General features: G+C 39.2%; 4 protein-coding genes and 2 long non-coding RNA genes across 11 annotated transcripts; 1 reads left to right on the forward strand and 5 right to left on the reverse strand.

Annotated features, from left to right (window-relative positions):
- Nucleotides 1–51909: 51909 nt before the first annotated feature.
- On the forward strand, nucleotides 51910–451023 carry DLGAP1 (DLG associated protein 1). 4 transcript variants are annotated; one of them, XM_066329466.1, is made up of 14 exons: nucleotides 51910–52197; nucleotides 132096–132237; nucleotides 157071–157165; nucleotides 201912–202021; nucleotides 316638–317663; nucleotides 331538–331752; nucleotides 359509–359686; nucleotides 361926–362166; nucleotides 422945–423318; nucleotides 426529–426620; nucleotides 435088–435506; nucleotides 444619–444710; nucleotides 446560–446712; nucleotides 449657–451023. In XM_066329466.1, the coding sequence occupies exons 5-14, from the start codon at nucleotides 316710–316712 to the stop codon at nucleotides 449864–449866; spliced, it is 2928 nt and encodes a 975-aa protein (XP_066185563.1). In that variant the 5' UTR covers nucleotides 51910–52197; nucleotides 132096–132237; nucleotides 157071–157165; nucleotides 201912–202021; nucleotides 316638–316709; the 3' UTR covers nucleotides 449867–451023. The 4 variants fall into 4 exon arrangements, with proteins under 4 accessions (XP_066185563.1, XP_066185581.1, XP_066185574.1 ...); XM_066329484.1 differs by lacking the exon at nucleotides 157071–157165; XM_066329477.1 differs by lacking the exons at nucleotides 51910–52197; nucleotides 132096–132237 and adding an exon at nucleotides 150414–150510.
- A 3462-nt stretch (nucleotides 451024–454485) lies between these two features.
- On the reverse strand, nucleotides 454486–459192 carry LOC136367605 (uncharacterized). The gene is made up of 4 exons (XR_010744704.1): nucleotides 458698–459192; nucleotides 457248–457312; nucleotides 456472–456517; nucleotides 454486–454737 (listed from the first exon to the last, which is right to left on the reverse strand). It is a non-coding gene; the product is annotated as an uncharacterized lncRNA (long non-coding RNA).
- A 9335-nt stretch (nucleotides 459193–468527) lies between these two features.
- TGIF1 (TGFB induced factor homeobox 1) lies at nucleotides 468528–480122 on the reverse strand. Of its 2 annotated transcripts, none has more exons than XM_066329390.1 (3): nucleotides 479970–480122; nucleotides 472069–472295; nucleotides 468528–470732 (listed from the first exon to the last, which is right to left on the reverse strand). In XM_066329390.1, exons 2-3 carry the CDS (start codon nucleotides 472249–472251, stop codon nucleotides 470166–470168), a joined length of 750 nt encoding a protein of 249 aa, XP_066185487.1. In that variant the 5' UTR covers nucleotides 472252–472295; nucleotides 479970–480122; the 3' UTR covers nucleotides 468528–470165. The 2 variants fall into 2 exon arrangements, with proteins under 2 accessions (XP_066185487.1, XP_066185482.1); XM_066329385.1 differs by lacking the exon at nucleotides 479970–480122 and adding an exon at nucleotides 478924–479724.
- A 27503-nt stretch (nucleotides 480123–507625) lies between these two features.
- LOC136367632 (uncharacterized) lies at nucleotides 507626–516342 on the reverse strand. The gene is made up of 3 exons (XR_010744712.1): nucleotides 516320–516342; nucleotides 515146–515223; nucleotides 507626–508192 (listed from the first exon to the last, which is right to left on the reverse strand). It is a non-coding gene; the product is annotated as an uncharacterized lncRNA (long non-coding RNA).
- An 897-nt stretch (nucleotides 516343–517239) lies between these two features.
- On the reverse strand, nucleotides 517240–522710 carry LOC136367624 (myosin regulatory light chain 2, smooth muscle minor isoform-like). Its single transcript, XM_066329402.1, has 3 exons — nucleotides 522492–522710; nucleotides 522155–522316; nucleotides 517240–518399 (listed from the first exon to the last, which is right to left on the reverse strand). The coding sequence occupies exons 1-3, from the start codon at nucleotides 522673–522675 to the stop codon at nucleotides 518227–518229; spliced, it is 519 nt and encodes a 172-aa protein (XP_066185499.1). The 5' UTR covers nucleotides 522676–522710; the 3' UTR covers nucleotides 517240–518226.
- A 9215-nt stretch (nucleotides 522711–531925) lies between these two features.
- LOC136367635 (myosin regulatory light chain 2, smooth muscle minor isoform) lies at nucleotides 531926–540193 on the reverse strand. Of its 2 annotated transcripts, XM_066329431.1 has the most exons (5): nucleotides 540053–540174; nucleotides 539136–539171; nucleotides 534958–535155; nucleotides 534621–534782; nucleotides 531926–533584 (listed from the first exon to the last, which is right to left on the reverse strand). In XM_066329431.1, exons 3-5 carry the CDS (start codon nucleotides 535139–535141, stop codon nucleotides 533412–533414), a joined length of 519 nt encoding a protein of 172 aa, XP_066185528.1. In that variant the 5' UTR covers nucleotides 535142–535155; nucleotides 539136–539171; nucleotides 540053–540174; the 3' UTR covers nucleotides 531926–533411. The 2 variants fall into 2 exon arrangements, with proteins under 2 accessions (XP_066185528.1, XP_066185520.1); XM_066329423.1 differs by lacking the exon at nucleotides 539136–539171 and having other exon boundaries at nucleotides 540053–540193.
- Between the last annotated feature and the right edge of the window lie 17231 nt (nucleotides 540194–557424).

The following is a 557424-nucleotide window of genomic DNA, read 5'->3' on the forward strand; positions in this document are numbered from 1 at the left end:
ATTGGCTGTTGCATGCTTAATTTCTTGTCAGAAGAGCAAGGGATGGGAGTATGCAGCCCTAGGTGAGAGCTGGTTTTGAAATACTCGTTTGAATAAAAATTAAAGCAAACAACAAATGTCAAAAATTTATCTGAACTGGCATTTTTATTTTTATGTTTTTGAGCATCATAAGGGCTTGATTTTGATTCTCATTTTATTCTCTATTCATCAATAAGGGCATGATTTCGATTCTCTAATTTGTAGGGACTTTATAGGTTTATTTACCGATAAGGCTTTGCCAACTCTTTTTTAAATATTTAGTAAATGCTTTAATAAATAATAATTTCTTAAATGTACAAGAATATTCAATCTCTGTTCCTCCTACAAGAGGGATAAATGGCAGTCACATTACAAAACCCACCTATGTTTTATTTATTATATTGAATAGTTTACAATCAAAACTAATTCTATTTTTCATTAAAATTGTTATTTTTATGAACATTGCATATCTCATCTTGTTTAATCATTGAATGAGTTTCTCCCTCTCTTTCCCTTTCAAAGAACTGAATAAACTATCTGGCTTAAGCTGGCCTTTGATGAACTCTAAATTTTTGTGGGGTTTAGGGCAATATCTTCTCCTGTCCCAATAGTGACTTCCCTGCTTTCAACAGCATCCCTGAGAAATATTTCAATAAATTTGAGACTGAAAGCAAAAGGTTGTTGATTAAGCCTAAGCAAACACTTGCCTTTGGGTTCATTTGCTAAGATGAAGATACTGTGTGTGTGGGCAGAAAAACACACATTGAAACTTCAGTTTTCTGGAGGCAGGGGATCAGCATTCAGGCACTCCTGCAGATGGGGAAGTACCAGATTTCGACCCATCCCTTCTCAAGGGGGATTTGATTGCCAGGGCTGAGGGCTGGGGTTTGGGCTGGGGCTCTGAGCACAGGCAGCAGCAGTAGCAGGGCAGCAGCTTCCTCTTGTGGAAGAGCTGTTGTGTGAGCTTGATGTCAGCCCCAGGGGGGCAGGTGGACCTGCTTGGGCAGATGTGATAGTAATGCCAGCCCCCAGTTCTTCACTGCAGAAAGCATGTGTGCAGCTGCTTCTCCTCTCTACCCTAAGACAGACATAAACACTATGCAAGCCACCCATAGAACCATGCAGATAAGCACATCTCTCAGGTTGGGCTTTTTTCATGTTAACTCTGTCTATGTAATACAACAAGTGTGCAATATTAAATACCTTATTTTGCAAGAAAAGAAACAAAATATGTAGCTCTTTGGTCAAAAGACGCATCTAAGCCTTGATCTACTTCTACTTTATTATTCAGTTTTCATTTCATTCATACATTATTATGTATTTTAAAAACCCAATTTCGCAGATAGTTTCAAAACATCTGAAGTGGCATTTTTAGGTCATGAACTAGTTGTGGAATATTTTGACCTACTTCTGTAGATGAACCTAGAAATTTCAAAAGGAAAATAAATATTGACTTCAATGAATCTTATTACTATCTATTTTAGAAGACATCCTTTCTCTCTACCTGAGAATTTTGTCAAATCTGTATAGAATATTAATAGGGAAGAAAAGTGCAGAAATAAACTTCCTTTTTTCTCCAGCTTTGCAGCAGAAAAAGATTTGAGTGCAAAGTGTCACTAGTATGCTGATACCTCCTCTAACCTGTTATGCTACTCTTGTGTCTGTGCCCTCACACACCACATACATTGAGACTGTGACTTCTCTGGGATCTATTTCTTAGGACCAGAAGGCACACCAGTCTGTTGCACTTACAAGACATAATGATATTATTTAATCCTTGATGAAATCTGTAGCATTTCTGGTTGAAAATACTCGCTTTACATCCTGACTGCCGTGGTTCTTCTGTGATCACTTTGCTTGCTTTAGTCACAATTAAGCACTTTATTTTTTTCTCACTGCCTTGTTTTCAATTTTCTTAATTAATGCATCCAAGCTAGTAAGCAAATAGAGAGGAACAGAGAAAACTGTAGGGGTAGTCATTTCTTTTGTTGCTGTGCTGTTCTATTGTTTTCAGTTCCATGTAAACTCTGTCTCAGATAATCTTTTTTCTTACTCCATATGACTCACAGGCTAAACAGAGCAGATGGGGGAGTGATTTCAGACAGTGACCTCATTTCTGCAAATACTACTTCTCAAAAAGAGACAGAAATCATCCTGTGTCTTACTAGAAGAAAAAGGTTGCCTCTTTTTTCCTCTCCCTTTTACTGCATTATAGACATGAACAATTTTGAAAAGATGAAAGGGCAAGGGGGGGAAAAATGTGAGCTTCCAGCACTACCAGTGTGTTCTGCTGTTCTGAGCCTTGTCAAAGACGCAAAGAGCACTGTCAAACCTTTGGGTTCAGTTACCTTGAAATCTTTTCTCACGCTATACTTTTAGTTCCTCTCTGTGCACAAAGTATTCAAAAGAATATTTTATTCCTGAAGCAGTTTTACATTTCAACACATTAAATAAGAGATTGTCTACTCAACTCTGTATCTGAAGTTAATCAGGAATTAGTTGTGGTGTTCAGGTCATAGACGCCAAAACTTTTGCTGCAGAAAAACGCACATAATAATAGCTATGAGATACTATCAGAAAGTACAAGTCCTAAAAAAAAATCAGTATCTGCAATAAATAATGGTGATCTTTTTTTCTTGTGGTCTTTATTGTTATGACTAGTCCAAGAGAAAACACAGCTGGATGAAACTTGTAGGACAGAAATTTCCATAATGCTGGAAACACCTGACAATTTACTTTTTCTGTAAATGCTCAGCAGTATGTATATACTGAGCAACAAGCTCCCTTGAAATCATAGAGCAAAATATAAAACTGTAGAGCAAAATAAGAATGCAATTTCAGTAGCACCCTGGGTCTGATATTGATCTTCTCCCTAATAATATTTGCCTCATTAAGTGGACAGCTCTCGTGTTTTACTTTGGCATTAAGCTGACTGCTAGGAATACATCCTTAAAACTCACTGTTGTATTTTCGTCAAGTCTCAAACCATATGGGTCAAGTTTTATAAAAGAATCTTCCTTTTCAAAAGAGGAATATTAATATGCTCAGAAGATATCTCTAGAGTGAGGACATCCTGAAGTTTAAAAAAAGAAGTAAAAAAATAAGTAAAATAGATGCTAATTTAAATCAATAATATGTAGTATTATTTGATATTATTTAATATTAATAAGTAATATTAAATGTTTGTACATATTAAACAAGTATTTTGGGTTTTGGAAGGTGTACAACATCATAAATCCAAAGTATCAATATGAATAAGCTTTAATAGAAAAGAGCTAATAATTTTAATTTGTTTAATTTCTCTCCATACTGTTACCTAAAGACATACATATTAGTGCATATTATATTTAATTTTCTTGACAAGCAGGTAGCACAATAAAACCAGTGATTTGCATTACAATCACATATATTTATATAAACATTTTTCAACTCATATTGGTTTAGTCTTTAGCTAAAAAGTTCTTGAAGTTATAAAATAATGGTAAGGATGACATCAGTGATATTATCTTGGATTAATCTGTAAGGAACAATTATCAGAAGGAGTAATTATATGAGACATCGACAGAAGAGCAGGGTGTTCTGGATTCCAGGTGAAATAATTGCCTGGTTCAATAACACATGAACCCATGTTATGTCCTGTGAGTTGACATTGCCTCTTTTAAAGATAATTTTTGTCATTATTTGTAGCTTTATTATGAGAGGCGATCTCTGCTAGAATTTAGTCATGAGGGAGACCTTCTGTGGATTTAAATTATCTGCTTCTGCTCAGTTTGGACTCGCTAATTTTGATGAGAAATTAGCATTCATTTAGTTTTCCCTTTTACCACTAAAGGTACTTCTCTCCATTTGATATCTTTGTATTGTTCTCTGTAGGAAGAACCTGTGGGTGGATGGTAATTCTGACCAAGACAATCAGAGATGTTTATGCACCGAGAGCCTGTGCCCCACTTCTAGCCAAGGCTGGGGAAAGGCACAGACAAGCTGAAGCTGAGAATTAAATGAACTTTCTTACTTTATTTTCTTGTAAAAGACCTCACAGCTGACAGGACTGGTGATTTGTGGCTTTTTTCTATGTCCTGTCCCTCACAGCTGACAGGACTGGTGATTTGTGGCTTTTTTCTATGTCCTGTCCTTCAAACACTGCACACAGCCTGTAAGCCAGTGCCCCAGATCAGAGGAGAGCAATGCCAAGCCCTGCTGTGGGAGACCAGAGCTGCCCAGGGCTGCAGAGCCCTCAACCTGCCAGTCATCCTCAACACAAACCGAGGTTTAACTTGTGCTGGAGGTGGACTTTATCACCTTCATGTTATTTCCTTTGAGAGACTTTAACGTACTTGCCCTTCATCACAGAAAATGAGAGAACAATCAAGTAACTTTAGCTCCAACATGAAAGGAAACAGAAAGTGATATGAGATTCCACATACACCTCAGAACATGTGTTGGGGTTGGTAGCCAGTAAGAATTTTATTTTATTTGCAAAAGATGAACTTCTATTCAAGGGGCACTGGGAAAATTGAAGAGTAATTAGCACAGTAGCTACAGCTGTATACGCAGTTCGGCAAGTAACTTTAAGGATGCTCATTAAACAAACAGACTTTTACATTACTTCATAACTGTTTAAATATCTTTAAATGGTTGAAAAGTACTTTTTATAGTGGGGGAGGCCGGAAAGCACTTTCATAGGGTAGTTAGGAAAAAATCCCATTACAACTGTTATGTAAATACTGTGAAATCAAATTAGAGAAAAGAACGTTGAAAAAGTAGGGGTGAGGGGACTCTTAAGAATTTCCTTTTCTCACAAACCAGGTAAAATGCTTCATCAACAATCTTCTCTCCTAGTGAAATTTGCCCTGATTAGTTTAATTATGCAAAGATTAGTCTTAGCTTCATTTCTCTAAATCACTGTAATGATCATACTGTTAGATTACAGAAAATGTACTAAGCATGTTACAAGAAGTCCTTTCCTTTCTATGAGCTCAGAATAGAAATCTATTATTCAGTATAATATTTCTTCTGGAAAATGATTGTTTCAGTAAATTAAATGGAGATACTTCTCACATTCTAAGATGCAGATACTTCTGCCCTGGATCCCCATTCTATTTGATGTAAAAAGTGGATTAAGTTTGTAAACAGATAATATCATTTTATAACTATATCAATGTCAAATCAGCTCTTGTACAAGAACCGGCCACCTGTACCTAAAAAATGCTTTGCCTAATATGAAGGCTGTATACAAGACTCTGTGTCTGCTGGCAAAACCATGGGAGAAAGTGGCCAGTTGGGATTAATGTTTGTATGCTACAAGGAGATTACTCAGCAGCTGGAAGGTTTTATCCAGCTGTGAGGATTCACATATCTGCAGTGTTTCATCATGAAGCCCAAGGGTAAAACGGATGAATGTGGAAAATGCTGAGGCTGGCCACTGGGATGTGGGAAATATGCCTGAGTCTTTTGCTGTGATGGTCTCAGATAAGACAAGCATAGGTATTATGAAAAGGAGGTAAACTGTCACCTGGACCACTTTGCTCACTTGCTTACTTCTCAGCTTCAGAAGAAATGTAATTTCATATCTAATACCTTTCAACTGCTTTTCTCTAATACAATGGGGTTCTTGACATCTCTATTTGCTAAAAGGTTATTTTGGACGGCAGTGGCTTTTAAAAACATTTGCTACCTACCTATGGACAGGAATGACTTTCCAACACATTTGCTGCTTACTGATGAACTAGCTCTGAGGCAGGACATTTTCCTTCACTTGCTGCCTTTCTACAAGTTAAAAAAGAAATTCTCATAAGGAAACTGAGTGTCTGATTGTTAATGGAAAACTTAGTGAAGCTTTTGACTGCTTTTTCCTAGTGAGTTTGATTTATGAGGCATTAGGTATGACTGTTGTTTCTTTACATGCATGCCTCCTTTCAAGTACTTACTTGTATTTGTACTATTTAGTGAGTATACGTACTTGCTAAAATGTGTGTACTTGGTTGTGCCAATAATAGAAGATCAAAGTCTTCCTTTAGAAAGCTCTGGAGGTCAGAGTATGACAAGGGAGCCTTATGGGCTTCATTTGGGAAAACCATCTTTTGATAGATATATGAGTTAGAGTTGTTAAATATATACACATCCACATTGACAACAACCAGACATTTCTTAAGGTTAAGCATTAAAAATAATCATACAAAACAAAAGAGGCTCCTGTGACAAAAATCACATCAGAGAAAAATTCCGCTTTATGGCCCTCATGGCTTAAAATGAAATATTAGCTGTAATGAAAGTTGTTGGGTTTTTTCCTGATTACTGTAATTTTTCACAGCTTCCAGCTACAAGGCACAGATTCACTTTGCACTTTTGACTAGAAAAATAGCCTCTTGCATTGCATTGTCCCTTCCTTGGGACATAGGCGATTAAAATGCTTTTTGTGAGCAGTAAGTCTCTTTCATGCAATAGCACTTGGGTTCATAACAGTCTGCATCATAATTAGAGCGTCATTTAGATTAATCGATGGTATGCAATTATGGTTTTCCCTTGTCTGATTTCTCTGACCTGTGCTTTAAATTGAACTTTGCAATACACCTCCCACATTAGGCATTATAATTCCCATTGATTACTGATGTAGGTAGTCATGGCATTTAGGAGATTTCTCAAGGGAATACTGCAAATGCTGTAAATCAAAAATAGCACAGTGCAATAAATAGCCATTTTCAATGGCATCCATTATTTCCCCAAGATGTAATGTCTCAGGGGGCTCGAGTCCAACAGAGATTAGCCCTAAATCCTTTATAAATCTGCCTCTATTTGTTATGTATCACTCCTTGCCTCACAGGCATTTGAGGTTGTTCCTCACTTAGCACAACAGCTCCACACAAACACTCCTTCCATTTGGTTTTATCTTGAAGTCCTGGGAGAGTTTCCTGATTGATGATAGCATGCTCAGGCTGTGGGCATTAGTGGGTTGAATTATTGCTGCTGGTGCATTAGCTTTCAGAGAAGTTTAGGTCAACACTTATCTTTGGCTGTGATAATATTTCTTTTTATTTTAACTGGTTCTTCTATCCCTGTGTTATTTCTATCAAATCTGAGATTAATGATACAATCTGCTTTTGTGTGCTGCTACTACCTGAGCACACCAAGCAGCAGCTAATTCTTGTTAGCCTGGTTACAGGGACTACACATTACATGGGGAATTTTATGAGTCATTTAAGAAAAGCTAGTTTTAAAACTCCTTGAAAAAGTTGCAGATCATTGACGTAATAAAGATATAAAATCCAACTCCATTTTTTATTATCATCTGAAGAACATATAGCTACATTATAGTTGAAGGTGTATGCCACAAATGTACCAGTGGATACAGAATAGCAGGACAATTCCAGTCATAGCAAGAGAAAAAAATACAGAACTGAGGATATTAACACCTCATTCTGTGCTGTTCTATGACTCATTTACCACCCCATGATACTTAATCACAATGAAATGTCATAAAAGTGAGATTATAACTGGCTTTCAGTAGTTTTTCAGGTAGCTTTTACTAGAAGCAAAACTTCTGCTTTGAAATACTTTTGCACATTCTATAAAATTCTAGAGTATCCACTAAAAATTCTGCCATTTTTTCTTGATTCCATCTCAAAATGTCACTTTGTGCTTACACCAGATCATCTGAATGAGGGTCTACAGTGGCAAAAGGGTGAAAATAAGTGATGTGAATGTTTAATCTCCCTGTAATCATAATTTAATTACATAGCCAAAATTGTTTATACAGTTAAACACCTATCTCTGAACATTGATGTGCAATTCCCTTAGACTGTGGGGCCAAAAGACAGCACAAGAGGAAAACCTCTGGTTTTCCTCCAATGAATTGGAGATGGCATGACCAAGGAGAAAAACACTTTTTCCAACCCTCAGAGAAAAAATATCTGATTTGAAAGGAGAGTTCTCTGTACACAAGGCAAAAAGTTTCTCCAGTTTCAAAAATGGGAAGAGAATTTCTGTATTTATCATGCTTGCAAACCACTAAAAGAAGAGATCATGGAACTTGCTGAGAAACATTATTTAACCTTTAAGGCAACTGATGATGGATTGGAGAACAAGAGTACCAGTAGTGAACTCATAGCTGTTTGGAAGGTTGGAGAAGAGAGAATCTTCTTTCTGTGTCCATGAGTAATGATAGCAAAATAAATGTGTCAGGGGAACAATTTAAGCTTTTTAAGAGCTGAATTAGTATTCCAGTGGTATTTCTACACTTCAAAGCATTTTGATTTTATTGACTGTCACTTCACTTCCAGGATTCTCTTTTTCACATATTTAATCCTTTAGGTAGATGGGTAATTTGACAAATAACAAGAAAGATTTTAAATTAATATCTTGACAAGTTCACTTGTATTAAAGAAAATATTTGTTAGATAACATAGATGCCAGAGGATAAACAGATACTAAAGAATCAAGGTAAAAGTCTTACAGGTATAGAAGGTTATGCTTGCATGCATGGAACCAGGCTCTTCTCGGTGGTGCCAAGCAGTAGGGCAAGAGGCAGTGGGAAGAAATTGATGCACAGGAAGTTCCATCTGGATATAAGGAAGAACTTCTGTACTGTGCAGGTGACTGAGCACTGGAACAGATTGTCCAAGGACATGTGGAGTCACTGGAGATATTCAAGAACTGTCTGGACACAGTCCTGTGCCATGCGCTCTGGGATGGCCCTGCCTGAGCAGGGAGGCTGGAGCAGATGACCCACTGTGGTACATTCCAACCTGACCCATTCTGTGATTCTGAAATTTTCAGTAAGACAGCATGTGTTTGGAAAACTGGGGTCTTATCAAATTGCCATGGTCTCAGAAAGGTAAGGAAAACAAATTTCCAACCAGGAAATTTGAAAAGAGAGTCTGAAAACATATCTACCTAGATTATTTTTGTTTCCTTAATTGGTAGAATTGTTCAGTTTTAAAACCCACCATTTTGTTTGCCAAGTCCATTGATAGCTTTGAAAAATAAAGCAAACTAAATGAATAAGTGAACAAAACTTCAAACTTTGAATTATTTACTATATACAGATAGAAAATCCCCAGGAGGGACTGGAACAGTTGTTGTCTGAAGGTTCAGTTCACTCAGTTAATAAGAGCTTCTGGTGATTTGGTAGATATTTGGAAGAAAATAGATCTGGCAACAAGCCTGAAGATATTTCTTTAGCTTCAGGCTGTGAGGAATGTGGCACATTTATTTACAAAGGACAGAAGGAAAGGGAGACTTTAAAAAAAAAACAACCAAAAATACCCCCCCAAAATAGATAAACTTATGCTCCATTTTCAACATCTCTCAGCTTGAAATACAGTGAAGCACATAATGTCCCTGTAGCTACAGCAGGCTTCCTCATAAATACTGGTGACACACTGAATGCTTTAAGAAAAGGAATGGAAGTCATTAGACTTCTCATTAATGGCCTAGCTCTTGGGTAAGACTCCTAACGACTGCCAGAGCATGAAAAGACACCCTGGCAACTGCTGATCTGCCAAAGGATTTCTTCCTCCCCTGCTATTTCCATCGGATCTTTTATTTAAAAACAGAGAGGAACTTGAAATGTAAGATGGGAGCCACAATGTGAAAGATGCAAGACCTGAGTATATTAAGCAAAGGCCTTGTGAAAGCCAGAGCTCCTTTGCTGATACTGTTCCATTCTCATTCAGTAACATGGTGATTCTTGTCTTAATTATATGTGCAGGCCTACAGAAACTGTAAAGTATGAAAACCAGAATGCTTTAAAAATTGTTTTTATGATCTTTGGTTTCAGTAATTTTTTTTCTGATGTCTGTGACAGATGGCAAAAACTGAGATAACGCCACAACTGTGTGAGGCAGAAGTAAATGTAGATCTAAAATGACTGAAAGTGCTTGCAAAGATTAATTACAGTAGAGGGATATGCATGCCATAGCTGCCACAGTCTCTCTATATCATACGTAAGTATATTTGATTATATAAGTTCAAAAATAGCTTTTGTGCAGTGACTCAGATGCCTTTTTATTTTTGATATACATTAACTTTCATGAATTCCTTTGATGTAAACCAAACTCCACATTCTCTGCATCATCATTATGATTTCTTTGGATATTTTGTGGCAAAATGCAAAAATAAGTACATGCTGCCCCAGCTGCACTTTGACAAACTGGATCATTCTTTGTGTGCCATATCCATGCCACAGCAGGATGATAAAACAGTGCATTGTAACACAAAACAGGGACACCATTCTCCCACCTTCTCCATCAGAAAAACAGGTAGGTTGCCTAGGAAAAGTCTGTGGGTAAAAAATATTCCATGTTAATTAAGAGTATGACTTTGTAATAAATCGGATATTCTAGGATTACTATTTAGTCATGTTCTGCCTCCTATATGTAATGCAACTTATTCATTATGAAGGGAGGACTGACATAAAAATTTGCATTTATCATAGGGTAATAACATTGATATTGGAAGTAATTTTAGGATAGATTTTAGGAAAACAAAAGAAATACTATTTACTGATGAACAACTTCCTCTTAGGAAGGAAAACAGCTGCTTTGAAGATACAAGGTACAGAAACACAAGGAACAGTCTAAAGATGTAAGAGCATAGTGTCTTTGGGTCTAGCAAGGATATTAACTTTGAAACTCAGATCTCTTGCTCAACATTTCTGTATTATATTTTGCCCCTGCATGGTCAGCTTTTTATTTTCTCCATCTCTAGGAAATGGGACAGAGGTTGGCTTTATTTAAATTCCAGTGAAAGCACTTTGTGGAGATGAAAATGAACTGCTTCTACTCCTCCAGGGCTCCTTTGCCTTGTCAACACCATTACCTAGCTTGGAGAATGTGCATCTGACATTTCTGGGCCTCTGCTTTGGGTGAGGAAGGGGAAAAGGATGTTGTTCTACTCTGTGAATTGTAGGTCTAAAATCTCATGAGAGAAATTGGAACTGCTGTCCAAGATCTGGCCCAGTGGTACAGTTTTTTAGCAATGCAAACATCTGCTGTTGCCCCAGTTTCTGCTCAGCTGGACACTGTTCTGCTGGTCAGGGTTTCAAAAAAGGTAGTGTCGGCCCCCTTACAGGGGAAGACAGAATTTTAGTAAGCGGCACATTTTTTTTTTCCTTCTGCCTTTGTAACTAAAATATAAGACTTGGAATATAAGAGAGGGATGAGAAAAAAAAAATAAATTATAGAGGTTGTAGAAAGACCACTTCTCAGTCAGTTTTCAGTATAACATCTGCATGCTTGCATGGGAAAATTCTTCTATTTTTCTTATACATATGATACCCCTTCCACCATTCTTATTTGTAGAAGAGAAAACATTTTTTTTTAGCTTGATGTGTGAGAAATCAGCACAGTCTCTTTTTCTTCTATTTGGAAGATTAATTAGTGGTTTTCTTGAAACTAGTAAAAATTGCACTAAACTGATCTGCTTCATACAAAATTCCATCATGTGTTTTAGTGCTAATAGGCTTTATTTACCTCAAAGTTGGAGGTTGCACACTCAGGCATGCAATTGCCTGAACTCTTCTATTTTCTTTGCTTTTATTTGCTTGCAGGTATAGTAGAGAAAGAAGCAAGTATTTCTTCCTTTTCCAGGCAGAGGAGTAAAGACCCTTACCTTGGCTATTTAGACATGAAGGTAATTTAGCTTAAACACAGTTGCCAAAAAAAGGATACAGGAAGCACGTCAAATATAACTCAATTTTGTTATTAATGCGAAAGCAGTGTTGACTCAGGGAACAGAGATCTATTTAGTATTCCCCTAGCATGCTGTACAGGATACATCCAAGGGACAGTTTATCAGGTGCCAAGTAATGTTAGCTCCTGCCTATCAGCATCTCACAATACTTGAAACTGAAAGATACCTCCAAAGGCCATCTGGTCCAATCCCCCTGCTCAAAGCAAGGTTATCTAGAGCAGATTGCTCAGGGCCATGTCCACTTTTGAGTCTCTCCCTAGAGAGAGACTCCATAGACAACTTGTTCTCATGTTCAACCATCCCTACAATAAAAACCTGATGATTTTTATTTCTTACCTTTAGACAAAACTTCCTGTATTTCAGTTTGTGCCCCTTGACTCTTGTCCTATCAGCGGGCATCACTGACAAGAGTCTGGATCTGTCTTCCATAGTTCCCCACTCTGGTATTGATACACATTGATAAGAATGCCCCAAGCATTCTCTGCTCCAGGCTGAACAGAGTTACCTCTCTCAGCCCCTTCTCATATGTCAGATACTCCATCTCTTACCCACTTGCACAGTCCTTTGCGTCACTCCAATATTTTAATGTTTTTTTCTACTGCAGGGTCCAGAACTAAGCCTAAATTCGATTCTGTGTCTCGTGCACTACATAGATAGCTTCCTAGAATTTGCATTTTTTAAGTCAACCAGACAAGCTTTTTCCTTGTCTGTCAGAGTGAGATTTCCTGAGGACCAATCAGCTCTTTCTTTCCCAGTGGGATCTCATGTTGATATTGCTGACTGGAGTCTGAATCAGAATGCAAAGGATTTGTGAAGCAAAATGTGCCTTTGACAGTGGCTGCAAAAAAGGCAGGTCTTTCCGGTCTGGACGTTGGGAGTCATAATAGTGAAAGATTGGTCTGAAAAACAATGAGGAAAAACTGGAAATTGCCTTAAATCATTGCTCATCAGAAGTCAAGCTTAAGGAAAATAAATAGAACAGGGTGGACTAGACAGAACAGATAATTTTGATATCCCAGAATCATTTTACTGAACAGAGATGATGGAAGTGAGTCATTTTACTCACTATGACTCAAAGATGTTTCAGATAAAATCAAGGTCTGTAATCTCTCTGCCTGGAGTAAATTACATTTGAATGGCAATAAGAAGATAAATGCTATTTTTATAAATGAGTGAAATCAGTTAGTATGCTGATTGGGTAGTAAAAAAAAAAAAAAAAAAAAAAAAGGAAATTAATATCTGAAAATTTAGAAAAAATATCTTTCAGTTCAGCTTTGTGGAATACTGCATGTCAATAGTATGAGCTGTAAATGTCATAGGTCTCTTTACCTCCTGCCTTGTGCCTGCAAGAGACATTTACACGTCTCAAAGATGTGTGTGCTAGCCTGCTACTAAAGCAGAAAATCAGTTTTTACTTATTTTCCAATTAATCAATTAAAGAATTCAGATAAACTCCTGGCACATGGATGTACTTATTGAATCACATTGCAGGAATTTTCAAGCAGAGTAAAATATCAGTGGAATTGTCTTATCACATGATGAAAAAAATTTGCATGGATCTCCAGTATTTCCTCTTACTCCCATGCTGCTGGCAACATGTGCCATTACTCTGAGGTTGTTTCTGAGACTGCAATTAGGTTCTTGCACCTTGATTTTAACATTGCATTAGACCAGTATGATTTTAAAGGAATTATGTCAGGCTCTAGTATTTAATTTACTCATTAAATTAAATATTACTGGGTTGTTTGGTTTTCCCCAAAGTAAAGAAGAAAGGGAGACAGACAAATTTCATTACTAAGGGAATATGGTGAGCAAAGACTCTTTGTATTGTTCTGTTTGGTAAGATTTTCACTGTAACTATTTCCTCCCAGATACTTAAAGTTTTTCCAAATCACTTGTTGGTTTAGCTGAAACTTGCCACCTCAGTAAGCTCTTTAAGAGGAGAATCCTCTCCTCTCCTCTCCTCTCCTCTCCTCTCCTCTCCTCTCCTCCTCTCCTCTCCTCTCCTCTCCTCTCCTCTCCTCTCCTCTCCTCTCCTCTCCTCTCCTCTCCTCTCCTCTCCTCTCCTCTCCTCTCCTCTCCTCTCCTCTCCTCTCCTCTCCTCTCCTCTCCTCTCCTCTCCTCTCCTCTCCTCTCCTCTCCTCTCCTCTCCTCTCCTCTCCTCTCCCTCTCCTCTCCTCTCCTCTCCTCTCCTCTCCTCCTCCTCTCCTCTCCTCTCCTCTCTCCTCTCCTCTCCTCTCCTCTCCTCTCCTCTCCTCTCCTCCTCCTCTCCTCTCCTCTCCTCTCCTCTCCTCTCCTCTCCTCTCCTCTCCTCTCCTCTCCTCTCCTCTCCTCTCCTCTCCTCTCCTCTCCTCTCCTCTCCTCTCCTCTCCTCTCCTCTCCTCTCCTCTCCTCTCCTCTCCTCTCCTCTCCTCTCCTCTCCTCTCCTCTCCTCTCCTCTCCTCTCCTCTCCTCTCCTCTCCTCTCCTCTCCTCTCCCTTTCAGAGAATAGGAACCCAGCAATGAGATACAAACATTGTCACTTGGTCCTAAATTCCTTTTCAGTACTAGAATGAATGGGAAGAAAACTTCCAGTGAGAAAATATGCTGGTATTTTCTTTCATTTTTCCCATACTGAAGCATAACATGGCAGTGTATGTATAATTGTGTCCAAATCACCTCTTTTATATAGGAAACACCATCCATGTTCATCACTTTGGGTTATGGTCCAGAGCAGCTAAGTTGGTACTGATCTTCAAATGATGCATATTAAATTTCCAAATTCTCAACTTCAAGGTAGTCAATGGAATATCAACATTAATTCTTGAACACCTGCATCTGAAATGGTGATAAAACCCCCAAATCAAGTCAAAATAAAAATGTGAACTAAATCAAGTTTTGCTCATCACAAATGAGGATAATGATCCTTCCACATAATGATGAAGATTTTGCATCTAGCAGTAAACATCCATGAATCAGATTAAAACTTATGTTACAGGTGTTACATCCACCAAACATTCCTTGTCTCCAGTAGTATCTTTCAGAATTTTTTTTTCTCCTCCTCTCTCATGTAGCTAATCATATTTGCCTGTATAAATGCTGAAGCAATGCTTTTGATCATTTGCTGTACTTCATTTCAGAGTGAAAGGAACTGTACATGAACAAGTCTCTAAGGATTATTAACCAAAAATAACATATACTATGTTGGAGTCAGAACCTTTCCTCTGTATAAGTAAAACAACTGTTGTTTTGGAAAAAAAATGTGATACAAGAACTAAACCTTAAAAGCCAACTCTTTAAATCCAGTTTTATCTCATTTGTGTCACTGTTGTTCACTTACCCCTACCATCTCATGCTATGGAAGGTAGTGTGATTTTTCTCTCTTGTTTTTCCTTTTTCTTAATTTTTATTTTTTTTTTCAAAATTTCCACATTGATATGATAGAAGTGCTGTGATAGCATAGTCTTAGAACATACTGGGTCATGACACTTCTCATAAAGAGGATTTTGTAGTCTCTGTGTAGTTGTTCCAAAAGAATTGTTTGTAGATTAATTCTATTGCTCTCCATCTTAAGTTGAACTGACTCTGTCAGAAAGTGGTAGATTTTGCCTACAAAAATTTATACAGATTTTTTTTAATTTTGAGTAATTCAATTTACAAGTTTGCACTCTGGCAATAACCATTCCATTTCTCTCTCTCAACTTAAATAATTCAAATAAAGGTCACTAGATGTTACATTTTAAGCAGCTGTGAATTAATAAATCAGACACCTGCTGTACCAACTTTTTATAAAATGCAGTACAGAGTATTCCTTATTTTGATGCAGAGAAATACTGGGTAAAAATCGTGAAAGCAATTCATGTTTGATCATTAAAACACTTCTGATGTTTTTCACAAGTCTGTATTTTCCTGGAGCTTGAACATTGTGCAGTATGTAATAATCATTATCAATGAGAATGTTTGGGGAGTTTTCTGTAATAACCAGAATGACTCGCTGTGATAAACTCAGGAAAATTATACTGCTCTTACGATAAAGAATAATTTACCACTAGAATCACCATGTACTTCATAAAGGTCTGCCCTGCCAAGACAGCATCACTAAATTTCTGTTCAAATTCCTGGAAAATCTCACAAGCGTCTAGGATGCCTAGTCATAAAATAGTGCAGCAGTGAAGTGAGAATGCAATGCTTTAACTGCAGAGGTGCCATATCCTGTTTGACCCTGTAGCTCTGCTCCTGCTCCTGTTGTTCCAAGTATTTTGCATTTATGTGATCTCTTCATTTCCCAGTTCCGAGCAGGAAGGATTAAATTGCTGCCCTCTGAGTACTGTTAGGAGTCTGTGGTGAGAGTTAATAGAAAAGTGAATCAGACTGATGGGCAACTGCTCTCAATTGAGCTCCAGCTAATCTGCTCATTCTCCTTAGCAGAGAGAAGTAGGAGCAGAAGCCAAGCCTGTGGCACCAGCATTAAGCCCTGTCTGGGCTAGGGCAGGTCCAGTCACTCCAATCCCCCTTTTTCAGTGTCCCTGCTTTCACAGGAAGGACAGCACCACAGTGCCCTGGGCTACAGGAGCCAGTCTGACACGGGGTGCAGCTGGAATGGGAGGTTCATGACCCCGACACCTTCCTGATCATGTGCAGAGCTGCTCAGAGGGACCCAGAACAGCCCTGATTGTATGCTTTGCCCAATATTCCCTTTGTCCCTTCTCACACATAATCAGCCCCAGCTCACTTCACTCTTTTCCTTACTAGTCCTGGGTTTTCTGATTTTATGCCCTATTTGTTAACTCTGGCTCAGTGTGAATGCCTGCTAAGCCAGGACTCCCATTACTTCCATGCTATTCACCCAAAGGGAATTTCTCATACTTGCTTTCACTCAGGTATTTTATCCCACTATTCACTATTGTCTTAATAGTTTTAGACCACTCTCTACTTACCTTTGATTTTGTAAAGTGTCCAGCAGACTCTCACGTTTTTTTCTTGGTAGTCTGACCTCTGAGCAGGGTTCTTTTCTGCCTATATACCTGAACTCTGCGCTCACATTTTGGTTACAGATAATTACTTATGTAGAATTCCACAATAAGTCTTTAACCTAATAAAACCTGGTCTGCCTGTGCTTGGGTATTGTACTCTTGGTGACACTGTGATAGTGACTGCAGACTGGCAGTCTGCAGGTGAACAAAATTTTGATCCCAGAATTGAAGAAGGGTTCATGCAGGTGTAACCAAACTAATTAGGAACTGAGTGAAAAAGTTATTGCTGCAGTGGTGAAGGGGTCTATTGAATTTTAGCAATTTTATGAACCCAGGATAATGTGAGCTTATCTTCCTTACAGTTCTTTGTGCCTCCTGTAGGGATGCAACTTAATGCTGGAATTACAGTAGTGAATCAAACCTAAGACCAACTCAGTTCACCACTTTGTGTATCTCAAAAAAAGGTATTTCAGACAAAGGTGCTGAATGAGATGAACATGCTGAAGTGCTTTAGGATTCCTTTAAGACTTGTATATGAAGGTCCATTTCCAGCCTATAGATGACTAATTTTTGATGCTACCAGCTGCAAGACCACTTTCTGCTGCTTCACATCTTTCAGGAATGGGGAACACTAGCACTGAAGGCAGTATCCTGGGAACCAGTCAGTGTATCACCAGACCAATTTTCTTCCTTCCTCTCAATTAGAGTCTATGAACAACACATGGTGGTTTGGTATTTCAATCAATCTTTCCAAGGCACAAAACTAAAATTTTTCCTAAATAATGTCATTGATGTTTGTCATAATGCTCATGTTTGTATTATGCAATTTTTATCCTGGATGTATATGTATTTTAACTGAACTATCTAAAGCAACAACTTTTCCCCTCTGCTAGCTGGAAAAGCTAGAGGATAAAATTAAACCTGTTAAAAGCTGATGCATTATTGTTTGGATGCCTTTAAAAAGCTGTGATAGGAATGCAGTGAAATCAAAAAATTTTCCCCTGCTGTGGCCTGTCCTATTTCTAATCATTATTCTTCAATGCTTTGAGCACTGATTATCACTACTTTGCCTCTGCCAGCAATGGATGCATTTGAGGGAGGTGAGGTGAGCATACCTTAACTATACAGACTGTGTTTTGCTGCTGCCTGTGCTGGCAAAAGTGAGTAAGTATTGTGGTACAGTCTAACCCAGGGTTTTGGTTCTCACTGAGGTCATTCTTTTGACCCATGTCAGGTTACCAGTAATGGACCCTTAGGACAGGGAGGGAGCACTTTTTACATTCCCCTGGACGACAACAAGTTACAGGCTTTTGTTCCTGAGGATTTAATTTGTAACAAATGCCTTTGTACAACTTTCTAAGAGTTCAAAAGAAAATCAGCTCCAACAAAATCCTGACCCTCATTAGCACAATGAAGAGTTGTTTGTACTATCATTTGATCTTAGCACAAGCATTGACAAAGAGGATTAAAAAGTAAACCAAGCCTTCTCAGAGGGTGTCTACAGACATGACAGGCAAAGAAGTTGTTATCCTTATTAGAAGAGCAGTAAGAACTCCAAAGGATACAGTAAGCAAAGAGGAAAACTGGACTTGTTTGGAAAAAACTCTTTCTAGAGGAACAGTTTTTGTTCTCTCATAAATCTCTCATCTTACTAGAAAGCTGGCAGACTAATTTTTCTTAACATGAACTGCTCCATTTGACAGGGTTTACAGATTGTGCTATAACCAAATGTGAAATTTTGTGTTCAGGCTCCAAGCAGCCTGACACTACAGCAAAGAGTGTATGCAAGTACAGATTTTGCATGTAAGGAAAAAAAGAACATGGAGCAAGAGGTAATTAATTTTAAAAGAGAAGCAATTACTTAAAAGCTTAATTAAAAATTAACCTGCTTTAAGACCTACTGAGAAAATTACTACAAAGTGTGACTTAGCTTAATTTTGGCATGGCTAAATCACACACTCACTTGAGACAATGAGGTTTGAGATTGAAGCAGGTGGGAGTCTTCCCCCTGGGCTTGTAGTGAATTCATGTTTTAGCAGACTGGGTTACTTCACATCCTAAACCTGTAGTTTTCTTTTACCTAAGTACAATAAATGTTCAAGGCCAGGCTGGATGGAGCCCTGACCAAGCTGATCCAGTGGATGGCATCCCTATACATGGAGGGGAAGCTGGATCTAGATGATGTTTGGTGCCTTCTAAGCCAAGCCATTGTATGATTCTATGATTTTGTAATACAATCTGTAATTCAGATGCTCATCCTGTGCATCAGCCAAACTGATTTGATTTAGTTCTTCTAAAGTGGGTGTTCACCTTGAGATGTGTGAGAATCCAGGGTCAGAGGTGACTGTTGATGGCTATTTTGGCAAGGTTTAAATAGGTCCAGCAGAGGATATTGACAAAAGACAGGGCTTTCTTCCACATGTGTAACCTTTCCTCTGAAATAATATGGCTATATTGCTGGTGCAATTTAAAAAAAAAAAAAAAAAAAAAAAAAAAAAAAAAAAAAAAAAAAAAAAAAAAAGAAAGATCCCTGCAGTGTTTTGATGGTGTCCTAATAAGAAAGGGATCTAAAAAAAACCGAATAATCTTTGAACACTTGGGGAAGATTTTTCTAACTGAAATATACAGTATTTTCTTCCACGTTTTTAATGGGAAAAAACCTTGGTGTCTTGTTGGGGTTTTTTTTCCTAAAGAGAGAGAATTATGTGAACTGTTTAAATCTTCAGGATCTACAGAGATTTCTACGTATGTCAAGGAACTTTGTTCAAAAATAGTTCCCCAGTAATCTCTAGATGTAAAGCCTAAAGCCACAGAAATGCAATAATTATTACCCAGGTAATCTTGTGCTTTTTAATAACAGATAGCTTTGCATTTTTGCCTTTTTTTCCCCTTAACAAATAGTAAATTCACAATGGCATGCAGTTCTAAAGAGATTGTGTGGGCAAATACTTTCTGCCAAAAAAAAGTGAAAGACTATTCAAAAATGTTAAAATGTTCTAATAGCTGAACACTCAAAATACTTTTGACATTTTTTAAATTAAATAGTTCATCTTCTCATGTTGAAATGTCCTTTACTTTTTGAAGTAACTAAGTGATAGAGTGGGAGTTAAGAAAAAAAGGTTAAGTAACCTCGAGACAAAACCAAATGCTCATCCTCCAACAAACTCTAAACCTTAACTTGACCTGCATTATTATTTCTTCCTTGCGTGGTTTTCATTTTCCCTGAAACGTCCTTTTCCTCTCCTCTTCTCTGACCCCTCTCCCAATTCAACTGAACAAAAAAGGTCTCTTGGCAATCAGGCAGATAGCTTTGCCATGGATACAAAATGAAGAAATCAGATGAATAATTGCATAGGCATTTTCCAAGTTCACTCAATTCTGAGTTCCCTTCAGGGAAGAAATGAATGATTTGGAGGGCGTAGAACTAGAGAAAGAAAAATATTTTGTTCCAGCTTGAAATTACCTTTGTAGAGAGTATCATAGAATGCTAACACTTCTTGAAATAATTCCTTTTCTTTTTCTTTTACTGATCTGACTGGAAGTCCTGGTCACTCCAAACACTGAAGCAAAAGTAGGGAAGGTTTTGCTTCCTGTGGCTTCTCAGGGTGACTGCTGTCTGTTGCTGGCTACACTAATGGCTTCTGAAAACTTCATTCTAGTTGAACACTCCAGCACTAATTTAAAATGATATTAAATTGAATACATTTCCAATTCTGTCATCCCTGTCCCACCCAACCATCTCCTTGGCTTCGGCATTTTGCTGCATTTTATGTTCCCTCTGTATGCTGGGTTGTGCCTGAGACTTAGCCAGTGGACTACAAAGAATGGGCTTCCAAAATGTGTCAGTGCTGAAAGCTTTATCACTGGCCTCCCAACAAATTTTTAATAGTTTTAATAAAAACAAGCTTCTTTACAAAACGAACTTTGAGAGAATAATGAAGGCAAATAGTAAAGAGGACTAATATCTTGTATACTTAATTTTTTATTTAGTTAATTTTTAATTAGGGATTATGGTTATTTGCATATTATACCATGTTTAATTTGTTTGTTTTCACGTATCTTGCTTTTATAGATTCGAGTTATATATTAAAATTATAATATATACATTGGCAGTACATATATGATTATACATCCTGCTGGTCTACATATGTACTAAAGTGGATTGAATTTATGTCCTAAGCATTTATATTTTTATGCAACCAGTAAATTAAAATATAGTGACTAAATAAATAAACTGAGCTATATGAGAAGTCTGATGGATAATTAATGCAAGAGACTGAATTCAATCTTTTTGATTAAAGAATAAAACACTGCCACAAAGTAATTTATGACACAGTAATGCATAAACAAGGAATTACAGGAAATAACTATCTGTTGCCAACAAAATACCATAAACAGAAAACAGTTTAACTCTATTGATTCTTCCCCCATCGCTGCTGATATTTTATTAGGGACACATGACTGAGGTTCAGAACAGATGATATAAATACAGATATATATAAAATCAGCTGAGTTTCTATAGCATTGGCATACTTACCTACTATGTTTCGTTTTGCTAACAAGCATAATAATTAGCAGAGAAAATGTAGCAGCAGAGCCTTTAACTGAATTAGAAGTCAGAGCAGACACCTAGGGTTTCTAGCCGGCATGATTTATTGCACTACAGCCTGACTGACCTGTGCTCACTCTCAGTAGCAGTATCAAGAAAAAGAATAGGCAGGAGGTCTGTGTGCTTATGCTGTGCCTATATTGCATACCAAGGGTATTTTCATTTTGAAGGTAAATCTTGCAACAACTACACTTAAACAACCCACTTGAAATTAGGTGCTTTATCCTACAAATGTGTTCCATAAAGGTGCTATGCCACATTTTAAAACTGTTTTCTGTTGACTAAATCCACTTCCAAGCTATGAGTATCATGAAAACATGGTGAAAAGAGCTCAGTCTAGAACACAGAAAAAATATGGTTTATAGGTTCATATGACAAGACAGCTATTGTCACATGAATTGGGCGTGAATAATTTTATCATAGAAGACCCCAGACTACTTGCAGAACCATTAAGGTATAAATTAGACATGATATAGATTATTAACTACACACATATACTGAAGAAAAGTTTATTTTATTTTATTTTATTTTATTTTTAGTAGACAATCTATTAAATGGTCAGACATCTAAACTTCAAACCCATGAAAAAGCAACTCAAATGAATAATGGTATCAAATATTTGTCAGCATCTACAAGATAACCAAAAGATTAATAGCAATTAACTGGATTCACATTAGCAAGTCAGATCAAACCAAGCTGAAATCCTTCTTTCTTTTCTAACCATGTTTTCTGTTCTGTATCTTAGCTCTAGTAAGGCTCTTAACAGTGTCTCCTATAAGATCCTCAAATGCAGGTCCAGGGAGGGGGCTCTCCCCCTCAACTTCACTCTTATGAGACCTCACCTGGAGTGCTGCATCCCCAAACATAAAAAAGGACATGGCCCTGTTGTAGTAAGTCCAGAGGAGACCACAAAGATGATCAGAGAGGGTCAGAGCAACTGTGAAGACAGGCTGAGAGAGCTGGGGTTGTTCAGCCAGGAGAGGACAAGACTTCAGGGAGACCTTAGAGCAGCCTTCCAGCACCTAAAGGGGGTCTGAAAGGGAGCTGAAGAGGACTTCTTACTAGGGCTTGTAGTGATAGGACAAGGGAAAATGGCTTCAAGCTGAAAAAGGGTAGGATTAGATTAGGTATTAGGAAGAAATCTTCTGTGAGGGTGGTGACACACTGGAGCACATTGTCCAGAGAACCTTGGGGATGCCTCCATGCCTGGAAGTTTTCAAGGCCAGGATGGATGGGGCTTCAGGCAACCTGCTTTAGTGGAAGGTGTCCCTGTCCATGGTAGGGGTCTTGGAACCGGATAGTCATTAAGACCCAACAAAACCATTCTAGCATTCTATGAAGGTGAAGAAATATGATTTAAAGTGAAAAATTGATTGGATAATGTACCTGAAGAATAAATTCTGGAGGGTTCCTTGTCAAACTGGAAGCAAGCATCTAGTTAAATTCAGTAGATACATTTCACAGGTGTGGTCTTTTTTGTTGAGTGGTTTTATTGCTGATGTAGGGAAAGAAATGAAAAGCATTATATTTATCAAAAATTAAATTTGGAAATCTTTATATTTTGTAATAATATTTGGATATATATATATAAACATATGTGTGTGTATATATATATTCTGTATATCATACATATAATGATAAACCTTTGACAGTAAAATAAAAGGTCAGTGAAACAGCTGGAAGTATTCAGGTTCACAAGAAGAGAGGTAGAACAACAGGGTGGGTAGTTGCTCTGAGGAAAGTCTCTGGGAATTGCTGCAGATCACAAGACAGATGAATCCTTTAATGCCATGCAGGTACAGAGGAGATCATTGTACTCAGCCATTAGTCAGAATGGCAGAAAAATTCTATACTAATGTTTCTCACTGGTAAGGCCTAACCCCATTTGCTGTTTCAAGAGCCATCTCAGGAAGACGTAGACCAATTAAAATGGACTAAGAAAAGCTCCTTTGACTAGAGGTATATAAAGTGTTACTTATGTGAAAAGGTGTTTGGGGTTTTTTAGCTATTTTAGTAAACAGAAAAAGAATCTGAGGGGAATCTAACAACAGGCTTTCAACATGAAAAAAATGTTGCAAAGAAAAGGGAATCATATATTATTCATGTCCAGAATGGGTAGAGACCAGATGTAATAGTTTTAAGCTGGAGTAAGAAAGCACCATGTTAAATGTGTGGAAAACTTATCACTTTTAAAAAGTGAAGCAGTGAAAGTGCACTTAGCCTGCAGAGTCTCATCACAGCAGGTTTGTGAGAGAAAGTAATGAGGAAATTGAAGGTGCTTAATGCTTTCTCAGGGACTGAGGATAAACTAAATAACCTCTCAAAGGCTCCCCGTCTTTATGAAGTCCCTATACTTCTTTTTTTGCTTTAAAAAAAGACTGAGTATTCTTCTTTTTGGTTTTCTAAGGTGAGGAGCACTCTTCATCTAAGTTAGCATTTCACAGAAACATAGAATGGGTTGTGTTGGAAGAGACCTTGAAGATTGTCTAGATCCAACCCCTCCTGCCAGGGAGAGGGACACCTTCCATAAAAGCAAGTTTGTCCAGAGCCCCATCCAACCTGGCCTTGAACACTGCCAGGGATGGGGCATCCACCTTTTCACTTCAGGGTTTTTTTTTAGGGAGGGAGTTGTTAGATGAGATTCTGACAGCCTTGTATCTGTAGTTATATAAGTTTAGTACGCTTTAACATCTTCTCTTCCAGTTATGTTAACTCTGGAAGGCAGAGATGGTGCAGTGTTTATTATACCACATTCACTGACAAGTGAGAGGTTGGAATTGTCTGCTGACTTAGATTCCTAAGTTTCATCAGACACCTATGAACAGTGACATCTCTGTGGAATATTTCAGTTATTTATTTTTTTTAGCTTTTGATTGAATAGACTTTTGTGCTGAATTATTAATCAAAAATCCTTGTCTTGCATAAAATTTTATGTGTATCTAGATACCTATTTGAAAGTAAAGGTACAGTAGACGAATGTCTTGGTTCTCTGGCTGCTTTTGGCAAAAGCAATCCCATGTTGCAGCCTGCAACATGAGATGGTTAAAAAGTACATTTGTTTTTTTAGGTATGTTCAGTGTCAACAGAGACAGTGGGATGCATTTGCAGCTGGATTAAAATTAGTCTCCTATAAATCAAATGAAGATCACTGGATGAAAAACTGTAGAAAAATATGAACAAATCATTGCTTACAAGCAGATGTAAAACCAATAAGGTTTTAGAGCAAGGTTCAGATGTTAATGTATTGTTGTACTACAAATTACTCTTTCTTTTTTCAAAAAAAATCTTGCTCTTCATTTATTTATATTTTATTTTTACTTTACTTTTATCTAATAAAAAATACCCAGAGGTATAGGCAGGCTATAAACAGGAAAATTCTAATTCAGTGCTCTTAAGGTGCAGCATTTAGCACTAACTTTTTCATGTAATTAAATAGAAGCCAAAGGGCAATTACTTGACTTTATCATATTTTTTAAATAAAGTCTGCACAGTCAGCTGGCAACAAATCTCTTTTTCAGTGTTCATATATCATTGAAGACAATATCCTAGAGTTCAATCAAGATTCCTGATCTTTTTAGGGTCAAAAAATAGAAAAAGAAAAAAATAAAAGAAAAAAGGAAGTAACTAGGTGGTGGGAGAGGGAGAAAGATCTATTGTAGTTCAGAGGTAGTCATAAAAAATCTCACCCAGCAATTTCAAATAGTAGATAAAATTTTGCTTTTCCATTATAGCATAAAGGGTTTTAGCGATACAAAAGCAGCTTCCAGATGCTCTTGAACAATGACAGATAACTATTTTTATTGGATCACCAGGCCAAGCTGATATCCAAGGCTTCTGACAGGGTTTGAATTTGCAGCTACCAGTGCTGTCTGACTCATGGAAAATAGTTAAAGGGAGATAAGTATATACTCAGAGCAGGCAGGTGCTTCTTGTACAATCCTCTCTGTGCTCCCTCTGTTTTCTTCAGCCAGTTTGATTGCCACTTGGCTTCTTTTCTCCCAAATCCCTGGCTAATCTCTTCTACATAGGCTCTTTTGCCACCCTTATCATCACAGCATCCAAGGGGCTGCCAGTAGCGCATTAAGTTACACAGTAAGATGTCACACGTGTCTCCTGGTCTCTTTCATCCGCTTTCCAGGGGAAAAGAGAACCTGTGTGGACAACAGGATGTTTTAGCAGGGTATTAATTCTTCTTTTCCTTTTACTGCGTATTCTATAATATTTGAGAAACCTGAACTGAGAGGCAGAAAGAGCTTTCAACTGAGGTGAAAGCTGTATGCTGATGAATTGGTGCGGGTAGTTTCCTAAGGATTGATGACCTTTTTCCCCTCCCCCAGAAGTGGCAAACATAATTAAGGCTGAAATATCATCCACCAGGATAAAACAGAATGTCTTTCCAGCCAAGGATGACTGGAGTCTTCTTTTCTGGCTTTCTGTGAACCAGAGTAAATCCATTAGCATTTCTATGCCAAGAAACCCAGCTGAGCAAAAGCGCCTGCACTGTGCCCTTCCAGAAGCCCAGTTCTGTAATGTGTGATGGCCCCATTCAGGTATTCAAAACTGAAAATTTAAGCTCTCAAATATGAAACTTGAAATGGTGTTTTAAATTATTTGCTTCAAAGTGAGTTTTCAAGGTCACACAAATACGCTGTAGTCATGTATTTTACATATTTTTAAAATTTTGATACTAAGAAAAATATGTCTTAGAAAATCATAACCAAAAACATCACATAGCCATTGAACATGAACTATTTGGACTGTTGCAAGAACAGCTGTCATTTCACAAAAACAATACAAGTAATTATGGACCCCAATTAATTTCTCTGTAAGTAAATCCCTGGGTACTTTGGAGCTGTGGAGTGAAGCAAAGCAGTATTCCTACTTCAGACTGCAGCTCCAGATCACACCAAGTAGCTCACAACTGTCTGCCATGTTTGGACTTTTCCTACCTGTGCAAAGAGGCCTCTCAGCTCTTTCTTCCTTCTTCTGGGTCTGTGACTACTTTGATGTTGGAACAGAATGTGGGTCTCTCCACCTGTACATCTAAAGAGAGGTAGCACAGAAGACTTTCAGCAGTCCAAGAGCTGAACTAGCAGCTTACTTGTGATTAATACCCTGCAAAGTTTCCACAGTGATCACTGGCTGACAACCAGCTACTTGAAAGAAAATCAATAAAATAGATGCCTTTGTTATCCCTGTGGATTAGCACCAATCGTAATTAAATTTATAGTCTAACACCTTAGCAGACACTTAAATTGCTTTCATTACACTTATTTCTGCCATCCATGATGAGTCAAGCTCACACTTTAGGTAAGACAACCTTCTCTCATACCTTTCTGGAATTCGGTTGCAAAGTTTTAAACACAGGAAAATTGTTCCCATGATGAATAGCACCAAAGTTTGTTTTTAATAGCTGTCTCATTTTGTTTGAAAGGGAAGAGCTACCACTTGTACCATCATTTATAGATGATAAAGCTACACCATCACCCAGTCATTGATTTATTTTTAATAAATTTTTAAAATAAGAAATTATAGTTCTGAAGTACAGCACGTAAAGATTGTCCTGAAGGTAAAGCTTCAACAATCTTTGGTGGCTTTAGCAGACTTGTGTTAGACTTAGTGTCCAGTATCCCTTTTCCATACATCATTCCCTCTAAGCAAATGGGCAAGGACAGCCTTTTCTAGCGATGATTTTTTTAGGGATCTATTTTACTCATAAGGATTTCTGGAAGAAAGCTTTTCTTCAGTGAGCAATAGTTATAGGCTGTTAGCATACTCCAGTTCACTTCAAACTCATTTTGAATTCATCTTCAGGATTACTGTTAAAGAGTAGAAGCAGGGAATAGCCAAGTGTGAAATTTATTGGGTGGCAACACAAAGCTGCTGTCTCTAGAAAAAGCTTAGCTGAATATGAAGTTTTTCTCTGCCATTTAATAGCTCACACAAATATATGTAGTCTCCAGCAGAAGAGCCTCTCAAGATACAGACGTCAACAAAGAACTGTATTTTTCCTTATCTACAGGAGTTGAATAAATTTGCCACATTTAATTCATAATTTCTAACCAAGATGATTGAACTGTATTTCATGTGCATTAAACTTGTTTCCATCTGTTTCAGTTTCTCACATTAACATGATCAAGTGTGTTGAAAACCTGGATTTCTTTTAATAGTAAGTTTAACACACTCTCATGAAAACAGAGTATTATGAAGGATTTGGGTCATGCAACATAGAGAGGTAAGATATGTCACAGGGCTGACTTCTTCAAAAGATCAAATTCACTGTCTAAGACTAAAGTAACCACAGACACACACACAAAAGGAGTATTAAGGACACCTGGAAATAAAATTCAATCACTCTTCTTCAGAAACAAAGTATGATAGCAGTGAGGTTACTCTGCAGAATTTCTATACCTCAATAAGAGGGCAAGAATGCTGAAATAAAACCAATTTAAAAGAAAAGCACAGGCAGAAAGCCAATTATGATGTTTGGCAAAATCAAGTAAATGGTAACTCTCTACTGAGTAGTATTTCTTTATACCCAGAAATAATAACTTGTAATAACTTTTTCTAAAATAATTGCTGCTTAAAAATTTCTCAAAATAAACTTGAGCATAAGTGAAATTACTTGTATCTGGCAAGCTACAAAATGATACTTTGTACTCTTGTCTAGGTTTTATGGCATATTGTAGTGATTTTTTCATCAAAATCTAATATCAGAATTTTTCTAATTTTTTATGCTGCACATTAGCTTTACTGCATCAATCAAGCTTTTTTCAGCTTGGCATATATTGGAATTTTCCATACTGTAGTTCTCTAATATTTTCAGTGCAGAGTTGCACCATAAAATTAGAGACTTCTTTAAGCCTTACTTTGGAGTATGACTTTTAAACATTGTCGAGCACAGTCATTTTACTGTGATCATTCATGGTGAACTGAAATCAAACTATTTCCTTATGCATGCTTTTAAAAGAAATATTTGTTGCTAAGTAGAATTATAGAATATGCTGAGTTGGAAGGGACCTATCAGGACACTGAGACCACTCCTGGATGTGTGTAGGACACCCTGAGAGTCACACCATGTGCCTGAGAGCATTGCCCAAACACTTCTTGAACACTGTCAGGAATGGTGCTGTGACCACTTCCCTGGGTAGCTGTTCCAGTATCAAACCACCCTGTGGGTGAAAAACCTTTTCCTGATATCCAACCTAAACCTCCCCTGACTCCGTAGCAATGCTGTTTTTTTCAAAAGACTCATCTTTCGCCATCTTAATTAAAATGATTCAGAGTGAAATCTGCTGAAATTAACTAATTAAGCATGTTAACACCTTTCTTTCCATGTTGAATTGAAGGTCATCTTGCCCTTACCTTTCCTAATCAGGAGGTTCTTTATGAAATGTTTTTCTTAGATTTTAATTTTTTTAGCATTTTGTAGATGCTATTCAGTTATTCACATGCATTTAACAAAATAAAAATGGATTTTTTTGGTCTTTTTTTTCCAACTAATATTATCTTTATTGTAATCAGCAGGTCAATATTTTATTTGGGTCAAGATCTCTTCTGCACTCCCCACTCACTTCCTGTTGTTGAGTTTTTAGGCTTTCAAGGATACAAGAGAGACTTGATCAGATGGGCTTGTATTTCTACTCTATCAATCTTCACCTACTGCTTTTATTTGGCTAAATGCCACCAAAACAAATCTTGTCTTTAACTAGTTTTATGTTTTTAGTTTATCCAGTAAGGCATCAGCTTTAAAAGAAGTGCATGTAAAGTACATAAGTGATGTAGTTTGTTGGGTCAAAGTATAAAACACTTCGATAATAGAGGTCTTAACACAGTCTTCACTGACTGTGGCAAAGCATCCTCTTACAAGGCTAGTTTGATTAGAAAAGGTATTACTGACAAAATACTTATTTCCAAGCCTTTAATTTATTTGTTAATGCTTTTAGTACAAGCTCCTTTTGGCTGTGGAACTTTTCCACTTCTACATCTGCTGCTTCTCTTGTTGACTCTTGAACTCTTTGCATCAACGTAGATTGTATAATTAAATCTATGTATCCTTTTCTAAAACTACTCATATTTCCACCTGTTAACACATAGCTCTAAATTCCTAGAGATCACTAACAATTGTTCAGTCAAACACTTCTGAACTCACTTTGGATGCTCTTAGCTTTTGCACTTTTCTTTCACAAGACTTGAATTCATGTCATTCTACATATAAAAGAATGAACAAATCATCATTCTGTCATGATCATCTCTCATTTCTTGCTCATTTAGCTGAGTATTGTTGATACTTTCCTGGGCTTTTCAACATCCACTAACTTGGGATTCACTTCTGAAGTTGTTGGAATAAAGTGACAGGAAGCAGTGCCATCTGTTCACATAATTGTGTCACAAGCTGACCCTATCTACGTGATTCATATGGCTTGAGGATTTTGGCATTTGATGAGTTACACCATGATTTCTTACATACCTTTCAGTTTACAAATATTTACTGCCACCTAGCCCAAGCTTTCCTAAACTGGGATGAAAAAGAAAGAGTGTTGGATTTTTGGGGGGAAATGTTTTACCTAAGGTGCAGAGAACAACAAAAATCCTGCATGAAAATTAATGGAAGCAATAGAGCTTTAAGTGGTAGCATTTCTGTCCCTGTCCTTGCCTCCCAGCTCTTTTCCTGTTTGGAAAATACACTGCATGAGTCACCAGAAATGTTAATGACTACAGGATTTACTGTACAGGGAAGATATTCTTGCTCTTTTTTAATGCTGTGACTTGGATTATGGATTATGCAGTGAAGACATTTTCATTTTATTCAATATAAAGAAAACCCAACCAACGCACAAAACCCTACAAAACCCAAACACGGAATAACAGAATAATTTGGCAAGAAACAAGTCTTAAACATCATTTTGTTCCAACCCCAAAATATATTTTAAAAGGTATTAAAAAGCTGGCCAAAATATTATGTATTTAACATGTCTAATTACATTTAATGTCTGTACTGCATCAATAATTTATAATCTAACAGGCTTATCCCTTTTTTGAATTATCTGTCTAGTATCTGTACTGTGACATTTTAATATATCATTTACCATTTCTAAAATGTACCTACCAAGACAAATGTGTTGACAGGTTTCCATTTTCCATATTTGCTTGGCCTATGTTTCTTAATAATTAAAACTTTACTGTGAAGGTACCTGTAACTCAAAGATTTTCAGTTCTCAGGTACTGTTACTAAGATGAGTTTCTCAAACAATACTACACGATTTCACTTCATACACTAGAGTCTCCACTAATTTGTTTTGTCATTCAGAGCATTTAATCTTAGCCAGAACTCTGAAATACCACATTTAGGAAGAAGAAAGAATATTGTGGCTTGTAAATGACAAATATTACTAGGAATATGGAGAGGAACAGATCACTGCAGAGATGGCCATTCCAAGCCATTCTATGGTGAACTCTAATTCTCTTCCTGACCCTAACATTTAGCAGAAGTGTCTAGGGTAATAAGAAGAAAATTGCAGATGGATGTAAACACATTTCCTTTGCTGGAAAATAGAAAGGATGCACATTTCTAGGTACATCTTTCATCTCTAACAAAAAGATAACAGTCAAATCCTCTGTAGATGTTTTGCTTTGGAAAATTCAATATTGCCTTAAATTTTACTCTTGAGCAAAAGCTCCTACTATAGTAAATTCTTCCATTTAAAAAGTGTTCAAGCCAGAAAAGGAATTATAGCCCAATAAACAAAGTTTTCCATTTACAGTATTCAGACAATGCACTTCAAGATAACAGCCATAGCAATTTGGATAAGGCACTTGTGTGGAATTTGAGTCAGCTGCAGGGTTTAATATTTCAGTAATACTTGACAGTATTGGCATACTAAAGAGAAGAAAATGCTATCTCCACTCATGTAATCTAAAGGAACTTGTAATTGTCTCTGGTCAGCAACAAAAAACATTAAACTGTTTTCCAACAGCAGTTGGAGAACCTCTGCAGCTCCTATCCACTTCCATGGGATTATCAGTAATGATGTTCCAAGGTTTTGTTCCCCACAGAAAAAAATCCCAAATGGGACCCTAATTTCAGGTTCCTTTTGAAAAACAGTCAAAATGTTTTGAAGAAATCCTTTGGAATGATTCTTAGATCATGCAAATTGGTTTGATACGAATGGAAAAAATATTGAAAACTGTAAGAAGTGTGATGTTTTCAGATTCTAGCTTAAAATTGTAATGGCCAGAACAAAGATCCTGGCTGAAAAATTCCTAACTTCAATATGAGGGATCCAAATTATATGGAGACTGAAAGTATATGGAGAGTGCTTATACACAAAACTGAAAATAGCAAAGGAAACTTCATTGTGTTTGAAGGACCATCGGCAGTGGGATTATCTGCAGTTCCCAAAGAACTGCAAATAATGCTCAATGGAAAAGATTGCTCATCACTAGAACTCACCTGTCCTGTTCCAGAGGTCATACTGACTTAGATCAGCTGTCACTTTGGTTGAGCTACTTTAAGAAGTGGACTGGGCAGCATACTCTCCACAGAAAGCTGATGCTTGATGAAATATGGCTTTCAACCAACCCCATTTATGTGGATTCTCATCAGAAAACTTCTCTAAATTAGATCCCTCTACTTTTCACAGTTTTCCCTATTGCAAAACTCAGAAGCAGCTCTCTATGGAATGACACACGCTAACAATTCAGGTATACAAGACAAATGTGTGTCTATCTCACAGTAACAAGAAAAAATTAAGTTAGGGTAGAGATTTCAGGCAGGCAGACAGCCTTGCCCCTGTTGCTGCAGCTGCTCCTGCTGCTGCCTTCACCAGAGCCAGCAGCACCAACAGGCATCTGAGGCAGCAGGAGCTGGAGAAAGAGAATCTGCACTTTGAGAAAGGATAGGTGACTCTTTCTGCAGGGGCTCTCTAACCTGGACATATCTCATGGCTGCTGGCCAGAGCTCTGTCTGAATGTGTGGTTTTAGAGAAGGAGAAAGAATCAGAACAGTGCAATATTTTAAGAGAGAAACTGATGATTAAGTACATGCTTAGTTTTAAATATACAAATAGCTTTGATTAATTTTTAAGTGAGTAATCTAATCACATGTGTTTGCAATCATATGATGTTTTAAAATAGGGATTGTATATTGCTGCTACTTTTGGCAGGCTATTTATGGTTGCCTTTTAAAATAGAAAGTCTATCATTCAAGAGGTGTTAATAGTTAAATATATAATAGAACTTACAGTAATGTATGGAACAGTACCATCAAGTAGGACAAGAAACTTTAAGACAAAGGGTGAATACACAAGACACACTAATTCAATTTAAGTCTAATTTTACCAGTTCACAGTCAAATCAAGGAACTGTGAAAGCAGGGTGAGGAAGGTTTGTATTTCTCAACACACAGTTTTGTGGCAAGTCACATTCAAAAACAAGTTAGAAAGAAATGAACTTTCTGAACCACATAGAATACTACCTCTCTAATCCAAGTTTTGGACTATGCCATTTAAAGTGTCTGTAAATGACATGAAAGAAAACACAAAAAATCTTTAGTGAAGGAGGAGGTAATCATGACAAGGACAGATCTCTAATACAAAGCAATATGGGTAAATTGTTTCATAGGTGGAGTAAACCACGAGGTGCATCAATAGGGGACAGATGGTTTATACATCTGAAGCAAAGATGCAGGCAATCATCTATGACAGGAGAGTCTACCCCAGGGAGCAATGACTCTAAATAAGGTATTATGATCGTGGTGATAGCTAATTGTAATTCCAGTAAGACACTTGATGTTGTCCTTCAGGATGTAACTGTTATGGTACTGATGTGAACATTACTGAAACATGTTTTGCAGTTTGGGTGTCCATCTTTCAAGAAAGATCTTGAGAAACTAACCTAGGCTGGAGAAGAACCCAGCCACCATTAATGAGATGGAAGGTCTCCCTTACAGGTAGAGATTTAAGGATCTCAATTTATTTTATCAAAGAGGGGATTAAGAAATACTTTTATCAATCATGAGGCATTTCAAAACAGATAAAAGTTAATTTTGTCTAGGAAAAAAAGTAGTAATACCAAATCTCTGAAAGTAAACCTAAATATAATGATACCAATTTTTTGCCATAATTCTAAGGTCAAACTAATGTGCTAGTTTGAAGAGATAGGTGTTAATTACTGGGATTTGTAACCAAGGCCTGTGAGGAACTCTGTACAAAGAGTAGTTCAAAAATCAACATGAGGAGCTTTTCTGGAAGGTGTGCTTAACTACAGCTCTGAGCATTAGTTAATGAACACAGACAGTGGAACTTCAGTGAATCAGAAATTTGGGAAAGTTTACCCACATTCTGGCCTTAAGAACATTGAGAACTGTCATCTTCTTTGCTAGAGACTTGACTCACTCAACCAAAGTAATAAAATAGAGGGAGAGCTAGGGGGAAAAAAAAGGTGAAATGTGAATTGAAAAAAGCCTCTTTAAAAAGAAAATTCAATTTCCTTTCTGATAAATATAGCACACTAGTTGAATTCTGATTCTTAAGAGGAATGATTCATCAGTGTTTTCAACTTCTGTGGGGCGTTTTGGTAAAAATTTTTCCAAGTGTTCTATGTCTATCTATTCAGATGGAAAATTAGACATAACTTTTGGATAGAAATTATTCTTGGCCTCAGAGAAAACTGGTTATAGAAAGTTAAACAAAATTACCAAATTAGTCTGTATGTTTGAACTAAAATTTCTATGCCTTAGTCATAAAGGATAAAAGAGGGAAAAACCCAGTTAGGCTATCTTGTACTGTTGTTTTGTGAATGGCTTATTGATTAATTCTAAATCTGCCTCCTTTAAACTAGTATATTTTAGAAAGGAGACATTCTTTATATAAATACAAACCAATGTGCAAAAAGCACCCTGTTTTAGACATATGGACTTTAAGTCTTGATTTCTTCTATTCTAATACCATTATTCTTTCTTAATTTATTAAATTTCTTCTCCTTTCATAAAATGGTAAATGAAGTAAAGAAAATTGTTTGACCTTTAAAATGGAAATTCTGTAGTGATTAGTTTCAACCTTGTGTGCGTTACTGTGTTGTTTGCTTTTGCTTCAGCTAGCTGCAAACAATTAAAAATACTTGTTGAAAAAACCCCTTTTACACATATTATTATAAAAAGTTGTAAGTCAAGCAATTTTCTCCTCTGACTAATTCTGGAAAGTAACAGTGAACACGTTGGCTCAGTGTCCGTACAGTCAAAATTATCTCTATGGAAATTCCAAAATGTTGATCATGTCATGGACATGGACATGATTCAAAGGACAAAGATTCAAAACCTAGAATTTTCCCCCCTGGTACATAAGAGACCATAAGTGCTCAAAGAAGAGGTTCCATTCCAAATGGCTCAAAACCTAAAAATTGCAATAGATATTATTGAACTCAGAAACATCTTGGCCTTGTGATGGGCTTCTTCCTAGCAAAGAACTAACAGAGAAAACAAAAATGTTCAGAGAGAAACTGAGATTAGATTTTGAAATCTGCATGCATAACTTAATTATATGGAAATCTTTTGTCCACAGAGATTAACTGGGAGCACTTCAAACACAAATTTTTCAGCTTTCCACCTTTTTCAGGAAGTTATAACAAGGTATTTTCTAATTTTATCCTTTTCAAAAGGGTGTAGGGACATTCTATCTGGTCTAATTGGCTCAAATTCTAAAGGTCAGCTCCTGAAAAATTCCATGGAACTGAAGTACAGTTAATATTACTTTTCTAATATATGCAAGCATACTGAAGAATTTCAAATACTGTTTGAGTTAATACTTACGAATAAATACTATAAATTAAAAATCTGTTCATAGCTATAAGCTGGCCAAAAAAGTGCAAATTAGGCAGAAATTGTATATTTTCTGATCAGTCAATGATAAAAAAAGTCTTAGCTTCTACTGAAGCAGAAAGAAACTGGCAACATGAACTTGTGTGATAGCATTACAGGCTGATAGAAAAAGTCTTAGTATCTACTGAAGCAAAAAGAAACTGGCAACATGAACTTGTGTGACAGCATTACAGGCTAAGTCACCCATAACAGACTCCATATGAAGTAATTGGGATAACAACAGTAAAGAAACACATTATTGCCATGAAAAAAAAATGAAATAGGAAAAGAAATATTATATACGATACCATCCAACATACCATTCTCCCATTACTTTTACAGTTTCTAGTCAGAGGCAGCTTTAATCCTGTATCTGAGTATCAGGTCTAGAAACTCTGTAGAAAGCTCTATATTTGTTAATAACATAAACAGTGTAAGGTTATCTCTAAAGCTCCCACAGCACTTAAGTGCTTAACTTGGATTTGCCCCAAGTACTTTGATTCACTTAACTCCTATCAGAAGACCTAAAAAGCAGACTTAGCATACAAATGTTCACACCAGAAGGTGAAAGCAATTTGTTTTACCATTGCCACCTAAGGACTTTAAAGTTGACATATCACATCTATCCCACCTATGAGGTTACTGGCATGTTTCCTCTTCCATAAATGTCCTCATTTTTATGCCTGCAGTATCTTCTTTTCCATGGATGCAGAAGCTTTTTTTCATCTGAGGAGAATAATTTTCTCCAAAGCTCTCTGTGTCTGTGGTCCCAGTGGAGACAGCACTCCAGGAATAAGGCTAGCTCAGTGTGGAACTACCCCTATTACATTTACATCAGGAAATGACACCTCAGCAGGATTCTGATTAAACTTTGGTCCAATTACTATTATTACTGTTATTGTTATTGCAAAGACTCCTAACTGATTTTTTCCCCACCCATTACAGAGTTTTGAATGTTAATGTGCATTGAAATCAGTAAATGTTGAAATTCTCACCTTCAAATTTTCTTATCACCTGGAAAAAATAAAAATTCAGGTACTTTCAACCCAGATGAGATACAGGTGATTCTATAGGAATAGGAAGGGAGATGTGTGAAGAATTAGCTGTTGTGGGATATCCAACATTTCTATAATGCTATAATATAAAGCTATTTCAAATGCTAACACTGTGTCAAAATCTGTTTTAAATAACTACAGTGTGCCAGGAAATACCGATTTTTTATTCCTTGCCATGAAGTGTGTCTATTTTCATCTTTTTCTGACTAGAGTTGTTCAGTGTTCTCTAACTTTGTAAAGACCACCTGAAAAACATATTTTTGATGACTAAACAAGGCATCCAGGCTTAATCTAAGACATCCATAGGTTGATGGATTCATTGTACTCACAGTCAGGTGATATTTAAAAACTGATTTCTTCTCAGAATACTTAACCCTGAACATGCTGTTGTTCCTAATTCACATCCTAAATGGTCTCAAATGTTATACTGTGGTTAATGCTATACACGTTGAAACTACCTAAATTCATAGCTAGTACACTGGAGAGTTCTGCACTTTCAAGATTATGTGCTGGTGGTGAAAGAGCCACCATTAGTTCAACTTCTCTTACAGGCAGAAAGGTTGTACACAGAATACCATAATGTTGTGTATGTGGAGAAATCAGGTGAAGGAACTCTACACACTGGAAACCAAAAGCAGCATGAAAACAGATCAATCTCGCTTTTTTTTTTTTTTTTTTTTTTTTTTTTTTTAAGTGGGTGGAGTTAACATTTTAAAATTATGGCCAGGTAAAGTGAGTGAATATGCATGTATGTTGGCATTTAAAAATTCAGTGTGCCAGAAAATTCCGTCTCTCCTTTCTTGCTGCAAAAGGAGTCAGCTTAGGTCACTTTCCAAATGTTGGTGCCACTTCAGTAGCCAGTAGACAACGCTTATAGCAAAATAAGCATCTGAATGACTAATATACCTCTTTCTTTAGAGCCAGGAGCCCTTTTTCTGTCCATATACTATGGCACGATTGCACTTCTTTCACATTAGACATTCATTCTAGGTAGCCCTTCTATTGTTGCTGTATTTATTAGATAACAAATTCTCTTTTACTTACATTCCTTCAAATCTACTCCTGTTGTTCAATTTCAATAACAGTCTATGTAAAGCTAAATGTAAATTCAAATATGTTCTGCTGCCAACTTGAGCTACGTTAATAAAGAAATTCTGATTTAGGACACATACAAGCTAATAAGTGTTCAGTATAATAGTTCTCATTTACTATGTATTTATTTTCCAGTTTAGTTTTTATTACCACGTAAATTTAAATTTTATTTTATTAACTATTAGCAACCCTCCTGGGAAATAAGCACTGTGAAAGACATCCTCATATGATCTGTAATAACTTCTAAATTGTGTGCATCTGTAGATGAAGTAACAGGAAAAACTGAGGAGCACTGGGCAGTTATATCACCAAGGATCAATTCTACAGGTTCCCCATGCCCTCTCACAACTACACATCTTTACTTCTGCTTTCAATATGCTTTTCGTAAGTAGCATGCAGTTAAAGTTTCATTTTCTTTCACTGCAGAGTTCATTTTTCCCATCTAGTCACTGCTGAATATTGTAAGAGCAAAACTGAGAATGGTAACTTTGCATATGATTGTAGTGGAAATGCAGTGAACAAAGGACATTTCAGTTTTCCCCTGCAGAGCAGCGAGGTTCTAATTTACTTTGCTGTTTGGTTATGGGTTGCTTGTTTGATTTTTTTTTTTTCAAGTTTAGCAGGAATGCTTATGGTGCTTTAGAATGGTACCTTTGTATTTGAAGGATAAAGTTAGCAGAATCTTCTCTATGAGAGACAATTAGCTAAAATATTTCTGCCAAGTCATAAAATACTTCCTCTGCCAAACAAACAAACAAACAAACAAAACCCCAAAGCCACAAAATACTAATCAAACAAAGGAAATGACAGGCCTTTTTGTGGCTATTTACAGAATCAGAGAACACTATTAGCCTCTGAATAACTCTTAGTTTTAATATACTGGTTTTCTGTACCTGGTGAATATACATCACCCACCTATTTTAAATAAATAAGATAAATGGTCTCTGATGACTGTTCTAAATTATCCCTGATTGTCCTTGCTTCTATGTGCATGGATCTACTACCTTTGCCTTCAAGCACAGTGTGCCTGCATATATGCTACCAGCTGAAGGGCAAAACCGTTGCAAGGAAAACACTTCTTTGACATTAGAAATGTGAATTTATCAAAATACAAGCCCGTCATAAGGCTACATCTTTGCTTCATAAGCACAAAGACATTTTTGAACATAAGCTCTGCCTCTGTGTTTATCAAATAGCACTTAAATGAATTATTCAATAACTACTGCCTGTTTATTTTCACACATTGCAAAGACCATTAGAATGATTTAGCATGTTTTGTTCAGTAGAACAAGGAATTGCAGAAATATCACACATGATGATTTGTAAGACAATTTTATAATTGGACACTTTTTTTTTTCCTATGCCTCTGGTAGTTTTTTAAAAAAATTTCCAAGTTCACTGGTGTCAGGAAAAATGTCCTTCAGGCGAGGGGAAAAAAATACATGGAGAACCATATTCATTATATTGTTTTTCTTTTTCTCTGTATCTCCCTTTCCTAATTTCAATTGCAATTTCCCCCCCCCCCTTTTTTTTTTTTTTAATATAATAGCTTTGACATACACAAATTCAAGCATTATAATCTGCATCTCAATCACGCATAATTATTTTCTGTCTTTGTTGCTCCAGAACAAGCAGTGGAATGAATGACCCAGGGTTTGACTGAGAATTAGATTGGGGTGAGAATGAGCTGTATGAAATAAAAATGAAAAAGATTAGAACAGAGCCTGAAGTTGAAGAAGGTGACTGGAAGAATTGGTATGAGTTATAATGTTACCTTTTCTGAGGACACAAATTCTTTATAGAGTAGCTAAATAGGTCAGGAGTTTTGAATTTGATATCAAAGTGTTCCTTTTCAGAGGAAGGTATGGGTTCTGGTGAGGGACTTCATGTGTCTATAGAATTTAGAGCTTTATACTGCTTTAGTGCTGTAGAATTTAGTACTTTAACACTGAGGGTTTAGAAAACTATTGTAGTCTAAGGGAATGGAGATATTTTACTAGATTTCAAAGCCAAAGCAAATTTTCTCCTCTTTCAGTACCCACTTACTCCTGGAAAGACGAGATTAGGCTTTCCTTGACCCTGACGTTCACATGGATTTGGAAGAACAAACCTTTCCATCTTGATGTGGCAGTGGATCAGTTATTGCCAGCAAAGAGATCAGCAATTCCTCCTCTCTGGCCAATTCAGCACCTTCTGACAGCTCCCTGGAGCAAAGATCCTTCTGTCAGGCCAAATTGACACCTTGCCTCCATGGAGGTGGCAGCTCCAGTCACTTGCTGAGTACCTCTGGGGTGAGATGTCCTGTACTGCAGCTCTAGTCACAGACATGAGATTCTTAAGGCTCAGAAGTACCTATTAAGCTTTTCGGATAAGTTGGTTAGGTGGGGAGACAAATTAAATTTAATGTCAAGTTAGCTAAGCACCAAGAAATTCCACTTATGAGCTAGGTGCCTGAAGATTAGCCATTGGCTAAATACGCAGAGCAGACTGTCTTTTTATTTTATCAAGTACATATGTGTCCAAAACTACTTAAAAGTATTTATTAACTTTTTACTTTCATTTTATTTCACCTGTTTTTTCACCACATAAGAGTTAATAATGTCTAGAGAACTTGTTTTAACAGTGATAAAATTTTTCAGGTCTAGCACTTAAAAGGGCATTCATTCCCTTCCTCTGACACTGCCTCTGGATACAGGGATATGTACTCTTGTCTAAGAGAAAATAGAGCTAACAATACAGCAGTGAAGGCAGCTAGGGAATGGCAAGTTGATGAACTGCATTTTGAGCAGTGGTACAAAAAGATTCTCAGAGGGCAACACTTAGAACTGCAAGTACTAAATTGAGAGTGTATGCTCCAGGACAGAGGCCAAAACCCCAGTTCTATAGATGTCTATGGGCATGTGCCACCTTACCCTTACGAGTAACCTTGCTAGCTGTCACTGCACTGAGAACCTACATCTGGAATGTGCTGAGCACTGGGCACGCACAGCTTCCAACTCTCAGACAAGTCATGGGGCTTGATGGGTTGTATTCTGCCTGTACCAACCAGGAGTAAGACTTTGTGCTTAGGTGTACAAAGAAAATGCCCCTTTATCAGTGTATAAGGAGAATGTTCCTTTATCACACAAAAAAAGTGTGATTCCCACTTTACAGAGGGTATGCAGAAAGCTCCTCGGCTTGGGGCAAATCCCACACAGCTTTTCTCCCTGTCCTACTACCTCCTGCCAAACAGTCCTGCTCTTGGCTGTGCACAGGTTTTACCCTCACCATGACACTCATTACATATAACTGAAACATTTGAAAATGTAGAGCTCCCTCTCAAATATGTAGGAAAACCCCACCCCTGTAGGAAAACCTTTCAGGAGAAGCATAAATTTGGCCATATACACCACTTTCTCTTCTCTTTACACTTGATTAATGTCATGGCTATAAGAACATATGCAAGCATTAATTCTGATTAATGCTTATTGCACTGTTAGCATGTCCTTAACTTCTAAAGCTAATTGGCCTTGTTTTTGAGCTTAGATGTTTTATAAAGCATAGTTGTCTGTGACTCTTGCTGCAACCTTTAAAGACACGTGGCTTACGAAAAATTTTCAGAGCAATCAGCTGGTTGAACTCTCACCCAGTCCCTTGCTCAGATCAAACACTTCTTCAACACAGAGAAAATTCTGAGATGCAGAAGTTTTTGATACATTTCCCTAAAATTCATTTAATAAATGCATTTTGTACGTGGTATCTGGATGTTTTCCCCTATATTTAGAAGCTGGAATGGATGCCCAGTTAACAAATTCTCAATGATAGTATTAATACGTCTGAAATGAAATGACTCTTCTATTAGCTGAATGAGTAAGTTGGCCCTAAGCCGGCAGTCTTAGGTACACAGCTAGTTGCAGAGCTAAGCCTTTGTTGCCTTTAACCATGTTCTTTCCTTGCATTTCCTACTTTTCCCTAGTGGGATTCTTCTAGAATCATAGAATCATTGACAAACATATTTAACAGTGCTGGCCGCAATACTGACCCCCTGAGGAGCATAAATTGTCACTGATCTTCTCTTGGACATAGAGCACTTGACCGCAACTCTCTGAGTGCAACCATCCAGCCAGTTCCTTATCCAGCAAGTGATCCATCTGTCAAATACATGACTGCCCAGTCGTGTGGGACAGTGTCAAATGCTTTGCAGAAGTCCAGGCAGATGACACCTGTTGCTCTTCACTTACCAATCAAGCCTGTGACCCAGCACAGAAGGTCACTACATTTGTAGGACACAATTTTCCCTCAGTGAAGTCATGTTGGTTGTCATGACTCGCCCCCCCCCCCCCCTATTTTCCTTATCTTCCATCCACAGTCTTGATCTTATTATTTTTATTATTTCTCACTCCTTATTATCTCTCTGAAAGATGCTATCTTGTTCTGTATTTGCAAAGTACTTGGCACTGGAGAACTGATCATCCTGGGCCCCGGCCTTCCAACAATATGAATATTAAACAATCTGTTTTCATTAAAGCCAGCTACTAAACTGGGGTACACCCTTTATGTGCAGAGAATTGCTTTGATTCCATGGGATGCAAAGGGATGAAATTTGCAATATATACTCCATAATATAGTCACAGAAACTTTAAAAAATAAGAAGGCATGGCATCACAAGAAATTGAGAATGTATTTCTCAGGATTCATGCCACCTTTAAGTGGCACTTGTTGTCTTATCTTATGGCGTGTAATTCCAGGAGGAGGAGAATGTATGTCTTTCTACTGTCTGCTGACAGCAGGAGATAATTCATCATCCAGTAAAGCTCTTTCCATCCTAGTTCTTGGCCTAAATCCAGATTGTCCTAGGTCCAGAATACACTGGCTTTAGCTAGATCAGCTTGTAATTGGCCTTTGGCTAACTCCTCTATGAGCCCAGTCTGATACTGGGATGTAACTATACAAAGCTGGGTTTTTTTTATGCTGTTAGATGAGTTTGTTTTCATGGAAAAGGAGAAGACTCATCCTTTTTTTCTGAGCATATTTCAAGCTAGGCTGATCTTTTTAAAAAGTAAATCAAATTATCAGGCCTTGTACAGAAAATTTAAAAATGGTGATTGATATATATAGGATATATATAGGAGGCCATCTTTCCAGCTCTTTTGACCGCAAACTGTATTAATTTCTTCCCTGAATGAAACTCTGTTTGCTTCAAATAGACACCACTTGCTTCACTCAGGGCAAGTGAGAATATGGTTGGTGGTCTTGGGTTCAAAGTCATGCAGGGCATTTAGAACAGCTCACAAGAAGTTTAAAGACCACCACTTCTTGGCTCCCATAGCCTGCCACTTACCATTAGGGAATACTGGATGATAACCAAACTGCAAGGAAAAAGCAAAGCATTAAATTATCAGGACAGAATAGCACCATGCTCATCTGTCACAGAGCTATTTATAATTGTATTTAGCAATCTCTAGAATTTACTCTACTTTATTTTAGAGCTGCATACGTAATCATTTAAATATACATGGAAGCCAATACCAAAAAAATCTTTATGTTTGTATAGGTCTACTTATCTGTTTTGGGAGAAAAAGAGTATAATCTCAAGTTCTTCCTTCAAAAGAGTATTTAAAATTGAAGAAATAGGACTCTCCCTCAGGAATCTCCTCCAGAGACTAATAGAAACCCAGTGTAGATGAAGTAACATGTCAGATTGGATATCTAATTTTTCTTTCCCTCCTTTCTTTCCCGTGTCTGTTTTCCATTGCATTTATGGCAGGAAAGGAAATACGATGACATTAAAACAATGACATTTTTCACATAAGAATTCCTCCTTTAGAAGTATAACTATTATTCTTTTGAAAAACAAAAGCATATATTACCACTTTTTATTCTTGTTAACCATGCAGAAACAATGTATCAGTAACAGAAATGGTTTGTAAGTGGCTTAAAGAGCAGCACTGTTAAGTACTACATCAGTGGCTTATTCCTGAAACTTTATTTCCTTCAGTGATTCAGAAAACCACACCTAGGTTCCAAACCCAGCTTCAGTTTTCAGTATGGCAGTTTTTTTTTTTAAAAAAAACCCAAACCCTCTTTGAATAAATAAATAGAGGCAGCGTTGAGGAGAAATCAATACAGTACCCTATAATGCTACCGGTAGTAATGTCCTTTGGTATTTTACCTGTGCTTAAAATATTCCATTCCCTGTGTTGATGTCTGACCATCCTGCTGGCTTTTGCATTTTCTTGATCACAGCAGCAAATTTAATTATTAGGTACTACATGATGTGATTCCTTTATGATGAAGTTCAAAATGGCCCATTTTCTAGTCTTCACATTCCCTCTGCAATAGTCAATTATACCTTCACACGAGCTTCATGGGCCCTCTGTGTCGCTGAAGCAGCACAGCAAAGTTCCATAGCCAGGGGTCTTCCCCCAGCCATAACTCACCACCAAAGTGCTGACTAGGCTGTGCTGCAGCCCTTTTTACAAGTCAAGGAATCTGCTTGTGATTGGCCAAACTCTTTTTCCGACACACCACGGTTCTGGATGCTGTGCAATTTGCTAATTTATCTTTGCCAGGAGTTCCTGCGTTCAGAGGTGCTGCATTGAGTGTGCAAAGTGATTTATTCCAGGTGGATTGCTGTTCTCTGAAGGCAAGAACGGCATTTTAATGTAAAACTAAAATGTAATGAGCACTAAAAAAAGGAGCGAATTGGGCATTTCATTTTTATTTATAGGCTTCTAGGAACAAAATGTTACCAGGTCAGACCAAAGTTTTTGGTGTTTGAGTTCCGGTATGCAGGAATGATTTATACAAGAATTGTGTCAGATATATCATTTTTTGTGGCTTCTGAACAACTTTATAAAATATGCTGAGCTTTACAGCACTTTACAGGCACTTGCAGATTTCCAAGGCATGCTCGTTCAGCTGAAGCCAGATTAGCTTGCTGATCATTAGAAAACAAAAATTTCTGAATAGCTGGTAGCTAGAACACTGGAATGGAAGAAGTGCATTTCCTCTTACGGGAAGAACTCTTCTTACAGTAATTATAAAACTTGCCTCTTCCTGCACATATGTGTCTGGGGTTTTTTGTGCTTCAGCTGTTTGGATGTAAGCAATAGCAGGAGTACACTGAATGAACTGATGTTGGATGGCTGCTGGGAATGGGAAAGGGTGTTGCCAGAGTACAATTTATAGAGAACAGGGCAGTGCTGTTCAACAGCTGCCAGCTTTCTGATGAGGAGAAAACTCTCTGAGGAGAGTTCATTCAATCATGTTGAATATACTGTCTTCTTTGCTTTTTAGGGAATAAACACCACTATCCAAATACCTGGCAGAATAGAGTCATTTGTTCTCAGTACACATTTTTTTTCCTATCCATTAGTAGTGAATGTTTGCAAGCAGTGTGCATATACATATGCTTTAACAATAAAGGACTTCTCTGGCGAAGTAAAATTCAGTTTATTGATCGAATATTCAGTTATCCAAATGTCTGGGGATTTCAAGACATCTGAGATGACCTCTCATTAAATTGCTTCAAAACTTCTAGCATGGTCATCCATACAAGGGCCCTGTTTTGTGAACAACTGTAGATTTTTATCACTACCTGAAAACCTTGTTCTATTGGAGACTAACATATATTGGAATATTCTCTCATGCATTTTAAAAAGTATCATTAAGTAGCTTCTTCCTGTGTTGTCTTTCATTTGTCTTTTAACTAGAGATATTCCATGAAAGATGACGCTTAATTATAATTAGACTTAACTGTAACACACATTCCAGTTTTGGGTACTTTACTGATCACAGATGGAAAATAGAAATAATATTTCCCATATGCTGATGAGATATTTCATTATCTTACTCCTCTGCTACCTTCACTACAAAACGTCTGTTGACTTCCATGGGAAGAAAAACAAGCCTGAAATATCTCTGTATGCTATTTCACTGTCATTTTTAGCTCTTTATTGTGCCTTAAAATAGTTCCTTTCCCATATCTGACTGACAGATTTATTCATGTAAATCTTAATTATCAGTCTTTCTGGAGTTTAACTCTGTCAGAAGTTCCTGTTAAAAGCTCTCCTCAAAAACACCATGTGAGATATCAGCATATCTTCCAGACACAAATTGGAAAATAATCGAGCATGTTGTAAAAATCTGGATTTAATCTTGAATATTGGGAGTTGACAACTGTGCAGTGCTTACCACTTGATTTGTTGGGATTCACATGAAAAATGGCTAAAAAACCAAATTGTTGACGCCTTTTTGTATAATATAAAATAAATAAAAAACAAGCACACTCTGCAGAAAAGAATGAACAATTCCATCTCAAAAGCTCTGGATGTCTTTCCATCTGCTTTATTGCACATTTTATGCTCAATTTCTCTCATACTGGAATTGGCTTCATAAGAAGGCAGACAACTGCTATCTCCCCACTCCCTTTTCTGTATAAATGACAAGATTATTGCACAGCATTAAATCTGGACACATCTAGCTATCAGTCTTTTCCATCCACTCATTTAAGGAGAGGGAGGGAGTTGAGTTGTCACATCAGAAAGCCCTGCTGAATCTTTTTAGGATTTCTCTACACTTCTGCTTTGGTTTTAAAAATCTTTTATGGATGAAACAGACCAAGGTAAATGCAATCATAACCCTACTGTTAAAATCTAAAACCAGAATATACAGGAGTCCAGGTCCTGTTTCTGTTTGTATTAACACTCAATTTTCCACCTGCAAAATGGAAGCAATGTTTTCTTTTTCCCATATGCATCAAGCTGTATGGGATTAAAATATTTTTAGGAAAAACATTGCTTACAACAGTCTTTCACCTTCAACAATGTTTGAATTGATAGCATTACTAGGAAAATGAAGTCACGGTCTCAGTTTGGCTCTCAACTGACTGTTGTGAGCCCTTTGATGTGCAATTAGTCTGAGCAGAAAAGAAGTATCTTCCACTTTTACCTCTTGTAAGAAAGGAGTAATCCCATCTCACACAGCACAGAATTATGGCTTCCTACAAACCAGCCATGGTACTATTCAGATAGCTCTGATTGCTTTGTGCTATTTGTGCAGCCTGAAACTAATGCAGATGTAAAATACTTTTACCTAAAAATATCTCATTTAAAATCTTAAGTTAGAGACAATTTTCTACATGATCACTAGTCTTCTCATTCACAGAAAGTTCTTACAAATCTTTCTCTGTTTCCCTGCTTTTCTGTCAAAGAAGCAAAAATATTCCCATTGTACTGCACTTCATTTTAGCATAATATGCTCATACTTAAAAACATGATATTATAAGTTATTAAAGCCCTCCTTAATGAAGAAACTGAATGTATGTCCTTGCTGCGGATGTTTAGAAACTAATCTGCAGTTTGCCATTCTCCCAGGGCTTTCAATATCTGAAAAAGTATTTTCATTCTAGTGAGGTAATTTCATGGGTTTATTGGTTTGAACTAACTTTCCCTCCTCTTTCTTTATGCTTATTCCTAACTTTGCTGTCGATATCACTGAAATACATTTTGGTATCTGAAAGTCACAGCAGCTTGCTTGTTTCTATTTCCAAAGAAAGATCTTTTTTTTTTGTGCAGGGGAAGGATAGCATACTCAAATTTCCTATCTTACATCTTTCAAAAGAGAGACCCTACTGAGAGTGACCCCCAAGTAACTTATTTCCTGATAGAAATTGAAAGTCACAGGTTTTGTGGAATTGTGTGTTTGATAGCCTAAAGATCACAAGGATAGTACCTTCAACAAAGTGCTTGTTTTGCTTCTAAATCATAAAATAAAATGTATGATGCCTTATCATCCATCTTTAACTGACCAGTTAACAGTCAGTGTGCATGCACAAGGTGATCTGATGCCTGATTACTTTTCCCTTCCAGGACACCTGTCATTTAGGAGTCACTCTTTGGGAACAACCACTCTACTCCATGCCCTATTAACTTCTTCATGTTAGCCATTAGGAACAGGGAAGAAATTTACTGCAGTGGTTTTCATAGCAAGTAATTAGCTAACATCAAATGAAGCAACCCATAAGATTCATCTACCTAGGACAATACTATCTTCAGTGATGCCAGTAAAATACAACTAGTAGACCTACAATGGCTGCAGAGGATAGTAACTTAAAACATTAGGATAGTAAAAATATTTACAATTAAATTTTCTAGGCAGATGTCTGTTTTGGGGTATTCAGAGAAGGAAGATAAAGCAGATTTATTTTTTTTTAAGCTGAATGGCTCTGCCATTAACCAGGTTAGGTGTGGAAGCCACCAAAACTGTTGTTTTGTCCATATTGTACAAATTTTAAAAACATTGGGGTGCTGGAGGAAGTCCAGAGAAGGGCAATGAAGCTGGTAAAGGGTCTGGAGCACAAGTCCTGAGGGAAGTGGCTAAGTGAGCTGTGGTTGCTTGGCCTGGAGAAAAGGAGGGTCCACGGAATCTTATCACTCTCCATAACTGCCTGGAAAGAGGGTGTGGCCAGCCCGAGGTCAGCCTCTTCACCCAGGCAACAGGTGACAGGATGAGAGGACATGGCTGCAAGATGCGCCAGGGGAAATTCAGGCATGACGTGAGAAGGAATTTCTTCACAGAGGGTACTTCAACATCGAAATGAACTGCTCAGGGAAGTGGTGGAGTCACCATCTCTCGAATTGTTCAAGAAGCAATTGGACATGGGACCTAATGTCATCATCTAGTTGACACAGTGGTGATCAGTCAGAGGTTGAACTAATGATCTCAGAGTTTTTTTCAACCTAAATGATACTGATTGTCAGAATGCCTTCTTGCCTTGAAGAAATAACTGATGCCACAAGGGAATGAGAAGAGCATACATCTCATCTTCATATTTGTAAACTTGACCCACATCTGGCAAAGCTAAAAAATGAACACAGAAACTGGTAGCATCTTTTGCATAAAGACACATTTTGAGTTTGATAGTGAAACTTTCTTTCCTGCATGCTCTGAACAGGCCTCATCCTTCACAGTTCTCAGAGTGCCTTGGCGATGCATGTGCCCAGACAGCTGGAAAACTCAGTGCATTCCAACAGAAACTGCTCTGGATGTGTATGGGTTTTTGTGCGAGTAGGTGGAGGAAATGAAACACTGAGGAACTGAGAGAATATCCCTGCTATTCTCTCCATGTTTCAGTCGTTCTGCTAATGCCCAGCATGTGAAGAAGATGAAAATATAATATAACAAAAACGTGGTACTTTGGCAATATTGATATAGATGGCAAAAGGGAAGTATAGAGGCATGAAAGGTCATTCAGGAGAAGGGATGGAGGGCAATCACCTTGTAATGCAACGGAGAGTGAACCAAAGTATTTAGACATGAAGAATGTCTACATGAGGTTATCTACAAAGCTATAGCCAAATACTTATCAAAGACACACTGATAAAAATTTTCCACATCTCTGTGATGAATTTAGAGGCCACTTTCACAAAAGTCAATGAAGAATACACATCTTAAAAAATTGCTCAATCATAACTTCATCTCAACGAACTGCAGACATAAAACTGCATAATCAGTTCTTTGAACTCTTGTGGAAAAAGAAATCTTTTCATGAATGCTGGCAAGCCAGATCTTCACGCCTTTACACCTCGGTCGTAGAAAGGTGACTCCCCAAGAAACGAGGACCACCAGCAGCTGCCGTGGTCCTACGGCTTCATACCGAGACCTGATGGAGCGGTTCTGACCTTCTCTCCAGTAGAGGGCAGCGATACACAAAAACTCACTGCATTTTCACACCGAAATTTTTGTAGCGTGATAAATAAATACCAGCTTACAGAAGGAGTTCATTTAAGCGTGCGTATAGTTTAATTATGCAGTAATGACAGTCATGATGACTTCTTTCACCATCAGTCAAAGCAAAGAGAACTTCCTCCAAAGAAGAGAGATTAAAGTGTGAGTATAGTATAAGAGCATTTGCATTTGGAGTCATTTGACAAACTGCAGATGGCTGAAGATATTCATACTGAACTATCTCACCTCCCCAAACCATTTAAAACGTTTCTTTTCTGATTCCTACTTTTCTAATCTAAAAACTATTTTGTAACTTTTTTCCCCAGGCTTTACTTTCTTGTTTCTTATTCACCTCCATTCATTTACTGTCCTTCCTGAAACCCTCTGCTTCACAGCCCCTTCTCAGTTTTGTTCGTGTGTGCCATATCTCACAGAGCCAGGAGAAGAATCTTTGTTCTCCTATCCCCCAAACTGCACATCTTTTGATACACCCGGGAGTACTGTGGCTACTAGTACAGATAAGTGTTATGTCTAAAATCAAAATAATTAGTGGCTCACAAGGACCATCTGCATCATTGTATAAAACAGCTTGAATTTCTTATTCCTCCAGGATGGAGACTCCTCTAGAACTATCAGGAGAGAATTTGTAACAAGACTTCCCTCTCCTACTCTCTTGGCCCAGCTGGACTGAAGTCAGGCAAACAAGGGCAATCCAAAAAAGTTCACTAAATGGCTTACATTCACCTTAGGGAGTGCAAGTAAAAAAAGAAACAAAAATATTCGTGCTGGCATTTACTTTGAGATCAGACAATTTTGTGCACAAATATGTCCTCTTTCCTTCTTACTTTTCAGTCTTCAAAGGAAATTGGGTCTACTTAATTTTACGGACGTTTGGATGAAGGCTAAAAATGTGTCATCTGTTTTCATGACTACCTGGTTGTGTTGGTTTTGCATTGATTAGTTAGTAGTTCTACTGACTAATGTAATCAACCAGTTTGATATAAATTTTCAGAAACTATCAGACACAGCATGACTAACTCTGCTTTTTAACTTCACAGGCCTATGCTAAATCTACCAATAATTACACAGCAAATATTACATAAACTCTACTAATTAGGTTCTCACACACCATCATGTTTTAAACAACAGATTATGCCAGATTTGAAACTGACTTGAAAACAGTTTATGACAGCTCAAAAAATTCTTGTTAATAGATAAAAGCATAGGATAGTGCTGTGTGTACAAACACTGAAATAAAATAATGAATCCTCTACTCTTTAGCTTATTTACCTGAGTTAGCTCAGATTCAGCATCTGTGTTTCAGTTTAGGAACTAAGAGTAGGTGTACCTTTATTTTATAAAAACAAAGTAATTATATGGCTTTAGGGTGCAATTTGGTTTAACAGTGTCATGATGACTTGATTTGTACAATTTTGCAATAACAAATTTAGTCTTTTTTATTTTACTGCAGGAATTATGGGAAGTCTCAAAATACTTTATTGTCAGCAGCTAAATCCTAGTAACATGGACAGTCTTTTCAGTGACTTCTCCTTTACACCAACTATTACACCTACAACTAAAAAAAAACCAACCCCAGAATTATTTTTAAATAGACTGACCAACTTTTCCCCACTCAATTTGTTGATCGCTTGCTAATTAACATCATTATTAACACACCAGAATTTCCTACCCTATGCAGCCTGTAGATACGACCTACACTTGTAATTAAAAATGTCAATAGCACTTCATCCTTTTCTCCTTTTTTTTACCCGAGACAGGTCTACCTTGTCGATTACAAACAAAACAAAACTAGTATAAACAGCATACCTGATATCCCCGCCAATTTTTTATCATCCTTGTCATATTACAAACCTTTTTCTATGACTAATATTATCTTTTAGTCCGTATGTATTACTTTTTGGTATAAAAAAAAAAAAAATCAAGTGCATTTCTCACTAACTTTTCCTGGTTTGAGGCTTAAAAAATCACATTTGAAACCTGCTGGTATGACTCACTAGTAAATTTAGGACAATAAGAATAATGTGAGCATTCTGTTAGCTCACATTCTGTTTTAGCCTATTCTGTAAATTGTATGTCAAAATCTCATTTATATGCATATATGCCACTATACAGCCAAAAAGACGGATATGGCATTTACTATTTTAAAAATAAGTGATTTCAACCACTATTCAAACATCTTTTAGTAGGTCATGCTCCGCGGCTGAAATTTAAGTATCCCTGACTGGACACGCGAGGATCAGGGTGCCCGCACCGTGGCCCGGATGAGCGCAGCCTTTCACCGCCTTTTCACTTTCCACTCTCGCTGCCACAAACATTGCTGGTTACACCTGCAGCTCTGACAGACGCCCAGCCCACCCCGGGCACCTGCAGCCCCCCGCCCCACAGCGGTGCCCCCGGGCGCCCCACGCCAGGACAGCGGGCGACCCGCGGGCTTTGGGGCTCCGTCCGTCCGCCCCCGCCTTCGCCGACAGCGGCAGCCCCGGGAAACGCCGCGGCTCCCGCCCCCACCCCCCGGCTCGGCTGCGACCCCTGGGAGGGCGCCGCATCCCAGTCCCACGCGGGGCATCCCCGCTGCCCAGGGGATGTCTCCGGGAGGCATTTCTGGGGGAGAACCGCGGGTTTTTTTTTTCCCCAGCTGCTTCCTGTGGGGCTCGGGTAGCCCGGGGTGCAACGGAGCCCCCTGGGACGGAGGCCCTGAGGGTCTTTCCCGAAGGCATGTCCTTGGGAGCGGGCGGGAAGGGCGGCTGGGCGTGCGGGACTGGCGCGGAGGGGCAGCCCGACCGCCGCCGTAGTAAGAGAGCTGCTCCTCCGGTGGTTGGGCTGGGGAGCGCTGGGCTCCTCCTCCTGGTCCCCCCCAGCAGTGCACAGCCGGGCGTGTGACTGACGAGTCTCCCCCCGTCTATCTTTTTCTTTTTTTTTTTTTTCCATTTTTTTTTTCCATGGGTACACACACCGAGATACGCACATGACAGCACTTGGGTGCCAGCGCCGGTGCATCGCCAGGAGGGCTGTGCTTCACTCCGGGCACGCACACACGCATGCTGCTGCTGCTTCAGCTGCTGCTGCTGGAAGTCTTTCTACACGGGGATTAGCAGCCGCCTCTCGCTCTCTGTATCTCCCTGTCTCTTTCTTCTCCCTTCCTTTCCTTTCTCCTTCTCTCCCTCAAACGCCTGACTGACGGACGGCGGGCAGGAAAAGGTAAATGCGGGCGTGCAGTTTGCTGACGATACGGAGGGGTGATGGTGTTAGCGGCGTGCTGCGCGGTACGCCCTCGGCTCGCCGGCCAGCCTGCCTGCCTTGCCCGCCCTCCCGCCGCGCCGGCGGCCGCCGCTCCCCGGCTCCCCGCCGCTCGGGGGATCGGGTTTTGCCGCGAGAGCTTTGGCTTCTCCAGCGCTCCCTCCTCTCTCTTCTCCCGGGCTGCGAGGTAGAGAGGTTCCCCGCTATTGTGCTACTTGCACTTGGCACCGCGGGTGCGAGCGTGCGGCAGCGCTTAGCCAGGGTTTCGCGGGAGGAGGCTGGCTATTAATTGCTGTCTGCGCGGAAGACGAGAGCGCTTCCCCTGGCAGGGAACCTGGGCATTATTTATTAATCGGGGCTGGAGAGTGGCAGCGAGAGGACTCGTCGTCGTCCCCGCGTCGTGTCCCCCCCTCCTCGTTTGCTGCATCATTCAAATGAGTAATTCCTAGCTGGCCTTGCGTTGCGGGGCTGTGTGCCCCCATCCGCGGGGGCTCTGCCAGCCGCCCTGGACTGCCATCCTCCTTTGCCCCGGGGATGCGCCCCTCCCCGCGGAGCCTGCGGGCGAGGCGCGGGGGCATCCATCGCCCGCGCCGGGTCCTGCCCCGCCGGCCCCCGCAGCCCCGCTCCCGAAATAGTTGCCGGCAGTTGCTCGGGCCGAGTTTGTCCCGCGTCCCTCTCCGGCAGGACAAGGACGTGGGTGGATATCTGCCTCCCCCCTCGGCGAAGCCCGCGTGGTGCGGGGATCCCGTGGAACCGAGAGGTCCGGCGCAGCCCCGCCGAGGGGACCGCGTCCCGCCAGACTCGCACGGACCCCGATCCCGACTTCCATGCCCAGAGGCGCGGGTGCCTGGGAGTGCGCTTGAAGCCGGCAGGGGACAGGCGGGAGGCGGTGCTGCGGAGCCTGCCGTGGCGCGCCGCTCGGGCAGCGGAGCTCCCCGCCGCGGGGAAGGGGCGGTCAGGCCGGGCAGCAGCCCCCGGCGGGCGCACCCCGTCCCGGCCCGGCCCCTCTCCTGCGCGGCGCGGGTCTGGGCGTTTAGCGGCGAAGAGCTCCGGGGATCGCCTGCGCAGCCCCTGGGGCGGAGGTTAAAGCGCTTCCCGGGAAGGGCAGGCCTCGCTCCGCCGTGCCGGTGCCCATCGCTTCCCGGGCGGCGGGACCGGCCCCGCCGCTCCCCGCCCTGCGGGTGCCGGAGCGGAGTGGCCCCGGCTGCCGTCCCCCTGTTCCTCATCCGAGGGGAAAAGAGGCATTTAGGAAGGTCCGTTATGTAATTACGGCTTTTTTTTTTTTTTTTTTTCTTTCCCCTTTCTTGTTGCTGTTACTAAGCCCGGCTCAGGATGCCGGCAGGGAAACGGCTGCACCGAACGTGTTTCTGAAGGAAGCTGATAGTTTTATTTGATCTCGGAGAAAAAAAAATATATATATTTAAGCGCTTTAGTTTCACATATGATTCATTTTTGGTTAATCACATCTCATTCGTGTTGTTTTCTGTACCTCTCAGTGGTACCTAAATCTGCTGTTAGAGACTGTCCGTCCGTCCCCCGTCCCCCGCCCCCACCCCCCTCAAAAAAAAAAAAAAAAGTAAGAGAAGCAAAATCCAAGAGAATTGTAGCGGACGGCATGTGAAGCTGGTTATTTAAAACAATGTAGTTGTTTAACTTACAGCCTACTTACAAGTGGAAGGTACGTGTGCTTGCAGGCATGGTGTACGCTCAGCCTGTTGTGCTGGATTGTATTTCAGTGTTAATGCACCTTTAAAAAGGCAATACTAATTTCTACTCCTGTGTGGGGTCCAGTGTAGATGCTTAAGGTGTTTCCACTCCCTTAAAATACATTGCGAGTCTGAGTATTGCTCACTAATCCAGGAGATCCAGAAGTCTAAAGAGTGCATGTTGAAAGATAAATAGGATATATATTTGAAGATCAAATCGCTGCTGATAGTAATGATTGTATGAAAACTAGGAACAGTTAATTGCAGCAACACAGTTCCTTGTTTTCTTCTGTTACAGCTTACTTGTCTGATACTGCATATTTCAGATAACTATAGAAATTAGGCAACTATTTAAATTAGTATGAAATAATTAAAACGTACGGGAGCAAAATATGCTGTTTATTGGAGAGCTTATCAAGTACTATAAAGGGTGCAGTAGTGTTTCATTATATATATATATATATGTATATATCCTTCTGATTTAAAGTTTCTTTTACTTCACCAGAACTCTATATAGTTTAATTCAAGGCTCATTCTGTCTGTCTCTTGTGGAATTAACTCTTAGAAGCATATCAATGTCATCTGTTTGCATTAAGCCTTGCAATATTCTTCCTGTAAAGGTGGTGCATCTCAGTGCAGCTTTGGCTAGTGATGTTTCCATCTGGAAATATAAAGAGAACTGCATAAATAATTAATGAGATAGTGTAATAAATCAGAGTAATCCCACACCAAGGAAGGGTACTACGGGAGGAAGAGTCCATGGAATTTTTTTCATTGTCATTTTCACCCTGATCTCATACCATACAGTAACTAAAATTTTCACCCAAATTGTGAGATAGATGCAATGCCCTGAGGCTGGCATTGCCGTTTTAAGCAGATGAGATTTCAAGGTACTTTAAAGTGAGATAGTTTATCCAGCCCTTAATCTCTGTAACCAAACTTAATTTTTGCTGCCTCTGTTGTATTATCTCTCAAGATTTAAGAAAGCTATTTATGTCAGAGGCACGTAATTAATACTTGTTTTCCTCTTATGCCAAATTTTGCACTTGTGAATAAAGCTCATCCAAAGGAACCTGAAAAGTGGATCTCCATGGTAACAAGAGAGAGATTGAGAGAGGATTTTCTCCCTCACCATAGGTCAAGACCAGACGCCTACCCATTCCTTAACTTGTAGCAGCATTCATTGGCACCTTCCACTCTGTGGTTATTTTGCCTCCTGGCGTGTGCTTTTACTGTTGCCTCCAGAGTGAGAACGGTGCTACGCTGGATGAGCACAGCTTCTGTGTTTCTCCCTGCCCTAATCCTCCCTTCTGCTTGTGTTATATTTAAGTCCTTCTATACCTATATGATTTTACTGTGGGATTTTGGAAAACAGCTTGTTTTCCCAATCAGATTTTTGTTTTGAAGACCTGTCTTGTCTCTAACTCTGTGTAATAGCTGGCAGAACCTTACTTATTAGTCCTCTTCAGATAGGAGTGTGTACATCTGCTTTTTCTCTATTATTTGTCCGTGCTGTTTTTGAAGTTTTAGATGTTTCATAGCAGTAAAAGCATCTATTTCTTCTCACCTGGGATCAGGGCTGAATTTAATTTTTTTCAGTCGGCATGTAAGATGTGATACTGGGATTACTGTTTAGAGATGTTCAGCACATAAAGCCTTTCTTTTGCCCTAGCTGTCATTACAGAGCAGCAATATGGAACAGCTCTTTCTGGGTGAATCACTGGGGTTTTTTTTCCCTTACTTGTCTTTGAAGAGCTGTCTACCTAGACTGTGTCTCTTTCGAAGTTGAGATGAAGTGAACACATTTTATTCTAGATGATCCTGTAGTCAGATACCTAAAACTTACATTGAGGAATGTAACATGTTTTCGATTTCCATTCTCCTTTTTGTACTCAGTTTTTGTAGCTACACTCTCATGAGAGGATACCAAATGGCTTTTTAAGTGGCTCCCTTAGGCTGCTGGTGCACCAAGTCTCTCTGGACATATTTCCAGCTCTTTTGCCTTACCCTGTGACATATCTTGGGATAATTTGAAAACATCTGCTAAAGCAGCCATCTGAATATAAGATAGCAGTCATCATTTGTCACTGAGCAATATGTCATTTGTGGCTCTCTAATTGGAAGACAGATGCTGACTTTGGCCTTCTTAACTTGTCTAGTTGGCAGATTGTCTGTAGAAACACTTTGCAGTGCTTTGAAATCACACAGAAATCACAATTCCTCCTTTTTTGTATCTCTGCGTTTCTTAAAGAATTGCCTGTGCCATGTGAAAATCTTCTCAAGAAACCATAATAATAGTAGCTAGTATGTTCATAATCTGACTTTCCAAGTTAAGTTGATGTTATGCATCTCTCCAGTGTCTTCTGGCTAGATGAAAGCCATTTAAAAATAATTGCCTATGTAGCTTTTTCTTTAGCCTTTGTCTATGAGAGCAATTTCTCATCTCCTGGTGCCTGATGCCCTGTCCCTGTATTGGTGGCATTTCAATGGATATTACTCATTCCAGTTGTCTCCCTCTTTTTGAAAATTTAGCATCACCTTTAACTAAGTCAGGAGGTTCTTCATCTTCTGATTTCTTATGCTAAGGAAACTAGGGATTTGAGAAATGAGCTTCTGTCTCTGTGAAGGAAATGTACACTTCTAGGTGCCTAGATCCTCGCTTTGAACATCAGTTTGCTGTGGTTTGGTGACAAAAGCTTGTGTCGTCAGCTCATAACCAAAGATCTCAGCAGTTGCAGATGGTGTCTTATACCTAGGAGGTGTTTTTTTTAAGCTTTGTGGCTTAATTTTGAATGTAGGTTGCAGTAGCTTGAGTGGACTTGAAACATCTTACGCGTTTGGCATCTTAACATCCTGATGTGATGACACTGCTGGATCAAGTCAAGGATTTCTTGATTTATTTTTTTCTGTTGTGGAAAAGGGAGATAAGAGGATGAGGATCCCCTGAAATCGTGTACATCAATTGTGCTTGAAAGTCCATTAATAGTTCTGAGTGTACATGCTCTCTGAAGGTATTTCAAGGAATGTGCTCATAGGATGGTAGCTGAGTTACTTTTTTCAAATGAAGGGAGTGTTTTTTTCCAGCCAGCTTCCTGAGTGCGACTTCAGTTGCTAATTCTGTGCCTGTGTGTCTGTTCAGTTTTGCAGGTAGAACAGGGTGACGTATCTGACTGGAGGTCAATAACAATAAGAGACAATGATCAGCAGTCTCACCTACCTTTGTCTTGGTAACTTACTTCAGTTTTAGCAGTGTGCATCCAGCATTAAAAGTCAACACTGGGAATTACTATCTCACTACTGCTCTGTGTGTTTCTTTTGTAGTGTCATCAGGGGAAAAAAAATAGAAAAAGGAAGAGAAAAATTAAAGAAGGGCAGACATGAAATCGAGGTGTCTGCTTTGTGGTAGTGGTCTCTACAGTACCTTTCATGTATAGCTGGTCAACAGATAATGTGCAGCTGCCTTTGTCCAGTTAGAAGTATTGAGACTCAGTGTGCTCCATGGATGCAAAGTATCTCTCAAATGTCCAAAGTATGTGAGAATCTTTGTTTTATTTCCATCCTGCAGCAGGAGCAATTTTGGAGTCCCTGCAGCATACCATTCACTTAGGGTGATGTTCATTTCGTGGTTCATAGAGGAGTGCAGGTTCTGGTTCTGTGGTGGTGGAACTGCATTGGTGCAAGTGTTTCACAAGGGCTTCTGAGATCCTTTCTTCTCTTCAGCCTGTGTCTTCTGGCTATCTATTGGTTGGGCATAATATTCAGGGCACGGTTTGGTTCTTAAAAGTTGTCAACTGTTGTTGCATCTGGTTTGCCTCCATAATGTTGTAAGATTTTGCTTCTCTCTCTATCTGCTGGAAGTGTGCATTTCCAAGATGGGGATTGGAATTAAAGACCTTCAAGGTCCCTTGCAGACCAAACTATTCTGTGGTTCTCTGTTTCACCTCGCTGTTCCTTCTAACAGATCTTTACTTGCAGACAAGTGCTTAATGCCAAATTTATATACAACTTTGCAAGTAATATTGATGAATATCCCAATGGAGCTTTTTAGTGGCAATAGGATGGAAAAGTAGAATTAAAAGAGAGAAAAAAAATCACCAAGGAAGGAATGAAAGAGGTAGAATTAGGAGAATTTATTGTTATTTTGTATAAATTAAATATTACAAACACCGTTGAAGCAATTTAGATTAAAAAATGAATGGTAATTCTGCAATTCCATTCATGGAAGATCTGTACAACCATAAAATGTAATATTTAAGAAGATAATTACAATTATTTTCTGAGGAAAATATCCCAAATATCTAGATGGCACCTGTCCTTTAGTAACAACAGCAAAGTAGGGCTAGTGATTACTAGATTGGTGATACTTTGAAAAGCATCATATGTATATCATTGTATAAAATCCAGTACTCTAGAAGAATAGATACAGTGTCTATTTAGGAAGCCCTGTAAATTTTTGTGGGAAAGGTGGGTTTCTTAGAAATTTTGATCAGGATATCTATATGATAAAATAAACTCAAGTGGAATTATAAACCATAGATGAACCTTTTCCTCACACATTTGGAGCTCACTCTTCCTTAGAAAAAGAACCAATGCAGGTTTCTTTTCTTAGCAACAAGAACATCAGCAACAACGAAAGAAACAAAAGAAACAAGCACTAGGAGAGGCTGCTGAATGGTATTCAAACCAACTGTCTGTCCAGTTAGCTCAAAAAAAAAAAAAAAAAAGTTTTTAATTCCTGGAAACACTAGAAGCTTATTTGTGAAAAAATTATGATTGCATCTACCCCTTTGTTTTGTTTTTGGAGTTTTTTGGGGTTTTTTTGGTTCATGACAGCTACTTCAAATATGACATTCTTTGTAGAGCTGTTTCAATATCTGTGTAATGTCCTTTGCAGAGTTGCAGGGGCATGGTAGTTGATGAGCATCCACTTCACCTTGGGTAGAAATGTTAGTTGGAGTTTCTGTATGTAGCCTGCAAATGTGTGGTGTTTCTTATCATACTGTGGTGGTGCGTGGGCTGACTTCCATAATTATTTGTATGGTGTTCTACACCTCTGTGATATAAATGTCCCTACTGGGAATCTTCTTGCTGTGTTTTGCAAGGGAGAGTTATACAGCAGAATTATATATGAACAAAAGCTAAATACAAGGACATTCTGCAGTATTCAAGTACTTTGGTCATTTACAAAGCGGGTAGTACATGAGGTACTTCTAAAATCAGTGCAGTGTGCTGCAAAATAATTAATGTGCTATGTTGAATTGCTTTCCAGAGGGTGTTTCTGGCAGAATCAAGGCAAAATATGGGACTATACTAAAGTTCTTGACCTGATCCTTGGCTTTTTATGCTGACTGGCATTTTGAGCATGAACTGTGGGAGCATGCTGCCTGCCCTCTATGAAATGTTAAATGTTGAGTGACAATTGGTCAGGCCCATATTGGAGGGGATTTTTAATGCGAAAAAATGCTGAAATGTTGTAGCAACACTTGTGTGTATTACACCTGCAGAGCCCTTCTGAAGGCAGAAGTATTTGTGAAGGGATTACTCAAGGAAATTAATTGCATTGTGCTTCTTTATTCTAAATTTCTGGTCCCTCTGTGACAACACACAGCAAAGCATGGTGAGAGAAAGATGAAGGTTCATCTCAGTGCTCATTTCAGTTTCTTTTGGAACTAAACAGAGATTTTGCATACAATGAGACGAAAAATTTCCAATAATCAATTTTTCTAGCATCCTTTGCACATTTATAGAAACTCTAAACTTGATTTTACTGTTTAACTTTGTCTGTAGTTTGCTTTGAGCTGCTGTAGGACCAAAAATAATTGGTCCATTTTCCCAAGGACTTACAGTCTCTCTGAGAATAGGGAAACTAATACATAGGAAAGCCTACAGATGTAGATTTTATTTGTTTAAAAGCTTTAATATTTTTATTCTGTAATGGTGTCATGCTAAAGTTTATGTTCATATTTAATATGCTGCATAATTCAGAACAATTGCTGCCAGTGGTCTGTGCACAGTTCCCAGGAATCTCTGTTTCCCTGATGAAAGAAAAAATGCTTTAACCGGAAGCTACTGTGGAAAACCCCAGTATTTTATTGCAAATTAACAGATGCTGATGAATAAATTGTATGTGGATTTGTATGTGGATTTTTTTCTTGGTTTGTTTTTATACACAGCTGGGATCATTGATTATTTGTGGTATAATTAATTAATTAATTGATGAGTTTGCCAGATCTAGTTCGCCTTTCTGGCTTCGTTAGCATACAGAGTCCTTGCAGCTGATTTATACATGGGTTTGAACAGATGCTGAATGAGGCAGTGCCCTGGTTTTGAGCAATTTGGTTTGGGTTTTTTTTTTTTTAATCATTTGTATTAAAATACGAACATCATGTTGACTGGTTTTGTGTGTACATAAGAGCCTTGTTTCAGTTTTATCTGATAACTTTACCTTAACATTTGGTCTAACCATAAACTGCTCTGAACTCATCTTCCCTTCCATATCCAGCTCATGGCAGCTACCGCCCACATTAGCAATATGCTTGATAAATGTGGAGCACCTATTCAGGCTCACATATGCTTTGAATTTAGGTTTAAGTCAGGATTGATTTTTTGATGGGAATTTTTTTTTTCCCCTCAATCATAGGGAGAACAAAAGTGAGTGAGTTCACTTTAAACGCCTTTATTCTTGGTGTTGATTTCTCCCTGCTCTTTGGTTTTTCAGGGAAGGCTGAAGAGAAGCTGGGATTAGCTGTTCAGGCACATGGGACACTTTAAAGAGTTGTTGTTGCATTTCTGGTGGAAGCAATGAGCGCTTCAAGGAGGGAGAGGTGAATTCCTTTCTGGAAGGTGTTGAAGGCAGTAAGTGCACTCCTCACTCGCATATCAGGGCTGAAGAGGCCACTCCAGCTCTTGTCATCAGCTGGCCTGGAGAACATGGATTTATAGACCTGATATCTTAAGTCAGTAGCAGACTGCACAAAGCCCAGGCCAGTCAGTCCTATGGTGGTGCTCACTTGGCTGCACAGCGGGCAGACCCCGCTGTCACAAGTCTACTTCTCGGTGGGTGTATTATTAGACAGTTTTTCTGCATAGTCATGGTGACTGGCCAGAATTTTGGGGGGCACCAGTGGCACAGTTACACTGCGCTCATGTTTTTGATAATAGTAAACACTCAGTACTCTCGGTAAAGGAAATAGAATTGATGCAGGCAGACACGTGCCTTCTACAGAGTGTATGTAACCAATATGTTATTTAGTATACCATGTTGTATGGCTGAATAAATAAATACAAGGGGCCTGTAATAGATCTGAATTGCAAAATCTAATACGATAATGCTTTTCCCACCACTTGCAGAGCTCAGTAATTTATTACTACAATTTGGTGTCATGGATATGATTCATTCTATTTTAGTGGATGCAAACAAATTGCTTTACATTCGTGCAGTAATTTATTACTCGAAGCTGAATGCATGCTTTGTGTGATACTGAGATGCTTGAAAAAATTGTATTGTTTTGTTTTTATGTATTTTGGGAGGTGGAAAAAAGTAAATTTTTAAGCACATACTGTTTAATCAGTCATCAGAAAATGTTTAATTCAACAGTCAAGAGGACAATAACAGTTCTTGATCCAGTTGAATTTTAATAACAAATCATGCTGGAGCCAAACTGGGTCCTCCCAACATCTGATACTAAACCAAATACTCAGTCACTTTCCAGTTTTTTCATCTGTAATATGATTTTTTTTTTAATCAAGCTAAGCTACCTGCTGTGTGTTTTGTGTTGGAAAAAGTTAAGACACAGTATTAGAAACAAAATGTTTAAATACATTGATCGATATGTGTGCTGCATATCTTCTCTGTTTAAAATAGACAAATAATGAAAAAAAATTCATTTTGCTTCCCCCTTTGAATTTGCAGCTTAGTCATGGATTGTTGCCCACAATTTTATGGAGCCTAATCATGTAGTCCTTTTTTAATTGATTCCATTATTATCATTATAATATACCACCTAAAGTAAGTAAATTAATTCAGTGGAGTCTCTCTGGAGCTAAGTTTGTGTGTGTGCTGGAAAATTAAGTGTGGCAAATGTAGTATTAATGGTTATTTTGTTAAGCATTTTCTTGGAGTTTGCATGAACATATTTTAAGTAGGATTAATTTTTTGTACTTATTGCTAGGTCAAATACTTTTTGAAAGTAGGATGAAATTAGTCATGCTTTATCTAACAGCTACTTTTAAGTAATTCTGCTTGTGCTGATAAATAAAGGCGAAATGAAACAAAATATATACTGGAAAAAGCCCCTCAAAACTGTGTGTTTTATCTAAATAGACCATATCTTGTTCTTCTTTTTGCACCAACTGGATAGCATCAATAGATAAAAGAAATGTATTTTCAGTCGAGTTTATTTCAGTAGATGCAAAGTGCAGAAAACTGGGTTTGTGACTGGTATGTTTACAGGGAGGTCAGTGGGATGAAAGCAGGAATGAATTTGACTAAATTCTAGATTCAAGTAGGTGGAAATGTGAGTGGCATAAAGCCGAATGAAAACCTGGGTTTTTTATGTAATTTCTTTTTTTCAGCATCTGCTGTTTGGGGATTTTAAAAATTTGCCTCACCCTGGACTCTTTGGGTTTTGGGGAAGAGAGGGGTAAAGCTAATTATCTGGATAGTGGAACATATAGCAACTGGAGGGAAGAAAATACAGACAAACAAACAGCCCCAAAACAAATGAACAAAAACCTCAAGGTCTTAGCTTAAAAATAATTTCCTTGGCCGATTAAGGAGTGAATTTGAATTTTAGGACCCTAAGGTTTAGCACATAGAATATTAAGTCTTAGGGTAGTCCATGAATAAAGCAAGAGCAGAATGTGTGTATGAAATGTCTTAATGCATATCACTACTGTCAGATCATTTGTGGAGGTCAGGACACAGTAATACATGAGATGTGTTCTCTGTCTCCTCCTCAGTGACCAATACAATATTGCCGTCCCTGTTGCAGTAACAACGTTGTCATTATTTATTTGGGAGTAATGATTCTTGAGTTTAGCAAGGAGAAATGAGTTCATAGGAAAATTGGTTTACGTAACAGAATATCACATCACACTGAAGTAGTACAGATAATTTCAGTTTTCCTTGCCAACTTTGTTGCAAGTGAACAGATAATTTGAATTAATTTTATAACATAATGAAGATGTATAACCAAGGACAAAGATTAAGCAATTTAAAGTTATGCTTTTAGATTTGCAAATATTTACTCTTTTATTTATAACATCAGTTCCAAATGCATTTCCTGTTTCAGATATGATAGACTTTTCCTATTTTCAGACCATGTCTGGTAATACAAGTGAAAATAACACAGTAATTTTGAACAGTAACATTGAAAAAAAGGTTACAGTCCTAAACAAATTGTAACATGCTGCATATTCCCTAAATAATTACCTAGTAGAAGAAGTCAAACCAGATTAAAATATGCTTGTAGTTCTAAATTATAATTAATTATCCATTGGATTTTGTTAACAGTCTGAATTTCAATTTATAATAACCTTTTCTGGCTATCTGGTAAGGTCAAACATTATTGCAAGCTTTTTTCTGGCAGAGTGGTATCGTTTGTGCCTGTCAGAGTTCAAGGATCTTCTGGACAAAGCTCTTAGTTTTATAGTTAATTTCAGGTAATCCTGCAGGGTGTTAATTTTGATGATTTTTGTTGGTCCCTTCCAACCTGAGATATTCTGAGATCTTAGTTTGGGTAAAATCAGAACACACTTTGAAATAAAAAGCAGACTTAAACAGATTTCAACATCTTCAGCAAGGTGTAAGTCCCTGTCCATAATCCAGCGTAGCCTGGTGAAGCCTCTAATGTGTACACATATAATTTTTATTGTTAAAAGCCTCTCATGATTTAGCATAGCTAGAATAATTTATAGGAGCCTGATCTGCTCCTCACCGAAGTCTGTGGGCCACTGTGAAAGTAATGTCTGTCATTTCCTTAAGCAGGCGTTGGATTGTATCAATACATGAGCACAAAGATCACTTTTTTTTTTATTTATTTTATTTTATTTGAGACCTGCTGGGATATTGGCACTTCAGAATGTTATCTCCTAAATGCTTTGCTTTCCCACATGAATCATTTGAAAGGCAGACTTTATACTGCTACTTGGTCTCCTTTGTATGTGGTTAATATTTGAGGGGGTATAGGTGTTGTATGTGCTCAAAAATGACTCTTCTGAAGGGACAAAAAAGGCTCTACAGGTTCAAAAGTGTGAATGTGCATGGATAACTGAAATCCTACTTCAGGCTTGACTTTTTACATTGTAGACAGATATTCCAGGTTTCTTTCAAAGGATAACTTAATCTCCACTTGGTAAACCTGTGCATAGCCTAAGTTTTACCTCTGTCTCTTGTTAGATATATGTGTAGTACTTAACAGAGGTTGAAGCAGTGCATGAGATCATCTAAGCTGACTTGAATTTTGCATACAGGGGATGGAAACTGGCAGTTAAGCTAAATGTTGGAAGATAAAGACATTATTTCTCCCACTAAGGAGACATAGTCGTCAAGACTGTCAAATTCATTTGTGTGTCAATTACAGTTTCAGAGGTGAAAAGTCAGGCTGCTTTTCAAGACACGTTTTTTCTAATTAGAGTAATGAACGTATGATTAATATTCCATTAGTAATATATGATAATTACACCCTGATGGGCTATCACTTTAAGCATGTAAAGGGTAAGATCACAGATGCATTTTTATGTTGTTATGCCTTTGTCAGCTTTAGTTCCCATCAACAGTCAGCTTTATGCAGATGCTCGCTGAAATATTTCAGAAATACATTTTGTCCGTAAGCCTGTTAAATGATGCTACACGTCTGCTTTGTGGGTCAGTGCCTATCTCTTGCTTTGTTTAACATTTCATCAGAGTTCTACACTTTGACATTCGCTAGACTGAGCTTGCAGGGAGAAGCTTTAGTATGCAGGAAATGTGATGTGTGAGGAAAATCCTGATTACTAACTGCGAATAAATCCAAATCAGGAAATAACAGCAACTTCATAAAAGTTGCTGGTGGAAAAATCTTTGGAATTCTGGAGGTTCAAAACATTTCCCTGCAGGGAAAAGTTTTGTAGAGATGCATGCAATTAATACTCAGAATCCCTGAGTTAATGTCATGTATCTCCCTAAGGTGACAGTGGCATTCAGCATAGCTCTGAGGGATGAGAGCTTATAATGCTTTCCAGTGAACCTCATGGTCTTCACCTTTTAAAGCAGCTCTGGCACTTACTGCTGACTCTGGGCATCCAGTCATTTTGAGGCATATTAAGAGGGAATGGGGGGAAAAAAGGACTGGATGTGATGCTACAAATCGCATTGCAGAATGCTGGAGCAGAAGACAGGGACTGTCTGGATGCACATCTGACTGAACTTTCCTGTTTTTTTTCTCCTTGCCTTGTTTTCCATTCAGGCTAGATCAGAAGACCATTTTCTTTGTTTTGCAACCTTTACGTTTGGCTGAAAGCATGTGTCACAGAGCAAGAATGAAGCTTTCTTTCACAGTTGAAGAAAAGAAACCTAATTGATGCTGGCATACATATTTGTATGGGCCATGTGTTAATTACCCAGGGTTGCAAATGAATAGACACGTTCTCCAGTTGTGTGTGTGCATGCTGTAGTGTATATAGGGACAGTGGCAATATTTGAATATTTCATTCATTCTGCCCTGAATTAATTTTTTTTTCCAACACTTTTAGTCTTGGAACACTTTTGTGAGATTAAATGATGTATTTTTTTAAGCTTAACAGAAATACTTTTTTTTTTTTTTTTTATAGTATCATGTAAGGATACAAGATCTGAAGAAGTTAAGAACTATAGTGCAATGTGGTCTGACTCTTGGACTAGTACAGGAATGAGTTACTGTAGAGGACTGTTGCCCTTTCTGTGTCCAGCTGCAAATCTGTGAGAAGAGCTTTGCAATTAGCTTTTGTAAATACTAGCTGACAGCAGAGGGGGGTTTGAGACTTTGGTTTCCTGGGCTCCACTCCAAGTTCTGGAATGAAATACACTTCAGTGACTGCATATCTCCCTGCCCCTGTCTCATCTGTCTCCCCTAGCCTGACTGCTTTGTCTCCTCATCTTGACTCATGTTCGTTCTGTGTGCACCGTGCTTCTTACCGCCTCTTTTCTGCTTTATGGCGAATGCTACCTCTGTCATGTGTTCCATGAAGCATGGATTGAGGATAGAAGGCACTAGAAACAGTGCCTTTTAATCTCATTTTCAGGATTCATGCAGCTGTGCCCCACAGCAATAAGCAATGACAAAGTCTCTTGCTCACCTGCAGATTCAGGTGTGTTTGGTGACTGTTGCAGGTGGAGCATGTTCTGTGGGTACAAAGAGGAGAATTATTTCAACCTCTGATGTACTCCTGTTGGGTGAGATGAAACGGCAGATTTCTAAGGCCACTTTTTTGTGAGTTTTATTGCTTTCAAGCCAGAATAACCCCCTTGCCCTATTTTTTTCTTTTTTAATGGGAGGGGTAGCTTTTCAGTGAGATATTTTTAAGAATTTAAAATCAACAAAACTTTTTTTTAAAACTGATATGCTCAGATGTATCTCAGCTGCCCTTCTAAAACACTTTAACAGCTCTGAACAACTCAGGCATTTTAAGTTCATTTGTAACTCAGATTATTTGACAATTTTTAATTTGAATAGAATTAGATAAAGGATTAAATCTGAACTAAGATTAGTCTGTCTGTGGCTAGTAGCTGGGACTGCAGAGATGCAGCCAGTTGCCATTTAAGGTGGATTTCCTGTTGGTAGGGGAGGTTGTTTTACCAGGAACTTATTGGTCAGATATCATGGGTGACTCAGGACTGTGCAGAGTCCCTCTGCCCCTCATATGGAGCTGCTTTCAAGGACAATCTACAGAGTCTATAATTTAGCAGTGGATTGTGCTAACTACTCACAGGAAACTTGAATCCAGAAGTAGAGCTGAAAAGTGCTTTGATGGACATGGAAGCAGGAGAAACTTGGCCAGGGAGGGCAATTTTGAGTTGCTGTTAACGGGAATTGCCAGGACTTTTCATAAAAAAACTTCTTATGGCAGTGAGCCGAGAAATTGAGATCCTAATGCAGAAGCAATTAATTAGGATTGTTTGGGGGAAAGATGACATAGCTGTTTGGAAAAGCACTCTTAGGAAGGTGAATGTGACCTTAGAAATCAACTGATGTGCTCAGTTCTGTATCCCATTATGTATTCCCGACAACAGAGGAGATGTTGCTTTAGAGATGCACACTCCATGATATACCAGCCGAAAACTGCACAGTGTATTTCTACGTTATTAGGAGTAAACTGGCCTTGTGACAGGAAGCACTTGTAATTCAAGAGAATGTTCAATGAATGGATTCCCTCTTTAAAAGAGAGAGGATTAATGTTACTAAATACTGCTGTTTCTTTGTGGAATTGTATTGGAGAAACTGCCACAGTGCCCAAAAGGATAAGAAATCAACTAAAATGCTTGCTGTGATGTATACTGGACTTGAATATAGTGAATACATTCATCATCAGCTGATATAGCCTCTGGTTTTTAGTTTTCTGATGCCAAATGGTGATCTTTTTGTTGTAATTCCTGCTAAAACTCTAGTGATCTTAAAACAATGCGATCTTAAGGTTGTGCTCATACCTCCATCTCCTCATATATTTCCTCATTTTTGTAGTTTAAAGTTTTTTAATGTTGAATTATTTTTTGTGGTTTTGTTGTAGTAAATATGTACTTGAAATCTACTTGAAGTAGTTTTGAAGAATTTAAAGTTCTCCTTTAGTCATTGTTAGCAGTTGAACAGAAGCATTTTAACATTAACATGAACTTGATTTGATCAGATCTATGCTCCTTAGTGCAGTAAAATCAAATGTTCAAGCATCAGCTTCTTTATAGAGGATAAATAATGAAGTTGTTTTCACCCAAAGAGAATGTATTTTTTTAATTATTATTTTAGCTTTTATTTTCCATTGGAATTCTTTGCACAAAAAAATGTTGCTTACATTTTAGAGGCCTCTTGGTAGAGGGTACAGTTTATTCAGTTGATAATAAACCCACTTTTCTTTCCTATCTGCACCATGTAAATGTATGTATCATCTTCAGTATCACCATATTTCTTAAATCATATTCACAACTAAAATACTCCCGTAATGGTGACAACAAACACTTTGTGTGTTTCAGTGTCTTGAGATAATACTAGTGCTATCTGTAAAATAATATTCCCCATGTTCTCTGCTGAAAAGCTCTGGAACCTTGTATGTGGTGTGTGGGAAACTGTGCTTAGGGGTATTTTTAATGCTTACCCTTTATTCTGCATTAGTACTGCATCACAGAAGCAATAGCTTGAGGAAGAATGCTCCTGCTCAGCTGACAGCTCAGGAGGTGTTGCTGTCCCTCAGAGAAAAGATTTAATTATGTCTTTTTCTTTAGGCTTTACTTGGATTTGTGTGTTCTGTGGTGTAGGAGAGGATATGGGTCTTTTTCTCCTGTGGCAGACAACCCATTAAAAGTACCTAATACAATTGAAATTGCCGTTCCAAAGAAGAAACAGTTCTTGTCCAGCTAATTACAGCTTTTTGATATGTCATTTGATTGTCTTACCACAGCATCTTGTTTCTGACAGGAGCTCTGAGGCTGCCTGTTTTTATTAACTGTGGGTGTGGCACATTGCAACAGAGGAAAGTCAGCATTGCTTCTTTTCCTTGATGTTACAATGCTACATTATTAATCTCATATTTTTACAGTATTATTTGGTTATAAACTGATTTTATAGAGGATTAAACTACACTCTTGCTGATAATAAATGGATTTTTAGCTTTAGCAATTACTATAAATTTAATGTAATTTGACAGATCCTAACATGGGTTTCAAACCCAAGACCCAAATCAAGTACCTTTGTGATGATTTTGGTGGTTCCTTTGTGGTGTTGAAACTATTGTTCCTTCATAATCATATCTTGTTAAGGATCATAAATAAGTTAACTCTGTTCATTTTACATTAAAATAAACTTTGAATATTTAATACTCCTGTGTCTTTCACTTAGTTACAGAAGACTTTTGCAAAAATATTGGGTGAAAATTCCTGCATGTTAAGCAACTGCATGGAAATTATGACCTATTTTCAGATCCTTTTTAGGCAAATGATAAGATGGAAAAATGCATTTGGAACTAGTGTAGGAAAATGGTTTATTTCAGTAACTGTGGAATGATAAGGCTTGAGGAAAAACTGATCTATTTGGAAACTTGAGAGATATGTTGAAATTCAGTGGATTCCAATTTGTCTTCTATTAAAACGCTTATGTCTCTCAATTGTTCCTGCAGACCTTTTTACAAGAATGCTTCAAGAAGGAAAATTTCTTGAGGTTTATATCTACTGCATGCAGAATCAAATCAAGGAAAAAGTGGGCGTTTTTTGCTACAAATGCATGTTATCAAATATTTGACAGCGCTGCTCTTATATAAAGCATTTGACTGTTGGAAACCGTTTTTGTGATGTGGTTTCTATCCCGTGACCTTTTAGAGTTGGTAGCATGGAGTTGTGTTGGAAGCTGTAACCTGGGTAAAGCCCACCAGAACAAAATCTCTATTATTGTGAGCCACTGTGGCCTGAGGGTGCTCCACTGGAACTATTGCATTTGGTAGTCAGAAGCTCATTAGTTCTCTCTCTTCTCTCACTTTGAGTATGAAGATTTAGGTTTCTTACACTCCTGAGGCATAGTCCTGAAAGGTCTGCTCCTCAGACCTAGCAAGAGAAGTTTGGTTTATCTTGTGAATTAGTGGATGAAATGTCAGGATGGGAGCTGGTCTCATTTGGGGAAGCAGCCTTGGGCTCAGACTGCATACAGATACACCAATAAGTTATGATTTTAAAATGAGAACAAGAGTACGCCACTCATAATGCAAATGTGATAAATAAACTCTGTGCCTTTTATCTGATTTTAGTGACCCTCTAAATTCACTCCTTATTAGATCACCTGAAATTTTGTCATGAACAAAGTGAAGTATGCAAATTTTGTGACTTCAATTTATGCTGCAAATTTGCATACATATAAATAAAATTTACAAAACCCACATACAGATAGACAAATGCTTTCTCAATATCTGCAGGCCTCTGTTTAGATATTTTGGGATTATGTTGGATCACAAAACTAAATTGAGTTTTCATGCAACTCCATGTGTTTCTGTGGTGGTGCTCAGAGCTAAGTTAAGATTTTCATCTCCCTTGTCATCTCCCTTGTATAATGAGAGGGGGCAAGAATGAGGGCTCAATTCTGCTTTCTTTTATATTTTGCACATTATCTGTAAATTTTCTCTATTTGTAGTTAATGTTCATGTCACTGCAGTGCCACCTCCAAAGTCTGATTGATATTGGTGACTTCTTGTAGAAAACCAGTTTTGCCCTTTAGTATCCCTACCCTTTGAAATTATAAGTAAGTAAAAATCCCCAAATCCAACAAATTAGGTTATAGTTATGCATTTATAGCCAGACAAAAGACCAATCTATTTAATGATCAATAGAGCTGATGAATTAATGTTGGACTGTACTCCCTGAACCTTACCTTCCTGGATTCTAAAAATCTTGCTGACCACAAAAAATGCATTGTACAGCCTTTTTTTCACGTATGTATGACACGTTTCAGGGTGGTCATGGGCTCTCCATGGAGGCCAGTAAGACAATCATCTCATTAATATTTTCTTCTCTCAGGTGTCCTACAAGTAAGAGGTAGAGGGAAAGTTGTGTGCTTCTTTGATTAGTATAAAACTAGGTCATTAGTGATATTCTTGCATGCTAGGATTTTGAGATATAAAACCAAATTTACAGCCCTGTATCACTTCAGTAAGAGCCAGTCTCCTGTTGCACAAAACCTCACAGAATTTGTGTCTCATTGGGATTTCCAAAAATTAACCAAGTCCCCCCAAGGTTTTCCTGTGTTTCATGCTATTAAATCTGTGTTGCTTATTGAATACCAGGTGATGTCTCCTTTGAGGACTCATTTTTCGGGTAAAGTCTCCATAAGGCAATAGCCTGAAATTCTCCATAAAGCAATAATATTCCTGTAAAGACTGTTAGCAGGTTGGCAAAGTTTGGCTTCCTCCCTCATGTAGCAGAATTTGGCTCAGTATGGGTTTATGCTACATAAAACCCAAAGGTTTTTAAGAGCTGCTGTTCCAGAAACTGCCACTCCCTTTTGGGTAATAACCACTTATGACTTCATGCATTAAGGGATGTGTGTGTCAAAATGTATTGACCTGAGAAGTTTGTGTTGTCTGAAGAACAATCTGCTTCAATATTTACTTTAAGCAAAAGCAAACCCTGTTGATCAGTAAATACAGAGGTGAGACAGTGAATGTAAAGTTCCCCCCACCATCGCCACTTGTGCCAAAAGTTTAATTTTCTCTGGATGGGTTTTACAAACAAAAATTTTCATAAACTGTATTGCAGATTGAGCTCCCAGGGTAGTCTGAATTTCTTACATAAAGATTTGGGGGTAGCTGTTCTGATCTGTAACTGCCGTGTTATTGGAAGGACTTGTACGAACAGCTAGCAAACTTTTCTGGAAGTTTGTTAATGGAGTCCCGAGATCTTAGTGAATCATCCAGGAACTTGGATTTAAATGTGTATTTGTGATCAGACTGGATATAGCATGGGCTCAGGGAAACCTATTATTGTCCTCTGAGAAGCTAAACAAGATGAAGTCATGTGCAGGTCTGATCTCATTAGTTAACATTGTTCTGATCTCAATGTTGTTGACCTCTGAGGAGGCCTAAAAAAAAAAAAGTGAATTGTCGTGTCAATTCACAAACTATGCTTAATGCTAACATTTTGCTTTCCTGGTAATATTCTTAGTTATTGTTATAAATGGAAAATGGTACCTATTAAAGCAAATGGTTTCACAATTTGTAACATCAACACCTGGTGGCTACAGCTGTAGAGAGAACTACTTTGCAGCAGTGTAATAGGACTTGTTTTGTTTTTATGACAGCAAATATTTGTTTTGAAGAGGGAAATAGAATAGTATTCCAGGATTAGTGTTTTCTTAAAGTGTGGTATTTCCTATAATATTTTAAACTCTTGATATTTTAAGTAGCTTGCGACAGACCACAGTAACTTCACTGAAGGATTTCATCATGTATAGCTACTAGTTTTTAAAGAAACAAGTGTTGAGTTTATTAAATACATAGGTGAGATAAGGGAAGTAAAGCAAGAAGAATGCAAATTTCCTTGCCTCAGTGAATTTTTTGTTTTGACATCTCTACTTACAAATGTATCTTAAAAGGAAAAAAAATGAAAGGAAATATGAATAAAGCATAACCTACTGTAACAGAATGTCCTTTTATTTCCTGACTCCTCTTTTTTGCTTATGTTTATTGCTTATCGTCTTCTGTTTATTTTCTCTCTTTGGATAACTTCAATATACTAAAGAAGCTTATGTTTAAGTTAAAGGCCCTCTTTGAGGAAGGTACAACTTATGTGTTAGGGCTTTTTTCCCTTTCATTTGCGTGTTTTGCAGATCTGTGATGTAATATTCCCTATATTTTGTGAATATTTTCATAGAAAATTCTTTGACAAGTAGAAAAAGATAAATTCCTCACCTTAAAGCCACGTTGCTTTACCAATAATTTCTTTTGTACAGAAGCAAGGAATGATACAATGATTTATAAGGCGTATGGTCTTCACTTTGTCCCTCTGGCTAATTCTAAATAAGAGATGTATTTACATCCAGTTTCCATATACCAGTTTTACGTGTATCATAACAGTAATAATTAGCATTTTATTCTGATGCTCCTAAAAATATTCGTAAGTTATGGATACACTGCTGCACTATATAAAACCTCTTCTTGGTTGTGTGGTTAGTTTGAAAGTACAAAGACATTTTGAGAAACAATGTAACATGGATAAATGAAGTTAGTCAGTGAAGTGTTCCCTTCTTATTTAATGTGAAGTAATACCTTAAAGGATGCTGGAGTGCACGTGTGGTTTCTTTTTTTTTTAAAGTTCATATAACTCATATAGTCAATAACTCATGTCAGTACTTTTATTTGTCTGAACCATAACACAAATTCTGCTAGATATTACATCTACAGTCTTTTGCAAGGCTAGATTTTCTTTTTGTCCAAGAAAATAATACACAGTATCTTCATCAAATATACTGGCATCTTCTAAAATGATTAATTAGTCATGGCCATGGACTTGCAAGAAAGGGTAGTGTAAGTAAAAGAAGCTGTTAGATTGGAATCTTTGGGGAGAAGTGATAAAAGAAACTGTTGGTTTTGAAGAGAGACCTACCTGGAAACTCCAGAGACAGAATTCAGTGTGGATTTTGATTTCTGCAGAATTATGAAGAAAGATAAAACTCACTCACAGCAATTCAGAGGTGGAGCATGGGGAGCATATACTGTTATCAGTGTGATAGCCTTAAAGGCTTTGCTCTATAGTTGGCAAGTTGTCATTACTAGAAAAATAATTTTATTTTAAAGTAAAGTTGTGAAGCCCCCTTTGAATGGAGTATTCACAAGCTCGTTCATTTCAATTTAAATAGAAACATAAATGAGAATGTATTAACATTTTATTTCGGGTCATCAGTTTCAAAACAGGATATTTAGAAGAACTGGGAAAATCACGTAGGGAAGTTGCTGTACAACAAAACTCAGGATTTTTTAAGAGGGAGGGGAACACCATTACCTTTATCATGGATGAAGCTGTCAGAAACTAGTGGCCAAGAAAAAAACCCAGTAGGAGTTGGAGTGATATGGGAAGTATGGAATTGTTGCTGATAATTTTCCCCTTCACTGGAATATTATGTGCCGTGGCAAAACCTTTATTTTGACTTAATATTGGTAAATACCTGGATAAAAATATTTCTGGAGAGAGAAATTAGAAATGTGGAGGTCAGTAAAAAGTTGCATGGAATTTTATATGGACTTGGCAGAAGCAGGTGTTGTTAAACAAGTTCTACCTTTAAAAAAAATCAGTAGAGCGTTTAATGCATGAAGATATGGTAGGTATCAAGATGAGCTGAAATGAAGCACTTGTGCCACATGAGAACTTACAAAACATGAACAGCAAAGAACTGAGATGGACAAGATACTGGGCAAGGGAGATCCCACTGTGCTGAAAGGAGCAGTACTGGATGGGGGAATTTGCATTCATCAAAGTTAGGCCTTCAGATTTATTGTGGTTTAGTATTGCATTGTTAACTCTGGCATAAAGTGTAGGAGTATGCTAAGGAATGAGTCAATGTTTTGGAGAAATCTAGAGTTCAGAGGAGGACTAGATTTGCAGAAATGTGAAGAAGTTTAGCTTTACAGCATGCAGGAGATCAGTGTGCAAGCATGCTGCTGCTCGAGGTCTTATTCAGATTATTTCTGTTTATTTGGGAATTCATTGTTTGCAAGAGAAATGTGGGTAACTAGCTGAGTACAGAAGGACTACAAAGACTTGTAATAGTGGTTCAAATGTAGGCAAAGGCCAGTTGTAACGCAGAATATGCCAGGACAGAGATTTCCTTGGATGTAGATGGAGCATGATGTGTGCCTGGGAAACCAGCCTGCTGGCAGAGGTGGAGTGTGCTGTTCTGCCTTCACTGAAGGCTGGCCAGTGCCATGGCTCTGTGCCCCACATGCATCCAAGTCCCCTGTCCCAGAGCTGCCTGCTCTCACATCAGCAGCCCAGGAGGCACAGGGGGTTGAGGCTGGGATGAGTTCAGACTGACAAGTAGCTGCTGCTGCTGCTGAAGGGAGGAGGATGCCCTAGGAGGAAGGTGGGGTTTATGCCTGAGTGGACAGGGATGAGGGAGATGTGTAGGCTCCAGTGAGACCTGTAGAGATGAACTATCTGCCACCTCCTGTCCAACCCCAAGGCTATATTTTGTGTGCTTGGTTCTTCCTTCTTGACAGGGAAATCTCTTTGCTTTCCTACCAATAGTCCTTCTCCAAGAGATCACCAGACCCTGCAGCTTCCCTCTAGTCTTGGTTATCATTGTCATTAAAATTGTTCAGAGGACAGGCTGAGATAGTTAGGGTTGTTCAACCTGGAGGACAGAATGCTCTGGTGAGACCTTAGAGCAGTGTTCCAGTACTGGAAGTACTGGGGGGCCTAAAAAATTTTCACAGAGGGACTTTTTACAAGGGCATGCACTGACAGAGAATGGCTTCAAACTCAAAGGGGGTGAGTTTTGATTAGATTCTAGGAAGAAATTCTTTACTGTGAGAATGGTGAAGCACTGGGGCAGGTTCCCTGGAGAAGCTGTGGGTTTAGCATGCCTGGAAGTCTTCAAGGTATGGGGCTTTGAGCAACCTGGTCTTGTGGGAGGTGGCCCTGTCCATAGCAGGAGGGTTGGAACTAGATGATTGCTTTCAAGATCACTTCTAATCCAAACCGTTCTGTGATCTTCACTCTTCTGAAGACCTGTGATCCCTTCCAACTGTCTCTGTTTGTGCTGATGGAATTTCCAAAACCCCTGCCACTTCCTCATGGCTGTGAAGTAGAGATTTACTTACATGGTGAGAATACATTTTCCTACACAATCTTAGTGGTTAAATTTCATCTGAATAACTTGTAAATCTAGTCACTCATTGACAAAATAAGGTTCACATTTGACAAAAGGACACTAGAAAGAAAGAAAGAGAATATATTGTAAAAAAACACGAAATGGCTTTCTGTAGGAGTGCAAGGAACTGAACTGAAAGCTAGGGAGGGAACAACTGTTTTAGTCAAAAGACAATGGTGGTATATACACAAGATGACCCACACATGGATAGTAATGGGCTGGAAAACAGAAAAAAAATATTACTTCTAATTAACAAGGTTTTAGAGCAACAGTCTAAGATTGGTTTTGAGATTGAATTTGCTAAGTTTATCTAAGAACTTATATGATGTGGTTATGTGGATAACAAGGGAGAAATATTTGTGAACCTAGAGGCCTCTTCCAATCTAATTGAAGAAGACTTCTTATAATACAGGAGACATAAATGATTTTGGAAAGTTAATTCTCAGTCTCAAGGGCTTTCTTAAGAGTGAAATATATGTCCTTTTTTGTATAATCAAACTTTTTCTCAAATGTCATGTGGTTTCCTAGGTTTTTCTTTACTTTCTGAATTACCGTTTTGTGGCTTTTGAGAATACACTCACATATCATTGTTTAAAATAAGAAAATTGATCTTTTAGCTCTCTGTGATGAAGTGTTTTATGAAAGATTAACATGCTTGAATTTTGTAATGGGCAGAAATGAAGGAAGATAATGCTTCAGAGGAGGCAAAGTGGACTAAGGGAGGGAAGAATAACAGAATGGTCAGTGTGTGAGAGGTATCTCTGTTTATGTACAGCAAGCTTCTGAATATTATGAGTTACCTGTAGATACCATACTTTGGTGATAAGAGTACACTGGCTTCATATATATCCTATCCTCAGTTTTAGGATTAAATATGTGCTAAGCTTTTGTCTGCTTTGATCTCAGCTGGAGTCTTCCTTCTTCAGTGGAATCTGGTTTTGGGACTGTGATGTGAGAAACCATTTCGTTTTAAAGTATACTCAGGAGATCAATTTAAGCCAATTTAGTTCAGTGTCCATAGGTATGATGTTTCAAATCCCTGCTTGAGATTTGTCTCCATAACATCTGCTTTTAGAGCCTGAATTCTTTTACATTTCTAAACTCAACAAGTTAGAAATGTTTTATGCAGCATTTTATCCCTGACTTACAGGCTGTGAACTGCAATATCTGCAGTGAAATACCAACAGTTTAACTAGATTGTGCCAGTAGCTATTATTATAAGCTTAGTCTGGGTTTCTAAGTAACTAAACTATGATATTCGTACATTAAATGTATATTTTATAAGTAAATGTAGATAAAGTAGACTTTTAGGAGTGTGTTAGCTTTAATTAGCTAACAAAAGGGTATTTTTCTTTTTGGTATTTCTAAATTAATTTATTATTGGATTCAATTTATCCAAACTGCTTATTGTTGATTATTTTGTATTTCTAAGGGACAAATGTTGCAGTCTTTAGGGAAAACACTCGTTCACTTCACTTGGAGTTTTGCTTGGATGAATGCCATGAGATTTGCCCCTAAAAGCCATTGAATCTATACCTACACCAAGCTTTAACAAATATTTCTCTGTTGCATTAATGAGCTGCCTCTCTACACCCTGAGTGTATTCCCTTTGCAATCTACAGTGCTCATCTATCAAAATATTTTTCCATTATGAACATTCTTTGCTATGTTTCATTTGCTTTATTATAAATTCAGTTTTTAATTTAACATTGGAGTGCAACAAAGGAACAAATTTCACTTAGTGCCGGTATTCTGGTTCTTAGAGTTGGTCATGCTAACGTGTAAGAACAACAGGGGAAGTTTATGGTGGTGTTTTCGGCGATATAACTTCAAGCTTCTTGACTCAAGAAAACATGCGTGAGAAAGGCACCATGTAACTAAAAAAGATTACATTAAAAGAATGAGCTTAAAACCTCTCCAGGCTGTATTCCTTCTTTATAGAACCTCTCCTGCTTAGGAGCTGCAATGTGGCATTGTATCATTGCATCTCTAGGTACAGATGGACTTTCTGAGCCATGCTGGGAGATGCCTCTTGAAGAACAATGCTTTTCTTCTTGGGAGACACAGCAAGAAGATATTCCCGAGTTCAGTCGTGCACCTACAGCTGACCATACAATCCCATATCTTCCAAGGGAGTAAGCCAGAGGCAGCTTGTCTCAGGCATTGCTGACTTATTTTTTTTGCTAAAAGGCAATTTTCACTTTTCTTAATAAGAAAGGCATTGTGTGCCGGGGCTTCAGAAGAAGGACACACAATTTGGGATTGCTGGCATTTTGGTAGCTCTCCTTTCAGATAAGATCAGTCACCTGAAAATCTCGGGTGCTGGTTCTGTGAAACTAAATTCCCAATGTAAATCTGTTACTGTGAGCTTTCTTGCTCCTTACTTCTGAACAGTTTCATTTTTGTCATTGTCATCATCGCTGCTTGCCTTACTTGAATCAAAATGCTGCTTGCCACCCCAAGGGTAAAGAATGGAAAAATCAGTGTTCTAGAAGAAGGAGCTGAGATATTTCAGGACGGAGATCTGTTCTGAAAAGCTATCATTGCCTTCATTTGACAGTCCCAATGTGCTTTCTCTTGCCTCTCCATCCTCTGTGCCTCATATGTTTCTCTATGCATTTAAACTGTGTTTTGCTTAAAGCCTGTACACATCTTGTCTCTGTAACATTGACCCTGATGGGAAAAATTGCTTTGCTGTCCTTCAAATCCCTGGTCATTGCACTTGTCACTTGCATTCCTTGGTGAATAGATGTGTATGGCTCAGTTGTGTAATCTGATTCTATATGGAGCGAAGTCCAGTCCACTAACTGAAGCAGGCTTCTAAAAGAGAAGTAGGTGAGATAATTGAATGCAATCAAACAAACAAAAAATAGAGATACAAGATGCAGTCCTATTTTACTTCTATTTCTTTTTCCAAGCATTTAGAGCATAAACTATGTAATTCCTTCACGACAATATCATTTTCAGTAACTTGCTGAAAAAATACAAATAAAATGTCAGTTCCCTTGGGAGCCATTACCCTCAAGCAAATTCACGATGCGGTGGAAATAAGAACATGCTGTGAAAGCTGGTACATGAAACACATCAAAATAAAACATACATGCTTTTGAGATTCAGGACATATTCCAAAAAAGCATATGACTTGGGGGGCAGCAGTGTTTTTAATTCATATTTATACATGCTTTACTGTTATTTATGCTGTCATGCTCCTATTCATAACTTAATAATTGAATTTTTTTAGCATCAAAGAATTCTAAAAACTATAGTTATATCTATCTGGTTTAGAGGTCCGTGTCTAGGTGTAGTGGACAGAGGTTGCAAATTATGTGTTTGGCTGACCCTGGGCATGGTATTAAACATTAAGGCTCTTCTTGTAAATGTTAAGAGTCTCCAAGGACCTGAAAGATTCCCTGTCTTCATATATATTTTAGATATTCTTTCCAAAGCTATACCAACATGGCTTCTTGGAGAGCTTCAGTTTAACATATTTGATGGAACAGGGTTTGGACAACTTGGCAGTATGACAGATATAAACAATCTCTGACATAAAGCTCATATCCACAGTTCCTTTTGATTTGTCAGTGTATTCTTACAAGGATTTTGACTGCATATAAACATATAAAGCATGTGTGCATCCTACTGGCATAGAATATAAAGCTCCAATAGCTCCTGTGCTGTGAAGTTTAGAGGTTAGACAGATCTAATTTAACAGTACTGCTAGGTCTTTTTAAAGCAGTCCTGGAGATGGTAATTATGTCAAGTTATATGACTATATTCATCTTGCTATGGAGTCATAATATTGTCAATTTATCTTGATGGTCCAAGTTCTTAACTTTGTTACTTCAGGGTAGCATACAGGGGTTTATATTTTAATGTCTGTTTGTTCCAGAAGAATCTGCACAGCATGTGCTCAGCAAGCTTGAAGTGTGAGTTATACTTTTCTTGATCCACAGGAATCAAAGCTGTAGATCTCACTTAAATGTAAGTGTAAAAAATATGTTGGAGACCCCTTCTTGCTTAAGATTTTTATGCCCTACTGAACATTTCTCCCACCCCTTGGGATTTCAAAGTAGACTTCTTGTGTGGTTAAAGCAGTGCCTGTCTTTTCTCATCTCATTTTCACATCTGTTTTAGTTACTGCTCTAATTTTAAGCACTGCTACTGAGGTGCAGATTTGCTTGACTTCCTTATAACAACCTGTAAATGCAGTAGTCAGGACTGTAGCCTCCCATTTTAAAAGCCTCCACTTGATGAAGTGAAGACACTGACACTAATAGTGCTGCTGTGTTTAGTGGCTGTGAGCTCCCTTGCTGCCTTAGTGCTCTTATTTGTGCATTTTTCAGACCCTGGTGAACAGCAGAAGTCAGTCAGAAGAAGCCTTTTGGAGAGTACCTGATAATAGAAGCCAACTCATTTGAATTTGGGGGATATTTTGCATTGTATGTCTTAATTTTCTGCTTAAAATAGCTTTCTGCTTAGAAGTGGCTGGAGGGAATCAGATTAGAAAAGAATCAAGGGAATTTCTGGGCTGAGAACAAAGGCAGAAAATTTTCTGTTGGAAAGGAACTTTTTTCTGCAGCTGTGGGTAAGTACAGCAGAGCAACTGTCCTGACAGAATATGAAGTCTAAAAGGTTTTGGTGTGTGATGCATCCTTCTGAGTCACATTAGTCCAGTGCACACTTACTGCTGACATGATGCACTAGTGTTTCTCATCTCTTTGTCCTGCCTGCTCAGTGTTACTGGAGAGTACCTAAGGGCTTTTGACTCGCGGTGTTCCAGAACCAAATTCCAGTCTGAGTGAGAATGTTTGGTAAATAATACTTTCTGCATATCCTGAAAAACTGTGCTGGAATGCTTACTGAAACTGCACAAGAGGTGCAATCATTCTGTATGCAAAATATGCTGAAATCAGTAGTAAGGGAGCGGGTCCTGAAAAGTTTAGTAATTTTTATCTTAGGTATTAAATGCCAACACTGAGATTTTTCTGGTTTACCTATTAAATTAAGAGAAGATATATAACCAAATCCCTTTCATGACTTTGAAAAACTGTTTTCACTGTGTCCTAGAAAACAAAAAAGTTAGTCGCCAAGGAAAGCCACTGGGTTCAATATTACTTTGATATTTCTGTTTTGTAATGAGTGTGAAATGTAAGCTGATAAGAGTAATAAAGGGTTGCTGGCATATAGAGCTTTGCTTTTGTATGTTTGGTATTTTGTTAAAATTTTATATAAACTTTTAAGAGGCAGTTGCAGGGAAATGAATACTCCCATAGACTTTTTGTTTTGTTGTTTTGACTGAATTTGAAATGTCCAAATGACCACAATTTAAGGCCACTGAAAATTTGCTTCAGTATACTATGATTTCTATTTCCCTACTTTATAAATATTTTCAAGATTTTAAATAAATGTTAATCCTAGAGAAGATGATGACTTCTAAACCAGATTGGTATCTGATTATCCTCCAGGTAACGTTTTCTCCCACTTAGCCAGGAGTTTAGCTATATGAAAGATATTTCAGTAAATCCTGGAGCATCTAGCATTTAAAGCGAGAAGCCATGTGGCCGAAAGATTTAATTTCCTTTGTCAAATTGTACAATTGTGTTAGTTATGTAGATTTTCTAAACCAAAATACATGAGAAATGCTAAGTACTGGTTTAGATCATCTTTGGAAATAAACTTTTCTGTTAGCAGTCTAAGGTACTATGCTTTGGGTGGGCTGTCCTGTGGGTTTAGGGACTTTATTTCCGGCTGATGTTTGTGAGATCTGGGAATTTTTGGAATGTGCCATGAGGTGCTCAGCACAGTGTCACATCCTAAGTGAGTATGGACCTACACAGCCCACAGATCTAAGCCCTTTGTAACCAAAACAGAGTGTATATTAATCTGCAGATGGAGTCAAATTAATTCTTTTCACGTTTGGTTTAAGTTAAAGGTCAAGTATAACGGCTTTATAGACTTCTTTTATTTTTCAAACATGATGTATTAAATATACAGTTAAAAAAAAAAAGTCCATTGTTTTAAAATACTTCTGATATTCTGAGGAAGTTGTAAAGAAATAAATTGCTCAGATGCATCTGAAAAAGTTGTTTAGCAAATTTCTCCCTAATGGATGCTATAGTAATAACATGAATTGTAAAACTATGGGGAAGGGAAAAAATAAACAGCAAGACAAACATTAAAATTATTACTTTTCTCTCTTCCTATTAGCCTCAGAGGCACATGGGTTTGCAAAATACAAAAAGTTTGCTCTTTTTCATGTCTCCTGCATTTCATTGGTATGTAAGTTTTATTTGCTCATTATTAAGGTTTAAGGATGAAAAAAAGTATGTGAGGTCTTGGTTTCAAGCATGTTTTGATTTTTTGATCAGTTAATTGGTTTCTAATTGAGTTGAGAGTGTGCCAAGGAAAAATTGGGAATAGCTTTAAACTGAAAAGTTTAGAGTTCATAGCAGAAGGCTGATAGACAAGTATCTTCTATATGTGGATAGAGGTAAACAGGCACTGTAACACAAACTGACAAATTGATTACATGGATACTTTACAAAAAAAAAAAAAAAAAATCGATGTGAAGGTCAGGATCTAGATCATACCTATTTCTAGATATATGCCTAGACCCTGCAGCAAAACACAGTCAAGCTCTGGGTTAATGAGAGCTGAGTTGAGCTTTTGTATGGTTTCTGCCCCCCTTTGCCCTGATTATCAGATATCCCATTTATTGTGTCAAACAGAACTTCTTGCCTATCTTTTGACTGGCAAAAATGTACCTTAAGCTATATTCAAAAAGTAACAGAAAAGCCCTGACAAATAGCAAACAATCCTTGAGCACTGACAGAGGTATTGACACGTAGCAAAACTGTCTTGCCAAATGCATCTTCCACCTTTTAACAGATGTGCTAGGACTGCAGAGCCTTGTATGTTTTCATATTCTAGTGCAGATTATGAGGAGTATATCTGCCTTTACCACGAAGTTACAGAGACTATGTTAATGTGCTATGAAAATGTAAAATAATTTGGATGAATAACGAAACATGAATTTAATTCAGTAACCCTTAGGGGTATATTCTCATTTCAATGAGAGGTGGTTTATCCTTAATGAGAAGCTTATGCATAGCTCTCTGTGCACTGAGATGAGAATACACTCAAAACTACTTAGACTTGAGTGCTACGAATAATCTATTTAGAGTTTTTGTAGTCAAAGGAGATGGAATTTAAAAAGTAACTAGTTAGCCCTTATTTGCATAAGAAAATTAGCTGAAATTCAAGTTGTGGAGGAAAATTCAAAGGGTTTTGTCACCTCCATTACATGCTATCTGATCAAATTGTACATGAAGGCAAATAGCCGGATCTTTTTTCCTATTTAAATCTTGCTAAGTACATTTTATAAAATTGATTTTTTCCCCCTCAGAATCTTGTTAGTAAAGAAAGTAGTTTCAAGTGGCATTTTTTTTACTGAATGAAATTGATCATAATTACATTGCAAAAAGATGTTTACCAAATCTTGATCATTGTTCTTTTATATGCAAATTACCGTTGTTCTTTTAAATGCAAATTGTTGGTTGTATCTTATTTAGACTGTCCCTCAATTGTTCTATCAGGGTAGTCCCTTTGGTTCAGACTTAAGCAATTTCTTACCTCCCATACAGGGCAAATCCATAGGAGCTCCACACCCTGGATTTACATGGCTGTAGCCACAGTTACAGCATGCCTCTTTGATTCTCAGAAAGACTCTGGATTTTGGTTCTGTCTGTGTTCAAAGCGTAGTTTCATAGCAGAAGGAAAATGTTAGGTCAAGATAATAGTGGAGGTAGTAGAGGAGAAAAGGTTTAAAAAATAAGTGTGTGTTCCAAAAATAACCCCTGCCAGTACTGGAGAAAATGTATTTTGAAATGTCGTGTAGGAGCATCAGTACTTTAACAGGTGGTTATTGCTTGTGCCCACATGCAGTGTTCAAAATAACTGCAGTTTGTGCACTGAAGTTTTGTACACATTAGGTTGGTTGGGCGAGTGATTCAATGGCTTCAGCTGTTTGCAGTTTAAACCAGACTGTGCAGGTCTTATCTATTATATATTCAGCTTGGAAGGTGTTGTTGCATGAGTTTTCAGGTAAAAATTAAATACAGTCCACTTTTGTTGTTGCATGAGATGTATGGTGTTAAAGACACAGATTTGAAACATTTCTAAATTATTTTCTGCTTTGTATTGGTTATCAATAGATAAATAAATGTAACTACTTTTACAGTTTTACTTAACAATGGAATTTTTTTTCTCTATTAGGATCATAGGCAAATCATGTATTTCAGTTCGGGTGGAATGCATGTTGATTTCAGAGGAACTAGGAAGAATGCTCAGCATTTTAAGACATGCTCTGGGCTTATACATGGAAAAATATTGCTGACTTCAGATAATTCTTACTTCAGTTACTCTAAAAGGTTATTGCTAAGAATAATAATTTAAAAAGCAATATTCATTTTTGAATAATATTTAGGATAACTGCTGAAGTTAAATTTTTTTCCTGCTTCTTTAGGCAGTGGACACTCAATTTATGAATTTAAATGCTGTCATGCAGTTTAAAATATCACTTACCTTTTACAGGAATTTACTTAATTTGATTTTTATTTTCTTCTTTGAGAGGAAGGTGCAGGTATAAAAATAGCAGCAGAAAACAATGGAGAAATAAAGTGAATCAGTTCTGACTGTAAAGTAGGCTCGAGGATTTTGAGTACTTGTTTGAAAGGTGCAAAGGACTGTCCATGGAGAGCAAAATCCTCTATGCTGAGATTGCCCCTGAGCTGTTGGGGATGTTTCTGACAGCTTAATTATGTGCATGTTGTCATTAGTTCTTGAAATACAAAGGAGTAAGGCATGTGGCTGGAGAGAGTGGAGCTTTGAAGAGCTTCAGCCCCAGGTCTATGCCCTCTGCAGTAACACTGTAGAAAGACTCAATTTAAATGCTGAAATTCATTGTAGTCCAGATGGAAACCAGACCACGAGGATCATCCCACTGATTTCAGCTTTGCTTCTAGGGAAGGCGCTTGCAAGTTCTTAGAAGTGGCCAAAGTTGCTCTATCTGAAATTATTCTTGAGCCACAGTGTCACTCAATGCAGAGACTTCCTTGCAGTTCAAGACAATCCCCTCTCCTGATATGTTTTATAACAAAGTAAGTAAGATATGAAGGAGACAATACTTTATTTTTCTAATTTTTTTTGAGAATTCTTGAACTCAAAAAAGCCACTGAAGGCTAATCACTTCTTTTAAATCATCTTTTAAACTCTGTTTTTCCTTCCTTACAATTTTGGTAACTGAAATTTGTGGACTAAGCTTCCAGCTTTGCTTTCACTGTAAGCATACCTCTCTGCAGGTTTTTTTGGCTAGGACATGATGAACTGAACTTAGTTTGCTATCCTCAAATGTTAACGTGGATGCTTTCTTTGTTAAGGGTAGCTGCCAAAATACATTATTATTTTCCTTTGATGTACTCTGTTCTGTAAGGCAAGAACAAACAGAACCATGCTCATAAGGGAAGAGGACAGTTCTCAAGAAGAGATGGAATTCTTTAAAAACAAGTTAGAAATAGACACTCCGTCACTCCTGATCTGTGTCGTAAATATCAGCTAGTTTCATGAATGTCTATCTGAGAGTTGAACCACAAATTATTTTAGGCATGCTTTTCTTTTTTCTTTTTAATCAGTGTTGATATAACGAAGGAATACGTGATAGGAAAAGTAGCAGAACTACTGCAAAATGTGTGTATTCAAACCATAATTATTTTTAAGATGTCAGTAATATTGCAAATAAAATCATGGAAGGTAACCAGATTTGTCTGCAGTGGAATGTGAGGAAATTGCTACTACGTTAATGTGCAGCAAAAGAGCTGGATGACTAGATGGTTTCTGTGTATATATCACCATGCCTTGCTCCTTCAGTCTCCCAAGGTCATCCTGCTTTTATGTGGGATCATGCCAGAGACATTTGCTGTGCATAGTTGGTGCCATCTTCAATTTGGCTTAAAGCAAGGACTGTAGTCAAAGCTAAAGGCAGGATGACTTGCTAATTTTTATCTGAAGATCCAGACCTGCCATGTTGTGGGTACTTGAAGTACTCCAGGAATGCTCAATGTAAAATAAATACAACTTTTTTACTCGGGTAGGAAAGCTGTTTAAAATCCAGGAGAGGAACGGCAACTAGAAGGATAAAGGACTTAACTAGCTGTAGAGCAAATATCTATATCAAAGAAATTATTTGAAGGAGCTCAAAGGTAGCGAATGATAGATTTCTTTAGCTAGGAAAGGTGACTACCTGAAGGCACGTTGACTGGATTGATTTTGTTCAGATTCAGGAACAGGTTGCACCTGCTCCGATGACCTGCTCTTGGGTAGACCAGTGATCTTGTACAGTTGTACAAGATAATGGATTACCTGAATTAAGGGACAAGAGAGAATTTTTCTGAAAAAGGCCAGACTCAGCTCCTGACAAACAGCTTCTCCATTTCATCATTACCTGGGAACAGAAAATGTAAATGCTTATTTTTTTATTGTCTTGAGACTTCACTATGTGGCTGAAGTATGCTGTATCTTCTCAGGCTTCATGGTTCAAGGAGGAAGGCTGATGGTTTTCTGGTGTCTGGAAACAGTGGAGTGTCCTGTGGTCAACAGGCTGCTTTTTGACACCACAAAGTAGTGGTATGCAGCTGAGGTCTGAGCATTTGGGGAATTCAAAGGTCTTTTTTCTCTGCATTTGCCAAAGCATGTCTGTGTCAAGTAAAGAGCAGGAGCAATTTGTTTGATACCAGGCTGGAAGCTGAGCCACAGAACCCATTTGTCTGAGAAAGCTGGCCCAGTGTGCTGTTGCTGTATGCCAGAGGACTCTGAGGTTGCTGGTTTTTTGCTTCAGTAATACAGGGAACTGGAGAAGAGCTGCTGTGGGCTACTGGCCTGCAAAAAGAAACTCATGTCTGAACACCCAGTGTTCTGGCTTGGTTTTTGGTGGTTTTTTCATAGCTTTTTTTTTCTAGTGCATCTCTTATGCATTCCTTGTAGAGGTATAGTTACAGGATCTGTTACGCTTGCTCAGTGTTTAAGATTAGTTTTTCAGTCAGTGGTTTTGAAGTTAGTCTCTTATAATTTAGGTCAGTGAGCAGAGTGTATATACATTGACCTAACAGCCTTCAGAGCTTCCACTGATGCAATGAATAGGATTTTCTAAAGTTCGTTGTAGTGTTTCAGAGGAAGAGAATGGAAGAAACAATATAAATGGTATAATTTAGGAGTAATTTTATCATCTTTTGAAACAAAATGGATATTTACCATTTGAAGGTTATGACATATTGCTACTTAAGCCATCTCTAGTAGGAAGCTTCTAGTAGGAATAAGAAAAGAAAGGCTTCCAGCAACATGAAATTACCATGAAAAATGTGTGTGCTTTTAGTAAGAATTTTAGAAACTCGTTTACTTTTGTGAACCAAACATATATGTTAAGTAACAGTTTAGTTTCTTTAATTGTAAATGCAAGGAACTTTACCTTTTTTTATGTGTAATGGGAAGATGTGCTTATAGAGACAATAGATGATGATGAGAAACTTACACTGAGGTACTGGAAAAGTAAATGTATATATATTTGTAACCACATACAGTCTGTTGACCTGCTGAATATTTAAACATCTTACAAATGGTGAGTTCTTGATTGTCTTTAACTGAAAATAATGATCTACTCGACAGAAATGCCTTTTTAGCTTAAAAAAATATAGGAAAGCATGTGGTACATGTATGAGGAAGAGAAATGGTCTGCTGCTTAATAAATACATCATTGCTATCACCATACCTGACTTTATTTTAAAAAAGTAGCAACCAACTGATGCTAAATGTTGTCTCCTTCAGAAACCTGCAAGAAGGATTGTACTTTGTCCAACAGATAGAAAATCCAAGCTCCAGCAGAATAAGGGAAGAATAAGTTTTTTATTGAAGTAGATTTTTGGTGAACGTGCCCTTGCTGGCAGTTGCCTCCTACCTAAACAAACATACTGACTTCTTGGCTGCTTGTATAGTCTTGGTAGTGGAAATAAAGAGTGAAAAATAAGTAAATAGAAGGGAGATAATAGAGTGGAGGGATTAGAAGAGATGAGGTAGCTGAAAAAATTGGGCTTGAAGTAGCTCAGGGATGCCAGGGTCTCTGGTCAATACAAATGAATTGGTATTGTGTAGGCTATCACACAAAATTTGGCTGTAAAGTTGTCCTTTTTTCACAACTGATACTGAAAAGAAGTCCACTGCAGAAAGGGTAGAAAAAAGAGTGGAACTAGTGAAAAAAAGAAAAGTAGCATTTTTTCTAAATTTTCCAACCATTATCAAGCACAGATGGCTGTTTCCAAATGGTTTGCCTCTAAAATATTGCCTACTTCTATGCTAGCTGAATTTTTCAAATATTTTCTAACTTCAGAGCAGATTGCAGTGATCCAAGTGGAAGGTAAGAAAAGAGAGCTAGCCTCAGTAATGTCTATTTCTAGAAAAAACTGGCAACACGTCAGCTGTACATAGATGGAAATAGATTTTACTGATTCTTTACTGACACCTGGTCAGTAAGGCAATTGAGCAGCTCCAGTTCCTGAACTAAACTGAAATAAACTCCACAAAATCTTTCTTTTTTTTTTTTTTTTTTCTTCACAATGTTATCAGTGTTACCTCAGTCTTATGAAACCCCATATTGCATAAATTGTACCCAAGAGATCCTCATATTCCCTCATCTCTGTTAAAAAGTGGAATGTGAAAATACTGCATCTGGGTCTATGTGTGTTATATTGATTCTCTTGTCATCCGTGACCTAATTTGGAAAACCTCTTCAGGTCTGCATTGCAAATAGCTTGGTGTGCATATGGTTCTCCTCCCTCATGTCTTAGTCATATGCACACACGTGCTGTGTGGTGATAATACCAAATGATTAATATCTTTTGTTTTGTGTTTGAATGACAGCTTGTTTTTTATTTTCATCGGTGTGCACACATAGCCCAGTTCTGTGACATTAAAAGAGCACGTTAAAGTCTAGGACAAAGCCCAGCAGGGTACTGGGACTTTTCAGCTGAAGCAGTAGAGACTGCTGCAGAGAGTTTGGGGTTGAAGAGAAAAGGGGTTGAGACAGCAATGGGCAGGACCAGTGCTACCCAAGTCAGGGCTTCTTGCAGGAAAGCTGTGACCTGTAGATGCTACCTGCCCAGGGGGGCACATACTGAATTGAATAAGAAAAACACCTGAGGAAGTAGAAGGGTGAAGCATGACTGGGGTGGATGGATGGATTTTCAGAGGTGTATATTATCTGACTGACAAGGTGATGGTGTGTCATAACAGTTCAGTGAATTCCTAGGTAGTTGGTTGTTGGACTTGAAAGCATGAAGTTTGCAGAGGCACTAAGAACTCTCAACTGCCTTGGAACATATGGGTGCACAGGGAAGTCATTTTGGCATTTCCAAACATCTTCACATTTTAACAAAGGGATATTTGTAAGTATAATACCTATAAAAAAAAATTCAACAGTCTATTGCAGTTGGTGGATTCAGCGTGAGTAAGCTGGAACATCTTGTACATGCCATTTGTATGAAAATCTGTGAGCACTTAATATAGCTTGCACAACCTAAATTGCCAAGTGATGCAAAGCAGATGAGGCCCAGCATGATTATAGGATCCCAGATTGAGGTATTGGAGTGATTAAAAAAAATAATCTCTTTAGACCTACTGCCTATAAAAGACTTCAAGGCAAGAAATACCAACCCACAATGATAAGTTTTGAACCTGTAAGATGGACAGATGGACACACATCTTTCGGCCTGAAATGTGTCAAACATCCTATTGGAGGTTTGAGTAAATATGTTTAGATTACATTGGCAGACTTAGATATGAAGAACAGTTTTCAGACCAAAACTGGGTGAATATATTTTTGGGGGAGGTATTTATCGGTTAATAATGAACAGAGTGAGAAGGCTGATAAAAAGACAAGAAAGTACAGACTGCCTCTGCCACAAGGAGAACAAACCTGGCTAACAATTCCAGACAGAAACTCCTCAAGAAGGGGCTGTGGCTAGTTTTTTGTGGTTTTTTTGTTTGGTTTGTTTTGGGTTTGTTTTGTTTTGGGTTTTTTGTTGTTGTTGTGGGTTTTTTGTTGTTGTTTGGTTTGGTTTGGTTTGGGGTTTTTTTTGTATCTGTAGGAATAGTGGAGGTGATATTAAGAGATTGTAATGATATAAAATAAAGAACTTAATGTTTCTAGGTCATGGCTGTCCAGTTTTTTATTTAGTTGTTAGTAGTTGTAATGTTGCTCTTATCTTGCATTTTATTAACCCAAACAACTCTTCATAGTATTATATGACATATAATATATATATATATATATATATGCATTTTGTAAGATTAAAAAAACAAAAGAAAAACACGTGAAGACTTGCATCAAGTCAGGCACGCTGGAGGATGGGAGAACAAAATCTGACTCCTGAAATGTTCCTGAATGTGATGTGAGTAAATGTAACAGGCAGATGAGAAAAATTATGCTGAAAAGAGATGTATTGAATTCATGATCATAAACCTGGCTGCATATGTGGTTCTTTGGTAGCTCAGCAGAGACCCACTTCTTCCTCCAGCCTAATCTAAGCACTATGTAGGCTGAAAACTTTGACTCAGTCAAATTTGTGAGGTACATAAGTAGCTTTAAATATAAATACTGTGTATTCATCTTTATACATAAATGCAACCTCTGTCTTATCGTTTGTAAAAAGATGGGAGAAAAAAGATTCTTAACCAGTTTTTATATCAGGGCTTAATAAGGGACAGTGAAAACAAATTGCGAATGGGTCTGTTAATTGTATGAAGCCGTTGCTGAGACTAACAATGTGCTTATCTTCTTGCCTACATGGGGATTGGGAGAGTGGATTTGCAGAGACTTGAGATGCTCTGATCTTTTGTCTGCCGTTCTCCACTGTGTGGTGAGACACACTGTGGTACACATGGTGGTGTCTGAACTATGTGTGTGAAGCAGGATATACGTGTGTGAGACATGGTCTGCTTTTGCTTTCCTCCTTTGTTGCTTAATCCTACCATTACAACCCAGAACCCCAGGCAGCTCTTGGTTGTTAGTATTTTTAATGTGGTTTGCAGTGGAAGAGGGATTTTGACAAGCATCTTAAGCAGCTAAAAATGGTGTGTCAGGTTCTATTTAAATGAAGACATTTAGATTGCTATTGCAGGGGACACTTGTGTCTTTTGTTCCCATCTTCTCTTGCAAGGCAAGAAGAGTATATGTCTTCCTTTGTTTGTCTATTTATGCAGGCACGAGACTTTTTTGTTTTTCTGAAATTTCAGATTTTAAAGAACAGTGCTTAAATACAAATACTGTAATGAAAATAGCAGTCTTTCACTCTATTTCCATCATTGTGTGAGATTTCTTTTTAGGTTCCTCTGAAGTGATCACACGTGGAGGGGGAAGGAAGGGGAGGATGCTTGTTGGCTCTCATTTGACTTCATTTGGGTTGACCACTAAATCAGTAGCTTCTGAGTTTTATCTTTTATTGTGAGAAAACTGCTTGGGAGTGTCAAAGCACTGGGTGATGCTCCTGTGTTATTCTTGGTTTTAGATTTTCAGTTAGGTTTTCTTCCCAGTTAAAAATGTCTAAGGACATAGTTCCTGAGTTTAGATGCACCTCTGACGCAGATCTCTGATTTGCTTCTGAAACAATTACAGTGCCCTGAGAAGTACACAGCAGGACTAATGAAACTGTGTGTAAAGTCTGCATTCAGGTGTACAAAAACAAATGAGGAAATGAAGATGAGGTACCTATTTCAGTAAATCTTTCTTCTAAATTTCTTATAATTTTAATTTTTTAAAATAAAATATCAGTCAGCCCATCTGTAGGAGCTGAGTGAGATTTGACTGTGTCCCATGCATTTTAGTTTTATTGGGGAAGCAGAATACACTGTGGGGCATCAGGAGCACATGGGCAAAACTGGATTCTTGCAGCAGACAGCACTCAAGACTGAGACTGAAATCAACACTCATGGTTGAGACTGAAATTTCACAACTGAGGAAGAATATTCACATATTTTCCTGACGTAAATTTCCACTGGAAAAAGAAAATTCTCCCCAATACCTTTAGAGTACGCCTTCTCCCATTCCCCATGAAGATTATAACAGAATTCTTACACAAGCTAGCTATCAATGGTAGTAGTCTGCAACCATAGCTCAATTGCAATTTCTGCCATCTGCTGTTTGCATTCCAGTAAAGTTCTTTGGGAAACTGTGTACCTATTGAACAGCAATTAGTAGTTCTCACTTAAAATAATTTAAATCTATATTTAGTTCCTATTTTCCGATTCGTTATGGATTCCTGCTATGGTTGCCAGTGTAGAATTGTTTCATAATGTAATTTCTTTGGGTTGATAAACAGACATTGGTCAGTTTACAGGATCATAGAATCATTTAGATTAGAAAAGACCTTTAAGACCACCAACTCCAACTATTAACCTAATACTGCCAAATCCATTCGTTAACCATGTCCCTAAGCCTCACATCTACCCAAGTTTTAAATACATTCAGGGATGGTGACTCTCTGGGCAGCCTGTTTAAAGGCCAGACCACCTTTTGGTGAATTAATGCTTCATAATACCCAGTCTAAGCCTCCTCTAGTGCAACCTGAGGCCATTTTCTCTGGTCCTATCAGTTGTTACTTGGGAGAAGAGACAGCCCCCATTTGGCTCCAGCCTCTTTTACAGAAGTTGTGGAGTGCAATAAGGTCTCACCTTGTGGTGTAGTAGGTCTCTGACCATTTTCACTTGGAGTATGGATTTTGGGAGCTTCCTTCTGCTCTCTATTCCAGTGTTCCAACTCAGGGAATGGGGTATCCAGAGAAGTAGTCTTCCTACTAAAGATTGAGGCAAAGAAGACTTTAAGTATCTCACTGTTTTCCTCAGCTGTTGACAGTGTTTTATTCCCCACATCTCATAAAGGATGAAGATTCTCCTTAGCCCTTCTCTTTTTTTTTTTTTTTCTTCCCTAATGTATGTATAGGAACATTTTTATTGTGTTTCACAGCAATAGTCAAATAGCATTCTAGTTTGGCTTTGGCACTTCTGATTTTCTTCACACATAATCTCACAATATCCTCGTAGTCCATCAGCATTGCATGCCCCTTTTTCATTGCTGTTCACCTGAAGAATCAGTAGTGGAGAGAAATCTGAGGGCAGTATCAGGGTAGGAAAGGGTTTTCCTGACATCTTGAAGCTAGCCCCCATGGAGGCAGCAGACCTCCCCAAAGATGTGGTCCAGTGTGCCTTGGTGACTAAATAGGATAAACAAAGATAAAACAACAGTAGGCATTAACAATAGGCATTAAGCTTTCATATTCAGAAGCTACTAAGTCAAGATAGCTGTAGAAAATCTACAAAATGTCCCATCAGTAATGTGCAAATGTTAACAGTTGAATGAAGAGGTTTATCTTATGAGGGAAATTATTTAATAAATCAGCATTTTATCTCTTCTTTTGGCTATCATTGTGATAAAAATAAGACAGGTGGATGCTATGAAAAGAGCCAACACACAAATCATTGGTGTAAATATTAAAGGCTTCGAGGAGACTGCAGCACACGTGGTCAAAACCTCTCATAACTCTGGTGGCCTTAACACTGGTGGTACAAAGGGGGCCTGAAAGGAAGGTAGTTTCTCAGTGGCACTTCCAGTATCATGTTTAAGGACATTATTATAGGTCCTGCATCCAGCCCTGGCTTCTTTGTTTGCAAATGAATTGAGGTGTAGAATTGGGGTGTCTGGCCAATGGAAGATTTTGGAGTTGCAAAGAAAGTATAGCTGGAGACTGAGATGTGCCATTCTTGGGAGGCTTTTTAGTGTGAGGCTAAGGAGTGACTTGTGGTGGGTGATGTGACCTGGCCTGTGCACTGCACAGATCTTGGAGCATATCATCTTCTCTTCTGTGAACAGATTCTCTCACAAAAGGAACTGCTTGCATTGCTCCAAGCAAGAGTCCATGTGCAAACTAGTATGTGTGCAGTGGGGACACTGAGAGGCTGAGGACTATGCAGTGAAACAGAAAAGGAAGTAATTTGGCTAGACAGATAGGAATTGTTTGTTGGGGCCAGAAGCTTGAAAAAGGCTTTCCCAGGTAAGGTGCTCCACAGTATGCTCAGGAACAGTGGAAGTACAGTGTTTTCTGTGACATAAAGTCATAGATTCTTCGGATTTAGGATAATTTCATTCCTGAGGTGTTGGAGACGCTTGGCTTCTGAGTTACCTGTCCCCAGTGGAGTGAATGTGGTGTCCTAGAGGCAGCAGGTACAAGGCATAATACAGAAGAGTACTGCTTAAATTTTACAGAAAATTTATGAAAGCTGACACACTCTATACTAAAAAGTCACCTATTTCCATTAAAAAGGTAGTTTCAGCAGAAAGTTCTTAGCCACTCAAAATATGAAAGAAAATACTACTATTCATGTTAGTTAAGGTTAGATGATACAGAAATTAAGCTCCTCTGAAAATGAAAGAATGTTTAGAGATAAAAATTATGTCAGTTCTTCTGTCCATGGGAAGGAAAATGAGCATTTGATCATAACTAATAATTTGGGTTTGGGTTTTTTATATAATGGTATAAAATAATCACACTGACTCAGTCATCATTCTTTGGAAGTTACAGATGAGATTTTAAAGCCATATATATAATGATTTATATGAATTGCAGTAAATGACAAGAACCTCCTTTAAATCTGTCGAACTTAATTTTCTGCTCTGTGGAGCACAGTGATTGAGACAGTGAAGCTGAATGATGTTTTACACTGTGCATACTGCCAGCTGCCAAAAGCCTATGGCATTAGCTGAATCCACAGGAAACTCATGGACAAGTAGTCAAGAAGATGCAATGCATAATTCTCTCTTCTTGGCTGTGCTTCCAAGGGAACTTCAGGCGTCATTTTGCAGTGCCTACAATGGCAAAGCAGTGGCATTATTGATAAAGAGCTTGGCAGAGCTGTACTCAGCCATTTCAGATATTGGGGGATGCTGCTAAGTGGTTTCAAGGGTCATGCTTCCTTTGGACCTCTGTAACATCAGAATCATAATTAGGATCCGTGTCATATTTTACTATGGTCCAACTATATCCAACAGGGAGTATATAGCACAATACCTTTTGGATAAATGGCTAGTCAGTATTCAGATTCTCATAGGTTATTCTGTTGGGAAGAAAAAGTGATAAGGTAATTGCTTATAATAGTCAGTGCATCTTCATTTGTTTGCAGAACAAATCTTCATAAAATTATATCTTCCTAAATAAAAGAAGAAGAGGAATATAAAGGGAGTCTCTCTATTCTAAAATTCTCCTTAGTGCCAAGAATACACTTGAAATGCATTCTCTGAGCTTTCTTCTGTTCTTGTATTGCTAGTGTTCCTCTGATTCTCTTTTGTTTCCCATTGCCTTTTTTGGCCACATCTCTGATGCTTTTGTCTTTGGTTTTGCTTTTTTTTTGCACATGCAGTAGTACCAACAACTTCAAAACTGCTTTTAACCACTGGGAGATGGTTAAAACAACCATCTTGTTGTGTTAAAGAAGAGCACCAGAGCAGCATCTCTATGGATTAAAATGGTAATTTCTTCTGTTTCTGTAGAATCTTAACTTCATGTTACACTTACAGTGTATTCTTACTGTGCCTCCAAAGTCACAGATTTTGGACTCAAGCTTTGATATCGACCTACTCTTGCTATTTGTTTTTAATGTATGGCAGGTTTCTTTAAAATTGAGGACAAAATTCCAAAGACATTGATTGCGTCAGATTACTAACACCAAATTCATGTGTCCAGGACAAGTCATAACATTCATCTACTAGTCTTTGGGATTTTTTCCTCTCAGAACTTCCTATTTGAACATGAGATTGAAGACTTTATCCTTGGGAATCTGTAATTTGCAGATTCTATGACTTTTCTTTCAGGTTTGGAGTATTGATGGAAGGAATATACCTTTTTTCTGCAGGGGCTGTAGGAAGAAGCTGGGCTGTGTAACAGGTCTTCTTATGGCTTATTTGGGTTTGCAGGACATGAAGCCTGGGAGGTTGTCTTCTAATTAAGAAGACATTTTCCTTGTTGCTCATTTAATTCCTTTCTTCCAGAGCAAAGGTAGCCTGAGGTTTTCTTTGAAGGTACTTTAGTACCTTGCATAAACTATTGTGAAGTAGTCAATACTATTTGATTGGCTCTACTTTGTCATGTGACACTGGGTTGTCGTCATCCACAGCCACTGGCAATGTGCTTTGCTAACAAAGTTTTTTAGCTGCAATCTTCATTTAATCTGAGGAGAAATTTCCATGGATTTTAAAAAAAGTTTCCTTCATATCCTTGGCTAAAATAAATTTCGGATGAGATCTGGAAGTAGTAGTGGACATAAGTGTAGCTTGTTGATGATATTTTTACTATTAACAAAGCAATTTAAGTTCTTCGCTATTTAGGAATAGAAATATTTAGGTGCATAATATGCTCTTTCCCTTTAACTACCGGTATAACAAAATATCTGTTGTAACCAAATACACAAGAAAATAGGGCAGAGTACTGCAGGGGCTTGGATCCACAGCTGTAGATGCCGTTTTGGAAAATACAGGAATATATATATATAACAAAAAAAAAGGTACTCCATTTGTGTGGCACTTCCTTTGAAAAGTAGCCATGCATGTCATCTCTCATACTCACTGCACTTGTTACTCAGAGGAGAACAGACAGGTAATGTATTTCATTTTGTTTTACTGCAATCAGAAAGCAATATCATCTTTCTCATCACACAAGTAGCAGGGGAAGAATTAAGTTGTATGTAGCTGATTCGATTCTTAGTGACAGAGCTACAAAAGAAATACATGAATAAAACATTGTTATAAATGCAGTAGCATCAAAGCGACCTATGTATCATGTAGAGGGGTTTGTACTGTTAAATTGTATAAAAATAACCTTTTAAAATCGTCTTTGAAAGCTGAATTTTGATAAAAAGTCTGTGCATTCTATTGTATTTTTAAACTCTGTTTACCTCTCCAAGACCAAAATTTCGGATTATGCTTTGAGAAAAAAAGTATTTCTTTAAAAACATAACAGAAAAAGAAAATACGCAATCATTTATTTGTGAGTTCTCTTTTTTGAGAACAGTGTATTCTTTGGCTGCCTGGAGTGAAAAGACTTGCTCCACAAATTTGTTGAGCAGATATATTTTTTTTATATCGTGAGCAGTGGGTGGAGGTGAGCCCTCTCAGTGTGATTTGAAAGAAAACTTAATACAGTCTATGCAGGAGTTCCGAGCTCATAATCGCTTTTTAATTCTGCCCCAGTCTCTGCTGTGCAACTCTGGACTTGTTGTCTGATTTCTCTGTGCTTCCATTTTTTTCATTTGTGTGCCGTTGCCTAAATTTTAGATTGTAATATAGGTTAGATCAGCATGTAATGTAATGCAGATCAGCACTCCTGTGGCTTAGGTGCTTCATAGGGTAGGTAGTACATTTTTCAGGAGCGATTTTGCTAGGTGATTGTGCAGAGACTATTTTAAAAGGTGCTAGAAATGGGACTAAATATAATATAGCATCCATTGAAATGTGATAAAACCCTTCAAAGTATAAGACCAAGATAATCTCTGAGTTGCTTTCCTATTACTATTGATCTTTTCCAAAATGAAATTTGTACCCATGTAAATTTATACATACTGTATATTATATATACACATTATATGTAGATGTGTGTAAATATTGTTTCCTTACAGATAACTTATTTCAGTCTTTCATGTTACTTCTGCTTTTTAAATTACTCTCTGGAATATTCTCTGCCACAGTTGGGCAATTGGGGTTTTGGCATAAGAGATGGGAAATACTCTGATGGAGGTCCACAACCTAGTTTAGTCAAAGCAGTATGTTGTGCAGAATGTTTTCACTTTCCAAATGCCAGAGTGGGAAAGTACACAACTGGTTGTTGTGCTATTACAACTCTGAGTCAGATGAAAAAGGTAAAAATATCCATTGTTCTCAGGATAGAATCATTGAATGCTTTAGGTTGGAAAAGACCTCTAAGATCATTGAGCCCTTAATCCAGCACTATGGATGGAATAATGTCCAATATAAATCTCCCATGGTTCAGCTTGAGGCCATTTTCTCTTGTACTATCAGTTGCTACTTGAGAGAAGATAATGACCCTCACCTGACTACAGCCTCCTTTCAGGTAGTTGTAGAGAGCAATAATGTTTTCCCTGAGCCTACTCTCCTCCAAGCTAAGCAACCTCAGTTCCCCCAGCTGCTCCTCACAGGGCTTGTGCTCCAGCCTCTTCCCCAGCTCCACTGCCCTTCTCTGGACACTCTCGAGTGCCTCAATGTGTTTCTTGGAGTGAAGCACCCAAAACTGAACAGTTTTCAAGGTGCAGCCTAACCAGTGCTGAGTACAAAGAGATGATCCCTGTCCTAGTCCTGCTGGCAGCCCTGTTTCTGATCCAGGCCAGGATGCCATTTGCCTTCCTGGCCACCTGAGCACAGCTGTGTCATGTTCAGCTGCTGCTGACCGGCAGCCTCACGTCCCTTTCCGCCAGGCATCTTTCCAGCCACTCTGCCCGAAGGCTGTAGCACTGCGTGGGGTTGTTGTGACCAAAGCACAGAACCTGGCATTTGGCCAAGCTGAGCCTCATCCAACTGACCTCAGCCCATTGATCCGACCAGTCCGGATCCCTCTGCAGAGGCTTTCTGCCCCCTCTTAGATCAAAGCTCCTGCCCTGGTGGTGTTTGTGAACTCAAATCTCCTTGTCCAGATAATCAGTAAAAATATCAAACAAGCCAGGAGTGGTCCCAGTACAGAGCTTTGGGAATCACCACTTGTGACTGGATGCCAGCTGGATGTAACTCTGTTCGCCACCACTCTCTGGGCCCAGCCATCAGCCATTTTTTTTTAACCTCGTGAATAGTGCAGCCATCCAGGTTCTCCAGGATAATGTTGTGGGAAACAGTGGCAAAGATGTTATTAAAGTCCAGGTGAACATCCACAGCCTTTCCTTCACCCACCGATCAGATCACCCTATAAAGGAAGGAGATGAGGTTGGCCAAGCAGGCCCTGCCTTTCGCAAACCTATGATGGCAGTGCCTGGTCCCCTGGCTGTGGGATGGCACTCGGGATGATCTGCTCCATGACTGCCTCTGGCAAAGAGACCAGGCTGACAGGCCTGGATCCTCATTCCAGCCTTTCTTATAGATGGGTGTCACACTGGCCAACCTTCAGTCAACTGGGACCTCCGCAGTCAGCCGGGACTGCTGGTAAATCACGCAATGTGGCTTGGTGAGCACTTCCACAAGCTCCCTCAACATTCCTGGGTGGATCCTATCCAGCCCATGGACTTGTGTGTCTAAGTGGTGTAGCAGGTCAGTGACCATTTTCTCTTGGATATTGGGGGCTTCATTCTGCTCCCCTCTCTGTCCTATGGTTCAGGGGGCTGGGTATCCAGACAAAAGGCTTTATAATCAAAGACTGAAGCAAAGAAGGTATTATTAAAAGCAAAATATAACTCAGACACTCCCACCCCTCGTGGTAAATGGTTTTATAACAGTTAAACATGCTAATTTGTTACTAACTCTGATTTATTCAGGGTAGGCCCAGCACTGAAGCAGGTTGTTTTTTAAGGGAATTAGAATCTCATTTCCATTAATATACATTCTCATTTCTCTCTGGAACTAAAGAAATTCAGTACATAGGTGTGCTGACCCTAAACATGTGTGAGGAAAGCCCTGTGTAAATGCAAACAGGATCTATAGGTTTGATCTGGTGAAACGTTTGTATCTCAGTTATAAGCTATGCTTCCTTTAGGGTAATGTGAGCTTGCTGTTCTTTAGTTTAGTAGATCATCTGTACTAAAGTCAAACCAAACATCCATATTTTCATAGTACTGTGTAGGTGCTTTTTCTTCCTGGTCTGTGACCTGTTTTTGTTTTGTGTGTGATTTTTCTGGGGGGTTGTAACTTGGCACCACAGAGCCTTCTTTATTTATAAAATATCTCTGTCCCTTGCAAAACAACCCCCATTCTATGCTTTGAATGAAATGGGCTAGGAAGGAGAGTTATCTGAAATACTTAAAAGTTTATTCCTTTAACTAAAATGATGCTAACCAAATTTTAATGAAAAGGAGTAATTTCCAAACTGAACATTTATGTACATGTAAGTGGTAATGGACAAGTTATGAACAGCGTATCAAAGACTGTAGTGGTGATAGTCAGGATAAATGAAGCCTCATCCAAAGTCATATCATATTAGACAGTCTTAAAATGTCCTTAAAGAGCAGTGTAATTTTCTCTCCATTTTGTCACTGCTGTGGGAGAAATGGGTCTGAATAAAAGCTTTTTTAACAATTTATTAATCTAGCTTCAATTACTGGTTCCATAATTCAGTGCTTAAAACATCTTAATCACCTGTGTGTGTTTAATGGTGATGTCCAGATGCTGATGAAGATAATGTTGTTCCAAGGCAGAGTGAAGACTCACAATGCACATAAGCCAGAAACCTGGTTGTGGCCATCTGCACAGGCCAAGAGCACTCATCCTACCTGTCCCTGAAGGCAGAAGGGTGGTCCTTGTCTGGGAACAAAAGCTGCAGCTTCAGCTGGGGGGTCTGCAGCACCTATCTCAGCTGTACCTAAAGGGAGCTTACAAGAAAGCTGAAGAGGGACTTTTTACAAGGGCATGTAGTGGTAGGACAAAGGAGAATGTGTTCAGACAGAAAGAGAGTGGATTTAGATATTAGGAAGAGATTCTTTACTGTGAGAAAAATGAGGTACTAGAACAGATTGTCCAGAGAACCTGGGGATGTCCCATCATTGGGAGTGTTCAAAGTCATTTTGAATGGGGCTTTGAACAGCCTGGTCCTAAGTGTAAGGTGTCCATGGTAGGGGGATTGGAACTAGATCACTAACTTTAAAGGTCCCTTCCAATGCAGATCATTCTGTGATTCTGTTAATGTGGATGTCATTGGCTTTCTGCAGTTAAATGGATGATTTCTGCATTTATAAGGATAAATTCTGCATTTATAAGGATAAATTCTGCATTTATTACCTAGAAAAAATATTTAGCTGAAATGTAATTGTCATTGAAACAATGCTTATTTTCATTAGGAACATGGATAATACAATCACAGAAAATCTGACAGATATTTTTCAATCCACTGTCATAAATGGAGAATTTCTGAATTACTCATTAAGAGTAAGTTTAAAATTTTCAAAGTGGGCCTTTTTTATAGGTGGGTTTGCATCGGTATGATGATTGCAGCTGAATTGTCAGTAGGAATGTCTGTGAAAAAGAGGATGACATTTAATTTGCCTAGGCATAAAGCAGTACCTCTTTGCTGGCAACTGCCTCATTATGAGTGAAGTTATAACTGTCATAGCTGCCTCAGGTTTAGTTCTTGTTTTATTATTTATGCGTTCTTAACTGACTTTTTTTTCTCGTGGACTGGTGGCTGCAAGGTGATGATAAATATGCAAGTGAATGTGGTCTTCTGAGGACAAGGACTTGAATGCTCCAGTGTTTTAACTCTTGCAGGAAGTTACCAGTAGTGGGTTGACAGTTTGTCCTTTCTGTCTGTGGGGGGAAGTTTTGAGGGACAACTTTCAAATGCAGTGTTGACTTCAATACTTCTGAGCTTCTTTAAAGCTGTTTTCAGAGGCTTGGAGAAGGAGGCTAATTTGAAAGAGCATCAATGGACCTTGAAGTCTGTGTATTTCCGCTGTACTCTGGCAGGTAGAAACAGCAGGAAGTGGAAGAGTAGTTTAAAATAAGTCTAGCTGGCATTATCTTGAAAGTTTTATTGCAAAATAATTTTCCATCATGTATCTGGCTATTAATACATGCTGCTAAATGTAGAACTCTATGGTGGATTTGAAAAAATATATTCTAGGTTTCTTTTGCTGACCCCAGTAGGGTTTTGCTCTACATATGACTGGAAGCTCAGAAAGAATGTATAGATTGTATTGGTTAAAAATGAATTGTGAAAAAATGTGTCAGCCTAAGAATTTGAAATGCTGCGTCTCCACTTAGGCTTTTAGTCCCTGCTGCCTTTTTCTTGTTCCTCATTTCCTGCCTTTTGAGAGAGAGGGTGGAATATAATTAACAAGACTGAACAAGTTCTTGTAATTAAAAGCCTCAAATATGAAACAGTCTTTATCAGTTCACTTCTTTGTTAGAGTTCAATTCTAAAGCTGAAGTATCTGAGATTACTCCTGAAAATTATGGCCAGCATTCGAAAAAGCATTTAAAGTGGACAGTTCATGTATTTTCCCAAGTGTTCCATAACTGGTCTTCAGCATGGGAAAATCAACCAAGTATTCTAGTCCATCCTTCTTTGCCACCCTATTTCTTTTCATAGGAGTGCATTCACTTAAAAATTATCTTCTAAAACTTACTTGCTGTGGATAGTAGTGGGGAATCAAAGGCAAACTTGCTGTAACATTGTCTGAATTTGTTCCTGACAACAGAAAAATTAAATGCTGTATAAAGTTTGATGGCTTTAATATCACTTCCACCTGAACATATCATCATGGAAGAAAAAGACACAAAGATAAGCATTTTTGCATTTGGTTCAGTTGCCAGCTCCTTTTTCTGTCATCCTGTGACCTTACCAAATGCAGGGTTTTGGTGAGGGCTAGTCTACTCCATCTTAATGACAAAAATGTTTGTAAAACTGAGACAAACGTGATACTTTGTCATGTATTTGTTGTAGAAATCACAGTTAATCAATTGCTGATATGTATTTTGGATTTGAGGATTAGTGGATCTAATTAGATTAATTAGATCTTCCCTATATTTCTGCTGCTCTGGCGTTAATGATTCTGGCTGTTGGTACATCCAGTGAAGCTCAATGAAGAGACAGCATTTAGCACAAATGTTCTTGCCTCACCTTGCAGTAATACTAAGTCAAAACAGCAAAGCCTTTGATGTTGCTTTGATGCTTTTGAAAGGAAATGCTTTGACCTTATTTAGAAATACTTCATTTTGCATCTACACAAAATCCATTAGCTGCCATAGAACATTTAAAGTCCATTAAATCTGCATTTTCCTCAAAAAAAAAAAAAAAAAAAAAAAAAAAAAAAAAAAAAAAAAAAAAAAAAAAAAAACACCAGAAAAACTTGGTGAAATTTGAGGCTTCACTGTGTAGTTTTCATGCAGTTAGCAAACTTCTGGAGAATCTGGTTTCATTACTTTCCTTTTTAATAACAGTGTGTTTCTGCACTTGTATGGTAAGAAGAATAATAAGAAAACAAGAAGCCAGGGGAAATGTAAATAGCCATAATATTCAAATATGCAAGCTTATTTCACTGAGAAAACATATTAGCAGTTGTTGACTTGAGAAAGTGAATCAATTTATTAATTTTGCACTTCATCTGTTTTCAAAAAGCTTTTGCCTCTTTCTGACTCCTCCAGATATTAATATTTGAGCAAATATTTAGATAGGCCTGGTACTTAAGAAAAAATTAGGAAGATGTTTGCAACAGTCCCCATCTTCCCCTACTTTGTAGGGGAAAGTACTGGCTTTTATTTACAGACATGTTTATAAACATGTATAAAACATTTATAATAATTATAATAATTTTAAATATACTTACATGCCGTGTAACCACTTGGAGACAGGGTTATTTCCTATCCTTCAGTCAGAAGTGGTATCTGTGCATAGCTACAGAGACGGAAGCCTAGGCCTCCTTTTGCCTCAGGTATCTTTCTAGCTAACAATTATTTCATTCTCTCCATCACTTATTTCAGGAAATTTCTACAGGCTCAGTTCTGAGAAATCTGCTGGCACCAGTGGTGAGGGCTGCCCACTCATACATGGAAGCTCAGTTTGTGGAAGGAAGGACAACTTTAGGGCTTTAAGGTTGTTTTCCTTTTCCTGTGGGCAAGTTACAGCCTATAAAAAGTAAACCTGAATAATGTACTACTTTGAAAAAATGGGAAGTTGGGAACCTTGGGTTTGTAGTCTTTTTTTCTTGGTGAAAAAACATTGGGATTTTTGGCAGGAGTAGCTTTACCAGGTATTTTGACACTAGTCATTAAAAATTATATATTTAATTTAAAAAATTTAAAGAGGCTTTTAGTGAAAATTTGCAAAAAGTAACTTTTGTCTTTGTGATTCTATAAATAAGTTTATCATGGGCTATATTTTTCTTTCCTTTATATAGATCATATTCATTTCTGTACATCATCTTCATTGTTAACCTGAAGATACTTAAACAGACTGTATAAAGCAGATGTCATTGTAAGTGGAAATAATAATCAGAACTGAGTGTTGCAAGGGGGTTCATCAGTTAAAATGTGGACATACTCCATTAGAGTGTTTTCTGTGGGAAAATGGAGGACAGAGCTTTCTCCTAATATAGGCTTGTATGTCATATGTAACCCATAATACAATTTAAATCTCTTCCTTCAAATCTAAATGAGATGAAAATTATATTATTCTATTTGACAACAAAGTATTTTAGAGGTCTTACACCTATTACCCCATTTTTTCCTTATTGCATAAAAATGGGTTTAAAGTTCTGGACAGTCCAATGCTGTTTCATGCTCATAAAACAACAAAAAACCTGCTATTGGTGTACAGATGGCATCAAAAACTGCTAGCAGCTTTCAAGAATCCTTCAAGGACAATTACTTCTAAGCCTTTGTGAAAATAAGAAAAAAAGCAGCTTTCTCAACCCCATTTTTTCTCGTTAATAATTAGAAGATTTAGAGCTGCCAGCCAGGTGGTTTTAGCTGTGACAGCTGGAAGTATAGCTTCTTTCTTAATTTTACTCTCTGCTAATCAAGTGTTTCTGAACCTCTTTGTAAATTGTGGGGATTTTTTTTCTTGTACAGAGTAAATGCTGCCTTATTTCCTCTTCTTTTTGTCCTTGTTCCCTTCCAAACAAACAAACAAACAAAGCCTTAGCCATGCAGGAGGGGGAAACAAAAGCTTTGTAGAGCCTGATTTTCTTTTTTATGAAGTTTTACTTTTGCTTTCAAGTGAGCAGTGTAAGCCTCACTACACTTTCCTCCAGGCAAGTGGATATGCCTTAAAAGAACAGTAATAACCCATTAACTTTGTTTGCTCCTTAAATTAAAACCAGAAATTCCCAATACTGTTACTTGCTAAAGAAAATGATAGCCCTAATGCAGAATTCTCTCTTTGGAGAAGAATCAGAGAAACCAGATACTTTGAGTCATGATACTTGACAAGCCAGCAGGAAGTACCAATAAGCTATGATGTGATGGTAGTATGAAAGTGTCTGTTCAAGCTGTACGGGTAAAGGCAGTTTCTGTGAGCTGAATCTGGTCATTCACAAAGACAGTAAAATGTTACAGAATCACAGAATATCCTGAGTTGGAAGAGACCCATCAAGATCATCAAGTCCAGCTCCTGGCTCTGCAGAGGACACCCCAAGAGTCACACCATGTGCTGAGAGCATTGTCCAAATGCTTCTCAAACTCCTGTCAGGCATGGTGCTATGACCCCTTCCCTAGGGAGCCTGTTTCAGTGCCCAGCCAACCTGTGGGTGAAAAACCTTTTCGTGATATCCACCATAAACCTCCCCCGACTCAGCTAATGGGGATGAGACAACATGACTAAACTCTTAAGTGACCAAGTTTCCCAAATGAGTTCCAGTCCAAGCCTGCACCAGAACCTGACAAACCTTCCTGTCAGTTTTACAAGCACTTTGGTCATTAAGTTGGAGTAGACTAACCCTTGCCAAAATGCTACATTTGGTAATGCCACAGGATGACAAAAAAAGGAGCCAGCAGTTAAACCAAATGCATGCAAAAATGTCCATGATGATATGCCTGGGGGGAAGTGATGTTAAAGCCACCAAACTTTATACAGCATTTAATTTTGAATTCAGTCTTGAATCACGTTTAAATTACATCACAGATCAGTGCTGCTCTTCTTTGTTAGTGCTGTGGAGAAAATTGCTCAGTGTTCCTTTCTTACAGGAGAGATAAATCTGCCAGTTTTTAAAACTGTTTATGAAGACTCCTTCCAAACCATACGTGATTTTTCCTGGCACACCTGTAAACTTCCTCTCCATTGCATATGCCCGGCGTGAGAATGGCCACCTGCTTTTGCTCTGCACGGTTATTGCCTTCCCAGATTAATCATTCTGGGCAGCTGAGTGCAGCACTCGTGCACAAACCAGCCCTGTTGTGTACCATGGGCACCAAGAGCTGGACTGCAATGCAATATGACCTAGGAGGTGTGGTAGCTGTTTTCCCTGATGCTGAATGACAGCCACCGAAGTCAAGGGGATAAATGAAGAGCCCCTGGTAAGAAGAATCCATCTAGGGGCAGGTTTTATCTTGGTGCTGAAACAAGTATTGAGGCTCTTTTGTCTATCCCAGGGCGTTGCCATCTATTGGCTGCATTGATACACCTCACTGGAGCAATGCTTTTGACCTTGATGCACACAGCACTCACCTCCAGCAATTCCCTGCCAGCCAGGCCCATTGCCTACTGCTCCCACTAGCTGCCTTCCCTGCCAGTTGTTCTTTCTTTCTCTGTCTGCTGCTTTGCTCCATCAGCCAGTCTGCCGTTATCTCCCCATCTGTTCATTTCCACTCTTGCTGTTCTCCCCAGCCACACTTCTCTGCAAGCCCTATAGGGTTTCAGTTCTTTTAGAAAGGATACACTTATATTGATCAATCCACCTGGAGCCTTCCTTTTTCTTTTTTTCTTTTTTCTTTTTTCTTTTTTTCTTTTTTTTTTTTTTTTAAGAAGAAAGGCTAAACTCCTTCTCATTATTCTTTTAGTATAAACTCATTTTTCCATCAAAGATCTAAGCTGCTGCATTTTTTTAGGATAACTTTTCCAATCTAAAAACAGGTTAGTTGTTTTTGGTTTCTAGATATGTTTTCCCCAATTTATCATATAGTAATGTTTGACAGGAATCTTGCCAAGAGTAGCAAGAATTACCAAATCCGTGTGTGAATTGAGTTTGATCAGCTGAAGGTTTTGATCGATTACAGGCAGTTTCCTTTACTGACCAAGGTCAGCACAGCCCCAATGAACTCTCCACTGAAGTTTCAAGAGTAGAATCTCCAGAGGAGAATAGAAATTTACTTCATGTCTCCTGTGGAGAAGAGTGATCATACATTTCAGTGGGATGACTGAATTTAGTTATATGAGAGTAGGACAGCCGATCACGTACTTTCATTTTGTGATAAATTGTAGTTAGGTCCTGTTTTGTGGAATCTCTAATAGTCAAACCTTTGTGTAATTGCTGTCCTGAATTTGTGCAAATTGGCATTCCTGTATTTCTGCTGTGTGTTATACAGATTTGTTAGAGAGCTGCAGATTTCAGACAATTTTTCTGTTCATATGAGTGCCTTTTGAATTACGTTCATGGCCTCCAAAATGCTTGTAATCCCTCCCAGCTTAGTGCGATCTCTGAATTTAATAAAACATACTCCTTGTTCCATCATCTAGCTCACTGATAAACATAATAAATAATACCATACTGAACATTGTCTCTTGTGAACTTCACCCAAGTAATCCTTGCATTTGTCAGTGATTAGATGTTGTTATCAGCAGCTGTAAGCCTGTTTTCGTGTTGTTTGCTTTAGACCAGATCTCCTTTTTTATTGCCTATGCTATCATTTAGTAACTGGCTTATTTGTGCGCATCATTTTTTAAACTTCAAGATCCTTTCATTTTCAATCATGTTGTTTCAGTATTTTGGAATAAAACTTGCACTCTTGGCTTTGGGGATATTTTTTTGGACTCTAGGATTCATCATCATACTTCTTTTCTTTTACTCCCAAGCTGGTATTTTAGCGGATGTGCACTCGTGCTGGTTTGCAGCTGTAGGAACAAGGGTCTCATATGGCACAATGGAGTGCTTCCACCTGTTTGTGCCTTTGATTTGCTTTTAAAATGTAAATTGTTGCTATGTTTAGAAGAGCTGTTCAGTGCATCTTAGCAATTAAATTTGACACTATTTTATGCAAGTGCCAGAAGAATTCTCTTTAATACACAGTAAATTATCTAAGTGTCGGATGTAATAGGTGGGTATGGTGTGCTTGTGTGTGGCATCCTCATTTTGAGTCTAAGTGAAAATGAGAAGTAGTGAACATATGACTGATGAATCTATTTTTCCTTCCTGTTTAGTAGCAGTTTTGTTTAAAATTACTTAGCTGATTATTTCTGTTCACATTTTCACCTGAAACTGAAAACTTTTCTTGTAAATTTTTCTGTTAGTGCCACCTGGAGTTCAAACATGCAGTGCCTGTAGCCATTTGTAAGTATTTCGGGTACTGGGGAAACCCTGGAAAGAAATTTTTCTTGGAGCACTTGATACTCTCAGTCACTGTGCAATTCTTAATATCTCCGTTGAAGTGCTGTAGTGTTTCCCTTCAAGTTTAGTCAGCTTCAATTGCTAAATATAGATATAGAACCAGTTCTGCTCTCGCTCAGTTAGGGTGGCTTATTTGGCATGGTAGCTTAAAGGGAATATTTCTTCACTCTGTCAGACACAGAGACTTCAGTGTTCCATGGCCATCTGTGGAAAACAAGGAATGAAGCCCCTTTCCCAGGTGCAGCAGTGGGAGATACAGCATGGTTCTTGGTCAGGAATTGATATGTCTGTCACAATGGTGACAGGATTAAATTTGATCCAAATTTAATGCAAGCATGAAATTCTGCTCTCAGTAACATGAGATTTACAAATGAATTATGGGGGATTAGTAGTTATGCAGCTGGAATAGCAGTGTCTATTTTCTTGAACCTCCAAATCAATATCCACTATGATTCCACCTGGCAATGTGATGCAGTTACAAAAGAGGCAAGTGTTACTTTGTGAAATGTGGGAAAGTAATTGTTCTACACAACTAAATAAGTGTCACTTGGGTTTCAGATGTACTGCTGTGTCTAACTGTGGACACTAGTTTTCAGCAGTAGTTGAGGAACTTGTTTTTGGAGGGCAGGAACTTCTGTTAGAGATCTGGAACTATGTTTATGTGGAAATGTTTTATTTGAAATTTAGTTTTTTAAAATAAGCTAATTGGGAAGTGGAGTCAATATCCACTTATTGTATAAAGTATTGCAAAAAGAGGGCAGGCTATGCTTGCAATCTTCCTCACTGAAATATTTAAATATCACATTAGAAAAAGACACTTTCAGCTATGGCCTATGTATGTGTCCTTCATCAGAGCAAAATAGTCAGCTAGAGTTTTTAATATGCCTTCTATTATTTTGTTTGTCATCCCTTTCTAGAAAATTTCCCCTTCTTTACTTTTGCAGGAACTCTATTTTTAAGAGTTTCCCAAGAGAAAAAAAAAAAAAAAAAAAACAAAAACAAAAAAAAAAACACCAAAAAAAACCCAAAAAAAAAACCCAAACCCCCCCCCCCCCCCCCCAAAAAAAAAAATTACCCAGTACTGAACATCTCCTTATTACTTTACAGCATATACTGAAACAATTTTTCTGTTTTGAAACAGTCTCCTCTATGGAGACTGGTGAGCTGCAGGTTTAGAGGAAAGCCATGAAAACATCCTTAAAACAAATTCCACCATTTTTCCTCAGCAGAATGAGCAAAATATTAGGTCAGCTAATAAAGTTGCACTTCAGAGAGCTTCCATGGACACTGGGATCGTGGATATGAAGGACTTTCAATTACATAATACTGGGGTTTTCTTTAACTACCTCTGAATGAGGGACAAAGCTTTGTTTTGTATTATCTGTTCCAAATATGTATCACAATAGGGAGTAATGGTTACTAATCTAAAATGGATTCAATTCACCTTCCTGCTACTCAGTAGTCACCATTTCTTTTCCTAGTTGCTTCAAAATAGGAGAAGGAATGAGACTTGCATGGAGTCTGAAGAAGACACAAAACCAGCCAAAGTAAATGCCAGATAATATTCCTGCAAAAATATGGTACCGCTCATAGATAACTCAGTTCAGCATTCTGCATCATTCACAATGCAAATGGCTGCATTGAACTGTTCTGTATTGCACTGTGGTTTTGAGCATTATCTGAGTTGGGAAGGAAACTGGCTCACAAAGCAGCACACACTATCTCAGTGTGTGAGGGATATGAGGCTCTTTTTTCTTCAGTACTGCTTCATAAAGCAAAATAGAGTGGGCAGCAATAAATTGAGTCGAAGAGGTAAAAGGGAAAATAATCACATTCTGTACTGCAGCCAAACATCTTTGATTGCTTAGTGTCTGTCTTATTCAGGGCAATATGTTCCTTTCTGCTGCAAGGCATGGAAGAAATCAAACAGAAATACCAGCTCTATCCAGCTGATTAAGTTTGGGGAGGGAACAGAAGGCATTCAGTGTTCTGTTATTCTTCTCAGGAATAGCGGAATTCACTCTGTGCAGCACAATAGTATGGGATCCTCCATTTGTTTTGAATTGTTTTGTTCTGAGATGGGGTAGAAAGTGGAAAGGAGGAGCTAAAGTAACCAAGTGGATGTGGAGAGATCAGTACTTAATTTGCTAGTATTTTTGACAAGGAACATGCACAGATACTTTTCTCCCTATCTCTAATATACTCCCAAGTGTCCTGGGCTTGTGGACTTACAGGTAGACCAAAGATATCCAACTGACAAAATAGAAAGACGTTTTCTTCCAGAAATCACCATTTTCATGAGGCAATTGATACTAATATGCACTTTTCTGGAAGTATGCTCCTTAAGTCCTCCGCTGTTTTAATAGTTTATAGTTTTTACCATTATAGCTTTACAGTTATAATGGGTTGGGTGCAAACTGGTGTCAACTGTCACAAAAACTTATTCTGTTTTTCAGTTTAGAGATTCCCCAAATATAAATTGGAGTGCTTTTTTTAGGAGATGCATGTCATTTCTTGCATATTAGCATAGTATTTCTCAAAATACCTCCGATGGAGTAGCCTCAGTAAAGTCAAAATAAGAAGGTTCAAAGCATAGGTTCTGCTTGCCAATTTAACAGCAGCTTGGTTGCAAAGTAATCTGGATGAATAGGGATAAGGAACCATTTGGTGATACTACAGAGATATTGTAGAGATGTCTGGCTCTCTTGCAGGTTGTCACCTGCATAGTGTAAGATTATTATCTGTAAAGAATCCTGTTCTTGCTCTCTTGCTCTTCTTCAGATCACTTGCTTGCAGTAGTCATCTGGACATTTTAGAGCTCTTGAAGAACAATTTCCATCCAGGATTTTCTGAAGAAATTGAGAGATCCTGGTGAAAAAAAATGGATGGAACTGGGCAGATAAGAGTTAGGGGCATGAGTGCATAAGGTGGAAAGAGTGTCAGAAAAAAATCCCTACTAAACTAGATACTGCAGGTGGCCTGTTCAATGTCCTTCTCTAGACTTGGACTCATTATTCAAGTCAATAACCCTTCCTTTCTGGCAAGGAACTGTGAAACCCATAAAGTCAAGTGCTTGCAAATTAGGAATGCTGGGCAAGTAGTTGAATCATACGGGATTAATTTAGAACCTTTGTGCGTATGCATTATGTTGCATCTGGTTAATTATATGCTTAGAGAGGCTCTCCTTCCTACTTTCCACAGAACCTTTGCTGGCTCAGAGCTGGATTTACTTTAGGACTGTATATAGAGGTGGCAACTCATAGTAAATTTGAGGACTCCAAAAGGACTGTGTTTGTAACATGGCTTATTGAGTTTCTGCTTTGCCTATGACCCAGAATTCCTCTATGGTGCTGGAAAAAGTATGTAGACACAAAGATTCTCAAGCATAACTTCTCACTCAGTGTTGCTTATTTTCTGAGGGCTTTTTAATCAAGAACTGCAGCCTGATTTACTTAAGTTGGGAACATTTATATCTGTAGCTGGGGCTAGTTTAATAGGAACTATGATCTGAAGGTGAAAAGTGCAATAAAACATGAAGTAATCTGAAAGATCAGGCTAAGGCTTCTCAAGTTAGTTGCCCAAATGGAGCTGACACGTTTTGATCATTCTTGTCTTAATCTTTGTGCTTCTGTTCTCAATGTGTCATGGACATGAAAGAAAATGTGCTCAGTCAGTTATAAACAATGAGGTAGACTTTTGAAGAAAACTTTCATTTGGGTATATATATGTCATTAGTTTCCATGTATATTTATTTGAAATACGGTTTTATCACTTATATTACATTGATCTTTGCTGGTGACGACGGAATAAAGAATTTTTAAGGATTGTTTATGGAAAACAGGAGTCTTGGTTTTGGGTTGTTGGGGAATTAAGGGCAAGGAGTGCTGCTTTTTTCTTTTCCTCTTCTTCTCCAGGAATGTCAGACACAAGGAAAACAATATAATAGAATTGCATAAGATAGAGATCGCTGGAAAGACTGAATCAGGATGCTGTGGGCAGCAGAGGCCAAAGCAATGTTGTTCTTAGACTGCAAAGCCAGGGATGAGATGCATAATTGTGCAAAAGACAATGGCAAGGCACAGAACAGGAATCTGTCTGATGTAAATTACTGGTGCTTTTTGGGAGACTGTGCGGTTGTCATGAGCACTAACCTCTTTGTGTTGATTGTTCTCTAGTTTCGTTTGTTAGTGCTTCGCTCCACTCTTCCACAGCTTGCAGAATGCTCTCAGAGGAAAGAAGCTACCTGGAAACATGTAGGTTCAGTGAAAGACACTTTATCTTTTGTTTAACTGCCTTGAAAAGTTATTTTGTATGAAGAGCAACAGTTGAAACAAAGCAAAGAAAGTGTGAGCAAACCTTGGATTTTTCCTTTCATGGGAAATAGGTACTCATCTGTCTACCTGATTTTTGAAAGTTCAGTATTACACCTCCTAGACATTGTGTTCATGTGCCTTTGCAAGGATGAGCTGATGCCAGGATTCCCAGGGTGGGATGCTTTTTGTTGTTGACCAATAACGAGCATCAGTAAAGAAGTCATAGGCTAGTGCACTTAGAATAATATATTTGATTTAACTATGTCATGCTTATTTTAAATATTTATTAATTACATTCAAATACTTCTTCTGACTTGCTAACTTGTTTTTAATTAAATCCTTGTTAAGTTGATTGACTTAATTGAAATAAATGCAACATCCTGATGAGAACTGGGTTATTTTGAATCTAGTTAACCTTCAAATGAAAGTGGGGTTTTTTTCTGCAGTAATTAGAATTGAGATTAGCTTATAATGCACATAATGAGTGACCTTTCATCTTGTCCAAGGTAAATAAATGTGCAGAGGCATTTGCTGTAAGACTAGAAAGTATGCAGGTTTTAATATAAGATGCAGACTTACTGTTTGTTTTGTCTTTTGGGGCTTTCCTTTGTTCAGAGAGACTTGCTATTTTTATCACTAAAGTGCTGAAAGACATGAGTCAGGAGAGAGGCCCCCATGTCAGGTGCTATGCAGAACCTTGGAAAGAATAAATGGATTCAGCTACTAAATCAGGCTTCATTTTTGACTGTAACTTGTGTTTTCTAGGCTGCCTCTTGATGTCCTTGTGCTGCTACATCTTGAATAAAAATGAAGCTTCAAAATTGTAGTTTCTCTCTCTTTCTCCTCCTGTAAGACTTGTCAGTTCTCTTTAAAAAAACATGATGAAAAGCCCTAGTGGTTGTTGGGTAGGCCTCAAGTGGAGAATCATTCCCATCGAGGCTTCACTTTGTTCACTTTGTTTTTCAAGGCCTCATTCATTGGGAATACTTCTGTTAATTTTATTGTTATGCATCCTCATACTTCATTTAAGTGCTGATATGGGATACAGAACTGCTGCGTTTTAATGAGGGTGATAATGACTTGAGACATAGCATACACAGAGAAGAAATAGAGATGAAAATATAATTATACTTTAATTGACAATATCTTTGCAATATAAAGCACATAGGTAATATCACAATCTAGCAAACAGCATCAAAATGTAAAGAATCCTGACTTTGCATCGTGAATAAGTCATATGTTGCGTTCCTGGATATGTCACACAATGGCTCTATATATACATTGTTTTCATCAGCTACAAAATGAGGAATAGCCATTCTTAGTTACTTCTGCAAAGTAAGTACATTTAAAACTTACATCTAAAAATCTTGGTGCTATTTTTTCCACCAGTATGGCTGCATGATGTAAAGTACTGAAGGTAAGAGCCAAAGTGGTCTTATTCACTGAGTTTTGTTAGTACCAGTATCATAAAGACCCATTTGTCACAAACATCTCAGGAAAGGACAGTGGGATTTTATGATCAGCAAAATAGTACCAGTGTAAATTCCGTAACAACTTTCTCCAGTATACCTGAAGACCTTCTTAAAAATGCAGAATAATATCCTGCAATACATGCATTATTTCCTCAAAACTAATAAGACAGGTTTAAAATTAACAGTCAAACTGAGGCCCCTTTTGGAGGCAAAATTTATGTTTTACATTAGGTAGCTGTGCCAAGCCTTTTCTTTGTTTGAGGTTGTACGAACTACTGTGCATATTGCATCTTTCTGATCAGAAAAATACTGCTTGCACATATTTAAGGTTCAGAATACATCAATTTGTGACGGTAATGGAATGCTGATTTAGGCCATGTGCTGGGGAAGTCAAAAATATTTCATTCATTTCACCCAGGTGCAGACTGTAGATTAGGGAAGGGATGAAACTGGATTCCATATAAAACATCTTTGCATGGGCTTTTCCTCAAATTCAAAAGCAAGAATTGTAGGAGGTAATATTTTCCTTTTCTATTTTAACAGCATAGTAATGGTCCCACACACACTAGAAATCATTGCTATTGTCACCTGTCACTGCTAATCAGGCTTTCAGTATGAGCTGGTATTAAGTTGTTAAGATATCATTCAAAGTCAGATAAAGAAGATACTAGGTGCTGATTAGCTTATGGAATGACTAAGTCCATAAGTGTTAGTTTGTCTACAAGAAGGATTTAATAATATGAAAGTCAAAACTGATGATTTCACAATGCAAGAAATCTCATGCTCTTTTTTTTTTGCTTCAGTTGTCTATGGGCAATATTTTCAATAATCTGACCCTGCTCGCCTCTCCTGGAATGATTGGTGTTTCCCTCTTTTACTTATCCCATTATCTTACTGAGTTTTTTTTTTTTTCAAATAAATTGTAAACAGGCACTTAAAAAGGCAAAATAAAGACCTTACTATTGTCTGATATGCATCATGATGTTGTAAAACTAACAGCAATCCAAGTCACCAGTTACTGATGTCCATAAGATACCAGTGTAGAATTCCAAACAGGAAATAAAAATATGACAAGTCCTTGGTAGCAGCAGAGAGGGCAGAAGCATCTGAAGAGTCGTGACAATGTGCTGCCCTACATTGAGCAAACAGCTATCATGTAAAAGCTTCAAAATCTGACTCTGAACTTGCTTACCATGGAGATTCCTTTGGATTTATTAACTTTCTATTTACTTCAGGTTGTACCACACTAAAGGAATTTTATTTGAATATGGCACAGTTAAGACAGCAGGAATCCAGCACGAGTACCAAAATCTGGCTCTGGTGGCTCACACATGAGCATACATATGTTAGGGAAGTTCCTCATCCTAAGTGTAATTGTTTAAAATATGGTACCTTTGGATTATTTTTTAATGAAATCCATCTTTCCGTTAGCATTTGCTACAGCCCTTGCTGTTTGAATGGCTTGAAGGAGACCACTGGGAACTTAAGGCTGGAAACTGCTGCTCGTTTCCCAACATGAGCTGAATAGTCAGGCAGATGGCAAAAGTAAGCTTTCCACATGGATAGGCTACTTATATGGACCTTAAAAAGCTTAAAGCATCCTGCTATTTTTTCATCATACCTGCAACAGCCTACTTTCTTTTCTCCCCCATGAGATGGGTTTGTTTGTTTTGTTTTTTTTTTCTTGCTTTTTATTTATAGGTTTTCAGCTCCTTTGAAAGACTGAGAACCAGTTTGCAGTTGTTCAGGGTTTCTGACTACCACTGCATAGTGCTGTCACCAGTAGTGGCTGAAAATTATTGTCACTTAGCTGCTCTTGGGAAGGCTGCCTTGTGACATGTCTGGCAACCATTGCAGCTTCCCCAACTCTTTCAGGAAGCCCCTGTGCAACCCACTGCCAGCATTTTAGGGGAGGTCAAGTACCAAGTGGCATGCTCAGGAGTAAGATTGCTTCTGGGTAAGGGGTGAGATGTGTTTCACAGTTGGTTTGAAAAAGCTCTGCATCCAGCTGGGAAGTAATTTGTTTTGAGGATCTCTACAGCCTCTAGGTTTCTGTGGCTGTCAGTCTAATGCTGTAAATTTATACTCAGTGTTCTCTCAAAAGTCAATGATATAATTTAGTGAATTACTTTTTATAATACCTTTTTTAATACTCTGTTAAGTGGTGGTAAATTATGTTGTTAAGAAAAAAAATAGGCTCTTCAAATCTAAAAGGTAAATTAGAAATGAGAAGGATGAAGCTCCTAAGATTCTGCATATTTCAATTCCTCTGAATTCTCAAGTGAATATATATGACTACTGTTGTACCAACAGAGAAATATTATTATTTTAATTCCTCTGATGTAGGCAATCAGCTAAAATATTATACCTGTCAGTTTGTCCTTGGTCTCTCTAAAGGGCTCTTATTGAAGTTTTCTTGCTTCTTATTAACTTGGTTCTACTTGGTTAAAGCTTTGAAGAGATGAAATTTCTTTTCTCTGGCAAAGAATAAGATCAAAGATACGGTAGCTTGAGGCGTTGATATTTTCTTAATTGGAGAAAGTTTTTTGTTCTCCTTCATGTAGAAATTAAAGTACAGCTTTTTTTCCAGTCCTCTTCTTCTTTCTCACCAAGATGATCAATTGCAAGTCTTATTTGCGAGGCTTTGGACCCTGTGGTTTTGGAATTTGGTCTCATCTTTTTCTTCTGTAAAATCTTCTGTCAAGAGCCTCTGGGGAGGAAACAAGAGACTCTTTTCTTTCCGTCACAATATTGGAGGTTATGCTATTGTGATTTTCCTTCAGAAAAGGAAGTTTCTTCTATTTTAGTATATTCAGCTGGGAGATGTTGCTGGACAATATTAGATAGTATTTTTCTCTTCCACTTACTCTTTAATTAACAAGAGTTAACATACTCATAATTTATGTAGGTTGTATGTCTGTAGGCTAAAAATTAAGCTATTCCTGTTCCACCAGAATCTTCTCTGTAGGTTTCAATATCTGCCAATTTTTAATTTTTTTTTTTATATCTGAGGTCCCGTATATTCCAGTTTGTAGTCATAAGGCAGTATGTTTATATTTGCTCTGAACTCCCATCAAATTCAAAATGTTATGATTTTGATGCACTTCATGTATTTCGATTAAAAGAGTCAATGCATGGTCAGACTTGTCCACAGTTGTGTCTTTGATGAATGCAGTGAAACAGAGCTGTGATTTCCCAAACACTGTCCTGGTCAGGCAGCAACCTTTCAAATAAAGGATTCATTCTGCCCTAGAGTTTCTGTGTGGTGTTGGGCCGGTGAGTTAACATTTTTGTGGTCTGGTTATCTAACAGGGGAGCCAGAGTCTTCATTATTCTCTTGTTCACTGAGAATGTAGACTTTTAGCAACTTTCGTGCAGTCTGTAGTACAGTTGTTCTCCATATTACCTGCAGTAGTTAAGCAACTGAAAGTTAATTTGCAATGTGCAAGTAATACCTGTTATGGTCTTGTCAAACATGGACCTCTAGAAATGCTACCAAATTCTGTGTCTCAGTGTTTTTTAATACCCACAGCCTAAGAAAGAGATTATTTATCTTGGCTCTAGGACAATGTCTTGGGTGTGCATTTCCAATTGTATGGATGCCCAAGTTGCATTGGGAGGGAGACATTTTCACCTTACTCATCTGTAGTTTATTTTATTCATTATAGAGGTCACTTAGTGACCTCTCTTAAAGACTGTTAGCACTGTGGCAATAATTCATCTGTTTAAAAGTTGCTGATACATTTTGCAGATATTGACTTGGCTCCCTTTTCTCAAGAACCCAAATGATCACTTTATCTTTGTTTTTGGAGAAGAAAATGTCACTATTTGAACTGCATTGTTTTGCACTGAGCATGCTGTGCCCATTCAGTTTTATGCTCCTTGAGGGAGAGGTCCTTCATTGCTCAGTACCTTATCTATTGCTGTAGCACTCCATACAGAAATGAGAGGAGCTAAATCAGGTCTGTGTGTCCTTTATTAAAAATCCCTTGTATTTCTGAGGAGCCTGGACTACAGATATTTATTAAACATGTAAATATTAGGATGTCTTAAGATCTAGGGTGGTTCACAAAGCCACAGATAAAAATGTGTTGTTGGAATGATGTAAGTTTATGCAGGAAAGAAATAAGCTTTCCCCCTGTCTTTCATTCCACTTTGTTTACTTGTTTTCCTTGTGACAAATTTTAGATCCTTGTTTCTGTGGACATAAAGGACACAGCTATAAGTCCCTCTGATGTGAAATTAGCTATGTTTTCCTTCTCTGTGAAAAAGGTACAGTCACTCTTAGGTGACACTGCCTTTGATAGCTTCTGTGAGCCAAGACCTGTTTGCAGAGGTAAAAGAAAAGCACAAGGGCAAGATGCTCTGTGGAAATGATAATCCACTTCTCAGTGAGCACTCTTAGGCAGAAGTATTCTTTGACAGACAGACCTGAAACACTGATGCTTGGTCACATAAACCTGGCTTGGGTATAAGTACAATAAGGATCAATTCAGTATTGGCAGGAAAGTGGATTAGATTGGTTCTGGCTTTTGCTTGGTGATGAAGTAAAAGCACTGTTAGCAATGCAGTCAGCAAATACATGGATTTAAGTAATTTTCCTCCAGAATGATAGGTGATAACTGCAAAAAGGACTATTACCACTAATTTCCAGTAAAATGGGAAGGAATGAGGACTGAAAGATCTTATACTGATTTTCTTTTTAAAAAAAGTATCAGCTCAAACACAGCTTTGTGAAATTCTGGACCCACCAAGGCAATAGCAAAATTTTAAAGATGAAATTCAGCCTTTTTCTCTTCCTCTGCTTTGCTCTCTGGTTTTCCAAAGTGAACATTTTAATCACTCACTTCTATATACAGGTCACTGTTCTTTCAAAGGAGAAACCAATTATTCAAAGAAAAAAAATCCCACAGAATAAAACTTTACTGACTTTGTATTTACTGACTTTGCTAAGTGTATATATAAGCATGCTGCTTACAAGAGAAAAGTGACAATCAAATGGGTAAAGGCCTTTTGGTTGGAGAGTTCCTGAGTAGCTTAGGTATTCTTTGAAACCAAATGTAATAGTTTATTATCTCTGCATGATCTCTGTTCTTCAGTCTAGAATTTGATCTCACAGTTGCACCTCTTTCACTGTTCTGAATTATAATGAAACAAAATGAGGCCAAAGTGGTTTGTTTACGGATTTTTTTCTGGGCCTTTTTCTGTACCGCTGGACATGATACTGTCCAGTGCAGTTTTAGTGTGAAGAGCATTGAGTGTGAAGAGGACTCTGGGTGGGAAGTTACCATTTACCCAGGCATAGGTTCACTCTGGCTTTGTTTTGGGTTTTGGTTTGGTTTTGGTTTTTTTTCATTTGTTTCAGCATCTTGGTTTTTTTAGAGACAATTCAGATAGTCTAAGCTTCCGGCATTTTTCAGTGGGATGTAAGTTTTGCAGATACCAAGTAATTCTTTTCTTCCTTCCTATAGCTCTCGTAGGTTTTTAGCTTTCTTCTGTTTGGAGCAGCAGGTAGGGCACTCTTAGGTAGTAAGGGCCCAGGTGTTCTGCACAGGGAAGGTGCCATCTTACTACATCCAAATTCAAAACTGAGGTATATTAGTTTCAAAATTACTCTGTTGAATAGTTTAATGCAATAGCTAAAAGCATAGCCAAAACTAAGTTAAAATTCCTTTGTTTTCTTTATTCAAGTCAAAGATGTCAGGAAAAAAGGTTAACTCTGGAATTAATGTTTCAAAATGAGCCTTAAATTCTAGTTCTTGTTTGTAGAAGGACTTCAAATCTCAGTGGGTATAGAAGTAGTTTAGTGATTTTTTTTTTTAATATTATGGTCATTACAGTTGCTTCACCTTTTACTCAGACTCTTTAGTCAGGATGTGACTCTTAACCTGAAGGATATTATCTTACAGAATAAGGACTTCCCTTCATGTAGCCTTTCAGAAGCACCCATTGCTCATAATCATTTAAGGACACTTAAAGTTGTTCAAGCTGTCTATCTGAAAGAAGACTTCTCAACACTTCACAGTCATGTATACACAATACTTCAAGAAAATTCTCAGGGTTTTGTTTAACTCAATTATATAGTAGCGTTTTGGTTTTTTCTAATTTTTTTTATAGTGAGACTTTATAGTTAAGCTACATTTAATTCGTACAATACTACAGTAGTTGGAGATTTCAGGAAAATAGGCCCTCCTGTCTTGTGGACCTGTTGTAACACCACACACTTCTCGAGCAGTGATTTCCTTATGTAATGGAAAGGAGTAAGTGAGGATGAAAGAATAAAATGGTGGACTTCTTAGGAAAACTTTCTTATAACAGAATTTTAAAATGTAATGCTCTAGGCAGAGAGCCTGATTTCTGGCTTTTTGCTGTGATGATTGATGAGACTGATGAAAAGTTTTCCAGTTTCTCTTCTTAATCACAATGTATTATTCACTCTTGCCAGATTATGCAAACAGAATGTGGAAAAACAGCAGAGTCTTTCTCCGCTGATGTTGCTCCAGCACATCTGGTTTAATTGTTTTTAAAACCTTTGGTGAGACATTTTACACTTAACATTGGGGATTTGTTTTGCTTTAAAATCTGGGAGTATTTGAGGCTACATAACACCTAAATTCATTCTCCAGTTATGTACAATAATGGTGTGGTTTTGGCTTAAAACTGCTTAACTGTTTGCAAAAGGATGCGTGAATGCAGGCCTCACCTGACATTCTAAGACTAATTTTTTAGCTAAAAATATGGTTATTTTGTGTGTATAATATATCGTACACATTTCTCTGTGAATTATTGGTGGCAATAGGGTTCTGCAGTGGTCATAGTTTCTCTTCCCATCTTATATATTCTCTGATTACTTAGGGATTTCTTTTGTAGCTCAGCATAATTTTGGTGAATTGCTGTTGCACCTTACATTACATTAAATATAGATTACAACTCTGAATATATTCTCAGAACTACTTTATGTCATTTATTTTCCTTTCTTCTGTTTACTACAAGGCACTGAAAATAGGATTACTTGGGAATGAGGTTTGATAAGGGCTGTACTTTCTGAGCTACAAAGCGGTTACCATGCAGTGACAGGACAAGGGGGAATGGCTTTAAAATGAAAGAGGGGAGATTTTAAATTAGATAATTAGTATGAAAATCTTTACTATGAGGATTGTGAGGTACTGGACAAAGTTGCCCAGAGAAGCTGTGGATGTGCCATCCCTGCAAGTGTTCAAGGTTAGGTTGGATGGAGCTTTGAGCAACCTGGTCTAGTGGATACTGTCCCTGCCCATGGCAGGGAGCTTGGAACTAGAGGAGCTGTGGAACAGATTGTCTTTAGAGGTTGTAGAGTCTTCTTCACTGGAGATATTCAGGAGTTCTCTGGACACAATCCTGTGTAATGTAGCAGGGAGGATGGAGCAGGTGACTCAGTGTGGTCCCTTCCAGCCTGACTTGTTTTGTGATTCTCTGGTCTTTATGGTCCCTGCCAACCCAACAATTCTTCGATTCTAGGGAACAGATGCAAAATGGTCCAGCTGCCAGTAAAATATGATTGATACTTAATTTAGTACCTTAACTCTTTACTTACTGCTTACTTTCATGGTGCAAGATGAGTTGTTGTAGGAAGGTTCAGTGTTTCTTCTGCTTTTGTAATAGAAATGCATTTTAATCCACTAATTTTATGAGATTGTGTGTCTTTGTAGAGAAATACTAGTAGTTTTCCCAGAATAGAATGAGCCTGAGATTCTCTTTTCCTTAATGCTAGGACAGGCTATTGCACAGCTGGAACAGTGTCAGAAGGTCAAGACTAAGTACTGACAGCTATCAAGACAGATTTATCTAGGTCATTTGCTATCATTCAGCTGTCTGTTTACAGCACCAGGGAAGTCATAATAATAGAAATAATGTTCGTTGGAATACTACTTCAATTAGGTTATGTTTATTCAAGCAGCTGATTGCATTATCAAAATCATATTTAGAAGAATTTAAAAGTACACAGGAAAACAGAGAGCTGTGTAGAGGAGGCATTTATGTGCAACATACATCAAAATCTGCCCTAATTAGAGCATTTGTCCATGTCAAACCTGATAAATTATTAAATGATTAACAAATAAACACTTTCTTGTCATGAAAATGTATTTCTCTTATTTTTCTCTGGGAAAGAAAGAGGTGGAAATTTTATTCTGCTTCCTTGTGCAGGTTGTACTGCTTCTTTAAGGCCACACAGTGTCTTTACCTGTATGTTTTCAGATAACTGTTAGAGGACAAAGAAATGGCTCAGGAGTTCAGGCTCAGTAAGTACCAATGATATAGCAGTAAATGTCAAAGGCAACTAATGCTTTTTTCTGCAGTCTTACTGCTGTGAAGTAACAGTTTGCCAGGTTTTATTTATGTTTCCCAGAAAGATAGTGAGCTCTATAGAATGCCTCAGATTTTGGGACTTTTTCCAGTAGTCCCTTACTCTCTCCCACAAGATTGATGAGATTTTTAGCTAGGTGCAAACTAACCATTTAACAAAGTTTTGAAATTCAAAGCTTGTGTCCCATTTTAAGCTCGTGTTTCAACACTTTCATTTCTTCCCATCAAGGAAACAAATTCTCTAAGAAATGCTAAAGGGATCCAAAGCAAAGTAGTTCTGGGTATTGTATGGGGATATCACTGTTACCTGGTGTTATACTTAGTGATAATTACACTGCATTTTAAATTGGCTTTTGGCTGATTAGGCCTTTTAAGTGGCTTTGCCTACAGCCTCTGGTAAGTTTATGGTCCATGAATTTTTCCATCTCATTTTTAATTTTTTATAGTCTTGGCTTCTTTAATATCTGATGAGTTCCTTGATTGACATGTACAATCTCTGCAAATTTTGTTCCTTTGCTAAATTTTAAACCTTCTGGTTGGTCATAAGACAGCACCAAATTTTTGAGTTATAGAAGAGACTGATGGCTCTGGCCATCTTTTATGAATTCCTAGTAGTATGCAGATCAATAAGCAGTATACAAAAATAGTTTGTTGTCTTCTGAAGGCTACAGTTTTACAGATTGCCTCATCCATGCATATATCAATATATACTAGTACTTTATATCCTAAGGGTGCAAAAAAATTCTGATATTACAGAGAAAGCATATTCCAGAAGATCATTCCAAAGAAGATTCTTAGAATCTCAAACATGCTCCCAGCTTTGCTGGTGATTTGATGTTTTACCTTAGGCAAGCTATTTTGTTTTTCTGTGCCAGAGCTTCTTAACTGGTTCATTGCCTGCCTCGCCTTTATCAACTTTCTAAAAGCAGTGTTTTATTATACCTAATGGCACAGAGAATATGAAATCTAAGGTGTCTGTATACACTGCAGTAAAGATGAATCCCAAGAAAATATGTGAAGCAATTGAACCACTCTTTCTACCAAGCAAAGTTGTTAGAAAGGTTCTGCAAGGGTTTGTGACACCATGTGTGTCCCCCTTCTTTCACCATCAGGAAAGAAATCTATAGCTTAGAAACCTTAAAATTCTGTCAGATGGCCATAATTTGCTGCTATCACTTATAATTCTTGTCTATCTGCATCTTTCACCTTGAGCCTGCAAGTTGACAATATGCAAACCCTGCATGTTCTGTATAATCACAGTCTCCTGTTGCCTTCTCAGCTCCTTCTTCTGATTTCTTCCTTATTTCAGGTGTTGAAACAGCTTTAATTGGTCAGTTTTCAGTTGTATGGTCCACAGGCCTCAAAGATTTGTCTACTAAGGAGCTTTTGAAGGTGACAAGGAAACACAGAATCATATATTTATACAGCTCTGTCTGTATGTGACATTTTTAAAGATATTTGGACATCAGCTAAAAATTTTTGAAGTCTGCCCTGTGAGTAGCTGTTGGGAACAACATTTTCAGGTTTTAAAACTCACTGCAGAAGAGCATCTCATCTACCTTTTTGGCTGACTGGAGAGAGTCATTGCTCTTCCTCAACTCAGCAGTGATCAGCCCCTGATTCTTGCTGTGGGGAAGAGAATGATGACTTTACCAGCCATTATCTGCTATGAGCAACTGGAGAGAGTGGGAGTGGAAGCACCCCACTGTGTGTTGAGAGGAGGAGTGACTGGGAGCACAGGGTGACTCCTGTGAAAAGGGGAAATGCAGCCAGCTCATCCCAGTTCACCTCACGTTGCAGATGTAGATGCAGATGTAACAAATCGTTTCATCTCTGCCTCTCTTAGACAGGCTGTAGGTTTCTGCTCACCTGAAGCAGGTTGTAAATGCTTGATCATACTGGCTTTTCCAGTGGCTTGTCTGATCTTAGTGACTACTGATAGTTTAAAATGCATTCAAGTATGCATTTGAATTTGATATGTGAAAAATATGGGGGAAAAATTTGGAATATGCAGCACCAGAAGAGGATTGGAGTCAGTCAATACTGGTTTTAGAACAGAGCACATGTAGTCCATACTAAGTTGGTTTTGCTGCACTTGGAAACCTGTTACTATCCTGACAGACTCCAAAATAGATCCTTCACATTTCCAGGATGAAAGAGGTGTAAAATCTCAATATGAGAGAAAGAAAAAGACAATGTGTGAAAGAAAGAAGGAAAAAAAGAGAATGTTCTCCAGAATGCATATTTCATGTAAAAATATGTATTTAATCAAATGAGAGAGTCCTGTTACCAATAAAGACTTAATCCACTTCCTCACTAGATGCTAAGTTTAGCAACATATTATCAGAACATACATTATTTAAATATTGGAACATTTCATTAAATTGTACTGTAAAGCACCATATAAATAGAGCTTTTCTGGGCATCCATTTACTACTATCCTTGGACCAAAGTGACTCATTTGGTGTTAGGAGACAGTTACCAGTGCTGTATCCTAGGCAGTATTATGCACTCATGAGATTTTAAACATCAAACCAGAAAATTTAAAATGTGTATTTATGATAGAATGAGCCTTTACATATTAACAAATACATATCTAACTTGTTAGCTCTTTTTTGTGTGTTTGAAGATCCCTGCAACTTTTTTTTTTGTTTTGAAATTGAGATTTAAATATTTCCAGTTACAAGAAAACCCAACATAATCAAAGATAAAGGATTTAATGGTAGAGATTGTAGATCCATCAGTTTTAAACAAGTATTGCTCCTTTTCTACCCATATTCATAGTGACCCACAATTCAGACTAGATGTCAGGCTTGTATCTGTGTTTTTCCTGTGATACTGTTCAGTGTATTGTTGTGATATAAATATATTGGGGGACTTAATAAAATAGTAACATCCATTTTTCTCAGTGTGGAAGTGCAAATTAATGGTTAACGACAGAGATAATGATCCACAATTCTTGGTTCTATTCTGGGCTCTGAGCTGACTCACTACATAATCTTACTCAAGTCATTTAAATTCAGGTGAAATAGGCCCCACTGAGCTGATAGGATAATGCAGACTTCAGCCTTTCTTTCTTGGTGGATTTTTCTGTACAATTCTGCCCCTCTGTAATCGGCATAAATTCCATAATGTTTTGCTCCATAGGATCCTTGTAATATATGTTTTTAAATTTGTTTATTTACCTTTAAATCCTTTACTGAAAGATACATTATTTTTCTGACAGAAGTAGACAGGTAAATATGAGCCTGTTCTATGGAGATGTGTTTTCTAAAATGATCCTCTTCTACATCCAGACAAAATGGCATTTCAAAAAGCAATGACACCCATAATTGCCCATCAGTAGGATTGCCACCTGGAGATCTGTCTCATTCTCAGATTCCTGCAGTGAGCTAAATAATGATTTGTGGTGCACAAGCCAAGCCACAGAGTATTTGGTCTCCACTGGAAAGTGTACCTGAGTATTGATGTGTGACAATGCAAGAGACCTTTGCTTTTAAAAAAATTACAGTATGTGGACTGGAAATCAAAATATTGACCAGTTTTCCCAAGTAGATTTGTTTTTCAGCAATGCCCAGCTGACTGAGGAGAGTAAGAAATTATGTTTCAGAATGGCTTCACATGACCACACATCCCAGCAGTGGGAATGGCACCACCAAGCAGTGGTGATTCATTCCCTCGGCACTGAAATTGCCAGCATTCAGAGGAAAAGGATCATTTTGGAACAAAGAAATGTCTTATCCCACAGAGAGTACACACATTACAGAGTTATTAATCAGGGCAGTCGTCCTGAAAGTAGATTTAACTGCAGGATTTCACGTAGAGGAAAACCAGAACTACAGTAGGGAGTGATTGAGGGCTCAAAGTAGAGGATAGAATTGCATATTTTAAGGACTCCTTAAATTACACCTGGGGAAAGGTTCACTCTGTGCATGTCAATGAAATTATCCCCATTTGCGTGGTTCACAGTTTTCTTTGGATGGCAACTACCCAGTAAGGTAATTGCAGCTGGTTGTAAAACAGGAAGACAACCAGTTTAATTTGCTCTGTTTTGCACTTCAGTATCACCTCAGGCTGTTTCTTTGCTATCTCGTATGCAAAGCCAAGTCAGCCTCATCATTAGTGAGATGGGAGACCTCAAAGGAAAGCTGTGATTTGGCAGGTAACTACAGGGGTGATTTTTTGGGGGTTTTGCCTGTTAGCACTCCTTCTTTGTACTCAATACAGCAGCATGAGCTGGGAGTTAAGGATTTCATAGCACTGAGGGAGCTATTGTCTTTACGAATCATAAAGATGAGGTGCTATTCTCCTATGGCCATTGCAAAACAATTCAGATAATTTGGAACACCCTGGTTCAGCTTCCCTTGCTCTGCCTGAAATAGAGCAAGTCAAATTCCTGCCTTGTCATCTGGATGTTGTTGTAGTTCAGCTGAGGAAAAAGTAGTTTTGCACAGATCAAAATGGTTGTTTAGTTTTAAAGGGACATCTGGATCACAAGGATGACTTAAAAGTTGGATCAGGTCGCTGAAAGCCTTGTTCCTTTAGTTTTGAGTATCTCCAGAAGTGAAGGTTCCACAGTCTCTCAGAATATCTCACTTCAGGTCTGCCCACTTCGATGGTCAAAGAGGTGGTTACTATCACTTGGTCTGCAAATGCTCCAAGTAGAGGAGAGTTGCTTTGTCTTTCCTCAAGTGGATCTTGTTTCTGTACTGCCTCCCGCCTGCAGATGAAGTGTAACTGCTCAGGCTTTAGGGACCTCCAGGTTAAGAGTACTGAAGTTATTTGGAGTCCAGCTAGTCGCGCGAAAGTTTTTGGGTGTCCAGAATATTGACTGAGTCAGTAAGGCCTGTGTTCAGTGGAGCCTGCCATCAGTGGGTCTGTAAATTTAATGAAGACTTTGCTTCCCAGCACGAAAGGATTGAAAACAGACCTTTATTCTGATGAAAGTTACAAAAGAATAGGGGCAAGCAGAAATCACAGGCATTCTGAAACGAATTCTTGGAAGCTTAGTGGTCTTGGCAGTGCAATTAAAAACTTTCAGAGGTGTACATTTGGAAAAGACATTCTGAAACTCACTCTTATTTACCACAGTTTATAAAATTGCAGGTTACACTGACCTGCATTTCTGGTACTTCTTGAAAGGCATGTGATTTCACCATTTACTGATATCTTAGGAATTTCTTTTTACTTTCTTTATTGCTTTAACCTGTAAAAAGTGTTGTGAAGCATAGTCCTTTTGATTTGGTAGCTCTTTTAGCACCCATTCTGCACAAAGTAAATGTGTCTGCACAATGTAGGAAATAGTAGATAATCAAGCATTTTATACTTTCTTAGACACAATCACAAAATTTTATTCACTTTAGAGTCTTTATGTACTTGACTAGAATTTGTTTGGGCTTGGGTATTAGTTTGCTGTATTTCCTAAGGTGATGCAGCTTGGGTAATGAAATCCTAACCTTGCCTAAATGGGCATGATTTCTGCCAAGTGTCTAAAAGACATGCATGTTAAAAAGTGAAAAATTGTTCCAAATATGTCATGGTATTATTTTTTATTTAAACTGAAATATTTCTATCCTTAGTAATGTATATTATACTTGAAAGCTCCCATTTCATTTACCACTATAAAATCCTGTGTCAAACAGTCTGAATTCTTGGTGTACTAGTTTCAGCAAGTCTGAAGCCAGTATTTTATTAACAACCATGGCATTGGTTGCTCAGGGAGAGGTTTTTATTTGATCTTAAAGGAATGTTCTGTGATCAGTCCATGTTATTGTGGAGCTCATTCCATCTCCCACTGACATGGATATCTATTTTTCCTCTGAGTTATAGCGGAGATTGACATCTTCTAGCTCTACATTTAATGGAAGAAAGACTTCAGAATTAAGAAATAACTACAGCTCTGTAATCATGTGGTTTCAAGTAGCCTTCTCAGTTCATACATTTGTAAAACCGAGGTTGAATCTGTGGATACATTTTAGCTGAAAACTTCATAAACCATTTTCTGAAAGATTTAACAGGCAAGTATTACTAATTTCAGCACCAAATCGTCATTTGCCTGACATTTACCTGCTTCTCTGATTGGCATTTTTCTCCTAAACTATTTTACCTCTAACATGCCTCATTTAGACTAGTTGTCTGTTAGAAATGTATTTCAGGCTGGTCACTTATGGTACTGAGACTAAACACAGCTTTTCCATTTTGTGTTAACGTCCTCCTGTGATTATGGAATAATGCATGCTGTATCCTCAGCTCCTTGGAAGATATGGGAGATTTCAGTAATCTCACTGAATTCCTCTGCAACGTTTGTATTGACCCAGAAATGAAATGCACTATGAAAGGAGTTAACAGAGAAATTCCTGTTGGAATCAGCAGCTGTACAGCAGTTACAACTAAAGTTGTTTTTTTATCTCCATGTTTTTATTGAGTCTTATTTCTGAACATATGCAGCATATTCCCTCCCCATAAATAGTGATCAGTTTAACTTACTGCATAATGGAGAGATGGGAACACCTTCCTGACTTTCCCACTGGGGCCTCTTGCACTTCTAAACCTGCAGAAAGGAAACTATCTTTGGTAATCAGAACATGTAGATGCCCAATTGTATAAAGGGAAAGACAGCCTAAATCTGTGTCTCAGATTTTGCAGCAGCTAAAGAATTGTTACTGTACGTTAATTATGGCCTAGCTCACAAGAGGATCTAGGAGATAATTTGTGTGGAGGAAATTGTTTCTGCTTTATTCAAAAAGGGAAAGAAAATGCTAGTGGTTTTAACTATAAAACTTTCTGCACCTGGGTTTTCATCCTGGCTTTCTTAAAAATCCATCTATACATGTGTGCACTTTCTTTTCTCTGAGTTTATTGCTTTTATCCATCTACCCTTCATGGCACTTGTTAGCCCGCAGTAAGGGCAACAAAACAAAGTGAAATTTCATTTGTTTTGCTGAATTCTTATTCACAGCAATTTCAAATTCATTTTGTTGATACATTTTTCAGAAATTTCATGTCTGGAGAGAGTTAAGCAGAAATATTCATATTCCTCGTAACAGAAGTTATGTAAAATGCATTTCAAATAGCACATTTGTAAATAATGTTGATTTACTGTATTTCCTATAAAATGTCACATTCTTTTTAACTGATATCATTCAAACAGGATATCTGATCACAATGCAAAATGCAGCTGCCTTTGTATTATTCAGTGGGGGTTTTTTTGGGTTTTTTGGTTGGTTGGTTGGTTTGTTGTTTTTTTTTTTTTTTTTAACTTAACAGCAAGAAATATACTTCTGTGGGTTTTTTTCAGTGAAAATGTGCTATTTTTGAGGTTAGGGATATCTTTATTACGTTTCTCACAGACTAACTTTTAACTTCTTTTCATATAAAGATATTGGACTATTTTTAAAACTTATCAGTTATTTCATGAGGAAAAAATAATGTTCAGTTTGTAATAATGGAGATAACTTCTTGATGAAGTCCTCTGATTTTGGAAGATGTACTGATGGTTTACTGAGAGATGGATGGTTGAATTTCCTGCTTATTCTCTGAGATACAAAGTTCACATTAAATGAAGGTGACACTTGGAGACATGGTTTAGTGGTGGATAGTGCTAGATTTATAGTTGGACTCAAGGATCTTAAGGTCTTCTCCAGCTTAAGTGATCCTATGATTCTATGTTCATGAGCGTAGTCATTACTTCCATTATACTTTATTTGCAAATCAGAAAATATATCTGGGGATGTTAAGGGGAGGCAAACAGCTGAGGGACAGTGGCCTTCCCTTTAATTTTGTGGGAAAAAAAAAAAAAAAAAGGTGGAATTAAGGCATAGAGAATGCTCTCTCAGGGGAAGAAAGGCCTTGACTTTATTTTTGATGGAAATGACATTGGCATGAGACCCTAATATTTAGGACAAACACACTTTGGGGTTTCCTTCCTTTTCAAAGGCAAAGAGGAAAATGCTTCCCGTTTTATTTCTCTTTTATTCCTATACAAAATCAAACTTTTCTCATTTCCTAACTTTTTAACCTAATTTTTTATTAAGTCCTTCTTTGTGTTTCCATTATTTCCCAATGATTTCTTCTTCTTTGAGCTATAATTAATCCTCAATATCAGAACATATTGCTTTGTGTTGCTGGATGCTATTATTTGACATTTATCTCAACCTGTCTTTTCCTTTTTTTCCTTACTCCAATGAGTGTTAACAATTTCTAAGAATCTGACAAGTGTCCTAAATGTCTAAATGGTGCATTTATTGTTGGCACACTGAATATGCCAGCATCACAGCAAAAAGATATTAAAACAAGTGATTTTATGATTGAAATGAGAAAGGGAGAAATATATCTGCTGTTTACTTGCTTTTGCTGTAGAGTGTGTGGTATTAGATAGAGGATATGAATTTTATTTGTTGTGTCATTATTTAAATAAGCAGTTATTTCGGAAACAACTATACATCTTTATATGAAACTTTAGTTAATTAAAGGCTTTGCAATACCTGCTGTCTTCAGGATGTTGAGTGGCTGGTGAGTCATAGTTTTCTAATTTCACTGTTATTTTCTGAACCCCATTCTGTCTTATTTTGCTGTGTGTATTGAAGTTCATGTCTAGGCACCTTCACTGATTCCATGCGATTCTTTCCATATTCAGCAACCTTGCTTTTTCTTTTCTTTTTGGGAGCTTTTAAGATTGACAGGCTGTGCAATTATTAGTTGCAAGTCCAAAGACCAATATCTGCTCACTTCACTCCTGAATCCTAAAGACTGTTTCTAAGATTTTAGAATTTTCTCCATAGTTGTACATGCTGTCTCCAACCCTTTAAACTCATCTCTCTTACTAGTAAATAATTCTAATAATGAAAGTGCCTTTTTTGGCAAAATGCTTGTTGGCAAAATGCTCACATTGGGTATCTTTAACCAGGGCTTCTCTCGAGGAAATTTAGGAAGTTCTTTAAACAACCAAAATTACCTTCTCAACCAATACTCAGGTGAATCACTGTGTCCTGGCCATTGTTTGTTCTGGCATGATTCTGAATTTCTCTGGTTACCTCACTGGTGCAGTAGGCAGAACGAGTTGTTACTTGGCAGTGTGCTTCAGAAAGTGTTGTATCCAGAAGAAGCAGTTGTGCGGACCTGGTAGATTCTTATTTCAGTCAGAGTTACTGTGTATAATTTGTTTTTCCCTGCATCCCCTACTTTGCTAAGTATTCAGGAACAAATTGCGTGCATTTAGTGAAATTGTCACAGATTACTGATATTTTGGGCTAAGGCCAATAGTATGAGGCTCTACAAGGCCAAGTGCCGGGTCCTGCACTTGGGTCACAACAACCCCATGCAGTGCTACAGCCTTGGGAAGAGTGGTTGGAAAACTGCCCAGTGGAAAAAAACCTGAGAATGTTGGATGACAGCAGCCAAACAAGAGCCAGCAGTGCCCAGGTGGCCAAGAAGGCCAGTGGCATCCTGGCCTGTGTCAGCAATAGTGTGGCCAGCAGGGCCCGGGCAGGGATTGTCCCCTTGTGCTGGGCACTGGTGAGGCTGCACCTCAAGTGCTGTGTTCAGTTTTGGGTCCCTCCTACAAGAAAGACATTGAGGTGCTGGAAAGTGTCCAGGGAGGGGCAACAGAGCTGGTGAAGGGTCTGGAGCACAATTCCTGTGAGAAGCAGCTGAGGGAACTGGGAGTGTTTAGTCTGTAGAAAGGGAGGCTCAGAGAGGAACCCCTCTCTCTCTACCTGACAAGAGTTTGTAGAAAGGTGAGGGTCAGTCTCTTCTCCCGTGTAACAAGCAATGGGACCAGAGGAAATGGCCTCATGTAGTGCAAAGGAAGGCTTTGATTGGCTTTAAGGAAGAGTATCTTAATGGAAAGGATTGTCAAATGTTGGAACAGCCTGTCCAGGGAAGTTGTGAATTAACCATACCTGGAGGTATTAACGACATGTGGCACCTGGGGACATGATTTTGTGGTGGACTCAGCATTGTTAGGTTAATATTTGGACTTGATGATTTTAGATATCTTTTATAATCTAAAAAATTCTATTATTCTATATGTACTTGTTTTTTAAAATGAAATTTTATCAATCGAAACACTATTGTTCTCCTCAGCTAAATTTATATTTGTTTGTTTGTTTGTTTTCTCCCTGGCAGCCTAAAGCATCACAAGGGCCATATTGTTCAGGATTTCAAAGAGCAATCGTTTATCTTTGTGGATACAAGTAAACGGACGATGGTGTCCCGACCATCTGCTCAAGCTGCTTGAGAACAGTCTTCTGTGCAAATGGCATGAAAGGTAATTTAACCTCAGAAGGTGCCCACAGAGCTCCGGTTCTGTTTACCATTGTGTCTTTGCCAGTCTAAAAATAAATCATGCTGAACAAAAACATCCTTTTTTCTTTCCCAATTTAAAGAACAGATCATCATCAGAGCTAATTTCAGCTAATTTCACCACAAGGGGTTGTTTTTCCTTTTTAGTATTTTTTTAAGTAGCAGATAGGTTTCCTGGGATAAATGGTATCTGTCTTATAATTGTGTTTGTTACTGTAGGAGGCTGTTGTTTTTCAGAGTACAAAATAAGGTATAATCATCAAGTGGTACTCAGTGATGAGTGATACACACTTTAAACATATTAACTCTAATTCTGCCATGACCCCTTGTTATTTTGTTTTGCCACTGTGTTTAATTGACGAAGGGAGCTCTGCCAGTAAACAAGTTTTTATTTGCAGATGTGTATTCTGCCCTGAAAATGATGAGTGCCTTTTCTGGAAGCCCTCTTTCAAAGCCTCACTTGAAGTAGTTTCAGTTTCTGGTCCCAGTGAAACTCTGAAAAGATTTAAAGTTTAACTACCAGTAAAAAACTCATATGTGTGTGTGTGTATATATATATATATATATAGCCAAATGAGGGGAAAACAATTCCTTTCTCGGATTCAATACATATTTTAGGCCAGAAGAGAAGGGTTTTCATCTCGATGTCAATGGTTTTGCAGTTTCTACTGGCTATAGTGATTACTCTGAGGACTAGCAAAAGCAGCTTCTGGATGCTGCCCCACAGCTCGAAGCTCTGTATTATCTTCTGCTGTCTGCTGTGCTGGTTTCTTCTGTACAGTGCCAAAGCAGTTTCTGACTCCTTCATGCTCTCTTTGTACTGCATTCCTCCTGCTTTGTGGTAGGTCAGACTGGTCCTTGATGTGAGACTCTTTTCTGGCAAAGTCTGGAGGTCAGATCAGACATTGTAGAGCATGTTCTCTGGGATGCTGTTGCTGCACAGTCATCTTGCATGCTGCTGTTGGAGGAGAAGTAGAAAATGCATTTTCTTGGCTGCTTTGTCAGATAACTTGTTCTGAGAGCACGTGGGAATATCAGCAACAGAAAGAAGATAGATAAAATCTGTATTCAAGAATCAAACTTGGATTAAATGAAAAATGATGACAGTGTGTCTGTGAGAAGTATGTCTTATCTGGTTTTTGTTGCTTATTTAGCTACACTGGTTTAGCTAACCTAATAAAATACAGTGTCCTACTGTAAAAAATACATCCTGGACATAAAAATGGACCAGATTCTTGATTTAATGGCTAAAGAGTATCCAGTCTTGATGGTGACAAGCTTTTGCTCCAACTTAACAACATAAGCCTGATTCATACTTTTCTTGGCCATTTTCACTTGGATTTAGTTTTTTAAGCAGAAGAGGTGGAACATGACAGATTTGAAAATGTTTTATATAGCTTTCAACAAGAAGCAATTTATAGCAACTTGAAGTTACATAACTTCTAACTCCACTTTTTTTCATGGCATGATTTAGATAGATCTGGTACTTTCACAATAATTCAAAGGAATATGCAATCAGTCAATCCATCTTATCTATTTTAAGCATTTCCAAGGAACCATCACTGTAGTTTCTACATTCTGAATCTGAATACAAATGACAGTTTGCCATAAACAAATATTTTGCAAAATATAAAAATGAAAAATAGCTTTATTCATTTATGAAATGAAACCTTCCTCTAATAAAGTAATCCCACAGTGTTGTTCATGGTGTTCACTACACAATTTCTATAAATTTATGCTTTAGGTAAAATTTTACTTTCAGAAAAACTGTGTTTTTCATAGGAAGACGATGGGATTCTTCTCCAGCAATAGCTAACTTGTAGATTTGGACTACCCCACAATTATCAGAAAGACAATGGAGTATTACCTTTAATTACCTTTATTACCTATTAATTGTATTGGCCTAGATATAGACAAAAGAACACAACAAATTTTTTTCACAGAGCAATATTTAGGATAACCTAGGAATTCATTCAGATTGCTTCAGAATACTTATAGCCAGAGGTAGTTTGGATTCTCTAATAAAGAATTTATTTTGCAATATTGTTCAAATGAATTGTTGCAGTTTTAATCGATTGAATAATTCATGAACATTCTTTTAAAGGAATTTAATCAAAGCATTATGTGAATACTTTCACAACATTGTACCTCTAGTAGTATCAAAGCAATCCTTCAACCTCAGCTTGCCCCTCTGTGTAGTTTGGCTGTTTGTGTTTTGCATCATTTGATCTGAAAAGAAGCCATAAGGTTGTGTAGGGCAGAATTAGGCATCTATCTGGGGTATAAAGATTATCCTGCTGAGAAAAACAGACTAAGTTGAGAAAAACATTAGGAGAAGTACAAATCAAAAGCTAGAAAAAACAACAACAACAACAACACTACCACCACACTAGAAAATAAACCCAACAATAACACTATGGGACCAGCAGAAAGAGCAGGCTGTGTCTCAGGAATATTTTCTGCTTTTGACAACATTATAATATTTACTTAAAATTCTAGAATGTTCATTCTTTTTCTTCCTTTGTCCACATCTGCAGGGTAGAATTCAGTATTATTAGTGTACTTTTTCAATTCACATGGAAATTTTACAGAAAAAATAAGAGAAGCATCAGTATAAGTTACTGAATTTAGCTGGAGCTTTTTAAGGTCAAGCTTTTTAAGGCTGCCGTGGTAATTCAAAGCTACAAAAGACAAAAACCTCTGTATTCTTAAGAGAAAGAATTCTAGAAGGCCCTTTTAGTTTTCCATGATGTATGGAAACCCTGAATATTTGAGAACTCAGTTTATCTCGTTTCTCAAAAGGTACATGGTAGCTCTGTATGTTATTTTTGACATTTTACTGGGCAACATGGTGTCATTACAGTCACAGAAAGAAGGAATTAGAGATTATATAGGATTTGGGTTCTACCTCTCATCTCTTCTACCACACACACCATGTTTGGCCTTCATTTGTTGTTGCTTTTTAATTAGTAGTCTTCCTCAGATGAAGGAGTAAGAAAGGAGTAGAAGAATATTGTTACTCTCTCACATGGAACTTCTGTCATAAATGTGTATATGATTGAAAGCCTGAGACAAATTGTGAAGAAACTGCTTCCCAATGTATGGTGACACCATTTCATGGTTCTCACCCATACCACATAGCGCTGGCATTTCATTTAATGAGCTGTAATAATCTGCTGTGACCTTAAGCTCTGGCTGCGTTTTAGTTTGTAATGAGGACACTTCAATGCAAGTGTATGTTGGTGTCTAAATGTTTGCTAGGTGTCTATATTTTCATATAATCCATGTACTATATGTTTTCATGGTAGTCTGGCGAAAAGAATGATTCAAATATCCATCTCCTACAGCTTCAAATGACTGACACCTTTGTATGCCTCTAGGACCATTCAAAATGTGGTAGTGTACTTGAGACAGCCATGTGGAATAGATAAATATGATACAGGACCTGTAGGAGACCTGCAACCTCCTAATGGGCTTGCTGGAGCCAGGAAAGAATGTTCCAAGGGACCTCTGAAGCCAACTGAGCTGGCCTTACCTGGCTAGGTAACAGCAAACTTAAATATCTTTCTTGCATGTAGACAACAGGTGCTGGGTGTGTTAATCTGAAACTGAACTCCATGATATGTAACAGTGCCTTTATTGGATTTCCTGCAAACAGCCTCACTGACGTGAGAATCATGCAGAGAACTAATGAGATTGAGGAAGTGAACTTTTCAAGAGTGGGTTAGGAAAATTTGGCTTGAAACTGCTGCCGGGGCAGATGTGCTGGCAAATTGAGGTGCAGAGGCAGGAACTCAGGTGAACAGCCATGAATTGAAACAAGAGGTTTAGAATGGATAGAAGGAGGATCATTTTCTCCTCTCTGAGGACAACCAGGCACTGCTCTGGGTTGTTCAGAGATCCTGTGCTGGCTATGTTCTCTGAAGTGTTCAAGGCCCCACTAGGCAAAGCCCTGGGCACCCAAGCCTGGTCTCACAGCCGAGCCAGCTTGGAGCAGGAGCTTGGACTAGGAACTGCCTGATGTCCAGTCCTGCCTGCATTTTCCTATGATATCAAGATACATTATGCCAATAAGTAAAGCCAATAGCTTTTTTGTTGTAGCCAATTAGCCAAAGATAGAAAAACTATTTCTCTTAACTGAAGGTGCAGGGATAGTAATTTTTCTTTTCTGGTATGAACAACTGGTCCCAGAATTAATTGAACTAATGCTGTTGTGGTACAACGAAGGGTTGGGAATTGAAACAGTTTGTGAATTTTTGTTTTGGTTTGGTTTTTTTTGTTTTGTTTTTTTGTGGTCTTTTTGTTTTTGTTACAGCCAGCATTAAAAATTTGTGAAGGCACTGAAAGGCAAAATAAAAAAAACAACAAACCAGAAGGACTCTAGGGTGGTTTATGGGATCCTTTGTTTATTGGTTTTGGGTTTTAATATTATGCCTTTTATGGTGTGAAAGGTGAGAATATTTTTGGAAAAATTGAATCCAACCTCCTTATAAACATTAAAAATACACAGGAGAAAAGGTCACAGTTTGACTTGCAATTAGAAATCTATCATTTTTTCAAAATAAGGAAACCATAGGAAAAAAATTTCAAGTCAGTCTAGAATATTATTTCTTTCTTTTCCTCATCTCAGTGGAGCAAAAATTTCCCTGTGTATTTAAGGAAATATTTAAATGGGTTTTATTAACTCCCTAAATAAGACCATACTTTCTTTATCAAAAGATACATATTGTAGATAACCTGGCACATATTCCTATCTTTCTCTATGTAAAAAAATTACTTATTTTTGAATTATGACGTATTTTGAATTATATCACATAGAATAAGACCAGAATTATGCAAAAAAGATACTGAATTATGTTTTGCCTTTGCCGCTATTATAAGCTGGTAAATTTGAAAAGGAATGTAGGAAATCTCAGTTTGTTCACTAGTGACCAAAAATAAAGGATGTTGCAAAAGTATGCAAAATTATACATTAATAGAGAACCTGTATTATAATAATGTTTTGGATAAAAATTTTGGGTTCAAATCAAAAACATTTTGAAAAGAAATAAAATAGTAAAGCATATTTATCACAACACAGTAGTGAAATCAACAGTAGATTCAATATATTTTGTATGAATTCAAAGAGCAAGGTTTGAGCAGGCTCTAGAATGAACAGTAGTCTTTGTTTTTTGGTGTAAGCCAGTTGCGTACTCGAGTAGAAAGGTAACTCCAAGTGTTTGAATTTTGGTTGCTCCTATCTATAACCAGAGCTCCTGTAGTGCTGAGCTGGTGACCTCCTTCCTGAAAAAGCCTGACATATGCCACAAGATTGGGTAGGATACTGGAGTTTATGTTGCCTCAATGGCTTCAACAGCCACAGACAATTTAGAGTGTGCTCATAATGCTATGACTATTTCCTGCAACTGACAAAAAGCAAAATTCTAGTGGCGTGTAACCAGGACAGGCAATAGACAGCTACCAAAGGAACTTCGTTGCATCCAAATGCTAAAGGGTGTCTGCAAGAACTTAACTGGTTTTTTTCAGCGTTCAGGAAGCTGCAGATCAGTCAGAGTGAGCTTTTTAGAGTCACTGGCCACGTCCCAAAATTCTTTTCACACTTTTTCACACTGTCAACAATCCTTTAACTGTTCTAACACTGTCTTATGCTAGTTTCTGAGAAGTGTACCACTGAAGTTCATGAAAAATGGATTGCAGTATTGCCATTATTATTGTTTCAGAATTTTTCCCTTTTGTAGTAAAGGATGTTGTGCAAAATTGGTGATCACTAAAACTTCATAAGAAGATGTATTTTATCTCACTGTTTTAATATCCAAGTCCCATGCCCTCAAGCATGTTTTTTGATTTTCTATCTGTTCTGTTATTTTCAAGCTACCAGCTGTGAAGTTTGTTGTGATTGAACCTTGAGCTGATCAAATATGTTGTCAGTAGCATAAAGTCGCGTAAATATACACATGATTATATTGGTTCTGGAGAATGCATGTATGCATAAGATGCTTCACACATAAATAGTTCAATAAAAATTGAATTCTTTGCTGATATTTTCATCTTATCTAGTGAAAAGAGATGATCCATTTTACTATTTCTGATTTTTAAAAGTGCTTAGGTATACACAATCATTAATTCTAGCTGGGGGTTTTGTTTAAGTGAACCTATACATACATATATATATATACAGAAAAAAACACTTGATTTCTGTTTGATTTGTTCCTCTAATGCATCTTTTACCTACTGTTCAATTTTTTTTACACTAATGTATTTTGATATTTGCTTGAAATATTCTGCAATAGAAATGCTGCTACATTTCTCAGATATTTCCAAACACATTATTTTTAGTCCTATATGGCCCCTCTTCCCAGATGTAGAAGTTGGTAGGTTTAAAGAAAAATGGGTAGTAGGGTTTTGGAGTTTATGTTTTGTGTATTTTTTCTTTCAGGTATAGGCTAACACTTGTCAGCTGCAACTATGCTGCCTAGAAAAGATATCCCAACAAGAATGGTATTATGAGTGTATATTTTGAATTCCTGTTTAAGAGTGTTGATGCAGGTAAATAGGTAATAATTTTATTTGTAGTTGGATCAAGTTTTATCAGGCAAGGAGTCCTAGATACAACATTTGGATATGATTTGCTCTGCCATGTTGAGACTAAAGATGTGTTACGTATCTTGCTTTGTGTGACACATCTTGGAAAGTGGGGCATTTCTCCATTACAAATGCTATGGCAAAGCATATAAGCCTTATTTTAGTGCTGTAATAGTTAAATCAATGTCAGAATTATCTTTCACATCACTCTAAATTACAGCCAGTAGTTCCTGAAAGAGAGGGGTTACCTCTCATACATTATTAGCTTTTGAAGTGAAAAGAATGTGGAGGTTTCATAATTATTAAGCCTTGGAAAATCTTGCAGTCCAAAAGGAGCATGGTGCTTTCATGCTTCTTCAGAAATAAGACACATTTGTTTTACAGTGTTTACTTGCAAATTCACAATTGAAATGGACACAATGTTTTCAACTTAAGAACCTACTGATTTGACAGTTGTTAATTCTTGGGGGAATACCAGCATTTTAATATTCTTTCAGTGTGCTTCTATTTCAGAACTTCAAATCGAGTCATTAAATATTTCTGATGGCTCTAAATTTTTAGAAGAAAAATAGTTCAGCCAAGTCAGTAAATCATTTTGTCATTAGGAGGGGTGATGCCTTGAAAGATAGTAAGGTGATGAGATTTATTCTTGATGCATGGGAAAAAATTTCATTTACAACATGATAGATTACCCCTGGAATTAAATCTTCCTTTGTATTGGCCATCAGTGCATAGAACAATGAAATTATAAAAAGTAATATAACTATTGGAATGTTAAAATTATAGTAATTCATGGTTTTAATCTTTCAGTACCATTTAGACTACACCACTAAAAGAAGAAAGGGTAGAGTGTACATGGAAATGCATGAGCAAAAGGGATTTCAAGGCATTACGCAATAAATGGGTTGATACCAAATAATGTTGGTGTTGTTGAAAGTTAAAATATGCTAATGGTCTTTAGAAAGCTTGAATTGAATTATTTAGTGTTTTGACCGTGCTGATTGAATATTATCTATTTCATTAACTATATCTACTGCAAATGGGATATGTCTTTTCTGGGCAGCTTTAGTGCAATAGTTAACCACTAAAAAGTCAAAAAAGCTAATCCAGCCATATATAAAATGGGAGGGGAGTTGACAGTAGGTTTTTACATGAGTAGGAATTTAGAGAGATGTTTTTCCTGTGATGTGGGTTTTTTTGAGCTTAGAGAACTTCAATCCAGAGGACTACAGTGTGTGTCCCGTTAAACACTGCAACAATCAATAGACAGCTCTTTACTCCCTCGTCTTCTATTCCTTGTTTCATTACAGGGCAGATATGCTATAGAATTGACTTCCCCAAGGCACCTCAGAAAAACAACTGTTGGACTTTAAGTCTGAATTAGGCTTCCAGTCTACAGGGTCAGCTGGTTTGGGTGGTTCTTCCAGAGAAGCAGTTTGCAATTGCAGGAACACCATGTTTCTAGACCTTAGCACTTATTTGGGCATTTGCAACTAACAGGCTGACACAAGTCCCTATGTGGAACTTTCATTTTTATAAATCAATAGACTTCTGGCTCTGTGTTTTAAGTATGAATTCATAAAATAGTCACAATAAAGTTAAGACGAACTCTTCCAGTTACTAACATCACAGGAAAAAGTGTTAGGTCATATCTAAGGCGGAACTAGACTGTGCATGCATACATTACAGTTAATAAATTAAAATAATAAAAGTCTAATGTTACTATGGGATTGTCTCTATTAAAGGTACTTCATAAATATTCAAAGTTTATTTTACACAATTACTGTTCTTGCATTCAGCACCATTTTTATAGTTTCTAAGTGAAGTCACCCCAACTACCTCATCACCTGTATTAATGAAATGTTATATATCCACATGTTTCAGCATTGAAAGTGAAGGGAATCTAATGAGCTAATAGGAATTGAAAGGAGATTAACAGGTCTGTATTATGTTCTCCCCTTTTATTCATTTATTCCCAACAACTGCTCTTCTGAGACTGACCCCTGCTGGAAGCTTTATCTTTTTTAACAAATGTGTCATCAGAGCTGCTTTAATTGTATAAACTCTCTTCCTAGGCAGCAAAATTAGTTTGAACGTTGACTGTACTTTGACAGTAAAGCTCAAACTCTTGAGAACACTGAAGGTTTCTGGGAGAAAGGTGTGCCTAACCATACTAAAAACACTGGGGTACAAAAAACTTGAAGGCTGTAAGGCAAACTTTAATTTCCAATAATCACATAGGAACTCCTGTGGATGGGTGGCTGCTGTTCTTTCAAATATGCTGAGATTCACACTTCCATCCAATATGTGTCTCTCAAAGAATAATTATTTTCAAATTAAACAGCTTTTGACTAGAAAAGGCGAGGTCATTGAAACAGTCTGAGCAGTTCTATTCTTGGTTCAATAGGGCCCTAAATTTTGTTGATAAACATTTGTTTAGACTTTAGATCTATCTGTAGTATTTACTTAATTAGATGCAGTATTTTTATGTGTTTTATGAAACACTAAATTTATTTCAGAAAAGATGAGGTTGTGAAAAATTTGCAGTCCACTTACAGTTGCAGTCTATTATTAAAAATTCTGATACCTTAATATAACCTATAAAAATTCTAAAAATTTGAAATACATTTTAAAAGTATTTGAACAGTTTACAATTTAAAAAATAATTAATATTGGAGGATTGATCTGTGTATATGTAGCAAATAGCTGAAGTCTTGAGTTTAAATGAGCACATTTAAGTGAGCATTAAAATTTCATGTCTTAAATTTTTTAACATAATTATGAACAGAGAAACTGTGGATAGTGCTTGCAATTTTCCCCTACTATTCAAAACATAGGCCTTTTATCTAAAGGCTGAATTTGTCTGATCTTGGCTGCTAATGACTAAATTTCTACTATTATGTGGCATCATAAACTGTGGCCAGTTTCTCTCTTAACATTTCTTCTGAGCGAGCACTTGGCACCGAGCACAGCCATTGACCATTTCGTCATTCTTAGGATTCTTTGCTTCTCCTGGTTCACAGCATCTCAGCGTGGCTTTGCAGCAGTAAGGTGGGAAGGGAGTTTGAGGGAGGAAAGAGAACAGTTACTGAGAGTGCAGCAGAATTATGAAAATCACGTGGAGAAATAAAGGTGTTCTTCGTGCCATATATGAATATGTATTATAATGCTAATAAATAACTCCATCCTCTCTGTAATGCATGATGATAGAAAATAATTTTTCATTTTTTCTGGTGACTAGATGTTTTACTCTTCAGAAGAAATATGAACAGCAGAAGTGGCTGTTACTGTCTTCTCACATCAGTAGATGGTATTTTGACCATGAACTAATACACTGTAGATCCCTTGAACTATGCAAAGCGTAGTTTGCCTTGCTGTTGGTGCCTGTGAGGTAGTTGAAAATTTTATCTTACGAATTTGTGGATAACTCATGAAAACATTCGTTAAATACAAAATATATAGTATACAGTGCACATGTATAATTTCCAAAGAAATTTATGATACATAAAAGTCTTAATTTTACTAATTTAAACTAGATTACTTTCTATTCCACTGGATTCTGCAGTGGGTACTGCTTATTAATCTGATTACAGCAAAAGTGCTTTTACTGACTTACTAGCATGTGTTTAAATAAATTTTAAGTATAACGTATTAAATGTATACACTGTAAGTCACTTCAGTTAGCTGTGGTTGACCCATAAAAAATAATACTTAAGTAACCACTGGGGTTCTTTCCATTATTTCAGGATGTATTTGGAATTTTTTTTTTTTTTTGTCATATTGACATTGTGGAAAAGGAAAGAAGTCTTAACTGGACTAAAATAATATATAATGATAGAAATTCTTTAATTGTTAATTGATTTTTCTTCAGCCACCTTTATGTTCAAAGAATAAATGTCAGAAACAAGAATTTTCTTTTCTACTGCAAGTTGCATCTTTTCATCCAGCCATGTAATTTGTGATGTAGGGATTTGAACTAGAAATATTTGTAGTCTTAACTGTAGCAGTGCAATTCCAAGTGTGGGTAGAGGTAATTAAAATGGAGGCAGTTTTACTTTAAACAGGTGAGGATGATAAAACTCTGGACTTGTGGATTGAATTGTGGACATGAAATGTATTTCTTTTAGTTGCTGTTGGCTGATAAAACTGAGCTTAAGTTCTCTCTGATCATGTGATACTTGTCTACTTGTCCTCAATTGGCAGCTCTAAGTCCTTTTAAGAATATGAAATGAAAAAAATAAAGAAAAGAAATGTAGTTTTATTAAGTATTTGCAATAAGATTTTGCTGGTAGCCACTGAGAAGTTTGTTTAATCTGAAATTAATTGTGTAGTAAATATCTACTCTTACCTTTTCAATCTTAGATTGTTTTCTATATTCCACTAAAAGAAGTCGGATTTTTTTTTCTGTCATATTTGTTAGCTTTGTTGTGTATATTTAACATAACATCACCTGAGATCTGTTACATATTCCTCCAGGACAAAACCTTTTAAACTATTTCTGACTCTTTTTCATCTTATTTCATACCTGGGTAAGTCACAAGTGAGGCCTCTTTATTTTTTGCATGAAAATTTACAGATTTGTTTCAATGTTGACTCCCGTTTCAGTGGTCTTACCCAGTCGGTGCTGATCATTTTAGAAGCAACCTGGCATCCCCTATATAGTCAGGACTGTGTAATGAATGTTTCCACTGCAGCCTCCTTCACTACTTGTAGCTTATTTATGAGCAAGTAATAACAGCAGAAAAGCAGAGAGCATAAATAACATGATACAGAGAACATACTTAAAATCAGAATCTAAACTGCCTGTACTGCCTTTGTATTTTTGGGAATCATCTTCGGATTTATTTGCGCACGCCACTAGAATTCCATCTCAAGAGCCTGAAGTTGAATTTTGGAATTAATATTGATTTACTGGGGTGCCTCACATCTTTCTTGATAATGTGTGTGCTGGTAACTCCTCCTCAGTACATTAGAGTGCTCCATTGCTGCTCTGTCAAACTGCACAGCTCTAGAAAACTGAATTGCATTTGAGCATCTGCTGTGGTCAACCTCAGATTATTTCTACATATTTTCCTAGCTTTCAGCATATTTTAATGTGATATTCACTAGAAATTAGCAATGCTAAACAATTAATGTCACAGAAGAAAAAGCGCCCTAAGAAGGAGAAAGTCTAAAATGCCCAGATTGATCGTGACAGCATAAATCGATCCTGCTGAATTATTATGGGAAGTCCTTGTTTGTCATGTCTTTAAAAGATAGGGTCTTTTTCCAGGCTTCTGTACATGCATATCATACATTCAAACTGTTCTTTACAGTAAAAGTGATAGGCTTGAGTGACAGCTGATTTCCTTTTGTACTTTCAGGAACAACAGGGTGGAAAATAGCCATATGAAATGGGAAGTTTGGGCACTGTGTCATTAAAGAGAAGACAACTGCTGTGTTAAAGTAATTGTCAGCATTAGCCAGAAACAGTTTCATATTTCTGGTATAGCTAGGTCTGTCAAAGAGCATTTTAAAGCCCCAAATCATGAGTATTTTTTGAGTTACATGGTCCTGCCAAACTTCCTGTGAAGCTGGAAGTTTCTAAAAAAATTTTGTCACAATTTAACATAATGTAACATTTTCCGGTGTAGACTCTGGGGGAACTTGGAGAAATAGGAAAGTCTGCCGGACCAAAACCTCCTTTCTTTCTCAGCAAATATGTGTGTGTTTCTCAAAGGTGCACAACACTTGTCTTAATGTTTATGCAAAACTGGATCCTTCTCTGCTGTTGAAACCTTCATGTTGATCATAGGCATCTTTCTGACAGGAGCAGAGTGTGATGCTTTATGAAGATCAAAATCTCCCAGAGCAGCCCTTCTTTAACCATTAAAAATGTGCATGGACAGCACCATGACAAATATGAACCAGTTTAGTCATCCTGTGACTGATTTACCAAAAGTCAGCCAAATCCCATGCGACACGTTAGAGGATCGTAAGATCTGCTCTGCATTTTGCCTGTGGGTACATTATCTTTTGGCACAATATACAAGTACCCAAGAGTGGTTTTCCATCCACAGGAACACGGTGGGGAGGAGAACCGGGGCTGTTTCATAGCCCCTGCTTTATATGGCAGTTTTTTTCCCTGTCCAGAGTAATTCCTAATTATTGGATAATTTAATTCAAGGCAGTTTTACTGCTAGAGCGTCACAGAGTGGCCTTGGTGGTACCCCAGGAGACACTGTCTGTTGTTCAAGAGAAGGAATTGAACAATGCTTTCTCCATTAATGGACCAGAACAACCTAGGCCACTCAAATTTCCTGAGCAAACATCTCCTGAGTATTAACAGTTCCTATTTATCTGCTAATGGATAAATTAAGTTATGCAGAAACATGAATATCACAGAATCCCACAGCACCCTGTGATACAGGCATCTTCTCTTGCAATGTGTCATTTGCATGCTTCATCCTATTGCTTTTAACCAGGTCTTATGGGAAGAGGAAATAAAAATACAGGATGCCCTTTTTTTAGCATAATTTATATACATAAAAGAAGAAAAATTTTAGCAGGTGTTGACAAAAGAAAATGAAATAACTTGGACAGATTTTCCACTTCTGAATTCTCTGGCCCTACATGGTGGATGTTTTCTAAGTTCTGAGTGTTATATTAACATGAGTTTCATGAGTAGCTGATGTTCTTGCTATGTGTCATTCATACTTGATTGTAAGTATCACAGAAATCTGGTAGTTTATCATTCTGAGTCTAATATACTGATTTTTTTTCCATTGGTAAACGTTATTCTAAAACAAAATTCTACTATAAAGCTATCAGCTTTATTAGGGTACGTTTTCATTTAACATGATGATAAAGCTGCACGGCAGCTTTGGAGAATGTTTCTTTACTTTTTCTACATTGAATACCTTGATAAGTGTTACCAAGCATAGCTGAGAGCTCAAACAAAACAAAAGGTATCTATATTTATTCTTGCAGATGCCTTTTCCATTTCCTGCCAGCCTATTACTTAGATGTCCTTAGATGGTTTTGTTTGGTGCAACAGAGTCAATTTTGTTTTTTGTAGCTGGTAAAGTGCTGTGGTTTTGGATTTAGTATGAGAATAATAGCACACTGTTTTAAGTAGTGCTGACACCTACTCAAGAGCTTTTGAGTATCTCACACTCTGCTAGTGAGGAGTTGCACAATAACCTGGGAGGGAGCGCAGCCAGGGCAGCTTACCCAACCTGCAAGTGGGGTATTCTGTGTCATAGAATGTTGTGCCCAGTATACAAACTCGGGGGAGTTGGCCAGAAGCCACTCTCTGTGATTCAGGGATGTGATTAACGTTAGTCAGTGGGTGGTGAGCAATTGTATTGTGCATCACATATTTCCCTTGGGCTCAGTTACTCTCTCTCCCTCTTCCTATCATTACAATTCTCATTATTGCTGTTTTTGGTATTAATATAATATTATATTAGTGTAATAGAATTATCATTAGTAAATTGTTATTCCTATTGTTGTTATTATTGATATCATATTTTGTTTATTAATTTTTTCTTATCTAACCTCTGAGGTTCAGATTTTGTTTTCAATTCTCCTCCCCACCCAGGGGTGTGATATAGGGGAGTGAGCAAGTGGCTATGTGGTACTTGGTGGCCACCCAGGGTGAAACCACAACACTCATCTTCCTTTCAAAATCCCACCAGGAGTGGGAATCACTGCAGGTTCCACAGAGCAACTCCCATGAGCTGGAAGGACTCACTCTTCTGCTTCAGCTGAGTCTGCCCCTGAACACTAATGCTTCCAACTTTAAGAAAGCTTTCTTTTATGATTGACTATACAGCATTATATAATCTGCATTAGATAGGTTTTAGTCTTCTCGCTGCTGCTGTATTCAGTGTGCATTATTCTCACCCCAGAAGAGCACTCCTGTCTTCATTTTCTTTGCCAGTCTTTCCGGCTTGGTGGTTGCAATTTTGATTACAGTTTATGCCTCGTTTAACCTGACTGTCCTGAATATCATCCAGTAAGCAATAGCTTATTTTTTAGGGTATTTTCTTCCTTGATGACTGTGTCATTCTTTGCTGGATAAAATTGTCTCTTAGTTGTAGATTCAGTCTTTGACTTACATCTGTAAGATTTGGAAACCTGTGAGGAGGAAATATAACTCCTTTCTTCCTCTCATAAGTCTGTGATGCTCTACACCACTACAGTGATGGATCTTTCATTTTAAGTATAAAACTTCATTTTGCCTGTTTTTTGTCTACAAACCTTTAACTAAAGGAGTTAGAAGAGGAGGCGTGGGGAGGAGGCGTGACTCTGGGTGTTGGGGGAAGGAAGGAAAAGGAATTGAAGGAAGTCAGTCATGAATAATACGTGCTGAGTGTGTTTTAGCAGCATGCAGGTATTTCTAGAAAGACATTATCCCTGCCAGAATTTGTTGGTAATCTGAAGATAAGAATAGCTACATGGTAGCCTCAGCTGGGAAGGATCAGTGCATGAACTTTGTCTTCAGAGCTAGGTGATGTTCTTCAAACAGTGTCCAGCATCTGAGCCAAGGAGGGATTTTTGCAGCTCATGTTAAAGAAATCTGTTTTATGTCTCTGTTTTATGAGAAGCACTAGTTTGTAATAATATTAATCATAACTTTGGCAACTGCTTGGGGGTAATTCTGTCAGCTTGCTTGTTTTAGAAAGACCAGCTCAGCAAAGTAATAAATAAAATGGACAGTGTTGTGGTATAGGCTAGCTGAAGGTGTCTCCATGAATTCCTTTCATACTGACAGTGCCTCATTTCCAATCCTGTGCAAATAATGAGAAAAAAATTAGTAATGGCAGACATCTTTCATAATGGAAAGGAGCTTGTAAATATATAAGAGAACCATAGGCACTTGTATTCCTGCCCTGACAAGGCCCCTACTTTGTTACCCAGTCATACCCTGCTATTAATTTTCTTTTTCAAAGACACCTTTGCTTTTATAGGGTTTTGAAAACACAGGGGGAATTTCTTTGCAATGACAAATTTGCTACAATGAAGACAGCATAGTGGCTCTTAAATGCCAAACAAAAAAATTCAGTTTGGATGAAGAGCATGAACTTAGAGTAATTTACTTGAATATTCTTTCATTCTTTAACATAGCAAAATAAGTAATTTTTAACACGTTCTTAAGGGAAATATTTTACTGTTTTAAAACACCACAAACTCTCTTCTTATTTGCATTGGGGTTTAAACTTTTCTGATGTAAAAGCAGTGGCACTGCTATAGGTTAGCAATGTGCTACATCCCTTTAAACTGCACAAGTTTTCTTAACACTGTCAGAAACTGTGTATTTGTGTTGTATGTGCAAGCAGGTATTGTTCTGCTTGATGGGGAGTGCAAGTGAGTTAATTTATCTTCAGGTTTTTTTTCTTTGAAGAATTCCATAAACAACAGCAAACTAAGGAAACTCTCTATTGACTGATACACAGGTTGGTAGCTGGACTGCCTATCAGTAGAGCTTAAGACCACGTCCTAAACAGAGAATAATGTGAGGAAATAAGCAGTAGGCCACCTAACCTGATCATTTGTTTGTCTGTAAATATAGTTTATTCCTTACAGACCTATCTTAGCAAGAACTTATGTTTCCAGGTTTGCACAGATAAAAAAGAAGCTACGTAAAATGCAAAGAATACCAACTCACCCAAATGCATTACTTGATCTATGTTAGTGTTTCACATGTGAATAATGTAAGTGAATAGTACTGGGATAAGATTCTCCTAGTGCAATGATGCTAACCTAGTGCAATGATGCTAATAGTCCCTCTGAAATGAAATATACTCCATAGGGTCTTTCACTGGAATAAGATTTACTATCCTTATTTTGGTTTTAGAATCCATTTCTTAAATGTCTTTGTAATTTAATCTATGTTGTCATTTAAAAAGAGAGAAGCCTGCACAATTAATTGAAGCAATGCATACATAAAAACTAATGAAAGCAAAAACCAAACAAATAATATGGACGTCAAAACTCAAATAGCCAGCTGTACACCTCTCTCCTCTCTATCCAGACATTAGGTCCTTGTATGCAAGCATTCATCCACAGCAGAGAGATGATCTGGAAAGGATGTGCGTGGCTTCACGCTTGCCCGTGTACTCACCAGTGCAGCAGAGCTAGCCAGGCTGGGGACTGTTCTGCTGCAGCTGTCAGCAGCAAATTTCTGGTGCACAAAGGAATTGAGGCTTGTTTTCTGAGAGGTGAAGAAATGCTGTTGTCTCTTGGTAATACAGGCTGTGTCCCTGGAATACAGTCTGTTGTGGAGCAGTCAGCAGGGGAATATGAGAAATAAGAGTTGGCCATCTGTACATCAGAACTGACAAGAACAGTTCTAGTGGGACCAGAGCGATGGACACTTGAGAAATGTGTGAGTTATATTGATAATATGACTTACCCATGTTTCATCCATTAACACAGACTAATTTAGATGACCCGTTTTTAAATCAAGAGTCTCACATGTTATGTAAATGTGCTATTAGATTTCAAGAACCTGTTGGAAAGGTTCCAAAATCTGCTTTTCTCTGTCTGAATTGCCAATGCCTTGACAAATCCAAGTAGTGTTGTATGTTTTTAGCATGGCCTGCCAGAAAAGCAAACAAGCCCAGGACAGAAGTAAGTTGATTTCATCCTGCACATAGGATATGACCGCACACTGAGGCAAGGACTTAACATTCACTGACCTTGAAACAGAGGATAGGCTTGCTCATGGTTCCCCTTTTGTTAGCTGGCTTCCATAGGGTGAGAGACTGGAGTGGGTAATTAGTATGGTCACCTGTCTCTGTTGTTAAATTCCATGTAGATGCCCTTCTCTTCAGCTAAACTACCGTATTCAATAATTTCTTTCCCTTGGAGACTATACTTGAAGTTCAGAGAAGAGGAAGGATCAAAGGATCTTCAGTGTGCAGAGCCACTGTGACAGAAGGGAACTAACAAGATAAAACAGGATGGTCCTAGCAGGCAGTTGAGGTCCTGTGCTGCAGAAGATGACTGAGGAAGTACTTAGAAAAACAGGAAAATAGGAATGAATCTTGCATGGTTTATACATACTGAGACACTGACGAGAGATTAAAAGATGAGATAAAACCTTAAAGGTTTGCATGACACAGTTGCATAAATGTGAGCTGAGGCTGGGCTGTCAGATTGGCTGGTTCCTAGAGAGAATGGTCCTCTCCTTTGGTAATTGTATTTTCATTTCATGATACCTTGAAGGAAGGGCCTGGCTGACTACACCTGTGTGTTTTATGACTAGGCCTCTGTACTTTAAATGCTATATACATTTTATAACGTTCTGAAGGGAATTCAGGCATGAAGTGGTTTGGATTTGATTGATTTTAGGGTGTTTTTAAGTCTTACAAAATCAAGTATTTCAAAATATATGTGTAGGTATAAGAAACAAGTGAATAAAGATAAGAAATTAGTAGAGAATAAATGAATTCAAAGTTCTTCTGTGCAGATTCAGATTTTTAAGTTACTGGAAAGTAAACGTTATAGGGTCCCTTTCTTTCTTCCTTTGTCAGGAAACTAAAGCAAGTAGCACACCTATTTCCCATCACACTCTTGGATTAGTTTCACCCCAAAAGGAAACTTGTGCTCCACAGCATAAGGACTTTATGTGAAAGCACTGAGAAAGCCCTTAAGTTTCAGGTACCAGGTAAGTCAGTAACGTTCCTGGTGACCATAGAGATGAAGTCTTTTGAAATGGGTTACATAACTTGCTGCAAGTGCAGAGATGGCTTGGCATACATGTTTAATGGTTTCACCTGTGGTGATGCTTGAGGGCAACCTCCAAGCATTAATGCTGAACTCTAATTAGTGTAGACAAGATCACAGCACTGGATTTCAAGGGAATGCAAGATAACCTGCAGACAAATTACCACTGAAGTAACATGACGGGTTTTGACAGTATGCTCAAATCATTTACCAAAAAAAAAAAAAAATCCATCAAGTCCAACATTTTCTAATATATTGACTATCAAAACATTTTGTGCCCAGTAGGTATCTAGACTTCTGGATAAGTATAGAAGTGGCACTGTAGCTGGAGGGTTTATGGTAATTCTATAAGCAGCAAAGTGTCTCTGCAAAGGAGAGATAAACAGCTAGTAATCCTCATAATTCCCCACTGATAGCCTATCCATCTCTGCTATAAATTAGAAAGCCCAGAGATTAGGAAGGCTAGGCAGGGTGTAGCTCACAGCATTAATCACAGTATTAGGACAGCAGTGTGCTTGATTTCTGTGTCCAAAACACTGGTATTTCTCTCTAGATTTAAATGACATAATGTAGTTTGCAATACATATTGTTCAAGCTGCCTACTCAGTGCAGAGATGGTTTTCCAGAAGACACTGTTACACACTTCCTGAAACTAAGGTATTGACTGCAGACTGGGGAGCAGTACAGTTGTTTTCGCTGTAAGGGTTGTAGCTGAGATTTTGTAATCTCTTCAAGTTTACAATTTTTTTTTTAAATATGTGTTCAGCATTATTCAGATGGATTAAGGTCAGTTTGTTCTCATACCTCTTGCTTCTAGGAGGATATTGTGCAAATGCTTCTGATCTTTTGGAATCTGCATGTGGCCACACAGGCAGAACTGGTGATGTCATTGTGTGAGTAAAAATTCCTATTAAAACATAAAATATGAATAGGCACCTCTAAAAATTAGAGGTTAGATATTAGTTCTCACAAGCACATGGCTGAACTAAATATAATTAATTTGAAATTTTCTTGATGACATTTATTGAGCTGGTAGTCAGATGGATAATGAAGAACTGTGGCTTGGCCTCCATAATAGTGTGGCATATATTCCAAATCCTATACAACTTTTGGTTTAAAATACCAAAAATTGGTATTTCAGTTGTCTGCTTTTTATTAGATGATACATCAGGTGATACATTTTACGTGTTCAGCTCTCCAGTCTCTCATTTCGAAGTCCTTTTGACTATATTGACAAAAACTGTACTCTAGATATGTAATTGATGCATATATTATTGTCACTTCAGCCATCTGGGATGCCTAGTTCAATAAACTGTTGCTTGAGGGACTATTTTGAGAAGCAGGAAGTCTTTTCCAAAATTGAAAATGCATCAACAAACTTTTTATCCTAACATGCACAGTAGCAGTGTACAGGGCTTTGGGGACAGTGAAAGTGTTTCCATCATGTTTGATCTTGCTTTGGAGTGATGATAAGGTTTTTGGTTTTGCAATCATGAAAAAGGCTAAATGGAAATCTCTAGGGAAAGGAACTTCCTAACTACAATATGAAAAATGTCTGGTCAGCAAAGGAAAAAAAACACTAATAAATGTTCATAGGGAAAAAAGAACCAATCTCTCTGAAAGGGATAGGATTTTTTGGAAAAAGCAAGATTTTGCTTCAGGTGTTAGAGATATTGTGAAAGGATATGAATTGACCTAAGACTGCTAAAATCTAATAGGCTACAGGAACAGATGTTGGCAAAAGAAGTATCATTTTATCATCAGCATACAGTAATTTAGACAGCAGATTCCATACCAAAGTTGAAGATTCATGTAATTACAAATAAATATCTGCAAGATGACAGCATAGCAGAAGACTCAGAGATATGTTCTTTAAAAAAACCTCAAACAAAACAATTACAGGAAATACACCCTATAGGGTAAATATGAAGTTCACAATGAAGTACTGTTGAAGATAAAGCAAAAAACATTGACCCATACAAAGCAAAATCTTCCAGCAAAAGGTAAGACATGCATGTAAGACGTCAATTGCAAGCAGTTTTTTTAAGACAGATCCAAAAGGAAATGTTAGCACTGGATGATAGCAAAAGAGTACATCTTCAATAGAATGTCTTTATTCCTTTATGAAGCTAATTTCTGAAATATATTCACAGAACTCTAATTGTCAGCATTTTAATGATAGTGGTCTAATCTACGCTTCCCCCTACGGAGATGTTTCAGAAGAGGAATGGAGATTTTCAGGCAGCTTTTTTATTAATTTTAATGGAGTCTTCTAGAGCATATCAGCCACCATAGATTGTGTGTGTGGACTACAAACAGCAGAGTTTCTGCTGGGGAGGTGAATAGGGGCTCTTGCGTTCGTAGTCGTTGTTCAGCCTGAACAAAGAGGGACATTCTAACTGAACATATAAGAAACTCAACCAAAGGTTGGTGTTGAGACTTTGAGCTGTTTGAAAACAATGGAAGAAGGAATTATGTAACAATCATAATTCTGTAAATACTTTCAGAAAGGAATGTGCTTCAATTTTAATTATTTTCTAGCAGCCTACAAGAAAATTGTGTGCCTGATGGTGGAGTAACTAGAAATGAAATTGTCATTTTCTTTACTCCTTCAGGGAAATGTAACAGGTGTGGGAACACACTGGAGAGCTGTAAAGATCCCTTTTTCCCTACTAAAGTACTTATAGAAAAAATAAAATAAACCCTAGGATGTAGCATCACTATAGGCTGTTTAAATGCGGATAAATGAACATGATATTTAGACCATGGATCTGAGGCATAGGAATTATATTCCAATTGTATTTTCATGTCTGTAACAATACTGGAGTGTGTATAAACGATTTTTAGTTCCATTATATTCCAAACTGTTCAGTACTGCACAGTCAGATCAATGATGCCACTGGTCCCCCGGTGTCATCACTTCTGAGCATTTTGTCAAATTGAATCAAAAGTCTTGTTCAAGCTACTGACTACCTGTAAAATGTTTGAATGGTTCTGTTTGTTATAATTTGTTGTCACATAGGAATTATGAAATTAGAAAGAATATAGGAATTTTGGGGGGGAGTATTCAGTAGGTTTAACCACTGAACAGTCCTTTAGTTTTCCCTGTTCATTCTGAGCATTTTCCCAAGCTCATCATAAAATAAAGAAAGGGTGCTATTTCCTGCTCTATATCTGTGCTGTTATATTTCATTGAATAGACAGAACAGTGTCCTGAACAAGACAAGATCATTGGGAAAATGTGTTGTCATGTAGCTCTGAGGAGTATTATAATGATCAACAGAGGGCACAGTAAGCTTACAGAAGCAAGAGTATGGTGTCACATACCTTTTCAGACCTTGTTTTACTAACTTTTTTGAAGTTACTTTGAGGAGTTCAAATCATCTGTTAGTCTTGGTAACCTCCATGCTTGCTTTTGATTTATTTCTGATCCCTAAATTTGGGGCACTTTATTGCAGCCTAGCAGTGATGGGTATATGCATACTTTTTTGTTCATGACAGCTCACTTTCAAGTTATAGGTGCCTGCTTGAAGCACTAGTTGGCAAAGATTCACGAATCTGTCTTGCTATTCTCTAGCAAAAAAACCCGAAAAAACCCTGAGTATCTGAAGCTAAATCTATTCTCTCTTTTGATTGAGAAACAAAGAGGAAAAGGAGGGACTTACTGATGAAGTTTTCTAGAAGAGAGTTACAAACTCTGGCTGGGCAGATGCTTACACTATCATGACTGGAAACAGAACTGAAATATGACTTCTCTGGGCAGTTTGATGCCTGACCTAACAAGTCCTGTGAAGATAGCCATGCTGCTTCTAGAGACTGCAGCCACTGCATGTATCTTGCTGGGCTGTGTGGATCTGTAGCTGAGTTCACTTCTTGTTATAAATATAGCCTAATTTTCTGTTAACAGTAGCAAGTTTTAAGGGGAGCAGGTCTTTGGTGAGCTTTGAATACGGTGAAGATACTCAAATGTGGATGCCTACTGGTCTTGTAAACCTGGGAATGGAAATTCTTCTTTTGCTATGTCATGGTTTAGGAATGGTGTTCCCCCATTTAGTATTCCCACTGAAACCCTCCAAAACATGTGCTTATTAATTCTTTTCCCTCTTCCCCCCTCCCACCTCCCACCACACCAGGCTGGAGAGTAGAATTGGAGGCACAAAAGATGAAGACCATGGGTTGAAATAAGAACAATATACAGGAAGCAGCAATGAGATAAAAAACAGTAACAACAACAATAATAAGAACAGTATTAGTTTAAGAAAAAAAGATCAGCAATTCACATGTGATTGCTCATACCCTTCCGTGGGAACCCCCCAAAATACCTGACCACTCCCTTCTCGATGCCATGCCATCCCTTCCTCTATTCCCTGGAACATGACTGAGGTGTTGCAGAATAACCTCCAAATCCTATCCATGTTCCCTCCTACTGCAAAAATTAGTGCTGTCCTGGCTGGACCCAGAGTAGAAATGAAAATACAAATTTTTCATAAACTTTAAATATGATAAAGGCTGTGTGACTTTTAATTTAACTAACCCTTTGAAAACAGAAACTTGACATTTACAACAGTCTGGAATACTATACCAGGTACTTATCTAAATTATTGGAATGAATTCTTCAGTGTAGTCTGGCAGGGAAACTTCACTGTGACATAGCTACCAACAAAGAGGGAAGAAGTGTGACTAGGTAGTAGTTGTATAAATAAATTGAGCATGTCAAAATCTGCAAACATTCTTTTATGCATATTGACAAAGGTTATGTTACTTCTACAGGGGTATGATAGTGCCTGGCAGGGCCTGCAAAACACTTGTGAAGAGGAATTAGGTGTATTCCAGAGGGAAACAGCACTAAATCTGGTGCTTAAAGTCATTAAAAGAGTGAAAATTCCTCTCTACTCAATCCACTTACTGAGTGCTTGCTAACAACTCTGTACATGTAGTTTTTCAGGAGAGTTCAGCCCAACAGTATAGGTCACATCTGGCTCTTCATTCACATTAGATAATAATGCTAGTTTTTCCAGTGTTTCCAGTAACACTGCAGATATTGTTCAGGTTAACAACTGGCAGTCTAAAACTTTGCTATTGAGCCACTCACTTTGTTGCTTTGCTCAATCTGAAAGTTCTCATGTTGGGCATGTAAAGAGATCCTACTGTGACTGGATGTCCATAGTTCTGGGACTCTTTGTTCTCCGAAGAGGTGTATTTTCTAGGTACTGTCAGGTGCTTTATTAGCAGAATCCTTTTCACAATGGTGAAGTTTCATTGCTGTGCTTCATGAAGTTTGTTAGTTTTTCTCATCCTCTCCCAGTGTGTTTTCAGCATGTTTGGTGGTTTTTTCCACCACATTCCACCTCCTGTGATTACTCCCTTGAGTAATTACCCTGCTGAAGATCTACTTTATGTTGACTTCGTTTTGCCTACTATCCTGAAAACAAAGTATTTTTGTCAGGTATCCCATAACCCTTCTTGAAGGACAGAGTGACTCAGCCTTGCAGAACGGAAGCCAGCACACCCAGTTTGCATTTCGGACAATTTAGAAGTCCACCTAATTCAACCCTTCATACCCAGTATAAGGAAAACCAGGAAAATAGAGGTATATACACACTGGTCTCTTGTCCAGAGTGGGAAACCAGTGATTTTCATTGAAATGATAAGTCTCTTCAATTCAATTCCTGACAGCAGCTGTTTGCCATACTGAATTTTACACAATAAAATTATTTTTTCCAGGTTTTGGAAAGCTCTTCATACAGTTGAACGTATTCTAATGCAGAAAAAAAAAAAAAAAAAAAAAAAAAAAAAGGGGAAATAAGAATTTGAGTAATACTTGGTAGTATATTTATTTAATTTGAGAAATGTTTGCTATTGCACACCTTAAGACTGGTTTTACCCAGGACTTCATTGTGTCATTATGAGATTGGGATGTGGGGCATCTTTGTCTTTGCTTCCCAGAAAAGCATTATGTTCTTTTTACTTAAGACCTTTATTCAGAGGTGGGAAATTGATGCTATTACATTGTCTGTTATTTTGTAGATGCTAAATTCCTTCCAAATAGACTATCTTTAAGTAGTAAGGCTCAAGGTGCTAGGAGAAAAGCAAGATATACTACAGTGTGGTCTGAAATTTGAATGATGTGTCAAAGAGAAGGGATGCTTTAGGTTATAAATATTCTATTTTAGCTGTATGTATTTTGAATTATTATTGCAGTTCAGCTCAGAAAGACTAATTTTTTCAATCTCTATGACTATGCAAGTGTCAGCTAGTGCTGAATTCTTGGTATGCAGTGCTGCTTAGGGTTTCAGAATGGGTAGTTATTGGGGAAGTCGAAAAAGTGTGCATGTGAATGCAGAAACAGAATCTGCTTTTGGTTGCAAGACTTACTTTAGTCAGTGTCATAGGAGAAAGCATTGCACCTCAGGCAAGAAAATGTGACTGTTTAATGTTTGAGACAGATCTCATGCTTAAGCCCAGAAACTGAAGTATAACTGTTGTTTGTTTTTATTTTAGCAGGGGAAAAGCAATAATCCCAACTGGCAGTCCAAAAATAACCAGATTGGAGGGTGGAAGGAAAAAGAAGGAAAAGGGAAGACTAAAATGGAGAGGTAAATTGTTATTGTGTGGCCACAGTTCCCTTGCAAGGAGGAGCAGGGAGGCAGCATTTTATCAGGAGTATGTGGGAATGCAGTGGTTATGTGGTGACTGCAAAGGAGGAGAAGAGACACCACTGCTACACCACACCATTTAAAATAATTTATGAGATTTGTGGGAGTGAAAGGGGAGTATCTCCAGTTCTCTGGAGGTGTAAACACCTTGTGGTCTGTTTTTTTATAAAGTTCCTTCAGTACCTCCTGAATATTGGACTGTTTCTAGTAATTCACTGTAATGTTATCTCTCCCCATTTCTATGGTGACTCCTGGTGATTCTCACATAAATAGCTTTAGTCTGGGTGGTTCAAGCCTTGGGAAAGTCTGATTCTTTACCATGAAAGTGTGCAGGAGCAGATTCCTATTTGTCATTCCTTTTCCTTGATCATCAGATTAATGGGGGTTGTTGTGGATGTTGTGGGATTGTGGCATGTTTAGGCTGTGATGTATGGATATTTTGCATCTTCTCTGTATTTGTGGAAATGCAAAACCTCAGCCACAGTGGAAGGAAAGCTATGAGTTCTGAGATGGATTCTCCCTTTTTTCTGATGCAGAAGTGAGCAGTGATATGATAACATTTGAGGACTGGAAATGTGATGGTAGGAAAATAGAAAATATGGGAGTCTAAAAGTGCTTGGAACCCAGTTTCAACATCTATTGCTTTTTTTCCCCTCATGAAAATAAACTTAAATGTTTCCTCTTGAACATTTTAAAAGTGCAGTATATTCTTCCTGGAAAGTACTGCTGCTAGATATTATGCCATTTTTGAGGTTTGAACCATAAATGCAATAAAGAAGAACATTTTGCTAGTAATTAATGTTATTTATTTATGTTACTTTATTTTTTATTGTACTGCTGTGTTTTATATTACATGTTTGTACTTGAAGCCTTTCTTCTAAATTTTGCATTAGTAATTACAGAAAAAGTTGGTAGTTTTCTCTAATCGTTTATCTCACCTATAGTTTAAAAGAATAGATAGCAACATGTAATTGTATCCCTTCAAAGATAAGTGGTCTGGAGAAGGCTGAAATGACCCAGACCTCACTGAAAGATTGCAGATGTTTCACTCCAGAAGAAAATGCAGAGTCTTGTGTTTTGGGCTGGGATGACCCTGCACAACAGCACAGGCTGTGAGGCAGCTGGCTAGCGGGCAGCTTGGTCACTTCTGGAGGTATCCCTTGTGGATGACGAGTTGTGGTGTGTCTGCAGTGTGTCCTTCCAGTACATGGCAGTTGTGTCCCAGGCAGTGTTACCAAGCAGCAAGTCCTTCCTTCCTCTCCTTGTGAGAGCACATTTAGGAGAGCTGCAACCAATTTCTGCTAAAAGAAATTCCCTTATGTGCTGAGTTGATTCCAGCAGAGAGCTACCGAAGTGGTCATGGGGCTGTAGAACATCTGAGGTTGTGCAGGGTGAGGCTGAGGGAACTGGATTAAGAAGAGATGGCTGATGGGAGGTCTCATTGCTGTCTTCACTACCTGAGACATGCAGAGGAGATGGAGCCAGATCCTTCTCAGAGGTGTGTAGTGAAAAGACCTGAAGCCACAGACTAAACACAGAAAATTGTAAGTAGGCATTTGGGGAAATGACCAGGGTAAAATCATGAGAGCAAATGTACCGTGAGGCTGAGGGATCTCCATCCTTAGAGGTATGCAAAACTTCGCTGGACTGGCTTTGAGATGGCTGCTTGGACCAGATGACCTCTAGAGATTGCTGCCAACTTAGGTGGTTTTGTGCATACTAGTGAATGGCCAAGAGGGACATAAATGGGATTTCCAATGGGATTATGCAGCATAGAAGGCATCTCCTTAGAATCACATAACTGTGGGTTGGAGTTTGTTGAGCTTTTTGCTAAAACCCTTCTGGCTCTTACTTTAACCTTAAATTACTTAAGAACATTGCAGTAGTTTCTCATTTTAAGATGTTTTGATTGTTTTTATGTTTTTCAGATTTGCAATCATAAACAATTTATCTTCTTTCACATAATAACTCTAGCAACTGATAAGGGCCTTGGTGATACAAGGCCTCATTTCTTTGTAAGCTTTGATCAGTGAAGTAGATAAAAAAATCAATTTCTAAATTATTCTGGTTTGGGTTTTGCCTGGATACTGTCTGTAAATAGTAGAGATGATTTACACTTATCTTTCTCTCGGTTTCTGCTTCAGGCTCTCAGCAAACTCCAGCAGATATGAAATGGGTATGAAGAGCTATAGCAATATTTAGAAGGCTCTGTTCAGAGCTATGATTCTAGCAACTTCTTTCACATGTAGTAATTTCCAGTTCTGGAGGACAAGGTAGAAAGCTAGCAATATCCCAAACACGTGAGACACAGTACAATTGAGTCTCTGAAGGCACTACTTTGTAAGGAGAATGCAAAAAGTACATTTTGTATGCTTTGCTTTAAATCACTTGGTAGCTTTAAACCCATTTACTAGATGTTATTTACTCTCTGGAGGCTGCTTTCATGGACCTTGAGAGCTGAAGTTACTCAGCAGTTCACCTGCTTTGAACCTAAGTAAATGGGCAGCTAACAAAAAAATCTCCCAAGCAAGGATTTCCACATACCAATGTGACTTTACTGACTCAGATGGTTTCTTTATTGCCACATGTCAGTCCCTTGCATATCTGCGTTGTGCAGCATGTTTGGGCCTCCCCGTTCAGGAAGGTCACTTGGCATCTCTCCTAAGCTCAACTGAGGGCCGTTCACTCCTCCTGTAGAAGTCTCACAGTATCCCTCATTTCCTGGGAGCCCTTGGAGCATGGTGTGAGCTGCATGAGCTACGCTGGAAGGGGCAGCTCATCCATTACTGCATTGATGCAGAAGCTGTAGGGCCCTGCTGTGCCCCATCAGATTAGACTTTTTCTGTATGTGCGCAGATAAGATGCCAAGAAATATGTCACTGCTGAACCAGCTTATCCCACTTACAGCCTATTCCCATGGAGAGCAGTCTCTGGCAGGCAGGGCACAAGGCACAAGTGACACAGATTAGCCAGGCAGGGGACAACCGGGGGAACACAAGTGCCTGTGTTGTGCAGTGCCCACGGACTGGGATCACCACAATATTTGTGTCCGTGTATGTTCATGCTAAAAATGGAGCATCTTGGGACCATGATTGCAGCTGTGTGCATGGGTGGGCTGGTGTGTACAGAAGACTCAGTCACTTCACTCATGATGGCCTAGGCAGGCTTTTGGTGGAGCTGATATAACTTTGTGATGCAGCCTGCTCAGATGCTCAGGGCAGCAGTCAGACACTGCACTCTGTGTCATTTCACTGTTTAGTATTCTTTTCCATTGAGTAGCAATTGAAAGTGCTTGTCCTGCTCCTACTCCCCCTGAAGTCTGGTCACCCCTAGTGGTGCTGGAGAAAGACAGCTTATTCCCACCATGTTAGAACAGTTTGGATTATGCCAAGGAGAAAGAAAGAAAACTGAAGAAGTGAAGTGACAGGAGGAAATATCACACAGAAATTACTTATTTTCATATGATTTTGTTGTCATTACCATGTTCTCCCTTGGATAGGTTAGAATTACAAATTTTACATAGCAATTTAAGCTAGTATTAAACTCACCTATAATCAGCCCTTAAAGTCTGTTAACTAGTTTTATACTCAGAGAAAAGCGATGGAATTGCCAGCTTCCTGAAATGCATATACTTCCTACCCAGCCTGCTCTAAAAGAATCATGTCATCAGTTTGGCCAGCTGACAAGGCATATGGCAAACTCTTTTATGATTCCTGTTATCTGTAATGATAGCTGTTTGTGTAGTTGTGCTATTCACTGACTGAGAGTAGAACAGTAGTGCAGCAATTGCTACTAAGTGGAACAAACTGCAAAAGGACAAAAAAAAATTTGAAGACCAACATTTTAGAAATGCAAGAAAAAGAAAAGCAGCAGTCACCCAAGGGAGTTTCTATAGCAGCAGTAATCTGAAACACCCAGGCACATTGCCAAGAGCTCCAGTAGGTTGTTAATCAAAACTTCCAAATCTCCTGCCAATCCCAGGCTCTCTTAGCATCAGAAGGGAAAGCTGTCACATAATGATGTGATACTTCAGTTACATAAAGAATTTTTTTTTTTTTTTTGAGGAATATTCTTGTCCTAAGTAGATTTTTTTTTCTTTTTTCAGCCTTTAAGAGAATCCTTCCCATCAGAGTTTCAATTGAAGTAATGTATTTTTAAACATTATTACATTTAATTTTTAATAAGCATACAGGATACTTTCGGGTACCCTAGAGAATATATTCTCTTTTATTGGCTTCAATTAGGTGTTCCAGTAGTAAAACGCAAATCACATAATTCTTCCTTGGAATGGCAAAAGGTAGTAGTAAGAAGATTAAGTAAGTGTCTGTATAAAGAAGACACTTTAATTGCAATGTAAAATTTAAGTAAACTCTGTAAAAGTGCTCCAGTTATCTCTTTAGTTGCCAGTAATATATGGCTTTGCTTCAGGCATTGAATGAACTAAAAAATAGCATCAGGCACTTCCTGTTTGTATGGAGAGTTGACTTTTTTAATATTATCATGCAGTAGGCATTTTTTTCAGCTGATGCTGACAAATCCCATTATCTAGGAGGTGTTTCTGTTGCATAATCTTAGCAACGGTGAAGGCAGCAGTGATTTCAGTCTTTTCCATCTTAATTTTCTGGGTGATGGTTTTTTTTCATTTCGCTTGTGGGGAGAGGAGAACGTGGCAGGACATAAAAAGGAAAGGGTGCATTTTGGCGTGGTTTTTCCTTCCTGCTGCTTGCCTGGCAAGCCCTCGGTGATCCCAGTGAGGATGCTGGAGAGAGGCAGGAGGGAGGGCAGGAAGCAGAGGCAATAATTGCTGGCCATTCACACCAGGAGTGTTCTGTGGAACCGCGCTGTTCGCTGTTCGCTCTGCCAGTGGTGGGGTCAGTGCTAATTTACACAGTCTGGCATGTTTCAAGGAGAAATTCACTGCTAAGGGAATGTCTGTGAGTAAAAGGAGATGCCAGTGAGCTTGGAGAGCTGTGGTTTTAAGCTGTGTTTTTATAGGAGCTGTGCTGCCATAGAAACTGAGAGACTATACGTAAGCTTTGTCTTTCTATGTAAATAGCCATAAGTGCCTTTGGCCTGCCTAAATCTTGGGAGAGAGAGAGATTTATGGGGCTTAGGAGAGGAGCAGTTCCCTCCCCCATGACCCTATTTCCCAAAAATACCATATGTCAACAGGATTCTTTTAAGGGAGCTGTTAAGAATATTAATGAAACAGAGCATCCTGTGGTTTTTGTAGTATAACACGTGTCATTTGATTTGGAGAAAAGCTTTCACCAGTATAGTTTTCAGTCTGTCAGAATGGAGTGGAGAAATTTGACATGGAAGTATAATTCTGAGTGCTGCTTTATAAGTCTCAAATTTTGTCTTATAGCTGCTGTTTAGCACCTATAGTTCTGCTTTAGCACAATTCCAGCTATTGAGAGTAGAATCATTAATACCATAAAGATCCCTGTATGACATGATAAATCAGTCTGTTATGGGCCAGAAGGCATGCTCAATAGCCCTAGGCAAAATAATTGTAAGGTAATAAACCCAAGATGGTATGTATAAACTGAAAATACTTTCAAGGTAGCAGGGACACTCTTTAACCCAGTAGTAGTTTGGCTTTTGTTTAATTTACTACACTTTACTGTAGCTATGTAAGAAATATACAGTCTTTTCTTGGATCACTGACTAGTTTAGAGTGCTGAAAGAGCCTAGATATCTTAATGGAGACACAGGAGGCATAAAGCCCAGGCTAACAACTTCAGAATTCTTTGGAAATGAAGCTTTACCCAAGGATCAATAGAATAATTCCACTGTTTTGCCTATCCATCAACTCTCCTGAAAGACTGTCTGCAGTTCTGTCAAACATGAGGTGGCTGTCAATGCAGGTAGGTGCAGGATGGTATTGATCTAGTTAGGTGATGTGACAGCTTTGAACATCATGAGTTTCAGTGTAGGCTGGGGACCCCAAGTAAATACTCAGAAGAGTGACTGGTCTTGAAAAGCCTGTGGCAGAGCATGTTTGGCTATGGATGGGTGCAGTGCTCTTAGTAATTGCAAGCAAGATTAATTTTCTCATTTGATTTGGACATTTTAAGCTGTCTGAAAACTGTGCATCTAGTCTGAGTTATGTCTGGGTGCCTTTTCCTGCCAATGGAAAAGTGATGATACATCTTGTCTTAATGTGGCTAGATGAAAGTACATATGTTGAATATCCCACTTCGACTGCTACTGAGCTGGGTATGATTTTATGTACTTCAGGCCATCACAGGCCCCCCACAAGTGGAATGCACTTTCATGTATTGTACTCTTGCTTCAGTGAAGATGATCAAAAGATTGCTTTTTTAAAAAGAAAATAGTATACTTGGATTGCAATTCTGTGTTCAGGACAGACCGCAAATTGGAATTTTATACCCAAATCCATCAGTCATTTATGTAACAGGCAGTCTAAATCATGCTTGTGATACTGGCAAATACAAGTCTACTTGTAGAGCCATAAATTATTGATCTGCTTCCTGCAGATAGTTTGCCCTTTCTGACTTAGACTAAAATTATTTACTGCCTTGTTTTTTTACAAATGCTTGTGTCACACAGGCCTTGTTAAAAATAATAGAGGCAAAGACTTCTTGAAGAGGCTTGAAAGATAAAAACTCTTTAAGAGTGTACAGTCTCCTACATGATACTGGGTTGATCAGTTTATGCAGACCACTTTTTCATGGCAGTCATCATTTCCACTTCCCTTTAGAAACAAACAAAACACACTTGTACAGAAATCTGAAGTTTTTTGGATCCTTTTCACTGATTTTTCCTAGAAATCCAGTTACAAAATGATCAAGAAGCTGTTCTAAAATCTTATCTCTGTAAAAGAACTCTCTGCTTTGCAGCAATGGGTTTAATGACCAAGGTGCTTCATAACGAACCTGTTTTAATAAAATGCAGTAACCTCTGTGAACTTCAAGTGTGCCTTAAATTGCTGCACTATTTTTTTATTTACTTTTAATCTGGCAGAAACTGATGGTTTGATTTTCAATTTTGAAGAGCTGTTCATTTTATGAGATGTGTAATGAGTTACAAATGTAAATTTGATCTAGGAAAAGTACAAGAATTTTCCACTGCAATTGGTCCCCTGGCATTGTGCCCCAGAATGGAGATAAACAAGGACATATAGGCTGAACAAAAAAATGTCCCTTTGATATCTAATGTGGTTTGGGTTTAATGTCACGATTATTGCAACTCTTGAAAGGGCACTCTTACACACCTTGGGCCACTGTGAGAAGGGAGTGTGAGAAGGACTGGAATGTCGCTAGGAATCAGTCATTTCTCTCACAGGTGTTTACAGCTCTTCCCTGAGGATAGCAGAAACAGGAATATCACCATAATCCTTGGCTATGGAGAAGCCAACTTTTGTTCTGAGACCCATATTTACAGCCATGGCTGAAACATACCATTGTGTTACACGTTTCAGCTGGGCTCCTATTCCCATAATTTTTACCAACAAGAAAATTAATCTCTTCTCAGAATTGCATTTAATACACGATTTCTATTTTTCACATTCAGCCCACATGGTGTTATGCCTGAATAAAAGCAGATTGGCTTCCTTTTTTATTCAGACACTCTGGCTAACCCTCATATACATAAAAAAACTGCATCAAAGTTACCACCCACTGAACATACACATTTTTTTTCATGAATTGGGTCCAATCCCTTTTTAAAGAATCTGTTAAAGGGATTGGGTAGCTTCTTTGCATGTTACGCAGATTCTTCCCACTTCACAGATTCAGCAACAGCTATTGTTGGGAACTAAAGAAGCCATTTTCCTACCAATTCAAGTGAAATATTAGTCCTGCTCCATAATAAGCTTAGTGAGTATTTACTGGATACTGAGGTAGTAAAGAACCCCTAGAGATCTTGAGTGGAATATAAATAGATTACCTTTTACAGGGTCTCAATGAGAGGAAGCTGAGAAATATGTCAGCTGTTTAATTATTAACATTCAGTATAAATCAATAGCAAAATAGGCTTTGATGGTGATCTTCAAAAGGGATTTAATCATTACTTCCCTCATATAGACAAAGTAAGTCTGAGCACTGGGGGTTTAGCCTATGTTTCTCTTAACTGTACTAGAAGGATACCACGGTGGTGTTGCAGTGACTTCAATAGCAATAATTAAGTTAGCACCATTATTTAAACATATTGGCATTTGGGACAATTGCTACCACATGGCATACCTGGGTAATTCCTGAAGCACTGAGGATAGACTAATGAACAAAATTCACTTAAATCCCATTGAAATTAATTAAGTTGTGTGGTAGGACTGTCGATTTTGGGCCCGTGTGATGCACATGCATTGCACAGAGTGGAATTAAAAGGTTTATGATTCGCCTTTAGTGTGGTGTCCCTGCCAACTGACAGGATTCTGATCAGCACACTGAGTCCTGGGGACAAGAAAAACTGTGGAGCCCAACTTCTCCATGAGGCCACTTTCACAGTTTGAATTTGTGCATTTCATCTTGCATTTTGTTTGATGTTAGAGAAAGATACGGTATGTATGTCCCTGGGGTGTATATTCCCTAGTTTGTATAGAAGTTATTCTAAGTGAGGCTGGGAGGAGGTGTGGGATGCAAAGCAGGGTGGGACAGGGCGACAACAGTTTGCAAGTGCAGGAGCAGGTGCAAGTGACATTGAGAGAAAAGAAAGATTTTATAGTAGAAAGTACGGAGCTGCTAAATTTTCTAAGTCTTGAAATCTTGGTGCAAAGTGTTTGAGAGCCATAGCTTCCTGATGGATTCCCTACAGCTATCCTAAATAGGATCTTCCGCTATTCCTGCAGAAAGTCCCCCCTCCCTCATTCCATATTTCTGCTTCTTCAACTAAATTCATGTCCTCCCACCTTCCGGCTGCTCTAACTCTGTCTTGCTTGCCCTGCTTCTCATCCCTAATGTACAAACTGTACTCATACCAGGTTGCGAATGCTCCAGAACTGCCTCCGCCTCTAAACACTTCCCTTACAATCTGTATATGTCCTTGCACACTCCTTCACCTCAGCATCCCTCATCTGCAAGAGCTTGGAACCCTGGAAGATGAACCTAGGGCTGCAGCTAAGCTTCCAATATATTTAGCTTCCCTGCAGTCACAGCTGGTCTCTGTCTCTGATCTCTGGTGTGCTAGCCCAGGTGCTCGGCATTGCAGGATCCCCAGGTGCTCTGACTGGGTCCATGCTGGGCCATGGAGGCTCCCAGGATGGAGGGAAGCTGCGCTGTTTGTGCTGTGACCTGGCTGCCAGAAAAGCTCTGGTACAAAGGCACTCTGTGCAGGCTGAGCTCTGGCACTGTGCTCCTCCCTTGGTCACATTATTTTCACAGTGTCTGTGTCACCCGGCTCACCAGCCCTGGCACCACGACGGCACTGGGGGTTCTTGGCTGACCAAAAGCAGGGACATGGCAAAGGCAGGAGATAAAAGGCGGGACTCTTCGGAGACAGGGCTACAGAGTTTATTGGATCAGGGGGATCCTCACACCAGGGCTCTGTGTCAGAAGAGACCCCGATAATGTGAGGGGAGCAACTTATAAAGGGGGGTGGGTCTCAGGGATGGGTACAGTGACAAATCAATAAAAGAAAAGTAAGGAGTGACTCTTAACATGACATACAAGTGCAACATCAAATCATAACCAAATGGGAGGGGACCCCCTTGATTCTGCCCAATCACTCGACACCTCTCTTGGAATTTTCTGGATGCAGAGAGAGGCCCCAGAGGGACTGACAGGACCAGAGGGTTATGTAACTAATGATTGACACTTAACCAATATCTGACAAACAACCTGGGGATGAACAAAGGGGAAGGAGCAGGAGGGGGTACAAAGAACAAACCATTTTACATTAAACTTTCTGGAAATAACTCATATAACAGAACAAGCAAAGTAAAATCCAAAACGTGCACCACCACACATTACCCTGCATCAATGTGCCTACAGTCAGGTGGTAGTCTGTCCTGAGAATTCTACTTTGTATGTGAAATCTGGTGTGGAAAAAAGTGAGGCAGAGAACAGCTGGGGAGGGTAGGAGCTGGTGTCTCTGAACTGGCTAATCCAAATCCAGCTGGATTGGATGACTGGATGACTGGATTTCCTTTCAGTGTCACCCAGTGACTTGGGAGTGGGTTCACTGCTGAAGTCATTATGCCATCTGGGTTGTCTCATGGGTCGTGTCAAAACATTCATCACCCACTATGTTTTCTGATTTCCTTTTGTTTTTTGTTGGTTTTTTTTTAAACAATGAAACCTAAACTGAACCAGTATTTGTGACTCTTCATATGGTCAATTACACTACCCTTGCAATTTTGACAGATACTATTTAAGCTATAGTTTATGTTGTTATTTTTCAAACCTTCTGTTTCAGGACCTAGATATAAAATATTTTCATGGGGCAGTTAGAAAATTTGATCTGCAAAAACTGTATTGTGAAATTCATGTGCTTAATACCACAGGTGAAATTTGCTCAGCAAGTGTGCTTTAGTTATTTTATGGTATACTGATACTAGTCATAGGAAAAGGGCTTTTTCTTCTTGTTAGCAAACATCTTACAGCCACACTAAAAATGTCAGAGTGCATTATTCTATTCCATCCTTTACCTCCCTGATCACATCCTTTTCTTGTTATTGCTATTGCAGTGCCTCCTTCAATTAAATAGATAAGTAGACCTCTTCCACTTCTCACACCAACATATATTTTTTGGTGTGGGATTAGTAGTTCACACTTGCTGCTGCTCTTCTGCCTATTGCCCAGTCAATATGAACTTGTTCAGACTCTGTTCAATCCCTGTAGCTTCAGAATTTGACCCCCATTGCCTGTTTTCAAATGTGCATCTGCCTCTTGGAAGAGCAAAGTACTTCTGCCAACATGACAAGATTTTATACGCTGAGCCATCCAGATCATCTTACCATAATCTCACAATAAATCTTGGAGAGAAACATTCTCTTCTAGAAGTCCTGCTAATGTACACTGTGTTTGCTGTGTTTGGAAAAATGGTTTAGAGCGATGAATCATTTCATTAGAGTTGTATCATTTTTCCACACGGGAGATTCAGAGAATTATTGATCTGGAAAAGCATAAAATGAAATCAAGTCCCTTTATTTTTCTTACCATTATCGTAAATTTCGCGGTTCAAAAAGATATCTTTCAGTATTTCTGCTCCTAAAGTTATGCTTGAAATAAATTTATCCTTTCCACTTCCTGCCCTTTGGTTTTCCTTTCAGGTATTTTTATTACATATAATATCATATTTTAGTTCAGTTTATTCATTGCATGTTGTTACACTGATAGTTGCACAGTGTTTTTTAAATCCCACAGTGGGTCAGTAGAATGACAAAGCTCAGGAGCAAGTAATCTGGGAAGACATGTTACTTGTAACCTTTCAAATCAATGAAATAAATCCACCAGTAGTTTTGCTTTTGAACTTGTTTTTTCCTAAACCAGTACTTGGGAAAAAAGTAGTGTTGTGACTTGCTACACAGGTAGTTTTTCATTTTGAGTCATTTGATCGGAAGCTCACTTTGCTGGAAGACTAAATAAATAATACCCAAAGCAGTAATTAGCTGAATCAGTGAAAGCTGGTAGAGTTCCATCTGCAAAGGATTGGCATAATAATTTTATTACCCCAAGTATATCCAAGCAGATCCTGAACTGTGTAATACAAATGACCAAGATCAGTTCATGCTATAGTAAAAGTTGTTGGTTTGCAATAAATGGTTGATAATGGAGCAGTAATTCAGAACTTAAGATGAGAGCATTTTAATTAACCATCATACTTTATGGGAAACAACTATTTTAGTATCTTCAAATACTTAATCTGTGAGTCAGTCAATTGCAATCTGAATCATTTTGCATCCTGAAACTGCAAAATTTTAGAAAAATTGTACAACTTTAGAAGAAAAAAATGCAAGAAAAAATCTTAAAGGAAGTGCTTCTTGGGGGAATGTGCCCTGTTACATGAACTTTTTTTTAGGCAAGGGAAGTTTTTGCTTTGAGGATGCCCTGTTTCCTTTTTCAGCAGATCTGTAAAATTACTTTCATGAGTTACATCTTCAGAGGTGTTTGCTGATATGCAGGATACCATATTGTTTAGTGAACATGTTTTTATTCTGGTCAAATTAGTAATTTTTTTGTTATTGTTGTTTTTGGTTTTTTGGGGTTTCATTTTGTTTTGTTGTTTTGTTTTTTGTTTTTTGCTCCTCTCTTTGTCCATTCCACATTTATCTCTGAAGTCTGTAGGAGTATGAAAAAGGTGTCCTTCTCCTTGGTAATCACTAGCATTGCACTGACATTATTAAATTCCTGACAGTCTTTGTAACTGGAGTTCTGGCATGCTACTATGGCTGTTAAAATGGGATTGATAAATATGCTTTTTATTTTCATATGCTTGTGAGCAGATTTACCTCCCAGCATAGATGTTTATTTGTCCTTTTTATAGCTGATGCTAAACTAGTTATAGCTTGATTAATCCAATAGTTGTAGCTAAGTCAGAAAAATGAAAATAAAATTTTATTTAACTTGAGCTAAGAGCTAAGAATATAGTTAAAGCTAGTTGCTTAGGATGTCTCTATAGGCATTGGTGAGAAAAGGAAAATCACAAAGTTTCTTCCCATTTAGGACATTTTCACAATTTAGAGGATAGAGATACTGTTTCTCTCCATTTTCTGCTAAGTGATGCTTAGACAATTCTAGCCTCCAAGGTTTCTGATACCAATACAAACTGTATTTCCACATTTCTTTTGGGTGTGCAAGACTGATCTGTAGAATACGCACATGGTCTTCTTCACTGTCTGACCAAGAGTTGTATATGTTGTTGCTTCTGGAGATGAAGTAACCCCAGATACATTTAATACAATTTAAATACATTTAAAACATTTTTAATGTTTTAAATAATAAAAACATAAATATTTAAAATAAAAATTTAATATATTTAAAACAGATGCAGTTTCAGAAGCAGCTCTATAAAGACATTGCCCCATAAGTGTTCTTTTATAAATAGTATCCACCTGAAGCCTTTTCCCTCCTTTTAGTTAAATGCCATTTTCTGTAGTAAGAGTCGTAACACTGGCTGCAGTTTTTACAGTTTTCTCTGAAATGCCTAGTACATTTTTTTAGTACTGGGAACTATTAATGGCAGGTGTTGGAGGTAGAAGAATAGGGCTGTCAGCACTGGCAGGTGGTCAAAGATGTTCTTTCATTCCATGCTGTGGAAACAAGTGATTTTTGTCCCCTTGGTTGTAACAGAGTTGTCTCTCCCTGCTACCAAATAAAATGTTCATGGCCTCACTCGCATGTGGTTTACACATTTGCTTTAGGCAGGTGCTTTGTCATGTTAAAAATGTTAGATCTTGGGATGCTTAAAACATTGCCTGCAGAATTGGCAGTGTAGAATTGATATTTGACCTACTGGCACCTAAATTTAAACTTCCCAGTTGTGAATATGCAAGGCTGTGCTTAGAAAACTGATACCACTTGCCTGTCCAAAAGAGCTGCACAAAGGCCTGTCTAGATTCATGAGCAGGGAACTGATATTTGCTATGCTACAAGGAAACTTTTGTCTTATTCTTGCTGGTCAGATGCACAGGAAGCTAAGCAGTCTTTCACCATAGCTGGAACTATAATAACTATAATAAAAATTATCACTTCTTGCATGCTTTCTTCAGTAATTTAATTTTCTGTGGACTTGAATGACTTATTTTCATTTGCTATTATCAATATATCAATATATTTGTATATCCTTCTCTGGCTTTCTCATGTATGTGGAAATTCTTATCTTTTTTGTCCAGTAGTTAAAATTGTCTTTTTTTTTTTTTTTTTTTTTTTTTTTTTTTTTTTTTTTTTTTGCGAAGTATGCTTTAAACATCTCGTTTTATCTTCTTTACTTGTAAGAATCATATTCAGATAATTCACATCAATGTGTTTCTGTGTGCCCTCAATATCTGAAATATGTAAACGATGAACAGTAGCTCTGTAAATAAATACTTTTATAGTATGCCCACTTAAAAGCAGTTTAGTGTTAATTTCATTATTATCTTAATATGCAGTGGATAGTTCCACATTTCGTAAAATTCTTGACCAAAACGTTTAAACCTCTTTTTCTTTTAATACTTTATATTAATATATCTTTTGATCCTTAGGCATGGAGGCATGATGTTTTTCTGTGATCCGTATACATGGACTTCTTTTACATAATTGATAATGCACAAATACCAGTTGACTTTCTGAATAAACAGATCTTGGAAATGCTTTATCAACTTAATCCACTAAGGAAATAAGTACATAAATATATTTACGATCTCAAAAATTATGCACATTCACAGAGACATAATCCTCTATATCTACATATTTGCGTATATGTGTAAATACAGAACTTGCAAAAATTGTTTGAAAATGGAAGAAAAAGTTAGTTCAAAATCAGGAGAAAACATATATAAGGTGACACTGGGAACAGAGAGAGATCTTAAGTGTAGGAATATATGTGTCTTCTGCTAACTTAAAAAAAGGTTGAGAACACACATCACTAATTCATGGTGTCAGAATGTATTGATAACCAGGTGTACAATAAGTATCCTTCTCTATTTAAGTACTTGTTACTAGAGTTTGCAAAGTAGTTTTAGCAGTGACTGGTCCTGTGTGTAGTAGCCACTAGAGGGGGGATGAGACACGTTTTTTGTCACGAACCCTTGCAGATAGTTGGTGGCATGAGATTCTGCAAAATCTTCTTCATTTTTATTTTCCTCTGTAGAGTATGGTCTTATAACTAGCCAGTCATCTGAAATCTTCTCACTTTGTGTCTTCAGGGTGTAATCCTTATTTCAGATTCACAGAATCACAGAACAAGTTAGGTAGGAAAGGACCTTTGGCCATCTACAAAGATAGAGGCGATTTCCAATCTTAAGTAGGTAGGTCAGGCCTTTATACAGGCAGATTTTAAAAGTCTCCAAGAATGGAGATTCAACAGCCTTTCTAGGAAAACCTGATCCAGAATTTGGCCTCTCATGCTCATGGTTTACATTTTTTCCCTAAAATTTAATTGGAATATCCTTTGTCACAGCGTGTATCTGTTGCCTTGCAACCTTACATTGAGCACCACCAAGGAGACTCTTTTTCTGATTCCTCTACACCTTCCACCTCATTAGTTGCATACTCTTGTAATATCTGTCCACCCACAGCCTTCTCTGCCTGATACTGGGGAAACCAGTTCCTTCAGAGTCAGCTGGTATGTCATCTACTCTAGACCCCTAGTCATTGTGGTAGCTCTCTCCTGGACTTGACCCAGTGTATTAATGTCTTTCTGGGAAACCCAGAGCCACACTTAGTTCTCACAGAGTGGTTTTACAAGTGCCAAATGGAAAAAAAAAGCCCTTTCCCTGAACCTGCAAGCTCTGCTTGTTCCTGAAGCCCAGTAAGCAAATTTTCTTATCTCTCTCCAATTCAACATCTGTATTACTTGCTTCTACTTTCTGCTTGATCCGTATTATTCTCCAAACCTTTGATCCCACCCTGGCTTCCACTCCTGTCTTTTTTCATGTTTCACTTCACCGTCTTACCTCCTGTGTTCATACTCCCCTCCCCACTATCTTGCTGCACTCTTCTCCGTATCAAGTGAAGAACATTCCTCATTGTAAATTTTTCACATACATTGGTGATCTTAGATGTTGACAAGGAGCAAGAGACGTTTCAAATGTATGAAAAATTAAGTCATTCAAAGTTCTTGCATCCTACCACATTTTTTCTTAAAAATAAAGGCTTCCATTGCAACTGTCCTTAGGGGTAGTTGCAAGCACACTGCTATGTGAAATGGAGATTGAGTACAACTGCAGAGATTGGAATTTACCATATTTTGCATGAAATTGCTTACCAGTTCTCCAGCCCTTGATTCTTTGCTCTCAATGCAATGCATAGGGTTCTGTCAGAGGAATGGGATTTATCTTTTCAAGTCAGAATAGATTTAAATGGATTTATAGATTTATGTATGGTTTATATGGGATAGAGAAAAAGGATTGCTGAAGTGAATGAAATGTTTCTAAGGCACTGAGATGCCCTGTAGTGTTATAACAGCATTTACTTTCATTTTTTTTCTCTACAGAACTCCACCCATTTTCATGGCCACAGGTGAAGTGACATTTTCCCTACTTTCCATACTGTGTAAGCAATCAGAAAATGTATTTCCAGGAAGAATGAGATGTGCTTAGGGCATAGCTTTAAGCTAATGGAAGACTTCTCTGAGTACAATGCATAAAGGCATGTGAAAATGCTGTTATTTGAACAAGGTCTCTAAATATGCTTGCAAAAATTGGTAATACTACAAATTATCATTGTCACATTCCATTAGAGGATTTCAGTAATTCTGTCACAGTTTTAAGGATCTCAGATGAATCTTTTAATGTACCGCTCACCTCACAGACTGCAGCATCAAGTCCTGAGCCTGGCTCTTTCCGTAGAAACACTAGGTAAATTTAGCCCTATAGTCTCAAGAAGAGAGAAGGCAAGAAATACAGGCAGCTGAAATTATCTATGTAAGTGGTTTAAAAATCCTTTCTAGAAGTGAAAAAAAAAAATATGATTGCAGTGATGCAACACAGAAGTAATTTTTATCAAATAGCACCTAGTCACTGTAATAAGGAGTCTAAGTGAACTGTATGAACATGTGGTATGATCACTGTGGAAATTCCTGGAAGTTTACTCTGGATGTTAATATGGGAGAGAAGTGAGGAAAAGAATACTAAATTTTACAAAAAAAAAAAAAAAAAGTTACTATCAAGCTTGCTTGATAGGTTAAACCAGGAATTTCCTTCTTCTAATACCTGATAGGATTCAGAGTTAAGTCATTTGTCTTTCCTTCTTATTTTTGAAATAAGAAGGAAATAAGGAATAAGACAACAAGATTGTTCATGTATTTGTGAGGGTTCAAGAGTAGGTGTTGACCCTCATATACTGAAACTGAGACTTTCTTTCTGTGGGTACAACATTATACAACAAGTATATTACTGCTACAGTCTGCCACCCAGAGCTTTGGACACAGTTAGAAAATAAAAAGTAGGTATAGGAATGGAATTAAGTGGCATCTTTGTTCAGATACATGAAATTTGACATTGTGGAGTATAAGGAAGAAGTAAAATTCTGAAGGTTACTCTGAGTAAATGTATTTTCAGCAAAAAATAGCTGTGAGAGCTAAGTTATGTGATAACACAAGTATGCTGCAAAATTATGGGGAAAACTGCCATGTTGCTAGCATGTATCATTTGTAATTACTTTTCTTTCTACAAACATTCCTATGTCAGAAGACACCAAGCTGAGTGGGTGGTTGACACACCCAGAGGATGGGATACCATCCCAAGGGACATGGTCAGGATCTTAAAGTGAGCCTAGGTGAACCTCATGAGGTTCAGCAAGGCCAAGTTCGAAGCGCTGCACCTGGATTGGTGCAATCCCCAGTTTGGGTACAGGCTGGGGATGTGGAGATGGAGAGCAGCCCTGTTGAGAAGGACTTGGGGGTGCTGGGGACTGTAAAGGGCAGGAGCTGGCAATGAGTACTTGGAGTCCAGAAAGCCAATGGTGTCCTGGGCGGCATCAGAAGTGTGACCAGCAGGTCAAAGGAGGTGATTCTGCCTCTGCTCCTGTGAGACCCCACCTGGAGTACTATGTCCAGCTCTAGGGTCTGCATCAAGAGAAAGATCTAGACCTGTTGGAGCAAGTCCAGAAGAGGGATTCTGAGAAGGGCAGAGGCAACTCTCCTGTGAGGATAGGCTGAGAGAGTTGGAACTGTTCAGTCTGGAGAAGAAAAGGCTTCAGGAAGACCCTATTGCAGCCTTCCACTACCTAAAGAGGCACTACAAGAAAGATGAAGGCTACTCCTTTTTAGTAGCACCTGCATAAACAGGACAAGGGCTAGAAATTTTAACCTAGAAGAGGGTAGATTTAGACTAAATATCAGGAAGTAGATTTTTACAGTGGCAGTGATGAAACACTGTAAAAAGTTGCCCAGAAAAGAGGTAGATAAACCATCTCCCTGGAAATATTTAAGATCAGGTTGGATGGGGATCTGGGCAACCAGATCCAGTTCAAGATGTCCCTGCTCACTGCAGGAGGGTTGGGCTAGTTCACCTTTAGAGAGCCCTTCCAACCCAAACTGTTCTTTCATTCTATGCTGTTGTTATCCTAAAGTAGGCATGAAGTTAACTCGCATCACCCATATGAGCACTTTGAGCTCTTCGCCTGTGGCTATATTTTCTTCTCAATGTTCCACGTCAATTTGTACTGTGAAACCCACAAACTCACCAGAAGTACAAGTCTGAGCTGTTAAGATTTTTTCATTTTTACATAGATTTCTGTTGAAAACCTGATAGTTTCTTTGGCCTTATAAGTTCTAAGGATATTAATACAGTCTTTCATTTTTTAAAAAAATAAGTGTGCACACAGTGATGTCTCTTCTCATAAAAGTCTCAAGGTTATAGATCAGGAAAGAACTCCCACATCCCTGTTCAAAAAGAAATAAAGTGATCAAGGACATCCTGTAAAGAATCTCTTATCTTAAGGCTGTGTTGCTTTTGCATCTTATATGAATGATGGCTCAATACTTCTGCCTTTCAAAAAGTAGTTGTTATCCCGTTTTATGGAGGGCATCCCTTTTTATATGTGAAGCAGATAGATGAGAAGCAATTTGCATAGTCATATAAAATAAGACCTTTACAAAAATAGTCTATTAACCCAAATTGTGTCAATTCCATTATTCTAGTTTGAGAACTAAATACACTTCCTATTTTAAAAGGCATTAAACTTACATAGTTTTGGTTTTTTAATATATCTTTAAAAATTTTATTTGTGATATAATCCTAAACTTCTGTTTTGATTTTGCTGGGATAGAGTTAATGTCTTCCTAGAAAATAAGTTTATCTTTTTTTCTCATTGGCAGGTGTTCTAATTATGTTATTTTTTTTTTGAATATACTAGTAAGTATGCTCAGTAATATTTCAGAGATAGGCAAGGAGTAATACTGGGCATTGTTAGGCTGCATTTATCTAATGCTTCATGAGAGACATACAGTGACTGAAAGAGAAAGTAGGGTTCAGGTTTACGATGTTATACCTAAACACTTACTCTGGAGAGAAATCCAGAAACATCTTGAACTAACAGGATGTTTCAGCTGGTATTTCTGTATTCTAGAGATCTTTGATTTTATCTTATATCTGCTGTTTACATAGAACATCTGAATTAAAATTTCTGCACCCTTGATCATGTGCTGATTACAGTGTAACAATTTTTACACAGAAAAACCCCACTCTTTGTCACATACAGCTCTTAAATATTCTAGGTCAAAATTGTTATGAATCAAGATCAAGTTGTAGAAATGTCTCATGGATGCCTTGAATTTTGTCTGGTGAGTGTTTTTCATGTGTTAATCAAAGTACAGTATGCAGCTATTTTGATCATGTATTTTACTAGTTGCTCTAGCACTACAACAGTGATATGAGAACAGAAACTGCTTTTGAGAGTAGTATTTCTATTAAAAAGCTGTCCACATTTATGCTATTTACTGCTGTGAGTAATAAAGATATCAGAGACTTAGAGTGAACATAGCGTTAAGGTTCAATAAGGAAGTCCTAACCATTTTGGAGAACCTAGTTTCTGGCAAGCTGAGGTTGTATTTGCTGTATTTCTTGGTCTCTTGCCCAAGTCAAAAATGAGCAAAAGCCATTCATACTGAGGATCAGGTACTGAAACACTGCACATTTAAAGTAGCCAAATGTCTTGAAGGTGAGGACCTATAATTCTTAGTAGAAATGATCTGTCCTTTCCCAGTATGGGAGGGCATTCCAACTGGGTCCCAGCATCCTGCTGGGTAAGACCAAGAATGCATTTTTCCTCCTGCCCTGTTTTGCCAAATCCTGCTTTAGAAAAGAATCTCCTAGAGTGTGACTGGGCCAGATGGGAGCCACCACTCCTGGTGATACTAAATGTAGCCAGAACCCAAAAATGAGGCCAATTTTGGGTTTGGTTGTGCTGGAACTTTGCTTCTTAACTTCCCCTCTGAGTCACACCCCAAAAAAACATGTGGCCAAGACTGATGTCTTGGTTGGCACCAATTCTCTTTTGTTACCATACTCAACCCTCATATGCAATTTAGGGCTGTTTATTCAGCTTATTATTCTGTCTTGAGAGTTTCCTGAAATAGCCTTGGAAAAGAAATTAAAATCTGGAATGGCTTTTTGCAGTGTGGAAAGTAATGGATATTAAAAGCTGACTGACAGGGTGCTTTCCTGCCTGTTGTCAAAAGGAAATAGAAATTAAATTTAGCAGAGTTCATGAGTATTGCTACACTAAGGAGCTCTCAATCAGTAGTAAAGTAGATAGAAACTGTCATCCCCATTTGCAGCAGAAGCTGCAATTTGATGATACAAATTTGCCTTTAGCCTGCCCTCCTTGAACCAGTCTAGTCCTGGTCAGATTCATGTGCCATTGCACACATAATAACACAGTTGCATTTAAAGATTTTTCAGAGCTTCACTCAGACTTCCATGTTTTAGTATATAATATTATCTTCCCTGATTCAAATTAAACCAGTTTCATTACATATTGAAGGTTTAGCTCAGCAGCACTAAAATGCTGGTCTTTCTAATGGTGAAAGAGGTTTACTGAATCATTTAAAATTCTGATATGGTGAAGCATGCAGTTCTCCCAGTTACTGCACTTGCTGTAAAAAGTCACAGATATATCCATAAGGATGGCATTCAGATTTTCTTTCCGCATCATGAGCATTTAGCTCATCATAATTTGTCCTGATAGCTGATGTTCCTAAATGAGAAAAGCTTTCTTTCTCTTATTTAATGTTCAGAAGTAGTTCTGTAAGTGAGAAATGTATTTACTGAGGGAGCATATCAACTTGAAATAATGCATTGAAGAACTTGTGAACACATTTATGATAATTTGGAGAAGGTAAAATAGGCAATTTGTCTCCCAGATACTGCTAAGTGAAATGGAATTAGATCCTTTAGGCTACATCTCCATGGTGATTGTAAATATAAAGTTGGCTATGATTTTAAAAAGAAATTAAAGCTTTTGGGTTGCTTCACTCACACATTTTATGAAGAGATTCTAGGCTAGATTATCAGTGTTTTAGCAGACATGCTTGCTTTATTTTGGAATTTTTGATTGTTCATTGTATGACGTCCTGATGCAGAACTTTAGCATTTGGAAGTAAATGGTGCTTATTTCAGCATCCCAATTTGTTTCTCTAGAAGCACTTTCAAGTGCTTACACTCTGCTAACATTCAGCAGCAGCTTGCTCTGTTTGTTCTGTGGCAATGTGAAATTATAAAGAGGCTTTGCAAGCAGCTACCCCAGTAGATTAAAGGCAAATGATCCCATTTTGAGATGAAGTTTGGGTCATGTTGAAAATGTGAACTCTTAATACCTGTTATAAAAGCATTTAATTTGATTTAAAAGGCAGCAAACAGAAGTAGTGCCTTTTCTTCTTTCTCCAGGTGGGCTCAGTTCCTGCTTCTGAACAGTGCTATAAAGAGTGACCTGAAGCCCAGAGTAACTGATTCAGTAAAGCAGAAAAGTTTCATTACTGGCCTGAGCTTCTATAGCAGCTCCGTGCTGGCATTTGATCATTGGACTATAGTGATTCAATCATTCCACACAGCTAATTTAGTGTGTTTCTTTATTCACATCACAGGAGATTAAGTGGAAGTCTTGACCAGTGCCTGCCTGCATAGTCAGACTAAACTAATCTGTATTCCTGCATGCAGAGAATGAGGTCCAGGCATGTGATCAATCTCGTTAGCATGCACAGGAAAATTGTCAGTGTAACCTGAAATTCATGAATTTTGGGGATGGAAAGAGGGGAGATCATAAGAAACATTGCTTCTTGTTAAATGAGAGGAAGATAGTCCAATAAAGACTTCCTGTTTCAAGAAGCTTTGTATTAAATAGAAACACTTATCATAATAGTTTAATTTTACGGGACAAGATGTATGGCAGGCACAAAATTATTTTCAGTGAGGCAGCTGAGTCACTCAGTTTTAAAGATACAATTGTTTAGGAGAAGAAAGAAATTAAGAAGGGAGATAGGTAAACATTATATTTAATAATACAATATTTTTAATATAACATTATATTTAAAGTACTTAATTTTACAGGTTTCAGTATGGTAGTACAGCTGCTAAATGACTTTCTTAAACAGTCTCATGTTTATACTATTAATAGTAAAGGGGTAAAAATACGCCTGTATTGCTTTCTCACACTTATGTAAATTCTCTAGAGCTGTTGGAAACGTCTGTTCTGCAGCTGATGGGTTGTAGGCAGCGATCTTGCAGAGAGTTCTAGGGCAGGGTTTGTGGTGACAGGTCAGGTGAGCTCCTTTGCCACGCACTAGTGTGTCACTACTGTGATACTCAGGGCTTGTTAACTGAGGATGGAGTGGCTCTCTCTGCAAATGTGATCATAAATATTTCAAGGCTCAGTAAAAAGCCCAGCAGAAAACAGAGCTATTCTAAATGTGAGAACTTTGATCTTTAGCCGGTCTTTATATCTTCCCTCTTCTGCACTTGTATTTCCAGCCTCAATGCTGTGTTTGGCGCTTTTTGTCCTTAACATAATTTTTGCCTTTTCTTCTTTTATTTCCAGTTTCATTCGTATGTTTAATGTGAGGGTTTTTGTCCTTTACGTATTTTTTCCCATGCTTATAGCTGAAACTTAGTCACAGTGTGTAGACTCCTTCCCATGATCAGTCCCAAATATTTTATGAAACAATCACAATGAAATTTCTCTTAAATGACTGCAAGAAATAAAAGAAGAACTAGGAAAGCAAAAGTAACATCAATACTGACCTATGGTTCTCTGATGAACCTTTATGACCTGATTTTTGGTGGTGGCCTTTGTCTCAATTCTTAAGTGTTTTGGGTTTAAAATCCAACTGCATCACCATGAATTTATAGTGGTATGTTCTTCAAACTAAGAACTATTCTTATGATTCTTGGCACATTTGAAGGTAATTTGTTTGAATGATAGTTGCAGTCATATTTTATGTCTGGAAAATGCTTACATTTGAATGACTACTGTTGTAGGTTTTATTGTCTAGAGCAACAAAAATAGAACAAACCTCACTTGATAGGGTGTTCTGTATTAAAACTGTGTCATTGATCTCAGGAAGAAAAGGTTATTGTTCCTAATAAAGGAGCTTGCAAGTAGTCTGGGAAGTATTTCATTAAGCACAGACCCAAAAGCTATTAATATTCTTTTGTCTTCCTTGACAGGCAAATTTTATCTCACAGCAAGTGCAGTGCTCTTCTTGAGCCTCTTTTATGATGTGACTTCACTGTAGTATTTGTCACTTTTGAGAATTATGGGAATTTTTGCCATTTGTTCAGATGTTTCGCCTAGCTTCTAGCCAGTAATAGACTGAAAGGTAATGAGAGAAACAAACTCTGTCCTGGGAATACTGAATTACATCATCTTCTATAGAGAGGGGGAAATAATTATGAAACAGTATATTTTCTGTGGTCATTTAGCTGTTTTCACCTGTGATTCAAGCCTAAAAAGAACAGCTTTGGTAATTTATTGATGAAGTAGTATAACATAACATTTTAATGTATGTGTACTGTAACAGCTTTGGATGGTAAATGGATTTTTCAAGACTACATTTATCAAAATCTATATGGACAGATGTGGTGTACACCAAAACCTTTAAAGATGGAAACCTTATAAGAAGAGAATTATTAGGAAATACGCTTTTTATCTTAGACTGCTTGTAACCATTCATAGGTGAATAAAATTCTCTGTGATGAAGCCACAAGATTAATATTGGATTACTTGTTTTTTTCAAATGGTGAAGATGATTTCATATTATTTATGGAGCAGCTGGCTCCTGAATTACTGGATGTAAACATTAACAAAATACTCTATTCATACTGAAAAATCCCCATGTACTGTCATAATAACAATCTGGATAATAAGGCTGCCATCTAAAATTTCAAATGGATGGATAGAAAACAATTATTTTGAACTTGCTGAGCTGCACTGTAAGAGAGAATCCTGCTGAGGCAAACAAATGGTGAAGATCCTTTACAGAAAATTCACGTGGAATTCTCTTTTTCAACCATAAATTCAAGCAGCCAACAAAGTGCTATGAAAAGAACTTAGAATAAGCAGGTTGAACCTGTGTTCTTTCTTACTTCCTTCACTGTTCCAAATGAAAGGTGGGTTTTTTTAAATTAATTTCTTCTTGAGGAGTCTATGTCAAATAAATAGTACAAGGAAAAGATGCACATGCATCAGTGTCTGGTAGGCTTTCCCAGTCCAGCTTGGACAGCAGGACTCAGCTACAGTGTCGTGGGTAGTTCCTTACAAACCCGATGGTTACAGTGACATGTCCGTGTGCTGTGGAGGAGTCACTGAACAGCATTCCTATCAGGACAGTAGCACTGAAGGTGAGGAAATGCCCTAAACTGGAAGGAGGAACTTCTTCAAACCATCCTGCATTTGAGGACCTGGATACTGGAACAATTGACAGATAGCAAGGTTGTGCTCTTGACCTGAACCACACACCTGCCTTTCTCTGTGGACTGACTCAAAGAGAGCTTGCAAAGATTAACTTCTTAACTTATGCACCAAAATTCAGTGGCCCTGTTTTTTTTCTTTTCTGAGGAATGTTTTCATAGTAATTTTGGAAAGCAAAGCAGAAATTCATCAGAGTAGATGAATGGATAATTTTTATCCACATGGTCATAAACCCCCTCCAAAGAACACATGCTGCATAATGAAGCATGACTTCTTTTGCAAACTGTCTTGGCGGTTTCCCAATGCTTTGTATTTTACCTTTATATTCAACACTTCTGTTTTTACAGCCTTGTAATTCTCATGGGACCTACAACAGCTGATGTCATGTGCACCAAACACCAAGCATAGTACCAAGGCCATGTCCCTTGTACTTCCTTGTTTCTTCCATGTCTCAGAGTATTTCAAAGTGAAAGCAGTCATTTTTCACATTTGTAATGCTTCCAGAGAAGTCGTCTGTCTTCCTGAAAATGTTCAAAAATTTGCATTTCACAAACTTTAGCATAACAGTCAATGTCCCTTCACAAGCTATGTGTTGTCACCAGCTTTCCAGAATGACACATTGCTCCCATTTTGCTGTTAAAACTTGTCAACAATGACTTCTATTCTGTAATTATGCAAAAAATGAAGCAATTCACAAAACAGGCGGCTGCTAGGAGAGAGGAGACTATGTTATATTCCTCTGTGTGCACCATCTCCTGTGTTGGCTGAGTTGTTAGGGATCATGTCTCAGCAGACTCAGTTGTCATGGGGTTGTTTGGCACATGCAAGGCTGATGGGGACAGGCAAAACAGAAGCAGCCCAACAGCTCATTAAAGTGGGCACCCAGTTTGCATAACCAGTGGTTTTGATGGGAGAGGGAATCAGTAGCAACTGTCTACATTGGACTTTGCTGCAGAAAAATAAACATTGAGGACTATTGTGCCTGTGTTGCTGCATAGAGGAAATATCTACCAAGAGATCACCAGTGACATTTTTAACAGTTAGGTGGAGAACTGGGGCGCTGTCATCCTTTGATGTTGTTATTGATTGACAAATTATGAGTACACTTTGGTTAGGTCATTTTTGTAGTTAGTAAAATCTTACCTACTACAGTAGATCAAAGGGAAATATGTCTGCACCATTACTGAAAATTTATGTTTTCTTAGTTAATGATTATATATTATTATATATTGTATTATTTTCTCTCAGCTAAACATATGCTGGCACAATCATAGCTGTTAAGCTTGCTGTGGTTTTACTGAAGGGCTGATCTTTAGTCAGAACTTTTATACTTCCCTCAGAAATATTTACTACCTCATGCTTGGAAATATTTATCTCTAATGAAAAGGAGATACAGTGAGGTAATTAGCTGACAGTGAATTTATTTGCCGTCCATTTAAAAAATTATGCCTTATCAGTCAAGAGGCTTGAGACACACTTTGGAGAGATAAGTGCCTGTGTTTAAATTATAGGAGGCCTCCTAAGGGTGACTTAGGGTATGTGAATACTGACAAGCCTACCCCTCATTACTGCAATATTAATGTTTGCCATTTTCTTCCTTTATCAAACCCCAACATACTCTCAGAGGTGTAAATGGGCTGAGCACAATGATGGGTTTGCAGTAATGTTTTTTTCCCTCTCCATCTGTACTATCTTATATTTGTTGCTATAAGCAACAGTCCTTTGAATTGCTGTATTTATAAAGCTTTAAAATAGGACAGATCAGAGCACACAATCTTTGTGACAGGCTATTTTTCTCTGTTTTCTCCATTAAAAAAAAAAAATAAAGGGCCTGTGGGAAGATATCCTCCCTCACCTGGATTTACAGTAATCTTTGTTCCTCCAGAAGCCCAGAGTTTGTTTGCCTCTTCAAGGACAATCTTTTTAAAACTGGCAAAGGGAGGAAGCCGTGTGTCAAAACTGATTAAATGTGTCAGATGTGATCATCTATTGCAGAGGTCTTTAGCCCTGTACTCTCAGCATCCATGTTGAAATGTGGGAAACTTGGCTTTCTTTCTCAGGCTAAGCAAGTTGTCAGAATACTTGTCAAAATACTTATGACTTCAAATTCAGATTGTGTCAAGGTAAGACCTCCTTCCATTTACATTTTAGGAAATAATTGATATATTCCTGAAATATTGAAATTGATGAATGTGAATAAGCATTCAGTTTCATTGGTTCATTTAAAAAAGAGTCAAAGAGCAGCTGTATTTTCACTGGTGGTTGTATGGTTGTTTTTGGGTTGTTTTTTTTTGTTTGTTTGGGTTTTTTTTTTATTCAGCTATTATACAAGAAAAACTGAATTTCTGACAGCTTTTGAGGGGATTCTTAGGAAATTCCTTTGCTTTTCTTACTCTTTTAAATGTGGACCACAAGCTGCAAAAACAACAGTAGTTTTTATAAGATGTTAAACCAACTGTGTTTATCTAGAGGACAATTTACTAGAAATTAACATCCATCTCCTGACTGGAGATATAATTCAGGAGGAAATAAACATCTCAATATAGTCAGAAAAAAAACAACTTTACTGATTGTGTAATGTGCAGGGAATATGATTATTGTGAAATATCTCCAGAAACTCTATTTATGAAATCATGATATATTTATATCTTTACCCTTTCATTACTTTTTTCAGATATATTATTTCAACATAGGCAGTACATGCAAATATGAATCTGAAATGTTAAGATTCATAATTACATCTTTAATGTAATTATATTAAAGTAACTTTTGAAACATTAATATATATGTAATTTTCTTTAACAGCTTGATTGCATGAAAGAGCTTTTATTTACTTTGTCACAGAAAGATGATTTGTATTGAATTGGGCACATAGGTGTCAATCCAAAGTGCAAGAGAATCAAACTGTTAAAAATTGTTAAGAGACTGTTAATTATCCCTTTCATAAAAGATAAATTGCTCATTTTTATTGTGGTAAATTTAGGTTTGTTCAGCCTTTGTAAAATGTTGTGCCTATTCAATACAATGAAAAGAAATAGTGTAGTACTTCAAAAGAGCTTTTAAAATTACCGAAAGGGACAGTGAATTCAGCTATTTTTATTTCAGAGATTCTGTGTCTAAAAGAAGACCTTAGATGAGAGATCATGCTATCTGTAATTGCTTCTTGTTTTATTTTGCAAGCAGCTAATCCTTTTTCTGATGTAGCAGCTTTTCTTTGTGATTCAGAGGAGTGCACAGTTTGGATGATGCTTAGTGAAATCAAATCAACTAACAGTAATGACGCTTGGCTGCTCCCCAGTCTCGTTCTCTCAAAAAAGGGCATCTTTAAAAGTAAAAGAAGGAGAATAAAGTCAACAACGAAGAAATAATAAAAGAGTTCAAGCTAAACTGCATTTGGTGGGGTAGGATTAGGGAGTGGCTACAGGTGCAGTTGAGTTGTCAAGTCTAACCGGAATGGGCTTGTGAGCAGCTGAGGGGAAGCTGCAGGTGGAAAAGCTCATTACCACGTTGCTACTGCTGGAACAGTATGTCTGAGTCATCTGTTAAAAATAGTGAGGTTAGAAAGACCTCAAAGTAAACTTTATCATAACGTTCCTCTAGTGAATGTCTTTGCTGTGGAGGGAAGGGGAAGAGGGAGAAGTTCTGCTTTCAGCTTGCGTCTAAGGACTGGAGATGTGTGCGACCAAGTGAGCAGTTCCTGCCCCAGGCAGCTCCCTCCTTTGCAAGGTCTTCTTGGAAATACAGGGTTTGGCACGAGTACAATGCTTAGGAAGTTTTCTTCCTTCCCCAGAGCATATGGGTCAGTGGTTTGTTTTCTTAGGGTGTTAAGATTTGGTCATCTCCTTATGTTGTTGATGAGTAGAGTGTGTAGGTATTCAGGGAAGGATTTTTACAGGAGTATATGGGACATATGTGGTACTTCCCAAAAAATGCATGACTTGGGAAAAAATGATCTCATTCCTTCTGCTGTTGCTCACATCTGAATTATGCTTTTGGCTATGAGCTTAAACAAAACATTTTCTGTTATCCTGCTGGGTTATTCTAAGGATCGTATCAATGTGATTTTTTTAATAGCTTAGCATTTTCCACTACAACTGATGCAGCCAGTCCAACATCAATATAATCATTTCTCCAACTACAGACTTAGAGTCACCTGCTCAAATACCAACATGAATAAATTTTATCAACATGGTCCTCAGATCTTAGATCTTCTTGCTGCACCTTGTGATACCATGACAAACTATTTCAAACTAGCTCAAAAATATCTACGTTGTGGTGCAGTCCAGAGCAATCTAGACAAAAACAGTAGCATGTTTCTCACAAGTTTTAGAACTTTTGCACTTAAACAGTTCTGAAAACAGTAGCTTAACCTAAACTGAGGTTATTTTCCATTGATAAATGATAGTATCAACAAGGCTCTTACCTCCTGAGCTTAACTGTGTTTTCTTTGATTTCTTGATTGAATTTCTCTATAATCTTCCATATTTCTTTTTCTTCCATCCCTCTCTCCTAAAACTCTTTTTTGAGGGACTTTTTTAAAGACAGTTATCCTATGATGGACAGTTCATCCTCCATTATTGCTACTCTTGCAGTCTCTAAAAAGAGGCAGTAACAGCACAAAGCTTTCTGTCTCAGGGACATTTTGCATCATTCTCTGTACCAATATGGCTGTATTAGACTGTGTATAAACTGGTAAAATAAACAGTGGGGGAGAATATTCTATGAAATGGATTCAGATTGAGGTGGTTTTGTGTGTTTGACAAGAAAATATTAGTATATGAAAGCAAATGTCATGCATGGGTAGCTGCAGAACTCAAAACAACCTTGCTCTGGGCAATACTGTTCCACATATGTATGCACTTTGACTCTTTCTAGCTAAGTATACTTCTAGAAATTGTAAAACCTTTTCATCCAGCCTCTGTTGGATAACAATTTGAGAGAGTTGCTCTGTCAATAAGTAAGTGTTTCTAAAAGGCAGAATAGAGTTACTTTTCAATTGAAAAGATAGAGTGAGATGGAACTTGGGAATCTGGCATTTGAACTATTGATTGTAGTATTCCTCAACAAGAGAGGCAGTCAGCATGAAGCACTTAAAATATCTGATATTGCACTGTAGACTAGGACAAAGTAAAAAGGCTTTCCTGATTTTTCCCTGGTAATGTTTCCCGTTTCTCACAGAATTAAGTACAGCAAGGAATGAGCTGGTAGATAGGTGTTAATGTTGATTCAGTTTAGGTCACCTGAATGACATTTTTGTAAACCTATGCAGACCATCAGGGTACTGTAACAATAGTTAGAAGGTTAAGAAAGGTTCCATCTCTTTTCCTACTGAAAGAATAAGAATTTATAGATGTTCCCTGAGCGGAAATGTGTAATGAGGCATATCCTCCAGGTGATTTTCTTTTAAAATAACAAGAAACTGGGGAGGAGGGGTTGTGAAATACTGTCTTTTTCAGACATTCAAATAGAGCACCTTTCTACAGTCATCTCACTTGAAATCCAGTGGAACATAAACATTTGATCACATTTTGGTACCTCTGAACATTTTATCCTTCTATTCTTGCATGTGCCTTTCTAGATTTTTGAAAGTTTGGCGCCTAGGCTTTGTGCCCAGATGACTAAGAGCTGGTAAATTGTTTTAACATCTATCCTTAAAACCATGATCTATTCTGCAAGTAAAGTTAACATTATGAATTTCCATACCATCTTCTCTGTTCAAATTGGCCATTTATTACACTACATGGAGCTTTAAAAATCAAGGGGGGATATTCTTTCTGAAAGCTGCCTAACTACTGTTTTGTGTATACTGAAAAAATATCCTGCAGAATAAACTTTCAAATATTAATTTGTTGTAATTATACAAATTTTCTTGGCTTTTTGGGGTAAATTTTATTTTAATCAGAAATGCACCATTATGCCATTATCTATATGAAAACCTATTTAACTCTCCAAGAACTGTCCCTTGGATGAGTGAAACAAAATTAACTCAAAATATCTGACAAGTTTTCCTACCAATCTAATTCAGTCCTGACTGAATTCCATTTTTTATCCATCCCTTCATCTTGCAGTCAAAGTGAGCTCTGTTGAGGGAGCTCAGCTGCATCTGGTATTAAAGCATTTCCTGCTTCAGTAGCATTCCCCCTGCTTTAGCTGGGGTTTTTTTTCCTCATGCACTTATGCTGTGAATCAGGGCTTTGTTCCATTAATGCATTGCCATCAAAAAAAAAAGACTCCTGATACTATTATGATGTTGCTGTTTAATGCAGAGGTCACTGCAGTATGTGGGAATTCCAACCAATAACCTAAGACTTATCGTTCCAGGCACTCTACATATATATATATATATGTATAAATATTAAAAAGACTCAAACAAGAAAGCATTTCCACTGTGGGGAATTGTTAAAAGAAATGCAGTCATTAAGTGAATCTTTAAAAAACTGTGATCCAGTTCCCCACCACCAAACTCATCATATACCTCCCTCACATGACAAAAATAAATGTGTATCTTAGGAATGCATTGACACACCAAGTGGTTCTGCACAGCCCTCTGGATAGTTAAAGGGAAGTGAAAGAAATCAGTAATTGTGTTGTAATCAGCACAATTAGCATTTCTGACCTCCTCTTGCATGTCTGGTACTCGTAGAAAGTGAGTCATTGGCAAACTAAACTGTGCAGTTTATTTGCAGATTGTGAAAACACAAACTATTTGGGAAAGGAAAAAGAAGGATAACTATTAGTCCTCCTTCACTGCAGAACCCTCTGCTGGTGATAGAATGCAAACTTCACTTCATCTGAAGAGCTTGTTAACCTGAGGCTACTGAGACTCTGAGAAAACCAGGACTGTCCTATTGCAGTGGACTGTCACATCACTGCCCCTTTCTATACATTGTGAATTTGTGTATATGCATGCAGCTAACTTAAAATATGAAAAGGACAGTTAAAATGGAGTTAAAAGGACTCCTTTGTAGCATTCAAATAGCTGTGATGTGGAGAAGTACAGGTTGTGTAGATGCTCTGTAGAGTATAATGCCATGAGGGCCCTGCATATGAAATCGAATTTCAGAGAAACAGTTTTAAACTGAGTGGTTGAAAAAAGACAGACTCTTAATTTTTTGGTTCTTCAGGATTTTCTTATTTAAAAAGTTTGTATTTATTGGTATTTGAGTTGGGATATTTGTAATTTCTTTCATATCTTATGATTACTTTTAAAATGGTTTTAACTTTCTCAGTATGCTTGTATGCAATAATTAAATGTACACAAATTCTTCTGATACTTTTTTTTTTTACATCATAGAGAAGAACAACCCAGAAGTGCATAGGACATCTCTGTCTAGATTGTTGCAAAGAGGTTACACTTGCTTATTGTGCTGCTGAGCCACTTAGGGCATTGAGGACAGCTCTACAAACACCATCCTCCCTGGTATTGTATATCAGTCCCTCAGGTTTTGAGTAATAATAGCTTCCACTTCAGTATTGCCAGTGAAATTGTCAATTATGGCACTTCAGTTCATCTCCCTGTATGGAATGACACATCAGTGAATTGGTTTCAAAACAGATACAATACCAGTTCAATTTTTTACATACAAAATCCTTCATTCACCGGGATTTCTGTATTCTAATGTTTAGGATCTCAAGATACTGTGTTGGTTTTCAACAGTTTTCTGCCCATCACAAGTTGAAACTTTTCAACTGTATATTTTTTTGCCTTCAAAATGGAAGTATGGGGGGAAATGTAACTATAGAAAAGGATATTTTAATTTTGATAGTGAGCAAATAAGAGGCAGGAAAGGTAACTGCTTGCATAGATGAGGTAGATTGGCTATAGGCCAGTAATTACAACCTCATGCCTTACCTAAAGCTGAACCCTTGGGAACTGAAGTAGATCAGTCTCCTTACCATGGAAGCAGTTCTATGACTTGGATCTTCTTTGACCTTTCTGGTTTCTCAGTCTGTTGCAATGCAGTACTAGGATACACTGGAAATTGCTACAAAACATTTTTTTGATAATTATTCCTGAGGAAAAAATCTTCCCAGATAAAAATGGTGTTATTGGAGCACGACTCTGGATAATAGGGATGTAAGGAAGCTTTGGTTATTGCTGCAATTAGCTCCGGTAAATCACACAGGTTACTTTTTTTTTCTTTTTTTTTTTTTTTCTTTTTGCTTGGCCAACCTTGACTCACCATGCTTTTTCATTCTAGGACTCAGTAAAGATATTACACAATAGTAATTTTGAGCAATGTGTAGGAAAGCTCTTGTTTCAGTTCAGTGAGCAGGATATGATATTGGTATCTATGTTTCTTGTCCTGATGTGGTTGTTTTGAAAGTTTTGGCAGAGGCTGTAACCAGCAGAGCAGTAGATACATGTTGATTCAGGCCTGGTTTAGAGGTTTGACTGAATCTGGTACTGTAAACTTCAACTGAAAATCTACATTTACAGAAAGCCACAAAACATTCAGCCAAGTAACAGGGCTAATTTTTACCAGCCTAGAAATGAAAACAAAATCAAGTGAAGGCAAATAATGGTGAAGATACTTGATGAAACTCTATTTTACCAAGTTCTTTTGTAATTGTAATAGCAATTTCTTTATAAAAGCAATTTGCAATGAATGCGAATTATGCGCAGTGATGTCATGATCTGATGTTTTGTACAAAGAGTGCATTAAAAATCTTTAGTTGTGACTCATTCTGGTTGCAAATGCAAAATCAAGCTCACAATTTTATTTCTTCAGGCCACTCATAAAAAAATGCTCAGAAGCTGTCTAAAAACCCTTCAAGTCACACTATCTTGGACAGAAAGCCAGTAGTCAGTGTAGTTGTATGCTAAATAAAGGCTTTTTTTCTTGAAGTATTTTTTATTTTCCTGTTAAAATTATTTTTAAATAACATCTATTTTGTCTGCTTCTTAGGAAAACTTATCCATTTTTAGTACTGGCACATTTTTAAGTACTGACTGAAGTAGTTTGCTTGAGGCCAGAAGTCTAATTGAGAAATGATTAATAAAATTAATCCAGCATTCAGAGTAGTGATGTGAATTTTCATGAAAATCTTTCATTTCTTCACGTCTTTACACTTGACTCATCACTTTGTTTTTAACTTTTTGATAAGTGGAACTTCAGTGGAGAAGTCTATGTCAGTTTAAATGAATTTTCCTCCCATGTGAAGATTTCTTTGCAAATTACAGGCTGGAATTTATGTGTGGGCACTCTGAGCACTCAAGCCATGCTTAAAATGCGCCATAATGAGAAGTTTTGACTGCCAGCATATTTAAGTGGAAGCTACCTTTTAGTGATGGAGTCTGCATGGCAGTCAGATGCTAAACACCTAGACAGACATGGTTTTTCAAGGAAGTCCAGAACACAAAATGTATTTACCAAAAGCATATAAATCTACATATTTGATGTTTGTATTACAAGTGGCTTCTGCAACAGAAAGTAATTCAAGGGCTGGAGAACTTAGATACTGTGTTGTTCTGGTATTTTGGGTTCAGTAACCTAGAATGAAGGCATCTCTGAACTGATGTCTTCCATAATGTAGCAGACAGAAGCCAATATTACCAAGCAACCAGGAACAAAGTGAACACATTCAGACACTCATCCAACATTACATAGAGACAGTGCCAAAGACATTAATTGCTTATTTTCCCAGTGCATTTATTAATCACTTCCTCAAGAGCTTACATTAAAAAAAAAAATCTCTGAATCATCCATTGATGAATATGTTATTTTATAAATATTACTGCATTTTAAGTAGAAGGACTTTAGAGACACAGAGTTAACAAAAAGAGAACTTGAAAGGTGAATAGTAACAAAGTTCCAAATAGGAGAAGAATTTTTCTAGAGGGTTAGGGAGTATGTTTGTATGGGTTGGGAAAATTAAAATAGAAAAGACTCTGTTCAGAAAATTAAAAGAAATGTTTTCATATTGAGAATTGATTTTTCAGTCACAGTGGTTATTTAAATAAAAACTGGAAAAAGACAAGGGCCATCTGAAGAAACAACCATGATGATATTCGGAGGATGGTTTTCCATCTTGAGTTTATTATTTATTATCCATTATGCAAAGTTTACCAAGGGGTCTGTCAGAAATACTATGGATATTCTTAGAATACAGCCAGTTTTGTTACAAAGCCTTCATTAGGAATGTGAGTCATGCACCATGTAGCCCCCAGCATGTCATTGCAAGCTTAAGCAATAAAAGTTTTTGTAGCATGTCATGAAGATTTAGCTATTGGGAGTACTTTCTGAATTCTGTGGGACTTCAATGAGATTGCTTGCTCAGAAACAGTAAAAATCACCTGTTCTTGTGAAAAATTATAAATTAATTTTTCCTACATTCCATGACCATTAAGTTACAATTCTGATATATATCTCATTTTAAGATTCACCATTGAAAGATTGTGCTCTTAATGCCTTCTGGAATCATAAAAGTCTGATTCCTGGATACTTGGCCATAGTTATGGTAAACAAGATAAAATACAGAATAGCTAAGAAGGTTTCACCTTGCTTGCCTTAGAACTAGACCTTAAAGAGAACTTCATAAATCATAAACAATTAAAACAATGGTAATGCCCCAAAGTAAGAAAAGGAAAACTCAGAAAAATGAAATATAAAAAGGGCTAATAATGTGCCAGAACAAATTAATTTAAAATTGCAGGTGAACTCTTATGGACTTTTTGGGCATTATTAGTTGAATATAACAATGGTATAGCAAGATAGTTTTGGCTTCTATATTCTCTGTATTTAAAGAATGTGAAAAAACCCATATATGTTGTGCTATTAAATCATGTCTGCAGACAGTTTCGCATATACTGGCAGGCTGAAGAAGATAAATCCATCAAAAAATAAAAAAGAAATGCATCTCTTCATAAAGTTGCATTAAAACTTCCTTTGCTTCTCATATGGAAAACCTTTAATATCATAGAAATAATAGTATTTAAAAGTGTTAATATTCTTGCTTATGATTATGAATGTTAACTTAATTTTTCATCTTTTGTCCCATAAGTTAGTTTTACCTTTTAATACCTAGTTGTACATTTAAACTCTCATTATTACTCTTTGTGTAACTTTGAAAGTCATGGCAGAAGTATTTTGGAAGGGTTTCCTTTTCACCTGCGTAACAGTCTAACGTGCTTGCTTTCTTTCTTGTTTACTATCAGATGCTTGACTTTTGGCATAAATGATGTGTAAGTTCTTCCACTCATCTGTTGTGGATGTTTCATAGAACTCAAAACGGTTTTATTCTTAGAGCAGCAAATCTCTCTGTCCTTCCTGCATGTTTCATACTACTAGATGCTTTCTCCTGCTCTTTTTCTGTCACTATGTACTCTGTACCGTTTGCTTCATCCATTTATGCATGATTTTGGACTTGGAAGAAGTGATAAATGTTGTGTCCTTTTTATCACTCAGCTTTTAAGTTGTTCTGACAACAGAAACCAGTTGGAGCAGGTTCATTAAGGTCATTAGAAATCATTATCAGGAGTACCTTTTCACTTCCAGCCTTACTGCACTAAATGCTGTTACATCGAATGATTCCATTCATTAATTGGTCTAAGGCAGCATCCACCAGAGCTTGTAATAACACACAGAAGTATTCTGTCACAGTGGATGTTGAAATTATTACTTTTCATTTGCAATTCAATGAAACTGTCATTTTTCCTTGTAGTTCTGCCTCTTTTTGCCATATGTTCTCTTTAATACAAGCAGTTGGGCAGCACTTTTGGTATCACTCATTTACCTCATCTCTTGCTTCTGTTGCTCGCTGTGGAACAGGCTTTCTGCAGCTACATGCCCCTGATTGCTGCCTGTGACTGCTTTCCCCTTTTGTTTTCCCTAATGAAGGAAGTTCACCAGCAACATAGGCTCACTGTTAGGTAGTTCATATTTTTTGTAATATTTGTACAATTTGCAGCTGTAGTTGAATGTTCTATAAATGATTAATTAGCACTTATTACTGTTTTACATTTCCTAAGTACTGCACAAACTAACTAATCAAGGAGTCAATAAATGAATTAAGCAAAAAAACACACACAGTTATAGGAGTTGTGTTCTCTCTTTGACATTCTCTTGGATACTGGTATGCTGTGAAATCTGTAATCGAAAAAAAAAAAAACGTGTATGTAAAAATTCTCCTGATTAGGTGATATTATTTTCAATTATTTCACAGTAAAATATAATTGAAAACCTGTACTTGTGTAGTTAGATGTAATAAACCTGATTACATTGTGTGGGTTTTTTAAAAGCTCTTTGCTTCATCCTATGTTCATGTTCAAATCAAGAGCAATACTGGCTGCCAGTGAGAGCAGCAATAGGCCAGCAGCAAACTACTGGGGCTAATGTACCATACTCATGATTCCATAAAATTGTTTTGATATGCCCTGCTTATTAGCACAAAATAGAGAGAAAATATTTTTAGAGTCAGCCCGGTAGTGTTCTCTGTTAATTTTTTTAAACAATAAAAGATGCATAGATAATGAAGATAAACTGTGTACTATGTAACTCTTAATTTGCTTAGATATGCATCAACACTTGCCATATTTTAAGCCTGGGATATATAAGATTATTTAGTACACTTCTGAATCAGCTTTGTTGACAAGATAGTTTGAACTTGCTTAGGTCTTTTGTACTCTGCTTGACAAGACAGAAAACTACATGGTTTACACTGATAAAAAACCCCAAACAACAAAAAAGGCAATTTCTCTACCAACATAAGGAATGCTTATCTGTGTAGGAGATAATTCCTACTGTGCCTTGACAGTTTGGTGGGAATTCATGCAGGAGCAAACTTTCCTCATTTTACCACCCAGTATAGCATGATGGAAAGATAATGAATTTTCTGTTGATAGCTTCTTTTTCCATATGAAGTGTAAATAGAGTCTTGTTCAGGAGGTTTGAAGGTTTGAGTTCCATTACCTAGCCAGATGTTTTAACCAAGGAAGCTTGCAGGGAAAGCTTGTGCCATATATACGCAGTGATGTTTAGCTTTGGCTCCAAAGCAAGAGTAGAATGACCTGAATCACATGAAGAAAAAGAGAGAGGGAAAGATTTTTTCATCAGGAAACAGCAAAGATAAATAAATGTCCTTTTAAATATTTTGACAGTTTATCTGTTTCACAGATTGATTTGTGGTAATACAAATTTAACCTTTATGGAATGGTATGATTACATTATCAAATATCCCCCTGTTTGCAGATTCCTAATAGTGCTGCACAGGTAGAGGTCATTACTACACAGTGCATTTTCAAGCAACTGTGTAATTGAAAGTTTCTCCCTGCAACAGCTGGATGTCCTTTTTTTTGACATGTTCAGTATCAAAAACTGCTCAAATGCCTCATGATTGCTATTTAGACTGGAAGCAGTTTTTCAGCATTTCAAAGCAAAGGGAATTTTGATGATTGCAGGAGTAGTATATCTTGCAATAAAATCATGAGCTGAGCATGTTTAAAATTCGCATGTAGGTTCTGGAAGATGTACTCTGAAATTGTCTACTTTTCACTGTGTACCAGGAGTAACAATAAACCTTGGGGGTTTTTTGATTGTCTTCTACTGCCCATCATGCTATTCTGGGAACAGAGATGAAAATTTAGACTGGTTCAAATCACAGTAGTTTCTTGGAGTGCTACTGACATAATTGCTGCTATATGTGTTCCCAAAAGGGAATTGATGGAATGTAAAGGCTGTGTGAGAAATATGGAGACCAAGGTAATTTGGGAAGGACCATTATATATTTCTGTAAATTTTACTTGAGGTACACACGTTTTTAAGCCTATGTTGTGTTGCAGTCACTTCTATGATGTACAGATTTTTTAGTTGTAAATTTGAAAGGATATATAAGAGTATTTGAGAGAAAAAGATTGTAGTTAATTTGTTTGTAACATTTCACTTGACTGTGCAGGTGCAATGCAGAGACTTTCATCATATATGTGGTATGAATAAATAATTCTCTCTATACATATGTATCAAATGGTATGGGGAATTGGATTCATGGGCCTCCATACAGTGCTTCACACTGAAATTATTTCATAATTAATAATTATGGCCTAAAATCTCCTTCCTTCCTTCCTTCCTTCCTTCCTTCCTTCCTTCCTTCCTTCCTTCCTTCCTTCCTTCCTTCCTTCCTTCCTTCCTTCCTTCCTTCCTTCCTTCCTTCCTTCCTTCCTTCCTTCCTTCCTTCCTCCCTTCCTCCCTTCCTCCCTTCCTCCCTTCCTCCCTTCCTCCCTCCCTCTGAACTGTCAATGCACTAACAAATTGGTATGCAGCACTATCAGCCCAGTTTCAACTGTTTAAATGGCATGAGCAATTAATGAATTTAAGGTTTTTAACTATTTCTGTTTAAAATGCATTCTTGGGGTGATGGTAGATACAGAAAAATTGTGGATTTACGTTTTGTGGGGGGTTTTGTTTGTTTGTTTTTGTTTGGTTGGTTTTTTGGTTTGTTTGTGGTTTTTTTAAATTTGTCTCTGTTTGTAGTTTTCTGCCTGCTTTAGAGCCAAATTCTTCATCCACATTGCATGAAAAATCTCACAGTGTGGCAGGTGAGGAGCTGTGGAAGCTTCTCTTTATTCAGAAACAGACTTGGAAATATTAGGGCTTTATATAACTGATTCTTTCAGTTACAATGAAGAGCAAATTAAAACCATTTACTTCCAACTAGAATAGACTGCGGAGCTTCCCACTGGTGCTGATGCAGGAACATTTCAGAGAGAATGTTTTATTCCTCCTGTGGATTGATGTTGAGGGAAAGCCTATGCTTGGGATTTTTCCTTTTTCTCATGTGCAGACTTATAACTCAGTTTCAAAAGCAATTAATATTTATGAGGCTGGGCTGAGAATAATACAACTGCGGTGAGACAGTGAAATGTCTGCCATTCACACACTGCTGTATAGTGGTAAAAATACATATTTAAGTTTGAATTAATTAAACTGCATTTAATCTTTTCTCTGTGAGCTTATAAACAGCAGTTCATATCAATGCTAGTGTGCATTGTTGGCAAGTGACATGTTCTGTCAGCATAATTTTAGACACATTTCATTCCTTGCTTAGTGCTTATCAGTAATACAGAACTTTAAACTTTTTTCTCATTGGTGTGCCGGCTGCTAAAATCAGAAGGTTTTCTCAGGATGCAATTTTTTGTGCTTTATCTGCAGAAACAATGGAATACAAATAGTGGTTGTGTAGTGACTTCCTACAGCAGCGTAATTAAAAATCACACTTCGCAGAGCCCTTTAATTGGCATTGATTTTAATCCTTCAGGTTTGCTTATTTTCAGTTCAGAATGAAGAATCATCAAAGGACTGTGTCTCTGTAATTGGTGGCAAATACAATCAGGCTAAAAATGCTCATTGTCTCAGCCTGCCTTCCTGAGCAGGATGATGGAAGATATGAACAGCTTATTATTGGCAACCTGGTGCTCCAGTTGTCTTGGGGTAAATAAGTGGTTTGCTCTGAGTATGAACAAAACCTTAATGTGTTATTATTACTGTAGATCAGGAGCTGAGCTGTAGACATTGAAGTATTGCATTAATATTTGCTGTGCTTGGATTAGCTGAATTGGCAGTGCATTTAAGTAGGGACTTGGGCTTTCTTATTATTTACTTAATTATATTTGTAATTTACTGTGGCTGAGTACTCAGCATGATTTTTAATTGTCTGAGGGAGGCTCTTAATTTTACAAATGAGGTTCAATAAATGTGTGTGATATTGCAGTCTTGGCTTTATAGGAAGAAGACTGAGATTTTTGCTCATTGCTGAGCTTTATGCTATTCCCATTACTACTACACTAGTGTGGTTTTAATTAAATTTTTAGAAGTTCATTTGTGTGTAGTTACTAGGCAGTCCTAATTTCTGTAATTATTATTATTTTGCTATAATTTGGGTAGCAAATATATGAGGTTCCTGCCCAGTACTTTAAAAGAATTGTTGATGCTAATGGCTTAATAAGCACTGAATCATCATCTGAAAGAGGCTTCTTCTGAACATCAGAGGTTATCTGCCATTTGTAACCTCAGGTACTCCCCCTGTTTGAAAAGTTGCAGTATATATAAAGCCCCTCTAAGTACACCTTTATAATGGAACAGATTTGAATTGTTAATTTAGGTCAGTTTCTTGATCTTGTGTACAGAAAAATGTTACTCATCCACTTCCACTGTGAAATACTTAAATAAAATACGTGTTGAAAAAAAAAAAGTGAAAATAAAAACAACCCAGGTAAAAATTTCATCCGTTTCCTTTACCGAATGTATTGTTAATTAAAAATTATGCATACAAGCAGAACCCTGGGAGTGTAAAGAAGCATCATGTAGAAGAGAAATCAAATGGTTTAGTAAGTAATAAAACACTTGAAAACCTGCCCTTCATTTTCTCATTGAAATTTGGTTTAATGATAATGGTCACACTGTGAATTGGTGTTCTGCACAGGAGTGGTACAGATGTGATTAGAGTCTGTTTCTCAGAGATTCACAGAATAATTTACCTAATAAGGAATTATAGGCAGTTACCAAGTTTGTGGAGGGTCTTGTTCAACTGAGTGTTCAGTATCTCCCAGGATGGAGATGCCACAGCCTCCCTAGACACCTGTTCTTGGTAATTCTTTTCTCCTTTTCTTTGCCACACTTTCTTCCAGGTTTTTTGTTGTTGTTGTTGTTGTTTTTATTTTAACAAAATCTATCTAAAACTACAAAAAAAGTTATAAAAATGGCCATCATGCTCAGAAGTTTTTTTTGTACCCTGCCCTGTTTCATGCATTAGAAACCAAAAGAAAGAATATATGAACATGTCAAACATATTCTCCTAGCCTCCTGATGTCTTGAACTTTGGGTCTTTCTGACCTGAATGTCTCTAAATATTTCTAGTTACCTAAATTGAGGGAATTTAATTTTCTTACACTTTTCCTGACTTCTCTTGAAGGCATGATTTGATCTCCATGACCAACTGCGGCAAGAGTCCCACAAATACAACTGCACTTAGCAGAAAGGGCCACCCCTCTTTCTTTATTTGTTCAGCTTTCTTTTTATGATGTGACTCAAAATCAACTTGGTTTAATGTCCTATGGTTGTTTTCATAATCTTCCATGATTCATGATTTATGGTGTTACGCTATTCAGTTGTCCCTCACGCAGAAGTCATTCTGTACGCTCCATCATCTTGCTTTTTTTTGTGAACCTTTTCTTTTTGTACCTCTCTGATTAAATAAATAATAAAGTGGTCAGAGAAGGCTAGCATGTGTCAACATGCACAAATAAGAAAAAACAGCACAAAAACAAGACAGATTAAGGATTCAAGAAGTTTTAAAACTATTAAGCCTCACTAGCCCATGGCCATCTCTGAAAACTCTGTCATATATACTTAGATGTTTCCAGAAAGTTACTTTCAGATTTTATCTTTTTTACACTTCAGGCAGTGGCTTACAGTGTGCTTAACACTTGTGTGATGCAGGTGATACCTTTACATTGCCTGCCTTCAGTGTCTCTGTCATCACTAAATACATCTGACAAGTTAAAATTTCCCTTTATCCAAGTGAATTCTGTCAGGTAAGAGAAAGCCATCTTAGCCCAGCTTCTGCAAGGCTCTCAGCCAAATCTTCAAGTATGGCAGTTTCAATGGGTTCAGAGAAGTCCTTACAACCCAGGGCACCTCCTAAAGACATGGAGGATTTGTTCCTTTAGAGATTTATGTTTGTAAGCTCCCTAAGGAGATGTTATGAGAAAAAAATCAATCCAGTTCACTTGTTACGATTAAATGTACTCTGTCAATTTTGTACTCTCATGAAAAATCTGAAATGCTTAGGATGTAGTCAATATTATAGGCAAATTAAAGCCTTCCTGAAAAGAGATGCTAACAGGAAATCTGTGCATTTCTGAAATAATTTAAAAGCAGTTTCTAGTTCTTTAGTACCTCTCTCTTGATCCCATTGCCAATCTGATGCTTTTATCATCTCATTTTCTTACTTTGAGCATATTGGTTTTTTCCCACTTCTGAAAAAAAAAAAAAAACAAAACAAACCAAAAAAAAAAAACACCTTCTCGACCAACCAAGAAAGACTAACTGTAGTGAAAGAACTGGAAATTTAGTTTTAGAATTAAGAAAAAATATACTAAAGTATGTCAGCTGGTGGATGGGGTCCGCCGCTTGGGACCCAGAGAGCCACAGCCACCCCAAAGGATGTCTCGCTAGAAACAGCTCCTTGGGGGGTCAGGGTTCTCCTCAGCTGGACAGAGGGGCTTCTCAGCATCGGGCAGAGCAGTGATTTTTCAGCTCAGTGATTTCAGCCTTCAGTGATTTCAGCTCAGTGCTCTTAGCTCATGCCCTTGTGAGTTAGCCCCTCTTTTAGCCAGCCGTGGTGAGAGAGAGGTCTTGTATGGAATTTCTGCAGGTGGTACTTTATTGAGAGGGTACCAGCGAAAGGGGTCCAGGGACGAGGAACCTCTGCCGACCAGAGGAAACCCAGGGGTTTTTATGGGACACCAGGGTGGGAGGAAAAGGGTACAGAACCAATCAATTGTAACAGATCTACATAAAATCCCGAGGGGGCTTGTGGGTCTCCAGGTCGCCGTGGCTAGGAGGTTTGTCTTTTTGTCCTAAGGGCTCACGGTGAAGTTGCGAAATTCTTCCTTGACTCCTCAGCTTGGCTCCCTCCAGGGCAAAGCAGCCGGGGCTCCACCCACCTCCACACTAAAGTTATACTTACATATCTTGAGGGAGAGTCAGGCTCTCAAAGCCAGCTCTACACAAAGTGTTGTCATTGAAGTACCAGTGGAATGTGTTTCTATGCTGACAGTAATGTCAGAGACTCTGAAGCAGTGTCAGAATTTAGTTTGCCTTGGAAACGGGACTCACAGTAAATATAAAGAAAGTAACGAAGAGGAGGCTGCGGCTGTCATCTGTTTGACTGCTTTAGAGGTCAGGGAATTCCCAGGAATCGTCACCTCTTGTGTACAGATGCTATTCCTGTCCTCTTAGTGGTTGCTGGAAAGAATTTCAGTCCAAAGCTTGATGTCTTACTAAGATGTGCATCCTACTTCCAAAGGAATTAATTTATGGAAGATTTTTAGCCTGTGGGAAGTGGGACATCAGACTCTGATCAGATTGATCTCTTCTAGTTTGATAAGCATGAGTTTATAATATTTGCAGGTTATTTTTGCTCTGAAAAATTTTACTTGCTTTTTCTGACAACTTACCCCCAATAGTTAACTGTGGTGCAGAAAGGTATTTCTTTGAATTAGCATCAAGAGATTAAAATAAAGAAAGAACTCTTGAAGCAAGTTATTGCAGTGATAAATCTTCAGAATATTCCAAGGCTAGTATCAAAACTTAGCTGTGATTTTATTTTTTTAAATATGCTTTACAGTGAAAGTTTGATTTGAGATGTTCACTGCATTTACAAGACAAAATATTCACACTTATTCTGGCTTGTACTTTCAAATTGTCCACATGAGACCTTTAGGTGATGAGAAACAAAACTTAAATAGTGAGATGACTCATAGAGAACAAATATAGAACATGGAGGAAAGCCTTTTATTTCTGTTAGTCTCAGTAAGTAGTCCTGGAGAAATATGAGGGAAAAACATGTATATAATTTTTTCCTTACAAGAGAGAGAAAATGGCTTATAAATAAGTATTTTCATTTTATATAATTTTTAAAAAATCATATATTTTAATGTGTAGCAACTTCCCATTGCAATTTTGTCCACTACCCGTCAAATGCTGGTGGGGGAAATACCATGTATACAGCTGGGTGGTTCAGGTTTTCTCACCATTCTCCTTTGCTTTTCTAGACACAGACAGCAGGATGCCATGGTGTTTATGTAGAGCAAGAAAAGGTTGTGAAAGGGACTGAGTGGGGGAGAGGTGAGCTTGCAGTGATTTACTGAGGCAATCACGTGTAACTAGTCTTTGTGTCTTTTGGTAAAAGAGCCAACAAACTCTTCGTGCATTGTGCAGGGAGAGTAGGAAGGTTGAGATGGCACCACGAATGCAGCATTATGCAATCAAAATATTCTTTTTTTTTGTGGCAAGAGGAGAGTGTGAAACCATGTGAAAACCTTGCCGTGGAGCATTGTTATAAAACATCTCAACATTGCTGTGATTTTTAATGAATACATAGATCCTTGCCATATTAATAATTTTATCTTGTTTCAGGCTAGTAGTTTTAACTCCTACACTTTGATTGTATTTCAGAACAGTCAAGCATCAAGTATTGGAACTGACATCTGAATTAAAGAGAGTGCAAAAAATCCTTTCCCTCTTTAACTATTGAAACAACTAAAATGGAAAACTGACTAAAAGAGGTGAGTCCTTTCCTCTGATCATTGTCACTGATCTCTCTCAGCATTGCTTTTATTCATTTTCTGCAGATCTGCCTCCTGCAAAGGCAGGAACTAAATTATTGCAAACTCTCAACGGCTTTAATGGAAATGAAGGTAGCTAGAAAATTATACATATGATAACCCATCTTTGTACTTAACTAGGTATGCTGGCTGAGGATTCTCTTAATATTGGGTGTCCCCGAATGCTGTGGCGGATTTTTTTCACAAGTCTAACAATAATGTATATATATAAAATAAACTTAAATGATGAGTAGAGCCCCACAGAGGTAAATACACCAGAGCTGTGGAAAGAGTGTAGGGAATGTGAGAGGAAGGATTGACTTGGCCTAGAGGAGTATAAAAAAGGGAGAGGTCAGAGGGAAAAATAATGCACAGAAGACAAGCATGGCAGGGCGTTGCAGCATCTTGGAAGCAACATTGAAATGGCCTAGAAAAACTGTAGTAAGGAAAGAGCTTCCTTTTTCACAGTTTCCACAGATATTTTTGCTTGCTTTTTTTTCTGTTTGTTTTGGTGGGTTTTTTTTACGCTAAGAGAGACCTGATAGGACATACTGAAGATAAGCTGACATCTAGCCTTTGGAACAGAAATGGAATAGTGAAATGTCTACATATAATAAACTATGGGTATTTCCCAATGCTAATCGTACTGAAAAAGAATTAAAATCAGTTCCACATCGTGTTGCTTTATTACCACGTGGCAGACTTACACTTACATGCCCTAGAAACTGAGAGTTTTTACGTCTTTTTTAAATGGTGGTCATTCTGCCTATGATTTGAAATGATTTTAAAAATAGCTCCTAGAAGTATATTTGAATCAATACAGTTCAGTATATATACAGTTCAGTATATATACAGTTCAGTATTCTCAATACATGCAATTTAATTGTAATGTTAAACTATGTTTAAACATAGTTAAACATGTAATATTTAAACTAAACATATTAACATGTTAATCATATAATTGGTTATGGGTATTTAAGTTTAGTTAGGTATGATAATGTACTTCAATTTGTAAATTTGCCTGAGTGGAGCATGAGTTTAAGATACTGCATTAAATATTTAACATCTTAGGAATACTCTTTGTGTCACTCCAGAGTGATCTTTTTTCATTGTTTTTCATTGGTGCAAAAAATTTCAATGGATACCTCACCTTACAAATATAATTTCTTAAAACTAGAATGTTATCTAATCCTCTAGCAGCTTTGTATTTTAGTAAATGTCTTTTAAGAGGAGGAAGAATCAGACTGTTGAAACATTTCCATAGCCGTAAAACTGCATCCATGATGATTTATTATATGTGAGATATAGATATGTAGAGAGAGAGTCAGAGAAATATGTATGATTCTGCATGTTATATATGTAGTATGTGTATGTATTTATACATTGCAAGTATGTATTTCTAAGGTAAGTACACACTTCAAAAAATGGTATATTTTCTTTGCAGAATAGGACTTGGAACTAGTGTTTATCTTCAGACAATGTTAAAGAGATCAGTTCAGCTAAGTTTGCCTCACTTGGGCCTTCTGTAGAACTCTGAAACTTTCTTGAAAAGGCAACATAAGGTTTGCAGTGGTATGATTTTTCCCAAGCAAAAGTTGTATTTTTACCTCAGGAATTAGTTTTTCGCAGTAATACATTTACTTATAATTTATATATATATATATATATATATATGCATTTTCATACACACAAAAAACCCCCAGCCTATGCCCTCAGCTCTCGGGTAGCTTGGGTAAAAGAAAATATTATGTCATTGGAGAAGGTATTTTGATTAGTGATGCATTTCTTAGAAGAACAAGGTGTGGTTCACTTCATTTCCTCAGGAATATATTGACAGTATCACTTAAGAGTGACTCGATGGCCCTTGTGGCTCCCTTACAACCCAGGCTATTCTGTGAATATAAGGTTACTCTTTTGTTGTGAATTTTGTTCAAGGGAAATGCAGACATGACTTAAAGTTGCCATTAAATCAAAATATGCTTATCATCAGGGAGAAGATGACTAGGCTTTGAAAAAAGTCACATAGAGAGAATCTATATGAAAATGTGTTAGGGATGTGGGTGAAATTGAACTTTAATAAGATTAAACAAAAGGAATATAATTGATCTTCTACAGCGAGAATGTATGGAAGTAATTTAAACCTTAAGGTCCTCTTGTCTTAGTGGGAGACAGGATAGCGGATGTTTGGTATGATCTAATTATGCAGAAGTCTCAGGCTCTGCAAAATATTATTCCTTAGGGGAAAAGGACACAAGACAAAGAGAACAAATTACCAGTTAAAAGATACGATGATCTTTGATGCAGTACAAAGGGGAAGTGTAAGGTATTTTGCTAATAATCCTAGTGTGAAAGTAACAGCTGTAATGAGAAAAATTAGAAAATTCCCTCAAGTAAAGTACACTGAGAAGGCAGAAAAGCTTGGATGAGGCAAAGGTACTGCAATCAAATATAAAAAAACCCCAGGTTTCTAGTGCAAATTGAAAAAAAATTGATTATGACTTGCTTGAGGTATTTTAAAGAAAAATTTAGGCAAGACTTCTTATTGCAGCTTAATAGCAATTCCCTGAGCAGTTATAGAAAGGCTATGAATCAAAGGAAAGAAACTAAACTGACTTTGAGATAGACAAGAGATTTGTCTTCTATTAGATAAAACAAAACAAATCAAAATTCAAATGTTATATATTCCTACTTCCTTCTCTACTTATGGGAAAACCAAACATCAAAATTAAAATAAAGACAACTCTTTTAAGCATTTTTGCATCCAGAACAAGCTGGAAGTCCAGGGAATATCCATAATGTTTTGGGATGAGCTATATACTGACATCTCCTGGACAATTAATAGCTTTGAGCATCTTAGGGACAACAGTAATTTCATAAGTCTGACAAACCGTCTGTGTAGGCATAATAGAAAATGGAGATACAGAACCATAGCATCACAGAGTGGCTTTGGTTGAACAGGACCTTAAAGGTCCTTAAGTCACAGCACCTATTATAAATGGAAAGAAAAGATAAAAAACTGCAGATAGAGAAGTGCTGGGATACAGAGTGAAATATTGAATCAAAGGTTTAATTACTGTTATAAGTAAGAAAACAATCATTAATAACTAAAAGCTATAGAGGCTTTTCTTTGAGTAATAAAAAATAGTAATGAATTTGCTTATGTGAGTTAAATATGTAAGTTGGAGGAAAAAGGAAAAAATAAAGAGAGAGGTCGATATTTGATGTAGATAAGGACACAGACTTTTTTTCTTTGTCAGTCTGAAAAAATTGCCCATTCGTCACAGCTGGCAGAAATAGGAGATAATTCCTCACAGCTGTAATCAGTTTTGTATCAAAATTTATTTCAGACATGGATCTTTCGTCTCCTGCATTTTACAGTTGTATCATCTAGGTGTTTATTGACTGACTTATGGACAAAGGTGTGGTCCTTCTTCCTATGACATCTAGACTAATCTTTCTTTTTGGTAGAAGATAGGCTATTGGTGAAGGAAATTGACCCAACTTGCCAGAAGACTCTTTTTTCCTACAGTTGGCCTTAACTTCTGTAAAAATACCAGAATTATTCAACCTTCTTGCGCTTTTCTATACCTTTCTTTAGGCATCTACTGCCACTGTGGTTTATGCCAGTGGCTCAATGAGCCTTTGAATTCACTCAGAATGGCTATTTCTGGACATGCACACTACAGGAAGTGGGCTCCTGTAAGAAGGTTTTATGATTGGACAAAAAGTAATGACACCATTAACTCTGAGAAATGGAATAGTTCTTGTATTGCTGTAATCCTCTTCCAGCAAAAAATTTCAAGTTGAGCACAGTGGAAAATCCAATTTACTCCTGAGGTATAAAATCGTATTCCTTAAATAATTCACAACTGTTAGAAACAAACCAACATGTGGAACTAGCACTAGATTTTAGACTGATGCAGGGAGAGATGCGTTTCTTTGGTTTGCATTGCACATCATAAGACACAGGAACAATGATAAATATCTCACCATCTCCTGATGGCTTCATAGAATCAGAGACTGCGCTTTTATGTTCACACCAGAAAGGTTATTGAAAGCACATCTGTCCTTATATGGTCTTCCTTTGTATTTTTATATGATTATAACAACTACAGCAAAAACGTAATAAAAAAATACGGTTCAGATAATCCTCTTAGTTCAGGGTTGCAGGCATGGAACCAGCACTGTGCAAAATAAAAAGATAAATTTCTTCTTACTGGATAGAGAAAGTGTGGCCAAGGTACTTTAGTAGCCTCTTCTGACTCATTGGGTAATACAAAATTATGGTCTCCTGAAAGCTTTTTTTATGTGAAACTCTGCCATATAGCTATTATTTTAAACTGTTGCTACAGTCTGTTTTATTTCTATTGTATAGTTTCTACTTGCCTTTTGTTTTCCTGCCTTTCCCTGCCAGCCCTTTTAGCTACAGTCTGCATGATGCAGACACAGTTTAAAAAATCTGTCTAATGATTTGGGGGAGGGACAGTATAGTGTTGGGTCACAGCTGGGCCATGGCAAAGAATTCTGGTATTCAGGGCTTGTATGCTTGAGGGAGACCACAGTCATGTTTGGATGCAGGGACTGTGTTATCAACACCAAAGGAAAAGTAACCAATATTTTAACAACCTTTCAGTCATCAAGAATAACATGTGTAAACATGCGTATTATTGAAGCTCTCTGTATTGTCTTTGCTCTTAAAACATGAATTTATCTAAGCACACTGATAAAGTTAAGTAGGCTAGAAATTCCATCATACTGTTGTTGTTTTAGAAATGAGGAGAAAGATTTCAGTATTGCAAAATCAGCCCAATGAAGTAATTTGCACCTCATTTTTATAAGCTCCCTAAGAAGTTATTTGAACAACTAAAATTACGACCTTGCAAATCCTGGAAATCAGGACAATTTCAATAAGTGAAAGAAAATATAAAATAATCCAAAGTAAAATATAGAAATAGCTCAGAAATTGGTGAGATGATAAATACTGAGGAGGGTAAGTTGCTTAAAAATGTTGAGTGAATTTGTACGCCAAGTATCGTTCTGTATGTATGTCCTGTATCAATATAAACTAATGTTTTGCTAAAGAATTAGGCAGTGCAAGAACAAAGGAGCATAAAATGGGGGTGTGATCCCATAAATCAAAATTCTGAAAAAGTGTTTGAGGACATGGTAAATTACCAGCTGTAATAGTATTCTGCAGGTGGCAAGTTAAGGCACTACTCAGGTCTTATTTACTAATGTATTTACTAATACATGAAGGGCATCTTTCTGTTCCAAACATGACCAGTCCAGGACATACTTGGTTAAGGTGCTCATGCTTGAGGAAGTTGTTGAAAATTGGAGAGACTTTGGGAGAAACCACAAGATTGGTTCACGTAAGATTAATAATAATGGGTGATTTGAGTCAGTATTGGCAATGGGGGTGGAGTAGGAAAACTTTCTGTGGAAGGCAACAAAATATTGACATTCTGAGACTCACAAGTACGACAAAAAAAATCCCATACATGGAAGTTAAACCTCAAAATGGAAGCAAAGTGCATTTTTTTAAAGATAAATAAATACACATTGGAACAATTTACCAAGCACTGTTGTGGATTCTTGTAACTTAAAAGATTTCATTTGGAATTAAGGCTAGGATTGCTGAAGCAATTTAGGGAATTAGATGCTCAAACATCCTTGAAATGTACTCATTAAATTCTCCAAGATCTCTTGGGTTCTTCTAGAAATGCAGCAGAGCTAAAAGCAGTGTGCTGCATCTGATTCAGAAGTGGTACTTGATGGAAGGCACTGTGAAGTAGTAGCAGTTTCTGTAATACTACACAGCAGGTTAGACTGCACTGTCCCAGTGGCCTCTTTTATTCACAGAGTCAGTGTGTTTGTTTATTTGTATGTGAGAGCTGCAAAAAAGTGTTCTGATCTAAAAGGAGCTACTTGAGATTGCTGTTGAAGTACTTATACCCTATCTGTTTAATAAGATGACTGTGATTCACTAGTGTTGCAGCTGAATGTTATTTCACCCCCATTCTGCTGCTTGTAGGGAAAAGATTGAAAGAGCAGGCCTGTGTGGAGAGATGGCATGGACATGGCAGCTGAGAAACTGCTCTGTGTCTGTTGGCCTTTCAGCAATGGAGTTTATTGCCAGAGCAGAAATGGTCAGACATGTTTTGGGAATTGCTCTGTGATCTGAGTGAGCTGAACAGAGGAGGTCCTGAAATATGACTAGATAGACATATTAGCATTTCTTGGTTTTCTGTAGTATTGTCTGTATAAAGAATTCACTTCAGACCCTTTTCTCTGGCCAGGAAAACTTGGATTTAAGATAAGTGTGTCTGGCAGGCTCAATTTTGCCTTTGTGTGAGTTACATTGAATTAGAGGCTATATCAACATGTTAAGCACACAGTCACACACCAGTAAAAGCAGTAATTTTGCTGTCACTGGACACTGCAGTCCTGACTGTTGAAATGATCTTCTTTCTTTATGATGCTTCACTTCCCAGGGTCTGCGTGGCTGGAATACATCTGTCCTCTAAACCGGATCTGTTATCAGTACAAGTATTACTTGCAGGCCAGTTTTCTGGTATTACTTTTAAGATATAATATCTGAAATAGGATGGTTGCAGAGAGCAAAGTAAAGCTCACCCACGAGTGAGGAAGATCACTGTATTCCTTGAATCAGAGTCAAATTCTGTCCTGAGTTTTGTTTACTCACAAAGCTGAGTTTTATGACACTCCAGAAATCCAAATTCCATCTGATAAACACTATGAAAGTACAGAGTAGTGACCTAGAATATTGAAGGTTTGGAGCTTTTTCTTTATTCAATTTTTTTTAACAACATGGAAACCATTAATGTAGAAAAATAAGTAGTCTGGTTATGCTTATTAACACTTAATGAAATTAAAACTTGTCTTTCTTAACTTTTTTTTTTAACTTACCTTTTGTTGTGTAAGAAAACAGGCCTATATCAGCCCAGTGTTAAAACTCAGAATATAAATGGATATGATTTGTGTAACAGTGAATTGATTTGAATAGAAAATACAAAGATAAATGTTTATGTAGTGGTTGATATTTCACAGATATTTTGGAAATCTGTTTATCCAAGACTTCAGTAAGACAACAGGGTTATAATCCTGTTCAGGCTGTATCGGTATATAAAATCTATTCTTCATCTTTATGAAATGCATATCATTATTGGAATACAAATGATACAGAGGAGATTGCTGCATTTCTCATCCTTATCATGTAGATCTTCCATGTGATCTATCAAGTCCAACATTGGGATATAGCAGTGTGTACTTTAGACAAATTACTGATGGCAACTGCTGTGTTTCTTCTCTGCACAGTTTATTGAAGTTCAAAATAAAAAGCATTTATTGTGATATCCAGTGAGGGAAGAAAAATTAAACCGATTTTAAAATAGTGTTTTGAAGCTCAAGATTCTATCAGGTACTTGAAGTGAAGGTGCCCAGTGTTCAAGAATTGGATTCTTTTTTGTTAGTGAGTGAGAAAATGAAAATGCAATGTTAAAATATTGGGATTTTTGCCTTCTGTAAGTGAGCAAGTATTAATATAGCATAAGTGATCCAAAAAGTAATATATGTCCTTGTTAACATCAATAGCTTCACAATGCAGCTGCTAAAATTATATACTCTAATTTGCTCCTCTGCCTCAGAGAAGTGTCATCCTTTCCTATAAGGCTGCTATGTTTCAGGCTGTTTATATTTTAGCTTCAGAGCACTGCATGAAAATGCCCTATGGTCTGGAGGGTGCTCTGCTTTCTGATGGGTAAAGTTGTTAAAGTTAGATTTTTGCCACAGTAAAAATTGAGTTGTACTACATTCTGACAGACTAAGTTCACTTATTGATTTGGCCAAATGAGTTTGAGAAATGCTTGCACAGAATGTAATTGTTATATCCCACCTCATTACATCACATGATATATGCATGTTTATGCATGTATGTATAACTAGTTTCCCTGAGCATTTTGTAAAAATAACAAATAAATGTAATTTTTCTTTCTATCTATTACATTTGAAAATGTAACTCGGAAAGTGTGTTCAAGAAGATGAGGCAACATTGCTGTTCCAAGAGGTACAGAATGGACTGATTAGGTCAAAACATATTTTCTTTCATATTCTACATGGAATCTTTCCAAAAGGCAGGACTGAAGGCAGTCAGCATGACATCAAGAAAGATGTATCACCACTTGGTTGAAATGAGACTTGGAACTACAGAGCTTCTTAGATGTAAGATCAGAAGCAATCCTATGTAAGAGGAATATATTTGAGCAACTTTGTAGGGAATGCATGTATTCTAATTCACAGAAAATAAGCAGGATGTGGTACTTAACCCAGCATTTCTATGCATATGCCATTGGACCAGTGTAGCATCATTCTTAGTGGAAATTTGTAACAGGGAGGAACTTTGTCCTGCAGCAAGATTTCTGATCTGGCTTTGACTGTTTGATATTTGCTGACACCAGTCAGATTTCTTTCAGTGTCATGACAAGAGTTAGTGTCTTAGAGCAACCATAAGCAAAGAAGCCTGTGCTGTGGGGAAAGCATGATGCACCAGATGTAACAGGGCATGCATAGTTTCAGGAATAATCTTAATTGAGAGAGCATCTGTTTTAGGTTTAGACAAATTAATACCTTGAGACTGTTTGGATAGTGAATTGACCTCTTGCCGAGATGTCAATAGCCCGAGTATCTGAGAAAACAGAAAATAATTGCTGCATCCCAATATTCTTGTATTACAAGAATTTATTCATCCTGAACTGCCTGACCACTGTAGCATTCTACAACATGGTGAGTTTTATTTTCATTTATTAATCTTTACTGCACATGATGCTATGTAAGATTGTGTGTGTATAGTGTGTCTTCTCTGAGTAATTGGTTAGCTGTCAGAGAACGAGAAAAAAAATCAATAATACCAATAATTTTTAGCTCTTAAATTCTGAATTAAATGATTCTTATGTTAAGCTTGAGTCATTATATATACAACTCTGTATGGGTATTTTATTTTGATTCCATTTACTTTCTCAGTGGTTTCTTTATATTTAAAGAAATTGATCATAGGACCATAGCTTTGTTTAGGTTTCAAAAGATCATTGAGTCCAACTATTAACCCAGCACTATGAAGTCCACTTCTAAAACACATCCCTGCGTGCTGCATCCACTCATCTTTTAAAAAACCTCCAGGACTGGGGATTCGGTCCTGTACCAGTGCTTTATTGGGAGCTTGTACCAATGCTTTACAAGCCTTTCTGTGAAGAAATTTTTTCCTGTTACCCAGTCTAAACTTCCCCTAGCACTTGAGGCAGTTTCCTCTGGTCATCCACATGTAACTTAGGAGAAGAGACTCACTCTCACCTCATTACAACTTCATTTCAGGTACTTAGAAAGAACAAGGAGGTTTGCCTCAACCTCCTTTTCTCCAGGCTAAAGTCCTCCAGCTCTCTCAGCTGTTCCTCACAGGACTTGTGCTCCAGACCCTTCACTAGTTCTGTTGCCCTTCTCCAGACATGCTCCAGCTCCTCAGTGACTTTCTTGTAGTGAGGGGCTCAAAACTGAACACAGAATTTGAAATGCGGCCTCACAGGTGCTGACTACAGGAGTATGATCCCCTCCTTAGTCCTGCTGGCCTCACTGTTTCTGATACAATCCAGGATTCTTGGCCACCTGGGCACACACTGATTCATGCTCAGCTGCTGTTGACCAGCACCTCCATGTCCTTTTCCACCAGGCAGCTTCCCAGTTGCCCTGCCCCAAGCCTGTAGCACTGCAAGGGGTTGTTGTGACCCAGCAGATCAACACTCTCACCAAACTTCTTGTCACCTCCAAACTGACTGAGAGTGCACTCCATCACCTTGTTCAGATCATTGATAAAGATACTAAACAGGACTGGCCTCAATACAGAGCCCTGGGGAACAGCCTATTCTCTTCCTGCCAAAGCTCTGCCACTTAGTGCAGAAGTTCCTCCACCTCCATGGATCTCCCACAGGGGTGCTGGGAGCAGGGCACAGCCCTGCAGCCGGCACCAGGATGGCTCTGGTCTCCCCAGAGCTCCATCTGGGCAGCTGCACTAGCCCTTCCTGTGTGCCCTTCCAGGCTGATTACCTTCTGGAAACACATACCTGACATAAATTGAATTATCTGGTTTCAGCTTAGATTAAGTACTTGATTTGTAATTAAAATCCAAATGGTAAAACAAATTGAGAATGACAAATGCAGTTTATTGAATCAGTAGATAACTGCTTTCCTGTTCTGTCTCCAATGCAGGTCCATTTGTTTTACTAATTATATGCAAACCATCATTATGCTGTGGTTCTTCATAACAGTTTTGGTATTTCAGCAGAGATCCTTCCTGGTTAGAATGAGTGAAATGGATTGGAGAAGTCATTTGTATCATTACAGTTACTGATAGTTTGTATTGCTGCACAGTCTGCCAGACTGTTCATTTCATATATGTTTGAGAAATAAAAACCTATTTATTTTCTGTGAGGAAATCTTGAGTAAATGTCCAGCATTGCTTTTTACCAAGGTATAATATACTGTTCTTTCTTAACTTTGCAAGATGCCTTTTGCTGAACATCTAGACCTCTGTGCAAAAGGAGGAAAAATTTCTGACTTTGAAATATTACTAGTGTTGGTTACCCTTCTAAATGCTTAATATTATCTTATTGTCTTACTCATAGTACTTCTAGCAGTACTAAAACAAGGGAAGATATATGAGGCATGAATGATGTGTTGTCTTCTTACAGGGAAACAATGCAAATTTCTGGCATATTATTCAAACTTGAATTATTTATATATCAGATATTATTCTGGCAAATCCTGATTAAACTTAGATGAATTCTCTTAATCTCTTCTACAGTTTGCCCTGGAGTTTTTTATAATCCTCCTGACTCCCCCAAAATCTATGAAAGATAGGACTTCCATATACAGAACTGAATAAACTTTGTTTAGATTCATAAATCTCTGTAGCTATATTGATATATATTTCCTTTTTAATCAAGAAAAATTCTTACTATAGCTGGGAAAACAAGGTATTATTTTGGTGCAGAACTTATTTAATTGGTTAATTATAAAAATTCAGCAGTAACACAATAAAAATCAGATTCAGATAATCTTTGTAGTTCTGCATTGCAAATATGAAACTGTGCAAAATAAAAAGATAAATTTACCCTTACAGAATAGTGAAAGTCTGACCAAGGTATATTAGTAATGTCTTCCAACTCATTGGTTAGTAATTATACAAAGTAGTTACACTTCCAAGTGTGAGGAGTGATGTGAGGGTCCTGCAAGTGGACACATCTCCAAGGGGACATGTACTGTTCATAGCAATTTTAGGGGGACAAGAGGTGTCTCAGTAAGGCAGTTTTGTTGCAGGTGACAAAGCTTGAGTGATCAGTGTCTCTGTTCTAAGACTGGTGTCTGCAGTGTTTGAAACACCTCTGGGAAATGGGAAAACTTATGGGCTACTAACAGCCTTTAATTGCTTGCACCAATGCTGTTAAATCCAGATATTTGACAGGACTCAATTAATACAGTGGTTCTGCTATTGCTGATTTCCGATGGCAAGCTTGTCTCTGATACTGTGCTGTGGGCTTGTGGTTCAGGAAGTCATTTATTTGATAAAACCAAAGGAAGCTCGCTCTGTCGGGAGTGGGATTCTCTGGACACCTATTACTCAGCACCATTAATTCTCACCTGCCCTCATCACTTAGCCCTCTCAATGCCAATGTTGCAATTTTTGATTTCAGGTGTGGTAGCTGACCTTCTGCTTGAGAGATAATGTATAGGCTGGCAGAGATGTGTACTCACTAGGAAAGGTGCTAACTCAGAAATTATTATTCTTTGATAGCAAAGGGTCATCTATTTATCTAAGCATGATTGAGTATTAAATTGGGCTAGAAATGCAGTTGATAAATGTTATTGCTTGCTATAGCATATTACTATTTGTGTCACAATTTAAACTATGTAGTGATGGCTGTATAATAACCACACCTATAAATACTTTTCTTCAATGTTATATATCATGTTATCTTTTCCTAAAATTAGTTACTTTTTTTTTGTTAAAATGTGATGGCACTACCCATTGCAACAATTCTGAAATGACAATTTAATATCAGTCACAAGTTTATTTTCCTGTATAAAATAAATAAATTAAAGAACACCTATATAAATAGGTACTCTCACAACTTCCATGATTTAGTTTTCATTCTCAATTCTCATTCTCAAAAGCTTTCCGCAAGTGTCATTAGTCAGGATGCTAAGGATGAGTACATCTCACCCAAGGTAACCCATCCAAAATTAATGGTTTAGTCTGGACAGACTGTGGAAATACCAGCAAAAAAAGAATGTGTTTCACGAAATCCGTAAATGATGAGGGCAAATTATGTTACTCTCACCTCTAGATGTGCCCCTCTCTCCAGCTATAGAGGAATCACTGGCATAGGGCTGAGATCAGCCTATGAGATCAACCTATGAGCCTTTTAATTTATTTTTTTTAATGAATGGGAGTTTTTAAAATTACTGTTATTCAGTTGCAGGCTGCTTTTTTGAAGAGCAGAAATAAGAATACTTGATTAAGCACAGAACTCGCTTTTCATTGTGTGTGGCTTTCCAATATGAGTTACTATACGTAACATTTTCAACCACATATTCTTGAATGGATAAAGAAATACAACAGCAGAGAATCCACCTGAAAGCAGTTCGTCTTAGTAAGAGAAATTTGTCGTTGATTCCCCTCGCTTGTTCTCAAAACATACATTAAAAAAGCCCATCAGATCTGCAGTATCAATGTTCTTAAGAACAGAAATATTAGGAATATTCCATTCTTTCATAGTCAGTCATATTTATCAAAACCTTTTTTAGTCCATGGTAAGTACTAGAAGGTTCCTACTGTAATGTGTGGGGCATAATTGCAAACCCTGGTTTGTGATATTAAATGACAACATCTAGAAAGTATTCTTCATATGTCTTCTTTCTCCTCCTTGTCGTTTAAACAAGGGGTTTTTCTTCATTGAGGTGCCTTGCCAGTGTTTGCTTTTCTGCTTTTGAGAACAGGACAGTGTTTGACAGGTATTTTACCTATGCACTTTCCCCTTGGCCTGAACGACTCCATTTGCTTATTGTGCTTCTGCTTTCCATCCGCCTTCATTTTCAGGAGCTCAGGAGTGTGGACTAAGGGCTACCACTCTCAAGAGAGCCTCCTTGAACTGTTTGTGTCTGGCAGCAAATAATTTTTTTCTACTCTTGTTTCACTTCATCACAGTAGGGATGATTTTTTTCCTAGAAAAGGATTATCTAGCTTATGAAATTTATCCTGTAGCCAGACCTAACAGCAAGAGAATTGCCTGTCCTGGATTACAGGGACAGGAGAAACGTGTTTGCTGAAGACGAGAGCTTTTGCCATTGCAGAGCTTCAGCCTGTTACATAACAGAATTCAGGGTTGCCTTTTTAAGGCAGAAAACGGATTTTAAGGGGAAATCCACATTTCCTGTTTAGCGAGAGAAAATTTAGTTATAATACAGGAATAGCTGGACTTCAGTGAGATAAAAAGGCTACCAGATCTTTCTTTAAAATCCTTCTCCATAAAAGGCAATTTACTACGCAGAAGTGCAAGTCTGGCAGTTTTCTGAGGTGTATTGAACTATTTCTTAACACATGATATTAATAGTCCTAAGAACCTGCAATGCAGAGTACACTCTTCCGGTGGTCTGTAATCATTCCTCTTTTAATTATTAAGATAAAATTATTCACAATTTCACCTGTAACATTACTGCCATGTAATCTCAGTCTGAAAAATGGTTATATGCATTTTTCTTAATATTTGTGTTTGCAGAACACTTTAACATGCAGTCAGAAATATTGCTACCAAATATGTGATGTATCACTTGTTCTGAAAATTGCATAGCGTGACAGAATATATTATTCAAACCACTGCTGAAGTGGGATCAAAGTGCTTCATAGGCCTTGGAATGGATCTGGAAGGTCCTGGGCAGGAGGTTGTGCTGGGGCATGAAGTTCACTCCGCTTGCATTTAGCAGATTGCCTTTTTTTTCTGAATTTTCATACTAGAAAAACCAAGGTATGTGAACATGTCATGCTTCTATCTTGCAAAATATATTCTGTAGAGCTCGAATTTAATTATTAATATTTTATACTAGGATTTCTCTAATTGGTGCTTTTTTTCTCTTTCCATTCTAGAGCAGAACTTTCATGAAAATCTACCAAAGCTGTTGTGTACTGTTAATCAGTATAGAACAAGTTATAGTTTGGGGTGAAAAATTCAGATGCCTCTACAGTCTGTGCACAATTAATAGATATTATAATTTTTGACTAACAGTCTAGAAAAACCCATTTGTGCACGAGTAAAGGCATCCTAGTTTTTAATTTTTAACTTGGTATTTGTTTTGTTAGCATGTATTTTGTAACAAATCAAGCACAGATTGTTTTGTAACCTCCTAACTGGCAGAAAGGCAAGGAAAAAGGATTTATGCATACTATCTAATGTATACCTGTAATATATACAGGTGTGTTATGCGTCATGTCCTATTTAGCTTGTAGTGCCTAATCTTTTTTAATCATTCTCTTCCCCCTATTTTCCATGTTATCACAGTTTGGATACCAAATGTCACACTTCTGCAACACGCAAACAGGGAACATGCCTGCAACTATATTTAGCCATTTCACAAGTCCCAAGTTAAATACATACTTGGAGAATGTGTTAAAAGAAAAAAAAAAAAAAAAAAGTTAAAATAATTACTGGATAACAACAGAAAATAAACTGAGTGAGAAATAAAAGTCACACAGAGCCTTTTCATACCAATGTTCTGTCATGTTAGGGATTATAAATGTATGACCTTTGTTTTTTGGCTTCACCATTCCCAGAATCTGCTTTTAACTGTTTCATGCAGGTAATGATAGTCTTTGATGGTCTTTAAAGAATTAATTTGATGGTCTTTAAAGAATTAATTTGGTGGTGTGATATTTGCTTGCCAAGTAAAGCCTTCTACTAACTGTACATGTAAATTCTAAGTAAATTGTTATTGTTGTTTTGTCAGTGTTTTTTGGAAAATCACAAATACTTAAAGGTACTGCTTTAACTTTGGGTAGATGTTTTGTAGACTTTGTATCAATAATACATTCTTGACTGAATGCACACAGTCTTGATACATTGGATGTTTCTGAAAAATCCTTGAGTCAAAATACCAGCTGTAATTCCTCGAGTTCTATCACTGTTCACTGACTTTTATTTTGCTTCTTAAATCACTTTCTCTACAGTGGTTCTACCTAAAGAGACTATTAAAATTCAGAGTCATTGAATCATGCAGAGCAAGAATGTTTATGCATGTGCTGTGCAAGTTAATAAGCAAGAAAGTTTATACAAGCAAAGACAGTCTTGTTTTATATGGATGCAGAGAGCTTTTTCAAATCACAGTTCCTTTGTTTCCACTTCACAGTAGAATCCATGTTGTGATTAATCAATTATGAAAGTATTAGATAAAAACTTTGAAAAAGAGTAATTATTAATTAATAAAGTTGTTCTGCAACATCAAATTACTATGCAGGGGAAGATACAACCTGGATACACAGTCAGGGAAAGTAGAGCTGGGGGAGTGATACCATGCTGCCATAGATTGAGAACTAGGAAAGCTCTGGAGAGGTAGAAAAGCTAAAAAAAAAAAAAAAAAAAAAAAAAAAAAGAAAACATCTTGCCTCGTTAACATGTTGTTTTGTAACTTTTTGTCCTCAGCAGGCACTCGGCATTCATTCATCTAAGAAGTGCATTGCTTATTGAATTTGATAGGTGGATTATACTAACATAAAATGTTACGGGTTGGGAGGGACCTTAAAGATCATCAAGTCCCAACCCTCCCTTGCCATGGGCAGACACCTCTCACTAGAATTGTAGAATCAGAGAATCATAGAATGACTTGGGTTGGAAGGGACCCTAAAGATCATCTAGCTCCAAATCCCACCTTGCCATGGGCAGGGATGTCACCTGCTAGATCAAGTTGCCTAGGACCCATCCATTCTGACCTTGAACATTTGGATGGGGAGTCCATAACTTTGGGCAACCTCTTCTCGTGCCTCATTACCCTCACAATAAAGATTTTCTTCCTAATATCTGATATCTAATAATTAATATCTAATAAAAATCTCCTTTCTTTTAGTTTAAAACCATAATCCTTGTTGTATTGCCATGCTCCCTTTTTTCTGCCTCCTTTAAGTATGGAATATTGGAATGTCACAATAATGTGTCCACAAAGCCTTCTCCAGGCTGAACAACCCCAAGTCTCTCAGCCTGTCTTCATAGGAGAGGTGTTCCAGCCCTCTGATCATTTATGTGACCCACCTCTAGACCCTCTAAAACAAGCACACATCTCTCTTGTGCTGAGGACTCCAGGGCTGGATGCAATGTTTCAGTTGGGGTCTCACAAGATCAGAGTAGAGGGGCAGAATCACCTCCCTTGACTCCCTTGCCATGCTGCTTTTGCAGCAGCCCAGAATGCAGTTGGTTTTCTGGGCTGTGAGTGCCCATTGTTGACTCATGTCAGGCTTTTCAAGAACCCCCAAGACGTTTTCTGCAGGGCTACTATTGATAGGCTCTTCTCCCTGTCTGTGCTCATGTCTGGGATTGCCCTGACCCATATGCAGGAAAGACCTTTCTCTTGGACTTTTTGAACTTCATGAGGTTCTTGTGGGCCCACTTCTCACACTTGTCCAAGTGCCCCTGGATGGCATCCCATCCCTCCATCGTGCCAACCACACCACTCAGCTTGGTGCTTGCTGCAAACTTGTTGGGGGTACACTTAATCCTGTGACTTCAGTGACTTTGTGTCACTGAAAATATTGAAGAGCACCTGTCTCAGGACAGAGCCCTGAGGGACAGGCCTCATCACTGGACTTCATCTGGACATAGAGACATTGGCCACATCTCCCTGGCTGCATCCATCCAGCCCATTCCCTATCCACTGAATACCCCACCCTTCCCATATATGTCTCTCCAGTTTGGAAATAAGGGTGCCATGTGGCACCATGTCAAAGGCCTTTACAGAAGCCTAGGTAGATTGTTAGGATAGGGTTAATAATTTCGGTTACCAGAGAAGCTGGGAATAGAGTCTCCACTTCACTGCAACCAGGTGTTGCTTTCATTGTTTTAACCAAATTAAGTATAACTCTGCCTGGGTAATCGGGATGGGGGGAGAAGGAGAAGATTGGGACATCTTGTATTTGGAAACTAGGTCGGGTGAAACTGTACCTAATCATCATAAGATAGATGATCGAATTGTAATTATTTTTGGTAACTGAACATGATTATTATTTCAAACTAGAATCGTAAAGAAGGTATTTACAAAATTCATGCTTGGATGTATACAATAGAACAATGTAAGTTTAATGATTAACATAGAGTTATGTAACGAAATGGTATTAATATGGGGCCCTTCTTGGACCCTTGTTGGAGTTGGATTTGGGTTTGTACCCCGGCTCCCAGAGCTCTTCAATAAAGCACCTCGTAATCATTCCGATGGTTATGCATTTTCCTCGCTAACAAGATGGCATTGATCATTCTGCCTTTGTCAACCATTGCAGTCACTCCATCATAGAGAAGGCCACCAGATGGGTCAAGCACAATTTGCCCTTATTGAAGCCATGCTGGCTGACTTCAATTACCTCCTTGTCTTGCGCATGCTTTAGCATTGTGAGGATCTACTCCATGATCTTCTCATGTACAGAGGTGAGGTTCACTGGCCTCTGTTTTCCTGGGTCTTCTTTTCTCCCTTTTTAAAGAACAGGAGTAATGTTTCCCTTTTCCCACTGACTGGGGACTTCACCTAACCCACCCCCAAAGCACTACAACTTTTCAAACGTGGTGGAGAGTGGCTTGGCAACAACATCAGCCAATTCTTCATGACCCTGGGATGCATCTCATCAGGCCCCTTAGGCTTGTAAATACTCAGCTTTATCAAGTACTCCTGAACCTTCTCTTCAGATACAGTGGGAAGGACTTTGCTCCCCCAAGCCTTACCTAAGCAGTTCAAGGACTTAAGAGACGTGGAAAACATTATGCCTGTGAAGAATAAGGTAAAGAGTCCTTAGACTTCTCCATATGCATTGTCACCAGTTCTTTCTGCTCATTTATTGGGAGACACGCTCTCCTTGGCTTTTCTTTGTTGAGCTATGTATTATAGATTCCCTTCTTGTTATTCTTCACATCCCTTGCCAAGCTTTCCTGATCCCTTTTCTACACTTCTGGACCATATTCCTGTACTCTTCCTGGGTCACCTGCCCCTCCCTGCTTCCTCTGGGCATTTCCTTCTTACTCAGTGTGAGCACCAGATCCTTGCTCAACATTTTGTTTTCCAGCCTGTCTTGCTTGAATTTTTACACATCAGGATGGAGAGCTCTTGTGCTCTCAGAACATGTGGATAGAGCAAATTGTTTGGAGTCAGGAAATGTGTAAGAATGAAATAATTAAGGTGAGTTTAAATATATTAATACCATTTAGATGGCAATTACTCAATATAGTGCTTGGAAACTTGGAGATCCATCTTTGCAAACTGAAAACAGATTGGGATAGCCCATTTCCTAAAGAAAGTCAGAGATTCCAGGATCTGGAAAAATGAGAAAACCACGCCATATCCTCCTGTAAAATGAGAATTGCAGGATCACAGCTAACATAATGTAGTCTGAACATTGATTGACATAAACCATTGTCAGGAGCATTTATTAAAATAAATAGTTGGTCTCCAAGGTTTAGTGCTTTCATTGTCACTGAATGAAGAAAATTTGTTCTTACATAGCAATCCCTCTTTCTTAGTCCTTGAAAATATCCTCTGTTGACATTCTGCTCAGGCATGAGTGTCATTCCATGTCAGCACTTTTTTTTTTGTATACTTGGATAGCTTAAAAACAAAGAGTAAGTGAAGGCCACAATTAATTTAGTGTGTATTTGATATTTCTTGGAATGAAAATAAGTGTATGTCAGAAAGAAGGAAAGAGTCTCTATGTGTATGAATTAAGTGTATCTTAGTTATCTTTAAATTTTCACATTGTTTCTTAAAAAGGACTCTTGTGACTGTAGGTTACATTAATCCCACAGTGTAAATATTCAGTTTGTTTCTAACTGGGAAGTAGAAGGGTAAGGATGAAAATGAAAGAAATAGTTTTTAGAATTTACTGTAATTGAACACATTATTCTCATGTGAGAGTCACATAAAATTAGTGTATTTGTGGATGTCATCTGCATTAACTTCCAGGTTTGGTCTGGATGCCTATGAATTTCAAGCAGTCTTCCCCAGAAGTAAAAAAAAAAAAAAAGTTCACTAAAATACACAAAAATAACTTTGGTTTAAATATTAAATATGCAATAAAGGGGTTGAAGACTAACTCACAGTGGGGTACTGGCACATTTTCTACCTAAAAAACACTGGTACAATTGGCAGCATTATGAATCCAGAGATTATTTTTATTAAATAATTGTATTCGTAGTCAGGACCTTAAATTTGAACTTTGAGAATTGTCATCTGGTTACTCAGCTGCTGGGATGTTTTGCATCCTGCCTAAGAAAAAACACTGATGTGCTGGAGTGTGTCCAAAGAACAGCAAAGCTGTGAAGGGTCTGGAGCACAAGTCTTACAAGGAGTGACTGTGGGAAGTGAGGTTGTTTAACCTGGAAGGAAGGGTCAGGGGAGACCTTATTGCTCTCTACAGCTGCCTGAGAGGAGGCTGTGCTGAGCTGGAGGTTTGCCTCTTCTGCAATGTAGTGAGGGATAGGACAAGAGGAAATGGATTCAAGTTGTGCCAAGGGTGGTTTAGATTAGATTTTAGGAAAAAAATTCTTAACAGAAGGGTTGTCAAGCACTGTAACAGGCTCCTCAGGAAATGGTTGAGTCTGCATCCCTGAAAGTATTTAGAAGATGTGTAAATGTGACACTTGGGTATGTGGCTAATGGTTGGACTTGACAGTCTTTTCCAACCTAAATGATTCTAAGAGTCTATGATTTCTGAAACTGTGCTCCAAGAAGTACCTTCTCCCATATAAAAGTGGGAACCTACCTTAATAGTGTAAGGGGAGCAATGTCTCAGGGCAGAACCCTTCTTCTATCTTTATTAACATAAACATTCCTTCACTATAAATTGTAAAGATCTGTTAGATATTTCAAATCCTTTTAAACCACATGGGACCAAAATACAGCAGTTATTAATACAATAAATTTAAAAAGCAAAAAATCTCTCGTGTTTCACCGGCCAGGATCATTTGCTTCCTTCAATCTCATTTCTCATTCTGACTCTTTAAGTTTTTTCTGGTCATCTTATTTGCCACTGTCATAGCTGAAGTCAAGCATGACCTAACTTTTCTGTGCCTTTCTGCAGTAAATGCTAATTTTTACTGATTTAAGTGTTTTCTTTTATTATCTTACACTGGGTTTTCTACTGCAGTTTACAAGAGGAGTTGCTACTAGATGATATATCTACAAAATGTTTTGAGCATTATATTTCATTCATGAATCTTACTCTTCTTTGCATTCCTCCTCAAAATTTACCTCTGTCATAAAATATATGTATAACTTCTATCACATAAAACTTAGAGGGTTGCTCTTAAATCTGCAGTTTTTAAGGGGATTCATAAACTCTTTTTCTTCTGTGTCTTACCATTCTTAAATCCAGCAGTGACTGAATTCACTTGTTAGTAATGCCAGTAGTTTTCTAGGTTGTGTTTTGTCTTTAATCTAGCATCTTGTTGAGTTGCTGCAGACTAAGAGCTTTGATGATATGGAGAAGGACTGGGGTGGTGCTCTAAGAATCCTACATACTTCATATTTAATAGCTGCACAAAGTAATTTCTTCACTTTCCATCCCTTTTAGTGCTATTACACTGTCACCACTTCCTTCAGTTTCCGGTGCACTCTCACCATTGTTCAAATGGCAGCAATCATTTGACTACTCTTTGAAGTTTCAGGAGTGGAGCTTTGAGTAGGGAGTTGAGGCACTGGAAGAAGTCCAGTGAAGATGTGGAAAGGCAGAGTCAGATCAGTTTAGTTCCCCTGAACTCTTCTATAGGCAGCTGCTGCTACAAATGTGGAAAAAACGCCTCCCACATGCAAGCAGTCACTGACTCCCCTCTTCTGGTGCATGGCTTTGGATGCAGACTTACAGAAAACTGCTAGACAGAGCAAATTCAGTTGTTATTCTCACTTATATAATGATTCTATGTGACACCTTTAGTTGTTGTAGATCAAGGTTGAAGTCTACAAACTTCGGAGGAAACTTTTTTGGCCAAATCCCTCAACCACAGCCTGTTTTTTGTAAGGCTAGCTGGCATTGGGAAAAGCAGTGAAAGCTGTCCAGTACCTATCCACTAGAGCCTGAGTTAGATGTTACTTTTGATCTTATAACTTATGAAAAAGGCCATCTGGTGTTTGCAGGTTCAATCTTATCTTCCTTCACACTGCCTTTTCTCTAATATAATAGGATTTAAATTATTCATTGTGGAATGGAAAAAAGCCTGCCCATCAGACAACACAGTAACCACTGCTTTCCTTGTCCATGCAATCGTATTGTTGACCTGGCACTAACAGAATAAATTTAAACTGCAATGAGAAACACTTTGAGAAATACTCATGAAAACCTTTTAAATACCATGAGTGATTTTTTGGCTTGCTTTTGAGGTGCTTAACCAGTACAAGGTATCAGAAATGGTAGAGAAGAAAAATTAAAGAAGCAAAAAAAAAATTACTGGGTTAAGTATTCTAATTTCAAAACACAGAACTAAAAAACACTTTAATTTTTTTATCTTTCATTTTGGAATTTTAAAATGTTGGTATAAATTACAAATTCTGTGAGAATTTAGAAATACTCTAATGTCTATTTTTTTTTTTTTTACTCTTACTGCCTCTGCTCTTTACATACGTATTTCTTTTCTTCTCCTAACTAATTTTTTAAAAAGTTCCTGTGGGGTAAAAGAGATAGTACTGAATATTAATGTAATTGAGCCTCACACCTGGTACACATAAGCTGCAGTATGAGAATCCGTGCTGGGGCTCAGAGGAAGTATCCCATCTGCCCATTACCGTTGCCGTCTGAAAATCAGGGCTATGTTAGCAGATCTACCCAGACCTTGTTTGTGGTGGCTGACTTCTGCCTGCCTCCACCTACACCTGTGGCAGGTCCTTTGTCCTGGTATGTCCAACCCAGATTAGTCTTGCACGGGGCTGAAGTTCAGCTTTTTGGAGAAGGAGCACTTTAGAGTGTCTGCACTGCTCTTGTTGGTCTGAATGAGCTCTGGGAGAGTTAGTTTGCCTTTGCTCAGCAAGTAACATAAAAGTGAAACCCTTGGAGTGTGACTGAAGAAAATGCCCCAGAAGAGCCCTGGTAAGTGCTCTTACAGAGCACTGGTATCATGTCCTGATGAAAATGTGTATTCTGCTACCCCACCTGCAACAAGGAGTGCACAAGGCAAAGGGAAAGCCTCCTCAGACCCAGAGTGGCCTTAGACCCAAAGATTTCTGGAAGGTTTGTATGCTCCCCTGGCAATTAAAAGTCGCTGATTGTGTCTATGACGCAGCACTGTTACTTGTCCTTGAAATGTATAAAAGTTGACTGCTCTTAAATTACAATCACAGAATCATAGAATGTACGGAATTGGAAGGGATCTTGAAGATCATCTAGTTCTATCCTACCTGCCATGGGCAGAGAAATCTTCTGCTTGGACCAGGCTGCTCAAAGCTGCTGCTGAATTAGTGGCAGCATTTTTTCTCTGAAGGATCTTTGCAAGATTTTTCTGTCACATATGCAATGTAAACATTTCTTGAGGCATTGTTTTCTTTGGGCCAGGGCACATTTCTACTAATCAGCAGTGCAGGTGGTAGCTGTAGCTGTCTGTAGCTGTAAATTTTAACAAAGAACTCAGCTCTTTATTTCCTCTGGTTCTCATTATGAAAATGAACTGAATTTCTTTCCATCAAATCATATAAACACAAAACTGTAGAAAAAATTAATTTGGTTTAGAAAAATATATAGCATAAGAAAATGATCTGGTGAAGCCCTGAATTTCACCCCTCCTCTGCTCCTAAACTCTGTCATATCTTCTTGTCCTATCTTATGATATTTAAGTTATCAGTTTTGGAGGAATCAGCCTAGCATTTTCAATTGTAACTGTTTTTTGAATATATGCCCCTTGCGACCACTTTGATATATATTTTTAATTTCCTTTTATGTTAGGTTGTTACTTTCCCTTTTTATCTCTGTATGTCACCACATTTAAGAAATAAATTAAAAAATGTTTTATCAGCTTTGTATTGATATGTTTAAGGGTCTTTAAGACAATGGTCTGTATTCAGAGCTACAAGAATGCACAGATTAATATCTGTGCTACATATTCTATCCTATGGGAGTAGCAGAGTTAAATGCTTTTGTTCTAACAGATAAAATAGGCTGTTTTAAAGGGACAGATTGGCCCTTAAGTTCTGGTGAATTGCACCTATTCCCCAAGTTGCTGTTGATGTGAATAGGAGCAAATTTTGTGTTACCTGTGTAAGTGTCATTTCCATACTGAACCAATGTATCTGTGGAGTTATGCATTTGTAGAAAGGTCATAAACATACTGCAAGGAACATACTACAGAACATACTACAAAGTTTGTCAAGGACAAACTGCTTTCTTGAATTCTTCTTTTTTCTTTTCTTAGTAGCTGATATAGCTTTAATTCTCTTCAAGCAGAGCATCATAATCCTCCCACAGGGTTTATATTTTATCATTTTGAAATCCTGGATTTAGTAACCCAGTTGGGGTCAGGTGCTTGGAGGTGACAAACATTCATAATTTTTCATCTGTGTAGCAGTTCTGGATCTGCAAGTCTTTTCCAGAAAGTTTGTAGCAGTATAAATTTTCATGAGTGTTGTATACGTCTGTTAGGGATGGTAGTGCATGAGTTTATTGTTTCTAAGGGTATTCTAATGTGCCCAAGTTGTATTTATATGCAGGATATATTTTGCATATCAGGCAAAAAATATCCATATTTTGAAGTTCGAAATCTTTGCTAGGAATTATTTTCTAAAAATAAGCATTTTATAGACTACATAATCAATCTTATGTAAAGAATGAGCAATTTGATCTTGTCTTCACTCTACTGCAGTTTTCCGTATGACACACCCAGATTTCAAACCAACAATCCTGGTAGGTTGTTGGAGTTTTCTAATGGGAAGTAGGATGAGGAAGCTTCTGGGTGTGCTATTTTATTAGTGTCTTCATTACAAGATGAAAAATATTGATGAATGAGTGAACAAAGATTTGATTAGATAATTGTGATGGAACAAAACTGGCAGAATTGTGTGTTCTGCTTTGCCTGTGAGCTGTTCTGTGAGCACTTGAACAACAAATCTGAGAAGTGTCAGAATTAAATCTTAGAAAAAGAAATTGAGACAAATTGTGTAGTCTTAGTTGGTTTTCAGTCCCTGATAATTTGCTGCCTGATGGAAGTCAATCAACCAGTTTTCTGTTTTCCAAGGCTTTTTAAGCATAAGATCCTTGGATGCTCACTCCATAGACAAATCCAAGGAAGTCTAGGAAATAACACTAATTAAAAAAGAGCTTCTTGTCAGGAGGCTATTTGCTATAGGAAGGACTGTACTCTCCTGATAAAGGTTTGAAGGAAGGAGCCCAACTGAAGACCATGAGTCTAAGATGAGAAGGAAAACCAGGAAATTAAAAAATGCTGATTATTTATTTCTTTTTATTAATTTACTTTGCTTTGTGATTGTTTACTTTTTTTATGCTTTCCTTCTAATGGAACACTCTATCTGAATCATACTTCATGTTCTGGAAAGTTCTGCTGCCTAATGACAAAATTACTCAGGGAAGTACTTGGACCCTTGCCAAGCTACTTCTGCTTGGAAGTAAAATGGGTTATTAGAGTCAGCTATCACTTCAATGATCTTCTGTTTATTAGCAAAGAGGATGCAGAAAGCGTATTTTTCTGAATGCAGGGAGAAGAAACAGAAGGCAGTGTCCTTGCCTGAAATGGCATTGGTGCCTTTTCAGCCTGTCCTGTGTAGCCTGGGTGTATTTTTTTAGCCTCTGTATGAGGACGCTTTGTGCAGTCACACCTCCCCTGTTTTCCTGTTGTCTGACCTCACCTGTGGCTCATGGTTGCTGGTGAATTTTGAATGTATGGTTCAATGGTATGAGGTGTTCTGTAATAGAGTAGTCAAAGGAATTTCAGGCCACTCATCATGCAGATCAAGTTGGTTTTTTGCAGCAGAAATTTGCCTTTACTGTGGCAATCTGAGAGGAATAGAGTGGGTATGGTTGTGCTTAATGACACTGAATGGCTCAGTCTGATAGAAATGGGGCTTGACATTGCTAAGAATATAACCACAGCGGTATCTTATCAGGTTAAAAGTCCATTTAACTGCCTGTGTCATATCCTGTCTTCAGTCATGAGAAATAGCAGCTACCACGGCAAACATACAAGTCTAGGGCAAAGCATGCAGTGAGAGAGATTGCTCCAAGATCATGGGGCATCACAAATCATGACACATCTGCAACAGGACATCCACAACTTCTATGTGCAACTTGTTCCACAGTCTCACCACCCTTTTCCACCCCTCAATCTACCATCTTTCAGTTTAAATGGTTACCCTTGTTCATGTCTCTACAGGTACTGCTGAACAACCTTAATTCCCTCAGTCATTCTTCACAGAGGAGGTCAAAATTGCCTGCTTCAGGACAGTCTATATGTCAACATTTTTCAATGTATGCAAATGAGCCCTCAGATATCCCCACAGGTCCTACTTGCTTTTTTCTGGGGAGAAATGTTGATTCCTGTATTGCCTTTAAGTGTGGGACATCCAGTTGTGTGAAAAGTGTCTCAGGATTTCTTTCAGCTGTTCCACTCTGTCTTTAGTTTTTGCTTTTTCCATATTTAGCTCACAGTACTATAACAAACACCTGTGCTTTCTATTCCCTGCAGTTTTTCTGTCAACTGAATTGTGACCATATCTTAATTTCTTTGTGCAATACAAAAGACATACGTATATCTTTTTTCAGAAAAAAAATATTTCTTGCCTGAGTCTTGTTGACATTATCATCTGCTCCTTTTTAAAGTAAGGTGCCTAAAATGAGACCAGCAGAGTACAATCCAAGGGGTGCTTACCTATTTCTTTAATTTTTTTCATTTGATCAGTAAGCTCAATAAATTGATATTTCTGATTCATCCCAAGGTCTAATTTGTTACTTTATTCTCAGAGATAAGAGTTTCAGTTTTTTACTTGTTTTGATGAAGGGCATGTCAACCAAAAAGAGCAATAAATTAAAAAGTGAACAAAATTCTTAGTAGCAAATGTACAAAATGTAAACTAAGAGAGAACAGAAAAAAGTAGTTGAAACTGAGAAACACTCAAATGTTTTAAAGCATCCTTTGTGCAATGCTGAAAGGGCTCAAAGAAGGTTCTTTAATTCAGGGATAAGAATTTGAGTCTCTGCTCTGTGCTATTTCTAGTGAATATGAGGTAGGTATTTGACTGCAGCAAAACCTTCTATTAGTATTGAGCTATTGCAATTCATCTTTAATTCCCACAGAAATTGTAAACTGGTATGAGCCTGATTTAAATGAAGTTTTGACTCTACTTTTACTGTGCTTTACACGAGTCCCTAAAGTTATGGTGGAGGCTCAAAATATATTATCTGTTTAGTGGTTAGAGGTGAAGCACAGGTACTGGTTCCATCTGTGAGGCTACAGAAAAAAGCAGGTGTTCATGAAGGCACTTAGAGCTGTGGGGGAAGTAAATGAGTTCCATGTCCCACCCTTTTCCCCTCATGCTCTCTGCATTTTTAAGAAATTCAAGTTGGTTCACTAAATAATTACTCTCTTCATTTGCAGAAAAAGCTGATACTTGAAAAGGCTTTGAAAGTATTAAGCAGCTTATTTTTTCCCTTTGGAGGAAGCTCCAAGTCTTCCATTTACTCATTTAATCTGTCATTCCATTGCACCCAAGGGCAAAGTGTCATTTCTGTGTGCTTCAGTAATTTTGTACAGCACACAGCAAACAAATATCAAGTGACTGAAGCCAAAGTAGATTTCACGCAGGAAGCTGTTTCCTTTTCTTGCCATACATTTTTAAAAGAGATTTTCTCAATTGTAAGATGGTAAGTAGACTTCTGCCCTGAAATTTGTAAATGTGTTTATAATAGCAGTTGGTACAAATCATAGGTCAAAACGTGTTCTCAGAATACACTGGTTTTTCATCATATTACAGACAGTGGTTTTATAAATATCTGGATGCCATGAATGAACTTTGTAGCAAATGAAAACAATCTTCCATTTCACTTCCAGAAAACAGGATTTTAGATAATAGTATCAGTAGTCAGTTGTTGTTTTAGAGCCTTGTACTACCCAGCATAATAATACAGGATATCAAAAAGATAGCTTATAATTCACTCTTATTACTTAGTGGTTTAAATTTAACTCAATAAGATAGTCCAGTATCTTGGTTATTTTAGAAGATTAAGCCAGAGCTCTGAATCTGAGCTGAATAAGCCGTATTAACTGATGTCATGTTTCTGATAAGGAAAATGCTATGCTTTTTGACTAGAAGCTAAAAAACATTTCCAAGGAAATAGCAAAACGCCATAACACCCAAACTAGGTCTTGGGAGATTTGTGATACTAAAATTCTAGAGGTTTTTCTTGTACTGGTATGACCACTGATAATACTAAAATGCAAGTGAGAGATGTAAATCCTCACTTCATTTAAGAGAAGGAAATTAAATAATTGAAAAGTATAATTACATATATCTTACTGCACAAAAGATATAAACCAGTTTTCTGAGAAAGTCTAGTATCATTTAGAATACGTAGTCCGTAATAAGTAGTGCCAGATTGTCTTCTCCTGCCTCAAAAACATGACAATCTTTTATTGATCCAGCATCATATTCCAGTGAACCAAATGAATCTCTGCTATGTCCTATACACCTAAATTTGAAATCAGAAGAGAAATTGTACACTGTTATTACAACTCCTACCCAGCATACATAACTGACTTTATCCTTCTAAATAACTGCTGTATTTAGGCAGAGTTAGAAAGTGAGCAAAACAAATTCTGGAGATGCATTTTTGGCAGCTGTTAACATTTAGGGTGAGTTGATTTAAGATTGGGTTTGGCTTACTGTGAAGAACTAGAGCAGTTTTACAATTTAGAAACAAATATAGTTTCTGTTGTTTGAATTCTGGACTACTAGCTTTTTAGAATTATCTACTCTTTATAAAAACAAAATTGCATAATTATGGCCAAATTCCATTCAAGGAAACTTAAATTTGCTTATTGTACAGTCAAGATTTCATCATCTTGGTGCCTAGAGGCTTTCCTCTAGTTACTTTTCCTGGGGGAGACATCTAATGTCCATGATCTTTAATTAGTAGTATTCCTAAACCATTTTTTGCATCTCTCAGCTCTGTTGTACCACTGCGGGTTTCTTCATACCTGGTTTTAGAATACCCCATGATGCCCCTGTAAATAAATTTCCCCACCTGCTTTTCCAGGTCTAACCTTTTCATGTTTTTGTGAGCTACTTGCTTAATTTTCTGCAGCATCCTTCTCACATTTGTCTTTTCAAATAAACTTTCCCACTTTTAAGGCTGATTGACTTTCACTCTACTCCACTGTATTTTTAAATGTCCTGGTTAGAGATGTCAGCCTAGAAGCAGTTTTCACTTCACCTTTGATTTCGTGTTTACAGTACTTGCCACCTTAATTCTGCCTAGAAGAAATTAATTCAAGTAGGGCTTTATAAATACTGAAATGGTGAAATGGCCTGTGCTGTCCATTTTCATTGTAGGAAGTTCTGCCAATAAGGCAGTAATTCTGCTGCAGATCAAGCATGAGCTATTGAGAGCTTACTGTTCATTTGCTTCTGTGAGAAAAGAAAAAAACCTGATGTTTTCAAGATATTTTTTGAGGTGGACAGACCAGAAAGCATAGACATTCAAAGCAGTAGTTTTAAAATAAATGGTCACTGAGAATGTTGTGGCATGGTGTGGCAGAATGGAGAACAGGATAAAAGGTGTTACAGGAAGGGATTAAAAAAATCTTCTTGTGTATGTAGACCGAACCAGGAGGAGCAGTGGGAGAGGGGAAGGATCAGCATCAGTCATCCAATTTGGATTACAAGATACATCTAGCTTGGAGATGCTCAACCTCTGATTCCACTGTATTCTGAACTACAGTTTTTACACAGAAATGAATCCTTTGGGGAATTTAGGCCTGCACAGTTCCTATTTTCTCAGAATTCTTCATTCAATATGTTGTTTACAGATATTTCAGTAAGTGGTAGTTTAGTTTCTTCTTGCAATTATTTCTTTATATAAGAATATATTTATAAGAAAAAACAAGTAACTAGGTTTTTCACACAGGTTATTGCACACATCTTAATTTTATGTTAATAGTATTATTAATAGTATTTTAGACAATACTAACAAACTCAAGAAGTGCTACATGATTTCTTCACAGCAAACATTTGATGACCGAACAAAAGGCAGATACACTCTTATTGCTCACTGGGAATGAAAATGAAAGCATAAAACTGGCATAATGAGAACATATGCATAAAAATGGCACAATGAAACATTTGCAGAATTTCTGCTACTATGTTACAAATGTCTAAAAATTATTTTAATGCTTTGTAGATGTACATTCATGGCATATATCTGGACAGGCAGCATTTAACATCAAAGTTTAATCCAAACCAATAAAATTCTATTAGTCTAGCAATGTGTAGTGATAAATACAGTGCTTGTTAGATGAGTTGGCCATGTTGCTCTCAGCATAAAGAGCCAAATGCATAAAAGATGCTTCTGAATTCTCCATTTTACAGTGGGTAGTGCCTAACAAAAGAGGAAAGAAGAGACATAAATTGATGCTGATGTAAGCAGAGGATGCAGTGGGTCATCTTGAAATATGGATGATGGGCTAAAAACAGTGATTGGGAGCCAGAAATGGATGCAAAATAATACAGGCTGCAGGATGCTATTTTACAGAAATGAAGCAGAAGCATCAGTGTCAAAAGGCACACCCACGCATAAAATGTCTCCAGCTTCTGCACTTAAAATGTCTAAACTGCAAGTTTATGGAATTACATAATTTTGATTATATGAAACTACTGTAATAAGTGTTCACTGGCTCACTAATGGGAGGACTTGACATAGGTTTATAAGTCATTTTACAGTCAAAAATGCGTTTTGTGGCTGTCTGTGCATTAATCTATAGGGTTTGTATCTCTTTCGTGTGAAATTTTGCAGATTTGCACATTCCCTGCTTTTCAGCCAGGGTTTGATGTGTGAAAATTTAGTGGGAAAGAGGAAACATAACCACTTGATAAGCTTAGCTCTCTTGTCAGCTCCTCACAGCACCCTAAGCAAGCTTAGTAGCCTGTCACATGGTGCAGGAATGCCTTCACCTCCAAAGGGAAAACCAGTGTCAGCTTAGAAGGCTTGTGATGATGAGAAGAGAGCACAGAGCTTGCTCTCAGAGGCTTGGGAGCAGGCTCTTCTTTCCACACCAGCACGAGGATTTAATAGAGCAATTTCATGACTGGCAGAGAAAACCTGATGGCACACTGGCTCCTCACTGATAGAGCAGCTTGGGCAGGATATGTGTAGGAGTTTATTTTAAGTAACTAAATAAAAGCTTCAGAAAAATTACAAATATTAACCAATAGCCTAACCAAGTGCTTCCTTCTCAAGAATACTTTCCAGTTTAAATGCAGCTTGGCTCTGTGAAGTGAAATGATATGGCATCAGTGCTTTTGTGGTACAGCCTCACTAACAGTCACCTGCTTTGGCCAGGCCAGTGAAAGCCAGTGAGCCTCTTGCTGGCCTCTCTTCCTTTCTTTCTAATGAGGAAAAGCTGAGGCAGCCAGGGCTGTTTAACCTTGAGAAGATTGAGGGGTACCTCTTTAACGTATGCAAGTGTCTGAAGACGGAGTGCCAAGGGCACAGAGCCAGGCTCTCCACGGTGGTCCCAAGCAATAGGACAAGAGGCAACAGGCACAAAGTGATGCACAGGAAGTTCCACCTGAACATGACAAAAAGCTTCTTTACTGTGTGGGTGACCACACACTGGAACAGGTTGCCCAGAGAGGTTGTGGAGTCTTCCTCACTGGAGATACTCAAGAGCTGTCTGGATGCAATTCTGTGTGATGCATTCAGGGATGGCCCTGCTTGAGCAGGGAGGTTGGAACAGGTGACCCCACTGTGATACTGTACAGCCTGATCCATTCTGTGATTCTTCCCTTCCTAGATTATGAAAGTATTGTGTGCGGGTGAGGCTGATTTCTGTTTTGTCTACCTGATTTGCTGAGGTCAGAAATTTGTTCCCTTATTCCCATTACTCTTTGTGAGAAATGGTCATCATTACAGTTCGGGACTACCTCCTCATACCTGCCATGTTTGTTGGAAATGTACTTCATGGTCTATACGGGGCTGAATGGAGTAGCTTTGCTCTTTGTATGAGAGTGGAAAGATGCCCAGAGAACTCTTCTGTCCACAATCCTACAAGACTGCCCACTGCAGCTTGGTATGGCTAAAGGCAGATGTGAACCTTGTTCCAGAAGGATATAAAGTTGTCAGATGTCACATATTTCAGCCAGCATATTGTGGAGGTAAGGGGATACTGGATCCATCTCTCCATTGGGACTTAAGAGAGCACTAGGGCTTTTAACAAGGCCTGATTTTAAAATCGGGCCTTCCGTTCTTGGAGTAAATGGCAGTCCTTTTTTTTGGTGATGTGGTTAAGGATAAACAAAGAGTGTCTAGTAGTTTTAAAAGGAAAACATCATCTTCTTCCCCCCTCCTCTTCATCATTATTTGGATTAAATCACATTTACTGGCTTTAGTACAAGTATGTTTAAGAGTTTCAGTTAATTAGGTTACAGGAGACATTCCAGAGGAATCTAAGAAATTTTAAAAACAGAAGTCACATTGAATGCATACATCTTTTTGTCTGATATTAAAATGTATATTCTTTCTTGATATACTAGGCAGTGAATTGTCCTCTTATATGAAAAAGAGAATATATTAAAAATCTTATCAGAAGAGAAGGGAAAAGGGTGATTTCAAGTGTGTCTACAGTTTTCCTGCCATTTTCCCCAATGCTACAAAACCTTCTATTAAGAATTACTATGTCTCTTTTCAAGTGTATTTCTGGGATATGGCTACACCTGCAAAACATATGTTGCACTTATTTAGCTCAGTTATGATCAAATTTTAAAATCTTAATATACTGAGACCAGGTGGTTGTTCCAAACTGCTCCCAGTCAATATTTTTTCGGTTTAATTTGGAAATGCCACAGGGATTCATCCTACTCCTGTATTATTTCTGATCTATCACAGTGTTTGCTAGTGGGTGGCTGTCATTTGTTGACATGACATGTTTGTTTTATATGGGTCTTCTGATGTTATGCAACTTCATTAAGGCAGTTGCATTGTCAAAAAAGAAGTGATAAAAGACCTGTGAGAAATATTTATTATTACCTTTTCATTATCATGAAAAATGTTTCTCTTGCTTTTCTTTGTTATCCTCTAATGATTCTGCAGAATCATCACATTTTACATCATAAATTCAGGTAAATTTTTGCTTGTATCACTCTGTTTAAATACCAGAGTAACTGAGGTTTGAAGTTAACATTTATCAATAGCTAGTCTTTACAGTGCAGTATATGCTTGTACTTGTAGTGAGAGTGGGTGTAAAATCATTAATATGCAATGGTAAAAAATGTTCAGTCTGCAGTGTTGACCTTGCATACACAAAACCCAAAAACTTGTGGCAGAAATCTTAATAATGGAATTCTCTTCATGAATAGTATTTGGTTGAAAATACCTGGTCACTCAGTTACTCAAAAGCTGCTCCTGGAATAGTGCAATGAACAGTAGTGCTGTTTCCAAAAAATGGGTTTTCCCACACCACGGGGTTGCTGAATTCTAGAACCATATACACAGAGATAACTTCCATCTCTGATCTGTTAATAAGCTGTACACATACGTAAAACATGGAATGTGAACGAAGTAGTACAAATGTCAATCCTTGAAATACTTCAAACACATATATACCTCTGTTCTGGATGGAATAGATAGATGGATCTTCTCTGGTTTTGGACATTCACATATTTACACATGGATCAGATGCTGGAACCTATATGGCCAATATATTTATTATCTAGACATATAACTGCAGTTTAAATATATAGTTTGCATAACTTTCCAAAGGATGACTTAGACTTTGACGTATGTCAGCACCTAGTTTGTTGACTTGCAGTAGACTTGATATTGCTATTCCAGAGCCATCAATATACATATTGCGTTGATTTTTTGTGCTTCAGTAATTTCAGGTGCGTAATGTTTGTTCAGCTGTGCCTGCCATCTCTAAAGTACATTAATATACTCTGAGAAGGCAAAGTGGCACAGAAATGAATAATTACAGTAATGACTAGTAGTTGTTCTTGTTTATTTTGAGAAGTATTCTAATTAGCTGTTCAGTAAATAGCTACTTCCTATACATAGCTCCCATCTATATTAATTCCTGAGATAAGACACATTTGATTTAACAGTGAACCTTTCACCTCACATAGAAATAGTGTTGACTCCTATACATTCCTGTTCTGTAACCATATGCCAATGTACTGCTACTCCCTCTGCTACCTGGCTCTGGCAGCTCCTGGAGCAACCATAAAGGTGCTGTGGAAGACAGGGCAGACAGAAATTTCCCCATCCTGTGAATTAGGAAGGCTTCCATTTTCCTTTTCTGCTCCTGTAACTTGCATTCAGCTTTAGTTCAGGAAACCAACACCAATGTCCTCCAAGTCTATAGCAAAATAGTTCTTTTCTGGATGAGAATCAGTAATGGGGTTAACTTGCCTGTGTGAAATAAGAATGCTGTTGAAAAAGTGAATCAGCAAAGAATTGCAGTGTTTACGTATGAGCAGAAATCTTATTTTGAAAAGTATAGAGATAAGATAAAATGGCAGAGGAAATTAGAGCCTGGCCACTGGGCTGGAAATATGCTGAAACCTAAGGTTCTGATCAAGTATTCACTTGTCAAATGAAAAGGACCATGGATGAGTCTCTCGCTCTTAAGAGCTAAAAGGTATTTCAGTTCAGTTGCATAAACTATGTTTAGCCATGACTGATGAGTCAATACACAAGATGTGGTAATGAAAATCAACATGAAAAAAGAGTTCATCTTATTTTCTTGCCAGTCTTTAATGTTTTTGATCATCCTCTCTTTTGCTATTGATTTGATGGCAGGATTTTCCAAAATGCTTTCCTTCTTCCTGTTCTTCTTGGGGTCCATAGAGAATATGGTTTTATCATTTGCATAAAAAAGAATAGGAGGTTTTAATCTTTACTTTTATCTGACATGAAGCATTAAACTACAAATCTTCAAGATTCTCAGATCTTTTTTAGTCCATTTGAACTAGAAACCTCTTTTTTGGTGATCTGAAGATAAGTAAAGTTTGTTAGATGAATACATACAGGTTTAACAACGTGTTTCTTCTGCTTGTATCATCTATTTTTGAACTAGTTGTTTTGATTTATTTACTGTTTTGGAAGGATTTTACATAGAATTTTTAAGAAAAGAGAAGGAGACGGCACTGGAGTGTTTCAGCTGAAGTAGTGTTTTTGCTTCTAGAGCATATGCTTCAGGGAAGATTAGGACCTGCAGGATAAAGTTCAGGAGAAATTATTGAGAGGAATGGCTTCATTAACAATAATTGCTTAGTGAAAAAAGAAAATGAAGACGAGATACTATAACCTTTACTTAACTAGAAGGTTAAGAGGAAGGGAACTTATTTTTCCCTTCTATAAAGGGCATGATAAAAACTAGCAGGATTGCTTTTCAGATATTAAGTTTTGGAAGAGTGGTTGATAAAATAACCATCTGCAGTTTATCCCAGGTCGTTTGTGGTTCTTTCTATGATCATGAGGAAAGAAGAGGCAAAGCAGAATCCAAATGACAGTGTGAAAGAAGCAGGTGTGGGAAAAGCAGATAATTCCTTGAAGAAGAGGGCTGTTTGAGGGTTTTGCTACACACAACGACTTTGTAAGGCTCTGGAAACCTGATTTCTAGGAATAAATATTGTAAAAAGTGCTTTTAAAAATTAATTAAGAAGTGAAAAATAGAATATGTAGAATTGTTTGGGACTCCTTGTTCTTTGGAGTGATGTTTTGTTAGTAAGTTTTGCAGTTCAGCAATATGCCAGTCCTGAGTCTCTAGTTAGCTGGGAGGGAGGTTCACATTTGACATCTGCAGTGGAGCTGTCAGTTTGCAGAAAGAAACAGGGCAGGTCATGTTTCCAGTGTTAATTTAGACTTGACATCTTATTTATACCTGGGAAATGCTGTTAGAAAATATTAGAACACAAATAATGCTGGCACAGCAGGGTTTTCAAAAAGAGACTTGTGTTGAATTTCTTCCCACAAAGCTGAAATAAAATAAATAAATGCATCTAATATTAGAAAACTCTGTGCTAATTGTAGGAAGATGTCACACTAGTTGCAGCATTCTCCAGCCATTGGGTTTTTTCCCCAGAGAGAAAGAGATGAGACCTACTGAGCCCTAACAGTAATGAGACTTCTTGTGACAGTAATTATGTTCCAATTCAGATAAAATTTCATTGCACACTTGAAATATTTCTGTTTCATTGTCTGTGTGTGTTTAAGGCATTAGATCTATGTGTTATAAGCATCTCTAAACACCATGTTAGGAAACTGTAGCATTCACTCTAACTTGCTTCCAATGTCCATAGGATTCTCTTGAAACTTTTATCTGAACTTGAAATATTAAGATGTCTTTACTGATAGAAAAGTATCTTGCCCCTATCTGTAAAAATCGTTAACTTTCAGTCTTATCAGTCCTTCTAGATGTTTCCGTGGTGCTGTGGTAGGGGATGGGGGTTATGTGCTGATTACACTGAAGACCAGAAATACCTGTTGTTTTGCCCATCCTTTTGGGGATCCATAACACTCCCCTAGAGTCCTCACACGGTTTCCTTCAGTGAATTTGAATGCTGCATTACTGTTTCATGGTAAGCATCATTCTGGATCTCCCTTAAGAAGGCAAAAAGAGCAATAACAGGTGTTTGCATAACTCTGTGCCCATTCAGAAGACGGTAGGATCTGAGGAGAAGTGCAAAGGTAATTTCCCCTGCACAATTTTGAGTTCTATAGATTCGTTTCAAGCCTCCTTGGAATGCTTGAAAGCAAGCCACAGAGGTGTATCCAGTTACGGTGTTTCCCAAGTAGAAAGTTTCCCATCCTCTTAGCTCACCTGCTAGATTTGCTCCTTAATTTCTGTTGCATCATGATATTTGTGAATGTATAATACAGCAAAGTAGCTCTATTTAAGGGGGAAAAAAAAAGTAAAGGTAGGGGTCTTTTCAATGTATTTGAATAGGAAAAAAGATCAGTCCTTTTACCACCAAAATAACCTCAGGAAGTAAATTACATCTTCCAAATTGGTTTTGCCCCCTCAAAGTAGAAGTATCTGTTATAAGTGATAACTCCCAGGCATAACACAAGATTTTTCCAGGCAGCTAAGTAAGCTTTAGATACAGCACATGGTAAACACAGTTGACCTATCATAGGTTAAACGTGGAATAAAGTGAGCAATGCTAGCTCAAGATATTCAAAAATATCCATCAAGCTACAGAAATCCTTGGCTTACATTTCTTTTTATTCAGCTTAGGTTTTGGGACTCCCTTGTTTTCACACAACTGATGTTTAGAAGTTTACGTTATTTTCAATGCAGAGGGAGTTCTTCACATTCTTTGTCACATACTATAAAATATAACTGTACTTTTAAACCAAACTGGAGTTTTTTGCTAAGTGTGCTGAGGTGGCACTCCTCGAGGAAGCTGTGTATGTCTACTAAATGAAATGTGATTCTCTAGTGCAGTTAGTTTATAGTTCATCTGAAGATGTCTTGGAGATAATGGGTTGATTCATGAAAGCAGATGACAAATGCAATAACATCAAATGTAGGGTGATGTTTCTCTTCAAAAGGTAAATTAATTACTTCCTTTTTATAGATATCTTTTTGTAAAACTCTTCAGGAAAAGAAGTACTTGATAAAATTTATAGACTACATATATTTAATTAAAATAAAATTCTTAATAAATTCACTTCAAGAATTTTTACAAGTCCACCTTGTCTAATTAAAAAAACAGCTCATAATAGAAATCCAAACAAAGCAATATATCCCTCACCTGTCTACCAGAAAACACTGAACCACAATACTGGGGCATGGGCAGAGGTGTAATTCACTACTGAAAAGGAAGAAGAAAGCTTGAAGTCTGCAAAATTGCTTAGGGAGAACTTCACTACAGGCCATATCTATGTAGACAGCAGATGCAATATTTTATAGACAGAGAGGTGCATATATAGTACATTTCTGCAGGCAGAAATGGGAGACTTGATATGTCATCAAACAACAGCATGAAACTTTTTATATTACAGGATGAAAATAGTTATTGATGAAAAGGAAAATCGAAAATATTGGCTCCTGACTTAAAATCAGGAAAAGGATCTGAGAAACAGAGCTATTGTCTCTTATAATTACAAGGAGTAGTTCATTTTTTGCCATTTCCCCAGTCTCTCTGACGACCTTTGACCAGTGTTACAATCTCTCTGTTTCTCTGCCAGGATAAGCAAACAAATAATTACGCTCTTGGGGAATTTTCTAAACATTGGATGCAGTTTTGTTCTTCTGTTTACTTCGTATCAGAGTTACTCCTGTCAGTCCCTCAAGCTGCTTCTGGCTTAACTGCCTGCAAGTGGGAGAATAGACCGTCATGTCTGATGATACTCCTAATACACACAAAGTTGACATAAAAAGGAGCCAAGGAGAATTCCACTCCAGAGCTGACATGATTGATCACTTTGATGTGCATTAGCTTTCTTTAAACTACCCTCAGAAGATGACAATTCAAAGTCCAATTTAATACTCTCACTGCTTGTAGTTTCTTTTAACTATATATCCCTGTTAAATCTTGTAGGACATGCTCTTAAACACATTTTTTACTGATTAGAGAATCAGCATGATACTGACATAGAATTCACTGTTAACAAATTTAGTTCCACTTAAAAATTTTGAAACCCTTTCAGTGTCAGAAGACTTCAAGTCACATCATGTAACACAAATTATACTGTTATTAAGTATATAATTTTGATGTCTGAAGGGACTGCAGATGAATTGACACTTGTCCTGTTTCCATATTCTACTGGAAACAGTCTAATCACTTTTTTGCTGTTTAGAACTATGACAAGTCTACACTGCTATTTTCAGATTTACTTTCAAGACAGCAGTAAAAGTAGCTTTGTAGTGGCTCATGTCACAGGTCTTCATTTTGTAAGTTAAAAAAAAAAAAAAGTGTCGAGAATGTTGAACATTTCCTGAGAGTCAAGTGGGATTTATTTTATTTGTAGCTATTATCATTAATACTTGAAGTTTACAACACAATTAATGGTTCTCTTAGGCAATGCAAGCCTGCTATTTATCCTTTTTCTGGTGGGATCCCTTCAAGGAGAAGCGAGAATCTTGTGTTGCAATGGGAAATGTTATATATTTTTCCTTAAGCATTTTTGATTATTTAAAAAGATTAGAAAAATATCTTCAGTGAAGTCATTATCTGAGGTGCTTTTAAACTGAAAAAATGCATTTTGAGTCTCCCTTCTTAAAATTATTTCATGGTTGCAAAAGGGAAAAATCAAAGGATGTGGCTTTCAGGAGAAGAAGAAATAATCTATGTACCACTGATTCTGGTTTGGACCTTCACATTCCTTCAGATTTCCATCATCTCATATTCTCAGTTGCTCCCATTTATTTCATATGCAGCATTAAGATAAACAGCACAGCCAGAGCATGTGATTTTATCTGAACCAGAACTGCGGAAGAGACACAGACAGTCCTTGTTATTATCCCTGTTATTATGTACAAAGATACATTTGATAGGAAGCCCAGAAACCATAAATTTCAGTTCCAGCTCTCCTCCTAATTGCTGTTAATATTTCTATTTCCTTCACATTACACATGGTTCATATTTCTAACTTTGACAGTATCTTTCAGTGGTTCATTTTCACAAAATATTGGACAGCTTCTTCAAGGTCACTTTAAGCAGAGCTGGGAACAGACTTCAGATTTCTATTGCATTGGCATTGAGACTCATTTGCTTTGCCAACCCTGCAACAGGATTATGGAAAATCATTTTTATACTGCAAAACATTTGCACTAAGAAGTGAATTTGGATGGTCTTATAATGTTCATTTTTATGTTTTCAGCTAAGAAAACCTATTTTTCTGAAAACAGTTTTGTATTCATTTGAATGTGTATATTCAGAGCCTGTTACAGAATCTTTTGCCCATTTCTTATAAGCAGGACATCTGCTGATGAAAGCTACTAAAAATGTTAACATTTTAATTACTAAGCTTGTCTTTCATCTCATTTTGAAAGACGCAGCCGAAGTTCTTTAAGGACGTGAGATGTCTCAAGCTATTTCCAGTCATGCATAAAGCTCTTCCCTTATAGGTCCAGTCTGAATCCTACACTGCTCAGTGTTTGAAGTGCCATTACCATCTAAGAGGTATTTGGAATCTCTGTGAGGCGCAGTTTGGGTGAATTTGTGAATTTCCAGTTCGCTGTTCAAGGGACTTTGTTAGTTCTTCAGCGCAGAAGCATCTCTTTAGTGTTTGCTGGGTTCCTGGCCCAGCCCAAGGAAACCTTGATTCCCTGCTAAGAGCTCCTGCCTCTAGAGGCATATTCAACTGACTGCCTATTTGCAGGGAGTGGCAAAGTGATTATTACTATACTAACATCGAAAATGTAATGGAGAATTAGAAGATAAAGAAAAGAATTCTGGCTTGTCTGTTTTTAAAGCCTTCATAATTGGGGTTTTTTTGCCTCAACTCTTGATTTTTGGGTCTGACTTATGCTTAAATCACTCTGACTTGGCCGTTCTCCCTTGAAAAAACATACAGATAGGGATGGAGTTCAAAGATGATGCTCTTACATCAAATGAGGCATTTGTTATACCATCATTGGGCAGATTTAGCTCAATCTCCCTTTTGTATTAAATTAGGTCCTAATCTGTCTCTCACATTACCTTTGGCTATTAACTGAAGCGGCTATCTCAAGGGCCCAACTACACTGTGTTCTCATGTAATCAATATAAGCAAGTAATACTTTGCATATTAGATAACTAAAATAAGGTCAGTTTAAATTCAAGTTACAGATTTCAACAGTCCCTTCTAGAGCCAAACCCAATGAGGCGACTTTTCCATACTCACATGAGAAAAATACAAGGTAGAACTCCCAATAGCTTGGGGCTATTGCTCATTACAAAATAATTCTTTCCCTTTCACAAGAGCCCTTCACCGCTGTGGATAGGAAGCTGAGAGGAGTGAAATTGGCACCATGCAGTGAGTAGGGTCATAAAGATGATTAGGGTTTGCAAGGTGGGGAGGCTGAGAGCTGGGTTTGCTCAGTACTGCTTAGAAAGGAGTGTGAATGTCTTGCTATTTTCAACTTTACCAGTTGACAAATTCCATTTCGATATTAGGGAAAATAATTTACAGATAAGGTGGTGATCAAGCATTGGAGGAGATCTCTGAGAGAGGCTGAGGCATCTCCATCCTTGGAGATACTCAGAACTTGACTGGACACGGCCCTGAGCAACATGATCTTACTTTAAAGTTAGCTTTAACTTTTTAGCTGCCCTTGCTCTGACCAAAGGGTTGAACCAGATGACTTTCAGAGGTCCCTGCCAGCCTAGATTATTTTATGACGCTGTCCCCCAAAGCTACCTGACTTGGCAGAGCAGAGCTGTGCTGCAGCCAGAAAGGAACTGCTCTTGTACAGCATGTCCCTGCCTTGCCTGCCCTGAGCCACTGCCCCATGCTGGGCTCTCATGTTTTTCTTTCTAAGTGTGGATGGGAAGAGCAGATGTCAGCTGAGCCACAGCACCCTTCTGCTGCTCCTGGGGCATCATCAGCTCTGTGGTACAGCCATTATTATTTGTCTCCCTGTGCAACAGAGCACTAAATGTGGAGAGTCGATGCCTTTGAATTCATCATAGGAACTTTGATCTTTCTGTTTGAAAGTACTTTGACAGTTTCTTTTCAAACATCTGACAAAAATAGCTCAGTCTGGAAGCTAGCAGGTGTTTAGGTACTTTTGTTATTGCATGTATTAATAAAAAATGAGTCATTTGTGTTAATCTGTGTTAGGCTGTTACAGATCTGCTTTGTACTGCATTAAAGAGATATTAGCCAGGAATATTCAACACCTCTATGAGGAATGCTTCACTGTGTTCAAATATGACATGGCAACATACTTATGTCAATACAGATAAGGGCTTAAAAATGGGGAAAAGTGGATTTATTTTCAGTGTTCAGGCATGGACATATGGTGTCAAACAATTAATTGCATTGAGGAACAGGACTCTGTGTTCTAGGCTGCCGTAGAGTGAGCATAAAAAGCTACAGAATTTGGCCCACAGTCTTGAGAAAAAAACCAAAATGCAGACGTAGGTAAAACTTCTTATATAAACAGCTGTGTCAAGTTCTATATTCTCTTTCTATTATGCCACCAAATTTTCCAACAGATGTGTGGTTCTCTCTGATGCATTACTGTCCTCTTGCTAGTCCAGCTTTCATTGTGCTTCCTTTGTGTTTGCAAGAGAAAAGGGAGATAAGGACGGGACAGCTAACATGAAAGCCTCAATTTTTACTTATTTTAGTATTTAGCACAGAGAATAAAAAAGGTTGCACTTCAAAGGCTAGATAAATGTTTTTTAATGTTAATCAGCCACAGCACAGAATTACGTCAGTAGCATGTTTTCCAAGATGCTTTGTTGCATTTATTGTGAATAGGCTGTAGAAAATATACAAAGACATGAAGATAAACAGTGTCTTCTTTTTCCCTGAGTACACCTGTCAGCAGAAGAATGATTTAAGGCCTTTGCCCAGAGAAGCAGAGCCTGTGTGCTTGACACATCACAGGGAACCTCTGCTTTCTAAAATAGTGCAGTCTTTGATTTCCACTCCAAATGTCTTGCAGTGTCAAACAGACAGATTTGGATTTGAGCTCCATTGCAAATATTTTGTCTGATCCGAAGTGCTGAAACTGACAGGGACAGATACACTTCCATGCAAGTATAGACATAGAAAATTGCACTGGCTATACTTCATAGAGTTTTGTAAGTACAAAGGGATGGAATTTTGTTCTTTTTAGTCCTATGATTTTAACCAACAATATTTATTTTTTATGTTGTTTTTATATAAATTCCTTATGATCAAGAGTAAAGGTGCCTCCTAGACTTCGTAGCAGAAAACTAACTTTTCTAGATGCCCTGAAAAGTACTGAAGAAACTGAAAAAATTATTGTAAGACTCATGTGTCCCATGAGGTATAAAGTACAATATGTTTAAGGGAATTTAGAAGAGGTACATGTGCAGAAGGAATTAGGGATATTGTCAGTTTATGCCTTGTTTACTTGATGCTTTTCCTTTCATAAACCATCTTTTCTCTGAAAGCATGCAACTATAAAGAGTTTACTTTTTTGTATAAATTTTCCAGATTTTATATTATTAGTTGCAAATTTTGGTATACTAATAAGGACTTGAGATGGTGACTGTACAGGTCACCAGCTTGTAGAAGAGAATCAGGAAAGATGAAGCTGAATCATTAACATTGCCATATGTTTACAGCTTTGTGTATGAAAGGAGAATGTTCTAATGATGACCTGATTCTGGCAGCAAGTCAGTTTTCCACCATTTTTTGCAAGTAGAACTCAAAATCAAAAAAAAAAACCCAAAACATACAGATTACTTAAATTTTTCTGTTTAAAATACTGGGGACTGTTTTCTCTCAGGCTTGAATCCAGCCAGGAGGTTGGACTTGAGTTTAGGGAACTGAGCATCTGTTACTATTTGAAATACTGTAAGTTAGCCTGCTTGGCTTGTAGCTGTTCCTCAAAAAGGGCACAGCTGAGATCTCACTCCTTGTTTGTATCTGCCAGCCCCACAAAAATGTCTGAGACATTGTCAATGCTTAGAGTATTCAAACTGGCACAAGCTGCCTTTGTTTAGGTACCTGAATCCTGCTTCTTACTTGAAGAGCTGTTAAGGCACCAAACTGAATTTTCACTGCAGATTTGGATGGTTTGAATATTAAGCATCTGCTTAACCACCAGCAAATTTCTTCCCATATGATGATGTTTTTCTCCAATTCCATGAAAGGCCCTAATATTTTCTTGTTCCTGCTATTCATTTGTCAACAGGAAGGATCCTGTGGAAGGATCTTGGGATCTTGGGTGCATGATCTTAGCTGAGGATCTCTCTTGTGCTAAAGTAGTACAAGTAATAGTAAATGAGGGAAAAGACAATAAACCATTTGAGAAAGAAGCTCTTTGTTCTGATATTTGTGGATGAAGCTCTTGGGGCTTAAACTGCCCTAAACTGTAAGTGCCATTACACCCTACAAAGGATTTCTGTAGGCTAATTAATATTAATAGCATTAGGAAAAATATATCAATTACTTTTGTATGAAAAGTGTGTTTATGTTCTTGAGTAGTATAGGAGCAATTTTCTACTTAATACATTAATGTCTAGTAAAAAGAAGTTTTAATTAAATAAGTGAACTGTTCAGTGATCTTAGTGATTCTGATTCTTTGGACCCTTATTAGCTTCACTGAAAGCACTTTTAGGTATTTGTGTGACATTGTTTGTGTCAAGCTCAGCAGTGATACTTCCATTTTGGAAGAGGATAAAAAGGGACATGCATTTTTATCAGCCTTGCAAAGTTGTCAAGACAGTTTATCAGCCTGTGTGCAAAATCTTTTTCTGCATTCTACTATGATGATTGAAGAAAATGTTGTTTTCTGTCAGTTTTTCAGCTTACTTCTTCATAACACAGGTCTTAAAAGTTGTCACTTAACCTGTAGCTGTTTTGAGGAAATACATGCTGAAGTAGAACATTAATATCTTCAGATGAAAATGCTATATTTGTCCTCCTAATTACTGTCATTGCTTTCATTAGGAAGATTTTGGCTTTGAGCTGTGATCTTGAGGTTAAAAAAATATTAATTATCAGTCTTTGAAAAATGCTAATTAGCCCAGTGAACCATTAAATTGTTTAGATTACACTTGATAGTATTTCATTAATATAAAATATAAACTCAGACTTCTTTAATGTCTGAGATGTCATTTAAATTAGCCTTTACTCCTAAATAATGCTTCCTGCTTTAAAACAAGTTTTTCTCACTAACACAGACATTCTCATATGCCTTGAAAAATGTTTGTTATGTAAAACATTTTACTAAAATCCAAATTCAGCAGAATACTTGAGCATTTCAACTTCTTATTTGCAAATTAGTATTTGCTAGTTTACTGAATAGAGATCAGTGTTGAATTCCCATCGAGGACTGATGGCCAGTTAGTTAAATCAGTGCTGGAGCTTCTTCTCCCCGTGGTATGAAAAGACAGCTACAGTGCTGTCCTCTGTAGATTTCTTTATGACATCTGGTGTTGGGAATATCTGGGGCATTATTTGGGCAAAAGGGAAGAGATCTATTGTCAGATAAGAGCATCATTAGGGGACCGTGTGGTGTGGGACAGCCTGGAGGCGCTGCAGATCAGCTATGTGCTCCTCAGAGGATAAAAAAGGCAGTCAAGCAGGGACTGATGGCGACCAGAGTTCAGCCCACAGAAAGGTGGGTTAAAACTAATCTTATTCCCGTCTCTAAAAGGAGTGCACAGTCCATTTCTGTACCACACAATGGGGCAGTACAGAATCCTCTGGTTGCTCTCAGTGTATGGAACAGGAGGCAGAAACTGCTGCAAATGTCAGTCCTTAGAAATAACAATGTGCTGTGGTTCCCTGAAGGAGCCTGTGTCCCTATCAGGCTTTCTGGTACAAGTGCAATGTGTTTGGGTTTGCAGCTGCCTTGTGTTTGATCCCATCTTCTCTGTCAGGGGTTCTGCACTCCCAGCACAGCAATGCCTCCTGTACCGACAGCTCACAGAGCTGGTGGGAGAGAATCACTGGGGTTTTCTCCAACTACCATGGCAACTTAGCAGTTTAATTATAGAAATTACTTTCTTTTACCCCATTTTTAATGGGGCGGGGGGGGGGGGAGCAGAGCAGAGGGAAACAGGGGAGCAGAGGTAAAAAAACCTTAAAAATGAAAAATACTAATTGTAGTCCCTTTACTGGTAAGGCTACAATTTACTAAGTAAACTATATTTAGAAATACGTAAGTTGTACATTTCCCTGCCACAGAAGACTTTCATGCTAATTTTAAATTGCTGGAGGTTTTCAGTCAGGGGCTGTGAGAAGGAAGCCTTCCCATAAATTTCCAGCAGTTAGGCACATAATTTAGTCAGCGTTTCCCACTGCATCCAGGAGTCACTGAGCAGCCAGCTTCAGCTGTAGCAGAAATAGGTCTGTTTGTGCAAGCAAATCTTCCTTCTGAACACTCTCCTTCTGGTAGACTTTTTCTTTTAAAAATGAGGGATCCTTCAAGAGGTTAGACTTCCTAGTTGCATCATTTAAGAGAGAAATCCAGCTGCTTTGCTTTTAGTGGTCACTGTGGTCTCTGCATATAAATCAAAGGAGTGAGGGCATGGGACCTTGCACCTTGTGACTCTCAGCTCAGTGCAGAGCTTGCAGTGTCTGGGGCTGCATGTGGGTTGAGATGTGCAGAGGAAGGTGTGGATGAAGACATTTTGGCTGAGCAGACCCTGCTGCAGCACGTCTCAGGCAGGCATGCAGGTCTGCAGTCTGAACACTGTCATTGTGCCTGCCACCCTATGAACAAGGGGAAAGTGTTTTGCCTCCCCCAACCTTCCACAGAGCTGACAGACAAACAACTAGCTCTTTGATAATTAAGGGGTGAAATCATCGACTCCCTAGGCATAGCCATTAGCATCTTTTATAGTGTCAAGTAAGTCAGTGGTGTGATGGCACTGTGAGAAGCTGTGAAAATGTCTTTGGTCCACAGTGCAGTGGGATGGTACATGGGAGTGCTGGAATGGAGGTTAATGCAGGAATGGTGCAATGTGGTGTTCACCAGAGTATTTCATCCTAGGAGGTATGGTGTAGGTTTGCTTGGATGATAAGCATATCCTGAGCTGTCCAGATTACCATAAACTATCAATATCCCCCTAATACAACAGAGATACAGTTTTTATCTTTCTGGGGCAGGCAAATTCGCATTTTTAACTCAGAGGGATCTCATTACTCTTATCCCAAAGACTGAGAAATGATAAAACAAAATAAACAAGAAAAGCTTTCAGCCCCTTTGCAGTAAATGTTACTTTTACATTTCAAAATGGATTTAATTGAATGGAGGAAATTAAGTTCCAGAAGCCTAGCTATGCAACTGAAAGCAAGTGGGGTGATCCTACATTTGATTTTTTTCAGCTAAAGCTTGTCAAAAGAATAATTTTGCTATGACAGTAGCTTTTTCATACTAAATATCTGCAGCCTTCTCTATCTTCCTAGGCAAGAACAGCACATTGGAAAGTAACAAATGAAATGAGATAAAACATCATTTGGCAGAATGAGACAAGCTTGGCAGTAGTGAATGAATGAGATACTGATATGGTTCTTGGCATGGTGAGTGGGGCTAGGAAAGGTGGGATATTTGGGAGTCCACTAAGCAGTGCTGTGAGGGGAGCTGCAAACCTGTGATTCATGTACCAGTGACAGTGAAGATGTTTGAGATCTCTTGATTTGTAGAAACATTCACACTTCAGATGTCACTGTCTATAGGGAATAATGATCTAGGCCTTTCCACCAGACTGAGGGCTTTTCTCATGTACTCTGATAAATGTTGTGGTGTTTCAAGGATTGTTCTTCCATTTTTAAGGTGGGGAATAACTTGCCTGCTCAGAACTTCTTAGGAATTTGATAAAGATATTACTTCCTATAGTCACTGACCATGGAAAAGGATTGTGTGGGTTTTTTTCTAGTGGCTGTTGGTCTTCTTTTTCTTTTTATCTTTTTCTGAGATACACAATGGGTTTCCACATTCTTATTATACCTAACAATATTACCCAATATACATAAAATAAAATTGAAAACATAATGTTGTGCACAGCTGTTCAATAGTTTATAAATAACAGTGTGTCATTCCTACTTTTTGCACTTCATTCTTTCTTCACAAAATAAAATTTGGAAATGGCTTATTGCCTTCATCAAATGTAGTTTTTCAGGAATGTAAGATAGTGTGTAATGTCATTTTTCTCTGAAGAAAATACTTCTCTAAAGAAACCAATGTAACATTTCACCAGTCATGTTCCTTGCTGTCCTTTATCTTTTTAATAAAGTAGTGCATTTCAGATTCCAGGTCTGTCAGCTCCAATAGGTATTTAAAATTGCAGCTGGACTACTGCCTTTGAACTGTTCAATATTTTCTTTAAATGTGTATTGTCTGTGATATCTGAACAAATCAATTTTTTAGACCTCGCACTCATTCTCTTCTAAATTATATTTAGGCCAAAATCCACATAAATAGCTTTCAGTGAGTTTTCTTTTTCAACCTCTGTAGATACTGGCTGAGGCCAGAGTCCTGCTATATGTTATTTTCATTGTTATCATTAGTGACAAAGAGTCTGTGGAGTATAAAGTTCAGTGATGCCATGATAAGCTGTGCAGACTTCTTTACCCATCCTACCTTAAATTAAATTTTCTAGAGCACACATCCATTTAGATACAAATCTGATGAGCATTTTTTTGAGGTTTCTTTCTTTGGAGCTGCTGAACCCATTATCATATTTATATGTGATGTGTTGATGAAGGTGTTTGAAAACTTCACAGCTGGAAATTTTAACTAATTGGACCTCACATACTTACACATTTTGGTCCTTCTAGTGACCACAGGTGCTTTTTGAGTAGTACTATACAAGAATAATTTGAGGCGTTTGCTTTCTTTTCTTCTTTTGAGAAAAGCGCAAGTGTGTTTTGACTTGGATGGTGCTCAAAGGCATTTAACAATTTTGACTTGAAAAAGACTTTCTGTGCATGAGCAAGCTTCCCCAATTTCCTTCCACTCCGTCACCTGGTCTCATAAAAATGTGCTTTTAAAATCGACCATGAATCCACTGGTTGGGGTGGTTATCCTCCTTTTTGATTTTTTTTTTTCAAATTAGATCCAAGTTATATCTCTGGATGCCCCAGCACAGGAAGGACGTGGAAGTGAGTCCAGAGGAGGGCCGCAAGGATGATCAGAGGGCTGGAACACCTCTGCTGTGAGAAAAGACTGAGAGAGTTGAGGTTGTTCAACCTGGAGAAGCCTCCAGGCAGACCTTACAGCACCCTTTTCAGCATCCAAAGGCCTGCAAGAGAGCTGGAGAGGGACTCTTTACATTCATCCAGCAATAGGACAAGGTACAATGGCTTTAAACTGAAAGAGAGCAGGATTAGATTAGCTATTAGAAAAAAATTCTTCACTGTGAAGGTGGTGAGGCACTGAAACAGGTTGCCTGGAGAAGCTGTGGATGCCCCATCCCTGCAAGTGTTCAAGGCCAGGTTGAAAGGGGCTTGGAGCAATCCCATCTCATAGAAGGTGCCACTTCCCATGGCAGGGTAAGGGTGGTTCTTCTGAACTGAACCATGCTGTGATTATATGATTAAGGTAGTGTTCAGCATAGACAGGTCATAGAGAGTACTTTAAATGTCATAGTTCTACCCTGAGGTTTCAATTAAAAGCCAAGCTAGAGGGGCCTGACAAGGAACTCAGACTATTCCCTGAAAACTGCTATTTTCCTCTGTATTGATTTTTCTTCCAATAGTAGCATAACCTATAGTTATAGACTAGGCTACCACAGCCTTAGATGTGCAAGTGCAAGAAATTAGGGAAGAAAATAATATTGTAGTAGGATGTAAGCAAAATAAACAAATGCAAACCCATTCCACAGAGTGTGACAGATGTGTGTTACTTTGATAAAGAACAGAAAAACAAAACCACGTTCCATGTTGTGAAAACAATACTCTGTGGAAGATGTTTAACATTAGGAGCCTTAGAGCCTCTCTTGCCTAAGACACACCAGTCTTTATCCAAATGTTTGTATTTTTACTAGAAGTAAGTTTTAGTTTCTGTGATTATGTTCCGGTTACACCATATAGAGCTTCTGCCAGCAGCTATCTCACTGTTTTAAAGTTCTCTTCCTTAATATTCTTCTCTTCCTACAAATATTTCAATGCCTGTTGCTTTTAGTCATTCAGCACAGACTTCACTAGAGAGAATAAAGGAAATGACCTTTGGATAGAAAAGACAGTATTAGTTGCAGCTTTCAGCTTGCTTTGAAAGACAAGGTGTAATGAAGCTGATTTCATACGCAGGTGTATGATGAAGAGGTTTTTTAATATTTTTTGATGCTGTCTATCTACATGTCCTAAATCTTATTCCATTTTTTTCTCTGACATTCCAGTGAAACTCTGAGCCTATGGTACTATGTAATGGCATGACATCATAACCATTTGTCACAGCATTTATCATAGAGTGGTGTGCATAGATATTGTGAACTGTGCACCTTCAGCCTGTCTGGTTTCCCTCCATTTCTTTATTTTATTGCATTTTTCAGAATTGCTTATTGACTGTATCAGCTTGTTTATGTCCAGGTGAAATGACTTTTTTAATGAGGTAACTAAAGCAGCCAGTTGAGTCATCATGAATGTTCTTGAACTGAACTCTCGAACTGTTGTTTTAACAAGAGAAAAGATACCCTTTTTGTTTCTGTTTTGAGTGTCCGTGTGTCCGTGCCCAGGAATGTTGCTGGGGCTGCCTCCCTGAGATAGCACTGGGGCTGTTCTGGCCGCAGAGGTGGCTCCAGCTGGCTCCAGCCAATCCATCCCAGGGCACAGCTGAGCCCCTCAGGGACACTGTTTGCACCTCTAAAACAGTATGGTTAACAAAATGCAAAAAATGCTGCAGAGCAGGTGTGAGAAAGGAGTGAGAAAAACGTGAGAGAGAGACACCAGGGTCAATGAGGAAGAGAGGAGGTGCTCCAGGCACCAGAGCTGAGGTTCCCCTGCAGCCCTTGGTGAAGACCATGGTGAGAGAGTTGTGCCCCTGCAGCCCACGAGGGACCACACTGGAGCAGTTTTCCACCTGCAGCCTGTGGAAGCCCCCACACTGGAAATGGCTTGAAGCTGCATTTCCATGCAGGGCCCATGCTGTAACAGGCTCCTGTCAGGAACTGCAGCCCATGGAGGGGAGCCCACACAGGAGCAGGTTTTCTCACAAGAGTTGCAGCCCATGGGAAACACACACTGGAGCACTCAGTTCCTAAAGGAGTGGACACCATGGAAAAAAGATCCACATTGGAGCTGTTGTTGTAGAATTGAAGCCTGGGGAAAGGGCCCACAGTGGAGCAGTTCACGAAGTATTGCACCTTAGTGGAGGGACAGTACTCTGAGGCAGGGTGACAGTGGGGAGGAAGGAGCAGCAGAGGTGGAGCGTTATGATCTAACCACAAACCCCATTGCCCTGTGCTACTGACAGGCAGGTAGAAGCATCAGGAATGAAGAAATTGATCCTGAAAAAAGGAGTAGGGGAGAAGTATTTGTAATTTTGTTTTTTTACTTGAATGCTACTCTATTTGTAACTGTCTGTAACTTTAAATTATTTCCCAATCTTAGTATGTTTTGCCTGGGACGTTAATTGGTCCTTGCCTTTATCTCAAGCTTTTTCATCTTATTTTATTCCCTTTTCCTGTTGAAGGGGGCAGATAGAACAGCTTGGTGGATGTTTGAGTCAGCCAAAGTCAAACCCACCACAGTTTCTTAATTCTTTGGCAAAAATTTGGACTGTATCCTTCTAGCTGAAAATATGCACTGCCTAACATAGCAGAGTGGAGATTGTATTAAAATTGGGAAACTTCTATGTGACTTCAAGCCATGAAAATTATGTGTATGACTCACAAGAAGGAAAGCATGCTGTGGAAAGATTCTAAAGATGTTTGTACTGGGGTACAAAACACTGTCAGCCATCTAAAATTAGTCCAATGTTGCCTTTTCTGACTTTTCTGAAATTTCATTGAATCTACATGTTCTCTGATTAGGAACATTAAAAAGACATTTCTAAACATACTGCCACTTTTAATTAAAACATCCACCAGGGCATGTTATTAAAGTATGATCTGAATGTAGTTCCCTTTTTAAGCTTAACATGCACTTGTAAGTCCTTCAAGATTGAAGATACAAATGGTGAATTTCGTAAGGAGGGCAGGGTCTGGACCACCATGAAAGTCTCCTGTATACAGCCAGTTTCTTTTTCAGCTGAAATGTTCTTTGAATGAAGTTCAGGTCATCTGCATACAACTTTTGATACAATCAGTGCCTGATCTGTATTCCCACTCTGGAGCTGTTATCTAGAGCTTAAGCAAGGCTAAGCTTGGCTAAAGCAGCATGGTTTTGTCATGGTTTTTTGTGTTGTTCACCCAAAGCTACTCTGTTTTTCACTGATGATTTTTTTTTTTTTTTTACCATTCTGTGTTTGCCTTCACCGAGTGTTTTTCTAGTGGTAGGAACTTCCCTAGTATATTCTCTGCTGACAAAGTTCTATTGCTAAAATAAATCATGGTCTTGCTGTTGCTAGGCTAGGGCATACATTGAACTCTGTTTTGAAGAACCTTTAACAAAGGAAGCTTAACATTGACAAAACTGTGTGTGACATACCTTTGTCACAAAAATTAATTGCTGTGATTGCTTCCTCATTGTAACTCTGGCCCATGATTTCTGCATGGGCTAATTTCAGCCCACCATCATGTAATAATGTTGGGCAACTTGGATGTCTGCAGCACAGAGGGTAATGGTGATGTAAGCACACCTTTATTTCTGCTTGCTTTGACTGTACCACTGATTTTGTCTACTGACCTGCACCAAACTGTTCAATGGTCGTTTGTGCTACTGAACAGCAGAAGTTTCACAGCATTCCTATTACAGGCTTGTATGCTGTGACACTTGCAGGATTGAAGTATAAATCCTACAAAGTAGGGGAAGGGAATCCCTGAGAATGTTCTATACTAGGATAGTGTATGCCAAATTATGTTCAGAGCTGACAACACATCCACATTTGGGATCAATTTTCAGTGATATCAAATGTTCTGCTTTCAATACAAGTAGCCAAGACAGACCTGACAGTGATCTGCACCTGCAGTAACTCATAGAGGCTGTTAGAGAAGGGAATCTAAACTGAGCCTTCAGTGCAATATTCCTGTTTGCGAATAAGATGTATTTTATCTACTGTTATTACGTACATACATACTGAATAAAATACTGCTCTATCTAGAAACTGAAACCAAGCTGGTAAGTTGCAAAAATCAATATGTAGGAGATATCTTAAAACGTGGATACAGGGTTATATTCCAATTTCGTTGACATCTGATAGTTGAGGAAGGAAAATAAAATATATGTAAATTTTATTACACCGAAAAATTAGACATCACCTTGAGGAGAAACAGACATAAGTGCATTTCTCAGTCTAGATAGAATATCAGATGTTCAGCTTGAAAAACTGAAAACAACTTGAAGAATGGTAGTCAAAAATATGCACCCTTAGGGAGCTCAGAACACTTGGAAAGCAGTTTTGTGCCATGAGAGTTACATTAGAGGACATGAGATGCATTCCAAACTTGCTGCTCAGATTTTCAGGAAAAAAAAGTTGAATGCAACTCGGTCTTGCATGTCAGATCCCTGAATAGAGTGCTAGCACTTCTTTTTGAAAATGTGTCCAATGAAAACCTGTTTAGACCTTTTTATCTGAGCCTCAGCACAACTGCAGGTCAGGTAGCTATTGATAAATTCAGTGTTCAAAAACCTCCATCGAAAAAATGTATGACAGGATAATTTGACATCTTGCCATTTATTTTCAGCTTAAATTATGAATAAAGAAATAATCAGTCGTTGATTTTTTGCAGCCTTCCAAATGAAAGGACTTACCAAAAGGACTCATCTTCATTTCAACAGACTTTAGAATCAAGCAGATCTTAGTAAATTCTATCCCTAAATCATCAAAATTGATGATCAGTCAATAATCAAGACTTTTAAACAAGGAAGGTAACTTCAAAAGCGCTGTTATTGTTAATTCACTAAGAATAATCATATTCCTAAAATGTACTCTGAATTTACAAATTACTATTCCAGATTTACATGTACAAGTTACTTTTGTCAATAAATCCTAAACTGCCTCTACTTATGTTTTTCACTTTCTGAATAGAAGTCACATCCCCATTATGTTTTTGTCACTCAAAAGAGGATGAAATGTTAATATGGGAATTTTAATACATTGCTAGTGCATCCTTTCATTAAAACCTACAGCATATTTTTCTTGTCTTTTCAGTGATAACTAAAATCACTTCCAGCTTTAGTTGTGAGCTTGGCCTCTGATTATAATAAACTTACTAATATGTTAAAATAGTAATACTTCTTGATACACCTGTAAATATTCTGCACGTGAAAAAGGCAAAATAAGGTTTTCACTGGATAACTCCAGTCATGCTTTTGTGGCATTGAAATTAATGAATAAAATATGATGTAAATCTTAGGATCACGGTACGTAAGTCACATTAAAAGCAATTGCCATCAAATATTCACTGAGAAACCCTTAGTATGTCTTTCAATTACTTTAAAATTACCTTTTAATAACTTTTTAAAACCCCCTAAACTCTGAAATAATGAGAGTGCATGTAGATTAGCTCCCTGAAGTACTTTTATTTAAGTATTTTTTGAAATCTACAGTAGTTTGTTCTAATTACTTCATTATTAGAACCACTGAAATGTATTGGAAGGCCACCCAATTGTTATAAATCTCTATTCAGGAATGAAGAGATAAGGAAACTAATTTTTACTTGTTTGCAGAGAAAGTTTTTGTGGTGAATTGCCGGTGACACTCAACTTATCAGGCTGTCAACCTCTGAAGTAAGGGAAAAGAGTATTAAAGCAGAATATATTGTCATTTTTAGATGAGATAGCATCAGGAGCTTAGACCAGTGTGGCTTTTCCATTTGAAAGTACAAAGCATAAATTACTTCTATCCCTTAAGTTATACTTTAAAAATTATTTTAAAATGGTCTTCTACCCTGGGCCCAGTGGTCTAATTTCTCCAATCTTGCTTTCAACTGTGCAGCTTGAGATACGAATACTGTTTACTGTGATTAAAAAACATCAAAGCATTGATTTTCTGTCTCAAATTCCTTTGCCAAGCTAATTTAAATCATTAACGACCCTACTGGAGTCACAACTTAAATTGTTTCTTTAGCGAGCTTTTCTAATTTTCTAATTTTCCTGCTTCTTGAAGTAATATTCAATTCCCTTCATTAATTTTTTAACATTTTTCTAATCCAATCAATACCTGATGTAAAATTTAACTCTCAGATTTGCTTTTTAAAAACTAAATTTAAAAAAAAGAAAAAAAAAAAAAAAAAAAAAAAAAAAAAAAAAAAAAAAAAAAAACAACCTGAAAGGGAATCAGAAGTCTCAGCAAGATTGTAGTAAAATAAAAGCAGTAACTAATTTTCTTTAGAGACCCTTAAATGAGTGGATGAATGTCATAATTCCATTTTTGAAAGGTCAATACTTTGAGAAGCAGGTTTTGCAGAGGATAAATGTAGGAATATAGCAAGGGTCATGTAGGAGCCTGGCACTTCAGCCCAGGGTGAAAGGCAGTCTGTTTTATTCTGGAATGGACTAGCAGATAATACTAGAATATCTTTCTCTCTGTCCTTCAGGGCATTTTCATTCCAGGAAGGTCAGAGGGGGTACAGAGATTTCAATTCTGTACTGCTGTCAAAAGTATGCATAATTTTATATTTTGTTTCGTTTTTTCCTGTAACTCTTGGCTTGGGAGCAGAATGTGGAAAATGAAGGTGAAACCATCTGTGGTAGCCTGCCAGTTTGATGTTTCTATCTTTGTTCTATACTGTAATGCTGAAGCTGATTTAGATCTTGCCTCCAAAGGAAAGATTTTTGTCCTAACTTGCATTAGTTTTAAGCCAATTTAATTACCTTAATGAAGAACCAGTATACAGATACCTACTTTTGCCCTCTTCTTTTTAGTTTAGTACTAGCACATTGTCTTTCTCTAGTGATACTCTTTCTAGTGATACTCTAGTGGCTAAGAGTCGGCTAAAACATACAGCAATTGTAATTCCATCAGCTCAATCAGATTTAAAATAATAAAACTTTTCAAGCTATGTAGGACAGAGCCTGACATTTGAAATACTGTGGAGCTGGATCTGAGGAATGGCACCGGAAATCTCAGGTGTCCATAAATAGCAGTTGAAATTCTACTGTGGAAATGTTTCGTAGATAGATGGTTTTTCTGTTTCTTTGACCAGATCTGCAGGGAGAACAGAAAGATTAGCTTTGCCCCACACCTGCCTTTTAGTTTAAAACCAAGCCAACAAGAAAGAGTCTCTGATCTATGAGATATTGCACATATATGTTTAATTCTTGAGCAGAAGGGATAAGATTATTAAAAATGCATAAGTAGTGTGTATACCTTTGGGGAGCTGACTAAAATCAGAGAGGTAAGTGGAACAAAATGCTTCTTTTTTGCTAAGAGTGAAAGGAGAGAATACAAATGCAGTCAACTTTTAATAAGGAGAGACAGACATCTGATGGTCAAAAAAGAAATTAACAGAATACAGCAATCATCAGAATACAAATCCCAAAACAAATGACAGGATTTATTTGCTGTCAGAATCTTAAGCCATGTTTTTATTGTTTGCCACGTTCTATAGGTATTGCTTCTACTGCTGGCCACATACTCTGTAGGTACAATACAGTACAAAGAAAAAAGAGCATGTGTGTGTGTTAATATATATTTTCTGTCCCTGAGTGCATTTTGGACTATAAATGAACTCTCAAAAAAATGACAATTATAGCAGAAAACACAGTTCAGCTATTCCAAAATGGATTAGAGAGACTTTGGTTTCTCATTCTTTAATATATCCACTTTCAGATTATTCAAACTGTAATAATTGTATATATATAAAATATATATAATATATTATATGTATAATATATATGTAATATAACTAAAGATTACTTTCTCTTTCCTTGCCCCAAAAGATACAAATAATGGATTTTTTTGAAAATATGAGCATCAATATGGTATGATTTGAAATAATGTTTTCAATGGAGTCAGTAACCTGTTACAGTCTACGTCTGGCCATATGTAATTCCCGTTCACTATCTGAAATTGTTTTATCAGAAGAACATTGTAAACTAAACAGGCCTTTCCATCTGTTTTGAGCTCAAAGACCTTCACAGTTTTAAGAACAGCAAATAAATGTAAGAGGTGTCTATGGAAAAAGAAGCAAAGCAGGGGTGGAGTTTCGGTATTCACAAACTTGCTGTAAATAATTTGGTAGTGCCATGTAATAAAATTACAGCCTTCAGCTAAAAAAACTCAGATAAATTCAGTACCTAATGCCTGTGGAAATGATACCTTCAAACACCTTTTCCCAGAAGACAGGGTCTAACAGCCAGCTGCAGCAAGGAGCTGCATGTGTAGATCATCCTGTATGGCCCTGTGTTCTTCTAAAGGGAGTTCATACCTTTCAGTCCATACCTTAAAGCATTCCCAAGACTCATAATTGAATACCTAATGGAATTTAATCTTTTGGCTAATTTGTGTACTCATAATAAGGCCAAAAAATGATATGTATAGTTATGTACTATCTTCCATATACACCATAGCTGACTTGAAAATAGCCTTGGCTCTGTCCCAGAACTGTTCTTGTATTTTACTCTTTTGGGTTTTGGTTGGTTTTTTTTCAGAAGGAATGTAGATGCTACATAGATTACATGAGAGGGAGCATTAAGTCAATGGGGAATGTTTAATCTTATAAATGGAATGGAATAGGGATAGGATAGGATAGAATAGAATAGAATAGAATAGAATAGAATAGAATAGAATAGAATAGAATAGAATAGAATAGAATAGAATAGAATAGAATAGAATAGAATACTTGTACAACCTAAGCAATGGCATGATGCTCTTATTTATTTATTCATGAACGTCCAACAGTTATTTAAGAGTACATGCCATTTAGCATCTATGAGTTAAGTTCTCTGAAGTTCCTAAGACTTGATTTCATGCCAATTCATACCATTCCAATACTCTGATTTCATACCAAAATAAGACCTTTAAAAATATGAAACTGCAGAACATCAGGCACGTTTCTTTAATGTTACAGCAAGTAGCTAAATATGGTTTTGTTTTCTTCTTTCTGTCACTTCTATGTATACATTTATATGTATAGACAGACACAGAATTTAATGTCTCTAAAGGCCATTTAGATGCCTTACTAATCCATCCTTCAAATAAAGGCTTTTAAAGTCTTCCTCAAGCCAATTTGGTCTACTGTGATGATTTTATGATTTAGCTCTTCATTGAATAGCCATTAATATCCTTTGTAGGAGACGTCCCCCAGTATTGTTCACGATTTACCAACTCTTTCTCTTTGTCTTTACAAATCACCTTTCAGTGACACAGAGGTGCCCCACCAGCAATTTGGGGTGCTTGTTTCCATTTTCTGTCTGGTCATTTTGTAATTTTCTGGTATCTGCAAGTAGAGCAATACATGGTAGAAAAAATAAGGTAGAAAAAATACAGGAATATTTTGTAGTACAAGATGCAGAGAAACTTGGAATGTGTTGTCAAAGCTCAAGAAACACAGTATAGATTAATGTGATATTTCTAACAAGACATAGCAAGAAGATTTTAAATTACTTCAGTTAGAGGAGCAGCAGTGTATGTCTTAGTCCTCTTGAAAATACTCTCAAGAAAAATAGGAATAATTTGGTTGTTTATTAGGAATATCAGTGGCTCTTCTTCTGTGATAAGAGCTTTCTGTGCTTTATTTTCAGGTACTGGGCTGTGCTGTATTGTAGTTGTCATTTACTGTATTGCTTATGAGCAAAACTGATTTTAGCTATAATGATGTTAAATGTTTGCTAGCCAAATACTGGAGTATGAAGAACTTAATTGTATCATTTGTGAGGGGCAAACTGAATTGTATCATTTGTGTGAAGATCATATTACATAAGCATATTTTTAACCTGTATTAGCAAAAGAGATGGACAACTGTACTGAAAATATTCTTCACTGTCCTTCTTTGAAAGTTGTTATGCATCCCTTTAGCTCTCCTAGTAAAGGTAAAACACATTTCATCCCATTCTAAAAGCCCTCTAATGTCATGATATATAAAACTCTCCATTAGAACTACTTATCTAGAAATTAATGTATTTCCAAATGAAAGTGTTCACTGTACCCTTTTTTTTTTTTCTACTTTTTCTTTTCCCTTTTTTTCCTTCTTCCCTTACCAGTTTCAAGTAATTACTGGTGATATTTATGCTGGTGAAATCCATCACTTGGTGTTACTTTCCCACACATGGGAATTATTCATCCATCCATCAAAAGGTTTGCGTGGGTGATAATGATGTGCACAATAACATTAAGCTGCAGTAGCTCTTTCCCTAGACTCTGACAAGCTCCTGGCTTACAAGTATTCATCACAGGCACTGAGTATTGTTTTCCAAAACTGCACAGAACATTTTCCAAGCAGGGGTTCTTTACAAGGAAACTCCACTCGGGTAGATGGAGCTACTGCACAAATTAGGAGCCGTGCTGTTTCTCAGCTTTCTCCTGCTGCTCTTCCTGCCTGCTCTGATAGTCTGTGCTCAGTACCACTTACACACAGCATTGCAAATACATCACAGCCAGATCCAAAGGAACAGAAGGCGTGCAGAATCCATACTACACAGAGCTCCATCAGGGCATGGGCTCTTCCAGTTGTGGTAATGATGAAACCAGTATTCCTTGTGTTTTTTGGGCAGTTTATTGTCAAAATGACAAAACATCAAAACATTAGATGAGGGTTTTTTTCCTTGCTCTTCAAGAGATTTCCTGGGTGAAAAATACTGGGAGGGAAATCTCCCAGTCTGTAAAAAGTTTTTTTGAGGCACTGCTGTTTCGAAGATAATCTCATTTGCATTGGTGAGGACTGATGCTGTCCATGAAAGTGCCAGCATAGGCAAGAATGTATTGCAGAACTTAAATGAGGCAAAAAGCAAGTGGTAAGATGTGTTGCTTGGGCTGTGAAAGGGATGTCAACGAAGAAACTGCAAGATGAATATCAAGGAATGACTTCTTGTTTGGGGAGGTTTTTTTCTTCATTTTTACCTCTTGTTTTTAAGACTGGGGCAGTCTGGAACATGTAAATCATGTTACATAACTGTGACATATAGCTAATTAATTTTAAGGAAATTAATCTATACTATGTGGGTTACAATGCTAGGACTGTGCTTTTTTCTTTCCTCTTGAATGTCTAAACATCCAAGTAGCTCAAACAAAAGCTTACAGCAAATAATTCCTTTTATTTTTACTTAAAGCCACATCTCTCTATCATACAAAGATTGCTACTACCATAGAGCCTTCTCATTAGGAAACACTGTTTGAAATGACTGCTCTAATATACAAGGGAGAGGCTTTAGACATCCTTTGGAAAAAGTGAAGGGAGCATAAAGGATTTAAATATTACATGCTGCCTAAATTGTCTATTTCGACTGGTAGAGAAATTGCCAAGGCATTATTATGACTAAATGCAATTCATCTAAGTTTGTATTCCAGGGAAGAGCAAAACCTGAAAAACATCCGCAGTGATCAAAGCTGACAGCATGATAATTTTAATTCTGAAAACAGAGGCAGCCAGAGCAAGCACTGCAGGTGAAAAAATCGCTGCAACTTCTTCAAAAAACGTTAAGTTTTAACTGGAGCACTTCTTTAGTATGCCATTAATGCATAAAGGAGAATACTTTCCTTTGTGTAAGACCTCAGTTGAGAAAGACAAAGTTTCAGATTACCTTTTGCAGGAATTAATTAGTAAGATAAAAAGACAGTTAAGGCAAAACTTCTTGAATCACTGTTTTGAGGACAGTGAGCAAAATCCATAGGAGTGATTACACAGTAGATTTTAGAACTGACACACAGTTACAAAATCTTAATGCAAACAGATATGTTTGATTTGATTTTGGGGCTGGTTGTTCTGTTTCAGTAGGTAAATCACGGAAGAACCTGTCACTGACAGGCTTCAAGAGGAAATTATAAGGTCAAGAAATGCAATGTCCAGCATCAGTGTGGAGACTTCGTGGTTCAGTGGAAAGAAGGATGCCATAGTGAGGTTGTTTTCCATCTCTGAATGCCCTGTGTGAACGCAGGTGCTGTTAAACCAGTGTCAGCCAGTGTTGTAAAGCCAGTTCAGTGAGGCTGTGTGGCACAGCCCAGCCCATGTTTCAGCTTTTAAATTGCACTTCACATTTTTTAGGTGTTTCACCAGCTCTTGACTCTGATTCCCACTCACACAATTGCTTGGCTGTTAGTGCCTCATGGATACAGAAGACTGAAATAGAGGAAAAATGTAGATCCTAGTTTTTCATAATATCCATCTCCAGTTTCCTTAGATACCAAGCTCTATCACAGATTAAGTATCAAATTCAAGTTGTGAAAACAGATACTTCTGGACCTGATCATGTGCATTCCCTGAAGAAAAGATACATAAGAAATGTGGATCCATGGTTTTCCCTCTCAAGTCATTGTGGACTGACAATTAGTACCCGCTTTGTGCTCATTTGTCCCCCTTTGCCCTTCTCCTGGTATTTTTCTTGTTTCACTGGAGTGTTAATCTTCACCACTGACATGGAGAGGAATTCAGAGAATTTCCATGTTGCAACAGCGAAGGATTTCTTGTTAAGATGCCTCTTCTTCTAACAATTTCTTCAAAGCTACTTGTTGTCATCTTGTTTAAGTGTGTGCTAATGAAAACTGACAGTCTGGTCCTATTAATCATTTAATGTCACATCAAATATCTGTAATTAAGAAAGAAGAAACCCTTACAAATGACGCATGTTTGAGGCTTTTTTTCTCCTTCGTGTAACTTGAAACCTAATTTGTTATAGTATATGCTGTGTTTTCTGGTAGGATGTTCTCTTCCTTATTTTAGGGCTGAGAACAATAATAAATACATTTGTGGTGCAATTAAATCTCTAATTTCATTTTTTTAATCTGCCTCTTATTTCTGCCCCCCCGCCCCCGCTTTTTCCCTGTTTAATCTTATGATGTGTATCTGTACACTTAGTATGGATTTTTCACTTTCATTTCTCAAAATGTATTAAAAAATCCATGCAACTTTAAAGAAAGCTCATGAATTTTAATTAAATAACTGCCAATATTATGAATGTCTGAGGTGACATTTGAGTTAATATTGCAAAATAGGATGTTAAGCATCTGAAAATATTTTTTGGTTTCTCTTTCCCTTCACAAAAAAAGTGAGATGCACTATCTGAAAAAAAAAAAAAAAAAAAAAAAAAAAAAAAAAAAAAAAAAAAAAAAAAAAGAGAAGGAGAAACAGTCTGTATGTTTTTTTAAAACATCTCAACCTTGTATTGACAACTCTTTATCAGCTTATTTAAAATACCCAGATGCCTTAATCAGTCAGGCCTCTATTGTACAAGCTACTGTAAAATGTAGAGGCTACAAATGCTTCTATTGCAAAGACCATACAATTTCAAAAATCAGAGTATTAATCAGCCTAGATAAGCTGATTCTTCACATTATCAAACATTACAGGATTTGCATAAATTAACAGAGTGCTTAATTCAAATGCAAGTGGTAATAGGGAATGTATGAGTGTAACTTGCTCCCATCAGTAATTTACTTGACAAAATTTTCTTTTTCCTTTAGAAATCAGTATAATTTTTCTTTCAGAGAATTCATGTGGTTTTTCTTCATGCATCTATCATTTCCGCAAAACACTTGAGACTTTGGGGTTTTTTTCATAAAATATTAAATCTTACTTGGTCTTCTTTATTGACCTTTAGTTCTAATTTATATTCCTCACCATAGTAAAGTTCATGAGAAAATTGTTTTTAGACTTTGTGATAGATAAACTTTGCTTCATATCTTTTCGAAATGGTAATGACTCCACGGAGTTTTAGTGTTAAAAGAAAATAACATTATGGAAGAGAAGCAGCAAAAAAAGTTGTTTGTCTTTTGGATGTTTATTCTAAATTGAACTTTCTTGGAAGGATTTTTAGTTTCTCATCTGTTGACCTTAGGATACTGGCACCTAGTAAAGTATTTGGAGGTGAGAAGAAAATAACTTTGTCTGCCTAGAATTTAAAAATTATCAAATTTGGGCTGCATGGCAGCTTCCTCTCATTCCTCTCTTCAAAAAAAGGGCTATGTGGTGAGAAAAATCATTTTAACAAAAAAATCTATCCAGAAGTAGTGTGTGGGTCCTCAGCAAAAATAAATAATCTTACTACATCAATATTTTAGTTTAGAGATAATAATTTACCAGTGATTTGTTAAAAGTACTAAAGCTAGAATTTGAGTATGATTTTTCCTGAGAAAATGCGTTTTGACATAATTTTCAGCTCACATTTTGTGCTGTTACTAATAACAATCCACAAATTGGATTTTTCCATAGACTATCTGTGAAGTTTTAGTTTTACCTTAGCCTCAATTGTGTATGGTATCCTGCCAATCCTGCAGAGAATACTTGAGATTTAAATGAGTCATGTGGTTGATCTACAAGGCAAAGCCAAGTATGTCTCCAGAAACATGTTATTTCCTTTTGTTCTGGCATGGTATCTACACATTTATCAATTGCAAGTTCTTTTTGCTGTTCATAGACTTGGAAATATCTCTTCTAAGCTCCATAAATAGTCACAGTGGATCTATTTAGCACAGAAGAAAGTGGGAGTGTAATTAAAGAGTATATGATAGCATTAAAGGAGGAAAAATATAGGCTAAGCGTTAGGAAAATCTTTCTCATGTCGTATTCAGTAGACAGGTAGCAATCTAGGATAAAGAGGCAGAAATGCCTTTATCTTTCCTTTTTTTTTTTTTTTTTTTTTTTTTTTTTTCTGTCTGAGAAAAGATGAGATACATGGTAAGGAGGAATCTGAATCAGATCAGTGTAGGACACAGCCAGCTGAATGCTTTAAAAAGTTAGGTGCCTTGTCTGAAAACATCACTCGTCTTGCTTTGTGATCAAGAAATGGTCGTAGTTTGGAAAGAAATTCCATGTCTCAGCTAACTGCCTTAGAAAGAAGTAAACACTCCCTGGAGAAGCTGTACCCTCTAAGTAGACTCTTACAGACCCATCATCTCGTATTTTTCCCCCTGCATTTGCAAACCAGAAAATTAACAGAAATACTTACATTACCTGCAAAAGTAAATATGCAACCATGTTGCTGAAAACAGATTGGTTGGCACTTGCATGATTTCCCAGTGTCAGCTTCTTACATCCATTTTGTGGTTGGGCTGGAATGGTTTTTTGAGATGTTTGATTAAGCAACTCTCCTGAGCAGTGACACTGTATAAACTACTGAGCTTTTTGTTAAGCGTCTCCTGCTGCTTGTTTTACAGCCCAGAATCAATTTTTGTTTTCCTGAAAGCAGCCTGAGGCTGTTAAGTGTGATGGTTTCAGGATATGCTTCATGTGTGGTTTGCCCATCCATGCAGTGTTAATGGCAACTCGTTGAAGAGAAGTAGAGCAAACAGCTGAGGATGGTAACTGTTCTCTGCCATCCGAGTTTAATTCACCTGCACTGGTGAGACAATACTAAAGGCTTTTAAATTAATTACATCCTTTTCCAACATCTAGCACAGTAAAACACCCACACTGAAGACATGCAAAGCCAAAGACCAGGGTGATTCTGTAAACTTTGCTTTTGTACAAGCAGATGGAAAATCTTTGGCACTGCTCTGTCTCAGAGCACACAGTTCATGTGCTGGTCTTGCTACAATCACTTGAATCCTCTTGTAGGCTTTTTAATTTCAGTTTGAGACTGCCAGCAGAAAGCATGGCTGTCTTATTCCAGGCAAGTAACACAATACATTTAATGTTGGAGAGTAAGAAAAGGGGAGAATGAGAAAGGCAAGTTACGCTTGATTTTCCTGCTCCCTAATCTGGGAATACAAATTAATTTCATTTCACTGCTGCAGAAAGTGTGTTTTCAAACATCTTGAGTGATTTTCCATTTGCTTTGGGCTATATGTCTTCCTGACACAAAAGTAATGCACAGAAGTTCAAAGTGACTTTGAGTCACTTTGAGTGTTCTAAACAAGGAGGGAAAACCTAACTGTCCCTAAACCCTGTGGAGAGAAGCATTTCAGACCAAGTTCTGCATTTTTGGGATATGTAAGATGAAAGAGACATACCATTACTTTGTAGAAATAATGAAGCTATCCATCTTAAGTCAATTTTCCACTTCTTGTCTTGTTATTTATTCTTCTGTAAAACAGTTGATTTAAATTGACTGTGTATGCTGAGAATTTTGACTACAGTTAGCAATTTTCTATTGTAACTGTTGAAGTTTTGTATGCTTGCATTCTTTTTTTAAATTTATTGCCATTTTTTAGCTTTAGCTGTCTCTTTGGACATTGATATGTTTCTTCTGTGCACAGACAATAAAGTTTAAGCTAAAAATGCATTTGGCTGTGCCCAGATTTCTGACACACAGTTGAGGTAGGTTTCATAAACAATCCCCTCAGCAAATATCCAAAATGTATGGTCCTCTTCCCTTGCCTGAAAATTTTCTTGTATCCTTATGCTGTTTTCTGCTACTGTTCTCTTCACAGTCGGGTCTAACCCCATCACAAGAAGACAGACCTCAAATAGTTAACCTTTATATACTCAAGTCCTGCCCCGGATATATCTGTGGCTCTTACAACCCTAAAAGAATTTGCCTATTTGGCAGGTGGTTTTGTCATTAGAGCAAGAAGGGGATTGCTGGTCAGGTGAAAGCTTGATTCAGAAAGATATGGTTTATGAGAATTAGATCACTTTTTGTTGCAGAGGGCCTTCTTGGGGGCTCTGGTAAGAAGAGGAAATGCCTGTGCTTAAAAAGTAAGTGTTCATTCTCTGTGTGAATAGTTTTTTTCAAAAATATGTGACTTCTCTTTGAATCATGAGTATTGGCAAGAATAAGGGACATACTAGGTGAATGATGCAGTTTATTTTCCCAATGAACAGATGGCATCGGCATCTTTTAATAACAAATTTTACCCTCTGCCTCCTTTGTAAAACAGTTCAGGTTTCATGCAAAGCTTTTTAATTTCTGACTACTCATTGTTTTGAGATAAAATCTTTTTAGCTACTGAGTTCTATTCATTCTTTTGCAAATACAAAGGAAAGCAGAATGTAAGGAGCAAAGAACCTTGCTTAAACCAGCAGCACAGATTACAGCAGAAGTTGTTTGTCCACTGTCATTCCTTTTCACAGGCTTCAAGCCTCAAGAAGTCATTTACATCTCACAAAAGTATGGAATAGCGACTATAAACCTAAAATTCAAAAGGCAGTAGCCTACATTTGAAATAGAAATCAGCAGGATCTGTGGACATGGGGAGCCTGTGTGTTTGGGGAGTGGATTTTTTGTTTTAGTTTTGCCAGGTTTGCTGGAGAGATTTCACAGGACTGTAGGACCAGATGAGTGGATTAATCACTGTAGATATAGGTAGGTATACTTATTTTTTTGTCACTTTAAGCCCCTAATTGTGATGCACTAATGAGAAAATGAACAAAACAGTAATATAAGGTCATGTGGAATAAGACATCAGATTCTGATACACAGACTACCTCTAGTTCCTGGGGCTTTTTTCATTATCATTATGCATATAGGATTTGGAGGGTTATTGAGTGAATTCTGTTTTTTCTGCAAATAATCATATCTTACAAACTTCTATTTTAAATGCACACCATTTCAGAAATTTTCTTGATATTTTAAGCAAAGTGGACTGGACTTCTGGAATTGTTCATTAAGTACTCATAGCTTCTATCTTTATTGACTATTTCTGAAATAAAATAGAAATATGGCAAATATTGTAAAGTAATTAAATTTTTAAAGCCCCTCATAGTGGCTATCCTTTCAGTGAGTGATTCCTTTTATGGTTATCTTTCACTGGAGGTCACTGTTGTAATGATATTTCAGATCTGGCTAACTGTTTAAGCATTCCTATCAGTTTTAATGAACAGAGAACAGGAACATATGTGTGAATTTTCTTCCTAGTGAAAATTGTAATGTGTCCTACAACACAGTAGGCCTCTCTCTAAGGTATGTCAGATTTTTGTGACAAACAGAGTTTCTCAGGAGGAAATGATTACTTGAGTAATTTGCCTCGGTTGGTTGGTTGGTTTGTTTGTTGAAGTTGGGTTTTTTTTTGGTTTTGCATCAGGTTTAATCTGAATTGAGAATTTATTGAAAACTTCAGCAAGGATTTCAAATATTGTCTTTGACTTTCTTAGCTCCTGTCAACTGACTTTTCTTGATTGCTGAAAGATTCAAATAGATGATGAAAACGCTTTAAATTCTGTCCCAATGTATCTTTATAAAAACATGTCCGAAGTTTAGTGGCCTTCAAAGGTGGGTCTTTGTTCTGTTAGTTATAGTCACATGCCTTGTTCTCAGTATGCACATGGGGTTGTTTCAGGCACTTGAGTTTAATTTGAGAACTGTGGATTTGTGCTGGGGTTTTGTTGTATTTAAGATGAAAAGAATTGCTGTTTCAGAAGGCAGGGTGTGAGGCTCAAAGGGAAGTCCTGGCTCACACAATTATTTACTTTTGCCAACAATTATGCTAATAGGAAAAAAAATCAAGATTTGATCATGGGTTTGATCAAGACAGAAAGGTGCTTTGCTTTGGGTTGCTTTGATTTGGCTTCTTCCAGGATGGAATGCCTGCTCCATCTTTTTTCAAGATTTGATTGTCTTTCTGTATCACTGTAGAACAGAAGAATTTCCCATGAACATGAACAACCATCATTACTGTTACCTATCAATCTAGCTCTTCAGATATTAGCACTGTTCAGCAGTTCCATGAGAAAAAGAAAAGCTATCGTTACTAAATTGGTGGAAAACAGTGGTAGTCTAAGAGCTGTATAATTTTTTTATATTTGACTATGGCTCTGTAATGTTTGCCTGGTTTTCTGTATTCAGAGCCACAGTCTCCTGCAAACGATCATTACGTCTCTCCATCCATAGATACAGAATAAGGAAATGACCTCTGTTTGCTGACACGGAAATAACAAATTTCTGCCATTTCATCCTTTCAGTAAAGTTCCTGCACTTCATTCTTGTGTCTGTTGCAGTGTGTTCATTTAAGTGTATGATTTAAAATGGAGAGCATTTGGCTAATTAGCAGGCAGCTGTTCACTTAAGTAAATGACTCATAGAGTGATATTTATGGTGCATAACTATTTTTCAAGCCTGGAGAAACTTGGGGGAAAAAAGACACAAAAGCAGATGTTTATGCTTCTACATCCATGAAAAATGCAGTGAAAACCAACTGCTGCTTTCATTTAATGGCATTCTTCTCAAAACTTAGTGATAAACTGGTAATCCCAGCTTTTAACTAATATCTTTCAAAATTAGTCACAGTGTAAAGCAAAAATCAAAAATACTTCATTTCCAGTACCCATGGGACCTAAATATGTAAAATAAATGATCAGACATCACATGAAGATGCCTCAAAGGTTGTGATATGTATAGGCTCAATTAACGCTTCAATTACAGGAACTTGCAATTTGACTGAAGCCTTTTTTGCTTTCCAAAACTATTGCATATAACGCAGTTCAGCTCTAAATTGGAAAATGACAATCCCCATAAACGTTATACAGATTCCATTTTAAAACAGCTTTACTCCAGCAAAATTCCTACAGTGTTTCCTTTGCTCTGCTTTGGGAGTTTATGACATCACAGACTTTAACATTTGGAATTAGGACAGACATTCCAACATTCCCCATTAAGGCTACCTTGTGTCCGTGCTTCTTCCCAGGAGCTGGTTGTCTCAGAACCAAAGACATCACCTTGGTATTTTGGGAATTTTGGGGGTTTCTTCCTCTTTCTCTTGCTGTAATTTGCCTGGCGTCTGTCCAGTGTGCCTCTCCTGCTGTTGAGTTCTCTTCCACAGCTCCTCTCATCTTTCCTCTGCCTGCTTTAATGCATGCTCTTCTGGGTACTCTGGTCCCTCAACTGTAGCTCAGGTACAGTATAAAATCTATTTTGAACAAAGAAAATTAAAAATATAAAAGAGAACATTTTCTGTGTTCTCTCCCACTCCTCTTTTGACACTGGACAGTGACAGCTGCTAATTTAAAATTTCTGAGACTGTACTAATTTCTGAGTATGAAGTTCTAGATCATTGCTGGGTGGGTTAGGCAGGTGGATAGGGTTTTTTCTCTCTTCCTTTGTTTTATTGCTTAACATTCTTCTGAGACTGTTTTATAAAAGCTGCTGGTTAAAATACACAAATTTTAATTATTTTTAAAGGACTTGATCTTTCTCATGTAGATGAGAAGAAACTTTAAAAATGGCATATGTACCTTTTATCACAAAGTGTGCTTTAGGATTGGGTGGTTTTTGCTTGTTTTCACTAGGACAAAGAGAAAGGACACTTCCTTTATGTAACTGGTAAGCAGCTTAAAATTTTAGAAATACTCTTTTAGAAGAATAATAGAATCATCATGGGATATGCACCTATTAAATAGTGATTACATCTTTAAAGAGGAACCTGAGGTGCATCAGTGTTTTGTGACAATGGATTAATCGACTCAGCAGGATCCATCTGTAGTTTATTTTGTTCAACAGAAATTTTTTTAAGCTGGACTTGCTACTGATAGTCAATAGCAACCACTGAAGAATTGGAACCAGACTGTCCTCTGCAAATTGGAACTGCTTTACCATGCTTTGTTGTTGTATTCTCTGTGTCTAGCCTTTCAGTTCAGTTTGGGAATGAGGTGTACCAGGATGGAATGAAAAAGCTTGTGAAGCGTAGATTTATGCAACAGAATTGGAGGTGTGTTACTCTTTTATCACCCAATTTATTACTTAGTTTTTAAATTCACAGTCATAGCCCACAGTTACATTTAATTACCTTGGCATATAAAATTGCTGTCCTAATTTTCTAAATAAAAAGGAAAAAGACAAGGAAAATAAATAAAAAGGAAAAAGCAAAAGTCTGGAGAAGCATGTGTTACTGTCAAGATAAAACCTTGAGCTGAACTACCAGCCTTCAGAAGCAGAATGACCTCCCTCCCCAGCTTGAGAGTATTTTAAGATTTTACTTTTCACCTCTCAACAGCTTTGGAACAATTCCTGAAGTGAGACTTTACAGATGTTGTAATGGTTATTTTATAATATATTTGAAATAAAAAATGTGTTCTCTATAAAGCAAGATTTCAGCAATATTAAAAAGATAATAGAAATTAACAGTTTAAAACCATAGAAACCTCTTGTAAAATGCAAGATTGAACTTGTGTACTGCATAGTGGTTTTCTCATTCCCTGAATATTATTTGACTTGGAAGATTGTCACAAATCAGGCAACAGTTTAACTGAAAAATACTAAATAAATTTTATTAGAAATATTAGGCGAGTTATCCTTAGAAGATAGCAGAATTACCTGCCGGGCGGCTTGTCTATAATGCTGTCCAGAATGAGAAAGTATCCAAAACTTGTATGAAAAATTGTATTCAGGCAGTATGGATTTAAATGGAGGATATAAAATGCTTCATGATAGTACTGGAAACGCATTGTAAATAACAAGGCACCTCCACAGTGCAATGGCAACATATGATCATATAAACCTCTCTATATATACCCATTAGATGAGTATTTAATAGCTCATGATGATTTATATTATTTTTTGCCATATTTAATGTTGTCAAGGTTATGACTCAGTCCCTCTCGGTGTTGTAGTAGTGAAGAGTTTGTAACAGGTAACAGAAAATTCCTCTTGTATTTCTACCTGGTGGGCCTGAGGGAGCTGCCCGATGAGCCCTCCTTCACCTGGCATAAGTTCAGGTTCACAGGGAGGTCCCCAGCCACTGGAGGTTGGCCAGTGCCATGTTCATCCCCAAGAAGGGTTTGAAGGAGGACTCAGGGAACTGACAACCAGGAGATCAAGCCCAGTCATCGTGGGTTTAGGAAAGGCAGGTCCTTCTTGGTCAATCTGCTCCCCTTTTATGACCAGGTGACCCACTTCAAGGGTAAGGCAAAGGCTCCAGTTTCGATGTATTCTACCTGGACTTCAGCAAAGCCTAGGACATTGTTTCTCACAGCATGCTGTGATTGGACAGCTGCACTCCTCACTGGGATAGGAACTTGCTGGACAGCAGACCCAGAGAGTGAGTGTGAATGGAGTCATATCCAGCTTCATCCAGTCGCTAGTGGTGTTCCCCAGGGCTCAGTATTGGGGCCAGTCCTGTTTAGTATCTCCACTGTTGATCTGGATGAGGGAATTGAGAGCACCCTCAGTAAGTCTGCAGATGACACTAAGTTGGGTGGGAATGTCAATCTGTGGAGGGGCAGGAAGGCGCTGCATAAGGATCTGGACAGGCTGGATCGATGGGCCAAGGCCAGTTGTATGAGATTCAATAAGGCTAAGTGCTAAATCCTTCTTATGGACCCCATACAGGATTATAGGCTTGGGGCAGAGTAGCTGGAAATCTGCTTTGGCAGAAAAGGACCTGGAGGCTCTGCTTGGCAGCTGTCCATGTGACCAGAAAGATCAATGGCATTCTGGCCTGTATCAGAAACAGCGTGAGCAGCCGGACTGGGGAAGTGATTGTGTTTCAGTATTCAGCACTGGTGAGGCCACACCTCGAGCACTGTGCTCAGTGTTGCTCCCTCACTACAGCTAAGACACTGAGGTGCTGGAGAATGTCCAGAGAAGGGCGGCAGAGCTGGTGAAGGGTAGAGAGAGTGAGTCATATGAGGCAGCAGCTCTGGGAACAGAGGTTGTTTAGCCTGGAGAAGAGGAGGCTCTCTACATACCACTCTCTATAACCAGCTGAAAGGGGGGTGTAGCCAGGTGGGAATCAGCATCTTTTCCCATGCGACAAGTGACAGGATTAGAGGGCATATGGTGGAAAGGGAGGTTCAGATTGGACATCAGGAAGAATTTCTAACCTGAAGACTGTTACGCACTGGAACAGGCTGCCCAGGGAGGTGGTGGAGTCTCATCCTTTGAGATATTCAGAAAACTAGTGCTGGGGTTTAGTTGCCATGGTGGTGGATTCAATGATCTTGGATGTCTTTTTCAATCTTAATGATTCTCTGATTCTGACATTTGCCAGTTACTTCTTTTGACATCACTTCTATATTTTTTATAAATACATTAAATTGATAAGAAATACCACATCTCCATTGGAATACAAAAAGTGTAATCTTTGCTTAACAATTGCTAGTAAATCCTATGTGTTCGTTTTTTTGTTAGAGGGATGAATTTTAAGGCTCCTAAAAGAGAAGCAATTTTTTTTTCCATCTTATTTGAAATTTACTGCTTTATGCAGTCCAGGCATGCATTCAGGGAGCTGGCAGCATGTAGAGTACTTGGGAACAGCTTCCTCAGATAAACTTGCATTATTAATGAAACTAGATTGAGTTTGAGAAGGAGTGCACTTTCAGCTGTTGTCACCTGCTGCTCTATTAGTATCTATCTAAACAAGTCAAGATAGCAGTTTGTTTAGTACAAAAAAAAAAAAAATATTTGTAAAGGAGAAAACTAATCTGGTATTTGGCATTTTGTGGCAAATATAATTATCAGTTCGTCAGCAGACTTCATTGCAGCAGATTTTTTTTAGTAGAAAACATATTACTTCTTATTGAAGAAAAATTAAAAGCTCAGTAAGGTACATTTGAGATGGTGAATTTAAGCTCACAAATCCTTTAAAATAAAACACTGCCATTTGTCAAAGTGGATTTGAATTCAAGTAGACCATGTGCAAAATATGACATACAAGAGTAGAAAACTGCAGTAAGTTGAAGAGGAAAAAAAGAATGAGAATTAAACTGTTCACATACTGAAGAGACAAAATTAAAGTATCTACTCAACATTGACTCTGCTGTTTTATGCATACAGAGATGATGAGAATGCGATGGAGAAGAAGACATCTTTATAAAAGCTGCTGGTTGAAATACACAGGTTTTAATTATTTTTAAAGGACTTGATCTTCTTTCTCATATAAATGAGAGGAAATATTCAGTATTGGAATATTGTCTGAGGTAATTAAATAGCAACTTAAATCTGAATAGGATCCAAGGTAAAAAAGGGACAGTCTCCAGACTGATTGTACAGAGACCACGTAAGAAGCCTACAAGCTTGCTCACATCTTTCTCAGGCTTCAGTATTTCTTATAAAATCTAAAAAATAAGCTGAATACTACATCTGGTTTTTAAATCTGCAGTTTTATAATTCTCACTCTTTGTAGAAATGTTCTGTGAATTTACCAATTTCCAGTGAAGTTGCTTCATTAAGAAGCAGTACAGGGACAACTGAGTGCTTCCTTGTCAGATTAAGCATAATAGCCTTGCTTTCAAAAAGCAGTCTTCCACCACTAGATTAACAAGTAGCTGAGCTCTTCTAGGTGCAGTGACACTGAAGGCTTTATTTATTTATTTGGATTTTTTGGCTAAATTTAATTAAATATTAATCACTTGAGCAGCAATTTAGGAAATACTAGGTTTGCTAAATACACCATTGCTGTATAAGACAGGCAGAAAGCCACCACTTTCATGGGTCTGCCATGGAAAGTAAGAAAGGATAAACAATAATACACTAACCACAGGGGTTTTCAGTGCACAGATATCCTTGGCCCTGATTGCCAATATAATGAATTGAAAGTCGTTTTTCAGATGTGTATTCAGTTTACACCAGGCCACTTCAAAATAGCGAGATGGCTGCTGGCAGGCAGAGCAAGAACACCTCAAGGCAGTCTCTGGAGGGACATTTCAAGTTTCTGCTCATGGGTGGCAGGGTTTCTCCTAGGAGAAGAGAGCTTTCTGAAAAACAACTTGAACAGAAGTAATTACCAACAGGAATTGCTCCTCTTCCATAGACCATTTGGTGTTACACTGAGCTAGAGAACAAAAACACAGGTTTAAGTGCTTGGCAACAGGGAAGCTTTGCTCTTGTGGTTATTTGCAATGGAAAGCAGGTGCAGTTCCACTTGGCTGAGAAAGGGTCTGGAGAGCCACCAGCTAAATGTTGCAGTGAGAATTCTGTATTGCCAGATACCAATGGGGCTGGGACTGCTTCTCTGGGTTTCCTTTCAGCCTTAAATGTCTCTTCCCCAAGGCAATCTTCCCCCAAGGAAAGCTTTAGGACAAATGGCAATATTCCTCTTACTGCTTGGAGAAATTGAGGGAAATGCATGTTAAGAAAAGTTTCATTTGCTTTTTTCTGGTGGACCCATGAAGTAGTTCTGGGGAATAAATAATTTAACACAGTTTCAAGCTATTGCCTGGAGTTCCAGCAAAATTGCATCATTACTTTAGCCTAAATACATGATTGATAGCTTTATTTGGTGAACATATTTTTGGGGAGTTGTTAAAGTGGTGCAGGGATACACGTGTCTTGTCCCTTTAGCTCAAACGATGAGTTATTTTTATCTCTTTGACTCTGCTCCATTCCTTCCAATGGAAAATTGGCTCCCATCCTTCTTTACATTTGTGATAGGAAAAGCATGTAAGTTCTGTGAAACTTAGCTGTAGGTGGTCTTTGTGTGCCTCTGCACGTCTTTTTCAGCCCAAAAGGTTCTGTGATGCTATGAATAAACCTATTTTCCTTCTTTAAAAATAGCCACAATTTTGTAATCCCTTGCCAAACAAACCTCAGTTTTATGTAGTTTTAAGTATTTATCTTACTCTTATCTTCCCTTTGTCCATCATCAGCCTCAGAAAATGAATTATTTTGCAGGCTGTCAGTGGTAGGCAATACCTCTCCCAGTCATGTATACAGGACTGTAGAGAAGAATTGTTTCAAAACCTACTAGACCTTATGAGGTAAGTAACTATTTTTTGTTCAGTGGGTAATGAGAACTAAAAGAGTCTTGAACCCAGGGTTTGGTGAGCATGAGAAATGAGTTCCTGACTTTTCTGCTGAAAATGTTGGACTCAATAGTTTGATCCAGCATCTACCAGCCCAAAGCAGCACTAGTATTTCACCTAAACATGGACTTTAGGGCACAGCTACACTTGGATTTTTGTGTTTGTCACATTCTGGGAATGTGTGTTACTATATGTTTAAACATTACCAGAACTGCTATGCATAAACAAAAATATACTTTATGTGGGAGAGTGTATAAGCTGATGTGTGTCATGAAAGGACTGTGTACAGGAAGGTGTTTGTTTTAGTGGCCAAACTGTCAGTTCACTCTAATAACAACAAATGGATGCATTGAGGACATCACGCTACAGGCCAAGAAGCTTTTTTCTATTGTGAATTCAAGATCTCCAGGATTTTGTGCCTGCAGTCTGTTTTAATCATTCCAAATCAATCTAGGCTTAAGATGACATCCTCAGAAGTTTTTTTTATATCTGTAAAGTCTTTATTTTAGAAATTAAATTCCCTTAGGAAAAAAAAAATCTAAACCCCATTTTTTCAGTGCAAGGTAAGTTCCTCATTACGTTTGTTATTTCGAAGGTCCATTTCAAGACAGAGGAGAAATGACAAGAGGTGCACTAGTCCCTGAAACTTCACCAAAAATAAATTGTCATTCCCAGATTTCTCTTTCAGAGATGGAAGGTTCGTCTTTAGGTGTGTAGCACACACTTACTGTGAGTCTGCTTGGGTGACATCTGCTTGATTAGAATGGTTTGTGTATGTGCCGTGTGCATGTATATGTGTATGTGTATGTATGTATAAGCCTTTTGTCCATTTGGCAATAGTCAGACAGGTTTCTGAAGGTACCAGGTCCCATGCATGTGTAACAAAACACATTGCTTTTATACTTTCTTAAGCATTATCTGCTTGTATAGCACATCACATGACTTTGTTCTTGTGTAACATATTGACTGACGGAAATGAGAACAAAACCCATTCAAGTTTGCTTTTGGGCAAAATGAGCCGGTTGGTGATTTTCATCCTGAATTTTGAAATGCCGTCTTTTAGCCTCAGTAAGCGGAATATTCAAGCAGCAAATAAAACATATTTCAAAATAAATCAGAAAACTTACCACTTAATTCAATGTTTTTTAAGCTAGGCCCTTCAAAATAGAGTTGTTGTCATAAATACTATTTTTTCATATAGTAAATAGTTAGAACAAACTTACAAATTAACTTAGGACACATCTAATTCCACATACCATGCAGAGAACCCTTGATTTATTGTGAATTTAGACATCTATAGGAAAACAATTTATGCACTTATTCAACCATCATATTTCATTTTAACTTTGCTGTTAGTTTTTAGTTTTTGCGCTGTACTGACCATGTGTGAAATGCCAGAGATACATACTGCAGACATTCAGATTACCCCACATTTTTCTCAGAAAATCTGAATTAATAGACAAACTAACAATCAAAAGTTGTGTCCTCCATCAGAAATTTAATCTCATCCAATTAGCAGCCATTGCCTCTGGGAGATATTTTGCCCAATCAGTCTCACCAGAAGTATTGGATAAAATCACAAACTTACTTAAGAAATCAGCAAAGTAACCTTATTTATCACTGAAATAAATGCAGTAGTGTACCCAGTCTATTTTTATTCATGCTGGCAGACAGCAAGTGGCATAGTGTCAGTTGACATCACTGTGGGAAAAACTCCAGGAATGCATCCTTAACATCTATTTTAAATATGACTTCTTTCAGCTTCTTTGGCCATGACTCCGTTGTTGAATTATTCAGGTACTGCTCTTGCTGGCAATACTTTTGTCACCATATGTCAACATTTAATATATGTCAGAAAAGTTAGGACTTATTTCCAAAGGAAGAATGTCGATTTTGCATATAGCTGGGATACTGAGTGGTCTAGAGTATGGTGGCTGAAAATCTTTTTTAACATCCTTGGGTTTTCCACAGTAACATTAGTATTACCTGAGCATTTCTGTTTTCCTTTTAGGAAAAGGTTTGGGTGGGGTTTTTTTCTGTGTGAAAGTAGCAGAAATTACTTTTTGACAGAGCTCCCATAGGAGTGAACACTAGAAATAGCCCAAGTGCTACTGAGGATAAAATTCAGCTTACACAACTGGAGCGAAACACAGTTTGTATGAATCCATAATGCAAGCAAAGTTTAAGAGGTCCTGCAAGGTGACTCCCCATACTCTAAACTCAGAAGAGCAGGTTGACTGCAAATCCTGGTCAAGCACAGTATAATCACTTCAAAGCTGCCTTTAGTGGCAGAACAAGGGAAAATGGCTTCAAACTGAAAAAGGATAAATTAGGGGTATAAGGAAGATATTTTTTGCAGTGAGGGTGATGAGGCACTGGAACAGGTTGCCCTGAAAAGGTGTGGATGCCTCATCCAACCTGGAAGTGTTCAAGCACAGGTTGGATGGAGCTTTGGGCAACCTTGTCAAGTGGAAGATGTCTCTATCCATGGCAGGGGTCTTGGGACTAGATGTGCTTTCAAAAGTCCTTCTCAACTTAACCACTCTGTGACTCTGCTATTAAGTGGTCTTACAGAATTCTGAAAGTGTGTTAATAATAGCTCCAGTAAACCTGGTAAATTCAGATTGTGTGAGCATATTTTGTCCTCCTAGATTCTTCCAATGGGCATTTTCTTTATCTTGCTCAAATAACAGATACCTAGTTTTAGAATTGTTATCTATTACTGTGTGTAAAAATGGGGAGGAAAACAAAGTATTTTTATTTTTCAAGTTTATCTCATTTAGTTCTTGTGATTTTTTTTATATTTCTCATTCCTCCCTACCAGCTCATCTTTCTCTTTTAAAGTTTATTCATAACCATCTTTAAGTTAGTCTTACTGTTATTGAACCTTATCTTTTTTGCATGTACCTACCATGTAGGTTGCAGAGGGCAAATGTGTACTTTCAAGCTACAGCTAGTTGTAAAATTAGCTTGTAAGTACGTATATTTATGATTTTCATGGCCTAGAATGCCAGTGGAAATATTATAAGAGTGTAATGAGACTTAGTCTACAGTCAATTTTAGACAATCTGTATTTTGTACAAAAGCATAGGAAAAACACTGATGTCCTGTTTCGCTATTCATAATGGGCTGGACACAACCTGATATTGAAAAATATTTAACTTTATTCCCCATGTCTGTCCTGAAAAATAATTTGTGGAAAAAAATTGTGATTCTTCTCTGAAGTAAAATGTTACTGTCTTTCTAAATGTGAGTCAAATCAACCAACCCCCCATCTTAGGGAAAACAGCTAGGCTTTATATGACATTTTGGCTTTGCACAAAATTCCAGATGATATGCTCAGATGTTCATGCCAAGGGAGAAAAGAAACTTTTTCCAAATAAAATGCATCTTTGATAAAAATATATCACTTACAATGCAGAGAAAGATTGAATGCTTTAGCCCATGCATCTTTATTTTTCCCAAATCCCTAACAAAAATTACAAATATGTAAAGTATACGTGTTCTTTTTTTCTTTTTTTTCAATGCACTGACAGCTTCAAAAGCATCACTCAGATTCATCTGTGGCATTTTTCTAAGTGGTCACTTGTTATGCAAAGAAATATGAATTTAGATTATGAAATGCTTATCTTGCACATATTTTTGCTTACATTATTTATGAAATCTCTTATGTCAAGACAGGAAAGAAAATTGCACTTTTGGAATCAATCAGTTATTTTGCTGTTCCTTAAGGTGCTTTGAATATTATAACTATTGATATGTCTTTCCAATTCCGCACAAAAGTTTTTCGAAGCCTGTTTCAATCATTAAATATATTATCACACTAAATACTTGATGTCTGGCCCCATTGAAGTTGATGGCAAAATATCCTTTGACTTCAAGAGGTGAAAGAGTAAAATGAATTTGATGGGTTTTCATGGATACCTTGAGTTACAGCAGCTAAACATTGCAGATCCAGGCCATCACATTTCTCCTGTAATGATGACTGGTTCAGCTGGCAACTCCTCAGCTTTACGTGGAGCTGACAAAAGGCCAGGTTTTTATTCCATACACCATGGGGAAAGGCTAGTTTCAAATGAAAAGTTAATGAAATTTCCACCTAGATTTCAATATAAGCAGGTTTGCCCTTTTCTTAGTGTAGTAGATATAGAGGTAAAAAAGAGCATGGGATTTTTCAAAGCCTCGGTATAAGATACTTGTCAATTTAAGTTTTATATTCTATAAGTAAAGTATTCCTTAGCCTCAGGGAGCGCAGAAAACTAACATCTGTTGGGTTCGTAACAGCAACTGACTTCTCAGGATGCATCTCCAACAGCATTTTCACCCTTCTTGTCAAAACTGCACATCTTGCAGTACCATGAATAGTTGCAAAAAGTAGCAGTGCAGAGGAATAATGAGGGTTCATGCCAGCCATGAAACAATTTCTTTCCTTGGGTGTATTTTATTCCACATTCAATGGAAAAGCCTCTTTCTTGAAAAACTTTAATATTCATCGTTTGAAAATAAGACTCTTCCCTTGAGCAAATCTGTAGTAGAAACAGGAGAGGAGGTAGTAGAGAAATCTATAGAGTAGTTAGGTGGCCTTGCTGAGATTACAAAAGAATCGGGCCACTTTAGCAATTATGTTCTTAAAAGAATTAGTGGAGCAACTCAGTCTACCTTGCAGCACAAAGACAGTTTAGTTGAAGGCTCATCCCACTAGTACCAGGCAGCCTCAGTGGAGACCCAAGGCCTTAAGTCATTCCTGACATCACTGTGACAAAAATAATGTCATTCAAGGGTCTTTATTATACCAGTGCATTTAATTCGAATCCTTAACTGATAATTTTCTTCTGTGTGTTTTATTGGAGTACAATGAAAGCTCATTTGTGAGCTAATTCAGCTGCAAGCATTGAGCCAAAAGTATAAATTGTATGTTCTGCACAGTAAATATATAATTTTTTTCCCATTTCCTTTCAAACAAATGGCTTGGTCAGTTATGTCTCTAATTTAAAGATAAGAAGACACTTTAACATCGGATAGGAAACTAGAAATTGACAGCAAGATTTCCCTCTGCACTAAGTATTTCAGCATTGAAATAGGCTGAAGCAGTAACTTACCTGGCCCAGGAGGTGGATGCATACCAAAACTTCTGGGATTACAGTGTTTTGGTTGCTCTGGTACTTCAAAGGTCTGTTTTCTCTGTCCTGTGCATTTTTCCACATTCAAAACAGTGCTATTCCAAGTAAATCCTAGCAGTATAAGGGTGAGGGTTAGATCAGCCTTTGGAAGAAAGTAAAACCTTCTGAATTCTCAAAAACCCCATAAAATCCATACCATCTGAACTCTAAAGTCATACTTCTTGTCAGTTTAGTGGCCAACATAATCTGGTCTCTTGAGTAGGCAATTTGGCAACATAGGGTTTTTCAGGTGCCACTGAACAGGTAGCAAGATAGAGATCTCCCAATGAAATCTCAATTTTTAATCTTTCCAAGTCAATTTGTTTTCCTGATTGCACTTTTAAATCTATCTGATTCACTTGCACATAGATTTAATGATTTAATTCTTCAGTGAGGATAGGAAGTTGTCGCACTTTGTTAGGAACAGTTTTTGTAATGCAGAGTCCTGTGGCAGCAGTATATCAGCATGAAATTATTTGAGGGATTGACGAAAGTACTTTTTCCCTAAAAAGTTTGTGGTTTTATTAGAAACTGTTAGTAATTTGAAGTTGCCATGGAAATTGTTGCAGCAGGGTAGGGGAAGAGACTAATTTCTTAGTAGTATGTTTGTACTTCTCAGTTCAGTATTCAGCCACAAGATGTTATTTTGCAGTTTGCAGAAGTAATAGTGTAGCATGCATAAAATCTAAGGTTTATATGTTACCTGTGTACTATGCCTTGTTTCTGCATATTTCTTATTAATTACATGTTGAAAAATCTCTGTATCTGGGACCTGGAAACCTTGTTTTTAAATGAATATATTGAAATACGTAGGTAAATTGACAATTTTCCAGTTTCTGACAAATTCATGTACTGGATTAATGTTACCTGTTTCCAGTGGTGCATGTACTCAGCTGTATGTGAAAATAAGATCAAATATCTCACTTAAAGTGAGATGAATGTGAGATACAAAGTTATTATGTGACAACAGCTGTGGTACTGAGAACAAAATAAGTAATGTTCATAAATTTCAGGACTTGTTTCATAATAGGACAGTTTCTTGGTATTTTATAATCCCTTATATTTGTTGAGAACGGGAATGCATGTTTGTGCACATATATTTTGTGTCCCAGTTTTTTTCACTGACTACAATGAAAGAATTCTCTTTAAATAGTTGTAAATACAATTTAGGTTTATTAGGTTTGACAGTTACCTTAATATCTCTAGTCAAAACAGTCTCTGAGAAGTATCATAATGGTTAAAAGTGACATGAGCAAGCATATGCTAAGAACAAAAATACTGGCCCAGGTGAGAACTGTCAACAGATAAATTATTATGTTGGGCTGCACAAATTCAGTGGTGTTGCTATATGGAGAATTGTGTCTGTAGTTTATTGTGGCAACAGTACAAGTGGACTGACATGCTGGAACTCTTAAGCTTATTCAAATACACCACATTATGTACCTTTAGTGAAAACAACGAAGGCTTAGTAATAGAAACAGGAACAAGATTTATAAATGCATAGAATAAGACTCAGGACATTGCTTCTTATTCCTATTGTTTTCTTTGGCACACACATCCTTATGGAGCATATGGGGCAGGGGGGGTGGGGGAAGAGAGAGAAAGAGGCTGTGTGTATTCTCTTAAGTCTCCTTACATATGTCTCAAATCTAATTTTATGGGACAAATTTTTTCCTTGAAAACTTCTCAACAGCTGTGAGATATAGATACAGCCTTTGGAAGCAGACAGCAGACTGCCTGTTCGGGAAATGTCTGAAGAGGAGCTGGAAAAGATCTGCTCTCAGGGAGAGCTCCTTTGCTGTGAGAGAAGAGAATTTCTTGCGATATGTTCCTCTTTTTCAGCAAGTTGCTGACTTGGGCTTTTCACAACAGTGCTATGATGGAAGCCAAAGAAATTTTCTGGCTTTTACACCAGGAGGTGCTAAGTAACTGGAATCCTTTGTTTGTCATTCCTTGCCTGGCTAATGCCTCTGTTTCTTAGCTTTTCACTCTTGAATGCAAAAAAGTTTAATTTTGTTGATTATGTTTAATTCCTCTTACTCATTAAGTCCCTAAGTTTCACCACCTCATTTATAGTTAGGCTGAATACAATAGAGATTTCTATCTCTCATGCTTGGAAAAGAAATCTTTGCCTGGTCTCAGGAGAGTGGACTGCATTTTGTGACTTTATTTAAAAATTAACCATGAAATAAAATGTTTCCACCTATAATGGAGTAAAGGCTAATGTTCATATTGTAGTGGAGTAAAGTCTCATTAAGTTACCACATTTTTTACAGCTTCAAATGTGCAGGGATATTTGCTTAATGCAACATTAGAGGAAGGGACTAGTTTGTGCTCTTCTTTTTCATTGAAAGCTCTCTTTTGTTTTCCTGTATTCTCTTTGAAGTAGTGTGAATAACACTTTAAAATGCATCAAAAGTTATTCTCACTCAGGAATGGACACTGACCCAGATATGTAGTGATAATTTACAAATTTAAACACAATAGCACTTTCTTTTCATGTGAAATCCTAGCTCCTTGCAACTTCTTAGCACAGATTTTCTTCATTTTGCTGGATTTCCACAGCACTTACTTACTGTTTTCCATAGGGAAGAGCATAATCTATTATTTATCTGTAGCTTCAAGCAGCCTCTTTGCATGTTTCTTTCAAATATGAAGCAGCCGGCACTATTTCAGCAGGAGAGTAAATTTTATGGAACATAAGACTTCATTAAAAAGTTTCCAAGTTAAATTTATGTATTTTTACTGACTTATTTGTAATGCTTGATTTTCATTGTGCTTTGCATAAGTAAAGCCTCTGTGCAGTATCTTAGGAAACTACACATGCAAATCCTTTTTGGGTTTGGATGAAATTACCTGTTCCCTTCCCTGCAGTAGTGGAAAAATCTGTGTGCTATCTTGTGACTTGGAACATAAGGAATTCTTTCTTTCTCATGAGTCATTAAAAATTGAAAACAAAGAGTAATGCTGTAGTGTGTAGTTAACAGTGTGGCAGAATTGCATTTCTCATTTCAGTCTGTTAGCAGTTGTTGATCATCAGAGGATAAGCTAGATTGGTGCCATTGAAATTATAGTACAGGGATTTATTATGCTAACCAGACAAAAAAGGAGGTGTAGTTGGCCACCAGAAAAGAATGCAATGACTGAAGTGATACATTTTTAGGTCTGGAGGGAAAAAACGGTTTTGGAAAAGGACAAACTGGAGTGCTGAGTACCTCACTCAGCTTGACTCATCTACATTACTCAAGTGAAAGGCCTATCCTTCATAAAACACATTATATCCATTGCAGCAATACACAGAGAAATGAAAGTGTTTCCCTGTGCTGCAACTTTACTCCAGCTGTTTATGTATTTTCAAGATTCTGAGCATGGTCAGGTAGGAGCTGTTTCATATTTTCAATGCCAAGAGACCTGATTTTGCTTGATTCTGGTCCCTATATTTGCCATAACTCAAAATCTAAAATGGTCAATATCGAGTCTCATCCTGATGTCGTTTATCAGTCTTCTTTATTACTATAAGGCTGATAAATACAGTCTCAGAAGCATTGCGTTACTACATAGAAGTACCTGAGATATCACTTCAAATTATGATGAGTTTAGGCTGTTTTCTATATCATGTATTCATACTTCTTTCTCTGTCTCAATTCTCCAGTATTAAGTTTACAACAAGCTACAGAGCCTAGAAATGTGCATAGAGGAATAGCACAGTAAGGATTTTTTTACAGTTAGAAAATGCCATTAACATTTTAAAGTTTTTCCGCTTTCACAATAAATATGATGTCAAGCTTGTGCATTTAAGATATGATTTAGAGACCTTGTCTACACTTATTTGGAATATATAGCATATCTCAGACATGGCTTGGTTGCTTATGAATAAATTCAAGTAAATGTCTCATACAGAGTGAAAAATCCATCTTAACCATTGTGCATTTGAAATCCTTGTAGCACTCTATTAATTCATTCATTTACATATGTAACCACAGAAAAGTCAAGGTTAGAAGGAACCTCTGATGACCATCTGGTTCAGTCTGCTGGCTTGTGCTCAGAGCAAGGCTTAAGTTAGGCTACCCAAGGACCTGTCAAACTGTCTTGAGTGTTCCCAGTGAAGGAGATTTCCGCTACTTCTCTGGGCAACCTGTTCAGTGTTTTCCCAGCGTAAAATTGCTTTTCTTATGGAATTTACACTGAAGCAACTGCGCCATTTGTGAAGCCCTTCACCTCTTCTCTTCTCAGTGGACACCCTTGTGAAGACAGTGACTCAGTCTGCTCTAAACTATCTTTTCGATATTGCAAGACTGTGGTTATATCACCCTGAACCTTCTCTTCTCTAGGCTGAATGCAGCAAATTCCATTGACCTTTCTTCCTATGTCAACTTCTCCAACTCTCTGATCATCTTGGTGACTCTCCACTGAATTCCCTAAAATTTTACATGCTGCTCTGGAGATCAAGACTTGGTACAGTGGAGCAGGATAAACAGTGTTTCAGCTTTGACCTAGAAGGTGCAGGGCAGATAGGACATTCCCACATCCCTCCATGTGCTGGCTGTCCTCCTCCTGCTGATGCAGCATGGGACATATTTGCCTGAGGGTTCATGTTCAGCTTGAATGTAAACAAGTCCGTGTGCACCAGGACCTGCAGGGCTTGTCCCACAGAGCTGTTCACCACATAGTTGGACCTCAGCCCATAGTGCTGTGTGAGTTATTCTGGATGCAGGAGTTCACATTTATCTTTGTTAAACCTTCTACAAATCTTCTTAACCCCATTTGCCAGCTAGTTGATGTGTTTGTGTGGCTATTCTTTCTGGCTGACCTCCTTCCATTTTTGGTGCCACCCACAAGCTTGGTGAGGGTACAGTCACTCTTGTCAACCAGATCATTCCTAAGACATTGAATTGTTCTGGGCCCAGCATCCCCCCTGACAAACCAGCTAGTGGTAACCAGCTGGCACTTGAGCTTCAAGTCCTTGCTCACTACCCTTTGAATCTAGTGGGTTAGCTGGCTTTCCATCCATCTTGTAATCTTTTCAAGTCCATTTCTTACCTGCTTGCCCATAACAACTTGTGCATGAAGCATCATGTTGGAGACACTCCATATACACTGGTGTGTACATGCAGACATGCATATATATATAAAAAGGGAGAATATATATCCCTATATAGAGTTTTATCAATACTATGTTACCAGCACGGTTCTTTGGCTGAGGTGATATAATCTTTGTCAGCTAAAATTGTCAGGCTAGTAAGAAAATCCTGAAGATGCTTCAGTTCTAAGGGTTTGTTATCTTAAAACTCCCTTAAAGACACTTCATAAAAGTATTACAATAGTAATCTTTCTCCCATGGTATTTTGAGAATTGTGCTTCCTTAATTTTAGGAGTCTAGTGTTATAATTTTCTTTTTAAAGCAGTCAAATTACTGTAAGCTTATTCGATCATCTTTCTGAAATGCCTCTATTTGTTTTGTTGATGCCTTAATTAACTGCCATGCTACTAAAATCCTAAATCTAAAAATGTCTCTGTGGCAGAGTCTATTGGATTCATTGGACAAAAGGATCAATTGCCAAAACAAGTGTTTTTTCTCTGCAATGCCATTCTACATGAACTTTCCTTTTATGAAATGGCATTCAGCCCATTACATTACTTTTTTTGAAGCACAAGCAGACTGCTTCTTAAAGACATACAGTAAATTGAATCAGTCATTTTTTTGATTGTGAACTTCAGGCTATGCTCAGTCAAATGCATAGTATTTTCCTTTGCCGAGACAACCAATGAAGTACAACACAAGGGACCAGCATGCTGTGGTATCAGAGATGCTCAGCAATAAAAATGTCTCAGCAAAGATGTTGTCAAACAGAAAGAGACCTGCTGCTATTACCTCAAAGAAGGTAATATTTCCTCACACAGATGCTGCTGATGATGGCAGTGCTGTGTTCTGGTTTTCCTGAACACTTCCTCTACCACTTCAGTCTTTGGAATGCTAGCAGGACGGGAAGCTGTAACTTCAGAACCCTGAAGCTGGAGAGAACTGGTCCTGTGGGTCCTTGCATGTAGGACAGGAGACAGTCTGGTATGAACATACCACCTGCCATTCCTGACTTAAGAGACTCAGTCACACTTAGTCTAACAACACAAGGGAATGTAGCAACTCAAAAGGATTTTTATCGGGGTATATGATGGAGAAATTGCCTCAGACAGAGAAGTTGCTCTCAATTCTGTTTTTTCATTGACTCAGAAATTTAAAGTGCCTAATATTAATGTAGATGTTGTAGACATTGGCAATTCACATGCTCTAGAAGCTGAAAATGAATTTTTCAAAAGAAGCTTTGAAATTGTCTCCTAGCTATAACAAAACCTCACAGCTCAAGTAATTGGTCAAAGCCCACTGCTGATTTCAGTAAATGATTTTGAAGGAGTATAAATCCATCATTTAATACCTTGATGAGCTTTCATCCATATTTCATTGGAAGTTACTTGCAAAATTTGGGCTTGATTTGTTGAGATTCGGCATTAATGAAAGTAAGGCAAAATGCATGTGTCTGCTAGAATTTCCTTGTAGATAAGTTATCCCAGTGAATAACTAACTCCTAGAATCTGTTTTTCTGCTCTCAGAACAAGCTGGTGGGGCCCTCAATGCATGTAATAGATCTGGTCAGAGCATACATTGGCAATGATATCTGGCAAGCCCATACTCCCAGAGGCTACATTCTCATTTTTCCACAGCAGATCTGCTGCCAGAGTAGTAAAAACTTTCAATCAGATGAGAATTGAGCTTTGTATGATGTATGTCCATTTATTTTAAATTAAAAGTTGCTTACTAACTGCCCTGATTTACTCCTGTTAAGTAGTGCCTTATAATCCAATTATCATGAGTTGTGAGAAAAATTATGTTGATTTGTATGGTTTCAGTGGCAAAATTCCATCGTGTTCCCTGTGTATTTCCCACCTTTTTTCAATTCAAAGTGATGTTTTATTGTTGTGACCAGCCTTTAGAATAATGATTGCCAATTATCTTAGAATAATAATCTTAGTTAACTAAGAAGTGAGCATATCTGCAACTTTTATGACATTTCCATTTTGCTAATTTGGTAAGAAATGCTGGGTTTTCCTGGGAAAGATCTTTTAAGAGGGTTGTTTGGTTTGGGCTTTTTGAACTTAAAGAAATAAGTTCAAAAAGAGCAAATAGAAAACTTTCTGATTTCCAACAGCAGGTTGAATAGGGCTTTGAGCAGCCAGGTCCAGTGGAAGGGGTCTCTGCCCATGGCAGGGGGTCAAACTAAATTATCATTACAATCTCTTCTAACCAATCCACTCTATCATTCTGTGATCACTAACTGAATTCTCTGATAATCAACTGAATTCTACGATATTCCAAACTTACATTATTCATCTGATTCTGTGATGATCTTTCTGGATCTTTCAGACCAACGATTTTCATAATCTGTATTGGCACTGCCTTTTCTGATGCTCAGCCAGAATCCATCTGCCTGGTCTTCTCCAAAGACTGGCTCCAGAAAAGTGAATATTTTCAGAGACTGTTTTACTGTTATTCTATTACTGGAGAACTTCAGCATGTGATACCAGATGTCTGCACTGGTCTTTATGCTGTTTGATGCCTCTGGATGGAGTTCTGTTTTCCAGGGGAATAGCAGTGCTGGAATCATCTGCCCTCCTTACAAAGGATGGGTAAGATTCCCATGGAAGAGGTTCCCTTTCTAAGGGAAAATGATCAAGTAGGCCCCAATGTCACTGAAGTCTTCAAATGTAATCATCTTTAGGAAAAGATTATTTTTGTATCTAAAACATAAAATTCTTCGGCTGTTGACACTTCTTGTTTTATCCCCCCAGTTAAGTTGCATATTTAGATAACTGTGTTTGAAGGACTTAGGCCAGATTGAAATCATCCTGAGATGCCTTGTGTTTCTGACCTGCCATCTAGAAATATCCTCAGCTGAGCCCCTGTCTTCCTAAACTCCCAAGCCAGACTGAATAAATAACAACTCTGATTTCCTGTGGACTTTGCAAAGAAAGACTTTAAATATGTAAAATTATGGGGGTTTAGACATTCTGTGAGTAATTCCTGCTCTTACTATTATTTGTAGATAGCTCATAGTATGTTTTCAGTCCAACAGGATATCAACATTTGTTGTGAGTCTGTGAATTTAATCTGAGATACAGACTTAGTCTAATAAAGGACAATACTGTCTGAGAAAAAAAACCTGTCCCTTAAATTTAGGTGATTTTGCATTGAAATATGCATTTGATCCTATAAGAGGAATGGAGATCTAAGAACTTTCTCCTGATCCATTTTAAACAAAACTGAACAAATACTATGTAGAGTCAAGCATTATTTTTCAAATATTTTTTCAATAAGCTAATGAAAATGCATGAGAAGAAATATGTAAGAAATAGCTTAGAGTGATGTGAAAGAAAGACTTACTCCTAACATTCTGGATTATAATTTCTGCCCTAACTAAATCCCAGACTGCATGAAAGAGAGCACACGGAAAAGAGCACCGTTGACAGGCAGGGACAGAATTTTTCATTCTTCCATTGAGAGCTCAGATCACTTCTATACCCTTTGCAACAAAATCTTGTATGGGTTTTTCCTAGCAGCTGCCATCTGTGTTTTGGATTTTATTAAGTGAATTTGTTTCCCTGAACAAAACAAAACATCATTCAGGCTACAAAAATAAGTAGACAGGTGGTCTACATAAAAGATATTTTTTCCATTGTGTTGTATGCCACGATTTAGTCTAATTATCCCTATCATCTCACCCCTTATATTGTGATTTTTTTTTCCTCAGAGGAAAGAAATAATGGCATTACTTTGTGGGAACAAAGAATTAACTTGGAAATCATGCAAAAAAGCAACATTGCCCATTGGTAGCCTTACAGAAGTGCTTTGGAAACAAAATAAAGGGGCATCTACTATCTTGTAAATCTAGGGAAAAAAATAAGTAAATTATTTTCAGGTTCTGTGCCTGTCCTTGAGTTTCTCTGCTAGTTTAAATAAGGTTCTTATTACCATTTGTGTTAGAGGTCTGAATACAAGATAAAAGTTCATTTAGTTGTGGGGAATACTGCACTATTTGAGGCTGTGTTGCATGGTATACATTAGGAAAAAAGAAAAAAAATTGTATTTCCACCTTCTTTGAAATGAGGGAGGTTACTCTGTTGTTATATCTTTGCTTAGCTTTTGAAACTTCTTTAATTTTCACTACTTTCCTTCCCACCCCATGCCAAGACTACCACAATAATGCATTTAGTACTATCAGTGCCTGGCCAAACTAGAAGTAATCAGCTCCAGAAGTGTAATTCTATTAAACATATCCATTACCATGCATCCCCAAAGAAAGTTTTATAGCCCATTACGACCCACTCCCTTGTATGAAATGGTGAGAACACCAAGTCACTGAGATGACTTACTGTCAAGTGTTTAATTTGGCCTTTAAAGAAAAAATTAAAGAAAGCTCGGGCCAAGTTCTTTGACATGTGATATCTTTCATGCATTTAGGCAAAAATAAGGTGAGGATTCAGGTGCTTCTGTCCTTCAGATACTAAATAAAATACAACACTCAATGTGTGTTCCCATATACTCACATTCTAAAAATCAGCATTTTTTAAGTGTTCATGCTTACATTGCTTTTGTGACTGTTAACAAAAGAAAGAAAATTCTGCCAATTAAATGCATGCAAAAGGTCAGATGTTAGAGCGCCTAAGCATTGTTAGGATGAACCAGAATAAGTAAATGTGTATATGTATTGCCTATACCCAAGTCCACTTGGACATTTTCACCACTAGTAATTAGAACAATCTCTCAACTCAGTCTCAGCGGAGTGGCTAAGAAATGAGAACGACATTTCTAACAGAGCATGGGGTGTTATTATGTGGGAAATGCTGAGAAACAAGCTGGGATTAAAACCAGAACAATTGCAACGGGACCTCAATTCCCTCTTTGGTGAATTGATCAGCTTTGCAATCTATTTAGGTATACCAGGGAAGGAAGAGAGCACTGCACAGCCCTCTTGGTCACTGGACAGCATCTTTGCTCTATTAGAGGACAGGAAATTATCAATGCCTTTGTAAAAAATGTGATCCTATTGCAAGGAAAGGTATGGACAGACTGAAATCCTTCTGCTATGAGATAATTTCAGGGGGTTGGGATATGTAATTAGAAAACATACTGGTTTTGGCACCTTTAAGGTGTAGAAATGACACACTTTCGAGACAATATTAGTATAGGAGGTCATATACAGGGTGGTTTTTATTGGAGGCCTCCAAGGGTCAGACATGGAAAGATGTGCACCCTGCATGGAGTGAATGCAGTTTTTTAAATTTAGAAACTTAGCATAATTGACAAGAATCCTCAGGTAGAAGCACAGGTGATGAAGTAATTCCCCTCTTTAGTCCCACCTCTTCTGTAGCCCTATTTTAGGTAGGAACTAAACTTTATTTATGAAAATGTGTCTCAAAGAGCTGCTTTAAACCTAGGCTCCCAGTAACAATCAAAATAGGATAGGAGCCTTGGACCCTCCAGGGCTTGATTCCTTTGGAATGTGTTTTGTCTTTCTGCCTATCTGAGTAGGGAAAAGTACTGGAGCTAGCTAGTAACTATACACAACAGTAGTCTACAGAGCTACAAGTATATATGAAGGAAATATAAAAGCAAAAATCATTCTGATATTCTATAAACCCTCCCTCTTCAAAGGGCATTTGAAGGTCATATCCCACAGAGGTGGGGTACGATAAAGTTCTGCTTCCAGCATAGCCTGAATTCCACAGTTCAGGTACAGTTTCCAAATTAATTTGAACTCAAATCCAATTGAATCTGCACAATGAATCAGAGAAACTGGCTGCAAATGTTGATGTGTTAGACCTCGATAAAATGAAGTGGGGAGCTCTCAATACACATCATGAAAAATTTATTAGATCACAGCAGGGCTTTGCCTAATTATTTCATTTAGTCCCCGTTCCTCAAAATATGGCAAATATGGGAGTATCTGGATATTCATGGTGTTGAAAGCTGTGTTCTGGGAAACATAATTAATTTCTGGGAAATTAATTAACTGCATAAAGAAAGGTAAACCTTGAGAGAAGCCAGGGCCAGATCTTGCTTGTGGGCTATCAGTGATTGAGAGAATGTACTGTACTGCCCTCTAGAAAGACCTCTCAAGTACACCATAGCTGAGACAATATTGACTAAGATGAAGACCAACCATAAGCACAACTTATTTTCTGTCCCTATTTCCATCAAGGTTTAGCATTTTGATGGTAACAAGTGAGAAAAATGTGAGAGAAAACAGCCCTGCAGACACCAACGTCAGCAAGGGAGGAGGAGAGGAGGTGCACCAGGCACAGGAGCAGAGATGCCCCTGCAGCCTGTAGTGCAGACTGGTGCAGCAGCTGTGTCCCAGAAGCCCAGGGGGAGCAGAGATCCACCTGCAACCAGTGGAGAACCCCACACTGCAGGAGACAGACATGCCCTGGGAGAAGCCCACAGAGAAAAGCCTGTGCAGGATCATGTTTGCTGGAGCAGTCTGTACCTGAAGGACTATGCCCTATGGAGAGGAGACAGTTGAAGCAGTTCCTGTATAACTGCAGCCTGTGGTCAGGACCCACAGTGGAGCAGGGGAAGAGTGTGAGGAGGCAGAGAAACCAATACAAACTGACCACAGGCCCCATTTTCTATCTCCCTGAGCAAGTGAAGAGCAAGTAGAAGAGCTGGGACTGAAGGACTGAAGCTAAGACCACTTTTTTTTTTCTTTTTTTAAGCAAGCAAAGAGAAATATTTTCACTAGTTTTGTTTATAGTGGGGTTCTTTTGGCTGAAATTTTTAAAGAATATTTCTCAGAAAAACTCCCAGTAAGAGAAAATGTCAGCCCACATGCACAGAGGTGTGTTAAGGTTACAAGGAAGGCTTGTAAAGTATTTGGCAGTCTTCATAGTAAGTGGTGCTATGTGCTCATGTATAAAACATACCACTGTGGTGCACAGAGCTTTAGTACCACCTGTTAGACATGATGGCAAACTTAATGAAGTCAGCTGTAGTTCATACTGCATTCTTGCCACTATTTCTGAGTAAGTTCTTGAGCTGTGTGAAAGCCAGGGCAAGTTGTGCCTATGTCTAATTCCCTCAAGTTCAACAGGAGTGCTTCATGGATGTCACTGTGGAAATGTGGCACAGCTCAGAGCACACTGCCGCAACCTCTTCCCACAAGCAGTCTGCAAGTAACTGAAAAATTCAGCAACCTGCTGTTATCATCTGTCACAGTTCACTTCTCCTTCCTTTCCATTTATTCCTCAGCTGCAGCTGATAATGTATCAAGATCTTTTTTTTTTTTTCTTTTTTTTTTTTTTTTTTCTTTTCTTACAAAACACCAGCCTGGTTTTAGGCACTATAAATATGCTTATGGAAGTCTGGCATTTTTTCTGTAGGGTGGAAATGCAAGTCATTGTGGGTGTTGCAGTAATTTACATGCAAACATTGTTTTCCACAGCATTAAAATATGATTAATAGATTCATTTTTAGCCTAATCTCATAACATTGATACAAATATTTCAGTGATGTGAATGTACTACAGTAAAACCAATTTGTTGTCTCACTTGATAAGGAGGTTCTTTTTTCTTTTTCTTTTACAAAAAGAATTGTTTTGAGAATTTTAAATTTTACCCAAAACCACCTTAAATGTAGTCTCCAGAAGCTGTAAAAGAAAACATTTCTCGTTTTTCCTTCTTTTTGACTTGTTTGTTATAATATTACAGATTCATTCATATTGCACATTCCAACTGTTGAAATGCAATATTAGGTTACAGGCAATGACAGATTTCACTGCAAAAATAGTCGTAATCCAATAGTATACAACTTTTAAAAAGTGAGATTTTCTTCTTTTTTAAGGAATGGGAATTTTAAAGCAGCCTTCCATAATACTAGCTGCCAATTTTTATTGGACTCCTGCTAATGGGGATGTTCCCATGTCATGATTTGTCAGGAGGCCATAGGCAGTTCCTTAGGATTGCATTGCACCACTGCTGTTTGAGACCTGCCGTGTCAAGGTTAGGAGGTGAACAGAGGGGCAGCACAGAGTGCAATGAACACTGTGTAAGAAACTATGAATCCTATTTTTGATCTCTGTCCTACCTTGTCAATAGCTAGGAGCCCTTTTGATGCATGTTATGTTAAGGGATCTGGTAATTTTGGATTCAGGAATAAGTCCTTACTTAAGAAAATCTTTCATAAACATAGAGTAACATACTTCATTGAATAATGAACAGCTGTAAGAGAATGCTGAGCTCATGTTTCACTTCATTTTTATTTATGTATAGATTATGGTGGTCTTAAATGAAGGATGAAGTTGGAAGATTTACCTTTATTCTGATCACTGACTACTGTCTAGGGAAAAAGACTATTTCCATTTCAAAATGCAAACTTGACTGAAGGATTATCTAATGCTTAGAAAAACAGTACTTCCACATCAGTTGGGTAAATTAATATTTATTAAAAGGATGAGTAAGAACACATGTGAATGTGTTTGCATGGTCACGAATATGGCAAGCAGATTTTTTTCAAAATATTGTAATGCATAAACCACAATTATCTCTGCCGTATGCGAATACAGTATGCGTGTACATTCTTAGATTAATAATTGTTAATGAGTTTAATGCCCAGGGGGTTAGAACAAGATGATTTTTAGGCCCCTTCCAACCCAAACCATTGTATGAATTTTGTAGTTCTTAGAAATTGCAATATCTGTAATTCTTCCAGTGTCTTGCAATTTATCATGCATGGTCATAACACCTTAAACCCTTGAGAAATTCCCAGTGGCATCAATGACATGTTCTTTTATAGGCTTACAACTTCATCCAGTACATCAAAAGATTAGTATAAATGAACCATAAAGAAGCTGGCAGTATAATTCATTTCATTCCACTGTCTGGTTTCAGCCGTGGAGCTGTGTGGCAGTACCTTTATTATAAATGATAAAATTATGCTTGAGAGAACAATACCCAGCATAGCAAGGAGCTGTTAGGAAAATTTGTGTGTACAAAGTCAGAGTTTATAGAAGTGGTTACTCAGTCTCTTCCAACAGCATCTTGCTATGACCTATTTAAACATACCTATTTTTGTGCACCCAATCTGGAGTGATCTTCATTCCAATATTTCCTTGGGCAAGCAATGACTAAGTTTCATGTGTAGGAACAAACAAGAGGGATGTGAAGGATTGCCAGAACAGTTAGATTCCTATAATTAATATGTTAAATCGCAAATGTGTATTTTCATATTTGTAGATTATAAAGTGAACGTTTCCAGAGGATATTTTAAAGGTATTTTACTCGGAATAATTTTTATTATGTAAAATTATTAGTAGTTGACAGCACTGAATAATAACTTTAGAGAAGATTGTGATCAGTTTTGCAGGATGCTGTACATGGCATTTTTTTGCTGAAGAGCAGGCCTGCATAGAGATGTGTAGTTTCTTTTTTTAACTCTGGCCTGACAGTTTGTAAGGGAGGTAAGATAATCAGAAATCCTCTTTTACTGAAATTCTACAGAGGTAGTTATTACTTTCAGTTTTGCAGTATATTCAAGTATTAAGTAAAATATACATTGCAACCTGACCTGAAGATTAACTAGCTTTAAAAAGACATTTCTCTGTATTAATTGAAAAGACATCTAATTATACTATGTTGGGTAATAATGGTTTTGGCCTACAGGAGAGGCCACAATAGAATTATGCCAGAAATAAACATTGCACGTGTTTGCATTTACATTACAACTAACAAGATCCCTTCCTCTGAGGCTGCTTTGGCTCATTGCTAATTTTTAAAGAGTTCTTGATCAAATCATTCCTCTACGGTGCCAGTACAAAAGAAAATTCAATTAATATGCCAAAAAATGGAAGGCAAACACGAAAAGAATGTTTTAAACCCTGTATTCAACTGTGTGTTTGGCATGAACGTTTTGTCCTCTATTTCACAGACAAATATTTAGTATTACGGATTTTTATTTGCAAATAGATGAATTTGCATAGGATTATTCAAGCTAGTATAATTATTCATGTGTGTTTGCAGAATGATATATATTAACCAATATTTAACTTGCTATTTAACTGTTGTCCAATTTTTTATTTTGCTTTTTGTCTGAAGTGAAACAAATGCACAGGTATATTATGTCATCTCCATAGCATATTAGTTGTAATCCTTCCTAGATCTCAGATTTGGAATATGAGTTATGAACAGGGATATAAATAACCACATCAGCTTCAAAAGGAAGAATATTTTACATAACCATATTTCTAGCTCATTCAGGGCTGGTGAAAGTTAGCTACTTAGTCAACTGCAACACAGGACAGTATATTCTGATTTTCTTTATTTTGTCAGTATACTGCAAATTTCAACACTAAATTTTTGCTGGAATAATCTTCCATAAGGAAAGTACATGAAAATGTAGTAAATTACTTGATCATTTTGCCACAGAGACTACAGCCCTGCCAACTGTACCAGAATCTGCTACTAAAGTGACCTAAAGTTTGGTAATCCACTCTGTTACTCATGCAGTGATTTTTTTTTATGACTTGGGTTTAATGTTTTTTTAAAGGAAATGCCTGAAATATCCAATTCCATCAGACTTGAAGTTTTCTCTTTCAAAATATACAGAACATTTTTCATTGGAGGCTCTGGGGGTATCTTTCACTGGGTATGTCTTTCACTAAAGCCCTGTTGCCTGGAGAGGCTGTCGAGAGCAGGCTTTGCACAAATTGCTGCCGTGCAGCCTGTGTGAGTTTTAACAGAATGAAAATCCCTGGTAGCGTCATTTGCTGGAGGGATTTTGCAGAGCTGTCAGTCATGTTTGCTCTACGGAAGGGAGGGTATTTTTGTTTCACACCTCAGTTCATGGTCTCAGGGGTGTAATCACAAATCACACGATGGGTTTCTCCAGGGAGGTACCACAGAACCTGACGAAAGCAGCAGGCTTTTTCCATGGAAGATGGCCCGAGAACTAGCCCTTGCTCTTAAGTCCGGCAGGCTATGCATAGTGGAATGTATTTTTTTTTTACCACTGACACAAAGCTAGACTAGATATGCATGAAGCATGTGCTTCAGTAATCCAGTCTAATGGCAGGAAGCCTGAACTATCCATATGCTCGCTGTGGTCTGGCATTGCAGAGGCATGCTGACAATTTGGCGATGGTGACTGTTCCTGTGGGCGTCACTGAGACATTCCTGTTTCGCTTCTTCTCTTCAGTATCATATGATGTTCTGGGAAGCTGTGTACATTCTGTTTCTTCATGCTTCAAGGAGAATGACATTACATAGCCCAAAGTCCAAGAAGTTCGGAAATATGTACAGCAAACTGTAACAGACCAGGAGGTGAAACAGGAAAGATTTTCTTCAGGCAGCAGTTTAATACCACCAGCCAGTTTCTCTGCTTATGATTGTCTTCTTTTTCTCCAAAGCAGCCAAGCTCTGCGAGCCATGGAGCGTTTCATATTCCTCTCACTCCTCTTCATGTTTCTTATCGTACTTGGTTGCATCTTCTCTTTCAACCAGAACATTACTCTTTAGAAACATAGTGCTGCTTACATGTCCCTGAGTGTGTACTTCTGAGGCCAAACCATTTTAAAGCCTAGGAAAATTGTCTGTATGCTGAAGTTATCCTCAGGAGAAAAGGGAAGAATAATATCCCTTGTGTCATAAAAACAAACAACAACAAAAAACCTGCCTGTGGAGTTCATTTAGGAATGCAATTAGCTTGAAAAAAAAGTCCTACCATTACATGTTCAACAAAAAATATCCAGTTACTGACAATTAGAAAATTATTTGCCAATTATTCTAGCTTCACAAAGGGCATCTAGTTGGTTATTAGAAGAGATTTTAAACATGAGCCGTGTGTTAAGTTCATTGTTGAATATTCCTGCAGAGTGATTCCATTCCAGGTAAATTTCATCCATGACGTCTTGCTTTTAGCCATATTATTGATGACCAATAAAATTTCCAGCTAAGGAAAATAAATGTAAGTTTGTTACTCAGTGCACCCTTTTTAAAGAAAACTTCTTTCTCTGCATTCTTGCTCTCAACCTGTTTTCTAATCACAGCTAGTGCTGAGGAAAGCCAACATGAACAATTGCTGAGGACTTGAGGCCGTGGGAGAGTGGCAACCGCAAAGTCTGGTAACAACAGTTTTATTTGCCATGTGAGAAAGGAGTAGGCAGAAGCCTGTGACTATCTTGTCTAAGATTTCCACAGTTTGCCTATTAAAAGTGAGGACAACCCCACCAAACTAGCCAGAGCAGGATGCTATAAGCAAACCTGTTGCTTTGAGAAGGGGGTGTCATAACCTCCAGGAGGAGGTCAGAGGTTGTCCTGAGGAACACAGGCATCACCCAGAGCAGAATCACTCCAGTCTGAGCAGAGCAAGACAATATTACAACCTTCGGAATTTCTCCCTTTGGTTGAGATTTAGAATGTGTGAAACAAGGACTGATATATTTTGACAGCTTGCATTTCCAGATGTCAGGGATTGGTTTAGCTGCTTATAAGAATATGGGTGAACTGGAATTGAAAGTACAAAAGATTTTTTTTGTTTTATTACCTGCATGACTCTGGGCTATTCAGGCTTGCTGTAATAATATGCTCTTTTAGTAGGTTAATAGGTATGTTAATTGAAGTGTTTCTATTAATATAATTTTGGATTTAGAACATCCATTAAAATTTTTACTGTAGGAATCTAATTCCCAAAAGCTTTCTACTACAACACATTCTAGTTTCTTGAGCTTCTGTCTATAAAAAAACCAGGAACATTAATGAAAAGGAGATAGACGTAATGCTTTTTACAATTGTCTTAATTCATAGAATCATAGAATGATTTCAGTAGGGAGGGACCTTAAAAATAATTTACTTCCAGCCCTCTGCCACAGTCAGGGACACCTTCCATTCTGGTTGCTCAGAGGCCCATCCAGCCTGGCCTCAAACACCTCCAAGGATGGGACATCCACAACCTCTCTGGACAACCTGTTCCACTGCCTCCCCATCCTCACAGTAAAGAATGTCTTCCTAATTGTCTTCATAATACCCAATCTAAACCTACCCTCCTTGAATTTTCACCCTTGCTCTATCACTCCCTGCCCTTGTAAAAAGTCCGACTTCAGCTTCCTTGTCAACCTCTTTTACTGCAATACTGCAGTCTTCTCCAGGCTGAACAAGCCCAACTCTCAGCATGTCTTCATAGGAGAGGTGTTTCAGCCCTCTGTCTGTCTACTTTGCCTCCCTTTGGACTCACTCCAATAGGTCCATGTCTTTCTCACATGGGGTCCCCAGAGCCGGCTGCAGTACTGCAGGTGGGGTCTCAGCAGAACAAAGCAGAGCAGAGGGGGAGAATCATCTCCCTCACCCTGCTGCCCGCGCTGCTTTGGATGCAGCCCAGGGTGTGGGTTGGCCTCCTGGTCTGCAAATGCACATTGCTGAGTCACACTGAGCTTCTCACAACCAACACTTCCAAGATCTTTTCAGGGCTGCTCACAATCAATTCCTCACCCAGCTTGTATTTGCTCTTGGAATTGCCCCGACACACGTGCAGGATCTTGGATTGGGCCTCATTGGACTTCATGGAGGCCTCCTGAGGCCTTATGGAGCCACATCTCAAGCCTGTGAGGGTCATCTTCAGCAATGTGACTTTCCATAGCTCTGTGTATGACAACTGTTTGAATAGTTAATTGACTCATGATAGCGGTTTTGGTAGTCCATAAGTAGTTTTAGTCTTTTGCCATATCCTTTTTTTGGGAACAACAGACAGGGGAGTAACTGGAGTAACCAGACACAGAATAAAAAGTTATGAAAAGTAACTTCTAAATGTTCAGCCCTAGTGTGACTCCCTATTTTTTTGAGACCTGTTAGAATGTTTACATCTTTACAGGTACTGTGGTTGCTTCAATCAGATTTGAGTCAAAATTTTATGAGAATATTGCAGAAAATATAGCTGCATACTCAGTCCAAATAATCACACACTCTTCAAAACTAAAGGGAAAAAAACGTTCTTTTTCACACTTCCCAGTAAGGTGAGAATTAACTGAGGTCAAATCAGCCTGAGAACATGGAGGAACTTTCCCAGGTCTGCCCGTAAGAGTAAAGTAGGAGGTGCTCAGTCAGATGGGAGGATTCAAACTGCAGGACCAATGGAAACAAATTAGGTGTTGACATCTGAACCTGACAGCAGTTCCTGCATCAGGCAGACCTTGAGGGCTGACGGTAAAAAATCTGAGATGAGATCAATTCATTGAGCTCCATGGCTTTCTCAGATTCCCAAGCAGCATACTAGGGAGGCCAGTGGATACTGAAAGAAAAAGGGAGAGCTTGGAGCATGCATCACGCTCTCTGTGTCTTTTGCTCTTATTCTTTATCTTCAGATGCTGCTATTTCCAACACTGTGCATCTTGACAAGGTCCTGTCAATGGATTGTGTCCGTGGTACCTTGTGCCATTGGAGTCAAAAAAGGTCCAAGTATAATCAATTTCTAGAGAAAATTCAGCTTTTTATGGTTTTTCCCACCATCAGGAAACAGGTGGGATTTGCTTCTCTTTCCAAAACTTCCAGGGGTTGTACAAATCTTGCATTTCAACCCCTACCAGTTTAAATTTGAGGCAGGGAGGCAGGGCAGGAGGTAGGGTGGTGAGTGGAAGAATGGGCATGAGTGCACAAATGAGGGATTGTATAAACCTTATTACTGGAGGAAGCCTGGCAAATAATGCTTAACAGATCGTTATTATTGCTGTACACCAATAGACTGTAGACTTTTCTGTAGACTTCCAAGATGCACTTTGTAACTGTCTGAGACCATACTCTTAACTGCTCTATAAAAACCATAAAACTTCCTTTTAAATCACAGTCTTATGGAACTAAAGCAATGTTTACAGAGTTAGCAGGCCTGGCGGGTTTTTTCTTATTCACTTAGGGTAGAAGAGATCATAGACCTCTTCATGCTGCTTCCAGAGTTTTATTCTGAATTTTGGCTATGTATGCACTTGACCTGTAAGTCTCGTTCCATTTAGGAAAAGAGAGGAATGACTTTTTAACAGTATGCAAGGCTCTTCTAAACCCAGCTTAATCATCAGCCTATGAGGTACTTATCCTGATAATGAGAAAAAAATTAAAAATAGTAGGATCATTCCTTTTCAACTTTCAGCATATTCACTTGTATTGGGTCTGGCTGAAATGGAGTTCATTTTCCCATAGCAGCTCCCAAAGTGCTGTGCTTTGCACTGGTAGCTAGAAAAGTGTTGTTAACACTATTATATTTTGTCTCCCCTTTCCAGTAGCAAAGGGGAGTAACAGAGAGGCTTTCATGGGTGTCTGGCATCCAGCCAGGGTCAACCCACTACAGTGGTTTTGGTGCTAAAACATGGGATCATGAGGATTTTGAGATAAAGATAGTAATTAGGAGAAGTAATGGGCAAAGCAAGTAGTGAACAACGTCAAAGAGTGGGTTGATCATGGGGAATTTTTGTCATCATTGTGGTGAATGGAAAAGGGTTGAATTTGGTGTAAATTGTCCATTTTTTTTCCTGTGTTCTGATGATGTTATTTTGGGTTTTGCGCAGGAAGTTTTATTTTGTTTAGTTTCATTGCATTTGTTGGTGCAAAGGCAGGTTGTGTGGTGAATATGGATTTTAGTGATAGTTCTTAAATATATGATTTTCAGAAGTGAGGGCTGGAATGTATTGGGTTTGGATGGCCAGGTAGCAGGGGTAGCTTCTGTGAGAAGCTTCTAGAAGCTCCCTCCATGTCCAGCAGAGCCAAACCTTGGTGTCTCCAAACACAGATGTGCCATTGGCCAAGGCTAAGCCGATCAGAAATTGTGGCAATGCCTCTGTGATAACACATTTAAGAAGTAGTAAAATAAGTTATTGCACAGATGTAATTGCAGCCATGGGAAGATCAGGGTGGCAATATGTGATAGGAACAACTCTGCAGACACCAAGGTCAGGGGAGAAGGAGGGGAAGGGAGGAGCCAGAGCAGAGATTCCCCTGCAGCCTCTGGTGCAGACCATGGTGAGGCAGCTGTGCCCCCTGCAGCCCATGGAGGAGATCAGTGCTGGAACAGGTGGATGCCTGAGAGGAGGCTGTGAATCCATGGGAGGCCTGTGCTGGAGCAGGGTCCTGGCCAGGGCCTGCAGAGCCATGGAGAAAGGAGCTCATGCTAAAACGAGTTTCTTGACAGGACTTCTGACCCAGTACCCACACTGGAACAGTCTGTGGCTGAAGAACGGCAGAACTGCACTCTGTGGAAGAGTGACCCACGTAGCAGCCATTTGCAAAGAGCTGTTTCCCGTGGGATGGGCTCGTGTTGGAGAGGATGATGGAGAACTTTGTCCCATGGAAGGGATCCCACGCTGGAGCAGGGGAAGGACTCCTCTCCCTGAGCAGCATCAGGAACAATGTGTGAAGAGCTGACCATAACCCCCATTCCCCATCTCCCTGCTCCACTGAGGGGAGGAGGTAGAGCTGGGAAGGAAAGAGGAAAGATGGGAAGGTGCTTTTAAGATCTTATTTTATTCCCATTTTTCTGCTCTGATTTTGTTAGTGATAAATTCAATTAATATCCCCAGTTTGAGTTTGTTTTGCCCATGACAGTATTTGATGAGTGATCTCTCTTGATTCCTTATCTCAAGTAATGAACTCTTCATTCTATTTTCTCTCCCCGTCCAGTTCTAGAGAGGAGTATTAGAGAGGCTTTGGTGAGTGGATGGCATCCAGCCAGGGTCAAGCCATTACATTCACTCATGTAAAGATCAACTGTGTTTGTTGGATCTAAATGTGTGTTCTTATTTGGTGTGATTTCAGTGAGTTTGTGGAGCATACAGGTTTTGTTCTGTCTTCTGTTTCACACTGTTCTATAAAAACTTTTAATGGAAGATGGTGATAAAATTAAGGGCCTTCCCCTCCTCTTAACTTAACCACATTTCCTCTAAAACCTGAAATAAAATGTAAGGAAGAGACAGGATAAAAGAAATATATATCCTGACATTGCTGAAGTACACCTTATTCCATACAGGCATTCTAGTATGGAAGTAAAGGAATTCAAAATGCAAGTGGCTGAACTCTCTGTGACTGTACAGTATTGAAGATGCCTGGACTCTGCCCACCACAACACAAGATTCAACCTTTGTCATTGTAGACTTCTGTCCTGCTGCTGTTTTACCTTCAGTAATTCAGATAATAATGAGGGATTTTATAGCATCAAGCAGAACTAAACTCTGCCCTAAATACTCATTAACTACTAGTATTTTCAATAGTTTCAGAACATCAATGCATAAATATAATTGGAATAAAAATAATACAATTAGTTTACTAATATCCTTTAGGCAGCTGTAATCTGCAAGCTAAAGGAAGCTTTTTAGAAGAAGCAAAAAATATTTTCATTTTAAATAAGATTCATGCTCAAATAGTTTCAAAATAGATATTTCCGAAACCAGTGTTTCTCATTCACCTGCTCATAAGCAGTACTACCAAAATCAAACATTTCTGAAAGCAACCATCAATGTTATCTTACAGTATTCCTCCTTTGGATCTTCTCTACAGTGCCTTAAAACGTACACTCTGAAAGTACAGTGGATATTCCAGCTACAGTAGTGCAGTTTTCCTGAGTGATGTGTCTTGTTTCTTTGCCAGTGCTCATATGCACTGCTGTTTCAGGGGTCAGCCTGACTGTCAGAACAGATAACCATCACCAGGTCTGGCTTTACTGTGAACTTCCCAAGAGAGAGGGTAGTAATCAAATTTTAGCTACTGTTCTATGGGGCTAGTGTAATTTTGTTTCTGCAGTACAGATTTAACATTGCTAAAAAGTAGTGGAAATATGAAAAAAAAATTAGTTTACTTGAAGATGGGGCGTGATTCTGAGTTACATTTTGAAAACACAGGTTAGCATGCCTAGTCTCAGTTAAATTCTTTGTAGACTGAAAAATTCACAAGAACAAATCTGTATCAGTTACTGATACACCCTAGCAACTTCATTGCATATCTGATAAGGACTGTATCTGATAAGAAATGTATAAAGTAGCCAAAGGCTGGATGGGAGGGAGGAAGCTTCTGAAGTTAGTAAAGGCCTGAAAATCTACCTTCGGATATGTTTGAGAAACAGATTCATTTTAGTTTAAGACATGTAAGGGCATGAAATAGTTTGGCCTCACAGCAGCAGGAGGGAATGGGGCTCATGGTAAGGGCTTCTGAGGAAGTTTATTTAAAAATCTCCAGAGCTACTAGCTGGAAGTGGATACTGGATACATTTAGCTGCAGCTATGTATCAGTGGCTAATTACCAGTATTTTTGGAAATGAAGCAGATTATGTCACTCCATACCTTTAAAATCAGGCTTGCTATCTTTCCACAAGGTGTACTCTACATCAGCCATAAATTGTAGCTCCACAGTAGCAGTTATGGATGGTTTTTATAAGCCTTATATTATGTCTGAGGACAAACAGCATAGCCCACCGTGGCTCCTCCTGAACTTACACAATAATACTGACATTTAACATATGATGAACCTCATGTTTTGAGGGGAAAGATGAGATTTCAGTTGAATAGCTATAAGATGTAATAAAGTGAAAAGGCTGTGTGCTTTTTATTCATGTTTAAGGGAGTATGTCTTTTTAGTACACGAATTAAAATAGAATGTATAAAGCACTTACCCTTCACCTTGAAATGAATTTGTTTTAAATTGGAAAGAGTAAGCAACAAGGAATTAACAAGACATTCTGCAAATATTCTTGTATCAGGAATAGAGTGGGTTGCAGAAGCAGGGAGCTCATTCTTCCTCTTCCCCATTGTGAGGCCACACCTTGGATGCTCTATCCAGTTCTGGGCCCTCAGTTTAGGAAGGATGTTGAGACGCTTGAGCACATCCAGAGGAGGCAGCGAGGCTGGTGAGGGGCTGGGAACACAAACCCTGTGAGGAACAACTGAGGGAGCTGGGGTTGTTTAGCCTGGAGAAAAGGAGACTCAGAGGTGACTTTATCACTCTCTGTAACTGCATGAAAGATGACTGTAGTCAGGTGAGGGTTGGTCTCTTTCTCCAGGCAGCAACAGACATAACGAGAGGACACAGTCTTAAGCTGCACCAAGGGAAATATAGGTTGGATATTAGGAAAAAGCTTTTTACAAAAAGGGTGATAAAGTATTGGGATAGTCTGCCCAGGGAGGTGGTGGAGTCACCATCCCTGGATGTGTTTAAAAAAAGACTGGATATGGCACTTGGTGCCATGGTTTGGTTGAGGCGTTAGGGCATGAGTTGGACTCTAATCTTGGAGGTCTCTTCCAACCCAGTGATTCTGTGATTCTGTGGTATCATGAGTTTGCTTATGGTCTGCTTATGGTGTCGCTCGTTTAAAGAATCATTTTTCTGAAGTATTTTCAATGCTATAGAAATATTTATTGCACATTTGCATATTACTCTGCAGATATTTTTTATAGAATATTAGAACTTACTTTAATTAAAAATAACTTAAAATGCATTACTTCCACGATTTTTTTAAATACTCATGACAAGATGCCTTGCAGTAGAACCTAGAGATAAAGCTTTTCCGTTTAAAGTACATGATATTCCAGTATGCAAACACTCTATCATTTCCAATTACACATAAAAATTCAGGAGTTCCTTAAAGTGTATTTAATTTATGGTAGTTTTGTGTGATGAAGCAATGAGTTAATGAGAGCCTTCTCTTTTAAAGTGCCTTTTTAATAATTTTAAAATTCTACCAACTTAATACTATGGAGAATACTTACTCTATACTATTACTTTAAACCATCAAATAGTAAAAGCCAAAATTAAGTTCATTTCATGAGACTCATGTTGGTCTCAGGAGCAATTCCATTGAGATCTGTGAAGTTACAGCAACTGGGGCATTGCTGGAAATAGTAACATGCAAAAAAAGGGAATTAAGCTCATATTTCCTCTTTCTCCTTTTCCTTTAGTGCTTTCTCTTCCACTCCCTCCCTCACTTCAGTTTTTTTTTGTATCAATGAATGCTCCTTAATACAGGAAAGTTCAAGTAAAATGAAAATATTCTTGAGTATATTTTCCATGATTTTTACTTCTTTAGTCTCTGTACAAAAAGAAAAGTTCTAATTCCATTGTTTGTTATTGTGTTTCGTGTCAGCAATGTGTGCAGTTCAGACAAGGCTAGTATAAAATAACAAAGTCTGGTGATTTACTATTCTCTTAGCCCCCAAGAGTGAAACTTGCAGTGTATAAATGCCTAATGTGCTGATGAAGTCGAACATCCTTCAGGAGTAAGATGTTTATTTACCATTTTGTGTATCTCAGCACTGTGATTTGTGATGAGCTTCTGCACAGAATGCACATAGTGAAGAGAAATCCGTGTTTCTTACAAACATGGATGTGAAGTTCATGCACAAGCATTTTAGGTGACACCTAAGACAAGGGTATTTCCACCATATTCCTCATGGTGTCAGAGCCTCAGAGTGAATCCTGTGTGGTTTCATCAAACTGATAAAAGATCAATCACAAACTGTGGAAGTAAACAAGTCACAGATAAATTCTGTGGAATTGCAAGGCTGACCTGTGCAATTCAAGCTTATAAGCATGTTTTTTCATTTTTCCTGTGTGACCATCCAACCTCAGATTATTGTTCATACTAGTTCATTTCATCAAATAATTTTTTTCAGTTATTTTTCCCTCTTCCTGATTTAAAAACTATTCTGAAAGCCTTTTCTGAAACATTTAAGCCATGTTCATTATTTAGAAAATACTATTTCTCTGATTATTTTTAGTCTGCTTGCAGGGGTTCATTAGTTTGTATGCAGTAATTAAGTTTTGGGTTGATTCTACCTGTATGTTAATAACATCCTTTTCTGAGTCTTTATTGGATAAACATAGTTCCTACAATCAAATTCTTATCATGCCATTTGTATGCATAATTAAACATGTACAAAAGAAATTCAGGATAAACCTCTCAAGTATTCTTTAATCTTTAAATCTACTTGTTTCTAGGTATGTTCAGACCATTGGTTCTATTTATTGGAAAATGCGCCTCAAAAAAAACCCCAAAAAACAAAACAAACAAACCAAACCAAAAAACCCCCATAAAAACATGAGCACAGTAGTAGCAAATTCTGTGTGCATAAATAATAGCAGAAAAGTCTGAGATATTCTTTTTTTACTATTTTGTTTACCACCAAAATCATATTCAAAATTTACATTTACAATTGCAGGGGTTCTGTAAAACTTTAAAATTGTTGCTGTTGTAAACTAACAGATTAAATGTAGCTGGTGGTTTAGGTGGAACTGAATGAAGGCTCAAAGCAGAAGACAAGAAGTTGTAGCCTCTGCTGAAGGGCAGAATTGTCTCCCAAAGGGGATGCAGCCACTATCTTGTGCCATGCCTGGGGAAGAACATTTTGCCCACAGGTTTTCTCTTCCTTTTACTGTCACATTTTACTTTGACATCCTTGATAAGCAGCTTTTTGAAAGTACCAGTAATTTTTTTCAGACATTCTTCATAAATTAAGATTTGTTTGCCATAGGTCAAAATCATTTCATGGAATTCTGTGAAAAATAGTGCGCTTTAAAATGGTTGCTTTTTCAATTTCTTCGTAACTAAAATCACTTGAGAAAATATTTGTGATAAATGTTTCCCTCTGAAAAGAAGATTTTTATGTTTCTTATTATGTTTTATGCCAGTAGAGGTGAAAAGAGACAAGTTGATTTGAGCAAGGAGCTTAAGAGTTCTGTCAAATTAGCTATTTCATAGCATTCCTGTAAAACTAGAAAGTATTTCCATTTCATCTACTGTGTAACAACAAATATTGATCAGTTACTGCAGCCATCAAAGATACGGTGGTTAAAGTTATTTAACTGCATTTATATACTGCAGCAAATATGAGGATTTGGTTCAGTTTTTAGTTGTTTGTGGACTTTTTAAAACCTTAAATTCATGAAGTTCAGTACTACAATCATGTTTTAGGGAATAAATAATGCTGTTACTCTCTGCCTTTTGACCAGGTGTTTCCTATTCAGTGCCCAAACTCACAATTACTCATTTTTACTTTTAGATTGAGTTGAGAGTTGAAATGAAAAAGATTAAGTTTTGATCTAAGCATTATTGTTTTCTACTAACCCAATGAGTTTTCTGCCCTGCTGGCTCTTTTATCTCACACCTTCAGAGAGAGGGCTTTTTCTTGTTTCTCCCAGGAGTCAGTTTTCTCCCATGTAGGAGTTAGCTGGTCTTGCATATGAGCAGAACGTTCCTGGCACTGTGTGCCTCTCCCCTTTTCATACTGCCTCACTGGAGAAACCTGGCTTGGGCACACAGAACTTGGAACATATCCATGACCAAGCAGGGTGATCATAGCGGTGACATTTGTTGCTACAGTTAAAGCTCCATAATACCAAAATGACTATGAAGTGAATTTTCCAGGATATTCTTACTCATAGTTATGATGTGGGACAATTTTTCTGAGGCAAAGCAGGTTCTTTCCGGTGGGCTAGCGGGGGTAACCAGTGGGCTAGTGTGGTGATTAAAATGGCCTGTATTGTCATTCCGTGAAAAGCAATGTCTTCATAGCTCCTACCCTTGATCTTTACAGAGCTTCTGTAGCATTTCCATGGGGTTTCTCCACAAAGACACTTCTTCATTAGTTTCAGGGCTGACAACAGATGTTCAGGGAAGGAACCATTCAAATAGAGCTACCAACTGCAAGCCAGTGTTTCATTAAATTGAATTGAGTGATTTTTCATGGAGCAAGAAATATTTATCATAATGTTTCACTTGATTTCTAAATAGCAAGGAATAAAAAGCTTAAGAGACAGTTTGAATCATGAAATTTGCTGGTCAAGACCAGCAAAGTCATGTAATTATGCAATCCCACTGTCACTGCCATCATAGAAACCAAAATATGGATTCTTAGGTGTCTTGAGCGGAGTGTATTGCATAGGACTAATGTCAGTTTCCTGGCTTTACAGTGAATATTGTTCTTTCAATGTATGTGTATAAAAGCTCTAGAGAGCATGAAAACCTGTAGCTCAGGCAATAATTTAACTGTGATACCTTCACGTTGCCATGCTGCAGAATTGCAAAATTCTTAAAAAACTGGTAGAAAATGAATTAATGACCTATGCAGATGGGATATGTGTAATGTTGGTGCAAGGCCTGATGGCCTGATTAGCAGATTCCATTAGATCCCTGTCAGTCACTAGTTGCTATAGAGGCTCCTAGTCTTAGTCAGGCTGGTGTCCTTGCAATGAGGATTAAGATCTTGATTTAGTACAGAAATGTCCATTTTCCCTAAGTGACCACATTGAAGACCATGAATTTATTTGCCTTTACAGGAAAAGTACACATTGAATGTAGGTTTTATCTGCTGATCACCTCATTCCTGCTAGAAAAATAAACTTTCAATATTCACAGCTGACTGGCTTGCAGGAATCTAGACACACACCTCAGGTCTCTGTCTCTGTATTAGTTATTTAATGGTATATGTTTTATGCCACTGTGATAGCCTCTCTATTTTTATCAGATGCCAGTGTTGTAGGAATGTTTGACCTGTCCCTCATACCTGCTTCTTTTTGTTATGCAGAGATAGCAGAAGACACCCATAGCATATTGATTATTTGCAATTGATAGAAAGTAGTGACTGTAATCCTTCCATTTTAAGAGATCTTCTGTGAAGAAAGCAAGCAAAATAGAGTTGCAAACTTAGGTGCAAAAATAGGGTACCTAAAAGGGAGCAGCCCAGGTAAGTACATGTCAACTTCATTCCCAGTTTTGGTGTATCTTCCTTTTCATTCCCTTTAGCTGTTTCCCCAGACAAAGCATTCTAGAAATGCATTGCAAGTTCTGCTTAAAAAAAAATATTAAGGTCATGAAATTCAGCATCCCCCAGACTGAGAAGGTTAAAATGCAACATCTAAATTTGGGTATGAGGTATATGCTTCAACACTGCCTAGATCACATTTATTAAATGATTCAATCAAATATATTACTTTACTTACACATTATACAGATGTAATATCCTGTTTATTTTCTTTCTGGGAGAAAAAAATGTCTATTGGCAGTTCTGAATTCACAACAGGCTCTCCAACTGATGTGCTGTACCTTGTCGAGTCAGACTCTGTCCTACACCACAGGAAAGTAATGAGCAGACTAATTGTGCTGTATATTATTACTCACCGAAGCAGATCAGAATTTTTTAAAAGGTGACTGTTAATTTGTGTGCAAGTCAGGAGAGCGGAAGAGCAGACAATCACAGTTCAGTACTTCTTTTTGTAGAGTCAAGTTCTTTGTATGCAGTCCTGCATATTGCCAGTCACACTCCTAAGAGGATTGAAAAAATTGGTCTGTGTCAAAATTTTGCTGACATATTACTGCTAGAATCTTGCAGACTTTGCAATGTGTTTAGATATGACTCAGAGGTTAATTATGTGTTAGGTTACCTTAGTGACTACAGATTTCGTGACACTCCTAGTGGCGAATCATCTTGCTTTTAGCCACAGAGATGAAGAAAGTAAAGGCAACCCCAAAACCTTTAGGCACATACTGTCCTGTACTGACCCACCACAGTTGCTCACCAAAAGCACATAGATCATGGATGGAATGAGTAGTCAAATGTAAATGTGAAACCTGTCACCACAAATATATGCAAACTAAAAATTGTTGGATGCAGACAGGGAAAAAAAAAAACACCAATTTTTATGATGCTATTGGTGGATCCTTCTCTTCTTGTTTTTTTTGTCTGTATGTATACCATTCACAAGGGCCTCCTCATAGATCAGCTAAAGCTTAATTATGTTTTTTTCCCCAATTACTCCCACTTATTGATCTCCCCATGCATTTGGAATGAGTTGACTGGCCAATACATTTCTTTTATGACTCCCTGTCCACTGTTCAAGATTAAATTACATTGTAAATATCACTTGCCTGGTGTGATTGCTGACACAGAAGCAAAAATTAGATGTTCTCTTGAGAGTTTTACCCAAGGCAGTGAATTGTTCATATTAGCTGACAAAATGTATTAGGAAGATAATTTGAGACCTCATTTTCTTTTGAACCCCTTTAATAAAATATGTGGATAGATGAATTTTAGAATATGTATCCTTTAATTGATGTCTAGATTTTCATTATTGTGATGCAATGTAACAAAAAGGCCACAAATATCATAATGGCCACAAAATATCAAGACCTTTGCGATAAAGCAATATCCTTCATGAAGAGAATGTGGAAGTTTGATTGTCAGCATTATCATATTTTCCATTTGTTTGTAAAGTTTGAGAATTGGGGAAAGGGATTTCACTGAGAACATTCTATAGTGTGGGATTAAATAAATAAGCAAATTCTGAGAACCTTGGGACTTAAGTATGGAAATCAGAACCTATCTTTGTTTACCACGGAGCATAAAATGAGAGCCAACTATAAAAAGTACTGCTAAGAAGCATCATTGGTTCAATTTGTGCACGTGATTAAATGCCCTCCTCACTCAGAGCTGTGCATACACATAAACACATTATGCATTTACATCACCTTCCACCTCTGTCCCAGTGCTTCAATTTCTGGACCTGGCAGACACCTGAAGATTCAGAAGTGTCATCTGGATTACGGAATGGTAATCTTAGAAGAACCACATTCACCAAATAATAAAAAAAATTCAACGTCCTTACTCCTTGGTTTCTGAGCAGACAAAGATATTAGACCCAAGGTGCTGTTGGCCCTGATTATGCCAAATTGGGGTGTTACTGTTGGTAACTTCTCTGTTGGAGAAAAGAAGACATCCCCATGGTTGAGGAGGATTGGAATAGAGACCATGGAGTCAAACTTGACGTCCAGAGGTCCATGGGCCCTGATGGGATGTGATGCACCCACAAGTGTTGGAGGAACTGGTGGACATCATTGTTAGACTGCCCTCAGTCATCTTAGAAAGGTCATGGCAGTCAGGAGAGGTACCTGAGGACTAGAGGAAAGTAAATGTTATCCCCACCTTCAAAAAGAGGGAAGAAGGAGGACCCAGGTAACCATGGTCCATCAGCCTGTGGGGTGTTGACCCTGGCAGGATGTCAGGTGCCCACCAAAGTTGTTCTATCGCTCTCCTCCGTGACTGGACTGGGGAGAGAAAAACAAAAGTCTCATGAGTTGAGATAAGGACAGGGCGAGATCACAAATCAGTTACCATAATGGGTAAGAGTCAAAACAGATTCAACTTGGGGAAACTAATTTAATTTTTTACCAGTCAAAAGCAGAACAGAATAATGAGAAGTAAAACACCATCCTCCCACTCCTTCCTGAGGTCTACCTCTTCCCCCACAAGTGGCACAGGGAGACAGGGAGCGCTGCTGCTCAAGAAGAGACATCCTTCCTCTGCTCCAGCATATTCTGCATTCTGCACTCTTGCTGGATGATGCTGGAGGAGCTCTGGGACATATCAGTAAATCTTTTATAAGATAGAAGCTTGAACATATATATCAAGGAAAGAATTTGTTTCTCAAAGATGGGTAAATTTTGGACATGTGAGTAGATAATATAGTTAAATAAAATTTGTAAAACACAAGGTGATTTCTGCATTCAGGTTTTGTTATTTTGCCATCATTTTGATTTCAATTACATAGGGTTTAAATAGGCATTTTTCTAGCCACTAGGTTTTTCCAGGAAATTGTTATGTATCAGAGACACCACATTAAGGACAAGGATGAATATATTTGTATCCTTCTTACCCAGAGCATCCTCAAGAAAACAAAAGCAAATGTAACATAAATGTTGAAAGTAGTAAGCATTCTTCAGCCTTGCAATGCTGCATCTCTTTAACATCTCTTTTATTCCTGTGCCATCAAGTAGTTTTGGTCTGCTGTCTATAGAACTGCTATTTGCACTGTTTAATATTGTGTTCATCAATTATCTTGCCCTGTTTCATGAGTAATTAAATGTTCCTGTTTTGGCAAAAAAATACCAATAAAATAAAAGCCTTAATTGGCTTCCTCTCAGCTACTCATGGCATGATCAGATAGCCCTGTCTCCAGCTGTTAATTCTACTAAGCAGTGATGTATAGGTTCAGCTAACACAATTATGGAAAATTATGCATATTCTTTGAAAAATACTGATAAAATCAGAGACTGTAGGATGGAAATTTTTCTAGACACATATTAACATATTAAAACAGGATTAAGGTGTGAGAGTGATATAGGTTTTGTGTTTGGAGTGATTTTATGCAGAAGAATTGTCCACTAAATATTTAAGAAAAGCAAAACTTCTTTATTCAGTGTTGAGCATAGTGCACTTATTCTTTCCTTCCTGGGAGGTGCACTATGGTACATGATAGAGTTTTTTCCTAAATCATTACACTTTCACTGCTGCAGCAGCAGTAATACAGTTAAGGTAAAATGAAGCTATATTCTAGTAAATGCTTATGTGGGACTTTTTTATCACAATTGTCGTGATAAAAAAAATGTTTTTAATGCTGTTGCAGTAGAAAAAAAAAACCCTCTCTTAATGCATCCAGTAGTCTAGGAGTTAGGAATAAATTACCACCACTCCTTTTTGTTACACAGGTTGGTTACTCCATTTTGGTTTTGGCTTGATTTTTCTGTCAGTCTCTGGGTTTTGCTTCTTTGTTTCTTCTTTTTTTCCTCCTCTTTTAAATATGATTTTTCATAACCCTGTGATCTTTTGCTTTCACAAGCATTTTCTCTGTTATTCTCCTTATCTGTTCATCTGATTCCTTTTGGGCAGATCATCCGATACATCTTCTGCTTCTTTCTCCAGTATTTCCTCATAAAAGATCCATTGACAGCTCAGTCTCAAAATACATGTATTTTTTTCTCCTAAACATTTCCATCCTACTTACCATCCAAGCTCATAGCAGTGCTTAGCCAATCTTCCTCCACAATTTTTTTGGAAGCCTGTTGCTTTTTCACTATACAGACAAATGTCATGTTTCATAATCTTTTTCACTTTTTACCACTTCTTGAACATCCTCCTTAGCATCCATATTGCCAGTCCATCCAAAACACAGCTGGTAACATGGCTGTTCTCATTGTTCTCATAGCTACATCTTTTAAGCTTGTTTTTAGTTTCAAGGTTTTCCCCAATATTCTGTCTCAGTCAATAAATAAGATCTAGTGTTTCCTGATCCCAAACATTTTGCTGTATCAATATATTAAGGCTACATTTTCTTAATAATTCCATTACATCCCCTGTGCCTGTCATGACTTCACTATGCTGTAAATTATTGGTTCTTTGCCTACATATACTCTTTTTCCATAGTACATGAAAATTTCATAGCCATTCAGATAGGGGTAAATGAAAATAAATCACTGTTTTAGGGCATGTCCCAGTTAATTGTACTCTTTCATATCTTTCTCCTATCTTTGAGGCAAGGTTTAATTTTTTTTATCTTATATAGCACACTAGTCTATTTTTAGCCTTAAGAGAATTTATCAATCATCCTAAGGACTGTTGCATGATTGCAAATGGATTTAAGTAAAAAAAAAAAAAAAACTGGCTGAATTTTTGTTTCCTTAAGCCTTGATGTGTAAAAGATATTTATAGATAGCAAAGATTGGACTATTTTTTATTTGGTCTCTATATCCTTTAGAAGTACTCTGCTTGATGGGATGTCTTTGTCAAGTCACATTTTCAATTACCTAAGTAATTAATCTACTACTACATCCCTTTGGATGTTTCTCGATTACACAGAGTAATAGATCATATTTTTAAAACTATGGTAGTGATGTAAAATTATGTTTAGAAATGCTAAGGATTGTCACTTCAGTATAATTGACAAATACAACTCCCTGAATATATTATTTTCATGCTTTTAGAGGTGCCATTCTCCTCTTTAGGTAAATCAGTCAGCTTATCCATTTGGAATATATCAAGAGCTTTTTGTGGTATTTTGAAAGCCTTTTTTTTTTTTTTAATGCAGGGTCTCCTGAGAAGGAACATTTTCTGCATTATAGGGATCCAGTGAGGGGGAATAAAATGCAGGACATCCAGATTAGCTTTGAAGCATACTGAAAAAAAACTCCTCTTTGGCTTGTTGCAGGTTCAGAAGTAAATATAAAATAAGTTCTGATGAAGTGCAGAGCATGCTTTTCCAGACTGACATTAACTTAATGCTATTTTAGAAAACTTCATTGTTGCCAATTTGCCAGTGGGTACAATGTCTACAACCTGTTAAAACATGAACTTTAGCTGAGAGGATGCTGGAGGAGCATAGTGAAAACCTGTTTGCTATGAATGTTTATCCTTACTCCAAGAAAGACCTCAAGAGCTACATTTCCAAAAGTCTTACATGATTAGCCATGCCAGAAAGGGATAAAGTAGCTGAGTGACTCCCATTTCAGTGCAGTATGAGAAAGCATCCTCTAAGGAGTCCTCTGCCCTTCAGCTTTGCAGATGGCACCATGAGACTGCTTTGCCACACCTGACACCTCATAATTTACACATTAGCAGCTCATAGGTTCCATCCAGACTTTTGCTAGTGTTGAGGGCTGAAATGAGGGCATCTGGCTTCCAACAGAGTGGTTATAATATCACTTGGGATGAAGATTTCCATTTTCAACTTGTTGTAATCCATATTCTACAGCATTGTGAGTCACTTCAGGGGCAAATAACTGCAATCAAGAATTGTTATTGTTATTAACTGTTATTGTTGTGTGCAAGGTTTGGCTGTCCCAGTTCTTTTAATGGTAGGAGTATGTAGGGATATTTGAACACTACTTAGTATAATGAAAAATTATTGAGAAATAGATCAAGCCATACAAGAGCAGAATAAGACGGGGGTTTTTTAGTGAGTAGGAGCCAACAAATACTAAAATACAAACACCACAGATATAAAGGTTTTTAAATAGTTGGTTTGGCTTTATTTTCACAGTTAGTGTAATTTATTGTTATTTTGTTCATAATTTGAAAAGAACTTACAGAAGTAGTGTTTTGCTGTTGTCTTGAGATGCTTACAGCCCAGGCAGACGACATGGAGATTGAGTAAAAAATATTCACTGAAATTAGAGAAAAGTTTCCCATTAATTGCACCATGCTTTGTGCTTGGCCCAAAGAAGCCCAAAGTAGCCCAGAAAGTGCTCCATTAAAGAAAAGATCTTTTCTAATGTGTGCATTTGGCCTTGAAAATATGCAGATGAGCAGTTAAGGCATCCTGGGAAGTCCCTGTCTGTGAATGTTTTCAGGACTGAGGTTTTAGAGTAGAGGTGGCAACACCTATCTTGTGTTTCATACTGGAAAAACTTTCTTGCATCTGTTTGCAGATAATGGAACAAGATAATTTTTCTTGTGTACTGCTTAGGTAGCCTTATCACCTAAGTGTTGGATGTGGGAAAGATTAAAGGATGAAAAGAGTCTGAGAATGTTTATTCCAATTACTTTCACAATAAGACACAAAGAATGCTAAGTGTGCACATGCTGTTTGTTCTCTCAGCTTGAATATCTTATGGCTTCTGTTGTGTTTCCTTCCTGTAGGCCTTTCTCTGAGTTCTGCCTGTCGCACAGCCATACGTGTTAGATGACTTTGGGACTCATTTTGCATCAGCGATGAAGGGATTATCCGGCAGCCGCAGTCACCATCACGGGGTTGCCTGTGACCCTGCCTGTGACAGCCTGCCGCACCACCAGGACAGGAAGCCATATTTGTTAAACCCGGTGGACCCCCACCCCACAGACCACCCTTACTACACTCAAAGGAACTCTTTCCAGGCCGAGTGCATGGTGCCCTACAATGATCAGATTGCCAGCAGCACGTTTCCCCGGAGGCATTACAGCTCCCACCATGAACTCAAGGACGAGTGTGCTCTGGTTCCCCATGGAACTGCCAACAAGACCAACCGCATTCCTGCCAACCTTTTGGACCAGTTTGAGCGGCAGCTGCCCCTGAATCGGGATGGCTACCACACTCTGCAGTACAAGAGAACTGCCATGGAGCACCGCAGTGACAGCCCGGGCAGGATCCGGCACCTGGTTCATTCTGTCCAAAAGCTCTTCACCAAGTCCCATTCACTGGAAGGACCATCCAAAGGGAGCGTCAATGGGGGGAAAGCAAGCCCGGAGGAGTCACAGACGATGAGGTATGGGAAGCGCAGCAAGAGTAAAGAAAGGCGATCAGAAGGTAAGCCCAGATCCAATGCTTCAGGATGGTGGAGTTCAGATGACAACTTGGACAATGATGTTTGCATTTATCATGGTCCCAGTGGGGTCATGACCATGGGAAGATGCCCTGATCGCTCTTCTTCCCAATACTTTATGGAAGCCTATAACACTATTAGCGAACATACTGTGAAGTCCTCCAGAAGCAATAATGATGTCAAATGCTCTACCTGTGCAAACCTGCCTGTGAATTTGGACTCCCAGTTAATGAAGAAAAGCTCTTGGTCCTCTACATTAACCGTGAGCAGAGCCCGTGAAGTTTACCAGAAAGCATCAGTTAACATGGACCAGACAGTGGTGAAGGCAGAGACGTGTCAGCAGGAACGGTCATGTCAGTACCTCCAGGTACAGTGTGGAGAAGTGGTTGCTGTTAACTGTGCTCTGCCTTGTCTCAGGTGTTTGTGGGGGATGGAGATTTGCTCTGATGAGATAACGATGAGATGCTCTCAGATAAGAACTTTCCCCAGAGGTCACTGATCACCAAACAAGGGGTGCTGCTGCTAAAGTTAAAAATATATTAGCTTTTTTGTTTGGTGGTTTTTGGTGGTTTTGTTGTTTTTTTTTTGGTCCAGAATTCAGTATTTCAAAGTAACAATTCATGTTGGAACAGATTTTTTTTTTCTTCATGTGGGAAAAATAAGACCTTTCTGTGTACCTTTTGAATTTATTAAGGCTGTCACAGTAGGGGTATGGGGAATTTGATGTTTTAGTGCTTTCATTTAGCATTACAATGCCAATTAACTGAATGTTACCAGGATACAAATTCTTTGATTTCTGTAATTTCAATTTTGCTTTCATTTAGTGCTCATTTTTTATGAAAGCTTTTGAGACCCTTTTGAGAAACTATGGGGTACCTTAATACTCTTTCCAGCAGGAAAACAACCTACTTTTCTTTTTGCCATAGAATATAAATTCTCTTAAAACGGTTATTGTAATGTGTCCAGATTTGTTTATCAGGCTATTCCTCTTTTTTATGGCTCTGAGTCAAAAATAAAAAATTGAAAGGTTGAAATTATTGCTTGTTCTGATTATACATTTTAGGAGTACATCACCTACTCCCTCACAAGCTGTTTGCAGTTAATACAGCGTCACTATTTTTCACCAGTATTGTATCTTTAAATGTCAAGAATCAGATGTCTCCTCTTGGAGCTATCATACTGCCGGTGAATGTTTGTGGCAGGAACATGGATCAGAAAATATTAAAACTGTTTCGTTCTTAGGAGAGCTGTGGATAGCTTTTATGCACTTTAAAAGAAGCACTTATGGCACATCTAAGTGTGTGTGTAAGATGGAACAACGTTGCACAGAGAAGAGAGAAGACCATGAGGAAAAAAGAGGTTTGCTAAGATGATTCGGTTTCATTTTAATGTAGTGGGACTCTTTTCTATTTGTATAGAACTGTAGCAAGTTCTCTCATACGGATGCTTTAATGAGACAGTCAGCTTCCACGTTCTGTTGTTTAAGTCAGTATGCAGAGAAAGCGTAGGACTGAGGCATCAGCATTTAAAAATTGATCATAAAAAGGTTTTATGGACTGTCATGCAAAATAATTTTGAATGCCAGCCTCTGAGATTCTAAGTCTTAAGCGTAAAGGAATGGATATGTATATTTTCAGTCAATTGTTTAGAAGAGTGGGGTGTGGGAAAAGGGGGCAATACAAATGCTCAGTGTGTTTACAGCTCTGCTTTTGGGCTGGGGAGGCAGAGGGGTTTCAAAATAGCCTCAGGTTGCAACCTTTTGATGTTTTATGGGTATTATATTAAGTCTACTTCTGTGTGAATTTTGTGAGTGAGAAGAAATCATAACTTTAGGCTTGACTGTTGTGGTTACTTCGAACCCTGAGATTTCTTTTGTTAGTATTTTTGTTTACTCCTCCAGCCTTCTCTTGGGTTTAGATAAAATAGCTGACAATTCAGTATGTGACCAGATGGCTAGAAAAGAGTGAAAAACTGTGCCAGCATCAGCTTTAAATGAACACCTCCATAGGGACCTTTAGATAAGGTTTAACTGACAGGAATAGACTCCTCAAGTGGAATTAGAGGACATTATCTGTGTCTGTATGAAAATATGTCCAACAATTGTCAAGGGCAAGAATAACTAAATTCTCACTGTGTTTCCCATTCTCCCTGGTAGTTCTGTTTCAGTTTTCACTTAATTTTGTTGCATTCTTTCTAATTGCATGGCATTGTAAAATCAAGGGAAATATTTGAAACTGGTTTTTTTTCCTTGTTTTTTTAAAGGAGAATCTTAACCAGGCATCAGTTAACATTGGAAGTAATATTCAAACAGAGTACAGTAGATTTGAAGAAGCAGGTCAGGATTATTCTTCTCTCTTGGCAGCTTGAAAGGATGACAAATGCATATAGGTATTTAAAAAGTCAGTCTATTTTGAATGCATCCCATTTCTTTTCTCTTCACTATATCACTTATCTTTTTACACTGCAAGCCCTTTGGGGCTTGGACTTTGTTCCCTTTTGTGTTTTCCACAATGCCCAGCATAATGGGGCACAGAACCTAATTGAGGCCTTTTGTCTGTTCTGCAGTATAAATATATATGAACAGCAGTAGAGTTTTACTCTGTTAGTGGGTTGTAGAGTTACTCTGTGTATCCGTTATTTGCCAAGTGCCCTTCTCATTATTGTACCAAAAGGCTGGTGTCCTGTGTTAGAACAATTGGAAAGGCACAAAATGAGATGAAAGCTGCAGATTCGCAACAAAACTGGACAACCCTGATAATTTAATTTCATTTTTATGATGCTTCTTAGTTGCTTTCCTTAACTCACTAATTGTTAAATAGATGCTTTTATTAACTAGCTTATTATTTAAGTTGTTGTCTATGGTCTGGGACGTAAACTCTCAGGACATAAACTCTAGTCATTCAAAGAGCAGCTGCTTGTTCATGCAAACTCTTCTTGTCACAGTATCTGAATTCAATGAAGGAGTGACTTTTTTTCAACTCAGGGTACTCAGGATAATTTTCTTTATCCTGATAGATCTGAATATATCAGAGATCACAAGTGACATTGACTTCACTTTTGTTCATGAGGGCTTTTATTACAAAAGTATCTGCATGAATTCTCAGTGTAAAGACATGGAAATAACAAACAATTAATTCACTTGCTGTGATATTTTCTACTTAACTGTTCTGTTGAAGGAGTTGGCAGTAGTTCATATTACAGATGGGCTTATTTCTCTTAATTTGGAATTTGGATCAAGTGCAGAGTCTTCCTGCATTGCACTGTTTTTCTTTACCCCACCAGGCTCCACTTCCCAGCCCTGCTGCTGAGGCACAGTGTCCATCCTTGGAGTTCTAGGGGAGGTTTGGGTCAACACTGTACATCTTTTGAAACAGATATTATACTAGAATAGTCTGAAGACTGTCCAGCAAATCTTTTCCTCTTACCTGCATTTTGGAAGTGGAATTGCATTTTTATCTTCTATTTCTCCTTTCAAGAGTGAGCAGCTGGATAGTAGAAAGATAAGGCTCTTTTTTGGAGCTAATTTTTATTTCAGGGAAGTACAACTGTTTGATCCAGCTTTACAACTGGACAGTGAAGGAAGGTGAGAAGGAATTGTTCATGTTTTATCAAAATGCTTCTTCAAAATGGTTTGCCTCCCTTGAAAGAAAAAATTTTAAAGCAGTGGACAGCCTCTACTTCTCTGCTAGCTTCTCCTCTGGAAAAAAAATGAAATTAAGCAAAACTACCAAAGACAAAATGTAAGCAGCAGTCCTTTGCTGCGAACAATAGGGTCTAAATACACAAGGAGATATTTTTAACACTCTTATTTTCTATGAATTCATAATTTTTGGAGCTCACAGTGTATCAAATACACTGCAGAGTTTGTCTCTGATTATAGTTTTGCCATTTAATGTTTCCTGTAATTACCATTCCTGTTGTCCTTGGTCAATTTGTTCAGAGACTGAAAAAAAAAATACAAAGAATGATGTTTTTCAAACTAATTTTCTTTTCTTATGTGGGTCAGTCGTAAGTTTTCTTTTCATTGCAACTGATGAGACTCATATCAGTTGTGTCAGACAGTTGAGGCTAAGGATGGAAATTTTACTTCTGAAGACTGAAGTGCAGAAGATTAGGGCAACAGTGCAGTCATTCAGCCTCCACATTTGCTTTGTTTGCCCTTTGGTGGGATACTGTGAGAAATACTATTAAAAAATAGAAACTTTTCTGGGTGTAGTAAGAATTTTCCAGTGACAAAGGGTTCTGGTTAGTATTACACTCAGTTTCCTGGGTGAAGGTTGCCTGGAACGTGCATTGATATACAATGTGTAATACTCAGAAACTCATTATCTGAATGACTTGGTTTCCATTCTCGGTACAAGGCACGGTTTCTTAGGAAAGACAACTGAATTCCAGTCCCAGCCAGGCTCTTTTTGTTGTCTGTGTCCATGGATGACCAAATAGGGTCAGGGTGCTAATAAAGAGCAGTAAGTGTAATGTGATTTGTTAACATGGTACCTTATATTACAAAGTGTTTATCCTTATGACACAGCAGTTTATGTTAGATCTGTTATACTAAGTTTATCCATGCAAGTTTTTCTGCAAAATTTTCAGTTTTTTTTCCTCATTTATGGTGTTTGCATTTCAGATGCAACTACCATATTCAAATTAATCTTCCAGGATATTCTTCTTTATATATATATTTATTTCTTTATATTTATATATATATATTTTATATATATATGAAAGTTGTATTAACATCCATTAATATAGCTCTTCCATTTTCCATGTCTCTGATGACGTTTTTAGATCATATTCCATTATAAATTAAAATTTAATGAAGCACATGTTATTTCTCTTTCAGTTTTCTAGTCAGAACTACAAAGTATATGAGGTATAAGTTTCAGGGGTTTTTTGATGAGCTCATGTGAAAGATAACTCTTAGTAAAGCTAATGAAACAATTTGGGCAAATGTCAAATAAAGTGTCAAATGTTTTCAGGTATTCTAGGTCAACTTTCAGGTAATGCAATAATCCTGAAAACATTTGGAAATTCTTAAATTATCTTGAATTTTAAAATTAACTAATATCTAAGCACATTAATACCAAAAAATATTCTCAGAAAGCTAAATTATTTTGCTTTTAAAATTGAGAGGTGGGTAATATGGAATAATGGCTATAGCTAGGAAATTTGTGGAAAATATAGATTAGGCACAAAACAGCTTATTTACAAAATGTAAATAACATATCATTAAACTGGCGTCTTTGTTATTTAGCCTACCTCCAAACCCACCCAAGATGTGATTACTATATTGAGAGAAATATCTAGAAGAGTATTTCAATATATTCATCTTCCCCATCTTTGAAGTCCTTTAATTTAGCTAAAAAACAAAGCAAACAAAAAAAAACCCTCCAAAATTGTCAGCTGTGTTGGTGATAATGATCTTGCCACTCATTTCACCTTAACTGGTGCATTCTTATTTGGTTGACTGAAATTTGTGCTGACCTTTGGTGTCTTGAGTAATGGGGCCCTCCTAAGTACAAAGAGAGCTCTTCAACAGCAATTTCAGCTGCAATTTAATCTGCCGATGTTCCATAATTTTCTGTCCTTTAGTTTTATTGCCATCCCGTAACTTCTAAGTATTGAATATCCTGGCACTGACCTTATTTTTTCCAGACTAACTTGAATTACTGTCAGTTCATTCTGTTAGCATCCCTACTTTCTAATAGTACATCCATTAATGAATACAATTGTGGCAGCTGAAACCTGTTGCTGGTACACTGTTTATAGAATTTAGCAACCTGCTTGGGTGACACTACATCATATTTGCTGTTAGGTCAAAATGTTTACTAAAATTATGGCTGCACATAACAGCTGCCATTTGGTATTTATTTCAGTTCCTTCATGGATAAGATTTGTTTCCGTCATGGATCTGATTCCTTTCTGTAGCCTTAAATATTTGGAGTATTCTGACCTTATTCTTTTCAGTAATTCTACTGAAAAAAAAAAAAAAAAAAAAGAATAAAACAAAAAATCTTCAAGATAAGTCCAGCAAAGAGGATCATTTCAGTCTGTCTCTGAGTTTGAAACCTTAACTTTTATTGTGGAAACACATGAAGAAGATGGGGAAGAAGACACTGGGCAATGATACATTTTCCTTAGTCCATGCAAAGTAATGAGTACTTCCCTTCATCCACTTGTTGGGTTGAGGGTTTTGTCTTGTTTCAAGAATGAAATTCACAGTACAGATCCTGAGTGAGGAAATACTACAGTGCAAGAAGAGTGGTTTAAGCTGGATTATCTGGCCAAAGTTTTCATTCTGCTTTACAAATGCACTTGTGCTATTCTTGCACAGCTGAGTTTCTGTCACTAGTGAATTAAGCAATAAGAACATCAATCTGTTGTATATTGTTTGTTCTTTCTCCTCTTACCTGGAAACTGTGCAATGGACTCTCTTCTTTGGGCTTCTGATAGATACGTATTTCTCTCACCAAAGACTAAGCAATGTGTCATGCAGTTGCATAAGGCATTGTGACAGTTCAGAAGGGCCAGGGCTTCCAAATACAGTCTCTGAATTGTGTCCATGAGTCTTTTATGCAAATAAATTTGTGTCTAATTTTGCTTTGCTGACATAACTCCAGCCTGCTACCCAGTTTATTAGGAAATCTTAAAAGTTTCCTGATCTGTGGCAATTCAGTTTCCAGAAGATGAGATTCAAGACTATGACCTTGATTTCATATCCTAAGGGTCACTGCTGTAGAACACAGGTGACCATTTGGTGACCATTTGGAGTTGCTGAGAAGACACACTATGATGTTTTGAAATCAGGACAGTTTCCTTGCAGCCAAATGAAAGCTTATTTCACAGCTGTATAGCGCTGCTGTAATCAAAAAGAAATCATTGTAAAAGTGTCAGTAAAGTCTGTCCACTGGCCACTAAAATGTGACAGAAAACAACAGCCAGCAGGAGGTGGCAGTTTAAGGGCATCACTTAGAGCTGCTGCCTGTAAGAGCACATTAGCAAAGCATCAGAGATTACTGAGTTACAGTCAGCCAAAAGAAACAGCATAAGGACTGCTTCTCAAAATGCTCTCCCCACCACATCTGTTTTCTTGCAAGGAGACAGATTCAGTTACATATTCTCCACCCACTAGCTAGTTTCCTGCTGTCTGCTTGATGGTGGGCTTGTGCCTATGTGTGGTGAAAGAAAGGTAAAATGGCATCTCATCTAACAGTATTGCTTTGGATGCCAACCCCTCACTGTATGCAGGTGTTGAAGTGACTCACCACAAAAGAAGATATAAAGAAGAAATGAGAGAACATTTCTCTATTGCTAGTCACTGAAAACGTCCTTTCAAGGATTGGTATTTGTGTTAGCAGTCATCGTGTCATCCTTAACTGGGCAAGAAACCATATGTCGTTGTCACCAATGGCATTGAATGCTTCAAGGGTACCGCGAAAGATGAGAACGAATGTCTGCCCTCGGCCACTGGAGAATATCATCCAGGAGTATCACTGAAGCAGTTCTAGTTTGAGGTCCTGGCCAAGAGCCCTGCTCTGTGACCTTCAGTCATGTTCACCTCAGCTCATGAATGTGGCAGTTGCTGCTTGGCTTCCTTTCTGCAGAAGGTGTTTTGGGAGGCAAACTTGCAAGGCAATGAATGGATTGTTGTATCGGTGTGCCCTTCTTCACGGTTGGTTGGATTTTTACACATGAAGCATAAGGAGAAAAATTTATCTGGAATCAAGACGTGGTAATTTCACTTAGAAGACACACATTCCTCTTCATAAAATGGAATGTAAATCAGATTAAAGAGCCAGTGGTCAAAACACCTTTTGGTGAATGAACATCATAAACTGGAGTGGTGCTTGAAGAGTTTTGGCTATTGGTTGACTCTCTCAGGATTCATACTGGTTTAGAAGACTTTCCAAACTACTGTTATGTGAAGGAAGATTTCAGTTCTTCACCCTGATTGTTCAGGTTTGATGCAAGGGGTAGGCACAGCATGAAAGAAGTAATGCTTCATCTTGGACAGGTCTTTGTTCTGGTGTTAATTCCCCTCTTGTCAAAAAATACTGAGATAAGTCAGCTAAATTAAATTAATTTATAGTAGAACATGATTGCCTAAATATCCTAACTGCCTTTTTGAAAACACTTGAGACTTATTAAACTTATATTTTTCTTTCTGCTTTCTAAGGCTTCCCTTTTTTTTTTTTGCATACTTCAATGATTCTTAACATATGCACACTGGTAGAAAGAAATGCTGCTCATCCTTATTGGTCTGATTAATTCAATATTCATGAGTGCTAGGAATATGCTCAGTAAGTGGAAGATGGCAATTGGAACTTCCTTTACAGCACAAAGAAGAGGCATAATAATGGCTGAGAAGACCAAATTGCATGGGTTTGAAAAATCTGCACTGAGCAGTCATTAGGCATTGTTCTTCAGTTGTGTGATTTCATTTCATTAAGCATTTGCATACTAATAGAAAGCTAAAGTTACAAGTCTACTGCTGTGAGTGATGGTTAGCCACTCCTTCCAGTCCTTTTATTTACTTCTGTAGTCATCCACATTGCTTTTTGCAAAGCACAGGAAGAAGCTTTAATGATTTCAGCTGCAATAAACCAAAGCAAACTAGAGATCAATAATGAACTTAATTTGCTATAGAGACAGTCTGTTTGCTATTTCATCCAGCAAGGTAAGTTAATAACTATTTGGGGGGGAAATGAAAAATAAAAAAAGGAAATTAGATATTCTAATTTAACTGAATTAAAAAAAATTTTTTTTTCCCTTTGTCATTACAATCCGGGCTTATTTCACATACTACTACATATGAGCTTGTGAAGTGAATGTTTGAAAACTGTGAGGCCAGTATACCTCTTCTTTCATTTCTTTCTTAGGGGTCCTAGACTATCTATTAAAACATCCAGTTCCTTTTTATCAAAAAAAGCATTAAAGGAAATGACAAGTCAGTGCAACCTGGCTAATGATAAAGTGTGAACACTTGCAGAGCAACATAAATTTTGTTAAATATTGGGACAGATTATCTATACACTAAATGATGCTAAATCCAGGTAAGATGTTGGCTAGTAGGAGTACTTCATCTTTATAGTCTGCTCTGTTTACAAAAGAATGTTATATCAGCCATTTAATCAAAAGAAAGAAACTTGTCAGGCTTAGTGTTTATACATGCAGCAATCTGTTGCCAGGGGTTTAGCTGAATTTTTAAGTTTCAGTAAGCTGCATGGCTCAGAGGCCTTTGCTGAATATTTTCTATCTCTGTTCAAATAATAATGGTGTTCTGTTTCATTCTGCTTTTTTGTATAAGTGAATTACAGTCTTGATTTCTAGGCTTGTAAAGATTTGTAAATGAGCTTAAAGATAATTTAGAGAATGAAATGCTTCCAGAATCATTATTACTTTGATAGTGTGAATAATAATAGTTCTATTTTAATAAAAACAATGTTCATTGTTAGATCTGAGTTTAGCTCTTCCCCCTTTTTAAAGAGTTTAAAGAGTTAAAACAATCATGCAAGTGATGTTCTCTCTTGATATTCCGATACTGGAAAAATGTTATTGCCAAGGTAATTGGATAATATGATTTTCTTAAAAGCATGAAACAGTTTTATCTCAAGTGTGTCAATCTTAATCCCATTAATCCTCTAAGGCAGAAGATACCGTGCATTTGCACTTGTGTGCAGTGTAGTATGTGACCTTGCAAGGCATAATATTGGCCATTCAAATAAAGTAAGGCCCTGTGGGGGGAATACTTGTGCAGACCCCCTGACTCAAAAAAATAAGAGAGCTGGAGGTTCACATAGACATTTCTCCCAGCATTTTTTCCAGACCAGCAGAAGAAATCACATGCCAGGATGTGTAGTACCATATGTGTAGAAACAGAATGTATGAAATAATCTGATTAATTTTATTTTTGCAGTTTGCATTTTGGAGAGGGCTTTATGGAGAGGGCTCATAATGTGAAACACTTTGTTGCAACAGTGAACTGCACTGTCTCCATGAGCTCTTATGGTCTGTTACAGCCAGTACTTTTTAGGCACCAAGAAAGCACTCTGAAAATCAGGTCACTTCTTTTAGTAGGTATTGCTTGAGGTATTTGACTATAGGCCCAGCAGTATTAAAATGTTGACATCATTTTATCTGCCTGAAATGAAAGGAAATGCTGAGCTTTAAGGGTTGTTTGTCCTAGTCAAGACACAGACAGAGACCCTTTCATAGAAAGTATTAAAATTGTTAATAGCCAAGGCAGAACTTCTGAAGTATTTCTTTATTTTGCAAATGCACTTTATCAGTTATATGGTGCCTCAGTTTTCTCCTACACCAAATTCTGAAATTCTGAAATCCTCCTCTTGTGAATGTGATAGAAGAAATAAGAAAAAATAAGATAAAGGGGAGCTGGACCCAAATTTTCATCTAAAAAATCAATTATGTACTGAAATTTTACTGTAAACAAGCAATGCAAAAAGTAAAAACAATATTTAGAAAAATACAAACCAGAAAAAAACCCTCCATGGTCAGAACTTTATCTATAATAGCTTTTTTTAACCAAATATCCATTACATTCTTGTATTGCAGCTTTGTCTAGGCAGGTGAGATTGTTTGTACAAATACTCTGGGTTCCTCGGTGTGTTCCATGAAATTAGAAGCATATCTGGATTGGTATTTTAGTCTGTTCTCTAAATCTGGATGGCATTTTAACCACAGCCATCCTTTTCTCTTTGCCACATCCAGAGTTTACCCTTAAACCCATAATATGGAAATGGAAGTTGGTTCACTTTGGTGTTATTTCCTTTGGTTTTGCACATGCAGGTGACTTCCAACACCCAAACCAGCCAGTGGGTTTGTGGCACTCACTGGGGCTGCTTTGCCCTGCTCTCTATGTGAACAGCTCAGCTTTCTTTCTCTGCAACTAGTGGTTTTTTTAAAAAATGGAAAAGCTATTGAAAACATTGAAAACATAGCAGTTGTTTTTCAGTGATTGTTCACTTCACTGATAGGAGCAGAGCTCAAACTGGAAACTTCCAATCACATCATGCAAATTGAAGGACTAGAGCAATGCATTCAAAACTCAGCATGGTACCGTGTTAGCACATGTAAATAGAAAGTATTGGGGTAATCCACTGCAACCAGCATTCAAAACCTGGCCTATGGCATCTAAACAATTTTGAGAAGCTTTGGGATAAAATGTCTTGTACATATACGTGGGGTTATTGCCAACAGAACTCAATAATTCCAATGTAAGGGTTTCTGAGTAACTATATCTCCTCATTGGTATTGCACCTATAAACTATGGCATTAAATTTAACAGTTTATCTATTGTTTAATAAAACTATAAAGGTTCAGCTTGCCTGAATTATGGGAGCTGTATGAACATTGTAACTTTATCTCCCCTGACTTTGTCTCCATTAAAGACACCAACCTTAACAATACAAACAACCAAACAATCTCTGAGAACTCACAGATTCTCTACATGCTCTGACAAGTAACTGCCTAAAAACTGATTTGAAATACACCATTACAGGTTTTAAACTGCTGACTAAAGTCTGAGCATGGCATCAAAATATCAGCAGAGCTTGATTTTACTTACCTATCTTAAATTCTTTTTTGTATGAGTGATTTGAAAACTCAAGGTTTTACACTGACAAGCAGAAGCTGTAGCTTCCAAAATGTGTGTGAGTGGTGATGTGAATATAGATTGTATACTCACTGTGTTCTAGGCCCAGGACTAATGTAAGAGTAAGACCTGAAAAAAAAAATAAATAATATACTCTGTCTGTCATAAGTGACTAAGGGAGGAATTTAAATGCTCTGTACTCTTCTAATCAAAACTGTTGCTCAGTGTTACCTTCCTTTTGAAAGCATCAGATTTCCAGATCTGGTGTCTAAGCATAAACTTAGAAGCCACAGAATTAAAATATTGCTTTCTTTTTTTAATGTGGAAAAATATTAGAGCTGTTAATTCAGTGCTGTTCTTCCAGTAGATTCTGCTAGTACTTGGTACTCTTAGTCTTAGTTAAAGCTTTCCCCTTTCCTAGGAGAATTTTTCAAGTGTTTTTATGAGTACTTATTCAGTAATATCCTGTAGATGCACAATTCTGCATGTCATCATTCATTAAGAAAAATGGATTTAAAACTATATTCCTGCCTTAAGGAACTTAGATTCTTGGAGCCCAGGAAAATAAATTTTAAAATAAACGAAACAAACAAACAAAAAACGCACACACACACACAAAAAACCCCAACCCACAACAACAAACCTTGCATGCTGATGGAAGATAAGAATTGTAGAGCCATTAGCTTAAGGATATTTAAAGACAACGTGGAAAATTACTTTAAAAGGGCAAAAGGAAAGAACTAGTTAAATAAAACATGGAGCAATTGAGAAAAACTAAGTCCTGAGAAGGAAGACTGGGTCTTTAGAAAGTGTATGGATAAAGGTGCAATCTAGAATAGATCTCCAGTATTAAATCTTCAGTCCTTTGAGGCAAATACTGAAGATACAAATGAGTTTCAAGGCTAGATTTGACCAAGAGAGAATGGGGAGAACAGAACACAGGAAGAAAGAAGGACTGTTAGAGCCTGGCAGTTTAAGGAAGGCCCTAAATCATTATGTCAGAAACAGGAAAAGAAAAAGCTATGAAGGAAGAAGGTCTTGGGTTTTGAAATCATCAGGAAACAAAGCAAAGAAATAGGCTGCGAATAGTTTAATTAATAAAAAGAATATAATTATTAATTATAACTAGTAATAAGCCTACATGGGCTTAGGACCATTAGATGGCTTTGTTCCTTTGTACAGCACAGTGGATTTAGGGTTGCAGTTTATAGCAGTATAGGTTGATAAAAGGACACAAAAAGACCATAAAAATTTATTTGTATTAACAGTAACATTCGAAAAGCCTTGCAGCCTCTGGACTTAGGCTTATGTTTGTAGTGGGAATCAACAGCTAAGCCATTAGCAAGCATTCCAGTGTTTTAGTTTTGGTTGTGTAAACATATACAACCTAGCTGAAATCTGCCATGGGATTCACAAGATCCTCAGCTGAAGGTAAATGCTGATGAAAAACAAACTTTTCACAGAAAAGAATATTCTGCTGGGTGAGAGTATTTGTAAGTTGCAAGACAAATTTAGTAACCTAGATTCATACCTCCTTATTTAATGTGGCTTGTAAGGTTTTCTGAGCATTATAGCTTACGGCTGGTTTATGGAGTTGATTCACTCACAAGAATCAGAGAAGCAGCAAACTAAAAATTCCCAACTACTGGTATTTAAGTCTAACACATAATTTGTTTAACTAAAAAAACCTTTTGGATGTTAACCTTTAGATAAAAATGGTGTTTCTGCAAAATAGCTTCAAAGACCTGCCCCACTGCATGTTGTTTTTGCAGTTACAGGAAAGAGAAGGATGCTGGTTTATGTGGTCAGAAGCCCCAGGAGCAGAGGGAGGGTGACAGTGGGTGGCCAAGAGCACTCTGCTCTTGGACTGTACTTTGTTATGTCTCAAAATCTCATAAATGCACATTCCCACTGTTCCAGATTTCCGATACAAAGAAGGGAAGGCACTGACTTCAGATCAAGAGAAATAATACACATCATGAAGAAGAAGAAAAAGAAAGGAGTAAAGGGTTTAGGACTCCGACACTCAAACTAACAGAATTCAAAAGGGGGCTCACCGCAAGCGGCGGGTGTGCACTTGCACCAATTAAGCTATAGAAACAATACTAGTAAAATTTCACACTTGCAAACCTACTTTTGTGATGATTAGTGCATAGCTCCACTAATTTGAAATGCATCTTGAGCCAAAATCATCCTGGTGAATGTTCCTGTGAACACTCTGTCAAAAAAGACTGTCATTTAGGGATTCATATTTCAGCTTTTGTGCTTCCCCAAAGATGTTCAATCTGTCGAGCTGAGCCAAAAATACTCGGATCTGGTTCGTAAAGGCTTTGAATGAAAATAGCTGAAAGCACCTGAGATTTTTCCAGCCCAGTATTAAACCTAACCAAGCCTTCTATGTCATCATGTTTGCTAGAAACTTCCCAGATAAGTAATGGAAAACAGCAAAGAGTTCCAGAGGTGCTTGTGACTATGCAGGGTGAGAAGTGGGCCTCCATTGCAACAGCAGTGGTCAGATGAGATTAAGAAAGGGCCTTTGGCCATAAGAGTTTTTGGTGTGCCTCTGTTGTGGCTTACCAGTAACATCAGGGAGAAGTGTCCTCACAAGAGGATTTTGTTTATCACTTCAGGTTCCTCAAGATGAATGGAGTGGGTACACTCCACGAGGAAAGGATGACGAGATTCCCTGCCGCCGGATGCGCAGTGGCAGTTACATCAAAGCCATGGGGGACGATGACAGTGGAGACTCAGACACAAGTCCGAAGCCTTCTCCAAAGATCGCTGCACGGAGAGAGAGTTATCTCAAGGCCACCCAGCCATCCCTTACCGAGCTCACTACCCTCAAGTAAGCCCATGTTCTGCTGTATCACATACAGCTCTCCATTAAGACATACATTTTCTATGTTTATTTCTTCTCTTTACATTTTCCATGTTTTCTATGTTTGCTTCTTCTCTTCTAGCTGCCATTTCAGGAATGTATTTGAACAAGTGTGTTCAGTCATGCTTACTTTTGCATGGGGTTTTTTCTGAACAAGAATAAATCTGGGAGTGTATTTCAATGTTATTCTGAAAAGGAATCTGCATTATGAATTTTCAAATTATTTTAACTTGTTAAGTGAGCATCCAGGTATGTACAGTAGGTGTGCTCTTTGAATGCTTATTCAAATACAGCTTTGGCCTGCAAAAGCTTTGTGTAACTGTGTATTTATATACACTCAACTTGTGAAATTAGCCCTAAGATAGTCTTTGCAGCTCCAGAGAGAATCTGACATTTAATTAAAAAGAAAAAAGACCATCTGAAAGTAGACAAACCCATGTTTTCCACTCTGAATTGCACTGTATTTTGTGGAGAACCAAAAATGCATTTTTTTTAATTGTTTATGAAAGCTTTAGCCAAAAGAAATCATAAGTTTGTGGGTTTTTAAATGTCACTATTTGTTCTTCCTTTATTTGGGCCTTTTAAAAAAGACACCCAAATTGTCAGCAAAATTCCACAAAAGGACAATTTTGTATTAACATTTTATTTTAATTGATTCTAAATTGGAAATGTCCCTTAAAGCAAGAGAATAAATTATATCCGTAAAAGAAAATAGCGCAGATTTAAAATCAACAATTGTTTCTGTCTTTTTCTAAATTCTTAGCTATAGCAGTGAATCATAGTTCACTGGACCAAAAATAACCCAGTTTTAGTGTAACTTGCCTAAGGCTGTAGCTTTAAAATGGGGGAAAAAATAAAAAGGATCTCTATCTCTTCTGGTATCCATGATCACTGCCAAAAGACTCCTTCTGCATTTCCTTCATTAAATTCTTCTCCTTCCTTGTCCTTCTCTATCCCATTTTTTCACAGAGGCCTTATCTGAGAAACAGATTTTAAAGAAAACTGTTTGATCCTTGTTAAGAATGTCATGCTCTTGACATCAGTGATGAATAGACAAACAGAAAAAAAGCAAGCTTGCTTGCTTGCCTGCCTGCCTATGTCTCAAGGGAAGCCTGGGATTGCTTCTTCTCTGTCTTTCCATTAGTGTCCAAAGGAGAAAGCAATCTCATTTTCTGCAGGGATTTTCATAATCTAGCTGGCTTTTGCTCAAGGGATCCAGTGATTCCTTTCATCATCCAGAAGACTTTACCACATCCTTTCCTGAGCCAAAACTCCTCCTGTGAGATCAGTCATTGCAACCTCTGCAAGGTGAATGTGAATGTTATTTACCACCACAAACTCCATCCAGCCATGTTTCATGCATGGACACGCTTTCAGGCACAGAGTTTATTCTTTTTGAGTTTTTAGAAGCATGCTTCCCAGAGTTCCATAGTATATGTGAAGCACAATGCATCACAATGAGTGTATTTGCTCTTGGTCATTTCTGTTCTCTGTAGATACAAGATTTGAAAAAAAAAACCAGATTTATGAAAAATCAAAAGCCCTGCATGTCACTGTTCACCCATGGAGGATGTCAGACCAGAGGTGCCAGGCAGCAGAAGCTTTTAACTTTCAAGTCATTGTAATTCAGCAAAGTGCTTGTATAAATACTTAATTTGCTGTGTTTTTTTCATCCTTTCCTATTTGGGAAAGCTGTTAGGGGTGTGCTTAATTTTAAGTTGCACTCTGTAAAATTCGTGTAAGTTTAGGAGCTATGCAGAAGTAGGATGTAAACCACAGGGTAGAAGAAGGAAGGGAAAGTGGTAAATGGTAGTAAAACAAAAAAGAGGAGAAAGCATGAAATAGCTTTTCTTTTTCAATGGCTTTTCAGCATAGACTGGGTGGAAATAGAAATATTTCTTTTAATCTATGCTGATATGTTAAAGAAATATCTCTTCCTGAGAAACTTTCACTTTCAGAGACAATTTGTATAATACATAATTATGCAGTGCTTTCATTACTTTCTGCTGAACATGATAATTTCTGGGGGTTTTATGAGAAACAGCTGAGTGCTTGCTCTGGGAATTGAAGTCTGCTGTTAAGCTAGGTCTTTGTTTGCAGACTTCTTCATACTTTCTTAGTAGTGTGACTTGACCTTCACAATGACATTAGTTTTTCATCCCATGACTACGCTGATTATCGAGAGTTGTGTTAGAGTTTTGCAGGTGTGTTGGACAGAGACTTAACTAGGCCCCCTAACTCACTGAATATAGATCATCAAGCAATTGTGTGATAAGTTATTTCCTTGGCTTGCTGTTGACTTGGGTTCAATTTGCACCTGAATAAGAGCTTTGTGGAAATGAGCCAAAGGCTGCTCTAGGCAGCAGGCAGCCTTTTACTGTCGCTAGTGGACCTTCTAGTTGACCTCGAAGGGTATTATTAACACCCTAAAGCTGAGTGGTATTTCACTCCTTTAATTATGGGGTTTTTCTGTCCCTGAAGAACAAAGCATGCCATGAAAGCAGTGTTTCTACAGCAGTAATTGTCACTGATCTTCCTGATGCACAATTCTTTCTGCTACTCTTTTTCTCAGTTTGCTGTATGCAGTCTCTAGTTGGCTGCACTTTCATCTCTGGCAGAGCAAGCAACTTAAAAACATGTTCCCATTTGCTTTCACTGCTGTTTTTTGAAGGGATTTTTCATCTTTTGGGACTTTTCCTCTCTGACTCCTTTAAGTCTAATATTGGTCTCACAGCCCACGCTGTTCCTCCCACCTACCTACCTACCATTGCTCATGCGCCTACTCCTCTAAGAAAGTATTTTCATTATTACCAATGTTTCTTTTTATATAAGGAATAACCTTTGAACAGCACAACTGTCTCATATCTCCTTTATATAATACAAATTTATTTTCCCAGTTCTGCTGAGAATTTTTTCCCTGCTATACCATACAATCTCCTTCCTACAATTTTCCTCCATTGCCATGGTTTCCATGTGGTTACAGCACATGTGTCAAATGCTGTGGTACCATTCCGGGTAAAGCACAGCTTGCTGTGATTTTGAAATACACACCTCCGCTGCTGCATTCTCATTATCCTATCAGGAAATAAGCAGATTTTTTTTCTCTCTGTCTTTGCTGGCAGTATTCTCTTAGTGTTTAAGCTTTCCCAGTCTAGATTAACTGATTCAGCTAGAAAAAAAAGGTGGTGTTTTCCTGCCATTCCTAAAAAGTGGCAAAAGTTTATCTTTCACTTGTAAGCAGATTGAAAATGGACTGGTTAGCAAACTTCTAAAGAAGGTGCAGGTGACAGATAAGTGACAATTCCGTTGCAAATCCAAGCTTGATTCAGGACATATTCCTTCACTATTTCTATGTACCTTGTTTATGGTTAGCATGGGTTTTGTTGGGATAAAAAGTATGCAATTATCTTGCTGTCCACATGCCAACCTTTCACCTCCAGCTCCCAGTAACGCTTAAATCCATTGGCCAGCTATAAGCAAGTTTGCTAGAGAGACTGAAATCTGAAAGATATGACGTTTCAGAAAGCTTTATCAAGATCTGTAGCTGGATGAGGCAAAGAAAGATGTGCAGCCATCCCTTTTGTTCTTTTGAAGGACTGTGGGCAAAGTAGCTGGTGGGTCAGCACAAGGAATAACATGATGGCAGCATTTTCCCAGCCTAAAAAGATAAAGAATGTTGAAAGGACTGGAAAACTCTGCTGAGGACAAGAGGGCTGAGAGATGGATCCTGTCACCACTGGTTTTTTACTTTATTTCCCCCTTTCCTCTTCTCCACTGCGGGCACACTCACTGCTTAAAATACAGGTTCAAATTATGCTTCTTCACTCATTTTTGCTGCTGTTGTGGGGATTTCATCCATTTGAATCTTTTGTTTGTTTGTTTGGAGGGGGTTTTGTAACATATTACAGAACTTAATGGTAATTTATTTCTAGACATGGATTTTGGGTTAAATACAGTTGCAGAATTTTTCTTTTGAACTCATGTTTGATCACATAAACTTTATTCTGAGACAAGTTGTGTTCTCTGTGATCACTAGTGATTTGAAAATTTTAATGATCTTTGTAGATGCATTTGTAGAACTTATTTAAAAAGGATAGAAGAACAGAAATGAGGTGTTTTTCTTAGTAAATCTTTATTTTTTAAGTATTTTACTAGGCATGTGATATTTTTCCAGTCAGCTGTGGTTAGGAGAAATTCAGTTATAAACACCAAAACCCCTTTTTAATGCTCACCAAGTTTCACCACTGATGTTGAAGAGAGCGTGTGAGCATATAAGCATTAGACTTTTCTCCTTTTTATCCCACGGTAAAGAATTTTTCTATATAAACTCCATCATAGCTGCGTCTGTTCCTATGATTTCCTGTACAGATTACTTAAAATGAACCAAAAAATTCCTACCTTTAAAATTTATCAGAGACATTCCAAAAATAATATCTCAAAATAGGGGCATGTTACTGGTTTACACCCACTTTTATCATTTTATGTGCTAATACAAATAGCGTAAGTACTTTCTACTTGGATGTTTATGGGAATCTAGAGACAAAATTGTTGTGCAAACCAAATCACAATAAATTATCAAGCTCAATTAAGTGGTATAATATGTTAGCAAGCTCAGTAGCAGTGACAAGAGCAGTGAGAAAGAGGTAGGATTTATACATCCTGAACTCAAACTTTCACATCACCTCACTGAGAACTGATCAAGTTCCTGGAGGACAAACCATCAAGCTGGAGTCAACCTATATTACTAACCAAATCTTGACAGAGTTGCAGCACCAACTCTACTAGGATGGCTTGGAAGGAAAATCAAACCCCTCCATTGTTACTTAGTATAAGACATATTTCAAGATCTGGTTCTCATAGAAGTGATCCTTGGGAAGTGTCTGCACTGAGGGAAATGATAAGGGTTGTAGGGATAATTGTAGCCTGAAATAGTGCCCAGGCTGTTCTGTCATTTGAGCAAACTGAAGCTGATGTCCTTACACTACACTTAACCGTATGGCACATCATAAATCCTTCATTTGAAAACCATCCCAGTCTCAGGAATGAGTGCCTATTTACTTTGAGGTGTTTCTGTATTACTGTAATATGCTCCAAAATATCCAGGGGGGAAAAAAAAAGGTGTGATATAAACAAAAGCACGCTTCTTATTTCTTTTTTTTTCTTTTTTCTTTTTTTTTTTCTTTTTTCTTTTTTTTTTTTTTTTATTTTTTAATGAGGTGGTGTCCTCATTCTGCTAAAGTGATCTGATCCAGATCACAGACAGGGGGAAGGGAGAGGTGGTGCAATACCACATTTTCATTATGGTGAATATTTTTAGACACATGTAGGGAAGCTTGTTAATTTTCTTTCTTGCTGAGTGACTTCCAATTAGGGAACAATGACTTCACTAATTAGTATGAAAGGAATAAGTCTGATTAATCTTTTACTAGTGTTTTACAGTATGTTTTCAGTACAGTTAGTGTAATTGTTTCATGTTGCAGTCTCTTTCATTTTTATCAAACCTGTAGATAGCAAAGGAATTGTTTCCATGTTCCTTGAGGTGTGTTTTGTTTCTTTTCTTGAACAGGGAGGATTTTTTTAAATTTTGCATTAAAGAAACAGAAGCATCTCCATGCACTCTGAACATGCAGCCTGACAAATGGTTCTGGAACCATTACTGGCCTAGGTAGTAACTTTCCCAGCTCACATTCACTGATGCATGATATGTTACTTATCATTTTATTCATACTATTGCAATCCATTCTCTCTTCTCTCTGAAACTAGCGAGAAGCTGTTGGACACATTTCTCACTTTTCAGGCTTGTGTGTCAAGTATGATTAAGTTCACTGAATAATTTATAAGTCAGAAGAAATTTTCAAGGCAAGACAATGAAAAATATATTTATTTTGAGGTAGTAAGTGGGCATACTTCAGGAGCCAATGGTTTGCTTATGGCAGCTGACATGTGTTTTGTGTATATGATATTTAAGGAGGAGAGTATATTGATTTATTGGAGGATTTTAGAGCTTTTAATGAGCAATTGTTAGTGATGGATTTATAAAGCACATTGAGTCAGTTAAGGCTTAGTATCACTGATGGGCATGAGAGAAATCTTGTGCTCCATGGCAGCTTCCCTTCAGGGTTTTGTGTTCCCCATAGACAGAGGTATGGCTGCCTTTACAGCACAGAAGTGAACCCACAATGGTCTGTGGAGACAGGGCTGTGGGGGCATCCCAACACAGGCCATCCCTACATTTCACTGCACAGGACATAGGCAGGATGAACATTCCACCTCTCTACTTCTGTGATGATCCCCACCAGTTTATCTTGCAATGGAACTGAGATTCTGTAGACATTACAGTCTCACTGGTAGCAGTCATTGCTTATCACATTGTAAAACCTAACTTTATATTAGTCCACACCTAGCTACGTATGACCTGTGATGTCAGTATTATCATCCTTGTCTAAATATTACGTCTTGTTTCTCTGAGATAAGAAGTGAAAATTTTGTTGTAGTCTGTGATGTGTTCTATTGTTATTTTCCCACTTGTACTTTTACCCTTACTCGCTGAAATTTGAGGTAATCATACTGTTAGAATAGACTTGCATAAGAATATCCGTAGTACCATAGAATGGTTTGGGTTAGATTGATACCTGAAGTTTTAGCTTTCATGTTTTTCAGATTTTTGTGCTGCCTAGGGGTGTAGTTCTGAGCCTCATATTAAGTGTCAGTCAGCTCTCTTCACAGAGTAGGTAGACAAAACAAATCCTTTTCCTGCTGAAGACTAAGGATGAGTACAATTTTCAGGCCCAAATGCATAAACAACAGGGGACTGAAGAGAGAAACAAGAAGGATCAACCCAAAGCTGTAACTGGATAATTAAACCCCAATATGCAAAGGAACCAAAATTTATAAAACTGTAAGACCTTGTGACCGGTCATCCATTTTGTGACCATTTTAAGTTCATCTCTGGTGTACCCCTGGCCAGGCTCTTGCCCGAGGTGTATCCTTAAAGACCTTTCAATAAATATCTACTTTATTCTCTAGCTCTGTCCAGTCTCTGTCTCAGGTCAGCCTTCCCAAGGCATCATTTGGGACTTTAAAGATCATCTAGTTCCAACCCCCACAATGCACAGGGTCACCTTTCACTACACTGGGCTGCTTCAAAGCCTTAAACACTTCCAGGAATGTGGCATCCACAACTTCTCTGGACAACTCCTTCCCATACCTCACCACAGGCATAGTGAAGAATATCTTCCTGATATATAATCTAGTATCTAAACTTGTCTTTTTTTTCAGTTTAAAGCCGTTGCCCCTTGCCTTCTCACTACATGCTCTGGTAAAAAGCCCCTCTCCAGCTCCATTGTAGGCTCCCTTTAGGTACTGAAAGGCTGCAATAAGGTCACCCCAGAACATTCTCTTCTCCAGGCATAAACACTGGCAAAGAAAGGAAAAATCTATAACTTTTTATCCAAAATGTGATGATTTTTTTTTTTTTTTGCGATAGTGTAGGAAAATTTTGGAAGTCAGTAATCTGTAAAAAAAAAAAAAAAAAGGCAGCAACCTCATTTAGATGATTGTCTTATTTGCAGACATGAAAATCTTTGTCCTCTGTCTAGTCATCTGCTTCACTTTTACACAAGATTTAGCTTTATATGGAACATAGCTACAGATGAAAATTAGGACTTCCAGCATTCTAGCTTCTCTCAATTAAATCCTAGAAACATTTATGTATTTTACAGCAAATTGTATGTTGATGATTGCAATGTAACACTGTTGTCTCTTAAGAAGCAAAGCCTATCATTGTACTTTATGTATCAAATGGGCAGTTCTAGGGCTTGTGTTAAGAAAAACAATTATAATTAGTGAACAAAAATGTGGTTTTCAGCCATCTCTTTCAGTGTATAGTCTTTATAGAGCCAACACGCACATTTGTGTGCAAAACTGATCTTCTTTATTTTTAGCCCTACTTCTTCCCACATACTTAAAATGTTGCCTCAGAAAGGGAGCTAACAATGTCCAGTGGAGACAGGAAAAAAAAATACTGCAAAGGCATACACAGGCTATATGTTATGAAAATTTTCCTAGCAGTAATGATAGTTAAGCGTGGGAGTTGATTGCCAAAAGAAATCACTTCACTGGACATTTTCAAGAAAAGGGTAGAAAATGTCTGTCAGAACAAATTTAGATATTGCTGATCCTGCTTTAGGGTAGAAGGAGGGACCAAATGACCTCCTGAAGACCCCTCCAGACCTATCTTTTTTGAGTCTCTGTCTTTCTTTCTCAGCCTATTGAATATACCCACTATCACTGTTCTTACTTCCTTTTCTTAACTTATTTTTAAAGTGTAAAAATAAAACTCTCATCAGCACCAAATTATTCCTGAAGGCCTGCTGTTGAACAGTAAATATAGATATCCCACCCACAGCAGTGCTGCACAATTCTTTCATGTTCTATAGATGTTATTTCACTGCTAGCGTTTTGAAATCGTGTTCCCACTGCTGCCAGCCAGACCATGGCTTGACCCTTGGTATGTGATCTCTTGCTCTCTGGTTTAGTTTGCTGAGGGGAGCTCAGCTGATGTATTGAACCTGCCATGCAGAAAATTCACAGGCATAAAAAGAGATGTGCGTTTGCAAAAAAATCAGTCTGGAGTCCCCAGTGTTCTGCATAACAAGACAAGCAAACAGGCAATAAGAATTAAGTTAATTATTCATAATAATTTTCTATTTTGATCAGCTAGAAGTGCAATCATTTTTCACTGTGAAATGGTGGAGTTCTTTCAGATTAAAAATGGAAAAAGTTAAAATAGTGTACATAGCTTTAGTTTTAATGTGGAAGTATAAGACAGTGTTTCTGCTGGTGTGCTTTGGGATCTTCCCTTAATCTGCATCATATTAGGGTGAGAGAAAGAGAGATTAAGATGAAAATTTGATCTACCCTTACATATATAAAAGATACTATTACTATCTAAGTCGTGTTGATACCCAGTCATTTGTTTCTTCTATTTTCTTGTGCTTGTATTACTGTTAAGATAGAGCAACTTTCAGCTAAATTTAGTATTTCTCTGCTGGCTTGGGTGCAGGGTGAAGAGTTGGGAGCATGGAGCAGCAAAGAAAGTGTATGGCCCCTGTAATAGGTGCAGCATCAAATACCACTCTGCTCCCTGTGACACAAGTGAATGAAAGTTCATCTGATGAGACCTGACATTTTAAAATCTCCTCTCCTCCCAAAGAAGTTATAAATCATTTTAGGAGTGTGAAAATGAGGGAAAGTCCTCAAAGGCTTTTTTACATTGTGCCTGCTTTCTTACCCATTGCACAGCACCGGGGCAGAGAACCATCATACAATCACTGTTTAAGTTGCTGGTGTGGGAAAAAAAAAAAATCTGAAAACACCTTTGAAGCAGCTACTGTGCTCTTGTGAGGGATTTCTGTGGTTGCATCTGCAGTTGAGCTACACAGCAATTTTCATTCCCCTCCAAAAGGGCTGTGCTACCAAGTAGCCTGCACCCCAGCTGCCCAGCAGCTTTGCCTCCAGCAAGCCCAATGACTGCAGAAAGCACTAACTGGTTTTGTCATCCCCAAATGCCAGCAGCCACATCCACAGCACCCAAATCCTTCTCTTTCTTCAAGTGATGTTGGGCTGGCAGACATGCTTGAGCTGTGTCTGTGCAGCTCTGCACTGTGACAGTGATGCATCATGCTGAAGGCAATCTCAGGAGATTTCAGGACTAGTATATAAATCTCTCCTGTTTTATATATGACAATTGCTATAGCAAATCTGTGCTAAGCCTTCATTACTTTATGCTTGAAAGGAAACCTTGAGAACTACTTTTGGGAGGTCATTCTCCTTGGGTTAGTCCTTAAAATGTTCACAGTTATTATTTATTACTCTATCACACCAAAATTGTTGGCATGTAGGCATTTACTAAAACCTAAAACTCTCTCACAATGATCAGTATTTAGTACTGTCTGCATAACAAAACTTGGAAGAAGATGTATTGTAATGCCAAATAATATAAGGTTCTTGTTTCATTTATTACTTTTCCTCTTTGTTTTACAAAATTTAAAACTGCTACTTTGCTTTTACTGCATTTAAAGAAATAATTTGGTTCTGAACTTTGCATCAAAAATAAGGATAAATACATAATGCAGGAAACTTAGAAACACTCCAGGTGAGATGCTGTCAATGACATCAACTAAGTTGTATGTTATGTTTGTAGAAGTGATAAATTTATATTTATAAAAGATGAAATTTTATGGGAAGGCATTTTCTACTTTGGATAGGTCTGTTCTTCTCTGTTCTAGTGGGATGTAACCAACACATCATTAAATCATCCTCATGAAGTTGAAATCAAAAAATGTTAGCGATCTCATGAAATGCTGGCACTGCCTTGTGAATAAGGTCCTATCTAAATCTCGTCAAGGATTCCAGCTTTGCACAGGATCTGTTGGACTCATGTCAGCCATGTGGCTGTAGGAGCTGTGAAACAACAGGGCTTTGGCAGAGATAACATTGCTCTGACTGGTTTAAAATGCTGGTGAGTCAGGCTGTTCCCCTGCAGTAGTTCAGTCATTTGCTGTTGGGTTGGATGTCATTTCTGGCAGAGAGGTAACTGTCTATTACTTCCCATCCTCCATCACTTCCCGGCCCCCTACAAAAAGATCATTTGACCTAGGGCACAAATTAGTAGTTGTTTACCTGTGATGAACAAGTTTGAATTGAGAGGGTGTGGATGATGCCTTATTCATAAATGAGATGTTAGACTGAGAGTGGCTGGAATGAATGTCAGCACTACATCACTATTTCTGCTGTCCCTTCTCTTTTCTCTTTTTTCTTAAGTATGTTATTCCTTAATATTCTTATAAACCTTAGGACTTAGAACTGTCCCTTCTCCATTAAATGAGACAAGACTCATGAAGAACAGCACAATTGCAGTCACTGTCCCTTCACTCTGTGAACGAATGTCCTATCAACTATTTCTATATTTCCACCTCCCCACTGCTTATTTTATTTCCTTTTATTTTGAGTTTCACACTTTGAAAATAATCAGTATGTAGCAGCTGCTTCTGCTTTCATTTATTATAACCCTGGTCCTTACACATCCTCCTGCTAGAATTTCATCAGTGGTCATTTAATTTCTTTTTTCATTAGCAATTGCTATCATTCTTATGAGTCTTTCACAGTTCTTTTATCCCACAGTTTCTCGTCCTGACTAGAGCCAGTCAGGATCCAGTCAGGATCCAGTTAGCACTCCTGGATCCCTCTCTGTTCATCCTTTCTCACTGGGGCAGCGTGCAGCTTGTCTGCCTTCCTTTGGTTTTGGTGCTCCATTGCTGCCACCCTAGACGTGGTGGGAGGCTGCACTCAGTCACACTCCAAGCTATCTTTGGAGTGATTTCCTCAGCAACTGGGTTTGCTCCCTGCTCCATTTCTCCAGACAGAGGTTGCTGCAGTGGCTCACGACCACAGCTCAGCAGCTGAGGTGCCCTTGTCTGGCCAGCAGTCAGGTGGTTCTTGCACACTGATCCCTGTGCAAACACACGTGAGCACTGAGGAGGCTTTATCCTATCAGCTCTAATTGTTCCTTCTCTGGAGAAGCTAATGAGATTCGTTATATCTCCAATGGCTGCAGTATCCATCTGAGTGCTTTGCCTCTGGCAGAATATGGACAAGCCCGTATTTTCTACTGAAATTGCTTGTTATGACTATATTTCTTCTCCTGTTCTCAGAATCAGTATGTCCATATAATGGTAGTTTGTTATTTAATGTAACTAGTTCCCCTAAGGGCAACAGCCCAAAGAATAATAAAATAATCCATTTGAAGTTCATACGAACAGTGAATCACCTGAACAGCTGTCTCTTGAAAAACAGGGCTGTAGTTTGATGGTGATGTTGTAGAGATTTTTCTTCTTTTGAATATGTTACCAGATTATGTATTTCATTTTATGTAAGTCCCTTAAACCAGGTACAAAACAGAGAATAGTAAATAATACATGGAGGCAAGTTCTTTATTTTTAAGGAGTATGTTTAAAGAAGAGGATGAAATAAAACTGACATATAAAGTAAAAGTCAAAACTCTGATTTTAAGGTTTTTTGAGATTTATTTGCAAGCCTCTTTTACAACATTTCCAGCTATCAATATTTTTATAAAATCTAAACTCTTCTCATAAATATTTCTAGAGATGAAAAGTAAAATTCATCTTCTTTAGTAGCCAGACACAGGTAAAAGTGTTCTGGGTTGAAACCTACAGTTTGTATTGTGCTTTCCTATATTTCACAGTTAGTCCCTCAATGCCTCTATGATGGGCAGCACTGAATGGGAAGGTTAGGTGTGATCCAGGTTAGATCTGAGATGAATGTAAATCTCTTGCCCTTCTCCCAGGGCTACCCATTGGCCCCAGTAAAGGCCTGAGATATCCATTGGGATGGCATCGTGCTCCATGGGGAGGTATGCGCTATTCATGAAATCAACACTAGTTTTAATCCCCAAGGCATGAGACTTAATAGGAATAAGACACATAAAAATGTATCTAATTGACTGTTTCTCTGAGAGTCCTTGGGAATACTATGCAACTGGGATCTGGGTCCTCAGTGCTGGATTCTGCAGTGGGTTGTTTACAAGTCTCAAGTGTAGCATTTAAAATCTGATCTGTCGAGGTTGTTTTCTCCCCTAGACAAAGTTGATAAGAGGTTTTAAGTGTCTTCCTCCTACCCAACACAATGGGATGATAACTTCTGCCATGAATTAATCAAGCTGCTTGTTAAAAAAAAAAAAAAAAAAAAAAAAAAAAAATTATCTTGCCACTCTTCCTCCAAGTCCTTTTGAATTCAGATAAATTTAACTGCTTTCTCTTTTATAAAAATGATACACTAAGGTTAATTATAGTTCAGGAGCACTCTAAGGTATGATTTTGCTGCGTGGTGTTTCTCAGGTTGAAAAAGAGCCTGAGGGGTGCACCTGGAACGAGAGCCTGGCTTGAATTGTTCCCCTAGGGAAGGGGCGGATCAGTTGAGCAATTAAAATGAAGGACTGAAATTGCAAAGCTCTCAGATGTGGTGCCCCTTTCTCTGCCAGAGGGAAGCAGGGTGGTGGGAGAGGGTGGCCCCCACACCGGCGTGCTGTGCCTCCATGGCAGGAGGACATCCCGCTGCTGCTGCTCCCTGCCTGGCCTCTTTCCAGCCACAGCTGCCCATGTGCCTCCAGCTCTGGGCAAAAAAGGATGATGGCACTCACCTCCTGTACATCGGCTTGTCACGAGGATTGATTCATTACAGTTAGTGCAACAATTACAGAGCCTTCTAAAGAGGCTCTAGGGATGGTGTACAGTCAATGTTAGTCATTGTCCTCTTGCTCTTGGCTCCTGTTTTGTGCTCCTGTGGAGAGGTGGTGCCAGCATTTCCTGGGCTCACTGAGATGTCTGGGAAGAGCCCCACCATACTGCCTGAGCAGCGAGGCACAGCAGGGGGAGAAGTTGTTAGAGCATCCTCGGGGAGGAAGAACTGCAGAGGTTGGCAAAGCCCCACCAAGGAATAAAAGGGTCAGTTCCTGTAGTTCCTCCTCATCTGTGCTTCCCTTCTCTCCTTCCACGTGCTGCACATCTTTGCGCTCCCTGTGCCATGTGAAAGCCCAGAGGGGGGAGTAAGCTACTCCCAGCAGTAACACTAAGTAATGTTGCATTTTGCTATGTCTGTTGAAATTCATAGGTCTGATCTTTCCCTAACTTGACTGACCTTCCATCTCTTACCACCATGCAGCCCACATCCACGGCTGACATATGTCCTAGAGGGGGTTCAGATACTCTCACAGGGGGCATGCTGCACTTCAGCTGGCTGTGCATCTCCTCTTCCCTCCACGACCTGCCCACATACACTAACACACAGCTTCCCACTCACTTCTCTATAAATTTTCCTTGTATTTGTTACTCTTCACACTATAGCAGAAGGGAATCTTAAAATGCCTTTTTTTTTTTTTTTTTTTTTTTTTTTTTTTTTTTTTTTTTTTTGCATAGGAAAGGCCTTTAGAGCTAGGAAAAGATATTTTAGTACTTTTCAGAGCCTGAGCTGCCATGGTGTGTGCTACAAGAGAAGCAAGTGCACCTCACACTAAAAATCACAGTCTGGTTGAGTGGAGGGGGTTCCCACTGTATGCTCTGTGTGTGACTATTCCTGGAAAACACGTGAATTTTCTGATGAAAAGCCATTTGGAAGGCTGTGGGAAAGATTTTTCTCTGACATATTGTCTCCTGATTTCTCTTTTTGAAGAGGGTAGACAGCAGCACCAGTGGTTCCCCACTGATGACAGCCTAATTATCTAACAGGAGCCAGGTACAGTAAAACCCACAAGGGCTAGGGGAGGAGAAGTTTTCTATTTACATCCCAAACTCCTAGTGCACTCCAAACTAGATTATCTGTGAGCTTTCTGCAGTCTTTTTATGAAAATGCTTTTCTGCTTAGTTTAACCTTGATTTTTTTTCCTGTTTGGAAAGACAGAACTGGGCCTCCTAACATAGCAGAATTTGTCTAAGTTGAAGAAAAAAATGTGACCTAGACTTTTTCATTGACAGACCTCTAGCACAGCTCTAAGATTTGACCTGGTAAACATCTAGCAATTACCTATCTCATTAACTACTTGCTTCTCTTGAGATGAAAACTTTTTTAATTTTACTTAGCATTTTCCTTTTACTGAATATCTTCTTATCAGTGAATAGCTCTACACACAAAACCCTGCTTCACATATCCAAATTGCTTCCTTCCTGCTATAAATGGATGTTTAGCATAGTAATCTGGAGTGAAAGGCACAAGATTAGCAATGCAGCCACTGAGAGAGTGTTATTGTGTTGGGCTTTTCTTTGGTTTCTACTTTCAAATAGCTTTATTCCTAAAGAATATGGAAGTTACATTTTTAGCAAGTTGCTGGTTTCTGTACAGAAGGAAAATACCTTTTTCAACCTCAGTACTGACCTGCCCTTTCTAGTCACCAAGAAAAATACTTTGAATCACAAAAGGCACATAAAAAAGCTTTCAATCCTACAATTTTTGTAAATGATGTGCTGAATGCTATGAAATTAAATTTCCCTATGAATCCTAATTAATTGAAAATCAGGTCTGCAATTCATTTGGACTATAAAATTCAGAATATATTCCTAAGGAGACACGCAGATTCTCTTTTTATATGTTTTCTGTTTCTTCAGCCCTTGAACTTCGTGTTTGTGTGCTTTCTTCACCAACTGTGAAAGCTCGATATTTCTTTCCTTTAACTGGAAAGGTTTTGCCAGCCTCATGAGATGAGCTTTAAGAAAAACATAATGAATTGTGGAAGCGTAATAAATAGCAGTCATTGGCAGCACTAGATCATTCCTCCCTCTAGTGGCTGGCTGGCTCCAGTGACAGTAAGTGGAGCTCTTTATTAACACCTCGAGGAGTTATTCCCTTAGTTTAGCTACTGTGAACTTGTTTTTTTCAGGCTAGCATCTCCAGCTCCCTGCTGCTGGGTAATCTATGGTGCCTCTGTGTACACATCCGTGACTGTGTTATGTGACCAGACTTTCCATTTTTCAAGGTCACCTTTACAGTGTTCTCAAGTTTTTCCAATCCCTTCTGTACATGTTATTATATGTTCTCAGCAGCAGTCAGGTGAAGAGCGTTGTCCTAGCTCTATTGCATTTCTGTGGTCCAACATGATGATTTATCACAGCTGATCTCTGCTGTATACTAAACTGAAAAAGTGATTAATTTGAAGCAGTTTAGCCTGTGTAGTCATGGTGCAACACTGTGCTTAGACAGTGAGCAGGAGACCAGTGCTTCTTCCATCTCATTGGATGTGTCAGTGAATTCCCATACAACAGCAGGCAGCTCAGGTGTGTTCATGTCATTAACAACTGACCCATCCCTCCCTGGGTAGTTCCAGAAAATGTAAAGCTGCTGCAGAGTTGTAATGCTCAACCTAATTCTGCTTAGCTTCAACGTCCAGATATATATTTAGTTGGAGGGACAGAATTCAGTGGATTGACAAATTGGCCCTTACTGACACAGCACTAGAGACACCAGAGTCCCAGGACACTGAGCAGACCTTTCAAGGTGGCATCCCACCTGCACACAAAGACATACTGGTGTTCAAACACCGTCACACAGGTCTCTGCCCTGGTGATCCTGACAATAAAAGATGGATTAATGTTATCATAATGTTGTTGTTTTCCTAATCAATGTGACAGAGCAGTAAAAATACCTGCTGTATGTATAACACCCATTTAAGGAAGAGGTCATCTGAGGAAGAGGGTTACTCATATAACTTACTCATATAACTTGCTTATATAACAAAATTAAATTATGTAAGTTCAGGGCAAAATTCTGTCTCCTCAAAATAGTTGTGAGGCTTTAGAAAGTAATACAGGTTTCATTGAAATTTACTTAAAATTGACATTTTAGGCATTAGACTTTTCAATAGGTTACTGAAGCTTTGTTAGGCTGGAGAGTTTTTCAAGCATTCTGTCATATCTCAGCAAAACCATTGATTTGAGATGGTATCATATCCATAGCAATCACCATCCACGGTCAATAATGGCCTTTATCAAAAAAATATACTTCTTCTCATGTACCTTTTGACCATCACTCCAAGCATTCTTTAGTCTTGATTAACCAGGTATTCTGCTTTATATAAAATGTCAGTCTCTGGGACTGAAGATTACTATTTCAGTTGTTCTGTGACCTTAGCTTACAGTAATAAAACAAAACTTTTGTGCTATTTATTTCCATCAAAGAAGCTCAGTTATGTTTGCTGAATTTAGTTCAGTGTCACAAAGCCACCTACAGCCACAGAGGGGGCTGTAGGGAAGTATTAACAGGCCTGTTTTCTGAGACTGAGGGTTTATATGACTTCTCCTCATGGTCACAGAACACATTTCACTCCACACTGAAATCTGAACCCATGAACCACTGTCAATTGACTGTAGTTTTGAATGTCAGTAGATGATATTTATCCAGAAAATTTTAGAGGGGTTTTGGGGGGCTTTTTTTTACATTATGGTATTTTAATCAAAAATATAGATATCCAAGCATTTTCTTCTGAGCGGGACCAAGGGCCATCTTCCACTTTGCCATGAATCCTTCACTATAATATACCATGTATATTATGATCTGAAAAGAAGAGAGGTTGTTTTCTTAACCCATTCACCAAGTGCTTGTTTGTTTTGTGGTTTAGATGGTATAGAGAGCAGACTATAAGTGGGTTAGGAACTAGTTTTATCCCCTTCAATGCAAACACAGACATTTGGGCTTTTTTTAAGATTTTTTTTTCTCCCCTTTTTTTCATTGGAAAAGAGAAGTGTGGCAATTCAGTAAACCATGTATTTTACTTCCAAATATGGAAATGAAATTCAAACAAATACATAAGAATGTCTACTGTTACAGGTCAAGAAGCCACCTGACTTCCTCAGGAGTTAAGGCTTTCTTCCTTTAAAATAAGCTGCACAACTCTTTTGAAGTTCCACAACCCTGAAGGGCATTCACTCTTTGGAAATATTTTTTACCTTCTCATTGCCTCCATCAAGCCTCCATTGTACTTGACACCGACAGAGTGATGAATGACATGACAACTGCTTGTCTGTTCCTTTACTAACAGACCCAAATAAATGTTTCAGGGTATTTCTCGTTCAGGGGATTAGGAAATGCCTACTTTAAAGAATTGCAAAAAAAGATCCCTTTCAGTCCCAAGCAGGATTTTGCATTATTATGCAGATTTCCTAAGACATTTATTTCTTTGGTTCTCTCATGCTCAAAAATAAAATCAGTTCTACTTTATCAGGATTTAATCTGTACAAGTTTGGTCCAACAACAGCCTATAACACAGAAAGCATGGGAGTTTTTTATAAGGAGACAAAAAAATCTAAAACTGTGTGTTAAGCATAATGTCACATTTTTTCAACAAACTTCTGTTTATCAGAAGGTTTTCATAATGGATATCACTTCAGACTTCCACCTTGAGATATTTAGTGCTTTGGCCCTGTTTGTAAGAGCACTGGCAACACAACTTGCACAGACCACTATATATATACACCTGAAATTATGGGTTATCACCTCATGTTGTATCTCAGTATGGCAAATAAGTTCTTTTGTAATTACTGCAGAACAAAACTGGAAATACTTTGTAATGGAAAATGAGAATATTAAAATATATGTGGATAGCTGGGGGGTTGGAATTGGCTGGGGTTTTTTTGAGCAATTTCTGTTGATGTAAAAGCATCTGAAAAGAAAATGAGAACTTTTCTTTTACCTCCAAGGAATAACTGTGGTAAAGTTACATGGAGAGAAATTCTCCCTGCTTCTGGGGTATTGCTTTTGCTTTGTAACATCAGTAAGAAAAGAGAAAATCCCCCAGAGCAGCAGACTGCTGCCCAGATTATCAGTAAAGAATTTTCTAGAAACCCTACTATATACCATCATTTTTTATATTACTTGCAATCTAGACATTACTTTAAAATAAAACATAGATTGAAAGTTACTATTTCTAGCTTCTTTGGTATGACAGGAGAAATTGCAGGGGTTTATCTTAGCCAGTTTCCCCAAAACTCTTTGCTTTTTTTATCAGGAAGAGACAGCTGCAAATCATATCAGAGCTCCAACCTGTACTTAGCCAGACACTTCGAGAAAATGGCTGTAGAGTTATCCAGGAGCTCATTGCTCTGGCTTATCACACCCCCAACCCCTGTGCCTCAGGAGTAGCTGGATCCTACTTCAAGTCACCATCTTCCAGGTTTCTGCAGAGAAACAAAATGTACTAAGTGAGAAGTGCTTGCTTATAAAAGAAGAAAAAGCAGGCTTCTCTTCAGGCATTTTGGACTGCTTGGTGTTCTTCAAACACAAACCAGGTGAAATCAAGAATAGTGAAGTAGCCACTTAGTAAGAAGGCATACATGAACTTTCAAAATGACCCCATCAAGAGAGAAGATTAGAGAAAATCCTTGGTCACCACCAGCACATATGACACTCCAGGTCAACAATTTGTGAGTGTTACCAAGAAATAATGTGTGCCTACAATGGGTGAGATGCTCACAGCATTTGTTAGGTAGTGTGCTTTACCTTGTGTTCCATTTTGCTGCCTCAAATTTTCATTTGGACACAGGGCTGTTACTCAGAGAAGTAAGAAGGTGAGCTCAGCCCCTTAGCTTAGCTGGATTTGGGGTTTTTCCCTTCACCCTGGCAGAATTACTAGCCTGCCCTCCTCATTGCTTTAAAATGTGCTTGCTTTTCAGCTTCTCCAGTAGCTTGTCTTGTGTTGCACATCTGTACAGATGGTGTTGAATCTGCTGCTTTTGCTTTTTTTTTTTTTTCCCCTTTACTAGGTAACCAAAAGTTTTGAAATGGCAGAATACTGAATAGGAAGTGAAAAATTGCTGCATATGTCAAATGCATTTTTTGGAAAATGCAGGTGGCTGTTTATGTATGTGAAGGTTTTGGAATAATGTTGTTGACTTGCAAAACTAAGATATTTCCCTAATCTCACTGGGAGCTGTTTATGCAGATCTAATCTGGATGTTGAGCAGTGTCTTTCTGAAGGAGGTGACTCAAATGCAGATAGTGACAGGGCTTGCAGGCACATGGCCATGCAGTGTGTGCGTGATCATTGCCTGGTTACATAGTCCAGGAGAACCTGTGGAGTTGAAGAGACTGAAAGCTCAAAACGCATTGCAAGTTTTCAGAAAAAAAATTGCTCTTTAAATAAATACAGTGACATTCACCAGAGCAAATACTTTCTTTGTATTTAGCTAGAAAACATTATTTGTAGATAAATACTGCCCAATATTGTAACTTGGAGTAGCATGGGAAGGCCTTTCAGTTACGGGAAGTCTGCCCAGAAGATGCCTTTTAGTGAGCTGGAGTTCCATCCTCCCACTCCCAGGAGCAAGCCAGAGCTCCTGCATAAATCATGGTGCTAAGCAGGCAGAGCTGGTTGTGCTGCCAGCTCAGCACACAGCCAGGTGACATTCCTGAAAAGTAACTGCTTTCCTCTTGTGGTTTGGCAGAGAGCTGTAACTCTTTGGTGTTCCAACCAGCAGAATTAATCAAACTTCTAACATATGAATGGAGGAGACCTGAAAATTCAGCTAAGCAGGTGAGGTATGAGCTTGTGGAAGCTGTGATTTTACAAGGACTGCAACAGGGAATATCTTCTTTATATTCTTTAGGCCTTCCAATACCTAAAGGCAGTCTACAAGAGAGCTGGAGAGGGACTTTTTACGAGGGCATGTAGTGATAGGACAAGGGGGAATGCTTGAATTCCTAGAATAAGAATTCCATCTGAGCAGACTGCAGATGACTTTTGAGTCTCACTAGTGAGGAGAGGTAGCACTGGAATAACCAAGAATGGAAAGTGATGTGCAATCAGATGGATAAGCCTGGCCTTGATGAAGAGAGCTGAAGGAGTGGCTTCTGCAGGAAGGGGGATATAACTTTTATGCTGGCACAAAGAGTTCATCAAAGCAGTGGTGGAGGGCTTCACTCTCACCCCAGCAAGGTCCAAAAGGCTCCAGGCAAGGCTGTGAGGATGGGTAACCTGCTCAGGCCCTCAGGCAGTCTGCATTCTCAGTCCATTATATCTGATGCAAGGAAAGATCTTTTCCAACTTTGATAAATATATTTCTCTGTGCTGAGCAGCACTGGTTCCTGGGATCATTAGTGCCCCCTCAAAAGAGAGTTGTGCTGAAAAAGCAAGAACCTTTGTCATGCATTTGGTTTAGGTTCAGACAAATTGCGTCCAGCAAGGACCTCCAAAAACCCCTTTGAACATGTACCCAGTATGACTGGCAGTAGGGGGACATTAAGGTCTACAGCTTCCCTCATAGAGTCTTCTGAGAGAAGAAATATTATTCTCAAGCTGACTGCTCTCAAAAATGTTACGTCTTACTCTGCTTCTTGTGACCAGATAGGGTGGGTTTGGCTTCTAGTAAACAAAAAACACTTTTAGACAGAAGCAGCTTACCCTGGCATCACTGGGTTGAGCTGGTTCATCTAGGTAGAACTGTTTCTACCTTCCAGAATCTCTTTTCCCTCTCCAGAGTGGAAGAGAAGGGTGCTCACAACTATTCCCACGCACACACACGCACATGGCAATCAGAACCAGCATGTAGACCAGATTTCTGATTACAGAGAACAGTATAATGTCTGTCTGCATCATCTTCCATCTGCCTTTCTTGCCAACTCAATTGCATATGTGCCACTTTCGTGCTGTGCTCTATTCTTTCACCATGTCTAGAAAGCAAGGAGAAAATACAGTATGTTAAAGACAAGGGAAATGTTCTTAAAATATATTAGCCTGTGGTATTTTTTGGTTATACAAAGCACCTTAAGAGATCTTTCAGATAAAAGGAAAGTTTGTTTTAATGTATACATATTTTTTTTTTTCACTGGACATCTTTGTTTGCTAATATTTTAATAACTAAAGGTTGCTCATGAAATAAATTCATACAACCTCAATACCTCCACATCCCAAAAAGAGGAAAAAAATCCCCAAAGCTTCTGTGTCCTTTGAGAGGAAAGCAGGATTGTTACAAAATCACAAAGTGGTCCCATGGTTGATTCTGAAGCTGGCAGTAGTCAGACACAGAGGATTTTAAAAGGGACTGAGCTTTTTAGAAACATTTTCTACCATAAAACATTGATCCAGTTCCTGCTGCCCTCAAACAAACAAACAGAAGCTCTCTGGCAGGACACCATGTGCTCACTCAAAAACTGCACAACAGCTGGAGATAGAGATGCATAACACCAAATTGTGGGGACTTTTGGATTGGGTTTTTTTTCTTTTTTAAGTGCTTTCTTCTATTTCCCAAGAGAATCTGGAAAATCAGACAGAGACAAATACATCATACTGCAATATCCGCCTCTTCTCAGCATGGGAAAAGTTCTGTGTCTCAGGCATGTCCATGCAGTTTTGTGGTATGCACTGGCTGGTCCATGCAGCAAGGACAATTTTTGGTCAGGCAGTAGAAGCAAAAGGAAGAAATGGCATTTTTCTGTTGATGACATTGGTTTGCTCTTCAGCAGATCAGCTTTTTCTGGACATCTCCAAGTTTCAGAATTTTCTTTCTCATATATGACCCTTTAGCAGGGTCTGGACTTAAAGAGAGGTTTTATTGGGATTTTATTTTTATTTTAATCCCCATGTGGAGGTTTACTTGTTTATAAACACGAACAAAAAAAGGAGATCATCAAACCCAGAAAAATCTGGGGTGGGGAGGGAAAATGCTAAAAAGTGTTTATGTGCTGCCCTTGTCTCCATCAATGACATCATGGCTCCCTGTCAGTGCACCAAAAAGCAGCAGAACATAGGTGCCAACATAGAAAATTACCCCAGCCTGGTTGACCCGTGTCATGACTAGGATCAGAAAGATGCACATCAGTAAATTGTTCTCTGCATCTTCTTCTCTGGTGTCCTTCAGTGTTCACCTTGTGCAATCCAGGCTGCACTGGATTACTCTACCTTCAAGCAACACTAAAATGCAAATAAAATTAAGCAGAGAAATGTATGTTGGATGTGCCCACCAGCCACACCAGAGGTGGGACACACATTCAGCAGAGGATAATTTATCCCCATGGAACCAAGCTTTCAGTTGAATGCAGCAAAATTGAGAACTGGGATGCTTAACAGTAGTGGTGGCTTTGAGGTTGTTTTTCTTAGTTCCATGTTGCGTGTGGTGATTTTCTGAGGTGTTCTTCTTTGTTTGAAGGCAAATTTTAGCACACTCCTCTGTTGGCTTACAGAACCATTCGGGACATGTTTCTGGACTTTCACTTTACTCTGCTTTGTCATTTTCTGTTGGCAGAACACAGTACCCATCTGGCACAACACTGTACTTTGTGCTATGATTCTGACTGCTGAACTTGCAGAAGACAATACAGTCTCAGGACTACATTTTATTATATTGTGTCTGGCCTAAAGGGAAAAAAATGCAGCCATCATAAGGCTTGGCTTTCCCTTTCTTCATTCAAAAATGAAATGTCATAAATCAAAGTGCTTTTTTAAAGAGCACGCATATGACAGAGTGCATTGTGCATTCCTAAATTAAAAGGAAATATTTGAAACTAAAATTGCCTGCTTATGTAAATCCCTGTTGTCTGTCTTCTCTTTGTCATTTGAAAGACATTTTCAAGGCATAGGAACTCTTCCAAGAATATACTCAAAGTTATTTCACTGTTAATTGCTAACACTGCATTTTGAACCCTTTGATATAGAATCACAGACTCACAGAGTGTTAAGGGGTTGGAATGGATCCTTAAGACCATCTACTCCCCTCCCCCACTGCCATGGGCAGGGACACCTCCCACTAGACTAGGTTGTTCAAGCCTTATCCAGATTAGTTTCAAACACTGACAGGGTTGGAGCATCAACAGCCCCCCTGGGCAACCTGTCCAATGGCTAACCATCCTCACAGTAAAAAATTTCTTATTAATATCTAACCTAGTTTTTTCTTTTTTCAGTTTATAGCTTTTACTCCTTGCCCTTTCACTAGAGTTCCTGATGAAGGGTCCCTCTCCAGCTTCCCTGTAACCTCCAGAGAAAAGCAACTGAGTCTAGTTCCTCTCAAAAATGCCTACACCAACCAATTCCTTAATCTGCAAATAAATAAATGAGGGACTGGAATGTGTTTTCATCTGAATTAATTCATGTAAATCATGTTAATATTGTGTAAATACAAGCACATCTCTAACAGGGAATTTAAAGTATTTCTTAACATGCATGTTGCAACAGTGGTAGAGGGATTAGATGTGTGTGGTTTTAATATTTTCATCTCTCTACTTGAATGAAAACAGGAGAATAGGCCTCAGTGTGTTTGAAATGTACAGAGGAGAAATCTCAGTATGCAAAGATTTCCTTTATACACCTACATGATGTTCTCGTTCAGATGCTTCACTAGAACATGTTTTCCAATTAAATTAACATTCTCCTGCTTCCCAGAGCTTCTCATGGAATCTGTGTAGTATTTTGGCCTCTTTAGGGGAGTACCTTGATCTTCTTTGAGGCACAGTGTGGATCAGAGGCACTTGCCTTCCTTTACCCAGGGGAGTATTTATTTATCTGCTGGGACTCAGCGGACTCCATTTCCACCCACTTCAGCTCAGGGCTGGCCCCTTCTCCTGTCAATCCCCTTGGGAAGCCCACAGCAGCAATCAGCAGAGCAGCAGCAGCACAGAGCCCTCATCTCCTCCTGGTGCCTCTTGCTGTGGATTTTGGGAAGTACATCCGTAGTGCTGTGCCTCCACCCTGTGTGGTATCAGTGGGATGCTGTTGTGGCTGTGCTCCTGTCCTCTGGGGTGAGGCCTGGGGCAAGGACAGCAGTGTGGGGAAAAAGCTTGATGCAGCCAGCATGAGAACGTGCCACTTGTGAGTGCAGTGCAGGAATGATGGGGCGTGCTTGAGGAGCTGGTTTAAGAACCTAAATAATTCACATCTCACCTCTGCCAATTGATACATCCAGTGCAGTGAGTGGAGCCAAAAGACCATTTTGTATTGGCCAAAGAGATGTCCCAAAGTCTCAGTCCCTGGCATGTTGTACTTATTGTGGAAATTACAATGGCATAAACAGAAATTTAGGTGATGCAGGATAAATACAAGATGGACTTGAACCCTCAGGGAAGAAAAAGTCTTTCCATTTACACATTACTGGTAATACTAACTCAAAGAAAATTAATTCTGCATTCAGATCTTGCTCATCATACATAGTCAGATTTATTCCTAAGTGGCATATTATCAAAATTTCCAGTGGCATTTCAGCTGTTCATTAAACTTTACTATAGGATATAGTGATGATTTATTACACGGCTATAAAAGCAGCAGTAATCATTATAAATGCAAGCCTTCCATGTTTCTTTCTCTATGTTTAAATCGTTTTTATTTTTCTTTTTTCCCCCACCACTACATCTAAATGAAACAGAGATCATAGCAATCAGTAAGCAAGGATTCAACAGCAGCCAATTACCTTCTTTGGTTTGTACAGGAGATGGGAGATGTGCACAGATTAAAGATAAGTAGCCCCCTGGATTCTGGATTTGTGTCAAACTGGCCAGTTACATAGTGAGGAACAAAAAACCAAACCAAACCAAACTAAAAAAAAAAAAAAAAAAAAAAAAAAAAAAAAAAAAAAAAAAAGCAGCTGTGCTGAGAACCCACATCTGAAATAAAAAGGGGACATCTACTTTTTTTGGGGAATTCCTTGGTTTCAGGCAGAGTTGGGAAAATAATATACAGCCTTAATGCATGCAGAAAAAGAAAATTCATTTCTGTACTGTTTGTGGTGGCTTTCCATGACTCTTCCATGAGTATTTTTTTACATGTTCTCTACCCTGGCTGCAACAGCAAAGTCTTTGTGCTGTGGATACTTGCATCTTGTTCTATTGGTTTCCACTCTTCAAAGGGCATGTGCCTCAGCACTTGCAGATTTCTGTCCGACAATATCTGTGCATTGAATCTTGTGATGCGCTGCAATCTTCTTGGAAGCTCAGCTAATCAGTGGGCACCAACAAGCCCCAGGTGACATATTTGGTTAACTGGCAGCTAATCAAGCTTATTTGAATTTTGCATGTCACATGTTGGCTGCAAACTGTTCACATCATAATCATAAAATACATTTTGAACCAATCTAGGAAATGCATTTCAGGCGATGCTGATCAGTTTGCAGATCTGCAGTGTGGTGAAGTAGCTGACATGCATCAGAAAAATTATGTCTGCTGAATTATTCATTCTAATTTTTTAATCCAATAACAGGCAATACATTTTTTCGAAGAGTTACGTGGTTAGTGTTAATTACCAAAATACTGTAAACAAATGTAACCATTACTAACAGTTCACATTTCACCACTTTTTCTGCCTTTATTTGAGTTGTTTGGAGCACCACTTATTCTGACGTCTAAAAATCTTCAGGTTTTGTCATGTGGAATCAAGTGGTGCAAGGAGTCAAAGAGTATGGAATTGGCCATTGTATTGCACTGTATAAACAGGGAAAATCGCAAAGGCTCTCTCTTCACCTTGTGACGGGAGTATCAAGTAATTAACATAAGTTGACATATTTTTGTTAGGCAGGTAATTAGCAGCCAGACAATATGGTACTGTAGAGATGGCCAAGATTTTATGACAGTGTTAGACCATTCAGAAACAGACCCAGTTTCTGAACTCCTTAGGTGAGCGATTACACAATGGAATCGTCCTCCCAAAATGCATTGACAATTACCAGAACTGTGCATGCCACTGGGAAATTGCTGATACTAATTACCATCATTAGATACTTGAATGCAAAATATCTGCAAATGCTTCAGGAATTAGACATAAAATGGATTCTCTTCTTTCAGGTCAGCTGTGCATGTATTTCTAAAGACTAGGAGACAAAGATTAAGCCTGTTAATTAGGTTATGGATTTTTCTTTCATATACCTGTAAAATCTCTGTGAGATTTGCATTTTAAAATGGAAAATTTGGTTAATATTTTAATTAGTGTGCTGTATGATACATGAATATTTTAAAATCCTAAAATATATCGTAGAGTCACCCTTTTGATACTTTATTAATTTATGAGTTCTTTCAAAAGACATATTTATTTGTATTTCATGGAGGTGTATTTCACACACTTTTTGTGACTCACATCTTTATAAGATGCCTCAGATTGTGAAGCCACCACATTCAGAGGATAAAACATCTCACAGCTGGAAAATTGTTTCTAGCTGACTCTTGGCACATATGGCAGGAATACTGTAGAAGTACAAATTCCTTGGGGAATGGTGGGGGGTGGGAGGGTGTTGTTTGGTTTTGATTGCTTGTACATCTCACCTGTCACTTGCGTTGAAAAACTAGGCAAAGTTATAATTTCAGAAATACGAGACTTCTAAACTCCTAATTTGACATCATTAGGTAAAGCTACTTCCCTAGCATACATTTTGTTAAGTCGCAGCTTAAGCCAGGTCTAAAAAAAAATTCAAAGCATATCAAACCTTATCAGGTGACCTATGCTGTTGGAATCATTTCCCAGGTTGAGGCATACTATGAGTGCATTTTGCATGGTTTATACGATCTGCCTGCCCTATTGGCCTGTACACACTCAAAAGCCCCATGAGAAATGGTCCCATTTCATGAGTACAAACACGAGAACATATCAGAATCACATCAGCAGCAGCATTTCAAGATGTGGATGTTCAGTTGATAAATTTAGGGTCATCCAGCTGATCAAACTATCAGACCTTTTCTTTCTCTACCTGCCTCCCCAGCTGATTTTAATGGTTGCTGCATTCATAGCTGTAAGGCCACAGGGCTTTCTCTGCTGCTCATCTCAATGGCTCCTCTTACTCTTTTAAAATCAACTCGTGAAGTCATTTCAGTGTTGTCACTTCAAAAGTCCCATGTAGTGGAGGGGTTGCTGGAGCCAGATGCTGTCATTGTCAGTACAGTGTAAAATTTTTCCGTTCTGCTGTCAGTAAAGAAAATGAAAGTGATTTTGCCGTTATGCTTAGACATGGTTTACAAAAAATGAAAAGAAAATCCTTTCCATCCTTTTCTTTTCCTTCCTCGAAATAAAAGGGTGGAGTAATCCAAATAAAAGTACTGACATTGCCTTTATTTTATAAATATACAATGCTGTGTCATGACTTGTTCAAATCACGCTGTTTCAGTGAAACACATCTGGTTATTCTCACTCGTGGTGAGGCCATTTGGATTTGATGGAATATCTTTTTCCTTTCTTTTTCCCCCACCCAAAACTCCCAGGATATCCAGTGAACACTCGCCAAAGCTTCAGATCCGGAGCCACAGTTACCTGAGGGCAGTGAGCGAGGTCTCCATCAACAGGAGCCTGGACAGCCTGGACCCTGCAGGGCTGCTGACGTCCCCCAAGTTCCGCTCCCGCAACGAGAGCTACATGAGAGCCATGAGCACCATCAGCCAGGTGGGTGACATGCACCTGGGGCAGCCTGGGGAGCAAGTGTCACACTGGACACTGATTGCAGTAGGAGAAACTGGGCTTTGCTTTAGGTGGTGCTCACTGTCATTAAACAGGGTTCTTAAGGGTCTTGTGCTTAGTACCACCAATCAAAAATTTTTGAATGCCTCAAAAAAAAGCTCAGATGCTGAGTGAGATGCAAAAGTAAAATTAGGCTGTTAATAGTTTGTATTCCACAATTTTATTAGAGATTTTAGTTTCTTTATGCTACTATTTTATGCATTCTTTATCTTGTGTACCTCCAAAGTTTTCACATGAATAGTACAAATATTACAGCATATGTATTAAGTGCAAAAATCTGTCTGTATTTTTGCCCTGAAATCCTTTAAGAGATCTTCATGCTCCTAAACAAGGAGAAAAATGAAGTCCACTGTGACAGATTCAGTTTATGTGTTTTAATGGTATAAAATAGCCTGTCCTTGCATTCAGCATGCTTGTACAGTTGAGTTCATAGGGAATAGATCTGAAAGAAGTGCAAAAGTGCCAGCACACCACAGGGCAGAGGGTCGGTAGTTCATCTGCTACATCCTCTAGCTCTTTGGTATGATTTTTGGCTCATTAGGATAAGTGGATCATTTGGGTAATTCACTTGGATGAAAGAACTTCCTTACACTAGTCCAGAAGTGCAGCAGGCAGGATTTGTGGTGCCAGATACTGATCCCTTATGACTGGCATATCAAGTCATTGCAATGTCAAAAAAAGTGTGTGACATGAGTGACATCAGGACTTCAGCTGTGGCCATAACAAACACATGTGCCATTCACTATGGAGCTGTAGTTTCCCTTTATGCAGTGTACTATATTTAGACACTTCAGAGTATTCATCTGTGTATTTTTTAGTGAGGCACTTTGCATAGGGCATGGGCTGATGCTCTAAAAAAGAGGGTCAGTATGTATCTAGGAGAAAACAGCACAGAAATTCAGGTCTCAGAGGCAACTACATGAGTATGAGGTCAGGTTACTTGTTTAGCTGCACGCCTAACACACAAAGCTGTTAGCCAAGGAGTGGTTATCATCTGCCAAGGTGAACAAGTCTTTTTGTTTTAAAAATTCAGAGATATTAGAAGATTGGATTGCTTGGGGATTGGGTATTCTCTGTCACAGTAAGGTTATTCTTTCTGTTGTACTACCTACTACTCTTCCATGCTTTTTAAAAGAGCTTTTCTTTGGAAAAAATGTGGTTTAGTCTCTGAGATTTTTCAGTAACGTGTACAAACACTTTGCAAAATATTTTTCTTTGCAGCATTAATCCTGGAAGAGAATTTCTAATGAGGTCTTTTTCTACCATCCTAACATAGGCTTATCTTCTCCTGCTAACTTGGCTTTGACCACGCTTGAAAACTAACAAAATCCTCAAGTGATGGTTTCCATCTGTATGTTTCCTACAGTGATAATTATTGCGCTTTAATGCCAAGCTCAGGACTCAATTCTCAGTTTAGAAACATGAGCATCCATTATTAATTAAGCCAAGGTAAATGGTTTCCAGGTTTTTAAGACCTGCAGGAAGTTTTTGAATGTTCTTCGACCATTGTGAGCGCAAGTCTTTGTCACCACCTAGTGTCTGCTGCACAAAGGGTCTAAGGATTCCTTTGCATCTGCTCTCAGCCAGAAATTTCATTCTACAAACATTTTTCCCCAGCAGTTAAGCTGGTTCCCTTATCAACCTCCTTTTTCCAACTGTTTGTTACCCTCCAGCTTTCCATCCACTCTGCCTTTTATCAGTGTGATTGCACTGATAACGTACTGGGGTTCAGCTGACCCCTTTTGGTTTTTTCCTCTCCCCGTAATGAAAGAGTAATTTTTGTTTTACATGTAGTGATCACAATGACCAAACATTCAATCTCTGCTGTGGGCCCAGAGTGACATAAAACAGGAGCTGCTATGAGGGCTGCAGGCTTCCCACTGGTTTGAGCAGGAGCCAAGAGCCCAAACTCTGGTTGAACCTTTCCCCAGTGCCTCTGTCTCCCCTTTTTGTACATTTTTTTTTTCCCCTCAGAATTGCTGCTATGGGATGTCCCATTAACCTTTGGTCATGGGCAAAGGGATCCTCTAACAGGTGTTGGCCATTGTGCCACATGTAACACCAAGGCCATGTTTCTAACTGTAGCTGGAGAGTGTTTGTGCAGGCGGCAGTGTGGAATGTCCCCGTCGGGGATGCGCTGACCCTGCCTGGTGTGTGTCTGCAGGTGAGTGAGATGGAGGTGAACGGGCAGTTCGAATCTGTGTGCGAGTCGGTGTTCAGCGAGCTGGAGTCGCAGGCGGTGGAAGCGCTGGACCTGCCCATGCCGGGCTGCTTCCGCATGAGGAGCCACAGCTACGTCAGGGCCATCGAGAAGGGCTGCTCCCAGGATGACGAGTGCATATCGCTGCGGTCCTCATCTCCCCCGCGTACAACCACCACGGTGAGGACCATCCAGAGCAGTACTGGTGAGTAACACAAAGGGAAGGCCAGAGGGGGGCAGGTACATCGAGTGCATTTCCATCAGATCAAGCTTTTCTCTGCCAGACGCCAAGCCCTTGAGAGAGTCTGTGTTTTGCCAGGGAGCTGGACAGATTAATCAGCCTCAAACCACACACAGACAAAGACTGATGCAGTTGTGGTTCCTTCTGCATCCAAGCTAATTTATTCTGAGCTAAAAGCACATAGAAGAGTGACACCAAGGTCATGTCTCCTCTCGCTATCTTCCCCAAAAGAGCAATCACAATTTGGCAAGGCTGAACAAGAAGGCTCTGGGTTAGCAGTTCTGCTGGCTGTGGCCAGCAGAGGAGGGTCCCTCTGGTCAGATTTTCTACAAAGTTGAAGTGATTGTGTAAGTTACGGGATGTGGTTTTTACTGGCTTGAAGACACTGTTCCAGCTCTCTAGGCCCCATCTAAGATGTGAGAATGAAGAAAGGAAGAAGCAGTCTGCAGGTCAAAGCATGCATGTTCACATTTTGCTGTTACATTCTTTCTGCAGTTCAGACTATTCAAGCCTTGCTAGAGGGAGAGGTTTCGGTGTGAACATGAGACTTCAAACCTTCCTTTTAATGTTTGAGGTTGCTTTTCTTTTGGAAATAATGATGAATTTCAGATTTTGTTACCAAAATAGTGCTTAAGGGGAAGAAAAACCAAGTAAAACCAAATTCCAAATCTGCCTCTCTCATTCAGGAAAGCAAGAGGCACGAGCCATTACATGTGTGTGCTCTTCCCTGTGGCAGGATGAGAGGGAGCCTCTTTCTTTTGACTTCCGTGCAACCATTCCACTGTTTTACACAAGCTTCATTTGCTATTCATATACTGTTCATATACTAATCATATTCTTGACTAATACTGACTATTGTATGTATTTCGCTGTACCTGCTATCTCTTGCTGTATTTTTTCATTTCTGTTTTCTGTAAACTTTTGTCCTTCTGTGTGTTATCTCACAGGTGCAGTTGTTTATTCCTTGTAAGTCTTTCTTAAAGCCGCTTGTCAGTTGTTTTATGTCATCAAAGAACACTTTAAATCCTTTTACCAAAAATGTTCAGCTAAATTAAAGAGTTTTTTTCTAAAAGTAGCAAGTTGGAAATATATTGGCAGTGCAACACAAACATCAAAGTGTTGTTAAAAAATGCTGCAGAGCAGTTCTCATTTAAATCATTAAATTAATAGTATTTACATGACAGCATTTCTGCTATAGAAATAGCCCTTGTGAGCACACAGGGTTTGCACCAAACCACAAAGGCAGGATTTGCATAAGGTGTGTCATTGTATGGTATTAGTTTGTGTCAAACGTATTCTGAGGCAAAAGCTGAAAGGTGGGAGTTTTCAGGGATTTTTCAGTGAGCACTCGTCTTTGTTAGATCAGCTTGGATTGATCCCAAAGAGGGTTTTCTGTTCTGTGAGAATGGCTTTGATAACACTTTTCCTTTATAAAAATAACTGTGATCAGTAATGCAGAAGATAATAACTATTTTTTTTTATTATCTGTATGTAAAAGGTTGTTCCTGTCACTTAGGAAAATGATGCCTGTGTCTGGGGATGATGGTATCTAAAAGAAAAAGGTTGGCTGTGTTTGCCAGCCAAAAACACTTAAAAGAGGAAAATCTGTACTGTAAACTATCTCTTTTTTATGGTCCCTTTTTTGTAGTGCAACTGATCTCTTCCCTGAGTAGCTGGCTTTATTTAAAAAATCATATGAACAAAACTGTGATATAGAAAAACACTATCCAGTGAGTATGTCTTGGGTTATTGCTTCCATAGTCAGGCTGTTAAAAGCAGAGAGGAATGATTTGCAGTGCTCTCTTTGGACATACATAGAAGCATTTAAAGATTGTAGATGCCTATTTTCTGCTGTGGGAATTTTCCTGAGTTACCTTTTTCATTTTCTCATTCTTGGGCTCCAAGGGCCCTTCCCTTCTACTGGTAGCATTTCAGACAACTTGTTTCTTTTGCTCCCTGACTTACATACCACTATCTGTTTAATGGGGACTAGAACTGAATTAACTCTATTCAAAAGCGTCTATGTTGACTACCTTGGTGTTGCCTGTGCCTGGCGCACAGAAGAGAAATATGAAAGGCAATGTTGATGGTTTCTATTAATATCTGCTTCAATAAAATGGGAAATGGCACAACAGCTAGGCAGACATGAAGAAAGGAGAACAGTATCTCAGGTTTATCTCTGCTGAGGTTGCCAATGCTTTTTGGGGGGACATGGGAGCAGTTATGATGTAAAAATGGTTTTAACATCCCCAAATGAGAGAACAGTTCTCCTGCCCCTAAAGCATCTCTGCCTGTTCAACTAAGAAAGATTCCTTTCATCAGTACTAGCAATTCCCTCAAGAACATGGCTTTTAATTCACTAATACCAAAGCTGTGATCATACGCTGATATTGAGAATCTCTTTGACAGCTGAAAGTCCAGGAAAATGCCAGTTTGATGGTGGAAAAGACAGGAGAGATGTCGGTTTACTGGATTCAAAATTTTTCCTCTAGAGCAATGATCCACAGCTTTCCAGGGCACCTGGATAAAGCAAGAACTATGGACAAAAATCTCACTTTGCCTTTAGACTTTGCTGTTGTAGTGTCAGCCTCAGGTTTTCATTTCCTATTGCCACACAGTGTGGGTGGTTTAGTTCTGCCATCAGGAGTTGCACCTCCAGCTCAGTTCCTGAGGATGTGCCCAGTCTAACCAGAAATCTCTGCACTGGCTGTGGCACAGAGCTCAGCTAAGGGTGGCTGCCCACCTGGTGGCCTCTGCAGCCTGCACTGACCCTAGTGCTGCTGTGGGGGCTCTGAGCAATGCCTGCAGCTGGCTGAAACTGAGCCCAGGTGTAAAAATTGAGGCGATGTCACCAAAGGGGTGAAATGTTACACTGTGAGTGGGGAGTACTAATCCTAACCTCACCAAAATCTACCACCAAAGTTCCTCCTCATGTCCAGCCTAAACCTTCCCTGGCACAACCTGGGACTAAGTCCTCTCATCCTGTCACTGTTAGCCTGGGAGAAAAGGTCAATCCCCATGTGTGAGTCAACACATACAGGTAGCAATGGCAACCACAAAACCACAGCTGAAATCCAAAGAGTAGAGTTACTTCATTACCTCACCAACACCGCGGGGCAGCAGTGGCACACTGGGACACAGGCTCTGTTGGGCTTAGTTCATCCTAGTGAAAAGAGACACACAGGGGCAATGCTCCATTAGGCTCAGTTCATCCTAGGACACAGTGACAGGAGACCCACTGCCTGCCCCAGATATCAAAAGGCTTTGCACACATGCAATTTATCACAAGGCTGTACTTTTATGGTATCTCACTTACAGCAGAAGGCTCAAGCATGTCTGTGAGTGTGTTGTCTCTACACAGGAACTCTACTTCTCAAAACCAGCAGAGGATGAACAACACTAGGCATAATAAATGGACACTCTTTCCCACTCTGACATTCTTAGCATTCCCAGCTGCAAGGTCACTTTGAGCAAAAACTGTTCTCTCCTTGCCAAATCTTCTGGGTTTAACCCTTTCCTCCCAACACTCCACCTGGCTACAGACTCTCTTCATCCTTGTTTTTAAGTGAAGAGTTTTGGAATGAGGAAGAGAAACTGCAATCTTGACACTTTATATGGAATTATAAATAAGTTCTATGTCACAGCTGCAACATGCCTTGAAAGCTAATCAGCTGAAAAGCTCCATTCACTCTCATATTTGCTCTCTCAGTATCAGTGGTACCCATGAAGGCATCCTGACTGGGGCCATTCCTGGGAGCAGGGCTGTGCAGGCTGGGAGGCACAGCAGCTCTGAAGTGCTGACATATGTTGTACACCGTAGGCTGCACTAAAAATTAACACCCAGGTCATTTGATCTCTTCAGAGGAGTTTAATGAGCTGTGAGTTATTACATAATTTGGTCCCAGGTTATTTGCAGATGCAACTATTGTAGCTGAAGCACTTCAGCCAACAAATCCAGTCACTAAATAAGTAGCCTTTTAACAGTTTTAAGTCTGTGAATCATTTCAATGAGCTTGAAGAATGCAGTAATTAAGAAACAATGAAATGTTAAAGTAGTCTAAAGAACATCTTTCTCCCTTATTTATTGTGTCTATGTTTCTAAACTTTCCCTATGTAGCTGTGCATGATTCTCTGCTGCAAACAAATCTTGCGGTATTGTAAGGGCTCAGGCATGAGCATGGGTGTATATAAATATACAATATAGTATAATATACAAATATGTAATGACATCTCTCTGAGCTCAAGTAGTAATATCAGGAAAAGCTCTGCACTAGATTGCAATTCAGTAACTCTTCTCTGTGGAGTTAGTGAAGAGAAATATCAGAGTTATTTGCAGCAATGCCATCTGGTGATTCTCAGTAATATTACACTTCTACTTAAAAGAAAAAAAAAATAAAATCCCAAGGAAATTGTACTGTGTAGCCAGCAGGTTAGAGGACAGAGTGTTACCACACTGTATGCTAATTAAAGTCTTTCAGCTGAGCAAACCATTTTCCTTCCATTCATTGCAACATCTGATCAAGACAAGTCAGGTATTTTGTGGAAAATCTCTAAGGGGCTACCTAGCCAATTAAACATAAATAAATAAATAGGCATAGAAAATGCAAACAAATCTAAAAACTGACTTGTGCCAGGCAGCATTCAAAATTAAAATCCAATCTTGTGGATAAGGAAGCTATAACTGAGTGTATGCCAGATACAGGTAATTCGGATTCCTCAGAGCTGCCTTTCAGAGACTGCTCTGTTAAAACAAAAGCAATGAATTAAGATATCACATGTGATTTCCAGTTGAAGCTCAGGTTGGTTGCTGGATGTGTACCAAAATTAAGATATTTCCACAGAAGGTCTCAAGAAATATAACTACATTAAGCCCTTCATGCAGATGTTGAAACTTAAAATAAATCTGAAGACTGTAGAAAACTGTTTGACAAAGAATTTACATGGTTAATTTCTTCTCTTTCCTTGAATAATCCTAAAATGTGTTCTAACTTTGGATCTGCTATCAAATTGCTTAAATCAGCACTTAAAAATGTTTTGCTTTACTAATGAGGATCTGACCTTGGAGGAGAACATTGTTTCCAATTTCTGAGGTGTCTGACTGTAGTTAGTACGAGTTTCATCTCGTTTATCCCAGTAGTCAGCTTGATGAATGTTAAGCTCCATATCATACCAAAAATGCGAGGGTGAAGGTTTTTAATGAGAAATTCAGAAAGGGTGAGAAAAGGACTTTGTTTTGTAGGCCATGGCCTAATTTTTTTTCTACATCTGAAAACGTAGTTTGGAAGAGTTTATAGCACTTTCCAAAGTCATTAATGTGCTTCAAATACAGGGAATGAAAAAGCAGTATTACCCTTCGATATTACATTTTTACTTACTATTCTTATTCTTTATGTGCTTGATACACTTCTAAACATTTGGGCTAAGGCTCGTACTGAGGTAAGAATGTGAGAAAGATCTTAATTATTCAAAACCGCGAGCTTAAAATGTCTTGAAGGAATATGTTGTCTTACTTTGTGAACACTTCCAGAAACACAGAAGAACTCTGCTGTTTCATTGAGACAGCACTTGTTTGGTTGATTTCTCCAGCTGTCCAAACAACTTGGACATCTCCACAGTTGAAAATGCATAAATTATACTCCTGCCCCACCAACTCTGCCAAGGTCTGTGTGTCTCTCATGCTGGGGAGTGCCATGCTGGGCACACACTTCAGATGTGGCCTCACCAGGACTGCAACTCCCTCAAACACCCAGCTGTGCTTTGGCAAAGCCTGGCATGCAGTCAGCAGTCCTCAGTGCAAGGATACACTGCCGTGTGCTGCTCAGCTTGCCTGCTCTGTGAGACCCTGTTGGCCTTTTGTGATGCTGGGAGTAAGATGCCATCAGACCTATGAGCTGATAGTCTCAAATGAAATGGGAAAAAGAATGATTTTAGAGGAGAAGGAGAACTTCAACAGAAATCCCTATTGTTCTTATGCAAAGAACTATTAAGTGCATTTCTTGTCAAGTGGAGCGCAAATAAAGAGGACGCAGGGATTAGTTACTTAAAATGTAATGTTTCATAATTTGTTAATCTTGCATTAATTTAATTACTGATAGGAAAAATTTTGTGGAAGCCCTTTGTATATATTTGTATGGAATGTGCTCAAATTCATTTTTCTATTAATTAATTTCTTTTGATTATATTTCACACACAAATGTGATAATCATTTCCAGTGTTCAGATTTACACAGTTCTCCCTGTACAGAAGGTGTACAGAGCATGTTTGGATTGAACTCTGCTTTAGTTTCAGACTAGGTAGGTGTGTTATCAAATGCACCACTACTGGAGTTTTTTGCAGGGATGTTCAGGACCCCAGTTTCATGAAGACCTCCCAGTGTGCTAATGCAGTGAGAGTCCTGATCCCACGATTGTGCACCCCACTCGTGCTGGTGTGCCTGTTCTTGTGGAAGTGCCCTGATAGAGTCTGCAGCATGCCTGTGTATTACAGCACCTGAATGTCCAGCACCTAACTGAGAAAAAATGCCACTTGATGTACCATAACAAATGTACAGGAAGTCATTACAAGCAAAACAGTAATTTAAAAGTTGTTCTGCTGACTGAGCACTGCATGCCTCAAGTCTCATTAGCTGAGAATTAACATTTTTCTAAGCCCATAAACAAGCGTGAAACCTCAGTGATTTTTCCACAATCCAAGAAGCAGTGGATTACGGCAAACAGTCTCTGCTGCTCACTGCTGCAAGGCAAGTCTGCCCTTTGGCAGCAGCTTGGGCTGGCTGACAGGTCTGCCTCACACAGGAGCAGCAGTTCAGCTCAGCTCTGTTGTCCTAAGAGCAAACTCAGGTGCAGGGCAAAGCTGATGTGATTTCAGCAGCTCTGAGTCAGCAACCTTGTGTGTCTGTGGTTTTAGGGACAGAGTTACCTGACTTGAACACAGAGGTAGTTACCAGCCTTCTTTGAAATATGCCTGGAATCACATCACAAGGAAGCAGGTTTCCCACCGCAGCAGCAGCTTATAATTGTGAACTAATGGGTGGAATATGCAGTAGGATTTAAAACAAAATAAAACCACAGTCCTTTTCCATTTGTAAATTGTGAGTGTGCAATATAACTTTTATCCCAAAATTTTGTTTTCAGGATCTGGTCATTGCTCTAATTCTCTGAACTCTGAAAATTAGAGATACATCATTCCTTAGCTCAAGAGCATATAATTAAATTTTCACTTTATGGAAAAGTACAACAAAGACGAGAATCTTTCTTTGTTCCAGCTTATTTCCATTGCAGTGTTTTTGTGATGGCAGTGACAGAAATGAGCTGAATCAGTAGCTGAAGACATGCCCCAATTTATATAATGAGATCACATTTTGAGTAATAATTCCTGCCATTTTCCTAAAATAGACTAATGTGCTTTTAACTACAGTTGTCTTTTGGGAAGCAAGGCCTCTTTCCTGAAGAGGCTATGCTTAATTAATACATTCAATGTGTAAAAAGACCTCAGGCTTTTCTTTTTAGTTTGTGTACTGTCCAATCTCCAGCCATGTCCAGCCACTCACCTACACGAAGTTCCACATCATTCCTTTAAGAAAAACCTCAATTTTTTGGTTTTTCCCAGATATAATACTTGCAAAGCTCTCTTGAGCTGTAGGATTTTGCAGGAAGTTACAGATGAGATACTTGGTGATAATGAGCTTTTTTAAGTGACTGAGTGATTTTTGATTTCAAAAACCTAAGAATTTTTAATAAGTGTGTTTAATGAGTACAGCTCTACAGGGCCCCCTCCTGTAGTGCAGCAATTTGTTTGGCTGCATTATATTTCATCATGTCAGTAATTCCCATTTTGGAGCTCCAATATGATGTATTAGGTACTGAATACTGTAAATAATTGCACATTTTCATGCTTCCTAAATACGTGTTTATGCAACAGTCTAACAGTAATTGGCTCTTTGAAGCTATGGTAGACTATGGGGTGCGTACATTATTAACCACTCTCTGGAACAAACACTGCTTTGTTTCTTTAATAATATGACAGACAAACCCAAAGGAAATGTGGCAGCGAAGAAAACTGCGCATTAAAAAAAATTGCAGAACCTCTGAAATATACGCAGAGATGTGATTTACTCTTTTTATTTCTTGCTGTTTCACCAGTCTCATTGCACTGCTTCTTACAGTGCTCAATAACAAGCACAATGCAACTCAAATACTGGGATCTGGAAAACACCTAATGCTATTTTGCAAAGAGAGACAGTCTCATTTCCATCAGGGTCTAACAGTTCCTTTTATCAAAAGCATACTGTAGGCAGATGTTGGTAATCTGTTCTAATGCCACAACCTTTGTCTGGCCTCTCAAGGCAGAAATGGATGTGTTGGTCTTTGGAAATTGTTTTCTCTTACTGAATTTAGCTTTGGTCAGATGGGAGAGTGCTAAATTGCGTCTCACTTAAAATGCAGTAAGCCCTCTGAACAGAGCAATTCCTAGTTGCTTTGATCAAGGATTTGAGCTAAGCTATCAGAGGAGAGAAAAAAACCCTAAAAAACAATAAATAATACCACAGAACCCTCTACTATGACAGATCTCTTGCCTATTCTGTTGAGGAAGATGCCTACTTTTTTCTCTGCACCTACTTTCTCTGCACCTCAGTCAAGATGATGGTGTCTTCATAACCCTTCTCTTTCCTGTAAAAATTTTCAAATTAATTCTGTCTTTAGCTAAAGTAAAATATGTATCCCCCTGGGAAGGTTTTGATGGAAGTCAGAATATTGTAATAGGGTAGCAAAACAAATGCTGGCAGGCTGTTTCTGTTTTGCATTTTTTTCTCTCAATTTCTTTTAACTTTCTTCTGAACTTCATGAAGACTCAAATAAAATTATGGAGATCTGTGGCAGAAAAAAACAAGATCTACTAGACCAAAATAACCAAGCTATGAATAAAACCTAACTCCTCCATGAGCCTCAATCTGACTGCCTCAGGAAGTCCTGAGAAAATCTGCTGCTTTCCATTTTGCATGACGGGTAATTTACACCCAAGTGACAGAACAAGTTGTCACCTGGTGCCATGGCCTTACATTGTCTTTATCTCACACAGCCCCCTAAATGCTCATGTGACATTTTACCATTTGCCTCTTTTGTTTAAAAAGGGGGGAAGCAAAAGAGGAAGGGTTTCAGAGAGATGGAGGAGGGTAGAAGTGAAGTATTGCATCTGTGTTGGAAGCTCAGACAGTGGGGTTGGCAGGGCTGCGTGCTCTGATCTAGGTGAAGTCAGTTACATACTTCCAAGGAAGCTTGTCTTGCCCTATTTGGGATGTGGCTATGGGGGAGTTAGATCATGTTAGAAGTTAGATTAGTGCACAGCTAAGACCAAAATGCCAAAATGTTTATTTTCCTTTTAGAAAAAAAAAATAAAAAAGGAAGGAGATAAGTAAGGACAGGGAGTGATTAGTTAAGATTTCCAATGCCAACATTCAGTCTTCCTAAATCTTCCTCTAGGACTTTTGCCCACAGCCAAAAAGCTGCATCGTGTTCACCCAGATGGGTACAGTGTCATTTTGTGTAAATAGGCAGTTGCGTTTAACCTCACATGAGCTACCTGCAGGTTTAATGCTTAAACAGGCATGCCTTGTCTACACAGACTCTGCAGCCTGCGGCACATCAACAGCTGTTCCGGTGTCACGTACTTCCACAGACTGCACATGGCATTATGAGTAAGAGCTCCCTCCCATAATCTGATTTTTATTGCCAGTTGTCCCCTTTTCTGGACTTCAAATACGCAGTCCTGAGAGCCTTTTTCTATTTCTATCAGTGCTTACTGAAAACATGAATGAGTATCTCCCTTTTGCTCACTGCTACTTCAGCTGAGAAGACTCTCACTGTGTGCGAAGGTTGGTCTTATGTCCTGTGAGTTTGGGTGACATGGTCGAGGAATACCTGTAGGGTGAAGGGGTACTGAACCTGAAAACATGTGGGTGGCCTTTTTTTTATTTAATAGAATACAGTAGCCCACCCTACAGGTGACATGCACCACTGGACAAAATGTGTATCTGTAAATAAATAGCAGTTAAAGCACTTTCTACTCTTAACACTTTCTTTTTTTTTCCCTAATTCAACATGCCTGCTTTCATTGAAGGGCAAAGAGTTTGACGGTTAAGTAAGAAAAGGTGAGAAGAATTGCCAAAAGGGGAAGGAGAAAGACAAAGGAAAAAACCAGATTTTGACTAGCCAAGTAGGTCCAGAAGAGTTTCATAAAACAGAATTGTGGCCTGCACTTCAAAAATCATTCATTATGTCGAATCAGTAACACCTTTCCATGTGTGAATAGTTGATGGTGAGAAATAGATGCATGGAGCTTTTGACCTGAATTTTTCCAAAAATACTTTGTCTTCTCCTTATTCCTTCATCATGTATGAATTGGTGTGTAGACTAGGTGGAGATGATGTGCTGTCTAGCACGTTTTATTGATGCTGTTTGAGCTCCCAGTGTAGTCAGGTTTTGACATTTATTTTAGAACATATTTTCTGGTTGTGATGAGAATCCAGTTTTCCTGCAGGCAGGAGATATAGAGGGATATGAAATGGTCCTCAAGTTAATGGTGTCCAGAATCCCTTTACTGCCTTCAAAGTGCTGACAAAACTAGTGAATGGAAAATAATGAACATGACAGATAAGTAGGCACTGGATAGAAAGCTTGAATAGCTGTGGGAATTTTTGGGACCATAGCAGCAGTGTTGGAATTTCATCAAATGAAGATGAATGCTTTCCCCCATCTGTTCTGCAGATACATTTCTTAATATTTTAAGTACAATATGGCAGATCAGAGCAGTCTGTTAAGTTACAAAGCTGAGACATGTCTTTCTTTTCCTGCAAAATTTGCTCACTGAGGGTCTAGTTGTGTAAGGTGCTGAGTGTCCTCAGCTGCCACCATCACAGAATCAGTTCATGATTTCTTATGTCACAGAAACATCCAGCTCCTCTTTTTCACTGCCCATACCTTTACAACCAGGGGAGTCTGGGGCAGGAGCATGAATCTGTTGGAATCCAGTTTAGAATATATGTTTTTAGAAGATAAAAATGTACACTTTTGCGGTTGAAATCTTAAACTGGGCAATGAGATTCTAGGGCATAATACAGACATGGCTTGCAAAAGAATTTCCAGGGAATCTTTGTAGATTTTGGGGTTGGATTTTTTTCCATTTTGCTGCTTAAAAAAACCAAAATTAGATCCTAAGAAGCGTCAGTGAGGTAAATATTTACACTTCCCCTATCCTGCAGTATCAGGCAAATTTGCAGCACAATAAAAACTGGGGTTTTTTTTCCCAATGTCAGGATTGTTTCTGTCACATCCATAAAAGAAAGAGATTAAATGGACAACTGTATCTTTCCTTCTCCATGATTAATAAGGAGATCATGCTCAGCAGAATAAGATGGAGGAATTCTGGGTGCCTTGCACCTCTTGTCCATAACACCAACACATGTTGAGAACTGGCCATTGCTACAAAATGTACCCATATATGTGTGCTAAACTATGATAAAAAAAAGACCACCCATTTCAAAGTAGCGTGACTCCATTAAAGGGGTTGTTTCTATCTGCACTGCAATCGTGTGCACTTCTCCCAGACCATTTGTTGTCTCCTCCTCTGCACATTAAGTTTGGTACATGCATGTCTTTTGAAGAACTAGCAGAAAACTAACTTTGTCAGCTATTGCTGATGCGGAGAGGAAACCTCACTCCATCTTCAGACAACTACCTCTCCAGCAGGCATGGAAAAGTGTCAGGAACTCTTTTTGGGTGTCATTCTGGCCAATGCCTAGATGCACAATAACAAAGTATTTTTTATCTAAGCCCAAACCTATGTAGTTTAAATTGTCAATAACCATCACTAATTTACAAAAATACCCTAATGTGGTTATCAAACAACATAAGTATGGTAATTAGGAACATGTGATACTAATCATGGGTGCAGTATTCGGCATACCCACCTGGTCTAGGCTTCCTTTTTCTCACTTTCAACATGACATTAACTAATTTGGGGCCTGAGGCATTGTCAGCTTCTGACACTGAAGTGTACTGGATGTATCAGCATCATCTGGCATCATCTTTTACATCTAATTTTACTCTCCTGAAAAGTCTATTCTTATTATTATTATTATTGGAGCATGACAATATGTTTCTTAGGAGAGAGAAAAAAGCCCAGGGAAATTATTAATTCAAGCTGTCAGCAATATCTAGCTCATTCATATTGTTATGAAAAACATTTCACTTGTAAAATAAAACTGGTGCATGTTTGCTTTTTGATAAAGTATCAGGAACAAGTGGGTATCTTTCTACTGCAGTAGTTTGTAGAAACTTTGCAAAATCCAAATTAGCATACATCTTCCTAAAATTGCAGTAAGTTACAAAATTATAACTTTTCGTCAAAAAAAAGGAAAGTGTTGCATTTCTCAAATTAGATTAAGTGAAAATAAGTTCACATTGCAAAAGTGGTGATGTCATTAAATAATTTTATAGAACAAGGCCTGCTAATGCCTTGTGTGCTGCTGATGCATGTTGTCTGCCAGTCAGCTTTCCACTTACACTTAAGCTGTTTTGCTAATTCTTATCAATTTGTCTGCTTAAAATAAAAAAAGACTTTTTATTTCCTACACTTTAATTCATCTTCACTCTCACTGCAGATTTCCTATTTAACTCCACTGAATTAATATTCTAATACTTGCTTAAGTTGAAGGCAACTGGCATGTCTTCTCCTGGAGTTGTATTTACACTGATTTCTCTGGTACAGCCCCTGACCAGCTTCCCACAATAATCAAGACTGAGCTGTTTGCCATGCTTCACAGAAGTGCTTAGTTCTTGAGGATTTGTCTGGGGACAGGCTGGAGCTAATGGCATGGCTCATTTCCTCAACAAAAACTGCTGTTTAGTAAAGTGTATCTGATTACTTCATGACACTCATGTCAGTCACTGTTTTTCCTAGGACATTTATTCTGATTTTTACAGATAATGGCTCTCCAACCATTCTTTAATACAGTTTTAGAGAAAACTAATGATGTGTCCATAATTAAGCTAATCTCATACATTTTTGTCTTTCATCTTTTGCTGCCTATGAAATATGTCGATATCTTTTAGTTTATCAGCCAACAACACCCCTCCAGAGGTCAGACTACAGACTCTTCAGACAGTATTCAGCTACCCATCATTTATATATCATTTTATATCAGCTAAAAGCATTATTGCATAATGTTACCAGTGTGCAACACTCCCTACTGTGCATATGCATATTAATCACCCATGGCTGTAACAGTAATTTCCTCTAAATTTTGCCTATATTTTTAATTTTTTGGTGTCCCCCAGTTGCACCCTTCTGGTTAGCTCAAAGAAGAACTCTCTTTCAATTCCCGTCCAATGTGTTGTTGAACAAACAAACAGGGCAGCTCCAGCAGATGAATGTCATTCCTATCTGAAGAAAGGGAATGGGTTACAAGCAGGAAGTGAAGAGGAGATGACAGTGCTTCATCCCTGGCAACTTGAGAGATTTTTCTGGATCACTACTAGGAAATCAAATTTCCTTTTCCCTTTTTTTTTTCCTTTCTATGTTTTAATTAGTAGAATTATAATGGGGCTATCTCAGCAGACTGAATATGACGGCTTGTAGAAGTAGAGCAGCAAAGGTCACCCATCCACTCATGAACTATGAAACCACCACATTTGCAATTTCTGAAATGGAAGAAATGGGGATAACTAGCACAGACAGCATTTAAAGAAAGATCATTGCTAATCTGTAAGCATACAATCCAGTGTTTTTTCCCTAGTTCTTTTTCACTGTATATAATTATCTTTCAGACAAGCTGTCTTTTTTCACAGCTTCTTCCTTTTGTTGCCTTTTCTTCTGATTCTTTTTCGTGTTGCTTGTTTGAATAATTATGTAACTGTTTCTGATTTTTGGAAAGGAGAAGCACTGAGGTGGATTCCACTTGTGTAGTGGGCTCACAGTCCCTCTGTCACCAAACTCAGCTGTTGGCCCATGGGCCAGCAGCTCCCCTCTCCCCATTTCGTTGTTGCTTTTTCACTGCACTCAGTAGCATCGAGGGCAACCCCCCTCCTTCTTGTTAAGCTATATATCCCTGTTGTGTTAATGAATCTTCTGTATCTTTTCTGAATTCTTATTTCATCTTGTTAGCACCATTTCCACTTGCGTAGGGCAGCAATGAGAAAGCTCCAAGCCATGTGTTCCTTGCATAAACAGAAGTTTGCAATCACAGGAGTCCTGTTGTGTTAGTAATAACAGGAGAATTTGAGTCACAGCAATGTGAGGAGGCAGAGTTCAGGTCAGGCTGGCAATGAACCATTTAAAAACTGTTGCCTTATCAGAATAGCATTTGAGATGAGGCTATTCTGCATTGCATGTGTTAAATTCAGTGATTTTACTTCTTAAAATGAAAATTTATGTTAAACAAAAGTTAGCTGGCTATTGGAGAAGTGCTTTGGTAATTTAGTGATTGGTAAGGCAATCCCAATACCCCTTTCCACTGTCTTACCTCCAGAGGAAAAAATTACAGGCTTCATAGAACCTGGTCAGCCACATCTCCATTTTTCTTAACATGGTCTTTGTTTTACATGGACTAGATTGAAAAAGCAGATTATGCAAGAATGCTTCTTCTGGCCACTTGAGGAATTTAACAGCAGAATAATAACTAATTCCCCATCCTGCATATAATTATGGCAAATTCTGCTGAGAGGATCAATTTTCTCCAGTCTCTATTCTCCCTTTATCTAATCATATTCAGCAGGAAGCTTTGCCAGTAATCTGGCTGGCTCAGTTCCACTTCATGATAGTTCTTCTACAAAAATCTCTTCTTGAACAAGTTGTTACAAATACAGTACAATTACAGTATATTGTGTTCTTCCAACTTGCAGATTTTAAGATGTAACATTTATGGCTAAATCAAGGCCTATGGTTCATTCTGATGCATGAACTGTGTGGCACAGGGTCCAGTTATTTTATAACTGCATTTGCACATGTTGATTTATCACATTTGATGCTTTCAGGGAGCCCTCCACTTACTAATGGGTCAGAATTGGTCATAAGGCTCTGTTCCAGCACAAGATACAAAACTGTTAACTAGGTTTGAAATAAATACAGTTCCTTTTACAAGAATTAGGTCGATAATAACAGCAGTAGTTTGAATTAAGTGTAGTTCTGATATCTGAAAAGTTATGAGTTAATCCCTTTCTTCTTTCAATGTACCCTAACTGAAACGTTAAAATCTCTTACTGCACACTGAAGGCAAAACTGTTTCCAGAGCCAACATTAATTTTGCCCTGAAATAAATTCATCCTAGATAATCTTCGTATATCAGAAGTAAGCCCATTAATCTGGCGTCTTTTGAAGCTGAGCAGCTGAGGATATCTGTGCAATCACAACAAAACCGTGCAGGTGTGCTTAGTGCTAGTTCCTCCATGCCTGGGTGCCTGGCAGGAGGCAGTGTCACGAGTGACCGTGGAGCTGGAGCTCGCAGCAGCCAAGGCACAGCTCTGGATTTCACAGCTGCAGGCAGTGCTGAGGACAGACAGCTCCGAGCAGTGAAGTTCAGCTGAGTGTGAACTGCAGCACAGTGTGAGCTGCGCCAGGGTGCACTTTGTATTTCTGTTTTCTGGGAGCTGTGCAACTGCCTCGATACCATCATCTCCTTCATGTGTGAAAACGAAAGCTGTTCTCACAATGTTTAGAAAAACAGGAATAGTGGAATACTTGGAAAGTCACAATGAGCCAGCACTGCTGAAAGTGAAACAGGGGACATTATCGGCTGCACCTCCTGCTTCCAAGGAGACTGATATCTGATCCTGGAAACAAGCAATATGAAATCACATTTTTGATTTGGAAGGCTATTAAAATACTTCAACAGGTGCTGTACTTGAAATGTGCCTGTTCTAGTGCAGAGGTTTGCAAATTTGTTATTAACAGTGCTTATTTTCTTGAAAGCTGTTGTGCCTCAGTTTTGTGAATTTTGAATTTGTCAGCTTTATTTAGTCTTGGAAGATTTCTAAATGGATTTTCCTGCCTGCTTTTCCTGATTCCTTGCATCAACAACTTGCATTATTTCCACCCCTAAGTTAGTGCACAAATTGGTCCAGGGAAGAAAGTTGCAGTATGAATCCACATTTCCCTGAAGGATACCTGCCTGTGCTTTTGACAAAGGATCATCTCAAACTGGAAATGGATAAATGAGAACTTTCTTGGAAGTAACTGCAAATGTCGGTCACAGCTTTCCAGCAGACCAGTGATGAAAATGAAACGTGGCTGCTTCCTCCTCTGACCCAATTGTTCTTCATTACCATCAGCAATAAGCCTTACTAAGCAGTGCTGCAGCTCTCTGGCCTTTTAAATTCACACTGAGAGATATCACTTTTGGGAGGCCTGAGAACAGCTGGTTTTGCTTATGCATATATGATCATGTTGGAACAAAGGGTATCACTTAAAGCAAATAGCTAATAATTTCTTCCAGAGATCCTCACTTAATGTATGAATACCTGATTCCCTTAAAGTCCTGTTTGTAGCAAGCATTGCTTCCTAGTGAAGAGACTACAGCAGAATGTAAGCACTTACTGTCTTTCATGGTCATCTTTTTAAAAAAGAAAGATAATTTGTAACATGTTCAGCAAGATATTTTTCTTTCCAAAACGGAAGTTTTCTCACTTGCTGAGTGGAAAAAAACAATCTCTCAAGTACCAGACCACGATGGTGTACTTTGGTGTAAAAAAAAAAAAAATTGGAAAACAGATGTTTAGTTCCAGGACCAAGCTCTCTTGGGGAGCTGCAATAACATATGTCAGGAAGACAAAGTTGTCACCCCCACATAGGACACCTATAAACTGCTTGTTGACCCTTGAGATTGACAAGAAGATAGAATGGCATTTTTGTAAGCCTGGGACTAAAACTTAGGACAGTAGTGACAGACAAGGCAAGAAGAGAGGTGGCAAGCTAAAGCAGGAAGAGTGTTAAACTGTGATCTCCAAGAGGACCCACCATGATCACAGGGAGATTCAGCTGGCACTAGCTGGGAGAGAACCTCCAGTCTGTTATGTTTGGAGGTAGATCATTTTCATCCTATTCCTTATAGTGAGTTTCCCAAAAAACCCAGAAGAGCTTTTAAACTTGAAAAGGTAGATTTTCTTAGATTTTACCTGAGGTAATCGATTTTTAAAATACAGGAAATACAAAGTGACTCAGCAAGATGGGACAGAAATTAATTAGACTGGGGAACATTTTGATGAAGAAGCTGTGTGTGAAAATTGCTCAGGAAGGCAGGCGAAAGCTGCCCTGTGGAGCTGGATTGTTCCGTGTATTTGACACAAAGCTCCTGTGTGGTATTAAACAAGCAATTTCCTGCAGGTATCAGAGAAACCCAGAAGCACAGATGGGGTTGGAAGGGACCTTTAAAGATCAGCAAGTTCCAATCCCCTTCCATGGGCAGGAGCATGCCTGCCTGCTTTGAACTTGTTTCATTGGTCTCTGGCGGAGATGCTTATTGAGTTGGTTAATTGCTGAGGTAGAACTGAGGTCACAGGGAGCTCTCCTTTGCTTGTAGGAGATGATCACCTCCTACACCAAATCTCTACTGAATTAGTAGCCATTTTGTGAAGAAATAGCCAGTTGGGCTGAGTTAAGGCTTATAAGGGCTGTGGGTTTTTTTACAATTTGTGTACAGGGCATATGTGGCGAGCATCCTCAAGGAAAACCTATGCATTATGTGCAGATAGATGGCTATATTGATTAGACAGAAAAATATATAATAGAGACTTCATAACTAATCGTCTGTCCTTGGATTTCTCCCCAATTTCAATTTAGTTTAAATTGTAGTTTATGCCTCTCTCTGTGTGGTTTTCCCTGGGATCTCCAACATTTGGATTTTGTAAAAAAATTGTGTTAATAATGAGACTCTAAGTCATTTCCACCATCATATAGAGTTTGTTTATAGGCAGAAGATGCAAATGCAGCTGTGCACTGTTGGGAACCCTATAGTACCTATAGGACCAGAGAGGTCCTCCAGTTTTTCCAGTATCCAGTGTTGGTACATGTAGAGCACTTTTGTATGCTCTCTGTGCAGTATAAAATGGTCTACAGATTTAACCAATCGTCCTAATAAAATCTCAAATATAAAAAAGCTATTATTTTTTAAAAAAGGCAGAGACTGAAATAGGCTGGAATAAAGTTGATCCCATAAGCTGTTACCATTTTTGCATTGAGTTGCAAGCCTTATCATACACAAATTCACTAGAACACAGTGTAAACAAGGTTAAAATCAAGCATTTCAGGAAAGGTAGAAGTGATGATAAGTAATATTTAAAAGAAAGGCTTAAACTTTGCTGTTTCAGACATGTTTGTCATTTCGATGAGCTTCCAGCTTTAGCCTTAATACCCTCCCAGAATGTTTCCTCTTTAAATTTGGCTCTACCCTCAGAAATAATTTCCTTCTTGAAACTGAAAACAGCAGTGACAGCTCTTCTGCATGTTAAGACGTCACTGCTTAAAATCTGATATCGCATATCCCTGCAGGCTCAGAAACTGGAGCTTTATATTGCTGCAGAAGGTTGATCTCCAGCTGCCTAATTGTTCTGTGCAGCTGCTTCTTTCAAATCCTGTAAGGGCCTGATGTATCAAAGTTGAAATTATCAATTTATGCCATGAAAAGCTTTCATAAGTCCTTTATATCTATATATATAGAGATATATTTGGGGTTATAATTTCAAAGCTTGATCCATAGAGAGTTGAGCATGTAGCAACTGTACAAGAAATTCTTTGAAAAGTGAAATACAAATTTTTTGGTTTTGTTTTTCTTGCAATATGTCTTCATTCAGGAAAGATGCAGTTTCAGAAGACTTGAGTCAATGAAAACTTACACACCCTGACATTCACTGAGAGCCTTTTGATAATATAGTGTAATGCAATACAGTGTTGGCTACAAAATATGTTTCTTGCACAGCTGTCCTTTGCATTCAGTTACTTGATTTCAGTAATAATGAAAAATAGCCTATCCAAAGTAGTGTTTCATAACACACTGTAAACAATATAATTTGATCTCAACAGCATTAGGATGGTCAATTAAACAGAAAGTCAAGCCACCAGCCACCTGTTAAATCCCTTCAATGTCCCTCCATCATCAAGAAAGCTTGCCCTGTCCTCAAGCATTCCCAGGGTGTTTTAGAGAAGAAGAAAAGCCCAGAAGGTCACCCCAGAAGGGACTTCTGGGAGCAGAAGGAGACAGGGAGGCTTGGAACCTTAGAGCCAACCAACTGCTGACAACAGAGTCAGTGCTACTGCATTTAATATCTGCTGAAGTAATTGAATTTTGACAGATCTGACAACACTAATCGTGTCTGGTGTTAAAAGCTTATGATTTGATGTAGTGATAGACCTGCAGGTTTTAATGGTACTTTGAAATGGAAAGGAAAACAACCTCATGGATGAGGAAAAGGCCAAGGCACCTAATACCTTCTTTGTCTCAATCTTTGTAAGATCAGTTGTTCTCCAAGTTCCCAGCCCCTGAGCTGGAAGACTGGAACAGGGAGCAGAGTGAAGCCCCCATAATCCAAGGGGAAATGGTCAGTGACCTCTTGCACACTTAACCACACACACATCCATGGGGCCAGATGGGATCCACATGAGGGTACTGAGGGAGCTGCTGGAAGTGCTCACCGAGCCACTTTCCATCATTTATCAGCAGTCCTGGCTGGTACATAAGCACTTATGGTATCATGGTGTTCTACTTTTCATGTCCTTTTGGTTCACTTTAACATTCTTCCACATTTTAATCAGGACAGAAAGGTGTAGTACCATGCAGGTAAGAGTGTCAGCATGCAAAATCTAATCACTTCTAAAATTCTGTCATTTTGGCCTTATCCTCTTACATAATGTACAGAGGGATCCTCAGGTCACAAAAAGCATTGACACATCCAGAGCAAATAGCAAGGCTTATACACCTTGCTGCAGGTTACCCATGCTGTATTCCAGATTCACTTAATCACTTCTAAAAGTTTGGAGGGTTTTTTAGAACAAAATTTAGGATGACTTTGAGGGGTTTTTCAAAAGAATAAGGAAAACAGGACATCAGTGCCTGTTTCTGCAACCTAAACAAATGAAATCAGATGAAAAATCACATGGGAGTTTAGGCCTTCGTATTGATTTAGAAATACCTAGAACATAAGTTGAGTTGGAATTTCTGCATTTCAGCCATAAATGTAAATGTAGATTAATTTTGACTGAAAGGAAACTTGCCAAAGGCTACGAAGTAACATTGTTTTGAATGATAAGCATGTACTTGCTGCTGTGTAGTTTTGTTGAGATAAGGAGTGAAAAAGATAAAGGGACAAAGTTTCCAAAGCACCACTCCCATGTTTGTCAGTGGAGGGAATCCTAAAAATCCACTGCAGAGAAGAGGTAAACAGCTGATGCCTATGATTCAAAAAAGGGAGTCAGACCTTTGCCTGATATACAGACATACACTTTTTTAGGGCAGTATGGGAAAACTATTTTATAAGCATCTGATAAATTGCTGTAACTTGTAAGGTTTGTCATTCATCTTGTTCTACTGACTGCCTGGAAAAATAATTAGCCAATTATGCTTGTCATGTGTTATCTTAAACTATGACTGATGACTTCTGCTGACATTAATTTTAATATTTTAAGAAGATTTTTTCTTCTTCTGTGAATAATTCTACTATTATGTTGTTTGTGTCCTCTGTGAATTCTCCAGGTGGGAAGAGTTAATTTTTTTTTAATACAGAGAGATAATTAAAAAGGACTTTGTTGTTTCCTTTTCCATGTATCACTAGCTGTTTTATAATTCACTTAAACTACAAAATTTTATTAGTTACACAATCCTGTTCTTTGTCTCTGCAACCACTCTTCTGCAAGGTGAAAATCTCAGACTCTACCCATACATGCTTAAAAAATACTTGCATTTGTGATAGTATCAACTTTCAAAAATTGTTCCATAAACATTTTCAGAATGGACCTCCATAGAAATCTGTGGAAAAAAATTCTTATGGTGATTTCTGAAATTTTGCTTCATTGCCACTGAAGAAAAAAAAAAAAACAACAAAACATTTTTTCTTTTCCTCACCAGACTATTTCCTGATGTGTTCAGTGTTGTGTATTTATGGCTTCAAATACCCAATTTCTTTATTTTTATGATATATCTTCATGATTCCATTCCTGACTTGCTAATTATGATAGTACTCAACGTTGCCATTGTATTTTTCATCATTGCAACAATCCACAAATGAGAAAAGTAAGGATTATTTGCCCTGTATCACTGATTAAAAAAACTGAAATAAAAAGGGAATTGGAGCTTGAATTTTACTCTAGACATTCTGATTCTAGTCTTGTGAGTGCTGATAATATTAAGCTTCCCATCTGAATACTAAAGTTTTCTTCTTCTCATAGTATTAGCATATATGCCATGGTTTTAAATTTGCCTCTATTTTAATTTCTGTTCATTTAATCTCATTTCAATAAAATTTTTAAATTTTTTTTAATATATAGTTACCTCAATAAGTTGTTTTTCAATCAACATTAAAGTGAATTCATGGATTTTAAAGGTTCAGGAACTGAACAAAGCAACATAATTCAAAATTTAATAGTTATGCTTGTCTAATCAATACACTGCTAACAAAGATTGTTAAAGTGATTACTTAAATAAGCTTTGGCAGACTAGAGTTGTTTGTCATTACCTCGATAAAGACTAAAGAAATTAAGGATGCTGCCTGTGATAGCTGGACTTTTGATCCTCCTTAGAGAGAGAAATGGAAGAGATCAGGTTACTTTTTTTATATATGCATTAGTACATCTGCATTGAAAATTTCATTCAGCATCTTCCTAGGGATCTTGCTTGTAACCTTGTTGTTACACCTCACTTTTTTTTCTGCTCACCAAATTAAACCTGGCTCCTTTTGAAAAGTGTTTGCCATCAGTGTTCAGAGTCTAAATCTTTGTGCAAAGAGTCAAGTTACCGAAGTGCTTTATATCTATCTGAAGTTTCTGGATTTCATGTGAGATGGGAAGATTAGCACTTGCAGTTGATAAGTTAACTTTATTTCCTAAAAATGGATTAAATTCTTGAGTTTCTTATTTTTTGCAACACAAATGTTTGCACTCATGAGAAAATTCAGCTGACATCGTTTTGGGAAATCAAGGAAATAAATGGTAAAAACAGCTGTAAGGAAATTAATATTTGGCTAGTTTGCTTGGAGTACAGTGAATTTCTCAGTCAGAGCGGAGTTTCTATCTGCTACAACCATTAATTTTGCTGATTTACTGTAAACATTTTGAAATGGCATAAGAGAGCCTAATTTCCTGCCTTTCTTTTAGAAATAGTACTGCCTGATTCCCACATGCAGCCCACTTCAGCTTGGAGTGTTTATTGGTGCTATTTATTGTTCTTGTTAAGCCTGGGGTGGTGTTCTTGGAGCTACCACAGTCAGTTCACTGCAAAGAGGGACCTGCAGGTCTGTGAGGCATCCCAGAACATCGAAAGTTCAAAGCTGCCTAGGCTGAGAAACCATCAAGATCCCTTTCCTCAGACTCTCAAAACTGTTGCGTTCTGGTTTGTGACTCGTGAGGTGTAAGTTATAGTCTGTAGGAAGGAAGTGCAAAATTGCCTTGATTTTGTACAAGAATGAGAGTACAAGAATGATTCTTTTGTACAAGAATGAGAGTTTCACTGAACTTCAGGAACAACTTTAAGCCTGGTGTAGTGACCAGATCAGGTAACAAGCACAGTGAAACACTAACTGGTGACACCAGAGAGCTGTGCTGTTCAGCTGGGGTCTCTGTATCCATCATCCCCGGGGCAGCTGCTGTGAGTCAGCAGCTGACCCAGAGCCTAGGAATGGTCTGCCTGCTCTGATGGCTCAGGAGAGGGAGGATAACATGTCTGTACAGGACAGATCAGCGCAGAGGGGTTATGGATGGGTAATTCCCATGCCCAAGGATGGGGGGGAAGCACCTTCCAACGTGGGCAAAAAAGTAAAATGCCCGTAGACATCAGGAGTAGAGCCAGGATCTGTACTGCTGACAGAACAGCAGACCCTACTCTCTGTAAGAAGCAAACCTGGAGAAATTTCTGCGCTTGGTCTTTTGGGGAGTGAGCGAGGCAAAGTGGCTGGGCTTGCACAAACAATATGAGGCTCTGATCAGCAGGTTGTGCTGCTGTATCCTTGGAAGCTGTGCCTCAGCACTCCTCCTAGCTTGCTACAAATTCCTTATGGCAATGTGGACAATTACCAAAAAATAAAAAGATCTTTCTAAGGCCTTTTAAAAGATCTCTCTTTTTGAACTCTAAAGCTCATATTCATCATGTCCTGCAATTAATGCAGTTTATGTCATTTAGGATCCTACATCTGACCTGATGAGTCTTCCATTCTAATCATCACCTTTTGTCGTGATTAGATCATTTAAATCAACGTGCCGATCTGATCAAGTAATTCTAGTCTCAACCTTTACCTCTGATTTAAGGTGGCAATATCTAAAAATATTTAACCTTACAGAAATAAAACCTTGAGTATCCAGTAGCATGTTTGTAAGTGTCCAGGAGTCTGTGCTAGAGGACTTGATTATTACTGCTGAGGAAGTGAGAATTTTTCTTTTACTTGCTTGTTTTAATAGTCAGGATAGAACAGGAGAACATGTTCTTAAATCATTCTAGACAACTAAACTTCATTTTCTGTTTTATAACCCAAATAAAAATGTCATTTTACTTGTTTCCTGTTAACTCCCTCAAACATCTTGTGCCTCTGCCTTGGCCAAACAAACAGTCTGCACACTGTGGTTCTGTTGGACAACTAGAAACTGTTTACTCATTTTGTTGACCCAGTTCCAGCCAAGCAGTAAATGTGGAATACAAAAATTCAGACTGTCTTGGTCAAAGTCAGAAGAATCAGGTTTTCTGTAATATTTAGTTGCCAGTGCCCAGAAAAATGGGTGTGAATACTTTCCAAAAGAAAAGCTTTAAAGAGCATATGTGATTTTGAGGATTACCATGAGCAAGAGGATTATTATTTGAGAGACAAAGGGAATAAGAGATTACAGCACATTAAAAGAGAGTTGTTTTACATCAAAGGTGTAGGATGGTTACACACTTTGTATAATACAAGCCATTGGCCAGGGAGCCAGACAGTTGGGATTTGGATTGAGCTCTCAAGCTCTTTTAGCTTTTCTGATTTCAGCTCTATACAGCAGTGTCTGAAATATGCAAAGATGTTTGCATTCAGAAGTGAATTAAGCAACAATAATCAGCTTACAGATTTCTGTTCTGTGATATACTGAAGAAAAGAGAAAAAATCCAGACATTTAGGTCAAATATAAAAAGCCTCTGGGCTGTTTGGAGTGAGCGTCCAGTTGAATGATCACAGGAAGAAATTTCTACTAAACAGCCCATCAGCCTCTTCTCTTTGGGCAAAATGCATAACTCAAACATTTAATGTCTTTCATCTTGTCTTGAGATTTGTTTTCATCATCTGATCGCAGCTGAAATCTGAAAAAAAAAAATTTTTTTAGTGTGTACTTAAAAATTGTTGTGCAATATATATTTAAGACTAAAAGTTTTTAGATTTTCTCATAAATTTTAGATTAAGAACATTTACAATCAGCATTAATATGGCAATAGATCAATATGGTCTAGCCCAAAGGGCAGGAGCTTAATTCTCTTGCATCTCGTTTTGCTTCCTCTGCTTGCAGATGTAGCATGTAACTTACTTGCAGGTCAGATTTGAGCCTCAAAGCTGTGACAGCATTCCTGTAAATATGTTTGCAGCTGAATGACAGTTCTACATTGTCTGTCCCAAGAGCTGAGCAGAGCAATTCATTAACTCTGAACTATCATCCAGCCATTTGACATATCCCTATGTGTATCCCAACCCTCTCGGGACTGGATTGGTAAGTTCCAGCATTCATCAAATAAAGCATCCAGACACACTGCAATAAGCCTACTGTTCATGTAATTAAATAAATGCAGGGAGCATGTAAATGAGTCTTTGGCAGCATGAGCCCTCGGCAGCAGCGGAGTTCGGCATTCCACTTTTCCCGATGCACTGATGTCCCCTGCGGCACCTCTGGGGCCGGCCCGGTGGAGCCAGTGGCCTTTCTGCCCAAAGTGTAAAATGCCATCGATTAAGGAAAGAATGTTGATCGTTCATACATCAGCTGACAGAGTTTCCTTCCTCTGGCAGCTTTCCCTGGGCTGTGGCTGAGGCAGTAACAATAGCAGGCAAACACCAGAGGGAGTTATTGTTCTGCTGGAGAAAGGAGCGCCTCAGGACACAGTTGTTTGTAAATAGTGCGAGGTTTCTTACCCAACGAAAAATGTTCAGGTGGCTTGACTCCACAAAATGTAAATGGTGAAACCATTAATTCTAGTGATTTTTGAAAGAGTTGGTGTTCTTCACCAGTTTTAAGTGTTGATTCCAATGTACTGCTTCTTTGAGCCAAGCAGTTGCTGCATAACACCCACTCACCCTCCAGTAAATTTTTTACATCTCTTCACAATACTAGAGCCTTGCAGTTCAGTGTCAAGAGCCAGATGAGCAGGCAATAAGCAGTAACCTTTTTCGCTTGTTTATTAAAGGGGTCTTTTCTCCTGGTCCATCCACACAGGCCCATACTGTGTCAGAGTGCCTGTGTCTTGACTGGTAAAGTCCCTGGACCCTCAGAGTCCTGGTGCCTCAGAGTCCTGCAAGTGAAAAATGACCAGGCTGCAACCACCTCCCCAGATGATCTAGACTTCTCTGGAAGCAAATCTGGATGCACAGATAGGAAAGAAGCACGTGGGTTATCTACATACTGGAAATAGGCTGCCCTTTCAGCAGCTATACCTGCATTTTATGCCTGCTAAAAGCCTGGCTGCCTTCTGCTCATGAAAGTTTCAGCTGGCCACGACCAGGAAAAGTGCATCCCCTGGGCTCTGCATAGAGAGGCTCTTGCAACTGCTCAATTTGCAGTAACTGATTGAAAGAAAGTCAGCCCCAAGGTGAATCTATGCCAGTGTCTTTTAGAACATTTCAGTGAACAAACTGACCCAATTCTATTACACTTCACACATGCTGGGGCAGGTGGAAAGCTTCTCCAATTTACTGCTGAACTTCCAAGACAAAGGACTAAAGTGGAGAGTCACTGTCTGCTTTTTCCGTGCATGTAATGAATGCTTCTGCTCTGACTGCTTCTAGTTTCTGTTATTGAAAAGGTGCTTAACTTTCCACAGCCATTACACAGTGTCACCTGTGGAATATGAAGCAAAGATCAGCTCACCTGTCTTTTCAGCAGAAGACTTCAAAGCTCTTTCCTATTCTCAAAAGGGTATTCTGTAAAAATCACCCTTTCATTGATGAATATCAAAGTAAATCCCGGCTGAGCCCGATGTTAAATTGTATACCTCTGGCTTTCACAATGCTGCCAAGGTGAAGGATTCTGCAACAAAACTATTTTTCCTAACAGCTTTATTGCAGGTGTGTAAGATCTAATGGAGATGAGCCTATTCTCTTCTTAGGTGTGTCAGCTTTACAGAGCTCGCCAGCACATAAAGAGGATCTTGGCATTGTTACACTGGCGAACATAGAAGACGCTTCATACATCCGGGTGGATGACTTGCAATGTCAAGATCTTTTAAAAGATCTGGGCGTTATTAGAGGTGGGTGTTCAATTGTTGATTAATTAAAACACAACCATACATGAATTATCCAGGTAAACCCTTTTCTTCTGATAGGTAAAAAAGAACTCTGAGAGAACTGGAATCACACTCTTGCCTCAACTACACCAATCTGAATGTAGAGGAGGAGAACCCTGTTTAGATATTTGATAACATAGGTGAAATTCTCAGAAACCTCTATGCAGACCAGATGTTCAAGTAGTTTTGGTTTTACAAATCTGTTTAAATATAGTATCTCTGTGAAATCAGGTATGGTTCCTTGGTTGCAAAATAATTCATTGCTCCTCATTTTGTGTGTAAAAATCAATATAAATCAGTATAAATTTGATGCTTCCTACAATATGAAGTAAAAGTTCTTATAAAACGAACATGAGATTAGGAAAATAAAGCTCCCTGGGCTGCTGTCATAGTCAGCGTAAAGTCAGAGGCTCTCTGTACACCTGAAGTTAGACTTCAGTGGTAGCATGCTGTCTTCAGAAGTTATATAGTCGTGCAGTTATCTCTGGTCCTGTTTCAGTTTCTTTCTCCCTCCAACTCTGCTAATACAGCTGTTTTCTGGATCCATGCTACAATTATGGACTTAAATTAAAAAATAAAAAATAAAAAATAAAAAATAAAAAATAAAAAATAAAAAATAAAAAATAGGGAGAAGGGGCAAAAAAATTGCTACCACTGAAGACAACTGCCATCAAATCTTGTCCCTAATACATGCTCTGGTAGGAGCCAAAGCGATCCTTTGTGAATAGCCTGTTTACTGGGGACATTTCCATTACAGATTTTTAAACACGTCCGTGTGTCATTTCTCTCTTGACTTGCTCACAGCTCCCGAGTAGTGCAAGTGTTTCTTCTGCAACAGCATTGTAGCACTGAAGTGATGGGAAATAACATTATTTTCTACAGCAGCTTTTAGGATCAATCCTGTTGTTTGGCCTGGAGAACATTGGCTTTCTGGGGAATGGGTAGAAGCTGCACAAGAGCTTGCGGCTGTAGCAACTGTCCTCCATTAAGTACAGATACCCAAAACAAACTGTTTTACAGACCTGAAACAATACGTTGTCATCATCCAAAACATAAAACCATGGTGAATACCTCTTAAGACAAAAGTGCAACAGCAAACATTGGAGCTGTCAATTAAATCGAAGAGCACCATAAACACGTAAAATCGGAAAAGTCAAGCATGACTTACATTCAAAACTAATCACTGTGATATTACCTTAAAGCTCAAAAGGCTCTGCCAGGCAGGTTGCAGGGACAGCAGAGGAGGCATTTGGAACATGAAGAGCCATTTCTCACTAGGATCTTTCAGGATCTGGGTCTATGAAAAGAAATCTTCAATGGTGAGAACAAGGGGGGAAAAGTTCAGCTTGTCCTTAGGAAAATAAGGCTTGTAAAGCTCATATAGTTCTCCTTTAATAACACATTTTTAGATACCTGTGCTTTTGAATGCCTACTTTAAAGAACACTCACCCTTTGGAGCCCTTTCATGAGGACATATAATCTATGATGAAAACTTCTTTAGTCACATCAGTGTGTGTGTCCATATGTCAGACCTCAAACAGGGAAGAGAAGCACTGGATAGTAGTCCCAGTGACAACACAGAGACTGATAACCAAGAGTAATACTCCGAATCACACTTACAGACATCTTTTATGTTTCTGTCATTTCTGTCTGAAGTTGTTACATCAAGGTACTAAGACACTTCATTTGATGTTTGGGGTGGTCTGAAACTGAAGCGCTTCTACCACCTTCTACCTACCTACCTTCTATCTGAAATATAATGTCTGCATTTCTGTTATAGCGTATTTTCCCTAGCTCAGCTATGTTCAAACCCATTTACCAAGGTAAATCCAAAGGATTTACCTATTAAAAACTCATCACTCCTTTAAATCCTCTGAACAGTTTATTCCTCTAATTTCAGTAAAGGACATTTCTTTAGAAAGTTTACTGGATGCCTTCAGAACTTGATGGAACTTTATCACTGTTAGCCTGTCATCAAAGTCTTTAATCAATGCCTGTGGATGCTGAGCTGTTAGCATCCACTCATCCCCTTTACTACAACACCTTAATTTCATTTATGCAGCTGAATTTGCATCAGGAAAGTTTCATAGCCCTCAGCCTGGGATTTGCATGAGGCTACAAACTCGAACAATGTTCAGGTTAGTCAGGAGCAGCCCCAGAGCCAGCTCTGTTTTGCCTCTGCTGTGTCCAGTCCAGTTAATCACTGTTACTCACTGGAGCTTGGATCCATGATGGGTCCTTTGGGAACCCAAGCTATGTCTAGCTTCTTTTGCTGAATTGGAGAAGCAAAGGTATAAGTAGTCCATCCTGAATCCTGTCTTATTTCCACTTTCTAGGATCTTTTGGGTGTATATTTCTCACCGTAGTTCTGGTGTTAGCTACAGAAAAGACAAAATGTAAGCAGAGCACACTTTTGTATATAAGTTTAAGGGACCTCTTTCTAATAATGCGATGGTAGTGTAATGGCAATAACAATTTCAATTTCCATTAGTCTGTTTTCCTTCATCCCTAAAATGGCACATAAAACACACCCACTCCAGAATGTAGTGTGATTTGTATGAAAGTCTACCCTTGGCCAAGCCTGTACTTGACAGCTCTTGTGCTTTGCAGAGGATTATTTCAGGGGGCAGTCAAGGAGAGAACAACTGAAGACTGAAGCTGTTTGTATACACACAGATGTGTATTCCTGGACTAACATTTCCCTGCCTGACTTCAGGAAGACTAGATGAAACACAGCACTAGCTGCTGAGTCAGTAAGGCTCTTTGAACTGATAACCATGGCATGTTCTGTGATGTGGTTTGCCTGGAAACATATTTGTTTCTTTTGAAAATACAAAATGCAAAAATGACATCAGTTGTAGTGCGCATTGAAAAACCTAGGCTGACATGGCAAGCTGTTTTAGTCCATAAATGATTGCAGATGTTTGGGTGAGGCTGCAAAACACAAGGCTTTTCAAACATGTACATTTGGGGAAGGAAGCTAGGAACATATATAATCATGAACATGTTTGTTATATACTGCAGCCTGTCAGCTGGTCCCATTTCAGATTGGCAATTATTAAAGATGTGCAAAAGTAAGTGGAAACTATGATAGTTGCAATGCATCTGGTTTAGTGAGTGTTTTCTATTTCTGACTCTATAGGCTTTCCTCCCTTTGTCTGATGCCAGTTACATACTAAACACATAGAACTGTCAACAGGCTGAAGAAGAGGCCTAGGAGGTATACTGCTGGTTTTTATTACCACCAGATTGCAAAAGCATATAGCCTGAGCTGGTTTTGAAGCAGGCTAAGTCCCAGCTCTATGTCCCAGGAGCCTGCTTTGCTAAGTAGGATCTGGATGGTACCAATTTAGAAAGCTCTCTAAGTATGTGATACCCTTTAAGTGAATGAGTCATTTGCCAGAGTCACAGGCATAGAACAGGATAGAAAGAAGAGCTGCTAGATGAAGAACTGCCGGCATTAGATCTTCCTCCAGACCTTCAAATTTGGGCTGTTTGCCCCTGAATTCCAGAAGGAAGGTCCAATTGGTTCTTCCTGAAGCAGCATCAAGGTGAGTGACAAGGGCTATTGGAGGACATGGACACCTGCTTCCCAGCCATAAGAAAAAACAAGTCATCGTCTGCCTTCACCTTCAGAAAGCCAATGGCAGGCAAAATCTGTCATGACAAAATGATTTTTTGTGTCACCTCTTTGGGCCAAATTGCAGCTTTTTAATACTTTGCCATGCGATAATTCTAACAAATCCTTCCACTGACCTGTTCATCCTAACCCTCTCTGCAGCTGTGGGCAGAGAGTGAGGAGGGCCTTGCTGCGGTGTGTTTGCAGTTGTTCTGCAGCATTATCTCTATGTTATGTGTTAAGTTCCTGTAAACCCAGCTAGTGACACCTCTGCACTCCTGTGTTTATTACTGATGACAAATTAAAAATAAAGCTACAGGTATTAACATGGCAGAAAATCTCATTGTTCAGTTCTCTTAAAAATTAAACTGGCAACTACTTTTTCAAAGTTGTCCTTTTTAGGAAACTGCAACTTTTGCGAAGTGCAGTTGGAAGATGGATAACGTAATTTCTTTCCTGATCAGTGTTGTTCTTTTCTATTTGACAGACATTTTATTTTAAAGTGTGGGGTTGACATAAGTGTGCCAAAAATGCTGAAATTGAATTGCAGAAGGCTAGGGAAGAAAATCTGTTGTTTTTATGAAATGTGCAAAACTATTTAGATGGGGTTTTTTTACTCTATGGGTTCAAGAAACAACAATGCAAATAAATCAATTTTTTTTAAATAAATAAAAATCTTCAGAGGAATTGCAAAAGATATCCCATTAGATTAGTAAGTAATTGCACATAACTGAGACACAAGAGTGAAAAAAATGGGTTTCAGGTACCTAGATTTAAAAAACCCTCAATAAATATTGATTGTGTGTGCTAAAAGGCAAAATTTAGCCAGTGATTTCAAAATTCATTGCTGATATTCTGTGATTTGTTCCTTTCACAATACACCCAACTTCATAAATATGTTTCTGTTTAAAATGTCTTCTCAATGTCTGAAAGGTTCAGTAAAACTTAGCAGCTGGGGGGAGAAAAAAGCAGAAAGTCCATGCTGGTTCTGTCCACACGAACAGCAGCAGACAGCATCCTAGATTGAAACTGGTGCCCCAAGTGGCACCGGTTTAAGGACTGGGTTTCATCAAGAGCAGAGTTATTCATAGGAATAACTGAAAAATGGTGGGACAGCTCACATGACTGCTGGATTGTGATGGATGGAAACATTGTGATGGCTGTTTCAGAAAGACAGGCAGGGCAAAACTGGAGGAGTCTCACTCTTTGTCAAAGTGAACTTCTGATGCATAGAAGTCAACCACAGCAACTGTGGAAGCCCTACAGAATGCCTTGGGTCAAGATCAGAGAAGTCATCTTCCAGAGGGATATTTCAGTAGGCAACTTCTACTGACCTCCAAACCAAGACAGTGAGGCCAGTAAAGCCATATTTGAGTCACTTCAGCAAGCTTTGGAAGGTTAAATGAACCTGGTTCATGTGAGTGACTTCAGCTGTCCAGACATTTGTTGGAAGAACAGTACAGCAGCCACGTTATCCATCAAGTTCCTGGAGTGCCTAGGAGAACTACTTCCTCATACAAATAGAGATGTGCCAAGCAGGAATGAGGCACTGCTGGACTCACAAACCAAGAAAACCTGCTTTGAAATGTCTTGGTCAGTGATAGCTTTGGCTATAGTGATCACAGTTAGGGGGAGTTTGGGATTTGGATGGGCATGGTTTTAGACTTCAGAAGAGCAAAGGTTTTAGACTTCAGAAGAGCAAACCAGCTCACTCAAAGCTCAGGTGGCAGGCAGGGCAGGTAGAAAGGGAGGGCAGTAGTGTCCTCTGGAACCTTCCATGGAGTAAAAACATGCAAACAGGCTGGAAAGCATCCAGAGAAGGGAAACAAGGATGATCAAAGGACTTGAAAGCTTCCCATATGAGGAAAGAACTGGGTTTGTTTGGCCTTGAGGAAAGAAGGCATAGGGGAGACCTAGTTTTGCAGGGAACCCTGTCTGAGAGAAGCTGCCACTGCCATGCAAGTAACATTAACACAAAGCAACAAGGACCTGATAGCAAGATGGAAGCATAATCGAGACAACAGAAGTGCTTGGTTGCATTAACTTTATGCCGCCATCCAAGCTCCTGAATCAGTACTTCCAGTGCCTTGCAAGGCTGTAACTTGGTAACTCTTGGTAATGATTTTGATTACATCATGCAAAAGCACGATTCTGTGCTTCAAGTGATGAGACTTTCACATTCTGGCTGGTTCTGGGGTAAGATGTAAGCCTGGGTCATGTCCAAGCAGAATTTACCTGCCGTGATGGCAATAGCATGTTACACCAGCAAGGACTAAAGAAAGATGTGCTGGTGCTAGAGGAAATTCTCTATACTCTGGTTGTTTTGGTCTGAGGGCTGAGGAGCACGTCACTCTAAACTAGACATTGTTGGCAATTACTTTGAAACAGCTCATTCTTTAGTAAATGCCATCTTGATGACATTATTTCTGGTAGTGGTCTAGAAGCTATACTAGGTCTGGAATCAGTATTCCTATTTAAATCTCCCAGTCACAAGAGGTAATAGCCCATAAACATTTGGAGGAGGGCTGGCTTGGCCAAGGTGCTATGCAGACATGGTAGTTCCCCTACAGAACCAATGGGTTTGCTTAATCCCCCAGTATGCCAGAAGGGGTTTTATGAGGCTTTGCAAGATGTAATCCAGGGGACCCCATGGGTTTTTTCTCCTTTTTATTCTGCCTTGGACAAGAAGATAATTTCAAATTGAGGCATCTGTAGCATATGTTTTCTGCAGAGCTGGTGATAATAGAAACGTCCCAGTGAGGTCCCTGTATGAGTTACGTCACTTGTTTTTTTTGACTCTGCAATCAGAGAGGAGCTAGCAAGGAAGCCTGCTGTCAGTGCTGGAGAAAGGATGTAGGTCCTGGCGGCAAGCCCAGGCCTGCTCAGCAGATCAAAGGCTCTTCCCTTGGCTCCTATAGCAGCCGGAAAAGCAGCTGCCCAGTACCCTTTCAGCATCCTTCATTCCTTTCTCCTCTGCCAGCAAATAACTTCTTTTTGCTCCCCACCTCAGCAATAGTCCCTTTTTTTTCCCCCTTGGTATCCTGCCAAGCAAGGTCCTTTTATGGAAAGCGCTTGTGTTTACTACCTGCAGATCCCAGGGCCAGCCAGTGGAAACGCGCTGGGAATACTCTGCTTCTTACACGCTCCTCCCTTCTCTCAGTCAGCTCCCAGCTGCGACTTCAACCTGGAAGATGAGGCAAAGCTGAAAGAAACAAGCCGTGCTTATAAACCCCGTGCCATTTTCCAAGGCGGCCCGATGGAAGATTTGAATTTGGAAAAGTACTTTTTTTGTGCCAAAATAGTCTAACAGCCACGCTTTGAAACTTCTCCTGCTCACCTCCCAGAAAAATAAATAGTGTGGCTTTTTTTGTGGGCTTCTTCATGGTGGTTTTTCCTTTTTTTAAATACATGACTGCCTTCCTCCAAAGCTGTTGCTTGTCAGTGCTGCTCCTCGCTGTCCCTGCTGACTGGTTCCTGACGGGAAGTTTGTCCGCCAGGGAAGGAGAGGCAAGCAGACGTGTCAGAGAACTGCAGACTCTGCAAAAAGAACACTGTGTCTGCTATTACACTGCTGTTTCTGCTTCAGTTACACTATGGGCTGCTTGATGGGAGCCTTTAAAAACAGCAGCGCTGAGCTTCAAAGGCTCATGCAGCCCTTACATTCCAAATTACTGCTAAATAAGGGATGAAAGCCTGACCCCTGAGTGCCCCTCTGACAGTGTCTGCATCACCAGCACCCTTCCTCCTGCCTGGTTTTGTGAGTTGATCAGCCCAGTAGTGGTAGGTGGATAAGCCGTCCTGCACGAGTCTGCTAAAGGTCTGGAAAATATTTTTGTAGTTGCCTTTGTAAGCACTGCGAGGCACTCCAGCCTGCAGTCACAGCCGCACTGTGGATCAGTAAGCAGTCCCTGAGCTTGGGTTTGCTGACTAATTATCTGCCGTCGTCAAGATTAGTATGGGAGCGATGTTTTAAAAGATCTTTGTTCCCAGTGTGAGTTTCTAATGGCTATTAAAACGGTGAGTGTTTGGGAGCTCCTCTGGGGAGCTCTTCTGCCTGTGCTCACACACTGCTCGGAACACCTTCCTATGGGCTTGCCTACTACAAATTGCCAGTAATTCATAATATTCTGTGTAGAAGCATCAGAAACAGTTAATGCATGCGAATGTAGGCCGGCCCAGTGCCTAGCCCAGCTGCTTGGAATACAAGCTTTTCTTTGCCTCAGTTTCTCCTTCAGTAAAATCAAGAGAATATGAGACTTAGTAATGCTTGTCAAATGTTTATAGGTGGGTGGTGGAAACCATTGGAAATGACAGGTGCAGAAGCATAACAGGTTATTTTCCATAGCTTTCCTTATTACACCTGATGGTTTTATAATGGAATCTAATTTTCTAACTCATCTTTTGCATAAATATTCCATATTAGACAGTAGTAGCACTGTGGGGAGAGTTGGAATAAGTGGAGAGAGTGAACTGCAGGATCATTATCACTAGAAATACAGATCATTGTTTATTATCATACCTCTAACGAGGCACAATTATTCCTGTAATTTTTTTCTCTCATTGTTGTCCTTAATTGTTCTTCTCCATGTGTCTCCTACCACCATTTCTTTATTATGTGTATTGCAAAACTCCTCATGGGTCCAGTGAGGCACCAGTATCACAGAAAAGCAGTGAAGCCTCTTGAGGATGTGTAGACTTTTCCTTCTATCTCCATTTTCTGCCTTCTCTGCCTTTATTGGCATCTTCCCACTTGCCTCTTCTTTCCTCCCTGTGAGCCTGGTTTTGTCTTTACTACGACCGAAGCAAATAATGCTGATGAAACAAATACAAAGAAGGAGGGCAAAAAACTCTCTTGTGTTTTGTTTAGTAGTGAAACACACAGAATTAAAAAATATCAAAACCCCAGTGACTCCGTAGGAAAATTCAGGTAACAAGTAAAACAAATGGATACCCAGAGTAAACATGTGGATGCACCAGGCAGGATTCAGTTCAAGACCATGATGAGTCTTCATGCCAGGAGAGATATGAGAAAGTCATTGGCCCTGGACTTAACAGTTTTTATAATTCTGGAAAATTAATCATTACAGTAAGTCTTTAAAGGATTTCAAGGCGTGGGTGAAGAAAGTAATTTGTCTTGAGAGGAGAGCTCAGTGCTTTCTTGATCTTTTTACTGTCCCGGTAAATCATTTATCAGGGGAAACTTTCAGAAAACTCCCACACAAACTATGCTAGACAGTCTCCCAAAAGTAATATTACTCCTCTTTTATGCTTTCCAGACCTAAAAAAAGAGAGGCTGTAATACCAGACTCCTGCTTGATAGTGTGAGGGCTTGAAAGCTTCCCTTTTCTGAAATATTAAGTAAATTGTTCATGACTATGAGGATGTTCATTTCTCATTTAACCTTGCTTTTACGTGTTTTGTTTCTGTGATACCTTACACAAAATTCAAAATAGTGTGAGATCTTTTCTCTTCTGAATTATTAGAATGGAATATAAGGTCTATTTTTTCCCCCATTAATTGTTCTGGTTGATTTCACTAGCTTAGAGCAGAGGTGTGGTTTGGGAGGCTCAGATTTTAAAATATTAAGAAGAAGGGGAAAAAAGAAGCAGTAAGGAGGACTTTTTCCCTGCCCATCAGAGGCCCACAGAAAATCTGGGATCATATACATGACTTCTGGAAGGATACATTTTAACTTGTGCTAGTCAGTTATGAGGTTTTCTCTGGTCTAAAATATCCCAAACTATTCACTGTCATTTGTATGCAGCATTAACTCCAAATCTGGGGTAACAATAATGAGGTATTAAAAAAGAATTTCTCTCTATTTATATTTTGAGTTTCAAACAGTTCAGTTGCAATTGATTTATTACAGGAATATTAATTTAATTCAAGGACCAGAGCTTTGAGTACTTTCTAATAAAATGTTGTTTGGCAATACAAATGGGACTATGAGGAATAATGGATAATTTCTATTATTGCTTTCTCCACAGCTGTGACCATTTTCCCATCACAGATGTTAGCACATTGTGAAAGGGAATAGTGTAAGAGGCACAAGGAATAACTTTGTTATTAAAAATTAATTTTCAGCAAGAATAACAAAAGCAGGTGTTGAAAAGGTTTTGTGTAAATGAAAAGTGTATGCACATAGAAAGTAGCTATACATGCAAGAGAAAGGTACCTTTTGTTGTTGTCTGCACATAGCATGAACTGATAGATTTTAATAAAGCTCCTTCATCCTAATTATCTAATTAGCCACACTTTCTGTGGGCTGTGAGAAACCTGGAGAAACTGAAAAGAGGTGAAAAACCAGGGAAGGTGGAGATTATGAAGAGAGAAGGGACTGAAGTGAGAGAGAAGTAATCCAGAGGAAAACAGGCTTCATCTGCTATGTTTCTCATGGAAAAATTGTCCTCACCCTTGCCAGCCTTGAAAATTAGAGGTTTTAATTGTGGCCTCAAAATAAGAAACCTGTGGTTTTCTTATTCAGATTTTCAATAAAATTTTATTCTCCTCACCCCAGACAGTATTTACCTGGCACACAGACCTGCTCCTTGTGCCTTTACTCATCTCTGCTCTAGGACTGTGTCTCTCCTGCCTCCGTGTCTCAGGAAGACTGTGTTAGCTGTTAGCTGTGTGCCAGCATTAAAGCAAACATGGCTGCAAAATCCCTTCCCCACAGCAGCTATTTCGAACAAGCTGCTGTGAAGGAATTTCTGCTAAAAACAGAAGAGGAAAAAAGGAGCTGGTATCTCAAAATACTTTCCTCATTGCAGCAGTCAGCTGAGGAAGAAGGTCAGTAGAGAAGAACGTAATGCTGTACTCAGGGAATGTGGGGTAACAGGAAGAGAGTAGGAGACACTGAAATGTGTTCATAAAGCAGAGAAGGAAACCTCCAGATTCACAAAGAAGAGAAGCTAATGTGCCTTCAAAGTACATTTAACGTGGGATTGCTGACATGTCATCACAAGCACCAGCACAGAGCTATTACATGGGTCACTGCAGGGACAGGGTTACCGTGCCCTTCTGTAATCCTGTTGGATTTATTTTATATTTAACTTTGCCGTTGAATTCCACCTTGTATAATGTTTGGTTTAGGAATAAGTTAGGAATGTAAGTTAGGAATATTCCTAAAATAAGTTTTAGGAATAAATAATGCTATAGCATTCCCTTTTTTTAATTCTCCCCTGGCCATAGGGCTTGTAACCCCAACTCCCCCCATATAATTTTTGTCTGAAAAGTAATGTAAGGTCTCTTTGAATAGTATCCTTCACTCTTTACGGGTATTTTTCATGGGAAGTTCAGAGAGAACTTTCTGTTTCTCAGATAATCATGTTGTTTTTGCAGGTGCTTTACAAAAGTCTCCATTAACAAATAAACAGTAAGAGTCAGATGTGATGAAAATTGCTCAGCCACAAACCATCAACACTGAATATGCTAAGATGCAGTTGAAGTGAGTTGCTTTAAAAGTGCTAAAATCTGACCTAATTCCATAAGAAGTGTTTTAGAATGATGCTGCACACAACAAAAAATACCAAAATTTTTTTCCAAGCTTTATGAACAGTGAAAGAGTTCATTATTGGTTACAAATGCTTTTAACTCAAGCTTCTTCTTAGTGAAGTTTCACTGACACACTCACAGCATTCTGTGATCCTAAATACAGAACCATCGTCCTTCTCCTTTTCCACAAAAAGAAAAAAAAATGGTTTTAGAAGCAAGCAAATAAATAAAAAAAAATAAAAAAAGCAGCACCTCAAACATGCAACTGATATCAGAAAACTTATGACAAAAACCCCAAATATAACACTTTCAAACTTCCAGTTCTCCTATCTGGGTTTTGGTATGGGTATGGCGGCAGAGTGTTGAGGCAAGGTCAGGGTCTAAACTGCATGTGCTCCAAGCACTTGCACAGAAACTGGTGAGCCCTGGCTTGCCTGCAATCCTAGGAAACAAGACTTTCTAAGGATATTTCCACTGAAGGAAGATGCAGCATTAGCAGGTCAACAGCTGCCTTTGTTGAGGACGCTGGACCAGCAGCAGTCACTAAGTCCATCCATAGTTTCCCCTTTGGTGACAGTATGAGGAATACCCCAAAAACACCTGTACCTGAGCTCTGCCTCCCTTGTCTGGGTCACTTGTGCATGAGGTCACAACCCTGAGCTTTGCAGGTGGTTCTTGGGACACTCACCCTGAGTAAGGCTCACCAGCTGCAACTCAGTAAACACAGAGGCGGTCCCAGTAGCTTCATATCTTTGACAGTCGTGGCCTTGCATCAATTCAGAGTTTATGTACTTCCTCAGAAATCCTCTTACTAATTTTGAAAGTAGTAGAAGTAATGGATATTTCTTTCTGCTTGTTGATAAATACATTGAAGACTGTGAACAAAATCCAGACAAAATATTGCTTGGGGCAGAAGCCATTATATTTGAAGGAGTCCTTGACATCTTCTGGAACAGAAGATACCTTGCTATTTTTCCTTTTTTATTTTTAATGTATCAGACTCACAAAAGCAAGAGTCTATTTACAAACCTATCTGAACAAATAGCTCCAAAGACAAAAGGTAATTGCCTGATGATTGCCACTGTGGTAGCAAGAAAAATTTAATTATTAATGGGTAGACTTCATCTCCACCATTTTTGCAGACTATAATGCCTTGTGGGATAGGGAATGTGCTTCATTAGGGGCTTCTCTTAAAAAACAAATGCAAACCATATGCGCATTCAGCTCAAGGTCTTTACCTCAGAAATAATTATGTCCACAGCCACACACTGCCTGTTAGTTAAATGTCATTCAAGGTCTTCCTTGTAATATTAGAAGCATGAGTAATACCAGATTAACCAAGTTCCTGAAAAGTATTTTGAGGGCTATTCTTTAAAGCAAATTAGATCGTGGGACATTGCTCAAGGCAGAGAGAGGACCTTGGAAACCTTAAGGAATGAAGTAGTTCTCTTGACATTTACTGCAGAGTTTTCTGTGTGTTGTTAGGCACAGGGCTTTTGCATGTGAATAAGAACTGCATGTACATGGACAGAGTGTTAAAAAATGAAATTTGGGGGAAATTAGTTCAAATGGTGCCTACACATTGGGGATCTCCTAGGTCGAGGGTAGCAAATGCACAGGCTAAGTTCAAATGAGACATAGAGAGGGATCACAATATTCAGAAATACAGCACCTTATTTGGCAGGAAATAAAATACAGAAGCACAGAGTATACAGAAATAAAGAGCATGTAAGCATATGTATTGTGTTAAGCTTGTGTATTGTGTATTATCCTTAAATATAGTTGCTGGTAAAAGGAGATTCTGCTATAAAGAAAGAACCATATCTCTACTCAGTTCTTTGCTAATTTAGCTACCCTTTGTTTCATCAAATAGGGGAGATATTCACCCTGACAAGGGGTTCCCTCAGACTTAGAGTGGGCGTGAATGAGCAAAGACAGAAGGAAAAGAGTTTGCTGGACCTGCATGTGTGAGATAGAGAGAGAGGGAGAACTGCTCTTTCTTGTAGGAGTTAAGCTGAGAAATTATACCTGTCCCTAGGTATTATGGTGAGTGAAGCCCAGTGTTGGATCTGGACCTACTAGTTTAACCCTTGCAGTGAAGGGATCTGACCTTCTGATGGCAGCCACACGGCCCTGAGTCTCTGAAGTGGCACACAGCTGGAAGCTCTGCCTTGCAGCATCACACGGCCCCATATGAGATCACCCTATGTACAGGGCAGCACTGATTTGTCCTCAGAGGGACAACAGTGTGTTAGGCATCACAAGCTGCTTAGTGTCCTGCCACAGTGAGCCCCACACCCAGTCCCAGAAAAGCTCCTGCTCATGGCTGCTCAGTGGGGTTGTGGATGTGCTGGAAAAATCATGGTGCATTCTTACTACACAATATACATGTACACAGTTTGGATCTATTTCTTTTCAATTTATACCTGTGTAGTTCTCTTGACCTTGGTGGATTTATCCAGGTGTATACCAGGCCAGAATCAAAGCCTCTTCTCTGTCAGTGAAAAAAGGGAGTCAGAAGCTGGGCTGGTGGGCTAAACACAACACATGATTACTAGGAGAAATGACTTGGCAGGAGTTGAAGCACCAGACATACAGAAAATGTTTGCTTTGAAATTCCAGAGACTTGACTGTCCCTTTGGTTTTTTGGAATGCTTTGATTTAGTCATGTGGGGTGGGAGCTGGCTGTAACCTTGCAAGGGCACTGGGAACAGTACCTCTTGTGCAGCTACAGGAGATGTGAAGGGAATTAACTGTCAGCAAGCTTCAGGGAGACAGCAGATGTATACGTGGTTAAGAGAAGTTTGGCTGGCTTGTAAAATTTATTTCCACCACAAGATCAAAAGTGTATAAAATATGTAATCCTTGGATGTGTAATGTATAACAGGACATAGCAGTGTAAGTGAGGGAAGAGTGAATTCATTGCATGCGAATGGCAGAACAGTTTCACTCGTAATTACTTGAGAGCAGGAAAAAAGAAGGCTCCTGCAGTTTCCACAATTACAAATTACACATGCCCACAAGGAACTCAGGATTTGGTGCATTTTAATAATCCATTTTATGATTAATTTTCAGAAGTAAACATTCCAAGCCAACTCTGCTTGCTTTTGGGTGCAATTTACAGGACAGCCCTTGCATCAGCAGAATGAAGCATTGACGCAAACCTTGCTGTACTTGAGCGCTCTCCTGATTTACTCACGCGCTCATCAGTTAAAGGTGGCTTGCGTACATTTTCTGCTCCTACTTATGTCACTAGCTCAAGTGTGAGTGTAGATGGTGCTCCTCCAAAAAATTTTCAGTGTCAGAAAAGCAGCAGTGGGACTGGATGCTGTTCCCATGTTGCCAGGGGCTCCTGCTAGACTCCTCCCCATTATGCATCCAGGACCAAAGCCTACATTCCTGGTGCATGCACTGGACATTGTTAATGAGGTTTGTGTGAGAGGAGAGAGGAAAAAAACACCTGGCTGAAATTTCCTCACAATAGCTTCAGTAATTCAGCCCTCTTCTGTAGCTTTTGTATATTTTTAATAAGTGGTTCCATTTATTTCACATTGTTACACTGGCATTTTTTTCCTAAGATGATAAAAGAAGGATGAGGGGGAAGAAACACTGATTACACACTTTAAAGGTGGATGTAACAAATGGAAGGAAAAATTATTACTGCTGTAAAAATGTGTTTCTGTTCCACCTTCTTAATAACCCAACTATGGAGAAATATTCTGATTAGATTTTTTAAAAATATGTGTTCCCACTGAGAAGTCAACTGATTCTTTCTGATTTGCCTTAATCACTGAGAATAATCTGATCCATAAACCTCACAGACGATCTTTGCTGATCAAATGGGAGGATACAAGAAACATGCTGACCAGGGAACCAGCACAAGCCGTACTACCCATGAAAATTAGAAGTTGTCTGTATGGGACCTCTTATCTGAGATCACTCATTTGATGTAATCTAGGAGACTTTTACTGGAGCAAGCTTTGCTGGAAAAAAATCATAGGTAGGCTGTAATCATTACTGACTTCTTGACTCTGGACTTGCTGGTGAAACATCTGCCCATGCTTTTGAATATCCTTTGACTGAGGTTTGTTTTTTTACCAGGCATCCTAGGAAGGTGGTTGATGCTCCATCCCTGTCAGCATTTAAGAGGCATTTGGGCAATACCCTTAATAATTTGCTTTAACTTCTTCTCAACCCTGAAGTGCTAAGGCAGTTGTACTAAATGATTGTTGTAGGACCTTTCCAACCAAAATATTCTATTCTATTCTATTCTATTCTATTCTATTCTATTCTATTCTATTCTATTCTATTCTATTCTATTCTATTCTATTCACTTAATATTGCACTTCACTTATAAGGTCATGTTGAACCCTTGGGTGAATAAAATCTACTTTTAGAGAACAATTCTTGTGAAGAGCAGCTGAGGGAGCTGGGGTTGTTAGCCTGGGGAAAAAGAGGCTCAGGGGATACCTTACTGCTCTCTACAAGTGCCTGAAAGGAGGTTATAATGAGGCTCATCTCCCAAGTAATAAGGGGAAGGACAAGAGGAGATGGCCACAAGTTGTGCCAAGGGTGTTTATATTAGACATTAGGAAAAATTTCTCCACTTGAAGAGTAGTCAGGCATTGGAATATGCTGCTCACAGAAGTGATGGAATCACCATACCTGGAAGTGTTCAGAAGACATGTAGATGTGGCTTTTGGGTGTATGATTTAGTAATGGACTTGGCAGTGCTGGGTTAATGGTTGGAAGTGATGATCTCAGAGGTCTTTTCTAACCTTAACAATTCCATGATTCTATGGAAAGGTTTTAAACTGTGATAGAAGGTGGGATAGGAGTTGGTTGCTTTTAAGATTGTGGATTTTAAGGAGTGAAAAAGAAGTTTATTTTAATTCAATATTGGCAGTTTCTTTATGGTGAGTTCAGTTGCCCTAGCTGTGTCACTGAGAACACTGCAACCCCTCTGACGATGAGTGCTGCAAACAGCACAGTCAAACATGTCCGCAGCAGACAGGGAAATTGCATTTCATACATAATTCACAATGTGCTACAGCGATTCCGTAAGGTCAGTATCTGTTGTGAACTCAGAGAAAATCAGAGAGAAAAGAAACAAGCATTTGTTCTCCTGATCTTAGAAAGAGCTGTCTACAAGCTGCTGATTTCCACTGCACAGCACTACACAAATGGCAAAGAAGAGCTCTTCTATGTATAGACAAGCAGTGCATCTGAGACAGATAAATTGAGGGTAGAATAGTATCTTTTTGTTTCCAGATTTTCATCTCAGAGCTCCACAAAAATGGAGAAAAGAAACTAAATATAAACAGGGGCAATTTTGTGCAGCAACATGCTGAAGTTGTTTAGCATTGAGATTCCTCTTGCCTAATTGGCCATCCAAAATTAGTCATCTGGGCCTGATGTTCAGTAAAGGGAGGGAGGCAGACATTGCCAAAGGGTAGTTCATCTCCTTCAAATATAGCTCTTATAAGGAGGGTGGGATAAGATGACAGAGTGCCTGTGGTTTCCAGGTATTTATAGCCGTTTATACAGGTTCTCCCAGATTTTTCCTCTTTTTGTTTTCTGGATATATTTGCTAAGTGGAGTGTGAGTGTGCTTTGTGTTTGTTTCGGATTTCCTTTTGCAGCAAGGAACTGCAGTTTTTCAGACTGAAACTGCTCAGGCACACAGAAGCCAAGTCATAACTGGCATTTTCAGACAGTACTGCAACAGGACACAAACAGCACGTTGGAAAACTCCAGACATTTTGTGCATACTCTGCAGTGAGTAGAGTCTTAGACAGGGACTTTATCCTTCTGTACAAAGAAGGGGATATTTACTGCGTTGTTATAGAAAGCAAAACAGCAGGTGCACAAGAGGCCAATGATCAAACAATGCATTGAGCTCCAAAGCAAAAATACGGTGTCCCAAGAGTCTATAGGAAAGGAGGAATTCAGCTGTAATGACACCTGTTTGGGGAGGGCAGTGAGGCTCAGGAAGAGCATCTGCAAGGCTGCAATGCAAGGCCAGGCTGGGGAAGGGGCAGAAAGCTTGGACAGAGGCCACAGTAGAAAACACAGTGAGTGTTTGTCCTACAGACAGAGAGAGATGTGGACACCCCGAGGTAAAGGGCTTCTCTTTCCTACAGGAAGCATGTTTTTGTTTGCCTACATGCTTGTTAGAATGGAAAACTGTCCAGCAACACTCAGGACAAAGTCAGGAGAACAATGTGTGTGTCTATGTGTGAGCAAGGGAGAAGGGAGTAGTATTTCTGTGAGCAGTGCTCACATGGTCACATATGGGCTAACAAAAACTGAAAAGGCAGCTATTCTTTCTCTGGATGTAATTTGAAAACCATCATTAATTAAATAATGCTGTCCTTTTATTTCCAGACTAGCTTAAGCTGTAACAGAGTGTAGTCTGTTGAATAATAAATATCCTTGTGTTTCATGGAATGTTGTTTAACTACATAATGGTGCATGTCAAGAAGAAATCTGTGATTCTCCTTGAGCATCTCCGAAGTTGTTTAGATTTGCCTTTTTAACAAGGTTTTTAATGTAATCACTGCAGAGAAATATCATAAGGCAATGGTAGTTTGCAGGTGGTCTGGAGACCATATTAAAATAATAAAACTATAAGCCAGAGAGTTAAAACACAGGCAGGAAGAGTGCCAAGCAGGCCACAAATGTGTGGCAGGAATTTTATTTGCAAACACAAGGGATGGCCCACAAAGAAAGGTTGCTCACTGGTGGAAGTTCCTATGAGTTTTCACTGATTTCTCTGGTGCATTCACCAATAATTTTGTAAGATGTGAATATCTGGGAAGGCAACGTGTGTGCCTGTGTGCTTTATCCCATGGTGTAGGGCAAGGATGTAAACGCATTTTAGCAAAACCAGGGTCCCATCAACAGTGGGCAAGTGGAGCTGGTGCGTCACCGAAGGTGCCACTTGTGGTGTGTCAGCTTCCACAAAGAAAAACAAGCGTGCTGTATGTGAGCCTGTTTATTTGAATGGAGAGTAGAGTGGACTCACCTGCCTGTTTCATCTGCAGTTCTGGCAGCACAAGAGAGCTGTGATAGGGGCTGCCCCTTGGGCTGGGTAACAGCTGCTTGGTGGCATTGGGACAGGAGTTCCTGGCACACTGGTGATCTGAGCATTTCTGAACATACAGTTAAATGTTTACTTAGCAAATAGTCTACAAATTACAAATATCCTCAAATGTTGGTCCTTATTTCAAGTTAAAAGCTGTTATGTTTTCATGAATTCCAAAGGGAAATATCTACTCTGTAAAAAATACCTTTTTAACCCACAACCAACTAATAAAATATTTATATTCTTTATATTCTATTCAATAGCACAACAAAAGTTACATGGATTTGTGTGTTTCTCCTCTCCAAGGCTGTGCACTAAAATGAACACAAAATGTCTACTTTCCATTATGCTGTAGCCTCCTTAGTGACTAATGGATTCCATGTACAACAGAAAACAGGTCTGTATCTGCATTCAGTAAACAGCTTTCCTCCAAGCAGCCAGGCAAAACCCTCACATCTGCATGCCTTCAAAATTTAAAAACTAGGGAGGTCATTTTATTTTCTGAGAGAAGCTAGCCTGAAAATAATTTGTGTTCTTTTTACTCTGTGTTAGACACAGATGATTAGTCTGAAAGGTAAAGAAAATTCTTTTCAAGTAAATGAATCTATTCATACTTAGATGAGCTATTCTGAGTTGGCAACCTGTGGAAATGGTAATCTAATCATGCCACAGTATTAGTATCCAATATGCTTAAACCTTGTAATTCATAGCTCAAGGGGAATGTGGAAGATAGTTGAGAATCCGGTAATTATAGGGCTGGTGTTAGACAGAGCAGTGAAATAATGTGCATTATTTTTCTCATAAGCAGAATTTTTTTTTTTTTTTAGCCCATAGTGAGCAACTGAGCTGCAGGGTTTTTGTCTTTGACAAAAAGCTGTAGGACATCTGGTGCTATTAACTATAATTCCCTCCTTGTCCCAGTAACACCTTTACAAAAATAGATGCACATGCATGTACACTTACCTTAAAGCTGAAGAAAACTTTTTTCAAGAAAAAACATTTCTGAATGTATCTTCATATGCTGTTCTGTGAAGTGAAGAACTGGCAGGGAACTAAGTTCCATTTGGATCCAAACCAGTTCATGCAGGGGACACTCACCTCTTTATCCTGTGGTGTTTACCTAGTTTATCTGTGGGAAAGGATCACCTGGGCAGATTCATCCTCATCTAGAAAGGCCCAGGACACTGGCCAAGCCTTTGAAGCTCTTCTGCTCACTTCCTGTAGCATTTTAGTTTGGAGGTTTTAGCCTTTTAATTACTGCAAGTTCTATGTGTTTTTATTTAGTGTTGGGATTTGAGTCTGCATAGTCAGTATTACAAGATACTTTGGGACTTAACATGAAAGCTGTGGACAGACCAAATAATCCCTCCCAGTGCCATATGCTGAGGAAGCTGAGAATACTACCCAAAAGGAGCATCCCATTAAAAAAACCCCAAAGATACAAATCGAAGCTCGGGAGAAAAATATGCCTTGAAATTGGTTGCATCATGGAAGATGAGAAGAAAAGCAAAACTCAGAGGCAGAGCTGAAGCTGAACGTAGCTTTGTAGTGTATGCATGGGTGGCTGTATCTATGTGTTCAGGCAGGTACAAGCACACAGGTATTTATTGCCCTTGTGGGCTCACCTTCCTTGCCCCACACGCGGTGCCTCGCCCACCTGTCACCCTGATGTGTGTAATACAGCGTGGGGTAAGATTTTCCAAATGTGCTTCCAAGAGCAATAATGCCATATTGTTTTTATCAGAAAACTGCATGTGCACAGTAACAATTCATCTAGCCTCTGCCTCATCTGGCAAAGTGCAAAAAAACTCTGTGCAGTCAGGAACATGTGTTAATGATGCAACTGATGTTAAAATTGTCACGTAGGATGCATTTCACATTTCACACATAGCAAGCTGTGGAAGGTCATGGGAAGCTCAGTTCTTGACCAAGTGGCAAACAGCAGTCTAAAAAACCTGAAATACTGCCTTTTAAACCCGATTTTTCTTTTGACAATGTCATCTATAAGGGAGGGAGAAGTAATGTGTGCTCAGCTCTCCTTAGTGAGGCTAATACCATCATTGAGGAGGTCTTACTTTTAACTTGTAAAAGTGGAAGTGAGGAAAAGAAAGTTCTGGAACATTTCAGATCAGCTTAGGACACAAACTGTAACACTAACTTATATTAAAATGAATAGTGCTTTCCATCGTGAAGGACTCTAAGCATGCTAAGCAATGGAACAGGCTCCCTAGCGAAGTGGTGGAGTCACCATCCCTGGAATGTTTAGAAACCAAGCAGATGTGGCACTTCCTGATATGGTTTAATGGGTGGTATTCTGTTGAAGGTTGGACTTGATGATCTTGAAGATCTCCAACCTTCATGATTCTGTGATTCTGTGCCCAACACGCCACTTCCATTCCGTTATGTAAACATGACAAGGTTTGAAATTAAAATTATTGAAATTATTTCTCTTGAAGGTTTTGCACTTTTTCCATTATCATTCTAGAATTATTCATAAATAGGTATTTGTTTTGCCTTATAGGAGTCCAAATTCCACTTGATGTGCTTAAAAACAGACACAAAGGGATTCCACATAGGCATGTATACAGACCATTAAGGGTATGTTTTCCAACTTCACATTCTAAACTTCTATGTAAATAAAAGCATTTCTATAGTTTTTTGAATTATGTAAAAGAAAATAAGGAAAAAGGAAAAATAATCCAAGACTGGTGACTTTTTACTTGGCTCTAGGGGGTTAAAAAAATGCTGACAAGAAGAAAATAGGGAGAAATACAAGACAATCTTGTCCTGTTGAGATGACATTTTTCTCTTGATAAGCAGGTCAAATCAGCAGGTTCCCAATCTCAAAGAAAACTGCTGTGGTGGCCTACTTGGCTGTTAATACATAGCACATTCAACACATGTATAGAAAAGTCAACTGAATGGGATAACAAGAAAAATATGACTCACCCACAGGAATAAGCACTAAATTCAGGAAAACTGCTAAGAAACTTTCTCTTCATTTTTTGAGTATATTTCACTCCTGGTGGACATGAATTAAACAGCAGTCTTAGACACAAAAGAATGACATTGTATGTGTAATAAGGTGCTTTGAAACTATTAAAATGTATTTGTTCGTGCTTTTTCTAACCATTGTGCAGGTAGGGGAGTCCGTGCCCTGAGAAACCTTAGACAGAAACAAGTTATGCACACACTTTGTTGCTGTTTTCTTCACCCAAGTCACTCAGCCAAAGTATCTTGAGTATTGCCTTATTTAGTCTTTAAAGCTGAAGGGAGTCAGACCTGCCTGACCTTTGACAGACTCTGAAGAAAACAAAGATTGTAGGAGAACACTGCTGGCTCAGTGCGCTGTACTTCTCAGCAGTAAAGTCTCTAACTCTGGAAATTCTCCAAAAGTACTGTGGTTATTCCACAATAGCTGTTCATCTGGATACCCTTAATCTCAAATAAAAAACAGGAGTGTCGTGATTCAGTTTATACTTCCAAAATGCATAATTACTCCACAGTAATAGCTCTTCTGGAAAGCATCCAACTAGCCTCAGCTCGTCCTCTCAGCTGGGTGCAGCACAGCCCTGGATGATGCTGCTGTGACCTAGAGATAGACACACTCTCGGTATCCTCTTACATCTCCTGTGATAAAAAGTAAATTATATTAATATTGTTAGTAACAAGAGCTGACTGATTTACTCACTGGAACTGATTTTAATCTTGAATTTTAATTTCTTTTTCCAGTTCACAAGTTGTTTGTGAGCAGTCGTCATTATTACACATGTATTTGTTTTTCCTGTGTTAACAGGCAGTTTAGGAAAAGCAGACCCTGGTCTGTGGATTATTCATCATCTGTCCATTTGAATTATTTGCTTTTTGTGCTCAGTGATTGGCATTTGACAGTGATGCTGCTCAGACTCTGTAATTTGATGAGAGCAAATAATGAATGACCACATGTTAACCAGGCAGATAAAGGTGCTGGTGTTAAGACAGACATTCTTCAAACATCCGTGCAAACAGAAATTGAGGTCATAGAAAGGTTTTCAAGCAAAGCAGAGATGAACAAAACAGCCTGAGTTGAACCAGGCTGGGAGTTGCTCTGCTTGGCATCCTTGGTTTTGACTATTTGCTGCTAGTTGTATTAGTGTGTTTATTTATGTATATATTTATTTATTTTTAACTGACCAATTTGTCCAAGAGGATCCAGACTTGATTTCTTCCTCTTTCTTTCACATCCTCTAAGCCTGTGGTAGCATCCTCAGTCAGAGATTTGGGTTTATCCAGTAAAGTTTCAGAAATGGATTTCCAATCCAAAATAAATACCAAGCCTATCTGGGTAATATGGGGGTGTGATAAAGGGGTCTTATTAGAGGGATGACTAAGGAGATGAAGTTTCAGGCTGGGGCAGGAAACTGTAGGGAGAAAACTCAAAAATTGGAGCCTTGGTGATTAATTTGATTTTTCTTGCATTTCATGCACTGAGAGGCCTGGCGTGTTAGCTATGTGCATGTGAAATTGTATGGATTTGTAGGATTCATTTTGTTGGCTTGGCAAAGTTTTTCCTAATGGCTTTGTGATCTACAGAAAGCATTTTTGTAGTCTAAAGATCAAAAGGTCTAAATAATTTGAAGTGTCAAAATTTGTTTGGGCTTGTTTGCTTTCTCTTCTTGTGTCTCAGATAGGTGTCCTGGGTCTACATTTTGACTTAGCCAACCCAGAATGTCTGGGTTTATCTTTTAGCTAAGTTACTACAAAATGCATTAGTCTTTTTTTTTTTTTTTTATGTTTAAGTAAAGGTGAGAAATGCTAAAATTATTTTGCTATCTAGGAGTTAGAGAAAAGAGGGGGTGCTAATGATTAGCACTAATTCCAAAATCTCTTACTAAAGTAAACTGTAAGTGGAAAGTAAAATGACTGGTTTGGAGAAAGAAAAGTTTATTCTCATGGTTCTATATTGTCACAATGCTTCTTGTCCTTGTGGAAATTATGTAAAATGAACACATTATTTTTGCCACTGGAATGATATGGCACAAATTAAGGGTTTCAGGATCATGATGGCAAGTTTTAAATTTTCCTCCTCTACTGGACTGATTTTTTTTTTTAATAAAAAAAAATGAACAAAAATTAAAAAAAAAGAAGGAAAAAGCTCTTAGACTATTACCAGCCATGCAGTTAGTGTTTCCAAGGAAGATATGGGGGTTTGTGTGTGACATCTCCTTCAAACTCTGAATCTGCATTACAGCCATTTATTAATAAATTGAGAACTATGTGAAAAGAAATTGCAATGTCTTTCACTCAAACCTTGCTTAAAAGCTACACAAGACTGATCTGTCCTCTTTTATGCATGCCAAGGCTACAATCTTTCTGTATCTAAATGTCTTCTGGGTGCTAACTCAGGACTCCCAACAATAAGTGATTTTTGTGGTCAGATTTATTGAAATGCTCTTATCTGTACGCTATAATGACTGTAAATGAGATGTCTATTTTTTGTGCTCAGGGCACTTGGACTGATCGTTAGGAATTTTCACACTAAGAGTATTTTCAGCTGACTTGTTGCATTATTAAGTAGTACCCTTGTCATAAAAAACAAGCAAATAGCTGAAAGGATGAGGTCACTCATGGTGACCTCAGCCCTGTCACTGAGCAAGGATGCTACTTGCTCATTTGAATGTAAAATGAGAGGATAGAAATCAGGGTTTGATGTAGATTTGAATTCCTCTCAACACCAAATGTGTATTTCAAACATATTTTTCATATGCATTGTTCACCAAACAATTCAGTATTTTTCAAGTTAATTCAAGAAAAGTGATGACATTCTCAAGTCTCTGTTTTGCTATTTTACCTGCAATTAGGCCAAAGATAAGTATAATTTCTTGTGTAAACACTTTGTCTACATTTCCTCCTCATTTGAGACAGGTTTGGATTTTTCCCCACAGTGCCAGAGGATCTGCCCTGACAGGTGACTTTTCCCAGGTCATCTGATAACCTTATCAGCAGAGGCAGAACTTTTGAGTTGGGGCATAATTCTCTCTCTCAGGTGACAAGTCACTGTTCAGCCTGGAGCACAGATTTAGCTGTAATTTTCCTTCTTCCCCCCCCCCAACCCCCTTTTTCTTGCAGCAAGCAGTTCTTGCTTTTGGTTTTGGTTTGGATTTTTTAGGAAATACATGAGCATAACTTGCTTGTTTTAGACATTCCTGCTTGGATTGGAACACCCCAAAAGTGATAAGTGTGCTGAAAAATGCAGTACTGGCAGCTTAAAAACAAGTCTTCCTGAAACCTGGTTTTCTACAGTTATGTTTATAAGGGTATTATCTATGAGAATAACATAGTATGCTGTTATACCTGCAAACATTTTTTCACCCTATAGTGTTACACTTACATTCACAGCAAAATAGTTTAAATGAATTCTTGTGGTTCTTCATGGCACTTCATAGTAGCTAAAAAGTTGTTCCTATTGTTTTTATCAATCACATTCTTCTTTTAGTAGACATCGGCTTTTATTTTCTTGTCTTTGGCGCTCGTAGAGTTTCTTCCCAACATTTATCTGATCAAAATTTAGCAGCCCTTCATCATCACTGTAATTTGAATAACTTTTAACTCATAGACAAACGGTTTAATAAAATCTTATATATCAAGTAGCATACAACTCAAATGTTTGAGACAATGTTAAAGAAGTAACACCTTCAAGCTACCAAGTACTACAAAAAAAAAATCCTAAACCTTTATTTTATTTTTAAGAGCTTAAAGAGATTTGAGTTAATTGCTGGATCAGGTGACAAAGTGCTTTCTGCTTTGAGGATCATAACCTACACTGAGCAGCACCATAAAGTAGTTTGATTAATAAAGTAGGTGGCTATTGTACAAAATAAGTAAAACTCACCTCATATAGGCTGTATTAAATGCATTTGAGTAGTCTGTGTGAGAGCAATGACTTTCTTAAAATCTTCTGAACATCCTTAGGGTTGAATAGCATTTAAAACTGGTGTACCTACATCTCTGTATTTGCTGTATATAGCAATCCCCCAATCGGTGGATGAATATAACTGTCCTATATGTGTATGTATGTATACATATTAAAAAAACAATGTCTGTTCATTATGTTCTCTGGTTTAGTGTAGTTTAAAAAAAATCCCAGATATAGAAGTAAGCAAACTATGCAGGCACAATTGAACTCAAATACAGCAACCCTGAAAACTGATTATGACCCAGAAAATTAAATTTCACAAATTCTTACTGCGTTAAATGATACTTATACAGTTTTTACTGGATTCAAATGGATATAACTGATAAAAATGTACAGCTTGTTTGCACACCATGGCATAAAAGGAAATCACTTTAAAATCGTTGAACTGATGCAGTTAATTGCAATAAATTATTTGAAAGAATCACTCTTATTTCCTTCATTTTCATTTAAGTTTTAAAAAAGACATTAACAGTTATATTCACTTCTAAATATGTCCACATCAGGTGGTTTGCAGCAATTTAAACTAATTAAGTTCTAAGCCAATTTAGATGCATCACTAATCAAATTCTGTGAGACCAGCTTGATACCAATGTGTGCAATAATACAGAATTCTGCTTACCCTACCCTAAGTTTATTAAGTATTCAGAAAACCACTGGGGGTAAAAACCAGTAGAAACTTGTTTTCCTGCTAACATCAGCAGCAAACAAAGAAGGTACGTTTCCAGACTCGGGACAAGGGAACAACTTTTACAGACATTTTTTCTTATACAAAAATCACACTTTGAAATGTCAATACCCCAGCCAAGTGTTGCCTTTTGAAAGCTAGCTGCAACAAAAAGCTTAAAAGAAAATCCTTGCCATAGTGTTGAAAATAGTGATGCAACATTAATACCTAGGTAATTTTAATGCTATATGATCAGATTACTCAGAGGGAATTGACTTGCTTAAGTCTTCTTTAGGTTCACAGGTTGTTCACAGGTTGGGGGTTTCTGGGATTCAGGGATTCAGAAGGGGAAGATCCTAATTATTCTTTAGTCCAACCTCCTGTGACAAGAACTATACAATTTCAACTTGAAATTTCTCAATCAAATTTGTGACAAGCTCCTCCTAAAATGACTGACCGGTAAACTTGCTTTGTGAGTCTGCCACTCTAAAAGGATGAGACATTGGCAGCAGAAGCTCAGGAAGGACAAAATGCCATTCTTCTGAACAAGCTGTGAAGGAAGGCACATCACACAGTACTTCTTTCAGTAAAGGTCAGGAGATTGTTACTTATATGTGAGCTTGGTTCTGACCACACATCTACCTTGATGTTTCTCCAGGTTTGATGGGGTTTAAACTTCCTGGATGTTCAGATACTAACTACTCCTTCTGTAACTGAAGGGACAGCATATATACAAGAGTGTATTAATATGGCCAGCACCAGTAGTTACTACTATTAGTAGTACTACTACATGGTAATTTCAAGAAATAGCACCTACAGTGACATGCCCAAACACAGTGGGACGTGTGGGGTCCACCACTATGGACAACTGACTTCTGGCATGTTGAATGAGCTGCTGATACAGTGTGAAAATTAGGTTTTATATTCACAGTTTGGGTGAGGTTTTCAAGAATCCAAATCTCATTTAGAAATATAGAGACAGGTTTTTGAGTTATTAGCATCAGGAACTTGCAGGGTGCACTTGTAAACAAAGTCTTTACATTCAACCATTACTCGGTAGGCAAAGAAGTAAATGATGGGTTTTTCAGAGCATGCTCAGATTTGAAAGCTTCTAAATATATCTTCTAACTACGGTGACTAGATACTTGTAGACAGTTCAACCCCCTGTGTTACTGAAAATCTTGGGTTTGGTTCTTGTACTGTGTTTTTACTTAAAGATCTGTTTACATAGATGTGTCTGTATTTGGTTAGCACAAGCCTACATTTTTTTTAAAATTACCCATTTTCTTTTATTAACATTATTGCCAAGGGGAAAAGATGCAAATTCTGTTACTCGAGACCGCTGTAGTAACACATAACAAAGTGTTATATTAAAGTGCCAGTGAAGTTGCTTTCTGGGAAATAGACAGGAAAATAATCTGATTTCATTAAGCTGAATATTATTACATTTATTTACTGTTAAATATTCTTGATCTAAGTGGAATAAACTCACATATTTCACAAGGTGTTCTTTGTTTTCCATAAATTTTACAAAATTAAAATACTTATATTAAGAAATCTTATTAATTTCTTACCATGATGATTTTATGACATAAAAGTTCTGAAACAAAATATTTTTACGTACCCTATTTTTATCTAAAGTTATAAGGTTTCATGTTTTCCATTACTGCTCCAATATTGGGGGACATAAAGTTTTGGTAAAGTGCAGAAAGCATTTGAATGGTTTGCTAGACTGAATTTAAGCAACAGAGCAAGCAGTGTTTCCCCAATTTTCTCAGAAAAAAGTGCTGTACATGTGAAAAAATGGTAAATGATTCACATGCTGACTAAAAATGACCACTCCGCTGTACTGTTGGTTTTTTTTTCTTTTACTTCATCATGTTTCACTGCATGTAGAGGTTGATATTCCATATCCAAGACCTTCTACCATGACTCTATTAAAGCATTTGAATCTTCAAATCTATAGGAGAGTCTCTGTCCTGAACAGACTCACATCCTTATCCTTGAAGTTCTTGGTGGTGTTTTTCCAGATACTTTGTTTTTAGCCAAAGATTAGGGGCAAGGCCAAAACTGTTTCTCTTCTGATTTCTCTCAGCCTGACTGGATTTGAGCAGATATATATGATACCTGTGTGCATACAGCTATAAATAGTGCCAAGTGCTAATTGCTTGACACCGGTAAAGTTCACAAGTTTTGGGAGTTAAATATTAAAAGCCATCAGTGATCCACTCTGGATAATAACATTCAGTTAATGTGAAACCTTTTTTCCAGACATTCAGTTGTTTATAGACTCCTGACTTTTGGACCACAGGAGCTGAATTGCTTAAGTTGTGTGCTGTTAATGTACTGGTCATTTTTACAGAGAGAGAAGTTCAGCAGTGGCTGTGTAGTAGCAGGAGTAAAGTGGGTCTCTTAGGAAGCCTACATGCCCTGGATTTTGTCAGTGCATCCATAATTTGTGATAATATCCTAGTGATAAACTGCATTTAGCAGACACCTTTGGCTGTCTCACCTGTTCTCGGCACAGTAATTCAGCTTCCCTGGGATAGCAATTAAGCTTCTGACTGGCATCAGCAGCTTCCAGCAGAAGAAATTAAAGGGAGAAGAAAAAAATCTGCTGGAAAAAATATTCATCTGTCATCCACTAGGTATGCACATGCAGATTTTCCAACTCAATTCATTTGAGATGCAGAATGAGCCATATTTAGTCTCACCTTCAGGAGATCCTTCACTGTATCCAGCTGGGAAGCTGGAGTCACCCTACTTGCAAACAAAAATGTCCAGACTTATAAAAAGGTCACCAGCAACGGCTTTAAACTTCCAAGTACATGGGATATTAAGTCTGTGGTGCTCTTGTGTGCCATAAAAATAGTTTAAATACTTTGTATAAATTTCTGTTAGTTTTATGTTTTGCCTGTTTCCTAAGCCAATGAAGCTTAGGCTTTCATCAAATAAGGTATCAGCTTGGCGGTGAGGGAGGTCTGGAAAAAGCATGGCCTTGGCAGAATTCCTGATGGTGTAGTATCTAGATTTCAGTAGTTCTCATTTGGGATAATGACATCCATAACTCACTGTGGTATTATTCCCTCAGGCAGTTTAAAACTTCTTATAAAAATCTTTGCTTCAGTTTTCTAATAGTAATTCTCTACATCCTCAGAAACCATCTGCTTAGTTTTTTATTAAGATAATGCATGGTCTGTTTTCATAGCAAGTTTTTTTGCATGTAAAAATAACAATCTGAAACTCTACTTTCAAGCATTCCCCCCAAATCTCAAAAAAGTAAGGAAATAAGTGTATGGTGTGAGTCTAACAAGCCAAATCAAGCACTGCACCTCTAAACCCAGAGGTTGCAGCATGGAAGGTTAGGTCTGCTGAGATCTGCCCGTACCCGTGTTTTGTGTGGCAGTTGTGTGAGGTGCAAGGGCACCACTGTTAACTGTTACTGTTAATTTAACATTAACAGTAAATTATTTAACAGACAGTAAATCAGAAGACTGAGGTCCACCTGTGCAGCATGGAAGAACTCCTGCTTTTTATCCTCATACTTAGTTGTGAACAAGTTAGAATCATTGACTCACAGAATGGTTTGTGTTGAAAGCGATCTTAAAGATCATCTCGTTGCAATCCCCATTCCATGGGCAGGAACAGCATCCACTGGACCAGGTTACTCAGGGTCTCATCCAACCTGGCCTTGAGTACTTCCAGGGGTGGCACATCCATAAGTTGTCTGGGCAACCTCCCGTGCCTCACCACCCTTTGAGTAAATTTCTGCTTAGCATCTAATTTAACCCTGCTCTCTTTTGGTTTAAAACCACTGCCCTTGTCCTGTCACTATCTGCTCATATGAAAAATCCCTCTCCCTCCTTCTTAAGATCCTGGAAGGCTGCAGTGAGGCCTTCATGGAGCCTTCTCCAGACTAAACGGGCTCTCTGAGCCCGTGTTCACTGGAGAGGTGCTTCAACCAACTGATTTTCTTCATGGCCCTCCTCTGGACCCTCTCCAACAGGTCCACATCTTTCTTGTGCTGAGAAAGTTGTGGCCTTTATCACTCCTTTCAAACTGTGGAGTTCATGCTTTTTCTGAGAAGAAACACTATTATGTTACTTTATTTTAAGTTTTATTCTTGCCAATCAAGTTTATATAAAACTGCCACGTTAGAAAGATATTGCTGATGTGTCTCATCACTTGAACTGTTCAAAGCACTGCATGAATTTGATCCCTTCACAAATATTAATCTGCTTTGGGGTTCTCCTGAGCACCCATTCACTTAGTTAAAAATTTGTGTTTGCATGCTGATGTTTGTTCCTGAGGGCTCATCTCCCCTAGTGAGCATGTTTAAACAAATGAAGTACTCTTACAATGAAACATTCAAATTCAAGCCTTTATTATTATGCAATCTGGGATTATTTTTTTTTATCATTAGACTTCCTTCTGAACTGGGTGGTTGACACTCCCTGTTCCAAATTCCTGTCCCATGAGCTAGTTGTTTGGAAATACTGGCTAGGAAGACAAAAAAACGTGGCTGCCTGCTTTTTTTTTTTTTTTTTTTTTTTTTTTAATATAGAGAAAGTGATTTTTTTCATAGGTATTTGGGATTAAACTATAACCTGAAGGCAGTCCACAGAAATAGGTTAAAGATCAAAAGGAGAAGGAGAGCATAACTTGGAGGACTGATGCACTGGAAACTGAGCCTGATTCGAAGTGCTTTGGCTGGCTGAGGATTCTTGTGCATGACTTAACTAGTTTCTGGATTAAACCTTGCATATGCCCTAGGAGAGGAATGTGTACCTGCTTCAGCAGCATATGCTCTCTGGAAAAAACTGTGGAAACTAGTCTTTGTTGTGTCAAACTGAGGGTACTTTTACTATTCAGAACAAGAGATTTCTGATTAACTCCATATCTAAACAATTTTAATGATTCACGAGACTGCTTTGACTTGACTCTCCAGTCAGATCAGTTTCCGTACAGAACTTCACTCCTTGATCTATGTCCAACAACACATTTATCAGGGAATTTATACAGCCCTTTAAATTCACTTCCTCATGTGAATTAAACTAGCTTGCATAGTTTGAAAGTTGCCTGTGTGTGAATTGAGGATTTCTCCAAATTTTTCTCGTGTCCTGTGACCCTGTGGTGTTCTCCCTCCGAGTCCTCCTGCCAGGCAGTGTCTGCCGCAGGAGAGCTGGAGAGATGCGCTTCCTCCCTTCCCCGCAGAGGCAAATCTCCGCACGGATGTGCTCTCCCTGCACCGACTGAATGAATGCTCGGGCTCTCCTGGCCGGACAAGGAGAGTGCCAGCGTTTTGACAGTTTTCTTGGGGAGGACTCGTTTCGTTTCTCGAGCAGCTTCGCATTCAAAACACCGTGGCCACTCGAAGAGCCGCAGGTCCTTCAGGTTGCCCTGGCACAGGTTGCCGGGCGCTTGAGCGCGCACGAAGAGCCGCTGCAGCGAAAGCCTCTCCTTGTGCCTCAGCGGCTCGGAGGCTCGGCCAGCTCCGGCATGGAGAGCAGCTGCCTCCGACAGCCGCCCCGGCATTGTTTTGGTCTCATTTCTGCAGAGGAGCGGCAGGAGCTTACATCATTTCCAGTAATGAAGTGCCTGGGGTTCTTTTATGACTTGCACACTCTGCCTCTCTGGAGCTGTACAGTATGTGCTGCGTGACTCCAGGGAAACGGAGGATTTGTTTTGACTTGCTAAAAGAACGTTTTGCTGTTTCTCTTTACAATTTCACCGTATGACTTGTCAATTCTCCCCCCACCCCCCACCCCTTAAGAATAACTTCAGATTTAATTAGCTGAGTGCAAACATCTTTCATTGCGGTGTGGATTATACTCCTCATTGAGTACATTTACCAACAGAATGACAGACAACTTAATCAGGCAATTCTGTATTTGTGCTGCCGTGTCCAGAGAGCATGGTTGGTAGCTGTCAATAGACAGTTGCTTTTGACTTTCTTTCCAGTCTAGCAGGATGCCCAGTGATTTGGGGACCCATCTTGTTAAGGCTTGCTCTTTGGTTCTGATGCTCTCTCTCCTACCTAAGACACCATTTCAAGTGTGTTTCATTACCATTTCCCTCTCTGCCATGTAAGAAAAATGATACTTATATGCCGTACTGGGATGTACTGAAGGTGCTGGCATGTCCCCAGAAGTTCCCCAGTGACCTTTCCTAGCATATTTTAAATTTATACTTTGCTGAATTGCAAAGTAGCATTGCTCATGAACCTCTATTAGACAAGTCTGGCACCAGCTTCCCAAAGTGCTACCTGGATGTGTGTGTGTGTGTGTGTGTGCTTTGAATTCTTCCATGCTGAATTTCAGTTTGCATTTCCACAACTCAGAGAACATTCTCCTGACCGTGAACCATGCAGAGTGTTTCGGGGATATCCTGAAGCAGCAGCCTCCACAATTCTCCGTGAGCCCTGGAGTACATGACTCTATTTATCTGCAGCTGATAAATAAAGCAGCTGATTTACCTGCATGTGCTGTCACAACCAGTGCTTTTTGACAGCATCAAAACCAATGAAAAACAGCACAACATTTATAATCCCCTTTGTAAAACTGTCATCCTTTCTGTTAGTTCTGGGTATCGACCTTGTCGTGAGCACTTTATAAAACACCTTTAACCCTATTAACTATTCACTTCCCCAGTGTTAAAATTTGACGAGTCCATTTTTAGCCATCTCTTCTCTCAGAGACAAAGTGGTTTCACTTTGATTTTTCAGAAGTGAATCATAGTTTCAAAACCCTCACTACCTGAAACATTCTTCTTTTCCATTAGCATTCAACATGTTTAACATGGGTTCAGACATGTTATCAGAAACTTACACTAGCGTCCTTTAAAAAAATCCCGTGTGATTTCATGCCCTGGAAACACCTTTTACAATGTAACTATTCCTACAGCTATGGGGAGATATGAGGCATATGGATGTGAGCTAGTCAAATTAATACCATAATGGCTTCTGGCTCGACAAGCAGATACAGAGCAAACAAAGAGCAGAACAGCTGTAGTAGAGTTACCTTTTATGTGGGTGGCATAGACGTCTGCCAATTAAAATGATCTGATGAATCATTTCTTGCCATATGATTACTGTTAATAAGAATTTATGTTAACAAGTTTGTGTCTGAACTTTGCACAGGTTCATGCCTGCATTTATTTTGTTAAAAAATAGAGCATATCATGGTTGTTTTTTGTTCTTAATGGACTTTCTTTCCTCCCTTGAAAGCATTCCAGGACTTCAGTAGTGCAGAGCTGCCAACTAACCCTTAAAGGAAGATTTTTTAATCTCCATGTAGTGCTTTCTGTATGTACTCCTGTGTATACAGAACAATAGTTTTGACCTGGGAACCTCAAACTAAGCTTATAATTCCATATAGCAGCACTTGCAAAGGGAGCATGGCCTTCAAAATATGAACTTTAATAAAAGTCATTTTTATTGCAAACATTTATACTTACACTTTACCACTGACTGACAGGTTTTGGCCATTAACTTCGTAACACTAACTCCCTGTGTGTAAAATCAAGTGATTTTTTTTCCAGAGCTGATGTGTATGGTGAGAAATTACGCATGGCAAAATGTTCTTTTAAATATGTCCTCAACAACTTACAAAACATTTCAAAGTATCTGTGAAGTCCTGTGCAGTGAGACATTTTGTAGAAAGAAATACCCAAGTCCAAGCATAGTGAGCGTTAACAAACTTTGATAAAGGATGAATTGAGAATCTCTCTCATCAGAAAAATGTGGTTTGCAATTCTGCATGTAGTAGGACAGGGGAGAGGGACAGAAACCAATTGCAATAAAACCATGTAAAGTACAGTTTAGCTGGGATGAGTGCTTGGAGACTTACCATCCTTGTGAATCTGGTTTGGGAGCCATAAGCAGAACAAACGTTTTGGTGGAAGGACTTGTTCCCATGGGACTTAGAACAGTTAGCAGAAAATATCTTGAGGAAAACAATCCTAAAAAGACTAAGGAGGAACTTGGTAAATAGATACTTTCTCTCCCTATTTGCCCTGCTAGGAATTCTGCCACTCACTTAGGAGGAACAGAAGACACTGATAAGCAAGGCATTACTATGGCACTTAGATTGACCTTTGGGGTCTCTTTGGCTCACAGCCTCCTCCTCACCCCTGCTCTGTCCATGTTAATTGATGTTTTGATATCACGTTTGCATCCATTTCCCCCGCAGCATCAATAAAACAAGAACTCTGCTACGTTTTTTCCAGTGTCATCCTGCATTACCACCTACAAGAAGACGCCGCCTCCAGTCCCACCGAGAACTACCACCAAACCCTTTATTTCCATCACAGCCCAGAGCAGCACAGAGTCTGCCCAAGATGCATACATGGATGGGCATGGACAGAGGGGCGATATCATCAGTCAGTCTGGACTTAGCAACTCCACGGAGAGCCTGGACAGTATGAAGGCACTGACAGCTGCTATTGAAGCTGCCAATGCGCAGATCCATGGCCCTGCAAGCCAACACGTAGGGAACAATACTGCCACTGTCACCACCACCACAACCATTGCCACTGTTGCAGTAGAAGATAGGAAGAAGGACCACTTCAAGAAAAACAGATGCTTATCTATTGGAATACAGGTACATGACGTGGATTATATATGCTTGCCATTGTTTTGGATTTCTACATCTGTTTTACTGCTCATTATACAATGTTTTGTGTATTTTTCTTCTTGTCCTGACAGGTACCTATGCAGAACTTGCATCAGCATAATCATTCTGCATGGCACTAATGATGTTTTCCTAATTTATCATAAATACATCAGATGCAAGGATTTGTTTGAGTCTCTGTGCTGCTTGTTATTCAGCTCTGTTAAATTACACACATGAGCACTAATCTATGAATCATAACACAGTGGGGGTCAGAAAGGCATGAATTAAATCATTGAAAGGGAATGTGTAAAACAATGATTTACATTACACTATCACCAAAAAAATATTTTCATCCAGCCTCAGTGAATTAATTGTCGCTGCTTATTCATGCATTTCATAATGACTGGTAGCCACTTGAATGAGGCAGCATTGTTCCAATCTTAGCCTCAAGAGCAGAAGATAAGTTCCTTCTGATTTGCCCTTGTTAAAGAAAATTGCATTTTTTTACCTCTAGTGGAATGAAACAAGAAAACTAACCCTGCCAAAGTTCATTCCTGTTTACAGAAAGGAAAAAAGTAAATAAACTAGACTCGGGTAATCTGCTTTCTTAATTAATCTTTCCCACCCCCCTACTTTCCCTCCAAAAAACAGTGTGCATAGGACTCCCAACTATCTGCTTGCAGGATTAGCTTTTGTAACAAAGTACTTGCACTTAAAATCAACTCAGAATCAAGCCAGGTTTTGACAGGAGATGAATCTCGAGTGAATAGAATAGCAATCCACAGCTTATCAGCCTTCACAAGAGGACACTTTTTTTTCCTTGTAGAAGGTGGTTGTAAGCACAGCACTATGTGCCTGGACAGGCTTATCTGATTTGTAAAGTCTAAGAATTTACCATGAAATATCTACATCAGCCTGATGAGATAGATGAGAGGTGTTGTGCTGAAGCCCAGGGGTAGCTGCTGGAGAAGCTGTGACTTTTCTCTCACTTCTTCTTGGTAGAGCACTAATAACTATTGCCTGTGGATTCAGTTCACTGCATTTGTTGTAGACTTCTGCTGCTTCACAGCTGTTTGTTTTGGGTATATTCTGAAAGAAGGGCAGATGTTCAGTGTTAAACGCTGGAGAAAGATCCAGGTGGGACAGGGATAGAGGAGAACTCTGTTTTGTATTCCCATTCCCAGCCAAGCCTAAGATGCCATTATATTGTTGTAATGCCTTATTTCACTGATCCAAGAAACCAAGACTCCTTAGCAAAGACCCTGCTAAATAATGGGTACAAGTAAATAATTTTCATGTTTGCAGAAGCCAAAATGAGCAATGGTAATGTGAATCATGGTTCTTGAGAGACCACCTCCCTGCTATCTCTTCTTAAGGGAGTGTGCAAGTAACAAACACTGCTTTTGAAAGGTATAGAGGCCTCAGTTCCCTGAGATCTGAGGAAGACAGATCCAAATGCTCTTCAAGTCTTTGACAATCTCCTTCTTAAACTCTGGAGTTTACAGATGACCAGTATAATCACATGAAATAATCATGATGGTACATGAGGGTCTGCCAAGGGCAGATTTGTGTACAAACCAATGAAGATGTGGCACAAACCACTTGAAGCTGGAATGACATGAAGCAAAACCTTCAGCAGAGATACAGCCTTACAGGATTCCTGCCTGTGCATGGTGCCACCCTCACACCTGCCCATCAATGATATTTTTAGAGTCAGACAGGCTTCACAGATAAAAGCAACTTACTTCACTAGTCTGCTGTCTGATCCATTTTGCAGCATCACTGCACAAGCAGTCATGCTGGTACAGCTGAAGGGGTAGTGTGGGAGTAGAAATACCTTAAGATAGGTGTTGATGCCAGAAATGACTTCTTACAAACAACTGCCCTAAAGGAGGTAGGTACACTGTCAGTCCTCTGACTGGCAGTATAGAGTCAGTCTCCCTCCACTGAGGAAAGGGAACCTAGTTCAAGCTTAGTCTGAACTCAGGCCAAGTATGCACCTTAATGATAGTTCAACCCATCTCTGTAGAGCAGGGCAAGCTGCATTAGCCAGGGGTATATTTTTGGTTTTCTTCCTCCTCTGCCAAATAAACCTACTGTGCTCTTCTGATGAACCTCCATGTGTGTCCTCTACACCCCTCAGTCACTCCTAGAACACTGCAAGCCTTTGCTGTAAATCTGCTGAGCAAACAAGCAAAGAAAAGCAAAAAAAAGCCCTTCCATCAAAAAGTTGCTACACTCTGACAGTTATGGGATTTAAGGTGTATTTATCTCCCCAGAACCCCCAGTATCAAGGAAGTATCTCACCTCACAGAACAGCTTCTGTAACTCCCATCCCTCACTGAGCACTTTTCCTGCACAGGTTGGTCAAGTGGCTCTCAACAAGAAGTTGCTGGTGGAACAGCCACTACAGTTGGCTATTTTGCACCCATGGTCAGTCTGAAGCTACAGATCACTTCATGATACTGCTATGGCCCAAAAATCCTGTCTGCTGGAAAATGTTTTTCTTGTAGGACTATCCATATTACATATAGCATAGGGAATTGACAACTACACTGATTGCACCCAGAATATTGTGATTTTGTTCAAAGAACATCTGTGGTTAAATTTTAACATTATACCATTGGCACAAATCTCTTCATGGATCTGAAGATGGAGATGTGATATTAAGTTCCAGCCCATGCTCCTGGGGATCACCTGTTTGCAAGATGAAGCAGTAAAGAAAATGCATCCAAGACTCATATCTGCTTTCTTTAAACTTTTTCTCTGCAGTGCTCTGATTTGAGCCACTAACATTTAAGCAAAATAAACACATGATTTTGATATGAATTCACATATGCATGCACGTAAAGATAGAAGGTATCAAACAAATGATGAGGCACAATACCTGGAGTTACAGCTGCTCAGAGATGTGCTCTGACAAATGACATCCAGCCTCCATAAAATACCGGGTAAAATCCATCTGCATGTTTCAGGCTGAATACTGTCTTACCAGAAATGCTTTATAGATTAAAAATAATGAATATTCACTAATAACATCAGAAATCAACACACCACAGAGAGACTGACTAGATGAAGGAACTCACAATACAAGCTCTGTGTACAGACACTTTAGTAGTTAAGGTGCATAGAAACTGCAGACAGGTGATATCTCTGCTAAAATACACTAATTACCTGTCATGTTTTGGGTTTTCTAAGGTTGATGGTGCTGAAGAATCCACCATACCAGGTGACAATAAAGTAACCAGTAAGTTCCAGTCCATAGGAGTTCAAGTAGAGGAGGAGAAGTGGTAAGTAAAAGTTAACGCTGTTTTTCTAAAGTAAATCATTATGCCACAACTGATTTTTAAAGAGCCCTAGTTCCTGCACACATAAACCTGCTTCCTGGATAAATTGTTAGATTACCCAGCTGAAAAGCTGAGTCTTACAAATGTTGTAGCTCTTATTTTTCAGAGAGGATTTTTCAGGACCAGTGAGAGAAATAGAAGAGAAGTGCCACGTTTTGAGGGCTCATATACTTCTAGTATTCTCTTTTTCCCCAGAAAATCTACGTAAACAGTGGATGGTGTTGCAGCTGGAGTATTAGTCTTGGGATGGCTGCAGCAGCATAGAACTCATGAGGAAAAGTTTACCTTGTTTTTCTGCAGAATAATTTCAGCCACACGTAGCAGTGCAGTGGCAGAGCCAAACTGAAAGCTTTTACTCAGGTATCTCACCCAGACATCTCTGCATTACAATTGCTCCCTTGCAAAAAAAATTTGTTGAGATTACAAAGCAAGCCTGTAAAACTCTGTTCTCCCTACAATCTGCAGCATATCCTGAGTTAGTGAGCAAATATCCTCCAAGAAAAAAAAATTAAAGAAAAAATAAACTAGAGCAGCTGTCTTTAAGGGTTATGTTTCTTTCTGATGACAAATTTGCAGCTACATTGCAAGGCACTATAACTGTGCCTAGCACTTAGGAGGCATGTAAAATTTTTGAGTGCTTGACCACAACTGCAAATCTTATTTCCTTCCCAAAAGTGTGACTGACTCAGTGGCTGAAGAAAAACCAGACTCTCCCCTTGCCTCTCAGTGTGCAGGCCTCCCCAGTGTTGCTGTGGCTCCAAGCACCCACACAAGTCTGGCTTCTCTTTTCTCAGGCTGTTCGGGCACAGTGTGACTTTTGGTTGCTGGAGCCACTTTCTTGGTAGCTCTCAATATCCTCCTGTGCAGTATGGCTTGTCAGTGGGGGAAATTATCCTTGTAATTTCTCCAGAGGAAACCTGGGTGCAGTAAATCTGAGCTGACAAAATTCAGGCCCTCTCCCCTTCTCTGGCTTGCTGACTGCAGGAGCCAGTGGACATGTCCATTTTCACACCGTTTTTTTCCCTACATCTGCTAAAAATACTCAAAAGTAGCAGGTTGTCTACACCATTTTCAATTCAACCAAATCTCCCTGTAAAGTAGCAGAGCATTTTCCTGTGGTTTTAAAAGGCTAAAGTGATTTCAGCAAAAAGAAATGTGATTTTGCAATGACCCTGCTAGGCTGTTACCAAGTTCCTCATTAACCTGCGAAAACATCTCTTGCTGGCAGACATTTCTTTATGTGTTAGACCTTAGCCCCATTTACCCGCAACTCCTCCAGCACTAGATAAATGAGCACATTAGAATGGATGCTGAAGGACCATTTCACTTCAGCCTGGGCACAAAGGAAATAACTACCCCAAAAGCCCAACCCTCCCCCTCCCCCCGAAGAAAGAAAGAAATGGCTGTTTACAAATACCTTACTTCCAAAGTCCTCTTTCTACTGCAGTTTTTATTGTTCCAGAGAAAAAGGTAAGGTTTGCCTGTGAGAGTCTGCCCTGAGAAAGCAGTATTTCTGCATTGCTTACTGACAGCTGTGTTTGGGGGTTTCCTTGCTGATGTAGTTGAGGTTGCTGCTGTTTGCAGCAGAGGAGTAAGCAGCAATCTATCATGGACTTTCAGAAGTGAACTGGCTGATAAAGGACAGCCCCTAATCCTTAGAAAATGAGTGCACTCAAGACACAAAGGGCTTATCATCGCAGTTGGGCACTCATACTCTTTTTTTTTCCTAACACAGCAGAGCACAATGTATTGATTATCTGTTACAGGAATAGAATTGTAAATACAGTACATTCTTCACAGTCCCTGCACCGTAACATCTGCAAAGCCTAAGAAAAGCCCTTTTTAGCTGAATCTTTGAGAATTTAGTGTTTTTAAAAATATTCCAGGCTTCAGAAATACTAAATAAATGTAAAATTAGAAGAATGACAAAGCAGGAAGGATAAATACAGTAAATTGATCATGTTTCCTTGACAGCTATTAATTTCACTGTTAGAAAACAAGAAAGCTCTTTTCCTAATGCACCAAAAGTCTACCACAACTTTCAGTCTTCTTCTTGGATTCCTGCTCTTTCCTTCCCCTTTCCTTCAACTCATACAATTGTCATTCTCACACTAAGGAGTCTTAACCTCCTCACATCCTTTTAAACATTCCTTCTTCTGTGCTTGGATCAGGTAAGCAAAACATTTTGCCTCCATTTCTTGATCTAAGTATTTAAAAAACAGAGCATTTTCACGGGACAGCTCTCTCTCTTCAATCTTCCATCTTGCCTCAGACTTTTCATTGGCCCTTCACTTTCTGTATCGTGGGCCTCCTGCCAAGACAATGCCTCAGTCTGCCTCCTCCTCTTGTACTGCTCAAAGGATAAATGTGCTTCCTGCTACCTGACCACATTACACACAACTGGATCCACTGCTGCTGTTTATCTTGTCCTCAGTTCTTTATGCTGCTGGTTCTCAATAACATTTTTCACACCCATTCCCAACCTGCAGCTCAGTGATTTCTTGCATTTATTGAGTGACTCTGCCCAGTCTTTCTCTTGGAGGGAAATTGGTATGCATTTCTTTCAACCTCATGATCTTACTGCTGTTAATCTTTTATCTCTCAACTGACCTTCCCTAACTGACAAAACACAAACCAAAATGTTCTTCCTGTTTTCCTTCCAGGGCAGTTTTGAAAAGTGTACCTAATGAAACTCATCCATGCAATCTCAGGGCACTTCAATTTCTGTCCATTTCTGTTTGTCCTTTCTTTCTACCTGTAACTTCTTCTTGACCTCAAGGGACCACCCCCCTCACTTACAGAAGATAATTGAGTTGTTAGAAGTCAACCAGTTCTACTGAAGCAGAAAAAAAAAAGAAATAATTTATTCTGCCAAAAACAATTAGCATGCATTCTCCTTGAACAAGGGGTTTTCCGGTCCCGTAGCTCTGTAATCAGTTTTAGTCTCTCTTGCAATTTATCTTGCCTGCCCCAAGATCTCCTCCTATTACATTCTCACCTCCAAAATTGCCTCACTTATTGTTCTAGATGTACCATCAGCTGGTGATTGTACTTGATTTGCCATCACAAGAATTTTTGAATACTGAAACCATGGTAATTTCTGGAGTAAGAACATTGCCATAGGAGACTGCAGTAGATAGAGGGTCCTTCTCCCTGTTCTCTAGTTTCAGGGGCACTGAGGAAGGTCCCCCCATATCCTGATACACAAAGTATATCCTATCACAGCACACCTCTTCATATGGAATAAAGTGGAATAATTTGAAATAATGATATGGTAACATAAAGCAAACAATCCAACAAAAACTCGTGCTGTCTCTTCACATAAAAAAAAAACCCTTCACATCTTTGGATTTTGTTACTGTATCATATTTTTCTGGTTTTTTCCTGTAGGTTTTTGGGTTTGGTTATTTACTCTCCAACAAAAAATACTCAGGTTTTAGTGTCTTCCCGATACAAATAGGCCGGTCCTACACAAACTTCTCAACCTTGCACTCGTTAGAAGTTTCAAGTCTGTATTTTGGGTAAGCTAAGCAGGAAGTACATAATGTGACATTCGGGGGATGTCCTGTACAGGGCTAAGAGCTGGACTTGATGATCCTTTTGGGTCCCTTCCAATTAAGGGAAGGATCCTTTTGGATCCCCTCTGTGATTCTGTGAGCTACTTGCATGGCTTTTCTCAGCTGCATTTCGTGGCTATCTGTGTTCTCCATGGTGGAAACTATTCCAGTGAGAAATTCTAAAGGTTGTAGGTGTCCCATCCCTGGAAACATTTGAGGTCAGGCTGAACAGGGCTTGGAGCAACCTGATCTAGTCGAAGATGTCCCTGCTCATTGCAGAGAGATTGGACTAGATGACCTTTAAATGTCCCTTGCAACCCACACCAGTTCCTCTGGCCAGTCCCACCCTGGTGAAACTCATTCCCCACATCCTCTCCCACCCCGTGCATGCTTGGAGGAGGAACTGCTGCTCCGGTCCACAAAAGGCAAAGCAGGCCCTGGCTCTGACAGAGCCAATCTCCTTCTCTGGCCACAGCTGCCTGTCAGCCGAGGGACCACTTACAGCCATGGTGGCTCCCAGCCAGCTGGTGGGCTGCTGCAAGCCTGGCCTTGGCAGAATTGGCCATAAATTTCTGATCACACCCTGCTGGTTGGCAATAGCCTCCCTGCTCCAGACCAAGCCCTGGAGGGAGGCTGAGCACTCCAGCCAGCATCTCTGCTCTACAATACAAAGGCCAAGAGTTGGTTAAAAAAAAAACACAACAAATAAACCAACAAGCTTAAAACAATGTGGTTAACAAAGATGAGCTGCTGCAAGGAATGGGGTTGGAGCAGAAATATTGTTTCTGCCATGAGAAACATGGTGCCATATCTGCTAACTCCTTCTGCAGTTTGTTTTGTTTTGCTGACAGCAACTGCAGCCTTAGCAGAAGCCCACCACCAAAAAAGAGGACAGCCAGTGGGTAAAGTAAGGCTGAGTATAACCTAAATACCTGTGAGATTGACCATGCATCAGTTGGTGGTTTGAAATCCAGATCTTTTCTGGGGTTTTGGGTTTGAGGGTTTTTTTAGGAACAAATTAAGTTATCTAAGTCGAATTGCAAACATGTTTTGCAAAAGAAAGCCAAAGCCTTAGAAGCTGAGAGTTGAATGCCAACAAGCGACCCTGTTGTTGTTCAAAACACATCATTCTGTTGTTCTCCATACTGGTTTATCCAGTCTGAGGTTTCATGGCTTTCTGCACCCTGGGCCAGATATCTGCTGCACTTCTCTGAAGCTGTAATTATTACACCTTGTGCCTGCAGGGCACAACTGACTACAAAAGGGCCAAGTCTGAAAGAGAAGAAGCAAGCTTCTGTTTTGAACTTTTTCCTGGTTTTAGGTAAACTTGTGAATGTTTTATATGGTAGAAGTAGCAAAAGCTTTATCATTAGCTTCAAAAGCCCTAGTATGGAGCTTTAACTGAGAGCAAAGCAAAAAAGGCTCATATGGGACACAAATGGTATTTTGTAAGAGTAAAACATCCTGGAAGTGATGAGAAAGCTGTGTCAGAGACTAAAATTACCATCTATTAGGTATTTTATATAGATGAGTTCGAGGCAGGTGGATAGTAAGTGCCTACCTGCATTTCCATTTTATTCAAAATACATTTCCTTGGAAGCATTTTTTTAATATTGAACAGATGAACTATTGCCAAGTTGTTTTTCTTTTCAAGGCAGGTAAATCACATAATCCAGTGCCAAGAAACTGTCATGCAAACCTGTAGCATACCATTATATAGATAAAACAAAGGCAAAAAAAGTAGGTCATTCTGTTTCATAAGCAGAGTCTGGGTTTGGTGGTACTAGCTCATTCTGACCCAGTAAGAGAACACTCCTGAAAGACTTAAAATTACAACGACACGTCCTCCTGTCAAGCAGACTTTGATGCTTTCACATTTGGGTTTTGGCATACACAGAAAAGCCAGGGTGTTAACTGAAAACACAAGTGGTCATCTAAAACAGAAGAGTGTCAGAGTCTAGGGCACTGAAGAAAACAGAAGGTGGCTGTGACATGGAGGTAGACACATGGAGAAGAGCAAGCCTGGACTAAGGCATTTGCTTTTCTCACCAGTGCTATGGAAGGTGTGGAAAAGTACACTGTGTACTAATGCCTTGGCTCTCAGTGAACCTTGACTAAATGAATAAAAAGAAATCCTCAGTCAGCATGTGCTTGTGTGGGCACACATGTTTTTGTGTGTGTTCGTGTGTGTGTGTGTTTCTGTATTTCAGTGCAGATAAGGGATTTGTCAGGTTGGTGGTCAAATTAAAGCGATTTTTAAAAAAACTAACATGGATTGGACTAATAGATTTTCATTGTAATGTCAGCCTCAAATGCTAGTGTCTTTCTAATCACTAATACTAGTATAACAGCTTCTGTCTGCCAGAGGCCCATAGCAGATACTTAGGAAAGTATAAAGCAGTGCGTGTAAAGTATAAAGTGTGTGAACTAAGCACTACTTCTCCCAGTAGACATTCCCAATTTAGTATTCTGTTGTTCAGGGACTTCCTAAACCAAACATGAATATGTGTAATGGCTCTTCCTGTGGATTTGATCGAGTTCTCTTTGAACATATTTTTACCTTTGCTTTTTCCAGGATTCTGTGGCAATTTAATTCACACATTGTGTGAAGAAGTACTTCCTTTCAATAGATGTAGATCTTCAGACCTCTAAGCCTTGCAACTGGCTGCCTTCCTCCCCACAGTTATTGCACTCAGAGAAATGGTGAAACATCCCTTAGTCAGGATTTTATCGATCTCTCCTAGTCCTCCTCAGCCATCTGTTTTCTAAACTTTTTCTCCTGTGGAAGGGATTCCATCTCCCCAGTGACCTTTGTCCTCCCTTTCTAACTTTTTCTGTTGTATCAGTCCATAACAAAATGCTTTTTCTCTGCTTTCCAAAGGATAAATACTACCAAGCTGTAGAATTCTGTGCACTCTTTATTTTTCAATTTGCTGGTGCATATCATGCACAACTACAGTGGCACAACCATGACTTTTCTATCATTTAACAATGTCTGTGTCAAAAGAACTGCAAGCAGCAGGCACAATGTTAAATAGTGCAGGCACTTGTGATTACTAAAAAAATATGTACACAATCTGTTATTAAAGTTTTCCTGGGCCTGGTATGGTTGAGGTGTTAATTTGAGCCTTCTGCCGAGGAATTGGACCTTTTTTTTTTTTTTTTTTTTTAAACAACCTTTCTCAACTCTTGTTTTGCTTCTTTGCTCTACTCCACTCAAGCCCCAGATCAACAGACATTAGTTTCCTCTATCAGCAGGACCTATTACAATCGTCCTTGAAGTCTGCTGCAGTCCTCCTGAGCTATCTGGATGCACCAGGTATATAGGACATTAAATTCTCCCTCAGCATCCTTCCATCTGCTCCCTCACCAGCTGCAGAATAAATATACCTGATGAAATTTTGCTGTCAGTTGTACTTGTCTAATTGGCTGTTGCTCTTCAGTGGAAGGTGGAATATAAGTGAAAGGAAGTGAAATGGCACCCATCATCCAGTTCCACCATCTCTTCAGCATTTTCATTGCTGCCTGAGGACAAACTAAAAACAGAACTGGCAAGGGCAAAGCAGCCAAAATATCACAGGGAAATGGTTCCTAACATTAGTTTCAAGTGTAGATGTGAGACTGAGAACAAATTGGAGACTAACTACTTGGCTGCATGGGTGCACAGGCATCCTGGATTTGTAAGAAGAGGAGATGGGAATCTGTCCCTATTCAGCGCAAAACTGTTAATTCTGAACCCTAAATATTACTGATTTAAGAAACATTTATGTTAATCACTTTATGGTTCTACCTTCTTTTTCGTCATGGGACAAGACAGCAATCTGCCTCACTTGTTTTCCACTCATGCCCTCTGCAATTCACTGCTGATCAAACTGGCTCTCATCCCCCTGCAACAACAGTAGTTGCCTTTCACTCCTTATACTTCTTTGTGCTCCTCCTCTGTCAGCCTTTTCACATCAGATGGCTTGGACTGCAGAATTTGAAATGCTGTTTACATAAAGAAAAACCCACCCCAACCAAAACCCCCAAACCTCCTCTCTCCCCTGCTCTTGCCTTTGCCCTCAGGGTTGTTCTCAGCCCCAGCACAGGGGAACTCTGCAAGGTGAGAGGAAGCTGCCTAGAGGAGAGCAGCCATCACAGTGAGGGTAACACAGACAGGTGGAACACTAGCTTTGGTAAAAGAGAGACCATTCTGAAACTCAAGTTTGAGTGTGAGAAATAGAATCTCTGGACATTGGCAATGGGCACTAAAATTGTGAGAGATGGTAGATTTATAAGTATGAAGAGTAATTATGAAGCAGCAATAAAAATATTTATCTGAGTTAAAAGTATGTTTTCTGTATAAATGGAATGTATAATATTACGTAGTGGACTCATTGGTATTAGTATCTTACTGATCTCACATGTATGTTTTTTAAATGTGGCTTGTAAGTTTGGATGTGTTTTCACATCTCACACTTCAAAGGGGTGTGGGTTTTAAAAATAGAAAGAGAAACCACTTCTGAAAATTGGACCCCTTTAACTTTTCATTAATCAGTAACCTAAAATCCTGAGCTACTGGCACTGTTACCTCTCTCTTGGGCTGGCCTCTGGCTTTGTTAAACCACATAACAATTAGAGGTCCTTGTCTCAATAAACAGTGAGCTTGCATGGGAAAAGAGCTTGTTTGTTTGCTTGCAATGAGAAAAAAAACTTATGCTGATCATTTCAAGAAAAAAAACTCACAAGTGAGTGTAGCACTGAGAGGTGTGACTGCCAGTCTTAGGAAGAGTGGCAGAATCTTAGTAAGTCCTTCCATACCAAGTTACCTTGCAAAATCTTTCTAAACATTTTTCTGTTTGTGCTCCTCAAAGCTTTCGCAGGTTTACACGATCTAATAGTGTAACAACAGCTGTGCAAGCAGACCTGGATTTCCATGAGAACTTTGAAATAATCGACCCTCAAGAGGACAATACATGTTCTGGACAAATATCAAGACAGTTTTCCCGAGATGCAAGCACCTCTACTGTTAGCATACAAGGGTCAGGAAACCATTACCATGCATGTGCAGTGGATGATGACTTTGAGACAGATTTTGATCCATCAATTTTACCTCCACCTGACCCATGGATTGATTCTATTACTGAAGATCCTCTGGAAGCTGTCCAAAGGTCAGTGTGCCCACGAGATGGCCACTGGTTTCTGAAGCTACTTCAGGCAGAGAGAGATCGTATGGAGGGTTGGTGCCAACAGATGGAGAGAGAAGAGCGTGAAAACAACTTACCTGAGGACAGTAAGTAACCACACACAATAATGTTGCAACTGCAAAGAAGTATTTCATATAGGTCAAATTCACTCCAGTGAATTCTGCATTGTGTCCTTTCTTACTTAGCTAATGAAGCTATGGTCGTGATTCTCAAAAGGACTGTATGTGTGTATATAATAATCCTTATTAAAGCTGACAGGGAATGCAAATGCTCGGCACTTCTGAAACTCCAGTGGTATTAGCTTTTGGGATTGCATAGTTCAACGGATAATTAGGAGAGTGTGGTTAGGGATCTTGTAGTATTAATGTTTCTTAACTCTTCTATTTGAAATCACTTCTCATAACCTTAGAGTATACTTTTAACAGATTGTAGTTCCTTTAAATTAAATTAATATTTCAGTTGCCTTTTCAGATGGTGATTGGCATAAGATGAAACTTAGATGTTTCTCCCTCCTGAAAGAGATTTCAGTTATGCTTCCAAGTTGTCTTCTCTCCCTCTCTTCCCCTACATCTTCCTTGCAATTCTCATTTGCTTCAACTGTCCCAATAAAACAAGCTCTTCATATTGTGTGATAAAAAACTACACACATGCAAGCTACATCTCAGTTGTCACCACTGTCAGCAGTATTAACCTACCTGTAGGTAATAGGACTGTCTAGTAAATCTTCATTACTCAGAAGGGTTGTGGGTTGAGTAGTTCAAATCTTACTCGTTCATTCTAATTAGGACAGAAGGGCTGAGCATGTGTTTCCCAGTCCAGAATTTTTTCTCCCAGTAAAAATGGAAGGGTTTTTTCCAATTATTTCTCTTACAAGGAACAGTACTATTGCTAGCTGTCAACATTAGACAGAGGTAAATCTGTGAGTTTACGAACATCCTCCTTGCAAATAAAGCTGTTTCAAATTTTAGAAGTGAGCTTCTGGGAAACACTAAGGAGCAGCTGCTTATAGAGAATTCAGCTTTTTATAATTTAGGCATGCCTAAGCATATTTTCCTGGATATACAAGTAATATTTTTCCAACCCCCCAAATTAGCTTCTACCAAAGCAAGGACTACTACTTCAGCTCCAGAATTGCTTCTTAAATTTTTTTTAACCTTTCCTCTCAAGAAGTGAGAAGTTTGAATTATTTTGAAATGTAAAGATTTTGATTTATGAAAGAAATTCACACTGGAAAAAAATCTTAGAAATGCATAAGCTGTTTCTGCTGGGACTTTCCATTCAACCTAGTGAATGAAGTCAAAGTTAGACAAAATTGTAAGCATCTGGAAATTGATCATAATGGCAAGTATAAGATAACCTGCATTTTAAGATATGTAAAGGTGTTATATTTCTACAAAATTTATGTTATATAATAGGCTAACAATTTCTTCTGAAGAAAATAGGTGGAAGGTTTGACCTTAAAAACAGATTCAGACTACCCAAGTTCTAGAATTTTTGAATCTCATTTTTAACTCACACCATCAGTGCATTCAAAAATCTCTTTGAATATGTATCAGAATAAAAGGCTTTCTGTTGTTTCTGTAGTATGAAGAAATAAACGTTGTGAACTATGAGATTTTAGATTGAAAAGGAAGTGTGAACACATAAACAGGAAACACACAACTTTTAGAAGTTTCATAACAACTTAGACTGGACATAAGGAAAGCATTCTGTGATGAGGGTGGCAAGGCACTGGAATAGTGTTGCCCAGGAAGTTGTGGATGCCCCATCCCTGAAATGGTTCAAGGCCAGGTGGATGAGCTTTGGGCAGCCTGGTCTAGTGGAACATGTCCTTGCCCATGGCAGTGGGGCTGAAACTAGATTATTTTTAAAGGTCTTCTCTAATCCAAACTATTCTATCATTCTGTGAACTGATAATACTAGAACAACCTATAAATATTTTATCTGTGCACTAAGGTAGTTGGTGCACCAATAAAGTACTAGGAAAAGAGCATGAAGTGAATTTTAAGATGCTGATAGATGCAGAAAATGCATGTCTGTACAAAATTGTCTCTCAATGTGTTGGTGTCTTTGATATAAGACAGCTTTAAAGGGCTCTTTGAGCAGTCAGTGGGAGGAGTCAGTTATGGGGAAGAAAGAGGGATGGTTTGGCTGGATATTCCCAATACCTCCTCACAGCACACCTGACATGCGTCCCGGCACTTGTTGCGATCGCTGGAAATGGCGGGAGGAAAAGGGTCACCTGGGTTTGGTAGCCACTGTTGCAGTCCCTGTTCCTGCGTGACGCTGTCAGCTGCTGTGGCACGTGGCAGCTGCCTCCCGCAGAGGCGGCACAGGGCTTTCTGCTGCGGCTCAGCACGTCCCGCTCTACCTGGTGCCAAGGAAAAGCATATGGCCGGGGCCACTCTGGCCGCTCAGCAGTGCCAGAAACAAAAGCCTGGTTGTTACAAACCCTGCCCCCAAAAAACCGTCTTTTTCATACATCTATAAACTTTAAAGAGCGAGAGGAAAGGAGGAGCAGAGGTGCGTTTGCTTTGCTTTCTCTAATGAAACATAACCAGAGCAGGGAACGCGTCCTTTGTTTCCAACCTGACATCCCCAGCATGTGTTTGGCCAGATAACAAAATAACGAGAACGTGTGATGAGCGAGGTTTTCTCGATGCCATGGCAGCTGACAGAGGGCTCATCCCCCCGGCGCTCCACGTAAAACGATCCGCGCTTCCCGCAGACAAAGCGGCCCTTGTGCGGAACAGCTGTCTCGGGGAGACGGCTCGCTGCTGTTTGACAGTAGCTTGTATGTTACATAGATACGTGGGGTATTATCTAGCTGGGAATGAATCTACCAGATGGGATTGAATGTTTCTAGCTGGGAAATGGAGTCTGCTGCTCTGTATAAAAACAAGCTGTGGTTCGGCGGCTGCACGATGAAATGCCAATATAGAGAGAAATGTGGCTTCCCTTCTGCCATGAATTATTTATTGTGTAGTATATTCTGGTTTTATCTGAAATCATTTTCTGATAAAGCCGCAGCATGTGTGACAGGCAGATGAACACCACTCACACTTCAAGCTAACATACTTGATACGATTTCAGTGTATTTTGCAGTTATGGGGAAGTTGGCTACAAACCTTACCGCCCTCACAAAAAAAAAAAAAAAAAAAAAAAAAGAAAGAAAAGATGTTACACATCTGAGGCTAAACACCTTGTGAGGGTTGATTGACGCTTTGGATCAGGCCTCAAGTGAAATCAACTGTTGCCTTTTTTTTGTTGTTTTCCCCTTAACCATCTGCTTGCTCCTCCTACCTCTCCCCTGCAAAATTTCAAATAGTCCGATCCTCACTATAGTTGTTGGTGGCTGTTGGCTCAAGCCTCTATTGTCACCATTTACATACAAAATCATCAGCATCTGACCTGGCTCCCTGCATGGCTCTGACCACCTTTTTTTCCCAGAAGCAGTGGGCACAGGAACATACTCCTACGGCCTTGGCCTGTCTTTGGAGAGGTATTTCGCTGTTGTTTGTATTTCACATAGAGCACTGACCTTCTTGAAAAACCAGAAAGCTTCATTTTGCCTCCCCCTACCCCCCCTCCAGAAGTTTCTCTTTCACATGGGGTTATACTGTGGCTTTGGTGTAAAGATAACCATCAGAAGCCAACAGCAGGCTTGATTCACCACAAGTCAGGTGTAATGTGGGTTTAGTGGCGAGACAAGCCAGGCCAATCAAGTAAAAACTAAAACAGAAAACCAAGACTCTCACAAGACGTGTCATTATAACTCTCTTGCATGTATATGGTAGCCCTCTGGGCTAAAGGTTGACCTCAAATCTGCAGGAACCTCACTGCTCAGGACCGAAGCCTCTACAAATTCATCCAGTTCTGGCAAAATCATGCAATGCTTGCACACTGTCTGCTGCTTTGGTTTGTTTTGATTGTTTCAAAAGAGAACATAAAAAGTAAAGGTTAGACATGAGAGAATAAAGCTTAGGAAAAGGTACATACTTTTCGTAATAGTTGTGCATGACCAAAGAAAAAGAGACCCATGAGTTCACTCTCAGCCACAAGCACAGAAAACCATTTGCCATTCCTCTGCAGGGCTCCTCCAAGCAATCCTGGTCTCTGCCGCTCCGAGGAGTGAGACAGCCTCATCCTGCAGTGGGCTGGGGCAGCCGTGCAGAGGGATGGTCACCAGCCTGACATGTGGCCGAGTCCTGCTGGAATCCCCCTGGCTACGTGCCTCTGGCCACATGCCAATTCATCCTTTTCTTGTTCTGGTTTGCTTTTGTCTCCAGAAGGGACTTCTCCATACACGAGGGTTTCTCAAAGGAAAGCCGGCAAGGAAAGCCCTACCAGTGCCCAGAGGCTAGCAGGGCAAAAAGTGAAATCCACAAGCAAGAAAATGATCTAGTTAGGGAAAAAAAATCATTAAATGTGCTAATAAAAGCCAGCTAAGTCAGAGAACGCATGGAAACCGCTTTAATCCAAATGAACAGCATTTGCTCATGCAGACAGCCCTATTAATTTCAATGAGATCACTCCTGTAAGTATATGTGACTCAAAGAAAGGACCTCTGCTTCCCTAGTTTGTTCCATGTGGCTGTTTTCTCCTTAACAGCTGAGCTTAAGACCTGAGCAGTAGCTTTAACTTTGAATTTCCTGGCTTTTGTCATGCTTGGCGTTATTTAAATGTATGTCTGTCAACATGAATAGGCTAAAATGCTGGTCCATCCTGGCTTGGAAATGGATTGTGACAGCTCTGTGGCAGGATTGCTTCATATGCATCGCGCCCAGCCAACATCTGCAACGCAAATGTCAGGCTGTGTCCCTGTAATTTCAGCTATTGTTCCTGCCACTTGCTCCTGGGGCAATGAGCAAGTCCCTGGTATTCTGCTCCCTAGCTTGGGCCCTTATCAACCAGGTGATTTCACATTAAGGGCATTTGATAGCTGCAGTCCTAAAGTGCCTCCTTTGTCACTTGTTAGACCCTGGGGCCTGTCAAAGTTCAAATGCAAATACATCAGTTGAGGTTTTAAGGCCAAATAATGCTGCCCCTTCTCAAAACTTCCCTGGCTTCTATGTGATGACTTTTCACATCACTTCAGGTGTGTTTTGTTATTTTCTTATATTTTGTTATCCTTGTTACACAGGCAGGCACCTTCCTAGTTAGAGCACATGACAATAACTATTTTTGGCTTGTGTTCACAATTCTTCTATTTTGTTGTTTTCCTATTTCTTTTCCAATTAAGACATGGAGGTGGGAAAATACACAGAGCCCTGCAATTTCAAAACAGGTCCTATGCAATTCTTAGAACCAGGAGATGAAATAACTTACTTTTCGAACAGCACATAGTCCAAGTCTATTTTCAAGAATATTTTAAAAGAAGAACGTGTTGGGGAGTTAAAAGGATATTCACTGTCATGTGTCTATCCTAGAATAATACTTCGTGATTCCTAGATAAGAGAGCAGTAATAGTGAGGAAGCATTCACACTAGCTGAATTCCATCAAAACAGCTGTAACTTCATCAAGAATAGACATAATTGTCCATGTTTTTAAAAATGTCACAGGAGAGAACTGGATTTACAAGGAAGATAGGTCAAAGCAAAAAGGGAGGGGAAAAAAAAGGAAAAATTTAAACTATAAAAACAAAATACTGCAGTACACACACTTCTCCCTCTGGGGAAGGGGTGACATCAAAGCATATGATGGATGTTAATAATGTTGCTTAATGCATTACTGGAAGGCATTCAGATACAACAGTGCTGAGTGTGCTCTATAGCCCTGTATGGAACAGAAAGCAGATATGAATAACATTATATAGGTGTTTAAATCTATTATGATTGCATCTTGATGGGTTGGGATTTTTTGTTGCTGGGTTTTATATGTTTTCTTTGTATCCTATTAGCTGAACACACCAATTTGAATGTTTATGTGTTTTTCCTCCTGTACCCCATCTCCCTTGCTGTTAAAGATTTCTCTGATTCTTTTCTGATTTGTTTTGAGTATTATTTTTACAGTTCCATTTATTTTCTTGGTATTTGGCTTCAAACATTGCAGGCTTTTCTTCTAAGAAAATCTATATTGGTCTATATTTTTGCTTTTGATTTTTCACTACACCTTGGCCTTTCTGTTGGGCACCAGAGATTTTGACTGAGTAAGCAAAATGAGCACTGTGCCTTGAAACACTAGATGCAACGTGGGTTTGGAAACAAAACTTAGCCTATTGATAAGGCTTTGTGTCTTCTAGAGACATTCCTTTCAGTTTTTTGCACGCTTTGTGTTTTGTCTTTTTTTCCCCCCTAACTTCCGTGACAGGGCTGGTTGTTGACGAGTTGCACATTAACAGACCCCTTGCTTTTGAGGGGCGAGGAATCAGTGACACTTGACTAGATACAGCCAGAGCTACAGCAGAAGTGGCAACAATAGAGAACAGCATCAGCATGCATCCCGCAGTCAGCTGGGATGATGGTTTTCAGGCAAATAGCCAGTCACTAGGCAGCCAAGGACAAGGACTTCCTTTTCCCTCTGCTGAGATCTCTGAATATTAAGCTCGTCTTCCCTAAAAGAAAGGGGCACATTCCCATCCATCATCAACAAGTTGTATATACATTTCTTCATGCTTGGGATGTGATTTCCAGCTCATTTGGTGCAGATTTCCAGGAAAAGCCCACCTCATCTCTCTCTCTCTCTCTCTTTTTAATCCCAAGAAGTTGAGAGACTTTTTTCTCCCCTTCTCAAGTCTTGGGAAGCGTCAGAGTGGCCGAGCTCCAGATGAGGCAGCTGTTCCCAAATATACTCAGTGGGAAGAGTTTTCATAACAATGGGAACCACATGAAAGCTCTCTGAGTAGCTCCTCCTACTATTGAAAAGTCCTTTCAGTTGAGTGGTTTGCATATTGGGTTGCATAAATGACTAGACACACCAAGGGGTCCATTTTCAGCACTGTGCGCATAGAATTAGACACGCAAGCCTTGCTAACAATAATGAGAGTTGTGTGCAAAACTCCCTGCGCAATATGCTGAAAATATTCTACTTAGTGAATCTTCCAGCTCACGGCTATTTCCTGGCAAGTGCTGAGCTGAGTTCTGGGAACAAAATGAAAGTCTGGGCTCTGTGTGTGTTCACAGAGCTCTCTCCTATAGGTTCTGAAAAAAATGTGAAAAGACTCTCTCTTCCCTCCCCCTTTTTTTCCCCCCCTTTGTATGCCCGAAGTATAAATGAACTCCACATCCCACTTTTCCTGCAACAGCCTTAAGAAGTGAGCTTTGAGGCTGGTGGAGGGAAAACCATGTGCCTTGAAGGAGGAGAACACAGATTTCATACTACTGTGTATTGAGTTTCAGTTTATCATGAGTATTTGTGCCAGTCTGCTTAGCATGTGGCTACTCAAACCCTTGCAGGGGCCCTTCTCTTACCAAGCACTGCACGGTGGCACTCTGATAGCCAGCACTGCAGCCAGTCACAGGACCAATGAAACACTAAAAATCTTGTTAGAACAGGTTATGGCAAGGTTGCATGTATTTATGTGTGTGTATGTGTTTGTTTATTATTTGTCATTGTAGTAAATCAAAATACTATTCTCTCAGGGGAGCTCTGGTAATGCTGTCTTAGATTTTATACAGAAAGTGACTTTTCCCAAGGGATAGTTTCAGAAGATGGCAGCTTAGGACTAGTATCTCTTCCAGACTGCCAGCAGTTCACTCACCTTGAGCTGGCCACTACATCTGTTTGTTTTTCCTGTTCCTCCTTCACCTGTCTCATATATCCCGGGCTGTAAATTTGTCACAGAAAAGTTGCGGTGTCTATTTGAGTGCTGGGACAATACAAAGACCTCTGATTAGAAATGATAGCGAGAACTGTGACACGGTGGCTGCCATTCATGTTTTTCATTAAGGAAATCGTGATACTTAAAAAATTCATTTAAATTATTTTTAATCACTTGTTAACCAGAGAATTGGGGATAATAAGTTGTTTCAGCTGAGATGGAAAATTAATGAAGCAGACAGACAAATGCGTGATGCCAACCTATTTTTTTAAAGACTGGGGATTTTTGTTTTTTTTCCCTGAGCATTGGAAATCTTAAACAAAAAAGAGACAAGAAAGCAAGCTGCTTTCTTGCTCACAGCATCAATTATTTCACTTAACAGTCCCTAAAATCACACTGTTTTCTGGATTCAGTGTCTTACTGCCAGCTGAGGCCATGTCTGCCTTTCCGCTGTGTTTCCGCATTCTTGCCGCTTTTTTCACACACACAAAAGTACACACACACACGTGTACAGGTGCACACACAGAGTCTCCCCCTGGATCAGAACTCCCCAGGGAATCTCTGAATGCACCAGCCTGTGCCTCGGTTTTGGGCAGTGCATTCCCAGCTACCCCTGGCAGCAGTAAAATCCCAGTGTCTGGGTGAGGTTGAATGCAACCAAAACAGTGTGAGCTCCTCCTTTATTCAGAGGCATTTACTGTGGGCTGTCTTCTGGTTCACTGCAGCTCTTCACAGCACTCGGTCAGTCCAAAGGGGCAATAAGTGCCCAGCTGTCTGTACAAAGGAGTCCTCAGCCAGCTGCGCTAGGACTCTGACACCTCCCTCCAAGCCACCAGCAAGGAGGAGAGGCTCCCTGGAAGTACTCCTGGGCACTGGAATTGAAAGGCAGAAGCAGCCTCTGCATTGTGCTCATGGAAAGTACTCAGAGGGTGCAGATGAGGTTCATAGGCGTGCACTAAAATAATCATCCCCTTTCTAGGGTTCTGATCGAGCAACACTCAGCTACACCTGACAATAAGGCCTGAGTTGTTGAGTGAGGTGGAGAAGCAAACAGGGTTTGAGAGCCGCATGTCCTTGGGCAGGGAACTGGGTTTGTATTCCAAGCCTGAGCCTGGGTCATAGTGATAAGAGTGGTGACATTTCTGGTGAGATTTCTGTACAGCCTGCAGAAGCTTTTGATTAGCCACGTTTACGCTGTCATTACAACTGGTTACAACTGGTCTCACTGGAGGAACGAGAGTAAGATGCAGCAACCTTTTACATATTTTTTGCCTCGTGGAGATCTGACCTTAGATTTATCAACTTTTCCTCTTTTCGTGACTGCAAGATAACATACCTTTTGAAAGCTGACTGCTGCACAGCTTTCTCCTCTCTTTTTATTGGCTTTTAGTTGCCTGCAGCAAAGAAAGCATTGTGACTTACTGTGTTTTTCTCTCAGTTCTAGGGAAAATTCGAACTGCAGTGGGCAGTGCCCAGCTTCTCATGGCTCAGAAATTTTACCAGTTCAGAGAACTTTGTGAAGAAAACCTGGTATGTAATTTTTCTGCTAGATACTAATGTGTCCCTTTTTGTAACCCTGTGAATAATTCTACATAAACTTCACTGACTTTCTGACTAACGTGGCAGTTTTTCCAAAGGCCTTGGTATGAATTTGGGAGTAACTCAAACTTGTCAGAGTCAGTGTGAGTTTTGCAGTAGCTTGAGAGCCTTAAAAGCAAAAAGCTTTGGGTGAACTATCACTGAGGCTCTGGTGCTGACTTCAGAAGAGCAAGGATCTGTCTCTTGACCCTCGAGTTCATGGGCACACCTTAAGGTCTTTGAGGGTGGATCAGAAATCTCCTGAGTTGGGCTTTCCCAGGTGTTCCTGGGAAACAAGCTCCAGACTAAAATCTGCCTCAGTGGACAAATTGGCAACAGAAATTGGCTCTGTCTTAATAAGACTTCGAATTCCTAATATAAAAACTGGAAAAGCCTTCTGATTGTGCATCTTTGCAAATAACAGCCTAGGACTGGGCAACCTGCTAGTGTCAAGCACTGAAAAACCAGCAATCGACGTGTAATCTCTGGTCTCCTTATGATTCTAAAAATACACACTTTATTGTTTTCAATAATTGCACCTTTCATGGTATAATCATCCTGCCAAAATCCTTTGTCAGTGTGACTGTGAAAATCACAAATAGAAATTTTATAAGGCAACCAACTGACTCTTTTGGGTTTATTGCTTCTGAAGAGGAAGAGAACTAAAGGCAAAATAAAACTTGAGCCATGTAAAACATCATGCAAGGTGCTACTAGTAATTTATTTATTAACAACAAAATTAATACCAATATATCAGTGTTGTCTGACAAAGCCACAGCACTCATGAAACCTTGCTGACTGGTGTAGGGACTTGTCAGCATTTATGAAAAAACACGCTTGAAAGTGAGTGTGTGCAACGTCTCATTTTAATTAGAGTTTCAGCTGGGAACCAGCTTATTGAGACACATCCTGTAGAGAGCCTTGCCAGTGGAGCAGGGATGGTTTTGTGTATGCCCACTGCATGCAAAAAGTGTTCAGAGCTGGGGTGCACTGAAGGGACAGAAGGAAGGACAGGATTTCTTGGGTCTGGCCCAAGCTGTGCTGAAGATGCTGACTCTCCAGATGTGCTCGTTTGAGCAATGCTCTTGGGCTAATAAGTTTGCACACACAAAGCAATGCTCTCCACCTGTGTCCCAGTTTCATTCTTCCCAAAAAATCTGTCAGTATAAATGGGTTTACTGTGCTTCTGCATGTAGTCTTCTGAGCTTTTCACCCTTCAAAGGTTATTCTTGAGACCAAAAAAAAAAAAAAAATTCCCCTGAAGTGTATAAGAGATAATTTTACTTAGTGTATTTTTGTAAACCTTACATTCTCAGAGTACAGAAAAAGTGTTCACACGTTGGTATATCACTATTTGCACATGCAGGAAATGTACAGTCACACTGGTATCACTCTTTCTTGCAAGTGTGAGCGTGGTGAGGAATCCTTCCTCATGAAGGTGAAGAGGAGGCTGGCAATTGATTTCAGTTCAGATAGGATTGCCATCAGTTGGGCCCAGGAGCATCCAAACCTAGGCAGATCCTGCCACAGGGGACGTTCCACAGGGGCCCTTTACCCTTAGTCTGTGGGGGTACATGCTGCCTTTGGTGAGTGGGTGTTGGCACAGCAGCTCAACACCGAGCCAGATTCCTCGAAATAAAACCCGCCAGTAAGTGATGCTTTGCTTTGCTCCTCTCTCTGGGTCTTACCCAGCACTTGGACCTGCTCAAACTGCTTTGCTAGTGAGATTTGTTACCATTTGCATGAATGCTTTACATTCAGAAGTACTAAAGCCAACATGTTTTTTTCTTCTGTTGCACAGAATCCTAATGCACATCCACGGCCGACCTCCCAGGATTTAGCAGGGTTTTGGGATATGCTGCAGTTGTCCATAGAAAATATTAGTATGAAATTTGATGAACTTCATCAGTTAAAGGCCAATAATTGGAAACAGATGGATCCTCATGACAAGAAGGTAGAACACTGTAGATTTTGTATGCTTCATTTAAAACCCTGCACAAATACTGGACAGATTAAATAGGCCTCTGTGTTACAGCATTGACGTTAAAAATGTGAAATGAAGCTCATATCAAATTAATTTCATTGTAATAACAATGTTTACATAATAATCATCTGGGATATAATCTGTAATATGTTTCAGGCATATTTTTAAACCAAATCTGTCTTTGTGAATTGGATAATGGGAATGTGGTACTTTGTTAAGCTTTACATTTAATCATATTAGACGATCAATCGTTGGAAGGAACTGCCTTATATATTGACTCTTAAAATTAAATAAATCACATTTACGGTTCATATTACTGCATACAGCAAGAGTTCTAGGTTGTGTTACTGAAAAAACTAGGGAAACACTGTAACCTTCGCTGACTTTGGTAGCCAGATTACAAAGAGCAATATCAAAAATATGCCTTCCAAAATGTTACATGAAAAAACTACTCTTTTTTTTTTCCATTTGTTTGGTTTTTATTTATTTTGGGCTTTTTTTAAATGGGTGATTTTACAAACACATTCATTTTCCTGGTCTTGTTGTTTACCTGAGGTAGCATAAAAACATAAAAATCATCGGGAGCTTTGGTGGGGTGTTTTTGGTTTTTTTTTTTTGTAAACGTAGTCATCTTCTGTCACCATGAAAAACTGCCTCATCTCCAACTGTGAGTCACATTTCAGTTTGCATTCTCATTTGGCACCATCGCCTTTTATTTTTCCTCCTCACTATCCACCTCAAGACAAACAGCACTTGGGTGAGCCAAAATACACAAATGTTTCAGAAAATCCTTAGAGCACAGACCCATTCCTAGAGGAACCAACGGTCCAATGTCGCGCTCCTGTAGGTACGTAATTTATGGCTGAATTTCTGCTGTGACTGCTCTGGTATAGCACTGAGCACAGCCAACAGGTAGGGTCACCAGAAGGAGGGGGAGCACAACTTGCAGGTACAGTGGCTCAGACAGGAGTCCTGGCTACCCCAACTTACGGTCAGCTGGCTGCCAATGACCAAAGTGGTGTTTTCTTTTGGACAAATAACCATAATAATATCAAACCCCGTTAATCTTGCAGCAGGAAGCTTGTACAGGCAGTGCTGGTAGCACTATTCCTCCTCCTCCAATCAAGACTAAGTACTCATTCCTGACTTAGGAGTGCCATGTTCACACCATTTGTGCACACCTAGTGTGTTTTGTAGGGGAATGAATGGGAATGTGTTTTCCTAGCCCAAGGTACTGAAGGCAAGTCATTTTCTTATCTTCTTTTTTTTTTTCCAGTATCTATCAGAAAAGGAAGTTAAACCTGCCAAACATGCATGCACAGAAATGCTGATATATGGTCTTTCATTAGCTTTTACAGTAAAGTGGGTAGGCTGAGTGTTTGCAATTGCAGCAGTAAGAAATCAGAGTTTTCCTTGAAAAAAATGTGCCTTTTCTTTGCTTCTGAATAACATTTCAAAGAGTTTCCAACAAAAAGAAGACTATAACGGTTTAAAGGAAGTTAAGTAGTGCTGAAGAAAGGGACCTACAGTAGGAAGGTAAAGATTTTAAAGAATTACACTGTGTTCCTGTTTCAACAGCATTTGTCTATGATTTTAGATGAAACAGATCATCTCCTTTCTTAAAAAGGATTAAAAAAAAAAAAAGAAGAAAAAACTTTCTGTGGAATTGATATTTGTCTTCGGCCTTTGCCACTGGGCCCTTTTTAAGCAGCATAGATTAATCCTTGGACGGAGAGAAAAAGCAAAGTATGAATAAGTGTAACTAAGCACCTTTATATTTTGAGCCATGGAAGCTGTTGTGAGCAGCATGAGAGAAAACGAAAGGGCAGAATGGGACCTTTGTAGTGTGATAAAATCCCTTCGCTCAGAGACCATGTTCACAGTTGGAAGGGGATGTAACTTAAAAGACAATCTAATTAACTTGACAAAGTCTTTGTGGACGCCTGAAATTCAGTTCTGAATACACTTTTCTTTTGTGGGAGAGATCTCTCTCTCTGAGGGTGGTTTTTTTTTTGGTTGGTTTTTTGGGGGTTTTTTTGGGTTTTTTTGTTTTTTTTTTTTTTTTTTATAATTTTTTTTGTGGGATGTTTTTTATTTTTTATTGGTTTTTTTCTTTTTCTTTTTGTGTGTGTGTGTGTGTATGTGTGTGTACATGCACCAGGATATACATAAAAGCCCTCCTTGTTGGTCACGTATCTGGAGCTAGCTGCCACCGTGATGATTAATGCATGTTCTCTTAACGGTTTTTAAGTTTTTCCTACCAGATTTTCTATTTCTAGCTGACTGTAGCTTCATGCCTGTTTAGCACAAGGCCAGAGTGTATGAGCTTGAACAGCAAGACCCAGAGTGTGGGATTTTTTTTGAGCCGTCACTAAACTGCTCCGAAATAGATACATAAATATGTGGTTATTTTTTTAAAATCTGCTTATTCTGATGCACCAGCTGCATTCAGCTAGCTCCCATCTGCATTTAGGAACGCCAAAGCCATGGCACCTCCGTGTTGCAGGAGCATCTAGCGCTGTGCACGGATAGAAGAGGGTGGTCCAGGAGCTGGCTGGGGCTCTGTGCAGAGTTGCTCTGCTGAGAGCAGCGTTCCCTCCCGGCTGCGCTGCTGGTGGCGGGACGTCGGTCTCTTTCCTAGTCCCTGGCACTAAGCAGGTAGCGGTGGGGGCCTCGGCCCCGGCAGCACTGTCCCCGAGGAGAAGTAGCGCGGCGGCCGGCCCTCCCCTCCCCTTTGCCCTTGCCCTATGTTTATGAACCCTTGAGCACAAAAGCCAGTTGACCGAAGACAGAAAGGCAGATAAGAGCTAACAAACCTTAGGTAAAATGTGTGTTCTAACTACTGATATATCCTAGTTTTTCCCGCCTTTCCCTGAGAAGCTGTATAATGCCATTAACCTTCTGCTTTGATCAGGAGAGAAGGGTCCCTCCTCCAGTGCCAAAGAAGCCATCGAAAGGTCAGGTGCCACTCATACGAGAACGCTCTCTGGAAAGCTCTCAGCGTCAGGAGGCCCGGAAACGGCTGATGGCTGCCAAGCGCGCTGCATCGGTCCGCCAGAACTCAGCTACCGAGAGCGCCGAAAGCATTGAGATATACATCCCCGAAGCCCAGACCAGGCTATGAAGGGATCCAACCGGGAGGACTCTCTCTGGCAAGACAAGCCTCATGTATTATCTGCCCCTCTAGGCTCCTGCTCAAGGTCACCACGAAGTATTTGTACCTCCTCCTCTCTCTCGCTCTCTGTCCCTCCTTTTCCCCTCCCCTCTCTCTGTACGCAGCTGCCCCGATGCTCCCAGTGAACTCCACTGCTGTGGCGTAGTTGTCGGTCCTCCGAGAGATGTCCTCTAATCACCCTTTGCTTTCTGAAGGTCCGCCCATGTCATCACGATGCTTTGTCACATGTACTGATGCTGCCACTTTGCCTCATGTAAACGAGCACGATCCTTTTTTTTTTCTTTTCTGTTTGGAACAAATAAACGCAGCACTCAGACTTCCACACACCCGCACACCTGTACAGTAGATGCTCCATTTAACTTACTCATGATCTTTAGTTGACCTAAAGCTAGTCTGTTACCCAGTGTACAGCAATATCAAACTGTAGGAGACTTTGGTATTTTCAGTCATGCAGGGTGATCCTTTCGGACTCTACCGTCTTCCTCACAAAAGATGAAAGGAGCTATGGCTCGGATTCCCTTCTTTTTATTACTGTTTTTTTTAAAGCAGATGGCGCACTTTATTCTAAACCTCCAAATCACATCTTCACCTGAATTAAGGAGTCACACAAGGGGAGGGAGCTGGGGTGGGAGCGGGGAGGGAGGGACGAAAAGAAACCCCACAGCTCTGGCAGGTGAAAACGTGGAAGTATATCCCACAGGTGAGATGGCGAGGGATATAAAAGATCCTGTGGAATGATACCTGCACACTCACAGCTGCACAAACTGCCTCATTTTTATTTCATCAATCACTACTTAAACATTTCAATCAGCAGAAGATTGTAAATTCGATCTTCCAGGGAAATAATCTATTTTGAAAGGCAATAAAAGAGTAAAAAGGAAGGAGATAAGAAGCAATGACAGTTGAAGAGATAATATAAAAGAAGGATTTTCTTGTCCAAGTATTAAGAATTTTAAAAATTGTACTGTATTGTCAATTCCTCTTGTATTGTATTGTATGGATTATATTGGTTTAAAAAAAAAAAAAAGAAAAAAGAAAAAAAAAAAGAAAAAAAAAAGAAAAAAGCTTGGTTTTGTTGATGTCTTAATCTCGGTGGGACCATCCAATCTCATACGTCCACGCAGCCACACACGGACACCTGTAGGTGAATTACTGTACATGGAGCCTCTGATGCTTTTCCAGGCCAGGCTTGCTTTGCTCTATCCACAGCTGGTTGTATGCTACAGTTCAGACTGCTTATCACCAAACCGTCCATATTTAGGAGTAAATTTCTAATTCAGCCTCCTCTCAATAGTATAAAGTACTCACTTGAGCAAGAACAATAGACTATTTTTCACAAGTTATGGGATCAATATGAACTTAATCTTTTTCACGACAAGCCTTCCTACCCTGGCTTCTGCCATTGTTTTGCAATCACGAAAAATATGCATCCTAAGTAGCTGAGTAATAGTGGGCGGAAATGGCAGATAATAGGGCTGGAGAGGAGCCTGAGAGGTCAGCTCCTGTGTCTCTGTCCCCTCCAGCCACCTCTGGCTGGGGCACGGGCTTGTCCTCCAGCTCCTCTGATGAGGAATGATACCGACCACGCTGCTACTGGAATCTCTTGTGCCAACATTAGGAAAGCTACGTCAGGCATGTTGCTGAAAGTGAGTTGTGTGCGTGCGTGTGAGCGTGTGTGAGTGCGCACACGCGTGCCTAAACTGGCATGTGCTGCTGCCAGCAGAATTAGCCTGAGCTGCTTTGGGTGACAGGACTGGTGTGAGCAGAGGAGCGCTGTGCAGTCCTCAGCACGTGTGCAGTCCTGCAGTGATGTTTTCCAGACTCCACTGCGTCCTCTTCACCCTGTCTGCCAGGGCAGGGGTACGTGGGAAAGGAAAGCAGGCTGCTTTCTGCTCCCAGTGAGCACAGGGACAGCCTCACCATGGAGGGACACAGGTGGCAGGCAGCCCTTGCTGCATGCCACTGCTGGCTGGCTGTGCCCATGGCTGCTCAACCTGTATGGACAGTCCAACCAGTGAAAAACCCCACTGCACATGTGGCAATTCTGCAGCTTGCACTTGAAAAAGCATTGAAAATCGTCATCGAAAAGTTAAGCTCTTGCTAAAACTATTCATCTAGACCATGCCAGACAGCTTCTTTTCCTATGACATCATAGCCAGGTGCTAATTTAATTTTATTCGAGAAAATAGGAGAGGTAATAGGTTCTGGCACCAAGTATTTTCATGAGAGCATACTAAAACCACTAGAGAATTTGCTACCTCTCAAAGCCATCGATATCTGAGCTATGTCTTTATAAACAGGGCACAAATATTTACTGCTGTGGTTTACAAGATAAGGGCTAATAATTTAATATATAAAAGACTTTTAACTAGAGTAATCAGAAATCCAGTGTAACTCTAGAGTGCTTGGTGTTACAGGAGCTTCAAAAGGTTTGACCCTCTATGCGTTTGAATACCAGTGTATTTGCTAGTTTTGAAACACTGCGTTTAACTTTTAGCAGCAACAAAACATCACCGTGTTTGCAGTATGTAATAGTGCCAACTGCCACTTTTGAGCATATATAGTCATAGGAAGTATTAATTATTTGGAACTCATTTGTACTGAAGCAGTACCTAGGTGAGAGTCCACATTCACAACTGTGTCGCAGACTTACTTAGTTTTGTGAACGTTTTACGAAAGATGAGTTAAGACTTTGGTTGACAAGTGGCTACAGAAATTTATATCCAGCAAGTTTTCCCCTATAAATGCAGAAAAGTGAAGACTAGATAGTCTTGTACATTTCAAATTATTGTATTTGTATATCATAGAATATTTTTTGTACCTATTTTAAATGAATTTATTCTTAGCTGAATGCTTGTTAGTTCATTTGGCACTGGAGAGGTTATTATAATGTTTGCCTAGTTTTTTAGCAAAATATTTAAAATACAGCCAATACCAGAAAATACAAAATAAAATAATTCTGCCCATAGAACGCCACTAGTTAACCACTTGACTCATTTACCGACACCAATGCTAGTATATTTGCTCCATCATCTGTTTTAGTATAATTTGTAACTATTTGTTTTTAGTCTAAACTGCCCAGTGTATATTAAAAATGCCTATATTCTGTTTCACTTTGGGACTAAACTATTGCTTTTTTTTTTTTTTTTCCTTGGGGGAAATTTTAGAAAAGGTTGGGTTTGTCTCCTGCTTCAAAAGTTTAAAAAAAAAAAAAAGAGGTATTTATTATATTTTTTGGAGATGTTTCCATAAAATTCTCATAATCTTTTTGTAAAGAAAGATGAAGAAATGGATTAAAGATTTTTAATATTTGAAAAGGTAAATAGAAATAATTTATTTGTAATATATTTCAGTTTATTTATTGGTGTTCCCTTAATGCTTTGATGTGCACTATCACTTTAATTTAAACTGCATCTTTGTGAATTTATTGGGGGTTTTTGTTTGTTTTGCTTTGTTTTGGGGGTTTTTGTTGATCTTTATTTTAAGGAAAATGGTCAAATGCATATTTTAATTAGAATGTAAATCACTGGCCTACCTGCATTCCCAAATGTGATTTTAAAAGTGTTTTTGATTTGAAACAAAAGACACAAAATTGAAAGCCTTTAGACAGAGGAGAGTGTTTTTATGGCTTAATGATTTGGGTTTCCACAGGATTATCTATCTGGTTTGTGTGTGGACAGGAAAATGTAAATAGATAAATGTTTCCCATAATGTAAAAAGAGTAAATTAATAAAATAATTAATGCACTGCTTGTAAGAGCTGTGAGTTTTCAATGCAAATTCATTCTTCCAGAACTGCCAAGGCATTTCATTTGATGTGGTCAAGGATAAAAGCATGACAAGCAGAATGTTTCTCTTAAGCTGTCATTGCTTAAGACCAGCCCTGCAAAGTCTCATCCAAAGCATCCTGCTGAGCACCCTGGAAGTGTTCATCTGCACAGAGTTGCTCACAGGCATAAAAGTTGCCATGATCAAGGCCTTGAGCCTTAGCAAAATCTTCAAAGGCGCTTCTGCACAGAACCCAGCCAAACCCCACTGAAGATGCCAGGAGTTACACTGGGGACTTCAAAAAAGAAGTGGCAAGAAGACCCCAGCCTGTTTGGTTTTCCCCTCACTGGTTCCCTTTCATTTTCTGCTTATGTCCTGCGATGTCTGAATTTTTGGGGGCAAAAGAGATCCCTGGCAGCCATAGTTGACTTTCCCTTCACTGGAATCCCGCTTCCAGATGGAGTTTTTCCCCACTGCTTGAAATAAAGACAGTCACCAAATCCCACAGAAACATGTCCTGGATGATGTTGTTCATGGTTGTACTAGTATTTCAACAGGCCCTGATTCACTTTGTAGTACCTAGTAGTTACATTAATAGTGCGCCAGTGCTGTACCATGTACTGTCTGCCCATGCCTAGACCCTCAGCACAGAAAGACCAGAAAGACTTGTGCTGCAGATCCATGGGTAGGGAAAATTCTGCTTAACACCAAGGTGAAGGGATTTTTCTTCACATGCTGGAATTTATGTGCTCATTAGTCACTGATAAATGGATGCACCAGGGATGGGGGGAAAACATGCTTTATTACTCAAAAAACTTTCTGAGGTGTGTGGTACCTTTTTGTAATGAGAACAGCTCAAAGGGAGTAAAATAGCAGGTATGTTTAATGCTGTTCTCGAGCAGAGTAAGGAAGTCCAAGCCATGGCTCAACCCCGCCTTTCATGCAGGTAAAATTTCTCCCTATTTGTACGCAATGTTTCCTTCCAGATCAAATCAGAAGCCTTCCCCAGAAGTATATCTTGTTGTCAGTTTGTTTGCCAATGTCTGTTCTCTCCTGCAAGACATTGTTTTTGCATCACGCAATAGGCAAATAATTCACTTCAGCCGTCAATTTGGAGCATGATCGCCTATCAAATCTGATGACTTTGAGCTTGACATTTTTGATAGCAATTAATGATAAAAATATTGGCTGCTCTGCTGCTACTGATATTTGTTGTTGAGGTCATAGCTTTATACATGACTTGGAGTGCAGAGAGCGAGTGAGGTTTTTTTTTGTTCCCACTACGCATCATGTAGCAGAGTTGGGTCAGGCCCACTTAGCCATGGTCCTGCACTGAGCAAACCTGAAATCAGCATCCACAGCTGAAAGATACTCATCCCCTCTCCCTTTAGTCTGATGGTATGCCAGTGACCTATATAATACTGCTGTGCTGTCACAGTAAGCTCATTCACAACACCGTCCCTTCCCTGTGCTTTTGCACGCGGGAAGGTTTTTACAGCCCCTCTTGTGCACGGCTGCTCAGCCACCGCTGTGGCAGGAGAAGGTAGCTGCTCTCACTTGATTCATCAGGATGCATTTGGATGCCAGCTGCAAAACATGACGTGACTGGCCCTTGCAGCCAGCAGTCAGGCTTTCCCACGCTTGGGTCCCATGGGCGGACAGCACCCTTCTCGGTAGTGCGTGAGATTACAGCCGGCCCTCTACTGCTCCGTGAGTCACATGCCCCGTCCGCAGGGAGACAAAGGGGCGAGCGAAGGAACAGGGCTTCCTGGTAATTGTGTTTTTCATGGTTCCCTTCACTGATCCAGTAACAACATAATCATTGAAATTAGAGACAGAAAAGCTCTGCTGGAGCATTGTGTTAACACTCTGCCAGTTCCAGATTGCGATCTACCGAGCTGTGGCAGGTAAGTCATCACCTCCCCAGCTCTGCTCCACCCAGAGGGAAAAAAAAATCCACACACTAAAGAAGAAGAAGAAAAAAAGAGCTGTATTAAAAAACAAGCTGAGCTGTGACATTGCCACCACCTATTATGGGCTACTCCTGGTGCAGAAGCCTTCATTGTATTGACTCTTCATTTAACTATCTCCATGACATGGTGCCGAACTTTTCCTCATTTTCAGCCAAGCAGAATGGAAACAAATTATGGATTTTGCCACGTTTATTCAAAGAGGGGGAAGTACTGAGGTATTGCAGAGCCTCTGGAGAAAGCAACCACTGCACGACCCCTGAGCTACACCGAAGGCAACACTGCCGTATTTCAAAGCTGTCAGAGGTTCTGGAAGAGGGATGGGCCTTGCCTTGAGTTAAAGAAAAGCAGTAGGACAGAGTGTGACGGATGTTTTATGGGTATCAAATATCTCACCAAGGTAAGATAAGTCACTGTGTAAACAATCATGTGCTGAGGCAAACACCTTAGTTTGGCGATGGTAACTAGGAAGCTGAGACGTTGAATATCAAAGGGTAACTCATTCCAGTGTAACTAGCTTATTTTCCCAGTGGGAATGTCCAACCTATCACTTATCCCTGGCTTTAAACTATAGAATTATCAAAGTCTTGTCCTTAAAATACCATATCTTACTTTTTCCTGTTGAAGTGACCATGGGTGTTCACAGTTGCAATCTGGAATGGCTTTGTGGATGTGCGTTCAGGACTGTGATCATCCCTGATTTTTTGTAGCACTGAGAAGTTATTGCATTGCACAAGTTGGGCTATATTATTTTTTTATCTTACAGCATGTTCTTTTGTCTTTTTTTTTTAAATAAGTGACTGTAATAATAACTCACTGTGCTCTAGTCCTTTTGTCAGTCTTCAGAAGAAAACTCCTATCACCTGAAAAAAAAACCAAAAACATGAAAATTCTTCATTTTGTAGACTGTTCTGGTAAGCTAGGCCTAATGGGAAGGAAATTGAGACAACTGATGCACTTAAGCATGTGTCATTCTTCATCTTTCCAGTCAATAATAATTGACAACAAAAGGGGAAAAAATCATATGGGCCAGACAGCTCACAGATGATGCACTAAAACTGGGATGGCATTTTGCTATGCTGTGGGACAATCACACCTGTAGCAACAGCTGAAGGGGGAAATCCCTTCCCACCTCGGAGCAACGTTTCAGTAAATAGTATTTAAATATGTGACATCCCTTCCCAGTGCATCAGTGCCACCATGACCACAATTCTACAATTTCCACAAACCGCAGGGCAGCATCATGGTGCCAGCTGAGGCCAGGGAGATACAAGCCCCTGGGCAGCAGCTGTCCTTGCACAGAGCAGGGCATTGCCATTGGAGCAGTGGCAACTCTAGGGGAACATGATGTGCATTAAACACAACCCAAAAGTAATCCATGGCTGCTGCTTCCATGGTGTAAGCTGTCATGGTGGGAAAAAAGAGTTTGAAAGGGTGATTTCTCTTTTCATCTCACTATCTACTGTTTTAATCCAGCATAAGAACCAGGCTTAAGTTACACAATTGCATTTGCAGTGTTGGGAGAGAAACCAGACTTCATCCCAGACTAATTGCCAGCTATAAAGCATAGTGAAGGCATACATAAAGACAAACCTGTAGCAACTTCAATGGAAACATGGCCATGTGTCAATCTTCAAGTGAATCCAGAAATGCTTTGCCTAGAACACATGAATTTTAAGTCATGATCCTCTGCAAGAGGATCCTGTGATCTTGCTCATTGCCCTGATTCACCACATAGTAAATATTGCTGTTATTTAAAAAATGTAAGAAAACGGTGACTTACGTCAAAGAGGCTGTATGACTACACATAAGAGAAAAACATCTTTGACAAATAGATGATGTGTATCAGTCTGAAAGAGTCCATGAAATACTCCTTTGTATTACTAACCTAATGCTTCAACTGACAAGAAGTTTCCTTTTGTTTACATCCTTCCTGGCAATAGCATCATGACAACTGCAGCCTGTCTGCAAGAATGTACACGAACCTGGGAACCCAGCCATACATTTGCAGTACATAGCAAACTGCAGTGTACTCCACGTGTTTCTCATCCTTTGCTTAACAACCTTGTGTTTGTAAAAAAAGCTACTTTTGTGCAGTATTGCATTCATTGTGATGATTCATGTCTAGCAGTTTCTGCCAGGCAATGCTGGGATTTCAGGTAGAAAGCAGCTCACCTGCTGTATTTTCTCTCTCTCAGATAAAAATTTCCTTTAGTGAAAGGTGGGAAATAAAACCGAAAAACAAAGAAAACCTGTTGAAGCATGCAGAGTTTGTCATTAAAGTATAATCCAAGCAGATTTTGTTTGTCAGCAGTTGCATAAGTGAAAATAACAATCCTGAAATGACACTTAACTGGAACTGTTTTCATACCAAGTAGCACGTGTGAGCTTAACACTAATGGTTCAAGACCCTCCCAAGTGTCAAGTGGTGTGATTGCAGGTGCTGTCACAGCATCTCTGCCACTGCCAGGGGCTGTCAGCTGCAGTGCTGGTGCCCAGGAGACCTCCCTTGTGGCACATCCCTCGCTCACATGTACGAGGGCATGGTGCTCTAGGAGCCACGTGTTTTCTGCTTTACCTCGCACTGACACCAAGGCAGAAATCCCACCACAGCAGGCCGAATGGATCTCTTTAAGCACCAAAATTACACTCAAACACCAATAATTACACTTGCCTGGGATGGAGGTTTATCACTGAACTCACGCAGCTTTTCTTAAATTATCTTTACACCTCAGCGCTCTCTCTGCTTTTCAGTAGACAACGTGAAACTCTGCTCTCGCACCCTCAGCAGCCAGTGTATTACATTTGCTCTGGACTTTCAGCATTGTAACTGGGAGCAGAAGTTGGGTCTGTTTTTTTCTTTCTCTCTTAAAAGGTCAGGGAAACATGAAACCACAAAAGGCTAATTTTTCTCTGTGTCACATTTCTGTGAGCCCACAGGGCAACATAGCAGTAGTATTTTTAATGCTTTTTCCTCCCCCCTGACTTTTAAATCCACAGTCCTTGGCACAACTGGTGACAGTTCACACAGTAACACACTTACCCTTGCATCATTCCTTCTAAGTTGCTTCTGACGAATATTGGGAACACCAGAAGGGGCATAGCACATGTGTGATGAGCAGGGGGAAGATATCAGGAGGCTTGGCCTCATCGCAGGTTTTCTGGTTCTGATGCTGCATGGTCACAATCCACAGTCTTCAGCACACACATGTGGGGTTATCGTTAAACAGTAAATATTGCAAAAAGGTATTCAGCATGATTTAATATCCCTATTAGTGCCTCGAAAGGCCCAACCAGAAAAGTCGCACTGTGCTGGGCTGAGCACTGTGTAAATATTGATGGTTTCTGTCTTGCAGTGTTTACAGTCCAAGAAGGAGCCCTGCACCAGAGCTCTCTGCTACAGTTTTGTTGTCTTCAGAAATGATTTGTCTGATTTAAAGCACCATAAATGAGCATGTCCTTTCTTTTGCCATTACTACTAGAGCAATTTCTTTACAATGAGCTGTGAAGGTAAAGTTCTAGACCTAAATATTTTATCATCCTGATCAAGAATTAGTCTTTTGAAACCCAGAATCCAATACCTTTTCTGCAGTTGTAATATGCTACAAGAAAATATGATCTCACAGTTCCCAAACCCTTGCCAGGTAACAATGATTCAGCACAAGCAGAGCAAAGCATTTCTTTGCTCCCCTGAACAGGGACATGCTCTCAGGTAAATTCACACTAAAGCTTGGTACTGGAAGAGGCTGCTCCTAAAGCCACCACATTGGCAAGACACAGATATGTGGCAGTGGTTGTGGAGAAACTCACATCAGGAATCAGGTAAGTTAACATCACACATGTATATAGCAGGAACAGACACTACAGGAATGGCTTTTGGCCCAAAGCCAACTGCCTTGCTGAGGGTGTTTGGAAAGGAAATGACAAGTTTCTACAGCTGCAAGAGTCGGCACTGACGCACAATTTGCTGTACCCTCCCTCCTCCAGCTGAGGATAAAACCTCTGCAAGGGAGTTGGGAGCTGTGCTATGCCTCAGAATATGGCTAGGCACTGCTGCCATCTGTCATGCAAGTATGACTTCTTCAGAGTTCAAAGGCAAAGTTGCAAAAGACTTGTTATTCCTCATGGTGTTCTGAGGACTTATATAGTGTCACCTACCTGGGCAGTGGGAAGTGTTTACCTGTCTCCTGTGTCAGCTGAGCTCAGGGAGCAGGATTACAACACTTGAATGCTCAGAAATGCTTTCTGGCTCCTCATATCTCCTCATCTGATCTCCAGGACACCTCACCACTGTTAAAACAAAACACCACCAAGCCACCAAACCACCAACCAGCTCCGAACCATCTGAGGTGTGAGGCCAGAAGCAATTCTCCTTTCCCCCTGCTATTGCAGCCTGCCATTTCATAAATGATATTTGCTTTTATGAGGCCTTACCTCATTTGGGGTCAGGGGGAGGCTTAGAGTCAGGGGTTTCACCTGAGTCAGGTTATACCTGCCAACAAAAAGGTGGACATGCAAGGACAGCCTCACACTACCACCTCCATCACTGCAGCGTTCATCAGAGCCCTTCTTGAGGAGCCGGAGGCTGAGATTTTCCCGCACGGAGAAGCTCGTACCTTGTCACTGCCGCACGCCCAGCGCCTCGGGGCCGCCACCAGCGCTCCCGTCCGCGCTGTGCAAACACCCTGCGCCCTTTCTCCACACGGGGAATAACAGTGACACCCTCACTTCCCGCTCCCGGGAGACATGCTCTGGGCACCCAGCGGCAACTACAGACGCTGGCCCAAGGTCTGGTTAATGTTTCAGCGCTTTGAACCCACCACGGGTTGCACTTTGAGCCGTACGCAGCGCGTTATTGGCGGTCCTGGTGTTTAAAGTGTTTTTTCTACCAGCTTTGGTTGGGTGCCTGCTCCTTTTTTAAGAGGAGTCTGACACCAGAAATCTCATGTCCGTGTCAAAGTACCTGATCTCCAGCCACAGCGGTGAAAAAACAATTAGCGTTCTGTCATCAGCATAACCCAGATTTCCACAGACTTTGGAGGTTTTTGCACGTGAGAAGAGGCTGCGGCATCGCTGAGTGCCCTGTTAACAGCCAACAGGGCAAAGTTCTTGTTTCCTTTGTAGTGAAAAAGTTCAGGGCCGGATTTTGATTATCACAAGGAGTAGTAAAGTACATAAAGCAGAGATCGCGCATTGGGTAAGAATTATCACCGAGGTGAAAAAACCAAACAGAAACAGCAAAACAAACCCTGGCCCAGCTGATGCAGGCCTGCCCCACATTCTAGTGTGTGCAGCTCCTGAACCTGTGCGGGATATGCAGCTTAGGGAAAAGGCTGGGCTGTGCTCTGGATGCAGCACAACTTTCCCCAGCACAGCACAACACACGGCGTGCCTGCCAGGGGAGCCCTGCTAGGGCAACTGGGCAATGGGGGGCTCATCCTGCCCTTTGGTACCTTTCTTCAACATGCAAATTAAAGTCAATTGGGTGAAGTACCGAAGTCCAGTGTCATGCCACTTAGCTTACATCCAAAAAAAAAAAAAAAAAAAAAAAAAAAATCAGAGAAGGTATAAAAGGACTTCTATTTTTATTTTTATCAGGATCTGTTACCCTGAGCCATGGTTAAGATGTCAAGCATTCACGTTTTGAATGTGGTGTTCATGATGGATGCATTCCCACACTACACCCAGCCTGCGCCTTTACAAGGGTTTGACTATGCTTTTGCAAGTCTGGGAAAGAGGAAAATTCACATTTTACACAAAATTAAAGTCCTGCCTGGCAGCTCCCCATCTGCTGGCCATGTCCCTGTTGTGTTGTTGCTGCTGTCCTGCCTTGGTTGGGCTCTGGTGCAGGCTTACTTCCCCTCAAGTTTCCGAAAGAAATCCTTTTGTGCCTTACCATCAGATTGACCCACCCCACGCAAACGTCCCCAGCGGCAAAAGCCGTGGGGATTTAGAGGCGAAACACGAACACTGCACTCACAGTGGTGGCTTGGAGAAAAACGCAGACGAAGGACCGAGCTTGCAGACTGTGCCTGTGAATGCCACCAGCGCACGCAGGGGGAGATCTGAAAAAAGCTCTCCGCTCCAGACTTGCACAACTGGACGGTGAGCTGAGAGGGGTAGGAGCCGTGGGAACTGGCAGCGGGGTGACACAGGAGAGCGCCAGGACTGCCAAACTATTCAGCTGCAATCCAGAGACTGACAGTTGTGGCAAGAACCATCTTTCCCCCCCTCCCTGCAAAACATTCCCTCTCCTAGAGATTTGCATAACCCTGTGTACATTTCCTGCAGTCCTTGGGCAACGAATAGAGTTGTGGTTCAACAATTTACAGGATCAAAGGCAGATTATGATCCTATCGCTGGAACAGTTAAGTTTTTACATGTGGGCTTTTTAGATATCATTTCGCAAAGATCAAACTCCAGTGTATTCCAGAGAAGTAAATTTAGGCAAACCACAGAGCTGGGGAGCAGGCAGGATCACTTTTTTTTTTTTTCTTCTTATGTATAATCAGAAGGTTTTATTAGGGTTTTCTAAAAGCTCATAGCTCTCATTCTGTACCCAGTCAGTGCTGACTAACCACAGTTTGAGATCCCCAAGGTGGACCTCCTGGGCTGCCTTACAGCAGGGGATTTCCTAGGGCAGGAAGCCCGTCCTGCAGGGAGGGAGGCTCAGCCAGCGCTTCCTTCAGTGGCAGACAGGACTGAGGGTTTTACGAGCGCTTTGTGTGCCATTTCCCTGCTCTCTGTCCAGGCCCCTGGCAGCCGGAGAGGAAGATGCATGTAATGAGCCCCAGGTGGAGGCAGTAGCTCAAGATCTGCAATGGCAGCTCCCCCCACCCTAAAAGAAGGGACTGGCACCAGGAAGGCATCTGGGGACAGACCGCTTCAGCCCAGGCTGGATAGCAAATGCAGGTGAGGGCAGGGGTAAGGCAAGGACTAAAAGCAAACCTTCAGGGAAGTAGAGGATCTGAAGACAAACTCCCCCTAAGCTCAACAAGCCTTACAGAGCGGCTGGGTCATGCCACAGATGAGTCACTTCTGCCAGATGGGGAGAGTCTGGCCAACTCAGGCATCAGCTGATCCATGCAGCCCTCCTTGCTCTTCTGACCCTGTGGAAGGAAACTTGAGCTTCTGCATCACTGCATTTCAAAAGGAAAGGAAATTATTTTTTTTTTTTCACAGCGGAAATACCTGTTGCTTATCAGTGTAAATATGAGAGAAATTGACGCAGCCCCCCATACCTCCTTTCATGCCTGCTGCTTATTTAAACTCACACTGCCACATCAGAGAAGGCTCAGAGAGTGGTGCTGGCTGTTGGCATAATACCCAGCTGGGCTTCACATGCTGCCCTCCCCGAGACCAACAGCGCCCCATGATCACATGCAGGTGAAGGAGTAAGGTATTGCAGGACTGAGTGCAAACTCTCCCATGGGAATGCAGACCTGTATGTCTGCATTCCCACCACCTCCTCCTAGGGTCCAAAGAGATGGTAAGGGATGTCACTCTCCCTTCAGACGGTGACTGGGACATTTCCTCTGTGCCCCAGGTGCCATGGACACAGTAGCAGGGGTCAAGGTAGGTTTGGTAAGGGAAGGGAGGTGGAGGGACTGACTGTTTTACAACAGACAGTATTTACTTTGCAGATGCAAATCTATACACTAAACCGAGATATTTACAGGAGTTCTTTTCCACGTATCACCAGCTAAGGAAGAAAGATTTTTGAGGAGGTCTTTGGAGAGAGCTGGCAGCACATCACTGGAAATACCTTGGCTGAATGCAAGCCAGCTGAATTTAACACGAAGAATGAGTTACAGAAGTAACTGCCTAAGCAGTGTTTAATACAATAACCTGAACTAACCTTTTCGTTCATGTTGGCAGAGGAATGTCCGCTTCACACCTCACCAGGAGAAGGTTCATGGCAGCAGAGCCAGACTCTGAAAGCGTGCTGAAACCAGCAACGCCATTGACTCAAAACTAAAAATAATCCCTCCATTTTTGAAAATGCTCTGTGGATTTTATTAATAATTCCTTCTTTCTTTGCCTTACCCCTGTAACAATGCAAAAAGCAGAAGTTAGAAACTATCTACACAGAGAAAATGTGGTTTCACTCATGAACAGAAGCTGATCTGTTTTTATCAGAGCAAGATTTGCTGTTGTGGTTAGTGAAGTGGAGTAGCAGAGATCAGATGCCTTTCAAAACAGTATGAAACTAGTCAAAATATCTCTAACCTAGTTAAATGGACTATGCATGATACTGTGTAAGCACTCTCAAGTCAAACAGAGAGAGAAATGATAGAGGGAGAGTTCAAACAAGGAATGAGACTAAAAGTGCAAAAGAAAACAAAATAAAACATTGGACACAAGGTCAAGCAATCAGAACATTGCAGGCTAGAAAAGGAAGTGAAATTACAGGCTCTGGCAAAACAGCTGAATGCTTACTCAGGAAAATTACAAAACTGTTGAGATCCTTGCTATCAGTTATGTATCTTCTATCCAGAACAATTTCCAAGACAGGCTATATGAATTCATAAAAGCAAGCTCAGGGACATCACATTCTTCTCACATCGGTCAAGTGATTTTGCTTATTTTTTTATATAAATACCAGGAGCAATATATATACGGTATCCTTACTAGGATATATGTAGGGTATAGATATATATAAACCCACACAAAATTGCATCTTGGTAAAATCTATAAGCTGATGGCAAATTATGATCAAGACTATCTTCTCCATCAACAGCTTCTACAGGAAAGGCTTCTAAAGGCCAAAAGCCCCCAGCTAAACACTAAAATTTATTTGCCAATAAACAACAACAACAAAAAAAACCCCAATTTTGCTCCTGCAAAAGAGCTAGAACACCAGGGGAAAAAGCTGAGATAGGGAAGAACACTTGGTTTATGCTGAAACTAGATAGGACACATCAGTTAAAGAAACCAAATTGTTTATCCCTAATGGAAGCCGCTCAGGCCCTAACTGTTTGGTTTTGGGGGGGGGAAGTGGTATGGAGTGTGTAACACATGATTTCCCAAAGAGCTATCAGGCTGTAGGGACTTCAGAGGCAGGATCGAACATTCTCTGTACATACACTTATAGAATAGCATATTAATAAATCTACAGGCCTCACAGTTTGGAATGATTTCTGTAATACTACATATAAAAGTGAATATTCCCAAAAAGAAGGCGAGTCCTACCAACTTGTGAAATACCACTGATGGAGGAACTCCAGGGCATTATTTCCCCAGCAGTGTGGCAACACTGCAGAGATAGAAAGACTCTGAGAAGCCAGGCAAATATAGATATATCTACTGCAAAACCCACAGCTCTGGGACCGATCCACTCTCGCCATAGCCAGGTCAATCCTCTTCATTATCAGCTAAATGATGTGATAAAAGGCTCATAACAAAAACCACATGCAGGGTTTAAATATGCCAGGACAAGGGTTCTTCTCTCTAAGAGGGTCGTGTTGTTACACACCTAGAGATAGGGCTTGGTGCCCAGGGCAGGCACTGCCTAGACTGCAATTAGAGGAAGCAGCCACAGCCCTGGTCTGTGGTCCCAGGGAAGCTGTCCAAGAATAAACAGGGTTAGATGGTTGTCAGCTGCACTCATTCAACTCACAGTCTGCCACCTGTGCCCCCTCTCCTCCCCCCAGTTAAGTCACTAATTCAAAGCACTCCTACCTCTGTGCATTTTTACGGGTTTATTGCACATTGTGTAAGCAGCTGAAAGATCAACACCTTGTTTGTCAGTAGAAACACATGGAATTTGGCAAAAACCCTGCTACTCAGTGGAACAGGGATTAGCTGGGAGGCAGATGCGACTTATTCATGGCTGCATCAGCTTCAGGGACTGTGATTCATGTTGCACAATGAAGCAGCTCTGCAGAGCTACAAAGGGCTGTGAAGCCGACCTGTTGGTGAAAGCTACCCTGGTTTGCAAATCCGTGTAGCAGGACTTGAGATTCCTTCCAGCTGTAGTCCCAGACCTGACACCTCAGCTTCGGATAGAAAGAGGAGTTTAAAGGCAAATAAAACCAGTTTCAAAGGGAAAGGGGAGCAAAATGGCTTTGAGCTGTCAGCAGGAGTGCATGCAAAATATAGATGGAGAAAGCAGCTTGAGTTTTTACTTCGTAGCATAGCTAGCACCGGTTTACATGATTTTCTGTGCGAGCAGAACTCCAGGCACTCATTGTCGTGACAGGGACTGGAATAGACACTGAACCGCATACAGCACACATGGGTACAATTATCATGTCTGGAACAGCAACAGCTCTAAGTGACATTTTGCTAGAGTGAGTGGCTAATCTAATCTCTTCTCCTTCAGTCTGAACGCTGGAACCCATGGGAGAAGAGCCTGCTGAACCAGCGAAACAGGATAGAGATGTAATAACTCTGGCAGTTGGTGAACAGGAGACTTAAAACAAGCAATGTCCTGAAAAGTGAACACGAGCTGTATTTGTGCCAGTAATCCCTACAGGGAAAAAGCCAGGCGAGAAGTTGACAATTGCAAGATGCCAAGTGGAGAAAGAAAAAAAAAAAAAAAAAAAAAAGGAACTAAGTGACTTTTAGAGAGAATATAAAGCACTCCAAGGGTTACCAAAAAACCCTGCACGAATGCTTGAAGAAAGATGGCAAATGACAAGGGACTTTGACAGGCAGGACACAGTTAACTGCAAGTGCCCTAAATACCGTAGGTGTAAAAGTGACACTGAACAGGGTCACGGTGCACCTGGACTCCCCAGCTGCACTGCACCTTCTGTGGGCTGGGCTTCCCACTGCAGCCGTACCTCATCTCCGGGGGGAAAACCGATTCCCCACCGCACACCGTCTCTCTCCCTGCTTACTGCTGACTCTCTCCGGCTTCCCCTTTGGCAGCGAGCGGTGGCACGGCCCCGCTGTGGCCGGGCAGCGGGACGGCGCTGCGGGCAGGGCCGGAGGGGCCCGGGAGGTGCCGCCAGCCCGGCTTGCGGCGCTCCTTGCCCCATTCCCTCCCCCATCCGCCAGCCCAGCTGTTCCAGCTCCAACGGTTTTACAGCCGCGCTCGCTGACCTCATGGCACAAGCTGGGAGACATGTGGGATACCACAGCCCCCCCTCCGGGCACAGACACCGCCCCCTCCCTGCACGCAGCCAGCGACGCCGGGATCGAGATTCCCTCCCTATTGTAATTATTTTTGCTCTGCGCAGGGATTTATCACATGCAGCTGCCACAACTTGTTTACAAGACACAAAAGCCATGAAAACAAGGTTGACGAAGTCTGCGTGTGAGCTGTTTTCCCTGGCATGAATTTGTCATACCTCCTAGCTGGCTGACGCCCTGGCCGGCCACACAGTCTCCAGTAACACACAGCAATGCCTTCCCTTCAGCTTCAGAGTAGCCGAAGTGTGTGTTGTTAGGCAGAGGCTGGGTTTTCACTAAACTGCTTTGGATTTAGGTTGTCTCATTGCCTTTTTTTTTTTTTTTCCCTTTTTTTTCTTTTCCATGGTAAAACAAGTTTCACAAATAAAACTCTCCGTTTGCCCTAGCAGGGATGTGTGACCAGCACGTGAAGCCTTTGGTTTGTTACTAGGACTCCTGCCCAGTTCAGGATCCTAGCTCCACCCAATGCCCTACATCTACCTACCTTTGATAACTTTAGATAAAGTTACTTCAGGCTTATGCTCAGAAAGAATAGGTTTAGGTAAACTTCAATAGCCAGCACCAAAACTATCAGTGCCAGATTACAGGAAAGCAGAAACTCCCTTTTGATACCTTTTAGTGGGTGCCCAATGTGAGTCATTTTCTGCTTCTAAGTTAAATAACACCTCAGGGTAGGGAAAAGCTTTTACATGGTGTGGTATCAGGTGCTACTCAGCCACAGCCATCTGACTTACAACTACAGCCGAACTTCTAGGTGTAACCTTAACACAAATAATGATTTAAGAAGTATATAACTGGCCTCAAGCAAAACTGGTCACCAGTGAAGTTCTCAGGGTTAAGTCAGTCAGGAAAATGGAAATGCAGTGCTCATCACACAAACAGGACTTCGGTGGTCATTTACACTAATACCACTTGGTGTGGCATAATAGTAAATGAAAACAGCAGAGACCACAGGCTTTTACTTTCAATGAAAACTGTTAACCTGAATGGCAACAGCTTTCTTCCTCATTTGATTTTCATTTTCAGTACTGCAGCTGCTATAGTGAAATTACAGAAATGGTAGGCTCAACCAGCAAAGTTTTTTTTTTTTTTCCTCTCTAAACTTGATGACATTCTTTATTACAAAGGGCAAAGTAATGAAGAGTAAAGACCTCTGAAAATGCCCTTTAATGATCTGAGTGCCCCACTTTTTCTTTATCCCACAGCACACCAGCAAACTGCTTTGAAAAAAGGAAACAAAAGGGGAAAACGTCGAGCAATTCAAATCAAACAATGCAAACATTTGTGAGGCTGTTTTTCTTTCATTAGTGCTTGAAGCATGGGTCTAAGAAGTGATGCAATAAAGTTCCTTCCTGCAAGAACAGGAAAGGACAATGCATCTTCCAAACCTTTATCAAAGGTCCATACTCCACTTTGGGTATGGAGCACCCCCTTAAGATAAATCACCTATTCCACAAAACCATGTCTATTAACCAACTCTTCCCTCAACATGAACCTCACAGTTACAAAAAAGTACACTTCCATTTTACAATTAGTCATAAAAAAAACCCCCAACCAAACAATACCTACATAGGTATCCCAGGAAAAATAGCTCAGAAGTATCAAGTACAGTGTATCCAAAGAGACACTACACAAGGCTCTTCTGTACTCACCTGCAATTCCTTGAAGACAGAGTATACCATAGCCATCTCTATGTTCAAAATTATTTTCCAGCTTTATTTCCAAATTATTAAAAAAAAAAATCTGTATTTATACAGGATATTAGGATGACTATGTTACCAAAGCTGATGCAGTCATAAGTAAGCCAGTGTTTACTGTTTGCCATTTTGATTTTAAACATGAAGGTTCAAGAAAGGCACAAGTTCAGAAGAATTACAAAGAGTACTCCAGATTATGTCTGACATTAGAAAATTATAAAAGCCACAGCAAAACAGAATAGTGGTCAGAATATTGTAATCTTCTTTCCACTCATAGTGATATACTTAAATTCACCAACCCTCCTGCTCCTCGAAGCCCTGCCCCAACCTCCCAAACAGACAACTGGTTTGTTTTTAAAGATTAGCCAGAACCAATTTTTTACCCTGGAGGTCTCTTATTTCACTGTTGTTGGAAGGATAAGGGTGGGTGACTGACAATTCAAGTTGAAACTTGAGCTGCAAGTCTTCATGTTTTTCAGTAATAAGTCATTTTGATAGCAAAGTCCTTTTCTGAAAGGTAACTTAGATTCTGTTGGCAAAAAAATACACCCCCAATACAACAGGGATCTCTTCTAAATCTTAGCCAACCACCTGTTAAAGTATCTCACAAAGACCTGGCTCCCAGAACTCAGATTTCAATGCAATACAGCCTACTTTATTTCAGTCTACTAGAATTACCGAGTAAAAACCTCGTCATTGCTAGTCCAAGTAAGGGTAGAAGCCCTTGCCCTCCCCTATCAAAATTTGTCACCAGTCATGTCTAGGAGCGGCATCACAAAGATCTACAAAGAACACTTGTCCCAGCCCCTCTTCTGGCCTCTTCCTTTTTACCTTCAGATCTTCCCCATAGGCCATCACATTTCCCAGCCCTAAAATATTTCAAAGAGCCAAAAGTTGCAGGGTCCAAGGTTTCCCCTCTGAAATTTACTCAGAATTGCCCACATAACTTCCTTTGGCCCCTTAAAAAACTTTAATATAACAGAACACAATCAGGTACTTCTGTCTCACTTTTCAGCATTCTTTTAAACATCTGGTTAACAACAAACTGCTAGCATGGCTCTCTAAACCAAACAAAGTCAGTGTGAGCTCGAAAATATTTCTCACTCCCCTTTATTTCAAGGGTAATTCATGTTTTCTGCAAAGCTTGTATTCAACAAAATACTCTGGATGCATCACTTTTAAAGAAAATATTTTATTATATTATGGGAAAAAAAGCATGATCATCCAAAGTTTGTATTGTTAAAAAAATTGAAAATTTAGACAGCGTGTTGGTATATTCCGTTCCACATGGGAATGATAAGAAGACTCTATATCATTACTAGATATTGCACAGTCTGAAAGAAACAAAACAAATCACATGATCTTGGGAAACATATCTCACATTATGAAAAATCTACAAAGAAAACATTAAAAAAAAAAAAAAATCCCAACAAAACACACAATCCTTTCTTTCTACAGTAGCTTTAAGTTTATAATTCTTGGAATGACCGTATTCCACTGAAGACCATCTCAGTGACAGGAAGCTTCATTTCAGCAATCCTCTTGTGCAAATAAGATTAATAAAAAAAATAATAATAATGCAGTGAAGTCTTTTGATATCGTGTGGGTGGCAGAACCACACAGCTGTTAAATCCCTGCCTGGTAAAACAAAACGGGGAGGGAGAAGGAAGGGGATTTAGGCCATAAGTTTCGCCTGCAACTCCATCTCTGCTGCCCTTTTGAGTGCCACATCCACCAGAAGCTGAAATCCACTAAAGTCCTGGTTAAGGTCTGGTGGTGTTGGAGGAGGAGTGTTAAAGAGCCCACTCTGTGTGTTTGCACCAGGTCCCAGTTTGGATGCGTCCTCATGGCAGGAGAGGGGGTTCTCTGTGAAGCCGCCGGCCGGGGGCTGCTGCAGGTCCGTGGTCTGGCCTACATCAGCCGGCTGGCAAAAGTGGAAGGGGGCATCTTTCAACGCAGTCACAGTCGTGTGGCAAATCACGGACGGCCGAGCCAGGACCGAGCCCGGGGAAGCTGGCTTGGAAGAGGACACAGTCTTGCCGAGCGGTGCGGCAGCGGGAAGGAAGGCAGTCTCCTCCAGCAGGGGAATGTAGTTCTTTGTGCTGATGGCAGACTCCACCAGGCCGCCCTCGGGAAGCTTGGTCCCTCGCCGCGAGATAGTGAACTGATTTGGGTCTTTGCCATCCTTCCTCAGCATGTCAGGTAACAGCCTGCGGCGTGCATTGATAAACCAGTTGCAGACCTGGGAATATAATGACATCTTAATTTCTGCCTTCATTCACCCCCAGCTATGTGCCACTAGAGCGGATGGTTAGATTAATGAATGCCTCCGAGCAGTTTCCTTCACTGCACAACAAAATAAGAGACCTACTGACAAGTTCTGACACGCCTGGCAAAGGCCCTTCCCTTGTCCCGGTGCTCTAGCACCCACTCCCTGCTCCTGTTACAGAAAGCCCCGGGACAGCTGAAGTCCAAACTAGGGGTTTAGCTTTTAACTCTGTGCACATACATTAACCTATTGGCTATTGTTCCCTAGCTTAGGTTAATTAACAACAGGAAAACTTTTTCTCTCTGAAGAGAGCCACTCCTCCCACAAATAGTTACTGATTTTCCTTGTTCAACTGACTGTGTCGACAGACATAACATGAATTACCTCATTTAAGTTTGTCTTTGTTTAAATATCAACCAGTTTCCTGGGCAATACAGGATAGTTTATAGTTTAACGTCTTTTTTCTCTTTACTACATAAAGGAAGTCTTCTTTATGGTGTTGCATTAAGAAAATTTTACTCCATAGCCAATTATGAAATTTGCACTAATGAATTAATACGGGAAAAATAAGGCCCAGGACTCATCAGGAGTGCTCTCTATCTAGCAGCTCCCAAAACCAAGCCCTGGTTTACCCAAGTTCTCAGGCAGCCACTTTCCCACAACATGGGATGCAGCAATGGGCAAAAGCTATTCCACCAAAGATGATCACAGAAGAGAAGAATGATGCGTCCAAGGGACCTCACAGAAGCCAGGGGCATCCCAGGACGAGAATCCGTAATAATTACACAAATGCTTCACCATACCTGTACTAACACCCTTGAGTAGCTCTATCCTTTTTGAGTTGTTCCACTGATTTTAATGGCAGTGATCATACACATAATTATATATGTCCATGTTCTACTGGAATGAGCCTCAAGTTGCCATTTTAGAAGTGAAAAGTTACATGTTAAGCTGCACATCTATCACCATAAAACCTCTGTTGACAAACAAATACCTTCTTCTCACAATAAATTACCTTGTGCAGACAGTTAATGTCTTTTGGGGCACGATTTTGCAAAAAATTAGCATGCACGCTCCAAATTCATGACTGTCTGTTCTCCCAGAAAAATATTTGTACAATACAATAAACAAAAGACCATTGTAACAAATAATCAGTCTCTATCTCTCCTTATGAGTGCCATCAGCAGGAGAGTAGCAATAAAAAAGGAAATCTCACACGCAGTGTAAACATTTGTATCCATGACTAGACCACAGGTGAATTTAAGCAGAGAACAGCTCCTTTAGAAGGGAGAAGTACTTTTTCAAATACCTGTAGTGTGGAAAGGTGTGTTTGTCGGGATAACAGTGCTTTTTCTTGCTCTGAAGGATAAGCATTGTATCGGTGCTCATAGAGCCAGTCCCGAAGAATCTGCACAGATTCCTTGGGCAGGTTGCCACGTCGCCGCCGTTTGCCTGAGCCAGCCGATGAGGAAAGATCCAGTGGGACATCCATAGTGTCATCATCCTCCGTTTCACTGCCTGATATTGCAACTACACCTGCAATTGTAAGACAAGAACAATCAGCCTCCTAGATCCGTTAACTAGTTGGCTCCAGCACTGCATGGCACAGACATTTTATGTCACATTAACTTGTCTCTGCTGTTACAGCCCCTTGTATGGGAGGGTTCATCCTGCAGCGTTAACTTGTCATGCTGTAGCTTTTCTCTCAGCTGAACAAAAAGTAGCACAAATGATCCCTTCCTAAAGGAATCCTTCTCTGCAAACCTTCATTTTCTTGTTCCCCTGGCAACCTTTTATCTGCTGCACGTTATCAGATAGCTCCTATCTAATGAGAATATTGTCCAAGTTTGCTTGCTATGGTATGCACCCAGCGCTTTTTTTCAAGGATAACTATCCGGTGGCTGGGCAAAAGGTCAACAAGCAAGAACTTAAAACACCCCCAACTCAAGCAAGAGGTTATTTAATTATTTCTTAACATCCTGATGCTTCCCTCCTGGGAGGGATAGGTTGTAGATTTTATAAATGAATAATTATATCTATTCAGAAAAATTACTGGAAGAAGGAAAAAAAGAAAAGGAAGAACTGTGTTTGTCACCACCCCTAAGGAGATTTTCACTTACGAAGAAAAAAAAATGCAGAAGAAAAGAAGAACCAGGTGCCTAAGAGTTACCAGTTTATCAGGAAATGGACTCTCATTTAATTGCATTCTGTATCAAAGAACCACGATCGTTCAAATGTTCCAGTTTTAATCCTGACTGTTTTTCCAACTTTGTGGTTTTCATGTCATATTTTTTTATCCCTGGAAACGGGCTATGCTTACTATAAGGGCTCCAAATTTACAAGTTAACTGCATACCTTCTCCCTCCAACACAAAGGAAGGAACAGATTTCAAAACCTGATTATCCCTTTATATATGTACACCACATTTCTAGTAACATGAAGTAACATGAAGCTGTGGAATGTAAATCAAACAAATGAGCAAGTATTCAATAGTTAGGAAGGCTACAACTCTACTTCTTCGGTAGGATACCCTAGTCACTAATTCTCCAAAACACAAAGAAAACCATACTTTAGACTCGTCAGAAATTTCAGGAATGTTACAAACTATATACAAGTCCAAATAAGATACTACCCATGTTCGACTAGTACAAATCAATATTAACTTCAAGTGAACTCACACTGGTTTTCAGAAGCAGTTTTAGAAACTTTAGAAGGAAAACAAGCCCTTAATTTTTTTTGTCTCTGAACTTAGATTGGGGGAAGTGAAGGGGTGGAAAGGAAGAAACTTGCTCACTTGTAACACCAAAACTAAAAACCTTAATAGTAAAGCCAACTAAATGTCAAAAGCAAAATTTTCTGTGGGCAACCATCCATAATTTAAAAATTCTATTTAAGGAAATAAAGTAAGTACTAAACAATAAGAAGTGTACCCTTGTGTAGTTTAGTATTTTCATATAGGAAGTGTGAAAATATTAAGCTATATACTGTAAGTAAAGGCACAGAAGGAAGTAATGCCCTTTAAAAAAAACAAAAAGCCAACCAACCAGACACCAAAGCTCCTACCACCACACAAAGAAAGGGAGAAGGTATGCATGTGCAAGTTTTCCTTAACACTTGGCAGGAGGATAGGGAGAGAAACAGAGAAGGACCTTTCCTCACACTTCCAAACTTCAGCCAAAGCTGACACGGTCAATTATTCTTTCCTTCCCCTATTTATGATAGCTCCAATATCCCTAAATTTAGTTTAGGTTGTCCAATTTGAAATGCACAGTTTTGATATGCAAGCATTCCCAACAGGATGATCAATCTGCAATCTGTCTGGCATAGTTACTTCAGTCACTTACTTGGTATTGTTTTCATTCTCCCAAATGCTGATTTATGTAACCGACAAGCACCAAAGTGACATACCAAATTTTTCATCTGATGATTAGCTACATAAATTATCCAGCCATGGAACAGGAACAATAGGACAATATTTAAAATAACCAACACAAGATAAACTCCAATTTATGTAAACAGTTTCTTAATTCACCTAGAAAGTATGTCAAAAGTTTGCTTTACAATGATTCCAAGCAAACCACTTTGTCATAGCTTCATGGAAAGTGGTGTCATGCTTGCAACCTGACCTGAGAACATGCCTTGCACCATGGGCTCCTGGAGCCATGAGAAACACTTCTGGGAACAAAGATCCTGCAGAGACCACAGGATGGCTCTGCAAAGCAGCTCAGCCCTTTTAAATTGAATTTTAAAACTAGCTAGAACTAGCCCATGCTATTCAGACAATGTTTTGAAGTGTGCAGTTCTTGTTTGTCAGAAACCAGAACTGTTGCAGCACTTCACTGGGCTGGGTTTTTTGTTTGTTTTTAAATATAATGGGCAGTAAGGCAAGACCTTGGAAAAGAGGGAGAGGCAAACAGCAAGGGCTGGAAGCAAGAGGGAAGGAGAAACTACTATGAAAAAGTTAAGATATCTACTGGTTTGCAAGCAGTATTTACAGGGCATAACAAAAAGTACTCCAGATACACACCACTCAATCTGAGGTGACCATTCCAGGATTTAGTCAGACAACTAAAAGTCTCCATGGACACCTCTCTGAATTTCAGAAAACCGACCTAACAGCAAAACTGTTGCTTTTTCTTTAGCTGAAAAAAAAAAAAACAAAACAAACCAACCCAACTGCAAGCCAGCAGTATAAAAACGTTTCTCCCTTTTCAAACGAGATTTTTTGCTAAAGTAAAAGTTGCCATCTGACTAACCGTAACCTACCTAGCAAGAAATGAGTCACCAGCAGAGCCAGCCCTTTGACCCGCTGGCTCAGTGTGTCATATTAATTGACACAGTAAGTTAGTGACACAAAGCAGGTTTTGGTTAAGCAGGAAACCCAGTGAGTGTAGTACGACTTCTGCTCATTGAAATGAGCTCATTTAAATAGCTGATCAGCCTCTGAACTCGTGGCAGCTCTCTCCGGCGCAGTACAGGGCTAGCAGCAACAGGAAGTCATGGCTAGAAATCTCGCACTACCCCAGCTGATATTTTTTGCTCGTGCAGGAGCCACATTGTTGCTGTCAAGGCTCTGTTTTCATTAAAGCATTCCTGCTGATTACAACCCAGCTTTGTTTTTCCGTCTTGTTAGTAATCAGCCTATTCGCTGCTGGTTTCCTGTTTTAACAGGGCCCAGCTGAAAAGGCTCCTGGCCACGCTCCATGACTGGACCATTGGCTTACTGTTATTTACACCCAGAATAAAGGCCTGTGGACACGACGAGCAGCCCCAGATGACCTACTAATTTATTTTGTATTAAAAACAGGCTAGGGCCAGGCTATTTGATGTCTCCTCCTAAATACATTTAATCCTAACAAAAAAACACCCCGCTTTTATAGAACTAAAAGCAGCACAAGTTACTTTGCAGAGAGGTCTGAGAAACAACACAAAATCCCATTCCTTCACTTCCACAGTGCCACTTAAAAGACTAGGCTATGCTCTTAATGACCTAAGGACTACATGATCAGCATCCCTTCTTTATAAATTACTTTATCCTCCTGGCTTCCCAGCTGAAGTCATATACATGATTGAATGCACAGCTGAATTGTATCCCGGCCCAAAGACTTTACAGGTCCTCCCCGTAATCAGCTCAGGGAAGATTACACCTAAGATCTGGAGACTGGGCTCAACACCCAAACTGTTAGTTAACAGCTTGAAACAACTTGAGTAAAAGTACAGCGATGACTAAAGCTGATTTCAAAACAAACTACTGCCACTTAAAAAGGTATGCTGAAATACTTTGAGGGGGAGGACAAAGTGTTTAGAGAGGCTGAGACAAATAAAATGGAAGTTAAGCAAACGAAAAATTTAGGCTATGAGGAAAAAAAAAAAAGGCACCAAAAAAACACAACCATCCCATTGTGTCAAGGAAGAGCTCGACGGAGGAAGTGGCAGAAGCCAATTGTTATTCAAAAGAGGACAAAGTATACACAAGGAACAATCTCTGCCCTCCAGAGAAGGCATGGACAAAAATCACCTTAAAGTAAACCTCCCACCCCTTAGGGTTCTCTGAATTTCGTAAGTGAGATTTTTTTAAATAAGCACTGATAAACAGAACCAGTTCCTATCTAAGCCCCCGATCCTGTTGTAACCAAGTTCAGTAAGATTCTTCACATGTATAAACTTGAGCACATGCCTGTGCCTTTTCGAGACTGTGTTCTAAATCGGTAATTAACAAGCTAAGTATGTTCGTGTGATTGCTATCACGTTATTATTTGTAAATGAAACTACCCATAGAAGAGTCCTGAGGTTTAAATCCACAGTTCACTAGCTTAAAAAAAAGGCCACAAAAACAAACAAAAAAACCCTCAACAAAACTAATCAACAACAAAAAAACAGCATCACACACACACAAACCTAACTAAAATGTAATGCGAATTTAAAAATCAACAACAGAAATACATTAGTTTAAAAATATTCATAAGTAGCAAAAAACTACAAGGATACAGAAGGGAATTTCCACAGTAAAAAAAAAAAAAAAAAAAACAAAACAAAACAAAAAAAACACCTCTTTCCTCTGAATGAGTTTCATAATTGAGGAACCAGCCTATTTGTTTTCCTCACTACTTTACAGCTTGCACGCTCTTACTTCTAAAGCAACTAGACTTGGCTGTACTTTAATTATTTTTCCTCTAAACAGGACTTTTCTAAGAGTGCAAGCAAGAAATCTGCAACAAAGTCACTCTTTGAAACTTTTTGAATGAGCCTCAGATGCCAGGAGGTCACAAATAAGCACAAGCCCAACCTTTATTAAAACAAAGGCACCCTAGCCCTAACATCTTTTTAAAAGTTTCCGCCTTTGTCTCCTCACCTTTTAATTTGTGCCACGCAAACCCCAGGCCCATGGCCCCTCTCAAAAGTTCTCCCTCCCGCCTGTCACCTTTCATTGTTTCCATTGTTTCAGCCCTGGATTTGCAATCTTCAAAGCAGAGCTTACACACACACACACACACACTCTTACACACAAAGCCCTACACATGCATACCTAGAAACTACGTCAGCGTTTTCCACACGCATTTATTTCGGGGGTGGCAAGAACAACAGTTGAAAGTGCAGGGAGTTTGGTATTTCACCAACCAGCAGCTGCCCTCGGGGAGAGAAGTCTGAACAATGGAAGCAACAGCAGACAGGAAACCAGCTCACCACTGCTGTGCAAATAGGGAGCATAGGAATGTCCTAAAAATAACTGGGCTAAATTAATTCAGCGAAACTATAAAAGAGGAGGGGGGAAACAAATCACCAAGTGCTTCCAATAGGGTGAAGAATCCCAACCTACCAAAGATGCCTGTAATATTTCAAAGCCAGCGCTGCCCCTGGGCACAGGGGGCCGAGGTGGGCGCGCAGCTCCGGCTGTGACCGGGACCAAGGCGCACTCCGCTCCCGCGGGACGCTGCGCTCCCCAACACCACCACCCTGCCTGCTCTTTAAACTTCGCCTTTGTGGCTCAGTTCCCTTTGTGCGCGCTCCTCTTAGCCGAGTGGCATGTCCAAAAAAAAAAAAAAAAAAAAACCAAAAAAAACTTCTGACGAGGGCTACAAACCATATTAGTACACACCATGTCTGCAGCAGCACAATGATTTCACGGACTACATATGCATTAATTGCTCCAAGGGTATTAACAATGAGAGAGGCTGCCTTACTACAGAGCCGCAGGAATGCATAGTAAGGGGAAAACAGCACAACTCCGGAGTAGTGAACATGCGCACTGCTCCCCTCTAACCCTCCACTTCGGAGCATTTAATGGTCTTTGAATGCAAAACACCCTTCAGCCACACGGCCGACTGGCAAATCGCAACTGAACAGACACTGCTTTGCTGTGAACTTCTTCCCAGCCAGCGCAGGAGCCTTAGACCCGAGAGCACGTTCCGCGTCTTTGTGGCCAAGCGCTAATTTAAAGGCACTTAAAGCACCACGAGCGCGATGAGTAACGATCCTCTAACTGTAAAGTTTGTTTGGAAGCGGACACAAAGAAAAGTCAAACAGCCTTATGGTTATGGGGGGGGGACCACGGGGGGTAACTCTTCCTCCTTGTGACCCTGCGTCAAAACTTTTGTGCTTTGTGTTTCGTCCCCCTGTTTTAAGGGATAAAAGGGGTAGAAAAAGGCTCCAACTTTCAGCAAAACAAGAGGGTTGAGGGCGCGGAGGGGTTTGAAGCCCCCCCCCACGCTGCCATGCCCGCGAACAAAGAGTTGCCGGACGGCCCCGCTTTCCTCGCCCCAAGTTGGGAAAACCACCCGCAACCTCGTCCCCCTCGCGGGGACGGTGGGGCTCGCTACGGAAAAGCGTAAAAAAGTGTTTTACGGGAGGGCAGGGGGAAGAGGCTCAACGGAGGGAGTGAGAACAAAAGTTGGCGGAGGACACGAGGCGAACGGCTGGACATGTTTTTGACAGGGAGCCAGCGGCGCAGAGAGGCGGCCGCCTCCAAACAACAGCCCCGCATGTTTTGTCTGGGAGCGGAGCATCCACTGCAATCTTCCACGGGGGTGCAGGGGGGGCACGGGGGACAAAAGGCCGAGAAGGCAAAGGGACTCCGGCTGGCTTAGCGACAGCCCCCCCTTCCCCTTTCCACCCCGGGGAGGGGCGCGGGGCACCCCGCTTTGTCCCGGCACCCCATCACAACTACCTTTTTTACTTTTCATCTTGATCGCGAGGACCGAGCCGATCGCCGGACACCTCACGCACCGACCCAAGTTTCTCTCCCTTCGCCGGACGCTGCTTCCCCCCTTTAAGCTCGGCGAGGAGGAGGAGGAGGAGAAGGTCGATGAAGAAAGAAGAAACACCGCCGCGGAGCCAGGCGCCCGGTCCGCGGCCGCGCTGCTGTCAGCGGGAGCCGCAGGGCTCTGCCTCCCCCGGGGGCTTTCTGGTGCGGCCGGGGTGGGCTTCCCTCCCCCCTTCCCTTTGTTCCCTTCTGCTGGCGATTGGCCCCGGCCTGTTAAAGTGAGGAAAGGCACGGGAGAGAAAGGTACACAGCGCCCGCCCTCCCCCACCTCCCCGCAGTGAGTACGGGAGAGTAACCGTGCGCTGCACTGGCACTCGCGGCGGCGGCTGCCTCCTCCTCCTCTCTCCTCCCTCCCCCTCCCGGGTGTTGAGGCTCTGTCAGACGGGAGGGGAGGGACCGGCCGGAACGGGGGGGTGTCCGCCTGTACCCGCTCGCTCATGCACACACAACAGCAGCGGCGGGGGGAGCTCTCCGTGCCTCCCGCTCCCTCGCCTTTCTTCCAGGCAGACGTTTGATCATTAAACTGGAAGGAGGAGAAGGAAGAGGCGGGGGTGGGGGGGGAGAGATTTTGACAGCTGCCCTTGACTAGCCTCCTCCTGTTGCTGCCGGACGAACCACCCACTCCTTCGCGTGAATAGAGGAGAAGAAAGGCGAGTGCGTACGGCAGGGGAAGGAAAGGAGCCCTCTAAAGACCGGCGACCCCCTCCCGACAGCCGAGCGGCCCCGGTCGGCGGGAGCTGCTCCCCCCATCCCCTGTGGGGCTGAAGGAGCCCCGCCTGGTCGGCGCTGGCCACACACACCCCCACCCACCCCCGCGGGGAGGGCGAGCCCCGTTTCTGCCGTTATTTTTACACCAGTTCGTAAAAGGTGGTTTTTCTTCTCCCCCCCTCCCCAGCTTGGTAGATTTTGCTGCGGCACATGATCGCAGCTGTAAAAGAGAGAAGTCTCACAGCTTGACTCATCCCTGTCGGGCGAGCACACTGCAGCAGCAACAGTTTCTTTTCCTCCGGGATGGGAAACGTGACACCCGCCAGCAGCTCGCTCCAGCTTCCCTGGCGAGGTGGAAGAGCTCTCCTCGGGCACAGGCGGCCTTGGCGGCGGGTCCCGGCGCCTCCCGCACAAAACCAGGTGAAAAAAAAAAAATTAAAAAATATATATTAAAAAAAAAAAAAAAATCAAAACTGCTGAAAGCCCAGCCGCGGTCCGAAGTGTCACTGGCGGAGGTTTCGGCGTGCTAAGAAGCGGCCTGGCCACAGATCAGGCGTGCGGGTGCGGCGTGCACTTATTCCACGGGAGCGTGTTTGTGTCACTCCCGCACCGGCACGTGCGGGGCTGTTCCCGGCCCGGCAGGCGCCTGAAACGGCTGATGAAATAATGGATTCCTACGGCAGAGCAGGGATCATTCCCGCCCCACTACCCTGCACCCCCCGGCGGCGCGGGCGGCCGCACAAATCCGCATTCACTGCACAAGGGCAGCAACAGCGCTTCAGCAGCAAGCCCTCCCTCCCCGAGTACCTTGCAACTATTTTTGTGTCGTAACTACAGCGGGAGATAAAACAGCTGTTATGTGCGAACGTGGGATGTGTGCGGTGGGGGGAGCAGCCGGTGAGTCACGTCAGTGAACCGAGGACTCGGTGCCGGCTGCTCCGAGGGGCCGGAGGTTCGCTCCGGGATGGGTGACCCTTGTGCTGGCGGCTGCTGGGCGGCGTGTCCGGCTGTAGGTCAGCGAGGCGGGCCGGGCACGGCACACTGACTGACTGACTGACTGACTGACTGACTGACTGACGGCGCCGCGCCAGGCGGGAGCTTGCGGCGCGGTCCGAGGTCCCGCCGGCGGCAGCGCGATCCGGGCCATTGCCCGCCGGCCGAGCGCCCTCCGCCCGCCCTTCATTCCCGCCGCATTCCCGCCGAGCCGCTCCGGGCTGTGCGCGGGGGGTGCGACAGCTCGGTGCTGCTGCCCCACGCGGTGCCGGGCCGGCAGCACGGGGCTCGCTCGGGGCCGTGTTTTCACCCGAGCCGTGCCCCCCCGGGGGACTGGTGGCTCAGGGCGGGGGTTGTGCGCGCACGCCGCCGTATGGCTTTATTTTGGCTTTTGCTGTCTTGTTTTTGTTATGGAAAAGCCCTGCTTCCCAGCTGTGAGGGCTGGCTCTTCGAACTGCTTGTTCCGAGCCGAGCGTCCGGGCAATGGTCATGCCAAAAAAGCAATTATGGGAAGTTAACAAAAAATACGTCAAGGATTCGAAGAGATTTCCCCTTCTCCGTGAAGCCAGAGCCGCCTCACGCCTGCTCATTGTCCTTGGGACCGCAGGCAAATCTGTGGAATCAGTGAAACTAGCTCTTTCCTTTTTTTTTTTTTTTTTCTTTTCTTTTCTTAGAGGCTTATTTAAATTGCTTTGTTTTAATTTGTTTTTCTTCTTTGACAAGGTCATTTTTATAAGGAGGAAAAAAAAGTTTTATTTTCACACTGGACTCAAGTTACTTTTTTTTTTTTTTTTTTTTTTTTTTTTTTTTTTTTTTTGTCTTTTCAGAAGTTTTAGAAACAGTCTTTCTAGGAAAAGATAAAATTCGATTTTGTGCGGCAGCTTTTTAGCTAGTAGGAGGAGGCCATGGAGCGGTGGGTGTTCATTCCTAGCTCCTGTGTTATAACATGCGGGGAGAGGCATTGTTTTGAAACAAGTTCCTCCATGGATGCGTATAGGAGGGGTAGACCCATAGTTGGGATCGATGGGAAGGACTGAAAGTGGGTTTGTGGAGTTCACGTTACAGCTGTTGCCTGGGGCGATATCTCATGTTTGTCCACAAATTTGGGCTGCCTTCTCCACCTGAAGACTGCTGATACATTGCAGGTGGTAGTGGGTTAAAGTTTGCAAAAAACTAGTGCAGGGGAAGAAAACCCCTACTGCTTTCTCTGCCGGTAGAGCTTCAACACACCTGAAACAAGGCTGTATCTAAAATGAGAGCAGGTGGTGTGCCTGTGCTCAAATGTGATGATAGATCAGCTTGGTTTTGTAGCGAATAAGCTGGTGGCCTGTAAGATGATCATGTGTGTTAGTATTGGCTGCTGCTTGCAAACAGAAGTAGAAGCTGTAGAAGGCAATATGTAACTTTCTGCAGTTTTTATTTTTCCTTCGTGTGTCCGTGAGGCTGTGTTTTTATAGTTAATCTGCTAGAGCTGCATCAGCACGGTTAGTTGTATCTCACAAGCCGTTCAAACTGCTTCACGCTGAGCAACTTTGGCATCTGTGCTGCTCCATGGGTAGGCAGTGGTGCACACGTGCACAAAGATACATCTGTGCCAACAGGTTGGAACAGCTTGGTTTAGTCGGAACAAGTTCAGCTCTGTCTGGACCCATCTGCATAGACACGCTGTGTTTGTAAAACTGGATTCCAAAAAGGGAGAGAAATTAAACTGGAGTGGCTAGATTTTTAATTACTCCATGATTGTCCAACATCACAGGTTTATCAGTTTTCAGTGGTGCTGTGCACATATTTTTGTCCTGTCACATTGCCACGTGCAATGCCTTGCACAACTCATTGTATGTTTCTTATTTTGCAGGTGCTTTGTTTTGAGGCGCTGAGACTCTGTTTGCTTAACTGCTGAAGTCTCTAAGGCAATGTTTTGGGCATAGAAACGATTAAAGGAAGTACTCTGGGAAATCAGGACCTAGGCAAATGAGACCTGTGGACATTTGTTATCTTGGTCTTTTTATTCCAGTTTCCCATTTATTTACTAATTTCTCACCCCCCACCCTGAGGTTGTTTTGAAAGTAAATCCATTGACACTCAGATGCCATTGAAATATTTGTGATAAAATTTATTAAACTGTAGTCAGAACAGAACTAAGTAGCACAAAGTAAAGCAGGTCATGCCTATGGCAGTGAGAGTAAAGCAATGCAACAGGTGAATAAATCTGTCCATAGAAAACAGGAATCACTACTACAAGTCACAGCAAACCTTCACCTTTTCTAGCCCGTGACATTGAGTAGTTTCAGTGTATCTATCAGACGAAAAGAGAGGCTACAGAAGGCAGATGTGAGGTAATATTTCCCAAAAAATGTCCCATCCAGATGTTCAATAGTTCAATACAAGCATTGAAGGAATAGTTTAATGGAACTTCAGAGTTAATTACTGATTTAGCTGTATAGTCTTTACACTGGTATAAAGGTTTAATATCTTCGTTGTAATTCTGTAATGGCATTTGAGTGACAGAAAAGCATGTTGAGTTGTAAATTACATAAAAATGCATTGCTTTTATCTTTTTCTCTTATCTATTTCATTTAATATCCTCTTGTGCTTTGAGAAAAAAAAAAACCCAAACATTCCTGTTTTGGTACCATTCATTTTATATCTTTCAGCATGACTGTCTTTTGACAGAAAATTTCTCACTCTTTTCCTATGAGAATTACTCCCAACCTTTGCTCATTGCCTTATTTTTCTCTCAAGTGTATTTAATCCTACTGTGTTTGGTTTTAAAGTAACGATGACTTATGCTGCTTGCAGTATTTCAAACAAGGTTATGCCTCCAATTAAAATATATATGTATTTGATATTACTCCCTGATCTATTTTTGTATGGAATCCAGCATGTTAGGCTTTATCTTTGGCTGCTGCTACATACTGAGCATAGGGCTCTACTAGCTTTGGAGATTGTATGGCTTGTGTGAAGTTTCTCTTCTGCATGATTTCATATTCATATCAGTGCTGGATCTTTTGTCATTGCATTGTTCACTCATGTAACAGAAGTCACACTGAATTTATTCACAAAACCCCCTTTCCCCAAATACATTTTTGATATCTGCAGCCTCCATAACTGCTCTTTACCTGCCCATGTTTCTCCCTCTCTCAGTGGTCAGAGTTATTGTATTAAAAAAACACTGGACTAAGTAGAAGATGCAGAAATATCTTGCTTTTGTCATAATAAAAACAAATAGAATTTAATCTTACAGTTTCTATTCACTTAATCAGATATTCTCCATGTTTGCCTTTTTTCCCTAGCAGCAGTATCTTATTTTCTCCAGTAGTATGGAACCCTGTCAAAAACCTTTCTGAAATCTGAATAAATTATGTCAACCAGCTGTGGTCTTAGAATTAGAGCTCACTTTGCTACCTTTGTGCAAGGGCAGAAAGGGTAAATCTAAGTCATGAGGACAATTCTAAGACTTCAGAACTTCTGCATAATAGACTCTGCAACCTGAACACGCTTTTCACTTGTTTTCTGTGTGCATTCTTGTGGTTATCAAAGATCAAACAAGTGCAAAAACCTCAGGAATTCTTTACATAAAATCATACTGATTCCTGACTGCTACAGCATCATGTTTGCAAGCTTTTGGTTCTCAGCAAGGACTCTAGGATGGCCTCAAGGTAAGGGGTAGTACTTAGGATTCCTGAGGAGGATCAGCTGCTGGAGTGATCTGTGCTTGCCACTGGGGTTTTCAGACATTGACTGGCAAAGAGGAGCAATGGCTGCTCTGGCAGGACGTAGTGCTGGCTCTCTCTGGGGACTACTTCAGCTATTCCCTGTCCCAGTCCTTTGCTCCCTATCTGCACTCTTATGTCTGTCTTTACTGCATAAGCACGTGGAAATAGAATAATAATATTACTGTTGAGACAACTTAAGTATATTCAGTGGTGTTTGTTATGATTATAAGGCAGTGCAGAAACTTCTTAAGTGGTGTAATCACTTCCACTCTGAGACTAAAATTTGTGTAGCTTCTTCTGGGGAGTGGTTTGTGGAACTTGCATTAATGTAAATGCAGTTTTGTTTCCATAGTTTGAAGACAAACCTCTGTGTAAAATTAAAGATTAAAAAATCATAAATAGTGAATTGTAGGTTTAACCTTGTTTGAAGTTACAGTCTTCCCTTTCAGGTTTTAACTTACAAGTACAGGAACGGACCTCATGTATTCCTTTCAATGATACAGAAATTATAATTTCTGTCTACCACAGGCACATCTCATACCTCTTTTGTCCTCCTGTCTAAGAGGGGGTGCTCTGGCTCTGTTTTCTTTTGTAGTACACAAGTGAGTATAACAAGATCAGCATGACAAATGGCACAATCGTTGACAGTCTCAGCTTAGCTCAAGAACTTGGGGCATGAGAGGAAACAGATCCCTCTTTCCTGAAATTCGAAACTGGATGCAATTTACACAATCGGGTTTTGCTTATCTGTAAGAAGTCAAGCAGGTAAATCAGGTATGGCTGACAAAAAAAAAAAAAAAAAAAAAAAAAAAAAAAAAAAAAAAAAAAAGTGATGTTTTAATTGTGGGATGCCTAACTTACTTTTAGCACAGACTGGTAGTGCATACTGAAGGAAGACAAGGCAGGAGGTTTACTGCAAGACACCCAAAACAAGAGTGACCTTGCTTAGCTGACTTAGTCTAGTATTTAGTTGTACAATATCCACTTAGGACTGTGCGTCAGCAAACTGTATCTAATTGTACAAAAATCACGGTATAAAGCAACAAAAACAAAGCCTAAGTTATCTGCACTTGGCAGCTGAACTTTTTTTAAGGTAGAATTTTAATTTTAAACAAAATAACTCTTTTAAAAGAATAATAGCTATATCTAGGCACTTATATTCTGTTTAGTGTAGTTGACTGTAAAGGAAATAACATTATGGCTGGCCAAATATTTGCTTGGTTGAGTCTACATTTGAAGTTTGTTTTGTTTTTTTAAGAATTCTGTTTCAGGAACATTGTCTCTGAAGTTATTTCTGTTCTTACAAGACAAGGTTAAATTTGACTTCCAGAAGGACAAAAAAACGTAATTGTAGTGAATGAAATATGCACTAAATATTACCTGGTAAAAGAATAAATGACATCACTAGTTTAGAGGAAAAACCTAACTTGGAATATTTGTTATACGTGTGAACTAAGGAAATAATGGTATCACATATTAATACTTTGGGAAATAGCAAATTTTTGCTAGAGACACACAGTCACAATTTCCTGTCATTAGGGTGAAAGGTTTATGTAGGAAATAGCAGTGCCTTCTGGGACTGCAGAATTTCTATTCCTTTTTAGCAGAATATAAATGGGAGTGTTATTTATGAGGTATAATAGTACAGAAAAAAACTGTTCAGATATATAACCTCATGTTCCACAAAGATTGAAAAGGATAGAGACTAATTGGAAACCAGTAGAATTTTATGACAGGCCACTGTTAAACACCGTCTACTGAATTTAGAAAAGCTAAACGCTGCTGTCTGTGCTGTACCTGCTCTGAATATATTCTGAGAGCTTTGTTTTCATAGTTGTCTGATTTGTATGACTATAGGTTTTGCATCCACTTGATTGTTTCTGCTGCTGCTGCTACTGTTTTATTAGTCTTTGGTGTTACACGATTTTAAATTTACGCAACTATAGAGTTGGAGATTGACTTTTTGCAAGGGCTTGTAGTGATAGGGCAAGGGGGCGTGGCTTTCAATTAAAAAAAGAGCAAGTTTAGATTAGGTATTAGGAAGAAGCCCTTCAGTACATGGCAAGACATGGAACAGATTGCCCAGAAAAGCGATGGATGCCCTATCCTTGGAAGTGTTTAAAGCCAGGCTAAAAGGGACATTGAACAATCTGGCTTAGTGAAAAGTCTTCCTGTTCGTGGCAGGGGGATGATTGAAACTAGATGATATCTGAAATTCCTTTCGATCCAAACCATCCTGTGATTTTAAGTGCAAACAGAATATTCTTGCAGTATTATGGACATGTTAGAGAGATTCTGAGTGACCAGTCAAATTCACAGCCTTATGGGACAGCTTCTTCAATTGAACATGTAAGTAAACTGTTAATGTTATAATTTACTGAGCTTTTCTATGCATTGAAAAAATGCAGTGCCTGCTTGAGAGGCTCAGCCTAAAGGAACGAATTTGCAGAATAAGGGATTACTGCATCTGTTTTGCAAGTGATAGTAGTGAGCTGATTTTTACAGCTGGGTGAAAAGTCATCAAACGATGACTAAGGTCAACCTTTCACTGCCGAAGTTGTGTAAGGTTTTTCAAATGACAGGTACTGGGTGTTGGCTACCTTTCTGTAAAATCCTAGCCATAGCCTGAGGCCTCAGTCTCCTTCAGGCAAATGCATGTTGAGATGATTTAGGACTGAGTGCCTGCCTGCAGTTATGATTTAGGGCACCAATGAGGATGACTAAACCTGCATGTGGGCCATCCAAGAGTGAGTATTACGAGACAGTGAGAGAGAGACAGCCAAACAAGTAATTTCATCAAGGTTTTGTTGGTTTTTTGGAGTGGATCACATCAACTGGATGGGGACTTCTGCTCTTTCACCCTCAGTACTTTTTGTACTATGGAAAGTAAGTCAGGTGTCAGTGCTTGATTTTAAAACCCCAAGCCTGAAGGTTTGCAGACAAAGGACGTTTGGGCAGCACAAAGAAACGGGAATGCATTTTGAGTCTGTGTGCAGCTTTCTGGTCTCTGTGTATGGTAACTATTAACACACTAAAAACCTATGGTTTTCCTCCTTCCATTGCAGCTAAAAGGTGTAGTAAGAGCTGCCACCCTACTACCAGCAAATATAAGACTCTCGCATACCTACTGCACCTCTGTGCCCCTCATGAAGTGTAACAGAATGTGGTCACTCCAGGTAGGGTTATTTACCTCCTGAGGAGCTGGAATTGAATGCTAACAGTCCTATGATTTACCTGACTTGAGCTGTTCAGAGATAAACCTCGAGTGTGGAACTGTTTGATTAACTGGTTAATCCTGAGAAGTGTAACAAAAGGCCACAGCCGGTTGGAATGCCATTCAATCTTTCTGTTGTTTGCAACATTGCAAGGTGCTAATTGTCTTACCTGTGGTATCTATTACCGTCTCTTGCAAGTGTGCCTGCAGCCACAAAATCTAGGAAAGCTGCATGCAGCGAGGTTCTGGCTAGCATTTGTATTCTTAACTCATGCTAGTTTAAAACCGACAGACTTCCCCTTTGAAGACAGAACTTTTTAGCCTTAAATGTGAAACGAAAATGTTTAAAGTTTCAGAAACATCTTACGGCTTTTTGGCTTGTTGGCTGAAAGCTAAGCGGTATTTTACAGGTGAGTGTATTCATTCTCAATTTCACTAGAAAAAATCTGCTGCTGGGTTCAGTACGAGATACATCATGTGTGCCTACAGTAAACTATAGTGGACACAGAGCACTTTATAGCTATGTACTGTCAAACTGTTAACCTGTACTTACCTAGTCATTGTTGTCATAATGTGCCTAAGTCATGCTAAAATATAGAAATGCCCATCTGTGAGTGATTATTGTGTGGATAACAGGAGTCATGTGCCACGAACAGAGCCATTTTATTTGGTTTCCTGCTTTAAACTGATTTTTTATCTGATCTTTAACACAAACCACATATTTAAGAGAGACAGAGATAAGGATTATCGCTGTCACATTATGTAAGTGACAGTACTCTTTGCTCGGCAATTAATCTGGTGATAGTAAGTATCATCTGCCAAAATGTGGTTTCTCAACTTAAATTGTTTGGTGTTTAAAAGTGGAATAGCTTACATTTAATAAAGATTAACACTCTAACAGCTATTATGCATTCTGGTTAAGAGTGTTGAATGACTTTGCTACTCAGTATGTTTTTTAAGTGCAAAAGTCTAAAGCTCGTTCTGTGCTATAGAGATTACTGAGAGAAAACTACTGTCGAGCTGAAAACTTTCTAACAGTGCTGTACTGTTTCTTGCTTTGTTCCATAGTAACATCCCTTTAATTTATATAATTATATAGTCTTGGTATGAAAGCATGATAATTGATCCTACCAAGTGAAAAGAATAATAACATGGAATGCACTTATCTAATGTTCTTTGCTGCCTCAATATACACAGCACTTCAGACTGATATTCTGTTCTGTGTATATGGGTATGTTCTGAGCTAACAGATATGTATGTGCTTCTGAATATATATATATATATATATATGCACACGGTGACCTCTAGCAAGCTTCACTATTGGTATAGGTCTTTGAATAAAATACAAAGCAGAAGACATTAAGCACTGTTTACATACACCTGTGTATGTGTAAATATGCACACAATGCTGTTATTTTTATTTATGTTCCTTGTTGTCTTACTATGCTAATAATGATAATAATGCATGTCCAGATGGAAGATACTAGCTTGCAAATTTGGTGACAATAGTATTATTTTTGGAAGGTTTAATGAATGGAATGCCTAGCAGAAATGATCACTCTGGTGTGCGATATCTGCTGGGAAATGATAAACCTCTGTAAAAGTTCTCTGTAGATGGGCCAAAATTAAGTCCTGTCCAAGTGACACATGCCATGCTAAATTAACTCTGAGCACTGGTAACAGTATGATCTTGTCATTGTGGCATTCCTGCTTCACTAACTGGCAAGATCTAAGGCTTAGTGTTGGTGAAACACCACACTAATATAGGCGTCCTGCTTTTCACTCTCAAACCAACTTTAGACTTTCTTGTCCACATACCATCATGTTATGCATGACCATTGCCAAGAGAGTCGTGATGATGAGTATTTTCACCAATAACACCTTCTGTTAAGTGGCTAGACAATTTATTAACTGCTACTTCAGAAATACAGTGTCCTTGTCAGAAATGCCCATTATCCTTCAAAAGTGTAGAATTCAGTACAAGTGAGATATGACTTGTTGGCAGCCCAGTGTCAGGAGCAGCTTAAGGCAGCAGCGAGGCAGGCAGGTGTTGGTGAGGATAGATAAAAAAAAGACCCCCTGGGACTGTGAACAAATGGGGGACTCAGTATTCCTCAATCAGCCGCGGTTAGGGTTTAGATGGTCTTAGGGGTTTTGAAGTGAGACTTTGGCCTAACTCAGTTTTATGGAAAAACTTCCATGGACTTCTGTGAGGCCAGGTGCTATAGCTTGTAGTTCTGCTCACATTCAAAGATGCTTCTTCTCATTAATTTGACTTCTGCAATATGAAAGGACCTGACCAGCAAATTAATAAAGTGTAACTTGCTTTGACAGAGCCAAAGGGAGATATAAAAGAGATATACTGGAAACAGGAGAATGAGATGTACAGCAGAAGAAACAGTGAGGCTGCCCATGAATGCCTGGTGATGGCATATTGTGCTTTGCTGTCAGTCTGTTGACTCATGCACACTTCAAAAAAGCTCTCAGGGGAGCCAGTTACACGAGTCGATGCCTGATGCATTGTAAATCACGGCAGTACTTTTTTTTTTTTTTTTTTTTTTTTTTTTTTTTTTTTTTTTTTTTAGATGAGCCTTGAGTGTGCCTAATGCTGTTTTGAAACAGCACATAATAGCACTGGAACTTGGGAATTTCAGTAAAAGTAGGGCGGAGGGATGAGGAAAACCTGCCCCTACAGATGGGATCAGTCAGAGCTGCTTCACTGTTGGCTGGACATGTGTTTTTTTAACAGTGTGCTGCTCTTGTTCAGAGCTGAGAAAGCAGCAGCCGCCATGAGCTTCGTGGAAGTTGATTAGAAATGAAACCACCAAAAACTTAGTGTGGTTTATCTCCTTGGCCTGTCTCAGGGATGTTGTCACCCCTAAGCTTTGGTCAGAAAACCGGGCAAATGCTTTAGAGGGCCAGGTCGGGGGGGGTGCTCCCAGGTGCTGCTTTAGCATGGAGTTTCCTCCTAGGAACAAACAAGTGCTTCTCCTTTGAGGAGCAGGCAGCAAAGGGTAGCTGTTGGCACTGAGTGAACCTTGAAATGTTACAGCCATAACATTATAGGGGAATGAGGTCATTTTAGACAGGGGTCCTGGGGAAAGGAGGTTTACATAAGTGCATTGCCCTTGTCTGTTGGTCTACCTGGGTTCTCCGGTAACTATGGAAGTTGTAAGACAGTTCCAGATAAATTTTACAGAATTCAAAAGAATCTGTCTGCAAAAGGGAAGTCAGCAGCAGGAGTTCAGTTATGTTTTTAGTGACAAACCAACAAGGGAGAAATTTTGAGTGCCCCAAGCACAAGACAAAAAGTGGTGAGAGTTAGTATGTTAATTGAATTGGATAACAGAATACGAAGCTGCAGGTAAACATGAAGAACATTTCACTCCCTGTGGAATTATTTAGGTCTTCTAAATGATGTTTGATGAATCATTTGTGTTTTTAAAGCCAAAGTAAGGATGCTTGCAGTTAAAAATCCACGTGCATAACTACAGTAATTGCACAGATGATGAATGACTTAGTAACACCGAATCTGATGTCTCCTTGATTTCTCTCTGAAAACAATCAAACAACCTAAACCAACCAGCCAACAAAAACAACAAGAAAAATCCACCACACCAAAACAAGTATTTGTCTTGATGAAGTTAGTTTTATGCAAAAATGCTAAACCAACAGCTTTGTTTGTCTGTCCCTAATTAGAGTTCAATTTCTAGGGTCCAGTACAAAAAAGAGATAAGTTCAGTTATCTTCCTCTTCTTTTTACAGTAGATCACCAGTGGAATTTAAACAATGGGTAAATGATGACAAAGCTTTTATTTCAATGACTGATAATATAACAATGCCTTCAACTATGTTGCTGGAAGTATTCTATTTTGAATAAGTAATGGAAATCTGTTCTCTCTTAAACGGATGGAAACAGTGGCAGTTCCTATAAACTCAAAGCACAGAACTGCCTCTAGAAGACTTGCAGATCAAAGAGGATACAGTTATGAAACATTAAAACTATCCATAATATCCAAGTCAGAGATTATCAGTGAACCTCTGATGCTAGCAATTCATGAGCTCCCAGGGCTGTGTGGGCTTTTTGCTTCTTGCTTTGGCACAGAGCATGGAGGAAATCCCTCTTCTCTTTGGAGTACCACGGAGATAATTTTGATGGATTTTAAAATTAACAGGAGGGAGTATTTGCAAGGAAGTGCGTTCAGCTTCTCATGTTGCTATACAAAACACAAGAACTTTCTTTGGATATCGTTACTTCGTTCAATGATATTATGGTTTCCTCATACTCAGAGGACAGTACAGGACTCCCAGTTTACAAACTTGTTCTTTCATGGTTATCAAAGCTTGTAGAGTTGACGATCCTGTTTTGTTGATAGCAGTGATCACAGCAGTCACAGCTTAAAAAAAATATTGCATCTAGCCATGCAGACACAACATAACTACCAATTCTCCAGACACCAGATTTTAACCTGGTTTTAAGCGTTGTCTGGGATTTGCAGTGTTAGACCGTAGTACTTAACTGCAGTTAAGAACTTACAGAACACTTGAAATACATCCAAAGTATGAGAATAGCTGTCATTACAATATGCAGATTAAAAGTCTTGATTTCCATATCTGATACTGAAGGACTCTGCACAGGGGACTAGCAGTGGTCTTTCCATATCCATAAAACCAGAACAGCTCTTACTGCTGGGCAAATGCCGGGGAAAAGGTTCTCTCCAGCTGAGATAATGCCATTTCTATTGCCACAAATACGACCAAGCTCATGACAAGTTTTCTTTGTGCTGTTTAGGCATGCATACATTGACTTCATGTGATGTTGCTTTGTATGCTTAATGTTTTCTGGCTACTGGTGTCTGGCGGGGTGGTAGCCATCCAGGCAGCTCTGAAGTCAGACTGTAGCAATGAAATGGTGCCCAGTGTGTTAGCTGCAGACATAAAAGTAGCTATGTGGGGTCAGATAAGAAAGTGTTTTCTTCATTGGATAGGCAGAGATTAATGGTGACACCTGTGCTTGGTGCTTGGGCATTAGAGATGGTTAAAGGCTGAAAAATTGTAAAGCACAACCTGGCCTCTGAGGGAATAGAGGGAGGAGATGGTGAGCAGAAAGTCTTTGAGACAAAGTGCAGGGAGTGATGAGGGTCCCTGGTTATGGGCTGAGTGGTTTGCAGGTTGGGTACCAAGAAAATTTGCATCAGAAGCCAAAATGTATCTTGATGCCTTAGAGAGTTTGTGGGTACAAGTTTTACTTCTTCTAGGAAATGAGCATGAGTTTAGATGGTCAGATAATGTGAGTATGCATGTGAGACTGAGGTCGCTGCCTCTTTTCATTTGTGGTCAGTGACCTCTCTGCTAGATGTACTTATGGAGAACCTGCTGCAGCAACAAGACTTGAACTTCTTCTTGTCATTGTGGTCCTCCTTGTCATACCTGGTCCTCCTCTGAGTCAGATATGGATGTGCTAGACAAAAAAAAAAAAAAAAAAAAAAAAAAAAACAAAACAAAAAAACAAAAAAAAAACACAAACAAAAAAACCAAAACAAAAACAAACCCACCTCCCCCCCCCCCCCCAAAAAAAAAAAAAAACCAAAACCAACCCCAAAAAACCCAAAAAAACCCCAAACAAAAAAAAAATCACCCCACAAAAAACCAAGCAACCTAATTCTTGGCTGAGCTGTGGCTTCCTTGATTGGTATATCAGGGGAGCTGAACTTGTAATGACTTACATATCTGAATTCTAGTGAGGCAGGTGCTCTCTGCCTAATGTGTACCCAAAGCCCCAGTGTCAACACCAAGGGAGAATGATGTGATGCCACCTTACAGCCACAACCATCCTGAGATCATGAGCTCACATCTAATGAGCAGTTTGAAATAGCTCTTTGCCATTACTATTCCACCAACAGATTTGTAGTTAACTAATTACCTAATCCCTTGAGCCAGGTAAAGAGATTAGAGCAGCTCTTGCTGGTAGAGCCTTTGTTGGGCCAAAAACATCAGATCAGATGTTTTGATCATGCTTCTGTGGTATCTAATCTCAAAGTCATTTTTAATCATCTGTGGAATGATCATCTGAAAACCCAGTGCAGATGTAAAGATTGCAGCAGGAGAAAGGAGTGGGAGGCAGTAAACTGATAGGAATGGAGTTTGGCAAGGATTCCCATGTGCTACTTAAATCTTTAGTTGTACTTTCCAAGCTCTTCTAGCTGTTACTGTGAATAATAGGCTTGTGAGGCCTCAGAATTCTCTGGCCTTTTATGAGTAGCTTGGGTAATTCTCCTTTTAGGAATTATTATGCTATTTTGAAGTAGTAGAATTCTGCAGAGATGGATGTGAGTCCATACAGATTATTGTGGTGAATGTCATGGATTTAGAAAAGAAATTGCCTCTCTTCATTTCTCCACCCTGTGTTTATATTGCTCAGTAGGTCTCTAGATTAGTGGTAGGGTGAAAAAATAATTTTCCTCTTTTTTCTGCCCTTTCCTGCCCTTCTTACTATTTCTTCCCTTGCTATAATTTCCCTCTTACTAGTATTTATTTGAAGAGCATCTATGCTATAAAAACACAGTTATTACTGCTATTTATCCTGTAACATGAAAACAATGAAATAGAATGTAAAGTAAGATTGTATTTCATCGTTTGGGGATGTACTGTTAAGGATTTTTTAAGTTTCACATTATTTTATGGCAGCTTCTTCTAGGCTAAGTACACATTGTTTCTCTACTATTCAAATATCAGTGCTAAGTAATTACTGAAGCCTTTTTATCTTCCCTTGGCTTTCAATGACTTTGAAATTCGGTTCAGATCAAGTTGTACATTCATCTTTTAAAACACCTGAAGTGATAACCTCAGCTTGTCCTTTAGGACCTGAAAGCTTACATTTCTGTTCAGCTTTAATTTATCTCTTCATGTTCTGTACCAAAATTATTAGAGGTACCAAGCGATTTGGTTTTAATGAAAAATAGGAGACCTGCATTTGGCATTGCACAGACTTTGGAAGAATGTATTTTGGGGAAAAAAGCGTATTGTTGGATTTTGCTGCAACTGTCACCTGTCAGTTTGGTTTCTAACAAAATCTGATTTATGGGTATGAAAATAGGACCCTTGAAAGCTGCTTGTTCAGGGAGAACGTTTCCTTAATTAACACTTCGTCACTCATGATTGGAAGTGATGTAACCTTATGTCCTGGAATTTCCTTTTCGCCCTGCAGAGGGTTTAATTTTTATAGCAACTCTGTCTTTACATATGTCTTTACATATGGTTGTATGCACTGGGGTAAAAAAAGCGATATAGATACAAAATTATGTATTTTGTAAAGATTTTTGTTTTCTGCATCAACATCATAGTCTGTTTGGCAGATTTCTATCATCATTCTTCTGGAGAATTTTTCACTCTCCAAAATGAAGCATGGATTAGAATATTCATTTTAAATTAGGAGCTGCTGTCTTCCCAGAAAAAAATGTTTACACCGTAGAGAACAGCCATGGTTGGACAATTTTTGGTCAGTCTCAGAGCTGCTGAACTATACGTATACCTTGAAGTGCAGGGCTATTATCCCAGGCTTGGGAGCTCAGCCTTCAATATCCTTGAAGAGTTGTAGCAATCTTTGATTCTGCAGCTCCTTATGGCACCAATAATCTTGACTTTTAGATGCAAAACCTTTTTAGCAAAAAGTTGTGTTGTCTTCCACAGCAACTTCTGGGCACTTCTAGTCTGGCTGCATTTGTGGAGTGTGAGCTGTGGTTGAATGGGGAATGTGGAATGTGATGCAGCGGCTCATGGTGAGTTCTCATTGCCATGTAACCATGGGCAAGTTGAGATCCTCCTTTAAGAATGGAAGATGGAGATGCTAATGGGTAAGTTGAATCCAAAAGTCAATGATATAGAGCCTATATTTAGGTACTACATGTTCTGGGTACTGCATGTTCTTACTCAGTGCCTTACTAAGAAGCAACATATATGTCCTGTGAAATGAGTTCTGAGGAACGCTTTGGACCTGTTCCCAATCTCATGGTATTTTATAATGAGGTCAGCTTTGTTTCCAGTGAAATGATTGCTTAGAATTTTTATGCCTTGGAGCAGAGGAATTAGATTCTTGCATGTGGGAAGACCTTGACATTGGTTGAAGTCTTCCCATTGTTCTGTGACTTCACTTCTCAGTGATAGTACTGAGATACTGCTGGAGCTAAATTATAAAGCAGTCCTTTCAATATATGCTACTAAAATAGTGAATTAGCTGCCAAAGTTCAGGTTTGTTGAAAATTACTCCCTTTTTCCATAATTAACAGAATGCTTTCACAAGCACAGATGTATAAACTCAATGCTAAAGCATTATGATAAGGCTATAATGATCATGCACCAATTTGCAACAGATGAATACTTCCTTCATGAACTTTTATTTCTCCATTTCAGGAAAAAAAAAAAGGGAGGGAGGAGGAGAAGATAAAAAAAGGGAATATTTTTACTGAAAATAATTACATTACCTTTTCTGAGAAGTGCTCTTTGTTGTAAGAGACCAGAGTTCGGACATCTGGATAAAGGCAACACATTTGAATTTCTTTGCTCAGAGAGTTCCTGTATGTTGTGGTAACTGCCACTGCATATGTGCTGTTGGGCTTTCGGGAGGTAAGGTAAAATGTGTTAGCATGAACCTCCAGGAAAAAGGTTTAGGCTAAATCATTCTGTCTCCTTTTGATAAGCCAAAAGCGACCACATGCTTGTTACTGCAGCACCCTGGTAAGTGTCATAATTCAGCCAGGATCCTGAGGTGGAACTGCCCTGCTAAAGGAATTAAACTCTGGATTGGTAATGTTTCTTCTTGAGTGCCAGTATGGTTTGTTTTCAAAACAATGGATTAAATGAGGAAAGTTTCAGTTAGATCTAGTTATCCTGTTAGAAAGAGTGATTATGCAATTTTAGGAGTATTTTGGGACCTGAGTTCTTAGTTCTGGTCATCTCTGCATTCACTGAAGTGCAAAGTCTAGCTTTGTAAATGGTATTTGTTTGACTGGGCAGTCAGCCCTGGCGTAATCCCTAACCCTGACTCTGTCCAAGGAAGGCTTGGGCTGAATTTACTTTAAGGAATGAATACACACGATGATATGCTTGCACTCTACGTCCTGTTTCTTCATTCATGCCAAGTGGGAAACTGAACAGTGTGTACAGCAGCTCCTGCCTGGCTGTCCCACATGGAAGGAACAGCCTAGGGAATGCTGAGTCATGTCAAGATTTCACCCTGGCACGACACAGGTTTTGTGCAATGTTGCTGGAATGGATGGGTCCTTTACAACCAAATTAAAAATACCTCTAACCTGACTGCTACTATTCCCCCTACCCCTCGTGTTTATTTGTATTGACATAGGTTTGTTTACAAAAAGTTGTTTACATTGTGCTTAGTGCCATTTTGGATGTGTTTTGATGAAATTCACCCACAGGTCATTTGATAAAAATCAGTGATCCAGAGGTCTGGGTCAAACATCTCTTTGTGTGGCACATCATTTTTTCCTTGATCTGTGACCTACAGATCATACTGAAAACACCATGATTTGGAAGAGCTAAACCTGGGTGAAACTGATTTTGATATTTTCCAGAGGAAGAATTAATTGTTTCAAGAGTTTATCTCCAACACGGCAGGAGAAAGGAAAATTAAGGTTGTGGTTGTTAGAAACTTCTGTGTTTTCAGGCCATCTTTGCTGGTTTCCTCTGCTCAAACACCGTAGGATTCCAGGGAGTTTTGTTTTTGAAGATTTCACCTCCACCCCTCTCTGTCAAGGATTCAGTTTCACATGTGTCTTGGTGACTATTAAGAAACATGTTCCTTCTATTCAGTCACTACACATTTTTTTCAGTTTCAATTTGGACCACTTGGGCCCTCCTCCAGTAAGTAGGTATCTAGTCTTGCCATTGCATTTACAAACCCTTTTGGAAGGATTGCTGATTTCCCAAGTCACTATATTTGAGCCGGCTGTGCAGTCAGGAGGGAACGGGAACAGCTGTCATTTCCAGCATGAAAAATAGAATGTTCAAGTCTTGTGTAACACTTAAGGTTGTAATCCTTCTCTTGCTGTCATCATTATGTTCTGGACTTCTTTCTCTACCACACTGTGGAAACTTTTCTTTATTTAAAAGATACGATCTTTAAATCTGGAGAGTCATCGAGGAGGTAATGTCAGTCATTAGCTAGAACAAGCATATGCTGCTTAGTCATGAAGTGACACACATCCCAGGAGAATGTTCCCGTTACTGGATTCCTGCATGCTCTGTAAGAGATCTCTTCCAGTCTCTTGTAACCAAATATTTATCAAGTCAGAGAGAGAGAATTACTTCCTCTCTCACTCAGCTGCACTGTCACTGAGTGTGGTCATTTCTTTGCTTTAATGGTTGTGTAGTTATTTATATTAAACTGTATGAAGTTATTTAAACAGTTTACCTAATAAAGACTTACCCAACAGCCTGTGTTATACAGAATTACAGACTCCTGGGTTAAATTCCATTTTAAGGAGCTGAAACATGATCTTCCATGGTACCTCTAAATACTCTAACCACTAAACTAATACAAGAAGCTAAGTGCTAAACATACAGGAAGAAAAATCTTGGTTTGGTTTTTGTGAGCGTTGTGTATGTCTTAGGGATGGCTCAGAGCTGACTTGCAGGGTCCAGTTATCCTGGTGAATGTGCTGGAGGAAGAGCCTGGTTGAAGGTTTCTGCTTTGGGACTTCAGGAGTTTGCTTCAGTCGGTGGCATATCATGGGGTGATCCTAGGATAGGTTTGAGGACATCAAATCATGAAAGCATACCTACATGCTGTGTTAGCAGCTTTTGCAGAAATCCCTTGTGCTAAATTGCCTGGTATCACTTGATGTTGTGTCTTTTCTTCTGTGTTTGTATGGTACCTTGTAGTTAGTGATACAGGAATGGATTAGTTATATGTGTCCCCGTATTGTCATTTTAGAATGAAAACAAAAAAAAAACGTAAAAAGGTCCTTGAAACAGTCATGAAAGTATCTCAGTTTCTCAGGGAATAAACAGATCTAAATAACTATTTGTAGATTTTTAGGGTTTTGTTCCTAAGAAAGATACACTTCTTATTGTTCCTAGATGCTTCTTGAAAGTATGACAAGAAAAAAAATTCAGTTCATTTCAACTATAGGTATAATCACAGTAAGCTTGGTGAACACCACCATACCCCTTCCTCTCCAAAAGGAAGAATTTAACATTAATGGGGGATTTTGCTTCCAGTAGGATTTTTTTATAGACTCTGGAAGTCAGGAAGATGTAGAGGCTTTGCAGCATGGACAGAAACTCAGTAAAGTAATTGCTTTATTCAAGTCTTGGCAGGCAGTGGGAAGCTGAGCAACCTTTTTGGAGAAAACCACCAGGCAGTACTTGCTCACTACACAGAGCAATGTGACCTGATGGATCTGAGGGCTCCAGAGAAAAAACACCTCGTACAATTCAGATTGCTACTAGGTAAGTAACCTCTGAAGAATCAAAGCACAACTTGATGCCTCTGAAAACTGTATTTTTGTAACTAGGGAACTGCCCAACTCTGCAATAATTTCATTGTCTGGGTATGTTTAAAATGCAGTGTGGCATGAAGGAAGGAAGAAGTTATCAGGATTACACTTTCATCTGTGCTACTATGCCTAAAAATTAATTTAAAATCTAGTTCGGTTTCATTCCAGGTCTTCATTTACTCAGTTATTTGGAGTAAATGTAAAGTGGATTTAGTGGCATGTGTTGAATTAAAACAGGATGTGGCCTAAACCACAGCAAGTACAGTGTATTTTTCCACAATTCTCTTTTCAGTGCTTATTTCAGTTTATGCTGACAAATACTGCATGTTTCCTCTACTTGTCTTTTTTCCTAGAAATGTTTTAAAATAAGTATGGTTGACGTTTAAGCCTGATTTAATGTTTTGCATTTGAGATCTTTTTACCTTGTCTTGGCAGCAGCAGAGTAAAGTTAGGACAGTCTTTGCCAGGGGTCTCAGTATCACTGCCTCTGAGCAAGGGCAGCTTTACAGAGGGTGGGCAGGAGTTTGGTATTGCTCAGGAAAATGTTTGGGGAAGGGGGCTGAAACTGTCTTCAAACTAACAGCAAACCTTTTGCATGCAAGGTAGAACCTTACAAGCAGTGTTCTCACCTAACTAGGCCTTCCCCTTCACTGGGCACACTGGGATCTCTTTGCAGAAGGAATGATTTTGTCAGTGGTTTCTTCCCTGTGAGAAGGGCAAAGCAACAATGGCATCTCAATGGGGGAATTTTCTTCACCTGCCAGAGGGGAAGAGAGGATGATAATAGCTCCTGAACTGGTGACTCAGTATGAGCTTGACAGGTCTCGGAGGCATAAGACTCTTCTCTACAGATCTACGCTGAGTGTTTGGTCTGGTGTGGAAGCTTTTACATTCCCTGGTGGGATGCTTTGCATGCAGTGGTGATGTAGGACGTTCTACTGGAGCAGCCAAAGCAACAAATTCAGCAGCAGCCCATTTGAGATGTGTGTCAATGTTTCCCAGCACAGCTAGCTCCACCAGCAGCCTCATCAGTAGTTTGTGAGAGTCCAGTCCCCTGGCACTGCAGCAGATTCAAGACCTCAGTTTTATTGAGTTCCCTGCACTATACTCAGGTCTTCCCCAGTACTGACCTCCAGTGTGCAGGGTGAAGCTTGTGACTACTGTGCCTCATGTGGCTGAGGCAATGTGAGGACTATGCCAGCAGAACCATGAGGCAATGCCAAAGGGGAGCTCGAGCTCCACACAGAAGAGGACTTCTGGTTTAGTGTGATATCCTGGGTGCAGGGTTTTCTCAGATCAGAAAGTTGGAGATGTCCCACTGAAGATGTTGGACTAGATGACCTGGAAAGGTTTAGATTAGGTACTAGAAAAACACATTTCATGAAGAGGGTGGTAAAGCACTGGGACAAACTGCCCAGGGAAGTGGTAGAGTCACCATCCCTGATGTGTTCAAAAGCTGTGTGGTTGTGACGCTTGAGGGCTTTGCTTAATGGTGAACATTATGATGGTACTAGGCTGATGGTTGGACTTGATGGTCTTAAAGGTCTTTGCTGAGCTTAATGATTCAATGATTCTACCTTCAAAGGTCCCAGTCCACCCAGATCATTCCACAGTTCTATGATTCCCTGAAAGTGACACTCACAAAATACAGATTCCTTTTTAATCAAGTATGTTTCCCAAGTACCAGGTTTTATATGGCTGTTTCAATTCTACGTGAAAAAAAAAAAATCTTTGGATTTATTAAAGAACCCTGATCTCCTTAAAATGATAATTAGCTGTCCACCACCAACAGGATTTTGATGGAAAACTTTTGAATAAAGGTTGTAGAAGTCTTTGCCTAGGTTCAGAATGCTAGTTTAGTGGAATGGCAGTGTAATATATTAAAGTTTTTCCCAGGAACAGTGGATGCATTAAAGATTACCTTGGTACTTCAAGTTTTTAAACTAGATGTCTGTGGAAAGGAAAGCAAATTCTGTCTTCATTACTTTGGTCTTTGCTGTACGATGCATCCAGCAACATTAATATTTACCTTGTACATTATTTTCTCTGCTTTGGAGATTCAAATATGTACTCATAGCTATAAGATCATGTTAATTTTATCAGGAGATCCAGTCTGCCAAATCATGGACCTGGATTGTTGCCATGGTCGTGACTTATAATGAAAGAGGAGCTTTTAGCTATGCCATGAAATAGGACTCCAGTGAGATTGGTCAGATGTATAATAGATGAGGCCTTGAACTGACTGATGAGACTTAGTGAGTCAGAGTGATTTGGTAAGTAACATGTTTTTCATCCTGCATGTATAAAGGAATGACTAAGAAACCCAACCCTCAGGGTGAGAATGAAAATAAAAAGGGAAAACTGCTCATATCCTGACCAAATGGGAACAGTCCAAGTCCAGTATTTGGATCCCCATTTTGCCAGTACTTTTTCTAAAGTTCAGAGACCTTCACCAGAATAAATGGTATTCTAGAGTTCTGTCCAGCCTGTTATCCACAACATCCATAGATTAAAGAACAGCAGGAACTCTGACAGCAGCAAAATACTTCCAGTCTGAAACAGAAATAATTTTTAAACAAGAGAAAGATCAATATTTCTTCTTTAGACTCAGACCACAAATGGGACATCTGAAGTGTGTGAAATTGGAATTTAAAATGGAAATCTGTAAATAATTTCAGCTGTATGGCTTTTGTTGCACACATTATAACACTGAGTGCTTGCTGCAGTGCTAGTGCTGTGTAATAATTTCTTGGAAAAATACCTTTTCTTTCGCTGTTTGCATTTATCAGTCATCATTAAAGAGCTCCTGCATTAAAGTGATAGTGGTAATGGGGAAAGGAAAAGATACTGGGCTGACCTCAGAATAAACAGGAGGAGATGATCTATGAGTGACTATCAAGATTATTTTTACCCATCATTGTTCTAATGTGCAAGTCAAAAGTTTTCTTAGTAAAGAGAGAGCAACTTTGGGAGTTGATGATTGAACTTGTAGTGAAATGTCATCTTAATATTTAGCTAAGCAGAAAAGCCTTATTTTTAGTTTGTGAGGGGAATAGCTTAAATAGCAAACTATTTTGCTGCTACTGTTCCACTCAGCCAAACTTTCAAAGTGTAATTAAAACCACATCCATCATATAGCATATTTTTTTTCTCTTCTTGCCAAAAATATTTCAATGTATATTAAATGTTTTTCTTCCTAATAAGAATGAGTGATACAAGCTCCAGAGGGCACCCAGCCAGGAACTCCTGAGTTTTAATTTCAGCTTTTATGTGGCTTTTTAGCTTGTTTCCCTTCTCTGAAGGGCAGCAATAGCAGTCTACATAACTAATTTTCTTTCAGGTTGATTCCTATTCTTATTTGGAATGTGTAAGGGAGCAGGGAGCCCACAGAGCACAAGGGGTCCAATATTTTCAGCCATTCAGGAAGGAGGAGGAATTCGGTGGAATCCCCACTGTGCTAGATACTCTGGGCACAGATGCTGACAGGCAGTTCCTGATCCAGATCTGGGTTCCACCTCAGAACTACTGTTTATGGACTTGGTTTTTTATTTTGTGAATAGCTGCTCTAGGACCTTACTGGTGGTACTGGTTTCTCTTCCTCTGAAAGCCCAAGCAGGATGATAACAACACAGTGCTAACGAGCCCCAAGGCCCTGATCTTTGTCATGTCATGATATTGCCTCGTGGCCTTCCTCCATAAAACTTGCACACAGGAAACTCTTGAATGTACAAAATATTTCTCTCACCTCTTTTAGGTCACAGTTTTACCTTTCAGTGCTCTGTATGACACATTTTTGTCCAAACAGTTAACATCTGAACTGAAATCTGTAGAGTCACTTCCAGGGTGAGAATGAATCTGGTGTGAATAATGATGACATACTGCTTGAAAAAATTCAAGAGGCCAAGTGAGAAAAAATTAGAAACAGGGGAGTGCCATCCGTGCCAGGGGAGTCTGTCACCTTCTCTCACCAGCTGCAGGAGTTTGTGGCTACTTCCCAACCCAGCTGTCCTGGCCACAGCCCATGTGTGCTTACCTGGTCCCTCCCCTGGACCTGTGCCCTGTGCAGCACTGCCAAACTATGAGTTCCATGAGCTGTTCCTCCCTTCCTCTTCCTATCTGCTGGCACCCTTCTCTTGATAATGCCTTCTTTCCCCGCACACCTTTGCCTTTAGCTCTCCCTGCCTTCATCTTCTCTCCCAGAGGCAGCACACAAAGAGGGGACTCATTAGAGGGAAAAGAGGGGGCCTGATCTATACGCCTGTTATCTAGGTAGAAAAAAACCGGCAGGACACAGAAGAAGGCAGAATTTTAACTTGAAGGTGTTATTTTATTTTTTGTGTATGTCTGTTGTATACACATCTGAATGGGTTGTGCCAGCCATATGGATAGCAGAACTTCTGGTTTCCAGGAAGTTTCCTATTTTTACTTTAAAATGGCTGTCAGAGTTCTGGGGTTACATCGCTAAAACCACAGAGGAGTGTAATAGATGTAAACTCTTAATTTCCACCTGAAATACTAAGTAAACTTTTCAATGAAGCAAATCAGCAGAAATGGCCTGTGATTTAATCTGAATTTTCTTTTGTGGGTTGTTTTTTGGTTTTTTTTTTTTTTTTTTTTTTTTTTTTTTTTTTTTTTTTTTTTCCTCAGTCTGATCACACTCAAACACAGTCAGTTCTGTTCTTGCCCTTGCTGGGAATGGTTCTCTTTCTTGTCTCCCAAAACCACTTATGGGCTCAGCTACCTGGTGTTCCTGTGTTCTGGATGTTTTTCCATTGTCTCACACACAGAAATTGGCCGGTCAGTGCCTTTCTGAATATAGTGTTCTTGTTTCAGCCAGATGTTACCATCTGCTCAGTCCCTTGCTAGCCATATAGCCATTATGAACCTGAACGGTTATATTTGGTTTATTGGTATCTCCTTTCAAGATCAAAAACTTTCTCTGAGGCTCAAGGTATTGCAGGATAAAGTAATTTGGGATCTTTAAGTAGAAAATACGAAGATAATAGCTTTCTTCATCTGTCACATATATTAATGCCACATTACTCTTTGCTGCTCTCAGCAGCCCACTAGTTTCTGTCATTCACAGCTATCAGAAGACACTGATAATTCCAACTCCCTTTCCAATACCAGTAACTTCTACTCAGCTTATCTTCCCTATTTGGCCTTTTCCCTGATCCACATGCAAAGAATTTTTATCACTGTATTAAATTCTCTCCTTCCTTCAACCTCTCTCCCTCAACTTCTACTACTACTATTTTGCCTCCTCCTGACTCATCCCAGAAGACCCTCATGCCTTCCTGTCCCTTAAGAACCCCTTCTATAACATTTGTTCTGGGCTCTCCATCATTACTATTATTGCCCATTACACAGAATTCCTCAGCTTGCTCTGTGGTGAGAACCCCTCTGCACTTTCCTCTGATCAATTGCTCCTTTCATGTTGGCAGTCCAACTGCTTCCTGTTGACTCTAAAAAGCTGCCTTTTCAGCAAGCAAATCATGAAAGCACCTTTGTTTCATCTTTCTAGGGTTTTCACTAAATACAGTTGAAACTGATTTTAACTTTTTATTAATATTTCACAGTGGGTAATTAATAACTTATTTCTTATGCTTTCTTTTGATAGTTCTTATGTGTTCCTGAACGTGGTATTGCCTTGTGTACCGATTATTGCTTATGTACTAGTTATGCTACATCTTCCCTGTTAGTCCATAGTGATTCCCTTTTAGTACCATAGCCTCTTTTCCACGGAAGCCCAGAAATGTTGTATCACACTGTGATGTTTGGTCCTAATTCGTGAAAAGAGGCTCAGGGGTGACTTCATTGCTCTCTACAACTGCCTGAAAGAGGGTTGTAGCTAGGTGGGGTCAGCCTTTCACATAGGACAAGACGGCATAGCTTCAAGTTGCACCAGGGAAGGCTTAGATTGGATATTAGGAAAAAATTCTTCATTGAAAGGGTAAACAGGCATTGGAATAGGCTGTCGAAGGAATTGGTGGAATCACCATCTCTAGAAGTGTTCAGAAACCTGTGAGCACAGTACTTGGGGACATGGTTTATTTCTGAATATGACAGGGGCTGGGTTAGCAATTGGATCTGAGGATCTTTGAGGTGTCTTCCAACAGTAACAGTTCAACGACTCTGCATCAGTTTGAACCAAAAAGTATTTCAGCTGGGTACATTCTCACTGCTTGGGCTGGATCAGGAGCTGTGAACAGATTGTCTTGTGCAGGTCTGTGGATTCACAGAGCTTAGACAGAAACCAGAGCTTGAAAGCCACAGGCTGACATTGCTGAAATTGGCTTAGAAGGCTGAGCAGAGGCAGACTTGTGCAGAAGTGTGCCAGGGGAAGGAGAATGTGCTGACTTGCAGGGCACCAAAGCTAAACACAGGATGTACTGGGATGCAGCAGATACAGAAAGAGCTGCCTGCTTCAGACAGCTGAAGGTGGATCTATCTGGGGTGGATCTATCTGGAGTGCAAAATAGGCTCAGTTTACTGATTCTAGAAAATTTAAAAGGAGAATTGCAGACAAACAGGCTTGTTGCATAACTTATACACTGGAGAGTGAACTACTGGATCAATGCCTTGCCACCAATGGAACCACAAATGTAGAGCCAGAGCCAATTCACTTTCATGACTTGCCATACCCATGCTATTTCTGCCAGGATCTGGGATGGGACAGATGAATTCTCACACAGTACACTGTAAAAACATTGACAGAGGACCTACACAGCCTACTGCAATTACAAACCCTAAGTATCACATCTGGAAAAAATGGAACAGGGTCAAAGAATGACTTCACTCACTCAGGCACTTGTAAACCCCTTTCCCTGCAGTGCTTGGCCACTGTCCTGGCATTCTCTTTTATGGTAAGCTGATAGAATGGGAGTGTATTGAAAGCGTCCCAAATTAGTGCTGTACCAGAGACACTCTGGCTGGGGAGCTGAGGGCAGGGAAAAGCCACGCATGGAAATGCACCATTACTTAAAGGTATGGAGTCCTGAGTGTTGGTATGCTTGGGCTGTGGCATAACAGCTCTCCTGAGAGAAACAAGACATAAAAAAAATTACACTAATGGCTTCTGAGGGTGAGGCCAGGCAAAAGCAGGCACAATCTGTAGCACAGATTTGGTACGCTCCTGTGTACCACCCTCTCTCCCCCAATTTTTTAGAGTTATTTAGGTTTGACAAATGCTTTAATTGGGATTAAAGCATTGAGGATACTTTTGCACTGAAGACTTCTACGAGTCTGAGGAGCTCATCCACAACTTTCCACATATCATAGGCCTAGGCTGTACCTGCTGTATAGGACTTTGGCCATCTTTCTGCTGCATGTTTAAGGACTATTTGAAGAGGGAGCAGGTCAAGGGAGAATGTTTAAGAGCTGTACTTTGCTGGGGTTTTACTAGGAATTGCAGGTCCAGATTTGCCTTGTGACCCTGCCCCAGTGGGGGAATTTTTGATGTAAATTTGCTTCCGCAGTTATAAAATCATAGACTGGTCTGAGTTGGAAGAAACCCTAAAGATGATCTGGTTCCAACCTCCCTGCCTTGGGCAAGGACACCTTTCTCTAGACCAGATTGCTAAGAGCCTCATCCTGAACACTTTCAGGGATGAGCCTTCTCTGGGCAATATGTTCTAGTGTATCGCCACCCTCAGTGTGAAGAATTTCTACCTAATATCTAATCTTAACCTACTCTTCCTTCAGTTTCAATCTGTTCCCCCTTGTCTTATCACTACATGCCCTTGTAAAAAGACCTTGTTGCAGACTTTCTTTGGATACTGAAAGGTGCTGTAAGATCTACCCAGAGCCTTCTCCAGGCAGCTCTACCAGCCTGTTCTCATAGGAGGTGCTCCAGCCTTCTGATCATCTTCAGTCTTCCTCTGGACATACCCCAACAGGTCCATATGTTTCCTGTGCTAAGGAGCACAGCTGGGTGCAGCACTCCAGATGTAGTCACACAAGAGTAGAATAGAGGGAGAGAATCACCTCCCTGGACCTGATGGCCATGCTGCTTTTTATGCAGCCCAGGACCAACTTGGCTTTCTGAGCTGCAAGGGCATGTCAGCCAGCACCTCCAGTCTTTCTGCTTAGGACTGCTCTCAACCCACTTGGTCCCCTGCCTGTGTTTGTGCCTGGAATTGACCCAAGTGCAGGATCTTGCATTTGCCCTTATTGAACTTCATGAGGTTCACGTGGACCCACCTTTCAAGCCCATGAAGGTCCCTTTGGATGGCATCCCATCATAACATCTATTTGTACACCAAACCTCCACAAATGAGAAGAATGTATTCCTTGAAGCAGGATGTATTTAAAATGCAATAGTCCTGAATAATTCAGACCCTCTGTTAGGAACTGCCATAATGACTAATGAAGCATTATGAAGTTTCCATCTGCAGTTCACCAGTACTAGCCAGAGAAAGATAAAATTTTATATGCCAAAATGAGACTGGTGTCAGCTGTCATACTAGGAAGGGAAATACTTTCTTGGACAAAAATAAATGCCAATAATAACAGTGTGTACAAAGTAGAAAAGAAAGTGGAAAAGAGAACATAATTCTGAACACTTTCACAGTTTAATAAGAGCACTTCCTAGGAGAGATGGCAGGCCTAGCTTCCTGGAAGGAATATTTTGTTTGAACAAAATGCATAAACTGAGTTGTGCCTCTGTTACGACCTGTCCCTGAAAGCACAGGTAGCCCAGGTTCTTGTTAATAAATCCCTTGAGGTAGATTAGAGTGAAATGATGCTGAGTCATTGGTTCTTGCAAATATACACATGTAGAGTTTATTTTAGAACAATTTGCTTGCAAAAGGAAACAGGTATGCAGCTGTTTGGGTCGTTATTATCTATAGTGATATGACAATATGAAAATATCACTTCAGAAAATGTATAAGAAAGAGAAGAGAAGGATAAGAGTAGAAAGATCTCACCACCACAGGCCTCTCAAAGAGACTTGGTTTTTGTAATTTCAGTATGTGATGGTCAAAGTGATGGCTGCAGACTGGATCCATCAGGTGGTGGGGACAATCCTGGGGAAATCCACAGAACGCAACGTCTATTTGGTTTACATTCCTGTTCAGATGGGAATGCCCAGGCACCTCTCCCTGGTGGGGAGCTTCACACTGGATGATGTATCAATGCGGATCATGGGATCCTTTGGGAGTCCTTCACATTTTCTAAGACAACACCGCTGCCCATCACACCAGGCAATTTAGTCAATTATGGCCTGTTATGTCCCATCAGCAGAGATCGTCACCAAATGTCCCCGGGGAGCGGGGAGGGGGGGGCGAGGAGGGGGAGCCCCACAACCTAGTGGTTTGTGCAAGGGAGGACAACTTGCAAGTGGCACAGTCATCTCCACAGGATCCCTCTGGTATCTCACTCATAGCCCATCATGCACCCTCTGTCTGATCAGATCAGAGGTTAGACATCACACATACAAAAGCTCACCTCCTCCATTTCAACAAAGCAGTCTGGCATCTCCACAAATGGGCAAGTGCTTTGAGTCACTAACCCCAAAGAGTTCAGTTTCTCAGCCTCGCAGTGAATGAGTCCAAGCATCCCCAAAACTTTTGAGTTTCAGAGCCTGGCACAAATGCTGTCGCTTTCTCATTGAGAACAAGGACATTGTTCTCAATGAATTTCACCCTCTTTTAAAAGTCCAGCTTCAACAGAAACGGTAGAAAAAGCTCTCATTGTAAAAGTGCTCCTGCTATATGATCCTTGAGCCTTCTTAGGCTCAAAAGGAAATTGCAGTCAGGTCTCAACTTGCAATATGCAACCTTTAGATACTGAGCTGAGATGCAAAAAGCACGAATTTCATCAGCTGTGATTTTGTGTGAGATGCCACTGAACTTGTGCTAACTCCATGTTGTCCACTCTTGGAAAACACAATCAGCATATTGCTGGACACAGGCTCTGAAGGAGCAAGACACAAGTTAGGCCCAAAGACATTGTCACATTGTAGAATGAATGTTGCTTTAGGTTGGTAATAATCAAGCTGTTCAGCTCAACCCAGTGCATTAGATATGTTGTGAGTCTTCCAGAAGAAAAAATTAAAAGACCACTCCAGACAATCAGACATGTAAGCAGTTAGGAGAAGGAAAGTACAGTTCACTCTGTTAAGAGTTTGAAGGCTAAATTCACTATGACACCTGAAAGTTTTAAGTTCTTTGCAAAACCTATGTATCCATGCTTACAAGACATTACTGGTAGATGATGAAGTCATTTATTACTGTAATTATCTCATGTTCTGAAAAACAGAAGTACCTTTCAGACACTTTGGGATGGAAACAGATCTTCACTTGTTAAAAAGTGAGTTGCAGACACAGAGCCAAATTTCCCTGTCAAACTTGTACACATACTGGATTTACTTGTATGGATATAGGCTAGGGTTTGGCCAATGCAGCTTGTCCTAGTCCCAGTGTTTCAAAAAGCAGTAGGATGCTCTACTCTGGCTAGCTGTTAGTGCAGGGACAGAGGGTGTCTTGGCAGTAAGGTAAATGAAATAATGGACTAATAGTTGAGTTCCTGGGCTTGTAAAACCAGACTTGCTGAGGCTCCAGCACTACTTTCACCTACGTGATTCATTCTTGTAGCCACCTGCAGTTACCATCATCTGGGTTAAGTGTGAGGTCCTCTGAGAACCTCTCTGAGGGCTCTTAGTTGCTCACTAATTTGTGCTACGCTAAGGACCTTATTTCCTCTTTCCCTCCATGGAAGAGCTCAGCCTGCTGACACATTTAACCCAGTCACCTCCAGCGATGCACATGGGCCAGTTCTGTCCATTCATGGTGCTAAAGCAAGACTCCAATGCAGAGTGGGCTTCTTTTGCAAGACGTAATAAAAGCTGTAATAAAATGCTTTAAGCCACAGTTTCAGTTACCTTCGGAGTAGAAGCTATGTTCTCTGAAGGGGCATCAGAGACCCTAGGGAGCAGAGTTGTATCCTGGAAGGGTATGTATTCACCCATGCCCAGAAGGGTCAGCAGAAACTTTAGCACTTCTACATGGGAACAGAATCCTTCTGGTACTTGGTGAGAGGCTTTCCCTAATTCTCTTCAGAGCACACCAGTGTGGAAGCCTTTCTGCTGCTGAAGCAGACAGCTACTGAGGCTGAAGCCAGGTCTCTCACCCAACTGCTTGGAGGGCTGTGGCTCAGCTACACTTGGAGCACGCAGACCATATGGTGCCCAGATGATGTATAATAGCATTTATTTAGTGGCCTGGAGTTCTGATGTTTCACTGGCTGGCAAGGGACAACTTCCCTCTAAACAGCAGTTATCGACAGGTGCCAGTGCTTGTGTTTGCTCTCTTGCAGCCCAGAGTTGTGTGGAGGGGCTGTGCAGACAGCCTCACAGAATGATGATTAGCAACTTCATGACAACATAAGTCAAAATGCAAGATTAAAGCACAACATGTAGTTAGCAAACAGAGTAAAATTGTCTCCTTTTCCCATTAGGCTGTAGGATAAGAGAGGATAAGGCAGCCTTGAAATATTTTGGTTGCCACTTCTTATCTAGAACCTTGCTAGCAGAAGGCAGCTAAATCAGCCTAGCCAAGCCAGAGGTGAAAGTGATGTTCCAATGAGTTAGAGAGGGCCCAGTGCTCTTTAAACATAGCTTTTGTGACATCTACTAAAAAAGTGCTTATTTACTTTTATCATGGAAATGCTGTAAGACATTTAATTTTCCCACTCATACACCAATCCCCATCGTGCTTGACACTGTACAAACATGGAGCACTGCTCACCTCTCTGGAGCTCTGGAAGCGTTGGCACAGAAGTTACTCTTCAAACAGGGTTTTTTTTCAGTGTATTAAGAGGAAATATGCTCAGCCTAATATAAAAATATCCACTAAAGTCAACTCAGGAGTCTGTCTGTCTGTCTCTCAGTAAAGATGTAGCTTGTTTCAGGAGTCCAGACTACTTCTGACTATGGAAGACAGGATAGACTGGCATTGCCCAAAGTTTTTCTCTTAGCTCTGCTCTTACTTAGTACTTGGCTAGAGTATTACCTTATTGCATAAGGTCATATAAAACAAGACTGTACTGTGCAAAGTGCTCCAAATTATTTAATCAATATGTCTCATGGTGTCTGGATGATTACACACAAAATGCCAGGGGCAACAAAACAATAAAAGCAACAAGACACTAGAAGTATTGTTCAAATAGCTGTGTAATAATCTTGGGCAATTTAATTTTCTGTGTTGAAAGTTAATTACTTACTTTAGGGAAACACCAATTTAATGTTTCCAGTCAACTAAGTGGCAAAGATTCGTTAAAAGGAACCCATATTACAAATACCTTCGTGCCACATTGCTTTTATTTCCAGGGATAAAACTTCTCACCTCCCACACCCAACCAACTTCTATTCTAAACAGATTTCATACAGTGATTTTCTCCATAGCTTTTAGGAACAAAAGCTCACAATGAAGTTCTGTGGACCATGTAAGAACATACAGATGTCACAGGTGTCTGATAGCAGAGAAATGCAAGAAATTCACAAATGAAAATTCCAACTGCATCAGAGGTAAAATGGGGCAAGCTGTACAGGCAAGTCATTAATGTAACAGTGATTGAAGGCTCAAACTCAAGCAGATTGTACCTTAAAAAAACAAACATCCCCCCCACCTAGGCCCCAAAGCAAAGCAAAGGACAGCAGCGTCAAGAAATGAGCCAGAAATACATATTGGTATGTAAAAATAAATATTGGAAACTTGAATAATGAAGCTGAAATGGCCTTTTTAGGTGAGGCTCACTAAATTCTGTATACTTTGCCTGTAGAAGCAATGTCTGTTAATTGGCTTAAGGGAGGCATGGAGGAATTGGAAGGAGAAGAAATAACTAAAATAAACACACCCTAACTTGTTCATAATAACAGCATCTCCCAATTGCTTTCCTTGCTTTTATAGACACTTTACAAACCACCAGTAGGTAACAAAAACATTCCTGCAAAGGGCGTGTGTGAAAACAAAATCTGTCCTAGGTAGGAATAATCCAGTCAATCACAGAGGTGTAAAGAACATTTCAAGTTGGGAAAGTAGTGTGAAAATAAGCAGCCAGCACCTTTTGTTTGATACTTGCTCTTTCATAGCAATTCTTGAGATCAAGAGTGGAAGGGGCATAATTACCAACCCTGAAAACCTGGCATAGGGTAAGGTCTTCCAGGCATCACTAGTAAGAGCATCAGCCAAAAGTCTCCTCCACTCACCCACTGCCCTCAGAGGACAGTTCTGTCATGTGTTGTGCATCCAGACATGTGCACAAGAGTCTGATCTGCACTTTCACCCTAGAGCCTGAAATGCCTGAGGTACTGCTGTGCCATTTAGATACCTGCCAGCATTTTAAAAGCTGACACTGAAATACTCTTTAATCCTGGAGGTGAAGTTTTGATCATCAAAATTTGCAAAGCCTGCCTTACAACTTATTAGATGCTTTGAATCTTATCTCAAAGTGAGGCCCAAGGTGTGGTACACAAAGTAGGGAAGGGAATGCCTTTCTTGCTTGAAGGTCTTAACCCCCCAGCATATGTGAGGCTTGTAACAGAGAGGGTAGTTGCAGGCCCCTGACATGTGGAAGGCATTTAAGCGCTTGCACAAAGGATGGGAGGGGATGGGAGGAGAGGAGTCAAACATCAAATAGAAAACAGAACTCTGGAAAAGCTGCTGTCAGCTGCCAAAGCATGGGGCTATATAAATTGTTGACTGGGCATTGGTGTCCAGCCTCTGGAGAAGTCTGACTACTGGAACCTCAACTAGATAGTCGTATCTCCGATCAGCTGCATCAGGAAATGCTTGCGTGCCTCACCCCATCTTCTTTTCTGGTATTTTAATCTTCATTAGTTTAGATGGCTACTCAGATACCTAAAATCTGTGTCCAGAGCTTGGGACAGAAAATTTCAGGGACAGCAGGCTGCATACTTTGCAACAGGAACTGAGTAGAACCAAATATTTTTATCAAGTGTCATCACTGTCTTCTGATTACTGTCCTGTCCACATTGCAATTTGCTCCAAATTCAGCTGCAGGTGTTATCAGGTAGGTTTTCTGCTTATCACACAGTTGTAACTAGCACTTCATGGCAACACCATCCTCTTTGTGGTTCAGACAGTCCTGTGCCATCTTCCAGCAAATGAATCAGAGTTCTGCATTTTTGCAGTATATTCCTTGCTCATCATTTTGTACAAGTTTGATGACTCCTTCCTCTTTCTGCATGTAGTAGAGCACCCCAAATACATTTGTAACAGTGCTGCTGTTCTATGCCCCACCTGGGGAAAGTAGTCATAGACTAGATGGAGATGGTAAAAAACATCAATAACAACAGTTTGCGTATCTAGACTTCTACAACAGAAAAAAAAACCAGTTACCATTGGTTAAGTTATAAGGTTGTGCTCAATTAGGTTACAAAAAATTCAAAGTCTGAAAGAAGTGCTGTCTTTTGACAATTGAAAACATTGCTACCTTTTTTAAAATTATTTTTTTAATTAGCAGATTGCAAAGGGTGGAGAAAGTGGGAGGATTTAGATTCATGACCAAGCTCCTCTCTTTACTAACGGGATAGCAGTAACAATGTTATAACTTGTGTTATATACAACATATATCTCAAGTTCTAATAAAGATACAATACCTTATCCTCTGAAGTAGTGAAAGAAATAAACAGGCAAGTACTTACTGCAAGTAATTTTGTTCCATTTAATTCTCTTCCAAAAATTAATCACAAAGTTCATGAGCTTATCTTACGAACATGAATCTTGTCAACTCTCCTTTTAACTAACTCCAGCCCTGTAGCTTTGAAGCTTGTTAGGGTTGTGGGGCATGGAGCTGAGCAGATTTCCCAGGAAATCTCGTGCATGTGTGTGGGAGGGGGCAGCGTGCCATGATTGTGGTCTCACTGTAGCTTTTTGCAACCATTTCCAATGTCACAGTGACCTGCAGTTATTTGAAAAGGAAGTTTCCAGCTGCAAGTATCTTTAATTTGCAAGTCTTACCTACTCAGTGAAAGAAGCCTGCTGGGACTGGTATGCATCCCTATTAAAGTCATGCGAACGCTTTTTTATGTTTTTAATTACACCATTTACATGACACCTCTGATCTGACGATGATTACATAGGAACTCTGGTTAGGTTCGCCTTTCACAGCTAAAACGTGCTACTGAAACAATTTTTATATTTAAGCACTGGGATGTGCCGAGTGGAAGCAGAGATGAGTCAGCAGTTAGCTGGGGTTATTTGAATAGCAGGACGAGCTCTGCCTGCCGCTAGGAAACCGTCCACAAAGGTCAGACCGAGTGCTTGGGATTTAGGCACCACCACCCTGGTGACAGGAATTCTCCCCAGACCTTGGGCGGTTTTTAGAACAAGCACCGTTCTGTTTGACATTTGGACATGGCTGTATTAAATACCGGCTACTTGGGATCTAAATGAAGAACCCCCGACACCACTGGTCCTACCCACTGTGAGCCGTGCCCGCCACACTGACAGATGCTGCTGCCTCCCCAGACAGGGGAGTTAGGTGCTAAAATTAGTAACTATTAAAACAAGGGTACTGGGTAAGGATCTGCTGAACCTCATCGACAGGAAATACTGAAGAGGAGGTAAGGAGCCCTTTCTACAGGAGCTGGGGCCGTAATTCACATGTAGGGACAGCACATCTGGCAAATTGACTGCCCCAGTAGGAGAGAGCTGAGTTGCTCAAGGGTAATCAGGTGCCGAGCAGCTTACAAAACACAGCATTCAAACAGTAAAGACAGTGAGAACCCTTACAAGTTATTACCTACAGCGGCAGGAGTTTGGGGAGGGGGGGCATTAAGCCAGATACAGGATGTGTGAGACAGTTCCCTGGCAAGGCACTACTTCTCACCAACAGTCCTGGAGAGGAAACGGCTTATAAGCTAAAACTCATTTAGGCTTCAGCTCTGTTGCCTCTGCAACCACAGGAAACAAGCATCCCAGCCCCACTCGTGAGTCATGGCTGTTGGGAACTTCACCTTAAAGAGCAGGAAAGAGTCCTCTCAAGGTAGAATGGATCGCTTTTATTCCTTCTTCTGGGATCACTGCCTAAGCTCCTTCATTTGGGAAAAAAAAAAAAGGCACAATAAGAAACACAGCTGCTTGTGATGGTTCCACCCTCCCTTATTCAATTGTTCGGTGGTTTAACATTCAGTCTGAATGTTGCAGACCTACTTTTAATTCTCTCTTCTAGCTGAGAGGATTCAAGGCCACATTGTTCCCGCCCTCCACTCAAGTGACCTATCTACAAAACAGCTGAGTTAATAACAAAAATAAAAGGAGAAAGACATCCCATGACAACTGCCTTCATGTTCTGCTGACCCATTTCAGGGAGAACACTTGAAAATTCTGTGGCTCTTACTGAGAATGATTTTGCCAGGACTAAGAACTGCAATTAGTCTATAAAACGAGTGTTGCTTGTTCCAGACACACAGAGACTTCAAGGCACCGTCTGCATCAGAGCTGAGCAAGGGTTTAAAATTTCTTTGCAACAGAAATCCCAGGCCTCTGAGTTACACACCAAAAATCCATTTTTATCATTCTCTCTGACATGTTTTTATGAGAACATTAAATGCCATTAAAGTCGAGAGAGTAAAACCAGGATTCTGCCGAAGGCAAGGCTGAGAACAATAGTATTAGTGAACTACAATTCGTCATCTCAAGGCCAAATGGCATATAGGTGTTGCTATACAGCAACACAGCCCTGACCCTTAAGGAAGCACTGGGGGTTTACCAATTGGCATTTATTGCTGTAAGTAAATACCAGCTGCCTCACTCTTGAGCCCCAGCAGTTTAGTTTATATCACAGGTTTTAGTCTTTCGTATGTAAACAAAGCAATGCAAACACATACATTTGAATTTGGGGTAGTTCTTTTCAAAGCTAATCTTAACAAAAGAGGAAGAGACTCGCTGAGATACTGAGAAGTGAAATGCAGGAGCAGTGTCTCTGGTTTGAGTTACAAGGAAGGCCGTAAGTACTTTTGAAACCTAATCTGCGCCAAACACACACCACATGTGTGTTCGTGCATGTAGGCCTGTAACAACGGCATGCAGAGGCCTTGTTTTACTCTTCTGCGATGAGCAAGTTTGATAAAAGGGCCAAAAATTCAACACATGCAATAACTGCAATGTGAAAAATCCTGGCACCGTTACTCTTTGCTGTGGCAGGAACAGGAAAGGTGCGTTCTTCTGTGGGAACGCAGCACATTTCCCCCCTATGCACGATACACCAAACGAGCTTTTCGGGACTTAGAAAAAACAAACCCAAAACAACAAACCAACCAAAAAACCCCGACCAAAACCAACATTTGGGCTGGGAGCCGCTGGCCCGTCACAGCGTTCGTGCCGGGAGCTGTGCTGCCACCTCCTGGTGGCTCTGGGGATGGCCCCGGCCGCAGGACCTCGCCTCCTTCAGAAGCGCCAAAATTGGTACTAATTTCACTAATAGTTTACATAAGTTCTTGTTCGAGTTTTAATCTCTGCCCCCTCCGAATGTATTTCTCTGGAAAAAAAAAAAAAAGAAAGAAAGAAAAAAAAAGGCAGTGACAGAGGGAAAACATTTTGTGAAGCGTTTGGATTTCTGCTGACTCCATTCAGCACCTTTTCCCCCTCTCTGCTTCTCCATGCGCTTGGTACAGACCCACAGTCAGAGGGATCAGGTCATCCTCCCACGCCTCGGCAAAGCTCCCTGGCACCGAGGTGGAGCAGGAGCTTCAGAGCTTTCATCACTGTCCTCTGGTGACATTTCTTAAAAGTTCAGTTCGCAACAGCAGCCTACCAAGAAACAGCAAAATGCTCTCAGCCAAATGACTTTTCTTAATTTTGTAACGTAAATTCTGAAGGGACTAACAATGTAATTCCTAGAAGTGTCAGCTCTGATCATCCTTCCTCTCAAGACAAAACAACCGCAGGACCACAAGCATTCCGATTATGGCAAAATTGCTTCAGAACACTGTAGCAAATCTGCCATGCCTTCCATACCACAAAGACTACAGAGAATACAGCCATGAGAAATGGAACAAAAAGGAATGCCTCAAGTCTCACACATCCAAAACACCGCTCATAGCAGGAAGTCTTCAAAATATAGTGTATATTGTTTCATTTAAAAATCAAGAATAACATTTTCAGACAGAAAACAATAAGGACAGAGACAACACACCTTCCTTGCTTCCTTCATCCAGCCCTGTTCTTACTGTGCTTTGAAAAAACAGAAATATAAAATAAACGGTTGCAATGAAATGTCATTAATTCAATATTGGTAGCCCCACAAATCTGGTAAGAAGCATTGCTCAAGCAACTCTATCCATATATGTTATCTTGTTTAAAAAAAACTACTAGGAGTTACATTTTAAGTTTTTTGAAAGTGGTATTACTATAGTACTCAGTGTCAAGAAATAGAGGCACTGAGGTGGTAAAATACATGCTAAGCTACATCCATAAGATTTAAAATGTTTAATGTGCAAGTCTTGGACAGAAATGATTAATTTACAATACACTAAAATTTGAAGGATGGGAATTTCTTCTTCATGTGTATGCTCATAGTAGCAGGTGAAATACTTAGTTGCTGAAGTACAAACATCAGTATGTTTAAGTGACTTATGCATCATTTTTAAGGCAAAAATAGGTAACAACATGACTGCATACAGTTGCAAAAATATTTACAGATATTATCAGAGAAACATTATACTTCTCACATGAAAATTTTAATTATGCTTTTAGTAGACAATGATTTAGTTGAAAATTATAATTAAAAATGTAAAATTAATCTAGCTAGGATGAGTAGCACTGACATTTTTATCCAGGCCTTCACACTCTCTGATCTTTTCCCCTCAACGTCCGTCACTGTAAACTGTCCTCTCTCTCCCTGCCACTTTCCAGTCTTATTACAAAGGTGCAGGTGTGCCCGAGCAGCCTCAGAATCCACAGAGGAAGAAGCTGCAGTGCTAAAAATGAATGCAAAAGGTCCCAACAAGAAGAACAAAAACAGATCCTGAGAAATAAAATTAGTGAGAAGAAAAAAAAAAATTAAAGGTGCTATCCACAAGTATCCAGGGATTTCCTCAGTCATCCTTGTCTTTTGCTCCATGTTTCAGGATGCGCGTGAATTCGATGTAGTTGAAGTTGCCCTTTTTGTCGATGGGGGCCTCTCTGTAGAGCTCATCCACCTCTTCATCCGTGAACCTGTCCCCCATGGTGGTCAGCAGCTCCCGCAGGTAGTCTTCCTGGATGAACCCTGCCATGAGACATGCAGAGAGAAACAGAAAGGAGACTGAGCCTCTCAGCTGGGTCACCGAAAGCAGCAGCACAGACATGCCAACAGACAGGCAATGAACCAGTGCAGCGTGTAATATATTATATTTGCATTTGCACAGAGCCCCAAAAATTTCCTTAATTGAATTCTAAAGAAATTCCTTGAGTGCAAAGGGAAAGGAAGTTTAATGCATTTCATCAAGATTTTTGAAAACAGGGCCTAACCTGCTGTGGTGTAATAACACTTATTTCCATCTACTGATCTTCAACGGCTCAAAGTGGAAAAACAAGTTCCCGTCACTGCTAGTCTTCATTATATAAGCAGTTCTCTTAAATGAATTATATTTTTCTTGCCTTAATTAGATATATTTGCACATCCTCTAGAAACTAGTTTCCCCTGGGGACTAAATAAGGACTCCGGCTCTTCAGTGCTGCACAACACTGTTGCTGGAGGCAGTTTATGCGGATACAGTGAACTCCTGGCAAGGGTCCAGGGAAGGAGTTTATAGCAGAAGACACTTTCAGACAGGACCGAGCAAGTAAGCTCAGGAGGCAGGAAGAATGTTTATGGTGGAGAGGTAAAGGTGGAGAACCCACTAAAAAGAAAGAGTGAGATGTATTATTTATTTATGCTAAAAGAGCAGAAGATTTTTGAGGAAGTTAACAAAGATATAAAAAAAAAAGAGCAGTTTCTAGGTATCTTCTGCTAATTCTATTTCAAGAGATGAGCAGAACCACTAGTTGCCAAATAATTCCAGGAAAATTTAGAGACGAAAAAGGAAACACACATAACAAAGGGTAAACAGTAGAATGCAGAAACTGCTAAATGCAGAAACACGACCAGCCATATGTTTATGCTGAAATATGACCAGCACGATAGTTGCTTCATTTGAGAAAGAAACTGATTATTGAACTTTAGGTGGAGAAATGTCAGGAGCAGAACAGACGAGGTAGAAGTAGGTTCCAAAAAGAACCGTAAGTAAACTTTGTGGAACAGCTGGAAATCATATGTAGACGCCCACATCAACTAATGTAGATTCAATTAGAATGTGATAAAAAAAGTGCTGCTTTGGAAAGAGAGTTGTGTAAGTTAAGCAGAGTTCATTAGTGAGACAAAACCAAAGAGGGAATGAGGAGACCAAAAAGCAGTCAATGAGCATGACAAATTAGCACGGGGGTGGTATATGCTGGAGGAAGTGAAAAAAAAAAAAAAAAAAGTGTTTCAACATATGCTAATGAAAACAGCACCATATCCCAGTGTAGACCAGCCACTGGCTGCCGACTGCAAATGAAAAAAGCTAGCAGCAATGTTCTACTTCAGAAATAAGGGAGAATGTTCAGTTAGCCAGGCCTATCCTAATCAGGTCAAACCTTGGAGTTCTCTCTTTTAAGATGGGTGTAAAGAAGAGGGGAAAGGCAGCTAAGCAGATTAGACACACATTCTGCTATCCTGCAGAGACCAAGCAGTGATGAGAGATGACATAATAGTATTCAAAAAATGCAAGGCCTTTGGTGGTGCAAGTTTAACCTCAAGGACTTAATTGCTCCTGTCTGAATGTAGTTGTTTGAACACGGAACTGGGCTGCCAGACCAGGAATACGCCACAAGTTTTATCCGCAACAAACTGTAAAGCAAACAGGGCTCCTCTCCCTCCCACACAGCTTCAGCTGTGGATGGGGAGTAACAAATAAATGAAGCAAAACTTAAGATTCAGCCTGTTGCAGGCAGCACACAGCAGACGACAATGCAGGATCAAAGACCAGATAAAAATTACTCCACATGCAGACAGATCCAACTTTTATACCAATTCCATAGCACTACCCATGATAGAAATGCTGAAGCAACATATCCAACTAGGTTGGCAATATAGGAAATGTAGGTAAAACCTAGGAAGTATGACACCTATCTACCTATGACTACTTACTCCTCATCTATAGGATCTGATTTGTATTACTTCCTTTCAAAAGACCTACACTGATGTAGAGCTAGAAAATCAGGCCCATAACAAACACACGTGTGGAGACCATGAAATGAAAAAAAGAAGTAGAAAAGTTTGATATAGCTGGAAACGCTCTTGTACATTTTTAGAAGGAACAAACTGATCAGAAGTAACATAAGAGGATAAAAATCAATAAAGGTTTAACATAACATCCTACAAATACATCACATGCTATTTTGAAGACATCATTTGGACTATTATGAATCAAAACTCAATAAAACAGTGTAACTACCTCACAGGTTTCCTGGTTAAAATTTGAGGATGGCATGAGACACAATACAGACTGTAGAACAAACCAGCATCCTCAAATCATTGTGGGACTAGACTAAAATATTTACCACACAGAGCTGAGAGATATTAAAATCAATCTTATCAGTATATGGGTGTCCAACTATTATTAACTTATTGTTTAGACAGACATAGAAGTTTCTGTTCCAAAGAACTGGTAGCACAACCATTTTCTTTATATTGTAATTCACAGGCTCTTGTTTTGGTGCACACACACACAAAAAAAAACCCCAACAGTAGCACAGTGAGTCAGACTACCTGTGGAGAGAAAATAATTAACCTACTAACAAAACTTCCTTCTCTAGGAGATGGTAAAGAGATTTCCCTTGAGAGGGAGGAAGTCGATTAACATTTGAAAAGGCCTTACCAACAGAAAGCCTGTTTACCTACACCTCAGCAGGAAGGGGATGCTCTTTGAAAAGACAAAAGGTGCTAAAAATACACAGACTGAAAACAGCTGTTGGAACTGAACGATATCCTTGGAAAAGTGCAGAGCACTTTTAGATTGGTTAGATTAAAATATTGTGGTGGGCAGTTGTGAGGAAAGGTGTAGATGTACTGTCATCTCTAGTACAGAAACTACAAAATTTCAGTGTGAGTAGTAAGACAAGTTCACAACACATCAAAGCACCGATACTCTGTATTGCCCTATGGATTAGTTCCCAGTTACCACACACTTCTCAGGAATCTCAGCCTAGGTGAATAAATACATAAAAGCATAAACTCTAACCTCAAGATTACAGGCACAACCTTGGAAGTCTGATACAGTAAAACTGAGCTCTGTGTTTTTACTCTTTCCTTTCATCCTGCTTTTCAAGCCAGTCCCATCTTGAAAAGTCATTTCTGCCTTCTACACCCCACCTGGGTTTTATCTTTAGACCACTAAGACTGCAGCCCTTCCTGCAATCTGAAAGTAAACTGCTGCAGGTGAGGGCATGATATTTGTCCCGAGAGCCAGTAAGAATACTCAGCCAGATGAGGGTTTGTGAGACTTTATAAAGTCTGGATTGTGTGTCTTGAAATATTAAACATCTGAAGAATTTAGATGCATCTCAGACCTACTGCAGAGGGGAAGACAAACTTAGTTGTATGACAGATTTCCCATCATTACCTTTTAAGGCCACACAAAATCACACATTACTGATTTGAATTCCTCATCTTAGAGCAAATACATCTTGTTTTACACTTTGAGGAACATACCCATTGCCCAGTTAAAGCATTCTTCTTCAAAGCTTTACAGAAGAACAGTCCTAATAGTCCTCAGTACTGATACAGAACAGCCAGGCAAATTTCACTCTCACTCAATAATTTAGCAGAATATGCCATCTAGGACTACCACCTCATATTTAATTTATAAACGTGCAAAAATCAGCATACTGTTCAGAAACCCAAATAATAAATATAAAAACCCAGCCACACCCCTGCCAAGCAGCCGAGTTGCACCCACGTACCTGTTGCTTCTTCATCAAAGCAAGCAAAAGCATTCCTGATTACATCCTCCGGGTCGGTGCCATTTAACTTCTCACCAAACATGGTGAGGAACATGGTGAAGTTGATGGGGCCCGGAGCCTCATTCATCATGGCATCCAGGTATTCATCCGTTGGATTCTTTCCTGCAAAGAAAGGGATTCACACTTGCTTTAGCTTTCAAACTGCACAAGTAACGTCAACACAAGCTGAGTGTTCATACAAACGGAGAGACACCACACCTCTCACAGCCCAAACTCAGTATTTTGAATTTTGCAGCACAAATTTGCCTGGCAAGCACGAGCAGCACAGGGACATTACCAAGGGAGGCGAGCATGTCGTGCAAGTCCTCTTTGTCAATGAAGCCATCCCTGTTCTGGTCGATCATGTTGAAGGCCTCCTTGAATTCCTGGATCTGCGACTGATCAAACATCGCAAAGACATTGGAAGTGGCGCGCTGAGGGCGCTTCTTGGTGGTCTTCGTCTTTGCCTTTTTGCTAGACATGTTGATTGTTGGACACTAAGGAGAGAATGAAATACAGTAAATGCAGTAAGATGAGAGGCAGGATTTAAAAAAGGGAAAAGTACTACGATTTAATGTTACAGCGCGCCTCTATCGCGCTCTAATTTCCGCTCATCAGAACGTATTTCCCTAGTATTTCCAAGACGGGAAAAAGAGAAGGAGAAAATATGGATAAAGGAAAGACAGACTAACAAACCAGAAAAAGAGTCATCATTACAAGACGTAAAGAAACTTAAAATTTAGTCTTGAAAGGGCCCTCACCCAGCGGCGGCTGCGGGGACGCGGAAACGGGCGGACGCGGAAGGGAGGAAGCGGCTCCGGCGGATGCTCCGGCGCTTCCTGGAGAAACCATCGCGCGGCCGGGCCGCGGGGGGGGACGAGCTCCGGGACAGGCGGCGGGAGGGAAGCGAGGGGGCATCCAGGGGTTTTCCTTAGGGATCGCAGCCCGCCTCGGCTTCCCTGGGCGGCGGCCGGCTCGGCACGGCCCCGCAGCCGCTTCCCGGCGCCCCCCGCCTCGGCCGCGTTGGAGCGTCCCGGGGGAAGCGGCGGGAAGCGCTGGGTGCCGGGCGCCGCCTGCAGGGGACGGACGGGCACGGCCCGTGGGGACGGGGCTCGGCCCGTGGGGACGGGGCTCGGCCCGTGGGGACGGGGCTCGGCCCGTGGGGACGGGGCTCGGCCCGTGGGGACGGGGCTCGGCCCGTGGGGACGGGGCTCGGCCCGTGGGGACGGGGCTCGGCCGGGCCGCTGCGGCCAGCGAGGGCTCCCCGGGGAGTTTTCCTTTTGTGCACGTCAAATCTCCGCACGCTGAAGGTGGAGCGGAGTTCCCTGCTCCTGCAGCCGGTGCCGGCGTGCCCGGGTTGACACGGTGGTGCCACGTCGGGGAGGTGAAGGAAGCCTCCTGATCCTGCGGGGGACGTCCTGCCCGGATTAGCAGGTGTGAGGTGTTATCCTGACCTTCCGTCTTCCTCGTGTTTCGCTTGAGGGATCAGAATTCCAGATTGCATCTTGAAGTCTTCCAAGTGGGTGCTCCCGCAGGAGTAAGGCTTCATGCGTCTCGCAGCCATAGATTGTAAGGCCACTTGGAGGACTTTTTTGGCATATATTTTCGTAGTGAAAAAGGGTGACACTTAATTTTCCGTTCATCATTTGATGTAGGATCTCAAATAAATCGGGGTCCAAGCTGTTTTTAGTGGGTGGAAGCTGTTTGACAAGCTGTTTTAGGGATGGTGTCTGAAATCGCTCCAGAAGCCGTTCGGGTTTAGCCCACTTGTACATCTTTTAAATTTTCTGAAGGAAATGCTTATCCCCGTGTTACTTGTTGAAGTTCCACATAAATAGCTTGGGCTTCAAGAAAACTGTTGTTCAGTGCACAAAAAGGTCCTGAAGTAGTCAGACGGGAAAGCTGCACTGCCAGATCATTATTCTTTGAATCCCCCTCCTCCTACCTGCTGTGGCCTTTGTGGGTGTACAGTCTGTGTCTTGGAAAACAAGAGCTCTTCAGGAGGAAGATTGTGGTGGTGCTGGGTTGATGGTTTGACTAAAGGTCTCTTCCAACCTTGATCGTTCTGTGAAAGGCAAAAAATAGACATACTTTTGCTGAAATTATCAATTATATTTATAAATGTAAAAGAACTACATTTTTAGCCACTGAAATTAACATGTAACCTATTAATATGTAGCCCAGAAGTTGCAGTCTCAAATTTGAAGGGAGGCGTTTTAATTGCCAAGAGGCCCAACTTTCTTTCGCTGCTCTCTCAAATCAGAAGTTATTTCATGAGGGCTGAGAATTTGGCCTAATTAGCCTATAATACTTCCCCAATTAATTTTAATATCACTCTTCTAAAGTTTGCCTCAAAGTCCAATAGAAACTAAGACAAAACTTTGCTAAATTGAAAGCCTATTAATAGGAGAAGTTTTGGGTAAAAAATTATCTGCTAACTAGATGTAGCATATAATTTCAAGATAATCGCATGCAAAGTATGAGTGGGCAGAAAAGCAGTAGAAATATCAAGATGTTAAGGGAGTTAAGATATTCCATGATAATGTTGAACAACTGAACTGTGTGTTGAAATTTAATTATGAAAAGCTATCTGATCTCTTAAACTTCTTTCATCAGTTACTTTAAATTGAACCACTACTGCAAACATGCCCCTCTGTCTTGTATTGTTTTTCATTCTATTAAAAGGATGTTACATGATACCTGTCACGGTGTATGCTGTTCTCAGTGTTTAACTTGTGCAGATGTGGGGATAGGTACACTAATATTACTTGCCCAGTATGAGATCAGTTCTTAATGGCAAAATTGCATGTCAGTGTGTGTCTGTCTCTTAAAGCTTTTGTCTGCAATTTGTTGCATCATGGTGGAATGAGAAGCAGTTCCTACAGGCAGACCATTTTCTGTTCAATGTAAATGTAAGTAATGCTTTTGGAAATGGTTCAATTTTACTTGATTACAGCACTCATCATAACAACAAAGAAATTTAAAGGGGAAAGAAAAAATTGTTTTGCCTTTTATAATATTTAGAGGATATTTTTTTAATTCGTTGACATAAATGTTGAAAAGGGAAAAAAACTAAGGGTCTTTTTTTGAGTGTGGTGCTTCCTGAGAGCTGTGCATCAAGCACTCAGAACAGAAATGATCCTTTCTGAAAAGAGGGTTTAAAAAATGCTGAGCTCTTTAATTTTTCTTCTTTCTACTTCTTTCCTCCATTACTCCCTTCTTTTTTCTCTTTTATGTCAGTCTTGTTTAAGAAAAAACCCTTTTAAGCAAAATGAATTAATTGTTCCTATCCGTTCTCTCTAAAATGATTCAGTGCCATTAAAATGCTTTTCTTTGAATTGTCAAAAACTTTCTAAATTATGTTTCATACTTAAGTTTTAAGGCTGCTACAGACAGTGAGCAATTTACTGTAAACCTTTTCTCTCTTTTCATTTAATTCTTTCCATTAACAGTTGAACTCGATGACCTTAGAGGTATTTTCCAACTTTTAACAGTTCTATGATTCTATTTCCCCACCTTTGCTGAGTTACAGTAACAGTGCAAATATTTGTGATTAACTTGGTTGCTTAATGAAGTAGGATCAGTCTGTGTCGTATGATTTTTCTTTATGACTCTAATGAATGTTACAGGAATGGCTGCACTGTCTCACTGTAAAAGTCTGCCTAGACCAGTGCTCCCCAGCTGCAAAGAGATGTGGATTCTGGATGTGGAAGGCAGGGAGCAAAGCCTTGGCAAAAAAGGTCTTGAGGCTGGGGATAGGGAAGCCCAGCAGCTGCTTTTTCCATTTCTAGGTTGGAGCACCACCAGGATGGATCTACTGATTTTCTGGATACCCTCAAGAAATAATAGAGCATAAAAAATAACTCCAGGGCTGTGATCCAAGGGGAAATACGTTTGAGGAGTCATGAGTTAAAGAAGGGGTTCTGAATATATGTCTTCATTTGAGTCTCTTGGAGGGCCTCAGACTGCAGGTTTCATTCAATGACCTCATGAATAAAAACAGTTACTGCATTCCCAGGTGGTCCCTGCCACACAGTACACGTTGAAGCATGTGTGGAGGGTTTCCCCCCCCACCCCCAGTATTACTTTCCAGTGTTTAATGATAACTTAATTTTAAGCTGCATTTTAAGAGGCATTTACTTGGCTTCTTTCTGCCTTTGTACTGTTCTTATGAGATCTTTGCTACCAGGACACTGGAAAGTTTTACTGGTTTGGATTTTTTTTTACCCAAAACTTGGAATAATACTTTTTTTTTTGGGGGGGGGGGGGGGGGGAATCTCTTTCTCTATACTTCCTGTTCTTATTAGAGGAGGGAGAGCATATGGAGTGGTTTTAGCCTGTTCTTTAGGGGAGGACAGCAGCAGTGGCCATGTGTGGGTATTTAGGGAAGAGTAAAAATCAAGGTAGTCTATGATACTATGATATCTGCCCAGAATGCTCTCCTAATATCTACTATTTTTAATTCACGGAGGGATAAGCTACCCTGAGCCAGATGTGGTATTTAGTAACCCACAGTGAGCTTCTTTCATGAACTTGCTTAATATGCAATCCTTGACTTAATGTAAATTTAGCATCCATAATATGCTTTGCTGGTGTGTTTGGAACCCTTTGCAAGGTTGCTATTTTTTACATGAAAAACTTACTAACCTTGACCATACCTATTCCAATGTTTATTCTATGCTCTCGACTTTCTTTTGGAAGAAATACTAAGGCTAAATTGTGTGTCCACTTCTGTGTTACTTTTGCTTCTAGAAAGGTCTTGTGTGCTCTTGTATCAGCTGTAGCAGCGAGTCCCACTTAGGTAGTTTTTCTTGTACAGAAGCCATTCCGTGCCCTTGGTCATCACAGAAGTAAGACTGAGGATGTACGCAAGAAACAAAAGGGCCTGAAGAGAGAGACTAGATTACAAAGCAGATGTGTGATTTCCACATGAAGAATTAAAATTGTGTGAAGGCTGAGTGGAAGGTTTTGCAGTTAGGGGATCTTTTTTTTTCTGAGCATATTATCAACTGTTCAACAAATGTTAATTAACGGAGATTAAGTATTGACAGCAGAGACAAAATTAAACATTTCCATCTAAGTTGTAGGTCTAAACTATCATTTAACAAAAGCATTTTGTCTGTCAGCTGCTTTACCTGGTATTTTGGCTCATCTCTCTGCCTTTCCATCCCTTCATTCCTGATTCCAGCTGGCAGCTGTTGCCTCTGTCTAGCTATACCAAGTGCAGTGCAGTATCAGTCAGTGACAGTCACTTTTTGAGATGCTGAGAGCATCACAGAGTTTTCTGGAATTTCTCCAAAAACAACTCCAGTGCTGTGATCCAAGGGGAAATACATTTGAGGAGTCATGAATTAAAGAAGGGATTCTGAACATGTGTCTTCACTGGAGTCTCTTGGAGAGCCTCAGATTGCAGCTTATTCCCTGTTTTCATTCAATGACCTCATGAATAAAAACGGTTACTGCTTTCCAAGGTGGTCCCTGCCACACAGTACATTCTGGAGCATGAAAAATAAAGAATGCTCTCAGAGAATGTAGTGGAACATATAGAAGAAACACATATTCTTTCTCTATACTGAAAATTAAAAATAGCACTGTTTTGACATTCTCGTAACTTCCAGTGTACATGGCTGAGGAAGAGACAAGAGCATGAGTTCTCTAGAGCATTGTATGACAATGATACAGCAGGTTGAAGGATAAAGCAGAGATGTTTAATGGAACATAAATAAAATGCAGTCTACAAAATGTTGTAAACAGGAGAAAACAAACTTCAATATATTTATTTGAAAGTGCATCTCAGACGATATGGATGGGCACTGACATCTGTTTGACAGAGTGTTGAGGGACTTCACTCAGCAGACATGGTACTCCTTGTGTTCCCAGATCCAAAGGCCTTTATACCTAAAGAACACAAATTAAAAACCCCAACTAAATGTTATAAAGTACATCTTTGGCTGTTGGGCAATTGATTTTTTGTTCCCTGTTCTCTGTGATCAAAGTCACTGTTCTGCCTCTTGGTTTTTATCCTAGTTGGTAAGTTGTAACAATTCTAGCCACGTCGTTGTGGGGTTTTCAGCTCTTCTTGCAGTGGTTTTAATCAGAAGTACTGTCAGACACTGTGATTTCATAAAGTGGAGAACTGAAATGCTAAACTAAGCATTGACAGGTATTCTTTGTAAGGAAAGCTGAAGACCCCCAATCTTTCAAACAAATGTAATTAATTAATTCTGCTAAACCTAAGGACGTACATATGTGCTCTCTCCTTGTGGCTTAGAGTTTGTATCTGTCTGCCAATGTGTATATACAAATATGGAAGAAAATGAAATATGCTCAACACTTGGCCATAGGTCTAAAATAGTGTTTTAAAACATACCCAGAAAACAAGAAGCAGCATATTTAGTCAGGTATTTCACATGAGAAGTAAGCTGTTATCAGTTTTCTTATCCGCTGATGCCTGTGCAAGTTTGGTTGGCTGATGGAGCAATTTCAAAATCAACATACTTCTTATGGGGTGGGGAATATTTTGCCACTACCACTTGTGTTAGAGCTTGCTGTTAGAGTTGCTACTACCACTTGTGGTTAGCTCACAATTAAGGAAGAACTGGAAAGAGAGAAAAACCCAGGCTGAGTCAAGGTTCAAGTAACTCGTGTCTGATGCCAGCTCTATTTTAGCACATACTAAGACAGGTCTTACAGGCCTCAATTTACACCCACTCACTTGAATATGCTTGGCACAGGCTGGAAATTATTGTGAAATGCTGTTTTTTAACTTCCAATTCATAACTAAAGAACAAACCAAAGCCTAGTTCCATATTTAGTGAGGTTGTACTCAGTGATACCCTAAAATGTTTGAAGTGAGGATTAAGGATTAAATAAGCCTTGCAAAACTAAGCAATTTGCAAGAACAGTAAAATGACTGTGGGTGCGTAAAGGAGCAGAGGTGGCAGCAGCAAAGTCAGTCTTGACCTGCCTAATCCTGTAGCATTTTTAACTGATTTCCAAGCTTTATCCAAGTGCTACGCTGCTTTACCAAGGGACTGAATCACAGCTGCATGGCAGAGGAGTCCGCATGCAGCAAGCACTTGGGATTTTCCAGGAGGCCAGTTTGATTTCTTGCTCTCCTGTTAAGTGCGTGCTGCTGAGAAATATGTAAACATCTTCCTTCAGATTTATTACATTGATACAAACTGCCTGATCCCTAAAGTCCTGTGATGCAGGGCCTATATCTATGGTCTCTAGGGAATATCAGACTTCTCGTCTGAAAACATTCCTTGGCGGTGTTTTTACCCATGGGCTGCAGAGAAAAGTAGGAAAAGGAGCCATGTGCTACCACCTTTTTTCTTTTAAGATGAGAAATTTTCCATCTAGTATATCGGAAGTTTGGGAAAACAGTGATCTCTCTGGAGTTACTGCTCATAGCACAAAAAAGAAAGAAAGAAAAAGAAAAGCTGTGTGGAGGGTTCCCCCCAGTATTACTTTCCAGTATTTAATGATAATTTAATTTTAAGAGGCATTTACTTAAGTTCTTTTTGCCTTTATAATGTTCCTAATTTCTGTGATACTGTTTCTGAGTTACTGTAATCCTAAATAATTTTTTTCAAAGGAGATAGTTATCTAAAAATGATTGCAGGGTTTTGAAAAATTAAGTAAGAAGCCAAAATAGGAGCATGGATGCATAAACCATACCAAGGCAGGATAAACTGCTGATATCTAACATGTCCCTGACTATACTTTGATTGTTACTCACCCATTATTTGGATTTACATTGTCAGAATATCTTTGCATTCGTTGTTTGAAATTCCCCAGGAACATACCAAATAATAGGTTAGTAACACTCCAGACTAGAAAAGGCCACGAGAAATATGTGATGACAAGATTTCAGATATTTTCCAGCTTTTGGATCGAATGCAGGTGTCAGGACACAAAGGCATGCTCTCACTGATGCCCTGTGCCAGGATGGGGCCACTGTGCTGCATTCATTTCTCCAGATACAGCAGGGATCCTAGAAACAAGCGATCCAAAGATAGTCCTTAGGTCAGCAGTGAAACGGATCCTTGCTCTGGAGTGTAGGGACACCACCTCTGTGACATCCCCTAGCTGCTGAGCTAGTGTAACAAGCTGCCTTCATGCTGTGAAATGCATCAGTCATCTGATCACTGTGCCATAAGGATGGGTTTATTTGCTTAAATAAAGAGCAGAAACAAGCGTAAAATGTTGCATATTACCTTTATCTCCAGCAACAGAGCGGGGAAGAAGAGGTAGAGCAGGCAAACATCCCCTGGCAGTGCTCGACACAAACACTGTCCTTTTTGAAGGTTTCTTGTGCAGCCTCAGTAGCTCTTTGTCTTCAGTTTGACCTCTGTGTTTGTAGCCTTAGAACAGGGTAAGTGGGTCATGTAAAATAAATCACTGCTTTTCAGCAGTGCTTCATGGGGCATTATAGATCACTGCAGATGTAAGACTATTAAATGTGTGCATGAGCCTAGGAAAACAGTTTTTCATCATAAGCTTAATCTGATGTGGAGCTTGGAGATGGTTATATATGAACCTCGAGGGAGAAAAGATTAGGTTCCAAGATTTTGGCTGCAAAATCCTAAGGCTAAGTCATCAGAATTTTAAGCTGTTTCAGTGACCAAAGTTATTTTTATTTTTGGAAGTGAATTACTGATGACACATCCCCACAGCCCTCGGCACGCAACCTCAGCTGTCACATTCCTCCCTGCCCAGCTACAAAACACATCTGATGCTCTTATATGGTCTCTTGGCTGGGGCTGTTGGCCTTGTAGCCTCTCACCATTGAAGGGGTTTGTGCCCATTTGCAGGTTAACTGGTCTCCCACAATTAAAAACAAACAGGGAAACTGGAACTTGGAAGGTTGTCATTATACTCACACATCCTTAGATATGCTCAGTAACACATCTTCCTGAGTAGGTAGATCTTTACATCCGTACAGTTGTGTCTCACTCTCTACTCAGATGGAGCATCCAGGATGACAAGGAACAAAACAGCTACACCCCACATTTCAGCTGGCTGTTCAGAAAGCAAGAGCAGCAGCACAGAATATTTTTGAAGTGGATAGTTTTCTCTCAAGGATGATACCAGGTTCTTTATGTAGCTTATATTTACAATTTTAAAATCACTACTTCCAGCAAGAAGAATCCAGCTGGCACACCTGCCACTTACTCAGTGTAACATACCAACACCTAACATTTACAGAGAAAACAGGATCAGAAGAAGGGTTTAGGGATCTAGTGTTCCTAACAAAAGTAAACTGCTCTCTGAATCTTAATGCCATTTAGACACTCAAATGGAAAAAATAATCAGGATCTTACATCTGTCCTTCAAGCAGGCTGCTTGCATGTATGCACACAGTATTGAATTGCACAGAGGTGACAAGATCAGTCTAAAGAAGCGACAGCTTAACTTGTTTTCCAGCCTAATGTTACATAGCAACATTTCAAAGAGACAGTTTCCTAAATCTCCACTCTCTTGTCTTTGTCACATGGCACTGCTGGTGAAAACTTCCATGCATGTAAACTACTTCCTAGAACCCTGCAGGCGTCACATGGAGAAATAACTCAGCAGCCATTACTGAAGAGCACCAAGATAGTTAAAAAGTAAACTTTCAAAAAAAAGCAGCATCTGTTGCAACCTGAGGTAGCATAGAACATAACGTGGGTAGGAGAAAAACTGAGGCTAAGTTTGTTAGCAGATAAAACACAAACCCAGGAAAAGAATGGTTGAAAACTCAATTTTAATTAAGCCCATTAAGTGGAAAAAACCACCCTGGAATGAAAAATAAAAAAATAGTCCAAGTATGCCAACTGAGTATACTTTGTCAAGTTATTTACAAATCTGAAGCCAGAATATCTTCTGGAGTTGCCATACAAGCAAGCAAGATGAAGTAACCAAGCCTTCATGCTACCTATCACACATGAAATGAGACAAACCCACCTTACAGGATAAGCTGTCAGAGCCTTTACAATCCTTTGTGCTGAATTCCTACTCCTTGGGGTCTTAAGTCATGTGATACAGCTGAGGGCAAGCTTTGTGGATTAGAGGTCATTATTTTAATTGATAAATACATAGGCAAAATAAATTCTCCTGCTTTCTAAATTGCAGTAGCCAAGAGAATGAGACACACAGAAGAGCATGGTCATACTAAGACCTAACAGAACAATCCTCTTTCCTTTGTATTTGAGACAACATCAGCTCAACCAGTTCTGAATGACTGTGTCTGGTTAAAAGCCATCTTACCAATATAACTGAGGAATATTTATGATATTTTAAAAAGTGAGAGCAACTTCAGCACCTATAGGGTTTTACCAAGTTAATTCTCAAATGACTTGGCTCACATGCACATGAATTAGCTGTAGAAAAATAAAGCATATATACTTTATATAAGTTTTCTGGCCATGTGTTGCTGTTAATTAGTGCCAGCACAGATTCCTTTGCACAAACTTCCTTCAGCAGAAGGGAAAAAATATGCCTAATTCCCCCTTACTTAGCAAAGAAGAATGCACACTTTGACATGAAAGTACTGCTAGAAAACCCATCAGTATTAAAAGGAAGCAAAACCTGGGCATTGCATCTGCTTAAGAATCAGAAGTTCTCTGCTGGCCATGAGGCAACTCTAACAGTCTTTCTCCACCATTTCTTTGGTTAACTACTTACACAATAGTCGGATCCCACTTCAAAAACCTGAGATGAAAGCCTTCTGCAGCTGCATTTTTAAAGATGCCAGCAGATGCTGCTAGGAGCATTTCAGAACCCTGTGACACTGAACAAAACACTGAAAATGAGTTTTCTAGCTTGACTTGCAACTGCAAAAAAAATACAATGGACACACCTGCACATTTGTAAATGTGTAATAGAAATGTCATTCTTCACAAAAGATTTTGAGGTATTTTATCTATATAGCATTCTTTATTTCAAAATGGCATTTATTACAAAAATGTAAAAATCCAGCTAAACCAGAAACATTGAGATTATTTTCCTGGACTATCAGAACTCCAGGGAATGCTTGTGCTGTAGCCTTTCCCTCACAACATTTTCCCGACTTCCAGTCTGATTACAGGCCTAAATGACCTGGAATAGATAAATATATTGGAAAAGACAAAAGCTTTGGAGCTAAATGCATGCAACAAGTTCTATCAGGAAGAAACTGGTAAAAATAAATGACACCCTGATTGAGATTATCTGCAGGCATCCAGGGATTTTCTCAGTCATCCTTGTCTTTTGCTCCATGTTTCAGGATGCGCGTGAATTCGATGTAGTTGAAGTTGCCCTTTTTGTCGATGGGGGCCTCTCTGTAGAGCTCATCCACCTCTTCATCCGTGAACCTGTCCCCCATGGTGGTCAGCAGCTCCCGCAGGTAGTCTTCCTGGATGAACCCTGGAGCACAGGGCAGGAGGACACAAAGAGATTTTACATTTATCTGCTAATACATGGGTGATCATTTCTTTCTTTGAGTACTTTCCCTCAATTAAAGATACCTACAGTCTTCATCTGCCAAATTAAAACAATGCCATAAAAGTCTATTATTAAAATTGCCAAATAATTACAAGGATTCAATCAAATCAGGCATCTTAGTATGAAAGGTCCTACTACTTCAAATAAAGACCATATATGCTTTGCCTGTGGTGTTCCAAATATAAACATTTATCAGGATTCATATTGGACATCCTTCCCAACAGCAGGGCTACACTCCCAATAGTACCAAGAACCTTCTAACAACTCAGTATTTTAAAAGTCACAAAGGAGATCAGTTCACCTTGAGCATTCCTATTGAAAAACCACCGAAAAGTGTCATGGAACTTGACTACTAACATACAACAAGTGCATGAAACATGGGAAAGTTTACAGCATTTCAAATTGATCTTAAATCAGTGGTAAAACTCAGATTTACCAGACTGGTTGCAAAGAATACATTTTTGGCATGGTTTATTAAACAAGTAGGCTTGTATAACTTGTGAATGTTTCTGTCATCACTCCTGTGAGTTATACAAGATTTTTCTTGCATTCATTTTTTTCTCCTTTTGGTGCAGCTTAACAGAGGGAAGGGGGATACAAGTTGCTGACAGAAAACAACTTCTTCATAAAAGCACAATAGCTTTGAAAACAATGATTCCCTTTATAAAAGCAGCCCCAAAGGTGAATTTTAAGTCAGGAATAAATTAAGACCCTGGTTCCTAATCAACACCTTTTATACTTTCTCCTGTCTTGGACAACAGAATGAACTGACAGAAATTTGAAATTTCTACAGAGACTAAAAAGGCAAATTTAGCACATGAGAATACAGGCACGACTTTCAGTTTGCAGAAGTTGAAATTTTCAGAGGTAAAAAACTGATCACCGTTTCTATGAACACAAGTATTTATTGTTACAGAAGTAAGTAGAAATAATACACGTAAACAGTTGTTTCACCCACCTGTTGCTTCTTCATCAAAGCAAGCAAAAGCATTCCTGATTACGTCCTCCGGGTCGGTGCCATTTAACTTCTCACCAAACATGGTGAGGAACATGGTGAAGTTGATGGGGCCCGGAGCCTCATTCATCATGGCATCCAGGTATTCATCCGTTGGATTCTTTCCTGCAAAGAAAGGGATTCACACTTGCTTTACCTTTCAAACTGAACAAGTAACGTCAACACAAGCTGAGTGTTCATACAAACGGAGAGACATCACACCTCTCACAGCCCAAACTCAGTATTTTGAATTTTGCAGCACAAATTTGCCTGGCAAGCACGAGCAGCACAGGGACATTACCAAGGGAGGCGAGCATGTCGTGCAAGTCCTCTTTGTCAATGAAGCCATCCCTGTTCTGGTCGATCATGTTGAAGGCCTCCTTGAATTCCTGGATCTGCGACTGATCAAACATCGCAAAGACATTGGAAGTGGCGCGCTGAGGGCGCTTCTTGGTGGTCTTCGTCTTTGCCCTTTTGCTAGACATGGTGGCTGTTGGTTCTGAGGAGACAGAAACATATCCAAGATTTAGCCTTATTTAATCACACTGCAAGTCCTTGGGTGAACGATGAGCAGGACATCAAGTTTCATGTTATTGGCATATACCCCAAAGTGCACATTTATTTCAGTATCTCCTGCTCCATTTTCTTTCACTTGCTGTTAAAACTATAAAGCATTTGAGTATTCAGGGGCCAGCACTGTAGGTCAATAACAGGCTACATCAAAAATACCAAGTCAAATCATAGCTCTTGAAAGGTAACTCTCACAGTGCTCGTATTGCTGATTCAATACTCCAGTTGCATCTTTCACAAATTAAGATGACTCGATATTCGGGAATCTAGGAGGCACTGTTGACATAGAAGGAAGGATATGTGCTGCTAAACTAGCACAGAGGTTAAATAGATCAGACAGTATAGTAAACTAGCATTTCGGAGGGGAAAAAACTGTATTTTAGGCTCTGAATAGCATTTGTTAGACTAGCTGCCATTGAGAGAGAGAGCACTGACTTGGTTCAAAAGCTCTACAGTGCTATTCCCTTACACAGTGTAACTACTACACAACACATGCCAATGCCAGCATACTCATTTTAAAATTAATTAAAGGCATAATAGCTCCAAAAATGTGAAGACTGTTTCTTTTAAACTATCAACCCTTAGAAACATTAATATATTTTTGTAAATTTTCACATTATCACAAGTGTACCAATGTCATTGCTTCCCTTTAAGCTGTTAGATGAAGAAATAAACATGGTAGATTATTATATATTATAACACTAATACATTCAGGGTAGAAGTGGGATATTTAAGTTAACTGCATGTCTTGATCTGGGAAGTTACATGCAGTGTTCCAACTAAATGTATGACAGCACAAACTCAAAAAGCTGAGTCATTTGCTGAACGGCAAACACAAAGCCCTCAAGACTGCTTTTGGATTGGAAGTTAGATGCCTTTAAATGTTATTTCCAAAAGTTTCAAAACTTCAGCTTGCGTTAGCTAAAACTGAAGTGTAATCCATACTGCTATAATCCTTCATAATGCTCAAACAAATTGTTATGCAAACCAGATTCCTTCTATCCTTGACTGAATTTTACAGAAAGCACCCATAGCAAATGTCTCTTGAAAGAAGAAAAATTAATCTTCACCTGTAATTGCAAGGATATCAATATTCTGAAATTTACACTAAGTATTAGTTTTATAATTTAGAAACAAATTGTCTGGTCAGAAATGCAATGCTAATCACAGTCATAGCACAGTTCTAACTGTTTCTCAGATAACTTGCTCAAAGATAGAATATTTTCTGTTAGACTCCTGAAAAGCAAGACTCAAGTCACTAACTGGGATTCATCCTTAAAAAAAAGGGGAGTAAAATTAAGCAAAGTAACTCCCTTATACAGTCAACTCAATAAGCAGGCAAAAAGCAGTTATTTTTGGGGTTTTTTTAACTAAAAGGAAAGACATTTTACCTTGTTTTGTATTAGATATCTGAGAGGGGGTACCAAGCATCTGGATCATAAAAGGAAATTCCATGGTTACGTCCTTCTCAGTCTGTCCACACAGACAGCTACTGATTTCCCCTGCTAATTCCACACTTTTAAATCCTACGTGCATCTACAACGTTCTTCTGACGTACAAAACAAACCATTATGTCCTGGACTAAAAATAGCCCATGAAATGCAACTGCGCATCGCTCAACAACGCAGACGTTCTCTTCAGGGCACTAACCACCAGCCACCCGAGATGTCTGGCCTCCACAACACTGCAACAAATAAACATGAACTCTTGACTTCCAGATGCTTATGTTGACAGCTGACAACAAAGGTAGTTTGCATCTGAGCTGCAGCCAAGGGTTGTGCATCACTTTGGTGGTTTTCTTACTGCTGTAAAAACCCTCAGGCAAGCTATCATTTAACTCTGGATTATTGATTAGAAGTTCCACTACTCAGAATAAAGCCAAACACTACCTTTTAACAACTCTTCTCTAAAATAACAGTTTCAGCAGTTTTCAGGATATGGCTCATTCAAAGTAAACAAAAAAGTTTCCTCTGTACTTGCTGATACTGACCAAATTGATTTTTGCCTTTTTACTTTCAGATATCTCCATATTCTTTTGTATATATATTGCAGCTCTGTAGCCTATTATTGTGTTCACAGCTAGCATTTTACCTTCTCTGTTAGAAAGACAAAATACATTCCCCAAGGCCTGAGGGTCCAAGGTTAGATTCTTTGGGAACCCAGGTCAAAACGGCTTCCCAACTTTTTTGTAAACAAAGTTTAGTTCCTATCTAAAAGGGGGTGGGGGGTGGTTCAGAAAACCAGGGGGGAATTACCTCATCACCTATGTTTCTAACTGAGGATTCTTGTCAGTTATGCTAATTAGCTGAACATATAAAATTGTATCCACTTGTTACAGTATGCATCATCAGCGTTTTTTTCATCCAGTGTGCTGTGCACCGTAAGGACCCTTAAAAAGGTAATCCCTTTTTAATCACCTGTGTCTGGCTTGTAATTTTAGGATCAGTGAAAAGGCATCAGTGCTGCAAAGGCAGTGCTCCCAGCAAGCTACTACCTGCAATTCTCTGGCCTACAATTCAATCCCAAGCAAGAAGAGGTAACAAAAGCAGACTGTCAGCACATTCTTTTTAATTCTGTTGAGAAGATTGACCTACCAGGGTATATTTTATTAGAAAAAATGAAAAAAGTGCCAATGCTTGCATTACTATTTTCTAAGTTTCTCTGAACCAGGCTTGGGAACTCCTCCAGACCAAAAGTGCTGTCAGCCTAGCTACAGAGAAACATCAGATCTCACAGGACTGCTGTGCCCCTCAGCACAGGTTTGGTGCAGCTATGCCTGGAACACTGGACTCAGCTCTGGGAATCTGTCAGAAAGAGGGTGGTATATTTTGGAACATGTTCAGAAAGCCAAAGTCATCAATCCAGTTAGCCAAAGAGACCAATTTATGATTTAGAAGTTCCAAAAGCGTTTGCACTTTCTGTTATCCAACCAAAAGGTCCAAGCCTAAGCCAACGTTTTTGTAATTGAAGTAGTATGGGCTGCAAATAGAATTTCAGTAGATAAAATGGGAGTACTTCACATTAGATAGTGCAAGTCATGACACGCAGGTTTAGTCCCTGTTGTTTAACACTATGCTGCACTGAAGGGTCTGGGCCCTCTTTTAGAAGCTGTCCAAGATACTTCAAATGTAAGACCTTACCTGTGAGACACACTGTAAGGCAATTCTGAAAATGTCACCTTTCTTTAGGAAGATTTTCACATATTAAAAAAATAATAAATAGGTAGTAGCAGCACTCTGCTGCTTTGTGCTGCCTGTATTGTCATTTGTTCAGTCACAGTGCATATCACACCACAGAAGAACAGACTGTCGTCCTGTGGTCCCTTCCTCTGGGAAAGTGACGAACCATTGGAGAAAAAAACCAAAAACCCCAAAAAACCCAAGTAATTAAAAATTTTCAGCCAAGCAATAAGCTGTGAAAATCGACAGCCCACTAACAGTCATACAAGCTGGACCTGTTCAGAGGCAGTGACCAAAAGTTATGCTTTAGAAAACACTCCAATGTTTTAAAATGGTGAAAATTGTAATAATTGCAAAATCTATCACTGCAAAAAACCAAATTACCACACAACAAATCCCCAAACCCATAGCCAAGAAAGTCTCTACATGAACTAGGATAGAACATCAAACTCAAAAGTCAACCTCAAAGCTAAATCCCAAGTTCTGTCCATGTACTCAATTACAGCATCACGCACAGTCACACATCCATCACAATCTGGGTGGCAACAGGAAGAGATAAGAGCAAAGTGCTCTCCAGCAGATCTGTGTCAAGGCTCAATAAAGAGATTACACTTTATCAAAGTAGACTAGCAAAAACCAAACTACGCTGTCCCACCCAGTCTTAAAAGCCACTTCGACACACTCCTCACTAGTAAGTTTCCCAAAACCCTTGTACAGGCGTCATACTTGCCTCAAAATCCAGCGCCAGTGAGTCAACACAGTCTGCCTGCAAAAGAGAAAAGGAGGCACAGAGGTGATATTATGCTCTCTACAACCACCTGAAAGTAGGGTGTGTAGCCAAATGGGGATCGGCCTCTTCTCCCAACCAACAAGCAACAGGACGAGAGGACAGTCTGAAACTGGGCCAGACTTAGGCTGGACATTAGGAAGAACTTCTTCACAGAAAGGATGATTAGACATTGGAATGGGCTGTCCAGGGAGGTAGTGGAGTCACCGTCCCTGAAGTGTTCAAGTGAAGACTGGACGTGGCACATAGTGCCATGGTCTAGTTCCCAGGGTGGTCGGTCACAGGTTGGACTCGATGATCTCGGAGATCTTTTCTAACCTAATTGATTCTGTGATTCTGAGAGCCGGGGAACCGCTGCACGCAGTCCCCTGTGCGGCTGTGGTTATTCCAAGACGTGAGCAGGAAGGGACAGACCCAGTCCCACTATTTCCCCCCACCTCACCCTCTTCCGACCGCGGCAGCTCCCAGCCCTGCCCCTCTCACGCTCTGACAAAGCCGAGGAAACACCCGCAGAGGGTCGCTGTGGCCGGGAGGCAGCCGAGCCCTTCCGACAGGGAGGCAAACCGTACCTTTTAACACCTTTCAGTTCCCTGAAATGAGGCACAGATGAGGCACAGGGAGCTCGTCCCCGCGGGGTCGCGCCCTGTCCGGCTCACAGGGCGGGGTGGCGGGGTCCGGAAGCTGGAGTCTCCCCCAGCTCCAGCCCGCAGGGCGGATCCCCCTCAAGAGATGCAGCACCGAGCCGAGGCCCGAGGGGAGCTGCGCCCGCGGCGGGCGACGCCGCAAGCGACCCCCGGCCCGGCCCCACCCCTCCCCGGGCCCCAGGCCCCGCGGGCAGCGGGCCGAGCCCCCCGACTCACCTGGCGGCGGGAGGCGGCACCGGCGGGGAGCGGCTGCACAGACACTTCCGGAGAGAGCAGCGGCCACCGCCCTGCCGGGCGGAAGGAAGCCGTGGGCGAAACCATCCGCGCAGGAGGGGGAGGTGGCGGCGAGGCTCATGGCTGCGGCGGCCAGGCGCCACGAGCCGTGTCGAGGAGAGGACCCGCAGCGGCCCGCGTGTTTCTTGTTCTTTCCCTGGAGCTTCTGCCTCCATTGAAGAAGAAAGCCAGAGCCACGAGCTCAGCCCCTCCACCCTGTGTGTGTCCTCCCCCGGCGACGCGTTGGTGCAGCGCGGTGTAGTCACCACATTCCAAAGGCTAGGGGCGGAGAGAGTCGCGCGCCTGCCCTTGTAAGGCAACGGCGGGAGTTTCCTGGTCGGGCGGGTGGGCGGGGCTTTTCCCGCTCGCCCCGCCCCCTCCATTGCCCGCCCCGCCCCTCTCCTGCCCGGGGCTCGCCGAGGGCTGCGCTTTCCCGATGGAGCGGTGTTCCCGGCCTCCTGCCCCGCCTCCCGAGGGGCTCTGCCGGGGAGCGAGTGCCGTTCTCAGACGCTTGTGCCTGTGCGGGGCCGCGCGGTGCGGGGGGAGCCGGTAACAGCCACAGGATGGGTCAGGCTGGAGGGACCTCACTGGATCATCTGGTGCAGCCTCTCCGCTCAAGCACGTAGCCCAGGATTGCATCCAGACCGTTCACGAGTTTCTCCAGTGAGGGAGACTCCACACCTTGTCTGGCCTGCCTGTTTCAGTGTGTGGTCACCCACACAGTAAAGAAGTTCTTTCTCATATTCTGGTGTCACTTCCTGTGCATCTTATTCCTTGGCACCACTAAGAAGAGCCTGGCTCCATCCTCTTGACTCTCCCTTCACATACTTGTATTTAAAAGGTCCCCTCAGTCATCTCGATGCTGAACAGGCCCAACTCCCTCAGCCTTTCCTCATAGGAAAGCTGCTCTAGTCCCTCGATCAACTTTGCAGCTCTAAAGAGCCCAGCACAGGGTATGGCACTGTCCTGCAAGCTCAGCAGGCGCTGGTGTGTCTGGAAGATGCACAGATGATCACAGAATATCCTGACTTGGAAGGGACCTACAGAGATCATGAAAGTCCAACTCCTGGACCTGCATGGGACACTCTAAGGATAAGGTCTTGTGCCTGGGAGCATCGTCCAAACACTCCTTGAACTCTGTCAGGCTTGGTGCTGTGACCACTTCCTTGGGAAGCATGTTCCAGTGCCCAACCATCCCCTGGAAGAAGAACCTTTTCCTACTAAATAATACTGTTTTTAAGCCGAGTTGAAGAGGAATATGGGATGAACAGAAACGTCATCCAAAAAACCGGTAACCACAACTCAAAGATACAAACAGCATCATATAACAAATAGACACAACCATTGCCTATGCGGCCTAATTTATAACTCTGCATCTAGTCCTACTTAATTTTTACAGAGTTTGCAACTGTATATAAAGTCACATAGTCTGTGAAAACAGTAAGACATTACCCATATATCTGACTTTTTTTGAGGGAAATGAACTTAACTGAGTGTCCAGGAGGTGCAGCCCCCCACCATGGGCTCCCCTGGCAGAGATCACAGCTCTGGGGGAGCATCTCCTCTGTTCAGCACCTGCAGAGTGAAAAGAAAAAAGACTCTTGCAGTTTTCCGTCCCTGCTACTGCTGCCAGTACTTTATACCTATAGAGAATTGTGGTGGTTGCTGTTGTGTTTCCCACCTTTCCCTAGTCACTGACAGGATGCTGCAGGCTGCCCACATGGGATGATCCTGTTGTGTCATAACAGGCAGCCCCTGACCCTGGACACGTGAGTTTCTGTTGCAAAGTAGCTCCAACATGGAAGCTGAGACAGCCTTTCCTCTCAGGATCCAGAAATGGGTCACTCCTCATGCTGTGTACAAAACTCATGCATGCTCTGCATCACTTTTCCCATCTTTGTTTCTTACGTTTCTGGAGTCCACTACTTCCACAGCTGGAGTCAGTGGCAAAATTGATGCATAATTTATCCAAGTTAGCCTTGATATGAGCAGAAATCAGAATATTTGTCTATTTAAAGGTATTTTTATCCAGCAATTGAATAAATAATAGAATGACAGTGATTTTCTAATGTTTTCCTTCAAAAATTGGTACAATACTAACTCAATGTTAATTTTTACGACCTATACTATAATATTTTAGCTTCTGTGAAATTGGAAAACCAGAAATAACAAGCAAAGCCTAAAATGTCGATAAGGAATATGTAGGAAGACCTGTCAGAATAATCCTTCTTACTTGGGATCTGTGTATGGAGAGTCCTGGATATGAGCAGCTCTCAGGTTTAATATTTAACATAATGAGTAATACTTACTATATTGACTAACCACAGAGGACTTTGGCCTACACTCTAAATCACCAGAGTTGATTAACCTTTTACAATTGTTTTTCTGAGTAATTTCTTTGTGGGAAAAGATGAACAAGCTTTTATTTTGACAAATTGGGAGAAACTGACTCAGTAGATTTCAAGAGTCTTTAGGAAATACAGCAGTAATATTGGTTTATGAAGGCAAATCCTTCTTCCAGAAAAAGATAATTAATCAGTTGCAAAACCATACTATTCATTGTAGCATTCTTCTCATTAAACCTCCTTCTACTGTATACAAGTGCCATGAATTCACTTTACAGATGTTGAAACTGAAACACAAGTGAGCTAGACCACCATAAATGCTAAAGATGAGGTTTGGGAAAGTAAAGGGACTGTTAGTAAATTAGGTAGATTTGGAATCTACTTCCAACAGGATTTGGAAGTTTCCATTATGAGCTTCCAAGATTTGCACACCTAAGTAATTTTAGAATCTGCCTTAAAGTGACTTACCTGCTGCTTCCTCAGAGGCCAGAGGTTCCTAAAGAAAGAAGTCTTGCAAGGCTGTTTTTAAACTCAGTCTTGACTATTCATAGACTTAGGCTAATCCTTTTGAGTCCGTGACTCCTTTGTTTGTGTGGATAGTTTCGCTGCAATAAATACAGTATTAATGGAGCAACCAGGCTCCTCTCTTGCCTGGCAGGCATTCTGCTCAGCTCTGTGGTGGCATGTCTGGGGAAGGATCAGCTGTCCCAGGCTCTCCTGGCCTCGAGTTATCTCTGCATTTTGCATCTTCTATGTCTTTTCATGCTCTGTCAATATAAGGCTCTCCACTGCTGTGTTCCATACACTGCTTGGGAACTTCTCAGTCTCAACACCTTAATCTGCATGTAGATTGTTTCCCTCATGCATCGAATACAATTTTGCTCCATGGAAATGATAGCAAAGTAATTCAGGCTGGCAGAGGCAGCCTAAAGTGAATTAGATCAATTTACCAAGAGGAGTCTGCAGCCACCAAAACCCTGGCCATGTGGATATAAAGAGCCATCTTCATCAGTGTGTCTCCTCTGTGAGGATGCATTTTACTGGGAGAAGGAAACTGCATACTTTAATTAAGTTCATGTGTCATTCATACAAATCCTCAGACAACTCAGTGGGACCTAGGGTATTCAATGAATAAAAGCAAAGCACCATACTCAAATTGATGATTTACCTACTCTAACCATAAGTCATATTTAGCAATTCATCTAATGCTTTTCGAATGATTGGTTTTTCCAAGAAGTGAAATGATTCCAAAGTAATTAAACAGTGCAACTCCAGCTTAAGTGGAAAGTGTTTGCCACATCATGGACCTGGTGCTGCCGTTCTTAAGGCATTCCTAGGGTGGGAAATTTGTCCCTTCACCTCACTGCCGTGCCCGTGTGCCTGTAGAGAAGGCAGCGGTGCTGTCAGTCGCACCGGGGCCCGGCAGCCGCCTGCTTACGGGTGCTGGGGAGACTGAGGACCATTCGCTCACCTCCGTTTCAGATTCCCGCCTTGACCTGGACACGCTCGTGTCTCTGCACAGCGCTCGGAGCCGGGAGCCGGGGGCCGGGACAGGGGACCGGGAGCCGGGAGCCGGGAGCCAGTCTCGTACCGGCTGTCACCAGCAAGGGGAGCTCTGCATTTGGGTAGGACCCGAGAGACAGCCCGGCTCCGCTACCGCCGCGGACAGGAGAGGGGGCACGCTGTGAAGTGCCATCAAACGCGAATAATGTCAAATGTCCTCTGCCGCACAGGCTGCGGGAGGAAGGGGAAAGACGCGACAAGTGCAGCGTGCTCTGAGGTGGCGCTTGGGGCACTTCTGAGCTTCGCAAATCGTAGAATAGAATTACTGGATTATAGGACGATTTGGGTCGGAAGGCACCTTTAAGGTTAATCATCCAGTTCCAGCCCTCTTACCATGGGCAAGATCAGGCTGCTCAGACTCCCGTCCAGCCTGGCTTTGAACATTTACAGGGATGGGGCATCCACAGCCTCTCTGAGCAACCTGTTCCAGAGCCTCGCCACCCACACAAGAAAGAATTTCTTCCTAATGTCTAATATCTTCCTATTACCTGCCCTCTTTGAGTTTGAAGCCATCCCCCCCTTGTCCTATGAGTACCCATGCAAAAGGTTGCTCTCTAGCTCTCTCTTCCCCCTCTAGGAACTGGAAAGCTGCTGTGAGGTGTCCCCAGAGCCTTCTCTTCTCCAGGCTGAACAGCTCTAACTCTCTCAGCCTGTCTTCAAAGGAGAGGTGGTCCAGTCCTCAAATTTGTTTTTTTGAGGACCTCTGGATTTGGCCCAGCGTGTCCTTGTCTTTCCCGTGCTGAGGGCCACAGACCAGTGCCAGTAGCAAGCATCTGCCTGCCTCTACCAAGGGAAATTGCTTGACATTTTACAAAGTGAGGGCCTGCCTTATTATAGCTGCCCCTCTTTGTTCTGCTTCACTGCTTGTTAATAGCTTTTTCCTAGTCATTGGAAACTTTAGAGAAGTGTCCCCAAGCTCTGGTTGCTTCAGAAGCTTTCCTGTGAGCTGGGTGTATCACAGCTGTTAAAACCTTATGAAACCTGACATTGCAGTTTCACATGTGATGAAACCCTGAGCAGTCTCTCTGGTTTTGGTACAGGCTGGGAATCAGTGTGTTCATTTTATGGAAAGTTCAAGTATTATTTTTCTAGGATGGAAAGCATTTTTTTCCAATCACAGTTGCAAATGCAATAACAGGTACAGCATCATAGTGATCAACAACACCTATGACAAGTGTTTTCCATTTGTATAACAAAATTAATCTCCTTGTTGGCAGCAGAGAAACATTCTGTGCGAGTGTAGGGAGCCAGAGCTGACCTACCACTTGAGCGAGGTTTGAAAATCCTCCTCTGGATCTAGGCTGAATTTAGCAGGAAGTTTTGAATAAATATGAATTAAATAAAATATACAAGTACTTGAAAAGTATATGAAAACATATGAAGTATTCTAAAGTAGGTCAAGAGCTGGAAAAGAAAAGCAGATTTAGAATAAGTTTCCTTCAAACCTGGAAGACAGTGGAGAACTCATGGTTTATGAGCTCCTTTTGGTGAGAATTAATGAAAGAGCTCAGCACAGCAGCGAAGAAACAAACAAATTGCAATGGAAAAATGAGTTAATTAAAATAGGAAATTAAATTGAACTTCACAAAGCTCTGATACACCTTCCTTCTCTAGCCATGCCTCCTGGTTCAAGTATGCCTTGGTGTCCTACAGGAACATGTTCATTTTGATTTAAGTGTTTAAAATGTTTGCTCCTTGTGTAGCAAAGGAAAAGTAATGATAACTGCAAAAAATCGATGTTAGGCATAAATGTTTTAAAAGTCAAATATTTGGAATTTTTCCTATCTATAAGCCTCTCTCACTATCTGAACATTATCTAACTGGTCTGTAACACCCAGTACTTCGTTGACTCCCTTTTGCCAGCTGTTGAAGGATATATGATTTTATTCTGTTGATGAGCTGGGAAGACATCTCAAAACCCCTTGTTTAGAGAGAAAGATTTTGTGCTCTTTAAAATAAAATGCCACTTTTAAAAGAAAAGTATTAGGACTCTGTCCATTTTACACATTAAAGCAGCCTTGAGACCAGAAACCAGATGGTAATGTGAAGTGGCATGTGTAACTTGACTAAACTTCATCTGAGAATAAGAGAGAGCAAAATCATTTTCCAAATGCTCCACCCAAAGCTGTAATCTGACCCATGGCTTTATGATAATAGTGAAAAGTATCTGATTGCAAATGATAGAGGAAATAATATTTTTAAAAAAGGTTGGTTTTCACTCCCTCTAGATACTCCCATTTTAAAGGTAGGCTCCTTGTGTCTCAAATTGCAGAATAGCTGCTGACAGACCGTGCTCCCCTGTGGCTGCACCCCCGAAAGGCTTTCTTGGGGTATCTGACAGATGTAATAAAATTCTTTTTTTCCCATTTTCCTCCCCTTGTAACTATTTCAAGGAAGGAGAAGGACAAGCCCCCACTTCTCTGGCTGTAAGTTCTGAAGCCCTTGTCCAGCCCTCCTCCTACCAGGTCCTGCTTGTCCGAAGCCCTCCCTGCTTTCTCTGGAGCTGCTGCAGGGAGGAACACGGGACCCTGCCTTCCGTGCTGCAGGTTGGGTTTCCCATGCTCCTGCACCCTCCTGGAAGGTTACCCCCTTGCTAGGACAGAAAGCCCATGGACAGGGCCTGATGCTGCTCACCTGAGCTTTTCCAGCAACCAGGCTTCTTCCTGTCTTTGTGAGCACCCCGGCAGCAAAAGAAAACCCTTACTGCTCCACCAGGAATTTCCGGAGCTGATCAGCAGCTGTTTTTAAGCCTCTAGCAGTCATTATGCAGCTGCACTTGGTCATGAGTCCCTGCTGGCATGAGCAGAAGGAAGGGACAGATTCCCTCTATTTACCCTGCCAGCTAGTGTAACAGCCTCTGGAGAACTCTAATGAAACAGTAAGAATTTAACAGAATGAGTGAGCAGGAAATCTGCCCTTCTTCAGGAAACCAGTAATACATTTTTCAGGATTGTACTCAAACATGCTCCCAGACGCTGGCCAAGGATTCAGCTGTCTGCCCACCATGGATGTTAGAGCAGCACACACCATTCCCCTCCCAAACTTGAAACACAGGACTTTTTCATTCACAGGAAATGTCAAGTACTGTGGTACAATTAATAAGGTAACATTATTTTATACAAGCAAAATGAGAGAAATCAGATATCAGCTTAAAAAAAAAATCTTTAGTGTGTTTTCTTTTAATGACACTTCAGACTTGTGAAAGTAATGACAAAATACATGTATTAAAAGTTTCAAGGTGTCTCTGGCTGGTTTGATGAAAATTGTTTCTCCATCATATGTGAAAAAGTACAATAAAATGCTAGTAAAATCTTTTAAAATTATGTGTTTCTGGTCCCAATTTATTGCTATTTCCTCTTGGTGTGGAAATCACAAGGATTTTTTACAAAATCCCATTGGAATCTGGAGCTTTTGAAAAGTTCAGCCTCTGCAAGCTAAATATCCCAAAACTTTTAATTCATAAAGTGACAGAATTTTATGACAGAATCATAAAATATGCTTCAACTATTTAATTTGATCTCTCCCAGATAACTTTAATTTTCTTTGGGCTTTGGCCAGAGGAAAAGTGATGTTTAAATAATTGAGTTTTTTGCAACGTAAGTGTGGCTAAACTTCAAAGAACTACCAGGAGGTGATAAACAGACGTCAGATGGGCTCCAATTTGGACATCTCATAGAAAATAAGACCCACCTAGTAAACAAATGCTTCCCCTCTGGTTTTGCATGTGGCTATAAATAGTAAACAAAGATATGCCTCATATGTTTTCCTGTGCACATTTAGTCCTTGGGTTGGTATCAGCTTTTTAAGACAGTGAATCACATGAACTCCCGGCTCCACACACTTTTAACTTTATCTAACAACTCTGAATGTTGTGGGTCCATATCTCTGTTCTAATTATTCCTATGCAGATTATGCTGTTATTTATAGGAATGTTTCTAATTAATCCAAAGTGTGTGTGTCTGGAGAGATGATAATTCTAGAGGCGACCTCCCTGGCACTGTTTTTCTCTTGGTGATGATTAGGAATCATATCTTTTGAGGTTAGCAGTGTCATGGGCCATGCAGAACAGCACCTCTTGTGATAAAGAGATTGTATTGCTATTATGCTAGCAGGCATTTTAGGATCATTTTAGGATCATGTGTGTGCCTACCCCTAAGGAGTGCAGACCTCTGTGTGTAGTTTTCTGAATAACTCATCTAGCCCAGTTTAACACACAGAGGATGAATGGTGGAGCTACAAGCATGACTACAAGCAGTTCAGAAGCAGAAAATATCTGGGCAAGAGAGAATTTTCTGCTCCACTGTGAGCTTGCTACCAGCAGTGGTGAGATCAGCTAGTAGGAGCACATGTTGACAAGGATGTTTGTAATACATTTCTCAGAACAATTTAAAGACTTATGGGAAGATAAAACTCAAGATGCCAGGATCACCGTATCGTCTTGAACTGGAGCAGCTAATGTTAATCATGGGATTGTTTGTGTTTGAAGATGCTAGAACCGAAGACATTCTGTGACAAAAGTGTGGAATTATCGATGCCAGGCAGGTTTCAATTGGCTGCCACCTTTACAAGGTGAGCAGGGGAAACCCAAGCAAAGGTTGAGAGCACTAGCTTTCCAGTTATTGCAGCGAATTAGGTTGCAACATCTTTCTTAGCCAGCAAAGTCAATACTGGCACTTCGCAGGGTTGGTACCTGCTCTACTGAGCAGACACCAAAATAAACCATTTTCAGAATAAGACATAGGCATGCAGCAGCAAAGTGATCATGATTAAAAAACTTCAAATACCAAATAGTTTGCAAGTGTGCTTTGGAAATTGATCTGTATTCGCTGTGCTACAGGGAAAGTAGGAGCCAGTTACAAAAGAAAATACAAAGGCAATTATGCAGCACGATTTTTATGTTTGAAAATTTGACTCAGTTGACTGGAAACACATTTCCAGAACTATCTCTGGTCAATCTTGCATGTATTTGGTTCTGATGTTGAGTTCCCTTGTTGCTCCAACTCCATGGGCAGACTGAAAAGCCAGGGATCACAGAGTAAAAAAGGTGAGACAGAGTATAATCCCTCCTGTGCTCAGAGTGGTGCCAGTGCCCGACCATTCCTTCACACTATTCAGATTTGTCAGCCCTCCATCTGCTTGCCCAAGGTGGAACAACCGTGAATGAACCTTCAGTTTCCCATGAACTTTAAGTCCATCATAGTTAAAAGGTAGCTGTTAATTAAGTGTACTCACCCAGTGAGTGCTGTTCCTAAACACCCTGACTACTACATCTGCAACAGTAATACCCTGATATTCAGGTCTTTCTTCCTTGAATTATTTTGGGATTCTCAAAATATGTTTTTCCCAGGCAATTGCTTTTCCTAAGTAAAATTATTTGAATTGCAAAGTCGATTTGTTATTACAAGCTTGTTTTAAGAACTTGTGCTGGGAAGGGATTGAAACTAGAGAGTGTTGCGGATTGTACAGCTGGTTTCAGCTCATTACTTTAAAATTATTTTCAGTGAAATAATATTATGCTTGTATCTGACACCTAGAAAGAAAAGCTAAAAACAAATAAAGCATTACCATGTTTGCTAGAGATTGTGAATATCAATATTGCTTTCAGCAGTTTTCACTGATCTATGCAAATAGCCATGTGGTTGATTAGCTAGTCTGAGCTTGCATTCAGAATACTAAACTATGATACATTAGTTATACACATAATTCAGAGATGCAGTACTCTGAAAATTAATGTTCTTCAGCAACTTTAGTGAACGGATGGAAATTTTGAAATGGCTGGTTTTGCAACAGCTCTGCATTTTCACAGTGTGCAATATCTGTTCAGCTCAGTGCTTTCAGTATTGAATAAGGCAAATACAGATTGCCTGTCTCTAACACTGACAAGTGTTATCAGTGGCTTTTCCTTGCCACTGTCCAGTATGAAGAAGATAATTTTCTTTCATGTGGGTCATTAAACTTCTGAAACCACTTCAGCTTCATATGCAGCTCTTTCAGAACCTTTGGAAAGATCATTTCCTTCTTCTGAGGCCCACATCCTTTATCTGAACATGCACCTAAAGAGTTAACCATGTTTCTGGACATCATATTCATATGTTTGATATGAGGATCATATCAAATGTTTGTAACTCTGTGTGCTCTCATGGTGATGTAGCAGTGATGTAGCACTAACCCTTCCATGAGGTAGGTCCAGAGATCATCCAGACATCAAAGTTTGCCTTCTTAGGAAAAACCTCCTTTTTGGTGACAGCACACAACTGACTGTGGGGAAACCTGTTTGCCTCAGAAGCTTTCACCAGCTGCATTCCTTCACTGCTGCCAGCCCACTGACTTGAGTTCTACCCCAATTTTCCAGGATAAGGCAAAGTTTGAAAAGCAAGATGTAAGGACGTAAGCGTGGGAGATGGAAAATTGAGCAAATAGGTTATAATGTCAAAATACCCTTTAAATCATCTTTAGAGCCTGTCACTGTCAAAAATCAGCCCTTGAATTGAAGGAAAGTTTTCCAACCACAGTTAGACACTGGAAATTTGTGCAATGGAGCAAAAAAAATTTGCTTTGTGTCATTGATAAACTACTGGTTCCAGGGCTAGGTCTGATGCTAACAGTTCTGAAACAGTAAAGAGAAGAATAAAATACAGCTGAAATTGCACTACTTAAACTGCAGAGATTTTTGAAACAAATCTCAGATCTCCAAATGGTCTGTTGTTACCCTTACACAACTTTTCAGAGTACTGACAGACAATCTGTGGGCATTGGAGTTTCTGGAGGAGTTTAAGCACCAGATTGTAAAGCCACAAACACGTCACAGTGTTTTGAAAAGACAAATGAAAAATCAAAACAGGATTCTGGAAGAGAGCCCCAAAATTTGTGAGGATGTATGGATGATATTCCTGTCTCTCAGCTGTTAAACAAGGCAAGGGCTAGCACAGGTGGCTGCTCAGGGGGACTGTGCACTCTGTATTGCTGGAGGTTGCCAAGACCCAACACAACAAAGCTGTGAACAGTCTCACAGTTGACCCTGCTTTCAGCTGGAGGGTCAACAAGAGACCGCCTAGGTCTCTTCCAACCTGAATTATTTTGTGATTTTTGTGATTCTCATTGTAGATCCAAACTGCCTTTTAGATGTGCTTTACTGTCTGTTGATAGTAATTACTAGAATTTGTTAGCTGGACTAGCAGTATGAAAATGGAGATGTAAAGCAGTATGCAAATTTCTACAAACGAAAGGCTATTTAGGCAGAAATAATGGTGAATAGAGTGATGACAGTAAAATGATTGGACACTTGTTCTCTGTCACCAGCAGTCCTATCAATGAAAATATATAGCCAATTTCTGAAATCTTTCACTTATGCAGAGGCATAATTGCTTAATCATTTTCCTAGAGGGATTTTTTTCTGCTTAAGATCAGTAATTATTTTCTTGGCAACTGAAAATTGTTCCAATGCAAACCTATTAAATTAATAATCATTCTTTTATTTTAGTTCAGACATATTAACCAGAGTAGCTTAAAAGGTTGGTCTTACACTGCTGCACGCAATGCAGACTCATTGGAAAAAAGTGTGACTATAAACCACAACTGACGTACAGCTAGATTTAGAAATTCTGCTGGTGTTGCATTGTTTGAAATAGTAATTCCCCATGGTGTAAAGAAAATACAGAAATCAGTGCTTTGTACAGTTGAGCAAGATTCTTTGAAGAAAAAAACACTCTTGGAAAAGAGAAGAAAAAGAGAAAAAAGAAATGGAAGAACACAGAATAACAAGACCAAAAGTTATATAAAAGAGAAGAAAGATGAACCAAAACTTTCTGATTCTTATGCCATGGGCACATGCAGCCGTGGGGTTACAGACTGGGAAAATCTCCCAGACTCCCATGGTTTATAAAAGGAAGCAAATTACCAAGCTGGCCAGCAAAATGAGGGTATTTTGCCACAAACATTGGGCAAAGGTTTTCCTTGGAAACCAGAAAAGAACAGGAAGTTAATCACATTCTCAAGGTTCATTTTTTAAATGTGGAGGATGTCTTTGTCTCAAAATAGTTTCAATGCTTGACATGTACTGATCTATGAGAGCCTCCAGCAGGGTTTTTCCATTTCATATTTACTTAATGCTTCAGAAGAGCCAGTGGCTGCAAGAACAAGATCCACAGGCATGAAGAAAAGCAGTTTTTCCTTTTGCAAATGATTATATTGCAGATGGGTTTCTGTTGAGATTCCACATGAAATTCTTTGACTGTTAGACAGATTTTTGATGGCTTTGAAGAAAGGACTATTTGTTTAAAATAAATTTAATTTTTATTTGCATTCTCCCTGCCTTTTTCTCAATATGGTAAAAAATAATTTTTTATGGGACAAAATCAAGAAATTATTTTTTTTAAATATTCATAACATTGCTAAAAAACCCAGCTAAACAACCAACTCTTCTTTCAAATGCAAAGGGATCCAATTTAAAACATATAAGGAATGACAGTTCAGCTGAGATGGCCATGACAGGTACTACGTAGAAAAGTTGTGACACAAGAAAATTAGACCTGATGAAAAATCCAAGGTTATAAGTAAAAGTTAAATAAAATAATGTTTAAAATACAAAACAACTGGAAGATGTGAGATACAATATCTTAATACCTTTGAAAGCACATCAGTGTGTGAAAGATTTTTGACAAATTACTTCAGACAGGAAGCTTGAATCCTGTATCTCTCCAGCTCCCACAGCTCTGCTCTGATTTATGCAAAGCAACAGTAATCATCACCAGAGTGAGAGGAAAAAAGAGAGCAAGAGAATGTTTTCCCCTCTTGATTTGCATATTCTGAATAAATTAATGTTACATATGCCTGTCAAATTTACAGGCGCATGTAAAATTTTTTGTGCAGTTTAAACAGAGGTCAAGTAGTGACAAAGTGTGGAAGAGATTGAAAATAGCTGGTGTGAAACAGTGCAAAGATTTTTAATAGAAGGATTTGTAGGTCAACTGGGCAATGATTTGTTTTCAACATCCATTTCAAATGACTAATCAAGTGCCAAATGAAAAATAATGTAGGTGAGAAATTGAGTATGCAGAACAGGCTGGGCTGTACACTTAGCATTGCTACAGCCTCTGCTTTGCACACAAAAATGATCCCTATATCATTTCTTTCTGCCATATTATGTAATATCTCAGCCTTTTAAGTTCTTAAGTAATGTCTCAGAAATGGAGCTCCTGGGACAGAATCATAGAATGGCTTGGGCTAGAAGGGGCCTTAGAGATCATCTCATTCCAACCCCCCGGTGTGGGCAGGAACACCTTCTGCTAGACCAGGCTACTCAAAGTCCCATCCAGCACGGCCTTGAGCACTCCCAGGGATGGATCAGCCACAATTTGTCTGGGCAACCTGTTCTGATGCCTCACCACCCTCACAGTGAATAATTTCTTCCTAATTCCAGATTTAAACCTGCCCTCTTTCACTTTAGAGCCATTCCCCCTTGTCCTGGCAGTAGAAGCCCTGGTAAAAAGTTCCCCTCCAGCTGAGTTGTAGACCCCCTTTAGGTACTGGAAGGCTGCTCTAGGATGTCCCCAGAGCCTTCTCTTCCCCAGGCTGAACAGCCCCAGCTCTCTCAGCCTGTCTTCATAGGAAAGCTGCTCCTGCATTCTCATCATCTTTGCAGCCTTGCTTTGGACTTGATCCATCATGTCCATGTCATTTGTATATCTGGGGCCTCAGAGCTGGGTGCAGCACTCCAGTCTCACCAGACCAGAGAATATTAACTCTACGTGCATATGTACCTACATACATATATGTATATATGTATGTATGTAACCGCATAAGACATGCCAAATATCATAGTTATTCTTTCCATGTATTTTTGGTCTGGTGAGCAACAGCAGCATGCAGAATGGTGCTTCAAACTGAAAATTTGTTTATGAAAAGTAAGCAAGAAGAGAGTTTTTAAAAATAGCACAGGAGGGAGGGAGTGGGTGATCAATGTGCCTCCACATCAAAGGGATATGGTTATGCTCTTTTCTGTCAGAAGTGGTAGAAATACAAACACAAATAGGAGAAATGATCAGACACAGGACAGAAATAAGGCTGCATAAGCACAACCTTGACTTAATAGTGTCCTATGTGTTTCATAAATAAGTGTTTTCATCAGGAGGCTGGGCTTTCTCATTATGCCCATTATGCCTCATTTTGTAGCATCATCCGGGTTTTAAAAGAGCCTTGATGACCTCAAGCTCTTGTGCTGAAAAAAATAATTAATATTATGCCCACACAGACATTATCTAGAGATATATCTGGAGGAGATTTAAATTATCTACCTCATTTGGACTAGCTGTGTAGTACCAAGATCATGGCTGGCTGGAAAACTCACCCCAGACTGATTAGCTCAGTAATGGCAGGTGGAAGAGTCCTGTACTGAGCTTTGAATTGCCAGAGCTACACCATCACTGATGTTGGATTTAGTTGGATTAAATCTATTTCATGGATAAATCTATCTGTTATACCTGTTACCAGGGGGGAAAAAAATAATAAAAGCTCTGCTTTCGTAGCCAGCTGTTTGAGTAGGCAGAGGAAGATATTTTAATAGCTGACAGTCATCCCCCACCTGGCCCTTCCCTCTAAGTTGCTCTTGGTACCTCTTTCTAGTTCCACTACCTGCAGTCACAGAAGTTTCTCACTCTGGCAGTGAATGCAAGGTTGCTTTTCCTTGGGTGCCCCAGCAGGCCAGTGGGCGCCCCTTTGGTATATGTGCTCCTCTCAACATCACTGCAGTCTGCCTAGTGAAAGTACTGAAAAGGGGTGTAAATCACTCACCCAGAAGTCATTGCTTTTCACTGGTGGAATACACAGGCACAGTATTTTGGAAGAGAACTTCTAAAATTTTTGTGTCTAAATGACCTGGAGGAGATGGAGTTGCTAGTTTAGGATTCACGTTTTGCTGATGTTGTTTAACCTTATGCTGAATTATGAGGATTGTTTTGCCTGTAAAGATGCTGGGTTGTGAATGACAGTTGTGAGAAATTTGAGCGTCTGTCCTGCAAGGAGTGTTGAATAAAGAAATCCATGATTTTCTGTTGCAAAATTTCCTCAAAACTTTGTTCTAATTGTTATATTAGGCATAATTTCCAAGTGTCATGGCTGAGGAGCTAAAAGCATTTTTTGTTTCTCCTATTAAGACATTGCCACTATCCTTTTTTTTTAAAAAAGAAACACCTGTTTGATTTAAAAGTATTTAATCAAATAATGTGAGGCCAAAGAAAATGAAAGATGTTCTTGTGTACTAGGTACATTTGTGTTAGCTGTGCCTGAATGATTGTGGAAATGATTATTTTAACACCTGAGGCAATTGCTTTGTATTATTGCAATAGTAGCTTGCACTTCAGTAAGATGATAGCTACAGATTGTTTTCTTTGTAATGAAATAGTTCAGTTGCATGGGCTATGGATAACAGGAAAGAGGGTGACAATCACTGCCAAGTCACTGTTTTTAGTGCTCCTCTGTGGGAATTCCCTACAGGCTCTATCAGGACCTGGCAGCCAGTGCTCATCCCACTACCCCAGTCCCAGACGTTGGGCACCTCTGTTTTCTCCAATATCCTACCTAAACTATTTAACTCATGTTTTGAAGCATATTACCTGCTTCTAAAAGCTGCACACCTAAGTATCAGGAACTCAGATATTATACCTCGGTCAAGTTTTCTGGGTTTGGGTTATCTGCAGTTACAAATAACTGTTACCAGGTACAACTCTGGCCCTTCAGCAATCCTGTGTGAAGGTGTTTTGGCCAGTTTTTCAAAGGTACAAAGCTAAACACAATGATGGTATTAGAAACTATTCATCGTTGTTGGAATAAAGGTATTGAAAGGTTTGTGATGTTTAGGAGAGAATGATTAAATGTGGGGCAACATTTAACAACCATCTATTTTGATATGGAAGTTAAAATGACAGGAGATACTATGGATTGAAAAAACATCCAAGTGCCAAAAACACTTACTTAAAGAAATGATAAGAATTTTCATTTGGAATAGCTCCAGGAATCTGCCATATGCTCTTGGGGTAAGGTTTTATTATGAATAGAAACCTTTACAGTGTTACAAAGGAAAATAAATGCTGTCTGCAACAACATTTTTATGTGGCATTTCCGGTTCCAGAGAGATGTTGCAGAATAAATGTTGCTAATAATGGTAAGGCAAATATTTCTGTATGATGAAAAATTGATCAAGGCAGCAACAGTCAATAACTTGAGAGGCTTTTGGAAAAAATTCTATCTGTATCAAGGAGACTGTGGTCTTGTACTTGGTTTTTCAGGTGTGAGGCTAGACACTCAAGCTGTTGTAGGCTGCACACGGACCTTTCTGTTAAAAGGTTGACTCCTTATTAAATATATGAGCTGAGAGTGATGCAGAGAATCAACAGAAATCTGGACAGTAATACCTTTTTATGGGTGAAGGCAAGGAGCACAGACCTCCCTTCCCTTCAGTGGGTTATGAAGATGGCTAGTTGCACTATAATGGACAATAGCACATCTTCCTAAAGTGACTTTTTTTCTTGATAAAAATCAATTCAGAAAAGTGGACCCAAGGAAACTCCAGAAGACAACACACATGCTCAAAGCCTCTGTTGTCCAAAAATTGTTTAGATTATATTCAAATGAAAGAGATGGACTGGGGTGCTGTGGAATTTGCCTTATGCCCCAAGCTACAGGATGCTGTAGCCCTCAAAACTTCAGTGGACAGTCTGCAAAGCTTTTTGCTCTGTCATGTTGAGTTCTAAATTAATATTCCAGTTTTCCTATTCAGAAAAACAAACTGGTCTCCAGCATTATGTAGTTCTAATTAGGAAAAGACAGAATTAATATTTCCTAAGGGCCTCTCTCCCAAGACCAGTGTGACTAAATACATGTGGGTACAGAGTGCTGCAGGGATTCTGAGGCTTGTAGAGCTCCAAGTAATTTAAAATGTGTACTTTGATTAAGTGTTAAGTGATTTGGAATTAGCTGTGGATATTATCTCATAATAAAGTTAGATCTGAAAATGTGTAAATTTAAGGGGCAGAATAATACAAGATATTTTGCTGTTACACTGTATCTCCATTTTATTTACAGAATGAACAGAGGCAGCACAGAGTTTGAAAACTGTATTGAACTTCATAGTACCATTATGCCTGGAAAAACACTGAAAATGTTCAGATTTTTATCCCCCACGTGTGAGCTATACAGATTGTCTTGCAATTAAAGCAGAGAAATGTGATGTTTAATTGTTTTCTTTTCTCTACATCTCCCTGAATTCTTAAAAAGCAATTTTCCTGTCATTAAGACTTTTACAATGTCAGTGCAGGAATGGACCTATAGTGAAGGAATGTATCAGGAGTTTGTAATGACATCCAGGAGTCTGTCCACTGAGACCCGTCTACTCTAACAAAAATACACATTATA

The sequence above is a fragment of the Sylvia atricapilla genome, chromosome 1 (assembly GCF_009819655.1).
Source record: "Sylvia atricapilla isolate bSylAtr1 chromosome 1, bSylAtr1.pri, whole genome shotgun sequence".
Taxonomy (NCBI): domain Eukaryota; kingdom Metazoa; phylum Chordata; class Aves; order Passeriformes; family Sylviidae; genus Sylvia; species Sylvia atricapilla.

Bases quoted from the DNA above. Each gene is read 5' to 3' on its own strand.
- DLGAP1 (XM_066329466.1), top strand. From the start codon at position 316,710: ATGAAGGGATTATCCGGCAGCCGCAGTCACCATCACGGGGTTGCCTGT. The intron at 331,753-359,508 runs GTAAGCCCATGT...CAAAACTCCCAG, and splicing joins ACCGAGCTCACTACCCTCAA to GATATCCAGTGAACACTCGC. The intron at 359,687-361,925 runs GTGGGTGACATG...GTGTGTCTGCAG, and splicing joins CCATGAGCACCATCAGCCAG to GTGAGTGAGATGGAGGTGAA.
- TGIF1 (XM_066329385.1), bottom strand. From the start codon at position 479,458: ATGAGCGAGCGGGTACAGGCGGACACCCCCCCGTTCCGGCCGGTCCCT. The intron at 472,296-478,923 runs GTAGTTGTGATG...TTACAATTGCAG, and splicing joins CAAGATGAAAAGTAAAAAAG to GTGTAGTTGCAATATCAGGC. The intron at 470,733-472,068 runs GTATTTGAAAAA...TTATATTCCCAG, and splicing joins CACACCTTTCCACACTACAG to GTCTGCAACTGGTTTATCAA.
- LOC136367624 (XM_066329402.1), bottom strand. From the start codon at position 522,675: ATGTCTAGCAAAAAGGCAAAGACGAAGACCACCAAGAAGCGCCCTCAG. The intron at 522,317-522,491 runs GTAATGTCCCTG...CTTTCTTTGCAG, and splicing joins CGACATGCTCGCCTCCCTTG to GAAAGAATCCAACGGATGAA. The intron at 518,400-522,154 runs GTACGTGGGTGC...GTCTCATGGCAG, and splicing joins CTTTGATGAAGAAGCAACAG to GGTTCATCCAGGAAGACTAC.
- LOC136367635 (XM_066329423.1), bottom strand. From the start codon at position 540,191: ATGAGCCTCGCCGCCACCTCCCCCTCCTGCGCGGATGGTTTCGCCCAC. The intron at 535,156-540,052 runs GTGAGTCGGGGG...CTGTCTCCTCAG, and splicing joins GTGCCGCCTCCCGCCGCCAG to AACCAACAGCCACCATGTCT. The intron at 533,585-534,620 runs GTGGGTGAAACA...CCTGTGCTCCAG, and splicing joins CTTTGATGAAGAAGCAACAG to GGTTCATCCAGGAAGACTAC.